The following is a 463,043-nucleotide window of genomic DNA, read 5'->3' on the forward strand; positions in this document are numbered from 1 at the left end:
GCTGATATGTTTGCAAATGAAGAGGGTGGACCAGAGCCTGACTGGGTGATTACAGAGCGTGAGCAGTTTTCAGATTTTCGTGACCTCAACAAGGACGGAAAGATGGACAAGGAAGAGATTCAGCATTGGATTCTCCCACAAGACTATGATCACGCACTAGCTGAAGCCAGGCATTTAGTCTATGAATCGGATGTAGATAAGGTACTTAGAGTTCTAGTGTATTAAGAAAAAAAAGTAACATTAAAAAAAAAAAACTTCATATACTAATAAGGAAATACTTTTCCTTATTAGTTCATTTTAAATGGAGTTTTAGAGGCTAGACATGCTAGTGCCTTAATGTATTAATGCAAATTTCAGTTGGTAGGGTCAAAATCACAAATGAATAAAACACAATTTAACTCTAGAAGTTGGCTTTCATTAGGTTACATTAAATTTTCTTAAACCTGCAAGTTTTAACAGAGTAGAAATATTTTTACTTTTTAAGAATGGTCATGGGTTTTGTATATTAATTTAGACTGCAAGAGGGAAAAAAAAGAGTTATGTTACCTAGGAGGCAGGAAAAAGCCCAGGTTTCTATACTCAAACATACATCTTTGGCTTAAAGACTGGCTCAATACATCCACTTCCTCTAACATTTCAACGAGCAGTTTGACCCAATTGAAGCCAGTGGAACTTGTGATTTCTACTCGGATCAAAATCTCCATCGCCATGACAGCTAAAATGATTCCTGAATCTTTAGTCTGCTGCTTTGTAGAGCTCTTGTATGTCTGTGCTGGTGTGTCTTTTACTTAGCTTTGAAAAAGTTCTTACAGAGATTTTGTTTTCCTCCCACCAGGATCAAAAACTAACAAAAGAGGAAGTTCTAGACAACTGGAATATGTTTGTTGGAAGTCAAGCTACTAATTATGGGGAAGACCTCACAAGAAACCATGATGAGCTATGATACAGTATACCAAGCAACGTGCCACAGACCTTTTCTCCACTTTACTGAAGTCATCGTGTCCATCCTCCCTTTTAGGGGAAGATGGGCAAGGGACACACTCACGACTGAATGACTTGCATTAATATATTTCTAACAAGCCAGCTTATTACCTCAGAAACTGCATAGAAATAGCATTTTAGTCTCTTCACATGGTTAAATACAATATCTAATTACTATAGTTCTATTTTTGGAAAAAACGTAGTATATTTGAGCCTAACCTGGAAAAGACAACTCCAAGGACCTTTAATAATAATTCATTTTCTTCAAATACCCATTTTTACCATAGGGAAATGCAGCTAGGATTAGAAAGAAACCTAGCTTTTGAAATAGATGAGGTTGCTTAGCTATCTTTTTTTTAATAGCATATAACAATTTAACAATGTAGAATTTTAGTTTCAGTCTTCTGTACAGAGAAAAGATTTACCAAGTTGCCCGGCCTTTTTCTCCACACTCCATTTTTCTCTCCTAAATGGGCCGGAGGTAACCAGCAGCCCTGTGTGCTGTATCTTTACAAGGGCAATGTATAAAGCCGGCCCTTCCCTCTAGCCCCCATCGCAGCGCAGAGGCAGCACACGTGGCCTAGCACCCATGCTGGCATTCCTCGGCAAGGGTTGTAGAGTTCATAGTGACAACTGTTCCTTCTGACAACGGAACAACATACAATTGTTTGTGGGCTGCTAGTTCTGCTGTTTCCTGGGAGGAATTATGCCACATGGAGCATAATTTATCTCACGCTTTTCGCACTTTACCCAAGTTTACTCTTGTTCACACAGTGTGAATGGCAGCAGCAGTTCTGTGATGGAGAAAGAATGAGACATATCACCCCTCTGGGCCTTCTGTACCACATCAGGGGACAGATTCGTGTGGCTACAGTTCTATTCTGTATGTATGTACGTATCAGGACGTGATACTGAAGCAACTACATGGAGACATCTTTCCTTCCAAAGAAGGGAGCAAGCTTTCCACACAGGTGCTTTCTTTTTTTACTGTATAATGTGAGCTGTTACATGTATATTTTTATATACCTAACTCAGATAAGTTTGGTTGTTTTTAAATGTACTGGTTTTAAAATATGCATGATAAAACCATTACTTCTTTTTGATACTATGAAGGTGCAATAACACTAATACAGACTAGGGTAGAGATGATGTGAAATCAGGAACCAAGCATTTAAAGCCAGTAGTTCCTCAAGCACTGGATCATGGACAGGTCCTGCAGCACTGGCTGGCCATCTACGAACAGCAGCTGGGCATATGGCACCAACTGTCTCTTCTTCACCTCATTAAAAAAAAAATAGAAATAAGTCCAATGTATATAGTTGCTATCACTGTTACTAGAATCTGTTCAGAACACTAAGGTCACATAAGAACTGTGGTTAAATATTTTATTTTCAATTGAAGATAATTAAATTCTAGATTATACACTCTGGCAGAGATTACATGTTCTTGCTAGCATAATTATTAAGCTTTTGGTGTGCACTTATGACATTGCCAGCAATGTCTCCTAAAAGTCCCTACCTCTTCCACTAACATGCAGTAGGACAGATGTCATAAGATATAAACTTTTTTGGCTTTTCCAGTACTTTAATGTCAAAGTAATACCTAAATGCAGTGTTATCTAAGAAGCAATAAAATTGTAGTTTGGCACATGTAAAACATTATCTGTTTTGGTTATTGTTTGGATTTGGAAAGTCTTAGTATATTCCGTAATCATAGCAATCTTGAGAAGGTGGGTTTTCTGTTTGTTTTTTTTTTTTGCAGTCCTTTTATACTAAAGTTTGACATTTGTATATTTTAGTAACAGAACTTCTGTGCTCTGTCTGCACTTGGATCATCACCTTCCACTGTTTCAGGAAACAATACCTTAAAAGACCTCAGAAAAATAAAAAAAAAACAAAAACAAAAACTTGTTTCCTGCAAGTGAAACTGCAGCCCAGACTAGATGGGAAGGATTTTCACTGGCACCCAAGGGAAGGTTGTTTGCTAACTCTTGTTGAAATTCAGTGGGAGTTGGGTGCTGAGACACTAAGCATCATTGCCTTCAGCTAAACATGACACTTCCAAATTCACTGCATTCTGTCCCAACAAAAAACCACATCTGAGCTTTGACAAGCAATCACATCTTCTTCCACATTACTCAATAAACTTGGAATGAAATTAGCATCAAATGAGGGAGAAATCATGACCCTGTATTTGTTCTCAGTTGCTATTAAAGCTTGGAACACATTGGGCAGTTTCTAGTATAAAACTATACTTATATAAATAATAGTGCTGAAATTGTAGGAGTTGCGCATGCAAACAGGAACTGGAAATTTAGACCACCTATATTTTTCAGTTTAAAAAAGAAAAAAAGAAAGAAATGGTACTCAGGTAGAGTATGCCCAGCTATGAGAAAGGTAAACATGCCAGTTAATATGAGATTTAAGATAATAAAGTGTCAATCATTGTAATGGGGTCATATTAAGATTAGGAGCATTTTTATAAAGCAGAATATAGAAACATGACTATCATTGATGTGATTTCACACTAAAGGCTACCCTGTTTCTGTAGCTCGATAGTGCTTCACTTACCAACATTGAGCAATGCACAGTACATTTTGTGCGCTAAATTTTCCTTTCAAGCTCAATGCACCAAGGAAGAGTAACTCCAAAAGAGACTAGAGCTTCTGGGTTTAAATTTAACACTATTTAAGGAAAGCAAACCTTTGCTAGGGGATATAACTGCTAACATCGTGATTTTTCAAGCCTAAGGTTTCTAATGGAGTTTGACTGTTCCAGAGATAACATTTTTTTTCCTAGGTAACATATTTCAAGTCATATTATGAGCAAATGTTACAAAATTTTAGTGTAATGTGAAATACTGTAATGTCAGATAGCATTATTTATCTGCTTAATATGACTAAAACCATTAATTGCTGGGAGCCATACTTCATTCCAGCAACATGAAAATTCATTTTGTGCCTATCTTGTCAGTTACTGCGGATTTTCTTAATGAATAGTGACGTAGTGAAATCCTGTTGGGAAATGTGTTTATATATTTCCAACTGCAGGTTCTGTATGGTAACTCTTATTACATAAATCGTCCATTAACTACACGTTTTCATTATGCCTATGCCGCAATACGTCAAAGGTGCATTTTTCCTACTTATATATCTGGAATAGCCATTATTATTGCACATACAGTTTTAATTCTTAGAATTTATGAAATGAACTAAGTGGCTAATGTTCATTGTCTTATAATTCCATTTAATGATTCAATCAGGTTAAATCCGTCTCCTGTTCCAATCAACGTACTGTACATAACTCCCTGAGGAAAGCAGAATGCTGCCTGTCCTTACCTAATTACATTTACACATATATCTTAAAATAGTGCCGTAGTGCTTTACCGTTGCAGTACGGAAGTCAACCTTGTTCCCAGTGAACTTAATGGCAGAACTCCTTGCCCCTGTCTAGAGGGATTAAGGCCTTAGCCACATAAAAGCAAGCAAAATAACAATAGGATGGTGAGGCCTGAGGTTAGAAGTAACTGTGTGACCATCAAATCCTGATCTTTTTACTATCAAGCAGTAACTTCTAGGAGTTTAGATCAATTCATACACATGTAAGCTATATAGAGCATAAGTCTAACTCAGGGAAGTCCACCATCTAATATATCACTGCTCTGTTCAAATAAACTTATCCTTTTACTGAGTGATGTTGGTGTCACTCCTAGACAGAAAGTTGCCATTAGCAAATGTGACCATTAGCAAATGTAATTCATTTTGCAAGGTGGCGGAAGGGGCCACAGAAAACGTTTCAAGGCCAAAGATCTTGCAAAACCTGGCATGGCTTGTAGTGAAACACTCAGAACTACCCACCACTAATAAGCAGTACTCTTCATCACTCTAATTTACTGTGCTATGTTCCATTTAATATGCCAGCAAGGAGTACATTAACCAAAGTTGCTAAATAACAAAGAAAAACATTAGGACTATTCTCCCCTGAATTTTCAGGGACCAGTGAGGCTGACATCCTTCAAACCCAAGAGCTATGCAGATTCCAAATCTTTCAAAGCAGCCTCAGAAACAAAAGGTATCAGCTTTCCCATAGTGTGAAAGTATACAAGGGACGCACATGCACATGTGACAGCATAGGCAGCTTCACACCTGCATTTTGTCTTTCCATAGGATGAGATAAAATCTATTCCCCAGATGGGAGCATCTCCTCCCTGTGCCAGTCACAAGAGTACAATCATTATGTATGTTCATTGCTGTTCCTGTTGATTATTAAGGGATATCTATCTTCAGCACAAGTATTAGGGCAGCAGAGCTCTGGAGCTCAGTTTCAGGTACTGCATGTGTCATTTTTCCTTGTCCAAACTAGCTTCAGAACTTGCTACATAAAGAAAATGCTGAAGATTGCATGTGCTAGTGGAAAAAAATTGTTTCATAAAGTATTCAAATATGATCTGGATGGCTAGCATTTACAGTTTTATTATTTGCTTGCGTTTCATGGTTGGCCTCATTTGTGAGGTCTGAAACCACCACATATCTGAAATTCCAGAAAAGGTATACAGAACAAGTCATGTCATAGTACTGAATCTGAATGGTAATTAAGGGTGACACATACTGTAGACACATACATTAGAAATGACGTTTCATCATAGCAACAAAAAATAACTTACGCATCAAGATGCTTCATCCCTGAAGATGCTACATTGATAACCAATAGATGGCCAAGGTTTAGGTAAAAATAGAGTGTAAAAATACTCACTCAATAGCCCACTCCAGTGTGAACCATCTTCTCCCCACTACGACCATTTGATTCTGACGAAGGCGGAGAAGCATGATACAAACTCTGGTCAGCATGAATCCCACCACTGATGAAGTTAGCAAATTGGTATCAAGTCCACAACACCTAGGAAGGGACGAAAAATAAATATCATTCTAATTGTCAATTACTAAACTGTTAACAGAATTTTAACAGAAATTGGTTAATTAATGTTAACAGAAATTGAGATTTCCTGCAATCAAACAGAAACCAAAAGGTTCTCCTCTCCATTTAAAAGGCCATAGAATGGCTTGGGTTGGAAGGGACCTTAAAGATCACTTAGTTTCAACCCCACTGCCATAGGCAGGGATGCCATGCACTAGGTCAGGTTGGCCAAGGTCCCATCCTGCCTGGCCTTGAACACCTCCAGGAATGGGGCATCCACAGCTTCTCCGGGCAATATGCTCCAGGGCCTCACTACCCTTACGGTGAAGAATTTCTTCTGCATCCCTTTGTAACATATAGAAACACAATTGAAATAAAAGTGGTGAGATGAAGAGCAGTGAGAAATGACATGTTGAAATACTGCCTTTATAATCTATTTTATTCAAGTGGAAACAAAACACTTTAAAAGGTGATAATGCTCGAAAAGCTATTTAACTCACCATCCAAATTGAACTGACCAAAATCTAATTTATTCCTTGTCTTGTTTAGCAGATGCTTAGAAGATCAATATAGTTGTCTCTGTAGATCGGCATGAAATATTAACCAGTCTGAGTGTTCTGAAGCTTTTTACAACATATTCAGCCTCATTAAACATTAAGCAGCCTTGAAATATAAATATAAAATAACTATCAGCTTCCTATCCTTCATACACAGAACAAAGGTAGCTCAGAAGTGGGAAGGAGGAAGAAAAATATTAAATGAACTGGGAATTCAGAGAGAAGTTAACTTAGCAAAGCTGTCAGTATAAATTGACTCAATCAGATACACTTTAACAAAAGGAAAGGTATTAGTGCAGTGTCAGTTTGTGAAACAGAAAAATATCTGCTAAGAAGCAAATAATAGCGTGGCATTTACAGCATAAGGAATTCATAGTAACGTGTCTCTGACCACAGATGCACCTATCTCAGGTGCAATCCTCATTTACAGTATGGCTCCTTTTACCCCTTATAGAGGTACCCCTTATATATTATGGGGTAGTCCTATAGGACCCACGTCTCTATGAGTTCAATCAGGAGGAAGCCTTCTTCCCTTTTTTCTGCTTTTCATTACCGTCTGGTATGTTAAAAATATCTGGGCAATACAATAGCAAAGAGTTTCAGGTTCAGTAAAGGGAAATGTCAGCTTTGCAAATCACTGAAAGTAACCGGACGTAAACTGTCAAAATAAGTCAGCAAAATGGCGTGGTTATTGTCAGTACAGAACTCGAGTCTGCTAGCTGAGATGTGGCTAAAGGTTATAGACAACACAGCGAGATGGCTCTACTACAACGTACAGATCAACTAATTTATCTATGAGTGCTTTTCATTTTAATATATGCAGCACATTTAATGCCTTTTTCTCCTATTTGCCTGCTTGCCTTATTATTACTGCACACTGATAGTCAAGAATAATTCAACCACACATGGTATTGCCTTTACCCCTGCAGAGTCTGGCAGGGTTTACAGAGAAGTTTCCTAAGCAGCTTTCTTACTGCTATTTCTTCTAGTATTGTGTAGGCATGCAGATAACAGGCCAGACATAACGGTGTTAAAATTTATTACAGCTTTCACCACTCGGTTTGTGAAGATGGTAACAGCAAGAAGTGAAACTGTATAGGAATAATTCCCCATCAGATATACCAGATTTTGTAAAAAAGTATACTGACCTATTAAGTTAGAACTATCAAATTCTCAACACGACAATAAGAATACCATCAATCAGTCATTGCAAAAACCATAAAGAGTTGAGAATGAAACCCAGACACAAATTCAGCACACCTAGAGGCAAAATAAAATAGATATTTTTTAATTTTTGCAACATATGCAAGACACAAGGGGACTTACATAAAGAATAAGTGTATCAGACACATTAAGAAATGATATTCAAATAATATTTAACATTGGACTGTTTTTTTGCTACATTCTTAGAACAGAATCCAAAATACCCTTTTGCATTACACCTACCTTTTCTACATTCTTTACCCATTGCTACACTGTAAACAAGCATTTATTAGTACAGGAAAAAAAAAAAAATCAAGTGTCCTACATTTTTTTGCACGCCAAATTTGCAGATGTGATTTATGGACAGGGTCACAATATCTTCAAAGCTACGTTTTCAAATTAAATGAAAAAAAATGTTTTTAAGGGAAAAGATTATAGACTTTGTGAGCAAAGCCTGGTACCTTGCAGTTTAGTCAAAGAGGTGAGTCATAATCTAACTGCAACATAGGCATGGGGAGGGCAAGCAGAGCCTTAAATCTCTTACTCACTTTGCTCCTAATAAAACTTGGAACAATTTTAGATCCAAGAAAGTCCTGCATTACTAGAACCCCACTCATCCTTTTCCTATTATGGCTTTTTAAATGTTATTATTATTTTTTAAATTCACAAGGAATACATAGAGCTGCCTCTCCGGATCCACACAGCACAGGCAGTTATACAAGGTGCCTCTCTCATCTCTTGCAGCCACAAAAGAGCAAAACGAAGCCACAAATTCACTTCAGTGGTAAGGAGCACCATGTGGTACCTTGTTCCCTTCTGAAATCTGAGTGTTTTGTCTAAATTGCAGGTCCTGTGGATTGTTTGGGAATAAAGGTACCTTGACAATATTGTCAAGCATTTCTTTCATACCAGACAGAAAGATCAAGGAAGACAGATTTTTCTTGCTGAGATTGCCACAGCTCTTTTAGCCAAAAAATCTTCTTCTCTCAAGTCTGTGCTCATTCATTGTCATCCTTGAATCTCTCAGCTTCTGGCATGTAGGAAACAAGCCAAACACTCGAGTTACAGGGGCATCTAAGTGCTGTGAAACAGGCACTGAAAATTAGGGTAGAACTAGCAGGCACGACGCTGAGGATATGCAGGCAGCAGTACTGTTGCTAAGGAAGAAGTGAATTTTACCTTTCCCACTGCTTTCCAATCAAAACTAAAAATTTAGCCTTGTACAAAGCAAAGCTATTTCACTTCTGATGCTCTGCCCTGTTTGAAAATTTGAGATGAAAAATACTAGTGCACATATAATATAAAAATATTTACATTTTGCTGTAAATATCTACTTGTGAAAGGTGTAGCAGTTTGTTTTGATGGAAGTTGCGCTTATGCTGCTCTCAAGACGTCCACCCGAAACCAGCTTCTGAAAGGCAATCTTTGAAGACTTGCAGGTTCTTTTTATGCAAGGCTTCTCCTGCCGATCCACACACAGCCTGTCCTCATTACTCATAGCGATATTACTGCAGTTATCTCTCTCCTAGCAGCAAACTTGCCCTGCATATGTTCAGATCAAAGCCCTACTGCAAAGCAGAGCCAATACTCCACTCCCTCCACTCCAGCTGTCTTCATCACCTTCCAACCTCTTCACAGCCTTCAGTCCCTGATATTCATGATCTCTCACCTGGATGTTTTTGGAGTTTTATTCCTATCTTTGACCCACAAGACAAGCAGTTAATTTATTACATTCTTTGACAATGTTTTTTGGTTCAGTGGTGGTACAGTGCTCAGCACAGTGAAATTGTGCCTCACAACTTGGATTCCTAAGAGTTACAGTAATACATGTAATAAAACAACCACAGTTTTAATTCTATTTTACTAAAATTCATACCTCAAGACTACCAAACCATGAAGAAATAGCATATAAGGGAAAGAGAAAACAATCACACTGATCAGAATGACATACTGTAAATGCATCAACCCTCAGCTAGTATTAATGGCTCCAAAATATATATATTTTTTCTATCTTTCAATGTGCCTGTGCTCATTTACATTGACAAGTACAATTTAAAGTAAATTTGGTTGTAAGTAATCCTTGTAGATAAAAAGGAACACTGAGTAAAGCACCCCTATCTATTTTTTCCTGCTATAGAGGACATATAATGGATGTGTGTATACCAGCATATGAAAGACGAATAAGGAAGAAAATTCTGCTGTTTGGATTAAAACTGAATAAAAAAGGCACACATATATGCTGATTTCTTTCATCAAGGACTGTAGAGATATCCTGGTAATGCTGCAGCTTTCTATTCTCTCTAAAAGAATTGAAAACCTATTGAAGATCAAGACAAAGAGATCAACACACACATAAGAGGATAGTGAGAAAGCCATCAAAATATGTCAATAGGAATAGAAGAGATCTTTGGAACACCAAAATGTAAATCTACATGCTACACAAAAGCCTTTGTAATGCCTACAACAGGTCACTGAAACAAAGTAGTTTCTGGAACAAATCTTCTAATAGGGTAAAACTTTGTTCTTTGGGAATTAAATGACTATTTCATACATATGGAACTGGATATGAGCATAAGCAGAACATGGATGAACTACCAGCAAAGCCACTTGATTGCCTATTCTCTCAAAATATTTGATAATTTTAAGTATGTTTTTATTTTCAGAAGGCATTGTGCTAGATTTGCAAATAGGCTGGAAAAAAAATACTAATTAGAACCAACTATTGTTGAGAAATGTTAATGTGGAATGGGAGCCATTTAAAGAACTGTAGCAGAGTTTAAAATATAAGTTCATTCCAGTAAATCAGTGTCAAAATGACAAGAGAAGCCAACATGGCTCAAGACAGATATATGGAACAGTATGTAAGATAAACAAAAGAGCTTTTGAACCCCTCCATAGAATATGAGAAGTGAAAGATTTGATTAAGTATTAAAAGAAAAAGGCTAAACCAAATGAAACAAAAACAAAAGTGAATCATACAGCTAACAATCTCTCAATGTAAGAAGGGTTTCTTTTGTTTTATAGATATATATTTTGTTTTGTTTGTTTAAATAGAAGAAAAAAAAGCACCAAGAATCTGGTTTCCAGAATAATACTTTCCACACAAACTAAAAAATAAAAAGGAAATATATTTAAAGATTTAATTTGCTACTGTCTTAAGATATATCTGGTGCAACCCACCTGAATACTCCTATACGAGGGAGTTTTAAGACTTTTTTTCCCACCTTTACTGCTTTCTTATATCAATGCAAACCATGCAGTGATGCCACTTACCGAGGGCAAGTACTGTGGGCACACGTTCAGACAAAGAGAATAACCAGTCAAGGCAATCACTGTGAAAAGTGCCATCAGAGCACAGTGAACCTCTCCCCTGCACTGGGAGGCATTTCTGAGGGGCAGCTCCCTCCCTTGGTCTTAGCAGTTGTTGCACCACATCTTCACTCAGAAGGAGCAAGGGTAACAGCCTTTCTTCTCACAAACTCTTTATTTATTGGTGGGTGGTGACTGGGAGCTACACCTATGCAGCCATATATACCCATATACAGATCTTCAATGTTTCCTGCAAAGCTTCCCATAACTTTGACTTTACATCTAAATCAGCTATATCCTAAAAGACTTCGGTGCTATTTTAATCCGAGCTTTCTAACTTTGACGGGACAAGAGAACTAAGCATGCATGCACCATGCTGGCATATCCTGATGTAACCAATCAAAAGAATTTACTCCTCGACCCACTGGTAATGTAATCTATGCCCATGCTTTCCTGGTATGATGTATTTTTCCCACCAGCTGAAGGGTAACAACTGTTCCTTCTCATTGAGCCGTACCTGAATGACCCATGCAAGGGAATAAGGGAATGACTTATGCCCCTTTATTTTCTTGCAGAGCTGAGCCCCAAGGAAGCCCACAGACTAGACACCAGATATCTGAGAGAGCAAAAAAAAAGTGGGAACAGAAATTGAGAGAAGACTTCACTGACACTTTACAAGTTCACATAGTTCAAGAGAAATCCCGGAAGACAAGAAACACCATCATAATGCCATTAGTTAAGGGAAAGCCTAGGGAAACTAAAAATGTATGTAGGGAAAGCTTAAAAAACATTTTAGAAAAGAAAGTGAGGGCAAACACTTTAAATGAGCACACTAGTGGTTGAATTAATGGTTTCAGAGATGCCCACAGGAGAAAATCTCCAAGGATATTATCTATTATCCCTAGGACAGACAAAGAGGGGGCAATGGGAAACTGATGTGGAGATGCTCTGAATCATTTCCCCAAGTTTCATATTGGAAGCTAAATGCATTAAGAAAAAAATTAGAACAGCAAATATATTCCAGAAACGTGTACATCTGATAGGCTGTTTAATCATGTATCAGTACAAACAGTGGGCTAGGCTAATAATCTTAGAAACAGCACTAAAGTGCAAAGAAAAGTAAGCTTTGATTAATACAGTGGGCGAGGGGAGAAGAGATCATTTACTTTTCCATGAAATGCTTAGGACATTCATTACAGAGAAGATGCAAGTCCTTTTTGGAAGAAATTCGCTGGTTTCCATCTGCTAGATTCTATCAAAGAATCCAGAATGAAGGTGAAAAGGTAGAGACAAAAATCTTAAGGAAAGCCAATCTAAGTTACTAGTCGAGAATTATACTTGGACAGCCCAAGCACTTTCCAAGACAAAGAATACATACAATTCAGTGTAAATAATATGATTAAATTAGTGGGGTTTTTTTATTAAAAATATTTTCTTTTAACAAGGATAGCAGCCCCTTTTACTCCTTTATTTATTTATTTTTTTAATTTAATAATAAACCAGGATACAGGTTGGGAGGGAAAAAAAAAAAAAACACTGGCACAACTGCACCACCTGCTCCCACATCCATCCATTCTGCATGGCCATAGCTACATGGCGCTCATTTAAAATTAGGTCTGCATTTGCTATTGCCTCATTCATGGGGAATGGCTGGTTTTACTTAACTACAAGCTTTTAGCTCTAGCTGCAGCCTCAGGTTTTCAGCTGGGAGGAATCCAGTCAGATTTCCCATGTGCTGAACAAATATCAGAGGTCACAAAGAATACACGCATCTGTAAGAGCATGAAACCTGGGGAGGAGGGAGAGAAAATAAACAACAGCCAACACCAATACAAAAAGCAAACAATTATATGCCATTTAATGTGGTTTAAAAACACTGACCACACAAAATGGCTTTATGCCATGTCAACAAAATTGTGCAATAAATAAAGGTGTAATACTCAGGTATTTTCTCAAAATAGTAAACCCACATGCGCTCTTTTCCTGAAGACTGGCTTCAAAATAAAATGTCAGCCACATTCCAAGATAACAACAACAACAAAAATCAATGTGTTTGAGAACTGCTTGATTGATTTCCAGCTGTAGCAAAATGATACAACACACAATCCCTACACTACTTCTCCTCCGTCTCTTCGTTTAAGAGTCCAGCTCATGAGCAGAGCCCATCTGCTTGCCTCAGATGACAGATGTTGGCGGGACGAGGGAGGATGTCCAGCGGAGGATGGTGCCCTGCCCATTCCCCTCTCTGGGCTGGTTATCCTACACTCTCCTCTGTCTTTGGCAGTGGCTACAGCCTGCAAAATAATGGCCTCAACAGCTTTCTAGGCCCACTCGCTGTTATAATCTGTATAATAAGTATTAGTTTAGTTTTTCATATGGAAAGTTAATCCCCTAATAACATTTCAAATTACTGAAGAGTGTTTGGAAAAATCATAGCTACCATTCAGAAACCTGTGCTGCAATCAGCTACACAAGATATACAGCATTCTGTAATTAGTGTGCACCTTTCAGACTTGGCTAATTACCTCTTATGAATTAAGATTGGTCTTGCTTCCCTCCCCCAAGCCCTACACTTGAGAGAAAAATATAAAAAAAAAAATAATGAGAAGGATAAGCTCTGTACTTCTAAGGCAGCTGAAAATTCAGTAAGATAATGTCACTGATTTGGTTATTTCCAGGTGAACATCAGGTTATTCAACCTAGGTGAATTTAATGATTCTGGACAGGTTGTGCAATGAATCTTCCTATAAATCACTTATAATTGCAAACATAAAAATTAAAAATCAGTCTGAAGAGAGAGATAACAGTATTAATGATGGGAAGCAGTAATCTACAGATAGCGGCGCTGCCATTTTAATCGGGGCCGTTCTGATGAGAGGCTTCTGAACCTCACGGGGACAGCACTGGGATGAAGAGGCTAGGGCATCTCACCCAGGGCAATTTTAATGACTACATGTGATTAACATAAATGTTTGCCAATACACTGACATAAAAACTTCAGAACATTTCTCTCATACAATGTTCTGTTATACCCCTCAGAAAGACTGATCAACCCCAATTTCAGCTGGGCTTCCCAAGCCTCCTCTCCAGTAGCATTTTCCAGCTGGCGATTAGCCCCGTGCTGAGCCATGGATTGGATTTGCTTGGGTTAGTATCCCAGGTCAGCATTTTGAATGACACAGACCATCTCTGGTTCAAAATCCCCCGGGGGTAGAGACCACCTTTTTCTTTTTATATCTGTGAGTGCTGATCAGCTGAACAACAGCACAACCTCCTCCTGAAAGAAGTCAGAACAACTGAGATGTAAATGAAATGTGGATGAAATCTTGCAATTTGGAAAAGAAGTGTATTTCAATTCATGGCCTGGTTGGAGTTTTTAAAAGGTTTTGTCCTTTTTAACTTTAGACCAAAGCTTTAAGGAATATTAGCTGTGTCAAAAGGAAAAAAATTGAAAGCCATAGCACAGAATTAGAGATGGCTTGAATTTCTGTGTAGGAGACAAACTCATCTGATTTGTTCAGTAGGATGTTTGGAGCCATGATTAAGATGAGCCTTTTTCTGGTCATATTTTAGGTAAGACTGAACTCTTCTGATGTTAGCCATTTTTATCAGATTTTGGCTCCAGATAAAAGAAACCTTGCAGGTACAATCATACAGCCAAATGACTAACTGCCACCCTTTGTGCCTATTAATTATTTCTGGCCACAGCATTCTGCACATAATGGATCATGGACTCAAAATTATGTCTTTTTTTTTTCAATTAAAAAAGAAAAAAAAAAAAAAAAGAAAAAAATGCTTCTAGGTCATTATTTCCAGAAGTCAGCACTTGCTTTACTGAAAGTCAAAAGATAACCAGCCAGGAGCACCTTGGGTTGCTTTGTTCAGGTACTCAGTATTTGCAGCTCATGATGACTTTTAACTAGAAATGTGAGAGCAACCATAATTACAAAATCAGGCACAAGTTGATTCAAAATTCATCAATCCAAAAACCAAGAATTGATTATGCAAATATGGACATGATGTCTGGGTAGGAAAACAGGACAAAAAAAAAATTCAAACCATTTTTATCCTTGGGAAAAATCATGAAATCCTTGTCCCAAGTCACTGTGTTTTATTTTATTTTTAAACTTTTTCCTACTTGCCATGGGACAGAGGCATTGAAACCCTTCTATGGTATCACATTAATATCATATCGTTCGGGTTTTTTTCCTCATGTGATAGTGAAGTGTAGTCACGTTAGCACATTTCATTGTGAGTTAGTAAAAATGAACGTTAATATGGCCTGATACTAATCCACCATGACAGAAAATTCCTAATACGATAAAACTTTCATATCATATTAGTAGAAAAAAGTCAGTTCCTGCCTGTTCCAGGTCACTTTCAATGTTGCCTTTGAGCATACAGTAATGGCAAGCATTTGTCTGTCTGCAAAAAAGGTCCTTAATACTGTTCAATGGCAAAATAAAAATGCCATTCAGATGAGCCTTACTTTTCTCCCGTGAAACAGCCCATTGCAGGAGAGCCCTCAAATTTATCATATCAACTGTCATTCATTTCTAAGCCTTAACTCTAAGTTACTCACAGTGCCTCTTGTAATGATGCGCAACTTCTTTTTAAATAGTTGTTTCTTTATATAAAAACAGCTGCAGAAATAAATATTCAGTCCAACACAACTCCTCTCCTCAGTTTCTTGACTAGTCTTTAAAAGGAAGCAGTCAATCATGGGCAGTATATTCAGCAAGTCTTTCAAAGCAAATGCCAACAACAACAATGAAAAAATTTGTTTCCTGCAAGAACTCGTTGGATATTTCCCAGAGAGCGATAAAATATTTGAAAGAAACACCAACTTACAAGGCCTTGCAAAGTCTCTGGCCATGCTGAGTCTAAGTGACAATCAGACCCTTCTCCTTTGTCCTTCGTGACCCAAGTGAGGAGCACTCTGGGTCTTTTTCTCACCTGGTGTAAACTAGCAAAGGTCAATTTAAATCCAGAGTTCAATGGCAATTTCAATCAAACCACTGCCTGGCTTTACAGCAAGAGTCATTGCTTTACACTGCATGCTCGTGAGCCTGGGCTCTAATAGCAGCAGTATGATCAGGTAATCCTAACAACTGCAAATGCTGAGCTTCCTTACATAGGCTGCATGATTCAGAATTTAAAGTTAGTGTTACAGAGAATTTCATTTTTCAACACAAAGACTTAATTTTCTCAACTGAAACATCCATGCAACTAAAAAAGAATGTACTCATTTTAGCTTTCCTCCAGAAAATGAGAGTTCATTTGACAGTGCTGCAGAGCAGCACTGAAAAGAAATTATGCTGGAGATCAGCTTAGTCTACAGAATATCCCACAGGTCAAACACTGAAATACTTCCTACAGTTTGTTCTTTAATTCAGGTTATTGGATACACTTCTGTGTTTAAGACACTCAAAAAGTCCAAAACTTTCAAGTAACTTGACTTCACTGCTGTAGCTTAAATGAAAAAAATAACAAGAAACCAAAACAGTGGTGGTGGGGAATGGCCAGGTTATGACAACCACAAAAAGAGTAATTTTCAGCTGTATTAGTGCCTGTGAAACACCAGAAGTGCAAAATGTAATTATCTTAATGCTATTTTTGATATCATATCAGCAAATTACACTGAGTTCCTACTGTGACACTTATATCAGGGTAAGAATTATCCTGTTGTGAGTGTCGATCCCAGGGGCAAACGAGGCAGCATAAATGGCTGTGATTCTTGAGCAATTAGCTGCTCCCAGGCTGCAGACACTCTTATTTAAAAGATAGTTATGGAATGTTTAACTTGTAAACATCTATAACATTTACCTCCTATTTGTTTTTTCGGTAATTAAGCCTCCAGGGGATCGTCCCATGTAACAAGCATTTCTTCCTTGTTTTGCCACCCATTTTTCTTTATAATCATGACAAAATCCCTTTTTGCTATTAAGATACACACCGTGAAATTTGGAATTGTTTGTAATAACTATGTCTTTCCATTAGTGCTAATACCCTAATGCCACAGGACAACCATGTAATGTGCTGAAGGATTATATAACTTCATGTTGAGCAAAAAGAAATTTTAAGTTTCAATCTCCTTTGGAAGCTGCTTTTTTGTTTTGTTTTCAAAGTTGAGAATTATTGAGGAAAGAGAGAAACATTCATCGCTACAACTGAATGTAGATCTTAAGTATTTACTCTAGAGTTGTACACCTTGACCCAAAAGAGTTGAGTAGAGACAACTGGATAAAGCAAAGGCTAACATTAACACATGACAATAAAAGTCACAAGATGCCAAACAGTTCAGCAGTAGCGCATCAAAAGTATAAGCAGCTCTTCAGAAAGTTTTCTACATGCACATAGAGGAAAGGGATAAAATATTAGTGCAACAGTGCCATTTCAGCATAGAATTATTCAACAGTATCTATGATCCTTGCTTCAGACTTTGAAGTCTATAAGCTTATACACTGCGATCAAAATGCTGGATGAATGCAGCCTTTGTATTTTTCCTTGAATCTGCCAGTCTACCTTATATCTGAAAGTAAAAGCACAAATAAAAATACACCTTGTAAAAAAAAAAAAAAAAAAGTGGGCACTTTCAAAATCCTTTACGTACAATTGGAAGCTGAACACATTTTGAAAAAATAAATAAATCCGGAAATCTCTCTTTTAGGCATAACTTTTTGTAACATTAATTTACAGGCAAAATATAACTGCATGAAAATATCAGCTTATAATTAGGACTTTAAACAACTGTAAATGAAATCTTTCTTCTAAGAGAAATCAGTTTCATGGCATACAAAACATCGGCTCAACATCTCCAAATTTCTGATACAGCAGAATTCTACAGAAAGCCATTCTTTTAAACCAAGCTAAACTACAGCTATTACCACACTGCATCATTACCACTCCATCATTGTAATGCACCACTGAAGCAAACTCAAAATATATGCTTTGGTAAACAAGGAAATCATTGATTTGTTAAAGGCTTTATATAACACATGCAAAACTCACACTGTCATTCATATATGTGCTAAGTTATCCTACCATCTTTCTTTTACCATGATTTCCTTCCTTGACTTATACTTGACACACTGCTGAACTGTACTCCTGGCTAGCAACTACTGATTTTTCTTAAATAATTAACTGTTCTTCCATTTGAAAATACCAGTGAGTGGGTTTTCTTCATCACTAGATGATGCAGAGTAAAGTTAATGGTAGCTAACGAGCCTTACTCTTGGATTTTGAAATATTCTGGCAAATGCAGCAAGCTCTGTTCCAGCTGCTGCATATTTTAAATCCAGGGTTTGGTCTTTTGTGATTAATTGCATGTGTGTCACTACAGTTTGGTCTGTTGTTATTAACTGCATGTGTGTCACTACAGAGCTCCAAGTTGGTTGTGCAGAGCCCTACAGGAGGACTAAGTTGCCTTCCACCATGTTAGGGAACACTGACCACACGCACAAAGCTTATAATTTCTCCTGGCAGGACCAGGGTGCTGTTAAAAGCACAAAATATTAGAAAACAGCAAAAATAAAATCTGCTGTACAATTGTGGCTTCTTTTAACACATTTCTGTGTCCATCCTTACACTTGCCAACTGCATCAAACTCTCAAGGGTCCTATATGCTTCACAGCATCTTATTGTATTATAACACATTTTTCTCGGTACCTTATGACCATGAAAACAGGTGGTTTACTCTGCACTATATATTTTATTTGGATACTTGCTGGAGAAAGTGATTCACACTCATTCATTCACATCAAGTCTGACATCCCTGGCAATGAAATTTAGGGCCAAGTTCTCATCTAGTGATTAGTGGAGTCAACTTTACACTGGCAGAGGAAAAAGGATGATTACATGAAAAGTGAATCATCGTAACATGACCCTGTGACACAGGGTATGCCTGCAAATATCAATAATGCAGCCAAGTACCTTTAAGTGTACCAAGAGTTGTGCAAGGCCATGTTCAACACCCACTTGAGAAGTACAGATAATATATGAAAACTACCTAAAGATTAAAAAAAATATATCAAAAAAGCTATGAAAATATACATAAAACATAAAATGCACACATCTTCCTTGAAGTTTAAATTGCTTGAAAATATCAGGGAAGGTGACAGACAACTTTCTTAAATTAGAATGACAACAGAGCCATGTGTGCTTTCTGCATCTCCCAGGTAGCTGACACCCGCGCCCTGGGATGGAACAAGGGACAACCAAGCAACACTCGCCAGTGTGCCCCTCCTGCCACTGCAACACTCACCACACTGAATCTGCGTTCACAAGAGCTCTGACAGGGAGATTCACATTTCGGAAAATAAATTCACTAAACACCAATTAAAATGTGATCACGGCAGAAATCTTTAAAGCAAAAAGGATTAGATGTAGCAATGAGCAGCTGGATTTTGGCTGGCAAGATTTTAGAGGGCAACATCTTTATTTCCTCAATTATTGCTAAGTGCTACTTAGAAGACTTTTTTGGTCATAATATAGCTGGTCTTTCACTTGCTACTTGTTATTTCCTTTCTGCATACCATTCCATTATGCTCTTCAGCTATTACAATCTTTATTTTCAGCTGACGCTGAAACTAAAACGGGGAGATTGCATTTCCTGTGAATTACAGAATCACAGAACTGTAGGGGTTGGAAGGGACCTCAGGAGATCATTGACTCCAACCCCCCTGCCAAAGTAGGTTCCTTAGAGCAGGCTGCCCAGTTAGAGCGTCCAGACGGGCCTTGAATATCTCCAGAGGAGACTCCACAACCTCCCTAGGCAGCCTGTTCCAGTGCTCCGTCACCCTCACTGTGAAGAAGTTCTTTCGCATGTTGGTGCGGAACTTCCTGTGCTCTAACTTGCAGCCACTGCCCCTTGTCCTATCCCCACAAACCACTGAGAAGAGGTTGGCTACATCCTTCTGTCCCCCACCCCTCAGATATTTATATACATTGATGAGATCCCCTCTCAGTCTTCTCCAGGCTGCACAGCCCCAGGTCTCTCAGCCTTTCCTCACAGGGAAGATGCTCCAGGCCCTGTATCAGCTTTGTGGCCCTCTGCTGGACTCTTTCCAGCAGATCCCTGTCTTTCTTGTACCGGGGAGCCCAGAACTGGACACAGTAATCCAGGTAAGGCCTGACCAGGGCAGAGTAGAGGGGGAGGATCACCTCCCTTGACCTGCTGGCCACGCTCCTTTTAATGCACGCCAGGCCCCCCAGGTCCTTCTCCTCAGAGCTCCTCTCCAGCAGTTCGCCCCCAGCCTGTACTGATACTTCTGGTTGTTCCTTCCCAGGTGCAGGACTCTACACTTGCTCTTGTTAAACCTCCTCTGGTTTCTTCCTGCCCAGCTCTCCAGCCTGTCCAGGTCTCGCTGAATGGCAGCACAGCCTCCTGCCGTGTCAGCCACTCCTCCCAGCTTTGTGTCATCGGCGTACTTGCTGAGGGCAGACACTATTCCCTCATCAAGGTCGTCAATAAAGATGTTGAACAAGACCAGACCCAGCACCGACCCCTGGGGAACACCGCCAGTCACAGGCCTCCAGCCGGACTCTGCTTCACCCATCACCACCCTCTGAGCTCAGCCAGTCAGCCAGTTCTCAACCCGCCTTACTGTCCACTCCTCTATCCCACACTTTCTCAGCTTTGCTAGCAGGATGTCATGGGAGACAGTATCAAAAGCCTTGCTGAAGTCAAGGCAGATGACACCCACTGCTCTCCCCCGTCTACCCAGCTGGTGATGCCATCACAGAAGGCAACGAGGTTGGTCGAGCAGCACTTCCCCTTGGTGAATCCATGCTGACCACTCCTCATAACCTTCTTCCCCAATTGCTTGGAGATGGCCTCCAGAACAAGCTGCTCCAACACCTTTCCAGGAACACAGGTGAGACTGACTGGCCTGTAGTTTCCTGGATCCTCCTCCTTGTAATTCTTGAAGACCCAAGTGACATTGGTTATCCTCCAGTCTTCAGGCCCCTCTCCTGTTCTCCAGGACCTTTCAAAGATGATAAAGAGCGGTTCAGCAATTGCCTCTGCCAGCTCCCTCGGCACACATAGATGCATCCCATCAGAGCCCACAGATTTGTATGCATTGAGCCCACTTAGATGTTCCCGAACCAGTCTCTCCTCAACCAGACAGAAACCCTCCATTTCCCAAACTCTTTCTCTCCCTCCAGGATCCAGGAGTCCTGGGGGGAGTCTTTGAAGCAAAGACTGAACCAAAGAAAGCATTCAGTATCTTTGCCTTCTCAGCATCCTCCGTTACCTAGACACCCACTTTGTTCAGCAGGGAACCCATATAATCCCTAGTCTTGCTTTTGCTGTTTATATACTTATAAAAAAAAAAAAAAATAAAGCTTCTTATTATCCTTTATCTCCTTTGCCAGCTTCATCTCAAGGCGGGCTTTAGCCTTCCTCATCACATCCCTGCAGGCCCTGACCACACTCCTATACTCCTCCCAAGGGGACAGGCCCTTTTTCCACATTTCATAGTCCTTCTGCTTCCTTTTGATCTTGTCAATGAACTCCTTGCTCATCCACACAGGTCTCTTACCCCCCTTCCCCAATTTTTTTTTTTGGGGGGGAGTGTGATCATAAATCCAAGTGCAAATGCAGTAGGCTTTCAAAGACTTTCTACAATGAGTAATGAAACTTGTATGCCAGGGGGACATTCAAATTAAAACAGGGACAAATTTTGTGAGAAATAGATTTTACCATAAAAAGGAGTAACATGAAATATTCAAGTATTCTATCTGAAAAATAAGATCATTAAGTAGTGTTTCTGAACATATCCATTATCATTTTAGCAGTAGAAAAGATTTATATTAAAAGAAATCAAATACTTTGTAGCAGTCTGTAATAGATCCAAAGTAAAACTTAAAATTACTTTAACTAAATAATGCTTCCTTCCACATTCCCAATAAATATAGAGAACAATGTGTTACTACAAAATATTGAGATGATCTCAAAAATAGCTTTAGGATGGATAAAAAAGTAAAAAAAGGCATATAAAGTTACTGCAGTGAAGTATAAATAATAATAATAAAAGAAATATATTCCTATACAATGCTGAGTATAAATATTCATCAGATGCATAGGTTGTCTAAAGATATTAAGAAAAATAATGAAAAAGTACTCCTTCATTGTCATACGCTCCTTGCAAATACATGCTGGGATAATGCTTCAGCTATAATAAAACTGCTCATTATCTGGAGATGCCGTAACAGGAGAACAAACATCAGCTATATTGCTGAGAACAATTCTGTGGAGGCAGTGAAGGACTGCAGGAACGTAGCTTCCTTTTTGATATTTGATGTTTATGAAGGTTGATTGAAGCAGAGTGATTACAGTCATTTAATTAGATGACTGTATGTGAGAGTTCTTTGCAAAAGAACAGTATGTATTTACGTATTTGTTCAAATTCAAAATGCCCAGTCTGGTAGTAGTGGAAAATCGTTTTGAGGACAGAGGGAAAGCAAATTGGGAGAGGATATTTGTGCTGCTCTACAGCTGATCAGAACATGTGTCATTTACTGTTTTCCATATGGGCCAAATACTTGATGGACTATTTGGGATGCACTGTTCTTCAGCCCCTGGTTATCTGTTGATCCTGGGATTGCTCTGTTTCCACTACTCCTTATACCCACACTGTGTGCAATAGCTCACATCTATAATCCATGCTTCAGGCTATTACTGTCAGTTTAATGCTAAAACAATGCTGCTCTAACACTTGCAAAAGACAATGAGTGTAATTATTCAAATAATGTGTCGTGTTCTCCCCCCCCCAAAATAAGATTGAAAGTGTTGATATGTGTTATAATAATAAATTAAAAAAAGCTTTCATAACAAATACCTTTTTCCCTTTACAGGTTTACAGAGGTTCTCTATTGCCTACCACCACCTTATACCATACAGAGAAAGTATTATTTTCTCTAAGTAAGAAGGATAAGAGCAGCAAGATGTGAAGCAATTTACTTGAGGAGAGAGTCAGTAGCTGCTCTGAGCTGAGCCGAAAGCTCATGAGTTCCTGGATGCTATTACTGCACTTCTCTCTGTAATCTGCTGCAGCCTTTGCTGGAATGATCTCCCGGAAGCATTTGTATTAATCATGGGCACTGCTGCAGCATCCAAGGGGCTCGTCAGGCCTGTTACTCTTGATGTCGATACTCTGCTTCTTTCTATGCCCATTAACAGGTATATCTCACAACTTTTATTATTATTATTATTATTATTATTATTATTATTAATTGGGAAAAGGAGAGAGGGAGAAATAATCTAAACTGCAAAATGCAGAGTACATTGGCAAGTACATCTTTTACTTTCACCCTGTGATACAATACACAATGCAGCAAGCACTGTTTTTACTACACTATTGATCTAAACTTACTTTATTTATTTAAACTTTTTATTTATTTATTTATTTATTTATTTTGTGCAACGCAAAGTAATCTTAAATTTGTTATGCGCAAAATTATAAGATCAAAACCATTTGTATATTCCGTAGCTGCCTGAAAATAAAGTTTAGGAAATCTGGGTGCTGTCTATTTTCATATTTAACACACTGAGCTGATGAGTCAGAAGAAAAGATACTTCATTTAAGAGGTTTTGCTGTCACTTTTGGCACAGATCTGAGAGAATTAATGTATAACATTGAGTGACCACAGCCAGCTCCAAGCATTCAAATCTAACCCAAGACTCAGCCCCTAGGATGTACACGTCCTGCATCTTGCTCTGCCAGAACCAGGGAAGGAGAGGAGTAGGCACAGTGCTCCAAGTTCTGCCTCTCACACATGCTCAGGAACAACTCCTTCAGCTGTGTGGCTCAGCCCAGAACGATGGACAGTCTGACCTGAACTGGACTGAGTTCACTGAGCACCCTTCTGCCCGCCAACGTCTGTTGTCAGGCTTCGTTCTGCTTTCACCTCTCCCTGGGACATCTAAGAGTTGCAGGGAATTCCCTTCGGCAACAGCTGGGGAGAAGCTCTTCTGCCCAGCACCCAGAGGGAGAGGGGCCAAGTTGGCTGCATTTCTGAGCTGAAAAAAGAAACAGCCCTCAGAGCAGATGGCAGGCAGCAAAGAGTGGTGTTGGAAACGATCTTTCAAGGCAACTCAATCCAAAAATCGCAATTCCACACAGCTTTCAAGTAAGCCCCCAGCTATCTGAAAAATCCTTAACATCCTAGCAAAGAAAATTCTGATCCTCTGGAAAAATAAATAAATAAATAAACAAAAAAATAAAAATAAAAAATAAAAATAAAAAAAGGTAAAGATGTAACATAACTATTTTTGTTAAAAGTAAAGGTACATCAATGCAGATTATGACACAGGTACTACCAGAAGAGATGAAGTAGAAAGAGACAGGCACAACACCAGTGTATTTTTTGTCCCTCTCTGGATATCAAAAGCAGCAGCCAGCCTGATCATCTGCACTGATATGAAATTCACAGCAAAAGGAAAAAAAAAGTGCTCACTCAGATCACTGAGGGAACACATTTTGCCACAGGACTGAAGTAGCACATCTTCCTTGCTGCCCATAGCTCGCTCCAGACTACACCTGATGTCAAACAGTATTGATAGCAATGTACCTAAAATAACAGACACTAAACTGATTAGTTTCAGGCCATGCTAAATTGTTTTATTCTGAGATTAAATTTAGAGTAGAAACTAATGGTATTCAAAGAACTTATGATCCAGTTTTCCTCAGTGTAGCTGATGCTGCTATTATCTGCTAAATATCATCATCATCATCAACGTGCCCTCTTGCCCATTCTGCCAATTGAAATCACCCCAAAAGTAGAACATCAAAAAAATTATGTTTTCTTTAAGTTGACCTTTAAAATTGAAGTTCACAGTGCCCTGGTAAGAACTTAATATATTCATTTACATAATTTTCTTCTAAATTACAAGTCATGTTTTATCAGACCAGAGTAAGCCAGGGGACATAAGGAAGCTATGTGCTAGAAGCATAACATTCAAACCCCAATGGGCTAAAAACTTATAATACAGACAGGTTAGAGAAGAAATACATACATTTACAAGCACATGTTTAACCTGCTATTGATTTACACGTGCCTCCTTTCCCTCGGGAAGGTGGGGTGCTGCCAATCATCTTCTGTTCTTTCTTTTAAAAGAATATCCAAATTAAATGGAAAATAAAAGTTAGTAAGACTTGAAGAGCTAGGATTGTTCCTAACTGCCTAGAATAATACAGCACAACTTAATTCTTGAAATAAGAAAGCTTGTTTCCTTCGCTTGCTGCACTGAAGAATGTCTGAACTGAAAGTTGTTGAGTCCACTTCTAGCCCTAGCAGCATCACAGAAGATTAACATCAATCCAGCAGGAACAGAATGATGACCACTGGATTCCAAGTGTTCTAGCTAGAGGAAAATCTCCCACAACACATGTTAACATCCAGTATCCATCAAATTTATTATTGTTCCTTGACAAACGTGTGGAAACACAGAGTGGGGCCCCAGAATATTCCAAATCTGGAAAGTATCTCATACATCAAACAAATCTGGAAAACAATTCTGAAGAGAAAACAAGCTTAAAAACATTTATTGGGTGGAACGGTAGCACTCCAAAGCCATTATGCATGCATTTTGACATATTTTGTATGCCACATGCTAGATTTCCACTGGCTTTGAAACCTGTACTTCTGATGGGAAGCACCGAAAATTCTTAGGCAGAAAATACAGGCCTGCTTTCCTGCCACCTTTAAAGCTGATCCATCTCACATAGAACACCTTTGCACAAAATCTGAATAGAAATGACAGCACGCTTGCTGTGCCTCCCAAAACATTGCACAATGTGCTAGGAATAAAGATTTTTTTTTTTTTCCATATTAGCTAACCCACTATTAAAAGAATGGACACTGCTATTAAAGTTTTCACATTTGATTCCTGAAGCAGACACAGTCCTGCTAGCATATTGTGCACACTTCATAAAACATGCGTACATTTCTTAGCAAGGCCATGCACCAGGAGGAGGCCAGTTTGTCGAGCAGAGCCAGCAGGGAATGACATGCAAACATATTTTGCAGTAGTATCTATCACTACTTATTAGTTGCTTGCATCACTTGTGTAGTTATTCCGTTGGATAAAAACCTCACCATAGATACAATCACATCCGAAGTTATTTAAGATATAAAGGCATCTCATCAGTCTACTACACTAGATCCCTCCTGTGCAGTCAGTCTGTCGAACCTTACCCAGAGCTGTAACTGATGTTTATCAGCCCTCTGAGCACTTCCATGCAAGCTGACCACGTAAAAGCCTTGTTTGCCTTTTGTGGTGACAGCTGTCAATGTACACTACAAGTTTCACTGGGAGGTAGTGTTTCACAGCATGCCCAAGCCTCCTCCTCTCCTGCCACCAGCCAACGTAAAGACTAGCAGTGTTCACCGGAGAGGGCTGTTCTGTAAATGGCTCCTGAAGGCAAGAAGTCATCTCACAGCTTCCACTGTGGATGCAATAGCCCTGGCCTCTGGGTCATCTGCCAAGGAGCAGACCCAGCTTGCACATGTGGGGAAACAAGAAATACATTTAAAAAGCACCAGGAAACGATTTGCTGCAGAAAGGAAAATTGTGCTGTAAGAGAGACAGTACTTATCATCTATGGCCTTGCAAAGGCAGGCTTTGACATTCCCTCAAACACAATGCTCTCCTCTGCATTCTGCACAGAAGAGGACAGATTTAGGGCAAATACGTCCCTAATCTGTAGCTCAGGCACAAGTAACTCTGCTCATCTTGTAAAACCATTTGCAGGCAACCCATCCGAGACCGGGAAGTCTCTCTCACACCCATGTGTGCAGGAAGTACAATATTAACTCTGCTTTGGAAAGGTAAACTGAAGAACATGAGCCTCAAGTAAGACTGATGAATCAACCTGAATTATTAGAGGTAGATCATAGGTTTTCATGCCTATTTTTATAATTTATAAAATACAGGTATGCAAGGGTCCTCTACAGCCAAGGTATGTTTTGAAAACAAGTAACGTTCTTGACACACACATGTAATAAGGCAGCTGTAACTTAAGTTAAAACCCACATACTGCTCCTACCTCTAAACTTGTAAAAGCAAGTGCACATTGCTATAATTATAGAGTAGGGGATGAATATTTTATTATTTGTGTGTTGCTTGTTAATAAAGCAGGAAGAATAGCTCTATTTGACTGTGAACATCCTGGCCACCACCTGTACCAGCCAAAGGTGCTCTGCAGCTCCTTTTTCTACATGGAGTAGGCCAGGAATTGCCATTGCCTTTCACCAGCCTTGCCAGGGCACTGCCCAACCCTCACAGAATCACTAAGGTTGGAAAAGACCTTCAAGATCATCTGGTCCAAACATCACTCTACTACCAATGTCAACCACTAAACCATGTCCCTAAGCACCACCGTCCAACCTTTCCTTGAACACCCCCAGGGACAATGCCTCCACCACTTCCCTGGGCAACCCGATCCAACGCCTGACTACTCTTTCTGAGAAAAAAGTATCTCCTAATTTCCAGCCTAAACCTGCCCCAGCACAACTTGAGTGCAGCACACAGGGAAGGAAGACGACGGAGCTTTGAGGATTGTGTCATATGGGCATCAGTGTACATTTGCATCAGCAGCACTGTGGCTTTTTAATTTAAATCATGTACTCCTTTGAGAATTACCATTATCTCCTTTTTTTTTTTTTTTTTTTTTGCAGTGTAGCTATTAAACAGTTCTGCTTAGGGATCTTATTGGGAGTTTCATGGCTTCTGAAAGCAGCAACCGCCACCCCCAGCCACCACCAGCCCTTCAACAGAGCCCAGAACTGAAAGCCAGCGCGACGATCATTACTGCTCCCAACGTGCCTTTTCGGAAGGACGAGTTGTGCGTTATTTTACACTTTATTTATTTAACGCCTAGTTCCAGCCGTTTCTCAGCAAACACGCGTCCCGAGGCCTTGCCACTGAGCCTCCAAAATGGCTCCGCCATGAAGTGCGGGGAGCCGCCACACGCCCGGCCCGGCGCGGCGCAGCGCAGCGCCATGGCGCCCCCTGGCGGCGGCCAAGGGCGGGGGAGAGGGGCTGGGGCCGGGGCGGGCCGGGCGCCGTCCTCGCTTGATGCCTCCACAATGAGGAGCGATATATTTTAATTTAAACACCATAAACCTATTGAGTGCTTAATTAACTTTAACCGTCTTTAGGGGAATGAAGCCAATTTGAGGGGGTCAAAAGGAGTTGTTTCAATATCAAACAGTTTTACATCGTCAATCCATTCATTCGGCCTACAGCTACTGATTAACACACAAAATTAACATGTTAGTAAAAATTCATATTCAGGTCTCCGGGGAAATTAAGATGCACATGCACAGAGCATGATTAGCACAACCATTGTTTTCCCCCAACAATATAATTTAATGGGTTTTCAGAATTACAGAAAGAGAGGCTCGGTGCTGCTTTGAATTGATTATTTACCACAAAGCTTTGAAATATAGAGAAGACGGGCGACAGCGCGAGCCAAGGGGCTGGCGACAGAGGAAAACCAGAGGGGAGCGAGTGTCCCCCGGCCATGGGGCAGGGCTGGGCTGAGGCCACAGGCAGGCACTGCCGCTGTCCCCAGCATCCTTCCCCTCGCCCTCCAGAGCCTTCCCCTCTCCTCCTCCCTCCGCCACCTTTCATGTCGCTGTGCTATTTTTCCATTGTATCATTTGTTTTCATAAGGGAAGACACAGCTCAAAGCTTCTTCCCCTGCCTCAAAAAGCTGTACGTGCCGCTTACTTCTCAGAAATGAGAGGATTAGGAAGGGTGCCAAACCAACAAAGGAAAGGTGAATAAAAGAGGTGATACTTCTAAAAAATGTACAGCTGGCAGGACAAGCAGAAATCACAGCCCCAAGGGCTTGGCTTGAGTAGTACTGAAACACAACCTGAAATCCTCAGTGACCTCAGTGGTTCTTGAATGGGGCCATGGCATCTGTGTGGAACACCACGGAGGTGGAGTGCCCGGCTCACAGGGCAGATCAGCACTTCCAGGACAGGGGCCTTGGGAGGGCGATGAGGCACTTGGCTACGTGGGGAGGCCACTCAGACAGAGACACCAAAGCCTCAAAGTCAACCACAGAGCAGGAAAGCACAGTACCCAGCATCTGATTTCTTGTATCATTAAACTATTGTTAGGCCTTGTTCATGTGTCTTGTTCAGTAGGTAAAAAGCAAACAAACACAGTCAGATAGGGTTCAGTTCAACTATTTTGAGTTTAAAATAAAAAGAAACCCAACTTTCTCCCTCACATCTGAATAATATAGCCAAAGTCTTCATAAAGCCAAATAAACACGAGCCAGTAGTGTGCCCAGGTGGCCAAGAAGGCCAACGGCATCCTGACTTGTATCAGGAATAGTGGGCCAGAAGGAGCAGGGGGGTGATCGTCCCCCTGTACTCGGCTCTGGTGAGGCCGCACCTCAAGTACTGTGTTCAGCTTTGGGCCCTTCAGTACAAGACGACCCTAGAGTGTGTCCAGAGAAGGGCTATGAAGCTGCTGAAGGGCCTAGAACACAAGTCCTGTGAGGAGCGGCTGAGGGAACGGGAGTGGTTTGGTTTGGCGAAGAGAAGGCTCAGGGGAGACCTCATTGCTCTCTACAACTACCTGAAAGGAAGGTGTGGGGAGCTGGGGGATGGCCTCTTCTCACAGATAACTAGCAATAGGGCTAGAGGGAATGGCCTCAAGTTGTGCCATGGAACCTTTAGGTTGGAAATTAGGAGACATTTCTTCTCAGAAAGAGTAGTCAGGGATTGGAACAGGTTGCCCAGGGAAGTGGTGGCATCACCGTCCCTGGGGGTGGTCAATGAAAGGGTGGACGCGGTGCTTGGGGACATGGCTTAGTGGGTGACAGTGCAAGCAGGGTGATGGTTGGACCAGATGATCTTGGAGGTCTTTCCCAACCTTAACAATTCTATGATTCTAAACTATCAAACTAATCACAGAACAATAAAAGGTCTCGTGACTTGCAAGTGATTCCCTGGCTTTCTAGGTTTAATTGTTTTCCGATTATAAAATGAGAGAAACATGGAATTTTTGTCATAAATGCAGGTGACCATGCATGAAGATGGTTAGGACTCTAGCTACTCCATTCATCTACTACACTTGAGACAGCAAACCCAAGGTCCCACAGAGCAAGTCTCAGGTCTGCAGAGCACCCATCAATATCAACAACATTCACAGTCATGGGGAAGGCCTGGAGCACAACCTGGTGATCTTTCATGAGACAGCCAGGACAAAACAGGTCCCCAGAGCGACTGTACAGTCTCCATCCTTGCTGGTTTTTCAAAACTGAATTGCACAGATCGTTGTGCAACCAGATGCAACTTTTGAATTAGCTCAGCCTTCAGCAAGAGATTGGACTAGATGGCTTCTGGTGAACCTTTTCCACCTCTGTTATTTAAATGAAGCGTTGCAGCAGAGTGCCTGTTGATGTTGAGAAGTCAGAAGCCATACATACCTCACACAGCACCAAGATGTTGTGGACCAACAGCACCTAACCACAGCAAAGAGAGCAGGGCTTGGACCATAGCTTGTAGTGAATCTGGAACTCAGCAAAAGCCAAGAGCACTATTCTTCACAAAACGCGCCCAAAAATAGCATATTAAAATGCTGTCCTTTTACATAATCCACAAAGACAACTTAAATTCAGGACTGTAATGATCCAGGAATCTCTAAATCCATATACAAAGTCTAGACTGACAGTTCTGCTTCCACAGTTTAGCATATGGGTGTGCAGTTTCAAGTGCCTAGGCATCTTTATATTGATCTCCATTAAACACCTAGCTTAATTATTAATAGTAACAACAATTAGTAATTTAGACTTAAATATCCATTTTTGGAACAAGACACAAGGAAAACAGTGGATGACTTGCACATGATCTCCATTGTATATCTGACATTTGTTGTTTTATACAATGAAAATTTTAAAAACTAAAGAATTGGAAAGGCATGAAGCCTAGATCAGAAAACAGCATTAAGGTGAAAAACTAGGGTTGGGGGAGCAGAAGGTGATAGGGGAAAATGGTTGAATATCTCATGACAAAACAGGTTAGGAAAATAATATTTATCATCAGATGGTTTGCCCAATAACTATGATAAAGCATGTAAATATGGTAGTATCTTGGATTCAGCCCTTACTCAAACACTGAGGAACTGCAAAAAGAATAAGCACAATTTAGCAACGATTATAGCTGAAGAATATTGTAGAACATGGCATCATGTCATAGTAAACCATAGTAATATTTTAAGAAAGGGAAGTGATTTATTTATTGCAAAGACAAGAGTCAGAAATAGCACATAATGGGAAAAGTTTGTAAACTTAAAAATAACTTCAAAGAAGTACAAATATACTTAAAGTGGGTGTGGGGTTAAAAATGATTTTGAAATGTAGGAAAGCAAGACAAGTCAGGATTATGATGTTACAGAGCAAGAAGAATAATGTGCGAAACAGACAGCTGAAGAAACAAGGAGGTTAACTAACTCTCAGAAGACTTCTTGTTACTTAATCTGTTTAACCAGCAATACATAAAAAGAGACAAGAAGCATTAGCAGGCTACAGAGAAGCAAAACATTACATTTAGCTGGATTCAGCACAAAAAGAATATTGCTGTTTCAGATACTGAAGGCATAGCATGCCAAAGAACCTATTCAGTTTCAGGAGAATATCCCATGAACAGAGACAGCTAAGGAAGGATCTCATTGTTTTCAATGGTTTTGCTCTGAACATTAGGACCAGACAAGGATGACAGTTTTCTAAGAGAAGCAGATATTGCAGCTATTAAAATAAATGTTACTGTTAGAATAAAGTCATATATTTGAGAGCAGCAGCAAAAGCCAAAGGATGATCATACTTAAAATCAGCTTAAAAGACAGGTGTTATGGATGGACTTGGAAATTGTGCATCACAGCCCATTTCACTGGATCTGAGTCTATGAGAAAGATCTGGATGTGTTCTGTCAACTGAGCAGGGCAAAACAGCAGAGAGACGGAGGAGCTCAAAGTCTGGCTGTGGCGGAGTCTTCTTTACATCAGTATCAAGCAGAGTAGTTACACACACATCAGCTCTTCTCCCAGTGCAGTGGGAGACAAAACAAGTACAGTTCCTGTAAAGATGAGTGAAAGCCTCCTGTCCTACGTGTAGGAATTGTCAAAACCGCCTAAACACACATGGTTATCATTTAGGCAGCACTGAAAAGTCGTTTGATAGAAATATCTTCTAAGGATCTAATAATGACATCATCCAAGTTGTCTGTAAATGTGTCAGGATGGGTGTTGAGAATGGGGAGGGTGAAGATGCTGTCAAAACGGGAGGAGAACCAACTGGGTGACAGCACCCAGGGAAGGGCTGAATGCCAGGTAAGGCTCAGCAAATGTGCAGGAAGAGGTGTCAACATGGAAGGAAACTAAATGCTGCCTCCAGACTGATTTGTGTATTATTTTTAAATACGTGGAAAAGGTGGGCACAGACATTGTATAGGTGGTAGAAGTCTCTACTCTCACAAAGCGATGCAACTTTGCAAAGAGGAGAGGAAATTCTGAGAACATCCATTAAACTGCTATCATTGCCTGTAACGCTGGATTCTAAGTCTGATTCTAAGTCCATGGCTTGTGCTCAGGGAAACCAAACGTGTGGATGACATCTTCCCACTCTAAAAGCACTGTAAATGAAAAGCAGCAGTACAACAAAAAGGCTCTCCTGGAAAGCAAGAAATAAAAATAACACTATTATTATTTTTTAAGCTTTGCTGCAAATCAAAAGATCCCATAACATTTTATGGATGGAGATATATATAGTCCTATTTTTGCTAATCTCTTTCCATGAAAAAAAAAAAAAAAAAAAAAAAAAGCAAAATTCTTTAAGTAACGGGAGATAGACAAACAACAGGAGAAGAATTTTCCACTGGCCTCTCAGAATCCATGACCCAAAATACCAAAGAAGAAATAAGAAAGCAACAGTGCAAGACACATAAGTCTCTATACACAGGCCCTTCTTGTTTATCTTCTGTATTAAATAGTACCACTGAACCAAAACTAAGTTAAAAAAAGAAAAATTGCTTCAAACTATCCTTCTAGAGAACAACATTCATATTTATAGCAAACAAAAAATTCCCTATCACAGAAGCAAAAACTTAAGTTTTCATCAATATAGAGCAAGAGATATGTACCGAGATGTGTCACTCATGAAGTCTCCAGTATCGCTGGCAGAGCAAGCTGAGGGAGTATATGAACCACCATGCCTCACTGAAGAATTTCAGCAAATAAATAAAAAATAATAATAAATAAATAAATAAAAATAAATAAATCCGTCCTAACATAAAACTACTTCCTATCCAAAAAAAAAAAAAAAGATAAATAATGACAAAATTACCTCAGCAACTATTTAGTTAAGCCACGTAATTATATTTTACCTCCATAATTTGCTTTTCAAAACAAAACAAGCTATACATATGTGATTTACAGGCAAGTTCCAAAATGTATGGTTTCTATCTAAAAATAAGTGAGTAGGTATATTTTTCAAAAGCATAAATGATCTGGTCTCTAATACAGAATGAGCAACACAACCAGTAAGAGAATTCTGTAAATTCTGTGCATGTATCATCAAGCTGCTAGTATGCTTAGAAGTACTCCAAAGTACTCCAAATTACATATACACCAATATATGGAATGCATGTGAACTTGGGAATGTAACTCTGCAAGTATACAACAAGTTAAGAAACATCTTTTGCTAGATGATGAAAATAGATAAATTATTTCAGCTTACACAGCTGGCAATTATTTAGCTTAAAATATATATATATAGAAACTAAGAAGTACCTTCACAACTTGCAACAGTAATGCAAATTCAGCTTGAAGTGCATAAAGACACTTGACAGCTACGAACTACGTGCATGCTTTCTACTGAAACAGCACAGGCACTTACCAGTGGAGCATGCTTACATCCTATAGAGGCTTACAATAGCCTATTCCAGCTGGCTATGCTGCTTCAGAGTTGCAAAAAGAGCACTCCTTTATTTCACGTACATGATGAAAATAGTACTTGATGTACTGACATTTTTCTATGAACTTTTTGTATAGCACAAGCGATAGTCTGAACTCCATTTAAAAACAGAAGAGCAAAAGCTTTTCCTATTATGTTCTTTTCAAGCAGAAAAAGTGAAGAGTTATGGCAAGTTCATGCCACTTCTAAGATGTTTAACACAAGTATCATAATTGTCACTTAATGGGTCAGGAAACAAAGACAGACTTGTCTCAGTGGTGTTGTCTGTTCTCTATAGATCACACTTATTTTCCTTTCATATTTAGGAAATGTAATTATGTCTAATTCAAATTACAAGAGAGAATAATTACACAAAGCCCTTTTTTTTTTCCCCCTTTATAGTTAATCCTCTGAATATTTTATTTGCCAAGACATACAATTTTCCAAAAAGAAAACATTAACTTATGTGGCCTGTATGGAATTCATTTAATTATATGATATTCCAATAGGCTGCCCAGCAATTTATTATGTTAATTAGTTAGATTATGTGTGAAACATTTTACAATGAGTCTTTCCCTTTACTTCTTTTTTTTTTTTTTTTTTTAAATCCTTCTAATGAATCATTTTTGGTGGTTGTAAGGAATAACTGGGCTTTGCAGTTTGAGTAAAACATAATTTGTATCAATCTTGACTTTCTGAAGCTTTTGAGAACCTTAAATTGTGCATTTTGTGATATTACAATCTACTTACTACGATGAAACATTATAATTGTTTAGTACTGTGTATTTGATATCAGAATTGAATACTATATTACTTTGTGAGTACTGCTATATTTTTGGTTACAAATAAAAAGGGAGGGAAAAACTGGAAAAGACCTCCAATAGTTCTCCAACTAGGTGGCAGAGGAGAGTTAAAGAAAGCACCTACCAATCAGCATGTGCAATTCTCTCTTGGAAATGGGCCAACGAGATAAATCAACGTGGATTTTTGCAAGAAAGCAAGTTATTGTTTGCTTTCTACAAGCTGATGCTACTGTGTGGACAGAGAAACAGAATGCTGAACTTAAAATCTCTTCCATGAGGTCTTCAACAGAATGTTTTGCAACAGTCCTGGAGTATTATTTCAGTCTAAACTTTACCTTACAGTTGTTTTTTTTTTCCTTACTAAAATGAAAAATCCATTGTATTTTTTTGCCTGAGTTTTCAATAGCAGGGGTCAGCACCTTTCAGCAGATCCAAGCTAGATTTCAGCCTTCCAAGCTAGATTTCCAGGACCCTGCCAGCACTCCTGGCATGTCCTGCATTTAGCTGGGAATCCATGCTTGCATGTTCAGCCTCTCAGAACCCCCTGTGTATTTGTAGGTGGGGAAAGGAAGTATTGTCAGAACATCCTTTTCAGCTATAGATGCACGGCTTCCAGAAGTACCCACCCACTGCTACACTCCTATTACTGAATTCAGCCAAAAGAAGTCAACTTCATATACACAGGGTTTGTTGGTTAGGTTCTGCTTCTTCTCATGCCCATACTGTAAACTAAAAATAGAACCTTTTCTCACCACCATTTTCAGCCCAATGCTGCACTGTGTAACACAGAACAACACTGTACCACCAGCACATGTAAGCCCACAGAACAAAGTACTGGTGAACTGGGATGTCTACACATGCATACCTGAGCAGACATCTGAAACTGCGCTCATCCAACACAAACTCACTTTAACAAAAACTTCACTGTTGAGAAAAACTCCCTCTCAAACAGTAACAAGAAAAATCCAGACCTAGAGGTCCATCTTTTGCAAACACTACAGCTGTCATTGTTTGTAGGTGGTAGAGGACAGAAATAAAGTTCAGAAAGATAGTTTATCCCTGCTGAGGGAAACCATTGCTTAACACAACAAGAAATTCACTCAGAAATTTATGCTGAACCAGCCTCTCTGATCAGATACTAAAGGGTTTTGCTTATGTGTCATCTGAAAATATATTAACACTACAGAATCACTGATGTTGGCTCAAATGTCATGTTTAAGTCAGTTTCCAATTATTATCTTACCATTTATATTCATTTTCCCTTAATGGGAGCACTGTTAGAGCACTATAAAAAATTCTGCTGTGGTCACATACATCTCCAAGACTTGACAGGTCATCCAGCCACAGAAACACTATAAATATTTCAGATAACCTTTTTTTTTTTTTTGACCAACAGATGCTGATGTGATAAAATAATAGAGGGAGGCAGAGGAGAAAGTGACGGTATATTCCAAGTGAATTAAGTTGGTGTTGATTTCCTCCAACTGTGATATTCAAGTTACATTCACATACAGGTTATATTTCTAAAACGTTCCTATACCTTCTGTTACATCTTTTGACTTGACAGTTTTAACAAATGGAGAATTCAAGACTACATTATTGCTCATTTCTTAAAGGAGGACAGAAATATTGCTACACAAAGTAAACAATCCACCTAGTAACGGGCATAACAACTCACACAAATGCTATGAATGTTGGTTGCACTGAAGATTTTACCAGCATCAGGTCTACAAACCTAACCCTAAATCATTAAAGATTATAAAATAAAAAATGGACATGATAAATTGCAGATACATATCATAAGGCATAAACAAAATCCAAACTTAATTTTCCTTCAGGTCTGCAAGCAACTGAGTCCTTAACACTGCATTTTGTACATCTTCATTCAAAGCTGAAAAGCAAAACTTGCTGAAGCTGGTGTTTTGTTGTGTTATGAAATGTAGCAAGCAAACATAAAAAAGTCCTCAACATAGATCATTAAACATATTTACATTCTACCTTTCATTTTAATAAAATGACTCAAATGCTTACATGGTCCTGAAAGACTGCACAGTGAAGGAATTCTTCAGAGCAGGTTCCTTTAGTGGGATACCTGTGAACAAAAATATCAAAATAAGTTTGCTAGACTAATAAAGTGTGTTAGTCCAGTCCTATTTTTTTTTTTTTCAAGCTGGAATTGAGCAGAATAAACATCCTAAATGCTATTGTATAGCAAGAAGGAATGTGTATTTCACTGTCCCTTGGATCTCCAGGATTAACTCTGCTCCCAGTGCAAGTTCTTAGATTATTGTTTTAAGGCTCACTGCCAAGAAACCCATAAGTGCCTTATCTTGCTCTTTACAGAAGAATTAAATAGGACTAATACCTTCACGACAAAGTTTATACGAATAGTTCAGGAACACCTGCCTTACGGCTTTCATTTTTTTTTTTTGGCTGGTGACCACATGCAGGTCATACAAACCATGCTCAGTTCCCATTGCTAAGCATCACGGCTTGTCTCGGCACTACCCAGTGACCCAACAGCCAGCCCGTCTCCGTGGCTCATGCCCCATCACCATGGTGTGCGCTGTCAGAGCACTGCCTGCCATGCTGCAAAAGGTTGAAACATGCAGGATCATGCCCTGGACCTGTCCTTTTGGGGTGGTTGCTGGATGCTGCCCTAACGATCCTGAGCTGCAGTGCAGGGTTCCTCAGCCCTTAGCTCTGGGCTTCTCAACACCGCAGCAGCTTTAAATTAAATGACTAGTGATGAACAAAAATTCTTTCCGTGTGTATTGTACACTTCAACACACCACTGACAGTTTTAAAAACTCATGCATTAAAATCATTGTCTAGCTATGTATTTAAAACAATTAAGTCATCAGTAATTCGGTAAACGCCGTAATAGGCTTTTGGAAATTACAAAAGAATCCTTTCCCACGACATACATCGATATGATATTTGTCTAACTAGGTGATCTGCTTATTATGCACCAATTTAATGCTTTCTTAAAATATGTGGCAACAAAAAGCACAAAGGAGCAAAGTTACCCTGCTTAATTATTTGACAGCATCAGTTTCAGATTTTCCAACGTGCCAAGCTAACTGAGAACGCGTCAGTGCTACCACAGGACCTCCCAGTTCTCTCAGCACCGAAGGGTTAATCCCCCACATTTAATATCCTACCTCAAACAAGAATAATTGTAGCAAGAAGCAGGCTCTTATGGTAGCCTTAGTAAGACCATGCTAGTTCTTCAGAACACAACAGTAAAAAAGCCATGCAAATGGAGATGAATGGAGCACAAGCCACCGAGGTAATTAAAAATGTATTTTCCATCTCCTAGTAATTGAATTGTGTACAAGCTGCAAGTTAATGAGGTCATCTACCCTCGAGCACTGACAGGAAAGCAGGAATAATTATCTTTCAATTTTTTCTTATGTAGCAATTAATTTTAACCATTCGCCTACACCCCACTCCTACTTCCCTCATTCCAGTCAGTCAAAGTCAGAGCTAAGCCGAATTGACAAGCAATTGATATGGTAGCGGCACGGAGCCGCCGAGGCGGGTAAGGTAATCAAGGGGCTGCAGCTGTTGAGGGCTAAGCGCTTCCAGGTGAATGTCACCTGAGATTTTGCATTCTGCCACTCGGAGGACTTGGGACACACAGTAGTGCCTGACAGCACAGCTGGTGCCAGGTGGGCAGGGAGGGGACGGGGCTGGTTTGGGAAGGGAACAGAAGGATGGACAAGGATTGATGAATGGACAAGACTTGAAACAAAATCCCCCCCCCCCCTTTTTTTTAGGACTCATCTACTATCACTGAGTATTGCATACTACATTTTGGAGCTGTACAGAAAAACCAGTGTCATGCCTTGGCTTTTAATACGAAAACACAAACACCAATTAGACTCAAAGCCTTCTGATGCCTCCCATAACTATCCGACATGGACTTTCAGCAGCTCTCCACTTAAAAGGAACTAAATGCATGCCAAGACAAATCCGTGAGGGAGCAGTTTGTCACTTTGACCTGCGGACAGAGGCCTCACAAGCTCTCTGCAGATGCCCACATTTGTAAATGGGCTGGCAGACTCAGCAGCTCTTCCTTTGACCTGCACCATCTTTCAGCAGCTAAAATGAACTGTTCTGTTCAAAAAAAAAAAAAAAAAAAAAAAAGCAAAAGCCTCGGGTCTTTTAACAGGGACGGCACTGGCAATGCAACAAATGTATTTAACTCAAGCATTTCATTCAAATGGTTGAGATCAAAGGCAGGAGGCCCAAGTGTCTGGTTATTAATACTGCTCCTACATTTCCTCCCCTAATTAAGATTACAAATGTCATCAGCACATTGCATAAGAAAGGGAGCACACTGCTGGACTCAAAGATGGCCATGTGAGCCATACCACAGTGACAACTCATCCCTGTATGTCATACTCCCACGTGCTGTCAGATGTATTTCTTCTCCAATTTTAATTATTATTTTTGGCTTGCATTTTTATGAAGACCTTTCCCAACAGCAAGAATTCTGATTCAGATGCTCTTACATTCATGAGTTATGACAATGATTGTGCCTTACTCACCTGGCTGGGCAGACTAGCAAAGTCCCATCAGGTAAAGCTCTGTCACTTTTACAAACTGTGACAAAAATTCTTATATGCACAACTATAACTGCAGACAAACAGCGTAAAAATTATAAAAATTATTTTTTAGTGTGAAATTATTCAGTGGTGGTGTAAACAAAAAAACTCATTCCACTGCCTTGGACTTCAAGTGCACAGTCCAGCTGCCGCCTTCTTGTGCTTTTGCTAGCCAATTCAAGGTTGCTTTTGAAGTTGATTCTACTTATTGCAGAAGTGTCCAACAAATAGTTTCCTTTTAGATGAGCAGAATTTTCAAAGCAAAACTTGGTAGAAAAGGTAACAGAAGTTAATCCCTTGTGCTTTCCTTCATTAGGAATGAAGACAGTGATTATCATGTAGGCAAAAGTTAGACAACACCTGGAAGAGCAGTACGCATAAAGGTCACCTCAGCTTCAGTATAAAATTAGCATCAGGAATGAAATCAAAGGCAAGCAAATGCCAACATGCAGAGACTGGAGGGAAGAGGAGTCGTCGCTTTCTTTTGAGCGCACAGAGAATATAACAACACGTGACAGCACAATAATATAGTAATAGCAATAATTTCTGTATATTTATCACCTAACTTTCTACATAATTTGCAACTGTCTTCTACTTTGCTTCCCATTGATGGAAGAAAACTCCACAATCTAAAAGCTATTGGCAAAGGGAAACTTGTATCGCACTTGAACTTGTTATCCACCTCCTGTGGATATTTAGAAGTTTGCCTCACCCAGAATGAACATCAATTGTTGCTTCAGCAGGAGACTTCACAATCTTGATTTCTCATGTACACCTATAGCACATGCGCAGAACAATACCTTCACAAAGATCAGCAAATGGAGTTTTTACCAAAAAAAAAAATCACATTTTGGTCTTGCTGCTTGCCCCTCCCTCTCCCCATCCCCAGTTTAACACATTGCAGCTGGGTGCAAACCTGGGACAGTTGCTAACACTGGTGGCAAGTCCAGATGAAACGAAGTCAGAGTATTACAGAGAGAAGCACGTCCATAAAGCTAGTGCTCATTGCTCATAATTAAATTCCTTTGAGAACTCTACACACATGGACATGATGGAAAGACATGAATTGTACTACAAAGACAAAATCATTCGCGGTGGTGAGTTAAATGTTGTCAGTCAATCCTAACCATTTCACAGCCAGCTTTCTCTCTGTAATGGCAGATTAAACTTGGCAGACTTGATGGGACGTAATAAACTTCATGTAGTTCCCACTCCTCCTCTTCTTTGCAGAGCTGGGGCATGTTCTCCCTTTTAGGTTTGCTCAAGAAAGCCCAGATTAAACAAGGAGATCAGTTTCCATGTCCTCAGGAGGCTCTTTTGCTCTCATTAGAAGGGAAAGTTCAAATGCACATGCATAAACTGAGGAAGCTACTTCAGCAACTCTCCTGCCTCTGAAGAACAAGAGGACAGAGGAAAGCAGTACTTACTCAAACAGTGCCAGTGGTCATACAGCAAGGACAGGGCTCATAGAAACAGTTCACGTTACGCAGCTTTTTCTATTCTGAACACACAAAATGTGCTGCTGGCTCAGACAAATCCTGGGCATCACCCTGCCTCTCACAGAAGGAAAGAGATGCTGTCCCGTAAGAGCACGCAGCCTTGATCACTTGCTGTGGTTTGTTTTCTTTACCATCTCCCAGCTTCCAAAACTGTCATTTTAGGCATATTTTTAGGGAATAGCCCTGCTTAAACCCTTCAGCGTCTGTTTATAGACCTGCTGTCCACGAGGTCATCTACTCCTTCTTTGAACCTGCAGATCCTGCATCTCTACAGCATTTTGTAGCAATTGCTTTTAGTTCTACTACCCACTGCATAAATACTCTCTCTGCTTGCTTGTCTTCAGGGTTTTGTTTGTTTTTAGAAGTTCTCATATTATTTCAACAAAGCATCCCTTTCCCTGCTCCGGTGCTGTCACAAGTAGATCCCAGCAGTAGATACTGGTTAGTAAGAAAGATGAGAAGTTCAGTATAAATCACAGGGGGATTTGAGAAGAGAAAAGGAATAATTCTTGCTGAGGCGTAAACACCTTGTCCTACTTGTAGGAATGTTTTTACTGAAATTAAAGAGGATGCCATTTCCTTACTTCCTTAGTGGGATTTTAAATATCCCAGGTTTACCGCCTGGCATAGAGAAGCTAACTTATTTGACGTATTGCAAGTTGCATGGAAACGACATGACAAATTAAAATAAAACACTGCAAATGTGCAGACCAGCTTCTAGTGAATGGAAGGTAACTTCTGATTGGGCCAAAATTGACAGGTTTGTGTGAATATTAAGCTCTGACAAATTTTCTTCTAGATACTAATATTAGAATATAGTATTTGTATAAGATATTTATGCACTGTCTCTCCACATTAAAACATTTAGGGTGGACTTCTCTTCTTGTAACTATGAATCACAGTATTTGTGCAAATTCTTTTGCTCACTTCCTGTAAGTCACAGTCTTCAGATTTTTCAGGTTTGGATAATCTCCTTTTCTTCTACCACTCCTGAAATGTAAGCCTAGCCCCAGAGTCACTCTTTAGCCCCACAAACTTGCATCATACCTGGGCTACCTGTGGTACGTGTCACACATACAGAACTCCGTGACAGTAAGTATGTGACCCTGCTACTAGAAAAGCTCTGTGATCAGAAATCATGCCGCAAATGTAACTAACCCCCCCAAAAAAAAAAAAAAAGTTAAACGTTTTCTCTCCAAAAAATCAAAAAGACAAGATGTAAACCACAGCCAGAATACAAAGCAACAAACTACATAAAAAGCCTAAGTCTAGAAAAGCAGGCAGAGAAACATGTAATTGTTTTGCTCTGCAATGAAAAGCCTCTAGCACACAAATTAAATAGAAATCTCTGCTTGGATGCTGAAGCATAAAGGAACTCATGTTCCCGCTACACTACAAGCAAGACACATTGTCACAGACGCACAGGAACAATTACACCTTGATCTAATTTTGTTTAAATACAACCTATACTTTTCAATAATGATCTGCACAGGAGAGCTCATGTGATTTAAACCTATACAAAGTCTGAAGGTATAAACACAAGCTATCCTAAACACCACCATGAGAAAAATCAAAACTTCAGATCTGTGCTCAAATGTGATAATCAATGTGTCACTTAGAACTTTTCTCACAACTATCCCAGACATTTTAAGAGCAGTTTTGGTATAGCTTAAGTTTTACAGTGTAAACCGGGACCATCGCAACATCCCAGTCTGTTTGCCTTACTGGATATTTGTTGTATTACTGGGAAAACACTAAATGAAGCAACTGGGAACCTATTCCGTCTCTGACTTTCTGCTGAGGTAGTAGCTAAAAGCCCCAGCCCTGCATAAAGATGTACATCCCTGAGCTGTACCAATCTGCAAAAGTAGATGGTCCCACTCCAGAGGCACACCCAGTCCGAGTTTCACAAGCCAGCTCCGAGTTCTCCATTTGTGATATATAGTTGCTGACTTAACTGTTGCTAACAATATTTAATTTGAGCCAGATCAAATCCTGCACACACTTTTTCCTGTGGAGAGTGGTAGAGAGATCAATACTAGTTGCCCGCTGAAGAGATGCATCTCCTAGAAGCTCTTACAGAGCAGAACTCCTCCACCTCCCACCCCCCACCCCAATAGCTTATTACATAAACATATGCACTAATGAAAGATTTTAAGCTGCACTATTAAATACTTCTGTTTTTCTAAAAAATCTCATCTACCCAGCTGCTGCTTATCAGTCATCCATTTAATTATTGTACTCTGTTGCCTTGATCTGGCTTTGCCACACTGTGATAAATCATGCACAGGTGTACTGCACACACTGCTCCAGGCACAGATCTCCCCACACCCCACCCTCCTCCGGAGGCTCAGACAGGGCATCTATGCTAAATAGATCGTTGCACAAAATTTCACACAAATAAGGAGATGCTTTTTATTTTGTTTTGTTAAAAAGCTTGAGATCTTAAAAGGCCTCTGATCACTCTGACACACTAGTATGTTGATATTCAGTGGATGCCCACTAAAACTTTCAAGATCCCACACAGCAATAAAAAAAAAAAAAAAAAGTATCTTTTAAGGGTATTGCCATTCACTATTTGGCTCAATTTTAATTTCTCATTTCCTCCCTCCTAGTTATGTAAAAATTATAGAATATGTAGAAGTGAATATGGAAAAAAAATAGAAGATTTTCAATAAGTGTTCAGGTAAACAATTTATGAAAAAACATGAATTTCTGCTTAAAGCAATCAGGGAAACTTCACTTTCTCCAGACACCAGGATTGAAATCCTGCACGTTAGTTCCAGCTAAGTCAATTTTCTAAAATTGAAAATCCTGACATAACAAAGTTTCATCACTTTTTGTGAAGTGCCATTATTTCTAACTATCCTCAGATTTGAATGCAAATCATCTGTGTCCAGCTATAGCAGGCTTAAAATTCCTTCAAAGATGCTACACAAGCTGAATTCTGCGTCACTGTCCCCTAGCATCAATCCTACATTGATTTATTCCATCTTTCCACTTTACTGTTTTCATTGAAAATGTTATTCCTCCCAAAATGGCACAATAAGCAAAATTCTTCACTCTTTTTTTCCTAGGTGTTGTCTCAAAAAAGAAAAATTATTTTCGTAGGTATTCTGTACCTATGTAATAGAAACTAAGTTGAATATTGTCTGGTGATTCAAATTACACTTTTCAATTCTGATCAATAGAAATACACTTCATACTTTCATTCTGAAAGCACTCGAATAGGACATCTAGTAATACAACATTGAACTTCAAAATTTTAGAATCTTCTTTCCTTTTAAAGAAACATTTCCACGTGATATTTACCATGTTCGGACGATTTGCTGCTTTTCCAAAATACCATTCCATTGCAAGACTATTAAAAGGTAAACCCTGAACAAATTATAGTGTATGTGAAATTTTATTTACCTATTTTACAGTGAGCTCCAGAAAAGAAGATACACGACTCAGTGAAATATTACCCAGGTCAGCACTGCCACGTGGTATGTTACACTATCGACAAATGACAAAAGATGACTGAAAGAAGAAGAAAAAACTTGAAGTTAGCATCTTCCTTTACAGTACATCATATTCCAGGCGATAAAGATCACATGAAACAATCCTAAGACCAATTTAGAAAACCACGCAGTGATTTCAACACCCAGTCTGTGTCTCTGCAGGAGCAAACTCCAGTAAAGCAGCACTGCCCCACAGCACATTATAAAATTAGCCAAATAAAGACAGACTGCAGGATCAAAGCAGTGAGATATCCCTGCTTTTCTTCTGTTTCCTAGGATACTTCTCTATATACCTAGATTTTGTTCATGTCCATGTTTTAAAATAGTCATTTGACATTTACATCTGAATTAATTCTAACTATAAATACCCCTTGTTATATATCCAGCTAGTTGTAGCACATTAGCAGCTCAGTATCCATTTCATTAAGATCTTTAGGATTTTAAGTCATCAGTTAATAATCCATCCGTATTATGAAATAGAGCCTCTGAAGTATAACTATTAAAATAAGCCAATCTAGTGTACACAGGTTTCTGGAGATCTTCTGCCCTTTCCAAACAGTTGCCTATCCTCATAGGAGCACCTGTGTTCTCCTAAATGGTTACTCAGTAAAAACTTCTTAAATTCTGACCAAGAAAGTCAGCCAGTGGAGACAAGCAGCTGGTTTGCGCTCCCTGAATCTTTTGATCTCTCTATGGAAATTTCCACTTAAGGTGAAAATGACAACTCCCCACTTGACTGGTTCTTGTGACAGAAATATGGCCTGGTCATTGCTTCCACTGCCTGTAAAGACAGCACAACACCTGTTAAAATAGGATGGGCTATCAGTCCTGAGCTAACAAAATCCAAGACAGGCGTTTCAGCTTACTCGAAACAGTTGACCTCCTCCACCCATTGAAGCACTCTGCTCTTCCACATTCAAATTCTGCTAGCCCCCATCTTCCCCCAGCAGAGATGACCACAGGTGTACCTAGAAATGAAGGACACTGTGACAAAGCTTGCTAGCTGAAGTCCAGCTGCAACACAGCTCTCCTCCTGCTTTCTGCACCCACCTAACTCACTGTGCCATCAGAATCTGATCGCCCCTTTGTAATTCCTGAAGCCTACTACGTTATGCCTCCTATGACAGTCAAGCTTACACCTTTTTCACTCAGAAGTCAAGCACTGAAAGTTAAACTGTTTTGGTGGGTTTTGTTTTGATTTTTTCCCCTTTCAGTAAAACAGAAAAAGAAATCAGAACTAATCTTCCCTTAGGACCTTCCCTTCCCCCCAGTTTATGTGGCACAGACCAGCCCGCAATAATCAAACCAGAGCCATTTAGTGTATAGTCTAGTCTTGCTGTGACTAATAGGATGATTGGTTGTATAGCTTCTTTATGGTTGTTCATTATATCACCCTTACATAAAGTAATTTAATTTCAGTGGGATAATTAGGGTATTTCTAATCTAACTGATAGTCTGAATGAAATGAGATTCTCAGAGGGAGATTTGTGTACCAGGAGATTGCTGACCTTTGGCCCCAATTTTCACACAATGTATTAAGCTGACAGCCTTACTTCCAAGCCCTGCTGCACCGGCTCTTCACCACTTGTGCAGAGCTACATGCTGCAGACAGCACCACTGAATGAGGTGGTTCTGCCCCAAAATCCCACTATTAAAGGAAACTTTACTATTTTATTTGCATTATAGCAAAATAATCCAGGACATCACTCAGTAGCTGGAAGTGCAGCACTGTTATTAATCTGCCATTTAATGCCAGCAACTAAATTCTCGATTTTCAGGCTCTGCATTACAAGGCAACTTCAAACTTATACAACGTTGACTTGATCAACACCTACACTTTCAGAAGTATTGAAAGAAAAAAAAATAGTAATAATTTTTCCCCTACAATTTTCTGGAATCAAATATGCAAGAGTTAAGTATGCAGCTTCTACACTGTTGGCAAAGTGAATCAAAGCTATATTGTATTGATGAACCAAAAACCTGGGTTCCTCTAGTGTTCACTGCTCACTGCAGCTGACAAGCAGTATGGACTATCTGGCTGGTTAACCTACAAAACCCTCCATTTCTTCACTGTCAGTTATTGCATACCAACACTTTTCTTTCTGTGTCTGTCCCTGTTCCCTGAGAGCTGACATACTCCTTCCCTGCATCCCTATAACACCTTTCTGGCATAGACCGATCCCAGCTCTCAAAAGGCTTTTTCCTTCAGCTACGTATGGACTGTGGCTGCTGTGACCTAAGCCTCCTTGTCATACCTGCGGCAGTGTCCCTGCAGTTGCACATTCCTCTGCTGATCCTCGTCTTTACAAAGGATGATATCCTTAAATACCAGAAGCCTTCATCCTACAGACCTTTGAAATTATTTCCCTGTGATTAGTGAGCATCTCCAACCTCAACAGCTTAGCCTTTAATCTTAAGAGTTAACAGAAGTCAAAAAGGCTTTACAAACCAAACCAAACAATTTGCTCTGTCATTTCATTTCTTCTTAGTATTTGATATATAAATGTTTGATTTAAAGGTGATTTAAAGGCAGCGCATAAGTTATATTAACTTGCAGGCTTCTTTGTCCCAGACTAACAAACAAATCAAGTGAGGCTCTGAAGATATCACTCACAGCCTTTCCTTTTCCAACAAAATAAAATTCTGTATACAGAGTTCCCACTAACTTCAAAAGCATCACAATTTGACATAAAATTTTATAGCTACACACAAATAACCAATACACAGCGTCATGTAAATATATAGAGAGATACTTACTGTATATGTACATGTTTATATGTATATGCACACACTTAAGTATTAGCCTGTTCTTTATTTCAACATAATAAAGCATAATTTAACAGAAGTATGTGCACTGGTCCTCTGAAAAAGGAACCTCAATATTTACACTGGAACACAGAGGAAAATATATTAGCTATAGTATTTATGCCTCGACACATAAAACATTAAACTTCATACAGAAGTAATTCTTTTCAATAAATTATTCTGCAAGTATCACCCTTTTAATAAGAGATACATCGTTGTTTTTAAAATAAATTAAAAACAAAACACAATTAACTGCTATTTCTATAGGTCCCTAAAGGCCTTTTCTTTAAAGAACAAGCTCACAAAAAATGCATATTGAAGATTAAGATTTTGCATAGATGGATATTTTAAACATGGAGGGAGAGAAAAGCAGCATAAGAATAGCCCACCTCAATCTTTATTTCATTCTATTTCTCACCTTATCATTATTCAGTAATGGTCATTTGTATTTTTATATTCTTCACCAAGCCTTGCACTTGCAGCCATGTCAGACCACTTCCTTGGGGATTCGTTGTTAGCAAGTCGCTAACCTGAAGGATGGTAATGGCTCTTTTACAGAAGTAGCAGTCTTGTCAGGACCTATTTAGGAGACTCTTTAATTCATGGTTCATTGACCTGATAAAACGAAGAAGCCGTTACAGCTTAATGGACCAAGGCAGAGCTCACATACAGGAAGTAAAGGCTCTATACTAGAGACGATGAAGGGCTGTTTTCTACTTTTGGATGCATATTACAAACCTTAATTTTAAATATATTTTCAGAGACAAGACAGTATTGATCAAAAGTAGTTCTAAAATAATAAATATTCCGTAGTGTCTTCATCTTGAGATTTATTTAAGGTTATCTTAAGATTTGCCAAAATATTCTACTTGGTCAAAGGAAACAAATAAATGAACTCCTTTCAGTGCTTGTAGATAAACTTCTGTGAAGTGTTTGTCCAAAAGGTGTAAGAATTAAGAATATTTCACACAGTAAGCCTACCTTGTTTAGTAAGACAAATCCAAAGCAAATGCATTATTGTTACTATGCTAATGTACTTAGCAGAACCAACAATGGATAGCACTGGATTCTGCTCTATTTCTGCCTCTGCCACCAAAAGTCAACACACACCTCAGTATTCATCCATACTTTGGATGAGTCTTCACTCAAAGTATCAAAAACTCTCCTTTAAAAAGTAATTTCATGTCCTCAAAAGGGAGGATGCTGTAGACCTGTTTCTATTTTAAGATCCTAATTTTCCAAAAATTCTAGTGTTAAGGAATACACCTAATTTAGTGCTAAAATGCACAAAGTTGAAATTTTATCTATAATCATATGCATATCCATTCATTTGCATGGACAAATACTCATCATTGTATGCACACAGCAGAAGTAACAACTGCCCAGGTTCCCCTGCTTCTGCTCAGGATCCTTCCTCCTCAATAGCACTTCATTTCCTACACTTTTGAGAAAAAGTCAAAGGATAGAGCAACTCTACGAAGATCAGTCATTTTACTTGGAAAACAAGTGATGAGTAAGAGCCCCAGTCTACAGCCCATCTTTTTTTTTTTTTTTTTTAATTAGGAAGACAAGTACTGAAGCCTTCTGCTGGGCTGCACCCTGTTACAATGTGAGGTGGAAGAGGGAAAAAAAAGCACAGCTCTTTCAATGTTTGGCCAATAGAGAACATTGTTAAACCTGGCTAATCCCATAGCCCCTACACTCAAGTTTGAAAGATCTCCTTATATCATTGCACCTTCATAAAAGTTGAAGGTACTGAACAGTTTCCAAATGATGTTTCACTGCCTCATTGGAGCTTGTACCTGGACCCTGAAAATGCATACAAAATATTTTAAATCAATACCAGAAAATTATCTTTTTTTGTATAAGTTTTGTCCTGATATCAAACTAAAAGAGTACACAAAAACCATCTCCCCTCCTCTAAAAAAAAAATTAAAAAAATACTTTATTCTTAGTACAGTTTAATAGAGTGACAAATTGCTATGGTATAGAGAATGTCAGGGAAAGAGAAGACATCTACTTTCACGTATTTCAGCAACATTCAAACCATGCCAGCATTAACAATGATATACTTCAATCACAAGAAACTGTACTAAAGCTTCATTTTTAAAAGCTACAACTGCTATGAAGACATGATTATAAAATTGCATTATTTCTTATCTATTATATTACCACCACCAAATAAAATATTTCAAAAAAAAAAAAAATCCAGACTGTTCAAGAAGTCTTGAACGAACGCCACTGTCAGTACTGTTTGAAGGGGGAAGACAAATAACTGCAAACTCAGAATTTTAGGCAAAAATCATCCTTACATAAATTTAACTAATCAAAATCTACTAAGATTTCTACTTTAACATCAAATTTTCTGTTGAATTTTATTTAGATGCAGAGGTCTTGTCACTTCCTTAAAAGCTATACAATAGTAAGGTGTTCTGTGAAATGACTACAACGCTAGGTCTCCTAAGAGAACTGCCAATCATACAATTTTTCATTATCAGTCATACAGTTCTTAGTCTTATCTGTTTGGTGTTTAAGGCACTGAAGATACTCCAGAAAGAAGTTTCCTACATAGATGCTATACAAATCTCACTAACTACATAACTAACGTGGCCACATTTCAGCAGAAACCATATAACTAAATTAAAAATAATCCTCCATGATTGCAATGGAAATGCAGGACTAGGCTTTAAAAAGACAAAAATAGTGTCCACTACAGAAACTCTTTCCATAGACGTTTTGTGCTGTGTTACAATCTTGCTATTTTTACCTTAGAACAGTAATTGTTTACCTTGTTTCATCCATTTCTATTGTCTCCACTGATTACTGGAATCATATTTCTAGGGTAAACAAGGTGAAAAAAAAAAAGTCTCTTTCCCACTGTCCCATTTTCTGTCAGGAAGGTTTGAAGCAAAGTAGGCCTCCCAATAAGTTTTCTAATCCAGATAAGTAGGGCTAAGATATCTGACAGCTGTTTCACGCTCTTCATCATCATCTGAAACAATCAGTACGCATTAGAGAGTACTTTTCCCTTTACAAAGGTGATAATTAGATAACAAGCTGAGATTAAAGTAATTACAGTTAGACAGCTGGCAAGGCAGCACAGTCATGTTGAAATATTGTTGATACTTCAGCATCTGGTTCTAATAACAGCACAGGCTAAAAGATTTTACATTAATTACAGCACATAATTTAATATAAACATATTTAATTACAATTGATGAGCGATAAACTGTTCAAGAATGACTTAACCCCTCACACATGTCAAAATGATTGGAACTTCATATATATCTTTCCACTTTAGGCACAAGCTGCAGTCGGTATGAAAGGTTAGGAATCTCCATTTTTAAGAAAAGATTCTACCTGGCAAGGTGAATTATTGATATGTTCTTTAAATCTCATTCAAAAACTTGTTAAAATTGGTAGCATGCTACAGCATTCAGGACCAGCCTCAGACATTTAGGCAGAACTGCAGCTAAGCCCAAAATTGCCATCTCAGAAATTCCATTGCAGCTGCCACCCAACCCTGAGGCACCTACAGCTCCCTGCAAAGGTTTCCCAAGGATGCTCTCAATTACCCTGATCTTATCAAAGCCAGGCAACACAGAGCCAAGGCTTCCTCCTAAACCAGTTGGGATCTGGAGGCAAGAGCCTGCTCCAAAGGTGCAAGGGGCGGCAGATGCATTTGAAACACTTACCAGATAAGATGCCAGACCTAGGGGTGTAGCTGAGAACCCCTCAAAGGTACAGACCCTAAACATTAACTTTCTTTTACTTCCCTCTGACCCTATCAGGATCATAATTTCTTGTATTAAAGGTTGTAGCAAGGTTGCTACAGCTTGAAAAATTACAATCGTGTCAAAGAATAGTAGAAATGAGACAAGCTAATCCCTCTGAAAGAAGGGAGAAAATTAAGCCTGATTTTCAGGGAACACACCCTACTCACGAATAGTGTAAGGATCCCAGTACTTACGTTCTCTCCATACATTCCTCCTTTTCAGCCCAGCCTCTTTCTCAAGCCAGGACCACGTTCACCAGCCCTTGGACCAGGAGCCTGGCTCTACCTTCCTTGCAAACAGAGACCACCACAAGGCTACCTGCAAGGCTGGCCATGTGTCCTCCTGCAGCCCCAAGGCTCCATTCCTATTTCCTATCACAGTCTGGCCACGCACATGTATAAAAGAAATTATCGCCTTTGGGCTCCTGCCTGACACTCCCCTGAGTCAGCGAACTCTCCATGCTGTAACTACATGTACATCTCTCTTTGCAGGAATATTTTCACGTTTACATCTGACAAAACCAAAGTTTTGTGTCTGACCAGCACTTAACTTATTAAAAAATATCTTCTGACATCTAAAGCTTTTTCAGGTGAAATGATGAAAAAAGGTGAGAGAGGCAGGGTATATCGTCATCCTGAAGATGGCACATGATAAGTAATACACATACATGTATGAGAAGTGGGCACTGATCATGATAGAGGACCTAAGTACATTACTGTACTTAACCCATTATAACCAGAATATTAACATTGTCTTCCCTGAAGAAAAAGTCAAAGATTAAATTAAGATGGGCTTAAATGATAACATATGGCTTCTGCTATAATTTGACCGAGTATCTTTTCACATTTTCTCCCCTCCCGTCACACACACACACTTCCTGGTTATCTTAAGAAAGGTGCAGAAGAAAACAGACCTAAAACTAAGGTGCAGACAAGCATAATTCTCTTTCCCAGACCAACCATCATTACAATTATACACAGGATGCTTCTGAAGCACACCTTACCCAGCACTGACCCTTGGTACCTGTAGTGCACAGCCTACGTGGTGTTTGACCAGTTCAGTTAGCACAATGTGTCCTTCCAGCTGTAGGATTTCTGGCAAGGCTACATCTTATGAGCCTGTTCCCCAAGTCCTACCAGTTTCCCACTCAAAATAAGGCAGGATTTTAGCATACCACGTTATTATGAAAAAAAAAAAAAGGCAAAAAAGCATTAAACATTAAACTGGACAGAATGCCAGGGAGGACTGTAGTCCCATAATTATAATAATCATATGTCCCTTACAGGGACCAGGTTAGCAAAGAGAACGAACACTTCTTGGAAACTGATGAGCACTGCCAATTTTTATGTAAATGTTTATGCACAAATCTACTTTTTTCTTATAAATAGTCTCAGATAAAGGCATTGGATTTCTTCAAAATAATCAATGTTCATCTCTTTGCTCCAACCTTCTTTAGCAACACATAATATATTCCACTTCCCTGGGTAATGACATATAGAAAAAAAATGAAACATTTCTCTGTGCTGTGGAGCAAACAGCTCCCATTGCTGGGATGCTCAAAATAACAAGCCCTTTGGAACCATTAGCCTAAAAACTGAGTAGGCTGCAATATAATTAATTCAGGAGAAATCATGAAGAACTTAATTTTCTACACACTTCTTTCCTTGTTTTCTAATCATTCATTTTAAATTTCTGGACAAATGAGTCATTCCACAGATATAGCCAAATGAAGTACAGTAAGTGCTACCTACTTGAAATCCTGTAGTTAACGAATCATTATTCACTTATTTTCCATTTTATTTACTCCTATAAATGTAACTAACAGCCTCTTCACAATTTTAATCTGTCCAACAGATTTTTCCCACGATAAACATTTTTGTTTGTTTGTTTCAACCAAAATCTCTGCATCTATCCTCAATTTCTTGTCATTTTTTGAATTTCTATCTTGTGTTATATCTGGAAGGCCAAAACCACTTAATTATTCGCTTGGACTCACAGCTTCTCCAACTGTCTACTTACTCTTCTGAGCTACAATCAACCAAAACCAAAGCCAAATTCCACTCATGACATGCAGGTGAGACCTAAACAAATTTTTCTGACGTTACCACCAGGGTCCTCAATGTGCTTAGGGAAACAGAATACGTGTTGTTGGGTCGGTACACAGCAAGGACTTGGCTTCACTACCCCGTGCAAATGCACCAGCCATTTCCCCAAATGCTGATAATTTGTACATAGCTTGCACAGCTAGTTTCTGTCAGCAAGACCACAGAAAGAAAGGTTGTATCTTCAGCCTGAAGTGACTACTGCAGAGTATACAGTTAGTTTCCTCAGATTTTCTGTGTATCTCTGAAAATGACATAACCTCGCTATTCTACATGTCCCCTGAAACAAGTAGAAGCTTGTTGAAGTTCTGATATTGGGCTGAAAGAGAGAAAGCATATCAAAACTGACGTTATTCCACTTGACCATTGCCTCTCATCACTTAGAACAATGGCAGCCTCACCCCAAAACTCAGGACAAAACAAAGAGGCTTAGATACAGAGCTATGTTACTGCAAACTTAGGCTTGAGAAGGGAGAAGGACGGTAAGCAGGGCAGGAGGAGGGAGAAGAGATGATGGGGAGGGAAGGGAAGATGACAGCTTCCCATCTTTCAACCCTGGTGGCTAATCTCTTAAGCAACAAACCACGAGTTACCTTTTCAGAAGAGGTTCAGTCCAAGAGAGCCTCAAGGTTCAAGAGAACCCCAGCTCAAGAGAACCCCAAGGTCAAAAAAGGTAACTAAAAATCCACTTGCAGCTCAAGCTCCCCACGTTATCTCACATCAGTCGCTGACCTCACCAGTAGTGTCAGGGCAGGGTAGGAGGCAGCAGGCACCCACCCTGTACTTGTCACTGTGCTGGGCAGTCACTGAGGGGCTTCAGCAGGCTTGGCTTTCTGAACACAAATGTATAGGAAGAAACGGGATGCACTCTGGTATTTCTTTGTGGACTATCACATTATCAAACATAAGACCCACGTTTCTTGATTTAACTCTTCTCCTCTACCCAGTCCCACTGCAGAAGGGAGTAAGCAAGTGGCCGCGCGGCGCTTTGTCACCTACCAGGGTTAACCCACAGCTACAAAAACCAGCACTGCTCTACAGCTGCTTTGCAAACTTATCTCACCTTTGTTTCCTCTATTCTGAGTAAACACTGGCTGGCTTGTCTGCACTGTGGGCCGTATGCCACAGATACCTTTTTAATAATCCCTACACACTACTTTGGATGCTTCTGTATTAGTTACAAATGTAGTAAAAGATCCACCCTTGATTATGATCATTCAAGTGCTTGCAGCAATACTTCAGCCAGATCTAGCATATGAAACAACAAACACCACACAAAACATTTTGCTGTGTCTCTTTCTGGGTTATTTTTAAAGCAAATTATTTAATAGACCTGCTTAGACTGTGGCCACACAGACAGCTGAGCTGGCACAAGGCGATTCTTGCACTGGCAGGCACAGCAGGGGGAAAAAGCCAAAAAGTGAAAAGAGGAAAGGACCCCTTACACTGCAGCCACTGCAGAAACTGTAACAGGGCTGTGACACCACCAAAACACCATTTCATGGTACACTGGCATGGCAGCAAAGCAACCTGGACAGTTTCTCTGAATGCCTGTTCCCAAGCATGCAGAGCTGTTAGCCCTTAAAGTGCTGCCGGTAGAGCTGTCTGTGGGGTAACAGTACAAACCCACCGCTAAAAATGATTCACATAAGGAAGGAAATGAAGAGATTTTTTTGGAACAGGGATTATTCTGGTTTATAGGTGGTGGCAGCATTGTTTGCACGCAACTGCTAGTCAAGAGCAACAAAGCAGCAGCAAGAGGAAAGAAGGGAGCCTCTGTCACCTCAGAGCTCAGAGAAGAGCCTCAGCACTTCATGGACAGACCCGTTCAGTCTGCCTGAGGATTCAACTCACCGTTCTAGCACTCTTCAGGTCCTACCAGTGAAGTGTAACCTAACAGAGAAGTGCAAGACAGATGTACAATATAACTTTGAAATCAACTATGTAAATAAATATACAAACTACTCCCTGTGGAGACACACACATACCTGATCAGGTAATGGTTGATTATAAAATCAAAGCAGCTGTAATTGACAACATGGTTTGCATGCCCATGTTGATCATTATCCCTCCGTCTCATTTGTATTTTTGTAAAGTAAGCACAGGGAGTATGTTGTCAATAAAATCCGCGGTCCCTGATTTCTCAGAGTAGCTAGATAACAGATGTTTCTGTGCACTTGTCCCAGAAATCATGGTGTAAGTCACATCAACATAATGCTATATCAAAATAAAATCAAAAAAAAAAAAAAAAGAAAGAAAGAAAAAAAGATGTACTACCCTGGGCATCACACTGTTGGTAATTTATGGAGAAATAATCATAGGCCTCAGCTACATAAATGATAAATATTTGTTGATGAAAGTCCTTTATATTATATACAGAAACAAGGTTTAGGAACACATTTCTGCAATTATAAAAAGCAGCAAACCTTCAGTCTTTTACTGCTGTCAGAACAATCTGAGCCCATGAACACTCACTGTCAGATGGTTTTAGGTTCACACCTCTAACACGGCAGCTCCCATGCAAAGGATTTTTGCATCCCTCTCTTCTTCCCACTCCCCCATACACGCCACCTGCACGCTGGCACTGTCCATCCCCACTCTCATTTTCGCTGAGGAGGGACAGTGTTTGTTTTGCCACCCATCACGTCTCATATTGCATGTGGGATAACAACTCATATAATGCACAAAATATAAATATATAAACAGAAACAAGAAGGCCAAAGATTCAGCCTTATATTACCTCTTCCATATTTGGACTTTGTTTCCCTAATCTCCTTGTGCCTTTCTAATCTGTTTTACTTCATGTCCTTCACCTACCGCTGTCTTCCATTCACCTTCTTGATTAGAGTAGAGGCATACAATGCAAACCAGTGTCCCATTTTCCTTTTCAGCCTCCAAACAAAACAGACAACCTTAGCCAAACAAAGAAAAAAAAATAAAACCTGAAAACCACATCTGCTCCACAAAGCACTCCAGATGCAATGCCTACTGGCCATGCTGCAATTGTTCTGTGCGACTGCTCATGCCTCTTTAGAGCTGACATGCTTCAGGGCAGAAATTCCTTTGTCTGGCACATTTACCTTTTGTGAAGCACACTGTACACTTTGAGGTGAGCACAGGGCACCCAGTTTTGATGTGGGTTCAAAAAAAAAGAAAAAAAGACATACAAACCAGGTCATCAATAGAGATGAAAACTAAAGAGCAAGCTCTGACCAATGAATTTGAAAGCTTCTTCAATGGAGGGATTTCAGATAGACAACAACTATTTATATTCACTAAATCCAACACAACTGAGGGACAAGAGGTGAATTCTAACATCAGGAGGGGTAGAGGTGATACACAAATCTTTATCTAAATGTCCCCAGATTTTGAAGTTCAACTCTAGATCAACACCTTGAAGTCCATGGTATCTCCAGTGCATGTGGTTTCTTCATCAGGAACTTTTTGTGCTGTTTGTTGATCTTTTTTTTTTTCTTTCTTTTTTTTTTTTTTTTATTATTCTCTTTTTTCTTTTCACAGAATACACAAGTAATTAAGTTCATCTACAAGGACAGAAATTTCGTTTTATTATTTGTCATTTAGAATAGATTTGGACTCCAGGTGGGATGTTAAAATAGGCAATATTTAAAAATTAGCATATTTACCATAACCATTTTAAAGCAATTTACATCCATCATTTCTTCTTGCAGGTTACATATACACTAATGTCCACCCATGTGGACACATCACAGTACTAAAGAAAGAAAAACTGCATGTGTCTGAAGAGTAGTAGGCAGTTTTGACAGACATGCTGCAAGGGCAATGGGACTACTTAATAAAAAGTAGCTGAAAAGACTCGAGCTGATAGAAGTTGTTGGACTGTAGCACTGCATGCTAGCACAGTTTGATCTTTTCCTTCCATTAGAGGAAAAAACTGTTATGCAGCTCTCAAAGTAACTAGAAATAGAGCCTGGGAAACAGATCCATGGCTCTGGTTCTTGCCTTTGCTGAGACAATTATGTTCCACTTTTAAAAAAAGAAATCTAGCAAGAAAACAGAAGTTTCAGGAAGCTGCAAATGTACATTTACTTAGATAAATTTATTCACAAGCTGAAATAGTGCATTTTAAAAGTGTTTTCTTTATTTAATTTAATGAAAAAGTATTCATCTTTTTGATAGGTGATAATTAACCATTATTCTGTCATAAACAGAAAAGATACATCTTTCTATGCAGCATTTAACTGAGTATTGTGTTAATCACACTGCAATGACTCAAAACACAAAACCAAAGCAGTGAAGTTTCTTATATGAAGTGTTTCTTTTGCGAAGGAAAAGAGCCTGAACATCTCTGAAACTTAAGTCATGATCACATAAATGAACCTTCATTTCAGTTTTACCAAATCCATTCTGAATTAGTCTTGAAGACAAATAAAAGTTGAGCAGTTGTTACAAAGAGAGATTTCTGTAATTTACACAGATTTTGAATATTAATGTTTTAAAACTTCTCTGCACCCACAATTTTAAGAAGTTAGGTGCAATCCCCCAAATATCTCATGCTTTAAGTTAAATGTTTAGCAGTCACATATTTATCTATCTTAGTAACTGACAGAGAGGTGGGCAGATCTGGAGCTCCGCAGGGCTGATACGTTGCCATTAGAATGGGGAGAAACAGCAAAGAGTAAGAGTAAGAGAGTAAAATCAAGCACTTTCTCCAAAGTGCTCAGGAAGGTGCCAGAGCACGGGCTAGCTAACATGCCTGCACATTAGCCTTCCCAATAGGAAAAGTGTTCAATTGAGCTTCTCGGAAATCGGTAACCACACATTAACCATGATATGCAGTACTTTCTGCAAAGTAGCAGCCAAGGCTCCCCACTGATCAGCTAAGTCCAGGGGTAAGGTTCATCAACCAAGTAAAACATTTTACATATAGCATTTGTATTTAAATATAGCTAAAAAAGAAAACATATTGGTTCAGATATACTTTTTTAAGTAGAACAAAGAAAAATAGAATTTAGGCATAAAGATATATAAAAGGTCCTCAATCGAATACCTTTAAATTAAAATGGTTTTAAAAATACATTTCCCACTTTTCACCAAGTACAGGAATACCATGGACTTTCATAATGGAAGAGAGGTTGTGAAGGACTTCAAAACCTTAAGTTAATGTCTTTGAGTGGCTACATTGGCACGGCTAATCCTACAGAAAGCTATGAATTACTTTACAGGCTTTCAAGAGCCCCATAATAGCTCCAAATCAGTAGTCATATGATTAATATAACAAATCCAGCACTAGATTTTATTTCCATCTTACTTGCAGAAAACATACAAGCCAATCTGACCCAGTTCAGTCTCGCTTGAAACCTCCAGAGAATTATGAATACATCTATAACATGAGAAAACTCATTTAAAAACAGATTAACATGCAAATCTGGTTTGAGTTATTCCATTTACAGCTTTTATATTTTTCCCCAAAAGTTGAGCAACACATGGACTGTGTTTGCAGAAAAGGGCCTGCATATCTGAAGTGCTACATCTCAGAAACAACTACCGTAACATTTTCCATTTTCTTCAAATGAACAATATATGAAAGTCAGACAAAAATTGTGGCAGATGGATTTTTCCCTGAAGGTAAAGCCTCATTAAATAAAAGAAACAAAAGCAAAAGGAATTTGTACTAAAGACTTCATTCCAGAAGTAGGAAGAGGTGGTTTGGCCTATGTGGATACAACTCTATTGCTCAGCATCTTCAAATGCAGATTGTTGTTCAGTCCGATGCCAGTAAAGGCAGTAGAAGCACACTGCACCAGGCAGGAAGTATTCCTGCAGCTGATATGTGCAATACAAATGAATACAACGTCCAAAAAAGTGGGAAAAGTGGCTCAAAAAGAATCCAAAAAGATTATCTCCATTAGTCTGCACAAGACTCAGTCTTTATAAGACCCAGTCTATATGAGACACTGAACAAGTTATAGTAAGGGTTTTAACAACAACAACAAAAAAAAAAGTTAAAGAAAATAGGAAACTATCAACTATAACAGTGTGAACTTTCAGAAGTAATTCCCTCCCTAATATCTAACTGCAAAATGTCTATTTTTACATACACACACACAAAAAAAAAAAAAGTAACTTTTCTTCCCCGGTCTGTTACTTACCACTGCTATCACTCTTTCTACACCTTTAGTCCTGAAGCTGGGTTGGGACACTAAAATACCCAAATCTGAGCTCTGCTTGCACACTACATGCTTGATAACTGAAACTGCAGAGACTGACAAGGACCCAGAAATCAGGACTGGTGAACCTGACACCAGAATCACCAACTTGATGCCTGTGCCCATCCAAAATTCTCTTCAGAAAAGGAAGCTTTCCTTACCCCTTCAAGGACATAGTTAATGATATGCCCCAGGATTACCTAACTGTAACCACATCATGTTGGAAGACAGTCCCACAGGTCATGAAAACATAACAAGGACCAGGAAAAACAAAGATGCAACGGAGCTCTACATCTGCTGTGCACAGCATAAGGCTTGCGTGAGGTTTGCATAGGACAGCCAGCTGAAGCTGAATCATGGAAGGGCAAGGAAAACATACCGAACGAGTTCAGAGCCACCACTCAGGTCCCTTTGACTGAAGGTGCACACACAGTTTGCTAATCCAGTCCACAGAGACTGAGATATCAAGCATTACTCTCGATTTAGGATGCCAACACTCTTAGATATGATTCCTCATGGATGTTACTGCCATTTCCAGTTGGCTAGAGTATATTAAAAAAGAGGTGTTACAAGTAATTAGGATTGCATTTGCATTGTACAGAAGCCAAAATTTAGTATATGAAGGACAAGCAGTGAAAGAGGTACCTAGAACTTACCTGGTTATTTAAAGAATATAAGGTGGCTACATGAAAAATGGATCAAATCCCACTGCTTATCTCCATCACAAGCTGTGCAACACACCAAAGACTGAAGACATGAAGTGACATTCACTGGAAATACATTCAAACACAGTTTCAAACTCTTTGTATCTTATTTTTGTACGTTAATTTTTAACTATAAATACTGAAATCATTACATTGAGCCCTGCTGGTAAAACAGAGTAAAGTTATATTTAAAATCTCTCTGTTGCTGAGATAAAAGTGGTAAATTTAGGATGCAATGCTTTCACAGAGACAGTGGAGTAGCAGAAAGGCAAGGGAGCATTCAGAGTGACCTAAACCTCGAGACTAGGCTTTGAGAGCCTCCCAGCTGCAGAGCACAGCTTGGCAGTCTGCAGAGGGTTGGAGAAGAGGGCTGCAATGCAAGCTGCCAGGCAAAACAATGAACTTCCAACAGCCCACAGGAGCTGCATCCCCGCTTCAGGGGAAAAGGGAATCACTGAGCAATTCCCGGGGTACTAAAGCCTTGTGTCAGCCAACATTGCATGCTTCTGACAGATCAAAGTGGTCCAAAAATCAGAAACGGAGCCTCCAAAAATGAGCAATGCCACAAACGTGTTGATAGTTTTGATAAATGCCACTGCAGACATGCAAATCAAAATAGATCTGGATTACATGTTTTGTCAGGTTTAAGTGTATTTAGTGGAAACAGAACTGTGAAATTAAGAACAATTAAGAGCAAAAGTGATTTACAAAGATATCCCTGCCAATGGCCAGCATGTGTTTTTCTCAAATATTTGTTTATCTTACTAGCTGTATAATTTTCCAAAATGATAATATCTACACTAAAATATGAATTACCTCAATAGACTTAAGACACACACTCAACTTCTCTGCTAGAAGAATCAAAGATCTGGTACCTACATTAATCTAATGAAATGATTTCCAACTTAAGGCTGAAATTCTTTATCTTTTTTGAAATATACAATGACAAAATGGAATGTCCTATTAATATTAAAGGACAGTAACTAGTAAAAGTCAGATAGTTCAAAGTTAAATAGAATGATCTGCCATCCCCAAGCACTGATACACATATTCACAGTAACATCTACAAACCTATCTGTTCTAACCTCAACAGAGCAGTACAGTTGCTAATTGAACATGGAGAATGGGTTTGTTCCATCAGATGTGCTCGTTTCTCCTAAGAACACCCTATGGAATATCAAATGTACTAAATATAGCTGTCAACATTAAAAGCATGCAACTTGAAAGTGCTATTAAAGAGCTAAGTGTACTTCACTTGGCATTATAAAGCCAAAGCCCTCTTTAAACATACATCATGTTATTAGAGACAATTCACATTAATGCAAAAATCATCATTCTTAATTTATTTTACAAGACATGTCTAGGCTATTTCCAGGCTGAAGAGTTCCTCAATCTCTCCTAGGCTTACTGGTAATTACTTAAATGAATCAATACTGTTTCAAGTAGGACAAAAATAGAGATTTTACTGTAGCAAATGAATATATTAGTTTCCCATCCCAAACCAACTGCTTCCAGGTAAAGCTTCAAAATAAGAAGTGATGCAACATGTACAAGTGTTCACCAATACGTTGTTCTATTTCATTTGCAACTGCTGTGTCTAGATGCTGTAATTTATTTTTTTTTTTAACCTTGAATAAATGACCTGTGTAATTATTACAGGTTTTTAATAAGGAACACAGGAAGACTCCTAGGAAAGCCCCTGCACAGTAGTAGAGGTTACTTGCCTTCCCTCCTGTAAATACACACTAGATTTGTGGGAGGGAAAAAAAAATAAAGAAAAAAAAGAGAAAAATGGAAGTACGAATGTATCTAGAAGTAACTAGGCCTGAGGAACAACTCACTAAAATCACAAGCATTGTTTTTAATGCTTGTTGTACACAAGTACTGTATATCTGCTTCCTTTCATTAGCCTCTTGCTTCCATCTCTACAATTCCATCCAAATTAACAGCACCCCACAGATCCTGTTCAAGAGCAAATTTAACGTGAGTAGCAGATACTTTGGTCTCTGTCAGAGCTCTCAGTAGCACTGATGGAAGCTCAATTCACTGAGGAATACTGGAGTTAAGCACCACTACTAGAAGTAGTGACATTAAATACTTTGGGCAAAACATTTTCATTTAACATGACCCCTACCGTGTACCTCTGTTAGTCTGCTTGCTTGTAAAACATGCAAAATTCATTTCAAAGACACATGATTTTAAGCACCATGGTATTAAGCCCAGCAAGCAAGTCATGCGTCTTCCTTAAATTTCTCCTCCTCCTAATTTGTATGAGTTTATACAATTTTAGCTACTTCATTTCTACCCTAAAGAATGCACTGAGATCACTCTTATTTTAAAAACACCTCAGCTTAAACACAAGATGGGATTCAAAGAAATACAAAAAAGAAAATACCCCAAAACACAAACTAACAACAAAACAACACGCTTTCCAAGAATAACATCCAGTCTTCCCTTAACTAACAGAATTGCTACTCAAATCATACAGCAAAATTAGCCCAGGTATAAAACAGCAGAAAGACTGTGAAAAATAGTCTATGAATTTAAGCACAGGTTTTGTAACCCCAAGGTGTTTTGCTTCCAACAAACAAAATAAATAAATGGCTTGATCACCTATTACATATTTGCAAACAAGAATTTTTTGAAGAAAAAAGTTCTCTTTGCAATAAATGGGTCATCTTAAATCACTGACAAAAACCCGCAGACCAGTAATGTCTCTTCAATGATTCAGAATGCTCCTTGGTAGGGCACTAATAAAAGAACAACTAATTATTATACTTTACCATAGTAACTGAAACATTCATGTTATTAATGTCAGCATGGTCTAAAAAGGAAAACATACCTATAGCAAAATAGTAAACTTATGAAAGCAAATCCCCCCACCCAGATAAAGCCTACCGAATATTCATGTTAAACTTTGATCTTGTTCTTCCAACCAAGGCTGATCCAAGCAAGAAAAAAAAAAAAAAATCACTGCAGAGGAAAGAACAAGACCTACAAAAGCATAAACTATTATCCAGAAAAGATTTCTCCCTTGTTTACTCTGTAAACCACACACTATTAGAGCCACATCCCACAGGCCTTGTTTTTGTCAAGTTTCCCACTGACTTCTGAAGCCATTTTGCCTAGTTCTTCCTCAGTCGGGAGAAACAAATCCAATCTTTCCCTGACACACAGCAGAACCCTCTTATGTAGCTCATCATCTCTTTATTATTGTTTGCTGTCATAGCGCGGCGACTTTTGTATGGTTACAGTTTTCGCATTACAAGCATGCGATGAGGAATAGTCAAAGTCTGATTAGATATTACAAAACCTTCTCGGAGGGCTTTCTGAACCGCAGCCAGCGGGATTCCCTGCAGCACTAAGGGCCAGCCTTGCTCCCACCACAGTCTGTGGGAGTTGTGCCAAGGATGTAAGTGGCATTATGACGGGTCTCCACCAGCAGATATTACCCATCGCACTCCAGACTTGATTAAAGACTTCCCCACCTGCAAATATATAATAAATAAAGGGCTTAATTGCATAATTAATTATAAGGGCTTTTAATCTGCAATAGACAGCGCCATAGGTTTTAGGTAGCCCACACAGACCAAACAATTCATTAGATCAATATTTGCTTGACATCAGTTTACAGCAAGATTGCAGGGGGACTCTCTTTCCTCAAGAATCAGAGAGGACAACAGGAAGCAATAAAATAACGTGAAATCAAAAGAATACCACCGCAATCCAGACCTACAGACAGAAATAATTTCACACTGCGTACACATGCTTCCAACAAAGGTTTTCTCCAAAATATATGCATAATGGGCAGCGATTTTTGAATAGTAAGTAAAGTACTGCTACTAGACTTTTCCTTTTCCAAGGCACCAGGCAGAGATGTAGCAGCGTACACAAGTGGGGTGTAAAGTCAATGGGATTACATTTTCCTAATTATTTTCTGCTTGAGGTTTACATCACATACACAAAATGAGATCAGCCGGGACTTGCCTCTCTAACAAATCACTCAGACTTAAACATTGCTCAGATAAACAAAAGGGGGGGCAAGGCTGAGAAAAGGCAGAGGAGTGCTTCTTCAATCACAGTTGCAAGGAACAAAAACCTGGAGGGGGAAAAAAGCTGTTGGACCGCCACCAAATCTCCCCCCACTAGAGACAAGAGCCCATCTGCTGAGCTCTGCAACTTAGCTTTAACTACCATTCAGCTCGCGTCTCTGCAGAGATCAATCTACAGAGCTGGCAGATGGACCCCTGCTTCCCTGAGTCGCTGTGTTATTTGTTTAATAAATTTAATTAATATCCATACTGCATTGGATTGCTCCCAGAAAGGGGGCTGCAGCTCTCTCTTTCCCCGATAGCAACATGATGAGTGATTTCCCAGAAAAGACCAGATAACAGTACCCCCAGGCCATTGAAAAATTAAAAGTGCCATGTGCTTACATTACTTTGCATGTATTAATTTTTGCAGTGCACTAATTTGTTCTCAAAGCCTATTTTAACTTTACAAAAGTATGGGATTTTCAAAAAGTCATAACTCATTCTGGTTCATATCAGTTACAATATTAGTTGGAAAGAAAAAAGCATCAAATCTAATTGGATTTCAAAATATTTTATCTATTTGCAAGAAAGAAACAAATTGTTAATGAGGCTGTCTCCTCAGGCAATATATACTGTCACAGTTTCTGCCAACAAGTTACAGGCATTCAGGGTCATGTTGGACATGCTATACTTTAATGCTTGAGAACATACTTATTTTAACCAATTAAGACATATTCAGCCCACATAAAACAAATTTTAAAAGCATGAAGGATAAAGGAAAACAAAACTACTAGCAATTTTTTACAGTGAAAAACATAATGAAACAACACATGCTAAGATATCCCAGTCGAAAGAGGAAACATAAAACGTGCACAAGTGCTGAGAACAAAAGTATTATTGGTCTCCAATATCAGCATCTCATACTTGCTTCATTTAAAACGTTCCATTTTTCATCTTAAAAATTACATTGAGGCATAAATAAAAGAATGATTTCAGTCAAGCCTATTTAGCTCCTACAGTTGTGCTAAATGGACACGCTTCTGTTTGGGCCCCCATTTCCTTGTTAATTCACCTTATATTCGGGATATTTCACACTTGAGATTATTAGTTCAACTCCAGCAGCAGGTGTCCTAGAGGACAGTGCAGGCTTGCCAATGTTACCTTCAGCATCTAACTGGACTCTTTTTCCAGAAGTAACTGTGGCAGGAAAGGTTAAGCACACTTAAGTATTTCCCTCTGCCTCTGGGAAGGGTGAGAGGCACCCATCCCTAAGGTCAGCCAGAACAGCTGCTCCTGGGGCCAAAGCTTAAGCCCAATTCACCTGGAGTCAGCTGTATTTATTCAGACAGTTTAACCATGAGGCCTTGGCTAACTTAGGTGACCATGAATGAAGAAAAAAAAGAAAAAGGAAAAAAAAAAATATTTCTGCAGACAAGTCTGAAGAGATATATAGCTGCTTTCAGTTAACTGCCCTTCAGTTAACTCTCCTTGCTGCTCATCTATCTGTACACACTAACCTTTTCCACTGCTGCTGCCGTTTTCATAGTGGATGTCTAACCTTACCATCAGAAGGCAAAATAGTAAAAATACCACTGACCATGGGCATTCTACCACCAGAGACAGCAGCGATATGAGTCAGGAAAACAAGGATTAGCACACTTCAGTGGTGTCTAAAACCCAATTACCTTCTAGTTAGAGAATGAAGTTCACTTGCTGATAGAAGACCGGAGAAGGCAGCCCTGCATGGAAAGGGGAACAAGTGAGAAGACCTATACAAAGCAGTCAAACACCCCTCTGTGTATTCTGGCTGCATGCTTTCTAGCTGCAGCTCCTGGAGAAGTGGGACAGGACCAACCCCAGGACACAGAGCCTGGCAGCATCCCCAGTCACAGAAGTGGGAGTTGTGGCAAAGCGAGGGACCCAAGAACTAGAGCTGCCGCATGGATCACTCTTAGGAATTTGCTGCCTTCCAGATCTCAAGTATTGCTAAACACATCACTCACTGAAGAGGCGGTTTCAAAGAGGTGTTCAGTGCAAAAGGAACTAACTTTTATGTCTCAATAAAGGTTGGCACATGCATCAACAGTTCTTATTTTTTATTTTTATTTTTGCAAGTCTGGGGCATTGTGGTGTTTTCTTTACTATTCACCTTGAGAAAGATGCCTAAAACAATAATCTTTTCTGTAGTACCTCTAAGTTTCTAAAATATTTCTGAAATCAAATAACAAGCCAAAAAATGACTGGCTACCAAATATATCCATAGTAGTTTTTATTCACTAGTCTTAATGTGATTTTCACACAAGTATTACTTACTATTCCTGTCCTGTGAGCAGGGAAGTTGAGATGCAAAGGGACAGCAACTTGCCACTGTCACCCTGCAAGGTCAGCAGCACACCCAAGAGCAGAGCCCTCTTTCACTGCCTCTTGTACTGAAACTCTTCCTTGGCAGGGTCTAGAAAGACCAGACTACTTGGCTGGACTTTTGAATATAATGAACATCAAGAATAACGTAGGATTTATTATTTTTTTATTATTATTTTTTTAAACAGTATTAGCACTTAAGAGTGATGGAAAGAAGAAAGTACTGTTGAAGCAGTGATTGACGTAGTATATCCCATTAATTCCAAGAGCTTCAAAAGCAGGTACTTTGCATATACAGGATTACATCCCTCAAAGTAACTGTGCCACTCTTAAATTGAGCAGATTCTATAACCCAAGAAATAAAAATCCTGCCTATAACCCCAGAACAGCCATTGCCCAGTGTTGGTCAAAAATTCCAAACTATTAAAAATGCCCCTCAGCCATGACAGTGAAAGCCTACAGGGTGTGAGCACACTTCATCCTTTGTGCAGAAGACATCACTGACTTCTCTGCCAGGAAATTATGGGAGGCCACAGACCCTGTCTATTAAGAGCAAGATGCAATGGACTCGCCATTTCCCATAGGCTATGAATGCCTTGTAACTTGCGACTTGACGTAGAGGAGAAGTTTCGAGCTCTGTTTTTCACTGCCTTGGCAACCTCATTTCCTTACTATGATTCAGTTTTGTTTTCCAAAGGGAGGCAGGTCACTCGTTGTCTCATCATACTGAGCTGCCTCAATATGATTAAGTTCTTTTTTTTTAAGCCTCATTTCTTCCTCCATAACATTTTTGTAAATTGCTATTTATCATCCTCTAAACCTGAAATGAAAAATGTCTTGTGTGACTCCTATATTTCATTTCCCAAAATAAAATGAAAATAAGATTTAGAACACTACAGGGAAAAGAAGGGGGAAGAAAACTTTCTATTTGATGGAAAATTCTCATTGTGAACAAATTATTTTGCTTTGTAGGGGGATTTAAGGATTTTTGGAAGAGGTAGCTTACATTTTTTGTTTTGTCAACTTCTCCCTGATAACGATAACAACATCAGTTTAAGGATCTACTTAAAAGAAAAAAAAAGTCAGAAGTTCCAGGCATCAAGTTTATACTCAGACATCTGAAAAGGAAATTAAATTTTAATGCAACATAAACTTTAAGATCAATATTGTCTAAATGAGATTCATGCAGTTATATTCATGACAAGCAGATTTCTTGGACCAAAAATCTGTCTGCATTCATAGCAGTACTAATTTTCTACAATATACCACATACTCGTAATGGTATATGAGTTAATCAGACTACAGCTGCCTAAATTTATTTTCAAGTTCTCAATGATATGTTATTAATTGGAAGACTAATTCACCTGACAGCCATTAAGAGACACAATAACATTATTCATATTCCCCTGTGAAGTTATATGCATGCAAAATATTGAAGAAAGCACAGAAAAGCAGTCATCTATATAACAGATATATTGTAAAACCCACACAAGCTACACTTATAAGACATTAAGCCTAAATCTCTCTTTAACAGATTTACATGTGACCTTTTTTCTTCTCCTAGCATATATTCAATGTGTTTTTACATTCAGGAATGTGTAGTCCTTTCCAAGTGGGATTTAAATTTTGCAAATCTCAAAACACTAAGGAACAAGGAAAGGTAGGGTTGCTATTAAAAAAAAAAAAAGACCAAATGCTGGAAAATTAAAAGAAAGGTAGAGAAGGACTGCTTCATGCAGTGAAAACATGGAAGCAATAATTCCACTTTTTAACTTACGTCAATATACTCTGCTTTTTTCTCATATGGAAATTTTGCCTTCTGTGAGCTGTGTGGACTAATAAAGAGGTGACAAAATTTTCAGAAATACTACTTTCTTCAAATGCAATGGAGAGAGAAAAAGTTCTTTGTAATAGTAAATGAATAACACAACCTTCCTTTGCCTCCCCCCCCCAAAAAAAATAATAATCGATTACAGATTGAATTGGTAACGCAGCTTCCACAACCATGAAAAAAGCCTATTCTTTCAATATACTCATGATTTTTGTGTGTGTGTGTGTCTGTGTGTTTGTTGGATTTTTATTTATTTTGTAAACTGAAAATTGTTTATTGTAAATAGAGGATTTAAAATTAACTGTGATCCAGTTCATCTGTTACTGGAAAAATCGCAGTTCAATAATTAACTTCACTCAGGTATCGAAACACTATCCCTGCTTAGTGGTTAATTAAACGATCGTATACACTAAAGCAAAGCTGTGATATTCCCCTACACATTACTCTGTGGACGTAATCAGTACAAAAGATCATAAGAGGAGCAATCAAAAAGGCTCCAGGTCATCGTGCACTTAAACAGAAGCAGGCAGAAATCTGGGGGTTAGACTGGGAGATGTAAGGGAGAGAAAATGCAACACTTCAGAACATGACCCAGTCCCCCTTTCTTTTCCTCTCATCTCATTCTGAGCAGATCACTTGGAAAGTTTGTTAGTGCTGTCTCACCTTATCCAGCTGATGCTACCAACTGCTAGAGAAACACAGGATCCTACCATTAACATCTGAGTATCTTTTCTTTAGTTTCCATTTCAGACAACACTGCTGGACCAGAGAGATTTTCCACAGGCTCACATAATACTGCTAATCTAAGGTCAACCACCAATTCAAATAAAACAGCTAATGGAAGAATGTACCATGAAAAGGAAGCTCTGTCTGTCCTTAGGGCAGGGAGGTAGCACCGACATGAAAGGTAAGTGAAATGTCAGCTCAAGAGAGCAAGTGGAGCTTCAAGCTAATCTCTCATCACATTATCAAAGCTAGAAAATTAATTTATTTACATTAAAAGATAAAAGAGACATTTTAATGCCCAGACAGGACAACATAACTGACAAACACCAATATGCTTTGACAATATGACAAATATATGCATTGACTGCTATAAAAATATCAGCTAGCTCTTCTTCAGTATTTAAGTGTCAAATGGACTTTTCAGAGTTGGAAAATCACTGAGAAATGAACAAAATTCCTAACTGTGGAGTTCCAGAGTCCAGCTGCTTAATGCTACCAAACACAAATGCAAACTAGCTGAAACCAAAGGTCTTACAATGCTGAAGAAAGCCTTTTCAATTTGGACATGCTCAAACAATGAGGCATCTAAGGCTGACTTATAACTTAATCACTTGGAGCTCTGCTAAGCAGCAGTGGACACTTACACATTTGGAAGGGAACATAAGGTTAGCGTAAGTGCCTTCACCATACAAGAAGTATGAGGAAAGGAGCTGGCAAGGACAATATTAACTTTTCCCAGACATTGTTGACCCTATTTGGGTTTTCATTTATTTATTTATTTATTTATTTTACTCTGGGATTCACTCCAGATTAAAGTTACAAATACAGGGAAGAAAGAAAAAGTGAGAAAGAAAAGTCAATCCCATGTTCCAAAAGCTCCACACAGAGGCCGTAACTAGAAGTGGATAATGGGGAGCTCTGGCAATAGTCAGTGACAGTTTCTAGAGTTAATAACAACAAAAACTCTTACTGAGGTCTAGTGAGTGGACATTACACCACCTGGGAGGTGAATCATCGTTTACAGAACTCAAATGTCCTTAATAAGGATGAGCATATGGTAATAATGCAATCTGACAGGCTGACATTCCCTGTTACTGATTTTTGAGGTCACTCAGAGCCTTTTTATATAACTGCATTTTCTCCATAACCTTAGTAACGTATTGAGTACTAAACCACTACCACAAAGAGATTTCAACTACTACTGTACCTAAATTATCTCAATCACTCTAAGCAATCAAAATCTAGCAGAAAATTCAGAAAGCTCTGAATTTTCAGAGTTTCAGATGCTCTGAGGAAAAACTTTGTGTGAAAGTATGCTGGTTTACAACTTCGGGGAAGACAAGGTAACATCATAAAGTTGCCACTGCCCAAGTAGGATGCAAGATTTCCAATCTCTGTTCCCATCACTCAGCCAGAAGTAAACAGGTAACACTAATGATAAACGTGGTTGTCTAATATTATTTTCATTAATCCATTTACAGATTATTCTAACAGCTCCACCTCTAGAATGCCTCAAGTTAAACATATAAAGTAGAAAACATAGTCAACATGACAGTCAAAACGGTGCTCCACATTTTGAACGTGCACATGACATCTGAAAACAATTTCAATGGCGGTGCAATTCAGACACTTGGAAATCAAAATGCTCTGCAGCTAAACCTAAATTTTATGAAGGTATGTAACAGAAAATTTGTGAGCTGTAGCTATCTGGATCCAGCTGGAGGTGTAGTGAGCCATTGATACTGAAAGCTTGGAAGTAAAACGCACATACCTCAATGAGTCAATCATTCAAGGAAGGGAATGGAGGAACCATCCCTCATATGTGTATGTGTTTGCAGTGCATATTATACAGATGGGAGAGAATGAAAAAAGAAGCTCTAAAATGCCACCACAGCAAAAACTTGTTTGGGAAGTTTTGTTCACTTAACCTACCCCACAATGTATGGGATGAGTTAACACTACACAGAAGATTTAATTCTAATGTGCAAGACTTTCAGTCAGGAGCATTTCAAGTTCCTACTCAACTCGGATGATTTCTGAACTCAGTGGAAAGTGAGGGTATGTATGCATTCTGCATACATTCAAGAACTTGGAGAAAAGCCTCATGAAGCCACCAATACACTTGCTGTTAAATACTGAAAAAACAGTACTTTTGTAAGAATAAAAGACACTAAGCATCAGTTTATTGCATCACTTTTTTTGCTTGTTTTTTAAATGCCAAGATTTCTTGCAAGGACTCCTTTTTTATTCAGTTTAGTACAACTCAAACAAGAAATATAGCAAAAGTAGCAGCACTGCCAGAGAACATGGAAGCTGCCCATCGGGTACAGACTACAAGTCAACGTGTCTCAACTCAGACTCTGCTGTAGTCAAACATGCTCAGCTCTCCCTTCACCCCATTTCCAGACTCCCTACGTAAGTAGGGATTGAAAAAATAGGAGAAGCTTGTTTTATCCCATTGGGTGAAAACTGAATGCACAGCAATAGTTTTTATGATTCAGAAACATCCATATGCTCAGAAGGAACTAAGAGCTCCAACATTTTGTGTGTGCCTTCAGAATGCCAACAAGTGAGACTCTTCAGCCACACTACGAACTGATATACCTTCTAAAAGAGGAAGATCCACTACCAAGCTCTTTGACAAATTAGCATCTTTCTAGTCTGAATTTCTTTTCTTTTGGATAGTATTATTTTACGAAACTGTGGAGGCTAGATGCTATATGGACTCCACAGCATTCCTGTGGTATTTTGGGCCAAACAGTAACCTGAAACTCAATCTGCCAGCAAAGTTAAAAACAAACAAACAAACTAACAACAATAAGAGAATAAATATTTCCACGACATAAATATAATAAAAGTTCAGGGCTATTTGTTAAGTGACAGCACTGGGTAAACTGTTTCACATTGCTCAAAATTAATTTCATACTGAATAGTCTGACTAAATTTTTCATATCAAAAACTAATCTTTACAAAAGACACTATCTGATTTATACCACTTTACTAAAAGTTTCAGGGATTTTTTTTCCACTTTAACATAAGATTTCCTATTTAACATACTTACACATCATCACTGGATAACCATTAAGTGCTTTATTTGGAAAGAACGGAGTAGGCAGATACCTTCTAAATATTGGATGAAAAGCAAACAGTGGATTCCACAGAGGCACTGCTCTGAGCAGAGCATTATGCTGGCACAAGGCAGAGAAATAAACTTAAAACTACTCTTACTCCCAACTGTCGCTGTTTTGTGCCCCCACCACCCTGTCCCATGTGCCATCATCTCTGCTCCAGCTCCGAGCAGCTTGATTCCAGTGAAACACCTGGTAGTTTTATGCAATGTTAGCCTCATGGCTAAATAAATCTTGTGCAGATTTGGTAAGGTTACTAGTTTCAGCAAACAGTATCTCCCCAGTCCTGGACAAACAGCCATGAAATGGCAAGCTCACAAACCTTCTCAAATTCAGCCTGACTTTGTAGCCTGATGTTTTACAAGGAACTTAACTGTTTGTGGAAGTGCCATAAATAACAGGGTGCATTTACTCCTCTGCTCTTTTCTCATTAAACTAGAGCAGCCTCTTGATTTTTCTTGGTGGGTTTCTCCACTTCCACCCAACTGACTCTTCCTTCCTCTAAGTCCCATCCTCCTTACTGCACCTAACACAGGAGCACAGGCCTTACTGTACTGTCTAAGTCAAACCAGAAAAAAGTACCACAATGCACATCTCCAACAGGTAAATCAGGCAGAGAAATCCTGAAGTCTCTGAAAAAGATAGTATAGCACATTTTGCCTTCACAGACCCAGCCATTCTTGAAACTATGTCTGTCTGAATGCATTTTTTTCCTCTCTGGAACTATTCTCTTAGATTTTGGATAGAAGGATTCAGAATTAAATTGGAAGTATAATAATATTTAAATAACCAGATTTCATTTAAAGAGCAGGTCAAAATGTCTTTATTACACTTATATGTCCTTGAGAAATGCAAAATGAACAGGTCTTCAGCTTCTTTAGAAAATGCTACAGAAACGTGGTATTTCTAAATTAAAGCTTTTCTAGCAGTCTCACAGAAGTTAATTTTATGTCCAAGCATAGATTAAGATTTCCACATTCATAAGAAACAGCTTACAGGATGATCCAGACTTTGCCAAGGCTCTTCCACATCATAAACACTGCAAGTATATGACACATGCTCTGGAACCTGCAGGAGCTGCTTACTGGTGAAACTCAATATATTCATTATAAAGATCAATTACCTTAAGTGAAAGAAAGCCTTTCTTCTTGTAATTAACTGCCACTTCTGTACTTACTGGAATGCATCCTTACTCATCCTTACTTAAGAACTGGGGATCCCGGATATGCCTAGGACCCTGAACTTGGGCATCCTTTTGGTCCACAGTTGTCAAAGTAGCAGCAAACCTTTAAACACTGCCTTAGTCACTCATTCTGCAAGGAAGACAGGAGTAATGCGTCCACCCGCAATCTGGGAACCAATTGGCTTTTGCAGTGTGTCTGCTGATAAATTGCCACCTCTCTCTGAAGAGCAAAGACTGCTTGCTGGCTTGTGAAGTTTATTTTTAACTGATAGTTAACTTTAACTTACAGTTATATTTTAATTTATAGTTATTTAAAATTTAATTACAGTCATGTCACTCAAAGCTTTGTATGGGCTTTCGTTTTTAATGGTAGACATAAATCAGTAAAATAAATTAAGTGCCACTGACTGCTACATAGTTATATGGCAAATTAATGAAATCACTCAGGGATACGCAGGAATATAGGCACAAACAATACTGAATCCAACAAGTGGGGAAAATGCTCTATCAGACTTGTCGTGCAGCCATAAGTGAAGCTACTGGGAACACCTTGAAAGGCAGCGACCTGCCTATTTGAGGTAGCTGCATACACCCAAGCCTCAGGTGTTAACCCATGTCTTAGCAACAATGCTGCACTTGCTGGGGCACTTTCCTCCTAGTTTTTCCAGGCAGTTTTATGCTCTCTCTTTTTTATAAATTAAAAATCATCCTCTTGGTACCTAGTGGACAGATGCACCTCTTGTTGCAGCCTTGAAGAATACCATACTTCAAGGTTGCGTTTTGGGAACACCTTACTGTCTGAGGCCTTCAGGAGGGTTTTTGCTGCAGCTTATTCCCCTTTTGATGCTGCTTTTCACATGCAAAATAACCCATCCTAACAGGCGTTCAGCTCACTCTACAGTGTTCCTATTTACACACCAAGACAGCCAAACTATCTTACATCTTGAAGCCACACTGGAAGCAGCAGGAAAGAGACTGTGATTCTAGAAGCAAAACTTTCCTCCACATCTCCACTAATCCAATTCATAAATTTTGTGAAACCATCCTGAATTTCAGGAGTAATGTACTGCGGGAGATGCTGGTTTCTGAATAAAATGTAAGGCAGTCATTCTGTCCCCTTACTGTGATCATGGGTCTCTTTTCTGAAGACTGGGCATATTAACCCTGGTGTCCAAGCCCAATCTTGAAATGGATATTGCAGCTAATTTCTGGCTATGTAAATAGCCTATCCATTTACAGTTGATCTATTTTTTTGTTTGTTTTGTTGCTGTTGTTGGTTGGTTGGCTTTTTGCTTCCTGTCCTAAAATGTTATGTAGTCCTACTGCTCACTGTTAAACAGCTTCTGAGTTTCACCACCGAGGTGCTACATGTCAAGGGTGGATGAAGTGATCCTTTTATATCAATTAGCAATTACTGTAAAGTGCTTTGGGGTGAAATGCCACAAAGGATTAGAACTTCAAGGGAAGAATAAGCAGCAGGAGCACATGAACTCATAAATGGCATAGATCCTATTTTATGTAAATTGCCCTAGTAATAAAGAATGAGCAAAAGGTCAGATAAATACAGAAAATGACATATAAGCAGAGTAGTCTCTAAATAGAATACTTTTTCCAGTTTTCTCAGGCACTAGCACGTCTCTAGACCAATAGCTCCCTCATCTGAGCATCTGTAATATTCAGTAATACAATATTCTTGTGTTTTATCATCCTGTGAGCTGATTTCATTCCGGGCTAACAGCCTGAGCATGTAAAGTCCATCACAGGAGGATATGAATCTTCCCCAGATTTGGTAACAGAAGAAAACCTCAAACAAGCATCTCTCTTCTCTTACCAAGAGATGCACACATGCTCCCCACACACCTAGTCCCAGGAAGACCACTATTCTTATAACATTTTTACATAGGATTAATGAATCTAGACAGGATAAAGAAAATCTAAGCTACTCAAAGGCTGGAACACACCAGTAAAGAAATAAACATTCATAGGTGAGCAGCCTTGCAATCTGAGAAATCGCAGTTCCATTCTAAAGAAAACATACTTCCCTTTTTTGGATTTTCATACCATAATAAACAATCTCTCATTAGCTTTGAGATATACATTACAGTGTTTTCTCCAAAATATGTAAAATGGAAACAAGAAAATAAGTCACCAATAATAGTAATAGATCTGTTCTTCTACCAAAACATCAGATCAATGTTTCATTAAATAGCAGCTAAAAGCTGAAGTGAAAAAACTTCCGCTGCTCACATCTGAAGATTAAAAGCCATAGAAATGAAGGATCATTTGCCTAAAAATTGACTAGAGGCAAAACATAAGTAGCAAGGACACAACATGTCACATTTTATTCTAAGTTTTCGCATTAGTTTTGCATTACATATTCTAAATCAAAGTAACATGTTCTATGTAGTTAATAATATGGCTTTTTACAGCACCAACAGTTCATGTGCTAGCTCTTTCACAGGTTTGCCTTTTCCCTTATACAATTTCTCACTTGAAGCCAAAAAATTACGTATGAAGAAAAAATTATACACAGTGCTTAGTGGAGCACTTAAAGGTATCCCTTCAGCATGCAACCAAACGTAGAAGGATTTTCATTATATCTAATACTTTAACGATACTTTCTGAGAAGTAAACACTACAGTAGTAACTAGTGAACAAAACACCTTACAGATGCCCCAAAATCTGTAAATCAAACTAATATTCTTTCAATTCTAGTGAAAAGAGAAAAAAAAAGAAGTAAAGAAAACAAAAAAAGACCCAATGCCATGTGTCTTATTTAGCGTGTTGTTTTTTTTTTTTTTTTTTTTTTTTTCCTTCAGACAGTGCATCTATACAATTTCTACATCATCAAATCGTCTTCCTATGTTTCCAAATGTCTTGCAGTTCTGCTGGGTAAGCATTAGTTCATTCACGTAGTTAGAAATGCTACCTTTTATACATGAGATATTTTACTTCTTTGGTTATTTAATGCACAGCTACTGCGGCTGGAAAAAAAAAAAAGCAGCAGCATGCAAGAGATCTCTAAACTATTCGTCCTTTGGAGACAAATTTACTCTTTTTAAATGGGTAGGTTAAAATTGACACTTAAAAAATAGAATGACCTACTCATTTTTATAAGATGCTGGTATATGTTATTTGCTCAAACATAGCTATGCAACTGCAATACAGCCTTGCAATGTTCTGTATGTACGTGAGAAGGGCATGAATGAAAGGAAAAAAGAATAAAAAAAATCAAATGAGAAAGCATTCTCTCACTAAAAGCAAGAATTGCAAAACAGCAGATAAAAATTTCCCAATTCTGTTATAGATTGGCTATAATACTGCAAATAAGAAACTAGTCTGTCTTTTTGTACCTATAAAACAGGTAATGCCTCTTCCTGAACTCACAGAGATGTTACGATGCTTCATTTGTTAACACGGACAAACATTCCTGTCTGCACCCACCAAGACAGATGGGATAGTCACTATATCCTGACACTACAGATATTCTAAACAGGCATTTAACCATTTTCTTCTATTTATATAGTACCTATCATTAAAAAAAATAATATGCAGAGACTAAGTTCCAAACATAACCACCACATAAACATCATAGGTCTAGTAGTGCCTTGAGCTGACACTGTTGAATGCTGAAGAAATGTTACAGAAAGCATTAATAATACACTGGATATTGGAAAACATTTCTGCTAAGCACCGGACTATAAGAACTGGAAGTTACACATGAAACACCTTTCCCTGGCTCCGGCACTGCTGCCCAGCTCTGCCTCTACTCCACCATCCAGCTTCTGTCTTCTCCAACCCCCCTGCCAGCTAAAGGCAACACTTTGCCCAGGAGAAAAGACCAGACAAGCCCTTCTGACAGACAGCCTGGATGGGTTTCAATCATTCTGTCCTCTTTTACTGTTTATTCATGGAGCATACGAGGCTCAGGCATTTTATGAGATCTCCAGCAGAGAGACGGTGAAATCTCAGCACATGAGTCAACTATTAAGAAGCAAAATTTATCAAATGAGAGAAAACCATTTTAAAAGTGCTAGTAATGTTTCTAGACTGCATTCTCTGCTAATCTATAGCTGAATGAAAAAATATTTAGACAAATTTCAAAATGTAAAGCTCACACATACGTAGAAGGGTTTTAATAGACCATTAGCATCAGATAGTTTCTCCCACATCTCCCTCTATGGGTTGCACCTTAAAATAAACTATTAGAAGTATTGTTAATCTTCCACATACATTATATGTGAACCAGCAAGCTATAGCATTTATTAAATTCTGAAGCTTTCAAACACTTCTGAGTTTGAAAAATCTCAGAGTTGTATATCTACTCTGTGCCTTTAAGGAAACTCTGAATTAGGCTGGATGCAGCAAAGCAAATGTACTCACCTTTAATACTATCTTACCCCCCCCCCCCCTTTTTTTTTTTTAATTAAAAAAATCTTCCATGCAGTCATCCCTCACACACACATTCACAGAGCTGTGATGTGTCAGCCAATCTCTGATTTAACTTGGTTTCAGCTTCAGCTTTACTTCTGACACAGACTACTTGGGTAACCACCTAAAACCATTCCTGCAACAGTTCTTCAGCAAAGACAACCTCAGTTTAAAGACAGTACTGGTGCAAATTGCAGTGTGCTATGCACTGGAGTCATAAGCCTGCATTAAAGTACAGACAAAACCTACCTCACAGCGCACATCTCATCTATGGAGTTCCTTCTGCCACAATCCCATTTGAACACTAGGTATTAAAGCCAGGATCTGAGTCTAGATGCTACCGTAACAGGTACTCTGAGCAGTTTTTGAAGCTGTTATACACAACAACAAAGATGCAAACCCCACAGTAATACCGTCTAAGACAATTTCAGGCTTCAAGTTCGGAGCCAGGGAAACCAGCAGGAGGCAGTAACTCCACGGACACCGTCCCTGAAAGGCAAGATGTGCATGGTGTATGAAGATGTTCAGGACAACCCACATGCCATAAGTTCTCTGATCGTGGCTCCAGCTCTGTGAGGGTCACCCAGGTCCCTGGGCTCTGCCTGAACTATTTTTCCTGCCTTGACTGGAAAAGCAAGCTGCACCTCTGGGCAGCAGAGAAGGTGGGGCTCCAGGACACAGTGATTCCACTCCACCTTCACAGCAAAAAGTTGCTCGACACAAACATGAAGAAAAGCCAGGTAAGATGAAACCTCTCCCCACAAACACCACCTTTCTTCAGTTATTCACAGTTCCCTCCTCCTCTCCTGCAACTTAATGACTGAAGGCATTTTTAAAAGAGCTCTAGGGCAACTGTTTGGTATGATACCTGGATTCCTATTAGATTTTTCCCTTGGACAGGACTTACTAACTTAAATTAATTCTGAAATATTAGACATTTAGGACAGAATGGCCCCTATTTTTGCAGCCAACAAAACATTGCACCTTTCAATGATATCAAGAGTGCTTGAAGAAAAACAATACTTGTACTTCTCCAAAGCACATTGGCAGGTGTGAGGAGGGGAGAGAAGGAAACACTCCTCAGTCTGCTCCAATTTATCACCCACAAATCGCCCCAACGATGGTTTTCAATTACAATATTAATAGTATTTGAACTGCCTTCATTACATGCCTATCTATGGAAATACGTAGCACTGGATAAATGCACATACAAGGTTCCTTTAGACGTATTTTTTATAAACAGAAGTTTGGCCTGGATAGCTGTTTCCTTCTCAGATGTTTTCCCTCAGGATCCCTGTTGTCAGCTCCCCCACTTAGGCTTTTTTCTTCTCCTGCTTCCTAGTCTGGCAAAGTTGGGTGGCCGAGTAACAGTAAAAACATTAAAGATTCATTACAGACATTCTATACATTTTTAAAATCCATCCTTACTAAACAAACACACTCCAGTTGATTCAGGAGCTAAAGGCAGAGTAGGAGCACTTTACCAAGGTGGGCAGCTTCAGGTGTGGGACCGAGCGGGTGGTGTGGTGCCACGCAGGGAGCGTGGCGAGGCTGGCACACCAGCACGACTGCTCCACCAGAGGGATCCGAACCCTTTTGCTTCTACACAAGGTGCCCTGGTTTCCTTTATTTTGGCGTGCTCGAGCGTGGTGCAGCATTCAGACAGCTGCTGTCAGATGTACATTCAGGTATTCTCAAACTTCAAGACATCTTTCCATTCGGCCAGGTCAGGGGAGGTCCACTACTTGCTGTATGGATTTCCCACGTTTAGAGCTGATATTTTGTATCTCATATTTGGAAATTACTATTTTCAAAATAGATCTTTTTATTATGATTATCCCTCCTCCTTCTTTCCCCATGTGTTACTTCAGATTCTGCAGCCAACAATATTCAGAAATTGTATTTCTTAATTTTTAAAGCCTAAGATAAGAATACCCCAGACTATTTTTTTTTAAATTTATTTAAATTTTTGGATGTATATACATAAATTTTGCCCACCTCAGAGACGGACAAGGCAAAGAAAACCAGACAAAGAGAACATCTATACATAGGTATTACAGAGCCTCCATTTTTTGTTTTTGCTATTTACAATTGATATTATATCATTTACTAAAATAATAATAATAATAATAAAAATAATAATAAATAATAAACACTGAGAAATAAATGTTAATTTCAGAGAAAAATTAATGTAACAATTCAAAAGTCTGGAAAATGAGACTAGCCTGAACTGGGGACATGGGGGATAGCAGAATCCCTCAGAAAATAGGAAAAATTGATGGAAACACCAGAGTGGAAAGCCCTCAGTGGTGTAATCTCTTTAAACTACATGTAACATACATAAGAGGGAACTGAGGTCTCCCACAGCAATACTCATCTAGGCTACAAAAATGTGTGAAGGAGCATGTTCATTGCCGGCTATTAGTGCTGAAATGTTGCTACATCTTATGTAGACGTATTTTGATGATGGGTAAAGCAATTCTATTATATTGCACATCAATTGCTCTCAAGAGAGCCCTCTCCTTATTTATATACCGAATTTTCCATTCTTCCACAATCTTATCAAAATGTTACTTCTTCCAAAATCTTCCACTTTACAAATCAGTCAAACCAAAACCCGAAACTGTCAAGTTAGGGGCTATGTGCCTGTCTGTCATCATGATCCATAGCTAAAAATTTCCCTTACAGAATCAGAATAATTTAGATTGAAAGAAGTTACCTGGTGCAGCCCTCTTCTCACAGCAGGGCTAATTTTGACATTAAATCCTGTTGCTCATGGCCTCATCCAGTCTACTTTTGACTCTCTCCCATGACAAAGTCATAGCATTTCAGGCACGGCATTTTGAGAAAGTAATTTCCAGAATTATTTAGGAAGTTACATAACTTAATAAAAAGCCATACAGTAAGAATAAAAGTTTATTTTACACTACTAATACACTACCTTAGTTTAAAAGTACTTTAAAAAATTGGGATTTTTTTTAATATATATGCATATAAATATATACACTCATAAACATTTATCAATCTACTACACATTATCATTGTCATATGATCATAGCTATTAAACTACCCTGATTTCAAAAGATTAAAATTAATCAAATCAAGGAATTTAAGTGATATAGTCACACCTTATGAAAAATCATTGTTTGATCCAAGAATCAAGTGAAAAGAAGTACTAAATGCCTGAAATTTACTCTTCATTTTACTTTCTTAGAATTATTTTGTTTCATCACAGTGGACAAGTTACTAAGTGTGAATCACAAATATTTAAAATTTTATGTATTAAAAATTCAATCATAAAGCTCCACCAAGTGGAAATTCTTGTAACTACACTAAGCTAATTCACCAACAAAAAATCATGTTATAATACTCACAATTCTAATTATAAATAGTGAATAGCAAAAATGTCTATCCATACCTAAAACCTATCATTTTTTACCAGCGTATATTAATCACTTTATTGACTGGGGGGAGGAGGGGGAATTAAAATTGTAATTTAAAAATCAGTAATATGCATGGACTAAAATTATCTCTAGATATTAATTTGCTACTTCAGAAAAATCACCCTTCTGACTTACTGACATTGCTGTGGACAACCTTAAGTTCCCTTTCTTAACATGCAGCTTTGGTTATTTACAGAAATTAACAGGCATTGCCATTTTTGGTAGCAAGAGGTACTGAACAAATGTAGTTCGTCAAATGGTTTGCTCTTTCTCGCTGTTGAAATATTCATTATCTGTGTAATTTTAACAACCTGATAAAAACTGTTAAAAGCATAGCTGTGCTGCCCAGCAGGTAGTGCCATTTTTAATGAAACCTTAACTATCATAAATAAATAATCATCTCATGAAGTATTCATAGTGTACCTCAACTTCCATAAGAATTTGTTTTGGTGTGGGTGCTGCAAAACATGCCACAGCTATTCTCATGTAGGAACAGAATTAGCAGTAAGATAAAAGCCAAATTTTGTTTTCTGAAAAATTGAATTTGACTTTACTGCACAGAATTATTTATTTTAATTTGGTACATTTGATAATGCAATGCCTTTTGCCCATTATCCTCCCCATTATTCTGAGATGAAAGCTTCCCTTCTGTATGGATTAACAATCCCAACAAACCTGTGCAGACCCTTGGCAAATGCTAGGGAACTCTTGGTCTAGTGCAATGTGGGTCACTGCCTGCATTCAGGTAACGCTACAGAAAGTTATCAGCATGGAAACGTGATCCAATTTTGCACAGAAGAGAATCCAAGACAGGCAGCCTCACTTGGAAAACCCAAACAGCATCAGCCTGGAGTCTATCTATGTTTACATTTTGTTCAGAATCACACATCAGCTTTCAAAGTGGATTTCAGCTTACTCTCACCTACCGTGCTACACTCCAAATCCTAACACGCATTTCATCTGCAATACCAAACTAGAGCTTGTTCAAAGAACCCCAAAACATGTATAGTATAGACATCAAGTCCTCAGCACTAATTTCTCTAATCTATAGAGACGTTTAAACTATGCCACCACATTTGCTAACATAAACACAGCCTGAGTTGTTATCTCAAACCCATAGCTCCTGTTTTTGCATTTACCTTCCCCGTCAACTCTTAGGTTCCCAAAATCACACACTTGGACTCTCTGCCTTCATTTTATGAAACTATTGGAAAACAATTGCAGATTCTTTTTAAAATACTCTTGAGAAATATAAGATGTGCTTTCCAAAATGAGTATGCATCAAACTATCTGAGCTTTGGCTATTAGGTATTAAAAAATAAAAATAATAATAAAAAATAGACACAATATAGGTCAGATACTTGACAAAATAAAAATATTTTAAACCATGACATCAAAAGGCTAGAAGATTATAGCAGGTTTCTGCTTTGCATCATAAAGAGGCAGAATGAAGTATTACTGTTTCACTGTGAAAAGGAAATGCCTCCTACACTACGACTCACTAGGTACTACGTGAAACACTAAACACTGAAAGGAAAGATTTTTAAATATGCAGGACCAGACAGGCAGCTCTTTGAATGATTTTTTTTTTTTTTCCAGAACTAAGTGTTTCTCCTTAGAATAAATTGTAGAGCTAGCAAAATACTACTGTTTTATCATTATGTGAAGTTTAGTAGCAGATGACCCAATTAACTACAGGCAGTCAAATTAACATCAATTTCAAGATAATTTGTGACACGTCAGTGTATGCAAACAGGACTAGAGGCTAGCAGTATAATTAACAACAATCAATATAGTTATATGGAAAGTAGAGCTTGAAAACCCTTTAAAAAATACATATATTACAAAACCAACTGATAAGGTAACTGGTTAACTCTAACCACAGTCTATAACACATGCAACTGCATGACATTTACTTGCAAACATGACATGTGTCACTATATAAAAAATAATGAGCTTCACTACGTAAAGACTGAAAACCAGAGAAGAGAGAGCAAAAACTACATAAATGTGGAATCTTTTAAGAGGCGTGTTTTTAGTGGTGTCAGAGACCTGGCTTTCAGCCAGTGCCACTATCCTTAACAGTGAGCTGGGCTACATCAGTTACACAAGATAATCTCAGCTGAATTCTAATGTAACCAATTACAAGGTAATGCTTAGGAAAAGATGCTACTTTCAAGATGGCAATCTCACCCAAACCCTAAAAAGCTGGAATAATTATATAACTTGGAGGCAATGAATAGTAATAATAATTAAAAAAAAAAAAAAAAAAAAAAAAAAAAAAAAGCTATAGCAAAACCTGGTTTTATACAAATAGCAGGAATACTGAGGATTTAATCCAGGGAAAAAAAAAAAAAAAGATGCAGTTGCTGGAAGCCAAAGCAGACTAAAAGAGAATACTTTAACAGTGATGGTGATTTATTGGAACAATATACCCAGCATTCTCCATCACTTGAAATTTTTCTTTCAGAAAGACTTTTTCCCAAACAGAAATAGAATAGGTCTTTTCCCAAATAGCTCAAGCAGGAATTACAAGCTCCATGATGATTTATTAGCCAGAAATGCTTGCTCCAAATAACATTGGTCAAACCATTTGAACAGAAGGGTCACACTGGTATTTAAAAATCCACACATCTATGACGGCACCCTAGTTAAGAATTGAATTTCTCACTATTTAAACATACCTTGTGCTGTAAATATTAGCAATATGGCACTTCTGATACATTTCACTAGGCTGACAATTGAAATACCAGTAAAAATGTGGTTTATTTATGCTCATTGATGCACTCAAAGTGAAGAGCAAAAGCATCAGGCTGAGCGATCAGAATAATGGTCGTATATCTGTAGTGTTGAAGCAGGTTTCTGTTATTCCTCTCACTTACCTGGAGCCATCAAAATCATTTCTGCTTACCAGCAAGGAATATTTTTTCAAGCATTATAACCTGTTTTGTGGGAAAGCCCTCTATTCTGTGTCATGGGAAGAGAATGCTATGATCATGAATCAGCACTATGGTCAAACCATGGATTTTGAGGAAACTGCAGCTGTTACATTCAAAATAAAAATACTTACTGGGGTTCAAAGTTTTAAAACAAGTTTTTTGTGACCACTGACACTTTGTTTCAGCCTAATAAAAATAATTTCTGACCATTAATGGTTCATGCAGTTTATGTTTGCTGGTAAATGAAAAACTTCCTACTGCAAGGATTCTTACTAGTCAGCCACATCTCAGCTAAGGTCCTTGAGGTGCTATCAACTGCACTGAAGTGAAACTTTAGTGAAGGCCAAGTTGCTATCACAAAATATACTGTTACTCACAGTAATATTTGTCTGGAAGGCAGTATCAGTTCTGTGGAATTCTTGAACTGCATCAATGTGCATAAGTGTCATGTAATAAATTACTGCTTTTATCCAGCACTTAAAACACAACTGAAAAATTTCCAATTCATCTAATCCTCAGTTGTGTTTTTGCCTTGAACTGAGTAGCTATCAAGATGCCCCTGACTTGCTGGCCACAGGGTATTACATTGTCATTATTTTCTCTTTAACTCACTAAATGAAGCAAAACACGAGTTAAATACTCTTTTTTTCCCATGTAATCAGTTTCAGTAGCTGCAACAAAAAGTTATGTGATTGTCTCATCATATGCAAAATACCCTCTTTCCTTTAACCTCTCAAGCTGTCACCTACACTGTGTTTATCCAGCTGTTTTAGGAGCATCAGAAGCATTTCAGGTAAGCAAGGTCATAGGTTGGACTCAAATTCCACAGCAGCTGGTTTGTTGTTTCATGTAAATACACAGGTGATTTTTCCAACCAGACAGAATGAAGGGCAATGCCCAGTTTATTATTACTGTGCTCAGACACTGCAAAAGGCATTGTCAATAGCTTTGCCAACCCCCTGTGGTTTTCTCATTGGCAGAGCTAGCAAATGGCTAAGCATGATCAAACCTCGAGCACAGAAACATGCTGAGCACTTATCAGACATCTTGAAATAAAAGTAAAATAAAACAAGAACCATGAACAACCTAACACTGTGTCAATTTTATGCAAAAGAAGATCCCAAAAGAAAGATCAGTCCATAGCAAGAAAGGTAGCATCTCACCAATAACTCACCTTTTTCAGTCAATTCAAATTCTGCAGAATGCAACTTAGCCAGAAAACCATGCTTTTTCCTGTCCTACTACACAGTATTTGGGTATTTAAGATTTATTCAATATTAAGAAATGTAAAAATTCTAGAAATTATGCTTAAAATCTAACCCAGGTTTCCCAAGGTTGCCTATTTTGCAGAGCTATTGTGAAGAATGAAGCCACTGAGGCAGTGAAAGAACAGAAATGACTTTTGGTGTACTTGAGTTGCACCTACTGAACTGTGTTTAAACTTAGTCATAGCCTACAGAATTCCTGGTTCTTTGCTGCCCTCCTCCCAGACAGTTAATCCCATCCCCTCTGACCCATCCCATTGCTCCATTATTCGGTGGTGCCTGTGCGGAACGACCCCCCCTGCCCTGGTGATCGTCTCTGAGTGTTTACAAGAAGGCAAAACCCCTTCGCTCTCTTCCACAGGCCTTGAGGAGACAGGGAGAGGCAATGGTTTCTTAATGCATTTCATTACATTCTTCATTAGACAAGGAAGTAATTCCACGGTTTCAAAAATCAAATAATGTATTTCTATATATCTTTCACTCCTCTCCCACTATCTCCCATATAGCCTCTCTCCTTAATAATAAATCTGTCACTGAGCAAAAAACACAGTATATGAAGGAGAGATTCTTAAACTCACCCAACGTAATAAAGGCAAACATTCAAGAAAAACTGAAGTTTGCTTTTGTGAAACAGGCAAGCAATTCTCCTTGTACTTCACCCAGTTAATTTTATAGATGTTACAGTTCAAAAACATCCAAGAAAGCTCTTGGATGTCTTTCTGTTTCTACATGCACCAAAGCGTTTAAGGAGCTGTGTACTGTGTACATATGAGCTGTGAATGCCGCATTGCATACAGCTAGACAGCATGCCAGTCATCTACAACTATTGCTGCAGACATCTGGCTAAATGTGAAACAAATTTTTCAGGTTTCTTTATCTGTAAAGTCAAAAACAGTTCATATAACAAGGACTTTCTCCAGTAGAAAAGGCTGCATCATTGGAGCACTCTTGGTTCAAATGAGAACAAGCTAGTGGTTAAGTGTTCTTCAGGGGCAATCTCGCTTTTTAAATGTCACCTCTGCAAGAACACGATGAATCTGTGTTCCTTCTGGACAAGTCTCAACACAATCTTATACTTGTGTGCTTTACACAGACATGTTTAAGTTTAGTAGAAGATTAAGAGCATTTGGTTTCCTAGCAAGTTTGAGGTATATGAGCTGAAGAAGTCATCAGAAGTTCATTTGATTTTTCAGACATATCATCAAAAAACAAACTTGTATTTTAAGTCTTTCCATCTCCCCTCAAGCACCACTGATTAGTTTGCGGTTTGGAAAATCTGATGGACATACATGAGTGTTACTTACAGAAACATAGATCTACAGCACATCACTATCAGTGCAAAGAATTCAAAACACAAAAATACCAGGCTTATTTTTTTTTGTTTTAAAATCATTTCACATTCAAAACTCAACATTAAAAAAAAAAAAAGGTTACTAAAAACATTCAGTACAGATTGAACATAATTTCTTTAGTAACATCTGCTATAGTCTGGGTACATGTGTGTCTTGAAAAACTCAGTCTTTGATTTAAATGCAAGTTGAACTGGGATCTTGAGTGTTTCTTGTATACTACTAGTACAACCAAAATAGCTAGCAGGAATGGCTACTTCAGCTTCACTTACCTCTATATACTTGTACCAGGTTATACCAGTACTGAGTTTCATTTCACTCTTCATTTTCTCTTAAATGCCAGTCAATGGCATTCAGATTCCAAACTGACCTTTATCTTTACACTAATAGCTTTTCTTATCAGCAGCAAAATCACTACATCTTCCACACAGTTGATCTGTCACTGTGTTTGGAATAATCCTTTACCCTAACATTTGGTGCTGACTATTAATAAATTAAGAACTAACAGCAAAATAATTACCCTTTCACCTAGGAAAACACTGGTGGCCACCACAGAACGCTCCCTCAGTGACACAGTGTTTTGCCCCGTATAATTGATGCAAATGTGTAACAGGATACTGTTATGTTCTTTTCACTAGCTGTCACTTTCACACACATACTATTTGTCTCCATACTATGGCAGATGCAATAGTCTACCACAAGGTTTTTTTGTTTATTGAAAACATTTTTATTTTTTTTAAAGATTACAGATACTGGCAATGTATAAAATTGTTTTACAAAGCCAAAAATATTTATTTCCAGATTGTACATATAGTGTGTACCACTAGAAAGTGGCAAACCTTTCTCATCTATTAGCAATAAATGCATAATAAATTACAGTGCATGCAAAAATTCAACATTTCACCTTACATAAGCATATAATTCATAGAATGCTGCAGATGAACGAGCAGAGATCTCTCTTCTCCACTATCAATAAATTAACCTTAAACTTTGTTTTATGTATCTGCCAGCACAGTGGTGAACTGAGGTGTTGCAGGCGCCATTGTGATGGACTAAGGAAATGCTAAGGTCTGTTGCTTTACCTCATCAATCTGGAACCCGAATGGAGCTTTCCCTAAAGGTTGCCTCCAAACACATTCCTGAGGAGCACTGACTGGTGACCAGAGCGGCTGGCTGGAAAAAACAAGTTGTGCAGCATAGTAACAGTGTTAACAGCTCTTCAGCAAGGCACGCTACCTCTTTGAGGAAGTCTTTTCACTAGTAATGAGTAAGGGGCTAAGCTCTCCCTGCAGTGGGTAAAACATTCTGAAAGTAAGGTTGGGGATTTTATTTTTTAAATCGATGCACAGTAGTGTTTTTCCCCCCACATTATTCATGTACTAATCAAAGGTAAGAATAAGACTATATGCTGGGTAGTACAGCCACTTGGGTTACTTGCTGGCTTTTCTAGCATATGCAGTATTAATAGCAGAAAATGCCATGAAAGGATACTCCTTTCCCAGCATTTAAGGCACTGGATGGAGGAGCTAGCTAGTAGACACCAAATTTATTCTGAGCCTGTTCAGTGACCCTCAGGAGTACCTTCCTGCTTCACTTTCTTTTTACACAGCCTGGAAATGGCAACGCTCGCTGTTTTTTTATACAACTCTAAGATCTCCAGAAAGAAAAGTAACATGTTAAAGAGAACAGTATAAATGTCACTACGAGGAATTTTTCAGCAACAAAAAGATTTAGCTGAGTTCTATCTACAACAGAGGCTAAGAACAACAAACATTATTTACTAAGGATAAATTAAACTATATAAACTGTCACTGAATTATCTAATGGGCATTTTCTCTCTCCCAAATGCACACCAGATTAAGTATGTATTCACAACTGCTCTTAAGTCTTCAAACTATTTATAACTCTCCTAAACGTTGAAATAATGTATTTATATCAGGATTAATCATCACTATAATTTAATTAGCATTTGACAAGAATTGATTTGGCAGAACTTTTTCCCTTAAAATAGGAAATGGCCATAAACCAGGGGAATGGCCATAAACTAAACACACTGGTTTTTCTCTCCATCTGCTTCTGGTAAGATGCATTCTTCAACTGCTAATTCAGTCAAGATCTTCTCAACTTCATTTATCCAGTTAATTAGAGTCAGATGCTGACAACATCCAGATTATAAATCAAATCTGGGTATGTAGGCGAAAGGAAAGCTGCTTCTAACACCAACGTACATGTTTTGATTTCTTACAGACCTACATATGAAAGAAGAGTACGAACTAGTAGCACAGTGGGAGCAGAATTGCAATTATGTCCTATAAAAGATAGGTGTAAAAGCTACGTACTAAAGCATTGACCTTGAGAACACTTGGCCCCAAAAGCAGGGGGTAAAACCCCACACTCCTGCCAAGCTGCAGAGGGAACTGAAGCAGGGTCTCCCACTTTTATGACATTGGTTCCAGCTAGTCAGACTGAGATAAACAGTTGTCGTTTTCCTTTTCCTCTGGCACGTTTCAAAGGACAGTGGTGGTAACTCCTATATGCTGTGGGGAGCCTGATCCTCCAACCACAGGAGCTCCCTGTCAGACCCTCCACCTAAAGCTCTTGCACCTGGTTTGCCCTAAACACGCCCCTGACTAAAAAAGTTGGGGGCAGTTTTTTTGTTGCTGTTTTTTGTTTGTTTGTTTTTGTTTGTTTGTTTTTTGGGGGGAGCATGCAGAAGTACACAATTCTAGTATCTACAGAGCTCCAAAATCAAATGGAGTATGCAGTCTGGACAGAGCTGAAATCAAAGCAGCAGATACCACATTTCAGGATCACAGTTATATTGTTGAGAACATGGATTCTACTCAGCTATATCCCTGCATTTAAACACTTGAAGGCAACAAGGATATGCATCTGATCACATCTAGCATTCTTTTTATGCATTTTTTTCTATTTACTCCAAGTGATCATGTCTGTGTCACCAAAGAAAGCCTATCATAGTTAATGCTGATTTGAAAATGACTGTAGTATAGTACAATATCATTTTACTGTAGCTCTTTCTACTTGCTATAATTATGCTTAAATGGACCAAGAAGTCTGATCAGATTGAGAATATCACAAAATACTGAGAAAGCTCAAAACATGAAGAAAACAACGTTGCAGTATATAATTTTCTTTCTATAAAACAATAAACAAACAAGCCAACCCTTAATTCTATAGCACAGAACAAGTTGTTTCAGAGGATAAAGATTAAAAGGACCCTTGGGGTTTCTACTGAAAGCATCTAACAATGTTGAGTATCAGTTCTGAAGTGATCTATATACACAGAGCATGCATATTGTTTAAGGATCGAACAGACTCATAGATCACCTAGTCCAGTCTCAAGACACCAAAACACCAAAGTGTTTTCCCAAACCTTTAGTAATATTTCAGAAATAAGACTATTTCTTTCCACTTTAATTTAGAAATAGTTGTTTATACTCTAATTAACTGAGTGGCTATACTCCATAGGCGATTGATACCGATTTTTCAATGTTTTTTTTTCAGGTAATAAGGAACTGGTTTCAATTACCCCTGAATTTCACAAAAACTCCAAACTTCTCTGTACAGGAAAATCTACACTAAACAATGGGCTGCCGCATCTACCATTCCCACTGTATCCTTTATCAAGGTCTTACAACTTTGTCACATTTCAAGTCACACAAGGTGGCTTTGAAATAATTTTTAAACTTTTTTTTTTTTTTTTTTTTTTAAACTTACCACAGTGTCAGTGACTTTCATTTTGCAGACTAACAGTTCTTCATCAGAAGCACTAGAACTGAACGACAGTTTGGGGACTCAGCAGCAATATTTTTTGTCCTTTGAAAGCCCAGAAGTTTTAGATGTTCATGTAATTACAGAGCAATGTCAAATACTCTAACTTTACTGGATCAGGAGGATCAGAGCAAAGGGTTATATGATCAGATTAACTACATGCGGGTAACTGAAAGAGATTTGTGTGGAATATCTGGAAAAATAGCTTATCCAAATCTAACTGCTTTCAAACAGCCAAAGAAGCAGATTTATACAGAAAATTACATTTTCTCTGTAAGTTCTCCAATTCCATACTCATGCCATACTCACACGATGCGGCACTCCTATCCCACCTTTTTCTGAATTCATGTTTACAGCAATTTATTGTCTTTCCTTACAGAAAGCATCTCAGACAGAAACATCGTGGCAGCACAGATGAAAAACTCACCATTCACTCTGGCAGGTACCATAGCCTTCTGTTCAGCTGCAGGCCTTGAACAGCTCAAAACAGCAGCCCAGAAGAGGAATATAGTCAAGAGTAGGCCAGGTGGCCATAATTTCCCCAGCAGGTGGCTACAGTGGATCCAGCACAGTAGGACAATTAAGGTCCAATACTCCCAAAGCTAAAAAACCAGTAACACTGAAATGGACTGCAAATCCTTGCCTTACAGGTAAGCCAGGCTTCCACAGAAAATACTAAGCTTTGGAAGGAGAGGACATAAATACTCAGGTCTATGTGAACCAGGCTTCCTCCCCAAGAAATCTTGTCCCAGATGGTTGTAGGAGGTATGTGGTTTCCCACAGTGTGAGCTAGTGGGGATGCCTTGGACTCTCTGAGGAGATACGGTTTATAGACAGGTTGTATGTAAATAAGTGCAATTGTAAGCTGGAGCCTCTAATCACGAGTCTCCAAGGCAACTGGCCACAAAACAATAATACAAACCATGATATAAACAGAAAGCCCAGACCAGCGCTCAGAATGGTGATTAATTTAACTCCATTGGTTACACACAAAGTATAACAAGCCTTACATTTATACCATGAGGCCCAAACCTCATTGCTGCTAGGTTCTGGTAGGAAACAAATGCCTAAAAGTAGCTTTTGCTTTCTGTTACAAAAGCAAAGATCACAAATGATTTATACTTGACATATCCTTAGCACTAAACTACGGTGAATGTTTCTGCCAATAACATCAAGTTTTCGGTTTTTGTTTTTGCTACACACATGTGATCTACAAGTATCATCTGTAAGGATTCAGTCTGAGCAGTATTCTAGTAGACACAGTGATTTTCCCAGAGCTGGACTCTCACTTAATGAAACACAGCAAAGCTGTCCTACAATTAAAGAAAATAAACAGCAAGCTAAGAGTTAGCTTTGTTTTGACCTGGCCATGCACGCAGCACCAACAGAGATGAGGGATATGGGTAACCTTATTAAGAAACTATTTTTTTCTTGGTCCAGCCATTTCATTTATCTCAGGTATCTTTAGTAAAGTGAATTATCAGATTTATGCCATCTGGGTTTCTATTCTTCTGAATTTTTATTTTTTTTTTTACACCTTGATCCATCAGTTATGCTCCAAACAGGAAAATGCTTTCATATAAGACTGCTCAAATAAATACACTATCAATATGGACATGACTTTTAAGCCTCTCAAGTAGGTATATATCTTTTACTTCTTGTAAGAACATGTGAAAGTTCTTCACAAACACTGCCACTCAAACTAAAAAGCCATAGTATCTGACAGTTCATTCAGACTTCAAGATTTATCTGTCCTTTACATAACCTACATCTCAGTTTTTTGTTGCTGTTGTTTTTAAACCAGAGTACCAACCTAAGCTATTAAACAATATTCATTCCAAGCCAGCAAATGATCTCATTTCATACGCACATGCTCTATCTGGGTCGAAGTCCCCACACGGCGAGTAAACAATACAATTTCCTGCAAAAGAAAACCTCTGAAATTAGTCAGGCTGACAAGAAACTCAGATTAGACTTGGCAAAAGGTTCACAGAGACCTAGCCAAATTGGCTGTTTCTGATTTCTAATGACACCCAAAATCACATTTGAGCCGCTCCAGTTTTACATATCATAATCCCAAGAAAGCAAACTATTTATTTTCCAGACTGATTCCCTCCCACTGCACCAATAACCATTAAAGCAAGGGTCTGATCTACATTAAATGAATCCTTACTGAGATGTTTTAAGTATTACAAATAACATGGCACTGATACATAGATATTCAGCAATGTCAGAATGTAAACAAAACCAAAAAAAAAATCCACTGTAATGGTAATTCTCACAAAAAAAAAAAAAAAAAAAAAAAAAAAACCATACTCAACAATAACAGTACTGTTTTAAAAATAATAGTACTTCACACAAACCAAAATATTATCCTCGTGAAACAAGAGGTAAGCTTAAGACCTGACTTACACATATCGCAGTTCTCTTCAGGAAAAAAAGTAAAGCCTATGGCAGGAGGTGCACAGCAGACAAATCAATTTAAAGTTAGTATTTTAAAATGAATTAAAAAAAAAAAAAAAAAAAAAAAAAGAAAACCGACAACAAATAAAGCATGCATTAGTGTATTCCAATACATCTGTGAATAAACTACACTGGAATTTGAATATATTTTGACAAACATGAAAACAACCTAATCACAGATTTTGCTGCTGATTTTAGCTTATTGGAGACAAGTTTCAACTACCTAGAGCCCCACTAGAAACAAGCCAAGCTCATGATTCACTGCAACTTTGTTTGGTGCTCGTATTTGTTAACTCACAACACAATGTGGATTTAATTAACAGAATGCTTTCCTATCATCAAACAATTTCACTGGCCAAGCACGAAGCATAACAAATCACTTTCTAAAAAAACTGACACAACGCTATCAGTAAGGTTTAATCTGTAAACCTTCTACTACTGTCACATCATCATACATATTGTATGATACCTTTCTGAGGAGTGAAATTGACCCAATTATGATTTTGCAAATATTTAATCTTTTTACATATTATTGCAGACAATTATTTTGTGTTTTTACACTCTGGCTTCTTTTATTTTGAAATTAAATTAAAATGATCTAACATGTACTGCCCGAGGCAGAGAAGAGGAGAAATCATCACATTTTGGAAATGTAGAATGCACGTACTTCTGTGGATTGAGACCTGTTGTATGATCAGACTGAAGATGTGTGATAACAGCTCCTACCAACTTCATTTCAGGCTTGCTTTTTCTTACCCTAGTTGCTTTTCTAAGTGAACACAAGAGGGCACAGCTCTTGTGCAATCTCCAACTGTATTTGCATTCTCCATGTGCCAAACTAAAACCAGTTTGTCCCTCTTATAAACCGTACCCCTCCAGAAAGTTTGCAGTCAAAATAAGGCAGAGCAATAGATAAAAAGTCTTGAGTGCATGTAACTTCAGCTACTACGTGAAAACTAAAATACTGTAAATGAAATAACACAAGATTACCATGTGATAAAGGTAATACTGAGCCTTGAAAAGAAACATGTAGTGTATAGACATTAAATTATCTATTTCAGGAAATCAGATACTGACTTAACTAACATCTGGACCTCCTGTATATAAAGCATCCTGGAAAAGGAAGTATGGAGCGACTCAGGAAAAGGATCGTCCTGATAAGTGGAGGGAACAAAGCGAGAATATAGGAGTCTTCCCTGCGTCAAATCTTTGAGGCCACGCTTATCTATTTTTAACACTGAAAAATGGCAGAGTTAGGAAGACTTCCTAGTTTCTGTGCTTTACAACCATAAATCGGGTATTCCACTTAAATCTATTACTACGTGTTCTACAATTATCCAAAACATTTAAAAAAAAAAAAATTAGTTACAAAAATAGGTAATTCTCAATAACAAAAGTAGCCCTTGCTAAGTTAAATAAATAAACCAAATGAAAGAACAAAACAAAACAAAAAAACAACAACAACAAAAAAAAAAAAACCTGTGTAGTTGCATGCAAGCAACCCACATATTCAAAAGGCACATACAAGCACCAAAAAGCTCAGCAGAAGGCAGGGGGTGGCACAAAATACAGTTTGGTTTTAACAGTGCTGTGGCAGCCTCCACCCACAGCTCCAGAACCTTTCACAAAGCCTTTCTCCCAGTGCAGAAGTAGACAGGCTGAAAGCATTTGGTGTTGGGCCATCTTCCCACCCACTGCACTGCTGCAAAGCCCTGCCTCTGGCTGCACAGGACCACTGTGCACACAAAGCATGGAAGCTCTTTCAGTCAAGCACCTCCTGGCCCAGACCAACAGAGCCCTGCTGGTGTGGTACCACCACAGCCTGCGTTTCTGTCAGCAAAACGCCTTGCTCATGACCGCTGAGCAGTAGTGCTCGGCAGGCAGGCTGTGCACTTTTACTGAGCCAGGCAGTGCACCTCTCGCTGAATCAGTTGCCTTACAGCACCACGCCTGCCTTCAGAGGAGCCAAGTCCATGAATTCACCTGCCCAAAGAACAGTGCTTCCACAAGACATGGTGACGTTACCGGTAAAAGCAAGCAAATTCTGCTTTTCAGGCATATTGGCAATTTATATGAGCAAATTGCTCCATCTTCTTGGTTTAAAAGAGCCTGTCTTCATGAGAAAGGTACAGCATACAGAAATTGACTCTGATGCCTGGATGAGACAGATGTAACCTGAAAAGCAGCTCACGAGATACATGCAAATGAAAATAGCGACTGACACCAACTCTGCAGCAGAAATCTGCTCTAAAGAGGACATGGCCATGGTTACAGCATAGATTTAATTACTAGGGTACATCAAGTCCTAAAAACAGCTTTGGCTACAAGATTTTAAAATTATTTATTTTATTTTTTAATCCTTGGTCTTTGCACACTGCTTGTCCTGAATAAATACTCTGCTTTTGCTATTAAATTTTAAAAGCAGCAACTGGACTGGGCAGACATTCCCGTCATGTCACTACCGTCAGTGACACATCAGGCAGCATGGCTCAGATCACAACAGGACTTAAACACAGCAGCGTTCAGCATCAAGACGCTTGGCTGTAGGGGCTCTGACATGCCTGAAATTTCACTCTTGGCATCACACCCCAAAACCCTGTGCTGCCCCTCAGATGCCCATGTCATCTGGTTAGGCGTAGATGACCAGCTCACTTTTCTTTGAAAGTAAGTCCAGTAAAAACAAGTAAGCACTCTTTTCCTAAGTGATCGAAGTGGCAAAAATGCAAGAAGCTTGTGAGTACAGCCTCCTCAGGGGAAGAAGTTCAAACCACCTTTACCTTCCATGGAAGTGCCCTAACACCAGACTTCACTCAGCGAAGGCAGCTGCTGCCTCAGCCAGGCTGCCCAGCACACACAAGGGCCGCTCACCAAAACAGCAGGAGTGGGTTCCTGGCTTATGTGCACCTTTTACCTGGCCTTCTTTTAGAGCAGGATAAAAGAAGTGCGATTGCCATGAACTCAAGGGTGAAAAGGAAACGAGTCTTTTTATATGCAGCATGAATGAAAGAAAGCATCCATGCAGCGCATGACATGAATGTCTGGGGTCATTATCTACAGCCAAGGCTGTGTCTGTGTTGATAAAGCGCTTGTCTTTTTCTAGTTCCATTGATCCACAAACACTTAAAAACAAAAAAAAAGTCAAGTCTTCAGCTGGGGAAATAAACAGCAATTACTACTGATGTGTATTTACTGAGGCCTTTAGAAAAGTTTTGTATCAAATTGTTGTACTGGGAAGACAAACTTTAATTGGCATTTTTGCTCCTGGGATCTGACTAACACACATTTTGCTGTAACTGAGATAACTCACACTCGGCAAGCTATTGTTAAAAAAAAAAAAAATGTATTTCCCTCCTCCTTTTTTTGGATTATTTACTTTCAGCAAATGTGCCATGTCTGTTTGTCCTCAGTATAGAGATTTAAGTGAAAAATAAAATGTTTCTCTAGCTTGGGTGAAAATAATGAAAACCAGTTCTAGCATGTCCAGAGTTGAGTGCAAGAAGAAAACAAGCTCATGGAAAGAAAGCAGAATATAGATAGGAGGAAATAAGCACATCACCACAACAAAATAGTATTTTCCTTCTGACTAGGTTAGCAGCAGTAGCACAGCAGTGTAGAATTTTAAGCAAAATGATCACAAAAGATCAGAACTGATTTCCAACGATTACAGCTCAAAAATATATCAGGGACCTCCAGCTATTCGCTTTTGCCTATTTTAGCAAGATGATATAAATTTGTCATAAAAGCAGAATTATTTTTTTCTTCTTTTCAGAAGTAACCATCTCAAAAGTAGTAACAGGCCATAAAAGAATGCAAAGATCACATCAGTCTACATTAGTTTCTGGCTCCGTTCTCTGAAACGCTATATGCTATTGCACACATGTTTGTTTTTATCTGTCAGAGTGGTTTATTGTTAGGGAAGTGTAGTATCAGCTGTCTCTTCCCTGCCATCAAAGCTACTTCGTTAAAGTTAATAGTGTTTGACTTCCAGAGGATCTCTTACCAAGGTAACACAAAAAACTTCTGCTCATCATTATTTTTCCAGCAGTAAAGACACCAAATGGATGCAATAGCCCCTTTATCTTAAAAAATAATAATAAAAAAGCCCATTGCATTAATCCATTGAAAGCATTTAAGAATTCTACTTGTCATTTACTAAATTACTTTAGCTGTGAGAAACCGTGCCCCAAAAGTTAACAGCACACCATCAGATAGCAGACCACTCTGTATTAATGAAAACCTGCTTTGGTTTGTGGAAGGCTACTGTACAAAGGTCCCGATACACCTGTGCTCCTCTGGGCTGCTGCCTGTTTAAGATTACTGCTTAATGGGTACAACTATTTGCGTTAACTGACATAAAGCATTTAGCAACGCCGTGCCTGTAGCCCGCATGAACACACTGCCTTAAATAAAGAACATCCAGAGAATATAATGCTGATTTAGTTAACCATTTCTGTTTGGTTTTAACTAATCATTAGTTGAGAAATGTTTGATAAGCCATTTCATTTTGAATACTTTTTCTACACTTCTAAAAACATACTCCTTCCCTTGATAGCATCACTGGCTCTGTTCCCTTTGCATTTGCATCTCTCCTCATCTCTACTATCTGCAAAGTGCTGTCAATGCTATCTGATTTCATGAATTTATGTATTTCCCCAAAACTGCACTTGTTTCTGTATGGGAAAAAAAAAAAAAAAAAAAAAAAAAAAAAACACTGGCAATACATGTTATTACTTTCAATCAGAAAGTACAAATTCTGTGAACACCATTAATGAAAAAATATGTATCGACAAAGAATTAGAGGAACATAATAAATTATGCTGGAAAATGTTTATATTTAAAGCTGCTTACATAGACAGAAATGCTGCTGCTTTACATAAAAACATGCTAGTTTTCAGAGAACTACTTAGGGACTGAGAGTGTAGGTTTTAGTGTAATACACATGTATCCCATTAACAGTAGCAAATGCAGACTTGACACAACCATTGAGAACTTGTTCCTATATAATGCAAATTAAATATAACAGAAACCATTAATCTTTAAAAAGATCAACACAGTCCCAGACACATTAGAATGGTTTGACACATTCACAAAAAATGTTAATCCAAACATAACGTTAGTGAGATCAAATACAGGAGGACCAAGTCTGAATCAATTTTGCTCTGTGAGTTACATGTTATAAAAAACTCATGCAGCTCAAAAACCTGTAGTAAAATACAGATAAGTATTTTATGCAGGATTAAGAAGCATCCAATCTCCTAAAAGGCATTATAATCAAATTTGTAAAATTTGTGAAATTTGTAAAAGAGAGAGCATACATCTAATGTCTACAACTAGGGAAAAATTAACTGAATTACACATTTTTTTCATAACAGATCATCCTCCCTCACATTCTTTTAAATACGAATTTAAAATATATTTTTTTTTCCCAGACATTTTTACCTGAGTAATCTCAGTACCATTTTTTCAGTATGTACAAGTGCACCAAGAACACTTGTGGTATGTAGGAATGCACGTGGTCGTTTAACTGCACTTAAGCATCCCCTCCGCGTGAAATTCCTGCAAGCAACGAGGCTGAAAATAAACCAGTTAAGTATATTGCTTGAATCAACTACTCACACTTCTTTAGAGGTACAAAGGGATACCTCCAGACGAAGCCGAGGAACAGGAAGGTGCGTGAACGAAGCGCCCAGCAGCCAGCACAAGGGGGAGCAGTTGGGTAGCGCTAACCAGGCTTGCGACCCCTGCCTCTGAAGGTTTAAGATGCAAGTTCACAGAACCTGCTCGCCGGCTGCCTTGGCCAACTGCACAGACAGACAGCTGCTCTTGCTAAAAAGCAAGAGCAATTGCATTCACTATCTGGTCACTATTTTAACCACAGCTGCAAAATTCAAGCGTTTGTGGGTGGAGGGAACTTCTATACATTTTTTTAAATTTTGGTAACATAGAAGCACTGCAAATTAAGTGAATTACAAGGCATCAGAGAGTATCATTGAAGTCCCTATGTGCTCCTGCATATCAACTCATTTCAAATGTTGTACAAAACCATACCAAATATCAACTTTTCCTCCATCTTGAGGGGACTAGAAAGTTGCAGTACACATTGAAATACACTGAAATGCATTTGTAAATCACTGACCCTTATGAGCTTTGCTGTTTAACTGACAAAATCAGTCTTTATAAAGAAATCTGGATAAAGATCTTCAGCTGAAGCTCATTGTCACAGCTTACTGTGATGTTCTTCCAGATTAATACAGCTGTAGCACTTCCTGTGCAATTGCAGCCATCCTGCTGTCTGGAAACCACCTTCTCCAAGACCCAAGACAGTATGCTTCTTAGGGCAGGGAATACTTTTAGTTTCATGTTTACCAAACACAGTTGGAAAACAAACACCTTCTGTATGTGACTAGGAATCACCATTGCCACAGTTAAACGCTTTCAAACAAAAACTTCAGAAATAATTGTCATGATAAAATAGATAGCCTTTCATACTTAAGCGCCAAATACAGCCTGATTAAAAAATAGCAATTAGCACACAGACCAACAGACATGAAGCAGTGTAAGAGCTCTTTTGAAAACCAGATCTTCAATCAATACTTGTTTTTTAACATAACAGATATATTTCACAAAATAATTTCCACTACTAACGTATCTAAGTCTTGTTTTTTACTACTAAAAAGCAAAAATGCCAGAGAGAAAAATCCTCCATCCAGCACTTATTCTTACAAGTACAGTCCTCCATTTTTAAGACAACTTTCTAAAAGAAATTCACATGCTCAAAGCCCCACCCAAATTCCACAGAAGCCAGCGTAAATCCTTCCATGGGATCCGCTGAAAGCTTGATGGAGTTCGTTTTACTCTTCACCACACAGCAGAGCACCATCCACCCAGATGGGTTTTTAAAATCACCAAAACAGTAAAATTTCACACTCAAGTGAGATACAATCAAGAAAAAAAAAAAAAACTTTTTATATTTTTTTTTTTCTTTACATAAACTGAAAGGATCACCAATCTTTAAATCACTCCACACCACCTATATGCAACTTTTGGCTCCACAGAATCGCTGCGGTTACTTCGGCCAGCTGAGACTACCATGCTCATCATTAAAGGAAACACAAGAAAATCCCTTCAGCACAAGAAAATCTGAGCTACGGGTCCAATAAATCAGCCGGTTAGCTTAATTAAAAAGAACATATTTTCAGTGGCATTACTCCAAAAGCATTACAGATAGGTCAATTAGTTACATTCTTCCCTCAGAATAAAAAGTGAGCCCTGACTCTGTTATTTTACTTCCGTAGGTTACTTGAAGATTTTCATCTGGGAAAAAAAAAATAATAAAAAATCTCATTTAAATCCACACTCTTCCCTTTTACTTACTGCACTATGCTGTTAAGAGAAGGGAAGATTTAAGGGTTTTTAACCGAAGTATCTGCTGGAAGTTCCAAGTAAAGCCTTGACAGGGGCCAGCTTGCCAAGAACTCCACTTTCCACCAGTAAGCTAGGAAATCTATCCAACTTTTTTTTTTTTTTTTTAAGAAACAAAAAAAAAATAAAAAAAAGACACCTACAATTCCGTTGAAATATATTCTCTCATCTGAGGACTCCTCACGCTCGCTGCCCAATGCAAACACGCGGGGGACCGCCCCGTGAGGCGCCTGCAAACCGCCTGTCCCCTACTGCCTCCGCATGTGGCCCGGCAGCCGCAAGGCGACGCCTGCCACAGCCCTCAGGGATGCTGAAATTCTGACTAGATGATGGGTGGGTAGGTAAATAAAATGAGCGTGTTCCCAAACCAGCAGTGTTTCCAGATACACTTCACTCCACATTACATCGAACCACAACAGAGACAACTTGATGAAGCCAGTTTGTAAAATGGCGCTGACATCCCAGATGAGCCTACAAGGAAAAATGACACTTGTGTTATCCACTGTGGATGGCAAGGAGGCACAGCATAGTCTCCGTGCTGTCCCCTGATCCAAGGCCAGTTTAGCTGACAGCATGAAGCAGATCTGTAGAACATGATTATCTGAGTATTTCTTCTCTATAAACTGTGTTGTATCATGGTGAAAGATTTGTACAAGCTGAGGAGAAAGCAGGGAGTGTATCAGAGCAAGCCTGGCTTTCATGGAAGTATTAGCACTGGGCAGGTTATTAAAAGGGCCTCTGGAGTGTAGTCATAAAAAGAGGGAAGAATTTCAAAGGTAACTCAGCACAACAAACAGCCAAGCGGGAACAACTTCATGTAACTGCCAAGAAGAATATGGCTAATGCTCAAAAATTAAAAAAAAAAAAAAAAAAAAAGGCAGAAACATGATAAGAATAGAAAGGATGTTCATTTTCAAGCAGAAGATAAGATATGGATTAAAGTTCATTCTCAGAATAGTGCAGAGAAAGATTTTATGGCTACACTAGTCCCAAAACAGATGATTCCTTAATGAGTTATTTAAGTAACAGGGTAAACTAAGCCTCAGCGCTTACTGTATGCAAAGTGTGCTGCTGTGGGATGTAAATCCTGCTAAGCTTACACTTCTGGCGATTCTGTTAGACTTTATTCTTCTGGAGTTCTGGTAGATTCAGCTGTTGTATTTTTATGTTTCCATCTCTGATTTTATCTATGTGGATGTTAAATTAAGTCATCCTTTTGTGTTCTTTACCTCTGTCATTCAGTTGTTAGCTCTCCCTCAAGAAAAGCAAATAACCACGAAAAGGGTGGTAACTGTGTAAATAGTCCCTTACATACAATTGATTTTAACTTTTTTTTTTTTCACTACATATGTATAATTTCTATCCCTGTTCATCTTGGCCTAAGGATGAGCATTAGCCGACAAGTTGGAGAAAAAGAACTTGCAAAGGGAGAGGGGCTGGATAACAGGGCTCACTCAGCTGAAGGAAAGGGTTCCTCAGTTTCTGATCATCATGGAATAACCTGCAAAATTAACCGGAGAAGAAGCAAACAAATAATTTGAGAATGCTTCAATTACTGGCAGAGCAAAGTAGGGAAAAAAAGACAAGGAGCAATATTAGTTGGGAAGGAACAAGCAAAGCTGTACATGAGCTAGGGAAAGAAAGCTGCTGAAGTAAATTTTTGTGGAGAAATTGGTGAAACTTTATTAAGTTTCTTATAAACCGGAATTCACCAGAAATTCATTAGTCACCTTTTCAGGCTATGAACATGTTTTTGGTTAGTTATACGTGGAAAGGAACAGCAGAATTTTCCACTGTCCCTCTTGTCCTACTGTCCCTTTCATATTTTTCTCCCACTCTCAACTTCACTTCTTTTTCCATGTTGTCTCTTATATTTGAATAACTTCCCATCTGCCACATGCCAAATTTCCTTCATATCCCTCCTTAAAACCTACTTCCTTCACATAACCTACTTACGCTGATATTTTCACCACGACATCTCCATTCATTCCCCATCTGAACTATTGTACCATAAATCATATTTGTCTTGCTTAGATTGTCAGCGCTAAACATAAAGCATGTCCCGGACATTCTAGCAGTCATTCCTAGTCTGCTGCCACATGAATGATAGCGGGGTCTTGTATCAATTTCTGTACATTTCCCAGCAGGACAGAGGAGAAAAAAATAATTCAAAGAGCTTCACAACAGCCCTCAAGGCTTGTCTGTATTACACAGCTGGGAACAAACATTTCTTCCTCCTCTGAACTACAACTCATGATATTATTAGTTAACCAAAGGTTAAATATAACTAACAAATGTTTGTTCCTATTACACGTGACAGTTTCTTATATATATGTATATACAAGCATCGTAGTAAATACTAAAATATGCCTTTCTTCTTGGTTCTGGAAGTAAATGTTTCAAATGACACAGTATCTGAACCTTAATAGAAAACATAATTGTTAGTCCTTAGCCGTCAATAACGAGAAATTAATTACTTAAAATTTGATGAGAAAAATCTGTGAACAATTTCGAAAATGAATTCTGTCAGGTCATAGCTAGTCAACAACTCTCTTTTTCAATTGGGAGGATTAATGTTTTTTTCCATTTAAACTAATGCCAAAACTTTGACTCACTGGAAATAAAACATTAACTTAAAGAGCTACTCATTATCATTTGTTTTACAGTAAAAAATAAATTTCACAAATTAAGATATAAACCATTTTGTCACATAGCAGTATGTTGGAGAAGATGTGGAAGGTGATCTGTGTACAAATAGTTCATCCATCCTTGCCAGGTTCCCAACTACCGTAACACTTACATGGTTCACATGGAAAGACAGAAGTTTCACTTGCTCAGACTATTGGTTTAGGTTCCGTAAAGCAGAAAAGATAACGCTTACCTTGCAGGAGGAGTATGGTGATGAGTAACTGTCATTTTCATTATCTGTATGTATAGCATGCTGAGCCCTCCCCTGTGCGTACACCCTCTGCCCTAACATCAGCACAGGCATGGATGCACACTGTGAGGTCTTCAGGGACATGACACCTTTATGCATGTGAGTAAAGATTTCTCATAAGCAAAGAAGTTTTTGGAATGAGTCCTGGTATAGGGTAACTAAAAAGTAAAGAGCATCTCTTAGGAGTACCTCTTCAGCATGTATTGCTGCTCATACAAAAGACAGTAACAGCAGATCCTAAGGTTTCTTGCATGCAAAGACTATTCCCACACGAAAGCAGCAAAACTTGAGAGGGCCCAAACACTTATGGGAAATGATGAATGGAAATGGGTCGTGTCCAGCATCTTGCAGTAAAAATTCATGTTTGTTTGAAATCCAAATCAAAATCTTACTTTAACGTTGAAAACCTGTATGAAGTATCTAGGTGATACAGGTAAAGGAAAAGATAGGATTTTTTGAAATGTATGTATTTATTTATTTATTTGATAATACTAACTGGAGCATCAAAAATCATTTCAGGACTTCTTGTAAATCCTTAACATCAAATTTTCCTTTATTTCACAGAAAATGACCTGGTCATCAGTTGTTACCCTACCATGTGTTCAGTAGGATAGATGTCATGTTATACTGCATTTAAGGTTTTATTTTCCTTTTTGGTTTGGGACAGTGTTTTGGTCAATCTTGCTCCCAGACCATAATGTTTTTACAGATGTTTCTTCTCTACAAAAGATATTAGACTCATTGTTAACCTACTGAGATCTGGAACTGGTATTCTTGGCTTTGGGGACACTCTAAAATGACAAAGCTGGGAAAGTGTTGGCAGATAATGCCTTTGCAAGTGGGTACAGATGTTTTACAAACTCCGAGAAGCTAAGGAATCTGCAAAATTCATAAACCCCAGTGGGTTTAATGCTTCTGCTGTCTCTAGAATACCAATACTTTGATATGTGTCCCATTTCCTGGACTGACAAGCACTGTGAATTTTAGGATCCATGCTGACCGTTAGGTTCCTAGTATACATCCTAAATATTTAGAAATTCATAGTTTTCTGAAGAAATTACTAGTTAAAATGTTGTTAAGGTAAAGGTATTTCAGAGCACTTGTGAATAATCTAAAATGTATTTCCTCTGTAAAACTTGGTTTCTCCAAAATTCCTGCTCCTGGTTATGAATTTGGAAACATTGATTTTGGTTCTCAATATGAAATACTTTGAAAATGTTATCATTTTTTCATAGGAGAGATAAGTACTTTCAGAAAACATTACATATGCCTTTCAGAAAACAATTCATCTTCAAGTTGCCCCTGCTTGGCTACTTAAAAATGGAAGTATTCAAAGTTTCTAGTTACCGTGGATAATTTGGGCATACAAAAAAACCACTGTGGATTCATATGCTGACTGCCTCTTGTTCTGTGTCAGAAAGTTCTTGTCTTTCTCTACTACCAGCTTTTCAAGCTTATTTGGGTCTTAATATTTGCAAGATAAACTTTTCATACTTTTGACATTATAGCAGACAATAATTGCTCTGGTACATCTGTGAGAGCTCACCACCTTCATTTCAGTCTCTCAGATTCTAATTCAGGAATGCACTTCAGCAAATCCATCATTTCTGAGCAGTGTGTAGACTACACAGATATTCAAATCTTTTCTGAATGGGAATGTTTTCTTATAGATCATACACCTGGAACCTATTAAATACTTACTATCATGCAGCACGAAAAAGAATTGTATTCAATTTTCTCAGGGTTAACTGTTCTAGAAATTAAAAGAAAAAAAAAAAAAGGGAATGCATTGTTTGTAAGTAAATGTGCCAAATGTGCCACATACAACTAAAGGAACTAAAGGAACAGGTTCCTTGAAATATTTTTACATTGCCATTTTTTAAAGTCAGACTGCACTTGAACAGTTGAGTACAAAAGAGGAGCTACCTGAATGCAGACATTACAAAGCAGGAAACTGGGAGTTGAGAGTATATTTTAGAGAGACCTATTTCTGTCTCAATGTTAAATTACATTGATGTTCTAACAGCCTGCACCCTCGCGAGTCACACTGTTGATAGGATCCTGGCACTGCTGGATACACTGCACAGTTAAACCCCATCTGTGCTGTGTATGAGGGAGAGATCTAGTTCCTGGCCCATGAAGACGACTGTTTACATTTCGTAAGCCTGCATATTTTTACAAAAATAACCGTCATCAGCATCATCTGATGTCAGTTCCACAGCATGTGCAGTGATTTACCCACCGGTTACAGCAAAGGATTTTAGAATCCATGCTTGCCATTAAAGAACACCAATACTCAGATTTCAGAGAAGTCAAAGTGCTGTGTGTCCAAGGCGTATTGTACTGACCAGAATTTTAATTTCTTATTTAATTCAATAAAATCTGTCTTTGCTGAAGCTGCTACACATTGCCACGAGATTTCCAGTCTACTAGTAAAGTTGAGTTACTGTCCCAGCAGTCTGTTCTGGCTTTCTACGTGACATAAAAAGTATTTCTCGTAACTGATTAGCAATAGGTTGTTTTTATAAGAGTGTGTTTCTGTACACATGCCCTCCTTCAATATCCCTTCCCTATTCCCAGGACAGAGACACCAAGTCAGTAGTCACAGACTACTATATTACATCAGAGAGCCCTCATTAAATCACTGTAGACACAATTATCTTTTGTATCCATCAAACCATGAAAGGTTACCTGAGTTACTAAAAAATTCCAGGCGTCTTCTTAATAAACAACAGTATAGTGATTAATTGCTAAAAGAATCTGGTGCTTTAGGAGTAGCTTTTATTAGGAAAGTTTAACATGCTCATTCACCAGACAACTGAACTCTCCACTTCTCACTTTCTCAGGTCACCTGCAAGTACTAAAGATTTATGAGAGCAAGAAATATTGTTACTTTTTAACATGGTGGTGTTTTTTTAAGCAACATATCTTAGATAGAGATTTAGCCCCATGATGCATACAAAGAAAGAGACTTTGCTTTGAGAGGATTTGGTATGAACTGGGTCACAAAGGCAATTAAAAGTCGTAAACCAGATGTATTATGTCTGTTCAATCCTTTTCATTTGTGTCAACGGGTGAAATCGTAGCATGGTACGCCCTGGTTCATTTTGTCATTCTAAAACTAGAAATGATGTAAACAAAAAAAAAGCAGCTCTTTTTGCGAAAGATACTCATTTTATTCCACTTAATGATAAATTTGAAACTTCAAATACATGTGTATTTTTAAAGATTACAAAAAGGGCATTCAGTAGTCTGGATTCACATTAATTGTGATTAATTTGTTTTCTTCTTTATCCCACAGTATCTATACATAGGGTGAAATATATGTAAATAAATTACACCATCAATGCTGTCTTTTCATTCACCTGTGGAATGCTTCATATGACTTACTGGGTGGTGTAAAATACATGCTTTAAGTTCCATTTGAGCTGAACTGAATATGCTTTCTGCTTCCATAGAAGATCAAATATAAACACAGTGAAATTAGTAAATCATGTATGTGGTTGTTCAGTAAGGAGTCACTCGAGATAATTGTATTTCTGTTGTTTTTGGCAAATAACTACTGCTACAATATTTACTCACACTTAATAAGCTGAAGCAAGCTCTGAGCCTCTTTGAAATCACACTCTAGTGTACAAAACCGTAAACACTGCAGAATGAGGATTCAACTTGAAAACAGATTTTATTACTTACTTGCCAAACTTCCTGCAAGTGGGGGAGGGTTTGCTACTCTCAGTAAAGTACCTTTGTAGGTAACTGCTGGGAAAACAGACACAGTATCTTGGTGGTACTAAGCAGCTGGCAATGTGGCATCATTCCTAAATAAATTCCCTCTTTGAGAGCTCATCTACTGGAGGAGAGGTAATGAGTCCCTTTGTCATCTTTGCTACCAAATAGGATAACAATCAGTACCTCTGATCAGAGTTCATAAAACTAGTTTACACTTCCCCTTCTCTACTCCAGTCCCTGAGAGTCTGTGGCTGCCCCAGAGATGATAGAATCATGGAATATCCCGAGTTGGAAGGGACCCATAAGGATCATCGAGTCTAACTCCTGGCACCGCACAGGTCTACCCAAATGTTTATACCATGTGACTAAGGGCACAGTCCAAATGCTTCTTAAATTGAGACAGGCTTGGTGCAGTGACTACTTCACTGGGGAGCCTGTTCCAGTGTGCAACCACCCTCTTGGTGAAAAGCCTTTTCCTGATGTCCAGCCTAAACCTCCCCTGCCTCAGCTTGATGCCATTCCCCCGGTCCTATCACTGGTGATTAAGGAGAACAGGTCACCTGCCTCTCCATTCCCCCTCGCAAGGAAGTTGTAGACTGCAACGAGGTCCCCCCTCAGCCTCCTCTTCTCCAGGCTGAGCAGGCCCAGTGCCCTCAGCCGCTCCTCATACGTCTTCCCCTCTAGGCCCTTCACCATCTTCATCGCCCTCCTCTGGACACTTTCCAACCGTTTTACATCCTTTTCGTACTGTAGTGCAGACATGTAGGATACAGATCTCCAGACAATTAGGATACCGTGGCATAGAGGCGTTACCCACATTCCTTCAGGTTTTCTGAATTCCCAGTGGCACCAATTCCTGAGGCAGAACTAATCAAAACGGGTGAAAATTTGCACCTCAGGAGTTCACCTTCATTAGCCATTCTGTTCTTTATTCATTTGCATTGCTTGGGTCATATTTTTGCTCTCATCTTCACCTGTGCAACTTTCTTACACATTCCTGATACCGTTATCTGCACTTCGGTGGGGGTGGCAGGGAGGAGAGTGCCCTATGTAGTCCCTAAACAGCTTACTGCCATAGCCAGACAGAAACTCTTCTATAATTTACTTTATACTGCCAATACTTTTTGTGAGAGGAAATTGTTGGGGCACTGGAAGTTATTTATTTTCTACTATATTTTATTAGGTTATTTCCTGTTTTTCTTCCTGTTCCTTTGCTCTGTCTAATTTGGCAGATTGATTTTCTTCTTCCACTTTCCTTCCTCTTTGTTTGTTCTCCCTGTCCTACTCACCACTACATTTCCAAATCTTCTGGACATCAGTTGAATCTAAGAAAGTAGAGCTGGCCAAGGATTTCGACATTTAAAACACAGATAAAGCCTTTCAGTTAATTTAAACCTTCAGGCTTGCCAGAATACTTACATCCAAATCTAGAAAACAGTCATCTGGAATTTCTTTTTTTTTCTTTTTTTTTTTCTTTTTCACATTTCTTTTGAATATTTTATTTTCCCCAAACTTATGCTAGCCCCTGCTTTATCTTGTTCCTTTTCCCACTAAAGTCACTGAGAGTCATGCTGGCCCAGTTCTTCTACTTTCTATTCTGGGTATTATCATTCTCCCAAAGACTCCGGCATCTCCGTGGTTCTCAGTTTTTCATCTTTTTGACTGGGATTGGCAAACAGCAAAAGCACCGGGAAATAAACCAACATTCCTGGCATCATCTGCTGAGTAATGGGCAAAATGAGACATTTGTTTGGGGTTACGTAAGCTTACCTGGCCTAAGACCTTCACTGCCGAACACATTTACCTTTCTTTCTCTGTTAATCTCAGTTAAGTATAATTATGTTGAAAATATGTACTTACTGTGACTATAATATTCTGCTTTGGCCTCCAGCTCCATCTCTGTTTTGCACTGCATATTTTATTGTTGTATTAGGTAGTGAAAATTGCTCATTGCTTGACAAAACTTAACGTGATTTCTTGGTAGGTGAATTTTCCAATCTGCTATCTCACAAATTTCCAGTGAAATGCACTGTTTTCTAATCTGCTATCTCACAAATTTCCAGTGAAACGTACTATGTTTCAGGAAACGAGACCCTCTGAAGTTATGTGCCCCTCTAGACTGAGATAAATTGAACAGCATTAAATGCATCTATACCTTGGGAAAAAAAGATCATTAAGTTCAACTCATAGAGAAATAGCCCCAAGGGATCTTAGGCTTGCTCAGGCTAGCCAAAGGCCACAGCCAGCACAGCAAATTCCCAAATTTGACATTTTTAAGCTATTAATTTGAATTGCCAAATAGTCTTTAGACATATTGTCACAGCTCCTTGATGTGGAATTGCTCAGAGGTTAGTTTTACTCATCAGCTGCATCAACACATGGTCAAGGAAGACAGGGGTAATGTGTTATTCCTGCAGCGTTTTTTGATTTCTCTTTTAAGAAAAAAAAAAAATATTGGATTTGTATTTATTTTTAACAAAGTTTGTACTGTCTCATAACTCTTCATAATTAAAAAAAAAAAAAAAGAAAAAAAAAAAAAGAAACTTGCAGAAAAGTATCAATTCAGTTCAATAGCACATAAAAAAAAATAAAGATTTACCAAAATGTCATCATTAAAAAATCCAAATGAGGAGGGCTCATCTATTTTAACCACATATTTAGTAGCAACTGGGCATAAGCCATCAACACTGGAGAGGGAAACTCCTAACATTGCTTTTCTAATCAGTTTCTAACATGTTATCTAAGTTTCAGCATTTGTTAACTAAGCACAAATTTGATAGCATTGAGGGGAAGCAATACGCTCAAAGTAGATTACAGTCAAGAATATGCTGATACTAAAAGCACTGAAAAAATATTTTTTACGCCAAGAAAGAAAGAAAAAAAAATCTTGGGGTATGACCTGGAAATTTGAATACTTGAAGAACAAGGGTTCAGCATTTTTTATTTTTCATTTTTGGCACACTCCATTCCAATTTACTGCTCATGCATTTGGACACAGATTCAACTGTCTCCTGTATCCAAGGATAATGACCTACCACTCCAGTGATTTAGTAAACCTCAACTCTGTTCAGCCACTCAATCAGTGATGGGCTAATCCCTTAACGGCCATTTGTGTCTTTCCAATGCATCCTAAAGAGTTCTGCAACACTCAGATTCTGCTGCACAGAATTACGTGCACTCCTTCCCCCCTTGTTATCTTATCAGGTAGCTAATTCCCACAAATGATCGTGCAGTTTCAAGTTTAGGATGAAATTGCAATTGAATCATAAATTTGTCACTCTCTAGACAGCTGCAAAGTCCGTAAAATCTTGATCAAGTGGGGATTAGTCACTGGATTGAACAATTAAGACCTGTGAGTGCATCTGGCCCTCACTCAGAGACATGTTTATTGATAAAAAAAAAAAGTTTATGTAGAGGTTTAAAATGTTTTTAATTCTTAAGTGGGGCATAATCCTTTACCTAGTATATTGTGACACTATCCCACTAAGGCCTTGTCCTGCTCAACTGACTATTTAAACAGAATTAATCTTTTGCAATAATGACTGTGAGCCTTTATAAATAGCAGAGCAGAGTGCAGAGGTGTCATTTACAAAAGTTGTTTGCGTCCATGTTTTTTTGAGTCTGTAAAATAAAACATCCTTTCAGATCACCTAGTTATGTTTTTATTAAAATGTTCCTATATATTAAGCAACACATTTCTGACACAAAAATAATATGTTAACTGCAAAAAAAAAAAAAAAAAAAAAAAAAAAAAAAAAAGACATATACACCCATCTATCTGAGCCCTACTTTGGAAAAATTAAGGCACACTGGGGTATTAGAATGCCATTTTGCACTGCCTGTTACGTAAAGGAGACAGTAAAGGAGATAAGCAGTTCCCTCAAGTTAGTGACCCCTACCCACTGTTTTCTTTAGTAGAGATTTCTCCCATTGCATCATGTCTCCATCTTTTACCATGATCCATTTTGATAGTTTATTGTAGTAAATTGTATATCTCTGAAATGTGAAGCATTACCACTCCATGGCTGTAAATTTTACACCTCTCATATTCTGAACACTGCCATAGTTTCTTACATACAAATACAAATGGATTTAAATTCTGGCTACTTCTATAGTTCATCTGTTACAGGGTTTCCATTGTGTTGACAAGCAGCTGTAAAGAACTCAGCAGAGGCTAGAAGCCTCATTTCAGAAATACTAACAGCAGCAATTTTTGCTCATCTTTGTTCTGACTGAGACTTCCACTAGTAAATTAAAAGGAAATGATTTAAGCTATAATTCATTGATACCATGAGTGTGTGCAGTCCCGTTGCCTGACAGATTCAGTGCTCGTGCACTTAGCGAACAAATTTTTCTGCCAGGTCTGTAGTAGGTAATAATTGACCAAGTTCTTCCAGTGCCACGAGTATCATTTTTTTTCTGATTTATCTAGTGCAATGAAAAAAACAGAAGCATTGCTACATCTGTAGATTAAGATGGGATTTGATTGCCTGATGGAAATCTTCATGTTCTGCTCGCTTGTTATGAAAATGGTTCACTGGAATTACTCCAGACAAAAGAGAAAATTGAATTTGCATCTTCTGCAGCCTGAATGCTTTCATCCCATAGCTCTTAGTACAAGATGTCTTCTTTAAGCAGATCTGTACCTTTCAATCCCGTTGCTTTTCTCACAAGATACTGAAACAAAACATTCAGCATGAGGTTTCAAAGAAACATTTTGTTCAACTCAACAGAGCAGTTTTCAGAAAGACAGAAAGAAAGGCAGAAAGGCAGAAAGACAGAAAGACAGAAAGACAGGCAGAAAGAAAGACAAAGACAGAAGGAAGGAAGGAAGGAAGGAAGGAAGGAAGGAAGGAAGGAAGGAAGGAAGGAAGGAAGGAAGGAAGGAAGGAAGGAAGGAAGGAAGGAAGGAAGGAAAAGGAAAAAAGTAAATTTGTCCCAATAAAATTAATACTTGGGACATGCATGTAAGTTTGGCTGCCCATCTGAAAAATCAATTCACATCCTTAATTAACTTAGCAATGTGATTGATAGAGCAATGTTTCAGAGTTCAAACCCACGTTAATATAATAACAAAGCATTAACTCCACACAAGAAGCTAAGATTAATTAATGTTATAGAGGAAATGAGTATCTCCTTGTAGTAAGATAGCAGTAATATTTATCCTCGTACAGTTACACTGAGCAGCACCAAATGCAATATCATATGCAATAAACAATCATCATAATGTTTAGCTATTTTAAATGTTCACAGAGCTCAGCTGGAAATAAAGGTATATATAATTTTGGCAGTGCCTAATTACATTCTGTATCTTTAAAACACTTTTCAGCCAGCCCTTGTTACAAATTCTGTGACTGGTACAGATTCTAAGCAAAGGAAAGTAGAGGAATGAAACCAAGTGTGGCTGAAGAAGTTCTCAAAGGATAGTTAAGTTGAGCAAGTACCTCTACCTGCCTGGACTTAGCACTGGGACGTGATGGAAAACTTCAAGGCTAAATTAATCATCTTCTGTGTTTTTTGTTTGTTTGTTTGTTTGTGTTTTTTTTTTTTTGAGCAGAAAAGCTGGAGTCCCAATCTTTCACATTTCTGCAGCCCTTCCTGTACAAGAAGGCTTCAAACTCTGATTTCAATTGCTCCCTCATGTAAGTCAAAACCATGCTCTCAAAGACACCTTTTTCAGAATCCCCAAAGTGCTCAATTCCCACCCAATAACAGACTGCAGTACGTGGGAGGGGAACTTTTAGTTGCTGCTTGGTCAAAGGTAACAGGTGCCATAGCCAACAGTGTGCAGAGGTAGCCAAGCCCCTCAGGTCTGCACTCGTTGGGGCTTTACTCAGTGCAGTGACACCACTAGTGGTTAGTTAGCTGGGTGTTGGGAGCTGAGCCACGTACACCTGCTCAGGTTGGAATGTTTTAATTTTTATTCACTGTGGCAATTTCTCCCTTGCTATCACACCCTATGTTCTTTGTCAAATCACAGCTGAAGGGCCTCCCACTCAAGGAACGCAGCCTGAATTCTTCTGACAACCAGGTTGGATTCGGGTGATTCACTTCATGAATCAGACAGAACATACCCTACATTAGCCATTGGTTTTCCACACTACTCAGATGCAAAATTTAGTAAATAACCCTAAAATCCTACCCTTGTGGGTCACAGTCTTTTCATTTTGCCCTTGCCTGTGGCTGATTAATGCAAATTGAATTTCATGCCAATCAGCTCAAGCAATCTGCACAGTGTACAGAAATGCAGCATTTCCACTAGAAGGCAAAATTTTTCTCAACAGTTACTGATGCTTTCACACAAAGGTCAGAATTTTAAATGCACTGGTATCCAAGAGAAAATTTTAAAAATTGAATCACAGCAATCTTAGATTTTTGAATTGAAAAATCTGGCTGCGTTACTTTTGATTTTTTTCCAAGTTTAGTGTAAGTCTGAATAAAAACATTTAAAACATACAACAACCCTGCTTTTTAAAGATTGATCTCTGTAAAAAGAGCCAGGAATGTACTTAGCTATTTCCAGAAAATGGCCAAGTTAAACAACACACAACGACAAAATTTCCCCTGACTAAAAAAATGTAATACATTTCATGACTATTCACTACATTGCTCCTAAAATGAGTTCACATTTTGAGCCATTATTTCAGTTAAGTCTCATAATTAGCTCAGCCCTGTCTTCTTACATTAAATACTAATTCCAGGCAGAGAGGGGAAGTTTAAAAACAAACAAACAAAACCCAAACAAACAAACAAAAATGCAGGCTCAGGAGACACTCTGGAATGCAGCTGAACTGTATGCTATAGAGAACACAACCCCAGTACGTAGCCCTTACTGAAGTCTTGATATCAATGTGCCAGAGCATCCTCTGCATGTACCTTTGAAATAACTGAAATACTACAACTGGAATATCCAGTGTTTTCTGAACATAATCCAGAAATTTTTAGTCAGGTAGACGTTCTTTTCCTATGAACTTCAGGAACATGAGAGTTTCTCCTGTTTTCTAAGTAAGAATTTAAGACTGCAAATTCAGCAAAGGTTGATTCTAGAGTATTGCATTATACTGCGTTTATTAACAAGGGAGATTAATGTTTTAACTGGCTGGTCTCAAAATTCATAGTTAATTGAGAAATTCAATCTTTAGTGTTTTTTGTTTCCCTACAGAACCCAGTTCCAATAAATACTCTGTTGCCATTAGAAATTGCATTGCATAAGTCTCTATTAAGCAAAACATTTCAAGATGTAAACACTTAAAAAGAACAGTGTACTTTTTGCTGAGGCTGTCCCCCCAAAATTGAGTTTGGTCAGTCCAATTTTTTTAACGTGATTTTGGGTATCTAGCCTGTACAAAGCTTTTTGCAATGTAGTTACTTGAAACAAAGTAACACTAACAAATCAAAGGAAATAGGTGAACTATAGAGAGTCTTCGGTAAGAAAAAAACCTTTCTCTTTTTTAGCTGACATTCTGTCATGAGGAATGTTAGCTCTCTCTGAAATGCTGAAGAAAATATTTGTTCTCTAAGCAAATATACCCTACCTGTATATGAGGTTTTAAAAGTTGCCGCTTTAAGTCAAATATCACTGAATAGCTAAATAACATTATCAAGGTATCAGGTGCTTCATGTTTGTCAGTGTAGCTATGAAATATTCTCCTGCTAGCTGACCACCTTTAATTTAGCCTAGACTCATAGTAAAATGTTTTGTTGGATGATCAGAGATTTACGTGACGGGAGCCTGGGGGCTTCAGTCCAGTGTCTCCACATGCGCAGGCACTAAGCATGAAAGCCAAAGAGCAGGAGGGCAGGATAAGCTGCCCGTTAGCTCCCACAGGGTGCAAGTCCAGGACCCTCCAATATGGATCTGAAGTACAGTGGTAAGGGCCTGAAGTGAAAAAATGCACAGCTACTGCCTAGTCTCTGTTAGTCTCTGTGTTGGGCTCTACTATGTGGGGCCAGGAATATTTGCTCTCCAGGGCATGGGTTAATTTTTTGCCTCTAGCATACATAGTGATTTGTAAAATGTACGATGGGAATGTCTTTGGAATTTGATTCAGCTTCAGAAAAAAAGTGAGCTCCTGACAGGCTGAACTGCCAGGCCTGTGTGAGAACTCAAGGGTTAATAAAACCAATGGTGAGCAGTCATCAAGAGGCAGAGAGTAGCAAACATACTGGACACAAACAGGTGATAAAAGCTGATAAGAGAGATGACAAAATTAAGAAAATAAAGAACACTGTTATAAAGATTTATAGATCAGCTAAAGCAGAGCAAAATAAATGATAACAAATACTGATAAAAAAGAAATGGGGCATCGGCCATATAAACACACAGGAAACTTCAATGCTTCTGTATAGTACTATGACACTGCTTTGTTTACACCAGCATTGACCTTTTGCTCCCAAAGAAGTTTATTAACCATCTTGGTCTTTCTTTGTGTTGCTTTACTCATCAAGAGAAAGTTGTACAGGGTTGATTCTGATGAATGGCTTTTTCAGAAAGTCAAGTTATCCTTGACTAGATGCAGATGGCCTAGTAAAAAATGAATGCTGCCAGCAGACATTGTCTTTATCAGTAGTAAAAGTTCAGCAGGGACTAGACTTCCTCATCTCTGGCCAGAGAAACCCAGCCTTCTGTTTCAGCACCATATCACATATTGTCCTAATGAATTCTTGTAACACACTGCAGCCCAGATAAATATGCTTATATTAATGGTTTTTGGCAGTCTGGGGCATGGTACAGAATTGACACAAGTGTTTGGATTCTGCCTGAAGCAGACACCAGGAATTTACACAGCTAAGAAATATTGGACTGTCGTTAGGTTGTTTGTCCTGCGTGATGACCTTCAGTATTGCAAACTGCAGTTCATCCTCCCTAGGCTGCCTTCATAAAAGGAAGCCTGCAGCAAGCCGTGCTGAAGCCCTGCAGCTCCGAGCAGGCAGAGGAAGCAGCCCAGTCGCTAGAAGGTCTCATTCATTCCACAGCAGCGCAAGCACTGATTTGAGATCCATATTTCAAGCAGTCCAGTGGGCTTTCAGCAGGGCAATATCTGTGGCAGGCAACTCAAATCCTGCTGCCATGTGGTCTTTCCTTTCTTTGGTTCTCTGTTAATTCTTCTTTGCAACAATAGAAAGAAACACACACCTCCACACCTCCGAGGTAATGAGCAGTGAGTGATTTACAGTGCACACCTCTTCAGGGCATGAAGCATCATTCTAGGCAACCTCAAGGACGGTAGGATCTTGGCCTTTGAAGAAGACCAGGCAATACCAGGGACAAACAGCAACCAGATCTTAAAACTCAGTGATTCTCGATAGCTACCCAGGTCCACTTGGATACATGCTGTAATGATAACCTCTGCAGGCTGTTGTAATACATTTTGAGTTGTGTGACACGATATTCTGCAGCTCTGAGTGCTGCTTTGCAAGCACGGCAACTTTCTGTTGCAAATTAGGAAATTCCTTCAGCTGCAGTGGGTGGCTTTCTAGGACAAGCCACCTAGTGTCTGAAAGCGAAAAAGCTTTCTAGTCTATAGTTCTTTGTTGAACTGACTTTCTTAGCACACAGTAGATAAAAACCTCTTTATTTGCCTTTACAATGTACCTTTGCTGTGTCGCTAGGCCCATAACTTAACATAAAAACCTCAGTTACATGGTTAAAAATGTCAGAGACCTTCCCAAGAGGGAACATGAGGCAGATGTGATTATTGTACTAGTAGAGTACATGCACAAGGACACACAACTCTCGGGCAGGATTTTTTCCGCACAATGAAGTTACTTTTTTTTTTTTTTTCCGGTTATATTTTTCAACATCACATTCAAATAAAAGGGAGTTCTGGGGCATGACTCAGATGTGAATGAGCCATAAAAAGAAACAGCCTGAAAATAAATATATTCATATTTCTCTCCTGCACCACTATACTAAGGTGTGCCCTGTGTGTTTTTTTAAATCCTCTTGCACCAAAAGGGCATTTTTGATGCTGGGGAAAGGCACCTAGTTTTATATTAGATTTATCTAGCCATTCAAGCCAGGATGATCCGACAGGTCTTTCCACTACTGCTCAGCTTATTTTTGCAGCTTAAGATCTCGCCTCTGCAAGAGTTCCTCAGAACAAAAGTACCCCATTTCACATAAAAAAAAAAAAAAAAACAAAAACAGTGATGCTATTAAATTATATTTACACCTGTGGGATATGCATTTAGTCATCAGGAGTAAAAAAAAGCCCTGCCTGGGACTGTACTTTCTCATTCAAGATTTTCAGTGCCTTTAAATGCTTGAATTTTAACACCGTACCTATGGCTTGCAGCCTCTTTGGGGCAGCGTCCTCCTGTGTTCCTACAGTTGCCGGCCCAAGACCTGCCCATGTTACGTGTGGCTTCTAGAAGAATGCCACCCTTCAGACCATCCTCAATGATCGGGGCTCTTTGGGGTCTCAAAGCTGGCATGGCTGGTTGGATTTCACTCTCTGTGGAAAACCACACTTCATTTACTGGATGCTCTGACTTACTTCCAGTGGCCATGGTGCTCTTGGTCACCTCACCACCATTATTTAAGGACCCCACTGTGCTGGTAGAGCCAAATGTGCTCGTCAGTGCAGAGATGGTTTGAGTTGGAAGGGACTAAAGATCAACCAGTCGATGGCCAAACTGAGCACTTAAAACCGGGTTTCATCATGCTGCTATTTGAAGCTACAGAAGTTCTGCCAGTATTTTTTATGGGAATCAACGCAGGCTGTGCTGACAACATCAAAGTATGCAAAGCATAGTACAAGCACAAAGAACATCATCTCTGTGTATTTGTCTTAGCCTCATTTAAATCACATTCTGACCAACCCTGTTCTTTCCTATTTTATTTCCTACAAATAGTTTCTCATGAAAAACAAGGAAAAAAAATGTTTTTGTTTTTTTGATGTCTGTGTGCTCTGTGCTGGTAACTTGCTAGAAGACAAGCTGTGTGGGTAGAAGTTCTTCAAAAATCTGCTTTTTAGCAAGTCTGTTGGGGCATCTCACCAGTGAAACCAAGGGCAGCAGTTAGAACTGGTGCACCTGAGAGCTCACCCGTTTCTACCTGCCAGGCTCATCTTCCTTTAAGCCTGCTCTGACAGTTCACCTTTGTCCCTCACAGGAGGCTGCTGACAGCCCTGGAAAGTCTCCCCAGAACGCCAATAGCCACTCGGCTCCTCCACTGAGCACTGGGGGCTCAGAGCTCTCCGAGGCTATTGGCCCACCGTGCCTGTCCTCCGAGTTTATCTCAGCTCTACCCCCGGTTTTGTCACTGTATCCTTCAATCCCCTCTCTCCCCATAAAAGTGTCTAGCTGTCTCTTAAACTCACTTTACCATTTGCTTCTTTGACCTCACTTGGCAACTTATCCTTGTGTTTATTATTTGAGGTGGAATAGTTCTGGCTACATTCCTGGTTTTACTCTTAATTGTCTAATTTTTAGAATGGTGTCAGTGGGGTTGGATTTGGGCTTGGGTTTTGTGTGTTTTGTTTTTTTTTTTAAACTCATTGCTCTTGTGACCAGGTCTTCATTTTCACTAGGCTCCTTCGTGTCATCAGGACTTCCAATAGCTAAAAGGATCCTCATGAATCTTTTATTGGATCTTCCCAAATATTGCAGCTGGCCTTTCTCATCCACTACTGCCATTCTGAACTGCAGACACTGCCTTTAATTACCTTTTTGTTAATTGGGGGAGGGGGGCACTTTCCTGAAGTGAGGAGGAATTCTCCAGCTCAAAAGCCCAAGGGGAAGGAACAAACAGGGCTCGAGCAGGAACGAGCAGCACAACCTTTGCATGTCCTCCGGCAGCACACCTCTGCCACGTGGTTGCCTTCAGGTGCCCTCCTCATGCCAGAGACTGCCAGCTCCGAGGTGTGGAGCTGCAGGCATCTCTGGGCCCCTCCGTCCACCCCAAAGCCTTGTCGTGCTTTTGGACAAGGTGCAGGGAGCAACGTGCTTACCGTGCTGGATTTGCTGTCAGGTCACACTGCTGATTGGAAAACGCTGCGTGTGATAGGGTTTTCTCAGTGCCTGTTTGGAGAAGGGGAAGGAGGAAGAAACACTCGTTTAAAGCACCCACCTTCATCTTCAGGACCTGTTCTCAGTTGCTGTAAGGTTGGTTGCTGGAGCAGTGAAAGGAATCCTACTGACATCCTGAAACAGATAGGCCTGGTTGGAGTGGCAACTAAAATGAATGAGTTGCCTAACCCACCACAGAGAGAGAAACAAAGAGCTTCTTCTCTGCTAGTCCCCCACTTCCCTCACAGGAATGCCAGGAGGCTAGGACTGCCTTCACGTTGGCTGCCTAATTGCAGCCAGATAACGACTCTGTACCTCCTGCTTGGCCAACACAGTCTGTGCCCTAAAGAATCTGACGTGCACCCTAAGTGTGGCCGTGTGGCCACAGGCTAGGCACATTAGGTCTCAGGTGTTTATCAAGCAGCAGGGACACTTGGCTGGACTCACCCACCTTGAAAAAAATCAGTGCAAGGGAATCCTTGAATCTCAGCTGACAATATCAGAGAGAAGAGAGACAACGTTCCCTTTCCTACCCAACACATACTGTACATCATGAAGTGACAAGGAGAAGTACACGTGTTACCAATGCCACTAACATTCTGTATTCTGGGGGTGAGGGAAGCTACAGAACAGGAAAAGTATGTCAGTCACAGTAAGACATTAACCATCAGCCAAAAGAGCATCAGTCACTATTTGCAGTTTAAGAACACAGGCCAGAGGCATAAAAAAAGATTTTTTCAATTAATTGTGGAATTGAAAATTTTCCAGAGAGTTAAGGATACTTGTAAGATATAATGAAGTGCAGCCCCCTCGTCTTTCATACGGAGGTCAAGCTCACAGAAACCCGGCCTGCCGAGCACTTTCTGCTGGCTGCAAAATGAGGAATTGCATGCTGCAAGAACCAGCATCTGGGGGCTGCTTCTGAGAAATTCATGTAGTGCAGCACTTCAATAAAGGTGGCTTACCTTGCTGATAGAATCTTGGAAACGGGGAAATGAGAGGGAGAGACATAAAATGCCTCTCACAGCAAAGACTGTAAAATGACTAGGAATAACAATAAAAAAAAAAAATCATGTAAACATTTACCTTTGTCTTCACTGTACTCAGAGTGTTGGAAGACATAATGAGCATCAAACAATAGAGTAGCAGTAAGTACTTTCATTGAAAAAGGGGCGACAGCAAAAACCAGAGGACATACTCCGTCACTCATCACCCCATACTTCATTTTTGTAGCCATCTACCATTATTATTTGGCGTGCTATTCACCAAGCAGCACAACTATGGACGTACTTATTTACAGGTCATTGGAAGTCTGGCCTGTGCTGCAGCGGAGTTTTGGTTATATTTCACAAAAGATAGCTTTATTTGTGTTTGACTAATGCAGGCACAACTGGAGGTTGATTTTTCTTTTTTTGGCTTTTAGTATAAACATTTCTGACAGCTCTCTATTTTGGGTGCAGGCTGAAAAACATTGTTTTGTAGTTGCAGAACATTGCTGGGTAAATCAGAAGACATTGTCTTTACGACTGAACTTTTCTCTCAAGAAAGCAGGAGGAGTTGCTTTATTTTTTAATTCTGAGCAGTTTTATACACACCATTCACTCCAAATATTTGATGTTTGCCACACTTGTTATGAGTTTCTCCAGAGAGATGCTGTCTTTTGGCAGCAAAAGATAAAGTTGACTGATACAAATGAGTCACAGTACCCCAACAGTAATTAACAGTGATGCAATACCCAAGCGAAAAAGAGGACTTGAAGAATTAACTGTTGAGTTTTCTTGACGATGCAGCTGCACTTTAAGAGAGAAAGCTCAACCCATCATAGAACTCCATTGTGTACATTAGAGAAAAAAGCTTGGCAAGATACATTAAAGATTTTTGCTAAAGAGATACAAATATTTTGCAAGGTCGAAGGGCACTCAGGCAGGCTGTACTTACTTCCAAAGAAAAGCAGGCAGTATGACAAAGAAACAATATTTTTTTTTTATCTTCATTTTCACACTTCATCATCTACGAAAGACTGTCTTTTTCAACCTGCTGAACTGATTTAAGCCACCTCAACTCTAAGTTAACTTTTACTTAAAAGTCCCCGTATGACATCGTAATCTAAGAAGTTATCTGTGCTTACGGTTTCAGCACAGTTCTGCAGAAGGCCAATGCTTCTATTTATAAACTGGATTGCACTATTCTATAAAGTCTTTATACAAATCTTATAGATCTAAAGAAAAGGAATATTTTTGTAAGAAGACGAACGATTGAAGCAACTGTGTTATAGCACAATATGAAACTCGACACTGTTTTCTGCTGCCAGTATGATTCCCAAGTGAGATGGATAAATTGTGGTCAAGACCTGGACAGGTTAACTAGTGGTCATCAGTGCTGGTGGTACCTTTATATACAAAAAAAAAAATGGATACTATTGGACAGGGCATTTGAAATTTAATACCAGACATGAAACAAGACATCTGTTGGACTCTCATTTGTTTCTCTTTGAATGGGCTTTAATTGAAAGCTCAGTGAAAAATGCAGGTTACATTCTTAGTGTTATCAATAGTTTGTAACAGCAACAACATCAGAACAGTGATGCATCTAATATTTATACACTTTCTAATTTTAGATGTCTAAGAGCAATACATTATCAGATATATATATACACACAATTTCAAGCAATTAAAAGTAAATAATAAACCCCTCCTCCCAAAACCCTGAAACAATATATTTCCTTACACTAATAATGTCTTTTTCACATATACTTGACAAAGAGTCTTTTTAAGTTACTTATCTTAAGAGTAATCTGTTAATGGAGATCCTGGACCAGCCCCATTAAAAGTTCAGTTTTAAGTTTATACAGCTTGCTAGCCACATAACCAGCGTGGCTTTACATTGTAAACAAATCCCAAATGTCTACAATGATTGGAATCACTTTTGTGTAGAGGAGATCTATACATCGCATGATGGAATAAATTTAAACCAATACATTAAAAGGGGGGGGGGCGGGGGGGGGGGGGGGCGTGGAGGGAAAGAGAGTTATTTGACAAACAAAACAGTTTGGAGGGATCAATTATGTGATTATTTAAAAAACAAGTTAACTTAATGGTAAGATTCTTATTTTCTGAACAGAGGTTCTGGTTCATCTAGCTTTAACTGCTCTAGAAATAATTTCTTTAAAAAAAAAAAAAAGGTTTGATTTGTGAAATTCAGAAGCATTGCTTCCAACCTTAAAAGCTTGCCCTTTGGCAGTACGAGTACAAAGCTTACCGAAAGTATCTCAGGTGATTGTTCTGTCTCATCTGGTGAGGATAACTGTACTAGCATTTGGAAACGTCAGGATATGCACAAAAGTAGTAAGCATAAAGCTTACCTTCAACAGGGACTAATCACCCTACCTGCTGCTGGACTTAAAAAGGTAGAATAAAATGCACCTAGAAAAGTTCAAGCGAAAATAAAAACAGAAAACTGCAAACACCCATGGAAGGTAAGCATAGGTTAGAGTAATCTTGAAACTGCGGCAATCTTGCTCACTTTTTAACAAAATTACAAATAGAAATCTTCTGAACTTTTTGAATAAGAAATTTTGTAAGTCCAAATGGAAGACAAAGCTGAGCAGAATCCTACGGTTTAGTTAACTTGTGTCATATGGGACGCGAAGACAGCTGCAGCTTTCTGACAGAGGTGATCGAAGATGGCTGATAAAGTTTGCAGTAGCTCATAGTGTCCCATCTGGTTTATTCACTTGTTTGAACTGTCTAAAGGGCCAACTGCAGTTTAGTCATGTTCCTCTGGTGCATGTTGTGATGACGAACTAATTCATCAGACCTGGCAAATTTTTTTTGACAGCTGGGCCACCGGCAACTGAAAGGCTTTTCACCTGTTAACAAAACACCCTGTTATTAACTGGGTATACGGCTTGCCTGGGACACTGCTATTTCTTTTCTTTCTGCGGGGCTGTGAGGAGCTAGGCAGATCTCCTGGCAGGAGGAGAGGCATCCTGGGCCATCCTGAGAGGGTGTGGGAGTGCCCTCAATTACTGCTCACATCTGCACTCAGTGCTTGCTTACATCTCCCCCAGCTGATGTTTACCAACAGCCTTTCCACGTGATGTAGAGCATTTTGCAGTGGATTGTTCCTGAAGACAGGACTTTGCTGAACACCCCATTGCCATGTTTATGCTACTCTCAGTTCTTGGACAAACTGGTTTAAGAGTAACTCTGGCATTCACACAAGCTTCAGCTGAACCTCTGACTGTGCTGCAGACGTGCTGTTACTCACTGTGAGAAGTGTCAGTGACTACTTAGAGCTCGACCTCAAGTCAAGGAGAGTTTTTCCTGCAAGTTCAATGAATTTTGTCCAGAGTTCTTTGAAACCGGTGAGTGTAAAGGAATATGGCAGAAGCAACAGCAGTCAACGTGAAGTTTGCTGACCCTGACTGAAAGTTTCCCAGTACTGTCTAAATAAAGTAGATTCACATATTCACATCTATGGGAGATTTTAAAGGCCCCAGTATTCAGTATTTTTCTAACATTCTTACAGGTATAATAATAATTCACAGAATCACAGAATTGAAGGGGTTGGAAGGGACCTCAAAAGATCATCGGATCCAACCCCCCCCTGCCAAAGCAGGTTCCTTGGAGCAGGCTGCCCATTCACTAAAAATGACCCCAAACGAAGCAGATACAATTTTAACAAGAAATGCCATCACCTCTTTACAGTTTAATCTGGTCTCTCTATTTTCTATGATATTTAAGAGGAATTTCAGGCTGTGTGTCTGATGCCGCAGGAATGCTGATGGAATGCTTTCATTAGCTCAGAGCAGTGCCCACTGACTCGGGTTTCTTTTAGACTTGCATTTTCTCCACTGCCCCAGACAGATGCAGTATTTTACAGGAGGTTCAGCTCTGGACTCTTCCATGCTGTCTATGTACCTCGTACTCTCCAACTCAAGACACGAGGTCACCCAAACATCTTCTTTTCTTCTTTGCCTCACACTTTGTACATTTCACAAACATCCAAATTCAGGCAAAAGCGAATCTGGCATTGGCATAAATGCTGTGTATTTCTGTTTGCAAAATCCCATGCAATAAACAGATTATAGAAAGCAGGGAAATCAACTTAAAATCTACTTTATCCAGTTAACATACATGCTGGCAAAAGCATCAACCATCTCACATGAGTGCATAAAACAGTATGGGACAAAGCTGGTCTGGTCAGAGCTACTGATAAAAATCACAGATTGTATAAAGCGGTCATCTTACATCTCAGCAGCATTAACAGAACCATCCTGTGAACTGATGCGAGCTATGTATTACTGGCAAACTTTTCACTGAACTACCACAATAAAAGCAGCAGAGTTTTGCTGTTTCACAAGCAATTTCAATTGTCCACTCATGACAGGGGGCAGCGATCTATTCATTCAGTGCTGGGCACAGATTATCTTACATAACTTCACTATACAGGCATCAGAAATAACATTTCAATTGCTAAAAGCAGACAAGCGGTCCTGAATTTGTAGCCTACCAAATAGTTTAACAGTTGCTTTACAAATAAGCCACAAGAGATGAAAGTTACCTACACTTCCCTTCACCAAGACTTAACATGGAACAAGTTAAACTGAACTAAGTGTTTTCTTGCAAAATTTAGGGGACGAAATAGAAAGAAATGAAGCTACAGGGCAGGATGGACACAAAAAATCCCCAACTATCACTCATGCTCATTCCTCTCAGGATATGTATATTTAACAGTCAAAGGAGCATCGTCAACAGCAGCAGGCAGCTGAGCTGAGAGCCCCCGCAAAACCTGAGCCAGTGGCAGGCAGCGAGCCCAGGCAAAGGTCTGTGCTACACGGTAATCAGCACTCAAGTGAGGCTGCTTTCAGCAATGAGGGCAGGGTGGGCTTGGATCACATGGGGCAAAGAAGAACTAGAACAGGGAGACTAGTTTCAATAGAAAAAAAGAGAGTAATTATTCACTGATTTAGCTGATCTGGGGTAAAAAAATTACTGAAGTCAGGAGATCACGGAGTCTTTCCATGAATTATCAGATCAGTTAGCAGTGAAATGTGAAGGAGAATATAGTTTTTCCTAATTTGCTAACATGTGGCAACCACTTGCATTTTGTCTCTACCAGAATGTTACCTCTTGGTGATAATGAAAATATCTTGCTTCATACGCACGCACCAGAACCAGATCCTGCAGCTCAGTGTGAAATGCCAGGGATAAGCCAGTAACACAGCCATGCCCTTTGCCAGTGCAGATATCATCACTGCTTGAAGCATTTATCTGGCCGGTGCCACAGGAAATGCCGTTATTCTTAGGTGAATCATTCTCATTATTAAAATTTCTTTTTTATACTTGACAGTCTTTAATAGGTATTTTTATGGTCCAAAAAAGAAGAAAGAATCCTTAGCAGAAGAAAAAAAGGATTTTCTGGCTCCTTGTCCACCAGTAGAGAGACTGAATTTAAAAAGGCTAGCCCTGGTGTAGAAAACACTGTGACATCTAGTAACATGTCAAAGCACTTGGTAAACAATCACTTCATAAAAATATGGCATATGTAGTGGAAGGGAACATAAAATGTCACTTCATAAGAATAATTCTAAACCTTAAAACTAAAATATAGAGGTTGCTGAAGTTGCCTCTTAATGGTGTTTACACTTACGTGAGGACAAAGTAGACTAAAATGCCTGCTATTTTTTTCCCCTGTATTCATGTGAAATATCATAGTTTCTACAAAAAGGTCCTCGAATATTTGAGTAAGCTTTTACTTCAGCATCTGTCAGTGTGAGTTTGCAAAAGGCACTCCTTTTATCTTCTGGAGAGATTACAGTACAAGCAGCAACAGCAAGAGCTTTGCCGTGCTATCCTGCATTAGGCTCAACTGACACTTAGGAGAAGCATGAATAGGCATGAATACTTTAGATTACAGACCTTCAGCTGAAGCTAGAATTAAAGTTTCTGTCTTGTAGGTTTTTTCAGTGAAGGCAATAGATCAAGTTGACATTTGTGGGCTGAGACCATAATGTTTGTTTCACTATAGCTGACAAAATATATTTTACCAAGCTGAAATTTCCTTAAACACGACAAAAGAAAGCGTAGTTTCAAAAATCACCTAAAGCCCACTGTGAAAAGTGACTGTGATATTTAGGGGATGTTGTCACACTGGTTAATCAGCATACTCTGAAATGATTTCTGATGTTCTGAATATTTAATCCCTGGTTAAGAGACTTCCTAATCATTAAATTTACAACAACATTGTTTAAAAATTAATAAATAATGAAATATAAATGTGAATAAAGGTTTACGCACTTGTTTTACCTGTATGAGTCCTGGTATGAGTCTTCAGATGATCAGATCTGGAGAACTTTCTCTGACAGGTTTTACACTGGAAGGGTTTCACCCCTGAATAGAGAGAAAAAAACTATTCTTATATTCCAACACCTTTTAGAAGGGTGGATGACATCATCTATTTCTGTATTTGCAAAATTCTGGATTTTTTTGTACTAGTTACTCTAACTGCTCCTCCCAGCTTCATGGCTACACGTTACAGAAAGTCATTAATCAGGCTGCCACACACAGTCCCTTTGTAACCCCCTCTTCCAGTGTCTGGGTCTGAAGCATCCAAACAGCACCAGCATAAATAAACACCCACTTATATTGTTGGAATAAGGAGGATCTGCAAACTTCCATTAATTCTGATCCTGTGGCTTGACGCTCTTGCCATCATGTATGAGCACACATGGCATGAGAAAAATAGCAGCACAGAGGTATATTTTTATATACTCCCAGCAGGCTTAACTTTACACTTCTGCTACTTACTTTACACGCTACACATAGGTCTCTGGGACTGCTGAACACAAAGGTTCTAGTATGCAGGTGCTAAAAGCATATCATCCCAAAGAAGTATTTTTACCACCAGCTTTCAGAGATACTTCCTCCCCCTCTAAATATCATTTCAGTGTGATAGAACATCTTTAGTAAACGTAGTAGGCAGAAATTCTCCACAGAACTTGAGTAAACCAATTGTGAGACTATTCCCTGAGATATAGGAGACCCAAACACAATTTCTTGCTGCAGCTCAATCAGAGGAGTATTCTAAAACCCCTCCTCATGTCCCATGCAGGGTGCCCTCATGGTTCAACTTTCAAACAGGAGGCCAGAGTCATTGTTATCGTGTTTTCTGTGATTTTGTGAACAGCTGTCTCCCCTGTTAATCTGGGCCTCCAAGAACTCCAGAAATGCTGAAGCGGGTTGTCTTGATAATTCCAGAAAATAGTGTATGAGCAAAAATCAAATTGCTGAATTTCAAATAAACTCAGAAATAGTTTGGGCCGTCTTAGAATATTCTACCCGGTAAATGATTGACAAAGAAGACTCACAAAGTCTCACTATGATCCAGACCTGTTCATGACTGCTATTGCCTTCTCCATAGTATGTTAACAGCTGCTATACACTTTCCAGGTTATTTTTGGCCAGCTGCACTCCAGCACAATCCAGCCAGCCAGATTGTCAACATTTCTCTCCTTGATACTCCTAGAATTCTTCTTTAGTTGGCAGAATTCAAGAAAGGCTCAAATCCAAGCTTAAGTGTCTTGCTGAATTAGGTACTTTTAGCTGATGTGGTTTTTCCTTCTCCCTTCTGCTTTCCACATGCAAGTGCACAGTAATTTCGCCAGCCTTTCAGGTTACGCACATGCAGGATTCACATACTAGCATTGCCAAAAAAATACCAGAATATCGACAGTAGCATTTGTCAGACTACTCATTGGAAATTCTTTCTTGCAAAACTGTTTTTAAAATAGTGGGCTTCCTATACTGAGGATACCGTATAGAGCGAGGAGTTTCATTTAGAAAGCTGCTTCAAAAAATGGTGGCAGGACAAAAAGCTTGCATATACAACCATGGCAGTAATGCCAACAACAAAAACAGGCGCACCCCCCTCCTAAAGCTAACTTTGAGAATTTGTCACTGCTGGCATTGTGCATGAGCAGACACAACATCAGGAAAATAGAAATTTCAAGTTCGCTTTTTGGATCACAATTCACATATAGAGGTGAACTCTACAGAGTAGAGGTGCAGTGCCAACAAACCTGTGTGTCGTCTTTGGTGCCGTTTGAGTTGGTCTGAACGAGAAAATCTTCGTTCACAGTCCTTAAAATCACACTGATAGGGTTTTTCACCTGCAAAATACAAATGGCTTATCAGAAAATGTGGCTAAACTGGGGAACACGTCAGCTAGACTCTGAAGATTCAATGTGTTACAATAAGAAACGCAAACTTCATTTCTAAAGCAATCTAGTGAAAGGCCAGAGTCTCATTTGCTACAAAACCATACAGCTGTGTTGGAATCAGTAGGGTAGGGCTGGCACAATTTTACTACTTTGTCACTGATCTTAAATCTGTTCATTCTGAAAAATGATCCACTAGGCAAAATCTGCAAAAAAAACTTTAAGGTTACATGATTTTTTAAATTGTTTTCTTCTGGAAAAGAACAGAAATATTTTGTTTTATATTTCTGTGAAAACCACGTTAAGCTCTTTCCAGCTGTTTCAGTTATACATCATTTGTACAAGGGAACAACTTGCAGTTTGCTCTAAATTGGCTTTGAAGTAAAAACTAAACAAATGAGGTGCAAATTTTAACTGTACTAAATGAATTAAAAGAAAATGAAGAGCACAATTCCACCACAGAAATTTCACCACACATTCTTCTGCAAAACACAAATTACTTTTCTTCTGTAAAGCACCAGGATTTCACATGTAGCTGCACACCTCCCGCAGGCAAGCACACAGATTTTTGCAAAGCCTCGTGTGAATATAAACGCTTCCTCCACACTGTACAATTCAGCTGAGCTCTTCAGGATGTGTTCTCCCTAGGATCAAAAGCAAGCTTCTGACTTAAAATAAATAAATAAATAAAGATTTTGAAATCCCTGTAAGCTAGTGTCTCAGATGAATATGGTTTTCTATGCAAAAGGGCTTCACCAAACACATAAGGATTCAAAAAAGAAATGCAGAAATCAAGGACCTTGAGGAAAGAGGGAAACACTGCTGGATTGTAGCATACTGCAGAGTTGATGAAGATTTGGCCAGCATAAAAAGACTTAATCTGTGTGCTGTTACAGGAGGAGCTGTATGACATCTTACATCTGATTCTCATCTACTCTAAGGCCCTTCTGCACAACACTGCAATCCTGCAAGAGACTGAGATGTAATTACAATTATACCTACACAAAGTCTGTTTCCAGTGCCTCAGCCCTACAGAGAGGTCTCAGCATAAGAGCTAAGGAAGCACCTCTCACGGCAAAGCTGGAAGATCCTGGGCTTTATCTGGAACATACACACTAGACCAGCTGCAACCTGCTTTATCTACTGTGGAAAGCTGAGATACAAAACAAAGATCAAGCATGAAGGACCTAAAGAACAAAATGCAGCTGAAGATAGAGGGTGGAGTGGGTTTAATTTCTCCAGGTGTATTTTTAAATACATACCACTCATGAATCTTCACTCTAAGTGTCTGCATTTCTAATTATATTATGACGAGGAAAAAGTTTTTCTGAGCACCAGTTGCAATCTTGAATGGGAACTGTAAATGTAAGGTACTAGGTACTGCAAAGGAATATGTCTGTGATGCCATGTTCGTCTTGTTCATCACTTGTGAAAATTAACTGCTGTGTCTTATAGAAATACTTGTTTGAAATCATTAGGATAGGTGGGCATCATATTGGATCACAGGGCTACAGACATTTCTGCTTTGAGAAGAATTTTTTTCAGCCTGTCATCAGACACCAGGTAAGAACAATTAAGGAGTCATTTGAAAGGCTTATTGACAGAGCTATCCTGTATTTGTACAGGACTGTGGTCTTAGATACCAGTACTATTTCGTGTAAAGGAGGAGCCTTCTGCTCTAGGTAACAGCATAAGTAGCATATTAAGAGCAGCATTCCAAATTCATACTGGTGTAGCGAAGATCAAAATTTCACAAAAGCAACTAAATCTGCCAGAACAAGTTAACTTCCTGTGACAGTCACCCAGTGGAGTTTACTGGTTCTCAGAGCTAGGTGTGGATAACTTCCATGTCTGCTGTGCTTAATTTATTAGCATAAGGGATTAAAGTTGCCACAGGTGTTTGAAATAGTTCCGTACACTTTGACCACAAGGACTCCCAGGGGGGTGCCTGCTTTTCAGAAACCACTTACTTCCAAGGAATTCAGCCCTTTGGCAGATTTAAGAGGGGGAATGTCAGCAGAGCAGAATGCAGTGACAGGATGATTGTCTGCTAATTGCAATATAAACGCAGAAGATAGTTAAGGAAGGATTTGAATAAAGCGGTATAGGAGGTCTGATGTCATGCACAATAAAATAGTTCTTTATACTTTAAAATATAATCTTGGTTAAACTGAGGACAAATTTAACCAATGCACATAGGAATCGATCCAATATGCTTACACAGAGATATACTGACACTGCAGAAGATGAAAGGTAAACAAACAAGGGGCAGCATAATATTTGGACAGAAATCCTAATTTCTCTTTCCTTCTACATCTTCCATGTCAGCTAGTGTCAAGGAAAATGCCTGCCAAAGCCAACTGACACATACCTGTTAATTTCCATAAATTTCTTTAGAACAGGGCAACAGAAATGTCCCAGATTAGAAAAAGTCTGCTGGTGCCTCATTAAATGACTATACAGAAAGGGACTCTTGGACTGTTAGAGCCCCTCCATTAAACAGCTGAAATCTCTCAATGCACAAAAAATATCCTGTAATACTGTCACCTTCCTATGTAGCCCTATACAATTGCAAAATAAACCAGGAGAAGAAGATGAAGCTTCACCAGTCCATTCACCTGTGACTCAGGGATTCCCACAATTATTTACATTTCATTACTAAAAGACAGCATGCAACAAAAAGGCTACACTTGGTGCATAATGAAATGGTCAAAATGAGAGAGGATAGGTGGAATAGCAGTTGTCCTAGAACAAAATTTAGAAAAACATTTAGAAAATTAGAAGCTCAACAATCACAGAATTCTGAATCGGCCTTTGCATTTATGACAATAAATACTTTTAATAAAATATACCTATTTGCTCAAAGCAGATTAACTTAAACTAGAGGAAGAATGCCTGCCTCCTCTTGTGAAAATTAATTTGCACAGATGCATAGGAAAGCAGACATTGGCACTGCTGTAGCAGTTGCACAAACATGCATAATCATTCCATTTTATTAAGGCATGCAGCAAAAGCAAAAGCCTGCTGCTAACAAGAAAACATGAGAGGAGGCTGATTTTGAAACTAAAGACGGCAAGTCTGAATGAGAATCTGAAGGCTTGTCTATACTCACTTCACCACCATAAACCCCTTTGCTTCTATATCCAACTAATCAAATGAGCACGATGCTGTAATCACAGCTTTACCACACTAGCGTAACATATTTCTATTCAACATCATTTGCTTTAGCAAACTTAGAGAAAACTTCTGTCTCTGTTTAATAGGGAGCCTTCATAGATAACTTATTCTGTCACCTTTGTGACACAATTCAGGTGTGAGAAGACATCACTACTGCTGTGAAACTAATCACAAATTTTAAATACATAAACGATCTTATTTCATCCAACAGAAATGAAAGCCTAAAAGTGGTGCATAATGGGTAAGGCCAAAGGTCCATCCAGCCCAGCAGTCTCCCATGGCCCGCTGAAGATACAGGTATTCCAAAGGAAAACTGGCAAAAAAGTGCTAACCTACATGTTACCACACTAGATTCTTGCAAGAGTGCCTGTGCAGTTCCTAGCTCGAGCACAATGACACCCCTTTATCATTGCTTCTACAGAGGATATAGCTCTGTCTTTCAAAGGCGTTGCAATGATGAACTGCACTGACTGTGAGGCATTTAGCAGCATGGTAACACACCATAGTGAAAAGATACTGGCTTAGTCAAAGCAAGGAGGTGATTCTTAGATGAGTAGTGTAAAAATGGTTATTAGACCATTACTTACACCACCTAGAGCCTCAGAAGTTCACCACCAAGAGCCGAGTCCCCTACCACATAAAGGATTCCTTCCTGATCTACACGTTCTATGATTTTATTGTAGAAACTCATGCCTGCAGTTGAGCACTGTAAGGCTGAAGAATATGCCCAACAAAAAGGCAGAGAGTATTTTATCTGCAAAAGTGCTCAGTTTTTCATCAGGGTAAACCCACATTTTTTTCCAATGTGTGGTGCTACACCCAAAGGGGCTGAAGCAAGAATGGCGATGTTTCCTCCATACATTAAATTAATGAAGGTCTAGACATCAACTTGTTTCCACAAAGAAATCTCTGAAGTCTGCTACAGGACTACAACTCACATTAATTGCTGAACTGTTGAAAAGTTATATGTATTTTTGCATTTCCCTTCAGGGCCTATCTCCTGCAGCAAAATACACCAAGATAAGAAAAAAGCTTTTTTGGCTGTACATGTTTCAATAAAGGCATTGTTAACAATGGATAAGCAGTCTTGGAGGGTACAAAATGTCAACATATTTTCAACTAAGGCTATGTTGAAACATTGGTTAGAACAGATTACAGAACCCAATTTTGTGCTTTAGGTCCTTTTTAATTTTGCAATACTGCAACTGGTGAATGGAAGACCTGATGAGCCAAGTTCTCTGTAAGTATCTATGATAGAAAGGAAAAAGATAAGCAAGAGTCAACATTATTCTGTAAGGACACAATCTGTTGTTCTAGTAGGAGATATATGCTACGCTTTATTTTCAAATCGTGTCCATAATTTAAAAATTGATCTAACTTTACACCAAGGAAGGTGGAAGAGCTTCAAACCCACGTGTGAGTACAGAACCATCTTACAGTAGGATGCATAAAATTATACATTGTCTGTGGAGAGGTATGCCAAACAAACAAATGATACTCCACTTGAGCTAATATCTGACAGTTCTAACCTCAAAATGGCTCGTCAGGATTCCTCCCCGTCAAAATGCTGGAGTGGAAGAAGAAAAGATGCAGCCCTTCATTTAGTAAGACATTAGGTGTTATGTTTACCAACTACCTTCCGTCTAAGTGAGTTTGCTAACTCCATCAAGCCCAATTTCTGTATTTAGTGTTGGTGTTACATAGCTCATTGAGTTACAGACAGAAAGGTGATCAGAGAGACTGAGACAGCTACATGGTTATCAACAAGCACCAGCAACATCAACCTTAGTCATACTGGTCTGTTAAGATATCCCCTCACCTAACAGTGAAGAGGTGGAGAAAAGATGAAGACACGTGTCAGCTGTAGTTATCATAGCTATTACCAACAAAGCACACAAATTCTTCATCGCAATGATTGATCTGCCTTTGGAGACAACTGGTTTGCAAATTTTGCTTTTGATTTAGAATGGTTCAGTTGGAAGGGCCTTACAAAGATCACCAAGTCCAACTGCCTGACCACGTCAAGGCTAACCAAAAGTTAAAGCCTGTTATTGAGGCCATTGTCAAAGTGCCTCTTGAACACTGGCAGGCATCAACCACCTCACTAGGAAGCCTGACCCAGTGTTTCACCACCCTTGCAGTATAGACATTTTCCCTCATGTCTAGGCTGAACCTCCCTGGCGACAGTCCCACATACCTTTCTGATGACCAGCTTCTCCGCAAGGAGGCACAGCTCAGGGACAGATAGCCAGAAAAGACGTGAAGTTACCCAGCAGACTGGAAATGGCTTTACACCACAGCAGTCAATTCAACTGCCCAGGAGTGCTGAAGAGCATGGGTCTGAGGAGGACCACATGGGCACCAAGTCCAGACCCTCCGCTGCACCAAGCAGCCAAGAAAATATGGTAACTCAGAGCATTCACAGACTGTCTGCTCCAGATGCTCCCATACAGCATAGTTCTCCAAGCACTCCCAAAAGCTAGGACCAACGGGCTACAGGAGCAGACAAGAAATGAACGGCATCATGTCCTTTATAGCAGCTGGGAATTTAGTAAGTACAATTTCCAGATGATAACCACAGCAAATAGCTAGTACCTATACAACAGGCTGAGGAACAAAACCTAACTGTCCCTCACAGTCTGACTAAGGGGAGAAATCCCTTCTGATCCTAAATGTGAACGCCTCAGCCAGGCAAGTTAACCAATTACCCAAGCAATTCTCATACTGGAAGTGCCATATCCCCTAGCTTCCTCTCTTTAGCTGCAGCCAACCTTGAAAACTTGTGTCGTCTTACCAATGGCAACATTTTTATCAGCAAATACAAACTTTGGGAGTCAAGCTGGCCGCTTAAAGAAAGCATCTTGCAAACGTTTGGGAGGAAAAAAAAAAAAAGTTAAAAAAAAAAAAGTCTTATAGACAACATATCAAAATATAATGTTAGAAAGATCTGGGTCCACCTTACCAGAAGAGGTGTTTGAGGAGAAAAAAAAAAAATCCTATACCCTGTTTAACTATAGCATAAACCAAAGGAGAAGGAAGGGTGTTTACGACCTCAAAGATATGGGGAGAAGTCTCTCTAGGGATGCTAGATTTCCATAGTCCTGTCCCCTATGTCTTCTAGGGATTTTCTGACTCTACATGCCTAGATTTTAAGTAGTATAATGCTAGATATCTTCTCCATTTAAAGGGGAAAAAAAATGTAAGATGTGTCCTTGTGGTGCATCCAAAAATAATATTGTGAAAGCCAAGCAACCAAATGGAATAAAATGCAGAACCAAAACAAACAAATTATGATTGCTAAGGTACAGAGTAAATCAGCTTAGAAATTAAAGAAATAGTGATTATGAGAAAAGTTCAGAACTGCTTAGGCATACTCAAGAAAAATACTGTTGTTAATGTGCCCCAAAAGATCTACAAATTTTCTTCTGTTCCCAAATTATTTACAAAAAAAATATATAATAGCTTTTCTGTAGACCTTTGGCTTGGAAGACTAAATTACTGTTACAATCCAAATTATCTCACATCTGTAATCTAAGCAAAAACGAAGGTGTCATCTGAGTATTTTGCAGCTTGCATGTTCAGAAATTAAAAATGCTTTGTAATGTTCATTTCTTACCTATCATGGCATTATGCAAGTACATCTCACCACACAGTATCCAAAAGGAAAAGTTTGCAACTGTTTTTTAATGAAAAATTAGACAATCTGCTAAGTCACAACAGTATGGACTACCTTCCTGTTATCTGTTTTATCCCTTTGACCTTCTGTTATATTCACAGTTAACTGAACACCCGTTTTTATAGATTTTATTCACAGATTTCTCAATTAGCACAGAAAGAGCTGTCTAAATAAAAATATGATAGGCAATAAAAGATGTGTAAGATGCATATCTGAAGATATTATACATAATAATTACACACTTCCAACAGTATAAATCTTCCAATAGGGGAAATAGTCCTTTTTAATAGCCTGCAAGATACAGCAGGACATGCTATTTCCACATTTTGAGACATAAACTGGATTGCCCAAAATCAGACAGAACCCAGATCTTACCATACGAATTAGTGGGTTCAAGTTCAATTCTTCATGAAAAGATCCCAGAGCAATCAAGCTCCTTTGCCAGTCCCTGCCTCCAACCCCAACCAGACACGGCTTATACAGGGGGAGAAGATGATGGGAACTTCTTAGCAGTTAACAACGGCTAAATTTTGGAGCAAGCTTTGATGCTCCTAAATTAAAGAAAAATAGAAAGGAGAAGAAAATTCATGGCCCTGAATGACGTCCTCTAACAGTCTGAGAGGGAGAGAGGTGATCTACTTGATGTCAGGGCTGCTCTGTGTTTTATTTTGCTAGATTCACAGTCTTCTCATCCGAAAGGGGGATTGCCCCAGTGACAGCACGCATCTACCCCAACTGGCCCGTTCTCACTGCCCCTGACCTGGCAGTTCATCTTGTGCACCTTACACTGTTTCAGAATCGCCCTAGCCATTCTGCTGTCCAGTGCTCTAACTTGATTTATAGCCATCAACGCTGACACTTACCAGTGTGCTTTCTGCTGTGCATCTGTAAATGGGACAACTTAAAGTATCTCTTGTTACAGCCAGGGTACGCGCACATGAAGGGACGTTTTTCATTTGTCTCGCTTGCTGATCGGACAATAGTTGGTGCTACTCCCGGCACCCGTCGGACATCCTACAATGACAGACGTGTATGTTCACAAGCTTTTGTTTAGCACATTGAAAGGCAAGCACTCAGGGGCACTTCTCCGTGACAAAGAGATACTTAAATATACCACACTACAAACAGGCAACTGTATTTTATTCTGTGTTAATGAAGTACAACCTTAGTATGCCTTAATCTGTCGCTTCCAGCTTATTAAAATTATTTGAAGGTAAAACACAGCAAACTCTACTCACTAAATTCTCTCACCGATATTTATATGCAGGATTAAATGGGCCACATTCCAACCTCAGGTATAATCACACAATGATGAAAGTAACACTGCTTGGCATATGAAACAGTTTTAGGTGTATTCCAGTGTAATAGATAAAAGCATTAGCCAGAGTAACATTCCCTTCTTTTAAATATTCAAATATTTTAAATATTTTAAATATTCATACAAAGTTAGGGTATGGGAAAAAAATATGTATTGGGTTAATACAAATTGGTAAAACATAAAACAAGAGAAAGGTGGAAGTGGTGAATAGTTCAGCTTTAATGAATTCTGGCCTCTGTCACAATGTTCCATCAAAGGTGATCTTCTCCTTCTGGGATAATTAACTTCCATAAACAATGTCCATGCTTACTTTTATTCACTCAACAAAAAGCTGGCTCGTGAGCCTATTTCTGAGAACTTGCTACTGAATAATGACTTACTAAACCATAGAGAAAAGAATAAAACATTCTAAAACATTCATGCAGGTTGACAACACAGAAAGAGAAACACAGAAGAGACAAGCACTATGTGATGACTTTGCCATCAGTTTTAAGAAGGTATATTTTTTACAGTGATATTTATCAATGATATAACTGTTGAGAAAGGGAGGAAATTAACTCCCATGAATGATAAGTTCCTTCCAAATATTTCTTTAGTCATTAGGAAACAATCACTTATTATATTTTGTTTTAAGGAAATGTGTTTGAATTAGTAAAGCTTCAGAAATCCTTAAAAGCAAAATGTCATCTAGTACTTTTTATGCAGTCATCAGACTTGGTCCATTGTAGCCACAGAAGCTTCACGTGGCCAAAGTGGCTGGAGCTAGAAGTTGGAAGCGGAATCTTGGACCATCTGGAAAAGCTGGTCAGGAATAACTGCTTCACAGATATATTTTAGAAGGAGAAATGTACAATTTTAAACAACTGTTTCAGAAAGAAACTTTGTATTATACTTCAGTGGTTTCAGGGAAGTCGTGACACTTGTGTCAAACATTGATACCACAGGGAAACTGAAATCAAGGATGGATTTATAAAAACCAGTGAAGTAAGTAGTAAGTGACCATTACAAGCAGGCAGCAGTTTTACTTCCCCATGAAGAATGGCCTTCTATACTCACTTGTATGCCTCTAAAAACTCCATGGGTGTGTATTCTGTATTGGGCCCCACAGCTGTATAACATGGGAGCACTGTGGTTCTCATTTTCATATCCTGCTGTATGGCTGTAAATAAAGAGGAGAATAATGGAGAAATGAAATATTTTTCACTACTCAGCTCCATTTGAAAGGTTTCTTTTCTTAAGTTGGTGATAACATATGTAGAGTTTGCTTTTGTAGCCAGGTTATCCGAGCTCAAATGGAATTCACTAAAGGAAACCTGCTCCACCTTCATCTGAACCCGCTCCCTTCCAGCACAATGCACTGACTCCATGCATACATCTATTAGTATCCATTAAGACAGTCCAAAAAAAAAGAAAAAAAAAGCCATGGATCTGAACTCTGATGCATTTCACAAAGATTTTAGGTAAGGGGAAAAATCCACATAGCAGCATAGCTGTGTCATGTGCACATGTGCACATGTACACGTTATTTATCAGTTAAATGTGGGGCTGGCTATTGCTAATATCTTTTGGAATGAGCAAAATGCCTCAAGTTTCACATTAAGTGCAGTGGATTTTTGTCAGCACCTCATGACTCAGATATTACCAGATACTACCAAGAAAGTGATGACATTTATAAGAATAGCAGTCATGTACTCATAAACAGAGATTACAAATCAGTGTCCAAACTATTTATCCCACGTATCAACTTGCAGGGTACACTACAAATTAACCCCTTATAAAAATAAATAAATAAAATAAAAAGGTATAAATTATCAACATTCCTTACACAGCATTGTGACAATTTTAAAATTTTGTAACTTTTGTTGTGGTTTTGGGGTGTCACAATCATATGCTCATTTACTTATACTTATTCTTCAAAATCCTATGCTCTGCTTTCCAGAACATCAGGGATATTGCTGTTTTTCCTGTCCGCAACCTTCTTAACGTAAAAATAATGTAAATGTTACATTAGTGTGGACATTGCCACATGTATGAATATATACTGGCAACAGTACGTGTTCGTATTTTACACTGCACTAGAAATAAGAAAGCCCAGAACAAAGCCCAAGGGCACACAGCTAGGGACAAAGATGGATACATAGGATGTTATCCCAGTCTTTGCCAAATGCTTGCAATAGCAATTTTAAGGGGTCCCTGAGGCCCAGGCTCTCATTTCACTGGTCCTTCCTTTCTCTTCACTTAAAGTTCATGTGCAGAGTAGAATTACAAGGAAGTTTTAAACCTCTTAAGTGATTTGCAGAACAGCCAGTGGAACTGGAATGCGGGAGACGTCTCAACCATTTGTGAACTTCACTGAGCAGGAGGGGAGCAGTACTTGTGAACAGCTATTACCGCAGCATGCAGGTCACATTCCTCGTTACTCGTCCACATAGCGGCTTGCAGGCTGCCACCTGGCAGATGCGATCCTTTAGACCAAGTCTTTTGCTGGTAAAATACCAGTTTCAAATCCTGACTCCACCTGGCCATTCAAATGAAAGGCTATGCCTTTAGGCAAGCGTGCTCCATTTGTTTCAATTTTAACTGGCAACTGAGTGATTATAACGAAGTAATTTGTAGGGTGGTGGCAATAAGGTATCTCTGCTCTGTAACATTCTGTAAAATACCACTGTCTGATTTAAATGGATTAAATACCTCTCTAGACACATACTATGTCTAACTGAACAGGGTCTCCTCTCAGTTCAGGGTCCAATGTGGCTCTTAGTGCCCTAATACAAGTAACAAATTATCATTTGCACAACTCCCATTCCCCACTAGTATTGAATTTTCCTCTCTATTTAAAGGCAGGAAACTCCACGGGTGTTAAAAAACAACAATAACAAAAAAACAAACAAACAAACAAACAAACAAACAAACAAAAAAAACAGTTGAAAAGCACCCTGTCTATGGTGATACCCATGTTAATCACAAATCAAAACAGAAATAAGAACTGATATATATAAGGAGGGATTTCCACAGTAGAAGCTGTTGCTGATCTGTAATACATCAGCAAGTGTATGGTAAATATGAACGTCACTATTAGTTACCCCACGTAACTGTGCAACCTCTCATCCATGCCTGCGTTAGCAAGCTTACACCTTACAACAGAGAAACTGAGTCAGATAAGAATTTGCAGCACAGAAACTTTAGAAGGAGAAACAACAACACGCAGTAAGAGGTTAGGCCACAAAACCCAACCTAACTTTCCCTCCAAATTCCCATGGTTTTCGTCTTTCAGTGATGAGCATTTTTGTAAAGACCAGTCAGTTCTGAAATAATTCCTCCCAGGAATAAGAAATAGAACAAAGAGCCTGTCCATGCCCTCAAGAGTGACACTGGACGGGAGTTATCCTTTGGATGATCTCCACCTCAATTTTTATTGCTTATTTGGGAAGGCTTCCTCAGCATTCAGCCTTCTTCAAATTTCCTCCCATTATTTCTAATTATACTACACCGTAACTGTACACACAACTGCAAAGCCTAGAACAATAAAACTTTTCAGAGCTTCTTGACCCAAGGTATATGAACAAGGGAATAGCCACAGCCCCCTGGGAGAGACGTTTTAATAAGTGGTAATCACAGTTCCCATTTTACATGGGCAACATTCTCATCAACCCTGGCTGGTACTCAGCATGGTCACCTGGATGATGACAGTAAAATCCATCAGGAGAATCCTTGTTTAAAATGATATTTATTCACTACAAAGCCCTACGGAATAATCTGGCCTCCAGGGAGACAGAAATTAACAGGTGATTGCTCCTGCAGCTTAGTGAAGAAACTGGAAGACTGAAGGGGAGTTTTCACCACCAGTCCCTATTGCTGCACTATTCAATCCAACCTTCACTCTGCATCAATAGTAACCTGGTTGTGAAATACTTTTTTTTTTTTTTTAATTCCAGCCTCTTCACTCAGTGCATCCATGGTATATGCCACAAAAGGTATACCATGCTTATACAGCTGTTTGGCTTTGTGATGCTGCAAATTATATGCTAAAATAAAACTGATGCAAAACTACATATATATATTTGCATACACGCAAATCTTCTAAATATATTACTGAAACTCAAACACCTGCTTTACTGCATACATAAGATAATGGTGTAATGCAGTCCTATGTAGATGAGCAGTACAAATAACCATTGAATTTTATACCTCCAGTACTTTAAGTAACTGGAAGTCTTAAGAGGGTAGGAAATTCCTAATTTCCATCTTTTCTAGTCAGGCATTCTACGTTTAACTAGGCAAACAGACAATGCCTCATACACAGAGGCCACCAAAATCATAAAAATCAGAACAGAAATTGTCCTGATACGCTCCCCAGACTAGGTAATACCCTAGGTCTCCACCAAAGCACTGTAACAGCTACATCGTCCATCCCAGATCCACTGACAACTGTACTGTCAGTTAAAAAGATGACACCCCCCAAATGATATATACTGTGCCGTTCGGATGAGCAGTGCTAACTCGGGGTAGGTGAGGAAAGGAGGATCCTCGGACACGCGTCTTCCCTCCTGTGGGACAGGCTGCCCAGCACCACCACCGCAGCCCGGGGAAGCGCACTCAGCACGCCTGGCAGCTCAGCCACGGCTCCTGTGCTGCCTCCCCCAGCTGCAGAGACACTCAGCTGAGGCTGGGGGGATAAGCAAGAGGCAAAGAGTCGAACCAAAAATACTAGAGTCCCCCAAGTTACAGATAGGAGAGACACCAGACCAATCCCTTCACAAGTCCTAAAAGGACTCAAAAAGCAAGGCAAGACACAAACAAACTGGCCTGTCAGTTTCTAACAGGAATTTTTGTTCGAGTAAGGACTGAAGGACTTGGCTTCCCAGTCTGTTTCTGCCTTTGCTTGTAAATATACAATTCCCTTTAATATCAATGGGAACAGGACAGGGGCAGAACTGGACTATAAATATTTATAATTCATCCAGTTAGTTGGTGAAAAAACAGCTCGGTATATTTTGTTCTCTGGTTCTAGGCAGCCAGAAACAGACCTGAAAACAAATCCATAAAATGTAACTCTAGATAACTGGGAAACAAAGTCTGATACTTGTGCAACATAAAATGCTAAGCAAGCGCTATGTGTTGTAGAATATTTAGAAGCACTTGCATTTACCATTAGTCCAGCAAATCCTTAACACTCGGAGAGTAGCTCTTTTAAAATGATTAATCTCGAAGTTGTACAGATTGTACAAAGATTAATAAAAATGAAGGTTTTACAGATGAGAACGTGTGATGAAAAACAGAGCAGCTTTAAAGAGTTGTATCAATCTAAGTGGTTATAAAAAAAACTCATAAAAGATGACATTCTAATCTGAATATTTTTAAAAAATAATCAAGCTGCAATTTCTCTCTCACACCATTTCTACTTTGTTAAACTGAAATTGTCTGTCTAATGTATAACCCAGTTACAACTTAATCTGAAAAGTTAAGCTTTTTATTATTATTTCATAAACCAAAAAAGGGAAGCTTTAGGGCATACTGAAGAGAGTTAGAAAATTTCAGATGAAATGTGAGTACAAATTGATTCATGAGATTCAGACTTGGAAGAATAAAAAAAGCCAGAAAGCAAGATTACATAAAACAGGCACCACATTAAGCCTCGATTTAATTGTGTTTCAATGCAGGAACAGGAATTTTAGGGTTTAGAAACAGAGCCAAAAATGAGGCAAAGTGAGGGTGTGGGCTAGTCCCATTGATAACAGAACATAAAGGAAGAGAAGTAGAGTTAATTCCCTCTGCTAAAATATTTACCATCCTAGCACCCTGGGAAAAATATGTATGGAGACAGCAAAGAGATTCTGATTAGTTATATAGAAGATCATGTTTCTGCCTGCTTTTTGTCTAATACTACACAGAGGGTGGAGCTTAAAGCTGCATTTTTATCTGTGCTTTCCAAGGCAAAGGAACATTAAAAAATGTGATTTCACAGATTACAGCCCTTCTGCCATCTTCTATGAGAAAACCAGCTGGTTGATGACAGGAAGGCACCGGATTCAGGGGACTCCAGTCTCATCGACTTCAATAGTTTGGGGGATTTTTGACCTCAGTGGAATCAGGATTTCACCCAACACGAGATCCAAAACAAGATCCTCAGCTATCAGTGGGAAAGGGACAAGTGTCAGAGACCATGGGTCATTGCCCATTGCCAATTCATGTTGATTATAGAACTGCTCCCAACTAGGAAGTTTTACACCTCCAAATTTTACTAATAATATTGCTATAGGTAAACAGAAAAACATTTACAATTCACTTGTAAACAAAATCTGTTTTAAATGCAGTTTTAGTAGTGTTCTACAAAGATTACACATAATTTTCCTTCCAGTGAGCCTCAGCAAACAGCAAATGTCCATGAAATATGCTGATCATTTAAAATGCAAGGAAAACCAAAAGAGTAAAAAAATAAATAAAAATAATAAAATAAAAAATAAAATTGTCTGGTTATATATATATATATGATTTCAGGTGACTGTCAGAAAAATAACTTTTACTCGAGCAGCTGAAGAGAAAACTATGCAATATTTCTTTTAAGTCTTGCTGTTGGATATGTGGCTCTACTTCTTGCCTACCATGCCATATCATTTCCTGCTTGGTATAAATTATTTCCATGTCCCTTTTATATAGACCTCATCAAACTATCAAGGAGGATTGTATAGTCATGAGGTCTACCTCCACAAAAATACTATAAGGGAAGCCATCATTTTCCACCTTGTACAAATAAGAAAGCAAAACAAAGATATTAAGGACAGAAGCTGAGGGAAAAGGTGTCTGCAAATTTTGGACATCCATTTTGAGATGTCCGGGACCCAAGTTTTCAGCATAATAACCAAAGGACCCATGGCTTTCCTTCAACAGTATAAATCAGGTCTCAGCTTCTCCAAACAAAATACCACAAAATGCCATCAGCAAACAGTGCTATTCACTGCCTTAACCATGAAATTTTCATTTCAGATTTCGGAAGTTGCCCATTTATGTGACAGCTCCCGCAGCCAACAAGACAGCCCTCCCTCTTGTCCACCCAAAACTCAGAATGGGACCGAGAAGTCTCCAGACAAACAGGCAACACCTAACCAAAACACTAGCTCACAAGGCAGCAAACATGGGCTGTTCTTCCCTCGTCCGAGGCCCTGACTTCACATAAGTCATAAGCACAACCTCAACTCAGTCTTTGGCATTCCAAATCTAAGTGAAACTACCACACGGATTCAAAGCATTTAGACTACACGGTAGCAGCAGTGGGTTGTCATCTTCTCTACTGACAACACCTTGCAGAGAGAAGCTTATTTTGGACTATGAGACTTCCTTTTGGCTTGCCAGCAAGTAGGAACATCTAGAACTCAACTTTTAGGAACCTACTCCATGTTCTGGACTAGGTTAGCTGCAGCCTTTTCTATCTGCTTCCCCATACACACCTCTCTCCCCTTCACCTGCCAGTCTCTCACACTGCCACGCTCCGTCAGAAGACACGACCTCTGCTCCCCTTACGTTCCCCTCTCCACCAGACAGCGATGCCCAGCCAGGCACTCTGTTCCATACCTTTTAACGCCCACCTTGTCTGGACACCCAGGCCGTGCCTTCTTCTGTGCCCTAATGCTTACCCCTACTGAAGGCACTCAAAGACCAGAACCCACAGAAACAAAGAAACTTCTTGCCCTTCTCACAGGTCAATAGGAATGATTGTTGCTGTCAGCTTTCACCACCTGAAGTATTGGTTGCCAAATTTCAAACTTTTAATCAGAATTCTACAGCTAACCAAACAGATATTGGCAAAAATGTAAACAGCTAAACCCAGAATGCTTTCAGAGAAACTGCTAGACAGCTCTAGCACAGAAGCTGTTAACTAACCCTACCTAAAACAGATGGCAATAGCTTCCCTTCAGTATATCAAACTGATGCTGAACATGAACCCCAAGAACAAGCTACTGAACTGGTGGTCCACTGTCAAGTACAAAGTGTACGACCCCTAAGCTTCAGACAATCATGGAGTTGTCCAGCTACTTGCAGAACTTACCAGTAATGTTTTCTTCCTTATTACAATGCATGCTAAGCCAGGAAGAAGTGCCGGGGAGAACCCAAGGCAAGGAGCTAAACACGGACTGTCAGCATTGGACACAATCTGGAAGCTCCACATTTCAACAGAAAGACCGATTCCAAAATTCTTAAATTACAAGATCGAGAAAAGCATCTGAAATACTAAACGCCTGGGAATCGCTTATGAACAGTTCATATATTTTAAAGATGTAAATCTTGGGAAGAATACCTTATGTTCATGGCAACTGAGATTGGAGGTACTGTGTATTGTAACTCTCAGCCAGAAAAGACAGATAACTATTTTGGCTCATATTACCAGAGATGAGGCTATGTCTAGCACTGATTTTCCACAGATTCTACAATCTTGGCCTATACCAAAACTTTCAGCTTTGTTTTACCATAGATCATTCATCTTGATTTCTCTCTTTTTTTTTTTTTTATTTTTTCCCCTTTCAAGCATCCTAGGTCACATACTTTACACTGCTAACAGTCTGACTCCTGGACAAGTAAAAAGCCATTTATTTTGTTCAGTACTCCTTTAATATTTCTATTGTGTCTTTTTTTTCACTGACTTCCCCAAAGAATAACCTCTTCCTTGCTTTAATAACTTGGACCTCAGTCAAGGTTGATGTGTTTCTCCATTTTGCAGGATATTTTCTTCAGAAGAGACAAAACAGTGTCTAATATTGCAATGACTGATCTTTAAAGGGTACAGATTAAAGAGGAAATCACAAACGCTTATGGAAAAAAAAAAAAAAAAGAGGAAATAACCTTTAAAAAGAAAGAATCAGCAGCAAAGACACAGAACTGTACACAACTGTGGGATTTGGGGATCTTCTTAACCGCAAGGGATCTCCTTGACAGACCTCCTCGGACTCAATATAGTAGGGCTGTTCCAAGACAGTTTACTATGCTACCATCTGACCTTCAAACACCACTTGTGAATGAGCTAGAAGCAGGTCCAATTTTTTTCCTTCATCACACTACAGCATTGAGCAATATGGGCAACGTCCATATTGAACAAGGTTTCCACTGGTACGGATGGCTATGTGAAAGTGTAGGTCTGTGTGGGCTTTTCTAGATTTCTCCTGTTGTTCACTCGAGAGTGTTAGCACATGCTTAGGTACCGAGAACATCTCAAAGCGGGCTGGTGACACCTACCTTCGGTAGGGGCATTTCCATAGCCAACATCTGCTCAGAGCAGAGCAGCCCAGCCTTGGCTTTCTCTTGGCTCGCATCGCAGGGCGGCTCTTCTGCTCGCGGCACCAGTCGGAGATGGGGCGAGGGGCACCCCAGCAGCACCCCAGCGGCTCCCACCCCGCCTGCTGCCCGCCGGGGGGCAATCGTTGAACCCTGCCGCCCGTCGCAGAGCCATGTCCCGCTCCTCGTGCTTCGCTGCCCGCCCGGTGGCCGCCACCCCGGCGGGGCCCCGCGGCGCCTCGGGGCCTTCCTGCCCGCCCAGCGGCAGGAAGCCCCGCGGGGGAGGCGGGCCGGAGCCTCTTCCCGGCGGGTGGGAGGGCGACAATGGCCGGGAGGAAGGAAACCGGGAGGCGGCGGGAGGGAAAGGGAAGAGGGCTGGCAGCGAGGGGCGACGGCTCGGGCAGAGGCGAGCGGGGCCGGGACCGGGACCGGGACCGGGGGGCGGCTTCGCGCTCCCGGCCCCGTGGCACGAGCCTTTTTTGGGGGGCACGGGCGGCTGCTGCGCCGCCAGCCCAGCCCGTAGCGTTTCGTGCTAGCGGCCGGATTCACGTCGGGAAACGCAGCTACAGTGGGAACAGGTCGGAGAAGAAGAAAAGAGCCTTACCCCTTCAGCGTGGAGCCCAAGTTCATTTGATTCCATGTCATGCATTCAAGCTGGGAGGTCATTTGGTATAAATTGTCACTGTTACGAAAATAGCTAGAATTAGAACCACGTCGTTGTGATCAATTGAAAACCGATACGTCAAAATAGCAACATTTTGTCAACGTTTTTCAATGTTAAAACAGCACGAAGTTAATTTATCTTACTGAATTCATGTTATCGATGTCGAGAAGAGAAGAGAAGAGAAGAGAAGAGAAGAGAAGAGAAGAGAAGAGAAGAGAAGAGAAGAGAAGAGAAGAGAAGAGAAGAGAAGAGAAGAGAAGAGAAGAGAAGAGAAGAGAAGAGAAGAGAAGAGAAGAGAAGAGAAGAGAAGAGAAGAGCCCGTGAAAAGTCTCTTTTAATCTGCAAGACTACAAGTTTGTAAAGATCGGTAAAGTTTTCCTTACAGGAAAGTCACATCCGATATTGGCACATTGAAATCAATGAAACGAATAGAGGCAGACCTGTGGGCTAACAAAGCGGATTATTTGTTTAAAAAAGGCAAATCTGTTAACTGCTTTAACCGGGAGTGGGAAGGCTCACGTGGTTAATGGAGCGAAACAGCTATCGTGGCTCCTGATGGATGGGACTACATAGAGGGGCTTGACAAGCCGAAGAAAAATGGAGTGGCTGAGTGATAAACTAACCCCACGACGGGAGCGCGCCGGGCTCTCTCCGCGCTCGGGGCCGCGGGCTGGGAAGGCGCGGGGCCGCGGCACACGCGGGTGCTGCAGGGAGCGCGGCCCCGGGGTGCCGGGGGCTCGGCAAGGAGCAGAGCGGAGCGGCCCCCCCCGGCCCGCAAACGGGCGCCGTGACGGATGCCCGACAAACGCGCGTCTGCTGTGATGGATCGCACCCAAATCCGCGGGGCTTGGGAAGTGGGCTGATACCGCTCTGACTGCGGAGTCGCTCTTTTTTTTTTTTTTTTTTTTTTCCCCGCATGGCAGGTAGAAGCAACCTACAAAAGTCAGATTCCAGTGGGAAGCTTTTGCATATAAAAACAAATTAAGTGACTTCAATCTCGAAGTATGTGTAATATCATTTGTCAGTATCACTGGACACTATTATTCATTAGTGTGTCTGCACTGCTATTATGCTACTACAATGTCCTGCATATCAGCTCAGGAATTGTTAAATCTCCTGCAGTTTCCCCATTTGCAATAGCAGCTCGTGCTGGTCTGTGCCAACTACGTTTTGCAATTCCATGAATTCTTCCTGTAATGCTGCTGTAATTAATTCCTCCAGGACCCTGATTTTTATTAGAAGTGCCCGCCCGATGCATTTACAGCAGGAGATTTCCCTTTAACTTTCTTTCTCTTGACAGTTCATTTATAAGAGCCTCCCCCACAATATCCACTTTTTCCCCTCCTTTGCTTTTTCATAAAGCAATACACTTATTCATCTTGTCACTACCTCGCAGCCACTGTACTGCATGCGGCGGCTGGGTGACAGCGCCCCGAACGAGCCCCCGAGCAGCCGCCGAGCGGGGCGAAGCCCCGGCCCGCTGCCCACACCCCCGCCCCCAAAGCCCCCTCCTGCCCTCGCCACTCTACAGCCGCGCTTCGCCCCTCGCCTTGCACCTCCGCCAGCAGTCCTGCGCTCCGCAGGCAGCCGCCCCGGGCTCTGCGCGAAGCAGGCGGGCAGAGGGCGAGCGGAGCCCGAGGACACGGTCCCGGGACGTGGCCCCTGCCCCAGGCTGCGGGTAGAGGGGTCGGGGCTTGGGGCGCGGCCGGGAGGGGCGCGGATCCGCCGTCCCGCAGCGATCGCGCCCCCAGGAGCCCGGCGGTGGCCGCGGGTCGCCCGGGGGCCGGCGGGCACCGCGGAGGGAAGGATCGGGTGTCTCGCGTCTGACGCGTGACGGAGAGCAGGACACGGGCAGCTCCATCTGCGCCCTTTGGTACTGACAGCCCCACAAGATGATCTCACGGACCTGACGGCCCCGCTCAGCAGCTCGGCTTTGAATGAGCCTTGAGTTATGAGAAGGAAAGCGGGGTCTCTGGGGATGTGCCTGTTTGGTTCCAATCTGAACGGCCGGCCCTCCAAATGGCCGCAAAGAAGACACTAAAAATAACTTATTTTCATTACGGAGATGCTTTTAAAGAGAAACGAGAGGAAGGGGGGGGAACGTTTCTACAACGGGGATTAATGTAAGTTGGAGTGGAATAAAAGGAAGTCAAAGCTGAGCAAAAAGGGAACTTAAAAGGAAACCAGTAGTAGATCATATAGAGTTTGTTTTGGCCTGCATCGCGGTATTACCGAGTTCTTGACCTCTGCGCAGAAAGAGCTATAATCTGAACCGAGACTCCTCCGCTTTTAAAGTCTTTGTAAGTGTGACTCACAGTAAATTTTCAGCATCGGGCATGTTTACTACATTAAACAGCGCGAGGTAGAAAAGTTCACATCCTCGCCGTGACGAACTGGACAGCGGCGGCCACCCGAGGCCCTGCGGCCAGCGGGGCACGGCTGCAGCCAGCCCCGGCCCCTGCTCCTGCTCCTGCCCCAGCCCCGGCCCCAGCCCGGCCCCGGCCGCAGCGCTCCCTGGCAGCGGGGCGGGCCGCGCAGCAAGCGGCGAGCAAGAGATTGCTGAGATGCTTTCGCTTCCAGCCCGAGAATTACGATCTCTCGGCTAGCGCTTCGAGCTCTCGCCTCCCTGGATGATTTGCCTCGGGGAGGGAGACAACGGAAAGGTCTCCAGGCGGAGAGACCAGAGCTCCGCAAAGGGACGCGGAATAAATGCGGTCTTAGGAGCAAGTAGGAGACTCCGCTGAAGTGGTTTTGGACAGAAAGAGCGCGGCTGGTCTTCAGGCCGCTGGGAACGTGGCTAATGTCTCGCAGTGTAACCGGCCGTCCCTTTCCCTTGACAACACTTCCTAGGAAGAGCACTCGTGCAGTGGGAAAACCGCTTTTCCCCCGGCTTCCCTCCCCAGAACACGTGGAGGTGGGGACGAGGGTCCCCGAGCTCCCCCACCTGTTCAGGCTGAACTGCCGGAGCGGGCCTTGTACTGTAGGGGCTCTCCCTCCAGCTGCAGCAAGTTCTGCCCTGATTTACACGCCCCACGCACAGCAGTATTGGCTCCAGGGAGGTTTAAGGGCTTAATCCGTACCCTACCGAGGCCAGCAGCAAACCTGCCGGGGAGCAGAGTCGGATCGCTCCCCTGCGTGCGAAAATGCCCGCTCTGGAGGATGGGCGAGGAAAGTAACCGCCGGGCCGGGCTTTCCACGGTCCTTCGCCAGAACCGAAATTAGGGAAACCAAGGAGAGGCCGGGAGAGGCTTGGCGCTGGCTCCCCGCGAGGGTCCCGCTCTCGGGAGGAGCTGCGGCCTTCCCTTACACCTCGCCTCCCCGGGAGCCGGCGCCAAGGCGCGGAGCGGGGGCAGAGCCCCGGGGCCCGGCGGAGCCCGGCCCGCTCCCGGAGCGGCGGCTCGGAGCTGCCCTCCCGACGCCTCCCCACAAATCATATTTATAGATTTCCCTGCGAGGCGAGCAATCTCTGCCACTTCGGCGCAGGAGTTCTCCCCGCCAATTATTCTGCAGGCTAATCTCTCTGGATAGGCTTCTTTCCTTCCTTCATTACCTCATTCCCTCCTTCCCTTGACGTCAACTCACGTTCATTAGAGAAGTGGCTTCTGGAAGTGACAGAATTTTGTTGTCCCGCGTCCAGTGTTGATTAATCAGAGATGATATGACCGGCCTCTAAGAGGAGCCGCTCGCGGCTTCCTTCGCAGAGGCATATTGTTTTGTGTGCTAGAGTTACTTAGCAACTCGAAGATACGGGACGGGCTCCAAGTTCACAAAAAGTTGAAGAATAAATTTTGGGGAACTTCTCTGCTCACTAAACACGTTGTAAAACTGCGAGAGGCGCGCCCAGCCCCCACGGCAGAGGGAAGAAAACGGGAAACCGCTCTTGCAACGGGCCCTTCTGTTTGCAAGGCCAGTTCGCGCTTAGAGCAAAGCTCCAATACACCTTTCTCCCGGCAAGGAAACCCCATAGCTGTATTGCCCCGTTTTCAGAAAACAACCTCTCTGCAGGCCGGTCCCCTCCACTCCTGGGAGCCATCGGGAGGGCTCCTGGTCTGCGTGCCGCTCATCCCACGCTGCCCGCCCGACCCTCTCTGCTGCCCACCGGTGAGCACTCCCGCGCCCTCCCGGCAATAGGGGGGAGCGGGAGCGGGGGCTCCCGGCGCCGGGCAGGCCGCCGCCGCCTTTCCCCAGACGTGGCCGAGCCGCGCCGAGCGCAGGCTGCACCCCGAGGACCGGAGCAGAGGCCTCGGGCAGCGCGGGATGCTCAGCGGCAGGCGCCGGGCAGGGCTCCGCCGGGCTGCCCCGTGCCTCTCCTCTCGGCCCGGGCGGTAGAAGAGCGCACCGGAGCAAATCCCAAATCCTGGGCGCCAGCGAGCCCTGCCCCAGGTGTGTGCCCGCTGCGCTCGGGCGGCTGGCACCTGCCAAGAGAGCTTCTCCCCGGAACGGGGACCCAGCCCCGGAAAGCTCGGCGGGGCCAGGCTGGAGGGACAGCCTCTTTTTTTCCTTTTCTTTTTTAACGTGTGTCTTGTTGTGTTTTTGTTTGTTTGCTTTGTTTTTAGAGAAGGGGAAAACTGAACTCGTTTCCTCGCAGCAAAGAGAAAGCTGCTGGGAGGACACGCCAGGGAGAGACCCCGCGCGAACCGAGGGGAGGGCAGGCGGGCACAGCTCCCTGCCGGCGGCGGTACCTGTTGTAGGGGGTCCGGAGGAGCAGGGCCTGACTGCCCGTGCAGCTGTCCGTGGGGGTGTGACAGCCGTAGACCGGGGGAGGCACCGAGTACTGCTGGTCCCCTGCAGAGGAAGGGGGAGAGAGTTAGCCCCCGCCGCGCCCTGCGCTGGGGCAGCCCAGGCTCTGAGCCGGGCCCCGGCAGCGGCGCCTGGAATTACCTAGCGAGGTCTGCTGGCTGATGGGGTCCTCGTGTTTGAAAGAGTGGTTTGTAAACTGTGCGGCGTGGTGAGACGGCGTGTGGCCGTAGCTCGGAGTCCCATCGAAAGCCACGGTGCCGTAACCTGCCGGAGAGAGCACAGCGGGGTTAGGGGGGTCACGGGCTGCCCGGCCCAGAGCTCGCCGCCAGCCTCCCTCCCGCAGGGCGGCTCCACGCCGGCGTCGAGCATGAGGCGCCGCCGCGGGCTGCCCCAGCTCCACGCCCCGGTGCTGCTGAGCACGGCGGGGGAAAAGCCGTGGCGAGGGTTTTGCCCTTCCTCTGCGCTCCCCGGTACCCGCCGGGACCGCACTCGGGGGGCTGCGGGCGCGGGGGGAGCCGGGGGGTGCGGGGCGGCCCCGCGGGAGAGGCGGGCCGGGCAGCCCGCTCCGAGGGGCGGACAGTCGGAAGTCTCGGTCGTGTTTAAAGAGAACAGATCGGCTTCGGTAATAAAAAGGATGTTTTCATTAATTGTTGCTCATATTAAAGAGGAAGATTCCCATCTGCTCTGTGTACTCCTCTGCCGTTTCCAATTTAGAAGTTACCCTTTAATCTCTCTCTCTCTTTTTTAAGAGCAGCTTTCTGAAGAGTCTGCAATAAAGAGGCGGAATGTTACATGCAAAAATAAAACTCCTCCTTTCAGCGAAAATTGCTCTCCAAAATAATAAACAGCCTATTTTGTTTCCTACGCCGAGCAGATTCAGATGGAAAGAGACCACCTCTGCTGACCCCGGGCCGACACGAAATCGTAAATCAGGTGCTTGGACACCAACTTTCATTAATGACTTGGAGCTGGCTAAACAACTTCAGCTAAAAAAGTAATTACAAAGTAATATTATCTCAGAGGCTTCTCGGCTCGTCAGCATTTACCCCGAGAGCCGAGCTCCTCCGAGAGCTGCTCTTCCAAAAAAACAAACCAAAACAAAAAGCCCAGCGCGGGCTGGGAAAACAACCCAAACCAAGCACAAGCGCTAGCTCCTCGCTCGCAGCCGGCTTCTTGCAGCACGGGCATCCTCTGCAGCCCCGCCTGGCAGCAGCGGGGGGCCGGGATACGGCTGCGTTGGCTGCTACGGGGGTGCTCGGCGCTGTGCCCGCCGCAGATAGCTAACCACAGGGGCTTTGCCGAGACACCGAAGTGGGGAGGCAGCAAAGGGAGCCAGCCGATTGTGGCTTCTCCGTTTTATTATTTATTATCCTGCGACATTACAGGGTTTAATTAACCTGCGGAATTGCGCAGGAGAAATGAAGGGAGCGATGGGGAGGAAAAACAAAAACAAAAGAAAACAAACAAACAAAACAACAACAATAAACAACCTGAAGACTTTGTAACCTTCACCTTTGCGATGATCTTAAGCTGGCCCTAGCACTCTGGGACCGGGGCAGAAGCGGGCTCACCCTCTCGTAGCCCAGGCTATCACCCATGCCCCTGCCCTAGGAGCAGAGCAGAGCGACTTTCGCGGCGATGCAAGCAGCGTTGACAGGCCGGTACCTCACGGACTCCCATCCCACAGCTGTTTCTCGCTCCTTATCTCCTCCCTTAGCCCTCAGGGTAGAGACTCAACCTTCAACTCCCTTTTCCCCTTTTCCTTTTCTTTTTTTTTTTTTTTTAAATAGTAAAAAAAAAAAAAATCTTTCAGAAAACACTGACACTTTCTACGCTACTTTTGGCCCGGTGCAGACTTTTGGTGACCTTCAAAACTCAGCTCGGAGCAGTCCGATGTTTTGGCCACATTTTCCGGTGTTGCCTGACCCAAAGCTTCAGGAATGTGATAAGAAAGTTGAGTTCTGAACCGAGCTGCCGATAGTGAGGTCTCTTTAATTAGGGCATTATCAGAGCCAGGCCTGATTAAAATGTGCTGAAAATAATTGAAAGTTGTACATCTGTTGGAGAACGGGGCCCGCTGGAGGAATCCAGTTGTTGGAGGAGCCCAGCTGGATGAAAGAGACAGGCGAACGAGAAGAGGAAAATTGGGCAGAGGTTTCAAAGCCTCGGCTCCCTACCCCCACACCGCACCCCAGACTTGGCAGAAGTGTCATCGCAGAGCCAAGGTAACGTCTTTCCCACGGTCGGAAGAACCGGCTAGAAAACCAAGAGTTCAACCTTGAGGAGAGCGAAAGCAAGAACATTTCATCCATCCCCGGAAAAAAAAAATAAAAACAACCAAGGGAAAATAATAATAATAATAATAAAAAGCATACACCCTTTGCCGAATTCCCTCTTGCTGAGGAGCCGGCCGCATGGCGCTGCAGTGGCGGTGGCCGAGCCCCGGCGCTGCCCCGCGGCGAGCGGAGGGAGGCAGCCGCCCCGCAACGCCCGCTCCCCGGGACGCGCCTTCCCCCGGGCTCCCGCAGGACTTCGGAGCACGGGAGCCGGGCCGGGAGGTGCGAGCAGCTCCCTGCAGCCAGGTACCGCCGCCGGCACGGCTCCGCGGGCACACGCACCTGCGTAACGGGGCGCGACCGCAGCCCGCAGGCTGCCGCTGTCCCAGGGAGATTGCGGGCTGGGGGCTGCGGGGGCTGCCCGCACTCGGCCCTGCTCGGTCTTGTGCGTTAGACGCTCCGCTTCCCTTCGGGGTGCTTAAAAACGGGCCGGCTTTAATCCCCTCGCCCTCCTGGTCACTACCTCTGCGCGGCGCTTAAAAGCCCTCTAAAATCCTTTCAGATCTCTAAACCAAAACCAAAAGGATGCTCCGCGCGACTTCCAGACCTGCTGGCACCGCCGCACGGCACTCCCGGGACTCGCCGCCCGCCCGGCGCGGCCGAGCCTCCTGCGGGTCCCGGGGATGCTGCGCATCTCTGCCGGCCGGGCTGCGGCCCTGCCGCCCCGCTCCGCTCCGCCTTTTCCGACGCCGCAGCCCCGCAGCTCGTCGACGGCAGGGGCAGGGGCCGGGGGCAGCGGGGCCGGGGCAGCGGGACCGAGATTCCCCTTTGATGTAAACGTCCCCCCGGGCCGCTCGGAGCTCCCGCCTGGCCTCGGCCTCCTCCCTCGCCCCCCGGCCGCCAGGGCGCAAAGGGACAGCCCGAAGCGACCGGCTCCCGCCGGGGCCATCCCCCTCGGCCCGGCCCCACGGCCCCGGGCCGGGCAGTGCGGGGCCGGAGCTCCACGACGCGCAGCTCCGGGGCCGGCGGGAGCAGCGGGAAGCACGGCCCGAAGCTCTGCGGGCTCTGCCTCCCTCGGCGCGGTAGCAGCAGCAGCGGGGAGAAGGAAAGGTGGCCGATAAGCCCCGTCCCTCCTGCGGAGCTGCCCCGAGCCGGCCCCGCAGCCCACGCGAGTTTGGCAGCGCGGTGGCAGAGCGGGGTGCGCGGCGCCGCACAGCTGAGATGCTGAAAAGAAACCAAAAGCCGCCCCTGCGTGCGCAGCTCCGGCCTGGGGAGGACTCGGCGCTCCCGAGGTCAATCCGGCAAGAGGCAGCAGAACGGCCGAGGGCCGCGGCCTCGGGGCACGGCTCCCCCGGCCCTCCCGCCGGCATCTGTCGGGGGACCCGCGTCCACTTCGGGATACGCCGGCCTCGGCCCAGCGAAGCCTGGGGAGGGAAGCCTGGTGCGTGCGGGGAAGCGGCTCGGGGCTCCCGCGGCTCCCCGGAGCCAGGCGGGGAGGTAGCGGACAGGGCCGGTTCGGCCGACCCCGGCCCGGGCCCGCCGTTTGCATCCAGCGAGGCTACGCGGGTGCCCCCGGGGACGGCCCCCGAGGCCGGGGCCCCCGGCAGCGCTGCCCTTACCCTGGTTGCGGATGGCTTGCTGGCTCTCCAAGCAGTTGGGCAGGTAGGGCCCGTTGGGGAACATCCTAGCCTGGCTGGAGGGCGGCTGGCTGGGCGGCGGGGCGCCGAAGGGCCCGTAGCGGCAAGCCCCGGCCGTGCCCGTGAACTGGCCGGAGAAGTGGACGGTGAAAGCGCTCAGGTACTGCTCCTCGTGCGGGTCCGACCCGTTCCAGCTCGGCTCCTGCTTGATGAAGGAGTGCGGCCCCAGCGAGCCGTAGGAGGCCCCCGGGGGGAAGTCCAGGACGGGAGCCCACTGCGCCGCGCTGCTCACCGGCATGGTGCAGTTGCTGTTGCCCGGCAGGGAGGGCACGGAGGGCAGCAGCGCGTTGAGGTCTCGGACGTCGGACCCCATCTGCTCGCAGACCTTCTGCCTGCCGCCGGGCAGCCAGTCTCCCGCCGGGCCGCACTTGTTCCAGGACACCTGGCCCCTGCCTGCCAAGCCGGAGGCCGGCTCCGGCTGCAGGCACCAGGCCGGCGAGCTCAGCCCTTTGGGGGAGGTTTGCTCCGCGACGCAGCTCCCCGGGTCCAGCCCTGCGGGAGCCGGCAGCAGCGACAGGGCGAGGTTGTTCTCCAGGATCGCCTCCGGGGTCGCGCCCGCTCGCAGCGCAGGGCGGTCGGCGTGCGTGCGTGGCTGTGTGTCCGCCCGGCCGTGTGTCCGTCCGTCCGTCCGTCCGTGCGTACGCGTGCTTGGGGGGGGGGGGGGGTTGTGGGGGCACCGCCGCCTCGCACGCCTCACCTCGGATGCCTGCTCGCCCTCAACTTTGCAAAGCTCAAATAGAGGCGGCTGCCGGGGAGGAGGAGTCAGCCACGCCGATCCTCCATTCACACAACCTCCGCCGAGGGGCTGCCCACAGCCCGCTCTGCTGCACCGAGCCAGGCCAGGCACGGGGGGGAGGGGGCCGCGCGAGCTGGGGACGGAGGGGGAGAGGTTACCGGGGGAGAATATATCTCCCCTACACATCACTCCCACCCTTCCTCTGGTGCAAGCGCCACTAAATCTCACCCTAACATCCCTTCGCTTTAGGAGACTTGGCGAGACTGTTAGAGGGATCCAGGTGGCCAGTAAGTACGTGCTGGACGACTTCCCCTGCCAGCTCCCTGCGTGGCCCGGGGGACTCCCGAGGGCGGCGGGGTCGCGGGCCCCGGGGACCGCGTGGAGAAGCCGCCGCCCTTGCAGGATCGAGGGGAAGTGACCCAGCCCGGGCCGGGCGGACCCAGCGAGGGGAAAGTGTCTTTCCAGGTGCCTCTCCCCCTGGGGGAGGAATCCGCGCCTCCCCGAGCTGCTGCGGGCTGGCCGCCCGGCCCCGCTCCGCAACACGCCCCGGGCTGGCCCCTCCAAGCTGCCCTGCGAGAGAGGGAAGGGAGCGGCTGGCCAGGTGGGGAGGTGTGTGTGTAGGGGGGGGGGTCGCAGCGCCACAACTAACGTGCTTTTGGGGGAATTCACCTGGCACTGCTCCCGGGAAGACCTGGACTCTCCCTTCGCTCCCCAGCCTCCTGGACAGCAGCTCCACAGCACGCATCCCGGCCGCGGTGCTGGGAGAGCCCCCGACGGCACCTTATCCATCACCCCCCGTGAAGCACGGCAGATTTTGGGACGGCCCCGGCAGCCGGGGGGACCACGATCGTTCCCCTCACCCCGAGCGGCTGCCGAGGCAGGCAGCCCCCGCGGGACGCCGCCGTGCCCACCTCGGCCGGGCAAGTCCCGGTACCCGAGGCAGACGCGGGCCCACCGCCGCCCCCGCGGTGAGCCGCTCTTACCAAACGCGGGACGAGGGATCCTGCCCTTCTCCTCCCTTCGAAACAACTAATTAATAATCAGCCGCGCTGGGGGAAGCATTAGCTCCTAGGAGCACGCGTGGGGCAGCTCCTCGGGGCTGCATTTCGATGCAGCGCGCTCACAAAGCGGAGCGTGCGGAGGAGGAGCGGCAGCAGCGCGCCCCGGGCCGTGCCGCTCCCGGCGCTGCCCGCTGCGGGGCCCGAGGATCGGCCAGCGCCCAGCCAGCGGCTCGCAGCCCCCGCCCCCGGCCCCCAAATGTCCCTGCCGCGGCTCCAGGGGGAGGCTGAAGCTTAGCCCCGAGGCGCGGAGCCTTTACCTGCCGCCGCACGGATTGCGCCCGCTGGCTTCCCGGTGGCAGTTTACGCCGCGACCTTCCCTTTCCCCCGCGGTGCTAAAGGTTGTCACAGAGCATCGCCGACCTCGAAACGACGTCTTAAAATTCAGACGGTAAAAGCTGCAACAGAATAAATTAAGGCGGCCCGTTATTAGAGGAACCAAGCGCAATTTCATTTTCTCTTTAAACTGCTTAACCAAAACCGTCGGGTTTCGTTATGGGTGAAACGGTTTTAATTTTCACAAACCGTCTTCGGACAAATTGCTTTTAAATCACCCGTTTTGATGTGTCAATAAACCTTGTTGTTACAGGAATTCGCGTGTAATATAACAGCGAAAGATTTGGAGAGTATCCGTGCCAATATTAAAGACTGTCTAAGTTTACAGGCTCCGCTGCTTTTTACGAGTACGCACACAACTAAAACAACCTCGGAAGGGGGTCGGTAGCTGCACCCCACACGTAGGGCGGGCAGTGCGCTCCCCTTCGCTCGCCCTGCCGCCCCCCGCGTCTGTTCTGCCCTCCCCGCACCCGCGGGCTCCCCCGGGGGACGGGGGCAAGGTGCAGAAGCGGCATCCCGTTAACCGCCGGCTCTAAAATCGACGAAGTATATGCACACACACACACATGCATACATACAAGCCTTTGGTCAATCTAAGCAGAGTATTTTATTTCACGTGAAAACTAGACTTAGCACAAACAGAAAGTCCTTCCCGCAGCAGAACATTTTTCTAGCTAGCGCGCTTTTCTCTTTTCTTGAAATCACCTAGCTTGCTAAATCTCCCGCGAAGGGAAGGAACAACGTTTTCTCCATCGCTTAGGACTGCGTTCTTCCACCTAGGAAGAAGAGTAGCCGAAGTCCTTCCACATCGTCGCCTTTTTCTCATTCCCCAGAGGAGACAGCCAAGCGCAGAAACAAAAAGTGCCCCTGGCCATCCCCGCGGCTCCCGGCAGAGCCCGCAGCGAGAGCGGGGAAAGCAGGGCACGGCTGGGGGGCTCGGGGGTCGCCAGCTCGGCCGGGCACAGCGCCGGGCACCGGCACCTGCCTCCTGCAGGGGCACGGCAGCCTGCCGAGGCACAGAGCGGCCCGGCACGGGCGAGCAAGCCCCGGGGATGTGCCGGGCCAGCCTCGGCAGAGCGGAGCGGAGCACCCCGAGAAGGGGAGCACGGACCCTCCTACCCCGGGCAGGGCAGGAGGCTTTAGGCAAACGGCCGGGGCCGCTTCCCGCAGCCAGTTCCTTGCAACCCGCATCCGGGAGGGATAACACCTCCGCCCCATTGCAGAGCAGGGGCACTTTTCCAGCCGGAGCCACACACCGGCGGCCCGTGCCAGCAGCGCTGGCGGCGGCAGGTCCCGGGGGCAGCCGGTCCCCTCCGAGGCGCCCTGGCAGGCCGGGGAACATCGCCCGTGTCCTCCCGGAGGCGCCGACCCCGATCCCAGTCTTCCTCTGGCGTGAATCACCCCGCAGCCGGACTCCCGGCCGTCCCCAGCCCGGCCTCGGTGCCAAAGCCGAAGCACGGAGCGGGGAGAGGGCAGCGCCGGGCAGCAGCGGCTGCTCTGCCGGCTCCCGGCCTAGGCGGGCAGGAACTTTACGCTCTTTCCCCTTCAAACTCGACCCGACCCAAACCTCTGCCGGGCAGCAATCGGGGTGAGTTATTTGTCAAGCTACTCCATAGCTATGGGAATTCCGGACAAACGGTCCATCTTCGACCGTGCTCGAAGGCCGACGCTATGAGAGCAAACAACAGGTATTTCTCGGGCGAGGATTATTCTGCGGGGAGCCCCACTCCATCCCGGGAAACCCGGGCTGGGGAACCTGCTGGGGACTGAGCGTCGCTGAAGCAGCTCCCTGCCGTGCTAAGCGGTTAGCGGGCCGGGAATTCTCGCTGCGCTTTGCTGACCTCCATAACCGATCCCCTCGCGGTAAGAAGCTGGGGGAGACTGGCTTAAACAGAGATAAATCCCCAGCGCTTCCAATCCTGTTCCAGCCGCTCTCGGCACACAGGGGGATCTGTCTCCTTTCACTCAGGGAGCCGATCAGAGTTTGATTATTTAAGTGCCAAAAGCAGCAGAAACAAAGCTGCGGACCATCTCCAGGAGCGCAGACGGGCTGGGGGAGAGGGGCAGGAACCCGGCACCGCGGGCCCGATCCTGCGCCCCTCGGGGGCTTCGGGCACCGGGGGAGCAGGGAGCTTGGCCCGCCGGGGCGGAGGGGCAGTGGCACACCGCCCGGCCCCGCTCGCCTCCCCCCGTGGGGCAGCAAGGCGGCTCCGCCGATGCGCGGAGGGAAGGAGCGGAGCGGGACCGGGCAGGACAGGACAGGACAAGGAAGGGAAGGGGCCGCCCCCGCGCCGCCCGGAGCCGTCTCGCAGCGCCCCCCGCGGGCGGGTGTCCCGCTACGGGTCCCGCCGCCGGCCCGGAGAGCCGGTGCCGGGTGCGGGTGGCCGGGGCTCGGGCCATTATTTTACCGTCAATCTTTGCAGCGCTGGAACTAATTACGGAGGGGATGTGTCTCAATTTGTTCCGCATTAGCCCCGAGCACGTGCAGTTGATGAGCCGAGCCGAGCCGAGCCGGGCCTGACCCCGCACCTGCGGAGCGCCCCGGCACCGCGGAGCGGGGCCCGAGGCTCCCTCGGAGAGCGCCGCTAGGGGCTAGGTAATACACTTAGGTCTTTGCATTATCTCTATTAGTTCCGAAGGCATTAAAATTATTAATTTTGGAGGGAATGAACAAAAAAAAACCTCCAAAGCTTAGCACATTATACAGATGAAGGTGACTGAGATCGAAGGAATTAATTTCTCCCTGGTTGTAGAATGCCAATCCCACTATAAAGGCTTACTTAACTCTAAATGTCGTAATATAGAAGAAAAAGCAGAAACAATACCTGCTACGTGCACAGATCCTAACAATTCTCAGCCTCCTGCAATACTGGCTTTAAATACAGGTGCATACCTGAAATGTAGAACAGACATTTAAAGATTCAGAAGTGGTGGGGAAGAGCCAAGCGAAGTGAACCTGCTGTGCCCATGCACACAGGGCAGCCTTTCTGGAGCTCATGGCTAAGCGAAGGCTGTTTGTAGCTGACACCACAAGCAGCCACAGGTCCCCCAGCTGCAGGGCGTTACAGGGTGGATGCAGAACATGGTGGCTCCTTACCAGTTTCTCCAGTAAACTTCACATGAACATGTTTTGCTAACCACTAACCATGCATGCTTTTGTGTTTATTACGTTTCGACATCATTGTTGAACCACTACACCATAACAAAGCAAAGTCCAAATCTCACTTTCCTCTTGCAAAGCCCCCTTTTTTTTGCAGCACCCATGCACAGAGATATCCTTTCAAACAGCCCTCTTCAGTGGGAAACAAGTGGTGCTCCAGTGAGGCTATTCTGTTTTACTTCAGCTGAGGATCTCAATCCTCTTGATGGGATTTTGTTCTAATCCTACTGACTTCAGAGGAATTCATGTACACAAGCACCTGACTGAGTGTGCTTTAGGGCGAGAATGGTTCCACTGAAATCAGGGCTTAAGGACTGCAGTCCATCAGGGTGTAACACCTTGTACCATGCAGCGGGGAAAGACAAGCATATCCTCTTTGGATATCATCCCATGTCATCCTGGGGATGTCCAGTGACTGCAAAAGAGAAGCAGTGAAGATAATGTGCCTGATGCCTAAAGCAGACGAGGAACAAAAGCTCCTGGGTTCTAGTCAATGCTTTCTGCATCCTCTGGAGAAATAGAACAGGTGATGGTGATTTTGCCAGAACACCATGGGGCTCTAGCAGTATTTGTGGAGTGCCGTGAGACCTTTAGTAAGCAAAGCAACTCATCCACTTGTTGCACTACACAGCACAGCTCTATGCGATCAGCCAGTGACACGATGTGTGAGGGGGGTGGCAGTACATGCTGGAGCTGGAGAGCAGCTGCAAGGCGCTGAGCCCCTGCTCCAAGCCCCGTCAGGGAGGCTCCTTCACAGCTGCTTGCCATGGAGCCAAGGCACAGCCCTTTAGCTTCGTTCCTAACTGAGCGTACCCAGTCCTTCACTTAACCGCAGATACATAATGGCACACCTCTCTTTTCTCTCTCTGGACTGTACGTACTGATACATCTGGATTGCAGCAATATACAAAAAAGCAAATAAGCTCTTTTTTTTTTTTCTTATCTGGAAAAAATCTCATCTGGAAGCAACAGGCAGGAGAAGCGTGTCCCCAACCAAAACAGCAACTTTCCCAGTCCTTTATTTCGAGGCTTCTCATTCAATGTATTTTTTGTTAAGACCAAAGCTTTGCAGCCGTTCCCTCCCTTGTGTATGACACTGCTGCATGCGGTGTCTGGTCTGACTGCAGGGGTGAACGGTCAACTCCGTGACTCCAGTGCCTCAATCCAGGAGAGACCTGCTGCAAGCCGTGCCAGAAGGTCTGGTGTTCCCTACAGGACTGAGTACAACCCAACTGGGCTGTGCAGGTGCCTGTACAGTTGCCATCTGCATACCACTGCAGGACTTGGTTATTTCCATGCTTGTGACCTTCATTGTTCAGCAGCAGCCTCTGCTGACCTCACTGGGACCTGGACAGGTCTTGCAGAACTCATGCTGAGACTGATGCAGGGACAGTTAGAGATGAGCCTTGCCAGGAGAGGTGCAGGTAGAAAGGAGAGGAGGGAGGGAGCCCATGTGCTGAACTTGCTTTAGAAGTCAATTTTCTTTTTTTTTTTTTTTATGAGACATGGGAGATTCCTTTCCCTTCAGATTTATGGATTTTTGATTCCCCTAAATTCACCTGAGTACTGTTATGACACAGGAACTAAAATCACAAAGAGTGCCATAGCCATTGAGTCACAGACTCTTAAATTGCTCATATCTACGACTTCCTTGTTTTTCCTTCCTATTACACCACAACAGTGCTCGATGAATTACACATTGGAACTAAGACCTGTTTTTGTGATGTCTTAACAAACCTCTCTTGAAATATTTAACATGTTAGTTGAAAAGAAAGAAACACAATAAGGCACAAAGAAACCCTGTTAACTTGTTATTTATGATTTTTAAATGAATCAGTGAAAGGAACAGCTAAATGAGTGTGATTCCTTTCTACAGATTGCACTGTCTTAGATTAATAGCTGTACGGACAGATTTGCAAGTAGCACCATCAAGCTAATCAAGATACTTAAAAAGTTTATGAGCAGTTGCTTAGAAAAAAACAAGATAAAGCCTATGGAAATCTGATACAAGTCAATGGTGCATTTATTCAAAACATAATACTGACTTCAAGTCTCCATAAATCCTTTGCAAATGAAACTTCCATTGTGATCACTGTTCCAGATCTAAATGATTTATTTATTTTTTCTTTGGTAGACATTAGATATATCTCAGAATGCACAAGTTATGCACCTATCGATACAGAGTTAATCGTGCCCCCATGAGATAATACATATTACATTCAAATAAGAAGATAATTCAAAGGAGTGTACCTATAATAAGATTTTTTTTTGATTTATTAGTGGATTAACTTACATGAAAACCTAACATTTTTGTGTGATTTGTTTCAAAACTCAGGGCTTCCACATTTCCAACCACTTAGCTCTTGGGAGCAGAGCAGATGTTAGATTGTGTAAAGTTTCAAAACTGAGTTCTTAGCAATATTTCTCTCATTGCTTCACCCTGAGCAGCAGCATCCTTTGCAATCTCTACGTACATTTATTTGAGGAGATGTCTTCTACTGCTTTGAGCAGCTGTTAGAATACAAGGAGGGTAGTGAAAGGCCAACCAGAAGATATCTACCAGGATATCTAACAGTCCGTCAGCCCTTTTTTCTAACTCAATTAACTGAGCTTCACAATTCCTGGAGGCCATGTGGTCTTCTCTACCTCTGGGTTTCTTTTGTTTTACATGCTTGCCTCTTCACAGTTCAAATCCAAATGGATTCTCAGTTATCAAGTTACTCCAAAAACCTTTGGGCAGAAGTCAAAATAAGTTCAGCAAATTGGTTGGATATCAGCTAAAAACACGCTTAATTTTTCATCAAATAAACTCCTCTCAGAGGAACTGTTGGAGCCAGCCTTATCCAAGACACCAGATCTGTACTGAAATAATTCTATCTATGGGTGACGTGAACACCCTTTAATAGCTACATATTCTTCATCAGGGAGTGAAAGCTCTTGAGTAAGTTGTGTAAGTTCTTGAATAATTTTACTTGTAATACTAGTCTCTGTTTAAACATCAACAACTCTCCAGTCAAATCAGGGTTTCAGAATATTTCATACTTCCAATATGCTCCACTCCAACACCATCTATCAATAATATCCACCCAGGTATTGCGAAGGTTTGGGCCCAGATTTATGAGTACGTACACAAGGGCATATGCAATTGCCACGTAGTGCATCTCCAGAGATCATGTCCCTTCAGACAGCTGAATCTAACCTTGTCATCTCCTGCACTTCGCATCAAAGGCACAGGATCATTCCCACAGCCACAGCACACACATCTGCATGCACAAGTTCACAGGAGGTAGGTTTTCTTCATGAACTGTAATATTAGTTGGTAACCTTAACCAAAAGAAAAGCCACAGGCCAGCCTGTGCACAAGGGATGAGAACTGCCCAGCAAATGCAAAGAATCCAAAGAACCTTAAGCACAGTGAAAAGATGGGAAGCACTATCCTGTCCTGGATGCCAAGTTATTAGGTGGCTACAGAGCTATGCTTTGTGAAGCACTGCGAGCCTTTGAATAGTCTTGTATAACTTTTCCCAAATCACAGAAGTCCCCTGGGAAACTTCAGTAATCAAACAAGATCTCGTGGTCAGGAAGCTTTTCTTCATTCAGCCAATTTTATTTCCCCTTCATCATTCCATCTATTACTCATTACATCCTCCTGCCAAGCGCAACATAATTCTTCTCTCTCTAATGCTTACATAGTTCAGGCCCATATAGACCATTATGTCCTTTCATCCCAGCTTTTCCTATTGCTTGTTGAGGCTGCACGTATTTAGTCCTTTTCATTTTTCCTGCTGTCCTCCTCTGAGCTCTATCCAACAGCATCTCTCCAGAATAGAGGCACTCACTCCATGTTGAATGAAATATTCTGCAGATAACTATATTTGGCAATCTCTAAATGTAAGGCTGCAAAAAAACCCAACCCAATGACTAAAACACCTTGAATAATTGAGTGAGAAACCAAAGCCATAAAGTTGTCAAATCAGGATAGGGAACGCTGGGTGACATCGCATGATCAATTTACACGCAGCCATCAACTAATGGAGTCTTCAAAAAATTCTCTGATCTGCTTTATGGTCCCTGTCTCAAGGAATGTGTCATTAAGCACAGATTTGTAGCAATCTTTATGTACAAAATATTTTATAAGCTTTCCCTCACTGTGCCAGCAGTAAGATACTGCATATTATCCTTATAATCTTGTAACAGATTCTTGAGACACAAGTTCCAAGATAGTGAAGTTCATGTAAAGACAACTTTTTGCCCAATTAAATCACTTATTTTTGAGCAACTCATGCATAGAGCATCAGAACACACAAATCATGGGTTAAGCAATTACAGGATTTTGCTTCTATTATCACGTCACTTTGAAGCAAAGGCTTCCACAGCCTTTCACTGCCAGAAACGTGTGGTTCTTATCCACAAATAAGGCAAGGTCGTTCTACAAACCAGAGCATACTACAAATTATACTTTAAGCTCAGAGGTTGAAAGACTTCAAATTTAGTCATCTGAAGATGGTGAACATGGTAGTTTATCTCGTCAAAACCTGGGAGCACTATATATTTGAAACTGGGTTTAAGTCCAGTCAGGAAGGCCAGTTATCAAGATACCTTTTATATATTCTCCCATTTTTGCTAAGCTTTATCAGCTTTATGACAAGACACTGATAGTGGTGTATGTTTGTGAAAGGTACCCAGACTGACAGAGCTACGTTATCACTCCCAAACTCAGGGTTTGATTTTCCTTTTACAGCAGAAGAGACAGGTAAATTGACAGAAGACACATCAGCCCTGATGAAAGAGGTAAGAGGCAGGTTCCTGGTTCTGCCACATGCACTGCAACACGTTAAATGACTTGTGTGCAACACACACAGACAAACTGTAACTTCTTTTTTAACCCATGTCAGGTTTCAGGTTTAGAGCATGCCCTCAAGCCTTCCGGGGCCTTGCCCAAAGCATGTGCTAGATGCAGTCTAAGAGCATGATCCATTTGGGGTCAGTGAAACTCTCACTGTGCCTGGGAGAAGCAAGATGGCCACAGAGTCAAGGCAACTGCTGTGTGACCTGAGGCAACTCCTGAGCAAGAGGTATCTGGGCATCTTTCAAAATGGAAAGGGCATCTCAGGCAACCAGCAGATTTAAGGGATCGTGAACACTCAATAGGAAGGAAATGTCTAAGTGAAGCACCTGCACCTAGCTGCTAACCTGCACCTACATGCAGCAAAGTGGCGTGCAACATGCATGTCCCAAGCAAAGCCCAAATATTTGTATAAGAAACGTGTTCCCACAGGGTGGTTCCTGAATTTCTCTAGTGCTATTCATTCCCTATTCGTCCAATTTCTGCATTTGTTCTCCTCCCCCCAGTTTATTCTTGTTATAAAAGAGAAGGATGCATTCCTTTTCAGTCTTTCCTAGGTAACTGGAAAACGCTACACAACAGCACACTTGCAGATAATTTTCATGCCAAGGATGCAAAGTTGCTTCGATTACCTGGCATGCGTTTACCAGAGGAACAGCAGTGAAGGGGTCTTAGCCCTTCTCCCCTCTCCCCTACCTTGAACAGCAGCCGGGGTGGCTTCAGGCTCTGCCTCACCTAATGTGGTCCTGGACTCTCAGCTGTTCTAGGGCTGCTCCCACCATGAACTAGGCTCATGTTCTTTCCTGATTATGTCCAGAAAAAAATAGGTGGCAGTAGGTATGCAAAGTATCGGGCCCTGGGACAACTGACAAATCTTTAAGTACCTTGTGGGTTATATTGGAAGCATATTCCTAGAGATACTGTTCCTGTTTATAAAGTCTTTTGGGGTGAACGTTGCTCAGTGGAAAAGCAGCATAGAACTTTAACAAAAGCCATGCTGCAAAAAGTAAAAACAAAAAAGTAATTCTCCCACAGGAACTGAAAGGCATTTCATACATGTCCAATGAGACATTAAAAATAATTATGTGGAAGAGTAATAGCTCCCTTGGTTGTTTTAATATATTTTTGTCTACAAACAAGAAACATTCTCTAAACTGCTGCCTTGGCTTGGCTTGAAAGGTCTCTCAAACAAAAGCCCTTCAAGTGACCCTTAGATTATTAAAGCTCAGTAACAATGAATGTGGATCTTAGTTCAAACAAAGACCGTAAAAATAAAAAGACAGCACTTTTGGTCTTGGAAATGAATATACCTCAATAAATTGGAAAGAAATAGAACACATTTTTTATCAATAGTCATACCCTCTCTGGACAAAACCAAAAACTTGTTTTGACATTATATTTTTCTCAAATGATAACTGCAAACGGTCTCACTTCCAGTACAAATGGAAAGACTGGGTGCTGTATCTTAATTTAAACATCTCAGAGTTCATTCAGAGAGCAATTCAGATCACCAAGGCTATTTTGGATTCTATCCTTGATTCTTCCTCCACGACTTGCTGAATATCATTAGTATCATTGAAAATGCTTGTGATGAACAAAAATGCCAGCAATGCCAAAGTACAAAGCTTAAACACTCTGATCTGTGTTCCCCATGAGGAAGCTACAAAGGTTGAGATGTGCAATGACAGACATTAATGTCACATGCCAAAGCAGGAAAAGCAAACATAGGAGTGGGGAGAGATATATAGGTCCTGTTGGATACTTTGTTTTGAAAGTCATATGTCATTTAAATGGCTTTTACAACTGAAAAAGTTCATTAAGAACGGATTTTGTGTATTTTGCAGACAGAATATACTAACTGCTGTGAGCACCAGCGGCTGTGTACAGCTCCCTCTAGGCACAGGCCCAAAAGGATGTTGCCAAGGCAAGTGGCCTATCCAAAACATCAAAATTATCCCAGTTCCTCCCTTTGCCAGCACAGTGGCAACAAGCAGATGAGTGTTTGGCCTTTCCTCGGCTGGACAGGGCAGTGCCACACTGAAATGCTCTCTGGTGTTTTCCTTCGGGAATTTCACCGCCACTGGCAGAGCTGAACAGATAGATAAAAATACCATGCATTTTCTCCAAACAGACACCCTCTATGCATTCACAAAGGTGGACAAAGGATGCAGAGAAATGATTCATTTCATTTCCATTGCAAACAACATGGTCTCTTCTTTGCCAAATTTCTGAACAGAAAGCTCAAATGAGCTTGGTATCTGTAATCAAGAAAGTACACACGTAACTGTGCATGTGCTTTAACAGCCATAACAGCACTTCTCTGCATGGGGATGCTTAATGACTGGAAATGGGTTAGTACCCTTGCTGACCAAAGCTTTCTATTCAACCTATTTCTATTCAAAGCAGTAAATTAGCTACCTTTGTGTTATGCCTGATTCCTGGCCAGGGGGCACAGGAGATGGTTGTTCTGCATAGCCATGGCAACGAATTTGGCCATTAGCATCAAGTTTGGCTATTCCTGTGAACAACAACTACCCTGTGAACATTTTTTACCAGACATCAAGCAGCCAGCAGTGTGATAACACTTGTGATACCACCAAGACTGGATTTGAATACTTATTAATCTACCTCTTTCTTGCTGTCTCCCATGTTCTGAGCCATTTATATTTTCCCTGCAGTATAGTGAGCATTTCTTCCCTGTCTTAATCATCTCTCCAGCTCCCATGTTGCAAAGAATAATGCACTAAAGCTCACCTGTAGCATGGAGAGATCACAGAGTTCAATGCAAGTAAAGCTTCTCTTAGTATATTTCACATAGTGAATTAAATGAGTTACAGAAGGACAAAAAATAATAGTTATACGCAGGAGGACAATGCTTCTGAACGAGATGTGGAAATAAAGACATGAAAAGAAGACGTAATTTACTGAAGAGATTAATAGCTGATAATGTCATTACTGATGTTCTTCAAAGCACTAATTTCACTTTATGGGAATTCATAATCCTTAAAAGCAGGAATCTCATCTCTGTTCTGTGTTTATACAGTGCGTAGGACAGTATGGTACTGTCTGCCACCAGGGTTCCTAGGTGCTTCAGCACTACAAATACAGAATGGCAGCAGCAGAAAACTGATTATTAGAAAATATCAATTCTTTACAACTTAACAGCTGGTACTAAGAAACAGTGGCCTGAATTTCCACACACTTACTGATCACTTTTGACAGTTGCATCACTTTTATGGATTGAACAACTCGTCTTAATCTAAAGACAGACAGATTAGGATAGTGTTGTTAGCCTCCTGTAGTTACCTTTTTATTGCTGTGTTTTCTAGAAAACAGTATAGTAATAGTAATAAACCCCTTGGTCAGAAAAGAAACCCTAATCACATCACGTCTCTGCACACCAAGGTCACATCATCTTTTACAACACGCTACAAAATGCTAGTTATAATTTTAGGAAGAGTTAGGAAACGGAAGATGAATCTCAGAGAAACTGGATCTAGTGAATGAGATATTTATGCATTTAAGAGTTGTGCCTCCTTCTGATGAGGATGCACAACCTATTAATGTTGATGGCTGCTATGCTCAGAAAGAAAATAAAACGCCTTTACTATGAACTGTGACAGGGCAATACATGCCAGAAGACTCCATCCTGGTGTTCATGTCTATCTGTCAAGAAAAGAGCCCAAACTGAATCATGATCTTTGTTTAAGGAAATGGCACCCTACGATTTATCATTTCAAAAGATTATGGTTTATTAATGCTCTATGTGTACTTAGCCATTGCTCTTATGATTTTTGATGTTTTGTATTAAAATTAAAGCTATCTTATAGCTGTACACCTGAAACCATGCTAAGGTGAGGAGAAAACCACTTTTGGACTAATACTATAAACTTTTAAGAAGTCAACAAAATCTCAAAGATGCACATTTCTTCCACCAAGACAGAACATTTGGGCTGTGTGTCAAATGCGGATGGAAAGGAGAGGGGTATCAAAGGAATAGCATCACAATCGCAAAAATTCTGTGAGGTCAACATAAACTAGGCAGGACTAGCTTTGCCATGCTTGGCAAAGAAATAAATCCACTGCTACTTTAAAAAAAAAAAAAAAACAAAACAAAATAGGCATAAACTGCCAGAAAAGTACTAAAACATTTAAAGTATCATTTCACATACCTATTTGTTTAGTTCTCCACAAGCAGTTAACAAGTCTTGGAAAGCAAAAAAATATATTTTATCTTTGTTCAAGCAAAGCATTTGAAGGCAAGTTGCATTAGGGAAGATGACTTTTGTGGTTGCATTGCCAGTCCATCTGTCTCAGATAAATTCTCAACCTCAGATCTGTCTCAGACAAACTCTGCAGAGACGTGACATCACCAGCAATGCTAAGTGCACACAAGCTTCAGGAAAATTGGCAGCCCAACAGAAACAAAGGGACTTTAACTAGTGCCTCCACTGAAAGAAGCAGTGCAGTGTGAGCACAGCAGCTATTTGTATTGTTTGGCTCCACCCTGGCTAGTCGCAACTCAGGACTGCCTACAACGTGTGCTGCCATTGCCCAGCCCTTACCTGGGGAGCAGTAAGGGAAAGGAAGGTAGTGGGAGGGGAGGGAATCACAAGAGATGTAAGGAGCAGGGGTTAGAGGAGTGGGCAAAGAGCTCAGCAGCAAGGATTCAGATCCAGGAAGCCAGGATTCATTCATTACACTGTCCCAGAACAATTTGTTTCTCAGTTTTTCAGTTCAGCCAAGAAACCTAGAAAAAGGACTTATTCGCACATATAAGGCTTGCAAAACCTTCATTTGCTGGCTTTTCAGGTCCTGCTTCCAGTCACTTGTGGAGGCTTGTGCTGGGAGAAGATGTGATCTATCTCAGCCAGCTGAACTGAACTGAGAGCACTGAGGGGGGAAGGAAAAGATGCATAATGACATCAGTCTAGAAGTGCAGCAACATCAAGTTTTTCTAAACGCTCCAGAGAAGAGCTTATATCCTTCCAAAGGAGGATATTTACTGCTTCTTTTCATCTGCACTGTCATCCCCTATAAACCATCCTTTTATTCTGCTTGGGAATAGTAGAACGTGTGACTAAGAACAGAGTTTACTAAATGTTGAATTAGTTGGGATCGATTTAACTATCTGGGCTTTTACTCATGCTTAGGGAAATGTGATGAACTTTGAAGAAGTTGTTTGAGGTCATTTTTTCTAAGCAGGATGTAAACCGATTCTCTTTCATTTCCTATAAAGGACCCCATAAAAAGTTGTCCTGTGACATACTCAAAAGAAGGCCAGGAAAAAAAAGCCCAACTGACAGAAACCACTCCAGACAGATGTGTTTGTGAGCTATATATCAATTCTTTGCTCTGTCAAAAATTGATGATATAAGAGTGCACAGGCCACTCTAGAATACATCGCCTTACAAAGAGAGACTCAGTTTTATTCTCTGCTTTCATTTTTTGCCATGTGCCGAGTCCTGTGACACCAGCTCTGGTTAGGGTACCGTCCACTCCTGAATGAATTCTAGTGTCTATCAGATCAGTAGCTGTCACTTACAATGAAGGATGATTATTGCTGTGCTTCCTGGAAAGGAACGTTGCCATGGCTCTCTATAGTAACCAACCAGAGGTTCTTGAGACCTAACCAGCTTCCGACACAAACCCTTCCACGAGTGTCACCTTAGTTTTCTTACTGGTTCAACTTTAACTTACTGGTTACCACCTCCACATCATCTGTGGTAGCATCAGGTAATGTCTCCAGAAATAAAGCTTTAATTGAACTTCAGTGACTAATATGTACGAACCAGAAACTTTCCTGTGGGTTTTAAAAATTTAATTATATTCCACCCCAAAATTTTCCTTGTGCTACTCATTGAAAATACACAGCTGCACTGGTGAATCTGTCAGTGAAAGGAAGCTAGAGGTTTTGGCAGCTGTGCAGAGGGGAAGAGGCCCTGGGCTCATAAGAAGGCGTTGGAGACACTTTAGGTTTGGAGATCTCTGGATGTCTGCTGACATTTTTGGCAGTCTGAAGACAACTCATTTCATCCCCACCCTTCTGTGAACAAGGCAGAGGTGACTAGGTTACAAGGCAGTAGGTCCTAGTCCCAGCTCTTCCAGTGACTTATTGTATGACCGTAGTCACACAGAGCTCAGTTCCTACCTCCACACGTAAAAAGGAGGACGTGTGCTTCGTAAGATGAACATCAAAATCTCGGATACTATGGGAGGACAGTTCTTAGCTCTATGAAGTGGACATGTTTGAGCCCAAAAGCGCTGAAGGCACATGCTGATGCTCCCAGCACAGATTTTAGCTCAGGAGCATTGCACAAACATTTCTGAGCTAGAGGATCTTCTCAGGAAGGAATGCGTTCATTGTGCAAGTTCCCTCTGCTACTGAGTTCTTGCTCAGGAGCTACTCTAAGGGAAACAACAGCCCTCCTGGTATCTGTGTTCCTCTGCATGCCACAGACATTTTTTCTCTCTTTTTGAAGCAAGGACCACCTTTTCCTACATTTATACATCACCTGTTGCTGGGGATGGAGCCAGCGCTGTGGCTCCAAGGCACTGTCACAGAATAAAACAATAACAAAACAAATAAGGAGAGGACCCTGTTCTGGGAAATTTATTTTCATTCTGTATTTTAGTTACTTAAAATGAAGCAGAGAAAATTAACCCCTCCAAGACATACCAATATCCTCTATGTAAGTTTCTGGGATTGTGAAGTACCATAGAAAAAAAAAATCATCACCTTCAAAACAAGACTGCCCTAATAAAGCGGGACTTTCCCGTGCAAGAGATGCTACTTCACTACCGTGGATGAAAAGTGCTGTATAAGAACTGAGTAATTACTCTTTTATTCTAAGTATTATTATAACTATTATTTCTTACTGCTGTTGTTTGAGCTGCCTACATAACACAAAAGAAAAATATCTCATTCTTAGCCACGTAATACAGCAAGAAACTTCTAACATAGAAAAGCCAGCTTTCAAAGCACCTCTTTACATCAAGAGATTCAATGACAAAGTCACTTAGCGGCACTTTGTCACTGACATTGGTATCAGCCTTGCAGAGCATTGCAATGATTATTTTATTCCTGAACTGTGTTCACTTTCTAAAGATCTGAACAGTGCATTCAGTTTCCCGTAACCAGAGCTTCTCTCCCACAGCCGTGCCTAGGGGGAAGTTCTGCAATATGCAATAATACAAATATTACAAAATATTCTAAGATCCAAATAAAACAATGAGACAAATAAAGGGACATTACTGAGAGGGAGGGATCCAGGGCATCTCCAGGAGACACGAAATGCTAAAACCAAGAACATCTCTTCCAAAGGCATGTTTTATGGAAGTGGGGAGGCGCTGTGTGCACAGACCCTCCAGGGGGAGAGCAGGTCCACGTTTCACAGACCAGCACTACCAACTGCTCAGCAGTGCAGGGGTGACGATGTACAACCACGCGTCAATCCAGGAAAACGTATTTTCTCTAAGGGTTCACCACACCCTCTTTTTCAGCAGAGCAAACCTTACTAATGCCTGTACTGAAACATTCTGCCTTACCCACGCAGTGCAGGTGTAAATGAACTGGTGATGTCGGAGGTGCTGATAACTGGGACCCGCTGCTCCAGCAGATAGTGAAGAAACACAGTGCCTGTGCTCTCACTGACACCATGAAATTCCCTCTTTCCTGCTCTGGAGAGCTGGCCCCTCCAGCTCTCCTTGATGTGGTAATGTAATAGCAGACAGAAAAGAAACGTGCAGCTTTCAGCAGCATACATCAATGAGGGAACCAAAATAGGTTTATCAAAGAAAAATGTGACTTTGACCCATCCTTGGAACCAAATCAAAGAGTATCTAATGGCAGCCACAGGTCTCCAAGAAGAAAATTAAGCCAAACTAGTTTTAAATAGTTCCAAACAAGAATATGTGTCTTTTTGTTGTTGTTGTGGTGGTCATTACCAGCCAGATTATGATTGGTTACAAATGTTAAAGGCCCTTGAGTTGCTCGAGTCCTTAATCCATCAAACTGGTCATCCCTGTGTGCCAAGCAATGACCTCAGTCAAAAGCCATAAATTATTGCTCAGTCAAGCATGAAGCTTGCAAGCTCCCTCAAGTACCGCTTCTCTCAGTGCTTGTGAGCAGGGAAGGCAGGCTGCCCAGGGTGTTGCATTAGCTGGGTTAGACTGACCAAAGAGATCTCAACTCTGAGTACCACATTTTGTGGAGCATGGAGCGTATGAATGAAAATGCCACGGTGTGCGCTCTGCATGTAGGTAAGAGCTGAAAAATCTGCTTCCTTACAGTGTGCTCCCAGTAAAAAATTTAAAGCAGCACGTAAGAAGTTCCATCTCCATTCCATCTCTATTCCAGTGACTGTTGGTCTTGTTTTTTGAACATTTCACTGTGTGTGCAGATAGGTATTTAAATGACACTAAGGACCATATTTGTAAATAACAGTAGAAATATATTCCAGGGCGTAAATTCATTGTCCATTCTTACACCTCCTAATCCGCCAGTCTTACACCTCCTTATCAAAAGCTCAACTGGAGAGTCTGCTTCTGGCATGCCTCTGTGAAAAATCCTGTGACCTGCCTGAGAGCTCACTGCAGCCAAGGCCGCCACTCCATTTGCATGCACAAACTGGCTGGCAGAGGCAAAGTTCAGGTGTTTGAATCAAGAAGGTACATCTATAGTAGTGAGCCTTAAAACAACACCTGGATGACATGGTTTAAACCTATGGTTCTGGGGGATCCAAATGGTCTCTGAAAATATTGTTGTATAAGGAGAGGGTTGTTGGCAAATGCCTGGGAACACTAACTTTGTTTTGTTTTTTGAATGGGAATAATACAGTTTTCTTTTTAAGCAGAATAAAACCACTGGGGTACTGTACAGTTAAATACAGTTATTTCCAAGGTGGTTTGGGGCTGAAGACCTTATCTACATCAATAATAACCTGCAGAAAGTCATAGTGCAAGTTCTTTTGCACATCCCAAACTAGGCCTGTAGCAGTTACAGAAGGGGCTAGTCATATTATTCATTCATTCAAAGCTACACACAAGAGTGAGCCCTTATAGAAACAGAGGGTATTTTGGCAATGAAATCATACCTCTCGTAGTCCAAAGTATTATCTTAAATGATAATTCATGAGAATGAAAAGTGTTGGTAAAGTAAGTATTTTGGAATGTTGCAGTTTGCTTAAAGTTTCAATTTTAAATGCTTCTGACAGTGAACTTGTTTGTTTAAAAAAATCTGCTATATTTATGGCAAAACCATTTGTCTTTCACGGGCTATAAATGTTGTATAATCATCCAAAGAAAAGAAAAAAGGCACAAAGTGGGACACAAGAAGAATCAGTATAAACACGTAAAATTACCACACTGGGGAAAGTAAAAATTGCTGCATGCCACTTCATGTCCCATTTCTTAATCCCAGTACATCCACCTTGCTGAAGCACGGGTCTGACACATTGAGATATGCTGTTTCACTTTGATACAATGATTGATAACGACAACTGTATATGCTAAAACTACTTTCAAGGAGGTTTAATGTTGTTCAGGAATTACTAGTGTAATCCTCCGCAGCAGTTCTGCACGCTGAACCAGAAAGCCTCTTGTAGGGACATTCAGCATTATGGTCCATTCCCTGTTGGATAGCTGGAATATTAGCTGGAAGTTTTACTTCCCATTCACTCCACCTCACCTCTAGCTCCATGACCTTCTCCAGATGGCAAACAGCATCCCATCACTGTACGTGGGCCAGCGATGGTGGCTGGCCGTACTTCGGTCATGAGACAGGCTTTGGGAAAGAGGGAAAGGGATTTTGTTTTCCTTCTGAGTTTCATTTCCTTATGGCTTTGGTTTTTCTCCTAAAAGTCAAACTCCTTTAAATTCAAATTAAATGGCCGAAGGGACCTAAAGTGATGAGGGCAGACTCATTCCTTTCTCTTTGTGTCTCAAGAACTCCCAAGGAATAAAAGCCAACACAGTGGCGATGAAGTGACTAGGCTTTCATGGCAGGATGCTCCTTCTCACAAACCACAGGAAGACGGAACCACTCTGCACCCAGCCCAGTTCCTCAGACCATGAGATCCTGCTTCCAGTGAGGTCTGGAAATTTTGCCGTCAACCCAAATCCAGTCACATGTGCATCCTCCTGCTGCAAAAGGTATCATGAGTGGAGCCAGCTCTTTACCAGATTCACATGCTCTTTTCTTTACACCTGCCCTACCAACTCTTCTTCAAACTAGTGTGCCTCCTGATGTTTAGGAAACTCTGAGCACTGCAAGGAATCATTGCATAAATTAATCCAGTCTCCCAAGAAGATTACAGGGCATCTTTACAGTCTGCAACATGCTGGACATCCACTGGTTGTAGAAAGCCTGAGGTTTGGTCTGAGAAGCTCAACATAAAAGGCAATTTTAAATATACAACTGCCAATACAACATGGTGTCTTTTCTGGCAGAGAAGATAAAAATAGCAAAGAAACAACAGCTCTGTTCTTTTTATGAAAGCCTGGCAGTTTTCCAGTAGAGACTTAAGTACTTTTTGTACTTTGGGGGGAAAAAGTGATGGGATGTGGTCCAAGACTGGTCATACAAACCTGAGAAATATGGAATGAGAGACTGGGCTGAAGCAGCCAAAGTGGTACCACCAGCTGCAGCCCCATTAATTAACGCTCTGCGGTATGTAGCTGTAAGAATGACCCTGATACTTGCTGAATACAAGCAGATAACTTTTGCAGAGCAGCTATGCTTCTCTTACTGAGGTATATTTATCCAAAAAGTACCTTGCAGACTTCCCCCCACCTCACAGGACAGTAAATTAGTTCTAATTGCAGAGGTATGTAGTAAAAGCTGTGCTCAGCCTTCTGCAGCATTTGAAGATTTATTTTACAGTTTTAGTTTTTTTCTTTTCTGAATGTCTAAAATTGTAGGGAGAGGAACATGAGAGAAAATGCAGGTTTTATAGGTCTATAAAACTACCTTTCTTTAGATAAATATGCGTTTCTCTGCAACTTAAACAATGTAAATGAAAAATACAATTCTGTGGCTGACTGTGCAGTGCACTAGAATATAGACTTCTTTTTCTGTCTGCAGTTCTTTTAATTTGAAACGAATGACATTTCTTATCTGCTTAACAGGAAAAATATGACAGGTACAATAAAATACTTTAACATACCCTTACTCTAGTTTTACGAATCATTTCAAGAAGAGTACTGGTAGAAGATACCAGATACAAAGCTAAATTCTACAGCTCCGTCGACAACACTGACTTATGCACACAGTAGCAACTGCCTGAACATGAGCCAGGAGTCACTGGGTGCTATCCTACCGCTGAAAGACCCCAGGATTTTGGTCCTTATTCTGTGCTGAATGTCATCAGCTGAATGTAGCCTGTAGCCACCGTGTTGCATTCAGTCCTGCTCTAAATCCTCTTTTATAAACATGAAGTTTCTTTGTCCCTTCAGCCCAACATGCTGACCCTCTGCCTCAACACTAGCAGCAAGAAGTACACGTCAGCTATCTGCTGTCCCACTGCTGTCCCAGTGAGGTTGTTCTGCTAGCTGTAAACTCAACAGTCTGTCTGAGGATTTGATACCAAGACATAGCTATTGCGAACGCACTGTGCAGATAATGGACACTGCATTTCACTTAGCACGGAGCTACCTGTGTGTGTTGAGGAATCTAACATGCAGAGGAAATATTGTTTTCTTGTCTGCCAGCAAGTGCCAGGAAGGCATCGTTCCCTCTGAGCACCAAACAGCACATACATGCATGAGTGCAGATAGGTGTTTCATGATAAACATGAAGTGGTCTTGCAAATGACATTAATAAACAAGCAAACAAATGAAAAGTAGTCACCTAACCCAAGGCTAAACAAAGAAGAAAAGACAGTAGAAGGTTTTTGGACTGGCTGGCTCTTCCGGGAATGCAGCTGTGCATTCCAGCAGGCAGCAAGAATGTGGGTTTTTCCATTTACATTCATCACAAGCTTTGCTACACTCTGTACAGAAGTGTTTGCCCCTGTGTACATGGCTTAACTAGATATTGTTTCATGAAATACTACTACATACTACTACACTGCTACTTGGCCTGAAAGAATGGAAATTAAACAAAGATTCTTTAAAAGTCTTCTAGTGTCATAGGGAAGTAAAATTAAACAGGCTTTTTTTTTTCCCCCCCCCCCCACCCGGCTGTATGAGCTTGAAAACACTGGGCATAGCTGACATGCAACTTGATCCATCTCAAGTTCTCTTCAGTTCCTACCACAGTCTGGTGTAACAGAGACAGGTAATTTCCTTTTGTCAGGCAATAGATATTATCATAGGCATATTCTTGTAGTTATCATACAGTCATTTAGCTTGGAAAAGACCCATAAAATCAGAAAGTCCAACCATCACCTAACACTACCAAGTCCACCACTGAACTATGTTCCTAGTGCCACATCAGACACCCCTCAAATGCCTCCAGGAATGGCAACTCTACCACTTCCCTGGGCAGCCTGTTCCTATGGCTAACCTCCCTTTCTGCTAAGAAATTCTTCCTGGCACTTCATGTGAACCTCTCCTGGCACAACTGCAGGCTATTGTTTGCCACCTGAGAAAAGAGACCAACACCCACTTCACTGCAACCTCCTCTCCTTAGCTGTAGATAGCAACGAGGTGTCCCTTCGAGACTCTTTTTCTTAGGACTAAACAACCACAATTCCTTCAGCCACCCCTTATGCAACTTGTTTTCTAGTTCCTTCAATAAAAATTATATAATAGTCATCATTATAAAGAAACATAACACCACTATATAAAGTCATCAAATTATACAATAATAATAACCAATAAAAGATCTTTATAAGATTTACTATGGTCAGTAACGATCAGACAAAAAGCAGTCTTTATGCTGCTGTATGTTTTCCCATCTCTTCAAAGCACCACAAAGATTTGGCTTTTCTAATGCTCTTGCCTGAGGCCAAAATGTGTTCTAGAGATGCCAGTGTGAGGAGAGGGATGCCAGGGAGCTTCTGAGGAAAACTCACCCTCAGCTGCTACCCAGCTGCAATTGTTAGGGACACAACTAATCCTATAGCCAAGAACCAAACTGGTGCAGGAGATTCTTGAAACTCATTCTTACTGCCAAGCAGCACAAAGCTCAGGTAGCATCCCTACCTTCCTTAAGTAGGCTGCATTAAAAGCAGATCCTTCTGTTGTAGTGACAGGACCACCACACGTTGATACTTGCTTAAGGCTCTGTCTCCACTCAGGCTGAGTACCTACCCGCTGCACCAGTAGATGGCTCCTAACTCCCTTCAGCAACACACATTTAAAGTTAGAGCTCTGTCACTTCTTGAAGGAAAGATTGTTTCATCTTTTTTTAATGTCCACAAAAGTCTCTTGGGACTTAGTCTGGCTCTCATTAATTTCAAGGGGAGTTGGAAAAAGCACTAGAAGAGCTTCAAAAAAATAACAAGCAATGAGAAAGAATCGGATATAAAAATAAAATTTACTGCCTCTAAATCTGCTCCATTCTCTTTTTTACCTTTCAATAACGGTTACATGTGTCTTCTGCACATTTATGCATCAGAAAAACACATAAACCATTTTTATTGCATACAGCAAAAATTTATCTATGTATTTCAGCTTAGATCTGCAAGAACACACTTACATTTTAGAACTGGGGTGAGAAAACAAAGATAGTCAGTTTTATTCCATGCACAGCAATTACTCTAGCTGTCAGCACAAGTCACTTTTAGTGCTAAAGCAAAAGTGTGAAGCACCAAGTGGATCCCACAAAAACAATACAAGTTTATGTGAACAGACCACACCTTCTGTTCTGAAGTCTCCGGGCACTGCTAGTAACAGCACAAGTAAGAGCAACTTATCAAACAGAATTAAAAGGAACAAAAATGTTATTTGTTCAAGGGAGAAATACAAGCATTTCCTTTGCACGAAGCAGAACCAAACTTAGTACCAGCTTTCAAAAACACGTACAGATCTTCTGCTGATCTCCCGTGCTTCTCTGTGCAGTCAGCAGTTTTGCTATCAACCTCAGTGGAAGCCAGAACTGCACACTCATTTGATTATCTAGACCTATATGCCCTAAATTCAGTCTTTCAACAACAAAGATGTTCAGCACCTGCTCTAAGGTGTTTTGTTGTTTTGTTTTGTTTTTTTTTTTTTTTTTTTTTTTTTTTTTTTTTTTTGTTTCCCAACAATTATGTTAATTATGTTAACAATGTGTTAATGCTGATCTTCCTTCAGCCATGAGGGTTTGCGTATTTCTGCAAATGCTGCACTTTAGGTAATTCATCAGTATAAAAATGGTGACGTTAACTTAGTCCCGACAACTCTAAAAGTCTCAGTTTCTTTAAAACAAAACACAAAGAGAAAATCTAAAATCAAAGTCTAAAGGGGATGGTAAAAGATTTTACTAAAAACTCTCTTCTGGATTCTGCTGTAGGTCACACTGATGTAAATCCTGTATACTTCTGCTGCTTTCCCTTGGCTCTCAGCATATACACAGAGAAGGGAATAAATCCCAGAACTACGGTAAAAAATCTATCTGAACAGTTTAACTAACACTTCTTGCTGCAAAAATATAGACCATGTGTGTTGTGTGTAAAAATAGATCATAGAAAGAAAAAATGGCAAACCTCTAATTAAATTGTATGTCCTCCAAAGGCAGGATGAATGCTTCTTGCTCATCTACCATAGAAGCCATTGTACATGAAATGGGGTAATGTATAAACAAAGTGCTTTATCTGGGGTATGACTGGAAGCTCCAAGATTGTAACGTTCTTTAAGATAACATTCCAAACCTATCCTTTTAAGTTTTCAGCCAAGAATTTGTTTTTATAATTTCTTTGCTCTTGGCAAAGGGAAACTATAGTCCAGGCTAAACTCTCTCTCTCGCTCGTTCACTGCTGCTACCACTCCCACATTTTTTGCCAAAAATGTTACAAGTGTTTTGAACACCAAACCTACAAGGGAACTGGCTATAACTGCTCTTTGTCACTGTTTCTTTCTCTATCATATTTACCACGGGGTGTCACAAGACAACTCACTGAAAAGAGAGAAGGGCCTAGTTCCTACCTTAAGCTGCAGACACAGCTGAGAACCCCCTGCGCAGACAGGTAGGCTCAAGATGCAGTATTGGTATAATTCTGATGCAGCACTACTTGAAAACACGGTGCTGACCCACCCACATGAATCCCACATTTAATTGACATTTCTGCCCTTGGACTGCCAGCTGCTCTGTCACTGCTTGGTGCAGTTTTAAGAACCCCAAGGGCTTAAATCACTACTGTCTCCCCAAACTTTCAAGAGGCCACTAGGAACACCTCAACTTCCCACTTAATACCTTCACTTCCAGCATGCGCTATGGGATGAGGTCATATATTAAGCATGTCCATTAATAAAGCAACAGAAGGGAGATTTTAGGGAGTGTCTGCTCCCTTCTCTACCAGCTGCAAGGATTTGCTAATCACTTTATACTGCCATAGCACAATACCAAGGTTCAGCTGTATTTCCTAGGGGAAGAAAAAGCTACTCTGGGGTAGATACAAGGCTCATGTTGAGCAGCTTTGAAAAATCTCTGTTGAAAATAATTACCAATAACATGACTCTTAATTGGAGACTGTAAAAGGACCAAGATGTTGCGATAATCCCCCTCCTTTTCTTTTCCTTTTTTTTTTTTTCTTTTTGCCCTGCACCTTAATCTGACACTAAAGTAAATACTATATATCTCTAAGGAGGCAAAGCCCTCATTTCTTTTTGATGAGCAATACCAGTGAAGCTACGTAAGTGTAAAAAAAGACTTTTCTTGTTTGAATTTGCATGAATTTAAAAACTCACAATTCACAAAACTGAGTCTCTTTCACAGAAGTACAGAGACATTCTCTAAAAAAAGCAACCTGAAAGCTTAAGGATACAAAAGCAAATTTTTGGATTATTTGGGTGGGGAAATGAGGGGGAGGTAAGCACACAGCATGTGTGCAAGTGTATGTGACTGTTTGTGTAAGCCTCATGCTGTTGCTCGTAGTCTCCTGATTGATGAAGCCTAGTTCGCGCTCTGCTGAGAGTCAGCACTTCTTTTTTTTGGAAAGAATTGCTGTATTTTGTTTCCTGTCTCTGGGATACTCAGGGGGGAAACCATTCAGTGCAGTAGGAAGAATTCTTTGTTCATCTTCATCCCTGAAAACCATCCAGAATTTTGGGACAGGGACAATGACCTTCCTTAAAATAAATAAGCAAATAAATAAATGAAATAAATAATCCCCCTCAAGCAAGGAAAGGGAAAAAACAACAACAACAACAACAAAAAAACTATTATCTGTCGGAGAATGAGAGTTAACAGAATTTTACCTTTATTTCCCAAACAAATGAAAACTCAGACATGAGAAGAGCTTGCCACAGAGTGCTCTAAGTGTGTAGGGCAGTGTGGAGAAACAGACAGGTTCATGTCCAGCTGGATTCCTCCCCTCCTGCTCTGCTTAATGCAGAGAAGTGTTCAAATTCACAACCTTTACCGAGTCTTCCACCACCAGATTTACAGCTCATGTGGATGCTGCTACAGAGGCTGTGCTTATTGCACTGTTCATGCTGGCATGCCAGTCTAGGTTTGTTTTAAATGTTGTTCCCTTTCCCTGCCAAAAGGCTACATTCTGATCTCATACTCATTCCCTGCATTCAAAGGCCTTGCTCTGGGCTTAACTAATTTTACCTGATATCAGCAGTGATATCAAGAACTCAGGAATTTAAGCACTTATAATTCACAACCTCGAATCTCTTTAAAAACCGTTAACTAAATTATGATGTGCCTGTTAAATTTTACTCTCCAAAATCATAATAGATCCCTGCCATGAAAGAGCCATCCATTGTCTAAGTTACAATTTCCATGACAAAAATCATGCGAGCTTTTTCATGAGCATGTGGAAAGTTGATGCTTACAAAACAATGATTATTGATGATACTTGCATATTGTGCATTGTTTTAGACAATTTGGATTTAAAAATACAACTCGAGATAGAATTTACTTTGTCACCAGAACCTTATGGGTTATGTGAAATGTTGAAAAACTGGCTCTTTCTATACAAAAAGGAACAATTTTATGTCAATATTCTAAGGAAAAAGCTATACCATATGCACATATAAATGAATTAAGAAAGACTAATGTGTGCAAGTAACAATAACATCGAAGATGGAGGACTAGAATCAAAGAATGAAGTGTTTTTTTCTGGAACCAGTAATTAGCACACCCAAGGTCAGACAATTTTTTCCCCTGGAAATAAATATACAGGATTTTTTTTTCCTCTGTTTTCCCCCTTTGTTTTTTTTGGACTAGTATTTGCTAAAATCCCATAGTGTTTAGCACAAAAGTGTTTGGTCTACAGATCAGCGCTAGAGAGGCAAAGACACAGCATTCTGTGAGAATCACAGAACACTCTGGGCCAATGCCTCTTTTGTGCTTTACAGACATTTACAAATGTATTTTTAAAAGCAAACAAACACATCTCTTTATTTTGGAAGACTGAATGAATGGCCTTGCTTTGGGTCAACTATAAAATGATAGTAAAGATTTACAGGACAGGTGAATACAACAACAGTATAAAAATCACCAAATTAATGGGAGGAAATGTCTACTGAGTGCCAATTTTACATACAGAACACTTCACCTTACAACCCAGTAATATTTTACTTTTCCTAAATTCAGGCTAACATACTTTTAAAGCAATTACAGCACCCCAAGAGAGCTTTCTGTGTTCTTTTGTTATCAATCTCAGCCTTCCCAGAAATGTGGGGATTACAAAAAGATGGTCCTTGTGCTGATTTCTTTGTACCTGCTCAGATACAGCTTTTTTGAGGTACCGAGCAGACAGACATATCAGCAGAGCTTTCATGTCTCTCAGTGACCTCTGTCAGATTTTCTTCCTGGATAATATCAGAATTTGTTTGCCATGAAATACTATTTCACATCAGTGACATGCAGGGAGTGAAAAGATAAAAAAGATGCAGGTAGGTCTGAAAGGTTTTCTAACTTGGCTATGTTTAAAAAAATGTAGCTTTTAACATTTTATGTATATTTTATATATATTATACATTATAATGCACACAGGAAATGAAGATGAAACAAAGAATAAATACAAAAATTTTTCAGTTCCTACATGGAGAGCATCAAGATTCTTGAAGGTCGTAGCTTTCTTTTCTCCCTCCAGTTTCTAGTTTCAGTGTAAATTCCAATATTCAAAATCACTTTATCTATTCTTTTCCAGTGCTGCTTCTCACCTTTCTCTCTCATCTTTCACATTGTTATTACTCCACATGTTAAGAAAGCGTCAAGACAAATTCCAACACTGATTATCTCATCAAAGGGAAGAAGGTTTTCATTTTATATGGCATTCACAACGCAGCTGGTTGACTTGCAAAATTTACTTCTTTTGAAAAAAAATAAATAAATTGCCTTCTTTTTGACATTACTGGCTATCACAGACTAATCATAAATACTGCCCAATACTCAATAAATTTAAAATACCAAACATACTGAAAAATATGGTAGCATTAACAAAAGTGCTAAGTAAAATAATTACAGTATACCTATTAATATGCATACAAATGGATACAAAGCATGATTCTTTTCTCCTTTTCCTGCATCCTCCTACTTTTATTCTGATGGTATGTGATAGGTCCCCAAGGTGCTTAAGGAATTCTACTAATGACATAATAAATAACACCCTTGCCACTGACTCTTCATTGAGACCCCAGTTCATCAGACATGGTGTGCTGCTAGCTGTGCCATCTTTGAGTTGCTACATTGAGCTGAGCTACTATGATCCCCCAAATTCTACACGCATCTTTATAGAAGAAAGGAATAGCCCCAGATTCTAAGTAATGATATTCTGCCCATTAGATTGAGTAAACAAACAAACAAAAAAACAACGTATTTGTTGAATGTATTGTGTTTCATTGTCATACTCTACACGACTAACTGCAACTTCTTACTTTCTAAGTGGCTGTTTCTCAGCAGAGGCTGAAGAAAATATGCTAGGTCTCATTTTTACCAGCAATGGATTTGGTCTGTAATAGATGTGTACTGAAAAGAATGCCATAAACAGCGGGACATGCGTAAAAAGTTAAGTTTTGCTTCTAGATCTTTATTTCAAATGACCTAAATAGATTCAAGAGTGACAGACGTGTTTATTACATTGGAAGCTAACACTGGAGGGACAAGTGTATATGTATTGCAAGGTATGTATCCTCATTGGCTAAAGGTTTAAAATATTCTTTTTTAATAAAACAAAAGTTCTTAAAAATCACGATGTTTATGTAAACTGTTTCTCATTGGCTGTAATTCTATCTCCTAACATCCACTACTCAACAAACATGTATTAGAGCAACTCCTTTACTCAAGGATTTCTATAGGAGAATATCAAACTTTTTAAGCCAAGGTGTACAGGGTCAACTTCATCTTGCAAATAATCTTTGCAGTATATAAGAGATTCTCCAGCATCTTTATCTCCTGAGCTTAAAGGAGTTATCAGAGTTAAAAGGCAGGATTACAGTTATCAGATGAGTATTTCAGTTTTAAGAGATGGACTACTGATCAACACAGAGGGAAAGCTGACCTGGGCAAGCACCACATGAAAGATTTCCAGTCTAACCAATAATAAGCCAAAGCGTTCTTTCAGTAAAGAAGTTGTTTTGAACATTTAATCACCCTATTAAACTGAAATTATATAAAAGAAACGTATACCATTTTCTCTTCACATCACAGGACATTATTGGCACTTAGTTTAGCTATCACGATAAAACATCACAAAACTAACCATCTCAGATATGCTATTCAAAGCTTGCAAAAGGGAGCTGAAAACAAAATTAAACAGAAAGATTCAGTCAGGAATATGCTAGTAAAGGCTTTACAGTATTTTCACTTGGATCCAAGTCAAAGTGGTTTGTAAGACCTAAGTAATTTGTATGTGTAGAACTCTTTTATATGGAAGTTAGTACTTCTGATATTACACTTGTTTGCTGTTCTACTTGTTTTATACTTATTTTGTTTATTTTGACGGTTAAATGGTTTTACCCTTCAAGCTTATCATAACTGTTTGTATGCAGACTGAAGGATAACAAGGTGAATCCCAATCTTGTTGTCTGTGTTAACCAGTTCACACATATAGAGCAGGAATGCTAATCATTTTTAGGTTTTCAAAATGAAGGGATGAGGCATGAGACCCTGACCTGTTGCAGGTGCGCAGCCAACACAAAACCTAGCACAGTGATAAATCAAGCCCGGTAATTATTCAGAAATAAGCCACAGACAGCTCACCAACAACACTGCCCACTTATCCTTAGGAGAATCCCCTACCATGTATTCTCTCACTACTGCCACTACTCTCACTACTGTGTGGGGGTCTGGGGGAATGCAGAGAAGATCACAACAATACCTCATACAGAAACTATATGTGTTCCCACTTTGTTAGTGTCCTCAAAAGTAAAAGGCATTTTGGCAGAAATTAACTGCAACTAATGGACAGAAGGCAGCTGGAGGAAGAGCCAATTCTAAGAAACTATAAACAGATGCTTAACTACAAAATGTATTTTCAAATCAATCTGTTTGATCATTTTCTCAACTCACTTAAGAACACAGAAAGGATTTTATATCATCACAGCAAGGACTAGCTGCATTTTTGCCAATTTTGAAAATCTCTCCGCTGAAAAACAGCTCCACTTGTTTTTAAAGGGTTGTGTTTACTTGTGTCTCTGTGGAACTGACCCAACATTCCTCAAGTATATTTTCAATTATTTTTGTTATTTTCATTTCACGGGAATTTTTCTTTTCCAGGGCACATCTTTTGTTTCCACAGATACTGTACTAATTACTTGTGTAGTCCTAGTATTTTCTAGGGAGACTAAAAGGAGCTGTTATCTGCCATACCATGTTTCTTTGCCTCTGCTGGAGGTTCTGGACATGGTGTGCTACAGGCCAAATATCTTTCTAAATTAAGCCCACAATCTCTCTGTTTCAGCTAGTATTGTTTAGTAAATATTAATGCGAGTAACTCATCTGCAGTGGTCATGTATGGCTTCTTCTGCTGTACTCTCTGTTATTTGTAAACAAATTCTGAAAGGCCGTCTAAACAGTTTATAGTCAGAAGCTGTGCAAGTGTTGAGGAAAACACTCAAAATGTGCTGTAAGGGAATCTACACTCTTTATTCATAGCCCAAATACACTGAGGGGGTACAATACATGGTATTCCCAAACATCTAATTTGAGCCTCAGTCATCCAATCTTTTGAATAATATATACAAAAGTTGACCCTTTGAAGCAAACCCGCCTAAGTCCTGAATGGATAACAATTATCTAAGAATAATTTAGATTTGTAATGATGATTTAGATTGTAATGATGATTTAGATGTAATAATGATTTAGATTTGTAATCATCTGTATGCACAGCTTCCTGGTATTCAATCAATAGACTGCTTCTCAAGATGTTTGAGGAACCTTCTCGAGGAAGAGGCCAAAGGTCTATTTACATGCAATGTAGTAACTGCTGCTCTGATTAATTCAAACACATGACAGATATCATCTTGTGAACTCAAGACTGGTCCCAAAGAGGAAAAAATATTGTATACAAGAAATAATTTTATGCAATGTCTAACTGCAACCTGCACAAACACTCTTCTTTCAGTATTGTTTTATATCACTGTCACCAGCTCCATACATGAAGGTATGGGTTAAAGTTGCAATTTTCTAATTTATGGGAATAATTCTTATGTCTGTGAGTAGTCCTATATTAAGTCAAATCATCAGAAAAAATGCTCCTTTATGATAAAAGCATGATTCTGTCTTGCACCATCATTCTAGCTTTATGATCCACTACAAACTACTTTTACCGAGATGACATTTGTGGTTTGTAGATCATCTACTACAGATTAAAATAATCTTCCAGATAATCATCTATCTAAACTCTAACTTATGTAAACTATACCTTTCCTTTACACAGAAAGTGTGCTCATTTTTAATCTAACCAAATTCAGAGGAAAGGATTGAAATTTTTTCTCTTTTTTACATCCTTTTTTTTTTTTTTTTTTTTTTTTTAATCTGCTGTAAACTAAACACAGATGTCTCCAAAAGCATGGGGCTGCTGCTGAGAAATCACAGCTTTCATAGTTGGAGAAATCTAAATATAAGTAGAGGCATCCTTTTTCTAAAGTGCTCACAGATTTACAGCTTTGAAATCATGTACTTTGACTTGGGTTTCCCTCTCTCCCACCCTGCACCCTGACAAATCATCCTTGCCTTCTGAGACTGATAATCCCAGTTGGCTGCAATGACACCTACTGGATGTCAGACCTGATGAACTGCAGACCCTTCTGCCGCTGAGTTTAGCTAGCATCACTGCCAATGCAACCTTCAATACCACAGTCCTCTCTCAGGCAGAACTCCCGCAAGCTGCAGCTCTTCCTGGCTGCTTGGATCTCAGTTACTCCTGTGAAGCAATTTCCTGCCTCTTTCAGGCTCATTTCTCAGCTCCCAGGTAACAAATTTTCAACCTGATTACAAGTGGGTTAGTTTGGTCCAGACTCTTTTAAAGCAGTTGCATAATCTGAGCTGCTCTGCTGCAGCTGTTATTGTACAAAAGTTATTTATAAACTGCAGGCAACATTCTCAGATATTTACAAAAGCTACTATACAAAATAGCAAGATACACTGCAGGACACCATGATTACTGTTTTCACTAGGACCTTTCTGTTTGTGAGAATCTCACAGCTGCATTTCAGCCTTCCCTGGGAACTCTGAAGTCCTGATCACAAATTTAAAATCACTAAGCAAATGTCATAATTAAATTAATTCATAAACAGTGCATCTTCTTCAAATGGAAACTTAACTACATGATTAGCAACATTGGTATTTTGTTTAAATAGGCTTGGGGGAATGGCTTGCCTTATGTTTGTGTACAATCACCTTTGCTTTGGTATCATAACTAACCTTTGCTTAGGTTACATTTGTTTTTACAGATACTGCCCCTAGGGAAAAAGGTAGGGCCCGATGTGATACCATGGAGGAGCAGTGGAGGCCTACCGGGATTCCAGACTCTAGACTGCAATGTTTAGGAACTACCTGAGTTCACTAGGTTTTGGAAGCAACACGTGGTGGTCAGGGCCTCCTTGGCTGAGGAAACCTTAGAAGAAAACACTGACATGAACCTGAGCCTCTCTTGTGAATTCTCCATTTCAGTGATAGAATAAATGAGCATGGATACAAATTAGAAATGCATTACCTAAGTTTATTAGGAACTTAAATGTCCAGTCTAAGACACAGAATTTTGGATGAACTTTCCTGCAACTCCAATTCTAGCATGCAGCAGAGGAAATAAAAACATAACAGACTAATGAAACACTAAGTTAGAATCATCCACCCACCAGCTGAGTAAAATATGCCTTTCTAGAGTGCTAAAAAAAAAAAAAAAAAAAAAGAAAAAAAAAGAAAGTATCCTGGTTGAGGAAGGTATGCTCTGACCATGAATATAAACTCTTAAGTCTGCCAACATTGGCAGTGAGATTCTTAGCTTCTAAAAAAAGAGGAATTCTGTAGCTGGAATAAAATATATATAAATAATACATATCTGTTTTACAACATCTGAGCATCATGTTCCTTGACAGTAAATGAAAAGAGAAAAATTTAGTCTCAACCAAGAAAATAAGGTGAAAAGAAAACCATTTAGAATCTGCAAAAGAAAATCATAAAGAATACTGATAGTTATCAGTATTTTAAAAGAGGATAAAGCATAAATTAATAAATAAATACACTACAGACACCCTTACCAATAGCATGTAACAGATGTATTTCAGCTATCTCCACATCACAAGCAGCATGATAAAACAATGACAGTGAGAAAGCTGTCTGTCATGTGCTATCTACACTGCTTGGGGAGAACAAACTCAGACTCAACACTATCTATGATCTTTAACATTAAACTTTTTTTTTCAAAACCTTCTACTATTCAGAATACTTGAACACATTTGTAGAGTTCCTCTCACATTGTTTATCAAAGAGCTTTTTGACAGCTCAGCTCCAAAAAGGTAGCCCCAGACCATGGCCTGATCTGAAGACTCAAAAGAACGGTGTGATGTAAACAAACCCTGACCAGACAGAGAGAAGTTGTGCGTGAGAGGAAGAGTAGCTTTCTAGCTAAATTCCTCGGTGTTTTAATCAAATGCTATGTATGATAAATTAGTAATGCCAAGCTGACACCTCTGTAAATAAGCTCTTCAAAAAGCATTAGGGACACATAAACAAGTAATGATGAATCAACTCCTTTTTTGTTTGGTATGAAGTCGACACAGAACAATTAACAAACAAGTGCATGATGTAACTGAATGAGAAGTTCCAGTCCGCACCAGGCCCCTCCTTCCTCTGCATTTCTGAAATTTTTATCTGCAAAGCTGTGGTTTGAACTGGTCACCCACAAAAAGCCACCCACGCGGACAATAACTGAACAGACCTGGCAGTATGGCAGCATGCAGCACACTACTTTTGGTGGGTTACCTGTGTGTTCATGCTCAGAGGCTGTCCTTCACAGCACTGAGCAATGTTTAGTCTTATCTTTAGCCTTTCAAACACTACAGGACAAATTTGGTTCTCCTTTCTTAGCTGCCCCATCAGGAACCACCCATTCGTTTACAGCATTTGTACTCACTATGGCCTTTGAACAACCCAGTCTGAGACTTCTCTTCTGCTTGACAAACAGCCTGAACCCAAACCTAGCTTAAGGGACCAAAGGTAAATTGAGCTCCCTGTTTGCCTCCTTTTCTGATGTACAGCGTTCAGCCCCTGGCTCATAACTAGATCTCCAGCTGTAAATCTCTTGCTGGTCAGATGAGAGGAAGGAAGCTCTTTCAAGCTGCCAGCACTGGCCACAAGAGACAGAACCCTTCTGGAAGTGTGAGGAACAGCTTTGATTCTCACTGCACGCAAAACTCCTCATCTCTTTCAAGAAAACCGTCTTTGTATCTTGTTAGGCCCCTCAAGCTGGCCGTTCCTTAACGCAATGGTTAAGATACATGTGTTGTATCACAAGATCTGGAGGCATTGGGCAGTAAAAGCAGCACACAAGCAGAAATTGTTGAAATTGTTGAAATTGTCTCCTATGAATGCATTAAAAGCCAAGCAAGGGGATACATTGCAAATAATATTTATTATAAACTCAGCAGAGCTTACACAATAGTCAAGGGAAAACAGAGAATGAGATATGGTGAGAATCGTTTTGTCTATATTCAGAGAAGTTTCAAGAGGCTTCTCAACCAAATGCTGTCTGAGATGTTATATCCAATCAAACTACAATAAAAGAGTGATTTTGATTTGGATATTACAAAGTGGCTGTGGCTTAATTCAGGGCCACCAATCACCATACAAGTTAAGGTTTTTCAGGTAAAAAAAACCTTACTGGAGCGTAGATTTGAAGTCCTGAAGTAGCCATTGTCATTACCAACTCTGAACTCCCACAGAACGCAGATCATTAAATTACACCAAGCTGTTCCTGCACCAGTCTCAAATATTCTGGACATCAAGCACAAGAAAGAAGTAAAGTATTTTCAGTGTTAGCACACATTGTCTGCAAAATTCCCATTTTTGGTGAACAACAGCTGACTCAATACAGTAGTTCATAGCCCAAGGAAGGTGACAAATACTTGAGAAAGCTTGATCATATCTTAACCATTTTATAGATACGGAAACTGAAAGTTAGGCACAGAGAAATCCATCTGTAACTAAAAGCGAGCAAAATTTGTATGCACTAATGAAAGTCTACAAATAGGGTTAAAGCAAGATTGCTGCCTGGGCCTGCATTTCACCCAAGTCACTATAGAGCCAACATAAATTAGAGTATTTCTGAGTACCAGCCCCTTTTTTGTACAGGGAAGCTGTTGCTTATTTTTACTTATATTAATTTGATCTGTGCTCTTGTAGATTAAAAGCACAGTAGTGGGAAAGCAAACAGTACATTGTTTTTTTTTTTTTCATGGAAGAAACTGGCAAAGTTACAGAAAGCAAATGTTCTGTTCCACAGAAGGTTCCATACGCCTGCCTAACCCAGCCATATTTCCGAGGTTAACTGATGCAAAGATAAAAAGCTGACTTTGTGAAACAAAGGTAAATAGCAACCCAGATGCTCTCATTCATATTCTAAAGTTATTGCCATCAGCTCTGCGACCAACACATTTCACAGCTTGTGAATTTGCAACAATCATAAATTAAGGTAGTAAGAGAGGACCAAGTACAGTCCTATAAACCTTTGAAAGGGTATGCTTTATTTATACTCCAGTTGAGGACCTCACCAGTGCTCTAAAGTTTATAAAAGTATTGGAACCCAGTAGAATCCAGTCCTCAAATGATTAATTTAATATTTCTGATGCTCTGGATTATTATCATGTATTTACTTCACTTCACAATTTCACTTACAATGTAAAGAATTGTGATTTATTCTTTGCCCTCCTTACAAGTAGAACCAGGGCCACCAGGTGCAAAGAACTGTGCAAACTTAACAAAAAACAAGATCATGTCTTCAAGGAAGTGGAACAATCTGTCTTTTCTGGAGGCTTTGCTTAGCTCTCTTGGCTATCCCTTGAGAGCAAAGTAATTAAAAATGAATCTGGAAAAGGAGTTCCTAAGGTCAGTGATTTTTTTCTGGAGGCATAACCAACTACACCTAATATCTAAGGGATAAATTCATAAACAGACTCCCTTCTAAATGAGCTTGTCCTTCTGGATGTGATATCCTGATGAGATAGGGTATCTCCTGAGGTGGGAGAACCTTGCAATGCTGTTCCACAAACATAATTCCCTAAATCTATCTTTTGTACTAAGGAATACACAATGCCCTTGGCTTTCCAGAATCCAGCATTTGTACTTCTCCTACATTCACTTCATAGAAGTCTTTTTCTAGGAAAGGTTATATTTAATGATGTGAAACTGCATTGAAAATATTTGTGACATCTGTCAAATTCATTTAAAAAAATTCATTAGGGTCAGCGTAACTGCAATAAATACAAAATTAATAGCAAGGGGTTTCTTTTAAGGTTACATTAAAATAACATTTGGGATCTGTCTGAATCTGACAAAATCCAGGGAACCAGCTACAGCCACAATTTGTCCTTAATTTCTTTGTGCCCAGATGAGAAAGGTGCTAAACAATCCATATTTTTTATTCATAGAGCTCCACGTGCTGGAGTAGAGGAACTGGTCTCAGAATTAATTTGGGATTCTCAGTCAGGCAGTTTGGCTTTGTTTGGCTTACAGCTCTCCTTGGGCAAGTTGCTATCTATTTCTGTCCTTTTTTGTAAATTTGTGAAAATTACATCTAATTCTTCCCTCAGCTGTCATGGGACAGAACTGTCATCCATTAATGATGCTTGTAAAATGCTCTGAACCTTCAGCAATGAATTGATACACCGTGGCAAAATGCTATTGCTCTCTGTACTGCTAGCAGTGCCTACTGGGGCATGTTTTACATTTAAATTCCTGAGTTCGCTGCTTCTTTCACTTTCTGTATTCCCTATTTTTCCTTCACAGGTCTTAGAAACATACTTCCTCTAGGTTCAGAGAAAAGGACATGACAAAATGTGGACTGTTGTGCTGCAATGATTAGGATTACTGGAAAATGGCATTTTCTCTGCAGTGGATTTCTATATGTTCCATTCAAAATCTAAAGGGCTTCAGAGTCAACTTAAATATGATTTAATCTGGGATAGCTTTGAAATTTGCCAAATCAATTACTTAATCTAAAATGTTCTAATGCACTTTTAATTTGGAATGTGTGTGCCAAGTACTGCTCATAGCTTAATATTTTGAAAACAAAATACCAGTGACTTCAAGGACATATGACTGCATCCTATATCTTTTAGCTAAATTGAAAGCAGACAGTCAGGTATTTTTTTTTTTTCAAAATTTGTATGTGAATCTTTTCCCAGTTAGACAAAAGAAACCATCATGTCAAGGCTTTTAAGTACATCTTAAAATGACATTTTTGTTACTTAGATCCCAGTGACAAGAAAGATGAATTATGACTCAGAATTTATTCAGCATTGCTAATTAAACTCATTCCTCAAGGCCTCAGAAGCACTAAACCACTGGAGTGTAACAGTGAAAATTAGTGATTTGAACAGAAGAATCATGAACTTTGGAAAAGAAAACATTACCCATTGGTGGAGCTCACAAAATATCCCCTTCCAGAAACTAAATAAGATTAATGAATGTGAAGTCAAGAAAAACAACAGTTTTCAAAAGTCCTCATCTTATTTTCTGAAGAGCACAACCTAAAATACTTAGCAGCACCACTAAAAACCTTTACCCTGCATATATATATTTCACACACACACACACACAAAAAAAAAAAAAACAGGGAAGCAAGTTTTATAAACTTCACCTTGCTACGTAGTGCAGAAAAAAAAAATCTTCACCCCCAAAAAAATCATTTTTTTAAAGTGAAATCAGTCCTGAAGTACTTCTAAATCCTTGGGTCCAAATTCTGTCTCTCCAAATGTTGTCATACTTTGCTTAAAAATGTTTTCCTAGAGGTTTCATTGTTACCAATAATGTTCTATGTCCAGTGAACAAACTGCGTCCTTCCCAAGTTGCTGCTGAAGAGTCTGGAGACCGGCCCATGCAGAACACAGCCCTTATGCCCTTAGGGGCTCTGCCCCTGCACTGTTCAATGAATGTAGCACAGATGTAACTCTAAAGTAGCACCACTTGTCAGGATAATGTGGAGGCACAAGTGGCTATTGCATCTAGAAATCCATGCTAAAGATAGCAAAGAGAAAACCTTCAAAATCAGAAGTCAGTGCTGAAAATTATGAATTTAATTCAAGGGTTATTCTGGTAGGAATATCAAAGGGGCCGCAAGATGCTGCCTCGTTAAAAGGCAAGATGCTGCCAGTCATCAGCCTTTGCCAACAGCAGGACTAATCTGCTTTTGGCCAATGATTGTAGCTGGTTATACGTGTCACTTGCTTGGACAGGCCCAACTTACTATGTGATTGAGCCATGCTTTGCCATACTTAGTGATTCCTACAGGAGCTTTTCTGATCCGGAGTCCCCAGTAACAGCAGAACCTCTCTCCAGTTTCCAGTGTTGGATTCCAGCTGTTCTGCATAGATGGACATGTTTGTTTGTTTTTTTCACTATAGCATGTATGAATCCATACACTCAGAAGCCTTTAGCTTAGAAACAACTCATCCCTAAGAACAAAAGTCTCTTTTTCTAAAAAAAGGAAAGCATGTAGCTTACCAACAGGGCTAGGCTTTTAGACAAAACCACATTGATACATGAAACAACAATACAAAGCCCATCACCTTCATGACAAGAATATCGTTGTAATAAAAGTGTGTCAGCTCTTGAAATCCTGCACTGTTTGGTGATCTGCTCCAGTGAGGTTCTGCACAGATCCCTTACCTCTAGAGGCTACGGTCTGGACTGAGCAGCAAAACACAGAAACGTGATCTCTGTCAGCCTTCACATGACACTTACAAAACTAACACACACTGCAACACAACTGACCACTTTTGATCAAAGCCATCAGATAACTGAACATGCACAGCCATACAATTATTCCTTAAGCAGACAGTTCTCTTGGTGATTTGGAAAAGTGGAAGAACTGAATGTAAAACTCCATCAAAACAAGCTACGCAACTGACACATTCCAAATGCTAACAGGAGTTAAAAAGCAAACAAACAAACAAACAAACAAACAAACAAAACCCACAACTATTTCCATTAAATGCATCTCCGAGAGCAGAATTCTTACTTTGTAAGAATATCCTTTCCTATGGTGTTTACATTCAAAAGCTACTCTCCAATGTAAATTACCTCTGGCCAGTGGTTTCCCAGTGAGAAATGTTCCTTTACCAGAACACGAGGTTAGTATCATAAATACGAGATTCAGAAGAGAAACTGCACTTGGAACTGAACTTCTGCAACTGTCCAGTAGCACTCCCCAGTGCCTGGCGTTGCAGTGTCAAGCTCTGCAGCAGCAACCAGTAAGCAAAGCTTTCCTTAAACATGAATGGCCAAAGCTACACGTAAGTATTCTGCTGTTGCCTAATTCTCAGTAGAGTGAGAAATACTTTTCTTCACTTTGCCACTTTGCATATATTGCACATAGGACAACTGATCAAAGAAAAACAATTCATATAAAAACAAACAAATAAAAAATGATGTGGGCACAGCTCACATTTGGACTTGTAAAGTTACTATTTATGAATATTTATTTATGCTCTATGCTAATATACATCTATGCTATTTATGCACACTGAAGGTACCAAACCTTTAATATAAAGGCCATTTTGTGTTTTTTAAATATGAACTTTTAACATCCAAATGTGAGATCTGAATCTCATATTAAGCAACACACTTATATAAAACCTGCCACATGGCAAAAGTACCAATGATTCTTCTTCCCATATTTCTGCACTGCTTACTGTCCCTTTGTAATTTTTCAGCTGAGAAGTGTTTTCATAGTATGTTAATTTTCAACACGTTATTCAATAACAAGAAAACAAATCTGCTGAAATCAGAGGAACATAAAATTCTTGAATAGTGTGAGAGAGGATTTTAGGAGAGCATGTGGGACTGTCTGTATTGTATTATTCAGCATTAATAACTAACCTGCACATTTTTTGTTGAATGCATCACCCTTCACTCGATGTTAGTCAACCCACCCCTTCACTTAGGTAAGGTAGACAATTAAAATAAGTCAAATGAGTTGACCCTAGCAGTATCCATTTCTCTTCATCAACTGTGTTTCTATGACTAGTTCACATGGAGACATCTACACTAAACAAAGGAGATGAATCTCATCCTCAGTATTTGAACATGAGGCATGTCTTTCTCTGGGGTCCAAGTTCACAATTCTACTCCTTGAGGTTCATTGTGTAGCTTTATTAAAGCTTGACTAGAAGGCCTCAAGGTCCCTAATTATGTTAACTTTTGGATGTTCTTTTTAGAAGTGCTTTAGAGAAGCAGAGCCTATTTGTTTATTTTGAGGTTGCTGGTAACTTTGCTATTTGGAATTCTTTGCATGTGATTCAGAAATGAAATGGTTTAAAATCCAGCAGAGATGTGAAACACTGCAAAGTTCTAAGTTCTGATCAGTTTCCACTCTTGCAAATATGTAGGAAGAAGTTCTGAGAAGGGAGCATGGAGAAGTTAATTAAAGAATTAACAGCTTATAAAATACTGTTTGATTAGAGGAATCAAATACAAATATTTGGTTGAAGGAATAAGCATAAACTGCTGCTTTTTCAATAATTTTAGATCTTGCTGTGGTTTAACATAACATGGCAATAAACAGAAGCTTGCAGTCAGTATGAAGTTCACACAGTTTTGTGAAGGCATTTCTCAGACAAGAAGGACAACAGAATATTATACACTTTAAAATGGCAAAGATACCATGAGGGGTAGTGTCTACACAATTTTAAGTTATGGAAGCAAGATACTGCTCTTAAAGAATTGAGATTTATCACAAAAACGGGCTCTACAGAAAAGAAGGACAAAGTCATAATTATACATGATTTGAAATATGTAGCTCATATAATTATATACCATAACTTTAAAAACAGAAGTTTAAATGCAAAAACTAGCAGTACATTTAAATGGTTAAGATTCTGAACAGTTCTCTTCCCTAGGAAAAGATGTTCTCAAGTTGCAGCTACTCTGAAAAGAACAGTTTTCCATCACTTGAGTACTTTTAAAGAAAGTATTTCTAATCCAGCAGCATATTAGTATGTCCTTGAGGACAGAGCAAGACAAATACATATCATGTATCACTGTATTCTTAGAATTAAATTGCAAGGGAGAATAATAATGGCAGTGTAATTCCTAGTGAGAGGGATTCTTCCGAAATGGAAAGCTGCACTGTTTTAGAGATAACTCTGCCCTCCTCTGAGACTTACACAATAGTAGCATGCTACACTTCTGGTACCTCAGAGAGAGATATATCCTTCAAAACCTTTTCTTTGAGACAACTTATGGGGCCTTTTCTCACAGAGAGGGTCAGAGCCACAGACAAACGATTAGAAGTATGAAAAGATTTCTTGATGAGGAGAGACAGTCGTGATGAGGACCATGCAGCTTAGAGATTTGCTGTGTAAGAGGGTATTCCGCAAATGCACATTAAATAATGAAAGATACGGAGAAACCAGGCACTCTGCATTTCGTCTGTATTATAATTGACTTCTAATGAAAGTAAAGCGTAACAGCACGTAATTCATTGGTGGAACCCTTGCCTTTACTAGGGTTAGAAGAGGATCTTAAAAGATGTAAAGAAATGCTTCCCATTCATTTTGGAACGGATATTTGTCAATACTTTTCACAGAATATCTTTCATTCTTAAATAAACTTATAATTGAAAAAACTCTAGAGATGATGTGATTCCATGGATCAGCTAAGGATTTCTTGTCACGCTGATGTGATGACAGATTACAAAAATATTCAATGTCCTATTAAAGAAGGAAATTATGTTTACATTTCATGGCATGTCAAACAGTGGCTGAGAAGGGACAAGAAAGAACCTTTCCACTCCTTTTCCCCTGTTCTCCATGGACAACTTGTTCTGACAGCCTGTTCTGGAGTTCCATCCATCACCCTCCAAATCATCCCCCACCAAGCAGGATCAGCTGCAGCATGCCAAACTCCATGACACAATATGACATATTCTTATGTGTCTGCAAAAATGGACTTGCAAAACTGCATGCAATTACAGAACGCATTAACAAAGTTTTCTTTAGAGACTTCCTCTTCAAATTTAAGATTACACTCACTATTTACACTGTAGATGGTCACCAGAATGGAATTTAACTATCTTACCCATTTCAAAAATATTGCCAGATCTTGAACATTTAACAAGGTTTCCATAGATTTTATAAGGGTCAAAGGGAGGGAAAGGCTTCTAAGATACTTTTAAAATAATGCTTCCATTCCACTTAGAATGGAAACTGCCTTTTTTGACACCTAAAACTGCTGCGTTCTTGATCTGCTTTGCTTCAGGTAGAGAATTCATTAGGTGATGAAAAAGTTCTCAAGCAGGGTTATGAGCTATTTTGAATGTTTTTCATGTATTAATCAGCAATTGATGCTTTGTTGCAAGAACTGCAAAAGGGTATGGTACTCAGAGAAGCACACTGAACTCTCGTGACATAGTTTGTGGAGTTGGGGGTGTTATTGTGACATCTGGGTAAGTCGTTACAGAGTTCTGTGATTTTTTTCTTTTTTTTTTCAGGGTGCTTTGAATAGCATATGGAACAAAAGCCCACAAATTGGAGATGAGTACCATTCTTTTGAGATATATTTAAAAAAAAAAACAATAATCCAGAACTTCCTAATAATTGCAGAACCTGCCCTAACAGCAATGTTTTCTCTAAGGTCATCACCAGATGAATAGGAAGTTTTGTTTACTTTTCAGTCCACTTGGACATGATAGATTTTGTTTTGGGAAGATGTTTGGTCTGTGATGTAAAGAGCCCATTGAAAGATGTTTATATTTTCTCTGTATGTAAGGTTTTCCAGAGTCTTTGGTGGTGTCATAAGATGTATTTCATAGCATGCTCATACAAGAGTAGGCTGTTTAAATTATTATGCTAGACCCTGTAATTACAATAAAAGCTGCAAGAAAGTAATGCCAACCAGAGTGCAGCAAGACTCGCATTCTGATCATGCTTCCTCCACATTGAACACTTACTCGCTGTGCAACTTGGCAAAAGGTTTTTCACCAAAATTATAACTAAACTCCATTCTTTTCATGTTTTTTTTTCCCCAAGAGAGAAAAGAGAAGGTTGATAGGAATAAATACATATTTAGATAGTAGATATTGTTTGTCTAAAAGTCTAACTTGTCAGTTAAAAGGAAGAAGAGAACATTTAACTTTGTGTTTTCATCTGAATCAAAGACAATTAAAAAAAGATAATTCCTAAATAAGCTGAAACAACAGTGAATTTCCTAACAAGCAATCTAAGCATCATAAAAATATCTTTTTTATCCCAATATACAGGCTGATACAGCAATTTTTATTAAAGCCAGACTGTATAGCAAAAGGAGCAAAAAGCTCCTCTTAAAAACCCAAGTATCGAGCTCCTTCTTAGAAGTTCAAACTAATTTCCACATACATTACACTTCTTCTGAGACTGATACTTAATAAAGGGTGTGGATTTGTTTGTGTCCTTTTTCATCAGCCACCTATAAAGGCCAAGCTCATTTGATTCGTGAAGGCACAAAGAGAGACCACACCATTTACCAGAACAGAAATCGCTTTTGCTTATTACAGTGCAGCATGCTGGTTGTTGTGTTAGATGCCATTTCTAGGTGGGTAATATAGTCATTTCTTAAATTACTCTAGCCCCAAAACACTGCATTCTAGTTCCACAATACCTGAAGCATGAATACCCAATACTGTTTTTAAGCATCAAAAATGTTCAGTTGGTCAAAGAATTTGGTGATTCCTGTAGGAAATGTGGCAACGGTAATGAAAAAGCAGAAAGCAAACAGAAAATCTCTACTGAAGGTGAAGTTTTGTAGAGTAAATGCAGGACAGAAATCACATAGAAAACATTCTGTAGAAATCTTTGAAAAGATTTAAATGTAAACTTACATATTATATATCTGATTTTATGTACATATATATTAAAAACAGAAATTCTCTATAAAACATACAGAAATGATAACTATCACTGGCTAAAAACCACTATAGATTAATAAAATAATCTGAACAGATCCTGATCTGCCGACGAGAGGGTACACAGTCCTGACAGATCCCTTAGTACAGATGGTGGGAGTAAAACATATCCACATGATAATCACATCCTTACCAAAATTGAAAACGTATGTGAAAGTCATGGTGGTCTTGCAAAAATATAAACTCATAAACGATTTCTTGATTTGGTGTCATCATTCATTTCTTTCATTTGAAAAATCAGTTTTAGTAGGACATACAAAGATCGATGGCTTTTTCATAAAAGGATATTTTATGAAATAGTGAAATGTAGCATATTTCTACCTGATAAATGCAGAGACCTGTAAACTTTGAACCCATGTTGGCCTTTGTTGCTCATGACCCTGTTTAAGTGATTTATTTACTTTTAACAACTAAAGTCTGCAGGAGGTAGAATATACTGTGTAGGTCCTTAATTCTGTTGAAAATTTAACAGTTTAAACACAGAATGGCTGACATTAGAGGACCTATTACTGAAAAGTCATTATCTTTATTTCAGTATCCCTTTTACGAATAATATTTATGGTTGCAGAAAAATACATAATTAATATAAAGAGCCTGGTAGACTGCTGCAGAGCCATGAGGAGTTGGCATCCTTAGACCTACATCAGGGTGTCTGGTGGACTGCACCAAAGCTACAAAATCTGGAATCCTGGTACATGTAAAGGTATGAAATCAGGGAGCTTGCCTGTTGTCTAGAAGAACAGCTTGAGGGAACAGAACACTCCCCACACCTTTGTGAAATATGGATTTCAAAGATTTAGCAAATCCCAAGGAAATAATACTTCACAATAAATTTTCTGTTGGACTTTCAGTATAGTAGTAGCTTCATGTTTTACTTAAATAAATTCAGTTCCTTTTTTTCCATCACTCCACTGCTTCTTATATTTTGTGAGTGTGCAACAGTTAAAATAGCATCGTAGGCATACTTCCTACTCTTCAGTGTGTGTTTCACCACAGAAATTACGCAGATCAATACTCTTCAATATGAAGGAAAAAATCACCTCAACCCCAAATCATTTTCCATACAGAGAGTCCAACATTGGTTCAGAACAGTGGGGACTTATTCCAGGATGTTTCCTCAGTAGCAAACTACATCACTGCTCTAATTCTCTTTCATTAGACTAGCGTACACAATCTTAACAGGCTTTAATATGTATCTCAGCATTATCATATAGTGTCCAATGCTCCATCTTATAAAACAAAATTGATACATTCAAAGACATGAATAATGTTTTATTATCATTATGTTTTGAACTTGCTCATTCATTGAATAAGCTTCTGAGGTTAAGCAAATTCTATCTTTGTGAAATATCTCAAGGATATATGGTGCTTTAATACAAATAATATATGTTTGAAACCCCCCTACTTTTCTTTACTCTTCATTATTAGAAATAAATCTTATGAAGCAGATAAAAGTATTACAATCAATCCCTCCTGAATGGAGACAGTACGCACTATTCTTTTCAGTACAAGAGAAACTGGCTTTGACTAGAGTGGCAACCACTGGCAAACTGATTTTATAGTTTTGATTTATTGAATATTAGGAAATAAACTTTTTTAATAACAACTCCATTTAAGTATTCATTAAAATGGAATTAGTAAAAGCACGGCCAGATTCTCATATCCATATTCTTGTCAGACAGCATTTTATTACACAAAAGTCCCACTGACAGCAGTGGGATTACTTGTAAAAGACTTCAGCATGAGAGAGAACGCAGAGTTAGATCCTAACAGGGTACAGAGGACTACAGAAGTAGTCTCCCCACCGCTGATAAATGCCCCCACATCACCCCTCAGCATTGCCTGGAGCAGTACCTAACTGCGTGCCTAAGGCAACTCATCTACACTGGCGTGCATCAATGCCTGGATCTCACCAACATGAACACCTGACTAACCTTGTCCCTGCCCCAGGTATGGGGCACTTGAAATACGAATCTTCATCCTCACAAGGGAAATCATTCCCAAAGATTAATTATTTTACTTTAGACTTTATGCTGAAGATGGTTATCATCACAGTTCTTTTAGTCTGAGCAACAGTTAGAACTGGAGAATGCATAGCACATGTTGTCTTACAAGAGCACTACAAAGGTGAATTTTAATTTATAAGAAAAATAATGCAGAAGGAAAAAAAAACAGGGGGCTATAGTAATGATTCTTATTAAAGGATCATTATAGCATATCAAGCCTGCATACTGAAATTGTTTTAATTACACAGCAGAAGACCACCTTGGTGGTTTTTGTTTGTTTGTTTGTTTTTTTGTACACTCCTGATTTAAACATATATAAAAAAATCCAGTAAACTTTTGTGATGGCAAGGGGGAAAATTGGTTTAGCTATTACTACTGTTGATGATTAGGAAAAGCACATTGATTCTTCCCATATACAAACCAAAGAGACTCTCAAAATGAGCTCAAGCACCTGCACTGTCTGTCTTTATTCAGTAATCTCTAACTACAACGAACAGGGTAAGAGGCTGAGAAATTTGACCTTTATACATGAAGCAATGATGTATGAGCAATTGGTGGTTATCCTAATTATCTTTCATTTAAAATTACTGGCCACTGATTTTGGAAAATAATCTTTAGTATGTATATGGTGCTTTGTATTTTCGTTACATACGTGAAGTGTATTTGATTGGGTGAGCAAAAGTAGAATACAGTGCTGTCAGCAAATGCTCGGTGCATTCAGTCAGTGTACATGCAGCCCTTCTTTCTCTAAAAGACTGATGTTTCTGTACAATTCCTTAGCAGAAAACTAATTTGTTAATAGAAAACCAGACATGGTCAAAGCCAATTTAATACTTTCTAAAACTCTAAAAAATAAAAATAAAAAAAAAACTATATTTGTTTGCAGGTACAATTAGTAAGCAGACTACTTATCGTTGTTTAACTTTCATTTAAGAACTAGCCAACACTATGGTTTTCTATTGTATAGTTCTATAGCTCGTGAAGGTCAGAGTCAAAAGCTTAAACTCCAGGTTCTTCTGAGATAAAGGCACTGAGCTTTGCAAAGTTATGCTATTATCCCTGGTTATAATCTTCACTGACTTCAGAAATAATTGCTTTGCTTAAACAAAAAGGAAGTCTGATTCTAATTTGCTATCTAGATCTACATTCTTATATTCTTTTTATAGATTTTTGAACAAGTTATCACTGGAATCTTCCTTCACTCAAACATAAGTGAAAGTTTTATCTTACTTCGGATATCACAAAAATAATTTATGACTAAGGAAACAAAACCTTTTGTCTCACAATATATTTCTTTGCGACAGCTGTGGTATTTCACTGAAAGCACAAAAGCTGTGATGGTCTGGACTGCAATCAACCATTTTTAATAGGAAATTTTTACAGACTTTTAATAAGATCTCCTAGCATAATTTATGGGGAGAGGTTTTGAAGTGAAGAGGCATTGTTTGGCAAAGTGTTCTTCCTCTAATCTCAGGAAATTTAAATAATCGAGTGCTCATTTCCTCTAAACTTAGGATTTCTCCTTTAAAAAAAAAAAAAGGTTAAGAAAAACACCTGCTACACCAGCAGCAAAATAAGTGCATCTAGGGTCCAAACACAGTATATTTCTAACAGCTTTTCAAATGCAAAATGCTTCATGTCAGAACATAATATTATTAATAGCAACACAATATTGAACTTTGTCTGTTAAATTCAGGATATTTAACAAATACTTTCAATGCAGATAGCATGCTGGTCAGGACAACTGTATTTTGTTTTGTTATGTTTTGTTTCAAACTCATATAGTTAGGTGGATTTTAAATAAGTGGACAGGCACGCACAATTTACAAACATTATAAGAAAACCAGAGAAGCACCAAAAGTTATTACACTTACTGAGGCTATCCAGAATTCCTCCGATTACAGAACTTGGTTGGGAAGAATAAGGACAACAGGCTTTCACTGAGATTTCTGACACATCTTGCAGGAAGATACTCAAAGGGTATTGCAGCACTTTCTCTTAAGTCCCAGACAGAACTAGGGGGAAAAAAAAAAAAAACAAGCAAACAAATAAAAAACAAAACACATACAAAGTAGGAAGCACATTTCTATATATCAATAAAGTTAATCAAGTTCCTGAACATAAAACAGCTTCGGTCTGGCTAACTGGGATTTTGGATGAAGTTCTGATTTTTTATTTTTACCTTTTTGACTTTTCTGGGTAACCAAGTGTCCGTATTTCTGACTTTGAGTAACAGCGATGCTAACCGTGTTCCCACACTCTAGGTTGGTTAGAACGCCTCTCCCAAAGGAGAAGGAAAAAAAAAATAAGCACACGGAGGAAAAGCCTTTAAAGGAGGGGCTCGTGAACAGCCCAGGTACAGTTGCGGTACCCGGGACTCACCCAGGTCACTGTGTGCTGAAGACCTCAAGAGGGCACTCAGCACAAAACATACTGCATTCCAAAAGTGAAAGGTGTCTACAGTTGTGTCACTGGCCAGTTTCCACAAAAGGCAGTTATCCTTACCCAGTTTTCCAAACGATCAACTCAGCATTTATCTCCTCATCAGTTCAGTTTAGATACAGAACTGTTAAAAAAGAAAAAAAAAAAAAAAACTGTAAAGGGAAAATAAGCCATTATTGGATCAGTGCTTCTTTTCTATATTGAAGAAGATCCCTTTCATTAATGCTTTTAAGAAATGAGGGTTCCTCAGTTTCTAGAGTCAGCCCTAAAACCTTCCTTTTTCAAAAGCTGTCTGTTGCTTTCAAAGAGTTATTGCCTTCAGAAATATTGCTTTTACATTCGAGGCAGGCCGGACAGAATACTGCTTCTTCAGACTCCATCTCTCTGGCCTGGCTACGGAACCGAAACAAAACCCACCCAGTTTACAGCGAGTGCCGGTCAAAACTCATCTCCTGCCTTCAGCAGCCGAGACCTAGCGGGATGCTTCCTTCCCTGCCCGTGCACGCACCGGGCAGCAGCCAGGTCTGTGCCCGTCGGGGCTGCAGGGCACTGACCCAGGCTCCGTGCTCCTGCTGCAGCCCGGGCGGCCTCTGCAGGGCTCTCTGGCTCCCCAGGCAGAGCCTTATCCCCATCCCCGGCCGGTTTCTGCACTGCCTTCACAGCCTGCAAATGGCATTATAAACAATTGCCTCGTTCCCACAGAGATGTCATTATTCCAATAAAACTGAAACCCATTCTTCTACCACATCCTCTTTACATCGGTAGTTTCACAAAATGCATACTGCCCCTTTTATATTCAAAGTGGACTTCCTGATGCACAAGTTCAAACTCCAGCTATCATCTATCATCTTAATTCTTCTGGGACAAATAAAGTATCATGCAACATACCATATGTGGATATTTCAGCAGAGCTCTTTAGAGGCATATCCTGTCTACTCCGTGTGATCAATGGTTATTTTATGTTTGTATATTTAGAATAATGCACGGCAAACCTCCATCTGGGTGCACTACCTTAAGAAAAAAAGAAAAAAAAAAAAAGAAAAAAAAAAAGACATTAAGGTTGGGAGTCAGTTCCTGATGTGACTTGAGCCATTTCTATACTCTAGGGCATCTGAGACTTCTACAGAGGAATCTCAGACAGAGTGTGTAGCCACGCATGATGTCCTAAAACATAAACTGGCACTAGGCACATACGTCAGCACCTGAATCTCCCGAAGGTCTGGGGCAGCCCCATTCCCCAGTGCACTAGATGCCAGGTTACCTTTGTTCTCACATGGCTCTGTTAGGCAGCACTCGGTGAGAGTCACCTGCACTTTAAAAATACTTAAACACTCTGAAAATCAAATCCCACCGCAGATTAGGCACACAAGGGAGAGACGTGTATGAATAACTTTCAGAGATACGTTGTAGATAATAAGCGGTATTACTGCTGATCTACATATTAGGAAAGAATTGTAACACTACTTTAAAAGTAACACAAGCTTGTAGATGAGCCAAACCAACGTGATTCCTGAACGCTAATAAAGGCACTGTGGGCCCTTAACAGGCGGAATGGGCTCAGTGCTGTGGAAACACAGAAGCAGGTGCTAGAGCTGCCCTGCTTTTCGGACTGGGAAACTGACTCCAGGTGTTATTTGGTCACGTTTGTAGGCGGGAGAAGAGGGGGGTGAGATTGTACTCAGCAGTCTTATTAACTTAGGGAATTTAGGTAAGTTTTTAAGATGGCTTTATTTCTGCAAGATATACTGGATATAGCAGTAATAAGGTGATGCGACTAATAATTAACTACTAGGTAGCCTTTAATAAAAGGTTGAAACTGCTAGTGTTTTTAACAACTTCTATGTGCTTTATATAAAAGTCATATTAGAAGTATTGCCTGAAATGTTTGGTGGGGTAGAATAAAAAAGGGTTTTGAATAGAATCACCTTATGCACGTTAGCTATGATCCGAATGTGTAGAACTCTAAGTATAGAGCCAAAAGCCATAAAGGCTGTGCTGAAATCCCACAACATTCCCTCAAATTTTGGATTGAGACTTTGCTGCAAATTGCCCAGTAATTCCATGACAGATTTTTTTTTTTTCTGTTCAGCTTTTTGTAGAAGGGATGGAACTTCCACTTCCCAGCCAGTGAAGCCGAATTCATAAAAATTTGTTTTACTGAAGAAGAAAAAAATTTCATAAGGAATTTCCATGACAACAAATATAGGACATGCTATTTTTAAGCATTTTCTAAAGAGTTTTCCTTTAGTCTATAAATCCTTTGAGCTCATTGTCAATTGCTGGCTGTTCCTAGTCACCTTTCAACATATTGGCACAAAGGTTATGGAACTCTGTACAAACTCCAAGGTTGCCATCAATACTCAAAGAGCCTCCCAAGTTTGCACAAAAGATTTCTGAATACAGACCACTGAGAATATCAAATATCAATGCTGAAGTCCCTTTTTAATCACGTTTCCTTATTTATTGCTAAAATCTAATTTGTAAAGTTGGGGCTAGACGAGTGTTTCACTAACAGCCAAGTCCCTCTTTGCCAAACGGCCTTAGCACACCGTGGTATGACCAATAACCACCTAACTTTTTGCATACTGCAGATTATTTGTTTAAACTCTTGAAGCATAAAACACCACCTCCAGCCCCGGAGCACTATATCTCATCTGGTTATTTTACATCGGGGACCAGGCTTTACAGAACACGCTCTCAGGAAGGCGGTTCACACGTTCTAGCACAAACAACGCCAAACACAGCGCCTGAGCCGCAACCCCGGCTTTAACGGGGAAATCAGTTCAGAGCTTTTTTCCTGGCACTTCAGCACTCCATTCCTGGTTGTCAGGTGCTATTTCTCTGAAGGAGTATTTCAGTGGTTCAATGGTTTTTAGAGCAACTAAAAGCTCCGTAACTACTTTTTAGCAGTACTGTTATGTAGCAATACGAGGCTATCTGAATCCTGAATGATTCAATGTTTTTTAGAGTAATGAAGATCTCCACAATTACTTTTTTAGCAGGACTCTTACGTCGCAACGAGAGGCCACCTGTGAACCTTTTGCAGTAGGAATTGTCCAGCTCTTATTAAATAAAAGTCTTTGGAAATGTTTTAAGGCAGGCAGTTGCGACTAAGGGCTTTTTTAAATGACTATTAATGAACACTAGGCGCATGCCAGCGACTTGGAGCTCTGTGCGTTGGAGACACGGGGGTAGCAGCAGGGCAGCCCCGCTCCGTGAGGGGGACGAGGACGGAGCCCCTCAGGCGGCGCCTCAGCCCCAACGGTCGCCACGGGCGCGAGGCGGGGCTGCGGGCGGGAAGGGGCGGGAAGGGGCGGCTCCCCCCGCCCTCCCCTCACCATGAGGGGAAGCGGAAGAGGCGCGGTCCCGGAACCCCCGCTCCTTCCCTCCCCTTCCCTTCTGTCCCGGCGGCGGTAGCAGCGGCGCCATGAGCGTGCCCGCCTTCATCGACATTACGGAGGAGGACCAGGTGCAGCTGGGGGGGGGCCGGGGATCACCGGGGGGAGCTGGGGATCACCGGGGGGACCGGCTCCGTCCCCGAGCGGCCGGTGCGGCGGAGGGGCCCCCGGGGTTGGGGGTGTGAGGGGCTGTGCCCGCTCGCAGCCAGCGCTCTGTGTGTGTGTGTTTGTGGCAGGCCGCCGAGCTGCGCGCCTACCTGAAGGGCAAGGGCGCCGAGATCTCGGAGGAGAACAACGAAGGCGGGCTCCACGTCGACCTGGCGCAGATCATCGAGGCTTGCGACGTGTGCCTGAAGGAGGATGACAAAGGTTTGCTCCCCGAACCGCCACGGGTCTGGCTAGGCGGCATCATCGCCATCAGTTCTTTCCAATAAGCACCTAGGCAGAGTTTAGGGGTGTATTGCGTGTTTTACACATCGACACGTGCACCTCTATAGGATCAGAAGCGCCTCGCTACAGCGCGGCCAGATAAAACCTGCGTCTGCGCCACTCCTCCCCTCCCCAAACTCCTTCTGATCTCTTGGGAGAGATCAGAATGGGGCTAGGCCATGCTCGTTGGGAGGGCACGTGGAGCTTTATGTCAAAGCTTTCTTTCTGAAAAAAGTGAGTGGTGGAGTAAGATTCGCTTCTGGTTAATGGCTGTGGTGCTGTGTGGCAAATAGGTAGCAATAAAAACCAAGACTGTAGACACCTGTAACTAAAAGTATTAAGGCCTAAGCATTAGTTGGTTAATATTGTCTGGAAACACTGGGGTCTCTCAGCAGTCAGTACTGGTTTTGAGCTAGGATATAAATCCCTAGAATCCACACTGCTATGGGTCAGTGACACTGTTACTGCAGTAGCCCAAAATGATCTTTCTGTGCTGATACAAAGTTCCATTTAGAACTTCTACCTGTAAAAATAATTGCTGATTATTAATAATAAGTGTTTGAAAGAATGTAGGGTTTATCTGAGGAATACATACAATAATCTTTCATTTTGCCTCTTAACTGTAGGCAAATGAGTATGAAATACTGGGGAACCTTATCGCAGTGCTGTCTGATGTTCAGGTGTCGTTAAGAGAAATACATATTTGCCGTGTGCACTGCATTTTTTTGTTGTTGCACTTTCTGTAACTGATACCTGGGCAGGCTGTGAGCAGAATACCTGCCAGGCTGTATTTGTGCATCATGTAATGCCGTACTTGAAACAGGCCACAGAGGCCTCTGCACGTGCTTTGTTCTTTTGAGCACTTTTCCTGTGGTTTGGGTTTCCCTTGCACTGAGCACCAGGTTAGGATCCTTGCTTTAAAACAGTTTTCTAGATGTGTAGGGGAAACCCACTGCTTTATTTAAAGGGCAAAACCTGAAGCTCCCCTGCCTTCTCTTCTGGGTGAACAGAGAATTTGAAGCAAGTCAGATACCAAATGCCAAATTCTGTTTTTACCTGGCAGTGGCAATTCTTGCTTTAAATTGACACGTGTTAATAAGAGACCACGTCTCTTGATCTCTTGAACCAAATCTCTTGAACATTCTGATGAATATCCACATTGGTTATGTTGGCATCTTATCCCTTACAGTTCATGCCAATGCTAAATAAGCGTTCCCAGCAGAAGGAACTCTACAGCACAAAATAGCTATTGATGATGGTTGCTGCTGGCAATTTTAAACAGCTGTGTATTTCGTTTTGTGCAGATGTTGAGAGCGTAATGAACAGTGTAGTTTCTTTGCTTCTTATCCTGGAACCTGACAAACAGGAAGCATTGATTGAAAGCCTGTGTGAGAAACTAGTAAAATTTCGGGAAGGAGAGCGCCCATCTCTCAGACTGCAGCTGTAAGTATTCCACAGAGAAGCTGAGATAATGGTGTCTTGCAAAGTAATCCTTCCTCTAAGGAGAATGGATTGTTTCATGTGTCTCTGGAAATGAAAGTGTGGGGTGTCTGTTGCAGGAAGCACAGAATTTTTGGCTTCTCTGCCACGACCTGTTATAAAATTGAATGCTGTTACAATTCTTCATGGACTTAAGGTATTGCCAGGTGCTTTGTGTGTGCTACCACGCATCTGGACAGAAACTTATTCTGCGCTCCAGTGAAGATTCTCTAAACCTTTTAAACTCAATTGTTTGTTGTTTGTGGTTTAGACTGAGCAATCTCTTCCATGGCATGGATAAGAACACTCCCGTGAGATACACGGTATACTGCAGCCTTCTTAAAGTGGCCTCCTCGTGCGGTGCCATCCAGTACATTCCAACTGAACTAGATCAGGTAATTAATTATGGTGGTGCATCAAGTTACAGCCATTGTATTAACAGTGTTGCATCTCACTAAGTATTAGTCAGAGTTGATACAGGCCATTTTTCCCTGCTGTAAATTGCTAGACACTACTGAAATAAGAAATGTAGAACATGACTTCTTACCTTTTAAAGGTCCGTGTCCAGAATCTAAATCAAGGTGCTGTTTATTTTCCATCTCTGATGCTGAGCATAGTTAGATGTGTCTGATTCTTGTAATGACAGTGAGAAGCTTTGATCAGGAATTGGGGCAGCGAGTTCTTGTCCCTCCCTCTGGAATCAGAATGTATTGGAATCACATGGAGAGCACAGACATCTGGCCTTGTCATGGGAAAGCTTCCAGGCGCTGCATGGGGAGCCTGAGAGACAGAGGACCCACAAGAGAAATCTCTGTGAAAGATCTCTTGAATCCTTTTCTGCTTGAGAGTAAATTAGGAGTATTTGCAGTTTGTTGTTACCTGTTTTCCAATGCTTCCTTTTCACTTGTATTCTCCTTAGGTCCGAAAATGGATTTCTGACTGGAATCTCAGCACAGAGAAAAAGCATACTCTTCTGAGACTGCTGTATGATGTCCTAGTAGACTGCAAAAAGAGGTATAAAAAAACAAGTAATAACTGCATCTTAAATCAATCTATTGCAAGTGATTTTTAGTAAAAGTGTTTTTCGTGGCATTTTAAAATGAACCTGTACTGATAATTCAGTCCTAAGGTACCCCCTTTTTTCTGTTTTTATAAGCATTGTTGCATTAAACCAGTTTTTGAAGTTAGTAGTGAATTAGCTACAAACCATAGACTCCCAAAATAAAATTATTCCTTTCTATAAATACTAATCTTCAAGCATTGTAACGTTGTGCCAAGTTTATTATTTAATTGCACTTTTGACATTTCAGTGCATGGTAGTGCTATCTCTTAATGATGTTGGGAGGCTTATCAATCACAGTTAACAGGATCGGTCTTCTGTATAAACATTACCTTTAGGACAAAGCTTTCCACTAGTCATCAAAATTAATGTCTGCAGAATACCTGCTTGACCATTTTAAATCATTATCCTGAATCCTAAGAGGTATCTTTGATCTAACAAACTTGGCAGACCAGTGTCTTCTGGCATGCAAAATAATGCTGTGCGTACTGAGCCTGTTAATTAGCCTAAGTCTTAACTGAGAGCTGTCATCAGTTTATCTCAAGTACCTGATATCGAGTACCTGGTATTGAGTGCGTTGGCCAGGGCTGTTGAGATGGGCTGGTACTTAGAAGTGGTTTCAGCATGTAGTTCCACAGCTGTTTCAGCCTATCTACATTGACCTCACTGTAATTTGGGGGGAGAAGCAGCTTTTCCTATGCTTGCATAGCGTTGTATTGCTGCAGACCTGTTCCTGTCCTGTCCCTCCATGTACTGGAACCAGTGTGTGTGCAACTGTACGTGGATTGGACTAGGGAGGTGACTTGCTGAAAAAGCAAGTGTGTGGTGCTGTCGTAGTAGGAGGAAAGTTTCTTCTGGCAGGAGAGTTAGTTTATTTGGGCCTGGTGAAATTGTAGCCTGGAAATGCTGTGTCAGCATAGCCGTATCGCTTTTACCTCACCTCCATTTAGGGATGATTAATGGAGTAGTTACACTGTGAGTTATGTTACTGTGATTTCCTGTCGCTAACATTAAAATGCTTTTGTACTGATAGTATTTTATGAGATTTCAAAAATATTAATCAGATCTTGTATGTGGCATAGCACTTAGTTTATTTTAGAAATATGCTGGTATTCCGTAATGCTCGTACTCTAAACGCTTGGTTTACTGAGAGGTTTTAACTAGTTTAATTTCCATACTTAATAGCTAACTATTTTTAGGTAGTCTTGTTAGCAAATCTGTGGATTAAACTCGTAACTTTTGTTTTCGGTGCTACTAGTAACCTTGCTACCAAAGTTACTTTGTAGTTAACTGCCAGATTTCATTAATAAAAACACAACACTGCTCACCAATAATAGGTGACATTTTTTAAATTAGGCATTTAAAAACTTTCACTAACTCTGTAATATATTACTCCTGCACTCAGTGTCCTTACCATCTGTTGCAGTGAGCTTTGCACTGAACTGAGCGGTTTTTCAGAGCACTTATATTTCTCTCCAGGAAAGAAAACAAGAAGTGACCCTAGCACCTTTGACCTGGTTCATTCTCCTGGATCAGTGGGCAGTATTTGCCATAGTATGGGAAACTCACAGCAGCATTCCAGCTTTTGCACGCAGGAATGTTGCTCTACCTAGCAGTTTGGGAAGATAAGGGGGAACTGAAAAATAAGCAATAAAAATCCTACCTCAGTTACCACGTTGATTTATAATAAAGGAAAAAAAAACACATTGTTGAAAGCAATGGGATTGGGTTTTTTGGTTTGTTTTATGTGGCAGAAAAGATGGCTTTCCAAACCTAATAGACTTTCTCCAGTGGATAGCTCAGTAGTGAACAGCTTGTGAAAAGTAGATACACAGATGTTAAGTTTATTGTTCCTTTTCTTGCAGTGATAAGTGAAAGCTTGTTTTATTAAATCTTTTCCAGTCACTTTTTGGTTGAAGTTTCTTCTTAGTGATGGTCAAAATCATCTTGATCTCTTTGAAGAAGGATTCTTATCTTTCTCATGATCAACTGAAGAAAAATTGGTGGTGGTAGCTGGAGAACAGATGGCTGCGGTGGCTTGTTTCTGAGATCTGTATTTGTTAGCTGAACTTTGCAGGAGATTAGTTACTTTCGCTGCTACTTATGATCCTTGTCATAAAGGTTCTGTAATAGTTTTGTGCCTCAGCTTTAATATGCAGCATTTTCCTAGCTGTGTTGGTATGAAACTGCAAGGTAACGCAACCTGTTTTCCAGGTGCAAGTGAAGTTTTGCAGTTTTCCTGCCATTGACCTGGCAGGATTCAGACTGGGGTGAGTCTTGTCCAAGTTTACATTCAGACAGGTCTGGCAAGTCTGGTTATTTAGCTGTCTAGCTAGAAAAGTGTTCACACTTAAATCCTAAGTGAAATCCATGCTTAGCAATGAGCTTTGGTGAAATGATGATCTGTATCACTGCCTTAAACACTCTAATTTGTAGTACTAGTCTGACACTGAATAGAGTAAGATGAAATAATAAAAGGAATAGAAGAATTCTGGTGTATTTGCTGAGGCTTACAAGGCTTTAGCACAGGAAGTTTGGGAGTGATTGTCTTGTAGCATTCTGATATTTCCTAGAAATACAATATGCTGCTTCTCCCCCTTCAAAAAAGGGGGGGAGGGAGTGCAGATTTCATTTGAAGTGAGTGAAAAACAGAGTTTTAACTTTTGCTACCAAGGGAGGGAGAAGAGGAGGAAAGTTCCAGAAATCTAACATAGTTTGAAGTATATAAGTACAAAAATAGAAAATTTATATTAAATGTGGGGACTTATATTGTTAGGTCGAATAGAACATCAGCTGAGCCTCTTTGTTTGAATCCCTCTATAGTGCAAGTCCTATATTAAAATGGTTCTTTGTCTTCACTAATTATTGAGCATTGACAAGGCTTCACTAGTGGAGAAATCAGACTGTTGTAGACTGACACACAGGCAAATATTTCTTGCATGTGTAAAACTGTCTGTGTTCAATTTCACTGATACAAAGCTATCAGTTCTACGCATCAGTATCAGTTGCTGCAACAAAGCATAGGCCAACCTCTTTAATGGCAGAATCTTAAATATTTTGGTCAAGGTTTCTGTTCAAAACCATTTGGGAATAATGACTGGCACCTGTAAAATTTCTCTGCCTTTGGTACAAACTGTCTTTTTACTCAGTGGACATCCAGATTATATACGATACTGTTTGTTTCCCATGCTTTGCACTGCACATAAATGATATCTGCCGAATTTTCTAGGAGCACAAAACCTCACCCTATAGAGAAATTGCCAAATAGTAATACTGAGAGTTGTAAAATTAATATCCATGTGAACGTAGTCTTTGGACTATAAAAACCATGCTAGCTTGTGCTGCTACGTAGGATAAACCCGTATCAGCATGGAAAATTGTATAAGTCTATCAGGCCACACTTGTGTACAGGTTTTGGCTGGAGTACAGTTAATTTTCTTCACTGTAGCTTGTATAGGCAATGTTGCTTTATCTGGAGTTCAGTTACTTTCAGGGAAGAGTTCAGCTTTACATTGTAACTCACAGAGTGATATCCAGCCTTACTGAGACAATATTTCTGTCTAAAGGGGACCCCAAGTATATGTGCAGAAAAGCAGCAGAACACTTGCCAGTTTGTCTATATTCACTGCATGTGTTTTTTGCTGAAAATTTTGTGAAAAAGCATGAGAAGTTAGTGTTCTCAATAGTGGTGAGAACCACTGCTTGAAAATAAATCAAAGTCAGTTAAAATTACAGTATCTGTCTTGGAGCTGGTTTGCAGCAATGTCAAGGAGCTATTTAAAGAAATCATCAGGGCAGACAAGACTGTGGATTTACTCAGTTTTCTTCAAATGAATGCTTTTTCTAAAAGCTGTCTGTCAAACCAGTGTTGGAAGCTGCTTCCTTTGCAGCAGCCTAAGCCAATCTAATTGCTGGCTGTGTAACTTCATCGATGAAATGAGCAGCTCTCACTCTGAATACTTGGAGAGAATCTGTGAACGAAGAAAAGGGAGCTTTTACACAGTCACTTTTCTGACCATAAATATTCTTTAAGATATGCCATTTTACATTTGAAATAAACTTTGCAGTGCTACTTATTCTGCAATGATTAAATCCAGATGTGCATGAGAAGAGCATTCTAGTGAACCATATAAAGCTGTTCCTAGCTCAGAGAGCTTTTTCCATAACCAGCAGGTAATCTATCAATTTAAGAGAATGAAATGAAGGGTGAAGATAAACATTTTGTAGAACAAGAATTGAAAGAATACATCTAGTTAATTTGTTCTCTCCACTAGAATTAAAATGGATCATCTACCTCTTTTCAAGTGTAACTTAATTTGACCTGTAACATCTTAATGGAATTAATCAAATATTTGAGTGTCTTGTTTGAACTTTTTTTTTCCCCAGAAATCCTGAGTTAACTTTGTTTTTCTTTCATAGCGACACTGCAGCAAAAGTAATGGTGGAGCTATTGGGGAGTTACACAGAGGACAACGCTTCCCAGGCTAGAGTTGATGCTCACAGGTAGTACTAACTTCCTAGTTCCCTTACGTGGCTTTTTCTAAATTGCTGAATTACGTTAATTACCTTACTATTAAAGAATATTGCATGTCCTGGCAGGCAAGGGCCCTCCCGTGGCCCTTTTTCTATAGCATAGCTGACTTGATAAGGAGTTTATCTGTGCAGCCTGCGGTAGGTTAGCTTGTTTCCAGGCTGTCAGGTTTACTCCACTGCAAAAGTGTGCAGGCATACTTGTGCTTACCGCTGAGAAAGAGCAGCCTTGCTAAGAAGGTTGTTTACATCAACTATGTTATCAAAAGTTTAAAAAAATCTGAGAAGATGTCAATTCCTCACTGATTATTTGATTATCTAACTTAAATACTTTTTTTCAAATGGCACTTTCTATTGAAAATAAATTCTTGCTCTTTGCTATTAGCGAGGACTAAGGATGTGAACTGCACAGAAACAAAATTACTTGGTAGACATGCTGGGAGTGAAGATGATTCTTAATTTACTTTCCCCACAGGACAAAATGTGTAAAAGCTTATTTTCATGTTCTGTCTGTTGTTATTACTCTTAGGAATTAGATATTTAATAAGTCATGTAGATATTCTGGGTGTGTAATAGCTTACACTTGAGCAGCAGGAAGACGAAATGACTCATTTTGAAAATTAGAGCGTCTCCATAAGTAAATGAAAACTTTAATGGCTACCACTGAGGCCTTTTTACCTCTGAAAGAACGTGTGTACTCTGGGTTTGCTACAGCGCTGCCCCTGTGCAGACTAGGTTCTTCTGGATGCATGTTATGTGGTAGGGTCATGGTCTAGGCCATTGGTGCTAGTGTAGCACTGACAACCTTCTAATGTGCTGCCGAACAAAAGCTTTCATCTAGAGTTCTAGAAACACTTTAGGAGTGTTTATAGTCTGGAGCTGCAACTGATAAATCATAGGTCTTGCAGTGTTTGGTACTGAAGATTTCTCTGCTTTGTGTCACATGTTCCAAGTATAATTAATCTTCCTAAACGACTTAATTCTATGAAGTTTTAGGAGAACAGTAAAAATACCACAAGGAATGAAGATCTGGCTGGAAACAAATGCATAGATGGAAACAGAAGGTTGATCTGTAGCCTTACCACCTGGCAAATTTTATTTGTGATATTGGGCAAAGTACTAACAGTTCCTGTTTGTTTGTTTTGTTTTTTGTCTGTTAAACGAAGATTAAAGTTACCTAGGAATGTGATACGCCTTATATTTAAGAATAGTTGAAAACCACAGAATATTTCCTAGAAAATCAAGAAAAACAAATTTAATTGCATTTAATCATAAAAATGTGTATTGTTGTAAAAAAAACAAAAGTAAAATCTCCTTTTCTAACTAGATGCATTGTGCGAGCATTGAAGGATCCAAATACCTTTCTCTTTGATCATCTTCTTGCCTTAAAACCAGTCAAATTTTTGGAAGGAGAACTTATTCACGATGTAAGTAACTTTGATTTTAGCAAGTTGGTTTGATACCTCTTGAGTGCCTCCTTTACTAGTTTCTTTGGAAATTCATCAAAGTAGTTGTCTGTTGGCAATCTGCAATGTACTTTTGTTATTGCTTTTAAAATTTTTAAAAAATGTTACATGTAAAACGTAGCGTGGATAATAGAACATTCCCCTTTAGAAGCATCAGAGTTACAAATCCTGTCTTTTCATGAATTCTTGTGGCAAAACTACCTTTCAGGTTTGAGAAAAGAAAGCACAGCATGGGTTGCCCTTGGCTGGTGGCAGCAGCCAGAATTTTAACTTTTTTTTGCATTTGTTTTTCAGTTTAATAGTAAAGTGGTGTTTATATATCTATCTGTGCAGCCCTCAAGAAGGGAAACAGAAAATGTTTAAACTGTTCATATGCTTGTTTTCTAGCTTTTGACTATTTTTGTAAGCGCGAAACTAGCATCCTATGTCAAGTTTTATCAGAACAACAAAGACTTCATTGACTCCCTTGGTAAGTTTTCAAATCATTATGTTTCTGACTGTTTCCATGGTTTAAGATAATAGAATCCACAAACTGTTTCAGTTTCAACAGAAATACTGAAGCCAGAGAATTTTAATGGGATATTTTTTTTTTTTAAACACTGGATTAGAGTTTGTAGAGTCCTGCTGGTTCAGAAATGGACCATCTAAAAACTATGGCTTCTTATAGTAGGACAAGCATTAGAGGGGTTTGGAAGATGACTATTTTCTCCTAACTTCTTTTCATGTAATCCTTTTGGGGGCGAATTTGTAACACGTTGCTACCCTACGCTAGGTGAGAGATTACAGTTTTCCAACAAAAACAGCAGCTGGTATAAATCTTTTTTATGATTAGTAAGTTTACAACAGCAAATACTTTTCCTGAATGGTAAGGTAAAACATTCAAAGTACAGTGTGTGCGTGCACGCGTGCGCTGATGCATTAGACCTAGCAAGCCACAGTCTGTCCCAGTTAATTTGTTTCATCACATGAAGCAATGTGATGGAATGTTAATGTCAGCACCCTCTTTATTTACACACTGTGGAAAAAAGGAGTAGTAATTAACACTTTGACACTCCCCCGTTGATGTGTAATTGACTGTTTCAAAGGAGCACTGGTTCATAAGCTATTGCATGCATTAAAATTACGTTTTTTATATTCCAGCTTTTTAGGACAGGGGTCAGTGACAATGCAGAAATTGCTCAATGATGCAGATTTTTTTATTAGTGCATTAAGGTTTTGACATATTGGTAATGAATAAATGTTTCCATAAAAATCTGATTTTCTTTTTTTATAACTTTGATTTTGAAATGACATTTGAACACTAACTGAATGCATTTGAAGAAAGGCACGGTTTTGCTAAAACCAAGTTTAGTGCAGCCTTCTAACGCATGCATTATTTTGTTTAATGGAGTGTGGTATAATTCTGAGAATAATTACTTTCAGAGCTTTAAAATGCTGGTACTCTAGGTATTAAAATGATGGAAACAATGACTTTTTCGTGGATAAATTTAGCAGCAAGTTTCTGGTAGTTTGTAAATGTGTATACGAGATAAGCATGTCTTTTGTCTTTTTATTTGAACATGAGTTGTGGGAATATTTTATGCTTTTCTTTCTTAGGGGAAAATATTTTTTGTATTGTACTTATTGTGTGTTGAAATGGCTTGTTATTTGCTGAAAATGTATTTAATAATTAAAAAAATGTATGCAATATAAGGTACACATGGGGTAGCAAATGTATGTCATGCAACAGTCATGATTTATTTTGCATTGCCTTCTTGTATCTAGGTTTACTTCTGTGAATATACAGTCTGTATTTTAAATATATCCGATATTAACATTATTCTGGTGAAATCCTTAGATACCTGTGTAACTGTTTTTGAAATACAGCCTTACTTAAACTTACCTTGATTTCTCACCTCCTTTATGGTATACTCAGGACATTTTGAATGTCTTCAAGGCAGAGATTCTGAGAGATCTAGAGATGCTAGAGGCCAAGGTAGAGATTCTGAGGCAGTTCAGACCTGAGTGCTAGGAACTTGGTTTACTTCTTCCAGTTATGCCTTTTAAAAACAATAGCAATTTGGTACAGAAAACAACACAATTAATTGATGAGACATTCCGATATTCTTTAAAACACCTAGATCTATTCCCCCCAAAATAAATATTTTAAATGATGTTCCTTTTCTGGATCAGGACCAATTAAAATGTCTATGAAAGCTGTGCAGTGAAGGCTCCTACAGGTGGCATCAGTTTGTTACAATTTGTTGTTTTATTAATGCTGACAACTTAGGCCAGCAGTAGCATTATCTGTGTCAACTGGATCGCCCTAACATGTCCACATTTAATCTGGTATTATCAGCAGTCTTCTTCATAAAGTTAATCAGCATCTCATTTGCATTTGTTAATTAGGGTTAATGTGTGCTAATTGATTTTTTCGATGCTTGTAGATTTCCATTAAACCCAGTTAGGTATAGTTTCTGATGCTCCTCATTTATATGAATTATGGTGATCACATTTTTGTTGAATTGGTGCCAAACAGGGAGCCTGCATCATAATTACAGCTAATTAACACAACATGATGTCCTCTATTAATGTGCTTTCCTATTAGAGTACGGATGTTATAAATTCCAAACTTAAATATTTACTGAAGCAATGTAAGTGCTTATAACGTCATTCCAAAACAAAACCATTGCTGTTCATTTTAAAGAAACTTCCAGCAAATCTTAGTTGGTGCCTCAGAGAACTTAATTAAGAAATGCCTTAGCTCATCCATGTGTCTTAACTCTGTTTACCTAAACTTATTCAGTAAAACAGGTTCTGATGTAGATGTGCAAGGTTTGGTTTCTTGTGCTACTATTCATACTATTCATGTAACAGATGAACAACTTCTACTATCTGTTCATATGCTCTTGAAGATCACACTTTTGCCACCCTAGATGCCACTCAGTGTTCTTATACTCTGGTATAAAGTTATTCAGTGTCTAAGCATGTGTTTATGGGAGAAAAATGTTGTGTTGATAAACCACTACAGAGTTGTTGGGTGTTTCTTTTTTAAGCAATCAAATAAAAATGAGTGGTACTGTAGGAAGGCTTTGACATCACCAGTTATTTTTCATTTGTTTTTGTGCTGCTATTCTTCCAAATGATGCAACTGAAAAAAAAACTTGTATCACTTGTACTCTTTCCATCTAAATTTCTGTTACGGTGATGTTCTTCCTGGTTATCTATGCTTCTACATAGGCTTGTTACATGAACAGAATATGGCAAAAATGAGGCTACTTACTTTCATGGGGATGGCTGTAGAGAACAAAGAAATATCATTTGACACAATGCAACAGGAACTTCAGATTGGAGCTGATGATGTAGAAGCATTTGTTATTGATGGTAAGAACTGTAACAAAGCACTTTACACAATGCTAATGAACCATACCTTTTATAGTCTTCAAGGCTGGTGTTAAATATGCAGAGAAATACTTTCACATTTCTGTTCTAAGATAAATATCTGTAAAATTTTGTGTTTAAAGACATGCACAACTGCTGACACTTCTATGAGTGACTTTTCCTTTTGTTGATAGATATATTTCAGATAGTTCTTTATAGAACTAATAAATTGTTTGCAGATTCGTCATCTGGTTCTGTTTGCTGTCATTAAAACAGGATGTGTTTGTAGGGGAGAGAAGTTTATAAAAACCATGCAGGATATTGCTTTAATAGATTGGCATCAAACAGTGAAGATACACGTATGACCTTCATCTTGTTACATCATTTTGCTTTTCTGCCTATTGGAGAAAAAAAATATCAGTGAAAAATATTAACTGTTTTTTTTTTTTTTCAAGTTGTATTGATCCAATTATAAAGAGGTTTTATGCAATTTAATACCTTAACGCTATCGTGAAAATACTGCTCAAAACAGCATTGCTTTTTTTGCAGCTGTAAAGACAAAGATGGTATACTGCAAAATAGATCAGACACAGAGAAAAGTAGTTGTCAGGTAAGACAATTCTTCATAGCATTTTGTGGAACTTAGTGTGTTCTAATTATTTCACTTACAGTTGTAGAATATTTTAACTAGAAGCAAGGTATTGTTCCTATCAGTTGCTGGTAGTTAAATAGTTGCTATTTATCATAATTTTATTAAAGCTCAGACTGAATGTGATTAGCTTATTTAATGAAAGAGTCCTATTTTCCAGCACATTTCATTTAATGACCTAATAGTGACAAGAATACTAATGAATGTTGTTGCTTAAATATTTGGGAAGGCTACAGATTTCTGTAGCTTATAAAGTGTAGCCCTTTGTATACAAAAAATAAGATTTCCCTATTCATGTATGGAGAGCAAAGTAATGCTATCAAAGAATTGCTAGGTGAGCATGACATCTAATAATCATCTTCTAATTTTGTTTTACTTCTCTAGTCACAGCACACATCGGACCTTTGGAAAGCAGCAATGGCAGCAATTGTATGACACTCTAAACACCTGGAAACAAAATTTGAATCAAGTGAAAAACAGTCTCCTCAGTCTCTCAGATACTTAAAAAATGACCTAGAAATGTCTTACTACAGATAATTTTTATTAAAAATTTTGACAATTTGTGAACACTTCTAAAATGTATGCAATTGGTTTATAGAAGCCAAATATTTTAAATTGAAACCAAAAAAAGGCAATAAAGTTAACAAGGGAGAGTATCTTCTGTTGATTTTATTCTATGATTAACAATATATAACATTAGCAATAGCGGTTTTTTTTGTTATTGTTATTTAAGTTAATAATATGAGGATCTTTCTTTGGCAAGAGGTGGGGGAATGAAGGGAGGGTAATCAGAAAAAAGTGTGTGTAAATAATGTGAAATGAGAGCTTCCCTCATGCCCTAAAGGAAGAAAAACATGAATGAGTTAAAAGTGTAACTACGAAGCAATTATCTGCTGCCGTATCTTTGAATCATACCTGATGCTTTAGTGCTGAAAGAGGTATTATTTAGACAATATTTAAATAATTCTGTAGTAGAGGTAAACAGATAATTTTCTTCATCTGCCACTTAGAGTAGTTCTAAGTTATTATAAATGTTTATAGGAGGAGCTATTGTATTTTGAAACAGTTGCAGTGGATTGTTTGAAAACTGAGTGAGCAGTCTGAGAAAGAAACCAAACAATTATTTCAGTCAAAAGTTCTTCAGAAAAAGAAAGAGAGGAATGTAAAGCAATAGTTTAATATTACTTACAGGTTTATTAAAACTTTAACTTGTGAACTTTAAACTTCAGGCAAAACTTGTAACAAGTTGCATGCAGTTGACTGCAGAAACAGAACTAACTTTTAGTAGGAATTCCACCATTTTTAAACAGAAGAGGTCTATACTTTGTATTGAACATGAAAGCACAATGAATACATACCATATTCTATAGGAATACCTTTACCACTCTGGTTTATGCAAGTGATTTATCTGTGCCTAACAGACACATACATACTTGTAGCTGCTGCCACTGTTCTTTATTCTCTGTCTTCGTGTTTTCTTTTTCTTGATGAACAAAGTCTCTCCAACTGGAGGAATTTCTCAATTTCTTCTATTTGATTTTGTATGTTAGAATTATGCGTAGAACAGCTGCCTTCATCTCCAATCATTCTTTTGTTTTTTGCTGGAGATACAGTTACCTGAGAAGACTTCTGCTCATGTGAAGCAGTAAATCCTTCTTTCACCTGACAGAATAAAAATGTAGCAGTTAATAATCAAAGAAGTCAGGTACAAAGGTTCAGATTGTATGCTTAATGTTAGCAAAATTTGACAAGGAAATGTGAACAGAAAAATGAGTCAATTGCAAAAAGTTTTATTTGAAATGCATGTTTCAGCTTTAATCTTGAAGACTTAATATACTTTTTATAAACCAAAGCTTAATGTAAGTCTTAGTACAGAAGAGTCTTATTTAAAAAAGACAATCCTGCCCTAGAATGCAGACTAGCAAAATAAATAGTTCAATTAAACAGTTTAATGTTGCAATTGACATTTCCATTGCTATGCAGTCACTTGATTAACAAAACCCAAAATCATGAGGTTTATAGTGTTAACTCCCTTTCTGCTTAGCTTTACAGATTAGAAAGTGAACACTATTATTTGCAGTGAGGTCTGCAACCAGGTGGCTTTGTACGTTGAAGATCTTGTTCTCTGAATAGTTTTAGTTAGTATTTCATCAGTATTTCATATATACCCTGATCAAGCACATGACCACAGAGTAGGGAAGCAGTGCTGAGTTGACCCCTCCTACCTCAATGCTGTGTGGTTCCTTGCAGCCACCTCTCTGAGCACAAGTTCACAACAAAGCATGTTACACAGGGCCAGCACTGCAGTGGCTGCTTGGGATGTGGAAGGGGGTGTCCAATACTTTGCATGTGATTCTGGTACAGGGATGGTGAGGTGAGGCCTCCTCACTCTGCTCAGTTCTTTTTGAATATTAGGCAATCAGTCGTGCCCCCATCAATTGTAAGCCATGGTCCTTGGTTTTAGCAAACCTGCCTTTAACTTAGTACATATCTAGTTCCATTAAAGGAAAGGAAAATTAAGGCAGGAAGATGTGTAGTGGGACAGCATATCATAATTAAGCTAATGATTAGCAAGTTTTCCTTCCCTAGCACACAAGCATTTCTTTAAGTTTGAAACACTAACAGTAAACAATGCAAATTGTTCAGTTAACCTGTTGCACCTACAACGTTATTGCCATGCTGTTGGTTCTGATACTTGGTTCAGCAATGACTAATCCTCTGTTTCAATGAGGAAGTAACATCCAACCTGTTAATTCCACTGCTGTATATGTACACTCTCCCATTCTCTTCCCCCCAAGGCCTCAGACAGAAATAGATGATACTTCACTGCAAATCACTGGTCAAAATGCACATGGGACTGCATCTACAGCCCCTGCAGCCCCCTACACATGGAGCTGCATCTGTGCTAAACTAACTATCCAAGAGAAAATAAACCTTTAAGTCTTACACGTCATACTGCCAATGAAATAAAGCCATGCCATTTTACTAGGATTTTACTGAAGACACCAAACATTTAGACCTCTTTGGAGAAGTAATTGCAACTAGGTAACCTGTATATATAAACCCCATTGTCACAGACTAATATTAGAAAAAAATCAATGTCAAACTAAAAATCCTCAGCATTTTCACCATGAAATACAAGTAAAACATAATGCATCTTACTGCCCATGCTGAAGAATATGGAAGGTTCTCTTTAATACCATGGCAGATGCATAAAAACTTATATTGCTGAATGGCATGGCTCCATGGTTAATGACTTGTGTGTAAACTGAGTTCAGCACTCTTGTTCATCCTTACCTTGGGGCTCGGGCCCCAATATAAGCAATTAAAGCTGTTCAAGCCCTAATACAGCAATTAAAGCTGTTCAAGCTCCACACAGAGTAGGAGAGTTCAACAGATCTAAACGTGCAGTGTGAGCCGTTGGTAGCATCACTCTGAACAAACTTGTCTAAGTGGGAAAGAACAGCTTTCTTTTTAATTATCCACTTTTACACATTTGTATAATGTTGTGCTAATCAGTAAGATAACATAAAATATGGCATTACGTAATTGCTGTCGTGGAATAAACTGATAGGGTCTCATTTGTAGGTATGCTGATTCTTTAGCTGATTCTTTTAAATAAGATATTCCTACCAAGTAATAAAGGAAAAAATGTCTTTATACTTCTACATGATACTTCCCTCCCCCCCCACCCCTTTTATTTAAACTCCTACTTTTACTACTTTAGGTGGTGATTTTTATTAAGGTACACAACGAACTACCCACTTCTTCCCCTCCCAAACAGGCTGGTTAGCATCTGTTTGATTCATATGCTGCGACTTTTTCCTGCTGCTTTCTATCAACCTTAATTGTGAAAAATGGTGCCTTGCTGCCCTTTTGATATTATTTTGGAGATTGACTCAGCCTTAAAGTATCCAGATGCGTACAGTTGTACAAATATCTGTGGAATTAGCTCACTGAGGTCTGGTCTGCAATATTTTTAATTGACTTACGTGTTCTGTGGGAAAAGAAGAATCATAAAAAGTCTTTGCTGTAGCATTCCATTCCTCACTAGGGTCTCCCTGGGGGTCTCGGTGGATATTAGAGGTACTCAAAGTGTCGGCAGCTCTGTTAGAACTGATAGAACCTGATTGACAAAAAGGAAATGGTAACAACTGCAATTTAGTCTCTAGGCACTAATTGTAAAGCAACTAAATTTCTGGTTTACCTCTGATCTTAAAAAAAGACATACCACTCAAGTATTTTTTGTCTTAATTCACCAAACCTCTGTTGCAGGCTTTTACTTTTTATTTTTTTTTTTAATTTCACATACTCGTGTGTGTATGTATACTTAATATTCTAACTGAAGATGCCTTTTCTCAAACAGCACATCTATAAAGACCCCCACTTTCTGATGATGATAATGAGATACATAATTACTGCCATCCCGACATCATATTACAGGATGACTTGAAATAAAGACATTCTAAATACAAAGGTGTTTAGACAGACACAAAACATCTTTTAGATAAGGAGTCTTCTAGTAAATAGATACACCTGATTTCATGAAATCAGGCTATAGTTATCTACTAAAGGTAAAAAGGACAGATAAGTAGATGAAATGTAGCAGAGCATAAGACTCCAGTCCTGCGGAGGCTTTATGTACAACCAGCAGATTCTGTCGAAACCACCATCAAACTACCTGCAGGATGAAAACATACACGTACCAAAATCACTCATAATGCAAACAGGAGCTGTTTTGTCATTACACAGATGCCCATCAATTACAGGTATAATAGTAAAATCATTACTTAGCTATAAAAATATATTTTACCTCAAGTCTGTGCAATATAATTGATTAAGAACAGATTTTTTTTTTAGGAGGGGGAGGATTAACAGGAGCAGAAGCAGGTGGGAAGAGAGAAAAAGGGGTTGGGATTTGTGTTTGATTTCAGTGTCTTCCCAGGAAGATTCTGACCATTCCCTATTCATTTCTCTACTCAGTATGGCATAGCTGCTCCCTGCAACCAGAACTGTTGTATAAATAGCAGATTTTACATTTTGGTTAGGCCATAGAAGGAATTCCCTCTGACAGGCTTACAGAATTCTGATGCTCTTCCCATCTGGGAAAGTATTTTGAAAAAAATACACAACATATATTGGAAATTGCAGTGCCAAGTGTAGCACAACGATTAATTCTTAGGTGCCCTGTCAGTAAGATTTTCTACTCTCCAAGAGGCGCAGGATTCAGAGAGGCCAGCAAGCAGAAGTAGGGACCTATATAAATTAGGCAGTATGATGAGAGGGAGAGGCAGATCTGGAACACAGCCCAAGATCCTCAGCTGGGAAGTTTTGCCAGAATTAAAGAGATCTAGTGACTGTACTGGTCACTAGGCAACTCATTTGTGGTATTAGAGTCATATTCAAATCCCTGCTGGCTCCTTTGGATGAACTTGTCAGACTCACTTCTTAGAATTACTCTACTTTGCATACAAAAAGGTGTCTGGCAAGAAAAGAAGAAACGACGCATGGAAGAACTTCAAATAGTGCAATCCTTTCTTCCAGAGAAGATCCAGAAAGAATGTTACAACTGTGCATTTATTTTCTTGAAGCTGCTACTGAAATTCATGTTAATAAAATAATAATGTGCCATCTGAGATCAGGATTCTGCTACCTTGCTACTTTCATTTTAGTGACAGAGGCTCATCTGAAACTGAGCTTCAAATAATCGTGTGTATAGAAATAAACACATGCAAGAGACCAACTACAGAAACAAAATCACCTATAAACTTCAAATCATAATATGTGAACAATATTAGGAAACCAAACTGATGGTTTTCCATCTCACTGCCACTGGCTGCAAAACCAAGGGGTTGGGTTCCATTCTGTTCACACGCTGAAGGGGCGAAGTACAAAACACTACATCAGCAAAACCTGAAATAGATACAAACACCCTACACTGCAGGCCTAGCTCTTTTGGAAAACATCTAAGCAACCAAAATGCCATTTTTCAACAAAAGTAGGGCTTTAATTTGTTCCAGAGGATAACAGATTGTCTGTTTTTTTTAAGCTTACAGCATATACGTGTTCAGAATAGAATCCTCGTATAAGCTTAATTTTGAGAAAGGAAGGCAGTGCTTAAAATACCTTTTACTCTGTCCAGTTACTGAAGTAGAGGAATATCTACTAACATTTTGAAGTCATTTTACTGTGGATATAGAAATGTTTTTATTACTTTGGTAAGAGACTGAGTTTTAAAATGGCATTTTTAGGAAATAAATACAGGAGTAATAGCAACTAATCTTATTGCAAAACAAATCTAAAATACAGTTCTTCCTGCATTTTAGTAATGATGTATAAATGTGGAATAAAATGTTTATTTTTATGAAGGCAAAATATTGCTCAGCAAGTAATCACCAAGTGTCAACAACAAAAGATGAAAAACCTCATCAAGAACTCCCAACAGCCTAGTGTGATTTACAAAGCTTCAGAGAATAATCTTTCACACATTCAGATGGTTCTGAGTGTCCATCTGAACTGAAGATGCACAATAAAGTATATAAATACACACCACATTAGGGTTACAAATGCCTATAAAATTCTATTCCAAAATTCCATTACACTGCTTTTCTTTCACTAAGGGAAATAGGAGAAAAAGTTGATTTAATCAATTGATTTAAATTGATTAAATAAAAAAAGCTACTTAGCTGCATTTATACTATTAGATTTCCAGGTTATCTTTCATCAATCATTTTGTGTGTGTGTGTGTGTGTGTGTGTGTGTGTGTGTGTGTGTTGTTTTTTGTTTTTGTTTTTTTTGCCACAAAAATGACAACATGTTTTCTAATGCTACACTACTTAAATGCAGGAAAAAAAAAAAACACATTTTGGTTATTTTATTTTTTTTTTTAATCTAGTCAATACATACTTCAAAGCATACTTTTTTCTTACCTAGTCCTTTTTCTCTCGTGGCAACATTTTCATCAGGACTTTGACATTGTGCTTTTGAAATAACCTTTCTGTTTTCCACTAGGCATGGTAGTTTCTCTTTCAAAATGGGAGGTTCTTTGGCAGCTGAAGTCCATGTAACTTGACTTCTCATTTGATTTACTCTTGAACAAGAACCAAGGTCTAAAAAACTGAAGTATACTGGAGTTTTCTCAGCTTTTTTATCTGAAGTTGAAAGATCAAAGGATGACCTTCCACTTACATTTACTAAATTTCCAGATGTTCTCATGGGTAAAGAGCATGATTCTTTCAGGTGACCCTCAGCAAACTTCCTTCCTGGAACTGCACTGTGCAGTGATCCTTTTTTCTCTTTTAACAACGTATTATTTATTGAATTATCATTAATCTCCAGGGAATGCCCATTTTTGATGAACTGTGTCTGAATATCATCATTAAGTTTTTCACATAGAAAAAATTTTTCTGTACTAATTCCATCTGTTGGGACTTTATGAACAGTTATTTCAAGATCAGCAGCCTTTACTGGAGATACAGCTTCAGCATTCAGCGTGCATGTATTTGTATCACCTCCTGATTGCTCAGTACTGCCTTGTTCAGTTTGTTTGCTGCGCATATCATCAACATTTATTCCTCTGTCTACTTTTTCAGGGCATAAATTTGAAGTACCTGTAACAGGCATATTACTACTGTGTTCTTTTGCAGCAGCACTGGCACTTGCATTGTTACAACAAACAGAGGGTGTATTTTGAGCATCAGTAGCTGGAAACCCAGTACTCCTTGGTGCACTATTTCTGTTCATGTTTCTGTCTTTGTCATTGTAATTTCTTTCTTCAGCATCTACATCTGTCTGTTTAAAAGGAAACTTATTTCTTTGTAAACCACTCAGCTTTAACAAGATTTTTTCTGTTCTATGTAATCTGTTACCTACATAATTATCACTGTCCAGCAAGCTACATTTCTGGGATTCTGTCTGAGAGTTCTTAGCATACGGAAGGATGCCAAAATTGAATTCTTTCACTTGATGATTATCGGTCGTTCGCTCACACACAACATTCTTCTCAGTGCAGAAAACTGCTTCAGACTCTTTTTCAGATGCTTCAGACATAAGGACACTGTTGTGCTCTATAGTATTTGATTGTTTGTCTGCCTCAGTACAAATTGATTCATGTGTAGAATTACACAACTCTTGCTTACTAGAATGGGTGTCTTGACTCGCATTTTTCTCATAGAAAACTGTGTCAGTGCTGTCTAAAAATACCTTCCTTGTTTCTGTGTGGCATGCGGCCACTGGATCAGTGCTGTCCTGTAGCTTTTGTTCTAAATTCGCATTGCTTTCCTCCAATAGCATTCTATGTGTAGTTCCTAGATTTTCTGCTTCTTTGCACTCAGCGACATGTATTTCAGAGGTCTGTCCTTGGGTAATTAAATCAGTATCTGTGCAGAGGGTATTCCTGGGAGAAACCTCCCTTTGCTTTTCTTCATAATGGCTAGCAACATTAATTTCATCCTTAAAACTGTTTTCAGGAACTTGTAAATCTGTTAAAGTGTATTCTCTAGTTAGCAATAGATGATGAAGAGGTTAAATAAAGCAATGTTTTCACAGTTTAAAGCTTCCAAATATAGTTTCAAGGTTAGTATCAATGCAGATTTTTCTTACATTAGAGCAATATTTCAATACACATACAAATAAAGCAAACAATTGCTGAAGACAAATATTATTGTAATTTATAAAATATTTATAGCCTGTTCAAATAGAAAATATATTAACATTCCATACAGTTTAGTCATGGATTATATTGAATATATATTGAAATATTTCCCAATTGGTATTTGCCAGCCTTATTGAAAGGGTGTTATATGAAACTATAACACGCTTAATCAACTCATGTTTGTCTAACAAAGTTTGTCAGTGGTCTACTACTGTGACTATTTGTCTTTGGTTTTTGGAAATGGCATTTCTAGCTAATAAAAAACAAAACAGAAGCCAAACCCAATTAAGCAACTATGTTCGTACCAAAAGCAATCTGCTACAACTTGACGGCAGTGAGCCAGTGAGGAATAACTAAAGCATTTCAACATCAGAAAGGTGTTTTCTGAAAAATACGCTTGGATGCTATGAGCACTGATCCTTTAAAGCAATGATTTTACAGTCAATAATCTTTTAAATTTCCACTTACCTTTGTTACAATTTTAGAAACTAAGCATTAAAGACTTAAGTACATTTTCTTTAGGATTCAAAAAAATTACTTAGTGGAGTTATAAAGTACTTTGGGTAGGAAAGTATTATGTGTTTATCACATATTCCCCAGGAACAGACTTCCACTGTCATGTGCAGGGCAAGCAGTCTTGTGCCCATTTTCATTGTTTTATGGGAAAGGGAAGATCTTCCTTGTTTTTGCTTTCGTACACTTCTAAATACATAATTCATCTTAACCCTTACTCACTTCTGAACTGGCATACAGGAGAAGGTATTGCAACAGCTTGAGGAGTGACAATACACAGATCTAACTTTATGTCCCAGGACAGCCATCAGAAGTACTGTATTTTCATTCAGAGCCTTGTGAGTTTATCACATGTCAGCATTACTGACACCAAGAATTTTACTGTTGTTAGTAGAAAAAATATTTGATTCAGGACTCGAGCATTCTCTTATCACATACTGTAATGTAAATAGTTATCCTTTTATCAACAATATTACTTATCTCTACTATCCGGGTAATCTTATTACTTTGCTCTATCTGTAATTCCTCAGTGCTTAAGGAGTTTTTTACTTCAATTTCATCTTCATGTCCAAGAATACTGTCTTTTCTTAGTATAGATTGCATACTCTCGTTTTCATTCTGAATAGTCTGCATTTCACTGTATTTTGATGGTTCTTGACCACTCTAGCACAAGGGGGAAAAAAATTACAAATAGTTTAATAAACCACTAGAGTCTCTGATTAAATTTAAATTCAAGACCTGAATTAGTCTTCACTATTCTGATGAAAGCCAAAGACCATTCTCCTGAAATACACCAAGTTAATGTAAATGGGAAGGAAAAAAAAAAGCAGGTCAGCACCCTAGAAGTGCAGGAAAGAAATTAGGCCCTGCTATGTTACAGCCCACAGGAAAAAAAAAAAAAAAAAAAAAAAAGTACACTGATTGACAGAGTTTTTCAGAGGAAGGAAGATATTTTCAACATCTTCTGACTGGATTACTCCCTCTGTCTGCAGGCTAGATCAGTGACCTGCTCAGTAATTACATGTGGAAAAAACCTGCATAATTGCTAATTACATTCAAACACATGCATACACACATTAACACTTTTTTCTTCTTCTAACAAACCACCTGGGATTTTTAACTGTTTCAGAGGCAAATATGTCTTATGAATTTTCACTTGATTAAACTGCTCATTCCTCATTCCCTCCCAGCTGGATTATGAACCTGAACAATCAAACTCAACAGGAGTAGAAGCCTGAGAGATGTTAAATTCCATAAAGTTCTGCGACAACTGGAAGCTGAACTGAAGAAACACCCTAAACAAAAAAAAACAATCCTTCCACTTGCCTAGCCCTCCTTCCTCCCTCCCTCCACACACACACACACACAAAAAAAAAAAAAAAAAAAAAAAAGGGAAAAGACAAGGCATCATTTATCTTTTCTGTTCTTGACAGCTGAAGGCAGGAGCACATTCTGGCTCAGATAAAAGTAGGTAGCTGTGGGAGGGAGCAGGGGCACTGCTTAGTCCATAAAAGACAAGAGAAGAAGCTGAAGATACTTGGGTGGCTGGAGGTGTTGCAGAAGGAAGGCTGGGATGTGGGAGGGAGTTACAAGCGCTATGCTTTGCATCAGATCTCTGGGGAGGACAAAGTGTATTGTAAAATGTGGGGAGGTGCATAGGCAGTGGTGAAAAATAGGATTATTGCAGCGGTGTGGTAGTAGATGATGTACAATACAAATCTGAAGGAAACGATTTTCTACAGGTCGCAGAAACATCCTGACGCTCCCAGCTTTGCTGATTTGGGGAAGGGAGGAGTCATGGCAAATGGAGAGGAACTGAAATCAAATTTCTTTGCAAAATATTCCACCTTCAACTTGTCTGATTTTTTTCCTCTTTTTGGGTGGGGGTGGGGTAAATCATCTCCCCTGTAAAGACTAACTTGAAATCATAAATATTAAATCTTTTTTGTTTTTTTAATCTTTTAATTAGCTGATTCTACTTCTTGGTTACATGCAGCCTTGGCATCACATTTTAAAGCTTTTCTTTTCAAATACAAATACTAGAAACTTACTTTTTCTTTCATAAAAGCTATAATCCCTTCATACCCTCCTGCTTCTAAGAGCTGTTTCTTTAGACAGAAACAAAATACAATCCCACATAACTTCATTTTGTACAGGTATAGAAATTACTGCAATAGAACCTACCCCATTTGTTGGTATGGGCTGAGCTGTTGAATGGATCTGAAACAAACCTGATAAAACGTTCTTAGAAAGGGAGAAAAACTGCATGATTCCTCTCTAGATTTTCTGAAAGGCTGACTACACCTAGTTTCCGCGAACTTCAAACACCTGTCCATCCTTTCAAAAATAATGTGTAAGATGCCTAAACATCGAAACTTCCAAATCTGGATTTTATTTCTCTCCCCCTGTAAGTTAGTAAAATACAGCTACACAACATACATCTAACCTAATATGACCTTTCCCTCAACAACATATTTCATGGTATGAAATTCAAAGCTTTCTCAAAACCAGATCTCCCAGTACGTATTGCAAGCACAATGATATAAATAGCCTGCTGCTCAGTGTAGTCCTGTTCTATAGTGGTACACAACTGCATTACAAGTTAAATATAACTTTACCATGCTTCACATTTAGTTTAACTAAATTGCAATGCATAAGCCAACATGGGTGTAATTATTCAGGTATGAATTTGTCTCTGAAATGAGGTCTGACTTCGTAGTTTTCTTTAAAAGAAGGTTTTTGCTTAATTCCTGTTCCACAGGTAATTTGTTTACAATACATGTTTACATACATGCTAAATTTCATGCCCCGCAAATAATCACAGGGACTTCAGATGGTACTAGGTGTAAAAACAAATACAGTTTTTATTTTCTTGCAATGCTTCCTTCATCTAAACCATAGCCAACACTATCTAAACATAGCCGACAATGCTGCCCTTTTATGTTATACGAGGCACTACCTCATTACTAATACAAAATGAAATACTACCAATTAGAATGATCAATACAATCTGCTGCATATCCTCTAATTTCTCGACAGTGTTCCACTGTGGATTTTACTCCACCTAACCCGTCAAGCTTTTGAAATCTTACAATTTTACCACACAAAGCGGTATGGCAATTCGCTGTAAGATAGGTAAAGATACATATTTAGATGACAGCTCCGTTTGTTTTCACCATTTTTAAGCACGTGCTTCAGGCTTATCGACCTTAAAACACATGGGATTTTCTCAGTAAGCACAAGTACATTTTCTCATAAATGGCTGACAGCGTGCTTTGTTTCTGCATCTTAAAAATATTTTTTTTTCTTTGAATTAAAATGAAATACAAGATTTTTCAAAGTTACACAACTCCTCCCTGTAATTCTACATTATACCTTGTAGAATTCATACAGCTATTGCATGATGAGTACTCATGTCAAGTCTAATTTCCATTGCATTATTAAGCACACACCAGATGTGTGTATGTTTACGTGTGTATGTATGGATGTGTGCTATAAACATAGCATGTATGTATCATGAAGAAATTCTTTTGTTCTTCTAAATCCTTTTTTTTTTTTTTTTTGGTTGTTTTTTCACTGTCAATTCACAGCCTAGTTCTGAAAAAACATCAATAAGTTTCTACCCAGTGTCTTCCTAACACTAAAAGCAAAAATCAGAGATATTCAAAATAAGTTTTCCCTTCTGTGAAGGATGAACCATTATCTGAATGTAAAAATGAATGGAAAAGAGATATAGTCAATGCTCAACCGAACAACAGGTTATACTCAACACAGAAGAATAGCTTCTTATAACTTATGACTATTTTTTTCAGTCATATGAAAGACTGGAATATAAGTTTGCAATCCAGTTCCAGTAGGTAACACATAGCTATAGTGCTAAGTGTTTATCCTTTTATTCCAACAGACCATCTTCATGAACCTTATCACTTGCTGACTTCTCATACATGCCCTGAATATAGAACTGAATGTAGACTTGGCTCATGCAGCAACGCAAGCTCCATTTATTTCAAGCTGCAGTGCGTAAACCAGCCATCTACTTCCTGCATTCATAACTTGTACAGCTTACTATGCCTTTGATTCTTAAACAGAAGCAGCAAAATAAAGGCTGTTCAGTTTGTTTGAACTAACATTAAAGGCCTCAGATTATCTATTTGCTGATAAGGTGAAAATTCTGATCTGTCCCATGTTACGTAGGCTCAAATTTGTTCCTCTGAGTAGAAGCTGATTTGAACTTCCACAATTACAGAAAACTTGCATGCATGTAAAGGGTCAGTGCATCTGCACATAGCATTTGAGAAGCACCTATGCAAAATACATATGTGAAATGTGATTTAGGAAAGATGCATTACACTATTTAAGATAATTGCTATATATCTAATAAAATAATGAACATCCCAAGTTTCTATGGTAAAAGTGCCCTCTAGAAGAAAGGGAAACTTTCTCTGGGTACAGTAAATTTTAATGGGGTCTTGGATCATTGACTACATCAGAGAAATTTCTAGGCTTAAGTAATGTCAAGGGAAGATCAGCGGACATAAGAGCCAGACTAGAAAAACTGCCATGTCTCTCATTCTCTAAGGTTAATTTATTTATTTTTAGGAAGAAATGCAAAGTACTGCAGCAGTTAGATACACTTACCTGCGGACTTTCCACTTGCTCAGCATACTGGTTTCCCAGAGGAGGAGGGTAATCTTCAAGACGTCCTTGAGCCCCCTTAAGGGAATTCAGCTCATTTTTTATAGTGGCTATCTCTCTTCTCATATTTTCCTCCTATAACAAAGCAGAAAACACACATGCATAGATCTTTTCTGCATGTTCAAATATGAAAAATGGCATGCTACAGCAATATCAACAACTTAGAAGAATGTATAGATGCTGAGGAATGCACAAAATAAGACAATTTTGAAACTTTTCATTCACACCAAGATTTTAATCATATTATCATCTTATATATATATATATATATATATATAATTTGGGCTTTGTTCATTTACTTCAGGTTGTAACGCTCAAAAAGGTAAGAATTTCTATTTATAGCTTTTTTTTCTGCTCAAAGATAAACATGCTAGTAAGTATTCGTTCTCTATCTACATTTTCAAGGAACTATAATAAGTAATTTGCGCAGAACTACTTCTGTAAATAGCCTCAAGTAACCAATGCTTCTTCAGTTAGTGTATAACAATCACATTTTTCTACTTAGAACAAGAAGTATGGTCAAAAAGACAGTCTGTAAAGGAAAAAAAAAAAAAAAAAGGCAACTTTACAGAAATACCTTCATTTCATTAGCAAATATTTTCAGAAGAGCGTGTAATGTTAATGTTATCCATCATGATGCTAGGCTTTACGAAATTAAAAGTCCAAATTTCTAGTTAGTCACAGTAAAAAGATTTGGGGTGCGGAGGTATCTTCTAAAGAGAATATAGAAACTTTTCTGAGAAATAAACAGGGCCAATTTCCATGTCTATACAAGAACCTAGGGTATAAGCCTCTGCAAGAAATTAGTAAGATGGAATCTTTTCTCCTCAGAGTAGCGAGCATCAGAACAGTGCAGGTATTTTGTAGTCTCAAGCCCATAGTCATGTCCATAGTGGTTGCGCTCAAGGAATTAGGACAACAGGCCTAAGATTTCCCCACAGCCTCGCTGATACAATCAGTCCACCAATTTCAAATCCTTTCTGGCAATAGATGCCAAGTATGTAGAAGACAAAAGAGGCCATTAAACACATGCTGATAGAATCTAATTTCCACACACAAAGCAGACCGTGTCTTATTGAAGAAGTATTACTCACTTGTGCACGTACATTTATTATTGCACACCATTTTTACAGCTAAAATACCTCATTCTTAAATAGTTAGCAATTACTGAAGTATTTAAAAATAATGAAAGCATAGAAAAGATGCAAAATGTTGAAGACAAACTATTGTTTAGGTGTATGCAGAGGTGAATTCACTGAGAGAATATACAGGGTTTTACCTTTTTTAATCTCCTTTCACTCCACAGTCCTTGTTAAATAATTCCTTTCAAATGAGGACCCCCCACTTCAATGCAAGCCTTCAGCGTCTCTACCCGATTCAGTTGGAGATTGCATTTTGCCCACTCCCCAAGTCTCTGGGCATACAGTCCTTCAGAATTACCTTCAGTATGTGCCACTTTAATCAACCTATGTTGTTGTTTTTTGTTTGTTTTCCCTCCCTTCCTCACCAGAGGATATAACAGTTTACCACCAATAGTTTTTTTCAGGGTACAAGACTGTACCTAGAATACCAGCCTAGAAGTGCTGGTACTCTCTGAATGAACTGTGTATAAAATTATTCTGAAAAATATACAAAATTCAATCCATGTAAGTCATAACAGCTTCTGTGTCTAGGTAATAGTAATTGTGTAATTCTGGAATATTTTTAATTCAGGACAACAAATAATACCCTGGGACTCTTGCTTTATAGAACTTCGCTGCACTTTCATAGCACAGAAAGCACCATTTCTCCTAAATATTAATTTATAGATGAGTCTGCATTATTAGAAAAGGAATTGTTTTATTTATTTATTTATTTATTATTGTAGTATTTCTACAATATTTTCTTGGCTTTTAGGAATTACCTGAAATGCTTGATGGCTACTTCAAAAATCTTTTAATACTATAACATTTAATTTAATAAACCTACATCTTTTTTCCAAGTTCTCAGTGCTTTCTCATGCTCATTCTGAAGATTAAGGAACTTTTCTTCATTTTCCTTTGCCTTCTCCCTTTGCAGCTCATTATCTCTTTCAAGGGTCTGCAATAAAATTAATTATCCAAAAAATAATCAATACCACATTAATGAATTTTGATGTGTTTTATGTTGCTTGGACCTTTGCTTCTAACATGCTGAAAGTGCCATACAGATCAGTGATAATGTGCTATCTCAACAATAATTTTCATAAATTAACAGAAAGGTGCTTATAGTTTAGCTAACAGGAAACAGGGGGAGGTTATGAAAAAAGAAATGGCTATAAAAGGGTATAAAAACACTTGCCATTATTCAGTTTCACTGCATAAGTTTTAATGTGCTGAAAAAGTAATATAAAGTCCAGAGATGAGAAATGTGAAATGTAGCACAATCTAGACCTTAAAGAAAGTACTTAGGGAAAAAACTACTGTATAGCCAAAGACAATATTTTTCTGATCACTTTTTCTTCCTAATTTGTTTATTAACCTAGCCTACAAATGGTGTAAGCTTCAAACTCTAGAACAGCTATATAATAAACACTTCATGTTCCAATATCTGATTATCCTTTAATTTATATTACGTCACTGAAACAGAATAAGTGTGTGTTAAAATAACAATAATATAAAGTTTTTATACCATCTTAATTGTACTCACAATATTTTTTGTTTAAATGTTTCAGCTTTACTGTGCCAAACTAAAGCACTTGTGTAAATCAACAGTAACTTCTGACACACCTCAGGTATTGTTGGAATTTTTATCCTACTACACTTTTATAGCAAACAATATGAAAGATAAAGGACTTACTGCATCCATTACCTACTATTTAGATGACGCATATATTTGATAATGTAAACATTACTGTATGTAGCTATATGACCAGCTATATATTTATGACTCTGCTGAGCTTTTTTGAAAGTCCACATGAAAAATGTTAAGATATGAGGGCATTACTCTAAAGCAATTCCTTTTTACTTAACCTTTCAACTGAAAGTGGGTCTACTTCTTGATTCACTTGCCAACAATTTAAAAATGCTTATTTGAATTAATCTATTCTATTAATATAAACATATTTTACAGGTATAACACTAGGAAAATGCAGACTACCTTGCATTTTTATACACAAGGAAAACGCTGTTCATAATAATGTAATGAATTTTCTCCAACAGATTATGTAATTAAAAGGGTGAGACAATTCAACAATACATTGTCTGTATAATCGCACACAGATGTAGCACCTTTCATACAGTTCTACAAACCGGGAGTCTAAGATCTCCTTTCTTTGATGAACCTCCTCTACTTCTCTAAATAAAGGATTCTTTAATCCTTCAAGATAAATGTGGCTCAAATTCAACCTCCTCTGAGGTGGAATGCAATGGTTCTTCACAGCATAGTTCTTACAACAAAACAAGTAGTAAATTAAAGTACCTGACTGAAAAAAAAAAGAAGAGTTGCTGCCTCACCTAAACTTTCCTTGAAAATCTCCACTCACAAAGCAAACCTTAGCTTTGCCCATTTAACATAAGAACTCACTAAGATACCTACCCAATATTGGGCCCTCTCAGTTAACCCTACCCTACTGAAACATTTTTGAAATAACAATAGTTTCAAAAAAACCCGTCCAAAATACTTTATTATAATCATCACAGACGTAATTAGAAGCAGTATGGACATCAGAATAACACCTGTAGGTGTAGGGTTAACATTAACTGACTGTAAACACTTAAAATCCTGAACACCCTTAGTAGAATATCAACAGATAAAATGTATCTTCCGAAAATAAACATAGCATCCTCATCATCTCTATAATACAGTGTTGTTACAGCACTGAAGTTTGAAATTTATGGAGACAGGTGTGCAGTACAAAATAAAGCCAAATCCATTAAAGCACATCAATCAATCAATATAATAAGAATATTCTTGCTTTGGAGACCAAGAAGGGGAAATTTCCTGATTTGGAGGGATACCGAGTGAAAGTATTCAGTAGTGAGAATGCTAAGTAATCCTGAAAAAATGAGATGTCGGAATGACTGGTGGATGGATCCTTACTGCACATACACACTGCCCCAGCACTTTTGCAAAGCCGAACTTGCCTATGCCAAAGTCAGCAAGATCATCTTAGTTAAATCCTCACTGGGTTTACATGTGACTTGTGGAATTAGTGGAACTGAAATTTACGTATGTATCAGTCCTTTGATTCAAGAACATGTATCATCAAAAGACCTTCACACCACCCCTTCCTAGACAAGCTCTGCTTTCTGTTTGGTTGCAAAGAAGACTAACAGAAGCAAGCCCATCCCTAGTAGGTACATTTCCTTTGATAATACGTTACACAAATAGATAGAACACAGTTGTTTCTGTGTTGAGATAGTTTGCAGTGTAAGCTTTCTTCTTCCATTTGATCAAATAATCTATTATTTAGATAGGAAGAAATATCAGTTGCCTATTTATTCCAGACTATATAAAGAAGAAATCTTGGGAGTAGCTGATGAATAGAATAATATATGTTAAAGACAATTGCATAGAGGAGAATACCCAAATTTGTTGCATTCTCATATATAGTCATTCACTAAGAAACTTTAGCTTGCTTTTCTGCACTATTAGATACTCTTGTATCCTAGCACTGTGTATCCACAGATAAATGAGAAAGGCCAATATGACCTTACTTGAATGTTATTTTGCAAGTATTCAGTCATCTCAAGCCCAAAAACTAAGTAGAATTATTTTTGTGAGTAAAAGAAAAAATATTTCCATAGTACTGTACAATGACTCCAAGATTCATAAATGTGACAGGAATGTAGGATATAGCATAGGAATAAAATGTGATCTGCACAACCTACTCATCATATTAAGATTCTAGAATCAGTAAAAACAAAAGCAATAGCTCTCAAATCAACAGTAAAGTGGGTAGAGCATTCAAATAGTAAGCTCCTTATAAATAAGTTCCATTTCTTGCTTTAAAAATGCCAAGGCAAAATAAGCAGCTAACATCCTGGTAATTGTCTCAAACTGTCAGCAAAACCAGTAGCTGTAAAAAGCAACAATATTTTATGGTGACCAATTAAATAGAGACAGATATTTTTTTGACAAATCAAAATAATTGCCAAAGTTCATCTGGAAAGAACCAGAACACATAAGATTCACTTGAGATTCCTCAAGGGCCCCCCTATTATGAAAATCATCATTGGTAAGGTTACAAACCAGTTATCTCAAGCCTCTGCTTTTCTTTGCAAATTCATTTTAATCAACTTAAAATAAAATGCACATTATCTTCTCACTAACAAAAAAAGTGTCATATGAATAGCAACTAACCCAGATATTTCACTGTTTTTGCTGATAAGCCAACATGTAAACAACAGTTTACTAAAAAGCATGCTACTTTTAACAGTTCCTTGCCTGTAGAATTGCCTCAATTGATCGTGGTCAAAAGTTTAAAGTGTGCCAAGAAACTAACCTAACACTAACCTTTCAGTAACCTTAAACTCTGCCTTGTCACGTTAAAACCTTTTAGTAAAGCAAATTATATGAAAAATGAATTGGAGAATGCTGAAGATTCATGATGAACTAGCGGGACTATTCTCCGGGCTGAGAAACATCTCTTCTTGGCTCTAGAGCAGTCAGATCAACGAATTTGAAGTCATGAAAAGCCAACACTCTGGACTAAATGCAGGAACCTAGACTCATCTATAAATTTACTTGTTCAGTCAAAATGCAAAGTTCACATACTTAATTGTGGCAGAAGGCAAACTGCTTACACCTATAAAAAGACAAGTTTAAGACTTACGTGAAGCAAATTAATTTCAATTTAGTGTTAGAAGCATTTACTTAGAAACAAAAGTATATATGCACATAGAAAGCTTAATTTGAAACTGAGATGCTAGTTCAAAACCTTTGCCTTAAAGGCAAAGCAAAGAATAGAATGGTTGCAATTGTATAAATTATAATAAATACAGTGGATAATTATTAATCATCCCATTAATAGTTGTAGCTGAACTCTGCATGGAATATCTGAAGAAAAAAGATAATGACCTTAATCCTCAGTGCCAGTCTGACTGGTAGTATAATTTAAAATCCAAGCTGTTAATTTTCTTTATTTTATTTACAATCTCAAAGAAGAACACTGCAATCCCATGATTACTTACCACCCTTCGCATAAATATGACAGACAACACAGTAAAAAATGACTAGGGAATATTCTTGGTTAGACTCTTTGCTCTAACAAAATTGAGGACAAGCAATGGCTCTGAAGTCCTGAAATTTGAAGTACTTTTCGGGAACAAGAAATTTATACCTATATACAAATGAATTAAAAGAATCAAGTCATAAAATCATTTGATTTCAAAATACTTGAAAGCAACCATAGAAACATTCTGCTTTTACCCTCCAGAAACAGTTGATTGGAGTGGCAACCATGATTTACTTTAGGGGGAGAACTCAAAGAGGGAAACCATAAGACTGCATTTCAAGGTTCATGCTGACAGTTAAGGAGCTGAGGGAGCAATGGAAGTGAGGTCAAAAGTTCTGAAAAGCACACAGATGTCTTTAACAGCCCTAGACTTAAAAAATACATAACAGATAGTAGCAGCTTGTCTAATCAAGAAAAATCTGACCTGATATTCTTCTTTCAGTGCATTTAATTCACTTTCCATTCTAATATTCGTTTGGGTTATTCGCTGAAGCAGCTCCTGCACACGTTGTAGAGAGCTGAGAATTTCCTTGTTAATACAAACAAATCAGGATATATTGAATTACATTTTGTTTCTGAAGTTTAAACATTAGTTAATTTATGTCTGACACTCAGCATTTATTTTTTTTTTTTCTGTCAGTGGTATACAAAATAATGTATGTTAGAATGTATTTCCTATTACAACCAACATCAACATTTGGGAAGGGCTTGTAGGAAGAACCAGACCTCCTCTAGGCTCTTTCAGGCTTTTTCCTGGGAGACTATAATAGACTATTCTTTATCAGAGATTTTTTCTTATAATTAAAATGAACAATTCACTGATATTTTTAAAATAATTCAGTGCAAATCAGAACAACGTGCATCAAATCTTACCCCTCTGTGAGTTCAATTAATCTAGCAGAATAATTTTATGGTACCATATTACAGTTCTGGAAAATAATGGAAAATCCAGAGAAATTATGAAAGACAAGTAATCACTAGCATTAATGGATCACCATTACGTGACGTTATTCTGAATCTCAAATTAAATCCTAATAGATTGGAACTAACACACATTAGCTTTGCACCATATAATGCCATGATGCATATGCATCAGATTTTGCTGTCACAATCTGATTTTTTGATGTACCTTCATCAATTGTTTTATAATGGGTAAACTTTTTAGAATTAACAACTAATCTGATACTTTTTTTTTTCCCCCTTTTGGGAAACTTCAGGGCCAAATTCTCAGTTTCATATTTATTGGCCTCAGTGATTCCAACAAGACTCTTCTGGTCATTATAACACAGGGTTCTTTGTCTGTCTGTAACCCATTAAGCATTCACTACTCCGAAGGAATAATAATCTCAGTTTAAATTCCATGTGAGATGATACTACTTGAACTTCGCACTGAGTTGTACTAATGAACACTACAGTCTTGACATGCAATTAACACTTTCTTTCAGTGTTCAGACTAAACGAAAGAATCATTACAAGTAATGTCTCATGGTTCTGTTATTTCTGTTACAAACATGGACTTGCAATTATTCCTTCTGTATTTTAAACCTAGATGTCAAAAGTGAAAGACTAGCATGTTAATTCATTGCGGTAACTTAATTTCAAATGGACTAAGTTGGCCAAATACAAAGTTGGGGTATTAAAATTTCAGCCGTCCTGCAGGAAAAGATTTTTTTTTTTTTTTTTTTTAAAAGAAGGACACTGTTCACGACAAAAACCTTTGAGTTAAACAGAACAGATATGACTAAATGACTATAGACAAAATTGCTACTTCAAGAAGAGTAAATTGTAAGAAAAAAGCCATCCAATGAGTTAAGGTGGTGTAGATTTACAATCCATTGGTGCTACCATTCACTATGCTGCAGATGAAAATACGGATGGAATGGAGACAGTTAAAGTCATTAAGACTGAGTACATCTCTTGTTGTTTTCTATGTTTATTGTCAAGTATTTTTAAAAAAGTGAATTCAAAATGCAAACAAACTTTTAAAAATTGTAAGAGTACTGCTGGATTATCCTTTGATGAGTGCTCAGTGAGTATACAAGCAAGCTACTGCTTTTGTCCTTGCCTCAGAACAAGGTTAAAATTTCTCCAATGTGTTCACTTAATGAGCTGCAGAATGAGAATTCTGTAACCGTATAAGAAAAAAAAAAAAAAGCCCTTTTTATGTTTAATATTTGCAAACCAGTACATCATGATATTATTACAGGAAATACAATTTTTGTGCCACGTGTTTGTTACTTGACTCCACGTATCTGCCTTGAATAACAGGATTTGCTCAGGAACAGAGCAAATAACTAAGTTTGAGACAGAAGATAACTATTATCATCTATGTAAGGTGTGGCACAGTAGCAAGAATATCATGCAAACCTCATTGCTTATTTGGACTAAACAGATAGATAACTTATTTTAATGGGTGTACCAAATTTCTCCAATCTGAACTCAAAGACAGAAGACCTGGAACAAGGTGTCAAAGAACATATTTCATTTTGCTAATTCATCTTCTAAAATTGAGGAGTAAAACCCCATTTGTGTTATTAATGAAACGCTTCAGAAAAGTAAACAAGTGAATTTATTTTTTTAATAGCTTAGTGAGATCATTTAAGAATCTTAAATATATAGCACCTCTATTCTTAATTTTGAATAACAATGTTATATTAACAACTCACCAGCTTTTCTCCTTTAATTTGAGTGTTTTCTTCTCTAACTTTTTTACTAATTGCTTCCTCCTTCAAAAAAGGAAAAAAGGATCATGAAGCACTATAAAAGGCATTTAAAATTACTGTACATATATATATATTAATATTGTATTAATAGGGTATTGTGAATCATCATGACGCTATTTTAAAAACTGTATTATATTGCAATGTCTAAATTTTTATTTATTTATAAATTTGTATTTCTATTCAGTGTATTTACTTCCCTAGGAAAGGTAGTTCTGGAAATAATTTTGGTACACAGTATATGCAGGTAGTAGAAAGGAATCACTGAGATGTATGCGTCACAGAGATCCTTGCCATGATGTTTTATAAATGGAGAACAGGACACATTAACCAAAAAATTAATTTGTTTAAACTCCAAAATACCATTCTGATTTTTTGTTGCAGTTCTTGAAACTGTTTTTCCTTTGGTGCAAGATTGATGTTTTCTTCTCCCACCCTGTACTGAGATGTGACCTTGGACCTTATCAAGTCTGTAGTTACTTTCTTCAGTTCCTTAACACAGGAAACACGTATAAATAGTTCATCCAGTATAGGCATTGCAATTCAAAACAAAGACAAATCTTTTAAACTATCCTAAGTCATGCCCTACTTTTAAATAATGTATGGAAACAGAAGAATAAATTAAATTGAGGAACCAAAATTTCTAAGACTGACTTCCTAAACTTTGAACTTGTCAAATGTGGCTGAAAGTTTATTTTCTTATGAAAAATGTTATTGTGCTAATAATATTACTGTTTGAGGCATTTCTGGTACTTCCATATTTTGATACTTTCTCTTCCTAGAAGTACATTAGAAGTGAGCATTAAGCTGATATTGGTAAAGCCTCTTACACTGAAATATACAATAGGAATAAAGTGCCTATTATAACTACTATGTTCCTGAGAATCAGGAGGGGAAAAAAAAAAAAAAAAAAAGAACAGTGACTATCTGGTAAAAACAGGAACTGGCTATAAATTTGGAGGATCTTTGCTTTTCCTGAAACATTAATTACTTAATCTCAGGAGAATGCTAAATTAATTTTATATTAGAAACTTCTACAACATGATTTTCCATCTAAAATATGCGTTTGATTTTATAGTCTTTATAATCTTTTAAATATCCTGCTTTTTGAGGGGAGAGGGGTGCTATCTGTTTTCCAACCAGTTTATTCCAAGCTCCTAGTGAAGCAAATAAACAGCAAATGCTTTGATCTCATTAAATTACAACTTATAGTTCCTGGAGTCATAAATATTGTGCCCTATTCTCCCCCACCCCTCCCATTCTGGTACAAGGTAGTCTGTTTAATATCGCTCTCTCCTTGAGTGCTCTGACGTTTACTCAGACAAATAGCAGAGGTTATGAATGCTGTTCACAGATAGTATCAAGAATTCTTCGTGATGCCATAGTGGTGAACCAAGCATTCAGAATGGTAATAGTTTTATCTAACAACTAAGTTTGGTCTGTTTAACTTTTCTTCACAAAACTGGAATTCCATCTTATCACAGCCCAATGGTTTAACTGTTCTGGACAAAATCATATAACAGTACCAAAAGAAAGGGAAGATTATGTAGCTGAAATTCACAAAGTTACATGGAAAATACAAGTACAGATACTACATTTAAATAAATCATTTTGTTTGCTAGAGGCTTTATTTCTCATGTATTTTAGCCATAAATCTGAAGTGATCTAGCTAGGACAAAGTGTAATTGCAGTATCAATTATAAAACTCAAAGACAGCAATGCTTTAGAAACGTGATATTCTGTAATCTAGGAAGAACCATCTTTGCAATGAAAACATCTTTTAGTTGTACTATTTTTACTAGAAGGCCCTAATAAAATATGCAAGCAGTAATCTTGTATTTAAGAAACAGAAGGTGGTGCAAGTTGTGGTGTTGTTTTTTGTTTTTTGTTTTTTGTTTTTTTTAACTCTGTAAACATGAAAAGGTGCATTACACTAGTCTTTTACAAAGAATTAGATTATTGGTAGATAGGTTGTGTGCTACACAAGTAGGTGCATAATCCTGCCATGGATCTGATGTACATTTTGCCAAATTCTGAGTATACTGTGTACAGAAAAGTCTTACTATTTATTTTGTTGGGGAAAAGAATGTGCCATACTAAGTAAATTATGTCCTTGAAGTAAAAGAAAAAAAAAAAAAAAAAAGAAAAGATAACCACATTTTCTTCTGTGTATATAGCAGGTGGATGTGTATAAATACATCTGGAATCAAACCCACATCTGCAAATCTACCAACGCTGTGGGCAGAAAACAACATACAAAAAGAACCAACACAAACCAAATTACCAAGAGTAATGAGAAAGTTTACCATGATGAGTGAAAGCACAAGCTACATAACTGTAAAAATAATATAAAATATTTTTAATACGTACATATATTTCTTGTACTCTGAAATTAAATAAAATCTGGAAAATAATTTCATCAGTTAGGAAAGGACAATAAGACTTTAAACCTATTCCTTTGATGTGTTGCTAGCAGTCAACACTCAGGGATGTGGTTTCAGAAACAATTTAAGCCAGCAACAGAAATCAGAAGTCACACAAAAGAAACAGCCCTGTTCCTTAAATACGTTTTTCTTTCCTTTTGCTAATTGATCTAAGCTAAAAGTCACTCCCTTTTTTGTATTGATGAAAACTAAATTTTACTAAAATAATAATAATAATAATAATAATAATTCTACTCTTTCTCAGGGCCACACAATCACATATGCCAGCATGAAGTGGTAGTATAGGACTGGAAAAAGAGCCATTACAGGCAGATGTAACTGTATATGCTATTGGTACTGTCTTGGAAGCAAACTTAAAGTTTATGCAACATAACAAGCACATCTTTTTGCTCTCTTCCAAGATCAGAGCAACCCTGGTAATCTCTCAGGCCTTGAGCAGAATAGATGTTTTTTAAAGGTTTGTTTCATTCTATTGATTTTCTTGCAAGCACTTTCAAAGTGTTTGAAAAAAACCAACAACTTACCATGTTGAATATCTAAGTGTTCAAGTTATAAAAACAAAAGCGTTTCCTAAAAAGGAAATTAAGCCAAGATATCAGAACTGGGCTAGTAAGCACACAATGTCAAGAGCAAACTACCACCTCTCCAAATATTTCTTTCCACAAATTCCAGAAGCCTAAACATCTGCAGAATGGACCTCAATGTAAATCAGGTTTTCCAGTTGTACTTAATACCCCCATCACATAAGTGTAATTGTATTAATATTGGAGATTAGTTTACTTTTTTCCATAAATGTTGAATTCACTAATTCATATCCCCATTAAGAACAAATGTGAGAGATCATTCTAGTCCAAGTTAAAGTAGCGGCTGTGGTAAGAGCTAACGACTCACAAGTTTTTAGATTTATTAGAGGTCAGTCAAGTCGCCAAGGCAGATAAAACCAGTTGCATAAGACGTCACAACTTGTGCTGCAGATATGACAACTTCTTTCAGCTTTGCAGCAATTGAAGATAGCCTAGTAATTCCTCTTCAAAACTATTCTAAATAACAAAATTTTCTCATTGCTTTATATCTCTTGTAGGTCCCCTCAGCTCTACAAGATACATTCCCCAACAAGAGAAAACACCTTACTGCTTTAAGATCACTACTGCAATGGTAAGGCTAAGGGAAAGGGAACTGCAATGAAATGAAACTAGCTCAGGGCAATTCTTAGTGGGTCCAAGCATTTTCTTTGTCTTCACTTACAGACTGACCCAAAAGACAGAGCCCACAGCCCTTCACAAATGGAAGTTGTGCTAACTATACAGTGCCATTACAGATGTGTGTCAGGAATACACTATGCCACTACTTCACTTTCTAAAAGTGTTTTATAAGCTGAAATTTATAAACTGTTGAAATAGGAAGTACTGAAAAATGGACTGTACTTTTTTTTTATATTATTAATTTTAAATTGTATTTTCACAGATATTCTACCTGTCATGGAAAAATACCCATCATTCTACTACACAGAACCTTCATCTACAAATCTGTAATTACAACTAAACAAGCCTTCACTTTTTGTTCAGACAGCAAGTCATTCCCACGAAGTGTCACATCACTACACGAGTATTGGAAAAGCTAAGCAATTAAATTCTAGTTCAGGTCTCCACTCACATTCACAACAGGATGGTCAGATACTACATGTCCACTAAGAAATTCAGAAATAGCCAGGATAAAGGCATTTCCTGGTGAACAATGGAAGCCAGATTAAGTTTCTGCTGGCCCCTTCTACTGCTTATCTAGCAGTACTTTATTTAAAATTTATCACCCATGACCTTAAGAGCCAATAGTACTGCTGAAAAAGATGGATCAAGAAATACATTTTATTACTGGAGTACACAAAATATTATCAGTTTATCTTCCACACCTCTGTTACTCATAAAATTTATTACGTAAAAATTTTCTTAAACATTTTTCTTTTCTTACCTCTCAGATTACTTACTCTCAGGAGAATTCTATGAAATTAATTGTTGATTCTTAACCAAAAGCAACAAATTTAATTGACTGTGATGCTTAAGAGTTTTTAAAGAGTCCTTGAATGTTGATATTTGCAATATAATACAATAAAGATATGCTTCATTTTAGATAAATGTCCCTGTTCTTCACATGAAAGTTACAATACACTTTTAAAAACCTGTATGATATCTAGGTTCAATTTATGATTTGTGACTAAAATATTTTCGTGTAGTAAATATCAACATTAAATGTTTGAGAAGGCAGAAATGAAACAAATGAAAACAGAGCTAAGTAGTAGGCCAAGAAGCTGCAAGTAATCATGCATTTGCTTCCTCCCTAAAATCCTCACAGAATCAAAGGGAGAGAAAACAGCAGACTGGAAAGAAAGAGAGATATGAAAAAGATGAGGTACAGAAAGATAATGAGTTTACAGAACAATTTTGTCTTCAGAGGGTCCCTTTGCCTCTTCTCCTGTCAGCACCTAAGAAACAGCTTAAAGAAAAGAGAACTTTATCCTTACCCCTATTATATAGGTCTCAGAGAGTGCAACTGAAAACATACCTGGCAAATATTAGTTTCTTAGTAGAAGAGAAGCAGAAAAGAGCTTAATGGCCAGGCAAATTTTGCCCATAGCATCACTGTAATTGACAGTCTCAGTTGCCCTACATCAAAATTCTTTCATTTTTGACAGAGATTGAGAAATGAATGTAATTTATTCTATGTTTAAGCTATCAGCTTGCTTCTATGACATAAGTAACCTTCTTCTTACCCAATTGTGTTTGACTACACTGAAAACACCAGTTACCTTTCCCTACCAGATGGAAAATGCAATGGCAACACAGCACAGGAAAGAGATGGGTTGACAATAATTAAAAAGAAATGAGTAGGATGGTATACAGATAAACAAAAATTCCCAAGTTACAGAAACTATTCAGAGCTGCTCAACATTTAATTGGCAGTCATCTGAGGCATCTGTGTATAAGATGGGAAACTAAGACAAATTCAGACATTAGTCACAGAATGAAGAACAGTTGCATGCTACTCGTATACTGTTTCCATTGACAATACAGCAGCTTGAACAAGTCCAAAAGAAGCCCACCTACACATTTAGAAATACATACTATACTTACTTCCTTCAGATTACTTATTTCAGTCTCTTGTTTTTTATTCACTGATGTTAGTTTCTTATTGAGCTGTATTGCTTCCTGTACTTTAAACAACAGATGAAACATGTTAATATATACTTCTGCATTTAAAGAGCTATTTGATTTATATCTGCAATATATGTGTTTTTAATGCCTAAAATAGTCAAGCTTTTTGGAACAGAGGCTAAGGCTGAAAATATGACTCAACTACTCTTTCCATGTATTATGATACTACATAAAAGGATTACAGCAGCCAGTATCAGTTGTTCTATACCTCAAAAAACAAGTTTAGAATTTTGTTTGTTGATTTTGTCATTTAATTTCTAGTGCCATTTAGCGTCACCCACTTGAGTGACTTCTCCATCAGCTTTCAATCTTATCTGAAAATTACCTGTAAAACCCTAGTTTTAAAAACAAAGCTAAGTCAATTATTTTCAGAGAAACAGAGAACATAATGAAACACCGAACACTCAAATACTTGAGTTAAATGTACAGAGTTATGTTCATATAGAACATGGAAGATCACAAACAGGATACTGGAGGACAAGCCTAAGTATATCCTCTGTCTCTTTTGAAAGGGAACGGAATCACAAGATATCACAATGAAAAACTGAAGATGTTCACCACCATTCCTGTAATTTTTTAGTCACTTCTATTCAGCCTAAGAATTTTAATCCCCTCAGCTTTTTCTTCAGCCTTTTCAGTTTCCTGACTCCTCTTTGTATGCAGGAACTCCAGACACTCCATCACACCCAGAAAATTCTTCCCATTTGTTGAAGATGTGCTTAGCAAATGAAAATGCTTTTAAAAGAACATAATACGTGTAAACGTCTTCTGGTAAACTTTAGAAAAAAAAAAAATCAGGCAAAAGTTGGTAAAGTTTTCAACGGGACTCATATGTTCACCCTCTATCTTTAAAGTGCTAATAATGGGTCACTAGTAAGACAAAGTTTTAGATTTGTCATGCATTGTGGCATTTTCCCTATAAAAGCACTAAAGCATCAGTTTTTACTTTCTTGTTTCCCTACATACTGTTCTAATACAGCAGATAAAGAACAACTGTTCATAAATTTAAACAATTTGCATGAAAATGTCTCATACCCGTTCTGCATGACTCTTCCACTGACTGCAGTTTCTTGCTCTGAATTTACAAGTTACCTATTTCAGGTCTTACATACTGCAGTGAAAATTGAATTCTCACTGCAGTAAAAGACAGACCAGAGTTAAACTGGTGAAAAGACTGGCTTCTTACACAGAACCAGTTAAAAACTTAGATTTAATCTTTTCCAAGGGTTCCTTGGGCAATTACTAATAAATGCAAGTAGAAACATGGCAAAACATATTATATATAGTTAAAAAAAAAAAAAAACAAAAAAAAAACAAACAAACAACACTGAGTGTTATGTTTCCACGAAATAGCAAAAGACTTTTCTGTATTGACATAGTAGAAAGCCCTGCCTTTTTTTTTTTTACATATTTACATTTACATACAAAGAAAATCCCTTCATATGTAAATACAATGAAAATACAACAATGTTTTCTCTTTGTTTATTTTGAATATCAATCACTAACCTACTTTCAAGAAAGGGGTACAAAAAGTAACCTGAGGTAGTAAAATACCGCAATTTCACACAAAAAGAGAAAACCCCAAAATACTAAAAATATTTTGGGCAAATAATCTCCCAAAATTTTTGATAATGTGTTAGCAATTTATTTGGATGAGATCTGAAGAACTAGCTGGCTTCATGCAAAACATAAAAAATAAAAATAAATACCAAAGTTTGTAATTTATACATCTAGTATTCCTTTTCTTTACAAAAGGAATTAATGTTCTTAATCAAAGTACAAACTGGAGGCACACAAAACAATATGCACAAAATAGTCCTATACAAATTTTCATGCAGACCTTGCAGTGAATTACTTTGTTATGCAAAACTAGGATTTGTCTCTTGAATTAACAGGTACCAAAAAAAACAAAAACAAACAAACAAAAACAAACACTAATGTAAATGAAGCTTATTAGTTCACATATCAGCTTTATTATTTTACAGATGAAATATATATATAGTTATATTAAAAAAAAAAAAGGGTATGCGGAATGCTATTTTTGTATTAATAGATTCACAAATAATTCACAAATCATTTTGTTATTTAATACTTTAGAGGGGTTAAGGCTTTATAAAGCCTGAATGGTAACATCGAATCTAGGTAACAATAACTCTACGAAGTTATTCATCCACACTATTTACTGAAGTAGTTTTAAGACTTTAAATTTCTGTACAAAACCCGCAAAATATTATATTTCATTAATGTTTTCTGTCTATTTCCCAACATTAAAGCTAGTTCAAATGACATTCATTTTTTATTATCTGCTAAATCATCCCCTCATTTAAGCTTGTACCACTGTTTATGTGGATGTCTACTCAATGGCAGGAGAAAGGTGATCCAAATTAAGCATATATATATATATATATGTATATATATATATATATATACATGTTTTTTTTTTTTTTTTTTTTTTTTTGAAGGGCTGAGTCTGCTGCTGTACTGTTTTTGAATACAAGTCTTTTCCTCAATGTAGTTTACTGTATGGTCACACACACAGCTGTAGCCATATAACAGCAAAGAGCAGAGCAGGTACAGGGGCTGTGCTGCTTGACTTGGCACTGTCACGCAAAGAAACACAGCAGAAGCTACTGAGATGCAGTAATTGTCAGCTGGTATATTTGATATTAGACACATGGCAGCTACTATTTTTTGAGTTCTGTCACACATCTGATACTCAGTCTGGTCAAAAATAAAGTAAAAAACAAATGCTGGAGGATGTTTAAGCCATACATACCACTGTGCTCTAATTGTCCATGAACACCTTTAACAATGCCAAACTGACATACAATAGTGGCATAACACCTCTCAACTTCATTCAGTTTCTTATGATGCTCCTCTCTTGCTGCTAAGTGCAACTGTAATTTCTGATCCTGTTAGAAACAAATGAAGCCACTGCTTAATGGTGCCCACTAGTATGTATAAATCAACTCTGCCAATGCTTAACATTATAGCATAAATGCAAAATTATTTTCAGAATAGCTTAGTTGTCTATTTCATATCTGACAATCAGTTCCCACTTCCAGATAACACCCCATTCCAAAAACCTGCACCTGTGTGTTAGCCTATCAAACAGACACTTCAATTTATTTTCTCATGCTGTCCCTTAGATTTAGGAGAACTTTCAAGTAAATACATGCAGAACTCAATTAACTGCTTTTAAATCCTGTTCTCAAGTTTTTCTTTGTTATATAGCTTACTCTAAACATGCTATTTCATTTGTGTTGTGAACATAACCTAACATAGTAACAGTGCCTCAATATCTGCCTGTGGTGCATACTTGCTGTCCTGTACTACCATTCAGGGCAGCATCACAAACTCACTCCTTCAATGTAGGATGCCCGTGGAGTTTAACACCATAAAGACAGCACACCAGCTTTTCAGAGCGGTCCTCCACCTGCCTTTCACTGCAGATTCAGAACTGTAACAGTGGCTTTGGCAGCTGTATGTTTCCACCTCATTGCCCTGGCTGCTCATTTCTCCCTACAGTAGTACTCAAACAAGCATATTATATTTGTTTTTTGCTTTTTTTTCTTACTACCTTTATGAGTACCTTACTTCTTTCAGCATCTTGGCTTAACTAGTATCTTGTCCCACGCTTTAAGTAAAATGTATTTAGATTTCATTAATCTAACCAATCTCTCTCTCGTTTTGTGAGGGGGTGATTGAAAAATTTATATTCACATGAACCTGTATTCAGGGACATATACCATTATTTGTTTATTTTTATCCTTTCATATACACTATTTTTTGTGTTCCTCTTAAATATTTTAGTATTTTTCTTAATAGCTTTGTAGGTACTATTAAGACAATTTTAAATTTAATTTTCTCTTTAAAGAAAGTAGGTTAAATTACTTCCTCTGAAAATATTAATATGAAAATATATTTAGGCATCTAGTCTATTTCTAAACTACAGTAGAGCAACATAGCAACTAAAATGAATTGGGCCAAATTCATTCTTGCGTGTAAATTCAAGTTACACAAGGATGAATCTGGCCCAAGCTGTTTGGCTTCTGTAAGGCTCCCTTCCCATACAGTAACAAATGCAATACATGTCCAAGCATCAGAGGATAATAAAAGCTGATAGTAATCAAAAGAAATGATCAACATAAGGCTAGCAAAACAGGATATACAATACAAATTTCTCATGTTTTATAAGGTATGAAATTAAACACACTACAGCAAATGGAAAGTCATAATGGAAGCACTGGTAAAGAAACACCACCACTTACAGAATCACTGCAAGGAATTTAGGCTGTGAATTTTCATGTACTTTCTCTTTTTCCTAATGAAAAGTAAGCTTAAAAAAACACTGTACTTCACTAAAATAAGAATGTGGGCTTTATACAATAAAGGAAAATCTATATTTGTTTTTCCTGATAATAATTCAGGTGTATTCATTCTAAGAGACTGATAAATAAGGGAGCATCACTAACACAAGACTTGAACAGCTTGTGGCAAAATTTGAGTTTTTGCCTTTTGTTCTTATTTTGTTTTTCTTGGTGTTGTCGCAATTTCTTTCTTAATCTTTCTTAAGTCAGCAGGACTGCATTACTCCTTTCTCCCCATTAGAACAGGTAGAAATATGCTTTGTTATTTCCCAAGGCTCTTTCCAATGAGAAAAGGAATTGGCTTGCTGTATCCTCAAAAGTGTTCTATTAAGAGTTTACCACTTGTCTAAACATAATTGATGGCAAGCTGCTCTCCATCCTTAGAGTGCCCAGGAAAATAAAAGCAGTTTGGTTTGCCTTCTGACATCTTTCCCTGGATATGTGGATCTTCTGCTCACAATGAAAAGGTCTTAAAACATTCTTGCATAGAAGACAATAAAGAAACACCAAGAGACTCCACAGGATAGGGAGGGTCTGACCCTGGAGTTGGAGCAAGACCCACAGAATCTCGGTTCTCCTTCCTAATGTCTGATACTGCATGAACAGGAATTATTGCCCTGCCTTCCACCAGTAATAAAGATAAGCTGGGATGGGGAGTGGAACTGATTGTGGCCATATGGCTTGTTGAGGCACAATCATTTCTTGGTGGAACTAGACCAGAGAAATAACTCAGGGTCAGGTATGTGACTGGAGGAAGACAAAGAGGGAATTGCTCATATCTCAAAAATATTCTGGAAATTGAGTCACTAGTCAGTTACTCAGCGAATCAAAAGGTGGTAATTGGGAGGTGAAAGTGTCAGAGGAACAAAGGGGCTGTTATGGAACAAAAGACTACGGCAAGATCATGTGAAAATTATGCAGAGAGCTACCAACTCAAAACAGGAAAAGTGTTTCCACACTAGTTCTCTAGTTCCTACCATTTTTCTAATTAAAAGGTCGTTATTTACAGTTTATACTGTACTACTCCTTTCTCACTATTTTTAGACAACAGTGTAATTACAGGCAAATTTCTAAAATATGTGGAAAAGAAATAAATCTAATTTTAAAAGTTGAGTTGTTCTTAATAATCCAGGATAAGAATGTCATATCCTGTTTTACAAGTACACATTTTTTGTTTGGTAACCACCTCTATATTAGAGAACTAAAAAGTGGCAAGGAAACTCTCAGGCAATGCCTATACTGCTGGGTTGTTAGGAGATTCCTGACAGATTTGGCCTAAATCAAAAAGCACTCAAACAGAGCCTGGGCACAGTTCAGGAGACTGTCTACTGAGAACAATCTGGGTTATTTGGATGCAGCTTCCTCTTTTGAAGAGTAGTAGACTTTAATGAACCTAGGCCATTTCATATTACTTGAGTTCAGCTTTGATAAATGGTCTCTCAAACATTTTATTTACCAATATAGTCAGCAAGTGAAACTAGACTAAATACCAGTCATTCACAGAAGTATTCATCCCACTTTACTCATCAATACTGACTGTCAAGTGACACCTTATAAACAGTGACATCTCCCCCTTTGGTCTTCAACCCAGCCATCACTAGCCTTAGCCTCACTCGCCTTCTACATTTAACACCATGATGGTATGTTAAAGGATTAGGTACTACAAGTACAAGTGAAGTTGAGAAGAGAAGTAACTCTAAATGCTTTCTCAGACATACCCAGGATAAGCCAGTGCAACTTAAAAAGGGAAAGGATGAATACATGTAAAGTTTTTGAAGGGTATTTTTCTACTCTACATCCACTTTTATTCTACACTCTCAGAGTTTCAGCATTCTACATTTTATCACCTGTGAGGAAAGTAGTGAAGGAAGAAACCAAGACCTGACCCAAGACCATTTTCCTCTAGTTACTCCTTTATTTCAGCAGCAAGAAAAGAATGCAATACAGAAGCCACAATCGAGTTGGTTACAACACTAGTTGTCTGACAGAATAACCCTGCAGCCTCCTGACTGTATCTGTATGCAGTGACGTACAAAGCAACTATACCACGCAATAATCAATACCGTTACTGCATAAAAAAAAAAGAATGATGGAAGAAAAATCCTTTGTTTTATGTTGAAAGGCCATATGGAGATGGAGAAACAAAATTCTACTATTTCAAAATTCTAGCGTGTCATCATATACATGATATGAGCACTATAGTTTTTACATAACCTTAACTGGATAGCATGCTAAAATAACATGCAATATATAGACCTCAAAAATGTTAGATTAAAAGAACAGAACTGAAAGGAACAAAACTGAAATAAAGTGGTACATCAATTCCCAACACATACGAAAGCTACTTTATTAATTGGCAGAGTTTCTAAGGTTCCAGATACAAATTAAATCTCTAACAAACTTCACGTAAATGGGTCTCAAAAAATCCATTCTACTTCAGAATATCTTGTCATTTGTGATAACTAAGATTCTACGTGGTCTTTTGTTCCCTTAAACACATTTATTTCAGCACAATCACTCAAGTTGGTAGAATCTAACCCAGTCTAAAACGTTATTAGCCCACTACTGCATATTGTTGTAGGAAAGAATTAATTTCTACTTTGTGTGTTGTTTGTTTGTTTGTTTTTGCCTCTACATCTTCTACATGTATGGCCAGGCCATACATGTTACATTTGGTGCTACATGCAAAAGAGAACTTCTAATATTTAGTCCCAAACTCAACAGCATTTTCAATAACCACATTCTGTATCAAGGGCACAGTACCCCAATGTTTTCAAAATATTCAAATAATTATTTGTTGAAACAATATTATGAACATAGAAAAGGAAGATATTTAAATAACAGCACCTTTTCTACAAGATAGAAATGGATCTGTGCTGCTTAAACACTCATTCATATGGAAGACTGAACTTGCAAATTATTAATGAAAGGTAGTATGTGAAATGATCTAAATATAAGTTCAATAATTCTGTGTATTTTAAGCACCCTTTTAGATCAAATGTATTTTAAGAATAAACGTAAGTTAAAAGTGAAGTAAGACAAAACACATTTTATGTTGCCTTTGATCTTTAACTTGTAGCCTTATCTCCCAGGTCAGAGGGCACATTATTCAATTTCACCATATTTTGTGTAAAACCACTGTAGCGTTGAAGATGACTTTCAGTACAAATGTCATGGTACTTAAAGCTAAACTGGACCCTAGTTTTTTGAGCTTCTTAATTAAGATCACAGTTTATAATGGTCTGACAATATTATCTTTATTCTTTCCAGTTGAGCAGCAGCAGAATTTTCACAGCATTTATTCAATCAAGCTTAGCAATGTTTCTGCAGCTCATTCTTTCACTTCCCAAAACAGACAACAGGGTTCAGAGCGACTAAGCTGTCACTCTGTATAAATTTATTCTCTGTGTCAAAGGGAGTAAGCTGGACTGGATGAAATCTAAACTGTTCAGGGGAACTGATGTTGAGAAGTAATTCTGAAAAGAGTGGTGAAAGAGTGAGAATATCCATGATCAGTTTTTCTCAAACAACAAAACAAAAGCAAAAAGCTGTCCAGAATTTTCTACTACTTCTTTGGGATGGATATGCTAGATCCTACAATTATATGGATTCTGTAATTACATTTTTCATATCAGACCATGAAAAAATAATTTTCATTCTGTTCTATAACATGAGCCAATTATTTTTATTCATTAAGAAAAAATCCAAATGGTATAAACAGCAGCTATCACAACTTAAGAAACTGAGAACGTTACTTCAGAGAGAAAACTTTTTCAGATTCAAAGGTGATATCAACTCTCAATTACTTATAGTTATACACCCATCAAGTATTAGAGATAGCTAGAATTGACATTATATAAACTGACATTCTCTTTTTATAAAAACTTACTCTTTTATTAATTTCTTACCATTTCATTCAGTTTCTTTTGTAAAATGTATTTTGAAATCTGTCAAATGAAAAAGAGCTATCAGTTGAACTGCAGTTACATTTTTTTCCTGAAGACAAACTGTAGATATTTAAATATTCTTATACCTAAGATTTAATTGCACTTATTCCAATCCAATACAGTAACACTGTTTTCAAATGAATGGCTACCCTATTTTGCTGTAAGACTCACTTAACATCATCTTTATGTTTTAAAAAAAATGCTTTACATTGATTTGCAGCTACAGGAATTTTGAAAAATACATAAATACCTCTGATCACTGTCATGTATCATAATATTTAAAGGGACTACATTCTATAAACTTAACCCTTTGAAATAAACAGAGAAGAAAACAGGAATAAAGTTTATCCCCTTCTGGGGGAAAAAAAAAAAAGTAGATAGTCCAACTGTTGTATACAAAGATATATTGTACCCATCTAGCATGCTTTAATAATAAAAGCTGACATTTGAAGTCATTAACACTTCTTTTCATACACCACCACCAATAGAATTTTGATTTTTATAATACTTGAGACTAAAGCTGTTGCTATTTTATTTTTTCCTTTAACATCCTAAGACATTGACTTGTAAACAATTAGGGAAGCATCAGTGAATTTAGTATGTGTAAATCCTACATAGCAAGTATTTCTAAAAAACAAACCTAAGTCTAGAGAGCAATCATTTTTAAGGTAGTATTTTGACTGTTTAGATAAAGGACTACAGAACTTAACTGAAAATTGCTCAGTAATATTTTAGCCTGATTTCCAAACAGTTTCTCTGGGTCCACTGGTTCATTGTGGCCTCCCACTTCCTCAAGCCACAGCAGAATTCTCTAGATCTGAACTATACGTTACAAAAATGTTTGATCTGCACTCTCAACTGTACAATAAACAATGATAAACTTTTCTAAGAAAAACTGAAAACGGAAAAGCCAGCGAAACCTTTCACTGCTCTACTTCATCTGTGCTATATCAAGGTTTGAAGGCAGCAATGGAACACTTGATCTATTGTAAAAGACTGTAAATAAGAACCAACCTTATTAAAAAATCATTAACACCCATTATTGTAGAGAAAATATATGAAGTAGTGAATATCCTGAAGAACATCAGATGTTATTAACATGGCATTTACAGTAACACTAATTCTCTTTTAACGAGGCCACGCCTCAAGTACTGTGCTCAGCTGTGGGCCCCTCACTAGAAGGGCATCGAGGCCCTGGAGTATGTCCAGAGAAGGGCTACGAAGCTGGTGAGGGGCCTGGAGCACAAGTTTTATCAGGAACGGCTGAGGGAGCTCAAGTTATTTGTCTGGAGAAGAGGCAGCTCAGGGGAGGCCTTGTTGCTCTCTGCAACTACCAAAAGGAAATTGTGGGGAGCTGGGGGTCAGCCTCTTCTCGCAGATAACGAGTGATAGGACAAGAGGGAATGGCCTCAAGTTGCACCAGGGAGGTTTAAGCTGGAAATTAGGAGACATTTCTTCTCCGAAAGAGTAGTCAGGCATTAGAATGGGTTGTCCATGAAGTTGGTAGCATCAATGACCCTGGGGTGTTTAAGGAAAGGTCGGATGCAGTGTTTAGGGACACGGTTTAGTGGGTGACATTGGTAGCAGGGATACGGTTGACCTTGGAGGTCTTTTCAAACCTTAGTGATTCTAATCTATGATTAAAACACCTAAAACAATTTTAATCACCGTGCTTGTAGCAGAACCAAACACAGTGTCTCTGGATCTTAAGAGGTAATCCTTCCTTTGACAACAGTCAACTTCAGATTTTCTCCAACTATATCTCATTTGTCCATGCTTACCACATCACTTAATGGATATATTTACAACTCGCTAAAGGAACACTTCAGTTCTCATAACCAAGGCTCTCACTGAAGTGCTTCTAGCACATGCCCAAACACTATCTGGGACTGGGCAGATTGGGATCATTTCTTCTTTAGAGTATACTGCAGAACTAGACTATCCATTCAACATCCAAAACAAATCAAAAAGATGTCTCTAATTTGGAGACTCATTCGGATGCAGAAATCTGAGCAACCCTTAGCAAGTGTAAAGTTTTTAAACAAAAAAATTTTTTTATTACCTACAAATAGAATAAGTGTCAAGTTCTACATTTAGGATTTCACTGTCCTGGAAACTACAAAAAATATTGTAAATTTGAAAAGGAAAGTTCACATTAAAACCTCCAGACAATTCAGCCATGAACATCCAATATTTTGATTTTTTATCTTTGATTTTCATAAATACACTCATTCAATGGAAAACGTGATTTTTTTCCACCCCAGATTTTCTGAATCTGGGTTTCTACATACCCACAAATAATACCATGTGGCTGCACCAACAGCATCTTCAAAGTCTTAAGCCTCTCTCATGATGAAACCACTTCCATCTTGATGGTGGTAACAATCTACTGAAGATGACTTGTTTGTAGCAGTGCCAATTGGTTGACAAGCCCAGATGCCAAAGGTGGTGTTATCACCCCTTGCAAGGCACACATCTGTCCAAATTCACGAATTGGTACTGCAGTCTACTTATCCAACTTGCCTCTGATTTATAAACCAAGGTGACAACTGAAATCTATCTTACCACCTATAAATTTGTAGTTAATAAGCATGTGATTTACCTTTTCCATTTTAATTCCAATTAAAGAATCTAATGGAAAAATTAAAGAATTAAAACTATACCAACATTAGTCTGTTTGACCATAAAGAGGTAATGTGAAAGAATGTACGAAAAGCAGCAGTGATCAGAGCTATATCCTAAATTGAATTACAAATGCCAAATTCAGAAGTTTCAGGCTTTCTGAGGAGGGAGCTGGGGAAGAGATATGAACTTTCTTGAAAAATATAACCCAGAGATTTTGCTTTATTTCAAATAACCAAAAAATACAGCTACAACATGAAACACAACCTTATAACATAATAAAATACAAAACAGAAATAACAGGAAGAAGCACCAGAATAATTTGTGGGTTTATCTGACAATTTTTACTTTTACTAGCAGACATTGTAAAGCAATGGATTAAGCGGAAAAAAAATATAGAAACCTCCCAGTGATACAAAGTCAGGGAAACTAATACAAAAGACAGGTAGCTTTGCGAGTTGGAGGTCCAGAGTGAATACTTTTTGTGTTTAGGAGTCCAAAACCAGAGTTTCCAGACAGGTGAGAAGGCTCCAGAGGAGAACGGCACAAAGAAAAAGAAAGACTGCAGACATGAAAAGAAAAAAAGAAAAAGTGGTGTGTGAAAGTTCTTGTAGAAGAAAAGAACTTAAGCTGGAAAGTTAACTGAAAGTAGCTGAAGACCAGAACAGAAACTCAGTGTTGGAAAGTGATGTGTAAGGGTACTAGGAAGTTGAAAAGAGACTGCCATAAAGACCCTCTTAAAAATAGCTGGTCAGGTTATTGTGATGCCGGAACACTTGAATACCAAGGAACATTATTTAACAAAAATAACACGTTACCTGTAATGTTTTTAGCGTTTCTTTCAGCCCATCAATTTCTTTTTCTTTTGTTTCTACAGCAAGTTGGTATTTTCCCTTTCAAAACAAAATCTGTGCTTCAGGATTTGGACAGAATAAATGCATTTACAATGGAATCTTATCAAGAAGAATATTATTAAAATAGCACTACTCTGCTATGACAGAACAATTTACAAATGCAAAAACAGGTAAAATTCAAATAAATGTTTATATATATACCTATATACACACACACAAATGTTTAGCTGAATGCATGTACATATTACTATAAAGAAAAGAGTGAAGATGTGACTATATATATATATATATATATATATATTTTTTTTTTTACTACTTATGACCTGTCAATAAGTTTTAGATTTTTCTGTTCTTGGGGAGAAGCCTGACAAAGGCAAGATCAAAAAAAATTACATGCACACAGATGAACAATTTGAAGAATTTAAATGCAATTGAATTAGGTAAGAATCTCAGGTAGCAATCAATACAATGGAAAGTGTAATCTAGGTAACAGAGTACACCTGTAGAAACATCACATCCGTTCACCCATCCTTTGGTGTTCCACTTGTTTCAAACAGTGCTGTCAGTGCAATCTCCTGAAACAACCTTGACGAATGACTTAATAAAAGGTACATATATTGTAAATTGGGCAAAAGTTATTGTTTGTATTCAAACTCTGTCCTGAACCATTACAGCTAGATTTATTATTTTAGTTACTTTGTTACGAAGTACTGAAAGCATCACTGGATTCAGTGGAAGTATTTGAAGTTTGAAAAAAAAAAAAAAAAAAAAAAAAAAAAAAAAAAAAAAAAAAACCACATTTGTACATAATTCAACTCCGAATCAGTAACTGTCACTGGAAATACACATCAGGGACTATTACATGGTAGGCATGGACAAGCAGTATGTCTTAACAAGGAAAAATCTTTAAATATGAGTAAAACAATAGCTAAGCCAGATGTTATAAATGCAAACAACGTATTTTACTTTAATATACTTTAAAACCTATTTCATCTATTTACAATTTTCCATGAAAGTCCTTATGAAATATATATAGCATACTCATCTAGTCTTAATTAAGAGCCCATATATAGATATTCAACTGCTTGACTTCTTAAAAGAGGCCTCTAATACAGCAAATGCAGATCCCTTATTCAAACAAAGAGGCAGACACACAGTTTGGTATAAAAGCCTCATGTGGTTAAAAAACAAACAAACAAACAAAAAAAAAAAACACAAAAAAAACCCCAAACAAATTTAGTCTCAATATTTTAAACTACCTCAGGTAAATCAATAGAAACCCTATTATAATCTTTTTACCAAAACAGAGTTATTTTTGGTCAACTCTCATGTAAAAAACAAAACAAAAAACCACCACCACCACCAAAAAAAACTTATTAGAGTACCCCAAGACCTCAAAATAAATACAGTTTTGTATAACTTCAGTATAGAGGTATCAAAGAACATTTATTCTTCAAACAACTTTTTAGCATAAACAGATCTTAAAATATTATTTCACAAGTAATTAAAGTTATACAGGTTATAAAGAAGGAATAAGAATTGTTTAAAGTAACTGTAGTTTATATTTTATAAACAAATAGCTTTAGTAAAAGCCACGGGAAGAAAAATACTTAAACTGTAATATAATTTATACTTAGAAGGTGTTTGACAAGTTACATAACATAATCACTTACTTATGTGCTTCACCAGATGAAAAATAAATTCTAATATACAGTACCTTTTCTTCTTCCATGGCAAACATCCTTGCTTGTAACTTGATTCAGTGGCATAAAAAGTGGAAACAAGTCAATATAGCAGTTAGGATTTATTCATGCAGCTTGACAAGGCAACATATTTATACTTTGCAGGGTAATATATATAATTTTTAAATATATTATCTATATTCGTCGTCCTACAATAGCAGTAAGCTTGTGAATCACAAACTATTTTTTCAATAAATAAAAGAGTTGCTTATTATTTGTGTGATATGATTGCACATCACAGCAGTAGTGATAAATATATTCATCACCACATGCAACAGTTTCGGTTCTTATGACTGTTCTCTGCAGCTTTTCAACACTCATTGATTTATGGATAAAAATGATCCTGATTTGAAGGACTGAAACATATTTTCAGACACTGAACTGGATAAGTTACATTGCAGATCTTTTTCCATGGGGGTAAGAAACAATTTGCAGAACATGTGCCATTTTTGAAAGTGAAGGAGAATAGAACAACAAACAAACAAAAAATAAGATTTAAAAGAAGCTTCTCTAGGAATTTTTGTGAAAGAAAATCCCAGTAATAGTGGCTTACTGTGAAGAATTGCCAAGTGTAGTATGTCTGGATTTTTTTTTTTTTTGAGCTGTATATTCCATCATTTTACATGCAGAAGTATCATAATACCAACTGAAAACTTGCTATTATGCCATCATATTCTGAAATCTTAGTGTCATATTGGAAAGCTTTATTGTGCTACCTGCTTTTTAAAAGCTGCCATAGCTTCTTTGTTCTGTTGCTGTAATATGTCTGTCTGATGCTGCAGAGTTTCCTGCTCACAGGAAATAACAGTATTATTTAAAGCAAACCATACATACAATCTTAAGGAAAAAATAGGTTTAATAGATAGACGATTAAAAGCAAAACCCAAAGATTAAATAGACATTTATATATAATAGACACTGGTAATCATCTAGGGGCTTCTCTTCTAGTTCATAACAATTATCACCTCAGGAATTCAAATGTGTTGTTGCTGGGACAGCTATAAGCAGCTCTTACCCATCCTATAAAGCTGCATAAGAAATCCTACACTCACTGCCATATTAAGATAGTACCTTCACGCAGTTCTAGATAGATCTTCATCTCCATTTAAATGAAATACCATCTGTTATTCTGTTTTAGTTAAATGACTAAAATTTAACTGAAACTGTGTGAAAGAGCTGAAGGAGGACAGAACAGACAAAGTGAAGATGATCACAGTGCAAGACATTTATCATCCTGCCGCCTGGCTTTACTCATAGCCATAAAATGGCACACAAGAAAATGATAATAATTTCAGACTAATACTAAATGCTGTCAACTTGCAGAGCCATAAGATCTTTAAAGATCGTGTTCCTACACTCAGGATAGGAAAAAACTAGTTGAGGTGAAGTAATATGGAAGATATCTTTGTGAGATCAATTTTTTTTTTTTAATTCTGGGCACTAAAGAAATATTAGGTAAAGGGAATCCAAAAAAACTCTGTCCTTGAGCAACTATCTCAAAATGCAGATGTGTGTTTAGCTATGAAGTCTTTGTGTGAAGTAGGAAGTAATGATTAAGCAGTAACTGTACAAAAAAAAAAAAAAAACACAGACTGCTAAAAACGAATGTGTGAGAAACTAAAATGATAATTTGTTGTACGTGTGAGAAGCCTATTTCCTATTTCTTCTTCTCCCTTAACCAGGGATTTGAGTTTTTCTGACAAAGTGATTCTAAAATTGCTACTTTCTCCACCAAATAGGCATTACTTTCAAATTCTGCAAGTGAGAGCTTCTGTCTTTTTATCTGAGTAAGAAGAGAATCTGTGAAGGTAAAGACTTATACCGATGTACATACAGATTAATTCATTGCGAGATATTTATAGAAAGTTCTGATTTGCATTGAATTCCAACCAACAAGACATAGTACATGAATGAATATTCAGAGGTGTAAAACCATGAATCTTAAGGAATAAGCCAAGTTTTCTCCTAGAACTGTTTTCAAAGACAGGTTCTCCAGTGGGTGTAAGGCATGCCAAGTATGCCCCAAATCCAGAATTGGTAGCGGATTACCATCAATTAAACTATTCTCAGGAGATTATTCCTACCCTCTACAGAAATAAAAGTTTATAAGCATGGTACTGCCAAATTAAGTGACACTACTTTACAGTAATTCAAACTAATATTAGATAATTTATGTAAATAAAAGTTTAGTTTCACAGAATAGTCATCCTTTACATCAATGACAAAGTTGTATAATTAATAACCAGATAAAAGTATTACTGAGCTCTTCAATATTTACTGTATATTCAAGTGATATATTTTAATAATCTTAGATTATGTTTTTGAGTAAGTAACATGAAATTTTCAGAAATTCCGTTTGGGAATATATTTTGCACACATGGCATGCATGTTTGGTGAAGAGGGTGTTAAAAGTATAAGAAAAAATCACCTCTGATATTTTGATATTACATTTAGTATACTGAGTATGCTTACCAGATTTAAGAGTAAGTACTCCCCTTACTGTTTTCTATACTGTAGCATTTTTCAACAGTAGCAACAATATTCTCAAAACATATTACAATTTGAAAGCAAATCTTTGTCTTAAATCAGAAGCTTAGCTTAAGTTACATCTTCATTTGAAGCTTGTTCACTACAATTAGATAAAATAAAATATATACTGAATAACAAAAATGTTGGCAGAAGGGTATCCCTGAAGGAAAACATAAAGAACTTTTTATAAGCCAAGAGGAGAAGCTGTCTACTACCTGAACTACAACTGAGGTCAATGTAATTTTTGCATGCAGAAACCATGAAGTCACAAATTCAGGCTACATCTCATACTTTTGCATTTTCATCTTCCTGGATCTCCAGAATTAGAAGCATAATTCGTTCTTTTTAAGTTCCAGAACTTTACATATGTGCTCACCTGAAGTTCCTATGAAGATCTATGACTTGTTGCTTACATTAGGTTTGCCAATTAAAATCCAAGCATGGGGAAAAAAACAGAGCTTATCTAACTGACTCTAAGTTCCGTCTTTTTAGAAATGGTAAATTGAGTTGTTTTTCAGGTCTTGGAAAGAAGGGAAATCATCCCTTTTGAACCCAAATTATTAAAGACTGCAATGCTAGGTTAAGAAAAGCAAAGAAGGGTTACAAATTGAAAGCACTGTTGCTTCTACAAATATAAAATGTTTCCTGTTTCTGCACACATATATATCTTCCATGAAAAAAACACAGAGTTAGGATTATTAATTTAAGATGGTTACTATGAACTCCAAGACGAAATAGACTTCCTTTACTACTAAGATGTTAAATATCCCAAGATCAAGGATAGAGCTGAAGTTATTGTTTTTTTCTGTGATCGTAAAATATATAGAGTGAAGCCTTTTATCTTGTGACCTAGTGACAGGGGTCATAGGTTTGATTGTATTAGAGAAGGGAATGGATTTCCTATGAAAGCATAACCTCAGGAGCCCAAACCCTAAAAAGAACGTTAGATTCATTTTACTGAGAACATTCTGAGCATTTAAAAGCTGACATAACACTTCTGAGTATGTCTAACCTGTAAGTTACTGTTTAAAATAGCTTTCTTTTTTTTTTTTCCCTGTATGTATAAATCTTATCCCAAAACACTGCAAGTGAAACTGTTTGTACAACTGCAATGGTACTGGCACTTGCCAAAGCCAATCACGCTACAGAGATGTTGCCACGTAGCTTCCCCCAGATTAACGTGTCAAGATGCCTCATGTTGAAGTGATGGGACATTTCATTGAATATTTACATCCCTTTTATTTGAAGATTTCCAGTCATGCCAAATATTATGATGGGATTATTCGTTAAGCAGGTTTTTAGATTAGGCATAATCAAAATCTATATGAAAACAACAGAAAGACTGGAAAAACTATCATATACCACTTTTTACTGTGACAATAGCCTTAAGAAAGGGAATTGTAGCATACTACAATTCATATTAGTATTATCTTAAAATCAAACCCCAACAGTTGAAATAATATAATCATTTAAGACAGTTACCTTCTGCCATTCAAGTTCCTGTTTCTCTACAACAATTTTACTTATTTGATCTTCATAGTTTGTCTCTGTTTCCTAGTTAAAAAAAAAAAAAAAAAAAAAAAGAGTGAAAATTTAAGACAGTTACTGGCAAATCAGACACCAAAATAACTTGTGTAGTCTTACTCTTTTTTTTTTTTTTTTTTTTACAGTCCATTACACAAAACAGTATGCGTATATACACTGCACAGCAAGAAGGAAACAACAGTTTTGTGTATGTGGTGAAATGGCAGATGGCTATCTGCTAAGCTATCTAACAGCTTGGTTGTTTCAGTCAGAAAGCTTGCAGAATAAACAACATAGATTAACATGCACAGTGGAACATTAGGAGCTAGGAATATAGCTCTCAGTTGGCAGGAACAGTTCAGTTCCCTCTTTGTACGTATTCTCTTATGCATCTTAAAAAAAAAAAAAAAGACTCAAAGACAGTAAAACAGACTTGACTTTACTTCACAGTTGAAAAATAATTGAATATCCTGATCAATCAAGTCACAATATTGAGATGAAAAGAAATTCAGCAAGCTGCAACAAATGCATCAAGAATCAATTATTAATCAATGATACAGATAATCATGGTAATGAGTCAGAATCTTTGGACACTAACGATTTCACAATGACTTCATTCAAAGTAGACTGTTTACTTATTTATTTTGCCATCTCCCACAACAACTGAAAATTTGTGCCAGCTATTCTGTTCTTATTATAGAAAGTGAGATATTTATCCTGACATTTTCTGCCAAGAAGCTTGCTGATTTATCAGATCAATATAAAAATTTAAAGATAATTCATGGATAAATGGCACATTTTTGATGAGATGAGCTACCTGAAAGTCTTAGAAGAACATTATTGAAGTCTAAAGTTCCTTCACAATCCAGAAGATGGACTAAGAACAACTAGGAAGGTGTGTTACATCTCCTGTGCTGACACAAGCACCTTGTCAAGAATAAAACTGCTACTGTGACAATAAATAAGATGCATCTGCTGTTAATCATAGTTCCTAACAAGTTATTGTTTTCCCGAAAGACTGTAGTATTAAAGTCAGATTTTCCTAATAGGAATCACCTTCCCTTGTAAGTTTTTTTTTTTTCCTTTTTAAATAAAAATACAAGCACTGGCCTTCTTTTACAAATACCATACTCAAAGGAAGAGCAACAGATTCTCCTCAAAACAAAATTAATCACAACCTCTCTCAAGAAAAGTACATAGGCTGTTTATGTATATCACAATAAACAACTCACTGCTGTCCTGTTTATATAGAGAGCCAAAATAATATCCTTGAAGGGACTTAAGACCTAGAGCTACACTAATGTGTTGTTGCTCTGAGCTTCAGAAGGCCGATTTCCTGCCTTTTCTCTGCAGTGGTCCTTACCTTGAACAAGTGACTACATTAAGGTTAAAAAAAAAAAAAAAAAAGGAGAAATTAATCTCTTGATACCTGTTAAGTAAAAGTCCGTTGAATTGCAATACCATTAACTACTGTTATGTGCCATAAATTACAAATTGAGAAAACAAACTACCACCAGGTGAAGTAAAAAAAAAAAAAAAAAAAAAAATCAGAAACAAGAGAGAAAGAAAGTGAAGGTTTTCCTCCTTCCTATCATGAAGCAGATAATACAAATATTTGGCTGCAAAGAATGACATACGCTGCAGCTAAAGCATGCAATTCTTCCTAAAGCCCTGTGCAAAGGAGAGGTTTAAGTTTTAAGTACAAGGATATTTATAGCGCTTCAATTTGTGCAAGAGCATTTTAAACAAGGCTTTGCAACCCTTTCTCACTTAGTGTAACATTTGATCCATAGTCCCACTGTATTATCAATAGAAGTAAAATGGCAAAATATGTCCCAAGGTGATTTAACATAGGTTTTTGACAGTGACATCTTTTATAGGTTTCAGGGTCAAAACTGACTTCCTTGATTGCCAGGCAGTTTACAGGCACATGTGTGGACAGAAATAACGCACACTTCTACCCGCAGGAGGCTACTCCTAAGTATTTCAGGAGTTACCTGTTGGACCTAAAAGCATGCCTCTATGCTTGTGTCAATGTTACATGTAAAATATTAAATATACATTTTAAATTAAAATTTGGTTCACAGAGAACTAGAGAAGTTGTTTAGATTTGTTCCTATGATATGTACTTAACAGGTTATAGGTGGAAAAGATCCCTAAAAATTTCTTATGGTAAAAAAAAAATAAATAAATTAAATTAATAGAATTGAAAAGATAACAGTGTGTCTCTGTTCTGCCTTAACAAATAGTACTTCAGAGTTGCAATGACTTTGTTTTCCCATAATAATCTATAAGCAATTAATGATAATACATTCTAAGTTCCCTGGAGTGACAAAAACAAACTAGGTTGACTCACAGCTTCTTACAAATCTTAAGCAATTTGTGCCACTAAACTACAAATATTATTAAAATGATACATAATTAGCAAAAGTTTTGTACTCTAGTGTAAGATCATAAAATCTGACCCTTAAAGTGGGTTACCTAAATTATTCCTAAACTAATAAAAATGCACTGCAGTTACAATTCTTCCCAGACTCCATATTTCTGCCACTCCCCTGGGCAGGCACCAGCATATCCAGAGGACAACTAACCTGGGAGAAGGATGCAGCCAGTTCTCCCACGGATCAGATCGAGCCTGCTGGAACACAAATATTTGTACCGATGCAACAGAAGTAACGGGAACACATTGCTGCTTGTGATGTAGCAAGGACTCATCCACACAGACAAGAAGACTGCACCCAGAATATCAGAAGTGCCTGTGCAATCGAGTCCTAGTGTGCTTTTTCATAACGTGCTACCCAGCTTTTCAAGAATATTCATTATTTTGAAAACATGAAAACTAGTCATTCTATGATTATTACATTTTTTCAGATCTATGAATGTAAGTCTCTCGTTCTCTTCTTAGTAAACTCATATAGTTTGCTATATTTGTTAAAATGAAAGCCTAAGATTTTTTTTTCTTGTAAATTCTCTAAACTGTGACTAGCTTCAGAAAATACTACTCTGAAGATAAATTGATAAAGAAAAAAGATTAACATACGCACTTGGATTCTGACCTCACTAAAATTAATAGCAAAAATATCACTAATTTCAATAGTTGTTGGAGATCAACAAGTACCTATCCATGTGAAACTCATGAAATAAAGGGAAAGAAAAAAAGCAGCAACACAATAGTGTTATAAATTTCTGACAAAGCAAACTTCCATTCATATACACCAGGCTTACTTAAATGTAACAGTTACCTAAATAAAACTAAGCCTTTAGTATCTAGAAAATAATAATAATAATAGTACAAACTAATAACAATATTGTTATAAAAATTTGGATTGGAAGACTATTGTAATCAAGCATATATACCATTTCAATTTTAAAATGTGTATTTTAAATCTTAATGAGTACACAAATTGAAAATTTTACAGTTGGTCTTGGAAACAGCATGTAAAATTTAAGCCCTAATTATAAGTAATAACTGCCATATCCACACCAAGTCCTTTACATTTAACTACAGAAATACAAATTGGACAACAGCATTAAATTCCACTTAAATAAGCTCTTTGCTTTGAAACCTAAGAAGGATAGGAACTAAAGTCCTCTAGGGGAACAACACTCCAACTTACTCCCAGATTATAAAGGAAAATCTGGAAGCTCTCAAAAATGTGTATATATGTGTAACTACTGTTGAAAAAAAAAAACAATAAACATAATAAATACTTAAAGTGAGAATGACAATTATATGATAAGCGTTTTCATGTGAAACCGCTAACAATTATAAGCCTTATCCATCATTTTTACTTCTTTCAAAGGACATTTATAGTTTACCCATTTTGAAGTGAAGGCTTTTAAAACTTGCGAAGCAATTTTTTAAAAAGTTCCTACAGCTGTTTAATAAGACCCAAACATTTTTGTTATACTTGGGAGCATAACGTTGTATATAACTTTGATGAGGTATCAAAAAAACACAAAACCTTAAAAGTGTTCATTTTTTATTAGATGCCTTAGGACTACATGGATTTAAGTGTTTTTATAAAAAGACTACCATAACAATAAAAGAGGAGTAATTTGATGGTTTATTTACTCGTTATAACCTTTAGAAAGTGTCAAGCCTTCTTTAAAGTGTTTGCTTCAGGCTGTAGTTTTACAAGATGGGCTGTGGATTGGTCAAGCCCCCTCGATTCTTGACCCTGAACAGATTTAGGAACGGAGTACAGCTGGCTCACGTCCAAGCAGCCAAAACTGCTGTTAGGTACTTTTATTATCTTTTTCGAACTCATAATCTACCTCCTACGAAATTGCACATCCAATTTCTCATGCAGCTCAATCAAATAGTACTTATAGAAACTACAGTTTGTTTGTTTCATGCTATAATTAGGATATCCTTCATGAACTAAACAGTCAAGCACAACTTTTAGAAGACTGCATGGATACTCTTAAGTTCCTCCTCTCACTAATTTCCTCTTTTTACTCTATCGTTTAAAAAAAAAATTGCAAATCATGCTCATCACTATACTTATTGCTTGCTGGCTGTTTGAATTGCAATAAATCTCACCAAAAATCTTTCATTTCCCTGACATCCTCTTCAGTTTTACCAGTCATTTCTGCCTTATCCCCCTTCTAAAAAAGTAGGTGCCCCCCTCATTGACTCAAGGTACAGTATTGAAATATCTTTTTTTTTTTCTTCTCCCCATGATTCTACTCAAAGAAGATTAAAGATACCTGAAGTCCAGACTCTTTTGCAAGCAAGCAAGAAAACAAACAAAAAAAAACAACACACCGCAAACACAAACACAAAAAAAAAACAACACACTGCAAACCAAAACAACAACAAACTTGATTTCTGCAACAGTTCCATCGAATCCCACAGGTTTGAGTTCTCAAAATAAATGGACTCCCCTAAGCAGCCTATATCACTACTGCAGGTGCCTCTGGTGCCCTTTTTAACTTCACTGCCACTCTGTGCATCAGAAGGCAGAGTTCTTCTGCAGAACATCCTTCCAAGAAGGTTCAGCTTTGGTATATAGTGTACTACTACATACTATATAGTATATTACCATAACAGTATACTACTGTTAGTTTAGGTCTAGATATAGTACAACCAGTATGACCATAACTGGCAAGTCCACCAATGTTTTAATACCTCTAATAAGTCAAGCTTAGTCTTTATGGTTCACTTCTCCTGATGAGCAACTTTATGGTTTTATCAACTTAGTCTTCACTTAGTATTGCAAACACCAATTTATCTTCTGGGCATAAGTGTCATTTTCAAATACTAACCTACTGCTTTCCATTTGCATCTCAATACTGAAGTCCACTTGCCCAAGTTATCTGTGAAGCACTGCTAAATTCATTATTTAGCCCTGCTAGAACAACTACACACACCTCCATTCTGGAACAGGCTAGCTCAGGTTTTGCATGGCACTACACTGTGCAGTGCAAACCCCTTCAGATTTTCCAGAAAGCACAAGTATGTTTTAGGAATGAAGGAAACAGAAGAGAGTGGTTAAAGCGGGAAGAGCTCCTTCATGACCTCTCTGTAAGAAAACCTAGGAAAAAAAAAAATAAAATATATATATATATATATATATATATATATAAAAACAACTAGAAAACCTAGGCCCCTGTTCTGAAGAAGTTGGATTAGCCAGAGGGGAATGTTTATTCTTGGTAATTTTTACTGAACAGAAGAAATCTATTACAGAGTCCACAGTATTAAACTGACATTCTGATGTCCTGGTTAACAATCAGAAAGGGCTTCAACAGGTGCTTGTTTTCAGGTATAGAATCGTAACGCTGAAACTTATCCCTTGTACTAAAGAAAAACACTAGTAATTTATTTTGAAGTTGTCACTAAATTCAGTCTTTTTTGTTTGTGCTCAGCTAATCATCACCTACTCTTCTTCAACTGTTACCAGAAATCCCCATATCCTCTGTATTAGAATACACTTCTATGCAAATCAGGAAGAACACCCTCAATTTACATTCACATTTTTCCCACTAAGGATGTTCTTCTGTATATAGACCAAAAAAGAAACTCAATGCACGACATACACGCTTTCTTGTCCTCATAAACATTGTCTTCAAACCCACTGTCACTGTTCTATACACATCATACTTCAGGAAACATAAGAGACTTCCGATTTCACTTACTTCACAGCAACTTTATAGCATTAAATAGACAATATTTATCTGTTAAAAAGAGGATTGCCTCGTATTACTCAATGAAATTAGACCAAATGATTGCAGAACAATGCTGAGACACTTTGGAACAAAGTGATTTTTTGTGGTGAATACCACATTCATTTGGCTGATTGGCGCATGATGAGTGGGACAGCTAAAGCATCAAAAGGAGAAAAGGACATTCAAACCCTATCCCTGGGGGAGGGGGAAGTAATAGTTTAAATATATACATGAATGCAATGAGAAGCTACAAAACCTAAGTCTGTTCATATTAAGAGCACATACTCTCCAAACAGACTAATGAATAAAGTGAAGCTCTACTAAGTTTAAGTAATGCATTGTCTACAACAAGCATGTGCACTCACCATCGACAAACTGGGACTGTATCTGTAAGATGACAGAATACTCATTTACTTGAAGAAAAAAATAAGAATTATGAGCAAATCCTCCAAATTATTTTTGAAGTTAATTACAACTGTACATGTAACAAAGTAAAAAACATGCTTTGAAGTAACTCAATGCACTTATTTAAATAAGCACATTCAGAAAAATCAAAAAATCAATTTTATTGTATCGAGTATGGATTGAATCAGTTCACAAAATATTTTACTATTTGTCTAATTTTTAATCTAACTAGCTTTGCACAGATTATTTCACCTGTGAATTTATTTTTATAAGTTTGAATTTATACTGCAGTACAACCTTATCCAAGTTATTCAAAGCAGTTTATTAAACCCCAGATATATGGTAGTTCCTGTCATGAAGAGAATCCTGTCCAAGTGACAAGCAAGATCAACAAAGGGAAGAGAAACAGAAGCAAACAGATGTAAGATCTCTCATCTAAGGTCAAGCCATAGGTCAAATACAAAATCGAAAGAAAAACCCATTACACTTGGCTATACTGCCTCCACTGGGTTATCAATTTGCTACAAGCCTCGCAAGCAACTTGGAAAAGAAGTTTGAAAAACAAGTGGCAAAGGAATCAAGAAACCAGTAGAGCTTTAACTCTGCTATCTATTTAGCAGATGACACTGGTTTAGTTTAGTCCATTTTGTCATCGTTCATAGGAAAACTACCACAATGCAAGACAAGCACTGCAATTCTCTGAGTTCGGATTGTATTTTGGTGTGTGCACTACCTTGTCCTCAGGATTGAATATAAATTTACAGAATAATCCTGCAGTGATTGGATTTTTAAGACTCTTAGAGCCAAAATCACCAAAGGATTTTGTAGCACTGTTCTTTTAAAGCAAAACATCTATAAAGATTCTACTTTAAAAAAAAAAAAGAAAAAGTGAGTGGCACTATGAATGGCCATATTATTTTATTACCACTTCTTGTTCAAAATATTAAAGTTTTATACTCCAGTTTTCAAACATACTAAGCCAACAGACCTAAATTGATCATTAAACCCAACAAAAATGCATGCAGATACACTTTAGGCTTTCCAGTTGACTAGGTGTAAAATGCTTAATTTTTTTGACATACAATTCTAATTAAAAGCAGGTAATATTTTTATTCTATTTTTTTTTTTTTTTTTTAAGGAAGGTACAGATGTTTTAGCAACTGAGTAGCATGTCTTATCTATGGAATTGGTTCTTGGAATTAACATCAACTTTGAAATGAAAAGAACCTTTAACCAAAAAATTGCTTACCCTCTTGAGGCAACATTCTCTAAAATACATCACTTACTATTGTGATATAGCAGACACAAAAGAGAAAGACAAAAACAAAAATATCCCCAAAGATGAAGTCCATAGCACTACAAAATTTTAAGACTCTGACAAAAGATATTAAAAATGTGTAGTTATGTTAACAACATAAATGGAGTCTAGCTAATATCTTAAGGTACACTTCAGTAATAATTATAGAAGGTCTTCAGGCTTTAATTTTTAATACAAAAATAGGCTAGACTAAACATCATCATTGTAATAAGAGTTTAGGGATGAAGCTGTGGTGAATTTCAACAATACTGCACCAAAAAAATGGGATTGTGCACTTTTCCTTTGATTTTTTATGGCCGTTATTCTTTTGTTTATATTTTTTAAAGAGAGGATTAGAGCATTTAACTTAGATCAAAATAAGCATACATCAAACATGTCATCAATACTAATATTTTAAAGTAATAATACACAGCTTTTGAACAGGTCAAATTCATCAAATGAAGAAAGACATACTTTAGATCTTCCAAAACAAAACAGTTCAGAAATGCTAACGGAAGAAATAGAAGAAAAAGCGTGTACCCATACACAATTGTGAAATTAACCACAGAAAAACATAGCTGCCTTCAATAGTGCAAAAACAATTTCACCTTAGTACTACATGATGACCCTACTCTTATTTCAAAAAGATCCCCTACCCCACCATACTCATATACCAGTATTGTAGGGCTCTAACCTAGTAGTTTAATACTTGATTTACCATGTGCTAAACAAGAAAGACTTATGGAGTTGGCAACGACTTGGATTAGCTTTTCTTCCTTTCCTTATCAGCAGCCACACTGTAAGAGAAGAAACGACTACAAGGAAATACAGAAGCAAAATATAGATCGCTTTTGTATATAGCCTGGTGATCAACTGTAGCAGCCTGTACATAATTATAGGAAAGTCAAATTCGTTATTTCCATGCAACCCTTTTGTCTTGTGCAGCCTACACAGAAAATTTCAGTTGTGGACACTGCCTAAGCCCACGTGATTTTTTAAAAGCGTATTTGTAGTTGGTGAATTACTTAAAATACAGTATGCAATTTACCTATACCTATGCAATGCTTTCTGTGATTACATACAGGAAGACAGAAATAAAACATCAATATAAAAACGTTTACCCTTCTTATACGCAGTTCTTCTATAGCCTCCAATAAACTTGTTTTAAAGTCTAACAGCCGAATGGAAATCAATGTCTCTGAGGGACTCTGAAGATTGGAGTCAAGTGTCTGTGGTTTAAAGTCTTCATCCATTCTTACAGATTGTCTGCAAAATAAAAGCATACATTTCCTCTTCAGTTTATCTTTAAGAGGATATTCAAACCGCAAAATTGCAAATGTGGAAGCAGATTTTTTGAAAAGAATAAAACCACTCCTTATAGCTGTTAAGCAATCAGTTTTTCCATTATAAATCTGTGTGTAATATTGTAAAAAACAAACAGCTTTATCATTCATTTGCCATACTCTTTTTTTTCCTCTTTATTTTGGGCTTGGTTTCAGTTTTAAATGAAGAGTGATGAGCACAAAGGAAGTAGAACTCCTCCCTCCCAGAGCTACTGCCCTGCACTGGCATGAAGGTACTGCAACTAACACGGCGGGCCATGAGAAGCGTAACACTGCCCACCTCACGGTGTTAAAAGTCATAAATCAGGCTGGATTTTAAAGATCTTCCAACTGACTTGAAATAATGAACTAGAGGTAACATTTGGGATTTCTGCTTGTAAGAAGAAAACTTTTCCTTCTATTCCCATGAGATCAACTATCAACTTTGGGGCTTTAAGCTAGCTACACCAATTGTTGTTGAGTAATATTAGTGCAGCTCTTCTAAGACACATAAGCCTTCCTAGGGACAAAGTGTGTTTTAGTGACACCAGAGAGTACTACAATACTTTTGTCAGTTTTGTAGATCAAATGATGCCTGAAAAGGTAACAGTACATATTTCATTTGCATTTTGCAGATTTATTTACCCGTCTATATAGACAGACACGTATACACACACAAGACTTCATCTCCAGCAGCGTGCTAGAATGAACCCAGTCACGTACACGCCTTTAACGCAGCCCTACCCTGTCCCCAGAGAACTCTGGGGGGGTTTCTGCACCAAGAGCTGAAGAGGCTGGGGCAGAGCGCAGGAGTTACGACCGACCTGGCCACTGCTGCACAACCCTGGGGAAGGAATTCCTGGAGGAAGAGAGGAGACCTGGTCTGTATCATGGGGCCATAACAACCACAAATCAGGACACACTGCTTTTTCTTCTGTTGTCTAAATAAAACCCTAGCATAGATCAAATTTAAGCTGCTTGATTGTGGATAATTGATTGATTTCTTGCTCAGTTGCCCCACCACAAGAAGTTATTCCAACTAAGTTACTGAAATTATGGTTTTGCTAAAAAACGGGAAAAGAGTCTGAAATATTTAAATTACTTTGTTAGCATGAAAATATGTGTTTGAAGGACTTCTGAAGGAAAAGAGATGCACAAAAGTCTGAATAACGTACAAACATGTACAACTTCAAGCAATTTTTTATTTTTTTTTTAGTTAAAAAACACTTGTAGCCAAAAAAATTAGAATTAAATCAGCCCCTGGAAAGCACACATGAATTCTTTCATCCAAGTTCCCCAAAACTGTTCCCTACTGATAGATACTGTACCAGTAATTCATAAAGCACAAACAACATTTTTATATTATACCAAATATTGGGAGGTTATCACAGCTACAAAGCTAATAACAGCACTGATATTAGGCATAGTAAATTAGGCATGAAGCCATTTGATTTCAATTTTAAATCCTGCTATATTCTGATCTGAAGGGTAAAATTTTGTGCATATAACGTTAAGACATGATACATGCTCTAATTCTATTGCTGTCACCTCCCATTACACCTTGGAGCTGGAGGATTCTGCAGCAATGGATTTTCACGCCATAGTACTGTTACCACATGGAGAACTGGTTGCCTGTTTTATCAGAGGAAAAGAAAAATAATTGTGCTTGCAAAAAAAATTGATAAAGAAAAATGACTTTCTAACTCTGGGTCCCACCCTACAAAGGAGGGTGCACTTGAGCTTCAGTTATGAAAGGATTCCTGTTCAAGTTATCTGGTAGAACTGGTGCATTAACCTGTGCACACTGAGGTTTGTGATTTTCTTTGCCATCACAGAAACGATTTGTGAATTACTTTCTTAGGGTAATATTTTCAAACCCATGTTACACACCGAGGGATGGAACAAAACAGGCCTCAGGCATCTCTGGACATTCCCCCAGCTCACTGAGCTCAGCAAGAGCACTTGACAAGCAAGACATCACCTCCCTAAAGCAGTGAGAAAGGATAAAGGCTTTTCCGAGAGAAGCTCATTGAGTCTTCACCCATCCCTTCATCGTGAAGTACCATTTCCTCACGCACAATTTGTACTCGTTCTGCTACAAGGAGGTCAGACTGCTTTTTCTGAGGCTGCAACAAAACGCTTCACAGCCTACTGCTGGGAACTGCAAGGCACAGTACGTGTTACACACGCTCCCTCTCCTCCTCCAAGTTGAGCACGAGACACCCCTGTGGTGCCTCCGCCACAGACATCAAAGAACTTGGTTACCTGCTAAGTAGTTCACACCGTGCTTGGAAGAAAGAAACCTAGACAAATTATAATGATAAAGGTACAGAATTTAATACCTTAACATATCTGCCATATACACTGGTAAAATGCCTACTCTGGATATTTCATTAAAACAGCTATCTAGAGATACTATGAAGACACATGATAGGTAAGTGTCTTTTTGACAAAGCAAATACAAGAAAACCCCTGGTGTAACTAAAGCTATTCCTAATTAAGCAGGTGCATTTTTACCTCAGTTATTGGTATTTGTCAAAATATTTTTAAAACATAAAAAAAAAAATACTCTGGAGCATACACAAGATAACATTATAGAAATTAAGAAGTAAAAATGAATGAAGTTCTAATTCTGAAGTGTTTACCACGTTTGCTTTTCCGTTACTTGTTTTATGCTTAACAAAATAAGGACAAAAATTACTTTTTAAAAAGCACATTATAAAATCCATTTTAACACAATTTTAAGTGCCATAAAGGGCTTTATATCTTTCAAAAGCACTTATTAAAAATTACATCTTAAATACCCTACACTAGAAAGTAAGTTAGCCTATAAGCCTGATAGGGGTCAGGGTAATAACACAGAATGAACAAATTACACTGTCATTCCACTTAAATTATTTAAGTTATTTAATTTGACCTGTAGATAGTCTCTTGTCTTCTCATCATGCCTGACTTTTAAGTGGGAGGTCTTCATTCATGATGATCCTTTAATGGAAGCAAAGCTTTCTCCATTTAACCCATGGTGTTATCAATCATGTACAGGGATAAATGAGGCTGTAAGATTTTGCCAGTATCACAAATGACACTGTGACCTGAGGCCAACATCTTTATTTGCTTCTCCAGTGATTCACTTCAGCAGATATTAACCAATTTTATAATCCATGAAAGGCAAAATTAAAGGACACCATCCATAAAACAGAATAATTCCTATCAGCAACAAAGTGATGTCTGTATTATCTTATAAATTATATGGCCATACAGTGTGGTAATGTAATGAAGTAAAGATGGTAATAATCAAATGCCTAGGGCAAATGCTAATATGCATTTAATCACACAGCATGAAGCCATTTGTCACTACAGTTGAATGCATGTGTACATAAAATACATGAGTCACGTCCTTATTGTTATAGAATAACAGCATCAATTTCACACTATCATTTTACCACAATAACAACCGTAGGTTTTGATATTAACTAAAACATTCCAGCACCAGAAGTGCAACTGATGGCAATATCTTTAAAAAAAAATATTTTGAAAGACATTCCTCCTACTGCTATTCAACTTAACACATTTGAATATTGCATGTGTGCAGAATTTTATTACTTTTATTTTTTTAAACACCACCCCCCCCTCCCTTCAGTACATTTTAGCAGCACCCTGAGAGGCTTTTTAGAAACAAGGTAATTTATGGCATTTCAGCCTAGGCTGAGTCAACTCTTAGGTACGTCTCATCCTGGATAAAGAATTACTGATTTTCACTTGCTTGTTTATGGGTATTTACAGATGCATAAACTTCAGATGCGGGCCACTAAATTTGATGTTTTAACTGTAATAAATGCTTCTGTGACAATTGGTGAAAAGCAGTCCAGAAGTTTATGCAACTGAAATAAATTTATCCAGGAACATAAAACATCCACATGCATACACTTATGCCGAGTTAAGAGCTAGCATTCAAATCTGAATATGCCAAGATACTGCATTTACAAGATACCAGTGGTGCAGTAGAACCACCAAGTTACATTACAATTTAACAAGCGTGTTCCACATTATCACGTTGTACTGAAGTGTAGGATATTGTCCACATTTAAATCACTTTTAAGAAGTCTTCCTAAATAACAATGGCACAGTATGACTGAATTTTAAATAAGATTGTACCACTGTTAAAAATAAAAGATCAAACCACAGAGGATAAGGTTACTTTCACAATCCTTTAAGCCCCCGAACAAGTTTAGAGGCACTGCCTGATGCATTAAAAGCAAGAAAGCAAGACAATGCCTCATGTATACATCTTCTCTTCCTAAGGAAATGCCTTTTCTTCTGATACTGTTCAAATATCTGCTTTCACTAGAAAGAAGTAAAAACAGATTTGACTTTACCCTATTCTTATCCTAAATTAAAAATGTGGGATAAAGCCTTAATTTCTATTCTGAATTGACTAGAAATTAGACAAGTGTTCCGCTACACCAGATGGGCATAACAAGCCTTTAAAGATCCCCCTTTATGCTATGAAGAGCTCACCAGAAAGCACTGGGGGTGAAGCAGGTGTTCCAGATTCCAATCATCAAGTCTGCCTTACACCTTGCTGATAAACCAAACAGGGTTCCTCTGTGAGGAGAGAACCTGCAGACAGTGACAAAGCTTGGATTATAACACAGCTCGGCATATCTCCTACCTAGGGGAAACAACAAGGCAACAAAACTGAAATACACTACATAATGTGAGAACCATACACTTGTTCAGAATCCACCGTGTAAGCATTTAAGGAGGTTAACATGTATTTTACAAGATCAAGAGAGTTGCAGTGTTTTGGAGTTCTTAGGCTTGTTTTGATAAAATAATATTCAAAGACAGCACTCTCCCTATTGTAATTGTGTTTTTAGGAAAAAAAGCACCAATTTTAAACTCAGACCATTTTTGTGGGAAGGGTTATTTATTTTAAATCCTTCAGCAGCTGAAAGATATTTTCTGTGGTTATGCTTGATATTGTCTTAATTCATTTTTCTACTTCTGGATCTACAGAAAAATAAGTTATTTTTCCACTTTCAATAGAATTTTGCAACACCTCTCCATCCCACATCTTCAACAAGAGGAAATACCATCCCCTTGGGAAGAACAACTGCCTTTCTGTACACCAGATACCACCCACACCCAACTAACATGCTGGATTTGCCTACTAGCAAATCATCTTCAGATCCACTGGCTCCATTCAAATGTACAAATCAAAAACCAAATAACCTAGACATTTCACACCTTTTCACAGTTCTGGGAAAGAAGCCTCAAGCACATCCAGAAGTCACACGCCTACAACCAGCAGGGTACTGTTCAACCTGAAGTATTTCCTTCCTAGTACAAAATCTATCATGCAACTCATTTTCAATACTTTCCTCCACCAGTGAGTTAAAGATATTAAATGCATCTATCCATTGTCATCTATGATTTATTGAACTTTACAGTAAGTCAAGTGGTACTGTCAACACAAGATACTTAACTGTCTAGCTTATGCTAATTTCAGATAAATATTGACTTATTCTACTATTCCCTAGAATTTTTTATCCATGTATTACTGAGATGTAAATCTGGGGAACATACACTTACTATAGTAACAGCTGCCCTAGGTTAGGCAAAGGGTCTTTCCAGCTTGCTAATTCATTGACAATGCATAAAAGCCCAGTTATGACCCTTCTACTAAATGGAAGAGAACAGGAATTTGTCACCTTGGCCTTGCAACTACAGGACTCTGAAATCAGCACAGAGCACTAATTTGGATCATGCGTTGCTTTTTATACAGTCAAGTAAAACATTTCTACCAGCATGCAATTTATGTCGTGACAGTGCACCTTTGGGTGCTGGTAGAACCAGGCTGCTTTAGTACTTCTCTGGAGAACATTCTCTATCCCCTTAACTAATAGCTTAGTAAGAAACGTCACTGGATCTTCTCTTTTTCATTAGCTAGCTCTATCCTTCTATATAGTTTTGTAAAATTAGGGGTTACACTTGCACTAATTTACCTTAGCATAGAATTGTCTCAAGAGCTTATGAAAAATTTTGAAACAAAGACAGCAAATAAATGTATTGCCTTGTTTTGCTACAGAAAGAGAAGATGTTCTTCACTGCTCTAACAGCTGAAGAAATAAAATAACAGATTTATTCCACCTAGTAGAGATCCATTATTCAGCACATTTTATCCAAGGAACACATTTGTGAACCTGCTACTATTTCCCCTTTTCCAAAGGGGAAAAACCACCACCCAGTCCTAGTCACATCAAGCTGCCCTCATCTGTCATATTCTGGTCCAAATTTGATAGTATTTTTTTAAACTCAAGGTAATTGTAAAGGTTTTTATTCTGGAAGATGTGCATGTATTCCAAAGCCAAAATCCAGTGAATTCCCTGCCAGTGAATTTCCTTTCCAGTGAAATATGGTGTCTGGGATGAAGGGGGCAAGGTAGTCCAACATTACATCCTAAACACAATACAGTTGTCCTAAAAAAAATTCCTTAGCAGCTTTGCTGACAAAAACATCCTCAGATACCACCATATTGTCTTATGTTACTAGTACCTCTCTACAAAATGTCATGCTTTAATAAAATTGTGAGAGAAGTATTGGCCAAATAACTCTTGGATCTTAAACCCCTCGGGTTAAAAAGTAACAGGCCTGGATTTTTACCCTTTTCCCTAAAAGTTTTTGTGCTATTCTGTAAGATACCACTTTCCCACCTCTCAGGTTCGACATGTTAGTGAAGCTACTGATAAAGAGTATAGATAGGTGAACTATCACAAAATATCATCAAATGGTTAAGATCTTTATCTGTTTCAACCAATCTAAATAAAACTGATGTTTACTATATGCAGACTCAACATACAACAACAAAAAGTGAGGGAAAATCAACAAAACATTCCTGACAAGACCAAACTGATGACCCAGAAGCCATGTGGGAAAGTCTCTCCAACTCAATATTTATTTTATTCCACCTTCAAAGCTGGATTTTGAGTAATAATAAGCTTTTCAAGCAATCAGTGTGTCAATTTACCTTTTTGAATCAGAATTCAGTGAAAAGATGCTCAAATGTGGAGCAACCTGAAGTGAATTTTTTTGAATATTTTGTCAGGTACTTCAAAATTAGCTACCTGTTGAATTCTGGATGAAACTTAAAGAAAATGGAACTGCTTGTTCAAGCATTGCATTGCATTGCTTGAGCTCTGCATTCATTCACACACACACGTGCACTAAAAGAGGATGACTTCAGGAATCAAAAGAATTTGATAAAGACTTAAAAGGATTTTTTTTATATATATAAAAATATACAATCTTCCAAAAACTAGCTAGCCCAGGCATTTTCAAAAAAACATTATTTAAAATTTCCATAACATGCAAGTTGGTTCACAGGTTAATAAACACAGAAATAAGTTTTCTGAATCCTTACCTTCTGTAATCAAAACCAATTATATAGTATATTTTATCTGCCTTTTATAAGACAATACTATGGTTTAAAGAAAAAATAAAGGTAAAAGGATTTTTTTTCTAAGCACGATTAAAAATATTACTAAGAAAATAGGAGCAGACACCTCAACTTTTTCCAGTAAAATTTAAGAAAGATAAGAGGACAGTTACAGTAAAAATATACATGTACTTCTAACCCTCATATGGGATTGAGTTCTCTTCTCCCTAACCTTTCCGTTCCAATATTTTTCAAGATTTAGTCGATGTCCTTTTAAGTATTAGTGTAAAGGCATTAATTGTTCAGTGGATCATTAGCTCATGGGAACCTCGTTTTTCCCAGATTTTACAAACAGCAAAATCTAGAGATCATTTTACAGAAACGCAGTACATCTGTTGGTCTTGCACACTGCATGATTCAAAGTAGCATACCTTTTATTTTAAGCCATACTGCCACCTAGTTGACAACCTAATGAACTGTGCTGGCCTGAAACAACGCACTGTAATTACAGCTAGAGCCTTTGAATAAAACTGAATTGTTTTCTAAAAACATGTTTGTGCAAGGATTAAGACACCAGGAGCAATGAGCACCTCAGCTAACTTTCTCATCTGTTAAAAGCTCTCTGGCAGTACAACAGCAGTTGCAGAGTTCTGCACAAAGACCAAATTTATTCAGGCAGCACTATGATTTCGTAGTTCATACTTCTTTGTAGTTATAGTCGTGAAATAAATATACCAAGTATAAGTCAAAGCAATATTTAGACTCAATACCATTAAGTAAGGAATTAGTTTAAACATAACAATAAGCTGAGGAATAAGCAGTGTCGAGGAAGGAATGTAAGAAGGGATGTAACACATTAAAGAAAGTTGTTTCTGAATGATGCTTCCATAAAACATACTGAGCTGCAGCATTTTTCTCACATGATGGGCTCATTAAGGGCAACAAACTGCTCTCTTAACCAAATTTAGTCCAAAAAGATCAGGGACAAGTCAGCAAGAGAAGCACCTGCAATCTTTTTTTCCCCCAAATGCAGGCACTATTGATGTTTATTCCCAAAGTTTTGCAAAGGAGTATTGTTATCTTCAGAACTAACTCATGGAGACTTTTTTTTTTTTTTTTAATGTGTCTAATAAAGTATTAGTTTAAGTAATAGTTTTTCTTCTACAAATCCTTTGAGACAATTTACAATAAAGTTGCTATTAAACATTTTGGGATTCTTACAGTAAAACCTCAAAATGAATTAAGAGTTCACTGAGGTATGGAAAAGTTGCTTCTTCTCTGCTCATGGAGAATGTTGATGTTGGTGAAGAAGGTTCCTGCCTCTGAGAACAAGTACCTAATCCTATGTATTTGCATCCTGCTATAGGTTACTGTGAGGACACCCGTGCAGCACGTGTTTTGGAACAGCTCCCAGTGGAGGTCAGAAGCAGCAGGAGATGGTAAGGAGCACAGAAGCTGTCTCCTCCTTGTCCTGCAGCACGCTCAGAGCTCCAGAGACTGCAGAAGATGAGCAGACCTTCCCCTGCACTGGGTACCCAGTGTAATATAACAACAGACACAGCCCGAGGCTGATTTCTGCAGTAAGGGAGGCAGAAATATTCTGTGCATGTTTCTCTATGAATATAAGACAGTACTTAAATGCAAAAGGCAAGAGAAGCCAAAATAGCAACAGTTTGGCAAGAACTAACCTTTCTTAGTGAAGTATTACAGGTTGAAGCACTCTCCTGCTGGCTACACATATAGTTATCTTCTCAGCTAGAAAAACCATCGCCTTGGCTATAACAATACGCAACTGGCACTGAGGTGTCTGAGGAACTAAACCAGAAAAAAAAAGATACTGGTTTCAAGCCAGCAACACCTCAGCGTAGTTACCTGTAGGCAAGAGACACGGGAACTCAAAGACAAGTGGCACAAGAATCAAACTACGTGCTGGTATACATAAAAACACCCGGAGAAACACGTGGGAAGATAAATACTCCTACTCTTGTGCTCCTTGTTTGGACTCAGGCTGTGGAAGGCGGTGCTGACAGAAGAGATGCGCCACATATCAGCCATCTCCTCACAGACCCCCTGCGTGGCAAAGCCTGCCCAGAGGCAAGTAGCCTGACTAGAAACTTCAACAAGTCCTTTGAAGACTTTGGATGGGACACTGCATAAACAAATCCGTGTGAAAAAGTTAAACCTTACACGATAGAAAAAAGAGGAGAGAGAGAGTGGCCTCTGGGCAAGGCCCAAGTTTATTAACAATGCCAGGGCCCACCATGCTGAGCAGCAAAACACCTTTTTTCCCCCTCTCACCAGTGATTCAACCACCCTCACACCTCCAACACCCACACCAGGTTCAGAGTGGGCAAAACCCCAAAGCTGTCCCCCTTGGCCCCTCACCAGGCAGTGGGGTGCAGGCCGGACCCACCACAGGGCCTGCAGCTGGGCCCTGGGCCTGCAGGGGCTGAGGGGAGGCAGGCGGGTGTGAGCGGGGACCCCCATTTCCTCCTCTCCTCTTTGTCTTCTGGCATGGACACCGTCTTTGACAGCACCACAAACTTCCACGAAAGCACTATTTCTGTAAATTTTAAAGTGAAAGAGTCTTTCCATAAAGTTGACAGTGACAGCTTGGTGCATTTAACGCCACACAACCTGCATTGTAGGGGAAGATCACACTCACTGGGAAGGAAGTTGCTTTTCATAAAAATCCAGTGATTTACTTGGCACAACCCTAAAATATTTATTGGAAGCAAAGATTCCAGGAAACGTAATATTTTCCAAAGCACAACTCAGAAAGCATTCTTTGCCGAAGGTTTGAAATACGCCATCTAGATCTGAGTGCCACTGCTGACCCCAGATTTATTCCTGTCAAGGCCACGGTTGGAAGCTAGGAAGGGAGAGCGGAGGGCTGACCTTTCTCCTGCAGCTTAGAGACAGCGCTACAAAATGAACAGCAGATTGGTGACTCTCAGCCATTAGCTGTTGGCCACGACAGCTGTTGGAAATCACATTTGCGACTCTCCACAGCTTTCCAACCTTAGAAAGACATTTGGCAGCCTAAAAAATATGCTGCACAAAACTTTGTCGTTGCTTTAATATTTTCTGCTATGAATTCTACCAGTGTCAGCCATTACATAAATTTTATACTAAATTTGAAGAAAACAATTATTTTTATAATATGTTTTTGTACTTAATATGTCAACGACATTTGGCTTTCTAACAAAGCCAACATATAACTCATATCTTCAGCTACAATCTTAAATCTGTATCCATCTTTGGTAATACCTGCTTTAGATGAAATAAAACGTATACTTGCTGGTGAAACACACCGGTCAAATGGTGCATGTTCCAGTAAATGCTTTTTCTTTTTCAGCAGATGCTATTACTACTGACAGTATTCCAAGTAACTTGAAATATTAATGCAATATTTACTTAGCAACTTTGGAACCTGTCAAATCGTATTTCTGTGGTAACATAGGCAGTTCAATCTGCCTTTTTTTTTTTTTTTTTTTTTTTTTTTAAGTTCCTTCTATTCAGGAAACTTCTCTCTGAAGCTGCAGAAGAAGTGCTACTGCTGCACAGAATGTGGCTGGCCTGTTATCAGTTTTATTTATATGCTATGATGATCCTGAGATTATATTCATCCTCACTAATGTGAGGAATTCAATCTGAATGGAAAATTTCAATACCTTTTCTGATAAAAATGGGTAACAACCAAACATGGTTCTACATTTGTACATACAAAAAAAACCTGTGATATTTCCCCTTTCTAAGTCTTTAGGTATTTCCCTATCACAGCCCCACTGCTGAGCTGGGCACAGTGCTGGGGGAAGTGCAGCGATGTGGCCCATCGGAGAGAAGTTCCTGCCCCATATTGCTGTGAGCCAGAGCCCAGCATGGGGCTGGGGCTCCCAGCCCATGGGAATTTGGGACTCCTGCTCTCTGCCGAGCTCAGATCCCCCATCCCATTGCTCCTCCTCCCATACCAAGTGCATCTATAATCTTCCTGTGCTACTTCTGTTACTTCTGCTCAAACCAAAGTGGGGAGGAGGGACATGAAGGAGAGAAATTAATTTCTTTCCATTGTCCCTGCATGCCAAAATAAAGTTTTTGGCCTCCTAACTCCAGTTTTTAAATCCTTTCATTTTATATAGCCTCAAGTCCTTCCAAAAAGACTTGTTGGAATTCCATCTGTCCTTAGAGTAGCTATATGTTCATTGCTTCTTGCCCTGGATATATCCCCATTTTCCAAATTATTCCATGCTCACAGAAGATAGTAGTGAAAATTAAAAAAAATAAAACCAGTAATATCAAAGTTCAATTATCCCACCTGTTGCAAAATCAGTCCTGACCAGGCAATCATTTAAGAACTCACTCACCTTCCAGCTTTTTGCTGTCAATGGCACTATTCACAAGTTGAAGTGAAGTGCTTTGCTGAACATTCAACATCAAACATTTGCTAAACCTAAAAATGTTTGCTACAAGTAACAAGTTTCAGTATCTTGGTCAGATTTTCAGTTTTTATCTGAACTGCATTCCTTGAAAGAATATTAAGTCTCAGTTCTCTTCCTTACATTACAAACTGCACTCCAGCTGAGCGTACTGTCAGCTAGCACAGGTGGTGCTGTTAAAAAAAAAAATCAAGCTGCTTATGTCAAATAAACATGGTCTTAAGACAAAAAATAATAATTTCCAGTACAGTAATTCTAAGCATCTCTCAAATACACATTTCAAATACCATGACAAAAAAACAGATCAACAAGTTATTTTATAAAACTCTTCTCAAATATATTCTTAGCTTGAAAAATATGTTAATCAGATTCAAACGTTATCAGAGTCAACAATAGTTTTAAAATAAGAAAACGTCTTTCTTTTGTATTTAGGTCAAATAATAATGATGGCCTTTTTATCACATTAAAAAATAAATAAATCAAATACTACAAAGAAATATGATGGCAGTCATTTTTTCCTCATTTTTCTCCCTCCCTCCCCCCCCCTTTTTTTAAATTATTATTCATTTATTAGGTACACAATTATTTTGTTGTTAGCGAAAAGCCAGAACAAGCAAATACCACAAAACTCAATGGATGATTTCACTAGGAACAGTAGCATACTAGGGCTAGAGCATACTGAAAAACAGAAAAAGAGTTAGTCTCTTTCAATTTTGTTTTTCATAATTATGTTATACAAAATAAGCTGGTGTAAGAGACTGGGGGGAGGGTAGGAATCAGAGGCTCTTTGGCTGAGTGGATGTGTTACATTAATTTCTTAATATGTGAAGGAGTGGATTACCCCTCTAACAGCAATGGGAAATTAGTTTCTTCATTTCTTCATTAAGACTGTGGGAGGGAAATTAATTTTCTACTCTGGTTTTCAAAATTAATTGAATATATCTTTATTAACATGATAAATATGTACACATACTTTTTGGTTGAAAGAATTCTCTAAATTAATCCTAAACAGACATTTTCAAAGCAGTTTGTTAGCACATGGATTTTTGTTTAGTTTTCTGAGGTTATACAAACATTGAAGAAATTGATCGCCTAAGTTTTAATAAAGTTATCTACAGAAAAAAAGCATCTCAAAACAGTTTTTCTAGTATTTGTTGAATAGTACACTAGTGAGCTTTCTTTTTTCTACTCTATATTTGTACCTGTGTTGTTGCAGTCTAACACGTACCTAAGTGTTACAGCTTCACACGTGAGTGTATGCACCAGAAACTGTATTTGGTGGCTCTAACAGGAAAGCCCAGCTCTTGAAAACATCATCCTCTTAGCCTGAAGGTGTCTAGATGCCTCCATGTATCTATATGGATCTGTAAATTCACTTAGGTGAATTTACAAAGCATCTCAAAAGTTGCTCACTTCATTTTCTACACAATGTTTTTATATCTGTATTGTAAACATAGCTCCTATGGTATAGTTCCACCACTGCATCATTCTATTCTTTTATCTACATTCTATGGTATTCTTCTGTATACTAAGTCAATCACCTCAGTTATACTAATGGCTTTTTTATTTAATCTTCCACTACATAAATTACAATCATATCCTCTAACATCTCTCAAACTGAAAAATAAATCAAGCATTTTTTCTAAAAAAAAAAAATAGGTTTTTAGGTACTGAAACAAACTGTCAATGGCTAATTTTCAAACTGTCTGAAGACAGCAAGGCAGCATGCTTTGATCAGACGTAAGTTGCAGAATGAACACAACAAGATCACAGCAGCCTCAAATTGTCTATAACATAAGGAAAGTAAGATCTTCAGGTTCGTTTGGCCTAAAGGCTAAAAAGCATGAGAAAACTCCTAATAGCTTCTTACAACTTAATTTTCCTCAAGTATCAAATGCATTATACGGGGAATATGACTTGAAAACAAGTCTTTTTTTTTTTTTTTGACTTAGTCTTCATTGAATGAGGGACAAGTCCATGCTATTTTATGGGGCCTCTGTCTCTCCAGACAAATAAGTAATCATGACCAAAATTATTCCAATTAGGCTACCTTCATTTAATCTTTTTTTGTTTTTTAAACTTATACGGTTGACCTTGCAACTTCTACCATCTTTTACATGGAGCGTATTAATCTTTTCTTAAGAGTCTTAAGAAAAGAATCAGAAAATTATTTCTATGAAAGGTCACTGCAGTTACTGTAAGCCAAATGCAAACTCTAACCTCTACCACCAATTCCTAAGTCACCATTTTCTGTTTAATAAGATGCGTAATGGTTTGACAGTCTTGACTTGAAAAAAAAAAATCATCTTGATATATAAAATAAAACTATAAATGAAAGTTTGACTCTCTGCATTCACAGACTATCTTCACAATCCTTGAGAAACAATGACCTTTAAGGAAACTGTCCCAAATAATCGGTTAGATCTTTCAGATGTTTTTCTGCCTGAAAATATTACCTACGTGGCTGGAATATTTTGCATTCAGTTTCTATGTTCCAATAACTCAAAAAATGTTATTTCCTAAGTTACACACAAAAGACAGGAAAATACCCACATAGTCAATGGAAATTTACCTTTGCAGAAGTTCCTCAAGTCACCTCCATTTTATGGGCTCCACCCTAATTCATATTAATTGAATGCTGGAGAATTATTTTAATTGAATTGTTCTGCACCAAGAAAAGCAGACTACGAGTAAATAAGCGAACTGGGGATGCATTAGAGCTGATCTCCTTCCTTAGGAAGTTAATAGGAAGTTTACGTTTGGCTGGTCAAGAAAAGAACATCTTTTTTATAGACACAGACCATAGGAATTAAATAAGCAAAGTTTATAGCAAACAAAATCAAGACTGTCTCAGAAATATTCACACAATATAATTCAACCTGTTTAATCCATTTTTACCAAAATAGATCTTCTCTTTGAGAACTGCTGACAAGGAAGTTGCAAAACACAACCAGAAGGAAGAAGCAGAACAAGTTCCTCACTTGTTTTGATAATTCATTGTTTCATTAGTAGCTTAAGAAACCTCAGCAAGTCCACAGAGCATCTTTGTTAACATGTTAACTATAATTTGCAAAGACAAAATTAGTTGCACTCTTTGCCCAGAGTTAAAACAATTAGATGTCAAAACAGTTCAGCTTTAACACAAGAAAAAAAAAAAAAAAGCTTTAATCTCTTTTTTTTTTTTTTCTATTGTTCCTACTAGGGGAACTTGAAGAAGCAGAACAAGTATGGATGAAAAATAACTAGCACATGAGATCTCAGCCACCTGAGGAAAAGCCAATGGCAAAACAATCTATCTGTCACCAAAACCTCTCCTCCAAAGGAAGGAAAAATCTCTTATCCAACCTGCGATTTGACCAGCACAGAACAGAGCTCCTTCCAATAGTGTAACACTTATGAAAATTTGAAATCTGATTTTTTTTAAGCTAGCGGTGCTGTTTTAGTTACCTCACATTCATGGAGGAGGTTGATGAAGGCCCTGCAATTCTCCGTGTCAGAATGCCAACACAAGCTTCTGCTTCTGTCACAGCTCCAACAAAACCACCACATTATCCTCTCCAAGGACTTTAAAGAAAACACACAAACACAAAACAAAGCCACACAACGCAAACAAAAAACAGCATGCTGCCTGAGATCAAGGAAACTTCAGAAGACATTTAATAATCCAACACACAACCTCAAACTGAGGAGAAAAAAAAAAAGTTTTTTATAGGAAGTATCCTCAAACTCTTGGTCTTGAGCCAGGACTCAGTAACTTTGTCCCATAGGTAACAAACTTGGGATGAATGGGGCAACGTAAGACCATGCTTACTTAGCACACACCCACCTATAAGTCAGATGAGAATGGCAGTGCACAAAAGCCATGAATAGTTAGAACACAAGGCCAATGCCCAGACTTCCAGCCCAAAGACATCTGTTTCCTTCTTATCATATGAACTTCCTTGCTTAAAGAAAAGAATGGCAGCACAGTTGGAGGTGCCACAGCAGTCCCGCAGCATACCACCTGTCTTCATGAGCCATCACAATGATCTACGGGATCTACCATGTCATCTATCCAGCAGTTTCTCCCGAAGCCAAATCGTTCATCGCTGGTGTTCTTCCTGAGCTACAGCGTTAGTCAAATAACTACGTGGTTGCCTGTGTAGGATAAACTAGATTATGACTCTGAGAAGGGTCATTAGTCAAGCATTAAAGAGTTTAGCATCCTTTGCGAAATAGCCTGGCTTGTTGTAAAGCACCAGGAGTTGTACGCACATCTGGGATGTAGTCACAACTATTCTGTCAGAAATGAAAACTGGTGTTTTGGGGGCCACAAAACAAAAATAGCCATAAGATGTTATACCTGTTTTCTTCATTTAACCTCTCTGAGAAGAGGGAGTGCCTACCTAAGTTCACCACATATTTCCTTAGATTGGAAAATAGTTAAGGCAGCTTGTAATCATTGACCTTAACATAAAAAAAAAAAAAAAAGCAAAACAAAAAAAAAAGCTTTCCTTCAGTCTATTATATGAATTTTATTTATTTTTTAGAACCTGCTTTTAGACCATTGCAAAGACTACCTGCATTGTCAGACCCGTGCAGGCTGTCCGACACAGACATCGCTCTCTCACTCAGGTTAAAAACCTCAGAATTCTCACCAACTGCTTCCTCCAATTCAATTAAATTCACTTTTTTCTTTATCTGTATCTTTTATGTAGTATCCCAGCCCATTTTCTAGAAAGCATAACTGACATAAAAAAAATGGCATGTTACCATGTGCAGAAAAAAATATATAGGTAGATCAACACCACTGTCTACAAAATCAAAATTAATGAAAAACTCTACAAACAAGTTTGTAGTCTGTGTATCAACTCTAACAACCATTAAGTCTGCTTGCACCTAAAATAATTATCTCACCTACACTGACTGCTACTCACCAGTGGAAATAAGTTGAATTTTTATGATTATGTCCCGAAAGAAAATCCCTTAAAATCCCTTTCTCACCCTAAAGCAGCCCTCCCACCTCATAAAACCCACAAACACAAAAATTTCTAGTGGATCAGTCAAATCGAAACTGACTGTATCACAACAACAAATGAAAAGCTTACCAAACAACTCCACAGCTACCACAATAAATGCCAGGCATAGCAAACATCAGCTTCATTGCATTTACGCACATCAGAAGCCCACATTGCTGTGACTGCTGCTCCAGCTGAACAAGATCAAGACGAAACCAAAGCTGTCCACCTGGTGTTGCAGCACTTCACTTACAAGTGACCTGACAGCTCAGTTTCAGTCTGAAGTGAAACGTGAAAAAGAAAAGAAAAGGAAGTAACATGAATACAGGGCATCAGCTGGTCAGAGAATACCTCACAGGAGATGTAATGCTACAGGAGTAGTTACGGAGCTAACTAATAGTCCCAAACTTGAGCAATTTAGGAGGTGAGACTGAAACATCAGGGCTTTTGCTCTACTGTCACAGGTGTACTGAGGCTGGGAGGGCCCTCTGGGGGTTATCCTAGCCAAGCCCCTGCCCAAGCAGGGCCACAGCCACACAGCTGGTGAAGATCTCCAAGGATGAGTAGAAACTTATCTGGGCAACCTGTGCAAGCACTCAGTCAACCACACAAAAAAAAAGGAACAACAAAAAAAAAAGTGTTTCCTTACACTGAGGGGAAAGCTCCTTTGTGCCAATTCATCTCACCTGGTGACTGGGCACCACCAAAGAGGCTCCATCCTTTTTCTTTTTGAGTCCTCCCCTCAGGTGTTTACCTACAGCTGTACTATGTACGTAAATACATATTACAAGCAGGTGATTTTCAGTCCTGCAAGGCTTTTATTGACCCTCTGTAAGCATTTTATTTGTGTAACTTTCCCATAAATGTTTGCAAACATTTGTATAAACAAAGCAAATATAAAGCAATTATTAACAATCCATGTAATAATATATAATACTAAAATCAACAAATATTAACTTGCTAATTGGATGTATGACTACTTTTGTCATTTATGTGCTATTACAAGCGTTAACTTATTGCTCAGAAATACTGGTTAACAGTTTAGTTTTATTAACTAAATGTTCAAGTAGGTGCAGGCTTTTTCTTTTTCTTTAAAATAAAAAAAAAGTCTTTAGGAAAAGTTCTGCCTTATTTGGAAACTTAACAATTAACATTAACCTATGAACCTGTCCTTAAGATCTTGTTGTTTTTGTTTGTTTGTTTTTTCTTAATAACAAGAACTACTAAGTTCTCACATTTTGTTTGTTTTTCTCTTAAACTGCCATAGAAGATGTAGGTAATTTATTATTTTTTTTTTTAAGATAAAAAAGTGACTAACTCTCCTATGAAAGGAGCAAGCAATAACACCAGTAGAGACCAGTTTTATGAGCTAAATTCAAACTTTTAATTCCAAGGAGCCTCATGACCAACACTTAAAGCCTTCATTCATCATATCTTCTGGGGATGAAACAATATTCTTAACTAATAACTAAGTGGCATGCATAGCAGAAATTTAAGCATATTTAAAATGTACTTAAAATTCTATTCTAGCTAGCATCATTAAAATGGTAATCTTGATTTGAAATACAGATTTAACAGAGACAAGTTTGTCACTCAACAGGATATTGTTCTTTATGCCTTTTATAAGACCAACCAACTTAGCCAGGGGGAAAAAAATTACACTTCTATAGAAAGGCAGAAGGGACAGCAGGTGGTACCTGAGAAAGTATTTGTCTTTTCCAAATATGAGTTGGTCTGACATAATCCTTCCCTACAGCACACCCTGTGTGGAACAGTTCCCCAGCACTCTGATACACTTCAGTCAATTGTGGAGACACTTATTACTGAATGCAGTGGTTTAAGAAACCCCTTGACGTTAGCTGCACTAAAACAATGATTAAAATCTAAGTTATTTCAGATTAGCTTGAGTAAGAAGGCATCACTTCTAAATCAAGCTAGAGTTAACTGAATTTCTGCCCAGGTGCAAACACGGGAACTTCAAACACAATTTTGTGTAACAGACCACGTCCAGCACGCGATGCAGGAAATAAAATAAGGCAGCACGAAGAACCAAACAGATGCACACACTTCCAGAGTCCACAAGAGGGGGTCATTCAATTATACAATCATTTCACTTCTGTTTAAAAGTTCCACCCACAGCATATCACAATACAAACAATTGATAAACACCACGTGAGAAACTGGACAACAGCTACAAGGAATTTAACGTTTGAGAACTTATGGTAGGCTGTATTTGCATACTGGAGTGAGAAAAAGGGTGTCACTTTTCCTGACTATGCTAAACAACCAAAAAACATCCTTGATAGCACAGTCTGAATGGGACACAGCTAGCAAGGGGCTAGATGCATTCCTGGCCCAAAATACTCCAAACAGAGACCAGTCAAGCCTATTATACTTGGCTATACTGAAGCAGATACACTGCTACTCATTTGCAGCTAAGTAATTAACAAATGCAGAAACAGCTTAGATTGATGTCACACTCTTCTTGGGAGGCGTGCAGCATATTTTACTTACACTGAAACACACCACGGAGCTGTTGTGCATTCATGTCCCTGTGCTGCAGCCGTCCATGGGTATTTTGCTGGTTGGCAGGCTCACAGAGACCCTCACGCAGGAGCTTGGGCTGAGAGCTGAGCAGCAACACACAGGAGGAGGCCACAAAGTCCTTTATAAAGTACTGGGCATTTCTCCTGTTTTCCAACAGGTAGCCACCAGGTAGCCTCAGCTTCCCTCTTAGCGTTACCTGGACAATAAACAACCTTTTCTTTCCTGGTACAATGCAGTTCTTCTTAGACCTCAGTTGCATTGGAAGTAAATAGATAATTGTACTGCGGAGCTTTCTATTGAGATCCCCAGCAGCTAAAAAGCATTAGAGCAACCAGCTTAAGTTACACACTCATCAAGTATCTCTTAACTGCAATGTTGATGTCACTAAGTAAATATTTAGCCACAGTCATCATTCCTCCAAACTGTTTTCCTTATCCCACACATTACAAGTTTCTGTTTTTCTCCCACAAGTATCCGATCACTTCCAGCAGCATTATCCCATGCCCTTTGTGTACTCCCCCCTGCTCCTGTGTACACAAACCACTCCAGCACTCAAATAAATAGCGCAATCCAGTGACTACAGGAAAAGCTCTAGCACAAATCATGCTCAGTCCTTGAATTTCCTGCTGGCAAAATTGTTCCAATCCCATAGCCCAAAAGTTACTTTGGTGTGTGATTTAGGACTGAACGTAGTTGCCTCGTACAGTAGTACCAGAACATTTTCTTAGCTGCCTTCTCCCCTTACCCTGTGTGTCTTTCCAAGCACCGCTCCTTGTCCTTGCTAAGTGCTACAAAGCGCTGGAGACCCCCATGGGGAGCAATGTGTCCGCCTCGCTGGCGGAGAGGAGTTAGCTGTACAAGTGTGAGGGGAAAAGAAGGGAGGCTGAGGGGGCAGGCAGAAAATGTAAGCTGTTTTTTTTGCCGTACCTGGTGAGAAAGACCTGGCGAAGAGGAAAATGCTGTAGAGTGCTGTTTGGTAAGTAGATGCTGGGGGCTGAGCAACAAGTGTTGGGGTGCACTGGCACCCAGGCACCCTTCTCTCCTCACAGCTTGCCCTCAGCTGCTACCCACGAGTTTTATTTCGGGGCAGCGAGGACCAAACGCGGTTTTCAACACTTTCATCGACCCAGCAGGGAGAACTTCTCCTCAGCCCTGTTTAACAACGACGAGAAGCCTTCCAAGAAGCGACGACGGGATTTCTCCGGGTCAATGACTAACCAGGAGCGGTGCCGGAGTTGCTCGTACCTTGTCCTCACGGGGGGTCGGGGCAGCTGAGGGGACAGCCGGAGCCCCCGGCGGGGCACGGCCGCCCCGCGCCGCTTCCCTCAGGGCGTTCCCTGCCCGCCCTGCTGCCGGCTGAGGTGCGGCCCTGCCCCTCGGCCGCTCCCTTTCCAGGAAGCGATCAGTACGAGGCGGCGGCCCCCCGGCAGACACCGTCCGGGCCGGAGCTCGGCAGGGCAGGTAGGGGAGGCGGCAGGGCCCGGGGAAGAGCAGGGGCTGAGCGCGGGCGGCCGGCGGGGGGCTCGGCTGCGGCGGCCGCCTCAGGGAGGGGAGCGCGGGCTGCTGGGGCTCGCTGCGGGCAGAGCGGGTGCTGTGGTGACACCGGGGAGCTGCCTTCTCTCGATTAGAGAGCCCGCGGACCTTTCGGGGAGCTCCCTGAGGGGGTTTTCTTGTGAAGGTGGCCGCCGAGCCCGTGTGGCGCTCTGTGGGGTCCCCCGGAGGGGAGCGGGGCTCGGCGCCCCGTGCGGGTGTGGTGCCAGGGAAGGCGCGGAGACACGCAGGACCTGTTTGTGGGTCGGTTTTTATCTCTGCCAGGGCACCATTAGCCCGAGCGGCGTGTAGGTGCTTGTGCTGGGTGACTTCACCTCTGGGATTCACGCAGGGTTCAGCGTCGACACCTCGGAGGAGCGATTGCGCCGTCGTGTTCCTGAGTTTCTGCCTGACAGAGCCCGGACATGTTGGTGGCCTTGGCCCTGCTGTGCCAACTCCAGGCTGTGGTGGTGTCTGCGGTGCCGCACTGCGCTGAGGAACTAAATGACCCGAAGCACCCGGAATCCGAGGATGGTAACTGACTTTTACCACAATTTTGGTCTTCCTGAAGTCAAACTGTACCTAGGTTTTCTTCTACTAACTTCTAAACTACTTTCTTCTTCTGCGTGCAAATGCCTTCCCGCTTCATAAACACACTTTACAGTTTTATTCTTATTTTTAGTGTGCTTGAATCCCTTTTGCTGAAACGTGTGATAATTTGGGTGTCAGTAATATATGTGTATCAGATTCACCAGTAAGCGAAGCTTGGGACAGCCGAGCTTTTTCTAAGTCTTTGGATTATTGTCAGTGATATGAACAGAGAAATGTCAAAATTTGCAAAGTTTGAAATCTGTATTAAGACGGTATTGCTTTGATACTATCTGAGCACGTTACATCACAGTTTTGTATATCCAGAATTCATTTAAAGTGTTTATTTGCTTGGTGTTTGAGACTTTTTTTTTTCCTCAGTGCCAGATCCCTTACAACACCTTGAAATATAGTGCTGATATTGCAGTTCCCTACTTTGGAAGGAGGGAGGTGGAAAGGAGGTAAAAACAAATTTAGTCTTCAAGAAGGACTCAATCACTGTGATGCTGAGCCATCATAGTTAAGCCCTGATGCTTAACGTTTAAGTGTCAGGGCTTCATAAAGGAATTTTTAAGATAGCTGCCCCGTCTCCTCAGTGAATAAGGAGTGCAGAAAACTTAACCCAGATTTGCAAAAGCCATCGCATTGAGCAGGAACTCCTTCAGGGCAGTAGGTTGATCAGAAAACATAGCTAGCAGAAGAATGCTGAATACAGGTTATTCATTAAAATCCATATTGCTCTGGGGCAAAACACAGAGCTGCCAGACTGCTTCTACCCTCCAAGTTCACAGCACAGAACCCTCTTCTGGCAATAGACTTGGTTCTCTCATTTTTTAAGACAAAGTTGGAAAGTGGGAGGCCCATCTCTTTTATCCGATAATTTAGCAATTAGAACAATTGCCAAGAGTATGGGGTACCTGCCTTGTGAGGTTACCTCTTCAGCATTTTCTGAGCCTCTTTTACCACTAGAGTGACTTTATTCAGCACATCGCATGGATGCATTTTTAATTAAATGTTAGGCATGCTAAAATGGGATTTACCATCTTGTCGTGCTATGGCTCAAGAACTGCAGTTCCGTCACGTATAGCAGAGAATTCAAGTTCATGTTTCATTCTTCAAATACTATCTGAATCATGGGATCATATGTAATTTGGAGGTGGAGACAGGTACACATTGACTATGTCCTATAAAGTAACAGAAGGCACAGGTAAATGGATGAAGGCTCTGAGAGCGAAAAGGAGCTTGTATCACTGGGAAGAAGGGGTCGTAGGTTCTGCTGTATTCTCCAGGCAGCCTCATTGTGCACTTCATTCATTAAAATGCAGCAATTATCTAAGTTAATTCAGAAATATAGTTAATAGCACTTGCAAAGAAAGGTATGAAATACTACTGAACAAAACCAAAGATCTGTTTCAGACGTATTAAGTTACTCCTATGTGATTTGCAATGAACCAAGATATCGATAATATTTATTTCTGTGTAATTCTTTTCCCTTTCTAGAGAGCAAAATATTTTGAGATACCATTGCCAGATCTAATAGCCACTATTAGGATAAAAATTCCAGAATGATGTGATAATCCAGCCAAACAAGAACACAGAGCTAATTTGTAGCCGAATAACTTTATTCTGAATCTCATCTCCTTTTTTAGCTGTCTGCCTTGGTATGTAACAATGCTGTTTCTGAATTACAGTTGCAAAAATAATCCTCTAGTCATCTTACTAAACAAAATAGTCTGGATTTCTTAGAGCGCAGATTTGGCTTTCACTGAAAGCCAAGCCAGAAAACTAGTTCTGTCATATAAAGATGATATTTCTTAAAAGAAGCTATAGCAGGAACAGGCTAAAACTTGACTATGAAAAATACCTGGTGAGAAAACACATTCCTGTATTCCAAAGCCTTCTACAATTTCACTAACTTCTGGAATCTTACCTTACAACTTACTCCACGAGGCTTCATAGGGCTTGTAATAAGCACAAAAAAAGAAAAGAATTAAATTTCTTCAGAAATGCCTGCTGCCAGTAATATTCCTATCATGGACTACTTCAAAACAAATAAGCAGGGTAATATGCCAATCTTTACATAAAACTTCCTGCCATGGTTGTGAAAAGAACTATTCCTGTGAGTAGGACTCTGTGGCCATGATGTAAAATCTAGTCTATAAACAAACATTGGAACTCACAGACACCTGAATCTTGATAAATGTATTTTGAAGATTCTTTTGGAAGATGACTTATTTTTTCTTTCCCCTCCAGTAGGTCAGCATCTTGCTGGGTTTCAATCAGACTGGATTTCTGCACTCTCTGACTATGCTTTGTTCTCAAAGGCTCCAGTGAAAAACTGATGCCCGTATCCCAGAAGGGATAATACTAAATCTTGAACTGCCAACTGCTGTCTTGAGAACCAAATTCTCTTGGCCATTATAAGAAATAGCTGAAATGCTTTACGAGAGGAAAATATGTCCATTTTATATTGCATAATTGGAAAATTTAGCAGCAAAGACAACATATTAGGAAGAGAGCTCGATGTTTTTTTCTCCTCTATGTAGTTGAGAAGAAGAGAACTTCTACAGAAAAAAGTTGACTCAACATAGTCCCTTTAAGATATTAAACACTCTTTAAAAACAGCCTTCCTAACTTGTCTTAAATCACTTTTTTTTTTTAAACTAGTGTTCACATCAGCAAAGGAGGCCAATTTATTCATCGGACGACGTCTTCTGAACAACAGATTTGATTTTGAAGTATTCACACCGGATAACCTGGAAAGAGAATGCTTTGAAGAGTTGTGCAGTTATGAAGAAGCCAGAGAAGTATTTGAAGACCCTGATAAAACGGTAGTTGTTCAAACAAATTGATATATAATGAAGGAGGTTATTGAATATACAATTACTGTATTTAAATACTATTTTTTACAGCAATTAAAACAAGATGATTGCTTATTTTATAGTAGTAGAGGCCCAAATTAGATACGATTATTGCTCTTGATATGCAGTGAATGTGCTTGCATATGTACTGTTGCGTTAAAGACTTGAGATAAGGGCTCCAATTCTGCACAATCAATCAGAAATGAAACTTCAGAAGTACCACTTGTGGCTATATCTATATGCATTTCAGAATCTTAGTAACTTCTCAGCATCTGGACAGAATGTGTTCCAAATGCTCTACGTATTAATTGGCTAATCTCATCCTTATTTAATGCGAAATAAGCGTTTTATAAGAGAGAAGTGCAAGCTAGATCTACATCTCAGCTATTGCTGAGTATGAGTAGCATAATTTTTAAGTTGCTACCTATATGCACCTTGGAAAAAAATATTATTTAGACAAAACAAATGAGAAACTTTACAGCCCAGTAATAGAACATAATAATGGAATAATTAATAGAATAATAATAGAATACTTGCTGCATGTAGCATTAATCTCTTCACGATCCTAGATGTGCTCTGCACTAACCTGAAGAGCAAGGAACACCTAACCTGAAGGTGGAAATGCTAGTTTGCAATTGCTATCATTTCCTTAAGGAAAAGATGAAAATGTTAAATCAGACACTTTCTGGAGTTTTGCTAGACAGCAAAAGTAGAAATTATGGCTAAACACATTCAGCGCACTGCAGTTACGCAACATGAAGGTTTTTCTCTTAAAGAATCCTATTATTTTTCCTAGCTAATATGAATTCAAATTCTGTTCATAAAAATGTCTGATTCTTAAGAACTTGACTTTGCCTCATTGATACTCCTATGTAGGGATTACAAAGGTTAACTGTCACCATTTTTAGTATCACAATATTTGCTAACTTCTGCAGGCAGCAATGTCTCTATGATGTAACAGACAGCTAAATGCAGTTCAGTATTTCACCAACTGGCATTTTATTCTTTGTGAAATGGTAATTTTTATGCAAATTTGAATGTATGACATAAATATGATGGGATAAGCAAGTACAAATCCCTCATCAAGAGTTGCTTCTGTTTATGCCATTGTTAAATTCTGCCTACAGTACCATATTTTATAAAATGCTCAAGGTTGCCAATTATGGATCTTTTATAAATCTGATCCTTTGTATTTTTATAGATGGATTTTTGGAAAGACTATTCAATTAAAGGCCCTAAAATAAAAACAGGTAAATCATCTTTTTATTCTTTTCTTCTTTCCTCTTATTGCAATGTCTTGTATTTGTTATAACAGTACCTCCTTAAAAATACACCAGTTAGCAGATCTACAATTTGATCAGGGTCACAAGTATGTGAAGAAGTATTTGGAAGGCATTGGAGGAGAGACATCTCAGAAGCTTCACATACAGAAAAGGGAACATATACTCACCTCTGCTTTAAGCTGAATGTGAACTGTGTTGTACTGATACTATGGCTTGTCAGAGCACGCCAGACATTTGTGGAAAGGAACAGCTTTATAGCACAGCAGAATTGGTATTTCATAGTGCACACTGTAGAGTATGTAGATGGAAAAAACCCTGTCTGAAAATAACCAATATTTTATTTCCAGGTGATGAAACACTACAAAAGATTAACGTCACAGGACTTCTCATCAGTCTAGTTGCTGCTGGAGTAATGTTAGTCATAATCGGACTGCTTATCTTCTACTGCTGCAAAAGCAGATGCAAATCAAGGCAACCACCAGGGTAAGGAACTTCACTGCTTAGAGGGGGAAAAAAAAAAAGTAAAAAATCCACCTTGGCCTCTTACAGTGGAATTTAAAAACCACCACTGGTTGCACTGGTTGGTCTAATTGTGTTCTCAGATAAGCCAACAGGAGCTCTAGTTCTCAGTTTCCTGGAAGCAAAGTTAGGTGAGGACTAGCAGTAAGTAGTTTCGCTGAAGTTAATTAGTAACAAACAGCACTTCCACAGCTGACACAAATTCTGTTTTTGTGTTTGTGTGTCTTCTTGGGTCCAAAATACCCTTGCTTAAAAACAGAATCAATTTAATAGGTTGGGGCCTGCACTAGAAAGTGTAAGTGTGCTCTATTTTGCTCTCAAAAGTAGAGTGCACTTCATGGCATTTAACCTGCTTCAGATGTGGAAGGAGGTAGATAGGAGGAAATGCTTCTCTATCGATTCTCCAGCCCTGCTTCATCCTAAACTTCAATAGAAGAGGAGTCTGTTCTCTTCCCTACGCATTTCCCATTAGTGAACTATTCTTACCCTGTGGTCTGAGGAGAGTATTTGGATTCTGTTGTTTATGATTGTTAACGGCAAGGGCAGGTTTTTTATTATTGTTTCACAACAAAGACTTTATATTCTGTCTTCCATTTATTAAAACAGAAGCTGCTACTTAAAATGCTGTTAACTTTGTTTAGGCACTTGGATTATGCAAGAAGTAGAAGACGTAACTCTACCAGCATCTTCAGAAGGCATGAAGAGTTTTCTTTAAATCCAGTTCCTCTCAGAACTGATGATTCAGGACTACCAACTTATGAGCAAGCAATTACTTCAGGTGGACAGCATGAGATACCACCGCCTCCTTACCCAGGGCCCCCAAAAGGGGCACGGGTGTTCAGAAAGTCCATGTCGCTCCCTGCCCCTTAGCTACAACCCTCCTTCTGGAGAGAGGGGGTATTACTGAAGCATAACATACTTTTTTAAAGTGCGCTACCTTGCATATTGCAAGACAGTTTACAAAAATGTGAAAGATCTTTAGCATAACTAGGAAAAAGTGAAAATCCCATTTGGGAGAAGTGATCTGTTGCAAAGACTGCAGGACAATTCTTTGCATGAGGTTACTGCGCTAAGATGAGGGAATGTATTGGGATTAAGTCTTGTACTGTTACACTCTTCCACATGCACTTTGAGCCATCCCACCATACTATTGATGTTTCATTAATAGTTTCATCTTGTTTCTTTAGAAGGAACAGTATTTTAATTGGTTTCATAGACGCTAACCATTTTTGTGACTTGATGTTTTCAATCACTAAGAAATCTACTTTATTGTTTGTTGTATTCACTTCACTGCTGTGTAATTTTCTATTCATTCTAGTAATAGATTTGAGTTTGAAAATTACTTTATGAGTTGATCAAATTTAAATATGTTACTGCTTCTGGAATACATTGGCTTGTTTTAGACATTGCTGGTTAATACTACTTAATTTTATGCATTTTTGTGATTATTTTGGATGAAGAGGAACCATCAGCTGCAAGACATGTTACCCACTCAGACAAAGTATACTTTAATCAAAAGGTTTTTTGATACTCCAACATGGTATTTAGTGTACTACCAGTCTTTTTTTGGGGGGGGATGCTAAGCACAGAGCTAGAGATTTGTCCCTTGTTAAAATTATGGTTAGGATACTTTGTTTGGGAAGTACGCAGGTTCCATGGATAATGTTCCTCTTGCAGTCTCAGTATATAAATGGGGGAAGAAGAGACATTCTTCTTGTGGAATAATATGCCAAACTACTCCAGGCTTTTCTCTAGATTTTTCCAGGGACACAAACATACTAGTTAAATGGGACTGACAGCAGCACTTTCAAGGAGAGGGATTTCACAGGGATTGTAAAAGTTCAGATTCTGTACTGGTTTACGTAATGATGTATGCAGCTGGCAAGATCACAAATAAACTACAGAAATTGGACTGAAACCTACTTAATCACTTGAACTTTGATTCTTCTGCTATTCCTAAAACTCATTTGCAAGTGATTCTATGCAATGCAAGCAAAAATCTTGACCTTCATATAATGAAAAAAAAACACACCTAGGATGAGTAACTTTACTGCTAAAAGAACTTATAGCATGGATGTTAAACTGCACCTTTTATATACTTCTATAGCATGTAACACTTCAAAATTAGTCAATGAATCTGCAGTTTAGACCCTGAGGGTATTCAAAATATGCAGCGACTGACATTCAAATAGTGGTTACATGTAACAAACAAGTGGTTGCATGTACACGTCCCGTACATGTACAAACAAGTGGTTACATGTACACATCCTGTACATTATAAATATGGAGCAAAGTTTAAAATTAAATTAAACATAACAGACTTACCTCATCTTAGATAGGGAAAAGTTTCCAAAGTAGTCAATGGGATTGTTTGTTTTTTTGTTTTGCTTTTACTTTCATAGATGGGCTACTCTGTCAAAACACTTACCTTGTATCTTGTTTTGTTTTAGAAGTTCTTACTCATCTGGGTAGTACAGGAAAAATAAATAACAGGTAGACCATGCTGTTTTGTGAATTAAGTATTGCCACACTTCCATGTTTGACACACCATTTCCTTTGCAAATGTAGTTACTATCAGAATACAGAAAAGAGCAAATAGAACTCTGAGTTCTATTTGAACTCTGAGGTGAGTGGAGGAGGTAGTTTTAGAGGAGCAAAGCAGGAGCAAGTTTAATCCAGCTTGTGTACAGATGTAAATCATCAGAGCTGACCTTCAGGACTTTTCTTTTCAAGGGCTGGCAGGAAAGGCAGTGGATTTTAAGTAAATTAACAGACATCTACTGTGACAGATAAAACCAGAAGTGTCTAAATGAAACCCTGAGAAAAGTTACAGAGTACTTTAATTCTGTTTCTCACAGAACAGGTTTAAACATGTCACAGTACTTAGATGGTCTTGGCTATCACCTTGGCCCATTTTTAAAACTTACTTCGTGTTGTCCTTTCAGCATCATACCAGTTTACAGCATGCAACCTTTTAGAAATCTGAATAGACTGTTAGTTAGAGCAAATACCTGACAGTCAGAGAAGCAGTCTCCAATTCTGTCAACTGAAAAAAGTCACCTGATCTGTTTTTTGCTTCAGTGACACAGAAAACCCTACTATGTCATTTCTCAAATCCTCTGACGAATATTATTATAAGAATTACTTGCATGCGTGTGTGTGTGTGTGTGTGTGTAAAAAACTGGAGGAACAAAAACAAAGGACCACATGGAAGCGTACCTCCTCTGCAGTTTAGGAAAATGTGACTCTTCAAGTGTTTGATTTTGGTCCTACAGAATTCTATGGCAAGGTTTATATTGACTACAACTGCACTGGGATTGGAGCCAAAAATGAAATAACTTATTACTTCAGGTAGTAAAAAAAAAAAAAAATATAATGCACTACCCCATTATTTACCACAATGCTGTTCCCAAACCTAATTTATAGGTTATTCGACTGTCTTAATGATGTCTACTTACATAAGCTAGGATTTTTGAGTCTGATCTGCCCTCAAGAAGTATATTTGGAAAGCACAATAAGATCCTTCATCTTTCCTACATTACTAGCTCTGAATAAGCTGCGTTAATTATCCATAGGAAGTCATTAACAATTCTTTTTGATTACTTTGATCAACACTACAGGTTTCTTTGCAGCCTTTTTTTCCCTTCTTTAAGCCAGGAAAAAAAAAAAAAAAAAAAAAAAAAGAGGCAACCTTTCTATTTACAGTCTCATCTTGCAACAAAAGTTTTATTGCTGCTATCCTCACTTGTTCCATGTGGTAAAGAACAGGAAGGAAACACCAGGTTTGAAACCCATCTGTAAACACTTTAAGCTTGCTCTTTCTACACTGTAAATGTCTTTTCATTTATTCTTGTCACATAGAAACTTCCCACTATACAGTTTTCATGGTCAAGAACTTTCACATTTTCCTCTCAAAAATGTGAAGCACGCCTTCCCCAATGCTGCTCTTTATTTAGTGGTAACTTCTGACTGTTTCTAGTCATTCCTGAACTGTGTAAATGGTTCTTGTGACTTCACTGTATTTCAACCCTCCTTCTACCCACCTAAGATGGCCTTTTGAATGCAGTTGTCACTAGTTATGTTTTCATTGCAACTTGGATGTTAAGTGCTGGCATTTTGGTGAGAGAGAAGCAGTGACATTTAAAACTCTGCTAGTCTGTTATCTTGCAAAACAATTTCCAAAAAACACATGCACAGGCTAATCATAGCAAAAAAAAACACAAAAACAAACAAAAAAAAACACACACAAAGTCTAATTCAGCCTAAGGTTTTTTTGTTTGTTTGTTTTACTAAAGAGAAAAACAGATAAAACCATTTAGAATTTCTTTTTGTGAAGCTGTTAACAGCAAGCATACTTCTTTATGGCATATAGCAACTGTCAAAGGGGAAGAAGCCTTTTTTTTATAAACATTGTTAATTTCTACTCTGGACAAAAGCTTCCTACGTCACTGTTCTAGTTCACTTCAGCATCTGATGTATATAAATACGAAGGAAGGTTCTGAACTGTGAACAGCAGTCACCGGACACAAAGCCCTCAAGACAAACAAGCCAAGTGAACAAGGCGGTGTACCCTTCCATCTCCCTTGGCTTTCACTTTGGTGGGAAGCTTTAACACACTGATGTGTCAGAAAAATTCCCATCTTCTAAGGATTAGTTAAGTGAGCAAGATCATGACAGAGCATCAGAACAGGTGTGCAACACCAAAGCAGGAAGCAGAACTTCCTTGTTCAGTCACGGTGACTTCACTCTGAAGGGATGACACACATTGCGCAGTGAGAATAAACTTCTGCAGAGAGGCAGAGAGGACAGCTGAGGGCAGCTAGGTACAGCTGATAACGTAGCACAACCAGGTCAGACAACTTCCACAAGAGCGAGTAGGATCAGCCTTATCTCCCTGCACAGAACCCCACTCCTGCCACACAAGATGAGCTGAACTAGCTGGTTAAAATTCCTCAGAGTAGTAGTCTCTTGTATTTGAAAATCCAATGAATATTATAACCAGTCACCTAAACTGAGACTTGGAAAACAGCTGATGGGGTTTAGGTGCTTCATTCTGATTAAGCCAAAGACCTGAAAGGATCAGAAAAATACTTCAGTCTTGACATTGGTACATTTCAACACAAGTTTTGAAAAGGCCTTAGAACAGGTTTGGAAGTTCTGGTGCAGTACTTGCTTCATTTAGGAAATGATAAACACTTAAGATCACTGAAGTTGTTTAAGCAGCTTCAGTTAAATTCCCTAAATATCAGTAACTACTAAATAAGTATTGAATATTACATGTCCAGTATTAAATGTTAAATACCCAGCTTGGATGCAATACAAAGGATAATATCCAGTAAGCGTTAAAATAAAATACTGCTTGTTAAACCATGAGCTTATCTGAGAACAAAAGCTTTAAGTTCTGTTGTTTTCCTACATTATCACTGCATATTTCTCCCACTTGCCTTACACCAGTACTGGTGCTTACTAGATCCCTTCATGAATCAGCTGAATGTGCTCATCCAGCAAAAATGTAGTCAGCTTTCTGGTGAGCAGGTGAGTTGAATCAGCTCAAGTGTGAGCGGTGGTGCCTCAGAAGGTGTGGAACCGCATGATCAGGAGGAGGGTTGCGAAGGTGAAGGAAACAGGGACTTCCCCCTCTTTGGTACAGAGTGCTTTCTGTCAGCTCACTCATCTCTTGTAGCATCAGAAGTGCCACGATTTAGTAGATCAACATTTGTTCTGCTCCTGAAGACTGAGATTCATTTGTCTGTAATTACACCCAAGCTTTTTATCAAATAAAGGCACTCAGCTTATGTAAGGAAATGCAAAGAACACTTGCCCTGAGGCTCCAAGATAAAGCATGTTCTTTGGAAGGCAGCACTTTCTTCCCTATTTATACCTTTCTTAGCATCTAGCTTGATGTTTGAAGAGGCCAACTGCCAAATTAAATGCAAAATCTTATCTGTTAAGCAATTGCAATTTTCGGCTTTGGTCAGAACCACAATCACAACCAAAAAAAACCACCCAACAATCAGTTGGTGATTAATAACAGGCCTGACCAAGGCTTGTGTTACTACTGCATAACACCTGCATACTCAGTGCTGCTTATGGAAGATAACCACAGCCTGGCAGCATCTTTACTTACACACAGCCCACACAAAGGTGCTACATCCACATTCTCTAACTGAATTCCTGGTTTGTTCAGCACGGAAGAAAGAAGCTGAGAAATTTTATTCTGCACCCTTTTTAAAATTTGTTAGATAATCAGTCCCAGCTCTGCTTTGGCCTGCACTTTTAAAAACTTCATCCGGTCATGTACACTCAAATTATTTGAATATTTCTCTCTCTGAAACATTAATTTTCAAAAAAAAAAAAAATGTCTGCAGGTCTCTGATGCGCTATTTTCAATCAATTTTGAAGATTCCTTCTCCCAGCATAAGGCTAACTGCTAAGTGTTTCTAGAGCTTTTGCTGACAAATGGAAGAAGCATTAGCCACTGAAAGCTAAACACCACGATGTCTGTGTATGTTAGCAAGCTATTCACTGTGATAGTTCCAAAATAAAGTACTATTATGAACCGAAGTATGATCCTTTTGTCCACTTTCACCCACCAAGCTGTAAGCTCTGACTTGCAGAGTTAGCTGCACACTGTGCTGAAGCTGCTGGTCAGCAGGTCCATCTGACTCTACTTCTTTCCCGTGCTTTGCAGCCCATCAAACACTGCCCTGAAGCATACCAAGCATTTTGCTGCAGAAACAATAGTTTAACTGGAAGATTCCTAATACAAGAATTTTGTATTTCTTTATCTCACACTTAAACATGAGGGAAGAGCCTGGGTAAGACCAAAACCAAGCCTGATCTGTTATGGAAAGACAACGGACAGAAGCCGTGCCCTTTATGGAAGAAGGCGGCATCTGGGGACAGAGAGACACTGGAAAAGCCTTGCAGAGCTAGGTTTGCTGTACCTGCAGTGAAAAGGATGCCAAAAGCACAGGCAGCAACTGCGGGCCCTAGGAAGAATCATCCCATTCAGTATTAACATTATTTAATTTATAACATTTATAATTAGAAAAAGGAAAGAAAGAAAGAAAGGAAGTTTCACGGAGGGGCTGCTATATTAGCTAACACAGTTCTGCAAGAGCTGGCTGGATTCTGGCCAAGCCAGAGTATGAGCAGAGAAACCCGTTACTGCCTGTGGAGGTAGCGCCTCAAGCACTCCTAGAGATTTCTGCACTGAATATGCCACAAGCTACCTCAACATCTCATCATCAAAAGCAAGTTTCCTGCTTTTGCTTGTCATCTCCTTCCTTTCCCACCTGCTTCTGGCTGCGACCTACTACTCTTTGCCCTGAACCAGCACTTGTTTGAAGCAAAACAAGCTGACTCAGCTAAGTGGAATTAACATGAAAATGTCCTGGCAAAAAAAAAAAAAAAGTAAATGTTCTTTTGCCAGAGGAGTAAATTTACTGTTTACCTTGTGACCAGAGTGCCTCACTGGGAGCAGGAGGGTGGAACAGGGAAGGAGGAAGGGAAGGGAAGGCTTTGGATGCCTTTGGGTGTCAGCAAGCACCTAAGGCATCCCATCCCTGCTGGGACACCATAGGTGTCCCAGCAGGGATGCACCACATGCTGCAGCTTTGAAGATCACTCCTTGAACATTACGGAGACAATCCCCACTAAAGTATCACCTTAAGTACTGAAATCTGTGCCTACGCTGCCCCAGGCTGGTATGCTGCACAGATTGTGTTACAGGACTGTAATTTAAAATTTATATATATACTTATATATATATTTAAAAAAAAAAGCATTAGATTGTTTTTCACAAAAATACGACTATTAAGTTAAATTTTCAGTTTGAGAGAGAAGTGCATGTACTATCAACACTGGCTACAAGCACTCAACATTTATGAACTACAGTCCTGGATGTGTTAAAGCCCACTGAATGTCAGTCCCTAAACTTGCTAGTAGCTGCTTTTGAAGCGGAAGCGTTCCTTACAAAAGCAAGAATCCAAATATTTCCAACCGACATTTAGAATCATAAACATGTCTAGTATGACTTTTAAATACACACCTTAATATATGCACTTCAATCCACTCATTAAGATAACACACGTAACTAACAGGATTTGTCAAATATTTTTTCGGCACTCTGAGACCTGTCAGAAAAGCTGTGCATGTGGCACAGATACAAAGACGATGTAAAAGCACTTAGTCTAAGCAGACCCTTTTGTTGTCGCAGAGAATAAAGTTACTAAATAACTTTTTTGTTACAAAAAGATAAAACAGGCAAACTTCAATGCAACTTTCCAACACAGAGGATGGCAACAAGCAGCAGGGATCAGCTTGATGAGAAAACCGCAGAAGTCTCACAAGCTAAGCTCTGGAGAACCGATTTTTCTCTCCGACACAGGAAATGCAAACTGCTGGATAAAATGACTTTACCTTGTGGTTACAAACATCAGTGGTGGTGTTCTCAGTCTACTCAACCTCTGTAAGAACTATGTAAAAGAAACTAAGCTTAAGAACAGCTATCATAACTTCTGCATATCTTTTCTCCTGCCAGTAAATCTCAACGGATGTTTGTGTGGCATTTCTTATGCAAAGAGACCTTATTGTCACATATCAGTATTAACATCTACACCTTCTCTTTAGAGAAATAACCTGGAATGAAAACACACAACGTTACAGTATACCTTAAGGTTTGTGTTGTCGTTAACTGAAGAAAAAAAAAATTGAATAAAACACCGGTAGTTTTACAATTTATTAGCATATTGTCGCAAATTATGGCAAGAAACTTGTACAATAGCTCCACACTAACATGCTGCAACCAACCACTACAGCTAGGTGGAAAAGGGATTGCGCTCCACCTACCTACAGGTATCAGTCTTTCCTCAGGGGCATTTGAAGCAAAACAATGAACTTCAAGTGGAAGTGGTATTCTAATGGAGATGAGCAGATATCCTGCAGGGAAATCTAAGAAAAAAACTGGAGGCCCTTCTGCCAACGGCAAGGCTACTTTCAGTGCATCAGCAGCACAAGTTCTTCAGTATTAGCATAAAACTGGAGGCATTTTCTATCATCAGGCCTCGTTCATATGTAAAACAGCGACCCTTGTATTTCCCGGGGAACGGCCCCCCCGCACCCCACCGCGCACGCACACTCTCCAGCTGCAAGCCATACAGGTGCTAACTTATGCAAACACAAGGGAAACTCACTCTGCTGGTTTCTGTCTTTGGCTGGCTTCTTTTCTTCTCTCTCTTCCCTCTGCCCTGGCCTCTCAGTGACTTTGCTCAGCCTCTCAGGTGCGGATGGCTCTTGCACTCCCCTTTCCTTCCTGCTCCAAGGAGAGATTTCTTCCCATTGTTGGCCTTGCTTGAAGCTGGGCAAGACAAGAACAGAGCCTCAGCTTTTCCTCTTAAAATCCCTTACCTTATCACTGTCTCATTTAACATTGATTGTTCCCCTTTTTCATTCCAGTGTTGATATATTCATTTATATTGTGCTTTCTTTTTTTTTTTTTTTTTTTGGGGGGGGGGGGAGGCCATCTAATTTGATTAGCCGTAGGCAAAAGTTTCTAACGTCAGCATTTCACTGCAAAATTCATTTCACCCTGCGGTTTGCCATCGCCTGGAGTACTACAAACTGAATCTTCAAAAGACTTACTTAATCATTAGCATACACCTTCCTCTTCAGAGCAAGGCCGACGCCTTCGGGTGCTCTCTTCTTTCCTCTCCGCTGCTCGGAGTCCTCATCCTCGCTCCTGGGGCCTTGCTGCTCCTCCTCCCTACCTCAGCCCCTGTGTGCTCAGCCTGAGGGAAAGGCGAGATGCCCCCAGCCCCACACGGATGCTGCCCTCGCTTCCCACCCACGTCTGTGGGGTGGGCACCCACTTTCCCTGCTTGATGCTCTCTTTTAGGAGCCACGCAGCCCAAAGCAGGGCTGTTTGCCCCTTGTGGGCCTGAGATGTTTCCATGGCCGTGTTTCCGTGTCATTCCGGCCTGCTCCTCTCCTCTCCTCAGCGCCCCGCCGCTCTGCTCCAGCCCAACTCAGCCTCCAGGCCTGCGGTGCTCGTCTTGAGAAGCCCTGAGGAACGCAAGAAGGGAGAGAACATCAAAGACCGTAGCTTGTTGAAAAAGTATATGAAAAAATAATAAAAAAGCGTTTTTATATTATTTAACCCCCCGTAAAACGTTATCGGGCGGTTATAAATCGTTGTAAAAGGATGACGACAAGCTGCGGGGCGGCACAGCCGGGCTGCCCGCGTCCCCCCCGCGCTGCCAGGGCTGATCCCGGCCCCCGGAGCCCCCTCGGGTCCCCCCTCGGGTCCCCCCTCGGCGCCCTCCATCTTGTCGGCAGCCCCGCTGCCCCCGTCCGGCGGCGCTGCCCGGCGCTGCCTGGGCTCGGCAGCGCTCGGCGGGGACAAGATGGCCCCGCCCCGGCCCCTCCAACAAAGCCCCAGCGCCGGGCTCAGCCCCAAAACCGGCGTTGCCTTCCTCCCCCTGGCGGCGGCGGCTCCAGCAGCGGCGGCGGCGGCCGCCCCCGAACCCCCCCCAGCCCCCGGCCGCCGCGGGCCGTGGCGGGGGAGGTGCATCCTGGGAAGGAGCAGCCCGACATGGCTCTCCGCCCGCCCGCCGCCCGCCGCTGAGCGGGAGGGGAGCGGAGCGGAGAGAAGCGGGGCGGGGGGGGCCGGGCCGCGGCGGCCGGGCCCGCATGAGGCGGGGGGGGGCCGCTCGCAGCCGCCCCGCTCGCTCCCCGCCGCCGCCGCCGCCCTGCGCGCAGGGCCCCAGCGGAGCCCCCCCCCCCGGTCCTCCTCCTCCTCCTCCTCCTCCTCCTCCTGCTGCTGCTATCGCGGCCCCGCGCCCTGCCCCGCTGATGGACAGGAACTACGCGCCGACCCCCGGCTTCGCCGAGCCGCTGGCCCCCGCCGCCGCGCAGCCCAGCGCCGCCTGGGCCTACGAGCGGGGCGCCGGCAGCCTCAAGCCCAGGTGAGGAGGGGGGAGGCTGCGGCAGGAAAGGCCCCGGGGGCCGGGACGGGGCCTGGCGGGCCCGCGGCGGGGCCTCAGCGGCCGCTTTGCGCCCCGGGTTCAAGAGTTCAGGCGGCAGCGGGAGGGGGGCAGCGCCCCGCGTGTGCCCGGCGAACAATGCGCGGCCCCCGGCCCGGGCACGGGGAGAGGCTCCCGCGGGGCTCCGCTGCCCCCTCCCCGCGGGGTGCCCGCGGTGGTCCCGGGCTGGGGGAGCCCCCCCCGGGTGGCTTCGTGGGCAGCCGGAGCCCGGCAGAGCTCGGCGCGGTGCTCGCTGAAGCGCACGGGTGGCTGCTGCGGGCTCCGCTGCTCAGCCCCGCTCTGAAAGCGGCTAAAAAGCTGCCAGCTGCCGGCTGGAGTCTTACCGAAGCACCCAAATCCCATTTTAAGGCGCCTTTTCCCAACTGTCAGGTTTTCAGGTCTTAGGAACTTCCATCAGTTTGCTGTGCGATGTTCTCCTTATTAAGGAAAACACACCATCTCCTGAAGTTTGCTACCAGCCATTCTTGTCCTTTCATATATATATATATATATTTTTTTTTTTTTACATCAGTTTTCTTCTGGGTGCCCTCCAATTCATTGCCATCCTCCTTGACAGTGCGTTTTAGGAACAATTAAGCCGGTGTTAAGAAAGAAGATAATGGGCCCTCTGTGGAGCCCGAGGCTCCAGGTTCCCTGTTTGACAGACAAGGAGGGGTCGCTTCCTTGGCCGGAGCCTTGCCCCATGAAGCCGCCTGCTTCTCTCCAGAGTTGCCTGCATGGCAAAATAAGGTCTCCTGCTGTTCTTTTTCGTCTTTCTTCCTAATCGTTGGACTACTTTTGGTCATGTTAATATGTTGGCTTCCTTGGAAGGCAGTGACATGTCCTTTTTGTATCACTCTTGCCAGTTTTCAGCATCTATGGAGGATCGTGTCAGCTGTTCCACGAAGAAGCTTTGTATTTTCCAGGTCAATTAAGAATCCGTGGTGCACAGCAAGAGTGGATCCCTCCAGGGTCTTAGAAGAACGACAAATGCTTTCTGATTATTTTCTACGTTCAAAAACAACCCAACCCTGCTTTCAGAAATCTAACGAGTATTTTTAGTAGATGCTGTATTAAAGCAATATTAATTTTGTATTTGGGAAGTTCCTTTATGGAAATTGCATGGGCAGCAGTCCCAAGACAGGTACCTTGCAGAAGCTGCCTTTACAAGTCAGCCTGTTAACCAAAGAAAATCACACTGGTGAAACAGATTTTTTTACCGAATCTGTTCTTTGTATAACAGCGTTTTTGCTGTGAGTTAGGAAGCAGTGTCAAGATGATCTCGCTTTCATTTCCTAAAAGTTTCGTCTGGAGGCTGTGTAGATGCTGTTAAATGATACGTTTTAAAGGTGTTGACTGAAATGTTCTAACTTTTCTTTTGTAACTGTAGCTATGGCAGGAAAAAAATAATCTATGAATTATACGTAGTATGTGCTTGAAGTGCTCTTGTACTGGGTTCTTATTTGGGCTTCACTTCATTTCAGTAAGAATTAAAATACTCTGTCTTCGGTAAGATTGCACCGAACACAGCTCAAATTGTTCAGAGTTAAATACAGTCTGAGTGTGCTGAGGTGCTTCTAGTTCCCTTGCTGCTGATCCCGTTCGTCTCAGTGTGGATGGAGGTGGTTGCTGGGGAATTGGGACACAGGATTTGGGCCTGTCACTGCCGAGGCTTGGACCAGCCTGGCAGCAAGTTGTGAGGATGCAGATGTGCTGCGGCCGAGTGTCCTGATCGCGCTTTCAGCTCATGTTGTAGATGGCTTTCCAATTTTCAAAATGGTGTTCTTGATTGTGGCTGACAGGTAGTCATCTCAGCAGCTGAAGCTGCATTAGCCTGATGTTAAATTAAAAAAAACATGTGTCATGTTCATCTGGTGCGTGGCGGCAAAGCAGTCAGCCTTCAGGTGATGCAGATAACAGTATTTCATTCTGGCTCTTCTGATACTTGTGGTGGTGTGGGCGATGTTGTGGCAGGCTATGCTCCCTTTGTGTGCAGAGCCGTGTTCAGCCTTAGCTCATCCAAATGATTTCTCCTCCCTGCAAGCGTTGCTCCTGTTGTCCTGCACTTAACTTCAACCATCTGGTTTTTATCCTGCTCCTTATTTCTTCCAGGCACTGTTTTGTCTGTGCAATGGCACTGTTCCTATCAACTGAAAGGAAACGTGTGGCGGAGTATTGTGAGGACACTCTTACCAGGCCTGCTGTGACATAACTTTTCCCATCGTAAATAGGAGAAGTTAGCGAAACGGGGATGGGCGATGATGGAAATCACTGGAACCGTCCTGTATCGAGTAGTGAATACTTGTCACGCTTATTTGTTACTTACTGGAGAACGACGTGGTCTTCAGAAAACATAGTGAGCGTGTAATAGTTTGAGAGACCGTCGTAATTACTTGGAACGAGAAATGCAGAAAGGCAATAACGATGATGAGGTTTCTGGTTGAGTACGCGTTCGACTTGGCGAGGCTCCTTGGTGGTCATACAGAGAAGGATTTTTGCTAGTGGAGGGAGCTTGTCTTGTTTGGTTGTTACCTCAGCTCTGGGGCCCAAGTCTCGTGTTGTGTGTGACGGAATGACAGGCACAGTTACCTTAGATTGTATGGCAGCTGCCGTGGTTTCTGATGTTTCTTCTAGCTTGGCAGTCCTCATCCATCTCTGTCCTACCCAAACATATGTTTCTTATAGCATCTAATTTGAGATGGTTCTTAACCAAATGTCTGTAAATGTGGCCTTGGCCTGTATTTATAGCGGCTAATCTAAGATAACAAATAAGTTACAGTGGTAGTTCATAGGGAAAGTTATGTAACTGTGAGACTGAAACTTTTTTTAAAAAATCATAATATTTAAGTATTATAACTTACATTTTTGCATAGCTGGCCAGCTAACGCTATTTGTAACAGTGGTATGGTAATTGCGATTTAGGTAGGGCTCAATTTTAAATTATAATAGACTTCTGCATAGCTATAGAAACCATAAAAAATGCAGATAATATAGAAAAGTGTAAAACTTGAATCAAATGAAATTTTCTGAGAGGTAAAAGCCATGTTTGTTGTTCAACACGTTCCCTACAGAAAGTTCCCTGTGGCGTAGCGTTTCAGATGTTGAACACTAAAGCTCATAAACAATACACTTAAAACATTTGCTATTAAAAGAAAAAGGCACAGAAGGATTAAATAAACTTTCTAAACATAAAAAGCTACGTCACTTTTAAATACTACCAAGCTGTCTGTCACGGTTCAATGTTTAAAGCACTTCTAAGCGTAAAATAAAACACAAGCAGTCCATGGTGTGGCACAGGTATTTTACAGGGACTCGCTAACCTTTGTCTTTTTTTTTTTTTTTTAACTTTTCTTGCTTTAACTCGTACCCAGTACACCCTGACATGACAGCTGGGATGGGGTTGAAGACTGAATGAGCAGGGAGGCCGAATACGCCCTTGCTGTCTGCCCCTCAGCTCCCCGCAGGCGCAGAAGTACAGTCACCCCTTAAAATCTTTGCTGAAGTTTCAGAACGAACCAGACAGGCATGTCTGAAATTATGTGCCGAAGACTGTAACAACAACCTCATGGAAAGCATTTGAAGTATTCGTGTGGCGAGGAATGGTGACAGGGCAGTGCGTGGAAGGAGCGAGCTAACGCCTCATGTGAGGGCATGGCGCGTGAGGCGCGGGAGCTCCCTGTCCTCTTCCTCCTCCCCCCTTGAGTTGATGGCCACCCCAAGTCCAAGGGTGTGGGGCTTCCTTGTGAGCTGGGGAGCTGTGGGGACTGCCTATGCCCACAGACAGGCGGGCATCCAGCGGCTGTGCTGGCAGAGGAGCGGGGAGCTGAGCCGGGAGCAGTGCGGCCTCGTAGGCCTCTGCCCCGCTGAGGTGCTGGGCTCAGTCTCTGCGTCACTGTCTGTGGTGTGCCTGCCCAGACCCCGCTGCTTGGGAAGTCAGCGTGTTGGTGAGCCCTGGGCCTGTCTTGAGATCACCAGCAGTGATATTTCGGATGAGAGCCCTTTCCCATGCAGCCGAGAGCTTCGCAGCTGTTTACTCAATACGCTGTTGTTCTGAAAGAAAGAGGTTTTGTGTTCCTTCACCTTTGCAAAAAGTCTTTTGGTCCCGTACCTGTATCTTATCTTCCATCCTGTTACTTTAAGTGCAGGAGTTTACTTTATATCACCAGAGAGCAACCTTTTCCCATTGTTGCTTCTGTTCTTTTGCCCACCTTTTTTTTTTTTTTTTTTTTTTTTTTTTTTTTTTTTTTTTTTTTGGAGATGCTGTTGATTCTGGCGTGGTGGTGCCATAGGAAGGAGGTTGTTTTTAGAAAAATCTTTGTTCCTGTTAGGAAAAAATCACCTATGACTGGGTTATATTCATTATAAACAATACTAGAGCTCATATGTATTTGGTGTATTTTCCTTGGATTTTTTGATTTTCTGTATCTTGTCAAAGCGTTCACAACTCTGCATATCACAAAGTCTTTTTGGATTACCTATTCCATCTGCTTAAAAATAAAATAAATACAGTTACAAGGCAGCACATCAACACTCGCGCTTCAAACAAACCTTCCCGAGTAGCCTTAAGTGTGACAAAAATAACTTTGAGCAGCGTGCAGCGTTTGGCCTTTCCAGCAGAGCACATCTTGCTGTGCAAGTACAGAGGATGGAGAATTCGTAGCGTGCTTAAACAGAAAAAGAAATAATGTGCTCAGAGAAGGCTCGGCTCTAAGCTAGTAAGTACTAGATTTACGTATCTAGATGTCGCAGGTTTTGGTTTTACTTCTGCTAGTCTTTCTGCCACCTCTTCTTTCATTACTTTCTTGTTTTCTTCCTCTGAATGGGCTGTTACGGGTGAGGGGATGCTCTCAGTGTCCTCAAAAGCTCTCTGGCCACAGGTTAAAGTGAACAGGGGCAAGGAGCTTTTATTCATGAATACCTGCGTACTTGTGTTTTCTTATTCCGAAACAGTTCAGGAAGAACCTCTATATGTTTAGACAAGCTTTTATTTGCCCGCATCGCTTTTCTTGTTTTTCATCTTCGCTCTACATGCCTACCTTTGATGCTTGCTTAGGACTTGTGTAGGGTAACCAATTACACCGAGCAGGGAGAAGGCACCCTTAGGCACCCTTATCTGAGGATATTTACATAGGAGGATACTAAGGAATATTTATTCTGTAATAACTCTCTATGAATTACACAGGGCTGTCGTATGTCTAGATTTCACTGGAGATAGCCCTCTTTCACCTAGCAGCGTTGTGTGAGAAGGGTTTGAGGGCTTTGGCCCTTCGTCTAGCATTTCCAGATGTCTGGCAATTTGTTTGAAAGCTTTTCAGCATTCAGCCCTTGCCAGACAAACGACCAGTGCGCATGTGCAGTGTGCGTGCAATCGGGCTGATGTTTTGTGGAGATACTGAATGTACCAGCGTGTGCTGCACGTTGCATGTTGCACTTCTTTCTGACCAGGAAATCCCTTTCAGAAATATGGCAACTTAGTGTTTCACACCACATCCTGTTTACTTTCTCTCTTCTTCGTGTCAAAAATTCCAGTGCTAGGCAGTGAATAATCCTCCAATTCCTATGTGCCTCCTATTTCATTATTCTCTACAGTGTCTGCCAAGGATAGCGTTTCTGCTAGGTTTTTCTTGATTGTGAACATTTGCTATAGAAAGGGCGATCCCAGAGAACTAACCTGCTAAGCATCTGAGCAGCAAGCATTTATTAACTATTTTCAGTTGTTGCTAGAACTGGTGACCTGGGGGTTACTGATGCTCAGAGCTGCTGGGATTTCCTTCTGATCTTTTCCCCTCCAGAAAACTCCCTTTTCTTATTCTCTTCTAAAGAGAATACAGTTTTTCTCACCAATTAAAGGATTTTTCTAATTTGTATGTGTGTGTGTGCCATCTTGATCTTTATTAATACTTGTTTTGTTTTAGACATCTGCCTGAAAGTTAGGAAGTCTAAAATAAAGTGAATACTTGGGGCATGTTTGGGGAATTTGTTTTATACAGCTATGTTTTTCCCTCCTCAAAGTAAATGCCATGCAGCTCTAACTATTTTTCTACAGTTTGGAATAGGGTGGGTCTTCCTAGTTGCAGCATTCCCATGCAGCTGGGTTTGTATGGTATTTTCAGCTGAACTGAAACTCTGCTGACAATGTGTTAGCCGGAGTCCTCTTCAGAAGGTTAAAAATGTGCATTTCAATCCGTTTTAGGACGAAGAGACCACTGATGGAGAGGTGCAAGAGCTAAGTTCAAGGACCATGCTAACCATTCTCGTAAAAGTAGGGAGCAGCACCCTCTGATGTTGCCTCTAAAGGACTCTTGTAGCCGTGTTTTATGATGTTAAACTTCTCCGAGTACGCCTCCTAAACTGGGATACAAGGGGTGTTAGTCATAGAGATGCCTCTTTATTGAATCTAAAGGAGGTCATATGAGCTGCTTAACCCTTGTAAGTGTGTTGTGGGCAGGGGAAAACCAATGTAGCAAACGTCTAGGCCTGCTGGAAGACTTGGAGGCTATTTAGTTGCCTTGAACCATGGGCCGCGCAGATGAACAAGGATATTGCGGCTTGCGTTCCTAGATGTAGGCAGTGAGTCGATGCCTCGATGCTGTGCAAGTTCTTCCGTGGCTCTGATCTGCCAAGCCTGATCTTCACGAAGGTTTAGAGCTCTGGGAAATTCTTGTTTAGTGAAACTTTGAGAAATTGACTCTTATTTCAGTACCAGCTGTTTGAAACTCTGTTTCTGGTTGTGAGGGGTGGCCTCTTCCGTAAATCTGAGTGGATTAGTGCTTGTACCTCAGTTTTGCTAGTCTAAAGTAGAAGATATTTCGTGGTTTACGTGACTGTCAGGTGCCTGGAGGTGTGGTGATGAAGAGGTGTTGCCTAAGGTGGCTCTGTCGGTTGATGGGACATGTATTTGCATCTCTTTTGTGATTAACATCTCAACTTCAGTTTATCTTTTCCGTATAATTGGGAAATTAAAGGCTTATTTGGAAATGGGTATCAGACGTTCTTACAGTACCTCAAAGGTAATGCTCAAGTTCACCACAAATTACGGCACTGTAATAGTGGTGGGAGGAGAAGGGTTGTGAAGCATCTCAGTACCTGAAATAAATGCTTAATAAGGCACTGACATGGCTAAAGCCACATCCTCGGATAAAGCTATACTGAGTTTTTATTCTGAAATATAATTTCATTATTAAAATCAATGAAATATTTTCGTGTGTGTCTCAGCCAGCTGTGTTCATGCTGTGGTGATCTTGAGAATAGCTTCAAGTATGCCAGCGTAAGCTGCTGACAGCAGAATAGTATCGTGTGTTGGAGGAAGTGCCAGATCTCCAGGACTGTCTGTTGCAAAAATCTTCAAAACTGTGAGTAAAGCTCTGCGGGAGAGAAGTAGCACTAATTAACACGATCACAGCTATTATCTCCACGCTGGGGAAAGAGAAAGTATTCATGGGGAAAAGGTAAGAGAAAAGGCTAAACAAATGTAGTGCCAAGGTAATTAAAAGGCGAGAAGAGATAGTTGCACCTCTTTACATGCTATAAGCTGCATGGAGCAGGGTTCGTACTCCTGTTTCTGCAGGGATCAGTGAACTAGAAGGCACTGGGGAGATGTGTGACCCTCAGAGCATTCCCACTCCCCCGGGTGGCAGCAGCCTTGGGGTGCTGTGTTGTGGGGCACACGGGAGCGCCTGAATGCTCCAGGTTCTGCCCTAGCTCCTGGCTCCCTGCTGGCCCGCTGCTAGCTTTGGAGCAGTGGAGAGCCTCAGGAATTGGAAGTAGTGTTTGTATCTAAAATTTTAATTCTGAACTTGAAATATCTTCACCCCTCGGACTATTTTTGCCTTTCGTAGGATGTCTGGTTTTTGTAAACCCTGGTATTTCTTTTGGGAAGTTGCTTTGGTTAGGTTACAGAGCAAAGAGAAGTGGTGGTGGTATTTGCCGATACTGATTTAATTAAAAAAAAAAAAATAAAAGGGGGGGGGGAGAGAGGAGAAAAAGGTCACTTACTAAACGTACCACATTTGAGATGTAGATCATGCCAACAGAAACACAGTTTAGATTGCCGTATGTTCTTTTTTAAGGTATACAGTGTGTCAAATCCTTTCATATACCTGAAGTTAAAGTTTAGAAATAGCTTGTTTCCATAGGAATAAGAATATTAATTTTTCACATTCATAGTTTAAAGACATAGTTTAACTGATTTTATGAAAACAGAATTATAATTGTCTTTGTTATTAAGAGCTCCGTGGGTTACTTAGTCAGGCAAGCCAGCACTTGCACTCGAGTACTGAAGTACCAGTAAGAATATTTTGGCTTTCCTGAAGCACTTTTGGGTTTTTTATTTTTAAAAGGCTCAAGCATAGAGAGTTCAGGCACATTAGCATGGGAATAAAATGGAGCCAGATCTGTTTTACCATGAAATCTTTTTCCTCTCATAATATGACATGTATTCAGGTGAAGGATCACATGAACAGCACCAACTTCTGGTCATTCAGGCATGTAATTTTCTGCCTTGAAATGTTATTCTTGGAAGCCTGTATCTCGACCCCTGGGAGGCGAGGAGGTAAGGCGTGTTTCCTTCCCCAAGTTCCTCAAGGAACTTGGTCATATCATAGTCTAGAATGATGTTAAAGGTTGTGAGTGTGACATAACATGCAGTTGAGGTGATGGATAAAATACTGCTACTCCCTATTTTACTGAAATACCATACTATTGGAGCGTAAATCTGTTTTCTATCTTTCTGAAAGTCACTTGTCTTGAAGAATAACATGGAGCATTAATAGTACCTTTAAATGTTGACAATTATTCATTTTTTGATGTGATAGTTCAAAAACAAACCAGGCAAATGCTGAAGATCTATGCTGTTACGTGCAGTAACATCCCAAAGGAACGTCCTACCTACCTTTTAAGATGTGTTAACTTCATGGGTACTTTTTTTCTGATTTCTCAATGGTGGACTTAATTTTTCAAGTATCGTTTTTTCTTTTGCCTCGTGGATACCATAACTGTTCTAGACTGCATAGTATTCTTTCTCTTCGTGCAGATGTTGGTTGAACCTTCAAATATTAAGGACCATCTCTTCTTTGTGTCATCTAATGAGAGGGTCAAGTGAGTAGGTTGCTCTCTTCTTCTTGAAGCTGCCAAGATTTGGAAGCTTTGAATCAACTTTGTTCTTGCAGTATTGGTGTGTTTTCTGTTGTTGAGTTTGTTTTTTCTTCACAGTATGTCTGAGGTTGGGATATGGAGGTGAAAAATTGCATGTTGTATATATTCCTAAATAATTTTGCACTGAAATAAGTAAGAAAACACATCTGTGCTGAACAGGAGTTGGTTTTCCTTACATTGGAATTAGTTCCTGAAACACTTTCTGTTCTCTGTACAGGCTTGCTTTAAAAGTTTCAGTAGGGTGTTGGCCTTCATCAGGGCTGATGAAATGTTCTGAACAGTACTAAACTCTGCCGTAACTGCTGTCTTCCTAGGCACATCCCAGTTTATGGCTTTGCTTTCTTGGAGTCATCGCTTTTTAATAAAAGCTCAACCCCATTTTTTGGTTAGGTGTACCTACCTAGAAGTAGATAGCAGTGCCTTGCAGACGGTAGCAAACGCTGGTGACCTCGGCTGCTGTTGGAGCGCAGGGTAGCTAGAGGCCGTGCCTTCTTTCATTGACCCTCCGTTTAATCTGTAATACATTCAAGTAATGTTCCCAAGCAATACTGCTTCCTTCTGCCTCTGTGGGATGCTGTGAATAAAGGCAAATTAACAAAGATACTTAAACATAGTGTTAAACATTGCATACAGCACTACAAAACAAGTCTAATATAAATCTAAACAGTTCTAAACGTGACCCTGATAATGGGTTTGTTGATAATGCAAGCTGAAATTTTGATTTTAAACATGTAAAATACAGATACCGGACAAAAAGAGATGTAAACTGCAAGCTGCCTATCAATTATGTAATTCTTGTGCTTTTAATATGTTTAATATTTAGAAATGAGTTGTTCAGTTCTGTGGTATGTGAAACTTCTGAACAGCTTTGCTCTGCACTGGAGCTTGCTGTCGGGTAGCTAGAGAGCCACCTGAAGGGAGAGGCCTTCAGATAGATAGCTAAATTCACAAGGTTTTTGTTTGTTTTAATATAGCTTAATTGAAATTTATTTCAAATAATTGGAGTATTATTTCCCCTATTTCACATACATCTCAAGTCAGAAAAAATGCAAAGTATGAGTTATAAGGTGTTTCCTTGTCAACATGAAGGTATCAGTGCATTTTTTCTCTCTGCTTTGGTGCTTTAATTACAGGCAGATTGTATGCCTGGTGCTTCTCCTGTTCCCAGGTAGTAGGCTGCCCCGAAATGAAATCAGATCGTTTCCCTCCCTGACCTCAGGTCTGGCCGTTTGCATGGTGTGTGCGGGGTTGTTGCTTTTTGTCTTGGTTGGATCGGTTTGGGTTTCAGCCCTGCAAGCCAGAGAGTGGTGCTGTGTTTTGGAAACTGCTCGTCTTCTGGCTGACCGGTTTCACTTTGTGCAGCCTTTGCAGCTGAAGCACTTTGAAAATGCCCTGTGATTTAAAGGCTTGGATCTGGGGAGCAATTTTCCTTTGTACCAGACAGAAGTTACAACTGCCTAAGAACAAAGTATTGCACGCAGAAATAATTTTGCTTCTAAAAGGTCCTGGATATTTTGCTTCTAAAAGGTCCTGGTCTGTTTGCCATAGAAGCATCATGTGTTACCCTAGACCTGAAATAATCGCGCAGTCACTAACCTTAAATGAATAAATAATGCCAACCTCTAATGAACACTGATTTGGAAAATAAAGAAGGTAGATGAAATAACCTTCTTCTGCATAATGATGCTTTTTCTGTCGAATATTGAGTAAATTAAGATACTAGTTTCCAGTGGCTTTATTTCTGCATTTTATTCCGTGTGAGTGCTTAGGGTAGAGCAAGGCTATTTGAAGAAACCAAGAGAAATAAAAAAGGCTACATGTACTCTTTATCTGGAGTGCTTATTGTAAATAAGTTTTGTTTCCTTGTAAAAGTGGTGCTTTCATTGGAGTTGGAAATTAGGAAATGCATCTGGCAGCAGCGTAAAGCATAAAGCAAAGAATTGTGTTGGCAGGTGAGGAGGGCGGCTCATGCAATATAACTCCATAACCTTTTGCAGTTGGTGACCTAAATTTGTATAAAGCAATTAAGTTGAAGAGTGCCGTGGTAATAAATTATCTTAATAACAGCAATATGAAGCGATACGTGACCAGCTGGTTCAGGAAAGACTTAATGCTGGGCAATAAGAAGGCGAGAAGGCTGTAAGGTGAGGTCGAGGTGTTCTAGTACCAAGTGCACAAGGTACACGTTTTCTGTGGGGAATTTTACTGGAGAGCTAACGTCTTCTATTAAATTAATTGATGTAGCTGAAAAAACAGTAGTATTTAGGTCAGTTTTGCTCCCATTGACAAGAATGTTTTGATTGCATCATTACAGTAATGACAAGTGATGATGCAATCTTGGGGTATCTCTGACAGGGCACTGAGGTATTATGTTAAGATTGAATGGACCTCTTAAATGAAAAACAACTTCAGAGGGAACCGTTTCCCAAATTTGCGTTACTTTCAAGCAGTAATTATCCTGTTGTGCTGTTGCCACTGGAAGTGCAAAATCACTTTGATAGATGAGCGATAAAGGAGGAAATGTTTTGGGGCCACTAAATAGCAGCTGATGGTAACCTTCCAACCAGTACCAAGCAGCGTGAACGTGGGTTCTTCACTAAGTGACCCAGCAAGGAGGAGCTCCCCAGGGTATTCTAACAAGCTTGGAAACCAGGGCGTGAAAGACTTGATGGCCATCGTGGTATTTGCCATGCTTAATGTACTTCTGATATGCAAATAATGAGTCGGATAAGTTCATCTGTTTAAACAGTTTAATTTTATAAAAAGAAACCCCGAGGCTGTAATCTTTCAGATTGCTCTGCTTATGTTTAGGATAAGCTTATGTAAACCAAAGGCGCATATGCAGGTTTTTTGAGATAAGAATCTACATTCCAGCAACAAGTAATTATACAATAAACAATTAACCGTTCTAATAAATACAATGTTTTTATTGAAAGGCAGATTCATTTTTGAGGTTGCGGTTGCATTAAACTGGGAGTTTTTTTTTTTTGTTTTTTTTTTTAAAGTAAATCATATGCTTTGATTATTCTCACGATAAAAATAAAGTTTATTCAAGAAGCTTTTTTAGAATTTTGAGATACTAGTAACTAACAAGGTTTTTGGGATGCTGTTCTCCAGGTTATTTTTGTCTTCCGGTGTTCTCTTTGCTGCTAAATCTTTGTCTACCTTTTTCAGAAGTTGCTTTTATCGTTTAGTGTTCTGCCTCATATCTATAAGCTTGTGTGTTAAGCTCTCTTGTAATCTTTGAGTGTACTGTACGCTTCCTTTACAAAAAAGGAGTTTCTTGCAAGGGAGCAGGGGGGGATGTATGAATCGGTCTTCACCAACCGACCAGAATAAGTACCAATTTTAGAGCAAAGAAAATACTCATTTTTAAAATTCACAATTTTTCAGGTGGTTAATGTGAAGGAAGATTGATATGTTTTTTTGCCCATGAATGATTTCTATTACAACGTAAGAGGAGGAATGGTGCAATATTACTCAATATAATCTTTGTGGGTCTGACCCCTTTAGAAGGATGTTTGGGGCCAAGAGTAGACCCCCCAGCCCAGAACAGTGGAAGCCTCCCTCTCTCCTCCTGAAAAAGCCTGAAATGGGAGAAGGAAGATGTGCTGCTGTACAAGTGATAACCAGAGTACAATTTGCCTTGTAAACATGTACAGGGGCAAAACCAGCACCACATCCTTCTGTGTGCATAGGTGCTTTGAGAAAACTTGAAAAGAAATGAAGGAAAACCACTTACAGATGGAAAGATTTCACAAGATCAGAATTCATGTCAGTGGAGATAATTCTTGCTAACAGTGCATGCATTACCATGATTCAGTTTAGAAATGTATTTTCTTGGGTAGCACATTTTTATTTAAAAAAAAAAAAAACAAAAACAATCTGCAGAAAGCATCATATGTCCTAAGTTTTGTGTTTTTTTTTTTTTTTTTTTTCTAGCTGTGCCTGTGTTTTTTTAACTTAAAAACTTGTCACGCATAAACATATTTGCATAGAGTAAAGCCTATGTAAATGCAGGATGCTTTGTGCGTAGAGCACTATTGTTGTGGTTTTGTCTGGAAATGTTATGACGTTTTAAGCCTATAGACCAAAAAGTGACCCATAACATCACCCCGTTATGCCTACTGGTTGTCCTTAATAACAACTCAATCAGTAGAGATTTCAGGCAGTATTTAAACAAAATCAATTGCTGATTGATAGTGCTGAACTGCACAAGACCTGTCCTCGACGAGGTAAGTGCATGAGTGTGCTCACCCTGAGTTGGGGCGTGGTGATGCTCTAAAATGTATTTGTGACTGTGAAAAGCAACAGGTAAAATGCAGCAGCTGAAGCTTTTTGTTTGCTTTTAAGGAATTTTGTTATTCTTCAGGTTTGTGCCTTCGCCTGGCATACTGAGTGTAGGAGCAGTTCTATCCTCTAAGTTGGTGAAATGGGAAATAGGTCTGCTGTTAGTGCATCTCCGGCATGGGGTTAATCTGGAAGGCTGCAATGTGATGTCCCTTACATCTGCTGGTGCAGCGTGTGGCAGTCATGGCACCCTGGCAGGCTTACCAGCTCTCCTTTGCACACTCCTGTCATCCTAATGAGAATGAAGTGAAGCTGGTGGTGGTGCCAGCTTTTATTTTATGTGGTGACTTCCACGCGAGTTTCCCATGATGTCATGGTTCCTGGCATCGCTGTTCCAATTTTCCCTTCTGCAGCGACTGCCCCCTCATCCCAGGGGATGTAAAGGGTAAGCGGAGTCGCTCCCAGCAGTCAGCAGGCTGCGGGTTTAGTTTGGGTTTTTGGACATCTGTTTACAATTGAATTTTGAATTTAAATCAGTCTCATGCGTGCGCTGGAGTAAGTGTCAGCTACCTGTAAATTTCATGTCCAAAAGACAAGAAGAGAAGCCAACAGAATAGTGACCCAGTTGTGCAGGTTTACATTTTCTCCTTTTAGTAGGTGCTGCACAAAACTGAGTCTGTGGAAGCTTGGAAGGCTTGGCAATTAGCACTTCTGGCCATTTCCTAATGTTGTTGCTTGATGTTTAGATAGCATTTCTTTATTTTCTGTGTTCTTGCTTTTGAATGTGCTCAGACACTCTATCTTCAGTTTGCTCCCAGATAAGCCTGATCAAAACATCATGTTAATTGAGATGACTCAGCTCAAAACTTTAAATGAAAGCAGTAGATCATTAACTTATTTTTAATGCTAGGAGGTCACAAGACTGAGATCTGTCGCTTGTGCTCTTGTCAATTTTGGTAGAATCATACTGAAATTAACAAAATCTCAAAAAAAAAAAAAATACAAAATTGTTCCTGCAGCTTCACAGTCCTTTCAGCCTTTGTACTAAATGTGATCCTATAAGTTTAAATGAAATGAAAACTGGAAGTGTTAAAATGGGCATGTATTTGTAGTCATCAGCCTTGCGTATCTTTACATTGGTAAATCATCACAGGAAGCGTCCATCCAGTGGTTGAGAGCTGAACTAGAAAACTTTCCTTTGTCTGAATTAGTCCTCTGTAGGCTTTTCCATGATTGATCCCCCCCACACACACACACTTTGTCTTATCAGGTTCTGTAGTGCTTTTTTTTAACTGCTTAACATTCATAGTAGTGTCCTAGCACAACCACGTCTGTCAGATTTTGGGCTTGCATTTTATTTCTGCTCCTTTTTGGCTAGTTGTTGGGATTTCATAGTTGTCTACAGCTGCAAGTTTTTGATCATAATGTTTAATTTCTTCCTTAGCTTAAGCTATGGAGGAGGACATCCATCACATTCAGAAACAGATCTTCTTCACAGACAGACATACACAGCTTCTCATCAGCTTCCTGGATACTCTACTACACACCATCCTACTGGTAACTGTCTATATTATGAGATTTCAGCTTGAATAGCTTAAAAAAAAAATAAAAAAGCTGTTGCATAACTTAGTTTCAAGATGATGAATTTTCTAATCAGAGGGTGTTTGTTATGCAGATGGTGGAAAGTGGTATGAGGAAAGCTGACGTTGTACTAGATAGCTAACAATCAGTTGCTAGTTCAAAAAAAAAAGTCGTAAGTGGAAAGGAAAATATAAGAGGCAGTTATGCTCTATAACTTACTGTTTCTTCTTCAACTCCTGCATTTTTGTTCTTTAAAATACAGCTTTTTGGATTATGGGCTATGCACAAGGGCAAAATGTTGAAGTATGCCTCAAAGCCAGCTGCAGAAATCATGCCAACTCTTTCAGACTAAAGCAAATAGAAAAAAATAACGCAAGTCGGAACGTAGTGTTGCTAGTATGTACGTGTGCAAATTAAGGTTTAGTGCTGGGGGGAAAACCTAAAATTTACTCTAAATATAGTAGCAGGTCCTATAGGCTATCTTAGATCTGTATCAGTCTGTGATGTACGCAGAAGACAGAGAGTGACCTCTTCCTCCTCACTTTGAAACCCACTTTCCAAGGGAAAGATACTTGGGGTCATAAGCTGTCAGGTATTTGCCTCTCTTGGCCAAGGCCTTGATCAGCATGACAGAGGGTTGAAATTGTGGGGAAAGTTTCAAGGTGCAGACCCTGCAGCGTTGACGTAATGTTAGCTGCTCAAAACTCTGCCACCTGTGCAGTGCTTCCCATCCAGCCACTGAAGGAAGGGCAACAGTTGTTGAAACAAAGAATGCAACCCCAACCCTGTTGTTGAGCCAGTCCCACAGAGAAGTCCAAACTGCTACAAGTGTTCAGAGGAGAAGACTGGTACAAGGAAGTTGAACAGTTTTCAGAGAAAATTCCGAATGTTTAAGTAGTTCATGTGGAGTGGTGAATCTTCAGATGAAGGGAGAATTTGTACTAATTGTTTCAGAGCATCACATTTGACAGACTTTTAAAATTACATTTTAAAATGTATCTTCAAGTTCCATTTTAAAGATGCAACTCTGAGAAACAGTTAAAATGGTAAAAAATTCATGCACTTTAATAATGTGGCTGATGTTTCAAAGTGTTGTTTTTTTTATTATTTTTAGTGGATTATGATTGTACATCCTTGTTATTTGAGCTTTTTGTGAGATGTTTATCTGAATTGTCTAATTGTTTTGTTTAATTCCCTTCACCCCCATCTAGGTCTGTCAGGAATATTTGATACCAGTATGCACACCTCTGGAAATAACACTAAGGAAACTTCAGTTATGAATTTTCTCTCTGCGATCGAGTCTCGTACCGCTCAGGCAGTCTCTTCAGGATCTACCCTTTTGCCACAATTCAGGGCTCCTTCCTGGCAGACAGGTGAAAAGTTTCTCATGCAATAAAATTCTCTGATGACTGTAATTGAATGTTTGAGAGTATTTGAAACAAAAATATCCTACCGGAAAAGGCTGTGTCTTCTGCTTCTTTCCCATCTTGTTATTTAAAGTCTAAAAATCAATGAAATTATATTAATCTCTAAGCAGAAGTTCTAATTGTCGAAAAAGGGTTTAGTTGTACAGGATATAATTTTATCTAACTAGTCAAATTTATTCTCCATCCTTCTGTTTGGAATTAGTCTCACTGACACCATAAGCATATTCACGTAGAGTACCTGTACACCCCAGCAGATGCTTCGTTCTCAAACTCTGTCCCTTGTAGTTCTTCTGTGGTAGTACTACTAAAAGGCTGTGGATAGCTCTAGTCCCTTTGTACACAAGTAATAAGCAAGGTGTTCTCAAAAAGAGGGTCTGAGGTGCATTGAAATCAGTGGTTTAATTCACAAATAAACAAACATGCCATCTTCTGTGGCAGACTGACTGCCTTCTGTAAACTTCCCCATCTGTCAAGCCTTCTGTGCAGAGCAGGAAATTTTGCATATTTTGAGCTTTCTGTAGACAGCCACACCAAGATAAGTGTTGCTACTGCATCTGTGGTAGCATGGAGTTGTGGTTAATCTTATGCAGTGATTGTGTGGCTGCGCAGTGAATCAGATTTATTCACTGATCTGACAGAAAGCGCTCTTCTTTTTTTTCCTTTAGTGGGTTATTTTTCCACTGTATCAGCAAGCTGATCTGCCTCTCTGTGCAGCTGTATGAGGGTTAGTTCTGATGTAGGGGAGGAGGTGTACGGCAGGAAGAGGGAAGTATTGGACAGTCCTTTTATTGATGACTTGCACTTGGTGTGTTAAGTGTGATGTGCAGCTGTGTTCCTTGAAGAAAAAACTGCACAAAAAGTTGAGCAGACAGCATGCGGCTTTTTGTTCACCTTGGATAAGAGCAGATAGGTGGGAACACAGGTGAAGACGCTACTAGGTTGTCAAAATCCTTAATAACCAGAGGTGTTTAAGAACTGTGATGAGCCATCCTCACATCAGATTGTCAGCTGGGAAGAAACCTTTTTTCTCTTCGTCCTAGCATTTTCCTCATTGCAGCCTGCCTATCGCAGTGAATTGTGAAGAATGGGGAGGCATGATGTGGGGTGGGTTTGATGTTGATACCAGTGATTGAGACTTCTCAGTACTCATTACTAAGAACTCATCAGTAAGCCCATTTTCAATATCATCAGTTCTATGAGCTCTCTATTGTCCTTTCATGCTTTTACTGATTTTTTTTTGTTGTTGTTGTTGTTTTGTTTTTTTTTTTGATTTTGTATTCTATAGTCCTCTCAAGTATCTTTTGAAAACTTTCTCTTCTATGGACTTTTTTGATGAGGGAAAACAAGTATTCTTTGGTCTTCAAGGTGTCATTCTTGAGGTGGATTATAGACTTTGGGTTTTTCTCCAAACCCTGCAATGGCTTTTTTTTTTTTTTTTTTTTGGGTTGGGGGTAGGGAGGAGGAACAACATGGTTGTTGTGTTGTCCCACCAAGTCTTCCTTGGATATGTGTGATGTGTTATCCATGTTCTGATTCCATAGGGAAGCAGGGGAGGCTGTTGCACGTACACCTTCCCCATGCTGTTGTCTGTTGCTCTATAAAACACAAACGTAAAACCCAGCAGTTCTGCCATACTAGTGTGACTTGTCTGGTGTTGAGAAATTAACTGTGTAGTAGGAAGGGCTTAGATGAGAACTGAACATCCACAGCTAAAATAGGCATAAATTGTTCCCCTTCTTTTCCCTCTGAATGCCCCTACCTTTGTGTTAGTGTTAGCTATCAGTAAAAAGGAACCCAATTGTACATGATGTTGCAGTTTTTTTAGAATAGGAAAAGAGGAATTAAAACACTGCTTATGCTTTCTTACTCAGAAAGGCCTTATTGTTGACTTGTGAAAAATACTGTGGCATTCCTTCAGTATCATATCTCTTCATATCAGTATATGTCTTGAACTGAAAGGGAGAAACAAAGACTTTCTTTGGCAGTTTCATCTGACACTTCCAAAGTCGTTTTGTGATTAAGTTGCAGAAGGACTTTATGTATTTTAAAGTGAAAATTGAACATATTACTGAGATATGTCTCAAAACAAGCCTTATTTACTGACAGTTTGTACCAGTGATTTTATTTCTTTTTTGCTTTGCCTATCCTTGTAACTTTTTTAGGGGAAACTGATTCCTTTTCATTTTCCTTTACAGGAAATTCATGCCTCTCTGAGAATAAATTTGTCTTCATTTACTTTCATAGACTTGAGAAATAGTACATAAACTTTACCAGTTCCTGTAAGCCTCAGGGTGAAAAACCCCGAAAAATATGGATCGCTGCAGTGAGCCTCAAAGCTTGCAAAGGAGTTTCACAAACTTATTTCAGTTGCAGTAGTATATTCTATTAATAAATGCTGTTTAAGTAAGGATGTGATAGCAATGTCTGGGTGCAAATAAGATTATATGTTTGAGTTGGATAGTTGTTGTATTGTGTAGATAATTGCTGTCTCAGGGTATATCGAACTATGGTATTTCACTTAAGAAAACATGTAAATCGTGTATTTTTTTTGTATTGTAAGTTAAAGCCTTCCTTTGAGAATTAATTTCAGCTATTTCATCGTATGCTCTGAAATGCTGTTTCATAAAAAGTGAGTTACACAAGTATTGGTGAGGGTAAATGCAGGAGATGAAATTGCTCTTAATTATTAGAATTTTTATTTCGTAATTTTGCCTTTTTACAGTATACTTAAAGAGTCTAAAGCTTTTGATCAGTTTTCCTTTACTAGTAATTCTTTCTAAATTTCAAATAAAAACTAATACAGAGCCTTTGGTTTCAAAGTAGAATTAGTCTTGTATGACTTTTTAATGCAAAATTTGCATCATAAGGATGTGAGTTATTTTCCCTCAGCAGCTTGCTGTAGGTGTAGAATTTTGAGTTCTTGCAGCACTGTACTTCCAGCGTGAAAAGCATCCACAATGAGTGCCTCCTTTTGCTGAGGAGTGTGTTGATTCTAAAGAAGGTTATACTGATAGATGCTGGAAGAGCTTAATATAAAATAAGTCACAGAAATTCAGTGTTGCAACTTGTAAAGCTCCCTTATGTTCTTTGTCCCTTTACATTTATTTTTTTTTTTCTCTTCCAGGTATGCATTCCTCAACAGCCACAGAACTATTCGTTACTGGAGCACTGCCAACCTCTGGAACGTTTCCACCAACATCTGCTTTATCAGCATATCAGCATCCCAACACTTTCAGCAGTAGAAACTTTGCTACTACCCCTTCTCTTACTCTTCAAGATACTACTTTCAGTGCTACATCGAATGGCCTCTTAACTACTCATGATCCTCTATTACAGATTAAAACGTCACAAGGCACTGTTCCAACTGCTTTGACATTTGAGCGCCTGGGCAGTTCTGTGTTAAGTACCAGTATACCACCTCAGTCGTCAACGTATCGTTCTGCTCAAGAATCTGCACCCCATCTTTTGCAACCTCAGTTTAGTTTGTTGCCTTCAACCATTGGAGGAACTCAGCAGGTTTCTCAGGCGTATAGCACATCTGTCTTTACCGGTTCCACTGCTTCTATTGATAGAGCACTTCAGCGAGAATGTAGTGTTATTAAACACCATCAGCGGCCTTCAAGTACTCAGTCTGTTCAGGCTCAACTGACTGTTTCACAGCATTCCTTACACAGCTATTTAACAAGTACAAGTGGAGTTAATTTTCAGGATACATCTAGGCACTCAGCATTATCCTGCAGTCCAGTTGGAGATGTTACTCAGGTGAGCAATGGAGGACCACAGCAGAAGACTTCTCAAGTCACGGTGGAACTTGCTCAGTCTTACACATCTGCAATTCCATCACTTGGTTTTCCGCCTGCTTCCACAGCAAAAGTGAAAAACTGTTCCACGAAGCAGCCTCCAAGGTCAACGAAGACCCCCAAACCTCAAAGTGTAGCTCCCACTGTGCAGACGCAAAGCTATGCCAAAACTGCACAGAACCAGAGTTCTGTCATTACAGGCCAAGCACAGATCTATTCTACAGCACAGCTCCCAAGTCTCCTGTCAGTCAGCCAGTCCCAAAATTACGTTTCTTCCCAGTCTCAGAATGTGTCACCCGTCAGTCACTCACAGGATTTCTCATCTAGCAAGATCGAGAAGCTGCCCTCCTTGTACAAAACGTTGACTTTCTCTGGGCAATCGCAAACCATTACTTCTGATAGTCAAACTCTAAGTTACTCCTCAAACGAACAAGTATTGACGTCAGTTCCAAATGAGAACTACTCTGGGCAAACAAGGGAACTTTCTTCGGTCAGCCAGTCTCAGAGCTACTCTTCTAGTCACTCTCAGGGTTTATCTCCAGTTAGCCAATCCCAAGTTAGCTTTTCATCTCAATCACAAGTTTTATCAGCTGTTAGTCCTTCAGAAAGCTATTCTTCAGGGCAGTCTTTAACGTTAACATCGCCTTCTCTTCCTTTTTCCGCGTCTCCTCGGATACAGACTCTTCCGGGCTCAAGTCCTAATCAGAGCTATATTTCTTTACATTCTTCTCAGAACTCTCAGTCACAGGAATCCTCCCCGCCACAGTCTCAGAAATTTTTGCCATCTGTGCAGTCTCCTCCTTTCGCATCCCCAGCTCATTCACAGACGCTGCAGAACAACAGGCCTTCCTCAGAAACAAAGTCATACGTAAAAAGGAAATCTGACTCTAACTTGTATGCTTCGTCAAAACAAGAGGAAGAGTTGTCAATGCAGGATATGCAGGCATTGCAACAGCAGGCTTCTCTTGAATCCTCCACCCAAAGGCTAACTGATGATGAAATCAATGCTCAGGACGGATCCTATAGGGTCTCAAAAGCAGATGACAGATACTCTCAAAGCGTAATCAGAAGTAACTCTCGTCTTGAAGATCAAGTTGTTGGACTTGCTCTTCAAGGAGCAAAAAAAGATGAAAGAATGGTTAATACCGTGGAACAGCTTTCCCAGCACATTGGCCATATCACGAGCCTAAGCCATGACATGAAAAAAACAGCGAACTTAATGCAAACAACACAAGTAAACGTGAGTCCTAAAGAACTAAACCAGCAACATTCTCTTATGCATAAGGTACATGAAAATAAAGGTCATGAACAGCAAGGCCAAGTCATTAGCACGCCACCACAGGTTCAACCTCATGCTTTAAGGCACGGTCATCAGCTGTGTTTGCCCAGTGCACAGGTACTTCTGGAGTCGACCTGTGACTTGCAGATTCTTCATCAGTCAATACTGCAGTCAGGTTTAGGACAAGCAAAGGCATCACCACAAGTGCAAAGAATACAGAGTCCTCAGCAGGTGACGCATCCATTCCTTCAGATGGATGGCCATATTATTCAAAGTAATGGAGGTCATTCTCAGCAGCAGCTTCACACTCAGAACTCAGAAGTAATGAAAATGGACATTTCTGAGCCCTCAAAACCACTACAGCAACATTTGACAACAAAAGATCATTTTACCCAGACAAATCAACACGATTCAAAAAATCAGTTTGTTTCTCTTAGTTCGATATGTTTCCCAGAATCTATGCTTCTCAGTGACGAGAGGAATATATTATCCAATGTAGATGATATCTTAGCAGCAACCGCGGCAGCCTGTGGAGTGACACCATCTGACTTTGCCAAATCAGCATCTAACGAAGAAGAAATCCAGTCTGTTGAAAACAGTGAGGAGTCTAAAACGCAGTTCCGATCAATGGATGTAAGACACGTGTCTTCTGCTTTCAGTGCCTCTCCAGTTGGAAAGCCAGCAAGCATAAATAATATTTCTCTGAATGGAGGCCAAATCACTATAAATCTTACACCGGTGTCAGCAATAAAGGCAAAACCTGTGAACCTCGATCAACAACACATTGAAACTTCTGATCAAAATGTACCAATAAGAATGACCTCTCCTGCTCTTGGTCCTGGTCAAGAGGATCAAGAACAAGGTGCTGTTCCGGTGAAGAAACAGTCTAGCATTAGCCACGAATCTGAAGAAGATAACGATGTTCCTGCTGATGGTACACTAAATGCAAGAGAGGCAGACTTTGTTTCTAGTGGTAAGAGTCTAAGTGAAGAAAGTGCTGCTTCAGAGAATGATTTTAATGTAGGTGGTGGTGATGATGGTACAGTAGCAGGTAACCAGTCAAAGGTTAATTCGTTGCAGCCACTGCCTGTGGCCCCAAGTGGAGATGGACCCATTAGTAGAACTGAAGAAGAATGCCAAGACTTAACTCTCGGGAACCTTCAGAAGAAGAAAAGCAAAGGAAAAAGCCAAAACAAAAATGCTGCAGAAGATGACAGTGCAATTCAGAAACAGAACAAAAGGAGCGGACAGTGTAAACGTCAAAATTCGAGAGGAAATGACTCGTGTTTGATGTACTCTTCTCCTGTTTCTGAAAGCTGTTACGATACTTACCAACATCAGGAAAGAATGAGGCAAAAAATTAAAGAAGTTGAAGAAAAGCAACCTGAAGTCAAAACAGGATTTATCGCATCTTTTTTAGACTTTCTGAAGTCTGGGCCTAGGCAACAGTTTTCAGCTCCAGCTGTACGAATGCCAAACAGGACTAGGCGACCAGTTACCCAAATAGTTCGCGGCCCTTGCCTACAACCCTCCACAAAGCCTCAGCCAGCAGCAGCACCTGTAGCTGCCGAGGTCAGTGCAGAAAGTCCAACCAAAAAAGTTGATGAGGAACTCAAGAAGAATTTGGAAACATTGCCTTCGTTTTCTTCTGATGAGGATGATTCAGTGGGGGGGAACCACGATCTTCAGAAGAGCATCTCCACTGCATTGTCAGCCCTTGATGATACTTCTGACAGAAAGAACAAATCAGGTAAAACAGTTCGTGTGAGCGCATATGCTGGAGAGTTGTGTAGCTGACGGGGGGGAAACGGAAATATTTTAGCTTTCGTTAATTCAGGTAAAGGTCTTGATTTGCTTTGTTTTTAATCCAGCCATAACTAAGAGTTCTGTTCAAAAGTTGTGCTGAGTATGAACTAAACTAGTGCTGTCTACAGTCGGAAAATGCACACGTAAACTTTTTCATGCTGTTTGGGCAGGACTCTTCTAATGCTGAAAAACGACTTTAACTTGGGCTTGGAATGATGTGTCTGTTCTCTTCTCTGGTTTAGAATGTGAAGTGTGGTTGTCATCCCTAAACCTCAACAAACCACCATGGCCAGTGGTTTTAAATCAATTTTCAAAGAATTCTAGCAAGAGAACATGTTAACAATTGCCATCAGCAAATGCTAAGTTCCTCCTGGGTGGAGATAAGTGTGTGCTTTCTGTGATGCTGGAGCTGCCCAGAATATGTTTGTAAAAGCAATTGTGAAAGCAATTGTTATGCTTGTAAACTAAGCGCTAGTTTAGCTAGCCATGTCCAAGATGGGAACCACTTGGCTTTGATTTCAGCAGTATTTGTGAGGAGCGTTGTGCCCTTGTGTTGAGATATTGCTAACGAAAGAACAAAAGCTGGAAAGGGTTGTTCTGGGCAGGAGGACGGGCAGCAACCACTGATGACAGTGCTAGCTGGTTTCTGATGTATTTGGCTTTTCAGTTTCACTTGTGTCATACAGCACAGATGTAATATGTTTTCAGTGTTCATAGCTTTTAGCTGATGTTGCTTTGTTTTTTGAAGTATTTGGCATGCAGCATATTTTTGCCTAGAGAGATGTCTTCAGTGACATCAGTCACTACCTAGTTGATCACACAACTGTACTAATACATCCAAGAGAGAAAACCTTTCAACGTAATAAGAGTTTTAAACAAGAAAGCAACATTTTTTCCCCCTAGAAAGCCAAAATGTGGACAGTGCTATGGTTTGAGCTTCTCTTCCTGAATATGTTAACTTTAATAAATCATGTTCTGTGTACAGCTTCCTAAGGAAATATTTCAAAGTTGTTGCATGGACATTATTTTTTGTAATTATTTCTTCTACAATGTTATTGTGTCTTCTTTATTGTTCATAAGGATGTAATACTTCCACCAGCCGCTTCATTAACTCGCCTTTCTGTTTTGTTATGTACAAGACTGTACAAAATACAACATGCTTAATAATGGCTTCTTTCCTACATGCTAGTGTTTTTGCAGATTTTCTGGTAATTCCCTCTCCTGTCTGTTTTTGCACATAAGTATGGATTACTTGTGGTTAGTATTAAGTTACTTGTGGTTAGTATTAAGTAGTGTATGTACATTTATCTACTGTTCTGAAGAACATGTAAATATTACTTGGGGAACTAATAGGACTATATCTAATTAAGGCTGTTATAGTCTTTAGTGAACAAATAAAAATAGCATATGTATAATAATGTGATGTTATATATCCAGAAAAGTCTTTAATTGCTTAACAATTTTGCTTGAGTTGCTTTAATGAATCTTCACATGGGGTATGTAATTTTTGTATTGACACATTAATTTGATATTTATTTTTTGGATTATTTTTATCAAAAGGTTGCATCTTTTTTCTGTTTTTCAACAATTAAATCATCAACTAACTATAGTTGTTACACTTCAAAATGGCTATCTTAAATTTGAAGCCAGTTTCTAAGCAAATTAATAAGTAACCTATAGCTTATTTAATTTGATTTGTAGAATAGCAAGTCAATGTAAAAACAATGTTAAAATGTATAAAAATAAATATAATGTATATAAACTGTATGAAAGAGTATAAAGTAATACCTAAAAGGATTATATTTTTTTCCAGGGGGAAAGAATAATTATTTTGAAAGCTTGGAGTTTCCTTTGGCTCTGGTGCATACAGAAGAATTCCCTTATTTGTTTCATCTCAGTTCTCATTGCTCACCACTGTTAATTCTAAAAATTATTAGGGTATTTTAATCCCAATCTGAAACTTCCAGTTGCTTTACTACCAGATATAAATGATAAATGTCCAAAAGTCATAGAGCAAATGTTCTCATGTTTCATGCATCTTTCGCTTTCTTTAATTCAATTTATGAAGTCTTTACCTGTCAGCAGACTGGAAACAAGATTCAGTGTTATAAGTTTTTTATTATTGTATTTGTATGGTCACACAATGCACAGCAGTATTCCTGTTGAACGTGTCTGTTAACTATAAAATTGTTTTCTGGGGCATTCATTGTTGTCGTTTCTAGATGGTAACGGGCTCAAGTTAAATACAAACAGACGTGTACAGTATTTTGATTTTGTTAATGTTGTGACCAAGGTGAAGCTCCCATTTAACTCCTAAACAAGTGATTTCAGAAAATTTGCTTTTTATAGGGATTGTAAAAGAAAAAAAATAGTTCTCATCTTATGTTGCTAATCCTTGATAACTAAATCTAACTAAAATTTGTTTGTTTGTTTGTTGTTTTGTTTTTTGTTTTTTTTTTTTTGCTTCAGAAGCTGAAAAAGTGGCGGTTGTTAATGCTGCTGCCACTACTGCTGTTATAAAGCAGGAATCACCGCAGACGACGGCTCCTGTAGTCAGTATGCAGGAGAAAATGAGTTCAGCCGACCCCTTAAAAGTAGCTCAACAGGATGCTGGGGCTTCAGACCAATTAGCAAAAATACAGTCAACTGTTGCAATAGAAGGAAGTACTGATGAGGAGAATACGGACAGTGGAGGAGAGGGCATGTACAGAGAACGTGACGAATTTGTAGTGAAGATTGAAGATATAGAGACACTAAAGGTAATCTCAATGCTTAAGTTGAGCGTAAAACAAAAATCAAACAAAAACACACCGAAAGAGCTCCATGACTTATCCTCAAAAAACTGCTGAAGGTGGAAAGGCTACGGATTGGTTTTCTGCTCTATTTGCTGCCAAACTACTTCAAAGGTGTCTTTCTGATGTGGGTTATGAATATGTTTTGAATGTACTTGATCCATTTTATAAGGTGTATATATAATAATGTAAATCTCCGTCCTGGTAACTTTTGTTAGAACTTGGAGTTCCATTTATTTATCTATTTATTATTTGAAGATAGTAGTAGGTTCTCAGGAGTATGGTATTGAAGAAATGGCTCTTGGATTTTTGCAGATGGTCTTGGAATTGTCTTTTTTTTCTTTTTTTTTTTTTTTGGAGGAGGTTATTTGCTGTTCTAATCAGAAATGGCTTCCATATGGAACCAGTACAGCTCTTTTGAGTTTATGGAAAGGTTGTGTTATCCTTGACTTCTGTTTCTTGGGGTCTCTATCTCAAATTCTAATGCATGTGTGCCTATTCTTTTGCTCCTATCATATCTAGTAGTACTTTTATTTTCAATTTCTGATGCTCTTCATTATTTGTCTGTGTTCATCCTCTTGAGCTTAAGCTTTAAATTAATTCATGTAGCTTTATCGCATGAGTGTTACCAGCTCTAAAATAAAACATTCCCTTGTCATTTATAAAACTATGCAAATACTGTTATGAGATTTTGAATTTTAATCTTTGTAGTATATATTTCTTCAGTTATTTAAACACTCCTTGGAGAAAGCATCTGTACTCGATTATGTTTTAGAAAAAGAAAGTTTTTAAGTTAGTAGTTTGCATGTAGGATTTATAGAGAACTCTTATTCGAGGTAATAATTACAAATCTGTTTTTAACATAATTTATTTCTTAAACTATTTGAATAAAAAAAAATCCAAACTTTTTTTTACAGTTAAAGTTGAACAAAAAGTATAAACTCTGGTACACTAATTTGAGTGGAACTCTCCTTTTTCACCTTACTGTAAGCATCATGCTGTTATTTCACAGGTAGTGTGGACTTCTGCCACAGAATCTCAAGGAACCTACAAGCTTTTTCTGCTGCTTGTTGTGATTATTACATTTGTGTTACCCCAAAAAAATAAGTAAAACGGTTAAAAAATATATATGTAGGGAAAGTGTCACTTTGAGAAATACCATTTTGTGGCTTGGTTGCGTGGTGCTGTAGTTCTGACATTGCAGCATAGGTGAAGCTTGTTGGCACAGCTTCATTCCTCTGAAGGTAATATTTGTGGCTCTTAAGGCTTCTTGTAGTTCATGTAATGCTATCTTAATGTAAATTACATCCATTAACTAAGAACTTGGAATTTGAATGACCTGTTTCTATTTTATTCCTGGGTAACTTGTTAAAGTAGAATGCACAAACACACATCTGGGAGAAAAACAAGCACCATTACAGGCAAATAATCTTCTGTTCTTACAGGTTGCTTTGCAAACTGGAAAGGAGCCTCCAGCTATTTGGAAAGTACAGAAGGCCTTATTGCAAAAGTTTGTTCCTGAAGTGCGAGATGGACAGAGAGAGTTTGCTGCTACTAACAGTGTGAGTCAAAAAATTCCTCATGAGGCTTCATGGCAACTAATTTACTTAATGGAAGGCTGAGAAAGAAATTAAAATGTGATTCTGGCATAACATTATTGCAATAAAAAAAAAAGTTTGATTTCTTCCTAATCTAAAGTTCTTTCTAAATATATTAAGGGTAGACTCTTGGCTTTCCAGCATGGGTTCTTTCGTATCACTCAGTCTGGGTAAAGGAACAAGTTTTTTCAACTGGAATAAAGTTAAGTGGGAGCAGGCTTGTGAATCAACTGCTTTCCACTGTGGGAAGGATAGCATAGCATTTCAAGAGGCAGCCATTCGTCAGAGGTAATTTTTTTGCAGTAACACGTGGAGGTGTGGTGTGTTAAATAAAAGGAGAAAATTAATGCCCAAAGTACTTCTTGACTTATTTTCTTGTTTTAAGCATTATTTGGAAATCTGTTGGGGAATCCCTCTTAGGTTATAACTGCTATAGAATAGATCATCTTTGTATATTAACAGACTTTTAAACATTTTTCTTTACTATTTAAATTGTTAAACTGAATAATTCTACTTAACAGAAGCAGCATGTATATTAAATCATAATTTTTTTCTAGTATCTTGGGTATTTTGGGGATGCAAAAACAAAATACAAACGAGTCTATGTGAAGTTCATTGAAAATGCAAACAAGAAGGAATATGTCAGAGTCTGTTCAAAAAAACCACGAAGCAAGCCTGTACAGTCAGCAAGGTATTGTATTTCAGTTTGTTTTTCATTTTGTCACATTGTTTTTGTATTAAGAACATACCTATTTTAATAAACAAGACTTAGAACTCAGTGCTACATTAATTCATCTTTCAGTTGGAAATGCAAAACTGTGTTTTGTTATAACAAATGAGATATAAATTACTATCAGATCAAGACAATTCTTTACCTGGAATCAGTGGACTGCAATAATCATTCATTTCAGAGATCCTACGGCTCCACATGCTGTGCCTTTTTGTGCTCTTTTGCCCTGTTATTCAGTATGTGGATAGAAGCCTACAGGCATAAAGATTTTTTTTTTTGATGTTGTTTTCTCCCATTCCATGCTTTTTGCAGGTTAGGTTTCGTTCTCAAGCCTGGAAACATAATTTAAAAACAGAAGTTCTTTGTTGAAATTGGTTGTTACAATGATGCTTTCCCTTGACATTTATGCTCTTGTACAGTGAGGATATATTTAATTTTCTTACTGTACCTTCCCTACCTGTCAGCCCACTCCAAAAGCCTTATCTCAGTAAATCATCCCTCATAATTCCATATCCATGCCCTGAAATCAATATTCTGGTAGTATTGCTTTTAAACCACCAAACAAAAATGCCTTTTTGGAAAGCCAGGTAAAGAACATAAAGCAAACAGTTATGGTTTTGATGATTCTAGTAAGTACAGTGCTGGTCCTGCAAAATGGAATGACCACGTCTCCCTCAGAGTCCTTTGGCTATCTCTGGGATTTCCTCTGCCACCTTCCTTCTGAGAGTGTTTTCACTGTCACTCACTTGCTAAAGCTTTGCTATTGCATTTTGTTTTGGCATTTGACTGTGCATTTGCAAAGGATTACAGAATCTGCATTACACAAACCTTTTCATGCTTGAATGCTGAGCTCATTATATCTTCCCACATCTTCAGATGCTATCTGAAGCTTTTCTCTTTATATGGCTTTTCAATAATTATAATGTAATGCAGGTATTTTTGTTTGCCAGATGTTAGTGAACAATACAGAAAAAAAAGTACAGTACTCTTCATTCAGGAAATGACTGGGTCTTGAGCTCCAGTTCTGCACTCTTAGAGAAGGCACTTTTATCAGATAACCAATTTTGTAAAATGATCATGATCTTCTTAAAATTACCTGGAGTTTTGACGATCCCTTTTTTTTGTTTTGGGCCACAGAAGTCTGTTCCAGGACCTGTTCCTCTAGTGCTCTGAAACAATCCTGTCTTTTAGCCAAAACATGATCAAAATTAGCTATCCATATGTTCTTTTTTCAATGATGTTTTTTTGGCTTTTATTTCTCTCTTTCCCTGGTGTTCTTACTGTGTGTCTTACTGTATGATATTTCTGGAGAGCAGTCACATTCCATCTTGGTTCTGGTTTCACTAAGCTGGATTAATCAAGCTCTTCAAATTTTTCTCTTCTAAGGCAGGCTTTTTCCATTCCTCTAATGATTCTAGTATCTATTGCCTCCACCCATTTCGGTTTGGAATCTGCATTTCTGAGATTTGACTAGAATTACTCACAAATAGCCCAGAAGATACTAACGTTTCTGTAGTACACTTCATTGCTTTCCCATTTGAATGAAGAATCTTGCTTAACACTTCCCAGAAACGTATTTCTCCCATGTTCTCAAAACTGCATTGCATCGATACTTCCCTGGCACCTGGCTACATCACAGTTTTCTTCTGTTGTTTCCAGGAGATGAGCTCTCAGGTTGTGAGAAATTCATGTTGGTTCTAAAATATATGTAACTTTGTATTTATGATATTAAATTTCCCATTTGTTTTCCTGGTTTGAGTGCTGGGTAGAGAAAGAAGAGTAGTCTGTCTTCTTACTGCAGTCTTCAAGATCCTATGTTTCTGCCTGGGTGGTGTACTTGCTTATCTTTGTGTTGATACAGTATCCCAAATTCACTTTGTCAGCAAAGCTCGTTAAGTACTATTATTTTTTCAAGTCTATGAAGTCTGATTTTTTTTTTTTTTTCATTAAATGGTCGATTTTAATATTAGCTCCAGTCTTCTGTAGCTCATAGATACTACTAACATTGGGCAATTTGTACTCCCTGTGCCTGTCCATTCCTGTAACGGTGAAACAAGTATATGTAATCCACAGGGAGTATCTTCTGGTTAAATAAGCCTACCACTCTTCTATTAAAATCAGAATTTGTATGGTAATTCTTTTGATAAAGATCTTGTCCATAATATTGCAGGACTATTCATTGCAAACCTAGTGGTAGCAACAACAAAACCCCTGATCCACCAACACCAAAACCAACAGCAACAAAAGTCTCTTCTGTGAAACCCAAAGCTAAACAGCCAAAGGTAAAGGCTGAACCACCACCAAAGAAAAGGAAAAAGTGGAAAGAGGAGTTTTCATCTTCCCAGTCTGATTCTTCACCAGAAGCACAGAGCGATGAGGATGGTGAGTGAGGATACTGCTTTTATGTATGAATTCATGTGTGCAGCAGAAGTTACCTCAACTGTAGTTTATCAATTAAATATGTTCTTACTGCTTGCTTTCTAAGACTGGTTCAGTTTCAGAAGAAGCTGATTTGACTTTAGATTACATCTCAATAATCACATTCTTCATTAATTTTCCATTGCAACTTGACGTTCTGTTTAAAGTAACATGCCTGCGATGCCTGTCTGGATGCACATGTAGGCAGAATTCAGATGTTGCTGTTGTTTTATGAAAACCCCTGAAGGGAAAAGGAGTTGACTTCTGGCTGCTTCATTGCTTGCTTTTCTGAATGCCAGCTGTTCAGATGTAGCCAGCTGAGCACACTTGCTCTTACGACATTCACAGTGTCTTAGAACTTTGAGGCATGGAGCTTGCAGTACTACTCTAGAACAGAAAGTTTTTTTTTTGAAGTGTGCTCTGTTTATAGAGGTTACCTGTGGTCGCAGGCATACAGTGCTTTTTGCATTTTTGTTTTGTTTATTTTCTGTATGTTCGAAGCTGCGCTGTGTAGTAACCATGCACTGTATTACTCTTATTTCCAAAGCATGCTCTGTGACTTTGAAATATTGATGAGTTATGGCCGATGCATTGGAACAGTGCCTCTGCTGAAGGCTGCATGCTTAAAATAACGTGCTTCAAGCAGACTTAGCCATATTTAAAAGCTGAAGTCTACCTGTAGAAATGCAGAAATCTCGGGGAGAGGAGGGAGTGTCAGTAGTACACAGGCTTCTAAATGACATTAGTGCTCTTTAATTGTTGGTGTTGGGTGACTTAGTTTTGCAGCCTTAGGGTACACTTGCATTCACATGAAACCTCTGCTTAGCACACTTGGCTTGACTGAAGTTATTCATTATCCCTTTTCTCTAGGCTTTCATCTGCAATAATATAAAAATAAGTGTCTAAATACCCTAAAATATGATCACCTGCATGCTGATAGTCGCCAGTAGTTATACAGATTCTAGCAAAATGTACCATTTGTACATTGTTGGTCATAACTGTTTTAACGTGTGCATAGTTTGGCTGTTATTTCTGACTGCATTGGGTTTTAATCTCTTGGGATGCCAGTAGGGGTCACTTAAGTTTTGAGAGAGAAAGCCTTCAGTTTTGTAAAACACAGATATTTGCCGAATCCTTAAGAAAAATAAGTCACAGTATTCCAATTAATTTTTCAGAGCTTGTACCTCCAGCTCCCTTTGTTACTCGCTTTTTGAACACAAGGGCTATGAAAGAGACCTTTAAGAGCTATATGGAGTTGCTTGTTAGCATTGCTTTGGATCCAGACACAATGCAAGCCTTGGAAAAAAGCAATGGTACAGTATGTTTAAAATTTGTATGTTTTTATCAAAATTCAAGGTTATTAATCAGTAAGGCAAATGTTTTTAAAAAGCAAACCAAATTTTAAAAAAAAAAATGTTTAAAAACATGAAGATAATTTCGTGTAAATGACTGCAATTTGTTTGCAGTTTGGATTTTCTAACACTTTTTCAGAGATTCAGGGTGGCTTTGGTACTGCAGTGTTTTTTATTTCAATTTTGGTTTCATGCCATATTTATGCAGGGTATTTACTGTTTAACGTAATACAGTTTCAATTCAGGTTAGGTTAGATATGCATGCTTATATAAATGTATCTATCTGTGCTGTCTCGGTGAGGAAGCAAAGCAATTTAGAAATACTTTTTTGTCTGCTCTGCTGCGTTACACTTGTCAGAACTGAGCTCTTTGTTATTGTCTCAAGATCTTACAAAACATTTATTTGAAGCTATGGTGTTTCAGGTATGTGCTTGCTTTCTTATAAAGAAATACCCTCATAAATAAGTAGTTATGATTCTTAATACTATAAAAAGTCGTTTTTTCAAACTCTGAAACCTTGAAATTCTGATCACAGATATATTTATTCCAATTTTCCTTTAAGAAGAAAATGTTTGATGGATTTATCTGCTGTAGTGGACTCCAGAAGCCAAATAAAAAAAACTATTCTATTTCTCAGAATTTAACAAAATACTCATGTTTGAAGTTAAATGTCCTTGTAAGACTGATCATTTCACCTATTCAGTTGGAAGCTGTTGTTTTTATTTGCGTTATATTCAGTTTACCTGGAAGAAAAAAATATATATATATATAGGTTCCTCTTTCCTGGTTTGCTCAGGTTGTGCATCAGTGTACACTTACCTCACAGATTTATACCCTGTGATTTCTGTCAGTAGTCCCACTAAAAGCAAAGAAATTGACTATAAATAAGACTCCACACTGAGCTGTAAATTTTCATCCGTGGCCACATACCTATGTCCAGGTGTATATTTTTCATCCTAAAGTTGTTTATCAGGTAACTTCTGTCAGCAAGCACTTTGCCCAAATACCTCTGTTATAAATGCCAGCAGGGTCATTTCTTGTAAGAGGGAATAATGTATGTCAAATATATGTATATTTCATCTTCATAAACCTTCCAGTTGTATTGCACAGTAGATTATTTAGGAAATGGTTTAAAGTTATCTTTGAGATTTATTCTTTTTATTGCTCTGTCTTATTTTTCCCTTTCAATAAAGAAAAGTCAGAGAAGGAGCTGGACCGCAGTCAGCAATTAAGCTGCATAATATCTAGACCAGTTTATTGGGCTGATCAAAAAAAAACAAACTGTTTTCTCTAACTTTTAAAATGAGTTTGAGCTCATATTACCATGTTTCTCTTAATAATCAACTGTTACTTTTTTCAATTATCTTTTAGATGAGCTACTTTTGCCTCATATGAGAAAAATTGATGGCATGCTGAATGACAATAGGAAAAGGCTGCTTTCCAAACTACGCTTGGATCATACTTTCAAGGTATTCTTTTTTAAATTCTAGGGTCTTTAAAGTAATGTTATAAGACAGTCACTGAATGCATACCATGCAGGTGTAACTAAAAACCCAAGGCAAATATGTAACAGAAGTGAATATGAATTTGAAAGAGATGCTCTACGTTCAGTGCTTGTGTGTGGCATTTGGAGACCATTTGTGATCAAGAAGTTTATACTGCGAAGCTGAAATTCTGGTTTTTCTCACCATGCTTCCTGGTTCATTTTCAAACACTTCTCCTTTTAAATTTCTCAAGTTTGTTAAAATAAAATGTTTGTTGTCCTTCTAGAGTTTTTGACTAAGTGATTGTATTGCCTAAAAATCTTAAACTTTTACGTTAAGTAGCTGCGCTGTCAAGCAAGTCTCTGGACCTCTTTGAAGGAGGTACCTTAACAGAGTAGCTTAAAACCAAGACAGAAAGAGTAGAGAGCAACTTGCTCGTGCACTGTTTCATGTACATTCAGCATGGAGGTTTGGGAGAAGTTTGAATAACAAGCCTGTATTACAGTAACTTAGACACAGTAATAAATAAACAACAGATCTGGAGACAGGGAAGAGAGTAACTGTACAATCTCAGTAGAGAGAAAGTAAAGGGGAGAACAATCACTGTGGTTCCTGTGGTTCCCACACACAGAGGCAAGAATGCAGATTTTGAAAGCGCAGTCAAGTAAATTAAGACTCTTTTTTTTCCACTCATGTCTGAGACGTAGTTGTCAATGTCTATAGTTGGACTGATTATTTCTTCCTGCAGTGGTTTTGAGACCAACAGCACTAGAGCAGACCTGTCCATACACACCACCAGACTAAGCTTGTTCTTTTGCCTGTCCTTCTCATTTCCTTTATTTCTACAGTACAGAAACATTTCTTGGAGAATTAATTCTCTCTCTACTGCTGTGTGCAGAGAGCTAGGTGAGAAAAAAGATAACAGCACGTAAGTCAGTTCTGCATTTTCATCATGAAATCTCCGAAAGATCTTTTTCTACAAACCATTCCTGATAAGTCTTGTGGGACAGTAAGTGACTTCGTTTCAGGGAGGAGAACATCATCGACCAGTGAAACAGTTTAAATTTGCGTTAATTCTTCACCTTTTTTATCATTAGTTATGTTGTTTTCCCAACAGCTGTACAGTTTGTTCCTGTTTGAACAGAATTTCATGTGTCAGCCTCCTTAAAGTAGGAAGGCATAAGGAGGGCTGCGTATTTTTTAAAATATAACACAGTCTCAGAGAGGCAGGACGTAGGGAAAAATACTAGTATCTTCTGTAATACTAGCATGTAATTACAGCTTCTTATTCAGTTGGTGTTCATAACTAATAAAATAGCTTTGTGTGATTGCTCAGGGGCAGATTATGAATCATATCTCTCAAGTTAGCTTTGGCCTGTATTTCACGTTATAAGCTGCAGGCAAGTTAATGGAATTCTGGGTGTAAGGAAGGGGTCTGCTTGTGATGTAAACTGCAAGATAAAAAGCCTTTTGTTTTTGTCTTCTGGTATGAGGGTCCCAGCTTGTACTTGGATTAATGTTACGGATAAAAATGAAACACTTATTTGTCATCACGTCTGTTTGTGTTGGTGAGAAAACTTTTGATACTCTTTAAGATTCACATTAACGTAATAATTAATAAAGCTTGCTGCTGTTCCAGCTGAATAAGGCATTGCAGTAATAAGTGAAAATTACCATTAGTGTGAGTATCATACAGTTTGAAATATTTTTAATATTCTGCATTAATAAGCATGGATGAAATGATTTTTTTTCCCCACTAGATAGAGTTAATACAGGATATTTTAGCACTGTATTACTAATAAAATTGGACACTGAAGTTAGCAGTTAGTGTTTGGTAGTTTTGCCTGTAGCATTCTTTGTAGTTCTAACAGTTTGTCACATCCTTTGGGTGTGTTCATTGTAAACATAATGAAAAAACAATATTTTTGCTTTATTGGAAGCTCAGTAAATTAAGCATCTTAGCTGAACTGTGTGAATTTATTTGGAAATAATTGTTACCATTTTCTGTCTTCTGCTTTCAGAGATGCAGAAATCACTAGTATTTGATTCTTCATTCCAATTCAAATTTGACTGTTTCAGGTCAGTGCTTTAGCCATGTGGACTCTTCTGGTTAATAGGAATTCTCCAGAGGAAGGCAGAAATGGCCAAAGCTCCCTGATACTTGGAGTCTGCCTTCAGGAAGGCTATTCCAGTGGATAGAAAAACTAGTTTAAACCTATAGAAGTGATTCCAATTTAAAGTTATTTGCTATGAATATTGTACACAGACAGGTTAGCTAGTCGAGATTACTGCTACTAGTATGCAACTGTTATTTTGTACAATATGTTTTATAGCTTTCTGTTGAGAGCTTTTTTTAGTGAAGAGAAAAACGGCTGATGTATATAAAGTGCTAAGAGATTATAGATAGGGGAAGTTACTGAATATTAGTACTGTTTGTTTTTTTTTAAATACAATAGTCAACTTCATATTTTATCTCAGTAGTTGAAATTTAGCACCTTAGCCTATATTATTAATATATTCTTATATGCATGTTTTGTATTGGACATACATGTCTACCTATATTATTGTACCTTACAATTGTCTTAAAGGAGGCTGTAGCGAGGTGGGCATCGGGCTCTTCTCCCAAGCACCACGTGTGAAGACAAGGGGAAACGGCCTCAAGTTGCACCAGGGGAGGTTTAGCCTGGAGATGAGGAGAAATTTCTTTACTGAAAGGGTTGTGTGGCGTTGGAACAGGCTGCCCAGGGATGTGGTTGAGTCACGATCCCTGGAGGTCTTGAAGAAATGTCTCGGTGTGGAAATCAGTGGCATGGTTTAGTGGTGGACTTGGCAGTACTAGGTTAAATTAGATATCTTAGAGGTCTTTTCCAACCTGAACGATTCTATGATTCTGTGATATATACTGGACTAATATGTCCAGTAAAAATATTTCTTTGTATACAAAGAAATCTATATGTTAATTTAACTAGATATATTTTCTCAGTGACCAGATTATACAGCATAACATGACTATTTCAAAGTGGCTGCGAACACAGTACAACAAAGTTGTACTCAAATTTGCTCATGGAAGTAATGCGGTACTGAAGCTTGTAGAAATGTACTTCACCAATGAGTTAATGTCTTAGAAGCTTGTGCTTTTTTGAACTGGTCATCTAATTCACCATGCATAAGCTTTTCTAACCTTACAGATGTGATGAGATACAGTGAATCTGTGTTTTACAAAAGCTGGGACAAAATCCATGAAGATGGATAGGCATGATATTTCTCCTGCAACTGGCAGACTTCCTCTACCTGTGTAGTTATTAATTATCTCTGACTAACTTGGCCTTAGAGATTCTTGTGTAGAAATGGGATGGAAATCAATTTTGAAAGATAAAAATAGCCTACTGGAGCCATCTTTTTACTTTAATAAAAGAAACGCATAATACCTGAGACACAACAAGAGGATCTTGTCTTGAAAAATTACAGTAGCAAACAACCAGGTGGACATGTTTTTTCAAACTGTGTATGGTTGCTTGATCTGATAGGTTTTTTTTATTGGATCTTTGGGAAGAATAAATTGTTTTATAATAGAGTGCACTCAAATTACCTATTTTTCTTTGAAAAGTTATCAGCAGTCTAACAACTGTTGTTGAATTTTTCATAATCCTCTTCCATTATATGCTCTCTTTAAAGAATGCTTTGGAAAACTTTCCTGAACTGACAGTCATCACTCGGGATTCAAAGACAAAAAGTGGAGGGACGTCAGTGTCTAAGATCAAAATGAATGGTAAAGCATACAACAAGAAAACGTTAAGGGCTTCTAAATCAACCACTAAATTAGCGCAGGTGAGTGTCCAGAAGGTTTATTGGTGCCACCATCTGACTTCTAATATGATAGTCATATTTGTATAAAACAGTTTCATTTATTAGTTTCTTCTGTAGATTCATCAAAATATAAAAATATTTGAATGAAATGCGTTTTCTGTAATAAAAAGAAATTAAAACAACATTTAAAGCTATATATTAAATCATTGGTTTAGCTCATTTATGAAACACAGTTGTTATATTCCATTTATTATATTTCACAAAACATAATAAAACATTTCAGAGTGATTCTGCTATTTAAGTTCTTTTGAACCACATGTCTTGTTTACACATAATTACTGTATTTAGACCCAAATGCTCTTATCCAGTATATCTATACAGGAGACTTCTGTGGCAACTACTCGAGTTTGCAGGAAGGTGAAGTAGTAGTACGCTACTTCCCTTATGCAGGCAGCAGCTGGTATGTGTAGTTGGATGGGAAGGGAGAGGTGAGCTCTGCTGTTGCTGTGCTTCATACCTGTTGTAGCACGCCAACCAGCAGTGCCCTACTAGAGCCCGTTCTGTTTCTGTCACCACCAGAACAAGAAGTGAACTTCAGGCCATGTTTCTGCGTGACAGTCGGCCTCCTGGACTGTTGCTGAAGCAACAATGTGTTGCCTTTAACATTGCAGTTGTGGTAAAATCACTGTGTAGCTCATAATAACAGCTTCTTAAACTTGCTGCAAGATTACAAAAGTGCATTCAGTGCATTCAGAAGGATTGAAAGCATTCTCAAAACAAGTTTTAACAAAATAATTTTGTAGGGAAAATAGAGATAAGAGATAATTGTGATACAATATAAATTACTGTGTACCAAAATATATCAAAGCAATTATGTGAATGAAGTATTCCATTTCTGATCTGTTAGGGAAAGAAAAAAATATTTACAGAAAAAAACATCTGTTATGTCTCTGTCTTGAAACATAACATGCAGTTACCTGAAATAACTGTTCTTCTTGCAGGAGTTTACGGTAGATCCAGAAAAAATACAGTTGTATTCTTTGTATCATTCACTCCATCATTACAAATATCACATATATCTGACATGTAAAGAAGAGGTAAGTATTGGGTTTCTTATGCTGTATATTTGCATTCATTGTGGGAATTCACTGAGGGAATTGAGTCTAAATATAGAGCAATTGTTGCATTTTTGGTAAATGAGCATGGACTGTAGCTTCCTTTTATTTTAATTAATTCCTTATGACAAACAAAAAGACATTCTGAGCATATACGTTGCCCCTAATGGACACTTCGGCCTAGAACATTCAGATATGAGGCTTACAAGTTTTGTGTGGAACCAATTTCTATGGGGGTAAGCATTCTTCACTGTTTTCCAAATAAATTAAACAAATTCTATCGCCTTGTGTAACCCCTCAGGTCTAAGGGCTACTTTTTTTCTCAGAATGCCCATTTGTTTATTTTTTACTGCAAATTTCACGTTGACGTATTCCAGGTAGCAGAAACACAAGAGTTAAGCTCTGGCTCAGATGATAAGAAAAGCAGTTTTGGTAGGGGGTTTCTTCAAAAGTAGAATGCTATTTAACTGTAGAGCATTGTAAAAGCAAAAAATCTGTAATACTGGCAGCCTAACGTGTATGTGTGCGTGCATGTCTCTTTTCTCTTTTTTTTAAATAGATTTCTTCTGTTCAGAAGAAGAGTGCGGATCTAGGACAAGAAGAGATTGTGCAGCTGTGCATGAAAAATATCAAATGGGTGGAGGATCTCTTTGAAAAGTTTGGTGAACTTTTGAATCGTGTCCAGCAGAAATGCTCATAACAAAAATGTATTCCAAATCTCACATTTTTCTACGGCACTAATCTGATGGAACAGAAAGCTGAGAGAGAGGCTCTGATTTCTTTTATAATGCCAGACTGCGTTCTTCTTCGTAGGCATTTTTATTTCTCTTTATGGAACTTTGTGCCTTGGCTCTTGCTGAGGAAAAGTGATGCTGCCAATGAAATCGGTCCTTTGGAGGTGGAACTAAACATAAACCTAACCAAGTTTTTAACCTGAAGAATTATTTTCTATTTTGTAAACTATTGGATAACTTAGTTTTATTTTCAGAAATGTTTTTGACAAATGATAAAGCATGCACTACATATACTTTTTTCTTTATTGCTAAAAAGATAACAACACTTAAAATACTACAGGTTTTTCCATCTCTGACTAAGCAACAGAAAAGTCAGTGTTGGGGTGAACTAACTTTTACATACGTCTGGCCACCAAATTTAGTTTTGTACATTTTGTGAACAGAGCCGGAGTGACATCAGTTTCTGCGAACGTATATTGCCATCATAAAATCCAGAAATGTCAATATGCTTTATGGACTCCTTTTACTATTGTCATGTTCAGGAGACTGAACGTGGAGTTGGTGCAATCCTATGACTGCTTTTTTTGTGTCAAATTATATTGTAATGAAAGACAATGACCTTAACTATTTTCCCTGTTTTGAAGAAAAAAAATATTTTCCTTTATACTGCGGTTTTGTTTTGTTTTTGTTGTTTTGGGGAAAAAAAATTCAATTGTACATTTTATCTCACTAATAGTTGTATTTTTCACAGAGAAAATATTGTGGTTAAAATTGTTTCATGTATCTTTGTAATACACTTTCCATTGTTTTCAGTAAATCCTATTCATTTATATGTTGATTTCTTATTGTAAACTATATATCTTGAGGTAACCCTTTTGTTTATACAGGTTTGCTTCAGTGTTAACCAGAATAATGCATACTAGACTAGTTTTGCTTTAAGTGTAGTTGTGTTAGACACTGCAAGTATTTTCTGATACGCAAAAATAAATTTCTTACTAAACTAGCACTTGATTAACTGAGAGTTTAAATGAGGAGCTATTACACTTTATCTTTGTCAACAAAGATTGATGATTGAATAGACTATATGCAGTGTTAAACACAGCTTACATAGTTGTTTGTAGAACTGGCAGTTGCAGAGCTGTTCTCTTTTTGGTGCCTTTCAAGTCTTCAGACATCTTGTAGCTTTTTTGTCCCTCCAGTTTGTTAACAGTTAGTAGTGCCACTAGTCACACTCAGACAATGAATGTAATGGGCTCTACTCCAGGAGAACATTTTCTCATTTTCTTAAAATTTGCCAACAGAATGCCTTACTGAGTCATTCAGAATGGATACTTACTCCACTGGGGTCCTAAAATAAAAAATAAAAACCATGTTGTTCTTTTTCAGAAAACATAGGGAAAAAAATCATTCCTTTATCCGTTCACTGCCACTTAGTGCCTTAATTTCATCCAAGAAAGCAGGGTTCACTATTCATTGGCCAAATGAAATAATGTTCATTGCCATGTGACTTTTTTTCCTGTTATCTGTTTTGATCCTATTTAGTTGTTAAATATTCATTAGACCTTAGAACTATAAAGAGTTTAATGAATAGATGTGAAAATGCAATGATTTGATCTTGAGTAATCAAATAGAGGTTTGAATAGTAAAGCATGTACAGAATTTTAGCTGATTAGTTTTTAGAACCTTAGAGGATGTTTACCATGTTTCCAAAGCTTTTCATCTTTTAAAAGCAATAATTCTCCTCTACAACTTGTATGCAGACTACAGTGAACAGAAATCGATACGTGCCCCTGCCTTTTTTAAAGCCTCTTCACGGTGTTTCTGCTTTAAAAAGGGAGGTCACTATCACGTTAACAGATGCATTGTGCTACTGTTGTGTCTACTATAATCAAGGATAGCGATGTGGACTTTACTTAGGAAGAATGTGCAGAATGTTAGAGCAATCATAAAGCTAATTCATTTTTTCAGAGTAAAGAAGGGTAGGCACTGGGTTGAAGAGTTGCCATTGTTTCAGTCATACTGTGTTGAACCTCACAGGAGCTAAAGTTTGTGGCTAGCACATGAAGCAAAGTTACCACCGGTAGTGATCAGCTAAAATCATTTTAATGTAAATATGCACAATGGAGACGTAGTAGCAATGTGCCTGGTGTACTATGTAACCTATAGTAGCAGTTCCCAAATTTACTTAGTGTATTTCCTTATTGATGGGGGTGATTGGCAGCAGTAGTTCCTGGCTGTGTAGATTCAAGAGAGGTATTTCCTCTCATGAGGAATATATATATATACGTGTATATATATATTCTTCACCCAGGTGGAGTTCTGTTGTTTCCTTTCAGTGATACACACAACACAGTTTGGGAATTCCTAACCTGTAGCTTTAAAAATGGTTAGGATGCAGACTGAGGGAACAAGAGTTGGCTCCTTGATTGTATAGTAATGAACCCATCAGACTTTGTGTCTCACATCCCTCCCTTATACGACTGCAAAGCAACTAACCGAGAGAGGTCTTTACACTTTCTAAATGATTTCTCTACTGCTACTTTATACATCCTTTAGAATTTTGAATCTAGAAGTAGCTTTAGGAAGCTACTTGTTTTAATCCAAGTCCTTAGAAACTGAAAGGAAAAAAAAAAAAAGGTTTTTGGAGTAGTTTCTCCATATTTAAAAGGAAGGTAAACTTTAGCAACAAGTATCTAAATAAAATGGGCCAGGATGCTCTGCACTGCCATAGAGGGTGGCCTGGCTTATTTTTGGCTGTTTTATTCCCAGGACCAGTTAAACAAGCGCTGTGCCTGTAGAACATAGGAAAAACTTTTCTTGAATAAAAGAAACTACCCCAGACTACTAAAGATGTGATAGAGCTTCCATCTTTGTCTTGAGCTACAAAGATGGTGGCTGGATTATTAGTTTACCAATTACAGTGAGTAAAAGCATAGAACTTTCAGGTGTGTGAAGGATCATAAATGAAAATAAAGTTTTGTTAGTGGGATTGAAAAGGCTTTTTATACTGAAGCAAACTTAGAAAAAAAGTCAATGTACAAGTTACTTTTTTGCACAAATGCTTTGTTCTGTTGCATTTTAGATAATTCTGCACCCACACCTCAATCTTTTGTCTTTTTCTTGAAGCAACAGTGAGGTCCTTATTCTTTGACATCTGACAGTGGAAACTGAGCACTCGTGACTGCAAGAGAAGATGCACTAGGAAGGAATAAAACCCTCTTTAGACTATGAATTAGCAAAAGAGAAATTTATTAAACTAATCGTGTGATGAACTATGTTTTTTTTTTTTTTAATTCCACTGTCATTTCCTTTAGTATGGCATCCCTGTTTACATTGGGTTTGTTTTTATTGACATAACAGTATTTCTCTTAAAGGCAGATTTTCTTTGAGATGCTACTTCCAAAGTCTTGTTTGCAAAACATCTGAGACAAAATTGGACTGAAAAACTTTCTGAAAATGGCTAAGGACTTTAGGGTCTTCTATGACCTGTAATGTATTCATATATTGTCTAAATGAAATACTACTTTTTAAAAAGGCAAATCTTACAGGCTGTCTTCCAAGTAAATGATGTCCATAGGGGAAATATATTTTAAATATTATTTAAATATTTACTACTATTTAAAACAATTTTAAAACAGAAAAGCTAAAACTATGGTCGCAAAATGTCAATGTGTCATCAGTCATTTCTTTTTCTTTGCCAACACGTGACATTTGGTCTCTTACTCTGTTACATGCCTGTGCATCACAGTGTGCACGTTCTGCCATATCTTATTGTTTAAGCTAATATTAACATGTCATTGTTAACAAATGCATGTTTTCTGCATATCTTCTCTACATATGGCAAAAAAAGAGGCTAGGGCTATATAAGAGACACTTTATGCGTTCTTAGTCCAGATTTTCAGGTGGTCCGTAATACAATGTATGGAAATGTGAAAAAGGACACAGTTTTGTACCATTCATGATGTTATTAACTAAACCCATTAAAGTGAAAACACTTTTAAACAAAAAACTCATAATGCTCAGTCATTTATTATTAAACTACTAAGTCTTGGAAAGCTAGTTTGTTGGGAAAGAGATGGCAACTTAGACATTTTCTGATCTCAATGCAAAGAAATACATTTCTTTTTCATTATATCCCATGAATTAAGGAACTTTTTTGTTATTGCATTTATTGGTTCTAAATGTTCTGCATTCATTTTCACAGCGTATCTGCCAGTTCTTAAACTGTTGTGAAAAATGAGGAACCAGAAAACTGGGGTAAAAGAGAGACGACTTCTGTGATTCAGGTGCCTTTTAGCTATACTGTTTTTGTTTGTTTCCTTCTTGCTTAACCAGAACGCTACCTCTATGTACCTATAGGGAAAAAGTGGTGCTAGAAGGTTTTCGTTTTTTTTTTCCCAGTTACAATGAACTACTCCATTTCTAATGAATATTTTTCCTACACAGAGGGCTGAAATCCCATATTGATGTGGATACATGGTAAGTGGCCTCTGAGCCACTTGCTTGTAGGAAAAAGTGAGTCTGAAGGGATGGAATGTTTTCTATAATGGTCCTGTGTGTAAGAGCTGCTTCCCAAAGCAAGATTCTACTTTAAAATGCTGCTGTTTTTTGTTTTTTTTTTTTTTTTTTGTAGGTGTTTTTGGTTCAAATTATTATCAGATTATGTCACTGACTTTTTTTTGATCTACATGTGTTGCTTGAAATATTAAACTATGTAATTGGGAGTACATGCCATAGTGTTCTAAAACTTCCAGGGCTTGTGACAGCAAGACCTTTTAAGTAAAATTATGTTGCTTGTCAACCTCCTCCTTTCCAACTATGGTGCCTACTAATGTGATTTCTCTGTGCATTATTCATGTATCACATTTTTGCTGCAGCAACAAAGTAAATGGTGTGATAAGTGAATAAAAACTAAAGCATCAATGCTTTGTCATGTGGTTAGGTCCAAATTGGTAACTCGTTTGAAGCTCTGGGAGAATAAGGATTTCAATGTGCTCACTGAGTAAAGCACCTTTGGATTCTGAAACCTAGCTTTTTGTTGCTGGTCACCACATAGAAGTTACTATTCATAAACTTTGGTAACAGAAGAGAGAGTAAGAGAATGTTTTTTATTTGCTTCAGTGCAAGGTCCAGTGATTGTTCAAACAGCCGCAGAGGTGCATTGACCACAGTCAATGGACTTTGCTCAAAAGAAACTGAAGAGAAAACTTACCCCTGAAGATCGAAGTATTGCAATTCTGGAATCAGCTGGTCCAAAAAATAAAAAGTACTTTGCCAAGCATTGTTATGTTCTTTTCCATGTGAACTCTGCAAGTTCTGTTGAGTTCTAGTGGGGGTAACGAGGCTGTCTGCAGGCAGTGCTTCTAGGGCTGTTTTCTCATCCTAAACTGGGGACCTGGCAAGACATGACATAATAGAGTTTGGTGGTCGCTGCACATTGTACATTAATATAAAAAGTGAATTATAGACTCACGTGTAAAAATAAACTCACTCCTCTGCTCTTGAACACAAGCCTTACGCTTGGTGTAAATAGTGATATCACTGGTACATAGCTATTAAATAAAAAAGTCAAGTGGTCAAAATCATGAACTCACTTATGATTGGCAAATCTATTTAGAGTTCTCCCTCCCCCCTTATTTTGTGTGCTCCTACTGTCCCATTAAGCTGGTGCCAGTAGTTGCTGCTTGCTTTGGGAGTAAGGTTGTGAAACTTGTCCCTGCCAGATCAGCGTAAATTACTACCTTACCATGCTTCAACTGAAAATCACTGCTTACTTGGCTTGACCTCCAGTTCTCTACAATTGTATGAACTGGTGAGACCAGCTCCCTAATCCTTTGTGAATTTACCTAAAGCCACTTTCAGTAGTAAAATGAGTAAATGTATTCATTTTTGTTTTGCAATGTGCACAAGTTCACATTGTTAGTTACTCTAGCTTACCTGAGAAACGGTAACTCCCAGCTGGGCAGATGGTAACTTCTGGCCTTTCAGTTATTTGTGTCTGATGATGCTTGAGACTGCTTATTCTTCTCACACAGGCTTCTAGTGTGCAGATGACAGTGAATCTTCACAGCTCTATGAGGAGTCTTATCCAAATGGTGTTGCAAGGATCATGCTATGCACACTTAGGTATGCTGTAATCAATCTCTGGTTATAATGTATAATCATCTGGAATGTCTCGGAAGACTTCTGCAGGAGGAAAAGTGGAAAAATCTATTTAAGACAAAAAATAGTAATAGCAAAATTGAGAAGCAGAGTCACGTCCTTGCATTTCTGGTCACGTTGCTAATACTCTTTGCTCCCATATACTTCCCTAAAGTAAGCAGTCTCAAGGAATTCTGGCTCTGACTTGCTCCCTTTCCAGCCCCTGTGTGTGGATTGCTATTCAGAGGGCAGCGTGTTCCACCGGAGGTCAGTGTTCACTAGTGCAGGCTCAGCCTCTTGCCTCCCTGCCCTTTATTTGCCATTGAGCTGCCTGACTTTGTCCTCTAGCCACATTGGTATTCCAGCCCAGGAATGGAAGGATTGCACTCATGAACAATGCACGCTTTGTCAATTCAAACGTTCAGTCATCCAGAAGCTTCTGTTTTGGGAACTTGTTTATTGTTCTGGTCTCTTCAAACATGCAAGGGTGGAATCCTTACAGATTTCACATCACTGTATCAAACTGAAGTTTTGTGCTTCAGGAGTAAATCACACTCTTGCCCAAGCTGTGCAACTGAAAGTCGCTTCTCCATGGTGGGGCAGATGTGGCTGGCATCCTAGATTGAATGTTGCAAGATGGCATCGCTATATCCCACAGAACCTGCTACTACATGATCTCTTTTAATGCAAATGTAATGGGAAATTGAGACTAAGCAGAGTGAATTTGTGAATAACCTGCTCTGCATCCTAAAGGATGCAGTCTGTCTCCTCTAACCCATGGAGTTCAGCCCCAAGCAAACCTCTCATGCTCTTTAATATAAATAACAGAACACCTTACTCACTAATAAGACAGATTTGCTGCGTCAAATCTTGTATCAAATACAGCCTTTTGCAATCCAACGTTGTATGAATAGCTATTTATGTATTTAAATTTGAGATTAAAAAAGGTTGAAGGGAGACTTGGGACAGTTTCACTGTCAAAATACATAACAGGCTTTATATTTTCATGTGAAGAAATTGGGGAGATTTAATAATGTTATGGCAATTGTGACTTTAAAAAATGATTTCTGTAACTGAAGCTGTTGCTTTTTCATACATATTTATGTGAGAGCTTGAACCATATGTATATGAAATTTATCTCATTATTTGTGAATGAAATAGAGCAACATTTTAAGGGCTTGCTGTTTAAAATGTTCCCTCTTCATCAGCTTCAGCACACTGCAATGAATACAGGCATTGTTAGTACTTAAGTGGGGAAAAAAAGAGTAACTGTTCTAAATAACTGGAATATTTAATTTGAATTTTTATGGTAAGCATTATTTGCTATGCTTTTTCAGAAACAAAGCCATGAAGACTGAATCCACTAGAACCTTGCGATCATGGCAATAAAATTTTATGTATATGCAAATTTAAACTGTGTTGAAATATGCTTAGAAGCTTATATCGTGGAAGACAATTGAAATCTGAAGAAACATCTGATATTAGAGTCGCCTATAGTCTGACATTTGTTTATGAGATGTTAGATTGGCACGTGAAATGTGCAGTCTGTGTTAATCTTTCAGAGAATTGGGATCTAAATTCTTATGAAAATAAGCACTATGATAATATTCTTCTGCAAGAATGCCTGTTTCTTGGTCTGTCAATTTTCAGCAAGAAGTCAATCTTTTCTAATTTTTGGCACTTAAAATACAAAAAAAATATTTTGGACATTGACCATTTCTTGGTTTTAGAATATTTTTATTTTGCAAATTTGGGGTCTTAAGTTTTAAGAAATTGAAACAAACTTTATCCTTTGTTTCTTTTAAGAATGTGTAGCATTTCCAAATTCCTTAACCAAGCATTGATCTGCCTTATATACAACAGCACCCTGTATTTTCTCTTAATATGCCTCCATCTTCTTAAGCAAGATGTCTTCCAACTTCTGTCTTTTCAGTAACGATACCAGAAGACTCAGTCATACAGTCAGTTCATACTCCGTGAGGTCTAGTATGCAATTATATCTCCTTCATTTGTGCCCAGAATGCCTGGAAGTTACAGGTGCACTCTCATCCAAATACACTGGCTGGCTGTCCGACTTCCACACTTATTATGGAAAAAAGCTAGACAGCACTTAGCATACATAGATGGATTCAACAGTTTCTCACTTTGTGATTCAAGTTCTAATTTTGCTGTCTCTCTCCCCCTAATCAGAGAAGATCTAGATAGGAGAGCCCACATTATCTTATATCATCTGTATCCTCAAGCAAACCTGTAGTTGACATGAGTGCGTGAATCAGATCCTGAGCAAAGAGACATGCCCAAATTGCAGCTGTTGAATATAAATACTCTGTTTCTGCTGTATATGTCTAATTAAACACCAAGGTTCTTATATAAGTTTTCAAGGGTTTCTATGAGTCTGAAGTTTGTAAATCCTTAACAATATAGGTCATCTTCTTACTTGTGATGCAGTCAGATGGAACATTTCTATACGACTTCAAAATCAGATCAAAATAGAATTTTCTTTTGCTGTTTCTCACTATAAACATTCCATGGAACAGTTCTAAAGAGCTTAATACTACTGTACAAATTAGGACTCAGTTGCACAGCTTAAATTCAATTTTAATCACCATAACTAGATCACAGAATTGTTGTTCTGTCTGTACAACTTCACATAATACTTTTAGATACCAAGCCAACAGTAGAGCTGAATGTATCATCAAACTTCATTTAGTGGTACTGTTTAGTCTCCTATGCCACACCCTACAGACCACACTTTAAGAAATTTACCCGCAGCAGTACATGTCTCTGTATGTAGCCCTATATTGTTATTCTTTATTTTTCAGGGAACTGCTTTTGGAACAAGGTACTGTTACACGCGTATATAGAAATGGCACTAAGTTGGCCCTAAATAATTTGGAGGATGAATGATGTTAATTATGACTTTATAACCGGCATTCTTTTGTGCATCCTGCCTTCAACTTTACAAAGGTTCATTTGGGGAAAATGTAGTGGAAGGTGAAGCTGAATATAGCATATTGCACTTTCATCCTCAGATCTTTCCACTACCTGTCTGAGGAATGCCACTGGCTTAAAATGTCTTTACTGGCTGAACAAGAGGTCATTCTTTAAAATGGCTATATGAAAATACACAATTTTAAATAATTAAAATAATAAATATATTTTTATTCACCTGCGTAAATCTGTGCTTCAAGAAAGCATTTTATGGTAACGTTATTGTAATACTAAAAGTTGCATAGCTTTTTTTAATTCCCTGTGATACCAGTTCGTGTTTGACAACAGCTGGCTGACCAGTCAGTAGCTGTCACCTGCCCACCAGTGTCTCTTACCTCTTCATAGCATTAGAGGGTAGGGAGAAACTGGTGTGATATAGCTGTGATCTCTTGGGGGAAAACACGGAGGCAAAGACAGAAATCTGTCTGCTGATGAATTAGTAAGAAAATACAGGGGCGGGGAAGCTTATAAACTTCTGGATGGGCAGATCGCTGTGCATTAAACTTGTTTCACTCATAAGGTGTAGTGTTCTTGTATGTGTCCTCCCATTTGAATGAGTCTTTGTAGGTCTAAGTTTTCTCAAGATCACAGCAAATCCATTGCAGTATGATTGACAGCATTAATTTTCACATAGTTGTTGAAATAAAGCATTTTTTAAAAAATAAAAAATGTACTTAGGCAGTAAAATTTATCTCACTATTTTGGCAGTGCTAGGTCTAGCATTGAACCTTTACAAAATAGGGAATAATAAAATAATATATCATAGAAATCCACATTGATCTATGTATTACATGGTTTTATTAGGCTTTTAATAGCAACTGTTGAAACAGACACCTGTGAGTCAGAACTATTTTTTTAATGTGTTCCCATTGTCCCCCAAGAAAGAAATCTGTGTTTGCCACTTCCTTTTAATGAAGGACAGTGTCACCTTTCATTTTCAAAGGCTAGTGGTTGACTACAGTTTGAGTAGATTCCTTTTTCTGTGGGTGTAAGGCTTCTTTACCTGAAAAAATTTAACAGGAGGAACTTCCACTCTTCAAACAACCTCATTAAGTGCTTTACCACTCTGTCAAGGAAACAAGAAGTGTTTGCCATAAGAGCGTGTGGTATCTAGCTGTGACCAGCTCTCCCAGCTTAAAATGAAATCCATTGTTTATTCACTTGGATACGATGAACAAACTTAGAGTGCCCTTACTGTGCAAACTTGTGGTGCGACACATAAGGATAAAAGAGGGCAAACCTGAACGGTGCTGGAGAGCCAGCAAGGGCATGCTCCTCACAGAATGAGCTCTGGTCTCACAACAGGTTGAATTCTGCAAAACCAAAGTTTAATAATCAAGACTTCAAAGTGATTTTTTTAGTATTACTTCAATATTAAAAATGATGAAGTGGAAACATTGTATACTTACAAGTTTGCATGTCATGGAGTTCAGTTTGGCTTCTTGCCTGCTTCTATTGAGATGAGTAATATGTATAAATGTAGTCAGTGTTTTTATTTATATATGTATAAATAACAAATAATATAGCCGGGGCCCCTCAGCTCAGGCTGCCTCACGGTGCCCCGACCGTTACGAGGGCTGCTCTGAGGGGCCGGAGCCCGGCGGCACGCGGGCAGCCGTTCAACGGCCGCCCTAGCCCCGCCCCTTATACCCCGGCGCAGCCAATGAGAGGGCCGCTGGCGCGGTGGCCCCGCCCCCCGGCGGGCTACTTCGGGCGGGCGGCGCGCGCTGGGGCAGTGCGTGAGGGGGCGGCGCGGAGAGCGGAGCTCCGCGGGACGGGCCGGGCATGGCCACCGTGCGGGAGAAGGCGGCGGCGCTGAGCCTCGGGGCTGCCTGTAGCCCTGCCGTCAGGCCTACGGGTACGGGGCGCCTCAGAGGGGGTAGGGTGGCGGTGGGGAGGCTGGGTTGGCTGGGGGCGGCCGGTGGTGGGGCTGTCTGAGGGGTGCCCCTCCTGTACCTTAGCGTAGGTACCTCAGGAGGGGCTGCTGCGTGCTCTGTGGTGCTATCAGCGCCTATTTCATCCCGCTCCTTCTTACAGCTTGGGAAAATAGGTTCCAGCAGACTTCTACTTACTCTGCACCAACGCCTTGTGTTAAAAAGTTTTACTTTCTGACGTGAATATTTTCAAAAAGCAGGTGGCTAATAGTTGCTCTCAGAATAGCTGTTAGCATCTCTGAATACTCTTATATCGTGTTCTCCCCAAAAAAGCTCTCTTACTCTTCCTTCCCAACTTGCTGGTGTTGGGGCTGCTGGGCAGATGGAGGGCGGCTGGAAACTGGTGCCCGCAATGGGATACAATTCTCCAACCAGAGCCTCTTCAGACAGAACAGAAAAAAACACCTCCTGTATCTTTGTGGAAAATGTTCGTGGTAATATGTTCCAGAACAAATTGCGTGTTGTTTTCTTCTTCTTAAACACTGCATTACACTGTTAATTCATTAGGTTTGAGGTCTGTCACAGCCCCAGATGGCTGTCTGTAGGATTGCTGCCAACTCTTCGTTCCTTATTTTGTACTTCAGCATTTGATTTCTCTTCTTCCATTTGCTTTGCTTGATCTCTTTGGAAGTTACTCCTCTGATTTACTGACAAACATTCTAATTCTAGCCCCTCTGGAGGCTGCAGCTCTTAGCAGCTAGGTGCCACCTGCGGATTTATAAGCATGCTCTGTCTTGAGTCCTTGCTGAGGCTGACTATAGCCTCTGGCCACACAGTTGCTAGCACGATTTTCTTAACTTGAAATTGGTAAATGAGTAATAGTTGAGTGGCTTTATTGAGGGAGGGCTGTTTGGCTCAAGGAAGTGGCACTGAATACACAGAGTGTGAATCCTGGGTTGAGCTGGGCCGACAGAGGGCTGCTCTGTGGGTTGAATGTCCAGCGCACCATGTCTCAAGGACTTCTGATCTCGTTACTGCTTAGCACATCACTGTCTGCCTGCTGTGTACACAATCCTGAAGGCACAAGGGATGTCTCCTTATGCCTGCTTCCCTCTCTCCCTTCCCAGCCGTATACTTCCTGTCTCTGTTACTGAAACTGGGGAGCTGCAGGTATGTACGGTTAGTTCTCAGTCTTGTGGAACAAGTGTGCTGAGGAGAAGGCTCTGCAAGTACATCTGCTGGGTGATGGAAGAGTACACAGCAAGGCAGTGTCACAGAGCATCAGGCTGGAGAAGTAAAAGCTGCTTGTTATTGAAGCTGCAGGCTATGGTAATGAGAGCAACCGCCAGGGTGAGTTACGTTGGTATGGTGCAGACAGACTTGCCAGGAGAGTAAGGCTCAAGAACTAATACTTTGTTGCAGGCTGGTTCAGCACAAGCCAAATTAGAAGCCTCAGACTTCTTAAATCCTTCCATGTTTCATGAAAGCTAGTAGCCGGAGAGGGGGAAGTTCTCCTCTAATTGCAGTACGAGTTCAATCATTATCCTCTTTCTGTTCTTGTATCACCAGGCTTTAGCTTGGCACAGAAACCCTTTGGAGCAACGTATGTGTGGAGCAGCATTATCAGTGCACTTCAAACTCAAGTGGAAGTGAAAAAGCGTCGTCAGAACCTGAAGTGCTACCATGACTGTTTTATTGGTTCCGATGCGGTGGATGTTGTGTTTGCCCACCTCCTACAGAACAAGTATTTTGGGGATGTTGATATTTCCCGTGCTAAAATAGTGCGAGTGTGTCAAGCGCTAATGGACTACAAAGTATTTGAGGCTGTGTCCACTAGAGTCTTTGGCAAAGACAAGCGGTCTGTGTTTGAAGACAGCAGCAACAGTCTCTACAGATTCACAAACATCTCAAGCCAAACAGATATTGATAAAGATTACCAGCAGTGTACACCACAAAGGTGAGTACAAAACACAGCATGGAGATGACACTTCCACTAAAATTGCCTATGTTTTCTGGGGGAGGGAAGAGAACAAGAGGAACAGTGTAGTTAGAGGACTGGGGTTGGGAAGTAGGTACCCTATGGATGTTTGTGTGTAGAAGATACTTAGGAAACAGCAATTTGAGTAAATAATTCAGCTTGCATAGTTAATTATTCTCTCTGATATCACATGGCCTTCATGGAAGTGGGGGTAGGTAGAGGATAAGTATCTGCAACATGCTCATCTGTTGGGATCTGAACCAGTATAATCAACTGGCATTCAGATGCATCAAACTGGCTAATGAAATGGGCAAGTCTTTGGTCACTGTGCACTTAGCTGTGGCACAAGTTAGTAATCCATCCAGCTTTTAAGGGAAAAAACACATAAAATTGCTTGCTGCTTTCATTTATCTTAGCTTGACTAGGCTTCAGATCTTAACTTTCTAAAATGTTTTCAGCTGTTCCTTTGTGCGCGTATGGCTTGTTCCTCGGCTAGGTGGCAAGCTATGATGCTGTTAAGCTGTTGCATGCCAACGTAGATCCAGAAGGAAGCGCGATTGCTAGGGCTTGTTCCTCTGCCTCTTCAGAAGTGGGCAAAGAAAACCCTGGTACTAACTAAACTGTCACAAAACAGCATATGTTACAATGTAGATAACAATTTGCTTAAAAAAGGAAAAAAGAAAAATAACTGTACACAATTGTTGTGGTTGAGAGTAGCAAACATTAAAAACTTAAGTGCATGAACCCAACTAGTCAGAAAATTCCAGAAGTGGAGAGGAAAAATGGCTAGGCCCTCTATCAGGGTTCCCACCCGCTGCCTCTTTAGGACTAGGTCTCCTCCTCTACTAATGCAAACTGTCCAAAGTCTGTTTGGGAAGAACACAAGAATTCTAGAGAATTAAAAACGCTTTAACAAAGTATGATATTTAAAATGCTTAAAGATGCATGCATCATGAACAAGACATGTATCAGACAAATAGTTGTGAAGGAAGACAATGCACCTGTTTGTGTAGAATGAAGGTGTTAGGTGTGTTCCCTTCTGGGAAGGGTGCTGATCCACTGAATTACCTTTTCTTCATTTAGTGAAAGGAACAAAGCCATTGATACATATGGCTTGTCATATAAATGTCAAAAATAATTGACGTCAAAAAGGGTTTTGCAGTGTCCTAAACCAAAAAAAGCTGTAGGAATTGAAATTAAACAAATATGCTTGGAAGAATAGTGATTTTTATGGCTGGAGTTGTTTTTCTACTTGATAGCATATGAAGTCAGTTATGAGAAGAACTAGCTAACCCATTAAAAATGGGTAAGAGGTTTCTGAAATCTTTTGCTAGTTGATAGCAGGAGCTAGCCCACTAGCTGTAGGGGTGGTGTTGCTAAGGGGCAACCACCTTCTAGTTTTTTCAAGAACAGCTCTTAACTTTTGGCCTCACTTCACCATTAGAAAAAGAGTCCGAAAACTTTAGACTTGGGGAGGAACTTTGCATGTGTTACTTGTATATAAATCTCTCTCCATGACCATTTCCTCTCCTCTGTGCTCTGTGGTAATTGACGCAGCTTGCTGATGCCAGATGTGACAAGCTCCAAGGGAGGAACTATGTACTTGCATGCAACTACTGCACACAACTCTTCTGTAAGATATTGTGCACCCCCTTGTGCAGCTTGGCCAGAGAAATTATGTGTTGGGGGCGGTGGAGGGGAAGATCTTATCTTTAATCTCCATCTTAAGATGGATATTCATATCTGGATGTGCTGTATGTTCTGTTATTCATATGTATGGATGAGAATATATAAACTTTTTATCTCAGAGATCAGAGGACCATGTTTCAATCTACTCCTGTCAAAGCAGAAAGCTTGGAGGATCTCTGGGAAAACCTGAGTTTAAAGCCTGCAAATACCCCTCACGTAAATGTCTCAGAAAACTTGCCCCGTCAAGGTAAGCTGAATAATCCCCCAATTCTTTGTGTGAGAAAAAGAAAATAGCTGTAGGACTAAAAAAGCTTATGGCTGGCTGTTGGAATGGAGGTGGAGTCAAACTGACTCTCGTACTATTTTGTTTTGAACACCAAGTCACAACAAAGACCGGTTATATTTATTGCAGGCTTGCTTTTAACCTTTATTTTATCAGATAGGACTCATCTGCACTGAAATAAATCAGTGTTGAACTTTATGGGGAAGAATACACAACTATGTGGATCCTAACTGGAGTTAGGAACACTCTGTGTGATGCTTAACCACCTGCAGTACATTCATGCCTGACTCAATCCAAGCCAATTGTCTGCAGTTAGCTAAAACTCTTCCCTAGCCTTTCAACAACACACCTGCACTGTCCAGCTCACCTTCTGTACTGTGTGAAACTGTTCCTGACAACTCCCGTCTTCTCCAACTAAACTATTATCTACTGTGCCTTTTTTCCATTTGGCTTTAAATGTTAATGCATCTGAGAACTCTCAAAGCTTGAGCCAAATCATAGCTGAGGAAGCTGTGATAAGGATAGTGTCACTGCTACACTGTTCTTCTGTTATCTAGAACAAAGACTGCTTGCAAGTTAGGGCACAAAGAATGTAAGGCACTTCAGACTTATCCAAAGAGCAGTTCTCCTACACTTGCAGTTAACTAAACAAATGGCTAATTCTTTCCTTTAGCAGTGATAAAATGCACTTAAGTGATAGGGGACACGCTTTTTCTGCTACTGTAAATCTTTATTTTGGAAAAATTAATCTGTTAGATTACAGTTGGCGGGAGGAAGGGGAGTTGGCATTTTCCTAATCTTTCTTTCGCACTTGTTTGATCTGTGTGATTTGTGTATTCCACCCTTCCCAGTTATTAATGAAGTATGGCAAGAACAAACGATTGCTCGTCTGCTGCAGCTTGTAGACCTTCCACTCCTGGACTCTTTACTTGAGCACCAAGCAGTCAGACCTCAGCTTCCACAACCACGGAAGGCAACTGGATACATCATCACAAGTAACTACCTGGACAGAGAAATTCTCAAGGCTTTCAGTGACTCCCAGTAAGTATTAATTACTTGCCTCTGAGAGCAGAATCATGTTCAAAGTTGCATACAAGCGTTATGCACAGTTGATCTTAAGTAGAAGTGTAATAGGCTGTGGTACTGTAAAAAGGAAGTGAAAAGGCGGATTTCTCCTTACCTGTTAGACTAGATTCAGTAGCAAATAGCAGTTGCTAAACTCTGAATTGGAAGTAGATGAGGCAGTTTCTGCTGAACACTAGAAGAGGTTTTTGAAGGCAATGATGGTATTTGATAATACTTGGGGAGGGCTACTGTTTACTGCACTGAGGGGTGAAAAGTAGACTATTTTGCTATCACCCAGAAGTTTTTTTCTTTAAAAATTACAAAAAGTTACCTGTCAGGGAATAGTTTAACTACTTTACCTTTTAAAAATACCAAGAGAAAACAGCCTGAAACTGTACAAATGCAGTTGAAAGTACGGGCTGAAAAAACTTACCAGTCAGATCAAGCCTCGGATTTCTGTTTATCTAGCAATAATTTTATCCTCCTCTATAACAGTAGAGGACGTCACTAGCTTTAGGTTTAACTACTTACAACTGCTACGTATTTAATCAAGATGAACAATTAGTAACCTACCCAGCTAAACAAAGAGGCATATGGCTATCATCTGAGTGGGTTGGGAAAAGCATCCTTGTACCAAGTTGTAATGTATTGAAGTACCTACACAGTTAGTGTCTGCTGGCTAGAAACCAGTCTACTCACTTTCAGTGGCAGAGTGCAGCCAACTCTGAAAAGTGCCAGTAAGTAAAACTGCAAAATTAAACTGCTTTGTCTTCTAGAACAGATGAATGGCTCTCAGCAGCGATAGATTGCCTGGAATACCTTCCGGATCATATGGTGGTAGATATTAGCAGAAACTTGCCTGATCAACCAGACAAAGCAGATGCATGGAAGCTACTGTTGTTTGAAAACATTGGTAGATATTATGGCCAGAAAAAGGAGCCGCTGTTAAGCCATGCACCTGAAATTCATCCAGGAATTGCAGAACTACTGGGTAAGTAAAATGAGTTCCTGAGCTTATGTGAGACAGGTACTGACAACATCTGTATTTACTACAGCAGCTAAGCTTGAAGCTTGACTTGTGCAGGGCTTTTAATCTCTGTTCATAAAGATGGTTTTGAAATAAAGAGGAATTTCTAGCCCTGACTGCATGCAGTTTTGCAGCTTGTGTTCCATTCTGTGTGGAACGGCTATGAAAATGAAGCGTTGTAACTTAGTTTCCATGGATACCAAGTAATACCAAATATCCATGGGAAACTAATATTAGGCCATTTATAGTTCAATATTCAGACCATAGGATATGAACTCAGAGCTGAGTGGATGCTTTATATCCAGGTCATAGCTCTCCCCCTTCATGTCCATAGAGTTGTCAGTTTCTTAAATGTTACGTTTAAACAGTATTTTAGAGAGAAACAGTAGTTTAGTGATCTTCTGAAGGTTTACCTTAAAGGAAGCTATAATGAGGTGGCAACCAGGATCTTCTCCCAAACACCACATGATAAGATGAGGGGAAATGGCCTCAAGTTGAGCCGGGGAGGTTTGGGTTGGACATGACAATTTTGGATGCTATTTAATGGAGGAGTTGTGTGGCACTGGAATAGGCTGTGCAGGGAAGTGGTTGAGTCACCATTCCTGGAGGTCTGCAAGAAACATGTAGATACAGAACTCAGTGACATGGTTGAGTGGTGGGCTTCAGTACTAAGTTACAGACTGGACTATATGATCTTAGAGGTCTCTTTCCAAACTGAATGATTCTATGTTTTAGTTCTCAATTAACATCTTATTCCTGCTCTCCATTTTCTTGGTCTTTCTCTTCCTTGACTGTTCTTTTGCACGGTGCGGGGAATATTCTGCATTTATATCCCATACTTCCTGCCTACAAGGTAAAGGGAGAAGACTAGCACAACCCACTTTATTTAAGTAGACATCTAAAACTTATATTCAGCATAGTAAAGCCAAATAGATTAAAACTTAGTAAAGCTCTACAGAATGGTTTGCAATTAATTCATCAAGCTAGATCACTTATCTAGGGTATTTTCCATACTTATTGGGAGATCTTTATTTCCACAGTGAGAAGTCACTTGCTTAACAAAACCTTTTTTTCCTTTTTCATTATTTCAGCTGTGTTGAATGGAGTGTGAACTGTAATTGAGCTTAATTGAAAATGTACTATCTTAAATAGCAGGCTAAAAGCCTGGGTGCAGGCTGTTCTCGAGATTGTGTGCAAACAGCTATCAGCCTGTGAGAACTTCTGGTGGGAATTAATGTTTGGGGTTCTCTTTAGAGGGGTGCGGTCTTCAGTGTCAAATTTGTGTTTTATTATAATATTTAAGTAATTATAGTAATCAGTAGCTTTATTTTTCCCCAGTGAATGGGAAGATGGAACAATCCTTAGAAGCTCTTCAACTCTATTTGAAACTTCTGGACAGCCAAATCAGGGAGGAGTTCAGGAGGCTACTGTACTTCATGGCTGTTGCAGCACATAATTCTGAGCTCAAACTACAGGAGGAGGTAAACATGCATACTGATCTGTTGTTGCTTTGTTTACTGATATCTAGATATCCCAGTTATAGGTCAGAAAACACCTGTGGCTTAAATGTGTCTACAGAAAAAAGATTCTAAAAAAACAAAGATGATGCCTTGCCCTTTTTAAATGGGGAGAGTAATTCTCCTGGTTATTTCATATTATTCTTCAGAGTGACAACAGGATGGTTGTGAAAAGAACATTCTCTAAAGCTATTATCAACAATAAATCCTTATCCAGAGGGAAAACAGATCTTCTGATCTTGTTCCTGGTGGATCACCAAAGAGATGTGTTAAAGGTAAGTCTTGTCGTTGTCTAGCTTTTATCTTGTATGTTTGTGCAGAATTGCCTATTTTAAGCTGTTGTTTGACCATCTTCTCTGTTTATTCAAGATCCCAGGGACATTGCATAAAATGGTCAGCAATAAACTGTTGGCTTTGCAGACAGGCCAAGACCCTAGTAAGATAACAGGTAAGCTTAAACCAAGCTGCTTATTCTTGTCATGCACCCAGATGCAAAATAAAGGGGAACAAGATGATATAAAAAGGTTTACTTTAAACAATGATTAACTTGACACTTAAAGAAGATAGCTAACACCACAGATGCTACAGACCTATCTAAATGTCTCATGTTTCCTTCTAGGCTATACCTTTTGCGAAAAGCTTGATGAAAGAGAGTATCGCTCCATGACAGATAAGACCACAAAAGCTGAGCTATTGTCTCTACTGAAAGCTATTGATGAAGATTCAAAGCTCTCTGACAAAGAGAGAAAGAGACTGCTCGGTCAGTTTCACAGTACTAATCCAAGTATTTTTATGCAATATTTTGGAGACAGAGTTAATAATTTGTGTGTGTGACTTTAAATATGTATTACTTTGTATACTGCAGCATTGTAAACACTGATATATTTGTAAATCTTTTATATTCATGTATCTAATAAAATTATTTTGTTGAAATAGATGAAATTTGTGTAGTTATTACAAAGACCAAGGGTACCCAGGATGCACCTATAGGCCAAAAATATCCATTTCTCTTTTTTCCTTTAAGAAAGCCAATTCTATTCACTGCTTCTGTACAAGTATTACAGTTACAAAGATAGGGGATGCCTCTCCCTGTGCTCTGCTCTTGGAAGTGAATTTTAAGCTGAACAACTGTTCTTAACTGGCCCTGTACTTGTAAATGAATTAAGTTGCGCTGATCTTTCATTTGTTGTGTGATGGATGGAGCGGAAGTAACATCTGCTTGATGTTCCACAGGTGCTCTTAAAGCTTGAGAGCCACCTGTACTGTGTCTGTAGATCACAACTTACTGTGCTGTTTTAAGCCAAAATGCCACTATATTGAGGAATAGCCAGGACCTTTCCCCAGCTGAATCCTCCTCTGTACCTTAAACTTCTACTGACTCTCTGGGGATGTAAAGGTATAAAGATATTCTGGATTTGTAGACAGTCTCACTTCAGTTGCTATAGAAGAAACTTTCTACAGCTAGTAATCATCATCTTTGCGCTACTCTACTGTCCTGTAGGTATTCCTGATGTTGCCAGCTGTAATCAGAGAAGGGTTATAACAAATGTAACAAATGAAGGGCTGTTGAGGGGTCTTACAGTTGCATATTTTACCTATGCATGCTCTCCAGTGAGTATGGTAAGTGAGTAGGTAAACTCTCTGGGTAACATACCCACTTGCAAGTAGGGAAAACATACAGCCTCATCACAGATCTCATTTTATCCCCTGTACTCAGCTCTGGTGAGGCTGCACCTCAAGTACTGTGTTCAGTTTTGGGCTCCTCTCTACAAGAAGGACATCGAGGTGCTTGAGCGGGTCCAGAGAAGGGCGACGAAGCTGCTGAGGGGCCTGGAGAACAAGTCCTACAAGGAGCGGCTGAAGGAGCTGGGCTTGTTCAGCCTGGACAAGAGGAGGCTCAGGGGCGACCTCATCGCTCTCTACAGGTACCTTAAAGGAGGCTGTAGCGAGACGGGGGTTGGTCTGTTCTCCCACGTGCCTGGTGACAGGACGAGGGGGAATGGGCTTAAGTTGTGCCAGGGGAGTTTTAGGTTGGATGTTAGGAAGAATTTCTTTACTGAAAGGGTTGTTAGGCACTGGAACAGGCTGCCCAGGGAGGTGGTGGAGTCACCATCCCTGGAAGTCTTTAAAAGACGTTTAGATGTAGAGCTTAGGGATATGGTTTAGTGGGGACTGTTAGTGTTAGGTGAGAGGTTGGACTCGGTGATCTTGAGGTCTCTTCCAACCTAGAAATTCTGTGATTCAACTCCTGTGCAGTTCGGTTGTTCTCTTGCATCATCACAAAGCAGAGTTACTGTTGCCAGAAATCATGAATTGTTCCATAGCCAATGTGGTTAGAGCTGCGTCCTATTACGACAAAAATTTAGTTTAAACGAGACCACTTTAAATGGGATGCTTCACTTTGTGGCCTGATAGAGAGAGGATGGAAGATAACCATGAAAATGAAGCAGGAGCAGCTTTTTACAGACAGTGCTTTTAAAAACAAAATCTTATTTGTAGCATGTTGCAAAGCAACCCTTCAGTCGCGTGTGGTGCCTGCTCTGAGGGCCGGGGGGGCCGTGCCGGGCCTGGCTCCTCCCCGGCGGCTCCGGGCCCGCCCCTGCGGCCGCGCTGAGGCGCCGCTGGCGGAGGCCGCGGCGGGCGGCGCTGCCCGGGGCCCGGTCTTGCTGCGGGCGGCGGCGGTAAGGAGGGGGCTGAGGGGACAGGGGACAGGGCACGGGGCCGGGGGAGCCGGGACGGGGCCCCGGAGCCCCGCAGAGCCGGAGCTGTGCGCTGGGAGGGGGGGAGATGGGGTGAAACGGGCCCGGGGGTGCCCTGGTTGGGGGCTGCTGGGCCGGGTGCAGGTGGTATCGGGGGGAAACGGCAAGGGGCAGGCGGTGCTGGGTGCGGAGAGCGGCTGCTGGGGAGGCAGAGCTGGCGGGCATGCGTTTAGGGAGGTGTTGTGCAGCTCCCTCACAGCAGGGTTTGTTCTAGGTGCCTTCTGGAAACAGCAGCGGTGATCCCGCAGAAAGGAGGAGGCTGCGCAGACACAGCAGGGCCAGCAAGTGTGCCCGCGTACCTTGTCTCTCTCTGGGCTGTCCTAGGCCAGATGGCGTGGGAGCTGTAGCCATTTTCCGTCTCCAAAATAAGGTTTGTTTCTAACAAACGGCGTTTAAATACAACTCATTCCTTGTGCTTTCCAGCCCTGCTGTAGGCTGCAGGCTGTGCGGCCCAGCAGGGTGGGAACCGGGGGGCTGGTGGGTGCCTTGGCCCTGGCCTTCATCTTCTGTGGCCCTCGAGCAGCTCCCGGCTCTCCCACCTGCCTGCCCTCCACAGACAAGCTGTGTCGCGCCCTTTCTGTGCTTCTGGAGGGTGGTGAGGGTGAAACACGGTGAGGGAGGGATGGCAAGGCACTGCCAAGGGTCACGCATGGTGGAGAGCTAAGTAGGGCTTCGTTGAGTCATCGTGCTTCATGGTGTCATTTCAGGAGGCTGCTTTGTGGGTAGGAAGAGCAATCTAGGCTGGCTGAATGAATGTGGAAACCTTTGTGATGGTGCTTTTGTGCTAGTTGGATTAGACAATGCATTGCCCTCCTCTGTTTAACCTGACCTATCTTACATTTTCCATTTCAGATGTTGCTATCCTTTTCTTTTCTAACTGCTTCTTTATTACCAGACCTCATCCTCTTGCTGCTGGTGTGTTTGCAGCAGCAGGCCTTCTGCCCACCAGTGGCTTCCTGCTGGCTCTGTGCCTGTGTGCTGGTTTGGTGCTGTGCCTTGTAGCTGGGGAGTCACTGACTCTCTTCAAGCTAGAGGTGGGGGTCATATATGGATCCAACAGTATCTGTGCTGATGTTGGTTTGCCTGTGTAGATTTATCCCATGCTTTCTGTGCTCTGTTTTCTTGCCCAAAATCAAAATCAGACAGTGCTATGGACAATGACACAGAGACAGTGCTTGTTGTGTAGCCTGTGAGCCTAACAAGATGATGATCCTGAGTCATTGCTATAGAAGGAAAAATCATCTCTTCTGTGCCCCGAGTCTTCTGGCTGCCTTGTAGAATCACGTTGGTGCAGTCAATTTAGGTGCTGACGGAGTAAGGTTAGTTAGCACAGCTGTTGTACAGAGAAAAGAATCTCCGTGGTGCGTTTCGTATTTCTGTATTGTTGTTTGCTTATCTTCAGGCTGTTTATCCTCTTCTGTGTAGTTGTTGATGCTGTAAGTATTTTCTTCTCTTAGCTGCGAGGTGCCTTTGGAGGCTGTATCTTGCTGAGAGCTTCTTTCAAATTTGGAAAGCAGTGGCTGCTGGGAAAGTAGGTGAAAGAGGAAGCTGGTGTTTTTCCAGGAGCGAGCTTCCTTTTTTTTTTTTGGAAGACTCTTCCTGATTTTCTGCTTCAGAGAACATCCTGGTTATAGGATTGATTTAGAGAGGGATATTGTGTGAACAGATTTTCTAAAATTGAAGTCTGGATGGTAGCGTCCTGTATGATGCAGAGTTTTTGATAGTAAGACATGCAAATTACATTCTTCTGAGGGAAATCTGAGTTATAAAATAAGTGAAAGTAGCGAATGGTGAGACGTGCTTTTCCAGGGGTCATTTTTTCAATGTATCGCCGGGTATATTGCAAGTATTTGTGATGTAAGATAAACATTATTTAACATTCCATATACCTTAATATTACTATTACCATGTTATTTATTGTCTTTTTTTTTTTTTTTTTTTTTAAATCTTCCCGACATCATCACCATGCATAAATCATGACTCTTACATGGAATGAAATTAGGGGAGAAGAGCTTTATATTAATTTATCTCTAGTACCTTTCCTGCTTCTTCATTAATTAGGGTGTCTTGGAGTGGAGACTGTAAGTTCTGATACGCTGAGACAGATCCCAGTTGAGGAGTTTGTTGTGTTCAGAATGCTTTATTGTGGCTATATAGTGGAGAAATACCTCACTTGGCATCATCTTTTTGTACAACGTGTCTGTAATACTGCTCAGAAAGCATTTTTCACTGCGTTTTTCACGTTTTTCATAAGCAGTACTAATAAAGAAAAGTGAGTATATTTTTCCTTCTCATCTGCATGCAATGAGGCAAGGGAACAGTTTCAGATTTTTGAGAACTTACTAGGAATACAGATCAAGTAAATGGTAGCTGTGCTGAAAGCATCCCTTTTTGTGTAAGATGGGAAGTGAGTCACTGAGTCCAGGTCCCCTGCCATTATGGGAATGACATCATATAATTCCTCATAAGATTTCTTTTATTCTTATTTTTTTGTTAATTGAGAGAACTCGTGGTGATGTTTTCCCACTGAGCCATGTCAGAAAACCCTTGTTCATTCCCTTTTTCATCTTTATTTTTTCTTTTTCTGTAAGGAAACAACTGAAAATGTCTCAGAATCCTGACAAGCCCCTTTCAAGCAAAGAAAAGTCGAGTGGTTTGGAGGATGGTCAGGAGAGCTTGGACAACCCGGATCAGTCTATCAGAAAAAGAATACGACAGAGTGCTCCAGGTTCATACAGAGATGATACACCAAAGTGTAAGCAAAACTGCTTAAAAAAATACACAATTCTGTATTTTTTTCAGCGGAGACAATCATGATTTTTTATAGTATTTCGTGTAAGTTTGACTGCTTAGTTATTAAATATTGTACAACTCCTGATCACTTGCTTTGACGCTATTCATGACACCTTTTTTCCCATTTTGTTATAGCATGTAATTGTCCACCATAACCATGTTGTTCAGAGCCACAAATGGCTTAGGTACTTTTGTCTGTCTGCGTTCGCAGAGAGGATAAGCACTCCTCCAGTACAGTGTAGCTAAACTGACGCTGCTGTTCGCATTATCAGCCGAACCTTCTGGCTTGTTGCAGCCTCTGTTTTCGCTGCAGGGCAGGGAAGGCTGTTATTAACCAAATAATGTCCTGTCGTTTTCTTCCCCTCCTCCCTCCCCAAGCAAACAGAGATGGAAAGTTTATATTTTCAATCCTACTACCACTTCTACTGTCAAGGAGTTTATAGGACTGTCGTACTGTAAGTTTGTTCCTAGGGCATGTTTGCTCTGTCATTTTGCTTTTAACATCAGGATCTGGGTGCAATATCTGTATTTCTGGCAAATCTGTAGATAAAACAAAGAGAAAGGCTTTTGGTCCCAGGGATTCAGATCAAAGGGACAGAATTGCTCAGGTAACTATTGCCGTATTTCTGTAGGGAGAGTCTCAGGATGTAACATTTTATTATTTTTATTTTTTAATAGTGTTCATTATTACTTGAGGTTTAATGTTCTCTTAGCATCATGTTACACGAGGAGATGCATTGAATGGAATTCATACTCTTACATCTTCTTGGTTGCTTGATAGGAAATTATAGAAAAAATATATAAGGGAGAGAGGCTATGGACGCATGAAAATAAAATTAATTGTACTGTCCTGTTCTGCACTGTACCACAAACGAGTCATCAGTCTCAAGCCCTCCCCTCTTGGAAGGGAGCAGATATATTATGAGAATGGAGTAACATGATTTAAGAGCATTCTTTGGTAAATGAAAGAGTCTCTTAGCTTTTAGTGCGTCTCCTGCTAGGGTGAAGTCATTTGGCAGTTGGACAAGAGCACTCTCATTCAGCTAAGAACCTCCTTGTGCGGCTGCTTCTCAGGACAGCTATTCTTGCTGTGTTCCCAGAGTCACTGTGCAAGGCTAAGCTCCAAGCAGAAGGAAGCCAGGGTTGAAGAGTGCTGCATGAAAAGAGTGAGATGTTAATGAAAAATTAGCACGCTGCATATATTCTTGGAATTACACTCTATATACTTGGAACAGCTTTGAGAGGCAGACAAGTGAAGGACAGTTAGTTTTAAAGGGCCCTTTCTGTGTTGCTAATTTAAGTCCAGTCAAAGTGGATTATGAAATGAGACAGTCACGCTAGTTTTTCCAAAACATCTCAGTGAACGCAGCCCATGAAGATCCCTGTCTGGTTTCTTAAATTTGAGGAATTACCATACTGCTCCTGTGCCCAGGCCATTGTTGAAGTGAATGAACTCCAGAGAGGGGACACGATGCAGTGTGGCAGTTCTGTTGTGTGGTTTCCCTCTCTCTGTGCAGCTACGTGTTAAATGGAGGAGCTGAGGTGAATGTTGCCCTCTTTGTCTGCTCCACCTGAGGACGCTCATGATTTAGCCTTCTCCCCCTTCTCAAATACCTGGCCCAGGGGAAAGCTTCTTCTAACCGTGGGCTTGGCATTGCAGGCACTGCTGCTAGCACAGCTAGGAGGAAGCTTTACCACAAAGAATCGGTGGCAACAAGTTGCAGTTGGCTTCAGTGGGGACAGGGTCGCTCCTCTAACCAGCACAGCCTACGCCCTCGGCACCTTCTCTGCCTTTACGTTGTCTCATTCTTAGGGCAGAGACACTTCCTGCACTTATAGCAGTGGCAGCAGCACCCTTCCCAGGGAGAAGGATGTCAAGTAACCCAGAACAATTAGGAGCAGTAATTACCCGTGCATGCAGGAAGCAAATGAAGTTTTTTGAAACTGTCACTGCCCCTCTGCTACCTAACAGGTGTCTGGAGTCGGTCACTCACTGCCTGTGTCTCCTGCCTGGTGAAAACTGGGGGAAGCTGCAGTGAAGGTGCTGGTGTTTGTATGATTTCTTTGCGTAGTATGGAGAACGATACAGTTAAGCAATTCTAAAGAAGTAATTTTTTGAGGTTGGCCTTTTTTCTTCTTTTTTAACAAAGAGCTCAATGTAACTTAAAAGCAATTGACATAACAAGCCCAGAATATCAACTGGGGTTTGCTCCTTGGTTTCCTAAAGTGCTCCAAACCTGTGTCATCTGCCAGCTGGGGAGAGGAGGGGAAGGAAGAGAAGAGCTTTTGGTGATACTGTCTTTTGGCCTGCTGTGCTGTCAAGAAGGTGGAAAGGGTCCAAAAGTATTAGCAGACGCTTTTCCACAGATTTTTCTGGGTAACTGTCTCACAGTTTAATTTTACATTGCAGCCAGCCCTCCTCGGCCTGTGTCGGTGGAAGAGCTCATGGAAACAGCCAAGGGAGTAACCAACATGGCGCTAGCACATGAAATTGTTGTGAACGGAGACTTCCAGATCAAACCAGCTGAGTTACCAGAACACAGGTGAGACTGGTACCGAACAGACACACAAACAAAATCCTCATCGGTAGAACTGCAGAACGGTTCTGGGGGAGCAGGTAAAGGCTCCAGCCAGTCTTTCTGGGCAGTGCTTGGTAGGAGAAGCCTAAAAAAAGCATTCAGAAGTTAAGCATGCAGTTCTGCTTCCCCAGAAACATGTACATGTGAAACGCAAACCTTCTGGGGTAATTGTTTGGGCGTATGTGGTGTGACTCCCACTATGGTACGCTTGGTCCACACTGGAACCAGAGTGTTGTCTGCAGGTGTCATAGCTACTCTGCTTTTGAGAGTCCCCCAGAGTTCAGAGCTCAAGCAGTGATTTGATCTGTCTTCTCAGCACTGCCTCTCAGCGTCTGCCTGTCTGCTAGACAAACCCAGGCACTTCTGTCCAGTCCTCATCTCGTTTGTTGTGTTACTTGCAGGTTGTGTGCAATTAATTCATGTGTGGTCCCAAAACCTGGCACCTCTCTGTCCTGTACAAATTCTGTCTCTGAAGCAAATGCTGGGAAATATGCCTAAGGCATGCAAAGCTCCCCATTCTGGGTTATTTTCTGTGTCCCAGCACAGAAGGTCCACCCTGGGGGAACTTCCATCAGGTATTTGCTGCTTGCAGTTGATGGCTGACAAAAAATTCTTCATATAAAATCCCACAGCTAGAACAGTGCTTTTCAATTAAGTGTCTGCTTTTGCTCCTTGTTTGTTCTTACGGATTTCTTACTTAAAATGTGCTGTGATAGTGGTTAACTTTTCTGGTATGCCTTAGTGTCATGAAATTGATCTCAGCATTTTTCAGAGAAGGAGTTTAGCAAGTTTTTCCACCCTTTCTTCTTCTCTCCACCCCCTTAATAATAATAATAATTATATATATATATAAAAAAGGAACAATTCTGTACTTTGGTAATTTGGATACTTTTGCTCACCGATTCTAAACAGTAGCTGTAATTCCTCAGAGTGGCTGATTTGCATTTCTTCACCTGCTTGCAGAAGCAGATGTATTGCAGAGATCAGCTTACCCAGAGCGCCTGGGCTTTGTGACAGGCCAGGGCTGCTCCCAGGAAAAGATCGCTGTATTAGGCTCTAGTGAAGGTTTTGGTGGCAGTTATTTACCACCTCAAAAAGAAAGAGCAGCCCTTCAGATTTTTTGAAGAGGGACACTGACATCTTCCATGGATTAAATGCGTTTTTATGTTTGTGCATAGCTCGGAGGCTCCCAGAGCTTGAATGTACACGCAGAGAAGTGCTTTGAGGAAAAAGCAGCTGGGATTGTAGTTGCAGTTGGATGCACTTAGAGTAAAACACGTCACTGGCTGCTCTCAGAGCACGCCGCATACCTCTGGGCACTGCCTGCATTCCGCTGCACACGGAGTGAATGCCCTGTGAATCTGTGGCGTTTGGTATGGGCATTCTTTGTGTGCACACATGTGTGAGTGTTTCACTTCAGTGCTGAATTTAAGCCTGCTGTAAACAGAGGCTGCCTGCTGAGGAGGAGTAGCCTTCAGTATTTTGAATTACCCATTGCTTCTGAAGCAGTCGAATTCACTTATTGTTTATACAAACTGAACCAGGACTTCAGCTCAGCATAATCACAGTATTTGTGTTGAAATGCAGAAGCTTTCATGTCAGGGAAGTTGCTTCATTTCTGTTATGTTTACTTAATGAATTTGACTTAGTAGAATTGCATTTACTTAGTGAGGCTCTTCAGAGGAATGCCAATACTGTGCTTTTGAAGATGAGGTATAATTTTTATCATTTTTTTTATGCTAATGGTATAATTCAGAGGTAGCATTGGACAGCTACTTTCAAGGATTGTAATTGGTAGCTTTCTTTGCGTGTGTGTAACCATGTATTAGGGCATGAGCCATTCCAAATCCTCTGTTTAGTTTTTCTTGCCTGAGTAACTTAAAATGAGAGATTTCTTCCATCAATTCTCCCGTACCCGTTATTACATTATGTTCATATATTGTATGCTTTTCTTCAGGAGCTGCAAGTATTTGCATAAGGTGGTGCAGAGACAAGTATTGGTCTTTTTTTTAACTGGTCATATTTATCTACAGCTTGGAAAAAAAAGTAAGAGATATTGTGCATAAAGCTTTCTGGGATTGTCTGGAAGCTCAGCTAAAGGAGGATCCACCGACATATGACCATGCAATTAAACTATTGGGAGAAATTAAAGAGGTAAGAGGATACTTTAAAAGAGTTAATTACTGCATTTGTGTAGCTGTGTTGATGTGAATGGGCAAAGGAGGTTGAAGTTTGTTTGTAAAGGAGCCTCTTGATCCTTTTCATTATTGTACAGTTTTCTGTGAACTCAAGTGAGTTGTATAACCCCAGGAGCAACTTGAATGTACAAACAAATACGAAACAATGTAAGATGAATAAGAGGTAGGTGGTAATGCTAGTTTCATAACTCCAAGCTTCCTCTATGTCATGACAGTGGCATTAGTTATGGAATCACTGAGGTGCCCCAGCACTGGGCTGACAAAAGTCAAGCACAATAGCCTGAAGTATGATCTGTACTACAAAGCATTTACTACTTTGTAACTTCAGTATCATAAAGGATAAGGTGAAACATTTGAATGTGGAGTTGACAAATGACTCTGTGGTCTTGTTTAAAAAAAAAAAAAAAAGAGATTCCACTTTTAAATGGCAATTAGTTTAAATAAAAAGTGGTTCAATAACTGCTATGATCCTTGTAGCGTTTGATGTGGTAGAACTTTTAACGCACAGTTAAAACTTTCTGTTTCAGACTCTCCTGTCTTTCTTGTTGCCTGGCCATACAAGACTAAGAAATCAGATTACAGAAGTTCTTGATCTGGATTTGATAAAACAGGAGGCAGAGAATGGGGCCCTGGACATTTCAAAGTTGGTAGAATTTGTTATTGGAATGATGGGGACTCTCTGTGCTCCAGCTCGCGATGAAGAAATAAAGAAACTGAAAGATATTCATGAAATAGTCCCTCTGTTCAGGTACCAAAATGGTATTTATTCATCATATTGAGAGCCATTTAAATAATTTTAGAGATGTGTGACTGGGGAGGGGGGGTATGGGATTCCACTAGGATGACCTGCAATTCTTCCTAGAAAAGAAAGAGTTACAGGGAAGGAACTACAGCAGTGGTTGTGAAGGGGAGAGATGCCCCAGAAGTCTTTATCAAGGACCCTGTATTTTCCGGTGTATTCTATTTGGCTCCTGCTTATTACAGAAGGACATTTTCTTAAAAGCCAGATAAGTATGTATAAACTTCCAGATAGCAGGTGAATGATCAGTTTATATCAGGATTTAATATCAACAGCAGAAGGGAGAGGGGAAAAAAGCAGTTGGGGTCATAGGAAAAATGTGTGACTGTTCTTCAGCTAGTTCTTCCTTTACCACCTGTTTGAGCCCTCTCTCCCTGCAGTATAACATGCTGCTAGTTCTAACAGGAGTGTAGGTACTGCAGCTGGGAGCAGAGAAGTTTCTGCTTTGTCACCGTGTTCTCAGTTGATCAGCTCAAGGTCTCGACAGTTAGAGGAAATTTTATTAACTCTGCTTTCTAATGTGATAACCTTCCAAGAGTTGAGGATTGATGTGGCAGAAAGACTGCCAGCAGGAATTAGGTTGCTTTGAAATTAAGGTATTTTTTGCCTTTTTTTTTTTTTAATCTTGGTTTTAATTATTCCCTTCCCACTGAGGTTGGCTGTGTAGGCTGCCAACAGATGGTTTGCAAGCTTGGAAACCCAGATGTCTTTTTGTGTCTTCAACATACGATATTGCACAATGGGGAGTATAACCTTTGAAGCTAGTGAAGTTAATTCTACAGAGACTTTTTTTGCAGGAGAGCAAGTTTTAGTCATACTTGGAAGATACACGTGCATATATGTGCATACTTGCTCAAGCTTTCTCTCTGCCTAACACTCCTAAAGTAAGCACATCGTTAATGTTTCCCATGCATGTTTTTGCTCTTTCATTAGACAGTCTGCAATAAAGCTTGTAAATATAACTTCTTAAACATCTGAAACCTTGAATAACTTTTTCTGTTTGTTTGTTTAGAGCCATTTTCTCTGTATTAGACCTAATGAAAATGGATATGGCAAACTTCGCTGTCAGTAGTATTAGGCCAAAATTAATGCAGCAGTCTGCTGAATATGAAAGAAAGAAGTTTCAGGAGTTTCTTGAGAAACAGCCAAGTATGACTTTGTTCCTTTCTTTCTTCCCCTCTGACCTCTCAATAAACTGTGTGTCTTTGCTTGTAGATAATGAAAATAAATTGGATTTTATTGTAAGTTCTATATAATTCATATAGAAAATGACAGCTTGTGCCCCAAAACTGTGCTTTGAAAAAAACTACTCGAACAACAGTTCTGCACTTAGTGCACTGGAGTTTAGTTTCATTTCAGTATGATGTAGGTAATCATTAGCTAACATCATCTCACCTGATTTCTGTAGCTGTGGCGTTTTAATATTGCATTAAGCAAAACATCAAAAACAACAAATAAAACGCATGTCAATAAATGGTATCCTGGATATTAGGAATAATAATTAATGGGATTATTTGGAAATTAGCAGTGGAAAAAAATAACTTTGAAAATGATTTTTTAACAAGACTTTTTTTTCTCTCTCTCTCAGATTCTTTAGACCTTGTCATGAACTGGTTGCAAGAAGCAGCAGATGATCTTGAGAAGCTGAGAAGTAACAGGTTACCTCCCCACGGCAGTGGTGATGGTGCTGCTGGTGAAGCTTCTGCATTGTGCCCCACTGCTGTACAAAATCAGGCGTATCTGAAGCTACTCAAGTGGGATCACATGAACAGGCCTTTCCCAGAAGTAGGTGTTTAATAGGAAAATTGATTTCTGTTCTACTACTTTTACTTTCCTAGGATATAACAGAAACTGTTCTAATTTGTAGCCTTTCTGCAAGTACAACGCTAAAATATTTATCTCTTGATTGAATTCTTGTGGCTCTTCTAATACACGCTTCTTTTTCAGTATTGAAACTTAGTTGGAAAAGAAGAGCCAGTTGTTTCCGTTCTGTTCCTGATACTTGCCTGCTGAGCAGGTGTTGCTCTTCTCTGTGCCTTTGTCTCCTCTCTGGTAGCTTATTAATTCATGGAAGTTGCCTGGGGTAGGACAGAACAAAGTGTTCATGGATTGTCTGGCACTGAGGTTTTATTTCCTTTGGGTCTGCACCCCCAAGCTCTCCTTTAAATATGAATGGTCTTTTTATCAAGTTTGCAATAACATCATCTTGTGGGGGATACAGTAATTGTATAAAAAAATAAGTTGCAGGGAGTTTTGGGGTAAATGAGCAGCCATTTCTGTTATTCTCAGAGTATGGAAACTGGTTTTAGTAGCTGCTTCTCAAAGGACTGGTCCAGCGTAAGTATCAGAGTTTGGAAACTGCTATAAAACATGGTTCTTTGCAGCTTTATCATCACTCAGCTGTTTCTCTTTGTTCTGGAGAGGTTAAATCTTTGGTTCAAAATCTTTCCAGCCGCCCTTAGAACTGGGGCTACTTTGTAAATTCAGATTGTCAGAGAGAAAAGATGGATGTTAGTGGAATGAGGTCCTTCCTGTGATTAGGTGTTCTTTTTTTTGGAGCAGAAGGACAAAAAAGTCATGGTGGGGAAAAAATAAACGGCTTCTTGTCCATCCATCAGGAGGGCTTTTTTGCAATGTTTTTATAGAAACCACAAGGCAGAAAAGTTTATCATCTTTTGTGTTCTTTCAGATGTATTTGAGAACTTTCTGTATGCACTGAAAAAACTTTAAGAATTTAAGTTCAGATTGTTCAACAGGAATTATACTGAGTATATCTTTATTTGCTTGTGCTGTATCTTAACACGAATAGTGTCTCTTAAAATATATGCATTTTCAGGTTTGACAGGATTAAAACTTGTTTGCACTATGAACTCTTTAACTGAAATCCTTCAGTTATTAACTGAAACTTTCACTTTTCTTGTGAATTAACATAGTAGTCATGAAAGTGAGAGAATAAAACAATTCATTAGAGGTAACAACACAGTACAGGTTATTAGCATAGTCCAGTCAAGCTATCTTTGTTCTGAACTTGTTAGCCCAGAAGTTTTTTTTCTTTTCCCAGGAAGTCATTTTGTAATGGTTCATCAGAAAATTTCTTATGCCGCCTTTCTCAGAAGCATTCGAGTCTGGTCACTAAGTCAGCATGTCAGATGAGACTGATTTGATCAAATAGGCTTGTGTGTGTTTGATATCGTAATGCAGAGTATTGCAACATATTTACAGTGTAGTATTGTGTGTTTCATTTATTATTATATATAAATATAGCCTAATTTTATATTTCTAATATAGTATACAATTTTATGTATCAAAAGATGTGTGTATTTGTATTTCCAACCTCCTAAACTATTTTGGAGAGAAGAAAGGGTAGAAACGATTGCCCTTTTATCCATAGGGATCAGGTCATAGAATAATTTAGACTGGAAGGGACAGCTGGAGATCAGGTCGCCCGATCTGCTCAAAGCAGAGACAGACAGAGCAGGTTGTTCAGGGCTGTATTTATTCAGGTTTGAGTGTCCCCAGGGATGGAGACTCCACAGCCTCTCTGGGCAAACCTGTTGCTGGCAGAGCGAGCTGTAAGTTTCAGTGGCTTACTTTATAGGCAGTGTTTAATGCAAACTTAGTGTGGCATGCTGGAATCTGAGGTCTAAGAGTGATTTGGCAACCTTCTGCAGGAAGCTCAGGGAAGATGGATTTCTTATTCTGGCTTCTAGACATACTGCTTTAGAGACTTCTGTGCTGGGTTTTTCTTAGCCTAGTGCATGGTTTTGATATTGCTGTCTCATATAATGTCTAGTAAAAACAATGGGGTTTGTTTGGTTTTGGTAAATACCGTGAAAGAATTTAGGTTTCACAGTTTCCTGAATTAGCTCTAGCTAGCATCACAGTGGCACTTCACGGGCTAGCTTACAGACTTAATTCTGTGCTGGATTTCCCATTCTTTGCAGACAGTGCTAATGGACCAGAGCCGCTTTCAGGAAATACAGCTGGAACTGGAACAACTCCTCTTGACCGGGACTGTCCTTTTGGTCGTGTTCAGTGCAGCAGGCTCAGCACTTGTTGATATTCCTGGATTTGCTGAGAAAATCAAAACCATTGTCAAGGTGCTGCTGACAGGAATGCATCTTCCGTGAGTACTGAATGCTCCTGCTCGCACAGAGGCAGGTGTAGGTAGCTCAGGCTGATGATTTTTGTTCACCTTACTGACAGAGAGCCATTTTTTTCTTGATTTGTTCTTTTCTGATAAAGACATACTCATTTTTTCAAAGTGTGTTACTTACAATACCTGGTTAGAGCCCTGTAAGCAGAAGCTGTGCTCATGGTTTCCAGCCAGGATCCCTTGAGAATTTGAGTGTGCTACAGTAAGCTGCTTGCAGGTTTAGATTGCTGTACACATTGTGGGTTGACAATTGTTTTTCACATTAGTCTGAGCTGCCTGTGCAGACAAAGCCAACTCTTACTGGTATAGATCGTTCAGGCTGGAAATCTTTAGTGCTGTCCATCTCCTTGTTTTCTGTCTCATTTTTTTTAATACATTTTATATATATTCTTTATGGTTCTTGCATTATCTGGATTACTCTTCTATTAAGTTCAATAAATAAGGCAAATATACTTGGATAGTTTGTTTTCAAAAGGTGAGAAAAGAGTGTGTAAGTAAAGTAGCTGAGTAATGCTTTCTACTCCATATTCTCCAGCGCCTTTAACCTGAAGGAATCTTTGGCTACCATTGGTGAAAAGGTGTGCGCTGAAGTCAACAGCTGCCTTTCCCAGCACGGGTTTACACCATTCACAGCTGAGAGAGAGACTGTACTTAAAGGACAAATCCAAGCCGTGGCCAATCCTGATAACACCATATGTAAACTAATAGGTATGTTTTGACAAAAACGCTCTGTTCTCAAGTGACAAATTGTCTCTACTCATAAAACTGTTGGTGGCATGTCATGCATGCGTTCTCAGTTAGTTTGTTTCAAATAGTTGTTTATTGTGTTGGGTGTTTTACGTGAGATGACAACCTTTCTAAGTGACTGTCTCTTTCAAAAACAAACCAAAACCCTTGGTCCAATTTTTCCAGATTCTCGAATCCAAAAGTTTCTGGAGAATTATCTTGCATCTAGTCACCAGAAATCATTACCTGCTATTCCTGGAGGATTAGGTCCTATTCAAAGAGAGCTGGAAGAGATTGCTGTCAAGTACGTCCGTCTGGTCAACTACAACAAAATGGTCTTCAGCCCTTATTATGATGCTGTTCTTGCCAAAATACTGACCAAGGAAGAATCCCAACTTGCAGGGAAGTCAAAAGAATCTTAAACGCAGTTTGCTACCAATACAGTATTAAATTTGTCAGCTATTTTAAAAAAAAATGCACCAATATTTGTCTAGGAAAACAGCTTTTCATGTAAACACCAGTTCCTTTTAACTCACTAGTGATGACTAATGAGGAAGATCAATGAATTGCAATAAGGGTTCTGAAGGAAATGATGAAAGAGAGATGCATTTATAATGTAAGTTTGCAATGTTGGGAGGGGGAAAGTCCTGGTAGTTTTCTGGCTGCAATTTTTAGATTTTTGAGTGGGTGCTAGGTAGGGTAAGTTTAAGAACCAAACTTTGTTTTTAAGTGGATCATTTTAGGGCTTTTTACTCTAATTTATCATGAATTTATTTTAATTCATTCAGAGATTAACAGTGGTCCTTCCCTGCCGAGGTGATTTGGCTTTAAAAAGATCTTACTTTAAAGACTTCAGAAGTAAGCTAAAATTGTAGATAGGAGAAACTTTAACAGGCAGAAAACAAAGCCAAACAGCACTTTACTGTAACATTATGGTTAGTATGGTAGACTACTAGTTTTTTCTGCATTTTTGATAGCGTTTTTTTGCTGTTTACCTTCAGATGTTACAAAACACAATATATTTTTGTAGCAAATTTTCTGGTTATTAGGTAACTGTCCTCTGCTTTGTACAGTACTTACAAAGGTGGCAATCTTATAGATTGCAGCTGTTATTTATCTCTTGTAAAGTCTTCAGAAAGGCAGAGCTAAAATGTTTTGATAAAAGTGGCATTTCTTACCTTTTTTTTGCAAGTAGTTTACTCCTTTTTACGTGAAATAGTACTTTTAAAGTAAATCTTTGTCATTTTCAGAAGGTGGATTTTAAGTGTGTGAAACTTTAGGCTGAAAATTTTACTTGTTTTTTAAAACTACAACTTGAGGTGGTTGCATATTCAATTATGTTTTTGAAACTATCCAGGAAGTGCAGAGCACTATCAGAAGTGTGCATGAATTTAAATTTACAGTGGGAAGTGAATTATTTAGTGTTCGTTTGAATACACAGGGAATATTTTCAATATATTTTTTTTTTTACTTCATAGAGGTGTTCTTGAAACTTGAAATATTTTTAGATATTGAATTTAATTAGTTACATGTTGTATAGATGATTGTTCACAGAAGAGCTCAGTGATCTTACAGCCTTATTGCAATTTCAAACTCAGCTAGGAGGTAAGTACCTTTTGAAGTTTTCCTCTAGTTATTGGGCATACCACTATTACAGTAATCAAAATTTGATGAATTAATGAAAACAAAGTTCATAATTAATAATAGCAAGTGTCCTAAATGCTAGACTGTACCCAAAATAAAATGTGTGTTCTTCTTTAAATACATATATATATGTAAAATAAATAAATGGCCCTTCTATTGTTAACATCCAGGTTTGTTTTATTAATCAACAAGTCAACCAAAATAATAGGCCTTCTAGAAGGAAGCACTTAATTATGAATCATTGTTAATGCTTTCCTTTCCAGCTTTGCTTTAGATGTCAGCATGGATATAGATGCACTAAATTTGAGTTTGGATGAAGGCCTTTTGTTCTCTATTAGCCTGTGCAACTATTAAACCATTTTTTCTCGTTCATTACAAATCTGCCTTCCCCAAAGGGAAAAAAAGAAATGTCCCTGTAGCAAGAGCTCACCAGCTCAGACAAGTGATTTTTTTCCCTTGGCTAAGTTTACTCAAATAGTAAAATTGATGTCTGTCTTTGCATCTCTTTGGTAACTCAAAAATGAGTCGGTTTTTGATGTGGTCTATTTATTTGTTTGAATCAGCTATGGTTACTGCAGAGGTCTTCAAGAGTGCTGCATCTGCTTAATGTACTTTGTTATTAATGCAGATTCCACCTTGAAATACAGTCTCTAGCTCTGCAGCTCCAAAAATTAATTCAGTGGTCAGGGTATCAAAAAAGCTACCCAAAACATTATTTCTAGAGTTTGGGGAAAAAAAAAAACAAACAAAAGTTTTTTCCTGTTTTTTTTTTTTTCCTTTTTATAACTGAGTGTTGCTGAAGTTAGAAATTGCTGCTGTTATTTTACATTCTACTATTGCCTAGAGGCTTCTTTAAAAGACCCCTGTGAACTAAGCATATTACAAGAAGTTAGATGCTGTAGGTGATGGTGTGAAGGATGTGTGAAGGAACAACATCACGGTGAAACAACGTAGTTGGAAAAGTACATGACTGATGACAGAATGAATGGGACTAAATTATGAATAGATAAAATTGTACTTACTTAATCTAGGCGATGGCTGCTCCCAGTTCTGGAATTCAGGGTCCATGGCTGCCAGCTCCCTGTTACTCTGACATCAAGGCATGGATTGTGCTGCTGCTAGTGCATGCGTATTGCTCGCTGGGTCGATGCAGTAAGTCCCATCTCTCCTCTCAGTAGGGGTTTGCTGTAGAAAAATGCGCAATACTTAGAGCTGGCTCCTCTCTCACCTTTGGGGTTACACACTGGGAATGAGCACCTCAATTTTTGTAAGCTTTTGTAGGCCTTTCAGCAGCAAAAAGATCTAAAGAGGCTGTAATAATTACCCACAAGTATAAATTCCATTAGTGATTTTTCCCTGTTTGTTTTTTAATGCTAGTGGGTTGACAAATAGTTTCTCCACATTGTCTTTAAAAGAGATAGGCAAATATCATTAAGTGACAAAGCAAAAAAGAAATACTAGGATTGATGAGACCAGACCTTACCTCCATGTGAATATTCATATGGGTATACGTACGTTGTTTCCATCTTTCAGTCTGGTAGATACCAGCAGTGACCTGCAGTCATCTCTACTGCTGGTGGTGGAATTGTCTTCCAACTTGTCTGACAAGTATCTTAATTCCTGTAGTTCACGGGGTTCTTGTGGTCTTACAAGAATGCAGTTCTGAATAGGCGATTACCAATTAAAATTAAAGTATACGTAGAAATTGCTTCAAAAGTTCATATAGCCTTTTTGTTAGCTGGTTTGAAAATAACAAGTTAAACTATGTAGCTAATATATTAACATTTAGCTTTGTATATTATAAAGTGGAAGACCAATGCAGATATATCCAGGAGGGGATTGTGTTAGCTAGTACACCTGGACAATCAGCATTAGATTTGTACCAAGTATTGTTACGATGGTGTCATCTTTAAACAGTCATGGAATTAAAAGCAAAAATATACTGTATCCTCTAGAAGAATTTTTTTTAAAAAAAAAAGCTAATTCTAATATGTATGCTCTTACCAATTTCCTGTGATGGTTTTAATTCTTATTAACATTGTTCTTGAAGTGGCTGAGTAATATTTAAAAAGTAATTTATTGTGTTTGAATAAAACCAGAATGAGGCATGACGTTATCGATATCCTTTTATTTTAAAGGAATGTTTTTTCCATTTTCAACTACAAAACAGATTCCATACATTCTGCCATAAATAAAAACAAACAATAAGGCAGGACACTACATGAACAAACTGAGAACAACTGTCTTCCAGAAAATGTGAATTAAAAATGCTTCACAATTATAAGCCATCCAGTTTTTAAAATAAAACTGTTGAAAACCCACAAGATTTCAAGTGGTAGATGTGAACACCCTTGAAGAACAAAATGCAGTTTAGACATTTCGCACTTTTGGTTTTGAAAACCTAGTTTTGTTCAGAGCACGTTCTAAGATTGTTCTGTCTGTTTTCAGATCAAGAGCCAAATAGGAGAAGAGGCACCACAGTAACAAAACCATTTTCAAGATTTTTTTTTTATTTGCAGCTGTCCCTTTTAAATGCTTGACTTTTAAGAGACTGAAAAATTCAATGCAAGTCTTTGTCTATCACAGTAGAACTCCAACCTTGTTTCACCGGATTCTCTTTTGTTGTCGTGCTCTGTAAATGTCGTGTACAGGGGGAACTACCGATCCTTTCTCCTCATCGTCGTCAGAATCTTCATTTGGTCTCTTGACACCCTTGTTGAGCATAGCATTATTTTCCACAGGTCCATTGCCTTCCACAGTTATTTCAGGTAGGCCTCCAGTAATTATTCGCACAGCTTCATCAACGGCTTTTGAAAGAGAAAAAGATGACTTGAATTTGGGAAAAGAAATGCCCTGATTTCAGCAAAGTTGAGTACAATTTCAGGTATGTTTTTGGAGTAAAGAAACAAAGGAGTAAGTGTTAACGTGCATGCAAACAGGGACACCAAGGTAGACGCGTTTTGGAGATTTCCAGAACATGAGACACGTTCCAGACATGAGACATGTCTACACTGTTCTCTTACAGCTGCTAAGCATTGACTCCCAACTGTCTAAAACTCTCAGCTATGGCAAACACTCATTAGAAAGTAAATGCTGCTGCATCAGCTTGAGACCTCCCTCTACATAAGTTTGTGAGGTCAGCTGCAAGCCTAATGAAAGAGGAAAGCCTCCTTGAGCGACTGTACACCTAGTTCGTGATTCATCAGCAAGTATGCATAGCAAGTCAGTTTCTGCTTATAAACAGAAAAGGCTTCAAAAATAACCTGTATAATTTAAATGTTTTATTTTCCCTCTAAAGGAAATCCTAGCTTTCTGTCTGATCAGTTGCTTCTTCAACTATCAGAAGAACTCAAAGTAGCATATTAATTATCTCCCATAGTTTACATGAAGCCTGGGGTATGGATCTGTCTTTTTTTCATATTTTAGAATGCTATTTCTGTTGTAGGAGCTAAGAAAACATTGTTCTTGTCTTGTTTTCAATCACTGCAACGATGTGCAGTCAGAGTTAGACCTACCAACGAACAAATGTAGATAGCCAAAGACTAGGAAGTCTATAATTAGGTTTGCTAAATACCTAGCAAGGTATTAAGCATTGTAAAATATAACCATGCTGCAAATCTGTAATTTAATTATAGTTATTATGCTGCTAGAAATAATGCACTACTTCTTTTAAAGGATATTCCTTTTAAAGGCTATTCTGAAAAATCTTCATTTCTTTTAATGTTCACCACCACAACGATATTTTTTAAGCAGCAGGTGGTGATTTTCAGCTTTTTTACTCTTTACTGATCTCCACTCACAGTTAAATGTACAAACATTTCTAGGTCGATTCCAACCTACAAACAGGTAATTCACCTGGGTACTTTTAAATAATAATTATACATCAGCATCTATAAATGAGGTCTGGGTTTTAGACAGTAATATCCATATGTAAAACAAAGTCATGCAGCACTACTACAGACTCTAGAGTGAACAAACAACTTACTGTCTGGCAGTTTGCATCTTCTAAATATCTCCATGAGCTCATCCACTTGAACAAAGGGACCCTGATTTGTTAAAAAAAAAAAAAAAAAAAAAAAAAAAAAAAGGTTTTGTAGATTATTTTGAATAGAGTGCAACATACCCTGGTTCTGTCAAAATAGAATCTTGTGTAATTTTTTTTTTAAGTTTTCAGAATTCTTTAAAACAAACCTGAAAACAAACAGGAGGTGGCAGGAGCTTCATTAAAACTACAGCTGCTGGTGGAACAGGAAATACACCACCTGGTACAGGATGTAAACCTGGGGCTGTGGGAAGAAAAACTATATGAGTACAGTGCAAGACAGCTATACTTGTATTGCTTTAACACCATTATTATTGGGTGCAAATAATTACTACCTCGTCACTTTTGCCTCTACTAATTACATACTGTTTAGTCCCTGATCTAGTCTATGAGCAGCATGTGTAACAGGTTATTACCATTTACCAGACCCCAAACTACTTGTACATACTGCCTTTAGCAATCCAATTAAACAACAGCCTAAAATGTAAGTACAAATTTAGGTGACTGAAGACTATAGGAAGTCTCTATGATTAGGTTTGCTAAACATCCCAGTTAGTATCTTGCTGTTAGGTGAGCTATAGCCACTTTGGACCGAACATATTTGACTTACGTGCTAAGTGTCTTGGCTGGAATGGAATCATTTGTTGAGTGTCTGGTTTTGGATATTCGGGCTTTCTGTCTACTTCATCTTTGAGAACAGGCACAATGGACGGTGCAACCACAGGGTCTGGAATTATAGCTGCCAGCTTGGCACGAGAGACATCCTGCAAAAGCCAATTAGACAGCACTGAACTTGGCAGTATCACTTGTTTAAATTACAGAACAAAACATCTCTCCAGACAAGTCACTTATTCTCACTTTGTCGTAATTATAATTACAGATGTCCTCTTAGAAGACCATCTGGGCAAAACTTGCATATTGTCATTGTACATTTCAGTCCTACAGTGGGGCTGTTCAGCTGGGAATAGAAACACCTAATTTTGTTACAAAATGGGACTGTATTTATCATTTTTGGATGGCTCCTTTTTTTAGGTTAAAAAGATTTAGGTGAACAGGTGCAGACCACTAAGCTTCACAACTATCATTTCTCCCTCATTTCATTCCCTAGATCGCTTTAGCTGGAAAAGAAAGCAAGCATATGGCAGTTAGCAGGCATGCAAGGCATCAGTTCAAATTCTTATATTTTGGCATATGACAAGCAACAGAAATCAGCCCAAGGGCTGAATAATCTTAAGTACACCACCTAGCATGCATTTGTCAAGACATATGCTCTTGCAAACACACCTGTAACTCCAAAATGTCTTTGTCATGATTACTTTAAAAGAAAAATATTCAATGGCTCAGTGTGACTCATTTCCACCTATCAGGTTATTTTAAGATTGTGAAGATCAACAATTCAGCTGTTTTGTTGACTTCAATGACTTTTTTTTCTTTCTTTACACATACTACTTTTTTGTATAAGAAATAAATGGAAGCTGAGGCACTATTTCTGAGTTAGGAACTGAAGGTTTACTTCCCATTCACATAAGTGGGCAACAACAGTTCCTCCAGCAGAGCTGATTTCTGCTTCTCTGGCAGCCTATTTTACATCGTGGTACAAAGAAACACAACATCTAATTGCTTACCAAAGTTTTATGGACTTGCACAGGACTAAAATACTAGTTAAAATACATGTTGTCAGAAATGAAACAGGAGACCACCAGCTACAGGCTTCTGGCCTAGAATTTAAATTCCAAACAGCAGCATTGAAGCACTTAGACCATAATAAGCAACTGAAAAAAAACAGGCAGCCACTGATCTCTACAGGTAAGTCTCCTCAGTCATTTGTAGGAATCACTGGGACAGTTTATTTCCTTTTGATACGGCTCTCAATGAAGTGAACGGGGTTCTGCCAATTGGAGTGGAAGGGCAGTCAGCAGCATTTCTTTCATCCTGATTCTCCTACCTTCAAAAATAATTTTGATTTTTGAAGGAGTTCATGTTTAAGTCCAAAGCAGAGACCTGTAGCTGAGTGGTGATGTCATTAACACGTCAACTTTTCAATGGAAAAATGAGAGGTAAATACAAATGCAGCATGAGGTTGCATCTGTTTGTCATACTTCTTGCCCCTTTCTGCACTTGGCCCACAATGCCTGGCACCGCTGCCCAACAATACTGTCCCAGGTGAACCCAAATAGCTCAGTTTCTGTCGAAGTCTTAGACTGAAAATTAAATTCATCCCTGGTATAACCTGGGTGGAGTTACCACATTCTGGCCCTATGCTTTCATTTACTGTCTTTTCCCAGCAGGTTTCCATTTAACATGCCTCAAGATCAAAACAAGTTAAAAAGTAAAAGCACAGTTTTGCTTTCATTGTAGCACAGTGCCAAGAAGTAGTCAGAGCAAACCTGCTAGAGAGGACACAAAGAAGACAAGGGGGAAGCACACCAGGCCTGTTTTACCTACTTTTCTGTCAAGCAAAAAAAAAAAAAAGTAAGAGAAGTGCTAAACAAGGAACTGCTGTATTTTGCTATGACTGAAAAGCATAATAATGAATGTAAGCGTTGTTATCCACTTACCTTATAACCAAGAGCCTTAAGTTCACTTGCAGAGCAAGGGTATAAGTCCATGAACTTATACCTGTCTACGAGCAGGGCTGTTTCTTTACCCTCGTATTCTTCCTTGAATGCTGTAAACCTTCGTTTTTCAACTTTCAGTATACTAGCTAGATCACCAATGTTACTTTCAAAAGCTAAAAACCGAGCCCAGATTTCTCTGTAAAAGAAAAAATAGACAGTTGCTGAAGGAGGAAGCGGTACTGAAAATTCCCCATTATAAAAACTCACAAGATGAGGTAAATCTGGGAACACGTTACCATTCTAGTATTTCTTTTCAATGCACCTGTAGCATGCATTATTTTCCCAGTGTTTTATATATTTTTGTAAAAACTTTCAATCTAGTGGATTATAAAGGACTTTAAACACTACCCATTCAGCTTATCTCTGCGGTTGGCCTTTGTCACAAAAAGAAAAAGATTGCTGGAGTAAACGATTTCAGCATTTGAGGTAAGCTTTGATCATTAATGTAAGATGCACAAACTACTCAGACTACTACTACTACTACCACCACCATCCAGAACTTCACTCATCCCGCATGTGAGGGAATTTTCAATATAGAATACGAGTTAATTCATCTTCATGGATGAGCATATTCTAGGAGGCAAGAGCAATATCCCAAAACACGATAGGCACTACTTTAGAATTTTATGTAGCCAAAAATGTATATAGTCCCTGCTTGTTGCTTTGTGCAAAATCTCATGCGTAACATGAATAATATCTGGCCATATTTCTGGACTTGAATAAACTTTCATTTGGAGTTCACCTTTGAAGAAGATCCAGCTTTTAAATCATCTATTTTGTTTTCTTTTTGCTTTCAAAATATGCATAAAATATTTCTTACAAAAGGTGAGAATTAAAGGGTAGAATGACCACGGACAGCAGTGCAGTGTTTCAATTCTTAGTTTTGATGCTTGCATCTACCAGAGTAATAATGGTAAATGCTTGGAACGCAAAGGGGTTGTTAACCATCTACTCAAATAAATTCAAATAGTAGTAATGAAAATGTGCCAGTGAGTGGCAAATCCAAGACTTTTCTAATTCTTTCACTGTTTTACTTTTGGTTTGTTGGGCATTATTTAGCATCTTCCTCAATAAATTCCTGACTCACTTTCTGTAACGTAATGCTCTGTCAATGAAAGATGTCCTCAGCTCCCTCTCCCCATTTATCTAAAGCAGGCACCGAGTGATATGTCTCATTAGCCATGCCACCTGCTAAAACTACTGAATCCTTACCCAGCAGGAGCATTTTGCACTCTGTCCTCAACAATCCTGTCTCAATGAGATTTTAAAATCAATGAATGAATCTCACTGCAAGTGGGATAGGAACTTACACATATCTGTCACAGTTGCTGTTATTTTAGACAACATTAAGAGGGAAAGGAACATCTCTAGCTAACTTTGTCCTACTCATTTTTTTCTGTTTCTTTATGATCTTTGTAGTTGAAAGGGGTTATGTGTCTTTTTAGTGTAGTGAAACTGCTTTTGCAGACATACCCAGATTTCTCAGGTGGGAGGCTCCCTGAAGTTAAAACACGTTCAAACAAAACTCTTGTATTATTGTCCTCTAAAAACAGAAAGAAAAAAAAAGTCACATTGAGGAAAATATATTAGAGACAATTTAAAATAATTTCAACACATACACTGAATTAAATAAAAGGCTGACATTCTGATACCTTGATCTGATTTTCAGTAAGGAGAAAAAAACCTGAACACCTACATGAAACTAACACTGTCAATTTCTACTGTGAATTGGTTATTTGCAAATCTCATTTTGTTGTAGCAACAAACCTAATATAGGTTCTTTATAATGGCACAGCTATTATTTGACATATCTCCAGGATCTCTGTTTTATTTTCAGTTTTCCTTAATTACCATAACGGCACATCCTATTATTTTTAATTGGGCTCTTTGATCAACGTAATTCTCTGTTGTATGTTCCTCAGAAGCCCTCCAAAAATTACTAGACCTGGTTCCCGATGAGCAGTTAGCCCTTGTATGTTGCCAACTGGAGGAAAGGAAAGGAATGGTTGGTTGGTTTGTTTTTTTAAAACTGCGAGGTTCTGTCCTGACTTACTAAGTATTTTACCACATCTTACATTTACCGAAGTTCAGCAATCCTTTTTTTTTCCCCTCCAGTAAAGCCTGCCAGTTGCTAAGAGAGAGCAGTACACTCATGAGTTTTGAGAAAGTTTTTGTGACGGTGATCTATGGAAAGGCATTTTGTATGTTCAGGTAGACCTACAATAATTTCTTGCAACTTGAAATATACCTTAACTTGAAAACTAAATTTTATGCTTACAACCGACAGAAGAAAAAAGCTCTACATCTATTCAACCTTTCAGAGCCTGCAAAAAAGGTACTGCACTGTAGTCTGCCAGGAGAAACTCACGTGCCTGATACCTACAAAATACCCTCAAAGGTTCAGAAGTAGAGCTGCCCGCAGCCACCACTCACCCCAGCCACATGGAGGCTTTCTGACAAAATTCAGCTAGCAATTCATACTAAAAACCAGAAGGGCTTGTGTTACCCCCATTCGTTGTTATACCACAAATACCGAGGTAAGGTACTGAACACTTGAAGAAACACCAGAAGAAATCTGAGTATCTCAGAGGTATCTGGCAGACGTGAGTGGGCAGAGGAAGAGCCTGAGGACAAATGCTTCTTGCCTCTTTTAATGTCCCCCTTCCTAGCTCCCCACAAAACATGCACTGCAGCAGTTCCACACAACGGTCTGGGTCAGCCCCTGCTCCCCGCAGCAGCCTGGGTCTCTGCCGACATCGCTACAAGCTCCTGCATCAGCAACCGCAAGCAGGCACTTGCCCCTGTGCCTTTAGTTAGTTTCAACTAACTCTAGCATGGACCAACTCATCCATCACTCCTCTCGTGCCAGCTTCAACCCCCCACATACATCTTTTTGCCCGGTTTCTCAGTGTATTTCCCATTATTCACAACAGGTGCTTTAAAAACGCTGCACTGCAAATGGGTTACTATTTTGGAAAGTTCGCTTTCCTATTAAGTAGCAACAAGACCTAATGTCAATACACTTCTGGAATTTCAATGCCGTCGGAACAGCAGTTTTTTTCAAATTAATTGCTGAGTTTTACAAAGAGGTTTCATTGCTCTTCATGGAGAATTAAAAGTAAAATACAAAGAACTCAGCCTGGACCCATACTCACAGAAGGCAGATTAATGCTTCATTAGATGTCTCAACATTTAAAGCTTACCATTAAGGTGAGACAGGTAGTCGATATATGCCAGCACATATTCTGGAATGTCCCCGTATTTCTTCAGCCCCAGCTCAAAAATCTTAAAGGCCACAGACTTATCCTGCAAACATTTATTTAAAAAAAAAAAAAAAAGCTCATTAGCTTCAGTGAGATGCACACCCTCCCACAATTCTCGGGTACCAAACGGAGCAGGCAGAATTACCTTACTACAATAATATTCCATTAAAGCTGCTGTAACATAGACATGGTGGCGGGTCCGGGCATCTTCTCTTGCTTTCTTAAATATCATTCTTCCAGATTTTATGCCTTCTGCTCGCCTTGCAAATTTCATATATTGGATATAAACCTAAAATGCATGTTAGCATTATATAGTATCAGTGCTAACAAAGAATACTAGGATATAAAGACTTTTTGTCTGTACCTGGAATAATCCGTATTCACAAAATACAGATAAGAAGTCATAATAGAAACAAACAAGATTGTGTTACGCCTCTGTGTCACAATGCTATAAATACTGAGGTAAAGCTTTTTATATACTTGTTTTAAAAATTGAAAGTGCCTAAGATCAATCCCCTGAAACGTAAATAGTTAACAAACATATGTTTCAAGGCAGGGTAAGTGGATAAACCTAACTTCAGAAAATGAAGGACTTACAAAAATGACAATATTCCAATAAAGTCGAGAAGTTATAAGATTAAAGAGTTGCCAAAAGGACCATTTAAGTATTTTACTGTATATTATGGGATCCAAACCAGAAATCATTTTATCTGCGAGTATTTATACCTACTCAAAAATAATGAATGTATTATTTAATTCATTGGCCAATTTGTGATTTGCACTTCTTTGGAATTTAATATTCTTCCACTCAGAATTAGATCACAAATAGCAGCATTCCTCAAATGGGAGGGACTGGTATGTGTTTTCTCAGAAAATGTGTGTTAGGAAAGCATTGTGATTCTGAGCTTGATGAATAAACATGTCAGTAAATTGATACCTTTCCTCTGACAATGACCTGTTTAATTTTAGACCTCAGACCTTCTTCTTCCTTCTCATGCTTTGTCATGTCTATAAACCACGTCACTTTTTGAGGGCAGGTTACCTTCTCACACCATGTGTTCAGTACTGGCACAGCTGGCACTATGAATGATGCTGTTTACTACGTAAGTAGATGTACAGCAATAAACTTTAATACTTATATAGTGCATTACAAATTTATTTGCCAACTACACATACACAGAAAGGTATTTATTACTTTAGGGAGGGCAATGGGCAAAAGCAATGTGCTTTTAATCAGTTAAGGAGAAGCAAAGTGAAATTTTAGTTGGGCCAACAACACATACACCAATTCTTATGAGATGCTTCATAAAATATTTAACATCTGACATCTTCATAACTTGTTTTAAGAGATTCTCCAAAAGGCACAGAGGAGAAATATGCACATGGCTTAGTGTCTGAATGGATTAAAGCCTCTAATTATCAACCCTGCTGAAATTTTAATCTAATTCTGTCATCTCAGTACTCCACCTGCTCAATCATCCTTGCGACCCAATAAACTCATGTAAGTACTTCCCCATTCTCCGAGTGCACTCAGGTGACTGTCTATGCAAATCTGGAAAAATTCAATACTAAAGCTCATCTTACCAGAGTGGGATCGATATCTTCAATAGCCAAGAGTCGATTATATATGCTGTGTACTTTCTCATACTTCATTCGACTCTAAAGTAAAGAAAAAGGAAATACAGAATGCTTGGTAATACCATTACAAACCACCTGTGAGAATGCAAAAATCAATCTAAAGAAAAAAATACATTTTTTGTTTCTTTTTTTTTTCCTCAGTTGGACACTATGTATGTCAATCATTTTAAACTGATGCATTTTTTCTGTCTTGTGCAGTCATTTCTTTACTTTCCACATCCTGTTTTTACCAGTGCTTACATACATGCTTTCCTAGAGTCTCTGTTGCCTTTTTTCTAATTTTGTAGTACTGCAGCAGAACTGACATTTTAGGTGTTTGGGATTTGAAGACTGTTTCCTTCGTCTTCAACTACAGGTAACTTGCAGAGCAGCTAGGAAGACCACCTTCACTCTAAAACCTACACATTTCAAGTAATCCATTCTGTTCTCTGCCAGCTGCAGCCCTCCAAGCTGCATGGTGCAACCTTTAAAAACTTTAATAGCCAGTATGTTTAGGATACAAGAGGCTGCACTGAAAACCAAGGATTTTTCTTTTAAGTGCAAAGATTTGTTGGCTTTTGTCCTCAGGATCTTCCTGCAAAGACTTTCATGTTACAGTAAGTGGGCAAAATACATCCTACAGAGGATTCTATAGTCCTCATCTGATCAGTGGGAAATTGTCCTCATTTCTGATGGTTCATGTGCAAAAACAACCCTTGCTGGGGCATTACTCATCAAGTCTATGTGATACAGTGGTAGCCATGGAAACACAAACATTAAATCCCCCAAAATTGGACAGGAAAGGTGTTCTTTTCCTCCATTTTAAAAATGAAGCTGATGTTCCAGTAAATGTAAATTGATCGTTTTTTCAACTTCACAGTAGTTTGAAAAATAGTTCATATTTAAGTGGAAAGGCACTAGATTTTCAAAAGAATTATAACAAATACTGCAGGCTGTTTCTCCCCATTTTGTCAGCTCAGTGTCAGAAATACTGAGTGAGGTTAAGGCTAGAAAAAAATCTGCAAATTAATTGTACAGAAAGTCCGTGTATTCAGTATGTTTCAAATAAATGACATTATTGAAGAAAGATGCCTTTGTGTTTTAATATCAGTACATCACTATTTTGGCTCACCTCTTCATAATCTGCGTATGCAAAATAAAGAAGCATATTCTTCTTTAGTAAAGTGCTGATCGCTCTTTCATAAATATTAGCAGCCTCATCACTGAAAAGTTTGGCATTGTTCATGTCCTGTTACAAAATGAATATGATATCTGTTCAACACTTGTGACAGTGAAGGCCCATCTATGGAATGTCTTCTCTGCATGAGAAATTAATGCAGAGCGCCCATACAATGCTCCAATAAAAAGATGCTCATCTCCCCAGTACTTGAGAAATCACTACAGCAAAATAAATAAATAAATAAATAAACCACAACAAAATAAACCCAAACCTAAACCTGGCCAACAGGAAAATATATATTTTTATATAAATCTTATTATCCCAGATGCAAAATAAATAAATAAATCAATTTAGTAATAGAGCCCCAAATGTAAAATTCTGAACATGACACAAGATTCTTGAGACTTTTTGCTCCCCCCTTGGTTCTTAAATATTTGAGGAAAAATTAACAACAGTAGACTGCAGTGCAGGAATTAAATGAGAAAGAAAGCTAACAGTAATCTCCTTACCCCTTTTTCAGCTAGCAGCTTACTAGATTGCTCAAGATACTGTGCAGCTTCATACCAGATATCTGGGTGATGTCCCAGAACCAAAAGGCATTGCTCATAGGCAAACATAACTAGGAGGAAAAAACGTAAGAAATATTCCTTGTATATTACTGTAGAAATAGTACTACCTTGCACAATGAAATACAGAAAACAGTGAATAAATAAAACACCGTTAACACTAATGGGCTTTGAACAGAACATTCACAATTGCAGCTCTTCTGTATCATCTGGAACTTCATGAATCCCAACCAGCAGCTAAACCCTGCCTCATCCACAGAGGAATAAACAGAAATCATCCAGGAACATCAGCCATAACGTTGGGCTGTGATCCAACATTTTGTGACCTCTACTGAGATCGGTGACATACGACTACAGTGCTGTACCCAAATCCATGTACTGCTTTCAGATTGAATTGAGTAAAAACTAAACTTTGTTTAAAAATCACACCCACACAGTTCAAGACAGACAAGAAAAAAAATCTTGACTGATTTCTGCTAAAGCAAACTCCGTGAACACTAAAACACATCTTTATTTACACTGGAGGCCACTCACTGAGCTAAGACATACAATTCTACACAGCCCAGAGCAGTGTCTGATTACCTCTTTTTGTTATGAGAGTTTGATCTTCTGTGCGTAGCGGGTTGCTCTTTTCCCACTGGATGTATTTCTTCCACATGTCTACCTGCTGAGCCTCTTGTGGGGTATTTTGTGGGGGGACAGAAGGAGCGTTGCGGTCCAGGCCTTTCATAACTGTCTCATATTCCTGAAACAGAAATAATGTTTTGAACACTGGATTTAAACCTACAAGAAACTAAAAATCTTAGTTTATTTTTTATGAAACTGATACAAATATTTCAGCGTACCAACCTTATTAATCTAACACACATTTTGTTTTAAAATAAGAACCAAATTTAGAGCTAGTTTGTAGAATTAAATAGAACAAAGAAAAGTAAACAGAAGTTTGTACCTTTGCTACACGCCGTGCATTCATGTAATCTCTACTCCTGTCTTCAATCATCTTCTTAGCTAAATGAATATTGATTCCCTGGAAAAGGGTGAAAAAAAGAAATTGGGAGTATGCAATTTCGATGTGGAATTTCTGAATCTCAATTTATTCAGAAAATAGCTATAAAGGGTATGCTAAAGGGAGCATGAAGGTCAAAGTTATTTTAAAATACTGATCTCAAAAAGTTCTGGATATTTCTTCACAAACATCACAAAGGGGCAAGAACTTATTTGCGAGGGAACACATCCAATGCAAAAAAAAATCAGGTGACCTAAAACACCTCAGTATATTTTTAATCTTATCACTTACAGCTTTCAAGATGCAATGAACTTTACATAAAACTGATGGGGGAGAAAGCAGAGAAAAGAATGGGTCTTTGAATTAGTTTTTTTTTTTTTTAAATCATGGTCAATGCCCAGGCAGATTCACAGCTCCCTGCCTCGCTGCTGCCTGCTGTTCACCGGGCGAACACACAGACAGCACAGGAGCAATTCAGTTTTCATTGACAAGCAGTAACAGTGCCAAAGCTCACAGCTCTGCCTTTCCCTCTCTCCCTGAAGCAAGGCATGGCCATATGCATACCTTTGTCAGCTCCAGGCACCCCACCCCGGAGAAGGACACGGGGCAGGACCCATGTGCGCTCAGAGCCCTCCAGCGCAGGAGGGACCTGGCCCAAGGCAGAGCCCACAACTCGACGCAGGGACGCAGGCCAGGCAGTGGGCTGCCAGCACTAACCTAACCTCAAGGGGCAGCTCTGGTGGCAGGATAAGCAGCCACTCTTGTGCTCCCAAAAGTCAGGGTGGGTTTTGCTGAAGCCATTTGCCAGGATTTTGAGCAACATGAGTAGTTTTGAGTCCTGTTCCAACCTGGCATCTGAGCTGGGGACTGATCCCTTGGAGCAGGAGCTCGAGGAAGGCCCCATCTGGATCCTCGCTAAGCTATCTGGGCCAGCCAGAACATGAACCCAGCAACGCCTCACCTAGCCCCTTAGTTTAACTCATGGTGCTGGCAGCTGACAGGCAGATACTGCTACCCTGTACCTACTGACTGAGCTGAAGGGAAGCTGAAGAGTGTTGCACCCACGAGTATTTCACTTGCAGCTAACACCCCGTGGCCTTTTGTACCAAGATCTACACACGATGTTTCCCCCTGAGGGCCCTGGTGCTCAGCACTGTCTTACTCTGCACCAGGATGGTCTGCAAGCTGAACACGAGCTGCAGAGACCCGTGTCCCAGCAGCCAGCAGCCCTCGTCTGAGATGCTGTTTTGCATGACAGACGCCAGGCAAGCAGCCTCGACTAGAAGATACAGAACAAATGTAGGCCAGGTTTCAGCTATCATCTTGACAGGCTCCCTATGTATTGATGAAACCAGTAGAAACAAGCGGTGAGAGCTTTCATTTACTGTGTGGGACGGGTTTACGGGGAAGTCTCTGGCAGCAGCACCGGATTTTCCGATGTAGAAGGCCATGTCATTTGGTACCCTCCCTGGTGGTAAGCGAGCCAGCTGCAGTACCGCTGAGGACCGAGCTGGTGACAAGCTCTGGCAGGACACACTGCTGGCTGCGGGTGCCAGGAGGTGCTCCTGCTGGCTAAGTGGTGTCTAATGGCTGAGGTCAGCAACCCTACAACCGGCACGGTCAGAAACAAGGGAAGAGAAGCAGCCCCTTCTTCCCTGCACAGCGCACGGCTGACCCACGGCGTGTGCTGGGTGCACCATGCGGGGCGAGGGAGCGTGCCAGGCCAAGGCGCCTGCTGGACGGTGCTGAGCACCAAGGCATTTACCCTCAGTTCTGCATTCTTGCCTGTGGTGAGTAGGGTAGGTTAATAGGCTGCTGCCAACAGTGTTTGTGAGTACGCTACAGAGGTGCAGCTACGGATCAGCTTGCAGGGTCAATGAGCTGCGGTTGTGCTCACTGAAGACAGTTTGGCCACAGACTCACCTGAACTGATGCTGGAATGGCTTCAGGGGAAGGATGGTCGGAGCATTTTAAAAGGTCTTGAGAACATGTGGCTTAATACTACGTGGGAGATCCAAACCATCACAGCTGAATGCCATTTTACCCCGTTCAACTGGAACGAGGGAAAAGCCCCCCTTGCCAACTGATCTGCCCCAGCTTTCATTAAATAGATTCTCTGCCATTGCTAACAGTGATTTCTAATTCACTAGCAATTCAGATGGGCCAGCTGGGGAATAGGACAGTTAAATGTATGCTACAAAGTCTTTAAAATAATTTAAAAAAAAAAACAATCAAGTACCTGTACAGTTTTGCTACAGGTGTTTTGGTACCACACACAAAATGTTTTTACACTGCCAGTCATCTCTTTTACATGTAACTATTTAGTGGATGCAATTTGGGTACTACATTTGATTATAAGATTATTTTTTTAATGTCACAAACAGATTTAGTGTTTTTGATTACCTCTTCATATTTGTTATAATCTCTCCAGAGCTGTTCTATGTTAATCATTGGATTCACGCACCCACGCTGGTAAACCCTACGGACAGCTGTTATCCTCTGGTTTTCAGCATAAGATCCTACTGCTTCTCTAAACAGTGGGGAGAGAGATCAATGTCAGCTGTTACAGACCATCACCAGTACGAACATCAACATTACTTTAACCGAACTTAAAATAAATTCTTTTAAGGTACTTACACGCCCTTCAAAAAATTGATGTAATCCACCCAGATCTATGCAAGAAAAAATATTAAATATAATGAAATTAATGTTTAATTGTACTTGATATAAAGTTAGAAATTAAATGTGTTTTCATAGAAAAACATACCTGATATGACATGATTTCCATGCCAATCTTATCCAGAGCAAAATCATATGCCTGAGCCATTTTTTCTCTGAGGAAAAGAACAAACCACAAAGACCATAGAGCAACTTTTTAGTATTTTAGAAAAATCTTTATTTAAGAGCATTTTTTTGTGCAGCAAATTCAGCAAACGTTGAGGAATGAAAAGCATCAACCAATAGTTGAGAGTAAAAAATTTGCATTCGGATATTTTTAAATTCTGCATTTAGGTTTATTTTTAAGAGAAAATTGTTTACATTTATTGGTGGCAATATTGTATACTAATCGCTCCTAAGAACCCCCTTTCTCAAGTATGTGGAAATCCATGCATATGAAGTGCACTCTGAGTTGAAAAGATAGAAACCAAATGCTCTCTAAATGTTCCTTGCTGACAACCTGTTGTTTCCTTTTTCTCTCAGAAATTCTTGACCCTTGTAATTCTCTAAGAACATCAAAAGGACGGGAAAATTTGGAGTAATTCCACTGTGTGGAAAATGGACAAAATCTTTCATATAATCTTCCACCCCCTAACCCAGAGTGATTCTCTCAAAATTTTAAAAATGTTCACAGAATTTTTCCACTTGCTCAATTTTCAATGAAAATAGCTTTTACGCTGTCTCACTTTTCTCCCAGTTTCCTTTCCTTAGAAGCTTGTCACTACCTCACTACTTTTTTTGTCCACGGTAAAGGGAAAAATAGAGGAAAGTTAAATGACATAAAGATAAGGGATGGGAAGAGGAAAATACTTTTAGATTTTTTTTTTTTAATAATATTTAAAAATCAAAAATCTGCATTTTTTCATTTATGCATCAGTGACTGTCTTGATGGTTGAAGTACACAGAAATTATAACGGGCTGGGAAAGAAACAGTTTATAGAGACTGAAAGACTATTTTTGAAACTTCAAGCAGGAAGAAGGACTGAACTTAGTCCAGAGGACTATAAGCAAGCAAAACATAGTAAATGAAAAGAGATGAAAACTAGCATGCCCCAAAGATGTTGACACCCTGATTTTCTATGCTTTGTAGGCCTTCCCAAACTTATTCTAATTACTGATTTATTATTAACTACTCAAAAATAGTACCTCAACTGGAATTGATTTTGAATTTTGTGAAGACTAAACAGGGCACTAAGGGGGAGAATAGCAAAAGACCTTTCTGAGAAGGAAGCGTATTTCAGATTAGCTTAAGCACCAATCTCATTTGCAGGGAAACAGCATGGGTGCTCCAGATGGTCCCCTGCTGCTGTCTCACCTCTTCATACGGACCCAGACGGAGGAAGAAATTTTAACCAGCAAGCTTAATTACAGAAACTTTAAAGAAAATGCTTGCAAAATGCAAATTATATATTATTACCACCACCACCCCAAAACCACTCTGCTATAAGGTTCTCAAGCAGGTGTGAGATTCGTGTCCTTTCCCACCCCTTAGTCAAAAATCGAGAAGAGAGTTATTATCAAACTAGAATAATTCAGAGTAACTCTGTTAACTTACTTGTAGCTAGGTAGCTTCCCCTTGGTTTCTCGTACATAGGAAAGGTAACATTTCCATAAATCAATGTGTAAAACCTTCATAAGGCATCGCTGAAATAACTGTTTAATATGTCAAGAAGATGTGATCAGGATTCCAATACAGAATTAAGTTTCTACTTTTAATGCTATACAGTATGAAATAAAATAATTTTAATAATTATGACTAAAATTTATAAGAAAGAATAAATTACTAATTCTTTTGACAAAAATACCTTCATGCTATGCAAGGAAATTGGAAAGAACTGAACAGAGAAATTGCTCTGCTCACTTCACTGATTAGTTTGGTAGCAACAACAGAATTACTTTAGTGATATTTCCTGTGTTTTTGAATAGCTCATTCAAAGACAGATACAATTATTTTCAATCTCAGTTAGTAGAATCAGATATTTTTTTCTTGCTATAAATATTGCATATATTGATAGGACTCACCTTTTCCACTTTGTCATAATTTTTTGCTTTAATCTACAGGGAAGCAGAAAAGAACAAATCACTTAAACTATTTTAGAATAGTAGGAATATATTTTGCATACAGTATTAAACATTCCAGTTTGGCTAACTAAGCTAACTACATTCCAACTTCACATAATGCTTCAATGATACAATTAAACATATAAAAAACATATACCCAGTTTAGCTTTTTCAAAAATTTTTATTATTTATTTTTTTTTTACTTCCATTAGGGCCAAAAACACAGTCTCAGTAGGCAAAGTTACTTCCTTATACTCTGGTTTGGACACCCACACTTTCCTCTTACTTTGAGGAACTTTGTTGTCTTAAGAGCTTATCTATTGACTTAGGTACCAAAGTCTCTGTATCAGGATTCAGCAAACCCCAAATACCATATTTACAAACATGTAACATGTTTCTTTTGCCATGCTTTATATTTTGACATTTATTTCTCAAAGTAAGCTTTGACTTAGCAGGCCGATGCTGAATAAGAGAATAACACACGCTCCAGAGAACCTCTTTTTCAACACGTGCCACCCCAGCCAGCCCTGGTGCTGCCCTCCACAAGACCCCAAAGTGGTCTTTAATGAAATTTGCTATGTTGCACTGCAGTTTTTTAAGTATCAAAACCCCCATTTAAATCTCATTGCCCTTTGTTGAGGGGGTTCACAGCTGTTACTTCACTGGGAAGCGGGAGGCTCGGCCAGCCTCTTCTTCTCCCCAGGCAGCACACGGGGATTAACCCAGCAATTACATCATTTTACATTGTTCTCTTTTTAAAGCCTGAGTGAATTTTTAATGGGAGCTTTAGGAAACACCAACTACTCCGCAGGAGGCCTACGGTCGACCTTCACCGTACCACGACCCTTCCTGGCTCCCTTCCCTCAGCCTCTCGGCTCTCGCTGACACCCCGGCCTCCAGGCCCTTCAAAAACAGGATCCCCATTTCTCTCTCTCACTAACCTGAGCAATTAAAAATGCAGGAATTCAAGTGAATTTTGCAGGTAGATGTCATAGGCATGCACTGCAAAGTAGAACCTCAAGCCAGCAGTGCCTCCAAGCTGGAGCAGCACCAGGCCCAGGTTTGAGTGATTTGACAAAACCCCAGGAGTTTCGCAGGAGTTGGGCCTGGTCACCTCACGTACTGAACACACAGCTTTCACACACTTTTTCTAAAAGCTATTGGGTTAGGAGACAGCTGCCCATAGGAATGACCGGCTGCAGAAATGACAGTGCTCTGCAACAAGACGGCTCGAAGGAGTCAGGTGGAGGGGCGGGCCCAGGCCCCATTTCTGCTTCCTCGCAGCTCCTGGTGAGAGCAGCACAGCTTTTCAGGCTCTAACCAGCAACTACGGTACTTCTATAACTGCTTAGGCAGAAGACTTCTGTGGACACAAGTGAAGGAGGCAGACCCCACACTATCTTCAGTTGAAGGAAAACTGCTAGTATTTGAAATTCCTCCTCCACTGCAAAGTCAAAAAAAAAAAGACACCTCCCATTTTCACTTAATCCATTTTTGACGGTCAGTAGCACGTCAGGTTCTCCAGCATGTCTTAAAATATGACAAAAAGGATTCAGCTCAGTAAGGAGCAAGAGCTCTCATCAGCGTGTCCCACCCCCTGCACGCTCCTTTTGTCCTTGGCCACCTCATGGAAAAGAACAGATTTTGTTTTGCATGCCTAGCACAGTGCGAAGCTGCCTGCACGTTTTCCCCCTTCCTTTACCAATCAAAATCCTCAATAGGAGGAACAGAAACTTTTTTTTTTTTTTAAAGGAATAATTCCCCAGTAAAAAGAATAAACTGACTTTTTATTGAAAGTTATTCCATGGCTTTGTCACTGACAAAGGCACGGAAGGTGAAAAGAACTTGTATACGCTTAAATTAAAAAGCCGCAAATACACAGGACAAAACAGCCTACCCTTCAGTCTAGCTCTGAAAAAACCTTTTGCATGCCTGCTGCGAGCTACTCTGCCAGGGAGAACTCCCAGCTGCAGGTGGCAAGGCGAGGATGCTGCCTTCCTGCCTATCTCCCTTCCTTTACCAGCCAGTGCCCACCAACAACCCCACATAAATGACCCAGACTGATCTCAGTAATTTTATGACATCAGGTAAGTGTGGAGCAATCCCACTCAATGGTTTACCAAAGCGATTTTATTAGCATGGCAGTACCGTCACCGAGCACCACCAAAAGACAGAGCATGAGAAATACCAATTAGCTTACATGTGCTTCCAATGAACTGATTTGCACCTCAAGACCTTTAAAATTAAAATATTTTTGCTAAGAAAAAATAATTCTCTTTATTTGCATGTGTTATAACTCAAAGAACAAAGTATTTTCTACATGAATTACCAAATACATGAAAAGCTGCTGTCCACACTTGGACTTTTTGGACTTACGCCAGTGTTACGTAGTTGTTACCCACTTCCAACATCTAATTGTTAGTGAAATCTTGGTACCAGTGAAGTTATGAGGTTGAAGATAGATTGAGGAGAGAGAGAGAGAGAGAGAGAGAGAGAGAGAGAGAGAGAGAAGCAGCACTTGCCAGTGCTTGCTAGGTGTCGCTCACTTGGGTTTTCAAAGCCAGAGGGAAGAGCAGCGATTTCTCCTGCTGGAATTTGTTTGCATTTCTTGGCTCACAGGCAAGCATCCTGGCTGCCCCGGCACAGGGACACCTCAGTGACGGGGCAGGCAGAGCACCATAAAGGGGATGCTGCCTCCAGGACCCACTACCATGACTACTACTTTTCTCGTTTTTTCCTATTACAGACACAGGAACAGGCTGTGATCAAATACAGAGAAGCGTTAAAGGATTAACATGAATGTTGTATTTTTGTTCTTTAGTAAAAACAGAACAAAAAGAGCCATATATCTTTACAACAGATTGTCCTCGGATTTCTAACGCTGCCTATGTTCATGTTCTGTTCCTCTCCAGTATTATTTTAATCCAAAAGGTAGGTGATACCCTCACAAAGGTCCCTCATGAGTCCATCAACTACAGAATGAGTTTAGGAATATCAACATTCTAGGGTAAAGTTATTATCTATAAGAATATCCCCCTTACATCCCTGAAGACTATAAAAAGATATAGTCTGGCTATAATCTGATGCTCCTGTAGTAAAACACATCAGAGTTTGCCTTCCTCTGCCTGTGACAATAAGGAATTCCAACTATTTGCTAAAAAAGTCTTTTTAAATTTGATGATCCAATAGGAAGGTTAAGTCACCACTGTATCAGCTTTGTACCAGACAAATTCTTAATAATAGGGTAAAATTGCTCCCCAGAATACACTACATACTTCCCAGTAATGAACTTCATAAACATTCAAGGGCAAATTTTAATCCATAAGTTACACTGCACTTCACTTTGTTTCAATCAAGCTTGTAAGTAAAGTTAGTACATGGTCCTTAAGGATCAGCATGCGTAAGTAAAGTTAGTACATTGCCCTTATGGATCAGCATGGCTTCTTCTGCCATGGCTCATTTTTTTAGAGGCCTCAGCTACTCCTAAAGCCCAACCCTCTCTCCAAGTAGGTAATAAAAATAAAATCTGATGTCCCTTACTCGTGGTCTCCAGCTGAATCCAATGCTGCTGCACCTCCGTGAGGAATAACACTCTTGCCCTCTGCCTTACCCACCTCCCAGGCACTGCTCTACCGTGGCTTTAGCAACTTTTTTGGAAGAGTGGCCTGAAGAACACATCTGGGTGCAGCCAGCAGAGTGCATGAGCTGGTGAGGAGAGAACACCACAGCAGCACCAGCATTAACTTCCAGGGGACTTCCCTCATAGTGACTGCTATTTTAAAAACTATTTCCTGAAATCTGGTTTCATTATAAATAATAACAACATCTTTAATGTTTGTTTCTTTTAGGAACACACACACACCCTATGCTTCAGTGCACAAAATTACAGCCAGAGCATACATGTACATATGGGAAGCCTTCCTCTGTTTATTAACTGGAGCTCACTGTTAAAGGCCTATATTAATTCACACAGTTAGAATGACAGGTTATTATATAATTAAAAAGTTCCATTTTGAGAGAAAAGCAGCCTATACCAAATTCAACACAACCGAATCCACATGTGTCAGCAGCATTATTATTTTTTTAAATGCCTTGATTGTTAAGGCACGATTTTTTTTCTTTTAAATAACCTTCTACATACTGTCAAGCCTGGTGGGATACAATTAGTGTCTTTACTAGTATCAAAGTGTAGGATTAACAAAATACATTCAGATATTTTATATCAGGTACCTTTGTACCTGTTTCCGAAACACAGGTTCGAGTTGGCGGGAGAGATGTTCTCACTTTATTTGCCGAGTAAATACTGCTGGGACTACTGCAGTTCACACTTCTCAGAGTGGCTCAAGGAAACAATCTCTGAAAGGATGGAGAGAGTGTAACACGCTGCAATCTTCCACACATTGTCTTTTGTTGCTTGCTGACACTTCCAGTCAGTGGAAGAGCAAATCTGGGGGCTAACTGCGAGAACACGTCACACAACAAACATTTTCATGTCAAATACCAGCAGTTACCCTAGCAAATGGCAAACCCAGCTCTGTCCGAGTGCATGAAATGCAGGTGAAATGCTGTAAGCGTGTCAGCAGGACAAGTAAAGAGTCACACAGGGGTAACACCACACTCACATGGGGACATTAACCCAAGGAGGCTGGATTATAACTGCCCAGACAGTAACATCAGAGTTATTTTTATGTATGCTGAACAAAGCACACACTTCCTTTCTGCAAGGCATTCCAAGGCTAAGCCAATGACCTCCTTTATTAAAAACCATCAGCACACAATTGCAGATGTAATTTCTGTAATGCACAGTTGTGCTACAATTTATATCAGATGTACTGAAAAAATCCGTATTTCTGCACTTTCATCAGGAGCGTTAATATTCCTTATGAAAATACAGCTTTTTTCTTGTTGTTAGTAAAGACTGCAGAGAAGAGATACAGTACACAGAGTATTCAAAAACTCATTTATTCAAAAATGTAGTAAGATGACTTGCAAAGTATTTTCATCCAATGTAGTGTTACTTCTCACATTTACGTGGTTGTGCCTCAATTTGAAAGTCTGTCCTAAAATGCAATTCTAAAAGCTCCTTAAAATGATTCTACGTGAAGTGTCTTCATCTACTACTATACGTCCTATTTCTAGAGTTTCCATAACCATGGCACTATAGCAAAATCTAAGAGTTGTCTCTACTACATATGTCAACTTTTGAAGGCCTGTCTCCTGACATGATGCCACCACAGCTGCCGTATCGATGGCTACAACATAGAGCAAAAAAGCACCATTTTGCAGTCTGTTTCCTGATCACAACCATCTTTTATGAATTGTACGTGTTTGATTACCAAAATAGTGAACTATCATAAGCTATCATGTATGTTTTTATATTTAGATATATGTTGAATTTTCTCATAGTATTTAAGAATAAATCAACATTACAGTAATTAAGAATGTGGCTTAAGCCACTGAACAAGCCCCATAATTCTTAAAGTCCAATTACCAGTTAATATCTTAGGTAAGACGACAACGGGCAGCTAGTGAAGATGTTGACCTTCAATAGCAAAATTCAGGGCCACGTTACCATTTTCTGTTAAAGACAGGAAAAATAGCAAAGGAAGGCCCTGTCTAGCAGAGAAGTGACCATCAGTAAATGAATGACACCAGTTTTCCTCAGGGAACTAAATTGCAATAGGAGACCGGGAGAGGACAGTGGCAGAGCTAGAGAGGTGGATGGATAGCTAGGAATAGGCAAGGTTGTTTTTCACTCACTAATTACAAGAAATTTGACATTATACCCTCGTGATCCCAAAAGCTTTAATAGCCTTCAGGAGCAATTTAGCCAAAGTACATGCAAGCCCGTCAGAGGAAACCCTTTTTCCTCTCAAAGGCATCAACCTAGACAGACCTCCACATTACCAGCTAACTGTAAAACAGTAATAAAAAATGTAAGACTAAAGACTTGGAAAGCCTAATTCCCTATCTGTGAGCAGAAAACTCGTGGAACTGCAGCATGGTTGATGTCGAAAGGAACAGCTGGAGGTCATTTGGTCCAACCCGCCTTGCTCGGGCAGGGCCACCCAGAGCAGACTGCCCAACACCATGCCCAGGCAGCTTTTGACTATCTCTAAACAGATAGTCTGCTTTAGTTCACAGCTTAGTGCAATTGAATTTCCATATACAGACAAATCTTTAGGAACAGGATCTGCCTCTATTCCTTACAAAGCATACTGGCATCGTGGTCCCGCAGCGAGGCACTTTCTTCATTTAAGAGTAAGAGCAAGTGTGAACAACCCACTCCCAAGATTTTTCCAACCACTGTGAGGCAATCCTGTATTCTCTGCTAGTTTGGTCTCCATCTTATAATACAACTCATTTTTATAAATGGTATTTTTCAACCAATAGACATTTTATGTAGGAAATTTGCCAACTATCAAATTATTATCTGTATGAAGTAGTTCACAAATGCTAAACATCCTCCCCATTATCTATTCCTTTCTAGCCATAGTCATCTTCATACCTAGACTGTCTGTATTTTTTTTTGTTACTATTTTTTTAAATAAAAAGTCAATTTTAAACATGCTCTGGGGCTTATAATTTCCTCTTTAATTTCATACTCACTCTAAGCAACAGTAGAGAACATCACCACACATTCACAGTCCTGTAAGCTGCCTCGCTTCCATCCTGACTTAGGCACTTCGGCTCTTCCTACATACTTTAATTCACTTCTACATCTCATTTCTATTTCTCCATGTCTTTTGTATTTTACAACAGCAATAGGAAGCGTTTTCAGATGGCTAACAAATCTACAGCTACCCTTTGCAATTATTATGAAACGTGCTATTTCATAAAGCAATGGGTCTTTGTTCACCTAGTATTAATTTTACATTGATTTCACTGTCAGAGAAACAAATTTACAGGACTCAAAATCAAACAGCAGCCATGGCTAACCCATTAACATGACAAAATGCTGCAAGGTAAGGACCTGATGTCTTAGCTTTTGAGCAGATCACTGATGTTAAACAGTTAAATTAAGATGTAAGCATAAAACCAAGACACAGCCCAACTCAATGAGGTTGAGATGCCCAATCTGTAAGCTTGGATAAATTACACTCATCATCTCACCTCAACCACACATGATGAGCAGTCTCTCAGCACTGACAATTGAACTGGACATCCACATTCCTCTAACACTTTTTTTTTTTTCAGTTAGTTTATTGATATTACAGGCATCCTACTCAAGGATGCCAAACGGCAGTCTGCCATCATTAGCAATGCACTAACCCAGTAACCCAAAACTCCCTGTGATACTGAGACCTTAAAAACAATACAGGATCAGACTGCTGTGACAGATAACTTATCTTAAGAGGTACCTGAGACATCACTACCTGGTAGAAATAAAATTAAAAGCCACTTGTTTCATCACACAGACCTCACACTTTAAAGCTCTTGAGATCTACCTTCAGACTCTTGATTTAAGATCAGCTAGTTGCTTTTGACTACTATTGGAAGTTAAGTGTTTGTGACAATAATGCACCTCATTAAAAAATAATTGCTCCATATTTGATTTTGGTGTCCTCAAAATATCTGAGTAAGAAAATGAGTTTTTTAAAATGTAATTTGATGATACAATTGGGGAAAAAAGGGACATTTTGGGTGGCAATAAGATCCCTGGTAGGACTGTACTTTGATGACTTATTATGCTCACTGCATGCCTACAAGCAGTTCTAATGCATTATTTTCAAATACACTTGCGTTTAAAAAAACACAGAAAACGACAGTTTTGACAACTATAATAATTTCATACTGTAATTTATGACTTTTTTTTTTGTAGAATGAAGTTACCAGATAATCCAAATTTTTGTATGGAAAGTTTCAATAGTCATCCATCTAAGATACGTTCATGAAACAACTGAAAAAGCTGGAATTCCTTACTTTTTTAAAAGAGATTTTGGGATATGTACTTAAAAAAACAATACATACAGAAGGGGAAAAAAGTTACCTTAAATAGTGTCTACACAAACCGAAAGAAGGGTTAGTAGTCAAAATTATCAATGTTTAGGACCCAAAAGGACTACTGCCCTATTGAAGTGGCCAAATTCATTCAGAGACCATGCATCAATTCCTCTAATTTTTTAGAGTGAAAGCAGTCTAAAAAAGGCCTTCCTCAAATCGAAGACAATCCAAGGAAAAGGAACGGAAGATTCTCAAGCAGGAGAGTGGTACTAGAAAATGTAATTGTAATACAACATAATCTTCTTACAGTTACGATGCTAGTGCAGGACTGGCTTGGCCTGTCAGCAGAGGACAAATTGTTCTTAATGTTTTGTCTCCACAGTTGGAACAGAGAGAGCAATTTTCCAATTATTCGTTGCAAAAATGGCCCAGAGACTAATGTTGTTAAAACCAGTAGATTGCCCACAGGCCTCCACAGATGCCTAGGGGCTCTGCTTGACCACAGAAGACAGCTGTCTTGTCACAGGAAAATAAGAATCAGATACGATAAAGTTAATAGTGGAGAATAACGCTCATGCCCAAGTAATTCTCAGCATCTTGGCTGCATTGTTGCATTCATCTTCTGAATTTGGAGCTGACAAGACGTGCACCATGTTACACTACAACCTTATTAAAACCACACCAACTACACTTGAGCTGCAACACTGCAAAAATGTTGTAAGGAAGGGATGTGGGTTTAAACCCTGGCTTTCCCATGGATTTCCTAAGAAATCGTGCAGCAACATTTTTTTTTCATTTAATAAAGTGGGAAATTATTAGCCTCAGAAATGTAAGATTAACCTGATGACCGAGCTATTTTTGTTCTACAGCAATGTAATATTCCAATTAAAGCACAGGGAATTACTGCATTTTTCTAATACAGGCAGCTGCCCCTGTCAAAATCCTTTGTATGTCTGTTAGAAAAAAAAAGAAATTTCTCTGTTCCCTACGAGTTTGCATATTCTCGGTCATAGTTAATGGATGGTCTCCTCTACGATGTTAAAAAAGGAATGACCATATTGGAAAAGTCAATGCCCACACTTTTGTCTTTTGGTAAGAGACAAAATTAACTACAGAAGTAGCATTCAATGCTAAGAACTAATGGTTTCTTTCAACATACGAGTTTTACTGCAGTGTCTCCTCAGTATCTACTTGGATTGATCACAAACTGCCTAATATAAAACCCCAGGAACGATGGGAATCTTCTTGGATCCAAGTGGACCGACTTTGCACAACTATTCTGCGACCTCTGTTTCTAAAATATTTGAGTGTAATTATTCACTATGACAGCTTATCATACTACTTAGTGCATAAAAAACACTTCCCTAGAATATTTAAATCCTATGCTTTCTTTCCACTTAAACACAGTGTGATTAAAGTTTTTCAAGCAGCTTCCCCTTCTTCCTCTTTTAAACTTCAACTTGATGACTTCAATGGTTAAAGCTAAGCCTGGCAGGCTTCTGCCCATGGGAAGAGTCACACTATTCATTAAACAGGATAAAGAGAAAAAAATTATGCATATCTGCGAGAGCTGAACTTAATGCTTAGATTGACTTACTAAGCTACCTTACAGGAGTAATTGAATACATAGAGGAAAAACTCAAATAGAAAAATAAAAATAGAGATTACACATTCCCCCACTCTTTACAAATACAAGGTGACATTTCTACTGTAAGATTACCTTGTTGTTTTTTTTTTTTTTTTAGACCTTTAGCCTGAAGTCTTTAATTTTACAGGTAAACGCAAAATAACTCACACCTCATGTGAGGGATTTTCTTCCGTCTTTATGAATTCATTGCATTATTCCTACTTGAAATTCATCAGTATCAGATAAACAGAGGGAAGCACTGCTCTAACTTCCAGTTTCGATAAAATAAGAATGTCACGTTCTAATGTCTATTTCACCCACAGCTGGTAGGTGCATTTAGTTTATTTCATGTCTTATGAAAAGATGAAATACAAAAGCCCATTACAAAAGCCCTATAGAAACACACAGCCCACGTGGCCTAGCAAGGCAGATGAAATACAACTGCCTTCCCACCACTGTCCCAGTCTCCTCCCATCTTTCCACATCTCAAACTCAGAGAACAAATACCAGAAGGCAGGGTCACCTGCTCAAGCTGAATAAGCTACCTACACAAGAACGAATAAAATGAAGTGGAAGGTATTTCAAATTCAAAGTTGATGACAAGATTAAATGATGTAATCTGTAGTCTGCCTGTAAACAAATACTGCCTAAATCTATTTGACAAAGAGGCACGAGTATTGATGCATATTTTTATGAACCCACTTAAAACACATACGTAACCAGCTGCAATGATATATGAGATTTTTGTTGATGGGAACTGAAAGACTTCAGAGGTTATCTGAAAGCATGTGACTGCAAGCCAACTTTTAAAAGACAACTATCACATTTTGAAAGTAAGGCTATGTAACACCAAAACACACACAAATATTGCATTATTTATCTTAAAGAATACTTCAGTGCCTTGATCCAATAGGGATCTGAAATGAGTACTTGCACAGATTAATGCATAGACTTGCCAAAGAAAGGTTAGTCCTGACCCCTAAGCTAGAAAGAAACACCTGCTTACTGACGAGGAAGGGAGGTGCTTTTACATACACCTGCACAGCCCAAAGAAATACAGCTGGTAGTTCTCTCCCTCTTGCCAGAGAGCACTCTGAATAACTAAAGTTCCTTTTCAGGAACAAACTATTTGATATTAATCAACTTATTTCTTCCATTGCTTGTCACAGTTAAAAATTAGTTTGCTCCTACACCCTGGAACCAAGAAGTGATGATGTTCATGTAGAATCAGTCTAGGAAGCTGCTGTAAGAGACAGGAGAGACCCAGCCAGGTTGTTATTCCTTCTCCTGTTCCTCAAATTGAGTTTTTTGTTTTGTTTATTGCTATAATTGGTAATTCAGAAACCCAGAATAAGCAGTTCTCAGCTCTTTTATGGAAAACAAAACAAAAACAGCTTCTTTAGTAGACAAACACCTGGTAAATATGATCTAGTCCCTGAGGACTCTGCTTTAACTTCTAACACAGTGGTGTTGGACAAAGACTGGGCAGCAAAGTACAGAATAGGATGCACATTAGAGAATGCAGAATGTCTGCAGGTTTCAAAAACTGAATTTACAACCAGCATGTACAATCTCAGCTGATTTCTTGCATCCGATTTGCTGCACAGATGCGGACCTTATACAGAATTATGGTAGTTTGGTAGTTGTCCTTTGTTTTATTTGGCCAGTTAAGCCAGGATGCCGAGAGGAGCATCTGATCTGATCTAAGCACATCAAGCGCCCAAGAACACCAAACCACCACCATCTGTAGAAATAACATGTAATTAACATAGTAGCTTTACCAATCATTGTATTGCTGGCAGAAAAGATTTGGTTTAGTAAAAAACAGAGCACTGCTCCTAAAACATAATGTAGACTACCCAGATTGAGAAGATACAGCTCACAGCAAGACAGACAGGGTTCTAAAGAAGAGGTGAATTTCCCCTCACTCTAACCTTAGCCTCGTGTTGGAGGAAGATGGTGCTTGCACTCATTTTGGTGTACGTCATCATAACAATTCAGCATCCTCCAAAATCCAGCCTGAAGATTTGAGCACATGGCAAAGGATTACTATGAAATCTCTGATACACTGATTCAGCCAGCACTTGAGCAAGTTGTCCTTGAACATATTTTGTAGAGAAAACTCTGCTCACACAAGTGAAAAACCATAATCTACAGAGTTTTTAGCAACTCTGCCAGCCTGGGAGAAAAACAAAATACAGATTCAGTGCTGAATTCAAATAGTTGGTGCATACTAACATTCAATCAAGATTTCTGTACGTTGGAGGTACAGAAGCACACTCCAAGAGCAATGAAATATTTCAACTATCAAGTTTTTGCAGAACTGACAGACTGCCAAAAGCCCATCATGCAGGTAACAACTCATTAGTGCGGTCTTCATTGCATTCAGACCAATGATTGACAAAAACAGCAAAGCCAGATTTAGAGACGCACGTATTTTTCTGTTTTATAAATGCAAAAGACACAGACTGCCCTTATTCCTAGTATTTCTGAAATGTGAGAAAACATAAAATCTTTCTGATGAGAAAACTGAATTTAGAAAACACCAGTAAACTGATGAGTATCTAAGATTTATTTTTTTTAAATAGGTGAGGTTTCTTATGCACTAGATTTTTTAACAGTGAAGACAAGCAGTAAAAACAGCAGAAACTGTGTCATTACGAAGAGAGAAACTTACCTGCATCTGCTCTTAGTGCAAGGAAAATACTTCTGCTCAATTAAATTGTCAACTAACTTTAATATTCCATGATACTTCCCTTTTAAAATCCATTTTTAACACACAAGAAGTGTGGGTGGAGGATAACATTTTAAAATACTAAACTTAAATCAAATTTACAAAAATGCAAAACTCAAGTAGTGTTTAGTCACAACTTATAGTGGAGAAATGAAGTTTTAACCTTTAACAACAAATAGAGCAGTCAGTCTCCTGCTCAGGCTTGCCATCACTGAAATTTCATCAAGGGCGAATACCATGGGAAATTCTGAGCTTTTGAACTCCTTATACTGCCCATCCTACTTACGTACTGTTGTGCTGCACTTCCGTGGACAAGCACTGATAACATCTCCCTGAGGAATGATGGCTGGTGGGCAGCAACAGGCAAGTAACATGCACTTAGCAGGGAAACAATTCCTTTTGTTTGGTTGTTTTTGGAGGAGGAGTTGAAAGACACTGCTCTGTTTAAAACAATTTTGCATGGTTTTGGGTAACAGGACCAAAAAGTCATGAGTCGGGAACTGTATTAGAGTACACTTCTGTAATGTAAGCGCAAGTGGCCACTAGCGTTGTCAGGGGTACCTACTTGCATTTCTGAAGATTTATCCCTATTTAAGACCTGTCTATTTGAAACCTGATTTTCTTCAATATAAGCAAATTGTACTTTCTTTCAGTTACTTGGTGTATTGTCATCACCATGAAGCAAGCATTTCTAGCACAATTTGACAAGCAGCCAGAATTTACAATTCCTAAAGCCACAGCCAGCCTACAAGAATTATGGATTTCCCCTAGCAAAATTAAAACAGCCCAGGGCTCTAGGTACAAGGCTTGCTAATTTAGTATGAAGGAAATGTTTCTTTGTGTATGAACTTGTTAGCACTATTGGGTTATACAGGCAGACTTCTGAAGCATAATGCTTATACTACAGCTGTTACTGTGTTGTCTATGGAAAACCTGTAGAGAGGTGGCCATCAGCATAGCCAAGAGAGAAGGAAATTGTAAGCTGAAATTCCTCGAGGAGAATGCTTTACAAAAGCAAATTTCTGTAAACTTTTGCCCAAACACTGTAGCTCATCTTCAACTTACGTTACTTTTGTCTTATTAAAAGTGCACTCCACCTTTCAGTAGATGGAAACCTCCTCATGTTAGTATTGCTCTTTATTCCAGAATAGAAACATCAGTGAAAGGGTTTCTTCTTGTACCTTAAACTCCTGCATGGTACAAATAAACTGAATTTTATGTTCTAATTATCCTTGATACAGTACAAAAGAACAAGCTGCAGAGAGTAACTAAACTTCAGGGATTTCACAGCAGTATTTCAGGGAAAGTTTAAAACAACTCCAGAACTGTTCATGCAACAGCCTGTACACTGCATGGTACAGGCTGCTACGTGGTATTGCATTTGTAAGAGGTACACGTTACAAACACATCAGCATCCATGAAGATGCACAAGCACAATGTGATGTTAAGAGCACCAGACTTCTTCTGCAATATTTAGGATATTAAAAAGTTTCTCATAGATTAGTTCTGCATATATAGGTTAAATAAAGTCACGAAAATGTCAGAAAAGTAAATAAAAATACAAATTATTATTCCATTCTTAGGGAATCTTCCTCCCTTTCTTCCCCATCAAACCCAGTAAATAGAAGCATGCTTCTTAAATACAAAGAACATCTCAACTGTCCAAAGACAGCTTTTCTTCATAAGGATTCTTGGGACTTCTTTGTCATCTGACGGGTGCATTGCAAGGGCACGCTGCAAGAGTCTTTTTTTTTTTTTTTTTTTTTAAAAAAACAGTAAATGCACTTCTAACTCTATGAAAAAATACAAAAATATTTTTTTTGACAGAGAGGGATACAAAATGGGAAAAGGAAGACCTATACTCAGCTGCAGAGTTTAAGAAAAAAATGTAGAGCAAGAAATGTAGCCTAGTTTTTCCCCCCACTCACACTCAGCATCATGTTTCAATCAGTATTTGTATGTAACACAAAAAATTGACGTTTTTTGTAATGCTAAATATATTCAACTTTAAGATTATGCACTAATTATTTTCCTAAGTTACACAACTAGCTATAAACATTTAAAAAACCTAAGTATATTAACTGTTGGCAATTTGTACTGATACACTCAGATTTCTATTTATCATGATTTTAAAAGAAAATGAATTGCGCTGTGCAAGCTCATCACATAACCATGTAATGGAAAATCACAGAAATGTCTTAGGCTGGAAGGGATCTCTGGAGGTCACCTGGTCACACAACCTTGCATGTGCACATACATAGTGTGAGAGATTCCTGAGGAATCCACAGAGATGGAGCCTACAGCATGTTTAATTTAGCCATAAATGCTAAAATAGTCAATGATCATGAATTTTAAATAGTGACTTTACTACTTCAGCTCATTATATATTAAATATGCTTTTTTTGTTTTCATCCTACCCATCATTTAGTTAATTAACATCTATAATGCATGTATATTCCAGGGACCAAGCCCCTAGCAGAAGCTCTATGGATGCAGAATTTGAGAGAAGCCAAATACATTTGTTGCCTGCCCTTCGGATATCCTGAAAGCAGATTTGAGATGAATTGTATCAATGTTAAACCAGGACCAGTCACCTACTAGTTCCAAAGCCAATTTGAAATAATTTTGAAAAATAATATCGAGTATATATGCTCTCCCCAGCTCAGGGGAGAAGGGGTGAAAAGCAGTACACTAATACATATTTTCTTACACACTAAATTAAATTCCTAAATTAAAGGAGAACTTGATATGAAGTTGTACCAGAACCCTTATACACACTGTAAAATGCCACCAAGTGTAACCATTACACACTTTATTTCCTCCAAGAAGAAAAAAAAAAATAGAGCATGAGGAAAAAAAAGCTTTAGGAATTTTTGTTCTTTGATGTAGCATCTTCCCTTTTCTTAAGGGAAAAAGGGAACAAAGACTCAGCTGCAGCCAGGTTGTCCAGGTTGTAGTGTGCCCAGGTCACACTACAAACATTTAAAATATACTTGTTTTTCTGTATAAATGTAGCTCCCCTGAGCACAGCAAACTTACTTCACTATATATGTTGTATCTGCAGGACAGCGCACTAAAAACCTGCTGCCTCACTTTTGCATATGTAACCCATTTTAATCTCTGAGGAGCTTCTTTTAAAAAAAAAAAATGTTTAAACACTTGGAAAGCAATTGAAAGCCTTCACCTCTATAAGACATGGTATCTGAATTTGATGCTTTTGTTAGTCTTGACTCAAAGAAATAAATCACTTAACTAGGCACCATTTTGCAACTTGCCTCTCTAGTCCAAATGAATGATTACAAAAGTATTTTTTGAATGTATTTGATGTCCACTCTTATATAAACCAATACAAAAGTATCTGACTGTTTACAGCAAGAGTTTGTTCTGCTGTACTCATGGCTTAATAGTTCCAAGTGTGTGCAGTCACTGCTCTATCCGGATTCATGCACTGCTTCTTTCTTATTCCCCATTTTGTGCATTCAGGTAGTGTGAACCATAGGGGATCTGAAGAGATGAAGCTGCCCGCATTAGAAAGTTTCATGTGGTCACGTTACAGGAGTTTAACAAGGTAAGATGGCATCACACTACTGAACTTTCCAAATGGGTTGATTCAGAGGAACAGTTTGAATTAATTCATAAAGCCCATACAGGTACACATCTGCAAGCTCTATAACTGTCTTGCTGAAACAGAGTCAGGTTGAAGGTATGACTAAAATTATTACAACTCCTCAGCATATCAATAAATCTAGCTTTCCTCCCTTTGGAGAAAGTTCAACATGTTTGAACTGTGCAAGTCTTTAGCCTAGCAGTCTGTCTACAAAGACCTTTGGTTGAAAGATCTACCTGAAATATTTCTTAATGTGCGATCAGTAATGTGTTCACTGGAACTTGTGAAAAATAATATTAGCGCATGGGCCCTGTCAGGTGGCTCAGAACAACCTGCTTTTACGACAAAACACCTAAAGCCTAATCCAATGTTCATACTTCAGGTTAGAAGCAAGCTCTATTAGAAAGTCTTATATCTGGAGGCAATAGGACTCTGCTCTGTAATACTATTACTGAAAACTGTCCATGAATTAAATGAGAAGAACATCTTTCTACTTAAAATGCCTACCCTTAGACAGAAACATTTCTGACAGTATAGTTCCACTGAACTCTGCAAATGCTCTCATACATCTGTTATGAGCATTTATTATTACCAAACCAGCTTTAACCCCCAATATGAATCAAATTCCAATCCCTTATAAGACCTTTTAATATGAAGCTAACTGCATGTATAATATATGCCACAAGAAATAGCTGGATGCCTTGTGTACAATGGTACAGTCGTGTACCAGTGGATTCTATGTACATCATCTCTTCTCACTTTTGAATTGTTTTATGTAAGAAAGGAAAAATGCCAAAGCTTGTTGTGTTAACTACACAACGCTTCACTGCGGAATTCCAAAACTGGATGTAGAACACTTGTCACATTGAACCAGCATCGAGAAAAAGCATACCCTAATCAGGGAAAAAAAACAATGCACACTCTTAAAGAGGGCATACTAACAGCGCACAGAATGAAAGAATTGCCTTCACAGAAGTTGCTAGTTAAGAGAAGCCACTGTGTTTCATTGCAGCAGTGACTCAACAGCCTTCTCACAATCTGCAAAGAGATCCTGTAGCAAATAATGATTTGTTTTATGCAGCAGCACTAACAGATACGGTTTAGCAGAAAGTGTCCTCCCAGCCAGTGGGCTTCTCAAAACCTGAAGACAGATCAGCAAGTAACTCAACCAGCTGACAACTGGAAGCTGGAAAAGATGTAGAAAGGAATGAGAAATTACGATACGCTACTTCAAATTACAGCTCCTTCATCGATCCAGATGAAGATAACCAATCTGTAGCTAATAAGTGATTCATACGAAAGCTCTGTATTTACGATAGGTTCTTTCAGGTTCAGACCTTGGAAAGAAGCTGGCATTTGTATCTGGCCTGACACACACATACTCCTCCCCCCCTTTCAGAACATCAGCAGAAGGATCAGCACATGATCGGAACAAAAGGCGGCACACAATGAGGAAAGTTGTCACTGTCTTCGTTACACTTGGAAGTGAGACTTCAAAGGTGTTGTGAACAAGTGTTTTATATAACTAACATTTCCAATGTTTCTGTCACCCCTCATTGAAAGAATACGACAGAACAAGAAGCAGTCCATGTTTATTCATGTGAAAACAGCAACACGCTATAGAAGAGGGTTCACAGTAATCTCTTCATTAAGCATCACTTCCACTTTAAAATTAAAACTCCTAATACTTTCCCATGATGTTATTTTTATGATTAAATACAGAAATTATCTAGAAATCTACTACTATTGTACCACACCACCTGAAACTAACATCAGTGATGTGGATAGCTTTCAGATATTACAAATTATAGGACCATGGCAACTATGCAAGGTGTACATGCCTGTATTTACATATTGAGCAGAAAAGACAGGGAAGGAGTTGCATTTCATTTCTAGTGCAAGTCTACAATAATCACACAGACAGAACAACATTTATTAACAGGAATGGAACAAGTCCACAAATGAATAAGAAAAGATCATAAATAATACAGTAGTAAAAAAAAAAGATTAAAAGTCTCAGACTGAGGTAGTCAAGAATGTGCATTATGGATGTTTGTACAGAGCACCTGTACAACAGTTTCTCAAAAGAAGTGTTCTATAAGAACTGTGGTAAAATAGGGGAGGTGGGGGCAGGAGGGGAGTCATACGGGATATGTTTTCTGTAAGAAATTTACACAAATTGACTAGCAATATATACAATATTTTCAACTGAATGAACCACTAAACAGAATCTCAGCTAAGTCTATTTTTCTATGATTCTGATTCACTCCATCCTGACAGATGTCAGTTCCCATTTCTCCCCAAGCAGAAGCATTCTGGAAGTGTAATAATTTTTTTCTGAACTCAGAAACAGATTAAAAGTAAAACGGGAAGAAAATGCTTTGAAGAAACACAAACATTTTGAACAAAAACAATCATTTTTCTAAATGGTTTTATTTACATTTTTCATATACAAGTATGTTAAAATGATACATTCTGACTAGCATCCACACCAGCATGAGTTACACGAATTAAAGATACTGATGTATTGCATATGATGAAATGCAAAAACAATCAACCCTAAGCCTTGGGCCCACCATCTGAACCCTCATACAGCATCTGTTCTGTTACTGAGGCATCTAAAATTCAAAATGTTCATATCAAATAGAAATTATCTGAACAATTGTATCTAATTTCATTTGTTTAGAACAAGCAGTAACACAGGTCTTACTTGAAAAAAATTGCAAGATGAAAAATACATATTAACAGCCAAACACTTTACATGCAACTTACTAGTTTTGTATTTATTGTTTCTAGATGTGGGGATATTTGTCACAACTGTCTTGTGCTTATGACTTTTAAATCTTTAATAGAAAACTTTCAGTGCCTACTAACAACAGTTCAAAGTGACCAAGATATAATGAAATATGCCCAACAGAAAAGGTAAAAAGGTGTGGTGTGAACTGGCCTGAAACATTCAGGACAATTAAAGTTTCAATTTAACCTGAGAGCAACTAAAAATTCATTAAGTGTTGAAAACATACGAACACAGTTTAATAAATGTGCTTGAGAGGATTGTCAACCTAGTGATTTCTCAAGGGAAACTAGAGGAAAAAAAGGCAATGATGTCAAACGCTTGTTGCAGAACTACTGAAATACCTACGCCACCAGTAAAGTGAAAGTTCTTTCAAGTGTATGAAAGGAATTAACAGGTCTTTCAGTATCTAAAAGATTGGTCAAACAATCAAAGAGACAGAGGAAACAGTAACAGACAGCTGGGCCTACAGCATCACAGGGTGTATTAGAACAGAATTTATTTTTACATTTCTGCAGTACCTTTTAGCCAGATGCCAAAAGCACTTTAATCATTAAGTGAGCCTCACAACAACCCTGTGAGGTAGGTAGGTATCCGTGTTTTAATAATGGTAAAAACAGGTTAAATAACTTACCCAAAAAGGCACAGCAAATCAGCAGAGCAGGACAGAATCCAGATCATGTGATCTATTAATTTAACATTATGGTACACGTGGGACAGACTTATATGATAGTTTTTAAAATTGTGAAAGAGGCACTGATATGTGAATTGAGTCTAATTTTCTGGAAATAGATTTTTATGGAAAAAGCATCAAGAGAAAAATGTGCTTCAAGCAACTAGAGAAAACAGTCTGAGTAACCGGAGTAATATAACTGCTCCAATTCCCAAGTTTTAAGAGATGATAAATATATAGCTAAATACTTTTACTTGTTAAAACGTATAAAAATAGACTACACTCTAATTCACTAACCAAACTCTATTTTCATAATAAGCCTTATGCATTTAAATGCTATGACCCCAACATGTTGTGAGCCAGAAGACACTTGATCCAATTCTACTAATTCTATGTCCTGCAACTGCTTCTCTGAATGTCAGAAGAAATAAATCAAAATTTCAGAATTCAGAATCAAAATTTCCTTTTGACAAATTCAAACTTTTAATATTAAAGTTCCACACAGCAAAGTGTCAAAGTGTGCTCTTCCCAGTTAATTTTCCTGTTCAAATGACTGCCAAACCAGCCTTAACAAAGACCAGAGTCAGTGCTTGGCATACAAAATGGAAACACAAAGTATTCAGCTAATTCAGCACAGTCTGTACATCAGTGGTAATACATTAGATGATATACTAAGTGCTGAGCACTGCTTTACACTATATTCCACTAGGGAACCATGTAACATAGCAAAATAGAAGAGACAGTGAGTAACATTGTCATAAAAAAAAATTGTAATCACAGCAGTAAGGTCTGCAGTTAAGTTGTTAAGTTTCACACTACAAAATGAAGCAGCCTATGCATGGCAACCGTTTTTGTTCATGAAGTAAAAATCATTGTTTATAAACTATAAGATTGGAAGTAACTGAAAAGAACACATTCCTCAAGTTAGACAAAGGGAAATTTAAATATTTCCTAATATTTTTATAAGGAACATCTGTTACAGGGCTAAATCATTTTTCTTGAGGCCACAATCATAACCTTTACCCTAACTCATCTTCCAATAATAGAACATCACTATGTAATGATATTCATCTCAGACTTGTGTAGTTCAGTGGACAGAACTATCCAGTGAAAGACAACCTGGCAGGAAACAGCCCTCACCTTCCTCTCCTTCCGTGACACCAAGAGGAAACAAGTTATCATGTTAAAGAGGAAAGTGATATGGTTGTTCTGACATCAGGAGAAACATACCTCACAGATAACTGAAGATGTAGCAGTTTCCAGATTTAAATACAGAGGCAGTGAAAGTGAATCAAAAGCAATGATAAACGCAGATTTACCACAAGTTTACTTTCCCAACTCAAGACTGGAAAGACCTATAATTCTGAAGTATCCAAGGAAAACCTCATAGCAGCAGGAGAATGCTAGGATTTCCAAGAGAAAAAAGATTTCGGGAAGTACCTTCCATATATTTCTAGTACATCTTAAGGCTATGAGAAAAGCCTCAAAACAATTCCTCTAGCTATGTCAGGTAGACTTAGAAAAAAAAAATAACTTATGATCATACTGTCAAAAGAACACTTGAGAAAACATTTCACTTTGAATTCACTCTGACAGGACTGTACATATAATGTACAACTTTAAACAACACTGACAGTGTACAATTGTGTGAATATATTTTTTACTGAAGAATTTGGAAACGGGTAGTTATTTCGGCTTGCAGCTATAAATGGTTACATATACTGAACAGGCAGATGTAAGCACGTTGATTAGGAGTTGTATCAGTAACTGAGTCAGTTCTGAAAGAATTACCAAGAACAGGGAAGAAAAGTTGGAAATACAAGTCATGACTGGAGTTTAAAAAATGAGTTTAAAAAAAGGAGTTTCTCTCAGATATGTTTCCAAAAAATAACCCCCTGCATTTCTTTTAAGCATAACCCATTTCAAGTGTAAACTCTACCAGATCTCCACAGTTTATATTTTTCCTTTTTTTTTTTTGAGTAACAGAAGCATGTATTCCATTTCTCTTATATTTAAAGTGTAATTACAGACAGACACCCACACACACGCGTGCACGCACAAGATCTTACTGCCAACTGTCTCCTTCTGAAGTTTACCTTGTGTTACTTGGTTACCATACCAGCTGTGCAGAAGCTCATCTTCTCTCCTTGAAGAAGCACTTAAGAATTACATCCTAGACTGTTTAAGCTTTGCCACTGTTTGTGTTTCTAAATACTATTAGATTATAAATTAGTTAAAAGGTATTGATTAAGGGCAGTAATGTCTGTCTATTCGTCTCTGATTGTGGTTCAAGACTCAGACAGAGACAAGGAACCTTCCACTGATAACGATACTTTCTGCTGAATGATCTGTGATGCCATACATAGCACAGACTTTCTGAGGTGGTCTTATTCACCTCTTAAATTTAAGTCATGGGAAAGATAAAACTTTTAAATAACCACCAAATCCCAGGCAACTTTAGGGTAATCCTCCAATTAGGTTAGATTCTAAAGACTAGCTTCTATAGCAAACATTGAAGGGTACAAGAGGCTAATGAATTTGCCTGTAGGGTGCCAAAAGGAAAAATTCACATCTGTATGTGTTAGTGCATTCACAATCTCCCAAATATGTCCAATCACCATCATTCCAGTAACCACTACAAACTATTAGAAATGAAATTGTGTAAACTCAAGGGTACTTCATTCAGTATTTTTCATTTGAGGTTGTACTATTACATCTTCCTACAAACTGCAATATAAAATTCTCTGTTAGGTTCCCCATAATCCCAGTTTTGTTTCATAAGCTTTAAAGATTTACTGCCAGGATACATTTTGATTCTTAAGTTAACGTGAAATAAAATATGATAACTATACAGTAAAGTTTTGCCACTCAGATTGCTGCTTATCAATTCTCACATAAAAGAGTAAAAAATTTAGCTAGCTCATTTCGTATCTATGAAGCACAGGTCCCCACCACTTGTTCAGAAGACTTGTCTCAAGAAAAATGTGCAGCTAAAAGATGCCCATGAAAAGTATGTGTATTGTTACAAAATAGTTAAAGAAAGTTTAAAAAACACACCCATGCTAGAGTATATTTCATAGCACATCATTAAAGTATGTTTAAGTGGTCAGTGCATTTAGTGGGTACAAAAACACTGTAGTTTTATAGTTACATGAATAATCCCAATTTTGTTTGGATTTCTAGCAGCTAATGAGTAGTGCTAACACATTTTCCCAGCATTGTTGTTCCAGAACTCAGCTGCCATCCCCATCCCACACCCTCCCTGAAAACACTACTCACGGAAATACTCAGTTCCCTATGGAAGCAAAAATATTAAAAGATCCAAACATCCACAGAAAGTCAAATAACGTTGTACGTACGAATAAAAAATGTCCTCTAAATAAATGACACAGGAGGCAATAAATTGACACGACAAGTAAAGAAAAGGCTAAAGCACTCCAATACCAGTGAAACTGTTTTAATGTTGTTGCAATTCCATAATGCAACAATCATCATCTCATAAAAGACCCAATACTTTAAGAATTCATTTTAATTACTCCTTTGTACCTATTTTACAAAAATAAACGCAAGGTATACTTTAAATCCCCCCTGTCTGTAGATTGAACGTGCCTATTTATGCTTATGAGAGTGTAAACTTAAATTCCTATTAAATGTTATATAAGAAAGAATGTTAAAATATTAACCTCTGCTTCAATGTACAGTTTCCAGAATCTGCCAGAACTGGGGAACTGGGCAACAAGGCGTTCATAGGTCTTCCGTGCTTTGTCTATAGGTTGATTCTAAAAATTGAAAATCAAAACAGCATTTACAATATTATGATTTATGTAAATGAATATGCTGATTTTACTCCAGAACCAAATAGTGTGAGTGGACCATAGATAAGGAAATGTAATCCTATGTCACTAAACCTGTGCCTCTCGAATGAGAATGCTCCAAGCGTCAAGGTCATATGGATTCTCTTCTAATTTCTTTTCAGCTTTCTTCACTTTTTCTGGGACATATTCGGCAGCCTAGAAAAATTAGAGAGAAGACATAAGAGATCACACGTAGATTTTCACAAATTCAATCCCAGCTATAAGGTGAAGCTAATGACAACGCTCTGACAACAGACTTCAGATTTTTATGCTGAAGATAATTGTAATTTTATCTGTAAAAGTAAGTTGTTTCAGTAAGATAATGTATTCTTACCACAGGCTCTACACATTTGGTGAGCCAGCAAAAAGCTAGACCAATCTACATTATTTTAGAACACTAGAACAAACTCAGGTTTGCCAGAAAACTTAGCACACTATGAATTTCAAACAGTTGTACTGACCTGAAACTTTTAAGATGGCTTAAATAAATTCAGACTGATTTTTGTATTACAGCCCTCAGCCAAACAAATCCAGTTTACTGCTTGAATCATTCTGCATAGGCAAGACAGTAAATATTTTATATCACAAGATTTAACAACAAAACTAGGAGATGACAGTTCTAGCATGTACATGTTGCTGCTATCTAAGCACAATTCCTTTTCTGTTCATTTCCTGATCTTTCAATCAGCAAATTCTCAGTTGCCCTCCCATAGCTTTGACACTACCTACCATAAGATGTTTTCTTTACACTGACACATTTAGATTTGAGTTTAAAGCCTTTTTTTGATACTGAAATCTGTACTGCATTGAACATTACCTTGTTAACAAAGCTACTCTTGCAGTATAGGTTGAAATTTTCTTTTGAAGATGTTTTTGTGGAAATATCTTTATGATTTCCAGAAAAAATCCCTAGATTTAACACTGTTGGCATGAAGTATATGAAAATAGAATTACTATCCATAATGATCACATCCACTCAAGCCTTTTAAACGCATGCTTATTACAACCCCAAATGCTACAAAGCTTTTTTTTAAATTAAATGTGAAATATTTTTCTGACCTGTGTACTCTTTTTTGTGAACATTCTGAACTTGACTCATTTACAGGCAATTGTTAGCAGGTCCAAATCATATGATCAAGCATGCTTTGCTCTCATGCAGTAATAATAAGAATTTATAATATTACTATAAAATATTTATGGAGAGATTTTACAAGTTACCTACGTATTTACTGTTACAATACACCATTCTGTACCGTACAGGAGGACAGTGACTTATTACTGTACGAAACACTAAAAAAAAACTGTCAGCTGCTATAAGATTATTTCAAGGAAGTCATTTTACTTCTTATTGTTGGATCTAGGCCAACGTATAGCTCTGAAGATTATAGAAACAGTAAGCAGGACAGAGAGAACTAATGCTCACCTCTATCAAAGGTTTCATCGCACGCAAAAAAAGAGAAGGCAACTAGACACGTATAAAACTACAGAGTTGTGATTTCTCATGAAATGAACAAGCATCGCTATTGCACATCACTTCTGAGGACCAGACATTCTAAGAGTAAAAACTCAAGGTATTATTAATGGATTTTACTGGAAAATCATTTATTCCTCAGTGCAATAATAAACAGAGCCATTGCAGTAGTGTTATAAGAAGATAAGCTGCCAGCAAAGTATTGTGCAACACACTGATTTTTAAACAAGACAAAGCTGAAGATAGCAAACGCAGTGAGCCTGCAAGTAAGATATTCCTACCTAGGAATATTAACTTTATTTTCAGCAGGTCCTCTTCCTCCCTCCACCCCACTTCAGTTTTGTTAACCTTTGCAGATATACTACTACACTGAAGTTACTTGTGTTCTACGTGATAATTCAACTTTAATCATTCAGAAAGTTACCGTATTTTTAACATTTCTCAGCACTACTAATTCTCCTGTCAGTCCTCCTGGCAGAATCTAAATAAAGTTATTTAGTTATTTGCCTTATGACTTCACATTAGTATTTTTTTTTTTTTTTACTTATAGAATGGACAAACGATCAAGAATGCTAGAGAAACGTTACACTGATGCGTTAGAGCAGTCGTGTGAAAGGGAAAGAAAAAATTAGTAGAACATGCTTTATAGGGGTTTATGTATGAAGACCACTATTCTTTTTAATTCAGCTCTGAGTCATTCTTAGAGTAATTGCTTGGTGCAAAGCAGTGTAACTTTGAAGGCAAGTATCACATCCCACAGCAAATTAATTTGTAAAATTAATTTCATAATAAATTATATTTAAAAATTTAGCTCAAACTTGACAGTTCAAAAGTAGTAAATTTATAAGTCTTCATATGAACATCTTTATATCTCTAAGTCCATTGAAATGCTGACTGGACAATACTACATACAGTAGTTGAAGTAATACAGCTCTAGGATGTGAAACAGCATGAAATGAACTAGTGACATTATTTTTTTCCAAAATGACATGCATGCATGAGCATACTTCAACTTATGTAAGACAGCACTGAATCTGAATTTTCCAAACTTAAAAGACAATTTATGTTATCTCTACAGATGACCCAAAACTGTAGGGTTCAGTAAATTCAAAAAAAAAAATCAGTAGAACACTAAATTCAAATTTGCCCCACAGCAGTGGTAAGCATTGCTCCTCATTGTATTCTGGCTCAATGAAATCTATTCTTCTCAAATATTCAAGCACGCATAGATTATTCATTATTCAATTAGACAGAAACGCCTAGTTTTTAGGAGTACTATTAACACTGGCTACAATTTATTGCTCTACACTACACAACAATTGAAACATTTCTTCAAGCACAGGGTGCTCTACAGCAACTAGGCACTTCCAAACAGGAAAATGTGGAATGGAGCATTGTAGTGCATCCCAACTCTTTCAGCAGTAGCTCAGCTGCATTACCTCCAACCTTTCCATGTGACACACTGAACTCAGCTGACACTGCTGCAAAACCGTTAAGGGCTTCCAGGAAGGCAATTTCACCCGTGCAGATATAGGGCAATAACCTCCAAATGGCTGCAATAAATTAAGATACTGCAAAAATAACTGCTGACACGATGCATAATCCCAGTAATCCTACAATAATGTTGTATGTGTGATATAGGACTCCTAATCCATGTAGGAAGTGTAAGAAAACATTGATTCTTTTATTTGAAAGAAGTTGGAGGACTAATTTCTTAAATTAGCAAGTATTCATTTAGCATCAGCAGAAAAATTTATCCATGCAAACAGAAGAAAAACACAGGAGCTCTGCAGAACTGATAAATGAGATATGGCTTTAAGATGGACTGTTTGGTATTGCTTATATCTAACATCACCAGCAAGAAAATGCCCGAACTCTTCAGGCCAGTGAGCATTCCCTCTCCTTTTCCCTGGGTTAAAAAAAAATATATATATCCTGTAAGAGCCATCCACATGTAAAGCAAACTACACTGCAGGCAAACCAGTGTTCAGGTTATAACTCAACTAAACAAGATCTCATTACCTTTCACCTTCATGCCTAATCATTCCCAACATGCCAGAGAAATCAATGCTTAGGCTTTCCAGTGTGGACCACTTTGCCAGAGCTGGGTGTGAGCACACACCTGCATTCAGTGACACGTGAAAATCTCTGAGGACTAACTTCTACTGTAAGCACACAGTGAAGGGGAGCAGGGAGCTGCGACTTTTAACCTTGCCCAGCTACAACTAGAAAGATCACAGTCTTGAAAACTGCATGTTAACTAACTCTGTGCTTAGAGCTGCTATTAATCACAGCTTGGGAGCATGTGACTTTTTATTTGTATCACCTGCACAAAGAGCCAGTATGCTACACCTTCAATACTTCACCCACAGGGTGCTGTCCACTGACAATCTTGCCCCTATATAAGCATTTTCAGACCCTTCCTCTGGTTAAGGCACGTGCCTGAGCTTGCCTCATTCTGTAACACGCCAGTTCAGGGAGTTAAATCAGCAGGAAAAAAAATAGAAAAACTATCAGGAAAGCAATCAGCTTTCTAATTGGCTCAGCTCCCTGTTATCAGGATCAGATGTGATGAAGAATACGGAATTCAAAAAAAATACAGAACCTGAGTCCCAACTTACATCGGCGTAAACTACCATACAAACTACCAAATTGGATACTAACTTATCTGTTCTTCAACGCCTGAATAAAAATGCTGCAAAGAATTGTTGCATTCAAACCGGGAAAGTACTTTTTGTCCTTTTCTTTTGATAACTGTGTTCAGTATACATCCCATGTGATTGGGCTCCAATCCCACAAACAACCCGCTCAAGGTCACTGCATCATTTTAGCACTAAAAATTGTCTCTTTCAGTATTTGTATTCGTAATATCTAGTCTGATTCACAGCTTTCATTATTTGTACGCAGATAAATGGCAATGGATCCTTAGTTTCACAGATACTAAGAGCATAAAAGGTTTCTTCCAACAAAATCAATCAATTGTACAAAAGCCACATCTGAATTCATGAAATATGTCAGAGGGAACAAGAACACATGAATTGACTTTGTCTTTACGGCAAGTTCTTTTTAATCACCTTCAAGGAAAAATTCTTGGTTTATACCTCCCTGCTAAAAGCATCAGCTAAGAGTTTCCCCCGGCCTCTGAGAGTGAACCTTCGTGATTCCCAACTGTCAGAAAATACCCAACCAAACGCTTCTTCTCTTTCAGCTGCTCATACCATATAACGCATCCCAATGCTTAAAGCATCCTGCTTCCACAAAATTATCTTTTGCAGTGAAAAAACATGCACCTTAAACATTGTTAGTTTCCCAGTTCGGTCAAATTACACATTTGCCCAGCCTAAGCTTTTTCTTCACACTTCGTTCTGGCTATATGAGCAAATAGCAAGCTGTTAGTTCCTATCTCGTTGCACATCCGGTACTTCAGCACAGTAAACACCACAGAGCTGGACCTCCTGCACTCTGTGTACTAACGATTGTTTCAGTGGGGAAACACAGCAAGATACTCAGTGTCCAGCAAGCATACTTCCCCTACTAACTTAACTCACTGTTGACAGGAAAAGCTACTCAGTTCAGAGCAAACACCCAGCTGCAGTTATTCTAGGACCACACCGTACCCCAGATTGCCTTGTTTAACCGTGGAAACCAAAGCCTTTCCTGAATTCAACAAACAATACCAAAATGGAAAGTATTTCCCATGGGCAAGTCTTGAATCTATTTATAATACCTTGCCTTCTATTTGGCCACTAAGGAAATTCAACTGTGAACACAATTTTGGAAGCATCTTTGCCCATTAAGATTGGGTCACTGTTAACAGACGTAACCCAGCATATTAATCTAATAATTTTTCTAAGGATACTTTTAAAGGTAAACTTCCATGAACAGTTATCTGGGATGTTTTGTCACTGTACAAATCAAGAGTTTTAGATTAATAAGGTTTATCATTCTTTCCTCAAGAGACTACTTCCCAAATGTTACAACTTAGACATTTTCCACTTTAGCTTCTTGGTGTTTCTGGAACTTATTGTCCCAGAAAACACAGCTTAAATATAGTTTGGTTACAATTGTGCAAAAAACAAAAAAAAACAAAACAACAAAAAAAACACATCCACAACACCAAGTCTTTCTCCACCAAACCTTGTTTTCATTCTATGTCCTACCGGTTCCTACAGTAACTGTAAACAGCGACAGTAAAGCCAGTTATGTACTATATATGCTACTATGCTCCTAGTTTTTTTTGTTGCTGTTTCAAATGATTCCTCCTGTGAAGCTCAACTCCCACAACCCTGCAAAAATAAGCCTTTGCTTTCAGCACTGTGCTCACCAACATCTGTTTTTAAAATATTAAGCTGAAGTTGCTTACATTAACACTTACTACCACACCTCAAATTCAGAGACTTGTACAATGCACTGTACCAACCAGATACAAGGTATGAATGGAGTAGAGAGAGACAGGAAATACTACAAAAGGCACAACAGAATATACTTGTTTTCAGGTCTTTTCTATAATCACAGAAACCACACAGACTTTTTTTCCATAGCACAGTCTTGGAGCAGATTTATATTTATAAGAGGTAACCTGCATCGCAGGATGAGACACGGCTCAGAAAATGGTACAGGAAGTGGAAAATGCATGTGTCTAGACTTAAAAGGTGAGAAGTAAGCTATTGCAACGGTAAAATAACTACTGCCTCAAGTCTTCAGATAAAATTCACATCTGGCAACTTTGTATTTATTAAATGAATATGAGAAGTTGCTCTGTCATGGTAGAAAGAGGCAAAAAGAGCAGGATGCATTCAGGCCTTCTTTGAGAGTACATGGAACAATGACCACAGAAAATGAAACCAAATACATTACATAAAGGTTCAGAAAAAATGTAAAGAATAGCTGCAAGTGCATCCTCTTTTTAACCTCGACACATGCAAGAGATTGGGAAGAGCTTGTCAGGGAAAATGAGGGAGTTTTCTAGCAAACAGCAACAGATGCTGCCTTTCAGTCTATGAAATGTTGGTTTCTACAATACAGACAGATAAAAGCGTTTGGTATTCTAGAAACCAACCCTGTACATTCTGGCTGGTTAAACATCATGTGGACCTTGCCGTGAGTTTAGGAGGGCCCAAATTAGTTTGGGTCCAGCATAGCAAATGGCGCTAGAATTGAAACTACTCCGACTCCCCAAAGGGTCCATGCAATAATGGTGCCTGCACCACACTCCCACATCCCATCCTATCCCCCTCTTTACCCAACTTTGTTCAGCAGAAACAGCACAAGGAGGAGCTGGCCTCCACCTGGTAGCTCAGGCTCCTGCTCTACCCCACAGCCATGCAGCCTGACAGTGCTTAGCTAAGCTCAGCCAAAATGCTGAGAAGGCACGTTCCAGCTGGACTGCACGTGGTTTAACAAAGCCTTCCAATCTCCACCTGAGCCTTTAACCTTACCAAACCTTTACGCTCCCACCCTTGCTAACATTCAACATGCTCTCCACTCCGAGCTAACACTTCTGGTTTGTGAAAACTTCTGGTCTTCAGCATCTGCATCACACACTCCAACGTGCACATCTTGTGCACAACTAGCTGTGCTCACCCCTGCTACCAACCGAAGTACGTGACTGTCAATAATAATGGCACACAAAACCTCAGCACCTGGTCACGCAAGCAGAGAAGAAACATGAAAGAAGAAAGCCAGATGCAATCCAACCTGTCTCGCTTCGGCTTTGCACGGAAAGGAGCCATTAACTCTGTAAGCACATTGTGCACGTAAGGTCAGAGAGACCTTTGGCTAGCAGCACTGGGCTATGCTATACATCAGCAGCGTGGCAGAAAAGAGCAAGGTGCCACTGCCCTGCTCACAATGCTTTGCTGTTCCTTCTTGGACAGGCACACTGTGACCAGGTAACTGTGCAACGACCACTGTGAGACCCACACCAACCCTTCCAGCGCTCCTGCCGCACCACGCAGCTGGGCTGGTGCTAACCGAGTGGGGAGCCTTCATGGTGGTACTGCTCAACACACCAATACTAAATTATGCCCTGCTTCTTGTTCCTAACATTAAAACAGAAGTCTGCCAGGGCTTGACAAAATAATATTGAAGAGGGCAATGTACAGAAACTGAAGAAAACTGGTGGAAGGAGTTGACCTTAACAAAATTGGAGGTCTGGGAAATCAGCATACTGCCTTCATAAAGAGCATGGTGTAAAGAAAAGATGTAACAAAGCCTATAGAAGTTGTTTTTTTGTTTTTTTTTTTTAATATTTGAATTGTACCCAATGTGACAACAGTAATCAAAACCTGATGAAGGCTAGAAGTTAATACAGACTTCAAAAATCCAACCCATGTATTAGAATAGATGACTTACATATGCTGCAAATAATTTGCATTTTTTTAATACTAAAACCCTCTGTGATATGGCACCACAACATGAAAGCTAATTATACTTTCCAGAATAGCTTTTATTTTAGAATATAGACAGTAGTTCAACCTTTTGTATACCAAGTCTTTCCTTGCAAAAGAAAATAAAGCCTTAAGTCAGCATCATGTGCTCCGTAAGTTACCCAGTAACATATTTCAAGTTACAGAAATGAAGACACCACTTCAATTGAGTTTAATTATGCAATTAACTGTCAGTGCAACTTTAAAAAAAAATACTGTGGTGGGTAGCTTGAATGTGAAGCATATTCCACAGCGGGATTGTCAATATTTTACTGTAATGTGTTCTTATTTTTTCTGTTGAAGTAAACCTTTCTGAAGAACCTCTCGCTTGAGCATACAAACATTTACTAACCTTACTAGTGTTGAGCATACAGGCTGGTAATTCACAGCATGTTTTCCCAATGAGAAAGAAACTGGATATTTTACATTCTTGCCTTCCCTACTCCAGAAATCAGTGACCCTACAAAGAGTTTATATGTCACCCTTTCAAGACACAGGCCCAGATACATGGAAGCATAACCAGGTTTGGAAAAAGCCTTAATTCTACAAAGAAAAGCTTCTGAAAAAGGAAGTACTAGGTCAATGGCTTGATTTAAAGCATTGGCTCCATTTAAAGTATAGGCTCCAGAGGCAGCTGTAGGGCTATCAACCACCTCTCCCCCAATGAAGAACTTTCACCCCCACCCCGCAGATTTTATTACTAATGCAGATTTTAAACGCAGCCCTAGCTTCTAAGAAGAGCTATTTAGAGAAATTCTGCCTCTCAATAGAAAATACCTCAGGTTAACACTGGATTAAAAAACCTGGTATAAAAGCCTGACTGCCTCTGCCTAGAAAATGGGAAAATATGACGAATATGTGTTTTTAACATATTAAAAAAACCCACAAACGACAACAAAATAAGCCAAACCAATCGAAGCAGCAGTTATTTCTCCAAGAGCGGTGTGCCGCCCGCTCCTCAACACGGGGGGGGCGCTGAGGGGACGGGCGCGGGGCCGAGGCCCGGGCAGGGCCGGGCCGAGCAGGAGGAAGGGAAACGAAGGGCAGGGAGAAGAGAAGAGAAGGGCAAGGCCACGCTGCCACCCCCAGAACCCTAAAAGAGCCCTAAAGGAGCCCCAAAGGAGCTCCGCTCGCCCCCCCCGCCTCCCTGAGGGAGCGGCCCGCGGCCTCCCCCCTCCCGCTCACCTGCTCGCCGGCGCCTCCGTCTCCGGACATGGCTGGTTAAAAGAGGGCCGCGGCGCGGAGCCCCCACGGTGGCTTTAATAAAAAATAAAACGTTAAAAAGCGCCCCGCAAAGCGGGGAGGGGGGTGGGGGGAGCAACTCCCCACCCTGAGCCGTGCCAACAGCCCCAACCCCAGCCGCGCTCCCCACAAAATGGCGGCGCGGGGGCGGGGGGCGGGGCGGGGCGGCGCGGGGCGCGCCGGGAGCGGGGCGTGAGGCGGAGGGAGGCTGCCTCAGGCTGCCTCAGGGCACGAGGGGGCTTGCGGGCACAGTCCCAGCCCCTTTCCTTCCCTTCTTTTTCATTTCATTTCATTTCATTTCATTTCGTTTCACCTTCCTCTGCTAATGCCCGTGCCCATGAGGGCTGTGCCTTGGGAGCGTAGTGCTGTCCCGTGTCCCCTGCTGTGGAGGGAGCCCCGTTGTGGGACCCCCGAGCGAGTCCCTGAGCAGCGAGCAGGGGGCTCGGTAGCTCCTAGCACAGCCCTCAGGGCTCGCCGTTTGGGTGTTTCTTTCAGGAGAGTTGCTGTTGGAGCTAAGCTTCTCTCTTCCCCCTCGCCAGAGCTCTCCTTAAGGCAGGAGGCGAGTGCGAAGGGCAGGCTGAGCGGTCAGCAGCCCCAGGGACCTTGAGGATGGATGCAGCAGGCAGATCCCTTTAAAGCTCCTAAATTTTATTTACAACGCAATGTCTGTGAGGGGCTCTGAAGTGGCTGCTGCAGACAAATGGGCAGCTGTAGGAGACAAACTCAGGCGCAGCAGATACTGAGGTGAACGCTGGCTTAGCTACCTTCACAACAACAGTGTAAGTGTGCTTAAACTTCTACAATATGGTCATATTTATGAAGATATACTTTAAATAAGTCGATGTTAGCACTCTTTGGGCTCCCTCCTGCTTCGTCTTCCCGAAGTCACCTGTTTAAGCTACAGTTGTGTGGAAAAAGGACGTAAGGAAAACAATACTTACCTCCTAAGCTTGACCCAGAAGAAAAAAGGTGGTGTGTGGGGGAAAGAGAGTTAGTGTTTATTTGACCAGGCTGTGGAGTAATTTTTTTAATCAGTACTGAAGATTTTTTATCTTGTTCTCCATAGGAGAAATCCATGTATGCCTATCAATCTCTTGATAAATAGGCTGTGTTGGTCACCGATTTCTTGAAGAATGATGATTTTGTGGTAGCAGCCTACCTTGTTTTTTGTGGACTTTTCCACATCACAACAGCTTCCATTTTGAAAATATTTGAGATACGAACGTGATTTCATTAAAAAAAATAAGTGTTTTTCCATTTCCAATGTAGGAACCCTGTCTGTATAAGGCATGACTTAAAGCAGTGCTGGTGAAACTGCTACCCCCCAATTCCTATGCTGCTCTAGGCCTACAGCATGTCAGCTGTTTCAGTGGCCTTAGTGAAATTTTGGCCTAGATCTTTGGGATTTCTGGTACTCCTTTGTTTTATCTATGTAGATTTTCTACTGTAATTTTAGGTGCTTCTCTATTACCTTATTCAGCTTCTTAAAGTGATGAAGGCAGCTTTGGATGTTGATATCGCCAGCAGCATCTTGCTCATCCAGTAGGGCAAGTTAGTAAGGAGTGAGATGAATGATGCCTAATGTTACTTAGGCTTTTGCTCTGTACTTCTTACAGCATTGCCCTCCTACCCCCAAATACATGTTTTATCTCTCAACCTGGTGTTGCTCTCCATTTCTGTAATTCCACACACAGAATAGGCCTTTGGCAAAACCCCAGCTGCTGTGAATACAGCTAGTGCCTGCCCCCTTTCTGTCAAGTGCTGCTGTGGTAGCTTGCCTGAAATGCAGCTGTAATACCCATTCTTAACACCGTAATGTATTAGCTGGAGGAAGTTACGAGGAGCAGTAGCTCACAAAGAAAATTGTTTAAATTCTTGTTGATAAGTTATGCCTCACCCCTTCAGCCCTGACAGACTGCCTTGATTTGAAGTTACATATGAAGCTTTTCACATTTATGTAATAATTAAGATGTTTGTGTTCTGGTATGCTTCAGTCAAGAGGCAGTATCACTTAAAAAAACATAAACTGTGTGTAAATTGTAAGCTATATTTCAAAGTAACTTAAAAATGTTTCCTAGTCTTAAATTTCGAGTTTAGATAGAACATGGTTAACTTAATTCTATTTTTTTTTCTGAATGTAACTTTAATTTGGGTCTCGTGCATAAGTCTGCTGGCTTGAGTACAATAGTGTTTTGTGTTAGTTGACCCGTTTGATAGGCTGATTTGGAGTTTTCTTACTGATGATCTTAGAGCAAATAATGGGAATGCTGCGGCTAAGCTTACAACGAACACTTAGTTGCTAACTCCTGTGTAGCTCAAATGCTGTTTTAGAAGGCGGCTGTTCCTTACATTTGTTTTGAAGCTGCATCATCACAAGTGAAATAGCTCGAGGCTTCTGGTCCGATGTAACTGGAGCAGTGAAGACATGATTACAGGCCTGTCTGCTTGGGAAAGCTGCCCTTCAATTCTGAAATCGCTGCTGATATGAAAGTAACAGGATGTTGCTGATGTATTATGCTGTAGTGATTCATGCTTGGCTTAGTAACTGACATGAAACCGAATGGCAGGCTGTGCCTTAACAAGTGAACTATTGTGGATCTTACTGCTCAGAAAGTGGCTGTGGCTGAAGTTATGTATCACAAAGTGAAAGCCATCGGAAACTGACCGTGAATTGAAGACACCTGCTATACATGTAGCAGTTCAATGGTACTTAAATGCTTTGGTAGGGAAAAAAGTAGATAAAAATTGTGTCACTTGAAAAACACAAGAAAATCAGATCTTAAAACAAATGGATGTTGATCTTTACAGGGTGGTAGGCCAAGACCTTGCCATTAAGTGGAGCCTGTTCGGGAGGAGGCTGCTTTCACGGTGCTCATGGATATCATGGATGTCGGTGGATATCAACTAGCTGCCACACATGTCTTCCAATTCATTCTAGCTGCCACAGCAGATTGTGAATTACTAGTTACGAAATCCTAGGTTTTGTGCAACCATTTTAGCATCACTCTGTAACCACTGAAAACATTGTTCAGAAGCTTTTGAGGATAGGATAGGGTAAGATTCGCTCAGAGGTATGATTTCTCAACTGTAGAGAGAGAATGCCAGCAGTTCTTAGGTTTGAACTGCCCCATTGATTTTTGTGTATTAATACTTGATCGTAAGCTGCCTCCTCTAGGATGGATTTCAGAATAGGTACAGCATGTTGAGCTGCAAACTGAGAGCCCTGTCTTGCTGGGGGGTAGTGGTGGGCCCTGCTGCTACATCAGCTGAGTTCTGCAGGAAGCAAGTGCCTTGCAGAGTCCATAATCTGTCCTTCAGCTTTTGTGTTTGACAGCACTGTGGGGATTCTGCGGGCTAAAGGAGGTAGTCTAAATACATATTTCCACAGGCCATAATTATGAATGAAATCCATGTTTCTGCCAGACTGGTTCTGCTCCCTGCTTGACATCCACTGTTCTGGAGTGAGGTGTGTCCCACTAATTGGCGGCATCAGCTACAAAGATGAGGAAGGAAGCAGAACCCCAGCTATTACGCTTTGATCTTTTTTTTTTTTTCTTTTAAGTCTGTGCTGGTACTGCTGGAGCTCGTAGTGAAGAGAGAAGGAAGCAGCGACGGGGATGGGGCAGGGAGGAGAAGGCAACAGCGCTCAGCACCGGGCACCCGTCTCCCGGGGGATCCGAGGGGAAAACCTGCTGCCAGGAGCTGAAAGCTGCTGCCAGCAGCTGCCGCCTGCCCTCCTGGGTCTGTGGTCTCGGCACCCTGAGCCCCCGGGGGTGCGCTCCGGGCCGGCCGCAGCCGGGGCTGCCCCGGGAGAGGGCGGCCGAGAGCCGCGCCGGGGGGCTCGGCAGCCCCGGGGGCTGCTCCGGGTCCTGTCCCGGAGGGGCTGCGGGGCTTTGGTCCTGGCTGAGCCCAGGAGCCGCTTCCTCTGGATCGCCCCGAGAGTCACAGCAAGCAGCTGGGAGTCGCTGCGAAGCGTTTAACTCCGCTTGGGTTTAGCAAGCGATGCGCATCCCGCTTTTAAGGGTAGTCGTACTCGCAGCGGTCATCAGGTAGAAAGCAGAAGCGTGTGGAAGGAAAACCCGGGCTTCAAAGGATGAGTGGAAAGGAGAGGGAACTTCCCAGGGTTCAGCACAGCTTGTCATCCAACAGGCCAGGAGGAGAACAAAGCGAGGTGGGGAAGAGCAGGCTTGTTTGTGGTTGGCACTGCTCGCTTCTGCAGCCTCCTCTTCCTGGTGTATCCGTGCTCTGGGTGTAACAGCACGCCGAGAGCCTTCTAAAAGCAGTAATTTCTGACATATGAGTGGCGGTACAAAATTTAGTGTTAATTGTGCTTAGTAGAAATAATACCGGAATGCTTCAAAAATGCTACTCGTTAATCACAAAAATTGTTTAAGCATAGCGTTGCTTGTACTTAGGTGCTTTCTACTGAGCTTAATAATCCCCTCTTCGGAAGGTGAGTAAAAGTAAGTAAATAAGGTGTGTAAAAGTAAGTTCGTAAGACATTACATGCTATTCATTTTCCTAATACATTGGGATACGTGAACACAGAACATCACAGGTTTCCACCTCAGGCTGTTTTGGGCAGAACTCTTGTTTTCTTAAATACAAGCTGTCCACCAGCTCAGAAGCTCGCCCTGCTGACATAAATCCTACCTATTCAAGTGCTGTGTTTCTGCAGCCTAGAGAAACAGGAAAGGTGGAACTGGGCAGGCGGTCCACCTGTGCTGGGGGCGGGGAGGTTGCTATGGGACTGCAGTATTTGGTGTGTTACTTGAAAGCCCAGCTCCAGGAAGCAGGGCTTTACAAAATAAGACTCAATCGATCTTTCTTCTTGGTTTGTTTCCTTGATTATGAAACAAAACTCGATTTTGTGATCCGACTGCATCACAAATGCTCAGAAACATAGATGCAATGTAAAGGAAACCAAAGTTCTGGGTTGTTTTAATCTCTTTATTTTAGGCAGGCTTGGTTCACAAACCTTACATACCAGTCCCTTCCTGGGGCTAGCATAGCAGTCTGCCCCTCTTCTACGTTTGTGGTGTAGGCTGGACAACTTGATCCACAAAATATTCCCTGCTTCAGTCCACCTGCAAAACCCACTGTGCCTGTACTGTGTCCTAGCTTAAGCTGTGCTTCCATCTCTAATGCAGCTGCTGTCAAAGTTCATAGCTATCAAGGGTTATTCTGAAGAAATAACCAACGTTTCTGACTCCTGTGTGCATCGCCTCATACTGGCGATGTTACCTAGGCCAGATTTAGACCTGCGTGCTGCACTTTGGGTAACAGCTTTCTTTGAGTTCATCCCTGTGTAAATTTACTTTGGCAGATCGCATGCCCTTTGAGTTAAGGTTTGTGTTTTTGTATTTAGCTGTAAAGCGTTTGGGTACCATGGTGATTAGATCACACAGGCAGACAGTTAAATCTGCGCTTCGTGTAAGCTGGCAGTGCCAGGGTTTGCCTTTCATAAGAAGCCGGGCTTTGTGTTAGCAAAGCTGTGTTCTCTAATAAATAAGGTGATTTCAAGTGTTAGATGTGCGCTATTTTTCAGTGAATTAAAAGGTACACAAAGGAAAGGAGGTGCTTTTAAATTTTCTTAATTAGCCAGACTTGTAGTTAGCAGTGAAGCTACTGCTTTTGAACCTGTCACGACACTTCTGCTCAGCCACCACATGCTAAAGTAGAATTTGTATTTCTTCTTGCTAAAATAGCATAACACTGAGCTTTGGGATCTTACTTAAAGGAAATGTCTCAACATAAGGATAGGAAAAATATCCTTACGATCAGCAATCTGAGAAGCATTGCCTCTTCTAAGCAGCTTTGATTACATATCGATTCTGTTAGAACGAATCTGACGTTACAGTTCATTCGTGTTACACTTACACATTTTTTATTTTTTGTCCTCGTGTTATTTTGACAGTTTTTAGATAATGAGTAGGTATGTGTGTACTCTGGAAACATCATTTTATTTCATTAGTGTACTGAGGGCAATGAGGTGGAAAAGGGAATGTCCTACAGAAGTCATATTTACATATTAGCTCTTGTTCCAAGCAGTAATTTTCCAGAGACTGTCTGGGGACAATTCCTGGGGGAGGATTTCCTCCCTGATTAAGATATATATTATCAAATACTTCTGGAGAGTTGCTATTGCAGTACAATGAGGCACTTCCAACCCTCAGTGATGAACTACTGGAAGCAGTTTTTATCCCGTGCTGTTCCCCCAAATGCAATGATCCTGCAATGATTTGATACAACGTCAAGTGTGTCATGGGTTATTATTTGTTTGCTCCCTAACCGGGAGTGATCTGCCTTTATTTCTCATTGTTCAGTCTTTCCGTTGCTGCCCTTCTTGCAGTCGTTTGTCCTGGTTTTGTTCCTTGAGCAACAGAACAATAGGTGCTGTGTATCAGCAGCGTACATCCATCCACTGCAGGAAATCTCCATCCAAGCTAGACCTGAAGTGAATGAATACCACGACTTTCCTTTTCAGTTCTGTGTTTTGTTAGAAATTAAGAGCGTGGAAGGGTGTGTGCATTCCCAAGCTGCTGGGATACAATCCACCCAACCATGATAGTGTTAGGAATATTGTCAGTGCTAACTACCTTGAAAACCCAAGTGCTCATTGCAACAACTGTGGCTTTCCCAGTTCCAAACATTGCCAGCAGATCTGCAGCCGTTTAGGAATCATTGTTACAGGATGATAGAAAGCAGTTTCTGGTCTATTGTTGGGATGCTAAAAGTACCAGGGGACCCTCTCACAAAGCTGCACGCATATAAAAAGCTCTCAACTCCCTGTGGGTTGAACATATTTTCCTCAAAATGTACTTTCTGCAATATGTGCTCATGTCGCTAAGTGTTAAGTGGCCTGTGTAGGAGCCACTGGTCTAGCAGAACAGACCCAGTTTTGGTCCATGGGTCTGCAGCACAAAGTCCCCCAGATTGCTGCTAATCTTTGTGTCCTTCAGCTCTAAGACAGCTTCTGGAGCTGTTGCTAGCTCCTAGCTGAAGCATCGGCAATGGCAGGATGTATTAGTCCTGCTGAAAGGCTCGGGACAGCTCACTTTGTGGCTCACATCATGAAGAGAAATGTTTGGGGAGTATGATATGCTGGTGACCGTGCCCATGTGATAGGCTGAAGGACGGCACACTTCATAGTGTCTAGGAAGTCATTTGCTCATCAAAGGATGTCATCATACTGAGAAAAGCTGAAAGACAGCAGGTTTGGCTGGTTGTGTTAGAGGAGTTGAAAGCTTTAATGCATTGCGTATGTTGTCTAGCTCAGTGTGCTGTTTTTTTTTTTTCCAGCTATATCTTTATCCTCGACTTGGCTTTCTGTTTCTTTCTTTCCTGCATGACTCATTCTTATAATACCCTTTAATTACTGTTACTTGCTGTTTTTCATAATGACTCCTCTTCCTTCTTTTTGCTATCCTCCTTTTCAGGTTTACTTTGTGAATTCATAGGCTTATAAATTATTGATCTCTTCCAGAAGCTAGCTGTTCGTACTCGTTACCAGTGTTTAAGAACTACGCCAAAGCTATTTACCAAATCATTGTGTATCTTTTCTTTTCCAAACATATTCAAGCCTGCAAGGGAGAACACTGCTGCATACACCAGAAAAGTGGGAGCTCTGTGAGAAATGTAAGTTAATACCAAGAGGTAATGAGGAAAAATGTCACTGTTTTAAATATAGTTGGTATAGTCAGAAATGACCCTTACGATCTGATAAATTTTGAAAACATATTTACCTCTTTAAAGTCTGCAGAAGAAAACTGTGGGTTAAGAGTTGATAGAACTGGTTTTATCCCTCTCCTATTAGTTGAATGTACTTCATTTATTTGTTTATTTATTTATTTTTGATCTAAGTTGTATTTAAAAGGAGTCCATATAGTACATCACAGTAACAACATTTAAAAAAAAAGAAGCATTTATAAAACCCAGTTATGAGGTCAGTGGGTGAAAAGGCAAGTTTAGTGATCTTTTTAAACAGATCTTTTATCTGTTTAAAATATTTAATAATATCCAAAGTACTTCTTATTTCAAGCAGGCCTGGGGAGCTATTTGGGCTGGCGATCTTGTTTCTGTATGCTCAGAGCATTTGCTTATGCATTCTTCTTTCAGCAGTTGGTTTCAGCTTGGTTGCTGGACATAGGGTTCTAGAAAAGAAACGGAACTGTTCCCAAACGTGGGACATAAGTTGCATACATCTAAGGTGATAGCATGCTTCCTCAGAGGTATTTGATAAAGCTTTCTGGTAGCATTGCCATCTATTTCAGTAAAACATCTGAGTGACGGTGAACAACAAATGACTAAGAAATTACAATAATGTCAGAATAAGGAAGGAAACAAACGTTTGAGAGAAACTGTTTTTTATTTTAGGAGTAATACTTATCCTGAATTCAGAAATGATTATCTGAATATGTAGGGCTCCATTAAAGTAATTATTTTGTTGCCAAAAGTTTGAGAGTAAATACATTTTCCAATTACATTATGAAAACAGAAAGATGAGGAAATATTTCAGGTACTTGTAGAATGATAAAATTCAGAGAAAGGTTTGTGCTACCTTTCTGTGGTCAGTACCTGTAAATAACTGTAGGGTAGCCTTTGTAGGAGGTGCCCAGATTTCTTACTGGGGGTGAAAAGGAATTCTAACTAGTTGGCCTTGTGTGTAGTTCTCTGGGGCAGCACAAACATACAGAAAATATCTGGAATAATGTTTATAGCGCAGTGTCAAAACACATAAGAATAAAACCTGCCATAGGCTAGGGCAGGTAGCAAGTGCTTGAGGGAGGATCATCAGTTTGCACAGTTAGTAGGGTAGGAAGGAGTAGTAGCTTTTCCTTACTTTCTCTCTTTAGCCAATTTTGTAAATAAATTGTAAGATACAACTCTGTGATCTTCTGCACATCAAAGCCTGTCTTCTTGTAAGGAAGAAACTGCTTGTTCTTCCTCCTTCAAAATGTAGATGCTTTTGGACCATGCCTGAAACTTAGTCAAATCCATCTGTAATTAAAGAGTGCTGAATGCTTCTTAAAACTGGAGTGTAATTTGAAAAATACGATAAAAATAGCCGTGCTTGGATAGCCGTTAATAAAGGAGGAGTAAGTCCAGACCTGCTATGCTTGTTCTTATCTTTGGCTTAAATTCTGATCACAGAGAAGTCAGCTGTAAAGCTCACAAAGATCTTACTGGTGGACTGCTCTAAGGAGTTGCTTGTAATTTGTGGCACTTTGGCTGCAAAAGGGTGTTATTGTAGGTTCAAAGGAGCCGTCTTGCTTTGAGTGCAACGCTTTCCTGCACGTCAGGTCTATCAGATCAGAGAAAAACACAGCAGTCCATAAGATCTGCAAGAATAACATCTTCTTGTCCCAAAGACTTAGTATAAAAATGTGAAGAGGTGCTGCAGTTGTTCCAGAGGACTTTGTATTTTTGACAACCATTGGCCCTTCAAATCTTTTTGGGAACTGGCTATCTAACATTCTTTTGGGAAAAAAAATAAAAATCATAAAATGATTATTGCAATGGATGTCTGGCCTACATCCTCGGACTGTTTCCAGACCAGAAAAAAAAAAAAAAAAAAAAAAGAATAAAAGCAGTCAGTCCAGACTGGTGTGGCGTGTCTAGGCAGTTTGACTTGGGGGAGAAATAAACAGCTTTTCTAAAAAAGGTTCCACTTAAAAAGAGCAGAAAGGCAAAAGCACCAGAAGGTACATTAGCCTGTATCTTCACTTACTTTTTGAACTTTCCCTCCCAGCTTTTGAGACTCCTGGCACATCCATTTCTGGTATTCATAAAGCATCTGCCCTGCCTGTTCCGTTGCTGTCTATGTGCTTGGTGGTATGCTTGCGGCTCACCACTTCTTTACTCTCAGCTCGTTCCTTTAGCAGTTCAGCTGTCAAATCCAGAAGAGATGAAAGCTGCAAAACATTACTAGTCTAGTAGATACTGAGCCGGGATATTTATTTTCCTTGCAAGATTTTCCCTATTCTTCCTAATGGCTCATGAGATTTTTTTTGGCCTTTGTTTTTGTTTTATGTGGATCTTTCTTACGCAACACTTGGTTTAAAAATTTGAGTTCAGACAGGGTAAAAAGTGAAATGGAGATGACAAATCAACCCAAACTCGGGTCATTTCTGTGGTCTAACATGCAAACCCCAGCGCTGTGCGAGGCAGCATGGCACATGTCCTGGGTGACAGCCTGCCCTGCCTTCTTGTAAAGGTCAGGGGAACAAGAGCCACATCCCAGACACTACTAAAGTAGCTTTAGAACTACAGACTACGTGCCATGGTACTCACTAATTTGTGCCCTAATTACCTCAGGTTATCCTAGTGTAGGAGTCGCTACTGAAACAGCACACGGACTGCTCTGTGTCTCCCATAGAAGCCAGTCACCAGGTGCGTCGTGCATCAACATGCACGGTGGTGCTGGGTTGAGAGTTGCTCTTCTTGATTTATTTCCTTGTAGTTAAAGGCCCTAAATGTCTGAGAAGAGAAAATGGAGATAGAAATAGTGTGTAAAAGAATGCTTTACTTTTATATGTATATAAAATATAGATAAATATTTGCATTTCGCTTTACTTTTGTGCCCTGCCTATCTGCTTTGGGTGGAGGAGAGGATGGAAGTGCTGCTCATCAGCTGGCCTGAGCCAGCAAGCAGCTGCTGGCTGGATGGCTTTAGCAAATGGTTGCCTTCTCACCTGTGGACCCTGGTGCTGAAAGTTGAGCAGAGGCACTGCCACATTGGACTGGGAGCAGTGATTTCTCCATCTTGCATGGAGAGATTTCTCCACGGAGCCGTGTTTTGTCGTCTCTAGCACCGAGTGACCCAGTGAAAGGTATGACTGTGTTGTTCCAAACAAATGTGGTTGTGACAGTTGAAGTAGTCTGCTGAAGTAACAGCTTGTACTTTTGGCTAGAAATAGCTGGGAAGCAGAAACCTTTTCACACAGCCCCGATGAAAGAGCAGTCTCCAGAGCCGGGCAGCAGACACAGTGCCTTCATATTAAGTCATGAGGAGCATATAGTTGTTTGCCCAACCTTCACATCTTTTTGTGTCTGTACAGCAGATGTTAATGCACATGAAAATAGAAAGTCTGAAGCTTATATATTCACCCTTGTTCTGTGTTTTAAAGCCTGCGTGCATTTATCTCTATGTATAAAAATATGCATGCAGCTATGTATGACAGGCCCCTTTAACAATACCCGTTTTGTTTGCATCATGCACAGCTGACTGCAATTTATCTGCTGTGCCCTCCAGAGTCCATTTGGTACTGGAACAGCCATGTTGCTCTTGCTGGTGAGATGGACAGAGTGTAACTGGAATTATGCCAAACTGACAGGCTTCCTGCATGCACCATCTGTTACCTTGGATAGGATTAGACAGGTTTTTTTTCCTTCCTTAAAGTGGGGCACGTGTAGACGATGTTCTACGGTGGCTTCCATTTGCAAGTCCTCCTGACAATCCTTCTGAAGGTACGAAAGGTGGGGAAGCTTTGCAAATCGTTGACTGCACAGGCTGTGCCTCCAGATGTATTTTCTGCTCAGATCCCGTGTTCTATCGCACCTTTACTTAGAGTGGCTAAACGTTTGGCGAATGTCAGCCTCGGACAGGTGATGTGACCTCTCCACGTAGTGGTGCGTGTTGAGGGACCTCATTTCAAAGCTATTTGCTTGGCAAACCACTGCACGTTGCCCAACACTTTCCACGTGAGGTTCCGCAGTTGCCACAGATGGTTCCCAGAAATTAAAGGTTCCTTTGAAATGCACTCAGGTTTTTGTCAGTAGGGTTTGGAGGTATTTTGGAGTAGCTTAATTGGCCGTGGTGATGCAGTAATTAGGGCATATATGAGTCTAAGACCAGCTTGAAAGACCTGGGCGGAAGCGTATTTCAATGGGTGTATTGGCTGGTTCTGCTACCTGCTGGGAAAGGGCTCCTTCCCAGAGTAGTCTCCCACCTGCTGCCCAGTTCACCCAGTAGCTTAGTCAGCCAGCTTGTTGGAGGCTGTAGTCAGATGGCAAGCAAACATATAGGCACTCTGCTTGCAAAGGGAAGATTAAAAAATGGAAGGAAAATAAAGGCTGAAGCACAGAAGCGCTAGAAAGATGAGAAATTGTTCTAAAGACTCTGGATTCCTGGTGGTTCTCAGCTTGATTAAATGAAAAATTTTCTTCCTGATCATAACTGTTTGTTTAAAATAGGGGAACAAGAAGTGTTAGTATAATAACACGTGGCAGCATCCCTGTGTCTAAAAAGGGTAGATAGAAACAAAATGTATTCTGCTCCAAACACACGTAGAAAGGAGAAAAAAAGGAGGAGGGGGTACATGAGAGGGCATGGTTTTAGCTGGGTGCCCAAGGAAAGCATATCTACTGAGCGATCTCCTCAGAGGCTGTTACATCCAGTGACTTCCATGCACAGGTCTTACTGGACCCAGGATGTGGATACAGGAGAAAGATTAGCTCCAAAAAACAAATTTTAAACTAATTGCTTTAGAGTGATTTGGAAAGACTTTTTGCTTCTGTTCAACCATAAAATGGAAATATCCTGCTGATGACTCCAGCATGTTTTTAATTGAAAAATTAACATGGTTAATGGGCATTCAGCAGCATTTCTGTTGGTAATCGAAGGATTTACTAATCTCCCAGAAGGTGGGATGATTCAGAATCGTTTAATGCCCAAAAGTAGATGATGATTAAAACCATACACACAAAACTAGAAATAGAATTGGATACAAATGCTGAAGAGGAAAGATGAGAGAGCTTCAGTGGAAAATTTTGGGCGGGAGGGGTATAATAATTGTAAGTGCTAGATCTGTGCAATTACACCGTAAGAATTTGAAGATTTCTCTGCCTTGCTTTGCAAGTGACCAAGCCTTCCTTCTTTCAGACCTTCTGTCTGTGCTAGGCCTTTTGCAGGGCTTTGCTGCTTGCTGCGTGGAGGCTGGGCTGACAGCAGAGCACTCAGGAGCACCACATGGCCATTATGTGATGGGTTTCAGGAAGGATTCAGCGATCGTGTGTGTACCTGGTAAGCTGCCTCATGGTGAGGGAACTGGAAGGGTTTTTGTGGGGAGGGTTAGCTCGTGCAATCAATGATGCTTCTTTCCCTAAGGAAGCGTAGCGAGCAAATATATATCCTGGGTGTTCTGTCTCATGGCTCTTAACAGACTTTCAGTGGTAATGCACAAAGTTGTAGAGCTTAGGTTGATCTTTGGTGTGATATCTTCTGCTGCAGTAATGCATGCTGGATACAGACCACTGCTAATGCTCTGCCTGTCCCTTCCTGCATGTCACTTATAGTCACTTGGCAACAAGGGGGCTGCTGCTTGCCGCTGGAATTAAGTCTCACAGTAATGAAGACCTACCAGAAAACTGCTGTCTCTCCCAAGCACAAAAGGTATTAGCATTACCTTCCCCTCCTCTGGAGGGGGTAAAACAAGAAGCTGCATATGGCAAACATCAGTCCTATCGTGTGTTTCACTACAGGAAGGCAGTTGTGCTGAAGTGACTGAGGGTAGGATGAGAAACCGAAAAGAACAGGCACCGATTCACTAATCTTATTTGCAGTTTCCCTAAACTAAGGCTAATAATTTACTTGTAAGTAGTCTTTTTACAGGGCTGTAGCGGACACTTGGGACTTCACCATTGGGTTCAAAGGACTAGTGATCAAGTTCACATTGACACAAGTAGGACAGGGCTGAATTTCTCTACCCTGTGTTCCTCTGACAAATGCTGTCTACTAAAGTACGCGGGTGTGTATTTGCAAAATTGTTTGCAGGCTTAGAAAAAAGTTGCTATACAAAGGCAAAGAGTATTATTTCCCAATTTAGAGCCACCCTTTAGTTTGTGGCAAAATATGAGACGGGGAATCTCTAGAGAAGTCTGCTCCCATAGAAATTTTGACAGCCCAAGATGCTGACAGATGGTCTCAAGGCAGACGCGGTACAACAGTGGGCAGGGCATTCCCACCAGTGCAATCTTAAATTCCTCTGACCCTTCTCAGGCTGTGATTTCTTCCAGGTCTGAACACAGACCAATTGTTGCTTGTCCATGGAACGATGAAGGGCAAAGTGCTTTACTTTTGGTAAACAATTCTGGATTAGATGACAAGTCAATGGCTTTCATAAATAATCCTGGTACAGTAAAAGGATTTATATGTTTTGCAATATAGCAAAGCAGCACGCATGGAAACTAGTTGGGACATTTGTCCACATCACTCTATCATGGTAGTTTGGCAGCTTCCCTGTGAGTTTTCCCAGGACCAGAATAGCAGAAACATGACAAGTCGGTAGTACTGTACAGTACAGGGGTGGAACTTGGAGGAAAATTTATACTGTGTCTGTTGGGATCACGTCTGCCTCTAGCAAGTAATGTTGTCTTCTGTCTTGTATCAGTGCTCTTCTGGAGACTGATCTACAGCAAAATAAAGCAAAAATGGCTTAATAGAGAGAGAAAAATGGAGTTGGAATGCTGCTTTTGATGAGAGACCGGACTGTGCAAATGCACGAGGTGATAGAAGAGCTAATGTGAGTTTTGTGTACCCTTCACACACAGCAAGCAGGAAAGAGTATTAATTTCTCCTGCTATATTCACCTGAAGACAAGCGTTGGCAGAAAGCAGATGGGCAGGAGGGCCTAGATGACTGTTCCCCACGCCAGGCTTCCATGACTTCTGGAAAAGGGAGGCTGCAATGGCTTTTGATAACAGGCAGCAAGGAGGTCATGAGTTTCTCTTCTAAGTTTCACAGCAGTTGGTATTTTTTCTAAATCTTGCTCTTCTTGAAAAATACTTGGTAAGTTCAGTTTCATTTCTATTTGAGTAACATTTTTAGAAAAGAGAACAAAGAAGTAAACTTCAAAAACACAAAGCCTGGAATTTGAACTAACCCATTATGTATGATTTTGAGATGGTTTGGGTGTCTGGCTTAAATCGTTAGCAACCACAATTGGGGTGGTTTTAGTGCCTTTATCGTGGTAGCTTTCACAAGCCTGGCACCACGTACATTAACTGCTTAAAGTTCTGATTCTGCAACTTCTTGTCCCCAGCAGATTACACTGAGAACTCTTATGCAGCGATTACTCATGTGATTAAGAGTCATTCATGTAAATACATTTTTTACCGGGCTAAATGACTCCCTAAATTTTGTAAGCTATTTGGTGTATATATAGGGATTTCTGAATTAAAGTTTTTACTCTAGGCTTTGTTCAGTATTATCACTGACTGAGCCTTCCCACAATATGTCTTCTGTACATTTTCTGGTCCTTTCTCTTCTCCTGACTCTTCCTCCTTTGAGAATTCATGATCCTGGATCAGGTGGTTTTAAACCTGAGTTTTAAACTCCAGGAAAAAAACATATTATTAGAGGTGAATATACCTCTCTGCTCCAAAAAATCATTTATTTAGTGCTTTAAAGTACAAATGCTAATGGTAAATAATAATAATAAAACTATACTACGTTATATTTTGTTTCTTCATTCATCTTAGTGTTAAAATCTAATGTATTCAGTTTTAAAATAGAGAATATGTGGAGACTATACAAATTAATACACATAAACGGAAGAATAGCTGTTGGTTAATAATTAAAAAAGTTATTTTCTGAATATACAAAACTGAAAAATAATCATATTCTATCTGATTTCAGTGGTTCTTTTAATGCACTTAAGAGTATTGTTTGTCCATGTGCTGATGGAAGTACTAGAAGTTCAGGTTTGTGCTGGTGGACCAAAGTTATTTTTTTTTTTAGTTATTTTTATTAAGGATGAGAATATTTGCATTTTTAGCTAGCTACTATTATCTTGAGCAGCTTGGGGTTTAAAAGAATCTTGTGTTTCACTGTTAATTTAATCTGTTTTCATTTTCATAAGCCTACATGGTATATTATAGGATTGATTGAATGACATTGAATTATGATCTGCTATATGAGCTGGGTTTGTTTCTCCAGCAGCTCACTTTTTAGCATGCAACATTTTTGAATTAAGGTTGCATTAAAAGGTAATGCTATCCTCACATTTGCATATGCCAAACGTGATGCTTAATTGCTTAAGAGAGAGAATTCATCCCAACTATGAACGTGCCCCAGGCTGCAAGAAAGGGAGAGGAAGTCGTGCCTTTAATTGTCTCATCTTCCAGCGCTACTGCCAGAATGAAAGTAGGGCAGTGGGAACTTTCCTCTCCTATTGTCCTGCGACTGGAGAAAAATACAGGTTAGCCTTAAAACTTCTACGGGAAGTAGGATACTAGGCAGGGTTTTGCTGTATTTTGTTAAAACTGCTCCTGACTTTAGAGAAAGGTAGGGGAAAACAAAACAAAAGAACAAGCAACAAAAAAAACATCCTTATTACTATCACTAGAAGCTTCACAGAATGCTGCCTTCTAAACTTGAGTGTTTTTTTTTTTTTTTTTTATCTGTTAAATTATTACTGTTGGCAGTTTGCATTAGTTTACATGACTAGAAGATGTTGGTAAAAAAAAAAAAAAAAAAATACAAATGAGGAATAGCTTGTTTGTACCAGGGGCAACTTAAATTGCCAGGATTATCCAAACAGACGGAGTACAAGTGGTGATAGGCCTTTTACAGACTGTTTGCTGTGAGATCTTAAGTGCCTCCTCCCACTTCTAAATATTAAAATTCAAGCTACTACTATCAGTATTGCATGCTTTATATCGTTCGGTTTGCTTTGTTTATTTTGTATTTTTATGTAAGTTACATACAGAGAAAAGTCTATTTTAAAAGCTGTTTAAGAGCTATGTCTTCCATCTGGCACGAAGAGCATTTCTGGAAGGGAGGGGAGAGAAACAGAGTACTGTCTGAGGTAAATTTGATAGTATAAGATGGGATAAAACAAGAGCACTTAGACTAATTTAATTAATGCCATGGTGAATTTAAGAATATGGTGTCCTCTGCAAGCATAAACGTAGATCAGTAGCTGAATTAAGGAAGCAGTATTAGGCTGCACCTGTTGGGTATCAAACTGAATTCAGACCTTGTTTCAGTCGTGCAGTTGGGACTGGCAGTTGCTGAAGGGATTAAATTATTTAAAGCCTTCAGCTGGCTGGTGTAGGCTAGCAATAGCTTATAAAACACTTAATCTATTTTTTTTAATCTGTTCATATGTTTGCTTTACTTAGACAGTAAAACTATACATGACACACACCTGCCACATACTGAAGCTCTTTGTCAGATATTTTAAATTTATCAATTAGAGCAGCCTCTAAACGGTGACCATTTGGGTTTCTTTGACAATACGCTTTTTGTTAGGCTGGAAGTTTGCTTTGATGCACTCAAAGCCCAACATGAATTATGCAGACATACATTTTTTTCCACTTTTCTTTAAGATAGGTTCCATTCTAAGGCAAATGCTGCTGTCCAAATAATTAATTTTTTAAGTTACCATTTGGTTTGTGTCTTAAAAAATAAATAAAATAATTCCAAACAGTTTGGAGCTCAAGAACTATTTTTGCAATTCTTTTAATCCAGTTCAAAAATAGGCAATAGTATTTAACTTGTAACATGGTGCATCGCTTGTTTCTAGAAAGCTCCAAGTAGTTAATGGTAAGTTACAATATGGACTGGGCTGAAAAGCAATCTGGATAGCTGTGCAACACGGGATTAATTAGGGAAATCCTCTTAGGTTTGATTAGCCACTGCTTAGATCTACAGTTCTTGTTGTTGGTTCTTCCTATTAATGTCTCCTTTCTGTCGAAGTTGATTGTTGTGGTTTGGGTTTTGCCTCGTACCCTTTTGTGTTGAAGTGAAGTAGTACTGAGTAGATTTCGTAGTCCTCCAAATACCCAGCAGAATAACACCTGGAGTCGATTCACATTCATGTTGGCATTCTCTGAAAAATCTTTTCAATAATAACATTGCATATGGTTAATTTCTATTTTGTTCAGCAAATGATTAATTATGTCATCTTATTTGGCCTTCAGTGTTAAATTAAGGGACAAGGAGGCATATGTATCTGCTAAAAAGGATGAGTAAATGCTTATTCATGGAGATGAGACCGTTCCTGCAGCATGCTCTTCATAGAAAGCATATGTTGTTGATATTTCTGGCGAAGCTTTAATTGTCTTTCTTTTTCATTACACTGTGAAACTGTGATTTTTATTTCTGTAAAATTAGTTTCTTGTAGTACCATCACCGCAGAATAATTTACTGAATTATGAACTACTCTAGATTTTGTTTGGAAAATGCATGTGATAAACTTGTAAAATCTAAAGTACGTATCTTGAAGTCATTTGACTAGTGTTCCTTATCTGATGCTAAAACTTATTTTACTAGAGAATATGCTACTCTTCAGGAGTAAGAAAGGAAAGAAGAAAACAAGGGAAAAAACAAACAAACAAAAAACAAAGGCTCCAGAGCCCTGAGGCATGGAAACTAGCAAGCGGGCACTTCAGGACTGTGGCTAGATGGCTCAGCAAAATACTGGTAATAATAATAGAAAAAGATGCAAGAAGGCCTGTGAGGAATTGAACACTTCAGTGAGTGGTGATCGGTTTCCTGGTATTACACAGTGCTCTGTACGTTTCAGGGCAAGGCTTTGTATTTGGTAACACAGCGTAGTATTGAAACTGAGAGACCCCTAGCTTAGTTTTTACTACGGCTTCTGCAGTGCAACATTAGTTACAATTTGTTGCAAGTAACCTTCAGTAGCCATCTAAGTATCTTTTCTCCTATAAGAAGGCATGAGATCTGAAATTCTGTTTCACCTTGAATGACCTAGGAAACTTATCTTCATCCGTGATTCACCTAATATGATCTGTAAGAATGAATTGGGTTGGCTGCTGTCATGTCTCTAGACCAAAGGAAAGTAAAATGTAATTGTAATGCAGATGTAACTCTGAGAATGCAACGCTCTGGAATAGAGAATCAACTGAATTTCACGCATGTTGGTAAAAACGTGCAGGAAAAGAGAAAACAGCAACCCAGATGTAAGAGACAAGTGGAAGATGAAGGCGATTAAATGCTATCCATATAGCTTCCAATTCCTGAAAGCCAGGCAGAAGTTGATCTGCCTGCCAGCCCCTGGGGAGGGTTGCAGCAGGCTCCCAGGCCGGGCTGGGAGCACAGCATGTGCCCTGGCACACCTCTTGGCTGGATGAAGCTGTGGCAGCAGCACCATGCAAGCCCCCGTTCCCAGAGGAAATCACAATTACAGCATGACGAGAGAAAGGAAGGATCTCGACCTTGGTGCGGGAGGGAGGGCTCTGAATCACGCAGCCCAGGAGTGCGTTCCTAATACAGGATAGGAAACGACTCAATCTGGTTAATTTTAACAGTGCTACATTTCCACAGCCCTTTAGTGCAGCCAACACCATGAGGTTAAATACCGTCTCTTCTTATTCAAAGAAAAATCAAAACTTTGCTGATAATGCATGTGATTTTGTGCTTCCTGCCAGACCACTACAGAGTGCTATTATTTCCCTTAATTGTGAAGTGAATTTACTATAAAGCTCACTGATGGGAAAAAATTGCATTACTCGTCCATTGTTTCTCTTTGATTCCTTGGCTGGCTTTCAGTCCTGCCCTGGAGCTGGGCTGTCGATGGCATAAAGCAACAGCACAGCTTCTGTGGACACACAGAGGGTGCCTCGGGCTGGGGCACAACTGGACGGGACATCTTGGAAAGCATTCAAAAGGCTGTGTGGCTTTGGGAAAATAACACCAGCTTGCTGCTGGGGTGAGAAAGATGAGCTTGGGCTCCCGCACATGAGTTGAGTATCTTCCCTTTATGGTTTCCAGGTGATGGCTGGGTGCAGCTCCCCAGGCCCGCCGTCTTCGTGGGTGTCGTTCCTACCCCGCTAAGAAGCATCGCATAGACTTGAGCAATAGGGTGAATACGTGGTTGGCAGCAACCGTGGTTTTCCTCAGCCACTGCTTGGTCAGGAACTGGTACTGAGGCATTTTCAGTTAGTTAGCAGCTTCCTGCTGTGGGATGGCATGTACAGCATGGTTTCGCTTTGTTTGCTCTCTGTGTTTTATTTAAAACGCAAAGTGAAAAAAGATGCAGGCAATTTGCAATACTTGCATGTTCCCAGTGCCTGGGATGGAGTTATGGTCTGAAAGGTTCCCGTATGGAACAAAAAATCAGCAGAGTTTTTATTTAGATTAAAACCTAGATGAGGTTCAGCAAGTTTTGCAACATTTACTTCTCTGTGAAATGCTGCTTAAACCTGGTTTTCCACTAAGAAAGACTGATTCAACTAAATTGGAAGGGTTCATAAACATATAGTGATCTTGGTAGACGTTTATAATAATGTCAGCATGTTGTAATGTAATTAAGCTGTTGCATTTGTCTTTCTTTTCCAATATATTTTTCCAGCTCTGTCACTTTTGGGGGCTGTCTTGATGCGTCTTGGAAGAATAATTTCTTGGATGTCTAAAGCAAGCCTTTTGGGGGATGTGTTAACTAGGTAATTTCTGGTACCAGTTAGCTCTAACTAAGTAAAGCAAGTACACAGAGGACTGTAGAGAAAGACCAATTGATTTTAAGATGTCAGGAAAAAATAGTGAACATTGTGATGTGTGGAAATACGTTGGGAGTTTTCTGTGGACTGAAATTAACCATTTTGAAGCAGCATTGGGTATATCCTCTGGAACAGCTTGCTTTAAATTGTACAACTACATGCTCTCTAGCTTAGATAAAATAATACTCTGAGCTAATATTCACTTAGAATTAGAGTGAAAAATAGATTTCATTTTCTCATGTTAAACTAATTACAAAACTAAGACTTGAATTAGAAGGTTAAAAAGAGGTCTCCAAAATAAATCACTTCTGAAGCCCTAAGACCTTGTTGGTTGTATCATAAATGTCAAGCTGTAAAAATTATGCTCTGGAAAGAAACTAAATTAAAAGTACTATACAGAAAGGAGCTTTGCCAAAGATATTTCAGTGAGTAAGCTTGACTCCACAGTCACTTAGCGAGGATGCTGATAAGGTACAAAAGCCAATGTAAAATCATTGTAAATAATGTAAACGCAATTGATGCTAGAAATGACAGAACTCAGTTTGCTAGTCCAGAAGGCATTTCTGTGGCTGCTGTTGAAACATACCCATACTGAAATGAAAGAGAAAAAGGATAAATGACCATGCTAACTGCAACCCAGATACTCCATCATGATCAGAAATACAGCTAGGAGCTGTTTTTTTTCCTTTTCCTTAGCTATACAAAAAAATCAGTTAAAGAACATGAGTTAACCTGCTTATTTTTAAGCACCAATTAGTGCAAAGGCTGCAGACATCGATTAAATTAGTTTTAAATGCCTGGTAGTAAGAAATACACTGTTGAAGAACTAGATAATTAGGCAATTTCCTAATGTATTTTTAATTAAAGATAATATTCTGAGCTTGAAATTGAAACATGGGAAAGTTGAAGAAGTAATTCTTGAATTGAACTAGTGCTTTTCAGTATCGTCTGAGTGGAATACTACTCTGGCTTCAAAGCCTCATATAAGCAGCTAAAGCAATCTTTCACACATGTAACAGATACAACTGTTTAATAAAATATGAATGAAGAGCAGCTCGCACCCTGCTGTGGAAGAGTTATTAGTTTCTAGTATAATAGATGAATTTGGATCTGTTGAAGAAATGCATTTAAATAGTAAAGAGTGTTTGATAGTTGCATTTCATATGTTAAAAAATATTTATACTGCTTTTCAATTCACAAGTAAATAGCTATCATCGTACCAGACTATTAAAAAAAATCCCTATTTTTATGGCATATAGAGATGAATGGAAATACACTATAAATTCTTTTTTTTTTTTTTTTTTTTTTCCACTTTAGCCTGTAAATTTCCCTCTTAAGGTACTGGCTGTTGGGGATAGATAGGATTGTAAGCAGTGCTGAAAGAAATAGGGGAAGATCCGAGTAAAATCTTGCCAGCAGTGTCAGTGATGTACTTTCTGAAGATTTCGGTGAGACTGGTGTTCCGTTTCAAGGGGGTTGTGCAGTATGCACACTTCTATGTCTTTCGGGAGAGGGGAAATGTTGGCAGCCCAACCATAATGAATAACAGTGGAACTGGCAAACTTCCTTCCTTCAGGAAAGGAGGAGTCCTGAGGCAGGCAGCTGGCGTGCGGGTAGACTCTGCCTGAAGTGCTGGCCAACATCGTCTCCTTGTTCCTTGTATATTCCCCTTTCTGTCTGAACCGAGCTGTTGTGTCTCGTCTAATACTTAGGTAGCAAGTTCTGTAAAAAAAAATAATTCAAAAACCATCACTTTGTTTTGTATTTTAGGTGACTCCTGACCATGAAGTTCTGGTTCACAACCCGGACTGCTCTGCTAGCGTTATGGTCACTGTGCCCACTGAAATTAATGCTGTTATTCCACGTATTCATAGTAAGTCCTGTTAATTAGTAATATAATTTCTGCATTGTGATTTTGATCAGGTTTTTATGTAGCAGATACACATAAAGCGCCAGGAGATATTTGGCTGAAAACGTAACTTTTACTGTTATTCCAGCATTGTTCGTCACAGCTGTAAGCATAAGAACCTTGATAAAATATTCAGTGAGCAAATTTGCTTCAATAATCAATAAGCAACTGGAGCCACATTCATCCTAGAAATAACTTTACTGACCATAATGGCTCTGCACCAGGAATTCATTTAGCCAGCATGGCTTGTGCTGTCTGTAACTGTCCATTAGCTCCCTCTCCACGGTGAGATGTTGAGGTTTGTGCCCAGACCTGACTCGGCCCTGCTGCTGCTGGTCCCTTCTGGAGGTGTTGGGATTAATGGCGAGTGCTGCTGTGGGCAAAGGTTGTTACTCATGCAATTTGGCGGTTATCAAGAAAACTAGACATAAGGGGGAAGCAGTGTGAGGTGCCTGGGGTGGCTATGGGGCCAGGGCACCCTAGCTCTGCTCGGCTGGGGCCTTCTTCCAGGCAGCGGCTCCCCGCTGCTTGGGGCTGTCC

The 463,043-nt window shown here is 39.4% G+C and overlaps 9 protein-coding genes and 5 long non-coding RNA genes across 47 annotated transcripts in view; 9 read left to right on the top strand and 5 right to left on the bottom strand.

Annotated features, from left to right (window-relative positions):
- Nucleotides 1–2,637, top strand: part of RCN1 (reticulocalbin 1) — an 11,546-nt gene extending 8,909 nt beyond the window's left edge. The window contains exons 5-7 of one of the 2 annotated variants that reach the window (XR_005266141.2): nucleotides 2–201; nucleotides 836–1,462; nucleotides 1,548–2,637. Coding sequence is in view for 1 of the 2 variants with exons in the window: in XM_027458468.3 (XP_027314269.3) it covers nucleotides 2–201; nucleotides 836–943 (308 nt within the window). In the remaining variant the exon portion in view is untranslated. Of the gene's footprint in view, nucleotide 1; nucleotides 202–835 lie in introns of both variants that reach the window. The other variant, XM_027458468.3, reaches the window with a different exon arrangement.
- LOC106017858 (uncharacterized) overlaps nucleotides 1–99,369 on the bottom strand; it is a 194,268-nt gene extending 94,899 nt beyond the window's left edge. Inside the window, exons 1-7 of one of the 3 annotated variants that reach the window (XR_011809823.1) lie at nucleotides 98,926–99,369; nucleotides 98,494–98,703; nucleotides 47,581–47,777; nucleotides 45,224–45,325; nucleotides 44,269–44,376; nucleotides 36,774–36,834; nucleotides 5,733–5,876 (exon numbers count right to left, since the gene is read on the bottom strand). This is a non-coding gene — a long non-coding RNA (uncharacterized lncRNA). The remainder of the gene's footprint in view (nucleotides 1–5,732; nucleotides 5,877–36,773; nucleotides 36,835–44,268; nucleotides 44,377–45,223; nucleotides 45,326–47,580; nucleotides 47,778–98,493; nucleotides 98,704–98,925) is intronic. The other 2 variants (XR_011809824.1, XR_011809825.1) reach the window with 2 other exon arrangements.
- A 21,141-nt stretch (nucleotides 99,370–120,510) lies between these two features.
- WT1 (WT1 transcription factor) lies at nucleotides 120,511–205,249 on the bottom strand. 10 transcript variants are annotated; one of them, XM_072039232.1, is made up of 13 exons: nucleotides 205,180–205,249; nucleotides 204,355–204,415; nucleotides 203,724–203,864; nucleotides 159,966–160,033; nucleotides 157,065–157,202; nucleotides 151,179–151,301; nucleotides 150,980–151,082; nucleotides 146,238–146,315; nucleotides 137,426–137,528; nucleotides 135,915–136,065; nucleotides 128,061–128,150; nucleotides 126,280–126,372; nucleotides 122,149–122,846 (listed from the first exon to the last, which is right to left on the bottom strand). In XM_072039232.1, exons 8-13 carry the CDS (start codon nucleotides 146,297–146,299, stop codon nucleotides 122,725–122,727), a joined length of 621 nt encoding a protein of 206 aa, XP_071895333.1. In that variant the 5' UTR covers nucleotides 146,300–146,315; nucleotides 150,980–151,082; nucleotides 151,179–151,301; nucleotides 157,065–157,202; nucleotides 159,966–160,033; nucleotides 203,724–203,864; nucleotides 204,355–204,415; nucleotides 205,180–205,249; the 3' UTR covers nucleotides 122,149–122,724. The 10 variants fall into 10 exon arrangements, with proteins under 10 accessions (XP_071895332.1, XP_071895331.1, XP_027314263.3 ...); XM_072039233.1 differs by lacking the exon at nucleotides 159,966–160,033; XM_038180201.2 differs by lacking the exons at nucleotides 204,355–204,415; nucleotides 205,180–205,249 and adding an exon at nucleotides 204,032–204,154.
- Nucleotides 155,692–157,465, top strand: LOC113843783 (uncharacterized). Its single transcript, XR_003497541.3, has 2 exons — nucleotides 155,692–156,033; nucleotides 156,462–157,465. It is a non-coding gene; the product is annotated as an uncharacterized lncRNA (long non-coding RNA).
- Nucleotides 205,250–207,599: 2,350 nt separating the features above from the next.
- On the top strand, nucleotides 207,600–221,318 carry EIF3M (eukaryotic translation initiation factor 3 subunit M). The gene is made up of 11 exons (XM_027458964.3): nucleotides 207,600–207,760; nucleotides 207,926–208,058; nucleotides 209,423–209,561; nucleotides 209,869–209,992; nucleotides 210,517–210,611; nucleotides 215,077–215,160; nucleotides 216,515–216,614; nucleotides 217,041–217,122; nucleotides 219,873–220,016; nucleotides 220,563–220,623; nucleotides 221,047–221,318. Exons 1-11 carry the CDS (start codon nucleotides 207,719–207,721, stop codon nucleotides 221,165–221,167), a joined length of 1,125 nt encoding a protein of 374 aa, XP_027314765.1. The 5' UTR covers nucleotides 207,600–207,718; the 3' UTR covers nucleotides 221,168–221,318.
- A 518-nt stretch (nucleotides 221,319–221,836) lies between these two features.
- On the bottom strand, nucleotides 221,837–313,940 carry CCDC73 (coiled-coil domain containing 73). Of its 12 annotated transcripts, XM_072039221.1 has the most exons (20): nucleotides 313,443–313,940; nucleotides 311,720–312,139; nucleotides 311,272–311,435; nucleotides 275,675–275,819; nucleotides 266,636–266,707; nucleotides 263,341–263,412; nucleotides 262,600–262,635; nucleotides 260,847–260,921; nucleotides 257,368–257,406; nucleotides 251,866–252,001; nucleotides 249,009–249,088; nucleotides 243,803–243,931; nucleotides 243,386–243,445; nucleotides 241,144–241,248; nucleotides 236,492–236,602; nucleotides 234,467–234,598; nucleotides 230,335–230,491; nucleotides 227,592–229,142; nucleotides 224,655–224,788; nucleotides 221,837–222,324 (listed from the first exon to the last, which is right to left on the bottom strand). In XM_072039221.1, the coding sequence occupies exons 4-20, from the start codon at nucleotides 275,804–275,806 to the stop codon at nucleotides 222,118–222,120; spliced, it is 3,228 nt and encodes a 1,075-aa protein (XP_071895322.1). In that variant the 5' UTR covers nucleotides 275,807–275,819; nucleotides 311,272–311,435; nucleotides 311,720–312,139; nucleotides 313,443–313,940; the 3' UTR covers nucleotides 221,837–222,117. The 12 variants fall into 12 exon arrangements, 8 of the variants coding, with proteins under 8 accessions (XP_071895322.1, XP_071895325.1, XP_071895323.1 ...); XM_072039224.1 differs by lacking the exons at nucleotides 311,272–311,435; nucleotides 311,720–312,139; nucleotides 313,443–313,940 and adding exons at nucleotides 280,394–280,495; nucleotides 296,539–296,650; XM_072039222.1 differs by lacking the exons at nucleotides 311,272–311,435; nucleotides 311,720–312,139; nucleotides 313,443–313,940 and adding exons at nucleotides 280,394–280,495; nucleotides 296,221–296,433.
- PRRG4 (proline rich and Gla domain 4) lies at nucleotides 295,951–303,996 on the top strand. Of its 3 annotated transcripts, none has more exons than XM_005022035.6 (6): nucleotides 295,951–296,269; nucleotides 297,176–297,357; nucleotides 300,079–300,242; nucleotides 301,474–301,522; nucleotides 301,903–302,038; nucleotides 302,716–303,996. In XM_005022035.6, exons 2-6 carry the CDS (start codon nucleotides 297,249–297,251, stop codon nucleotides 302,942–302,944), a joined length of 687 nt encoding a protein of 228 aa, XP_005022092.1. In that variant the 5' UTR covers nucleotides 295,951–296,269; nucleotides 297,176–297,248; the 3' UTR covers nucleotides 302,945–303,996. The 3 variants fall into 3 exon arrangements, with proteins under 3 accessions (XP_005022092.1, XP_027314767.1, XP_038036447.1); XM_027458966.3 differs by lacking the exon at nucleotides 295,951–296,269 and adding an exon at nucleotides 296,616–296,754; XM_038180519.2 differs by lacking the exon at nucleotides 295,951–296,269 and adding an exon at nucleotides 296,881–297,087.
- On the top strand, nucleotides 297,368–299,114 carry LOC140002670 (uncharacterized). Its single transcript, XR_011809839.1, has 2 exons — nucleotides 297,368–297,872; nucleotides 298,912–299,114. It is a non-coding gene; the product is annotated as an uncharacterized lncRNA (long non-coding RNA).
- QSER1 (glutamine and serine rich 1) lies at nucleotides 312,616–358,653 on the top strand. 5 transcript variants are annotated; one of them, XM_038180508.2, is made up of 13 exons: nucleotides 312,616–313,041; nucleotides 327,986–328,098; nucleotides 329,334–329,495; nucleotides 332,674–336,378; nucleotides 338,904–339,193; nucleotides 340,672–340,788; nucleotides 341,382–341,515; nucleotides 343,725–343,936; nucleotides 345,148–345,285; nucleotides 346,696–346,793; nucleotides 350,484–350,636; nucleotides 351,617–351,712; nucleotides 352,290–358,653. In XM_038180508.2, the coding sequence occupies exons 1-13, from the start codon at nucleotides 312,767–312,769 to the stop codon at nucleotides 352,428–352,430; spliced, it is 5,634 nt and encodes a 1,877-aa protein (XP_038036436.2). In that variant the 5' UTR covers nucleotides 312,616–312,766; the 3' UTR covers nucleotides 352,431–358,653. The 5 variants fall into 5 exon arrangements, with proteins under 5 accessions (XP_038036436.2, XP_071895317.1, XP_071895318.1 ...); XM_072039218.1 differs by lacking the exon at nucleotides 312,616–313,041 and adding an exon at nucleotides 321,541–321,649; XM_072039216.1 differs by lacking the exon at nucleotides 345,148–345,285.
- On the bottom strand, nucleotides 350,641–363,220 carry LOC106017864 (uncharacterized). 4 transcript variants are annotated; one of them, XR_011809838.1, is made up of 7 exons: nucleotides 363,006–363,220; nucleotides 362,837–362,909; nucleotides 362,600–362,662; nucleotides 358,402–358,650; nucleotides 357,938–358,016; nucleotides 357,677–357,859; nucleotides 350,641–351,334 (listed from the first exon to the last, which is right to left on the bottom strand). It is a non-coding gene; the product is annotated as an uncharacterized lncRNA (long non-coding RNA). The 4 variants fall into 4 exon arrangements; XR_011809836.1 differs by lacking the exon at nucleotides 350,641–351,334 and adding an exon at nucleotides 353,753–353,812; XR_011809837.1 differs by lacking the exons at nucleotides 350,641–351,334; nucleotides 362,600–362,662 and adding an exon at nucleotides 353,753–353,812.
- A 76-nt stretch (nucleotides 363,221–363,296) lies between these two features.
- Nucleotides 363,297–374,159, top strand: DEPDC7 (DEP domain containing 7). The gene is made up of 10 exons (XM_027458901.3): nucleotides 363,297–363,454; nucleotides 365,040–365,427; nucleotides 367,257–367,384; nucleotides 368,272–368,461; nucleotides 369,262–369,476; nucleotides 370,851–370,993; nucleotides 371,179–371,304; nucleotides 371,399–371,477; nucleotides 371,649–372,954; nucleotides 374,003–374,159. Exons 1-9 carry the CDS (start codon nucleotides 363,382–363,384, stop codon nucleotides 371,861–371,863), a joined length of 1,557 nt encoding a protein of 518 aa, XP_027314702.2. The 5' UTR covers nucleotides 363,297–363,381; the 3' UTR covers nucleotides 371,864–372,954; nucleotides 374,003–374,159.
- TCP11L1 (t-complex 11 like 1) lies at nucleotides 374,019–390,645 on the top strand. Its single transcript, XM_072039234.1, has 10 exons — nucleotides 374,019–374,158; nucleotides 376,380–376,543; nucleotides 378,992–379,124; nucleotides 381,194–381,314; nucleotides 381,886–382,106; nucleotides 383,170–383,306; nucleotides 383,746–383,942; nucleotides 386,102–386,283; nucleotides 386,849–387,021; nucleotides 387,226–390,645. The coding sequence occupies exons 2-10, from the start codon at nucleotides 376,393–376,395 to the stop codon at nucleotides 387,459–387,461; spliced, it is 1,551 nt and encodes a 516-aa protein (XP_071895335.1). The 5' UTR covers nucleotides 374,019–374,158; nucleotides 376,380–376,392; the 3' UTR covers nucleotides 387,462–390,645.
- Nucleotides 390,646–390,791: 146 nt separating this feature from the next.
- On the bottom strand, nucleotides 390,792–440,297 carry CSTF3 (cleavage stimulation factor subunit 3). 2 transcript variants are annotated; one of them, XM_027459557.3, is made up of 22 exons: nucleotides 440,216–440,297; nucleotides 440,072–440,143; nucleotides 431,042–431,143; nucleotides 430,817–430,912; nucleotides 407,716–407,748; nucleotides 407,249–407,346; nucleotides 405,743–405,809; nucleotides 405,613–405,647; nucleotides 405,379–405,505; nucleotides 402,919–402,996; nucleotides 402,552–402,714; nucleotides 401,913–402,022; nucleotides 401,356–401,472; nucleotides 400,191–400,265; nucleotides 398,752–398,895; nucleotides 398,547–398,649; nucleotides 396,817–396,886; nucleotides 395,284–395,479; nucleotides 393,336–393,489; nucleotides 392,875–392,969; nucleotides 392,669–392,729; nucleotides 390,792–391,490 (listed from the first exon to the last, which is right to left on the bottom strand). In XM_027459557.3, exons 2-22 carry the CDS (start codon nucleotides 440,099–440,101, stop codon nucleotides 391,288–391,290), a joined length of 2,157 nt encoding a protein of 718 aa, XP_027315358.1. In that variant the 5' UTR covers nucleotides 440,102–440,143; nucleotides 440,216–440,297; the 3' UTR covers nucleotides 390,792–391,287. The 2 variants fall into 2 exon arrangements, with proteins under 2 accessions (XP_027315358.1, XP_071895330.1); XM_072039229.1 differs by lacking the exons at nucleotides 430,817–430,912; nucleotides 431,042–431,143; nucleotides 440,072–440,143; nucleotides 440,216–440,297 and adding an exon at nucleotides 408,696–421,291.
- Nucleotides 440,298–453,366: 13,069 nt separating this feature from the next.
- On the top strand, nucleotides 453,367–455,416 carry LOC140002543 (uncharacterized). The gene is made up of 3 exons (XR_011809355.1): nucleotides 453,367–453,521; nucleotides 453,611–453,721; nucleotides 454,519–455,416. It is a non-coding gene; the product is annotated as an uncharacterized lncRNA (long non-coding RNA).
- Nucleotides 455,417–463,043: the final 7,627 nt, after the last annotated feature.

This window comes from Anas platyrhynchos, chromosome 5 (genome assembly GCF_047663525.1).
Source record: "Anas platyrhynchos isolate ZD024472 breed Pekin duck chromosome 5, IASCAAS_PekinDuck_T2T, whole genome shotgun sequence".
Classification (NCBI taxonomy): Eukaryota; Metazoa; Chordata; class Aves; order Anseriformes; family Anatidae; genus Anas; species Anas platyrhynchos.

Excerpts from the sequence above, each read along its gene's own strand:
- WT1 (XM_027458462.3), bottom strand. The coding sequence starts at position 154,683 with ATGCCGGCGGGAGGGCCGGGGGAGCCGTGCCCCGAGGCCGCGGCCCTC. Across the intron at positions 136,066-137,425 it reads GAGTTTTTAGAGGCATACAA|GATGTCCGACGGGTGCCGGG; the intron begins GTGAGTATAGAA and ends CTGTCATTGTAG. Across the intron at positions 122,847-126,279 it reads GACTCATACAGGTAAAACAA|GTGAAAAGCCTTTCAGTTGC; the intron begins GTGCGTAAACCT and ends TTTTGTTAACAG.
- EIF3M (XM_027458964.3), top strand. The coding sequence starts at position 207,719 with ATGAGCGTGCCCGCCTTCATCGACATTACGGAGGAGGACCAG. Across the intron at positions 209,993-210,516 it reads TTCCAACTGAACTAGATCAG|GTCCGAAAATGGATTTCTGA; the intron begins GTAATTAATTAT and ends TATTCTCCTTAG. Across the intron at positions 220,624-221,046 it reads CAGAGAAAAGTAGTTGTCAG|TCACAGCACACATCGGACCT; the intron begins GTAAGACAATTC and ends TTACTTCTCTAG.
- CCDC73 (XM_072039221.1), bottom strand. The coding sequence starts at position 275,806 with ATGGATGAAGACTTTAAACCACAGACACTTGACTCCAATCTTCAGAGT. Across the intron at positions 229,143-230,334 it reads GGAATTACAGATAGAGCAAA|ATTTACAAGTTCCTGAAAAC; the intron begins GTAATAAGATTA and ends ACACTTTAACAG. Across the intron at positions 224,789-227,591 it reads CACGAGAGAAAAAGGACTAG|GTTCTATCAGTTCTAACAGA; the intron begins GTAAGAAAAAAG and ends TTTGTCAATCAG.
- PRRG4 (XM_005022035.6), top strand. The coding sequence starts at position 297,249 with ATGTTGGTGGCCTTGGCCCTGCTGTGCCAACTCCAGGCTGTGGTGGTG. Across the intron at positions 301,523-301,902 it reads AGGCCCTAAAATAAAAACAG|GTGATGAAACACTACAAAAG; the intron begins GTAAATCATCTT and ends TTTTATTTCCAG. Across the intron at positions 302,039-302,715 it reads AAATCAAGGCAACCACCAGG|GCACTTGGATTATGCAAGAA; the intron begins GTAAGGAACTTC and ends AACTTTGTTTAG.
- QSER1 (XM_038180508.2), top strand. The coding sequence starts at position 312,767 with ATGAGGCGGGGGGGGGCCGCTCGCAGCCGCCCCGCTCGCTCCCCGCCG. Across the intron at positions 343,937-345,147 it reads AGCACAGAGCGATGAGGATG|AGCTTGTACCTCCAGCTCCC; the intron begins GTGAGTGAGGAT and ends TTAATTTTTCAG. Across the intron at positions 345,286-346,695 it reads AGCCTTGGAAAAAAGCAATG|ATGAGCTACTTTTGCCTCAT; the intron begins GTACAGTATGTT and ends ATTATCTTTTAG.
- DEPDC7 (XM_027458901.3), top strand. The coding sequence starts at position 363,382 with ATGGCCACCGTGCGGGAGAAGGCGGCGGCGCTGAGCCTCGGGGCTGCC. Across the intron at positions 367,385-368,271 it reads AGAAAACTTGCCCCGTCAAG|TTATTAATGAAGTATGGCAA; the intron begins GTAAGCTGAATA and ends CACCCTTCCCAG. Across the intron at positions 370,994-371,178 it reads AGCTCAAACTACAGGAGGAG|AGTGACAACAGGATGGTTGT; the intron begins GTAAACATGCAT and ends ATTATTCTTCAG.
- TCP11L1 (XM_072039234.1), top strand. The coding sequence starts at position 376,393 with ATGTCTCAGAATCCTGACAAGCCCCTTTCAAGCAAAGAAAAGTCGAGT. Across the intron at positions 383,943-386,101 it reads TGAACAGGCCTTTCCCAGAA|ACAGTGCTAATGGACCAGAG; the intron begins GTAGGTGTTTAA and ends CATTCTTTGCAG. Across the intron at positions 387,022-387,225 it reads CACCATATGTAAACTAATAG|ATTCTCGAATCCAAAAGTTT; the intron begins GTATGTTTTGAC and ends CAATTTTTCCAG.
- CSTF3 (XM_027459557.3), bottom strand. The coding sequence starts at position 440,101 with ATGTCCGGAGACGGAGGCGCCGGCGAGCAG. Across the intron at positions 401,473-401,912 it reads AGCTGCTAGCTGAAAAAGGG|GACATGAACAATGCCAAACT; the intron begins GTAAGGAGATTA and ends ATTTTGTAACAG. Across the intron at positions 400,266-401,355 it reads CATACGCAGATTATGAAGAG|AGTCGAATGAAGTATGAGAA; the intron begins GTGAGCCAAAAT and ends TCTTTACTTTAG.